Raw genomic sequence first — 576,716 nt, 5'->3', positions numbered from 1 at the left:
CGGATACCTTGGTTCTTTGGTACGTTGAAGTAAATGTTGTAGTTCCGAATCAAATGGGACAGATTCCTACAGAAAGAATGTAAGTGCGTCAGCACTATGTCCAGACGTCGGTGACACATCACATGAAAGACGAGAACGGCGCAATTTACACCAAATGGTGACAGATGACTATGGCGAAGAGTCTGATAGTGTGTTCGCAAAGTTGAAACAACTCACTATTGTTGTCAAGCAAACAAGTGGAACGATGAGGCCAGGGTCAGCAGACCTAAAAACAGAAACGAAAGCTTGATTAGCAGACTAAAAAACAGAAAGATATGCCGAGTTAACAAACTTACAGAAACAAATGCAGGTTTAGTGGCCACAAATCCTGCTTTAAATGGTCTCAAGATTGAAACCAATGATGGGTTCGAAAAAGTTCGCAAAAGATCAGCAAAAGGTGTCAACGGAAGTTAATGAGCAGTTTATTGAAATCTGGAAAGAGACTAGAGGCTAGCGCGAAATAATGCTATCGGTTATGGCCGATCAGAAAAAGATGCGTACTTACACTGACCAGGTGCAGATTGCAGTGTCTAATATCAACCAAAGAGTTGATAATTTAGCACGTAAGGCATCTGGTAAAGCGCAACAAATCGTGGAAGAACTCAATGTCAGAAAACGCGTCACATGAGCAGCGTTAAAAAGATTCGATACACGCATTGTAAACATCGTCTCGATACATAAGCATCAGTATGAGGAGCTTCTTCATACAGAACTTAAGCAGTGATTTGAGAACCGTACAGAAATCATTAGTGAGGCCACGGAATCGGTATTATAATCTAACACAGTGGGGGAAAAAATCCAGAGGTAATCAAGTCCGTTATGCAATCTTCAGTGTCAGTTGCAGAAACACAAAAAAGTCATGGTATTCTACTTGTATGTCCACAACATGTTGCGTCAGTATTTTACGATCCGAAACAGAAGCAAATAGTAGAAGTACAGTTGAGACGGGTAAACGAATCAGGTAATGTACGTTCACAGCAGACAATGGTGCGAGATGCGGTAAGAGCGCGCATATCAACAGAGCGGCAGCCGACTCTCCGAATGTACGCGAATGATTCAAATGGCTCTGAGCACTATGGGACTTAACATCTGAGGTCATCAGTCCCCTAGAACTTAGAACTACTTAAACCTAACTAACCTAAGGACATCAAACACATCCATGCCCGAGGCAGGATTCGAACCTGCGACTGTAGCTGTCGCGCGGTTCCAGACCGAAGCGCCTTTAACCGTGTGGCTACACTGGCCGGCAACGTACGCGAATGGCGCGATAACAGAGCAGTTAATTGTATCACACGTACCAAATTCTCAATTTACGAGGGCAGTACAACAGGCCATATACGGAAGATCAGTATGAAGCAAGTACAGAGACAAAACACTGATCCAGTAACGGTAAATTTAAACGTATCTTCCAGTCCGATACAGGAGGAACGGCACAGTTTAGATAACTGCACACCACTGTGTAGGTGCGAGGCTAGATGAGACTCAAATATGTCGTCTCAGGATCCAAACGTTGTAGTGCGAATAAAGGAAAATATGACGCAATTTTTGGGAACAGAAAATGGTGCGAAAACACAAGCGCCATATGGTGCAATAGAAAAATTTGATAATGATAATTTTTTGACAATCAGAAAATTCGAACATTACAAGGAAAACGGTAACGGCTTACACCCCCACACGTTTATACATCAGTTCCGAATCGGTTTACCAGAACATTGGCCACTTAGACATGAACTTAATTTCATTTGTGGGCATATGGAAGGCGCCATAACGGAAACGATACAAAGAGTTGCTGCAAACTGTCAGTCGTATGAACAACTTCAGACTGCATTCTTGAAGCGATATTGGTCAGCAGTATTCCAAAATAGGATAAAATATGAATTTTTACAGAAGGCGTCACTTGAAAATTCGGGAGAAAAGAAGCCAGTTAGATTTTTGGAAGAAATGACGAAAAAGAATCAGTGTTTAGGCAATCCATACAGTGATGGGGAACTGATACGTATGTGCACAGTGAAGTAACCCTTGCGTTGTTAGCATTCTTTGGTTGGCAGAGGTGGAGATAATATACAGGCATTTAAAGGGCAGTACCAGTACTGAATCACAGGTCAGATGATGTATATAGGACAAGGACGTATGTAGAGATCATAGAGCCATATGATAAAGAATATAGGCAAATAACTTCATCCCAGAACATTCAGATGACAGGTGTAAAGAGTATTAAGGAGAATAAGGAGACTGTAGAAAACCAATGGGAAATTCAGGCCATACACATTGACAGGTTAACATATGACTCGATAGAGGAGGCTTTAATGCATGCAAATGGAACTAAAGCCCCTCATGAGGTGCAACAGATCGTTCGGGTTGAGGTAGGTGGCACGCTTGTAGATGTCATCCTTGATATGGGAAACGAAATTACGGCGATTTCGGAAGTACTTTTTGAGAAATATAAACTGAACATGCGCTACCAGTGTTGTGGACGAAACGTGTTAAAGTAAACGATTATGGGTTCGTCGACGGTGATTACTAAGCATACACCTGTAACTTTTTCTATTAGTGGCATGAAATAGGGCCGAACATGGTAACTATGCCGGAACTGTCTGTGCCCATAATCATAGGAGCCGATTTCATGTGTCAAAATCGTGTCAGACTCAATATGGACGAAGGTTATATGAGGCTCGGGAAGGTGCGTTGTACTTTTGAAGAAAAACCCAGACATAAAGAGATGCTAGGTGCTTACAAACTACTGAATATGCAACTGGATCTGTATCAATAGGAGGACGGACATCCACAATATAGGTTGGCAAAAGAAGCAATACAAGCAGATGACGAAGTAATGGTGGTAATTCATCAAGAAATAGATGATAAGTTGCTACACGTAAGGGATATTTCAGACAGACAGAGCCGAATTAGAAGGAGTATTACAGCAAAATACCAAGGTGTTTCTACAACACCCCGGTGCCATTAAGAAATTTCAATACGAATTCAAGATTAGAGATCACAAGCCACTTCTAGTACTGCCATACACTATTCCACTATGTTACTGAAGACGAGTATTTTCACAACTACACAAGATGCTAGATGATGACATTATTGAAACTTCAACCTCAACATACAACAGTCAATTGAAATTGTGGATAAGTTGGATGGAAGTATTAGGTCACTGATGCACGACAGATAAATTCCGTTATCGTTCCTGAGACTGATCGCACTGAAAAATTGGAAGAGCTTTGACAAAAGCTCTTAGGGCTCCAGATTTTCTCTTCCCTTGATTTGAGGGCCAGTTTTTGGCAAATAGAACAAACACCTGAATGTGGAAAGTATATGGTTTTCATCGCATTTGGATGAAGTTGTCAGTTCAAAAGGCTCTCTTTAGGGTTGATCATATCCTCTGCTGCCGTTATAAGAGGTTTAGGAACTGTATTGGATAAAGAGCTCCAACAGAATCTCACGTGTTACCACGACGACAAAAAAGTGGCTCTAAGCACTATGGGACTTAACATCTGAGGTCATCAATCCCCTAGACTTAGAACTACTTCAACCTAACTAAGCTAAGGACATCACACACATCCATGAGCGAGGCAGGATTCAAACCTGCGACTGTAGCAGCGGCGCGGTTCCGGACTGAAGCGCCTAGAAGCGCTCAACTACATTGCCCGGCCACCTCGCTGACATATTAGTAGCAGAAGCATCGTGGAAACTTCACAATGAGGTGCTCAATAAATCTCTACGGCCATTAAAAGAATATGGAGTAGCTGTGAACACAATGAAGTCCAGAATTGGGAATAAAAAAGTTGAGTTCTTAGGCCTTATTATTACTGAACAGGGAATTCAAAAAAAACCTAGCAAACTGCAAGCAATACAGAAATGGGCACTCCATACAACAGAAAGACGTTGCGTGGCTTCTTGGGAGTCATTAACTTCATTTGGATAGAATCCCTTGCTACCCCTCGTTTATGTGCGTTAACTACTAAAGAGATGCCCTGGGTGTGGGATGCCCAAGCAGAACAGGAGATCCAACAACTAAAAAAGTCACTGGTAAAGGCACTGGTTATAACGAATCCCGATTTGACGAAGGAATTCAGCATGGCGACTGACAGTGCTAAAACAGCCTTGGGTGTGGTAGTCTTTCAACAATATGCAGAAGACGGACACTGGATAGGAAAAATGATAGCTTTCACTAGTCGAGTAGTTACCAAACGTGAAAAAAATTATTCGATCACAGAGTTTGAAGCCTTGGCAGTAGTATGGGGTTTCGTAGATTCAGATACTTCCTGTTTGGTCGAAAAGCCAATGTTTTTACTGACCATAACGCACTACAATCTATGTTAAGTGCAAAAATATTGACAGGAAGTTTAGGTCAGTGGATGTTAACGCTGCAGGAATATGATTTTCGAATCACCTATGTAACTTGGCCATCTCCAGTTTTCCGGAAGGAGCTAACGAACGTAGAGTGAGTAATACAGAAGAAGAGCAAGTAGCCAAGTATAACTTGAAAAATATAGCATTTAAAATTATGTCACCAACACATTAAAACAGATAGGCAGGGAACAAGATAAAGACCCTTATGTCACCACAGTTAAAGGTAAGTGGAAAAACCATGAATCAAAGGCTGTTAGTCAATTCTATCTCATAAAGGACAACGTCTTATTCTACAGACGTACAAGTTTATGGGTTGCATGTCTACCATAGGATCTGATAAATAGGTATATTTGGTATACTCATTGGAGTAACAGTAATTTTACTCCTAAGAAATGCTTTTTAAAATAAAAGATGTCTTGTCACTTCACAAATACGGAGCGAAGAATCAGACAGGTTCTGAATAAATGTAAGAAATGCCAGAGAGCTAAACATGTAACTTTTCAACTGAGACCACCAATGTTCAGTATCATTCCGGAGAAACTGAGACACATAGCGGCAACAGATCTCATGAGCCCATTACCTCGTACACAGAGAGGTCATGTATTCATTTTCGTGGTCCTAGAATTAATGCAGAAATACATGACGTTTACTCCCATGAAGAAAGGAACTGGGAGCAATATTTATAATTTAATAAAATTCACATTTGTTAACTTATACATTTTACTTACATAAAAGATACAATTTACCTTTGTTAACTAATTCATTTTTTATTTTTTTATTGTTGTCCATTTTCTGCTGATCCTTTATCATTTACTGAAATTTACTTTCGCTAACTTATAAAATTTACTTACATAAACAGCACAATTTACCTTTGTTAACTAATTCATTTTTTATTTTCTTATTGTTGTCGATTTTTGCTGTCCATTTATAATATACTAAAATTTACTTTTGGTAACTAATACAATTTACTTACTTAAACAAACAATTTACCTTTGTTAACCAATTCATTTTTAATTATCTGGTAGTTGTGCATTTTTGTTGTATACTTATAATTTACTAAAATTTACTTTTATCAACTTACACAATTTCCTTACATTAACAATACAATTTACCTTTGTTAATTAATTATTTTTTATACTGTTATACAGTTTACTAACATAAACAATACAATTTACCTTTGTTAACTAATGCATTTTTAAGTTCTTATTATTGTCCATTTATAATTTACTAAAATTTACTTTTGTTAACTTATACATTATAGTTAGATAAATCATACAATTTACCTTTGCTAACTAATTCATTTTTAATTTTCTAATCGTTGTCCATTTTTGCTGTCCATATATTAATTACTAAAATCGACATTTGTAACTAATACAATTTACGTACATAAACAATTCAATTTACCTTGGTTAAGTAAAACATTTTTTTTCTTATTGTAGTTTAATTTTTGCTGATCATTTATCATTAACTACAATTTACTTTTATATTTGAAACGTCCCCTTTGAACAGTTATACATGACTGTGCTTAAACTGACACACAATATTTGTAGCGCAACGCAATCTGAATTTCAAAAATCCCTACAAAAGAATGGCTCTTACTAACATTAACCTATACCTTTCACAAATCACTTACTTCACCAATAATCTTCATTACTCGAACTACTGCAATACATCGAGCGCCAGTACTGCCAGCTAAATAAAAGATTAAAACTACTAAGTACTGATAAGCATAGTTCTTCCCGCGAACCATACGCGACTGGAACAGGAAAGGGAGGTAATGACAGTTGCACGTAAAGTGCCCTCCGACACACACCGTTGGGTGGCTTGCGGAGTATAAATGTAGATGTAGATGTATAAGTTAACAAAAGTAAATTTTAGTAAATTACAAATTGACATTGCAAAATTGACAGCAATAGGAAAAATATACTGATAGGCATAGTTAGCAAATGAAAGATTTTGATAGAAAACAGACAATGTATTTACCTTAATATTGTTCAAAAGTCATATTATATATATAAGTTCATGACATCCAGTCTTACAAATTTACTCTTTCCTAATGAGAGACGTCCAAATCGTCCTCTCTCAAAATTCCGCCATCTCACTCCCCTCATCCACCACTGCTGGTGGCTCACCTCCAACTGCGCAACGCTATGTACATCCAGCTGCCCAACACTACAATTGAAGACAACAACGCAAACTAGCCACAGATTGCACACAATACAGCCAGTGACTTTCATACAGAGTGCTACATGGTCTTACCAATAAGACAACCTAAACAGCCTACTTACAAACGTATTCAATTTACTTATATAAATGGGACAATTTACCATTGTTAACTAATTCAATTTTTATTTCCCTATTGTCCTTTTTTGCTGTCCATTTATGATTTACAAGAATTTACTTTTGTTAACTAATACAATTTACTTACATAACAATACAATTTAACTTTGTTAATTAATTCATTTTTAATTATCTTATTGTTTAGCATATATGTTGTATATTTATAACTTAGTAAAATTTACTTTTGTTAACTTACACAATTTTCTTATATTAACAACATAATTTACCTTTGTTAAGGAATTCATTATTTATATTCTTATTGTTATCGATTTTTTGTTGTCCATTCATAATTTAATACAATTTACCTCTGATAACTTATTCAGTTTTCTTACATAAACAAAGCAATTCAATTTTGTTTACTAAATAATTATTAATTTTCCTATTGTTGTCCATTTTTGTTGACCATATATAATTTATTAGAATTCACTATTGTTAACTTATACAAATTACTTACATAAACAATACAATTTGCCTTAGCTAACTACTTCAAATTTTTCTCATTTTATCAATTTTTTGTCCATTTATAATTTACTAAAATTTACTTTTGTTAACTAATACAATTTTCTTATGTAAAGAATACAATTAACTTTTTCTAACTAATTCATTTTTTATTAACTTACTTTTGGAATTTTTGTGGTCGAATTATAATTTACTAAAATCTACTTTTGTAAACTTACACTATTTACTTACCTATAGTAATTTATTCATTTTTGGTATTCTTATTGTAGTTCTTTGTTTGTATTCCATTTATAATTTAACAAAATTTACTTTTGTTAACTAATGCACTTTTACATCCTTTAACAATACAATATACTTATCGTAACTAATTTTTTCTTGGCTTATTGTTGTCCGCTTTTGGTGCCCAATTATAATGTACTAAAATTTATTTATTTTTACTTATACAATTTACTTACATAAAGAGTACAATTTACCTTTGTTGACTAATCCATTTTTTATTTTATTATTGTTGTCCACTTTTTTCTGTCAATTTATAAATTACGAAAATCGGCATTTGTTTATTTATACGATTTACTTACATAAACAATTCTATTTGCCTTTGTAAATAAATTCATTATTTATTTTCTTATTGTTGTCAGGTTTTTACTGTCTATTTGTAATTTACTAAAATTTACTTTTGTTAATTAATACAATTTACTTACATAAACATTATAATTTACCTTTTTTTAACTAAGTCATTACTTATTTCTTATTGTAGTCTAATTTTTTCTGTCAATTTAAAATTTATTACAATTTAGTTTTGTTAAATTATACAATTTACTTATATAAACAATTCAGTTAACCTTTGTAAACTAATTCATCTTTTATTTTATTATTGTTGTCCATTTTTTGTTTTCCATTTATTATTTACTAAAATTAGCAAATATAATATATAACATAATATTGTTAGCTAATAGATTCTACTTACAAGGACAATACAATTTACCTTTGTAAACTAAGTCATTTCTTATTTTTTTAATGTTGTCCATTTTTTACTGGTCATTTATCATTTCCTACAATTTACTGTTGGTAACATATACACTTTTACTTACATAGTCAATACAATTTACCTTTGTGAACTTAATTCATTTTTTACTTTTTTTATGGTTGTCCATTTATAATTTACTAAAATTTACTTTTGTTAACTAATACAATTTACTTACATATAGAATACAATTTACTTCTTTTAATTAATTCATTATTTAATTCTTTTTGTTGTCCATTTTTTGCTGTACACTTATAATTTATTTAAATTTGCTATTGTTATCTTATACAATTTACTTACATTAATAACAAAATTTACCTTTGTTAACTAACTCAATTTTTAATTTTTTTTGTTGTACATCTATAATGTACTAAAATTTACTTTTGTTAACAAATACAGTTTACTTACATTAACATTACAATTCAAATTTGTTAACTAAATAATGTTAAATTTTCTTATTGTTGTCCATTTTTGGTGTCTGTATATAATTTACTATAATTCACTTTTGTTTACTTATACAATTTACTTATATATACAATGCATTCTACTGTTATTAACTAAATCGGTTTTAATTTTGTTATTGTTGTCCACTTATAATTTACAAAAATTTACTTTTGTTAATTATACATTTTACTTGCATAAACAATACAATTTACCTCTGATGACTAATTCCTTTTTTATTTTCTAATTGTTATCCATTATATTGTGTATATATATATAATTTACAAAAATTCTGTTTTGTTAACTTATATAAACAATAAATTTTATTATTGTTAACCGATTTTTTTTTATTATTTCAGTGTTGTCAGTTTTTCATTGTCCATACATAATGTACTAAAATTTACTTTTGTAAACTTACACAATTACCTACATAAAGAAAAAAATTTACTTTCGCTAACTTATTCAATTTTGTATCATATTGTTGGGCATATTTGTTGTCCATTCACAATTTACTAAAATTTACTTTGGTAAATTACAATGTTTACTTATATTTACAATAAAATTTACCTATGGTAGTTAATAATTTGTTAATATTCTCATTGGTGTCCTTTTTTTGCTGTCCATTTATAATGTAGTAAAATTTACTTTTGTTAACTAATTCATTTTTTGCTATCAGTTATAATTTACAAAATTTCACATTTGCTAACTTATACCATTTACTTACATAAACAACTCAATTTTCCTTAGTTAACAAAATCAATTATTATTTTCATTTTGTTATACATTTATAATTTACTAAAATTTACTTTTTTAACTTATACATTTTACCTACATAAACAATACAATTTACCTTCTTTAAATAAACCAGTTTTTATTGTCTTATTGTTGTCCAATTATAATTTACTATAATTTACTTTTGTTAATTAATAAATTTTACTTACAAAAAAAATTCAATTTACCTTCATTAATTAATTCATTTCTTATTTTCTTATTTTTGTCCATTTTTTGGTGTCCATATATAATTTACAGAATTTCGCTTTTGGTTACTTATATATACAATATATTCTACCATTGTTAACTAATTCATATTTTGTTATTTTATTTTGTCCATTTGGTATTGTCTATTTGTAATTTACTAAATTATACTATCCATTGACTTTTGCTTACTTATACAATTTACGTACATAAACAACTCAATTGACCTTTGTTAACTAAATCATTTTATATTTTCTTAGTGTTCTCCATTTATAATTTATAAAAATTTACTTGTGTTAACCTATACTATTTGCTTACATAAACAAACACTTTACCTTTGTTAACAAATACATATTTTATTTTCTTCTTGTTGTCCATTTTTTTTGTCCAATTATAAATTACTACAATTGACTTTTATTAACTTATACAATTTAGTTACACAAGCAATACAATAACACTTTGTTAATTGTTCATTTTTATATTCTTATTGTTGTCTATTTGTCGGTGTCCATAAGTAATTTACTATTATTCGCTTTTGTTTACTTATATAAAGAACACGTTTTTCCATTGCTAACTAATTCATATATGATTTTCTTATTGATGTCAGTTTTTTGTCCACTTGTGATTTACTTGTATTTACTTTTGTTAACTAATACAATTTAGTTACAAAAACAATACAATTTACCGTTTTTTAAATAATTCATTTGTTTTTTTCCTATTGTTGACCATTTTTTGCCTATCATTCATCATTTACTACTATTTACTTTTGCTAAGTTATACAATTTACTTACATAAGCAAGACAATTTAAGATTGTTCATTTATCCATTTTTTATTTTCTTATTGTTGTCCATTAATGTTGCCAATTTATAATTTACTAAAATTTACTTTTGGTAACTAATACAATTTACTTACATAAACAGTACAATTTACCTATGTTAAACAATTCATTTATAATTATGTTATTGTTGTGTATATTTTTGCATATTATAATTTACTAAAATTTACTTTCATCAGATTAAATAATTTCCTTACATTAACAATACAGTTTACCTTTGGTAATAAATTAATTTTTTATATTCTTATTTTTGTCTTTTTTGTTGTCCATTTATAACTTACTATTGTTACTTTTGTTAACATATGACTTAGACTTACATTGACAATAAAATTTAATTTAGTGAACTAATACAATTTTATTTTCTCATTGTTTTCCGGTTTTGTTTACTAAAAATTTGCTTTTGTTAACTTATACAATTAAGTAACATAAATAATACAGTTTACCTTTGTTAACTAATTTATTTATTATTGTCTTATTGTTCAATTTAGGTGGCCATTTTAAATCTACTAAACTTTACTTTTCTTTACTTAAACAGTTTGCTTAAATAAATAATTCAGATTACCTGTGTCAAATAATTAAATTTATATTTTCTAATCATCATCCACTTTGTGCTGACCATTTATAATTTACTAAAGTTGACATTTCTAACTTATACTATTTACTTACAAAAAAATTCAAATTATCATTGTTAACTAAATAATTTTTGATTTTCTTATTGTTGTCCATTTATAATTTACTAAAATAAACTTTTGTTAACATATACATATTTTTTACATAAACAAACAATATACCTTCGTTAACAAATTCCTTTTTTTTATCTCCTGGGTGTTAATTTTTTGATGTCCAATTATAATTTACTAAAATTTACTATAGTTATCTTATACAGTATAGTTACATAAACAACATATTAAAACTTTGTTAATTAATCATTTTTATTTTTTTATTGTTGTAGATTATTTGGTATATATATAGAACTTACTAAAATTCGCTTTTGTTTATTTATATAAACCAACATTTTACCATTGATAACCAACTATTTTTATGTTTTTATTGTCATCAATTTTGCATTGTCTATTTATAGTTTAGTAAAATTTACTTCTGTTAACTTATAGAATTTAGTTTCATTAACAATAGAATAATACTTTTTAACTAAATCATTTTTTCTTCTTATTGCTTTTTTGGTGTTCATATGTAATTTACTCAAATATACACTCCTGGAAATTGAAATAACAACACCGTGAATTCATTGTCCCAGGAAGGGGAAACTTTATTGACACATTCCTGGGGTCAGATACATCACATGGTCACACTGACAGAACCACAGGCACATAGACACAGGCAACAGAGCATGCACAATGTCGGCACTAGTACAGTGTATATCCACCTTTCGCAGCAATGCAGGCTGCTATTCTCCCATGGAGACGATTGTAGAGATGCTGGATGTAGTCCTGTGGAACGGCTTGCCATGCCATTACCACCTGGCGCCTCAGTTGGACCAGCGTTCGTGCTGGACGTGCAGACCACATGAGACGACGCTTCATCCAGTCCCAAACATGCTCAATGGGGGACAGATCCGGAGATCTTGCTGGCCAGGGTAGTTGACTTACACCTTCTAGAGCACGTTGGGTGGCACGGGAAACATGCGGACGTGCATTGTCCTGTTGGAGCAGCAAGTTCCCTTGCCGGTCTAGGAATGGTAGAACGATAGGTTCGATGACGGTTTGGATGTGCCGTGCACTATTCAGTGTCCCCTCGACGATCACCAGTGGTGTACGGCCAGTGTAGGAGATCGCTCCCCACACCATGATGCCGGGTGTTGGCCCTGTGTGCCTCGGTCGTATGCAGTCCTGATTGTGGCGCTCACCTGCACGGCACCAAACACGCATACGACCATCATTGGCACCAAGGCAGAAGCGACTCTCATCGCTGAAGACGACACGTCTCCATTCGTCCCTCCATTCACGCCTGTCGCGACTCCACTGGAGGCGGGCTGCACGATGTTGGGGCGTGAGCGGAAGACGGCCTAACGGTGTGCGGGACCATAGCCCAGCTTCATGGAGACGGTTGCGAATGGTCCTCGCCGATATCCCAGGAGCAACAGTGTCCCTAATTTGCTGGGAAGTGGCGGTGCGGTCCCCTACGGCACTGCGTTGGATCCTACGGTCTTGGCGAGCATCCGTGCGTCGCTGCGGCCCGGTCCCAGGTCGACGGGCACGTGCACCTTCCGCCGACCACTGGCGACAACATCGATGTACTGTGGAGACCTCACGCCCCACGTGTTGAGCAATTCGGCGGTACGTCCACCCGGCCTCCCGCATGCCCACTATACGCCCTCGCTCAAAGTCCGTCAACTGCACATATGGTTCACGTCCACGCTGTCGCGGCATGCTACCAGTGTTAAAGACTGCGATGGAGCTCCGTATGCCACGGCAAACTGGCTGACACTGACGGTGGCGGTGCACAAATGCTGCGCAGCTAGCGCCATTCGACGGCCAACACCGCGGTTCCTGGTGTGTCCGCTGTGCCGTGCGTGTGATCATTGCTTGTACAGCCCTCTCGCAATGTCCGGAGCAAGTATGGTGGGTCTGACACACCGGTGTCAATGTGTTCTTTTTTCCATTTCCAGGAGTGTATAATTTACTAAAATATACTTTTGTTAACTTATACATTTTGTTTAGATAAACAACAATATACGTTTGATAACAATTTCCTTTATTTTATCTCCTGGGTGTTAATTTTTTGTATATATATATATATATATATACAAAAATGGTTAAAAATTAGTTGAAAATGGTAAAATGTTTTCTATATATATATATATATATATAGAAAACATTTTACCATTTTTAACTAATTAATTTTTTATTTTCTAATTGTTGTCAATTTAGTAATGTACATTAGTATTTTAATAAAATTCACTTTTGTTAACTAATACAATTTACTTACATAAACAATACTATTTACCTTTCTTAACTAATTCATTATTTATTTTTCATTGTTGTCCACTGTTTGATGTCCATTTATAATTTACTACAATTTAGTTTTGTTAACCTATTCAAATTAGTTACATAAACAAAATAATAAACCTTTGTTAACTAAATCATTTTCGATTTTTTTATTCTTGTTAATTTTATGTCCTTTTACAATTTACTAAAATTTACTTTTGTTTGTTAGCATATTATACTTACAGTGACAGTACTGTTTACCCTTGTTAACTAATTAATTTTTTATTTTCTTAGCTTTGTCCATTTTTGCTGTCCATGTCTAATTTACAAAAATTCACTTCTGTTCACTAATACAATTTCTTTTATAAACAAATCAATTTACCTTTGTTAACAAATTAATTTTTAATTATCTTATTGTTGATCATTTTTGTTGTATATTTATAATTTACTAAAATCTATTAATGTCAACTTGCACAATTGACCTTTGTTAATAAATAATTTTTTTATATTGTTATTGTTCAACTTTTTTTAATTGCCCATTTCTAATTTACTAAAATTACTTTTGTTAGCTATCCATTATACTTACATTGACAATAAAATTTATTTTAGTTAACTCATTCAATTTAATTCTCTTATTGTTGTCCATTTTCGCTGTCCATTTATGATTTACTAAATTTTGCTTTTGTTAACTTATACAATTTACTTTCATAATAATACAATTTACCTTTGTTAACTAATTGATTTATATTTCTTATTGTTGTGTACTTGTAATTTCCTAAAATTTACTTTTGTAATTGTAGATGGTCTACTTACACAAATAATACAATTAATCTGTGTTAAGTCATTCATTTTTTTTTTAGATTTTGTTGTCCTTTTTTGCTGATCATTTATCATTTACTACAATTTACTTTTGTTTACTTATAATTTTACATACATAAAGGATATAACTTACCTTTTTATACTAATTCATTTTTTATTTTCTTATTCTTGTCATGTTTGCTGTCCATATATAATTTACCAAAATCGATATTTGGTAACTTATACAATTTACTTACAAAACAATAGAATTTACCTTTCTTAACTACTTAATTTTTCCTTTTCTTATTGTAGTCCATTTTTCCTGTGTATATATTATTACTAAAACTCACTTTTGTTTACTTATTCAATTTACTTATATAAACATTATTTTTTACTATTGTGAACTATTTAATTCTTTATTTTCTTATTGTTGTCCATTTAAAATTTCCTAAAATTTATTTTTATTTACTATTACAATTTACTTACATAAACAATACAATTTTTTAACTATTTTTTTATTTATTACTTATTGTTGTATCTTTTTTGCTGATCATTTATCATTTACTAAAATTTACTTTGGTAACTTATCCATTTTATTTACATTATCAAAACAAATTACCTTTGTTAACCAATTCAATTTATATTCTTATTGTTGTCCATATATCATTTTTAAAATATAGTTTTGTTGCCTTATACAATTTACTTACACAAACAAGACAATTTACCTTTGTTAACTAATTAATTTTTTATTATCTTATATATGTTGTCCATCTATTATTATTAAAAATATACTTTTTTTAACTAATACAACTTACTTACATTGACAATACAATTTAACATAGTTAAGTAATCCAATTTTATTTTCATATTGTTGTCATTTCTGCTGTCCATATATAATTTACAAATATTGACATTTGTTAACATATACAATTTACTTACGTAAACAATTCAATTTACCTAGGTTAAATAAATCACTTTTTGTTTTCTTATTATTGTTCATTTGTAATTTTTTTTAAATTTACTATTGCTAACTTATTCAAATTACATACATAAACAATACAATTTACCTTTCTTACTAATTTATTTTTTATTTTCCCATTGTTGTATATTTTTTTGTCCATTTATAATTTACGAAAGTTTACTTTTGTTAACTTATACAATTTACTTACATAAAGAATACAATTTACTTTTGCTAACTAATTCATTTTTATAACTTATTGTTGTTCATTTTTGTTGTCCATTTATAATTGACTAAAATTCTCTTTTGTTTACTTATACAGTTGACTTATTATTATTATAACGATTGTTCCCCTTTAGGAGAGCGATTGAACTTGAATTCATAATTTCGTCTGCGGATGTTTTTCTTCTTTGCTTCCCAAAACCTCCTCATCCTCTCAGAGTGCTCCTTCTTCCGTTCCTCTGTCCATTTTTTACCAGGCTGACACGATGTTCTTTCCCCAAATTTCACACTTGTGATTTTATGCCGGCACTCGGTGCGATCTTCGAGATTTTTTATGTTGATCTGCTGTAGATCCCTCTGGACTTCTTTCAGCCATTCCGTGCCACATTTACTCCTTGTTATAATATTGAATAATTTCTTTGCTGTTCTGGAGTCTTCCATCCTGTAGATGTGTGTATAAAATTTGGCTCGGCGCTTTCTGATTTTATCTGTTACTATGTTGATCTTTCTATAGAGCTCGTTTTGTGGTCTCTTCATCCAAATGCCATTTTTGTTGATTGGACCGTAAATCTTCCCGAGAATTTTTCTTTCCTGCTTTTCTATTTCCTTAATTTTAGAATGACCATCAATCACCATTGTTTCAGCTGCATAGATTGCTTCTGAAAGAATCACTGTTGTATAGTGCCTTAATTTTGCGTCTGTCGAAATGCACTTCTTGTTGTAATGCGTCCATGTTAGCTTGTAGGCTTTCTGGAGCTTGGGAATTCTTTGTTCGTTGGCAATTCGGTTTAATCCTGAGGACTGTATAGTTTCACCGAAGTATTTAAAAAGGCAGACTTGTGCAATTCTACCATATTTTGTTATTAAAGGAGATTTATTTTCTGGCTGCCGTTCCATATATTGGGTTTTTTCATAAGATCAGCGAAAGCAAGGCACTTGACTTTAATTCGGTTCTCTTTCTTGATACCAATTTGGATACCCTTTATGTGAGGTTCCCATTCCCTGATTATCTTTTCTAGAACAATATTGAAAAGGATTGGGGATAGTCTGTCCCCCTGTCGGACTCCAGATTTCATTTCGAAGGGTTCTGATACTTCGCCCATGAATTTCACTTTGGCTGTTGTTCCTGTAAGTGTCTGTTCTGTGATTTTTCGTGTCTTTCGGTTGATCCCAAATTCTTCCATGATTTTAAACAGGGTTCCACGGTCCACTGAATCATATGCTTTCCTGAAGTCGATGAATGTAACTACTGTGTTTCTGCATTTCCTCATTTGTAATATTGTCTTTAAGCACCAGATCTGTTCCACACATGACCGTCCTTTTCTGAATCCGGCCTGGTATTCACCAATTAGTGTATCTGCTTGGGATTCTATCCTGTTTAAAAGGGCTTTGGAAAGGATTTTGTAAGCGACTGGGAGCAGAGAAATTCCTCTGTAATTGTTCATGTCTGTCTTGTCGCCCTTTTTGTGTAGTGGGTGAATTAGAGTGCATTTCCAGTCCTCTGGTATCTGCTCTGTTATCCATATGTCTGATATTATATGGTGTAATTTCTGCATAAGTATAGGATCGTTTAGTTTGCAGAACTCAGCAATGATCCCATCTTCTCCTGGTGCTTTGTTATTTTTCAACTGCTTGACAATCTCCATAATTTCTTCAAGATCCGGGGCATGTGAGTCTGGGTGTGTGAATACTGGAGAAGAGAAGACAAGTTTTTCTTGGGGGGTTCGCAGTTGAGGAGGGAACTGAAATATTGGGCTAAGATTTTGCAGTTATTTTTCGTGTTGGTTTCCAAAGAGCCATAGGGTTTCTTGAAGCACAAGGTAGGCGCTTGGTATTCCTGTAAGTTTTCTCTGAAAGTCTTGTAAAAATTTCTTGTATTATTTTTGATGAAATCCTACTGGATTTCACGGAGTCTGTTGTTGTCATTTTCTCCCAGTTTTCTTCAGTTTTGTGACTGCTAAATTTTTTCCATGCAGTTATTCGGTTGTCAACTGCCTCATCACAGGTTGCATTCCACCAGCGATGTTTCCTGTTGCGAGGGGGTTGTCCTAATTTGAGGGCTTCCTGAATTTCCTCTGTTAGTTTCTTCCAGTCTGTTGATTTTTCACGATTAATTTGCATGATGATTTTTTCTTTGTTCAGTTGCAGATATTCCGGATCTGGTTTGGTACTTTTGGGTGGCCTTTTAGAATTCTGTTGGGTTGGAATTTTGTTTTTATTTGGAGAAGATGATGATCTGATTGAAAGACACCTTTGTGGGTTCTGATGTTTTGAATTTCTTTTATGTTTTCTTTGGAAATTGCGACGTGGTCTATTTGCTATTCACCCTGCCTAAGACTGGGTGATTTCCATTTGGTTAATTTATGTGCAGGTTTTTGAAACAGGGTACTCATTATTTTAAGTCCAAAGTTTCTGTAGAAGCCGATTAGTTTTTCACCATTCTTGTTGGTACGTTTGTGTTTGGTGTGGGGTGAATTTTTTTCCTTCCCTAATTGTGCATTACAATCGCCTACTAAGATTTTCACATGGTGCCTAGGTACTTGATTTGTTGTTTCTAGTGTTTCCCAGAAATTGTCCACTGTTTCAGGGTAGATTTTATTGTGGTGATCTGTGGGGGCGTGCACATTGATCAGAGTGTATGCTTTATTAGCTGATTTTACTGATAACAGGGAGACTCTTTCATTGGGAGACGTGAAGTCAATAGCTAAGTCGAGTACGGAAGTGTGTACGGTAAATCCTGTTCCAAAAAGTGGTAGTTTGACTCTTACTTTTATGGCAGGTTTGCCCTTGTAGATCCCGTAATTCTCTGTGTTAAAGTGTACTTCATCTGTGAATCTTCTCTCTTGCAGTGCAGTGATTTTCAGGCTATATTTTCCCATTGCGTTGGTGAGTTGCTTTATTTTGCCTGTTTTCGTGATGGTCTTCACATTAATTGTACCAATAAAATTTTAACGTTTCGTTTTGAGAGTGTGACGAGTTTTTGAGAAGCTCCAATTCTTCTCCGCATGGTGTCCCTGATCCCCCAGAATCCGACTGAAACTTCCGCTTTGAACAATTTATACATGACTGTGCTTAAACTGACACAAAATATTTTTAGCGCAACGCAATCTGACTATCAAAGATCCCTGCAAAAGAATGGCCCTGACTAACATTAACCTATACCTTTCACAAATCACTTACCTCACAAAAATCTTCGCTACTCAAGCTACTGCAATACAGCGAGGGCCACTACTGCCAGCTAAATAAAAGATTCAAACTACTGAAGGCACTAACTACTGATAGGGATAGTTAGCAAATGAAAGATGTTAATAGAGAACAAACAATGTATTTACCTTAATATCATCACAAGTCATAATATATATATCAGTTCATGACAAATTACAAACCTCCGCCATCTCTCTCCCCACATCCACCACTGCTGGCGGCTCACCTCCAACTGCGCAACGCTATGTGCTGTTCACATCCAGCTGCCGCTGCCCAACACTACAATGGCGAGTATTAAAACGATGCAAAGCAGCCACAGACTGCACACAGCACAGCCAGTGATATTCATACAGAGTTGGCGTTACCAATAAAAAATCCTAACCAGCCTACTTACATAGCCCCCATGCTCCCCACAAAAAATTTTACAAATTGGTTTGGGCAGTGGCCAATACAGATTTGAAAAAATTTTTCATAATTGCAATAACAAAGAAATCAAATGCACACACTTATTGATACAATGTGGGTCAAAAGCTAAAATTTTCTCACAGTCTATAAAGACAGTCCTGATTCATCACAGTAAAATTACAGTGTTTTTCTTTTTTTTTTCAAAGTCTGAACAGTAAAAGAGAATGCACACAGAAGTAGTGGATTTCCATACAGTCTTGAAGAAGTAGTGTTGTCCTTCCAACGGAAAGACAGTGCTGACTCTTGACATGCTGACAGGTAATGGGCCACAATGGAGCAAACCCACAGCAGAGTCATTCGAAGTTCTGAAGAATATTGGTAGGTAGGTCATCACAGAGCAGACCCACTGGAGTCCTGGTAGAGATTGTGGTATTGGTGGGCCACCAGAGGTGCAGACCCACTGCAGTCCTTGTAGAAATAATGGTATTGATGGATCATCAAAGATGTAGACCCACTGTAGTCCTTGTAGAGATAATGGTACTGGTGAGTCATCAAAGATGCAGACCCACTGTAGTCCTTGTAGAGATAGCCAGCAGCCATCTGTTGTGACTGTGCAGGTGCACAATCACCATTGAAGAGTCTTGCGGATAATATAGCAAGTCCATAACCACCACTTGTGCACTCACAAAGTTTTTGGAATTGTCTTTAGAACCAGCAATGCTGTTATCCAGTCCCTTGCTGAATTATTAACACACGTGCAAACACTAACAGTCCCAACTTCTCACATATTGTCCATATACTATGACCAACAGAAACGTGTGCAGTGAAATGTAACTAACAAGTTAATAATATCATGAACTGGTGACAATTACAATTTTATAACATAATAATACAATAAAGGTACAAAATACATAATTAAAAACATAACAATATAGATAACATTTGTAGTACAGGCTTTACAAAAGAATAGAAATAGACATATACATCAGTGTTACAGGAATTATGACATGAGTACATACATAGAAGATCAGAATAACTTGCGAAACATCAACTTCACACATGAGCATTTAAACAGAATGAATAATGTCTAATATCATTACAAAGTAAATAACATATTATCAATGCCAATTATATTTGAGGATAACAGTATTCCTCATCATAGTGAATGTAGCTTAATATTAAAAGAGGAAAAAATTCTATGAAACTACACAGAGACAGGAAGAAAACAACTACACAAGGGTACACAAGCACATAGTGGGATAACACCAATAGGAAAGGATAGGGTTCGTTTTCAGTGTAACATTTGGTACTGCAGTCCAACCCAAAACTTCATATATCTTTCCTCTTATTTCATCCTTTGTTTCCACCAAAAAAATTCTATCTAAGCATGCTTTCTGTATTTATATGTTCACACATTTCTCACCTCAACATTTATTTCCAAGAAAATCCTACCTAAACCTGTTATCTGTACCTTTTTTTTTATAACTTCTCAATGCATTCTTTACCTATTCTCCATAGTCAGTTTCTTATATAGTCTACCCCCTCTTAAGCTAACTTAAATCTACTGAGCTCAGATACTACACTAAGGGACGAGGGAATGCAGCAGCACATAAAACAATTAATATAAACAGCAATGAAAAAAATGGAAAATCGCAAAGCAAGCTACAGTAAATCTAAATTACCAAGCAATTCAACATTACAACTAATATGAGGCAATGCGCAGCAAACAAAAAAATAAATCTGGCTTAGCAGAGTAACACAAATTAAAGTTCAGTAGCACTATGCCTGGCAAACAGCAGCTTATATCTAAACATGACATAGCTCAAGCAAAAAAAATAGTACACTAAAGATAACAATGCAGATAAGGGAAATGTATAATCACATCTTAATGTCTAAGTAATTAAAGTGGTGCACCACAACAACTTATTGTAAAAAAAATATTACCATGTACTTGAAAAGAAAATTATGTGTCCAGTTACTGTTACTAGTCCCTTCTTATTGTTCTTTCCTTTCCAAGTGCTCCTTTTTTTTAAAGAATGTGGATTACAAAATTATCATTTAATGGATCTGTTGACAGAAAGTGTTCACATTAGCAAATGCATCTAAGTTTATTTTATAAAACTAATGCTGTAACACAGCTGGAAAACAGGTATCAAATGCAATAAGCAATTACGCAAACCAAAGCATAAAAACATCATTCAATAGCTATGTGGCATTTCGTAAGTCAGTAGCACTCAACTCTCATAGAAAGACACTTGTCATAATCAGGTGTGCAGATGTACGAATATTTCCCATCAATTCATAAGCATTGCAGTAATTAGCACAAAGTACGAGTAATCATATGTTTTCAGGTAATGAGCATGTAATATTTGCGATGCTTTCTACAAAGGAATGTCAATAGCAAGGTCAATGGAAGTAATGAGGGTGTCGCATTTGCAATATTTTCTCTAAAGGAATGTTAATGGCAAGGATAAAGCCCTGCCTTTTTTCTTTTTTTTTTTTCTACCTGTGCTTCTGGAAAGGCACACCCTAATGGCTTGTTCTCCAGGTGTTTGACACAGCTGCGTGCCCACAACGCATTACGTGCAGGTGGTCACTTAACTTTCTTACGGAAATATTTATGACACCAGTTTCCGCTACAGTGACAGTCTCACATAAAAATATTTCACAGGTCAAGAATTAGCGTTGCAAATCTGTAGAAAGAAAATCCTATAAATATAAGTGTCCAAATAAAATATTCGTTAGCATTGTGATACAGTCACGCATTTACGCACATTTCATAACTCTTAAAGTACAAATCTTGGTTTCCAACAACCTTTTTCACAAACCAGAGTCCCTAAACACTACTCATTATTCCTTACCATATTCGTCGACACTTCTTCAATATTTCATCATAACAGCTACGTGGCTTAATCAAATAACTCATATAGCATCAGCCTATTAATCATAAACATACCTCAGCAGCGTAATACACATCGTCGTCGTAATAATAACATCATAACACCTCAGTCAAATCTCAAAAACGTCGTAGCTTTCTGCAATAATTTCAAAACCTAAAAAAATTCTCTGCTCATGTCAAAAGTGTCATCTGCCTCAAATGTACTTTAAAAATCATGATCTCATACCAAATATATCATTCAAAGCTCTCATAGTATCACAATGGTTCCGAAAAAATGTGAACAGATCACACAGTACAGACAAAATACAATTTCGTAAGTGTGAAGTAATCCAACTCTGTAATTGCGTAAACATATGTCACTGATGTAATAAAAAAAAGTTTATCTCTCAGTTACATGATCAGATAGCTGTGTAATTTGTGTGTTAGAGAAATATGGTACCGATGTGTAAAGTTGTATAAGCAAATACCATATTAGCTAGGGTTCCTTGTGGTTGCCACACACACGGTACACAAAGTAAGTGTGCACCCCCCTGAGGATAAATGTAATTATACTCTCAGGTGTTACAAATTACAGCAATGGAATGAAATGTATCACGGAAAACTTTCTTTGTAATTAAAAAAAATCTTTAAAAATAAGTGTTTTAAGTACAACATTAATCACTGAAATGCGTGTTCTGTAGCGCTAAATGTGCATCTTGTTGTAAGATAATCTCTGTGGAAGTGTCGTAGTTATCGTCCTCCGAAAGCTAAGTTCTGCAGAAGTCAATGTACTTACCACATGATAAACAAAAGTGAAATGATTTGCATATAGATATCGTAGTTATTATGCTTATTGGCGTGATGAGGAAAGTACTGTACAGTAACGTATTGTTATGCCACAAAAAAGGCTGTCTCATTGTTGCTATACCACAAAAGTTACTACTAAAACATGTTTTTCTTCCTAGAAGAATTCAGAAAACTGTGCAGATATAAAACAGATACACTGCAAAAGCAACATTGTGAATTGTCACTCATTAGTAGCGTCGTGATAACATCGTGTAGCTGTCACATAAACTAACCACTGTGTCCTCTGGTATCTCACAGAAAGTACTTTAAACCCAGAATGTATTTTCAAGTAAACCAAAAGTTGCTTTAAAATCTCATTAGCAGTACCAGTATGTGTCCTAAGTATGTAAGCCTGATAGTCGTTACATAATCGTGCAACTAACAAGCAAGAATGTACAATTAACAACACTGTGTCGTCTGTTCATTATAACAATGCATTCGTAATTTCTGTTTAAATAAGTTCTCTTGGTTCTTGACTGGATATTTCACTTCAAACATTGTTACATGTTAACAGATTCTAAATCTGACAAAGCATACTAGAAATGTGAAGTGAAAAGTTTTATGGCAAAGACAAAGCTAAAAAGCAGATTATCTTTCAATAAACGGTTTTACATGTGAAATGTGGTGTAAACGTTTACTCTTCCAAGTACGCAGAGTTTCAACTTCAACGCAATTATCATGTGGTATACGTCGGATTCTGTAAGGTCCATTGTAAACTAGAAAGAATTTGTGACTCAAGTGTTTCTTCTTATGTGACAATGAATGAGCTTTAATGAGAACTTTCTGACCTATATAAAATTCCTTTGCATTTGCTTTACCGTGTAGTTTTCTCCTTTTGTCTGCTGCAGATTTTATATTTTTAAGAGCCAAATCAATTATGTCTTTGTGTCGAAGTTTACGTGTATTTGGGAAAGGTACAAGCTCTCTGATTCTGTTCGGTGGTTCTTCACTCTTTAGTACAAGAGTAGGTGGTAAAGCAGTGGAATCATGAGGCATTTCATTCAGCACATTTTGAAATAAGTGTAAATATTTGTCCCAATGCTGATGCTTTCTGTGACAAAGTCTGCAAAGCTTATTGATTTCTTTCATAATCCGTTCAGACGGGTTACAATGTGGTGAGTACAATGAAATAAAAACAGGTTTGATTTTATGGTTGCGAAGCATGCGTGACCAAACAGCAGATCTGAATTGCGGTCCGTTATCTGAAATGACTTTACTAACGTGTCCAACTTCACGTAAGAAATTTTTAACAAAGGTGTTGGATACAGACCGTCCAGTGGCTTTACGTAACGGTGTGAAAGAAACAAATTTTGAAGTAAGTTCAACAGCGACTAGAACATACGAAAATCCATTAGATGTTCTGACAAGCGGTCCCAAGAGATCAACAGCAGCAAATTCTTTTAATTTAGAAGGAATGATAGGAAACAGCGGAGCACTATGGGAGATAGTAGATGGTTTCGCCTTTTGACAAAGTTTACAAATAGACAAGACTCTTCGAATTCGCAGATTTTATATTTTTAAGAGCCAAATCAATTATGTCTTTGTGTCGAAGTTTACGTGTATTTGGGAAAGGTACAAGCTCTCTGATTCTGTTCGGTGGTTCTTCATTCTTTAGTACAAGAGTAGGTGGTAAAGCAGTGGAATCATGAGGCATTTCATTCAGCACATTTTGAAATAAGTGTAAATATTTGTCCCAATGCTGATGCTTTCTGTGACAAAGTCTGCAAAGCTTATTGATTTCTTTCATAATCCGTTCAGACGGGTTACAATGTGGTGAGTACAATGAAATAAAAACAGGTTTGATTTTATGGTTGCGAAGCATGCGTGACCAAACAGCAGATCTGAATTGCGGTCCGTTATCTGAAATGATTTTACTAACGTGTCCAACTTCACGTAAGAAATTTTTAACAAAGGTGTTGGATACAGACCGTCCAGTGGCTTTACGTAACGGTGTGAAAGAAACAAATTTTGAAGTAAGTTCAACAGCGACTAGAACATACGAAAATCCATTAGATGTTCTGACAAGCGGTCCCAAGAGATCAACAGCAGCAAATTCTTTTAATTTAGAAGGAATGATAGGAAACAGCGGAGCACTATGGGAGATAGTAGATGGTTTCGCCTTTTGACAAAGTTTACAAATAGACAAGACTCTTCGAATTCTCTTTTCCATATTGTTAAAATAACAAGTCGTTCGAAGAATATGATAACATTTTCGTGGGCCAAAATGTGCGTAGCTGAAATGAATGTACCAAATGAGCTTATTAACAAAATCGTCTGGAATGCAAAGTACCCATAGCTTGTCATCAACAGTGCAGCGTTTGAAGAGTATGTTGTTTCTAACCAGGTAATAATGCCGAATCTGAGTGTGTGTCTTTTCATGCCATTTACTTTTGATGTCTTTCCAAATCGGATCTTTATCTTGTTCATGAGCAATGTCTTTTAAAGATGTGGTGATGAAGTTTTCAAAGGCGACTTTCTGAATGTAAAGAATACTGAAATTTTTCTCGAGGTTGCCTTCTTTGTTACTTTTCTCAAGCCCAGCCGGTGCGCGTGACAGTGCGTCCGCAACAATGTTCTCATCGCCGGGAATGTAGACTATTGTGAAGCGGAATTCTTGCAGAAACAATGCCCAACGTTTTAACCTGTCATGATTTAATTTTGAAGACATAAGAAATTGTAATGCACGATGATCACTGTATACTTTTACGTGCTTACCAGAAAGAAAGAAACGGAATTTGTTAAATGCCCAAACGATAGCTAAAGCTTCTAATTCAGTAACGGAATAATTTTTTTCAGATTTTGTTAGCACTTGGCTAGCAAAAGCAATGGTTTTCTGAACGGTAGTGTCATTTTCTATGGCTTCTTGAAATAAATGGGCACCAAGACCGACTTTAGAAGAATCCGTGCTAAGGCAGAAATCTTGTGACAGATCTGGATGAGCTAGTATTGGCGCGTTAAGTAGCGATTCTTTCAAAGAATTGAATTCCAACTGTGCTGGTTCGTCCCAGTTCCAAATAGTATTTTTTCCAGTGAGAGAACAAAGTTTTGGTGTAACAAGAATTTGCATATTCAGAAAACGAAGGTAAAAATTTACGAGACCTAGAAAACTGCAGACTTGTCTTTTTGTAGATGGCTCTGATTGCTTCTAACTTTTCAGGATCCGGCTGAATGCCTTCAGAAGAAATAATATGTCCCAAAAACCTCACCTTTGACCTACCGAATTCAGACTTTTCCAAGTTAACTGTAATTCCAGATTCTGCAAAAATATGTAATACGCTGTTGAGGATGCGATTGTGTTGTTCCCATGAGGCTTCTGCTATCAGAATATCGTCTACATATAAGGTGATGTGACGTTTTAAGAATTCAGGTAATATGGAATTTAGTCCGCGAATGAATGCTGCTGAAGAAATGTTCAAACCAAAAGGAAGTTTCTGAAACTGATAACAAACGCCGAAACAAAGGAAAGCTGTGTATTTTCTACATTCTGGATGAAGTTCGATCTGATAAAAGCTGGATCTGAGATCAATGGAAGACAACACTTTTACACCATTAAAATTTTGAAGAAGTTCTTCCATCATCTGCGGCCTGTCTGTTTCAGGAATAATGACAGTATTGATTTGTCTCGAATCTAAGACAAGCCTGATCGATCCATTTTTCTTCTCAACAACATGTAACGGATTGTTGTATGAGCTTACTGCAGGCTCAATAATGCCCTCGTCAAGCATAGATTGTATTTCTGTTCTAACACGGTCCCTATAATGCGCCGGAATTACGTATGGTCTAACACAAAATTTAGTATGCTCACGAACACGAAATTGGTATTGAAATCCCTTGATTTTTCCTGTTTTGTGAGTAAAAACTGTGGAATGTGCTTGTAAAATTTCAAAAAGGTCTTGCCTATCATTGTCATTACAATTGTCAATTGTTTGAATTTTATTCTGAATTAACTCATTAGTATCAAATGCGCCGTCGATATCACCCCTGTCAGTACTTGCAGAGTGATTGTAAGTGTCAAGTTCCGTCGAAAATTCCGAACTGTTGTCTAACAGGAGGTAAAGCCGATTAATTTCTTCGTCATGGTTTGAGAGCCAATCTTCAAATTTCAAAGCTACTAACTTACCTTCTTTTTCTAAAGTTATTTCAGCATCGTGAAAGTTTAAGATTGCTTTGTATTCATTCAAAAAGTCTACTCCCAGTATAATTTCCGTCGACAATAATGGAACAATAAGAAAGTTCATAGAGAAGCTGTGGCTTTGACAAAAGAATTCTAAGTTGGTTTGTTGGCGTACATCTACACTTTTTCCATAGATTGCAACTTGTAATTAAATCTTACATAACGGAAGTGTGGGCAATCGTTCGATTTGTTGCATTTGCTAAAGGCTGTTTCACTGATTACTGAAATGGGACTGCCAGAGTCAAGTACTGCCGTAAATTGTACGTCATTTACTGTAATGTGAATCACAGGATATGCAATGTTGTTATGTTTTACGTCGTGTTCTTGGAGTAAGATGTCCCTAATGTCTTCCATTTTTACGTAATTACTAGCTACGGCAGCTGCGTCGTTAGTTTCATACGTGCGTTTTGTGGCTGCTTGCGGTATGAGTCATTGCCTATTGTCTCTTTGTTGGCGCGCGTCGTTATTGGGATTTGGAGACCTAACTTCTACAAATTCACCGTGACGAGAGGGCCCTGCCCTGTTTAAATCCCGCCAGTTCTGATTCAATTCAGGTCTGTCGTTACGATAACATCGTCTGTCGTCATGTTGGTAGTTCCTGTAGTTTCTTTCTTGTCGGTTAAGTGGTGGAGAATTTCTCCCTGAATCGTAACTGGGCGCTGGACCGTTGCGTCTAAAGTTATTCTGTCTCCCGTAATAATAATTATTTTGGTTCCCATATTGTCTGTTTCTCTGATTGTCTCTGTAATAGTCATTACCGCGGAGAGGTGATCTTTCCCTGTAATTATTACTACTCTGCCAACGGTTGTCATACGGGTGGTGTCTGTTTTGGTCACGATTTGTGTTGTGAGAATAGCCTTGTTGTGTCAAGTTATTACTTCTTTCATCGCGGATTTGCGACGGATGTGACCTGTAATTGTTGTGTTCCTGGTTTCGCGTTCCGCGATTGTCAGTGTCAATTTCTAATTCTTGTAAGAGTCCCTGAAATGCTTCAATGTCGTCTTTGCAACGTCCTGCCAAAATAATATGTCGTAAATGTTCAGGCAGTTTGATTAAGCAAATGCGGATGAGTTCTGAGGGGCTGTATGGGTTTGAAAGATATTGATTCTTATGCAACATGTCTTCAAAATATTTCATAAGACTGTAAAATTCAGATTGTTCGAAACGTTTCATCATTATGATGCTATGTTTTACTCGGTCTTGTGTAGCTTGAGACCAATATGCTGAGAGGAAGGCATGGTAAAACTCTCCTTCACTGTGGCAATCGTGAATTACCGATCGCATTCTTACAGCTGGTTCATTCTCCAAGTAGCCACACATAAATTCTAATCTGTGTTCTAACGAACAGTTGGGAGGAAAACAATGAGAGAATTGATGGAGCCATGCTTGTGGATGAATGTCGTTGCCAGAATTCTTAAATGTTTTGAATTTATGTGTAGTAATGAACAGCTTATAGTCAAAATCATCATGTCGTCGAGTCGCATATCGGTCATTGTTAGGTCGTGTCGGCCGTTCCATATCAAAATTCGGTGCACATTGCCAATTTCTTTCATAACTTCCGAAATGCCCTGTGTTATTATTTTGTGGCTGTTCCGTATTTCTGTGTCCCTCTTCCCGTATTGGGGCGCGAGTATCCTCTGAAATACGTAATTCTTGAATTACCTGTGTCAGCTGATCTTGTACTTCCCGGATTTCTCTTTTGTACTGTGTATTGATTTGATTTTAATTCTGTTTGAATTTTCTAATTTGTTCATACTCTTCTGTGTCAGTGAAGGCTACAGGTCTTGTGTCATTCAGATCATCATCTACCTTTGTAGATAAGTTAGTGACCTGATCCGAAAGTTCCGCTACTTTCTCCGATAGTGAACACATTTCCTCAGTGTGTTTTTCTGAACCAAGTTTCAGAGTGTCCATTTGTGTTGAAATCGAATCTACTGTGTCCTTTAAGTTTTCCTGAGTTATTGCAAGTTGCGTAACCGAATCGGTAGATGCAACTGAGTCAATTTTAGCCCACAAGGTCTCATGATTTTCATGAACAATGGCTTGCAGTTCTTTTATGGCTGCTTCGTGATTCTGTAATGCATTTTCATGCCGCGAAAAAATAGGTTGAAAATGCTCACAAATTTGTGTTTTTACGTCATTACAGACTTTTTGACATTTCGATTCAATGTTATGTAACTCAGTAGTTAAATCCTCACGTGTTTGTTCAATAGTCTGCTCCAATGAGTCTAACTTTTGAAGATTTTGTTCCATTGTGTCTAACGTTTTAAGATTTTGTTCCATTGTGTCCAACTTTTGCAGCTTTTGCTGTGTTTGTCTCTGATTTTGTTACATTTGTTGCATTAGTTGTAATAACAATGCATTAGTGTCTGGAATCTGTTCCTCTACTCTTTTCGGCAGTGCATTTGCACCGGCAACATTCACATTTTGACAAGCTGAAAATGTGTCTTGACTTATTTGAGAAAACGGTGAGGACGCAAAACCTGAATCTACAGTATTTGTAAAATTGTGTCCTGTCATTTCGGATTCCTGAGGCGAGCTGTTGCCGACCGATCGATCGATAATGCTTCCCTGTTCACTACCTGTTTCACTGTCTACACCATTATTTACCGCCCGCTCCATTTCCCTATGCACAGTTACCAAATTACTACTTGGAACGTCTGTTAATTCACTACACAGTGGTGCTGATAAGCCACACTTGTCGTCACTATTATTTCTCAGTTTACTTTGGAGCCTAGTGTTACGTTTTTCACACGCCATTATTGTCACAGTATTTCACACGACAACACAGAAGAACACAATTTGAAGAGCAAAAATAGGGGAACACATTAACATAGCAATGAAAATAATATCTAGTTAATTGCAGCTGCGAAATACTTGGTGAAAATCTACATGCATGCCACAACTGTTTTACTGTACAACAATGAAAGACTGCAACTACAAAGGAGATTTTCTCTACAATTACGCGCTAGCAATAAACAAAATCTACACTAATTACACAAACTACAAGAAAAAAAAAATCGGAAGATTCCAGTGAGGTATCCTGGCAGGTTCGCCATATGAAACTTCCCCTTTGAACAATTTATACATGACTGTGCTTAAACTGACACAAAATATTTTTAGCGCAACGCAATCTGACTATCAAAGATCCCTGCAAAAGAATGGCCCTGACTAACATTAACCTATACATTTCACAAATCACTTACCTCACAAAAATCTTCGCTACTCAAGCTACTGCAATACAGCGAGGGCCACTACTGCCAGCTAAATAAAAGATTCAAACTACTGAAGGCACTAACTACTGATAGGGATAGTTAGCAAATGAAAGATATTAATAGAGAACAAACAATGTATTTACGTTAATATCATCACAAGTCATAATATATATATCAGTTCATGACAAATTACAAACCTCCGCCATCTCTCTCCCCACATCCACCACTGCTGGCGGCTCACCTCCAACTGTGCAACGCTATGTGCTGTTCACATCCAGCTGCCGCTGCCCAACACTACAATGGCGAGTATTACAACAATGCAAAGCAGCCACAGACTGCACACAGCACAGCCAGTGATTTTCATACAGATTTGGCGTTACCAATAAAAAAACCTAACCAGCCTACTTACACGATGATCAGGTGAATCCAGTCTATCGACTGTTGCCTGGGGTATGAAGTGTCATATTCATGATCTATGGAACAAGTACTTATCTAATCTCTAATCCAGGATGTGTACACTGAAACTGTATTAGTGACCATGACATGGTTGTGGCAACAATGATTACCAAAGTACAAAGGAGAACTAAATCATACAGAAAGATGACAAACTACATTATTTATATAAGTAAATTGTGTATGTTAACAAATGTCGATTTTAGTAAATTATAAGTGGGCAACAGTAAGAAAACAAATATGAATTAGTTAACAAAAGTAAAATGTATTGTTTATATAAGTAAATTGTATAAGTAAACAAAAGTAGATTTTAGTAAATTTGAAATGACAACAAAAATGCCCCACAATAAAAAGTTAGTTAGCAAAAGTAAGTTGTATTCTTCATGTAAGTAAATTGTATGAGTAAACAAAAGTAAAGTTTAAAAAATTATAAATTGACAATAATAAGTAAATAAAAAATTATTTAGTTTACCTAGGTAAAGTGAATTTTTATGTAAGTAAATTGTATATGTTAACAAATAGGACTATTAGTAAATTATATATGGACAGCAAATATGACAACAAAAAGAAAAAATAAAATGAATTTGTTAACAAAGGTAAATTGTATTATTTATTTAAGAAAAATGTATATGTTAACAAAGGTAAACTATAGTAATTATAAATGGACAACAATGTGAAATTAAAAATGAATTCGTTAACAATTGTAAAGTGTATTGTTTATGTTAGTAAATTGTATAAGTTAGCTAAAGTAAATTGTAGTAAATGATAAATGATCAGCAGAAAACAGACAACAATAAGAAAATAAATAATGAATTACTTAACAAAGGAAAATTCTATTGTCATTGTAAGTATAATGCAGTAGTTAACAAAGGTAAATATTAGTAAATTATAAATGGAAAGCAGTAAATGGACATCTATAAGAAATAAATAATGTATTAGTTAAAAAATGGTAAATTTTATTGTTTATGTAAGTAAATTGTATTAGTTAACAAAAGTAAATTTTTGTAAGTTACAAATGAAGACCAAAACACTGACAACAGTAAATTAATAGAAAATGAATTAGTTGTATGTATTCTTTATATAAGTAAACAAATACGAATTTTTGTAAATTACATGTGGCCACCAAAAAATGGACAACAATTAGAAAATAAAATGAATTAGTTAACAAAAGTAAATTGTATTGTTTATGTATGTAAATTGAATAAGTAAACAAAAGTAAATTTTAAAAATTACTAATGGACCATAATAAGAAAGTAAATAATGATTACATAACCTATGTAAATTGAATTGTTTATGTCAGTAACTTGTATAAGTTAACCAATGTCTATTGTAGTAAATCGTATATGGACAACAAAAATTACAACAATAAGAAAATAAATTGAATTAGTTAACAAAGGTAAATTGTATTGTTAATGTAAGTAAAATGCATTTGCTAACAAACGTAAATTTTAGTAAATCATAAATGCACAACAAGAAGAAAAAATTAATTAGTTGACAAAGGTAAATTGTATTGTTTATGTAAGTAAATTGTATAACTTAACAAAGTAAATTTTTCTAAATTATAAATGGCCACCAAAAATGGACCATAATAAGAAAATAACAAATTAATTAGTTAACAACTGTAAAGTGTATTGTTTATATATGTAAATAATATAAGTAAACAAAAGGGAATTTTAGTAAATTATATATGGACAGCAAAAATGGACAACAATAAGAAAAAAATGAATTATTTAACAAAGGAAAATTGTCTTGTTTATGTAAGTAAATTGTATAAGTTAGCAAAAGTAAATTGTAGCTAATGATATATGATCAACAAATAATGGGCAACAATAAGATAATAGAAAATGAAATAGTTAACAAAGTAAATTATATTATCATTGTAAGTATAATGCATTAGATAACAAATAAAAGTTTTACTAAGTTATAAATAATCCTCAGCATCATTATCATCATCATCTTTTAAGACTGATTATGCCTTTCAGCGTTCATTCTGGAGCATAGCCCCCTTATAAAATTCCTCTATGATCCCCTATTCAGTGCTGTCATTGGTCCCTCTTCTGATGTTAAACCTTTTACTACAAAATTATTTTTATAAATGGACAACAATGAGAGTTTAAAAAAATTAATTAATTATCAAAGTTAATTGTATTGTTAACGTAAGGAAATTGTCAGTTGACAAAAGTAAATTTTTGTAACTTATAAATATAGGACAAAAATCCACAACAATAAAATAATTAAAAGGTAACTTGTATTGTATATATAAATAAATTGCATTATTTAACTAAATTAAAATATAGTTCATTATAAATGGACAACAAAAAGAAAAGAAAAATGAACTAGTTAACAACAGTAATTTGTATTGTTTATGTTAGTAAATTGTATAAGTTAACAAGAGAAAATTTTAGTAAATAATAAATGGACAGCAAATAATGGACAACAAAAAAAATAAATAATGAATCACTTAAAAAACGTAAATTTTATTGTTAATGGAAGTAAATTGTTTACGTTTACAGAAGTATATTTTAGTAAGACACAATTAGAAAATAAAATTGTATTAGTCAACAAAGTGAAATTGTATTGTCCATGAAAGTATAATGTGTTAGTTAACAAAAGTAATTTTGGTAAATTTTAAATGGTCAAGAAAAAAGGACAACAACATGCATATAAAAAATTAATTTATTAGCAATTAAACGTTAGTAAATAATAAATGGACAGCAAATAATGGACAACAAAAAGAAATAAATAACGAAATAGTTAAAAAAACGTAAATTGTATTGTTAAAGTAAGGAATTAGTGTAAGTTGCCAAAGTTAATATTAGTAAATAATAAATTTACAACAAAAATGCACAACAATTGGATAATTAAAAATGAATTGGTTGACAAAGGTAAACTGTATTGTTTAAGTATGTAAATTGTATTAGCTACCAGAGGAAAATTTTAATAAATAATAAATGATCAGCAAATAATAGACAGCAATAAAAAAATAAAAAATGAATTAGTTAACAATGGTCAAATGAATTGTTTATATAAGTAACCAAAAGCGAATTTTATTAAATTATATATGGACACCAAAAAATGGACAACAATAAGAAAATAAAAAATGACTTAGTTAACAAAGGTAAATTGTATTGTTTATGTAAATAAAAAGCAAATTTTAGTAAATTATAAATGGACAACAATCTTAATATAAAAAATGAATTAGTTAACAAAGGTAAATTGTATTGTTTTTGTACGTAAATTGTATAAGTTAACAAAAGTAAAATTTAGTAACTTAAAAATGAACAACAAAAATGCCCCACAATAAGATAATAAAAAAATGAATTAATTATCAAATTCAAATCCTACTCTTTAAGTTATATATGGACACCAAAAATTAATTACAATAATAAACTAACAATGAATTAATATACAAAGGTAAATTGTATTGTTTATGCAAGTAAAATGTACAAGTTAACAAAAGTGGATTTTAGTAAATTTTAATTGGATAACAATAAAAAAATTTAAAAAATTAAAAAAACAGTAAAATGTGTTGTTTATTTGAGTAAATTGTAGTAATAAACAAAAGTGAGTTTTAGTGAATTAAAAATGTACAGCAAAAATAGACAACAATAAGAAAATAAAAAATGAATTACTTAACAAAGGTAAATTGCATTGTTTAAGTAAGTAAATTGTATAAGTAAACATAAGTAAAGTTTATTAAATCAGAGATGGACAACAATAACAAAATAAATAATGATTTAGTTAACAAAGGAAATACTGAATTGCTTTTGTAAGTAAATCCTATATGTTAACAAAAGTAAATTTTATTAAATTACAAATGGACAGTAGTAAATGAACAACTAAAGGAAAATAAAAAATGAATTAGTTAACAATGGTAAAATGTATTTATTATATGAGTAAACAAAAGCGAATTTTAGTAAATTATATATGGACACCAAAAAGTGAACATCAACAAGAAAATAAAAAATGGATTAGTTAGCAAAGGTAAATTGTCTTGTTTATGTAAGTAAATTATATAGGTTAGCAAAAGTAAATTTTAGTAAATGATAAATGATCAGCAAAATATGGACAACAATAAAACAAAAAAAAATTATTTAGTTAGCAAAGGTAAATTGTATTATTTATCTAAGTAAATTTTATAAGTTAACCAAAGTAAATTTTAGTAAATTAGAAATGGACAATAAATATGTCCAACACTAAGATAATACAAAATGAATTAGTTCGGAAAAGTACATTGTATTCTTCATGTAAGTAAATTTTATGGGTTAATCTTAGTAAATTATAAATGGACAAAAAAATAGACAACAATAATAAAATAAAAAATGAATTAGTTGACAAAGGCCAATTGTGTTGTTTTTATCAGTAAATTGTATGAGTTAACAAATGTCAATTTTAGTAAATTATATATGAAGATAAAAAATGGCCAACAACAAGAAAATAATAAATGAGTTAATTAACAAAGGTAAATTGTTTGGTTATGTCAGTAAATTGTATGAGTTAGTAATGTCAATTTTAGTAAATTATAAATGAACAACAAAAAATGGACAACAATAAGAAAACAAAAAATGAATTAGTTGACAAAGGTAATCTGTATTATTTATGTAAGTAAATAGTGTAAGTAAAGAAATGTAAATTTAAGTAAATTATAAAAGGACACCAAAAATGGACAACAATAAGACATTAAAAATGAATTAGTTAACAAAGATAAATTGTATTGTTAATGTACCAAAAATTGCTTTAGTCAACAACAGCAAATTTTACTAAATTATAAACTGACTTGAAATTAGGACAACAATATGAATTCCAAAAATGAATTAATTAACAAAGGCATATTGTATTGTTAATGTAAGTAAATAGTGTAAGTTAACAAAATTAAATGTTAGTAAATTAGAAATGGACAACTATAATGTCCAACAGTAATACAATAAAAAATGAATTAGTCAGCAAAAGTATATTTTATTCTTCATGTAAGTAAATTGTATAAGTTAACAAAAGTAAATTTTATTAAATTGTAAGTGTACAACAACAAGAAAATAGAAAATGAATTATTTAACAACACTAAAACGTATTGTTTATATAAAGAAATCATATAAGTGAACAAAAATAAATATTAGTAAGATACATATGGACACCAAAAATGGACATCATTAAGAAAATGTAAAAGTTATTTAGTTAACTAAGTTGAATTGGATTGTTTATGTAAGTAAATTGTATAAGTAAACTAAAGTAAATTGTAGTCAACTAGAAATGGATGACAAAAAATGGATAACAGCAAGCAAGAATTGTGCAACTAACAAGGAAGAATGTACACACACAATAACACTGTGTTGTCTGTTCACTATAACAATGCACTCGTAAATAGTGTCTAAATATGTTCCCTAGGTTATAGACTGCATAGTTAACTTCAAAACATTGTTGCATGTTAACAGTTTCTCAGTGTGACAAATTGTACTAGTAGCGTGAAGTGAAAAATTTTATGGCAAAGACTAAGTTAAAAAGCAGATTATCTCTCAATAGACGGTTTTACATGTGAAATGTGGTGCAATCCTTTACTCTTCCTAATACGCAGAGGTTCAACTTGAACGCAATTATCATGCGATATACATCGGTAAGGAATGCTAAAATTTGCTCAAGGTTAGCGTCAATGTTATTTTTCTCTGAGCCAGCTGGCGCCCGTGGCTGTCTGTGGTGTGAGTCATTTTCTGCTATCTCTTTGTTGGTGTGCATTGTTATTGGGATTAGGAGACCTAACTTCTAGAAATTCACCTTGCCGAGAGGGCCCAGCCCTGTTTGAATCCTGCCAGTTCTGATGAAATATAGGTCTGTTGTTAAGATTATATCGTCTGTCCTCATGTCGGTAGTTCCTGTAGTTTCTGTCTTGTCAGTTAAGTGGTGGAGAACTTCTCCCTGAATTATCACTGCACAGTGGGCCGTTGCATCTGAAGTTAATCTGTCTCCCGTGATAATAATAGTTCTGGTTGCCATATTGTCTATTTCTATGATTATCTCTGTCGTATTCATTACTACGGAAATGCGATATTTTTCTGTAACTATTACTCTACCAGTGGTTGTCATATGGGTGGCGTCTGTTTTGTTCACGATTTGCGTTATAAGAAAAGCCTTGTCGTGTCCAGTTATTATTTCTTTCATCGCGGAATTGTGATGGATGTGACCTGCAATTATTGTGTTTCTGTTTTCGCGTGCCACAATTGTCAGTGTCATTTCCAATACTTGCAAAAGTCCCTGAAAAGCCTCAATTTCGTCTTTGCAACGTCTTGAAAAAACAATATTTCTTAAATGTTCAGGCAATTTGATTAAGCAATTGCAGATGAGTTCTGAGGGGCTGTATGGGTTTGAAAGATATTGATTCTTATGCAACATATCTTCAAAATATTTGACAAGACTGGAAAATTCAGATTGTTCAAAGTGTTTCATCATCATGATGCTATGTTTTACTCGGTCTTCTGTAGCATGAGACCAATATGCTGAGAGGAAGGCATGATAAAATTCTCCTTCACTGAGACAATCGTGAATGACCGATCGCATTCATTCAGCTGCTTCATTATCTAAGTAGCCACACATAAATTCTAATCCGTGCTCTAATGACCAGTTGGGAGGAAAACAATGAGGGAATTGATGGAGCCACACTTGTGGATGAATGTCGTTGCCAGAATTCTTAATTGTCTTGAATGTATGTGTAGTAATGAACAGCTTATAGTCAAAATCATCGTGTCGGCGAGTAGCATATTGGTCATTCTTACGTCGCGTCAGCGGTTCCATCTCAAAATTCGGTGCACCTTGCCAATTTCTTTCATAATTTCCGAAATGCCCTGTGTTATTATTTTGTGGCTTTTCCGTATTTCTAAGTCCCTCTTCCCGTGTTGGAGCACGAGTGTCCTCTGAAACATGTAATTTTTGTATTACCTTTGTCAACTGATCTTGTACTTCCTGGATTTCTCTTTGGTGTTGCGTATTAATTTGATTCTGATTTTGTTTGAATTTCCTTATTTGTTCGTACTCTTCTGTATCATTAAAGACTACCGGTCTTGTGTCATTCAGATCATCATCTACCTTTGTAGATAAGTTAGTGAACTGATCCGAAAGTACAGCTACTTTCTCCGATAGTGTACATATTTCCTTAGTGTGTTTTTCTGAACCAAGTTTCAGAGTGTCCATTTGTGTTGAAATCGTATCTACTGTGTCCTTTAAGTGTGCCTGAGTTTTTGCAAGTTCCGTAACCGAATCGGTAGATGCTAGTGAGTCAATGTTAGCTTGCAAGGTCTCATGACTTTCATGAACAGTAGTTTGCAGTTCTTTTATGGCTAATTCGTGATTCTGTAATGTATTTTCACGCCGCGAAAAAATAGGTTGGAAATGCTCACAAATTTGTGTCTTTACATCATTACACACTCTTAGATTTCGATTCGATTTTATGTAACTCAGTAGTTAAACCTTCACGTGCTTGTTGAAGCGTATGTTCCAGAAGATTTAGTTCCATTGTGTCTAACTTTTGTAGCCTTTGTCCCATTTGTAGCATTAACTGTAATAACAATGCACTGGTGTCTGAAACATGTTCCTCAGTGCTTTTCGGCAGTGAAGTTGCACCGGCAACATTCGCACTTTGGAAAGCAGAAAATGTGTCATGACTTATTAGATAAAACGGTGAGGACGCAAAACCTGAATCTACAGTATTTGCAAGATTGTGTCCTGTCATTTCGGAATCTTGAGGCGAGCTGTTGCCGACTGATCGATCGATAATGCTTCCCTGTTCACTAATTGTTTTACTGTCTACTCCATTATTTGCAGCCCACTCCAGTTCCCTATGCACAATTACCAAATTACTAATTTGAACATTAGTTAATTCACAACTCGGTGGTGCTAACACACTGCTTCCATCTTCACTGTCATTTCCCAGTTTACTTGGGAGCCTAGTATTACGTGTTTCACATGCCATTATTGTCACAATATTTCACACGATAACACAGAAAAGCACAATTTGAAGAGCAAAATAAGAAAACACATTAACACAGCATTGAAAATAATATCACGTTAACTGCAAGCACAGCTACGAAGTACTTGGTGCAAATCTACATGCATGCCACAACTGTTTTATAGTACAAGAATGAAAAACTACAACTACAAAGGAAATTCTCTCTACAATTACGAACTAGCAATAAACAATGGCTGCACTAATTACACAAACTATAAGAAAGAATTAGAAGATTCCAGTGAGGTATCCTCGGCTAAGGATCGACATATGAAATGTCCCCTTAGAAAAATTACACATGACTGTGCTTAAACTGACACACAATATTTTTAGCGCAACACAATCTGACTTTTCATAATCCCAACAAAAAAATGGCCCTGACTAACACTGATGTATACCTTTCAATATCACTTACCGCACAAAAATCTTCATTACTCGAACTACTGCAATATGGCGAACTCCACTACTGCCAGCTAATTAAAAGATTCAAACTACTGAAGACACTAACTACTGGTAGGCATAGTTAGCAAATGAAAGATTTTGAAAGAGAACAAATAATGTATTTACCTTATTACTGTTACAAAGTCATATTATATATATCAGTTCATGACATCCACCCTTACAAATTTACTCTTTCTTATTGAGACACATCCAGATCGTCTGCTCTCAGAATTCCGCCATCTCTCTCGCCACATCCATCACTACTGGCGGCTCACCTCCAACTGCACAACGCTATGCGCTGTTAACATCCAGCTGCCCAGCACTACAATAGCAGACAACAATGCAAACTAGCCACAGACTGCACACAGCACAGCCAGTGATTTTCATACAGAGCGCTATGTGGCATTACCAATAAGAAAACGTGAGCAGCCTACTTACAAACTAATACAATTTTCTCACATAAACAAGACAATATAACTTTGTTAACTAATTAACTTCTTATTTCCTTATTGTTGTCCATTTTTGCTGTCCATTTATAATTTACAAAATTTTACTTTTGTTAACTGACTCAATTTACTTACATAAACAGTACGATTTACCTTTGTTATCTTATTGTTTATCATTTTTGTTGTATATTTATAATTTACTAAAATTTACTTCCGTTAACTTACACAATTCTTTTACATTAACAACAAAATTTACCTTCATTAACTAATTCATTTTTTATATTCTTATTGTTATCTACATCTACATCTACATCCATACTCCGCAAGCCACCTGACGGTGTGTGGCGGAGGGTACCTTGAGTACCTTTATCGGTTCTCCCTTCTATTCCAGTCTCGTATTGTTCGGGGAAAGAAGGGTTGTCGGTATGCCTCTGTGTGGGCTCTAATCTCTCTGATTTTATCCTCATGATCTCTTCGCGAGATATACGTAGGAGGGAGCAATATACTGCTTGACTCTTCGGTGAAGGTATGTTCTCGAAACTTTGACAAAACCCCGTACCGAGCTACTGAGCATCTCTCCTGCAGAGTCTTCCACTGGAGTTTATCTATCATCTCCGTAACGCTTTCGTGATTACTAAATGATCCTGTAACGAAGCACGCTGCTCTCCGTTGGATCTTCTCTATATCTTCTATCAACCCAATCTGGTACGGATCCCACACTGCTGAGCAGTATTCAAGCAGTGCGCGAACAAGCGTACTGTAACCTACTTCCTTTGTTTTCGGATTGCATTTCCTTAGGATTCTTCCAATGAATCTCAGTCTGGCATCTGCTTTACTGACGATCAACATTATATGATCATTCCATTTTAAATCACTCTTAATGCATACTGCCAGATAATTTATGGTATCAACTGCTTCCACTTGCTGACCTGCTATTTTGTAGCTAAATGATAAAGGATCTATCTTTCTGTGTATTCACAGCACATTACACTTGTCTACATTGAGGTTCAATTGCCATTCCCTGCACCATGCGTCAATTCGCTGCAGACCCTCCTGCATTTCAGTACAATTTTCCATTGTTACAACCTCTCGATACACCACAGCATCATCCGCAAAAGCATCAGTGAATTCCGATGTCATCCACAAGGTCATTTATGTATATTGTGAATAGCAACGGTCCTATGACACTCCCCTGCGGCACACCTGAAATCACTCTTACTTCGGAAGACTTCTCTCCATTGAGAATGACATGCTGCGTCCTGTTATCTAGGAACTCCTCAATCCAATCACACAATTGGTCTGATAGTCCATATGCTCTTACTTTGTTCATTAAACGACTGTGGGGAACTGTATCGAACGCCTTGCAGAAGTCAAGAAACACAGCATCTACCTGTGAACCCGTGTCTTTGGCCCTCTGAGTCTCATGGACGAATAGCAGGAGCTGGGTTTCACATGACCGTCTTTTTCGAAACCCATGCTGAATCCTACAGAGAAGATTTCTTGTATCCAGGAAAGTCATTATACTCGAACACAATATGTGTTCCAAAATTCTACAACTGATCGACATTAGAGATATCATTGTTTTATTGTCCATTCATAATTTACTACAATTTACTTTTGTTAACTTACACAATTTTCTTACATAAGCAGTACAATTCCATTTTGTTAACTAAATAATTTTTAATTTTCTTATTGTTGTCCATATATAACTTAGTAAAATTCACTTTCGTTTACATATACAATTTACTTATATAAACAATACATTTTACTGTTATTAACTAATTCTTTTTTATTTTCTTATTGTTGACCATTTATAAGTTAAAAAAATTTACTTTTATTGACTTATACATATTACTTACATAAACAATATGATTTACCTTTGTTAACTAATTCATTGATATTTTCTTATTGTTGTCAATTTAAAATTTACGAAAATTTACCTTTGTTTAATTATAAAATTTACTTACACAAACAATACAATTTACCATTGTGAAGTAATTCGTTTTTATTTTTTCTTGTTTTCCATTTTGCTGTCCATATATAATTTCCTAAATTTGATATTTGTTGACTTATTCAATTAAGTCAGATAAAGAATTAAATTTAACTTGGTTAACTAAAAAATTTTTTTTGTCCATTTACAATTTTTAAAATTTACTTTTGTTTACTTGGACAATTTACTTACATAAACAATATAATTTACCTTTGTTAAGTAGTTCATTTTTTTCGCTTTGTTGTCCATTGCCACTTGTTAAATTATACAATATAATTACATAATCAAAACAGTTTACCTTTGTTAACTAATTGATTTTTTGTTTTCTTATTGTTCTCGATTTATAATTAATTAAAATATACGTTAGTTAACTTGTACAAGTTACATACATAAAGAGTAAAATTTACCTTGTTAACTAATTCATTTTTTATTTTCTTATTGTTGTCTATTTTTTGTTTTCCATTTATAATTTACTAATATACATAAAACTTACTTATACAATTTACTTACATAAACAAGACAATCTACATTAGTTAATTAACTCATTTTTTATTTTCTCTTAGCTATCCATTTATAATTTAATAAAATTTACTTTTGTTAAGTAGTGTATTTTGCTTAAATTGCAATACAATTTTCCTTAGCTAACTAATTCATTTAAATTTTCTTATGTTTGTCCATTTTTTGTTGTCCATTTATAATTTACTAAAGTTTACTTTCATTAACTAGTGGATTTGAATTAATTTTCGCTTGTAAATGTGGTAAAACTGTAAATCTATCTTCCTTCAAAAAACATTTAAAAACAACAGTTCATAAGGATCTTATGGCTGATAAAGTGGAAAGTAAATAATTTCATGTATTTATTTTTGTAATATATTTATTTCGTTCATCTATGGGAATTGATGTAAAAATTATTTTTTTATAGCTGTAATTGTATTATTAAATTATATTATAATATATTAGTTGGTAAACGGGATAGTAGTTAGATTTTGTATGGTTAGGATCATTAGATGAATCTTATGGAAAATAAAAAGCGAGTAATTTTTTATTAGATTGGTCTAGTGGTCCTGATATACAAAATCTAACTACTCTCTTACAACCTAATAAATCTGCAATAGCTCTATGGTGTATGGTAATGTCGAGATTTCAACCTCAACTTCATCTTCCTGAAACGCAGTGGTGACAGAAGCTATTGAATATCTGTTGGCGACTTATTTAATTAATAGAGATAGCAACTTAAGCTTGAGTAAATCATGGAATCCGCTACTTTCTATAATAAACACACAAAGACGTCGCGACGGTGCAGCTCGCAATGACACATCGATATCACCGTGTGGATCGACCGCGCAGTTATAGATCTAATTCCATGCATATGTCATTCCTGTTTGCCGCCGATCAACGTCTCTGGTGCCTTGTGTATCTGTGGTTGCATGTACAGTGGTGTGTCCACAGGTTGAAATGGACAGAGTAAGTGCTGAAGCGTCCACGCACTCTGCTGCTCCCCTCACTGCTGGTCACTTCGTCGCACTCTCACCTATGTCACTCACATTTCGCCAGCCGAAATGTCCCTACGCCAAAAGGGAGGCAAGCATGCTGTCGCGCTTGAGCTTCTGATGAAACGGTCGCAACGACAGATGGAAGCCTACGAAGAGTACTGTGCAGCAGTGCTGTAAGAGCCAACATGTGAGGCATCTCACAAAGTCATGCAGGGTACGGTTGCATGTTTGAAGTGCGTGCAGACGTACTATACACGTGAGTGCCCCAAGCCACATAGTGTGCCTGCCAATTGCGTGAATTGCGGTGGGTCTCACGCGGCCAACTCAACCTGCTGCAGCTACATCAAAGACTTCTGGGGTCAGAAGTGCACCCCACGCCCTACGGCGCTCACCAGCGATAGGACGGCCGTTCCGCACCCCCTCCTCCGTCCCCAATCCAGTGGGGGAGCGGGCCGATCATCGTGAGAACGTCTCGGACGATGCATTGGCTGCCTTCCATACTGCTTTTGTGACCGAGAGGTCCGCCTTGAAGGATGATCTCGCTGCTGTCCATTGCCAGCTGCAACAGCTGCATGACGATCTGCGAGCTCTCAAAGAGGTGTCTGCCCCTACTGCCATCCACCCTGCAAGGCAGCCGGTAGGGATGGACGCCGCCACTGAGAAGGACTTAGGCCCTCTTCCCACTAACGTGCAGTTGGCCAAGTTGTTGCCGATGGATGTGGAGCTGTCTGCTCTTCCTCCCAAAGGTGAGTCTGGCCAGGGGACGCTTGTTAAAGGGACACACACTGCGACACCCTCTCTCATTGAGGCGGCATTGTAGGCCACCCTGCCTGCATGCCTACCACTCCCAGATGAGTGAAGCCTGCAGTCTGTGCTGCAGATGGTCGCTGTGTCGCTTCATGATGGGTCGTACCTGAACATGGACAATCCCTACAATTTCTCTTCTCCAGACAGGCCCAAACCTTCTCCTCCTCATGAGCCCTATGATTCTGTCCGGCAGCATAGGATTCTGCGCTCTCTAATATCGAGGAAGGACATTAAGCTTATCAACAGCCACCCTCCATTCACGCCCTCTGACTGGAAACATATTTTTGTGGTCTCAGCCAAGTGCGAGTTTACAGGGGAGTCCTGTCATGTCAGCAGCAGTCCCCACTGTGTGACCCATCTACATACTCGCCGTTTCACCTGTGACAAAAGCGATCTACACATATCTTTGGGCACTCCACCCATCATCAGACATTAAGGCGTGTGTCCAGACTCAGGAAAAATCCACATCACCCATTAGGACCCTCAGCCCGTCAGGTCACAAATCATGATCACATCAGGTCCTGCAGGAGCAGCACATTGTGCTTAGCCTGCTCCAGGCCGCATTTAGGAAGCTTGTCCAGCTGCTGCGTCTGCATCTGGAGTTCAGTGACCATGGCTTAGTCCAAAGATGGCTGGATGGTATACAGCCGAAATATTAGAAGAAGAACTGAAATTTATGTGGCTGTACGCCACAGATCTTATGGAACATAGTATAATTTGTACAGAATTCTCACAGCGTGAAAATTCGCACTTTTCTGGTTTTTTAAGTTATCTTTGAGCTGATATAATATATATGAATACTCTTCATACAATATACTGCTTGAGAAAAGGTAACAGCATCCTTACCTACGAAATTATATCAGAAGAATTGCGATTTCAATACATCAAGATTTGAGAGTGGTCAATATCTGTAGCTTGCTTTTCTAATGCATTGTATTTAAGAGCAGAGTATAAATACCTACATCAGCATAGAATCAAAAGTGTAAAGCAAAGGTTCCAGCAGAAATTTCCGCATCCTACCGTGCTGTCAGTTTGTGCTGATTGCTGCTATGTGATTTCATATCAGTCATTAAAGAATCAAGTCAAAACACGCATTGAATAGACAGCTAGTGAATACTGATGTAGACAAACAAAGAAATGACTGTCTCAAACAAGTTTCTTTCGACCTCCAGAGAGTGTGGAACATCGATCTTCATGAAACAATCATGAATGACTACTTTGTGTAGGTTGGTAGTCTGTTTGACTAATTCTAGCTACCTTTGCCTAACAACTAGTTTTGACTCACACATCAGGCAACCATTTTTGACAATAAGAAAAAAACCCTCTTCACCTCTGAAAACTCTAGTTGAACAATGTAGAGTTGCAAAATGGTTCTAAAGCCACATTAAAAATATTGTGAAGTGGCAGCCTGAATGAACGTTAATTTCGCACCTTACATGAGATATTGTACATATTAACAAGTAGATGGATATGTCACTGAAATACTTCGGTGACAGTGAGCAAATTTGCCAATCAAAATTTACAGTATGTAATGCAAAGGGATGACACTCATTTCGTCAGTATTAACACACCAAACATAAAAATCCTGCATGTCAATGAGCAAAAGGTGAAACAACTACTGGAAAAACACTTTATTTTGGGGCAGACACAAGTGGCACAACCACAGCCCACATACAAAAAAAAGGCTTCTAACAGGGGTGGGTGACCCGAAGTGAGAGAGACAATGAACGCTCCGGATGATACAGTGAGGGGAGCAGGTAGCAGCCGAGCGCTGCCAACGACAGAGAAATTATTTACAAAACTGCGTTGGGGAATTCCCAAATGGATACAAATGGACCAACGACGAAGTTGATTATGTGAAAGGCCAGTGGTATGCTCGTGATGTATGCATGTAGCTTTTAGGCGTCAGGAGCAGGCACAAAATGGCTGATTGGCTTAAATACACTCAGAAGGAGTAAAAAGGGCGATATTTCGATGGAGTTTAAAGGTAGTCCCTCTGCGATTGGCAGAGATAGTTTCCACAAGATGAAAGGAACTCTCCCATTGGTCCGAAAAAGCCCTGACGTTAAGCACATAAGAACACAGGTAGGGGACAGTTTGTTACAAAAGACACAGTACCGAAAACTTCGAGGACTCTCCTGTGAACCGAGCCGGCCGCGGTGGTCTTGCGGTTCTAGGCACTGCAGTCCAGAGCCGCGGGACTGCTATGCTCGCAGGTTCGAATCCTGCCTCGTGCATGGATGTGTGTGATGTCCTTAGGTTATTTAGGTTTAAGTAGTTCTAAGTTCTAGGGGACAGATGACCATAGATGTTAAGACCCATAATGCTCAGAGCCATTTGAACCATTTCTCCTGTGAACCAGCGTCAAGTGTAGAACAGAGCGCATCACGCTCTGTACGATGCCAAAAGAGGAATTTTTACTTGAACACTGCATTCACTTTGGCTGACATTCAGCTACAAATTAGCTGAAGAGTCGCTGAGCTCCAATAGTGGAGGAACGAAACAACCACGCAGTTAATTGTTCTTGCGAGATCTGAGAGGATGTTGAAGTATGCACGCTGCTCCATCTATGCACGTGTATGTCGCCATATTTTCCAGGCTACTGATGAGTGCATGTTTTCTCGCCTAACGAGAAATGTAGGACAGTTTCAGCTGATAAAATCAATAAAGACTTTGATTAGGTTTTTATAGGATTTTCAGAGAGCGAGAGCAGCTATGCAGCCAACAGCACGTCACAGCTAAAGATAATTGCTGCTGGCAAAGGCGTAAAATTGTTGGATCACCAATTTGCATCCACTGTGAACTCGAGCAACCTTGAATAATCTTTTGCTCATCTTGTCACAAAAACTACTCATCCTCCATAGATTTGATTGTCATCTTAAATAGAACTGAACTAAGAATGGAATCGGATGATTTGTCTTAATATTGATCAACTCAGTGAAACTTGAAACTTTGGTGTTTTGAGTAAAAGTAGTTTGTGTATGACCATTCCAGAGCGCGGAAAGTTATTCAAGGCGTTTCTGAATTGGTTTGAGTACCCACAAACTGTAAACGGTGTTGATAAAGATGTGATAATGGCATAAAAGACATTCTAAGATATTGTGGTGGCGCATCAGGTCATATAACTTCATTTGATTAGAGTTCAGGCTCGTGCAAATCGTGAAAGACACAGGTCAGTTAGATGGTCTGAGATGGCGGAGGACGTATATCATCGCATGTAGAGCAACCTGAAGATGTTAATAGGATAGAAAATGACGTACAACAAAATATGTCGAATGCGAGTCACGAAAACGAACGAAGAAATAATGCAGAGAGAATGGTTGTAGTTTCGCGATCGGTATCTCTGGCTGAGACTGCACAAAATGGAAGTGATGACGGATACAGTTGTTCTTCGGTACGTTGAAGTAAATGTTGTAGTTCCGAATTAAATGGGACAGTTTCCTATGGAAAGAATGTAAGTGCGTCAGCACTATGTCCAGACGTCGGTGAGACATCACATGAAAGACGAGAACGGCACAATTTACACCAAATGGTGACAGGTGACTATGGCGAAGAGTCTGATAGTGTGTTCGCAAAGTTGAAACAACTCACTATTGTTGTCAAGCAAACAAGTGAAACGATGAGACCAGGGTCAGCAGACTTAAAAACAGAAACGAAAGCTTGATTAGCAGACTAAAAAACAGAAAGATATGCCGAGTTAACAGACTTACAGAAACAAATGCAGGTTTAGTGGCCACAAATCCTGCATTAAATGGTCTCAAGATTGAAACCAATGATGGGTTCGAAAAAGTTCGCAAAAGATCAGCAAAAGATGCCAACGGAAGTTAATGAGCAGTTTATTGAAATCCGGAAAGAGACGAGAGGCTAGCGCGAAATAATTCAATCGGTTATGCCCGATCAGGAAAAGATGCGTACTGACACTGACCAGGTGCAGATTGCAGTGTGTAATATCAACCAAAGAGTTGATAATTTAGCACGTAAGGCATCTGGTAAAGCGCAACAAATCGTGGAAGAACTCAATGTCAGAAAACGCGTCACATGAGCAGCGTTATAAAAATTCGATACACGCATTGTAAACATCGTCTCGAAAAATAAGCATCAGTATGAGCAGCTTCATACAGAACTTAAGCAGTGTATTGAGAACCGTACAGAAATCATTAGTGAGGCGACGGAATCGGTATTATAATCTAAAATAGTGGGGGAAAAAATCCAGAGGTAATCAAGTCCGTTATGCAATCTTCAGCGTCAGTTGCGGAAACACAAAAAAGTCATGAGATTCTACTTGTATGTCCACAAGATGTTGCGTCAGTATTTTACGATCCGAAACAGATGCAAATAGTAGAAGTACAGTTGAGACGGGTAAACGAATCAGGTAATGTACGTTCACAGCAGACAATGGTGCGAGATGCGGTAACAGCGCGCATATCAACAGAGCGGCAGCCGACCCTCCGAACGTAAGCGAATGGTTCAAATGGCTCTGAGCACTATGGGACTTAACATCTGAGGTCATCAGTCCCCTAGAACTTAGAACTACTTAAACCTAACTAACCTAAGGACATCACACACATCCATGCCCGAGGCAGGATTCGAACCTGCGACCGTAGCGGTCGCGCGGTTCCAGACTGAAGCGCCTTTAACCGCGTGGCCACACTAGCTGGCAACGTACGCGAATGGCGCGATAACAGAGCAGTTAATTGTATCACACGTACCAAATTCTCAATTTACGAGTTACAGTACAACAGGCCATATACCGAAGATCAATATGAAGCAAGTACAGAGACAAAACACTGATCCAGTAACGGTAAATTTAAACGTATCTTCCAGTCCGATACAGGAGGAACGGCACAGTTTAGATAACTGCACACCACTGTGTAGATGCGAGGCTAGATGAGACTCAAATATGTCGTCTCAGGATCCAAACGTTGTAGTGCGGACAAAGGAAACATGACACAATGTTAGGGAACAGAAAATGGTGCGAAAACACAAGCACCAGATGGTGCAATAGAAAAATTTGACAATGATAATATTTCGACAATCAGAAAATTCGAACATTACAAGGAAAACGGTAACTGCTTACACCCCCGCACGTTTATACATCAGTTCCGAATCGGTTTACCGGAACATTGGCCACTTAGACATGAACTTAATTTCATTTGTGGTCATATGGAAGGCGCTATAGCGGAAACGATACAAAGAGTCGCTGCAAACTGTCAGTCATATGAACAATTTAAGTCTGCATTTTTGAAGCGATATTGGTCAGCAGTATCCCAAAATAGGATAAAATATGAATTTTTACAGAAGGCATCACTTGAAAATTCGGAAGAAAAGAAGGCAGTTAGATTTTTTGAAGAAATGACGAATAAGAATCAGTGTTTAGGCAATCCATACAGTGATGGGGAACTGATACGTATGTGCACAATGAAGTAACCCTGGCGTTGTTAGCAGTCATTGGTTGGCAGAGCTGGAGATAATATACAGGCATTTAAAGGGCAGTACCAGTACTGATGCACAGGTCAGACAATGTATATAGGACAAGGACGTATGAAGAGATCATAGAGCCATATGATAAAGAATATGGTCAAATAACTTCATCCCAGAACATTCAGATGACAGGTGTAAAGAGTAATAAGCAGAATAAGGAGATTGTAGGAAACCAATGGTAAATTCAGGCCATACACATTGACAGGTTAACATATGAGTTGACAGAGGAGGCTTTAATGCATGCAAATGAAACTAAAGCCCCTCATGAGGTGCAACCGATCGTTCGGGTTGAGGTAGGTGGCACGCTTGTAGATGTCATCCTTGATACGGGAAGCGAAATTACGGCGATTTCGGAAGTACTTTTTGAGAAATATAATACTGAACATGCGCTACCAGTGTTGTGGACGAAACGTGTTAAAGTAAACGATTATGGGTTCGTCGACGGTGATTACTAGACATACGCCTGTAACTTTGTCTGTTAGTGGCATGAAATAGAGCTGAACATGGTAACTATGCCAGAACTGTCTGTTCCCATAATCATAGGAGCCGATTTCATGTGTCAAAATCGTGTCGCACTCAATATGGACGAAGGTTATATGACGCTCGGGAAGATGTGTTGTCCTTTTGAAGAAAAACTCAGACATAAAGAGATGCCAGGTGCTTACAAACAACTGAATATGCAACTGGATCTGTATCAATAGGAGGACGGACATCCATGATATAGGAGGGCGAAAGAAGCAATACAAGCAGATGACGAAGTAATGGTGGTAATTCATCAAGAAATAGAAAATAAGTTGCTACACGTAAGGGATATTTCAGACGGACAGAGCTGAATTAGAAGGAGTATTACGGCAAATTGCCGAGGTGTTTCAGGAACACCCCGGTGCAATTAAGAAATTTTAATATGAATTCAAGATTAGAGATCACAAGCCACTTCGAGTACTGCCATACACTATTCCACTGTGTTGCTGAAGATGAGTATTTTCACAACTACACAAGATTCTAGATGATGACATTATTGAAACTTCAACCTCAAGATACCAGGTCCATTGAAATTGTGGATAAGAAGGATGGAAGTATTAGGTCACTGATGCACGACAGATAAATTCCATTATCATTCCTCAGACCGATCGCACTGAAAAACTGGAAGAGCTTTGACAAAAGTTCTTAGGGCTGCAGATTTTCTCTTCCCTTGATTTGAGGGCTAGTTTTTGGCAAATAGAACAAACACCTGGATGTGGAAAGTATATGGTTTTCATCGCATTTGGACGAAGTTGTCATTTCAAAAGGCTCTCTTTAAGGTTGATCATATCCTCTGCTGCCATTATAAGAGGTTTAGGAACTGTATTGGATAAAGAGCTCCAACAGAATCTCACGTGTTACCTTGACGACAAAAAAGTGGCTCTAAGCACTATGGGACTTAACATCTGAGGTCATCAGTCCCCTAGACTTGGAACTACTTCAACCTAAGTAACCTAAGGGCATCACACACATCCATGCCCGAGGCAGGATTAGAACCTGCGACCGTAGCAGCGGCGCGGTTCCGGACTGAAGCGCCTAGAAGTGCTCAACTACAGTGGCCGGCCACCTCACTGACATCTTAGTAGCAGAAGCATCATGGAAACTTTATAATGAGGTGTTCAATAAATCTCTAAGACCATTACAAGAATATGGAGTAGCTGTCAACATAATGAAGTCGAGTATTGGGAATAAAAAAGTTGAGTTTTAGGCCTTATTATTACTGAACAGGGAATTGAATCAAATCCTAGCAATCTGCAAGCAATACAGAAATGGGCACTCCATACAACAGAAAGACGTTGCGTGGCTTCTTGGAAGTCATTAACTTCATTTGGATAGAATCCCTTGCTACCCCACGTTTATGTGCGTTAACTACTAAAGAGATGCCCTGGGTGTGGGATGCCCAAGCAGAACAGGAGATCCAACAACTAAAAAAGTCACTGGTTATAACGAATCCCGATTTGACGAAGGAATTCAGCATGGCGACCGACAGTGCTAAAACAGGCTTGGGTGTGGTAGTCTTTCAACAATATGGAGAAGACGGACACTGGATAGGAAAAATGATAGCTTTCACTAGTCGAGTAGTTACCAATCGTGAAAAAAATTAGTCGATCACAGAGTTTGAAGCCTTGGCAGTAGTATGGGGTTTCGTAGATTCAGATACTTCATGTTTGGTCGAAAAGCCAATGTTTTTACTGACCATAACGCAACACAATCTATGTTAAGTGCAAAAATATTGACAGGATGTTTAGGTCGGTGGATGTTAACGCTGCAGGAATATGATTTTCGAATCACCTATGTGCCTTGGCCATCAAACATCATAGCTGATCTCCTCTCCAGTTTTCTGGAAGGAGCTAACGAACGTAGACTGAGTAATACAGAAGAAGAGCAAGTAGCCATGTATAACTTGAAAAATATAGCATTTAAAATTATGTCACCAACACATTAAAACAGATAGGCAGGGAACAAGATAAAGACCCTTATCTCACCACAGTTAAAGGTAAGTGGAAAACCCATCAATCAAGGGCCGTTAGTCAATTCTATCTCATAAAGGACAATGTCTTATTCTACAGACATAATACAGATACAAGTTTATGGGTTGCTTGTATACCATAGGATCTGATAAATAGGTATATTTGGTATACTCATTGGAGTAACAGTAATTTTAGTCCTAATAAATGTTTTTTAAAATAAAAGATGTCTTGTCACTTCACAAATACAGAGCGAAGAATCAGACAGCTTCTGAATAAATGTAAGAAATGCCAGAGAGCTAAACATGTAACTTTTCAAATGAGACCACCAATGTTCTGTATCATTCCGGAGAAACTGAGACACATAGCGGGACAGATCTCATGAGCCCATTACAACGTGCACAGAGAGGTCATGTATTCATTTTCGTGGTCCTAGAATTAATGCAGAAATACGTGATGTTTACTCCCATGAAGAAAGGAACTGGGAGCAATATTTATAATTTAATAATATTCACTTTTGTTAACTTATACATGTTACTTACATAAAAGATACAATTTACCTTTGTTAACTAATTCATTTTTTATTTTCTTATTGTTGTCCATTTTTTCGTGTCCATATATAATTTACTAAAATTCGCTTTTGGTTAGTTATATAAACAATATATTTTACCGTTGTTAACAAATTCATTTTTAATTTTTTATTGTTGTCCATTTTTTGCTGATCATTTATCATTTAATAAAATTTACTTTTGCTAACTTATACAATTTACTTACATAAACAGCACAATTTACCTTTGTTAACTAATTCATTTTTTATTTTCTTATTGTTGTCGATCTTTGCTGTCCATTTATAATTAACTAAAATTTACTTTTGGTAACTAATACGATTTACTTACTTAAACAATACAATTTGCCTTTGTTAACCAATTCATTTTTAATTATCTGATTGTTGTGCATTTTTGTTGTATATTTATAATTTATTAAAATTTACTTTCGTCAACTTACACAATTTCCTATCATTAACAATACAATTTACCTTTGATAATTAATTATTTTTTTATACTCTTTTACAATTTACTAACATAAACAATACAATTTACCTTTGTTAACTAATGCTTTTTTAAGTTCTTATTGTTGTCCATTTATAATTTACTAAAATTTGCTTTTGTTAACTTATACATTATAGTTAGATAAGTAATACAATTTACCTTTGCTAAATAATTGATTTTTTATTTTCTTATTGTAGTCCATTTTTGCTGTCCATATATTAATTACTAAAATCGACATTTGTAACAAATACAATTTATGTACATAAACAATTCAATTTACCTTGGTTAAGTAAAACATTTTTTTTTGTTATTTCAGTTTATTTTTTGCTGATCATTTATCATTGACTACAATTTACTTTTATATTTGAAACGTCCCCTTTGAACAATTATACATGACTGTGCTTAAACTGACACACAATATTTGTAGCGCAACGCAATCTGAATTTCAAAAATCCCTACAAAAGAATGGCTCTTACTAACATTAACCTATACCTTTCACAAATCACTTACTTCACCAATAATCTTCATTACTCGAACTACTGCAATACATCGAGCGCCACTACTGCCAGCTAAATAAAAGATTAAAACTACTGAAGGCACTAACTACTGATAAGCATAGTTCTTCCCACGAACCATATGTGACTGGAACAGGAAAGGGAGGTAGTGACAGTGGCATGTAAAGTGCCCTCCGACACACACCGTTGAGTGGCTTGCAGAGTATAAATGTAGATGTAGATGTATAAGTTAACAAAAGTAAATTTTAGTAAATTACAAATTGACATTACAAAATTGACAGCAATAGGAAAAATATACTGACAGGCATAGTTAGCAAATGAAAGATTTTGATAGAGAACAGACAGTGTATTTACCTTAATATTGTTCAAAAGTCATATTACATACAGAAGTTCATGACATCCAGTCGTACAAATTTACTCTTTCTTAATGAGACACGTCCAAATCGTCCTATCTCAAAATTCTGCCATCTCACTCCCCACATCCACCACTGCTGGAGGCTCACCTCCAACTGCGCAACGCTATGTGCTGTTAATATCCAGCTGCCCAACACTACAATGGCAGACAACAACGCAAACTAGCCACAGATTGTACACAGCACAGCCAGTGATTTTCATACGGAGTGCTACATGGTCTTACCAATAAGAAAACCTAAACAGCCTACTTACAAACGTATACAATTTACTTATATAAACGAGACAATTTCCCATTATTAACAAATTCATTTTTTATTTCCTTATTGTTGTGCTTTTTGCTGTCCATTCATAATTTACAAGAATTTACTTTTCATAACTAATACAATTTACTTACGTAACAATACAATTTAACTTTGTTAACTAATTCATTTTTGAAACTTCCTGGCAGATTAAAACTGTGTGCCCGACCGAGACTCGAACTCGGGACCTTTGCCTTTCGCGGGCAAGTGCTCTACCAACTGAGCTACCGAAGCACGACTCACGACCGGTACTCACAGCTTTACTTCTGCCAGTACCTCGTCTTCTACCTTCCAAACTTTTTTGTCGTCGAGGTAACACGTGAGATTCTGTTGGAGCTCTTTATCCAATACAGTTCCTAAACCTCTTATAACGGCAGCAGAGGATATGATCAACCCTAAAGAGGGCCTTTTGAACTGACAACTTCATCCAAATGCGATGAAAACCATATACTTTCCACATTCAGGTGTTTGTTCTATTTGCCAAAAACTAGCCCTCAAATCAAGGGAAGAGAAAATCTGCAGCCCTAAGAACTTTTGTCAAAGCTCTTCCAGTTTTTCAGTGCGATCGGTCTGAGGAATGATAATGGAATTTATCTGTCGTGCATCAGTGACCTAATACTTCCATCCTTCTTATCCACAATTTCAATGGACCTGGTATCTTGAGGTTGAAGTTTCAATAATGTCATCATCTAGAATCTTGTGTAGTTGTGAAAATACTCATCTTCAGCAACACAGTGGAATAGTGTATGGCAGTACTCGAAGTGGCTTGTGATCTCTAATCTTGAATTCATATTAAAATTTCTTAATTGCACCGGGGTGTTCCAGAAACACCTCGGCAATTTGCCGTAATACTCCTTCTAATTCGGCTCTGTCTGTCTGAAATATCCCTTACGTGTAGCAACTTATTTTCTATTTCTTGATGAATTACCACCATTACTTCGTCATCTGCTTGTATTGCTTCTTTCGCCCTCCTATATCATGGATGTCCGTCCTCCTATTATTACAGATCCAGTTGCATATTCAGTTGTTTGTAAGCACCTGGCATCTCTTTATGTCTGAGTTTTTCTTCAAAAGGACAACACATCTTCCCGAGCATCATATAACCTTCGTCCATATTGAGTGCGACACGATTTTGACACATGAAATCGGCTCCTATGATTATGGGCACAGACAGTTCTGGCATAGTTACCATGTTCGCCTCTATTTCATGCCACTAAAAGACAAAGTTACAGGCGTATGTCTAGTAATCACCGTCGACGAACCCATAATCGTTTACTTTAACACGTTTCGTCCACAACACTGGTAGCGCATGTTCAGTATTATATTTCTCAAAAAGTACTTGCGAAATCGCCGTAATTTCGCTTCCCGTATCAAGGATGACATCTACAAGCATGCCACCTACCTCAACCCGAACGATCGGTTGCACCTCATGAGGGGCTTTAGTTTCATTTGCATGCATTAAAGCCTCCTCTATCAACTCATATGTTAACCTGTCAATGTGTATGGCCTGAATTTACCATTGGTTTCCTACAATCTCCTTATTCTGCTTATTACTCTTTACACCTGTCATCTGAATGTTCTGGGATGAAGTTATTTGACCATATTCTTTATCATATGGCTCTATGATCTCTTCATACGTCCTTGTCCTATATACATTGTCTGACCTGTGCATCAGTACTGGTACTGCCCTTTAAATGCCTGTATATTATCTCCAGCTCTGCCAACCAATGACTGCTAACAACGCCAGGGTTACTTCATTGTGCACATACGTATCAGTTCCCCATCACTGTGTGGATTGCCTAAACACTGATTCTTATTCGTCATTTCTTCAAAAAATCTAACTGCCTTCTTTTCTCCCGAATTTTCAAGTGATGCCTTCTGTAAAAATTCATATTTTATCCTATTTTGGGATACTGCTGACCAATATCGCTTCAAAAATGCAGACTTAAATTGTTCATATGACTGACAGTTTGCAGCGACTCTTTGTATCGTTTCCGCTATAGCGCCTTCCATATGACCACAAATGAAATTAAGTTCATGTCTAAGTGGCCAATGTTCCGGTAAACCGATTCGGAACTGATGTATAAACGTGCGGGGGTGTAAGCAGTTACCGTTTTCCTTGTAATGTTCGAATTTTCTGATTGTCGAAAAATTATCATTGTCAAATTTTTCAATTGCACCATCTGGTGCTTGTGTTTTCGCACCATTTTCTGTTCCCTAACATTGTGTCATGTTTCCTTTATCCGCACTACAACGTTTGGATCCTGAGACGACATATTTGAGTCTCATCTAGCCTCGCATCTACACAGTGATGTGCAGTTATCTAAACTGTGCCGTTCCACCTGTATCGGACTGGAAGATACGTTTAAATTTACCGTTACTGGATCAGTGTTTTGTCTCTGTACTTGCTTCATATTGATCTTTGGTATATGGCCTGTTGTACTGTAACTCGTAAATTGAGAATTTGGTACGTGTGATACAATTAACTGCTCTGTTATCGCGCCATTCGCGTACGTTGCCAGCTAGTGTGGCCACGCGGTTAAAGGCGCTTCAGTCTGGAACCGCGCGACCGCTACGGTCGCAGGTTCGAATCCTGCCTCGGGCATGGATGTGTGTGATGTCCTTAGGTTAGTTAGGTTTAAGTAGTTCTAAGTTCTAGGGGACTGATGACCTCAGATGTTAAGTCCCATAGTGCTCAGAGCCATTTGAACCATTCGCTTACGTTCGGAGGGTCGGCTGCCGCTCTGTTGATATGCGCGCTGTTACCGCATCTCGCACCATTGTCTGCTGTGAACGTACATTACCTGATTCGTTTACCCGTCTCAACTGTACTTCTACTATTTGCTTCTGTTTCGGATCGTAAAATACTGACGCAACATCTTGTGGACATACAAGTAGAATCTCATGACTTTTTTGTGTTTCCGCAACTGACGCTGAAGTTTGCATAACGGACTTGATTACCTCTGGATTTTTTCCCCCACTATTTTAGATTATAATACCGATTCCGTCGCCTCACTAATGATTTCTGTACGGTTCTCAATACACTGCTTAAGTTCTGTATGAAGCTGCTCATACTGATGCTTATTTTTCGAGACGATGTTTACAATGCGTGTATCGAATTTTTATAACGCTGCTCATGTGACGCGTTTTCTGACATTGAGTTCTTCCACGATTTGTTGCGCTTTACCAGATGCCTTACGTGCTAAATTATCAACTCTTTGGTTGATATTACACACTGCAATCTGCACCTGGTCAGTGTCAGTACGCATCTTTTCCTGATCGGGCATAACCGATTGAATTATTTCGCGCTAGCCTCTCGTCTCTTTCCGGATTTCAATAAACTGCTCATTAACTTCCGTTGGCATCTTTTGCTGATCTTTTGCGAACTTTTTCGAACCCATCATTGGTTTCAATCTTGAGACCATTTAATGCAGGATTTGTGGCCACTAAACCTGCATTTGTTTCTGTAAGTCTGTTAACTCGGCATATCTTTCTGTTTTTTAGTCTGCTAATCAAGCTTTCGTTTCTGTTTTTAAGTCTGCTGACCCTGGTCTCATCGTTTCACTTGTTTGCTTGACAACAATAGTGAGTTGTTTCAACTTTGCGAACACACTATCAGACTCTTCGCCATAGTCACCTGTCACCATTTGGTGTAAATTGTGCCGTTCTCGTCTTTCATGTGATGTCTCACCGACGTCTGGACATAGTGCTGACGCACTTACATTCTTTCCATAGGAAACTGTCCCATTTAATTCGGAACTACAACATTTACTTCAACGTACCGAAGAACAACTGTATCCGTCATCACTTCCATTTTGTGCAGTCTCAGCCAGAGATACCGATCGCGAAACTACAACCATTCTCTCTGCATTATTTCTTCGTTCGTTTTCGTGACTCGCATTCGACATATTTTGTTGTACGTCATTTTCTATCCTATTAACATCTTCAGGTTGCTCTACATGCGATGATATACGTCCTCCGCCATCTCAGACCATCTAACTGACCTGTGTCTTTCACGATTTGCACGAGCCTGAACTCTAATCAAATGAAGTTATATGACCTGATGCGCCACCACAATATCTTAGAATGTCTTTTATGCCATTATCACATCTTTATCAACACCGTTTACAGTTTGCGGGTACTCAAACCAATTCAGAAACGCCTTGAATAACTTTCCGCGCTCTGGAATGGTCATACACAAACTACTTTTACTCAAAACACCAAAGTTTCAAGTTTCACTGAGTTGATCAATATTAAGACAAATCATCCGATTCCATTCTTAGTTCAGTTCTATTTAAGATGACAATCAAATCTATGGAGGATGAGTAGTTTTTGTGACAAGATGAGCAAAAGATTATTCAAGGTTGCTCGAGTTCACAGTGGATGCAAATTGGTGATCCAACAATTTTACGCCTCTGCCAGCAGCAATTATCTTTAGCTGTGACGTGCTGTTGGCTGCGTAGCTGCTCTCGCTCTCTGAAAATCCTATAAAAGCCTAATCAAAGTCTTTACTGATTTTATCAGCTGAAACTGTCCTACATTTCTCGTTAGGCGAGAAAACATGCACTCATCAGTAGCCTGGAAAATATGGCGACATACACGTGCATAGATGGAGCAGCGTGCATACTTCAACATCCTCTCAGATCTCGCAAGAACAATTAACTGCGTGGTTGTTTCGTTCCTCCACTATTGGAGCTCAGCGACTCTTCAGCTAATTTGTAGCTGAATGTCAGCCAAAGTGAATGCAGTGTTCAAGTAAAAATTCCTCTTTTGGCATCGTACAGAGCGTGATGCGCTCTGTTCTACACTTGACGCTGGTTCACAGGAGAAATGGTTCAAATGGCTCTGAGCATTATGGGTCTTAACATCTATGGTCATCTGTCCCCTAGAACTTAGAACTACTTAAACCTAAATAACCTAAGGACATCACACACATCCATGCGCGAGGCAGGATTCGAACCTGCGACCGTAGCAGTCCCGCGGCTCCGGACTGCAGTGCCTAGAACCGCAAGACCACCGCGGCCGGCTTGGTTCACAGGAGAGTCCTCGAAGTTTTCGGTACTGTGTCTTTTGTAACAAACTGTCCCCTACCTGTGTTCTTATGTGCTTCACGTCAGGGCTTTTTCGGACCAATGGGAGAGTTCCTTTCATCTTGTGGAAACTATCTCTGCCAATCGCAGAGGGACTACCTTTAAACTGCATCGAAATATCGCCCTTTTTACTCCTTCTGAGTGTATTTAAGCCAATCAGCCATTTTGTGCCTGCTCCTGACGCCTAAAAGCTACATGCATACATCACGAGCATACCACCGGCCTTTCACATAATCAACTTCGTCGTTGGTCCATTTGTATCCATTTGGGAATTCCCCAACGCAGTTTTGTAAATAATTTCTCTGTCGTTGGCAGCGCTCGGCTGCTACCTGCTCCCCTCACTGTATCATCCGGAGCGTTCATTGTCTCTCTCACTTCGGGTCACCCACCCCTGTTAGAAGCCTTTTTTTTGTATGTGGGCTGTGGTTGTGCCACTTGTGTCTGCCCCAAAATAAAGTGTTTTTCCAGTAGTTGTTTCACCTTTTGCTCATTGACATGCAGGATTTGGTGTTTGGTGTGTTAATACTGACGAATTGAGTGTCATCCCTTTGCATTACGTACTGTAAATTTTGATTGGCAAATTTGCTCACTGTCACCGAAGTATTTCAGTGACATATCCATCTACTTGTTAATATGTACAATATCTCATGTAAGGTGCGAAATTAACGTTCATTCAGGCTGCCACTTCACAATATTTTTAATGTGGCTTTAGAACCATTTTGCAACTCTACATTGTTCAACTAGAGTTTTCAGAGGTGAAGAGGGTTTTTATCTTATTGTCAAAAATGGTTGCCTGATGTGTGAGTCAAAACTAGTTGTTAGGCAAAGGTAGCTAGAATTAGTCCAACAGACTACCAACCTACACAAAGTAGTCATTCATGATTGTTTCATGAAGATCGATGTTCCACACTCACTGGAGGTCGAAAGAAACTTGTTTGAGACAGTCATTTCTTTGTTTGTCTACATCAGTATTCACTAGCTGTCTATCCAATGCATGTTTTGACTTGATCTTTAATGACTGATATGAAATCACATAGCAGCAACCAGCACAAACTGACAGCACGGTAGGATGCGGAAATTTCTGCTGGAACCTTTGCTTTACACTTTCGATTCTATGCTGATGTAGGTATTTATACTCTGCTCTTAAATACAATGTATTAAAAAAGCAAACTACAGATATTGACCACTCTCAAATCTTGATGTATTGAAATCGCAATTCTTCTGATATAATTTCGTAGGTAAGGATGCTGTTACCTTTTCTCAAGCAGTATATTGTATGAAGAGTATTCATATATGTTATATCAGCTCAAAGATAACTTAAAAAACCAGAAAAGTGCGAATTTTCACGCTGTGAGAATTCTGTACAAATTATACTATGTTCCATAAGATCTCTGGCATACAGCCACATAAATTTCAGTTCTTCTTCTAATATTTCGGCTGTATACCATCCAGCCATCTTTGGACTAAGCCATGGTCACTGAACTCCAGATGCAGACGCAGCAGCTGGACAAGCTTCCTAAATGCGGCCTGGAGCAGGCTAAGCACAATGTGCTGCTCCTGCAGGACCTGATGTGATCATGATTTGTGACCTGACGGGCTGAGGGTCCTAATGGGTGATGTGGATTTTTCCTGAGTCTGGACACACGCCTTAATGTCTGATGATGGGTGGAGTGCCCAAAGATATGTGTAGATCGCTTTTGTCACAGGTGAAACGGCGAGTATGTAGATGGGTCACACAGTGGGGACTGCTGCTGACATGACAGGACTCCCCTGTAAACTCGCACTTGGCTGAGACCACAAAAATATGTTTCCAGTCAGAGGGCGTGAATGGAGGGTGGCTGTTGATAAGCTTAATGTCCTTCCTCGATATTAGAGAGCGCAGAATCCTATGCTGCCGGACAGAATCATAGGGCTCATGAGGAGGAGAAGGTTTGGGCCTGTCTGGAGAAGAGAAATTGTAGGGATTGTCCATGTTCAGGTACGACCCATCATGAAGCGACACAGCGACCATCTGCAGCACAGACTGCAGGCTTCACTCATCTGGGAGTGGTAGGCATGCAGGCAGGGTGGCCTACAATGCCGCCTCAATGAGAGAGGGTGTCGCAGTGTGTGTCCCTTTAACAAGCGTCCCCTGGCCAGACTCACCTTTGGGAGGAAGAGCAGACAGCTCCACATCCATCGGCAACAACTTGGCCAACTGCACGTTAGTGGGAAGAGGGCCTAAGTCCTTCTCAGTGGTGGCGTCCATCCCTACCGGCTGCCTTGCAGGGTGGATGGCAGTAGGGGCAGACACCTTTTTGAGAGCTCGCAGATCGTCATGCAGCTGTTGCAGCTGGCAATGGACAGCAGCGAGATCATCCTTCAAGGCGGACCTCTCGGTCACAAAAGCAGTATGGAAGGCAGCCAATGCATCGTCCGAGACGTTCTCACGATGATCGGCCCGCTCCCCCACTGGATTGGGGACGGAGGAGGGGGTGCGGAACGGCCGTCCTATCGCTGGTGAGCGCCGTAGGGCGTGGGGTGCACTTCTGACCCCAGAAGTCTTTGATGTAGCTGCAGCAGGTTGAGTTGGCCGCGTGAGACCCACCGCAATTCACGCAATTGGCAGGCACACTATGTGGCTTGGGGCACTCACGTGTATAGTACGTCTGCACGCACTTCAAACATGCAACCGTACCCTGCATGACTTTGTGAGATGCCCCACATGTTGGCTCTTACAGCACTGCTGCACAGTACTCTTCGTAGGCTTCCATCTGTCGTTGCGACCGTTTCATCAGAAGCTCAAGCGCGACAGCATGCTTGCCTCCCTTTTGGCGTAGGGACATTTCGGCTGGCGAAATGTGAGTGACATAGGTGAGAGTGCGACGAAGTGACCAGCAGTGAGGGGAGCAGCAGAGTGCGTGGACGCTTCAGCACTTACTCTGTCCATTTCAACCTGCGGACACACCACTGTACATGCAACCACAGATACACAAGGCACCAGAGACGTTGATCAGCGGCAAACAGGAATGACATATGCATGGAATCAGATCTATAACTGCGCGGTCGATCCACACGGTGATATCGATGTGTCGTTGCGAGCTGCACCGTCGCGACGTCTTTGTGTGTTTATTATAGAAAGTAGCGGATTCCATGATTTACTCAAGCTTAAGTTGCTATCTCTATTAATTAAATAAGTCGCCAACAGATATTCAATAGCTTCTGTCACCACTGCGTTTCAGGAAGATGAAGTTGAGGTTGAAATCTCGACATTACCATACACCATAGAGCTATTGCAGATTTATTAGGTTGTAAGAGAGTAGTTAGATTTTGTATATCATGACCACTAGACCAATCTAATAAAAAATTACTCGCTTTTTATTTTCCATAAGATTCATCTAATGATCCTAACCATACAAAATCTAACTACTATCCCTTTTACCTTATAATATATTATAATATAATATAATAATACAATTACAGCTATAAAAAAATAATTTTTAGATCAATTCCCATAGATGAACGAAATAAATATATTACAAAACTAATACATAAAATTATTTACTTTCCACTTTATCAGCCATAAGATCCTTATGAACTGTTGTTTTTAAATGTTTTTTGAAGGAAGATAGATTTACAGTTTTACCACATTTACAAGCGAAAATTAATTCAAATCCACTAGTTAATGAAAGTAAACTTTAGTAAATTATAAATGGACAACAAAAAATGGACAAAAATAAGAAAATTTAAATGAATTAGTTAGCTAAGGAAAATTGTATTGTAATTTAAGCAAAATACACTACTTAACAAAAGTAAATTTTATTAAATTATAAATGGATAGCTAAGAGAAAATAAAAAATGAGTTAATTAACTAATGTAGATTGTCTTGTTTATGTAAGTAAATTGTATAAGTAAGTTTTATGTATATTAGTAAATTATAAATGGAAAACAAAAAATAGACAACAATAAGAAAATAAAAAATGAATTAGTTAACAAGGTAAATTTTACTCTTTATGTATGTAACTTGTACAAGTTAACAAACGTATATTTTAGTTAATTATAAATCGAGAACAATAAGAAAACAAAACATCAATTAGTTAACAAAGGTAAACTGTTTTGATTATGTAATTATATTGTATAATTTAACAAGTGGCAATGGACAACAATGCGAAAAAAATGAATTACTTAACAAAGGTAAATTATATTGTTTATGTAAGTAATATGTATAAGTCAATAAAAGTAAATTTTTTTAACTTATAAATGGTCAACAATAAGAAAATAAAAAAGAATTAGTTAATAACAGTAAAATGTATTGTTTATATAAGTAAATTGTATATGTAAACGAAAGTGAATTTTACTAAGTTATATATGGACAACAATAAGAAAATTAAAAATTATTTAGTTAACAAAATGGAATTGTACTGTTTATGTAAGAAAATTGTGTAAGTTAACAAAAGTAAATTGTAGTAAATTATAAATGGACAATAAAACTATGATATCTCTAATGTCGATCAGTTGTAGAATTTTGGAACACGTATTGTGTTCGAGTATAATGACTTTCCTGGATACAAGAAATCTTCTCTGTAGGAATCAGCATGGGTTTCGAAAAAGACGGTCATGTGAAACCCAGCTCCTGCTATTTGTCCATGAGACTCAGAGGGCCAAAGACACGGGTTCACAGGTAGATGCCGTGTTTCTTGACTTCTGCAAGGCGTTCGATACAGTTCCCCACAGTCGTTTAATGAACAAAGTAAGAGCATATGGACTATCAGACCAATTGTGTGATTGGATTGAGGAGTTCCTAGATAACAGGACGCAGCATGTCATTCTCAATGGAGAGAAGTCTTCCGAAGTAAGAGTGATTTCAGGTGTGCCGCAGGGGAGTGTCATAGGACCGTTGCTATTCACAATATACATAAATGACCTTGTGGATGACATCGGAAGTTCACTGAGGCTTTTTGCGGATGATGCTGTGGTGTATCGAGAGGTTGTAACAATGGAAAATTGTACTGAAATGCAGGAGGATCTGCAGCGAATTGACGCATGGTGCAGGGAATGGCAATTGAACCTCAATGTAGACAAGTGTAATGTGCTGTGAATACACAGAAAGATAGATCCTTTATCATTTAGCTACAAAATAGCAGGTCAGCAAGTGGAAGCAGTTGATACCATAAATTATCTGGGAGTATGCATTAAGAGTGATTTAAAATGGAATGATCATATAATGTTGATCATCAGTAAAGCAGATGCCAGACTGAGATTCATTGGAAGAATCCTAAGGAAATGCAATCCGAAAACAAAGGAAGTAGGTTACAGTACGCTTGTTGGCCCACTGCTTGAATACTGCTCAGCAGTGTGGGATCCGTACCAGATTGGGTTGATAGAAGATATAGAGAAGATCCAACGGAGAGCAGCGTGCTTCGTTACAGGATCATTTAGTAATCACGAAAGCGTTACGGAGATGATAGATAAACTCCAGTGGAAGACTCTGCAGGAGAGACACTCAGTAGCTCGGTACGGGGTTTTGTCAAAGTTTCGAGAACATACCTTCACCGAAGAGTCAAGCAGTATATTGCTCCCTCCTACGTATATCTCGCGAAGAGATCATGAGGATAAAATCAGAGAGATTAGAGCCCACACAGAGGCATACCGACAACCCTTCTTTCCCCGAACAATACGAGACTGGAATAGAAGGGAGAACCGATAGAGGTACTCAAGGTACCCTCCGCCACACACCGTCAGGTGGCTTGCGGAGTATGGATGTAGATGTAGATGTAGATGTAGATAAGAATAAGAATATAAAATATGAATTAGTTAATGAAGGTAAATTTTGTTGTTAATGTAAAAGAATTGTGTAAGTTAACGGAAGTAAATTTTAGTAAATTATAAATATACAACAAAAATGATAAACAATACGATAACAAAGGTAAATCGTACTGTTTATGTAAGTAAATTGAGTCAGTTAACAAAAGTAGAATTTTGTAAATTATAAATGAACAGCAAAAATGGACAACAATAAGGAAATAAGAAGTTAATTAGTTAACAAAGTTATATTGTCTTGTTTATGTGAGAAGATTGTATTAGTTTGTAAGTAGGCTGCTCACGTTTTCTTATTGGTAATGCCACACAGCACTCTGTATGAAAATCACTGGCTGTGCTGTGTGCAGTCTGCGGCTAGTTTGCATTGTTGTCTGCTATTGTAGTGCTGGGCAGCTGGATGTTAACAGCGCATAGCGTTGTGCAGTTGGAGGTGAGCCGCCAGTAGTGATGGATGTGGCGAGAGAGATGGCGGAATTCTGAGAGCGGACGATCTGGATGTGTCTCAATAAGAAAGAGTAAATTTGTAAGGGTGGATGTCATGAACTGATATATATAATATGACTTTGTAACAGTAATAAGGTAAATACATTATTTGTTCTCTTTCAAAATCTTTCATTTGCTAACTATGCCTACCAGTAGTTAGTGTCTTCAGTAGTTTGAATCTTTTAATTAGCTGGCAGTAGTGGAGTTCGCCATATTGCAGTAGTTCGAGTAATGAAGATTTTTGTGCGGTAAGTGATATTGAAAGGTATACATCAGTGTTAGTCAGGGCCATTATTTTGTTGGGATTATGAAAAGTCAGATTGTGTTGCGCTAAAAATATTGTGTGTCAGTTTAAGCACAGTCATGTGTAATTTTTCTAAGGGGACATTTCATATGTCGATCCTTAGCCGAGGATACCTCACTGGAAACTTCTAATTCTTTCTTATAGTTTGTGTAATTAGTGCAGCCATTGTTTATTGCTAGTTCGTAATTGTAGAGAGAATTTCCTTTGTAGTTGTAGTTTTTCATTCTTGTACTATAAAACAGTTGTGGCATGCATGTAGATTTGCACCAAGTACTTCGTAGCTGTGCTTGCAATTAACGTGATATTATTTTCAATGCTGTGTTAATGTGTTTTCTTATTTTGCTCTTCAAATTGTGCTTTTCTGTGTTATCGTGTGAAATATTGTGACAATAATGGCATGTGAAACACGTAATACTAGGCTCCCAAGTAAACTGAGAAATGACAGTGAAGACGAAAGCAGTGTGTTAGCACCACCGAGTTATGAATTAACTAATGTTCAAAGTAGTAATCTGGTAATTGTGCATAGGGAACTGGAGTGGGCTGCAAATAATGGAGTAGACAGTAAAACAATTAGTGAACAGGGAAGCATTATCGATCGATCAGTCGGCAACAGCTCGCCTCAAGATTCCGAAATGACAGGACACAATCTTGCAAATACTGTAGATTCAGGTTTTGCGTCCTCACCGTTTTATCTAATAAGTCATGACACATTTTCTGCTTTCCAAAGTGCGAATGTTGCCGGTGCAACTTCACTGCCGAAAAGCACTGAGGAACATGTTTCAGACACCAGTGCATTGTTATTACAGTTAATGCTACAAATGGGACAAAGGCTACAAAAGTTAGACACAATGGAACTAAATCTTCTGGAACATACGCTTCAACAAGCACGTGAAGGTTTAACTACTGACTTACATAAAATCGAATCGAAATCTAAGAGTGTGTAATGATGTAAAGACACAAATTTGTGAGCATTTCCAACCTATTTTTTCGCGGCATGAAAATACATTACAGAATCACGAATTAGCCATAAAAGAACTGCAAACTACTGTTCATGAAAGTCATGAGACCTTGCAAGCTAACATTGACTCACTAGCATCTACCGATTCGGTTACGGAACTTGCAAAAACTCAGGCACACTTAAAGGACACAGTAGATACGATTTCAACACAAATGGACACTCTGAAACTTGGTTCAGAAAAACACACTAAGGAAATATGTACACTATCGGAGAAAGTTGCTGTACTTTCGGATCAGTTCACTAACTTATCTACAAAGGTAGATGATGATCTGAATGACACAAGACCGGTAGTCTTTAATGATACAGAAGAGTACGAACAAATAAGGAAATTCAAACAAAATCAGAATCAAATTAATACGCAACACCAAAGAGAAATCCAGGAAGTACAAGATCAGTTGACAAAGGTAATACAAAAATTACATGTTTCAGAGGACACTCGCGCTCCAACACGGGAAGAGGGACTTAGAAATACGGAAAAGCCACAAAATAATAACACAGGGCATTTCGGAAATTATGAAAGAAATTGGCAAGGTGCACCGAATTTTGAGATGGAACCGCTGACGCGACGTAAGAATGACCGATATGCTACTCGCCGACACGATGATTTTGACTATAAGCTGTTCATTACTACACATACATTCAAGACAATTAAGAATTCTGGCAACGACATTCATCCACAAGTGTGGCTCCATCAATTCCCTCATTGTTTTCCTCCCAACTGGTCATTAGAGCACGGATTAGAATTTATGTGTGGCTACTTAGATAATGAAGCAGCTGAATGAATGCGATCGGTCATTCACGATTGTCTCAGTGAAGGAGAATTTTGTCATGCCTTCCTCTCAGCATATTGGTCTCATGCTACAGAAGACCGAGTAAAACATAGCATCATGATGATGAAACACTTTGAACAATCTGAATTTTCCAGTCTTGTCAAATATTTTGAAGATATGTTGCATAAGAATCAATATCTTTCAAACCCATACAGCCCCTCAGAACTCATCTGCAATTGCTTAATCAAATTGCCTGAACATTTAAGAAATATTGTTTTTTCAAGACGTTGCAAAGACGAAATTGAGGCTTTTCAGGGACTTTTGCAAGTATTGGAAATGACACTGACAATTGTGGCACGCGAAAACAGAAACACAATAATTGCAGGTCACATCCATCACAATTCCGCGATGAAAGAAATAATAACTGGACACGACAAGGCTTTTCTTATAACGCAAATCGTGAACAAAACAGACGCCACCCATATGACAACCACTGGTAGAGTAATAGTTACAGAAAAATATCGCATTTCCGTAGTAATGAATATGACAGAAATAATCATAGAAATAGACAATATGGCAACCAGAACTATTATTATCATGGGAGACAGATTAACTTCAGATGCCACGGCCCACCGTGCAGTGATAATTCAGGGAGAAGTTCTCCACCACTTAACTGACAAGACAGAAACTACAGGAACTACCGACATGAGGACAGACGATATAATCTTAACGACAGACCTATATTTCATCAGAACTGGCAGGATTCAAACAGGGCTGGGCCCTCTCGGCAAGGTGAATTTCTAGAAGTTAGGTCTCCTAATCCCAATAACAATGCACACCAACAAAGAGATAGCAGAAAATGACTCACACCACAGACAGCCACGTGCGCCAGCTGGCTCAGAGAAAAATAACATTGACGCTAACCTTGAGCAAATTTTAGCATTCCTTACCGATGTATATCGCATGATAATTGCGTTCAAGTTGAACCTTTGCGTATTAGGAAGAGTAAAGGATTGCACCACATTTCACATGTAAAACCGTTTATTGAGAGATAATCTGCTTTTTAACTTAGTCTTTGCCATAAAATTTTTCACTTCACGCTACTAGTACAATTTGTCACACTGAGAAACTGTTAACATGCAACAATGTTTTGAAGTTAACTATGCAGTCTATAACCTAGGGAACATATTTAGACACTATTTACGAGTGCATTGTTATAGTGAACAGACAACACAGTGTTATTGTGTGTGTACATTCTTGCTTGTTAGTTGCACAATTCTTGCTTGCTGTTATCCATTTTTTGTCATCCATTTCTAGTTGACTACAATTTACTTTAGTTTACTTATACAATTTACTTACATAAACAATCCAATTCAACTTAGTTAACTAAATAATTTTTACATTTTCTTAATGATGTCCATTTTTGGTGTCCATTTGTATCTTACTAATATTTATTTTTGTTCACTTATATGATTTCTTTATATAAACAATACGTGTTAGTGTTGTTAAATAATTCATTTTCTATTTTCTTATTGTTGTCCACTTATAATTTAATAAAATTTACTTTTGTTAACTTATACAATTTACTTACATGAAGAATAAAATATACTTTTGCTGACTAATTCATTTTTTATTATATTACTGTTGGACATTATAGTTGTCCATTTCTAATTTACTAAAATTTAATTTTGTTAACTTACACTAATTACTTACATTAACAATACAATATGCCTTTGTTAATTAATTCATTTTTGGAATTCATATTGTTGTCCTAATTTAAAGTCAGTTGTTGACTAAAGCAATTTTTGGTACATTAACAATACAATTTATCTTTGTTAACTAATTCATTTTTAATGTCTTATTGTTGTCCATTTTTGGTGTCCTTTTATAATTTACTTAAATTTACATTTCTTTACTTACACTATTTACTTACATAAATAATACAGATTACCTTTGTCAACTAATTCATTTTTTGTTTTCTTATTGTTGTCCATTTTTTGTTGTTCATTTATAATTTACTAAAATTGACATTACTAACTCATACAATTTACTGACATAACCAAACAATTTACCTTTTGTTAATTAACTCATTTATTATTTTCTTGTTGTTGGCCATTTTTTATCTTCATATATAATTTACTAAAATTGACATTTGTTAACTCATACAATTTACTGATAAATACAACACAATTGGACTTTGTGAACTAATTCATTTTTTATTTTATTATTGTTGTCTATTTTTGTTGTCCATTTATAATTTACTAAGATTAACCCATAAAATTTACTTACATGAAGAATACAATGTACTTTTCCGAACTAATTCATTTTGTATTATCTTAGTGTTGGAAATTTTTATTGTCCATTTCTAATTTACTAAAATTTACTTTGGTTAACTTATAAAATTTACTTAGATAAATAATACAATTTACCTCTGCTAACTAAATCATTTTTTATTGTTTTATTGTTGTCCATATTTTGCTGATCATTTATCATTTACTAAAATTTACTTTTGCTAACCTATAAAATTTACTTACATAAACAAGACAATTTACCTTTGCTAACTAATCAATTTTTTATTTTCTTGTTGATGTTCACTTTTTGGTGTCGATATATAATTTACTAAAATTCGCTTTTGTTTACTCATATAATAAATACATTTTACCATTGTTAACTAATTCATTTTTTATTTTCCTTTAGTTGTTCATTTACTACTGTCCATTTGTAATTTAATAAAATTTACTTTTGTTAACATATAGGATTTACTTACAAAAGCAATTCAGTATTTTCTTTGTTAACTAAATCATCATTTATTTTGTTATTGTTGTACATCTATGATTTAATAAAATTTACTTATGTTTGCTTATACAATTAACTTACTTAAACAATGCAATTTACCTTTGTTAAGTAATTCATTTTTTATTTTCTTATTGTTGTCAATTTTTGCTGTACATTTTTAATTCACTAAAACTCACTTTTGTTTATTACTACAATTTACTCAAATAAACAACACATTTTACTGTTTTTTTAATTTTTTTAATTTTTTTTATTGTTATCCAATTAAAATTTACTAAAATCCACTTTTGTTAACTTGTACATTTTACTTGCATAAACAATACAATTTACCTTTTATAATAATTCATTTTTAGTTTATTATTGTAATTAATTTTTGGTGTCCATATATAACTTAAAGAGTAGAATTTGCATTTGATAATTAATTCATTTTTTTATTATCTTATTGTGGGGCATTTTTGTTGTTCATTTTTAAGTTACTAAATTTTACTATTGTTAACTTACACAATTTACGTACAAAAACAATACAATTTACCTTTGTTAACTAATTCATTTTTTATATTAAGATTGTTGTCCATTTATAATTTACTAAAATTTGCTTTTTATTTACATAAACAATACAATTTACCTTTGTTAACTAAGTCATTTTTTATTTTCTTATTGTTGTCCATTTTTTGGTGTCCATATATAATTTAATAAAATTCGCTTTTGGTTACTTATATAAACAATTCATTTGACCATTGTTAACTAATTCCTTTTTTATTTTTTTATTGCTGTCTATTATTTGCTGATCATTTATTATTTATTAAAATTTTCCTCTGGTAGCTAATACAATTTACATACTTAAACAATACAGTTTACCTTTGTCAACCAATTCATTTTTAATTATCTAATTGTTGTGCATTTTTGTTGTAAATTTATTATTTACTAATATTAACTTTTGTCAACTTACACAAATTCCTTACATTAACAATACAATTTACGTTTTTTTAACTATTTCGTTATTTATTTCTTTTTGTTGTCCATTATTTGCTGTCCATTTATTATTTACTAACATTTAATTGCTAATTAATTAATTTTTTATATGGATGTTGTCCTTTTTTCTTGACCATTTAAAATTTACCAAAATTACTTTTGTTAATTAACACATTATACTTTCATGGACAATACAATTTCACTTTGTTGACCAATACAATTTTATTTTCTAATTGTGTCTTACTAAAATATACTTCTGTAAACGTAAACAATTTACTTCCATTAACAATAAAATTTACGTTTTTTAAGTGATTCATTATTTATTTTTTTTGTTGTCCATTATTTGCTGTCCATTTATTATTTACTAAAATTTTCTCTTGTTAACTTATACAATTTACTAACATAAACAATACAAATTACTGTTGTTAACTAGTTCATTTTTCTTTTCTTTTTGTTGTCCATTTATAATGAACTATATTTTAATTTAGTTAAATAATGCAATTTATTTATATATACAATACAAGTTACCTTTTAATTATTTTATTGTTGTGGATTTTTGTCCTATATTTATAAGTTACAAAAATTTACTTTCGTCAACTGACAATTTCCTTACATTAACAATACAATTAACTTTGATAATTAATTAATTTTTTATACTCTCATTGTTGTTCATTTATAAAAATAATTTTGTAGTAAAAGGTTTAAAATCAGAAGAGGGACCAATGTCAGCACTGAATAGGGGATCATAGAGGAATTTTATAAGGGGGCTATGCTCCAGAATGAACGCTGAAAGGCATAATCAGTCTTAAATGATGATGATGATAATGATGCTGAGGATTATTTATAACTTAGTAAAACTTTTATTTGTTATCTAATGCATTATACTTACAATGCTAATATAATTTACTTTGTTAACTATTTCATTTTCTATTATCTTATTGTTGCCCATTATTTGCTGATCATATATCATTAGCTACAATTTACTTTTGCTAACTTATACAATTTACTTACATAAACAAGACAATTTTCTTTTGTTAAATAATTCATTTTTTTCTTATTGTTGTCCATTTTTGCTGTCCATATATAATTTACTAAAATTCCCTTTTGTTTACTTATATAATTTACATATATAAACAATACATTTTACAGTTGTTAACTAATTAATTTGTTATTTTCTTATTATGGTCAATTTTTGGTGGCCATTTATAATTTAGAAAAATTTACTTTGTTAAGTTATACAATTTACTTACATAAACAATACAATTTACCTTTGTCAACTAATTAATTTTTTTCTTATTGTTGTGCATTTATGATTTACTAAAATTTACGTTTGTTAGCAAATGCATTTTACTTACATTAACAATACAATTTACCTTTGTTAACTAATTCAATTTATTTTCTTATTGTTGTAATTTTTGCTGTCCATATACGATTTACTACAATAGACATTGGTTAACTTATACAAGTTACTGACATAAACAATTCAATTTACCTAGGTTATGTAATCATTATTTACTTTCTAATTATGGTCCATTAGTAATTTTTAAAATTTACTTTTGTTTACTTATTCAATTTACATACATAAGCAATACAATTTACTTTTGTTAACTAATTCATTTTATTTTCTAATTGTTGTCCATTTTTTGGTGTCCACATGTAATTTACAAAAATTCGTATTTGTTTACTTATATAAAGAATACATACAACTAATTCATTTTCTATTAATTTACTGTTGTCAATGTTTTGGTCTTCATTTGTAACTTACAAAAATTTACTTTTGTTAACTAAAACAATTTACTTACATAAACAATAAAATTTACCATTTTTTAACTAATACATTATTTATTTCTTATAGTTGTCCATTTACTGCTTTCCATTTATAATTTACTAATATTTACCTTTGTTAACTACTGCATTATACTTACAATGACAATAGAATTTTCCTTTGTTAAGTAATTCATTATGTATTTTCTTATTGTTGTCTATTTTCTGCTGATCATTTATCATTTACTACAATTTACTTTAGCTAACTTATACAATATACTAACATAAACAATACACTTTACAATTGTTAACGAATTCATTTTTAATTTCATATTGTTGTCCATTTATAATTACTATAGTTTACCTTTGTTAACATATACATTTTTCTTAAATAAATAATACAATTTACCTTTGTTAACAAATTCATTTTGTTTTTTCTTTTTGTTGTCATATTTGCTGTCCATATATAATTTACTAATAGTCCTATTTGTTAACATATACAATTTACTTACATAAAAATTCACTTTACCTAGGTAAACTAAATAATTTTTTATTTACTTATTATTGTCAATTTATAATTTTTTAAACTTTACTTTTGTTTACTCATACAATTTACTTACATGAAGAATACAACTTACTTTTGCTAACTAACTTTTTATTGTGGGGCATTTTTGTTGTCATTTCAAATTTACTAAAATCTACTTTTGTTTACTTATACAATTTACTTATATAAACAATACATTTTACTTTTGTTAACTAATTCATATTTGTTTTCTTACTGTTGCCCACTTATAATTTACTAAAATCGACATTTGTTAACATACACAATTTACTTATATAAATAATGTAGTTTGTCATCTTTCTGTTTGTACTTTGGTAATCATTGTTGCCACAACCATGTCATGGTCACTAATACAGTTTCAGTGTACACATCCTGGATTAGAGATTAGATAAGTACTTGTTCCATAGATCATGAATATGACACTTCATAATGATGTGGAATGTGTCAGGTTAATAAAAGGTGTCTATCCAAGATATTACATTACACAAAATATTACAGGACACTTAATACTTTTTTTGGATGTGGGTGGGGAAATCACTCACTTACTATATCCAAAAATTCATCTAATGAGTAGAAGGAGTTGCCATTCAGAAATTCATTTAATTTCCTTTTAAATGCTATATGGCTATCTGTCAGACATTTGATGCTATTAGGTAAGTGACCAAAGACTTCTGTGGCAGCATAATTTACCCCCTTCTGAGCCAAAGTTAGATTTAACCGTGAGTAGTGAAGATCATCCTCTCTCCTAGAATTGTAGCCATGTAAACTGCTTATTTATTACATTCGAATTCGTTTGGACTGTTAATAACAAATTTTGTAAGTACCAGTTGGTACAAGTAATTAAAGTATATATATTTTATTTATTTATTTAATTATTTAATTATTAATTAATTAATTTATTTAATTATTTAATAATTTAATTGTCTATTTATTTAATTATTCAATTAATTATTTATTTATTTGATTATTATTTATTTATTTATTTGATTATTAATAATTTATTTATTTTATTATTTAATTAATTATTTATTTATTTAATTATTTAATTTTATATTTAATTACTTATTTAATTATTTATTTATTTAATTAATTATTGAATTATTGAATTATTTATTTGTTTAATTTTTTGATTAATTATTTATTTAATTATTTAATTACTTATTGATTTTGTGTGAGGCTACAGTGATGATCCCTAGCTCTTTCAGTAAATGTCTGCAGGATGATCTTGGATGAGCTCCAGCAAATATTCTGATTACACGTTTTTATGCAATCAACACTCTTTTACTCAAAGATGAGTTACCCCTGAATATGATGCCATACATAATCAGAGACTGAAAATTGGTGTGGTAAGCTAATATACTGAGATGTATATCACCAAAATTTGCAACGACCCTAATAGCATAATTAGCTGAACTCAGGTGTTTCAGCAGATCCTCAGTGTGGTTTTTCCAGTTCAACTGCTCATCAATGCATACACCTAGAAATTTTGAATAATCTACCTTAGGTACCAGTTTCTGATTGAAGTGTATATTTATTAACAGTGTCATTCCATTTACTGTGTGGAACTGTATATACTGTGCATAGAATCAAAACTGTACAGCAAAGGTTCCAGCAGAAATTTCCGCATCCTACCGTGCTATCAGTTTGTGCTGGTTGCTGCTATGTGATTTTATATCAGTCATTAAAGAATCAAGTCAAAACATGCATTGGATAGACAGCTAGTGAATACTGATGTAGACAAACAAAGAAATGACTGTCTCAAACAAGTTGCTTTCGACCTCCAGAGAGTGTAGAACATCGTTCTTCATGAAACAATCATGAATGACTACTTTGTGTAGGTTGGTAGTCTGTTGGACTAATTCTAGCTACCTTTGCCTAACAACTAGTGTTGACTCACACATCAGGCAACCATTTTTGACAATAAGAAAAAACCCTCTCCACCTCTGAAAACAATGTGGAGTGGCAAAATGGTTCTAAATAAACATTAAAAATATTGTGAAGTGGCAGCCTGAATGAATGTTAATTTCGCACCTTACATGAGATATTGTACGTATTAACAAGTAGATGGATATGTCACTGAAATACTTCGGTGACAGTGAGCAGATTTGCCAATCAAAATTTACAGTATGTAATGCAAAGGGATGACACTCAATTCGACAGTATTAACACACCGAACACCAAATCCTGCATGTCAATGAGCAAAAGGTGAAACAACTACCGGAAAAACACTTTATTTTGGGGCAGACACAAGTGGAACCACCACGGCCCACATACAATAAAAAGGCTTCTAACAGGGGTGGGTGACCCGAAGTGAGAGAGACCATGAACGCGCCGGATGATACAGTGAGGGGAGCAGGTAGCAGCCTAGTGCTGTCTGCGACAGAGAAATTATTTACAAAATTGCGTTGGGGAATTCCTAAATGCATACAAATGGACCAACGACACAGTTTATTATGTGAAAGGCCAGTGGTATGCTCATGATGTATGCGTGTAGCTTTTAGGCGTCAGGAGCAGGCACAAAATGGCCGATCGGCTGAAATAAACTCAGAAGGAGTAAAAAGGGCGATATTTCGATGCAGCTTAAAGGTAGTCCCTCTGCGATTGGCAGAGATAGTTTCCACAAGATGAAAGGAACTCTCCCTTTGGTCCGAAAAAGCCGTGACGTGAAGCACGTAAGAACACAGGTAGGAGACAGTTTGTTACGAAAGACACAGTACCGAAAACTTCGAGGACTCTCCTGTGAACCGAGCTGGCCGCGATGGTCTTGCAGTTCTAGGCGCTGCAGTCCGGAACCGCGGGACTGCTACGGTCGCAGGTTCGAATCCTGCCTCGGGCATGGATGTGTGTGATGTCGTTAGGTTAGTTAGGTTTAAGTAGTTATAAGTTCTAGGGGACTGATGACCATAGATGTTAAGTCCCATAGTGCTCAGAGCCATTTGAACCATTTCTCCTGTGAACCAGTGTCAAGTATAGAACAGGGCGCATCACCCTCTGTACGATGCCAAAAGAGGAATTTTTACATGAACACTGCATTCACTTTGGCTGACATTCAGCTACAAATTAGCTGAAGAGTCGCTGAGCTCCGATAGTGGAGGAACGAAACAACCATGCAGTTAATTGTTCTTGCGAGATCTGAGAGGATGTTGAAGTATGCATGCTGCTCCATCTATGCACGTGTATGTCGCCATATTTTCCAGACTACTGATGAGTGCATGTTTTCTCGCCTTACGAGAAATTTAGGACAGTTTCAGCTGATAAAATCAGTAAAGATTTTGATTAGGTTTTTATAGGATTTTCAGAGAGCGAGAGCAGCTATGCAGCCAACAGCACGTCACAGCTAAGGATAAATGCTGCTGGCAGAGGCGTAAAATTGATGGATCACCAGTTTGCATCCACTGTGAACTCGAGCAACCTTGAGTAATCTTTTGCTCATCTTGTCACAAAAACTAACCATTCTCCATAGATTTGATTGTCATCTTAAATAGCACTGAACTTACAATGGAATCGGATGATTTGTCTTAATATTGATCAACTCAGTGAAACTTGCAACTTTTGCGTTTTGAGTAAAAATAGTTTGTGTATGACCTTACTAGAGCGCGCAAAGTTATTCAAGACGTTTCTGAATTGGTTTGAGTTCCCACAAACTGTAAACGGTGTTGATAAAGATGTGATAATGCCATAAAAGACTTTCTATGATATTGTGGTGATGCATCAGGTCATATAACTTCATGTTGATTAGAGCTCAGGCTCGTGCAAATCGTGAAAGACACAGGTCAGTTAGATGGTCTGAAATGGCGGAGGACGTATATCATCGCATGTAGAGCAACCTGAAGATCTTAGTAGGATAGAAAATGATGTACAACAAAATATGTCGAATGCGAGTCACGAAAACGAACAAAGAAATAATGCAGAGAGAATGGTTGTAGTTTCGCGATCGGTATCTCTGGCTGAGACTGTGTAACTAACCGGTTACTATGGGATATTCCTTATTATTGGGAGTGGAAATACTTATTGCTTATGAAATCAACGTGAGAAGAATAGGGTCGCCACCAACTCAAACCGTACAACCAATCAAAGATTTGGTCGAGTCGGAAAATAAATTAATTTGATCACAGACCAAAAACTCACAAAAATGCATACGTTGTGAGCTCGCTCACAGCGGATACGATGTAATTAATAGTATTGCCCGTGCGCTGTTCACGACAATCAAACATTTAAAATAAAATAGAAAATGCATGAACACTGCATAAGATCAGCTCCCAGCAACACACCTGAAAATATGACTTAATCTAAAGCATTTGTTATCAAATACAAGAGGTGACTAATCACTGGACCTGTGTATAAGGAAACGCATTGGATGTGCTAATGGGAAAGCTACGAGGTGAGTGGCTTAGGCGCAAAAACGTAATCTCAGAACACAAGAGAAAATTGTAGATAAAATGATTTATTCCTAAACTAAGGATGTGAGGCATGTACACGATTCCTGATAACACGTGGTTTGTGGAGGCACAATTTCTAGGTATAGTGCCAAATTCCAACAATATCACATTGTAACCTCCCCCTCACTTATCGACCTTAATGACAGTGAAAAATGAACCCGTGTGTACCTAATGGGAATTTTGGAAAAGCAACCGTCACAAAAGTTAACCTGTCGGTAAAGAGGGAGGAAAGGGTTACATCTAAATGAAAGGAAAAATGCAAGTGAAACTGGTGGAAATTAATTTTGAAATAGGGATAAAGTTAATAAAGAAAGTAAATGTGCGGCTGTTACGTTAACAATCAACTAGCGGTAATTAGATATTTGAGATTTGGGGGACATTACGGTCGCCAGTCCTATGGACAATTACTATAATAACTGAAAAAAAAGGTTATTACACATATAATTAGCACTAGAAGCGTGGCAACTCAAGGTTGACACGTGTAGTGTGAAAACTGAAAGTTTGTCAGAAGTAATAAATTTCGCTACACTTAATTTAGCAAAAGAATTAATGAAACCGGAAAATCGAAAGTTAATTTAGTGACTGAAGTTAATAGTGAGCTTTCTTTCTGAAGCACATCGAAATACAGTTAGTCTTGGACTACCTCAACAATCATTTCTAAAGCTACTTGAATCTACGCAATTTAGAAAGAAGAGATTTAACTTTGAACTTGAATTAAACGATTCTGAACAATTAACAATAGTAAAATTTAGTACGTACCAAGCTGAGCTGCAGTCACAGGTAAGCTAAAATATGGTAACAAAACTCGCACTCTTAATTTGTGCTTGTGTAATCTAACTATTGTAGCCAGCTATGAATACTTAAATTGAACTTTGAAATTAAAGCAGTGAAATGGAATTATGCTGGCGTTTGAATTTCAACGACACTCGGGTTCATTTCGGAAAAGGAAGGGACCCTGCTTGGCAATGCAATTGGGACAATGAGCAACAAAGGTTCATGCTAAGTTGCTGTAATTTTGCGAGGCAAATGGAACAATTTGAATAACTGAGGTCTGCCATACAGTTCTGAAACTTTACGTGCTTTTAGTCTTCCTTGTTGGTTGATTGAAGGTATGAAGCTGTCGATCGAGGAGGTGGCGACAGTCACTCATTGTCGGCCGTCGCTGTAGCAGAAGCTGGATGTTGGCGCGCCTTCTTCTCGACACGGTCACCAGGCGAAACGGGCTCTTGATGTGCGCCAGCTAATGCTTCCCGTTCGCGACACCATGTCAGAAACTATCATCGCGAGTCGAGCGCAATTACATGCTGCCAAACCCCGAAAGCGCGGCAACTCGTGGGAGCGTCACACAACACACCTGCTCCACTCGCTACTCCAGCCAGACTCCCACCGCTCTGCCCGCGCTCCACGCGGCAGAGTTAACATTACCAAAGATCCTACACACTTTGAGTCTTCACACGACCTATCGAAGTAATCGTTCGATAGCAGTTTTCCCTAGGCAAGATCCAGCGTAAAAATACAAATAATATTTACGAAACAAACCAATTATACATCGACATAAATGCATAAATATATATATACAAATAGTAAAGCAAATACAATATGTAAAGACACAGAAATGTCATATATTCAGGTAACAAAAATAAGGAAAACAAATTATAGTACAATAGATAGAAATAGGAGGATATGCATTTCCGGCGTTACAACATCATACAATCATGTTAACATTTTCTAAAACAAACATGCGATCAGACAGTTAGTGATGCCGGTAGCCCAACAACTATAATGTTCTACCACGTGGTTTGCTCCCCACGGACGAAAGACACGGAAAGTAAGGAAAATTTACAAGAAGGCTAGGCTCTAAATATTTAGAAAGGTGAAAGCTTATACAGGCGCAGCTGAAGGCAAACAGACATTCATACAGAAGCGAGTGCTCACTTCTTATTGACACCTTTGTGTGGCGCTCTCCCGGTGGATCCAAGTCTGCTACAGAAATTTGCTAAAAGAAAAATCTGCCAAAGTTTTGCATTCCTTGCTGCGGCATGGCAAAGCAATCTTCCGGATTTGAAAAGCGAGACCAAAGGCTAACAGCTCTCCCCTCGCCAAAAAACAATGCGCCACGCGGTCAGTCTAACTCACCCTTCTTCGACTGTGGCACAGCTGTGGACGCTTGCCGTACCGGCGGCAGACTGCCTCCTGCTTCTCCAGCCTCTTCCACGCTCCGCGTGGACCGGAAAACCCCAAGATGCCATTTCCGCCACCAACCTAACGCAGGTGGATTTCTCGCAAGTAGCGGAAACCTCTTTGCCGACTTGACTACTACGAGAATTGGCTATTCTGTGCAACTGCTGCTGAATCTGTACGACTATCGCACACTTTCTGCAGCAGACTACGCCACCGTCTAGCAACGTGACACACAACCACATTCATTCAATCACACTACTATGAGAGTAAAGAGAATAGAGAAACAAGGAAAAGAAAGAGAAATGGTAATGAAAATGGGCTACTGGACTAATGAAAGGTGGCTACAGGACCCTTTCAACTGTACAAAACTGAAGAGATGACGGATACAATGGTTCTTCGGTACGTTGAAGTAAATGTTGTAGTTCCGAATCAAATGGGACAGTGTCCTACGGAAAGAATGTAAGTGCGTCAGCACTATGTCCAGAAGTTGATGAGACATCACATGAAAGACGAGAACGGCACAATTTACACCAAATGGTGACAGATGACTATGGCGACGAGTCTGATAGTGCGTTCGCAAAGTTGAAACAACTCACTATTGTTGTCAAGCAAACAAGTGAAACGATGAGACCAGGATCAGCAGACTTAAAAACAGAAACGAAAGCTTGATTAGCAGACTAAAAAACAGAAAGAAATGCAGAGTTAACAGACTTACAGAAACAAATGCAGGTTTAGTGGCCACAAATCCTGCTTTAAATGGTCTCAAGATTGAAACCAATGATGGGTTCGAAAAAGTTCGCAAAAGATCAGCTAAAGATGCCAACGGAAATTAATGAGCAGTTTATTGAAATCCGGAAAGAGACGAGAGGCTAGCGCGAAATAATTCAGTCGGTTATGGCCGATCAGAAAAAGATGCGTACTGACACTGACCAGGTGCAGATTGCAGTGTGTAATATCAACCAAAGAGTTGATAATTTAGCACACAAGGCATCTGGTAAAGCACAACAAATCGTATAAGAACTCAATGTCAGAAAACGTGTCACACGAGCAGCGTTAAAAAGATTCGATACACGTATTGTAAACATCGTCTCGAAAAATAAGCATCAGTATGAGCAGCTTCATACAGAACTTAAGCAGTGTATTGAGAACCGTACAGAAATCATTAGTGAGGCGACGGAATCGGTATTATAATCTAACATAGTGGGGGAAAAAATCCAGAGGTAATCAAGGCCGTTATGCAATCTTCAGTGTAAGTTGCGGAAACACAAAAAAGTAATGAGATTCTATTTGTATGTCCACAAGATGTTGCGTCAGTATCTTACGATCCGAAACAGAAGCAAATAGTAGAAGTACAGTTGAGACGGGTAAACGAATCAGGTAATGCACGTTCACAGCAGACAATGGTGCGAGATGCGGTAACAGCGCGCGTATCAACAGAGCGGCAGCCGACCCTCCGAATGTACGCGAATGGTTCAAATGGCTCTGAGCACTATGGGACTTAACATCTGAGGTCATCAGTCCCCTAGAACTTAGAACTACTTAAACCTAATTAACCTAAGGACATCACACACATCCATGCCCGAGGCAGGATTCGAACCTGCGACCGTAGCGGTTGCGCGGTTCCAGACTGAAGCGCCCTTAACCGCGTGGCCACACTGGCCGGCAACGTACGCGAATGGCGCGATAACAGAGCAGTTAATTGTATCACATGTACCAAATTCTCAATTTACGAGTTACAGTACAACAGGCCATATACCGAAGATCAATATGAAGCAAGTACAGAGACAAAACATTGATCCAGTAACGGTAAATTTAAACGTATCTTCCAGTCCGATACATGAGGAACGGCACAGTTTAGATAACTGCACACCACTGTGTAGATGCGAGGCTAGATGAGACTCAAATATGTCGCCTCAGGATCCAAACGTTGTAGTGCGAATAAAGGAAAAAATGACGCAATTTTAGGGAACAGAAAATGGTGCGAAAACACAAGCGCCATATGGTGCAATAGAAAAATTTGACAATGATAATTTTTTGACAGTCAGAAAATTCGAACATTACAAGGAAAACGGTAACTGCTTACACTCCCGCACGTTTATACATCAGTTCCGAATCGATTTACCAGAACATTGGCCACTTAGACATGAACTTAATTTCATTTGTGGTCATAGAGAAGGCGCTATAGCGGAAACGATACAAAGAGTCGCTGCAAACTGTCAGTCATATGAACAATTTAAGTCTGCATTCTTGAAGCGATATTGGTCAGCAGTATCCCAAAATAGGATAAAATATGAATTTTTACAGAAGCCGTCACTTGAAAATTCGGGAGAAAAGAAGCCAGTTAGATTTTTTGAAGAAATGACGAAAAAGAATCAGTGTTTAGGCAATCCATACAGTGATGGGGAACTGATACATATGTGCACAATGAAGTAACCCTTGCATTGTTAGCAGTCGTTGGTTGGCAGAGCTGGAGATAATATACAGGCATTTAAAGGACAGTCCCAGTACTGATGCACAGGTCAGACGATGTATATAGAACAAGGACGTATGAAGAGATCATAGAGCCATATGATAAAGAATATGGTCAAATAACTTCATCCCAGAACATTCAGATGACAGGTGTAAAGAGTAATACGGATAACAAGGAGACTGTAGGAAACCAATGGGAAATTCAGGCCATACACATTCACAGGTTAACATATAACTCGATAGAGGAGGCTTTAAAGGAAATGGAACTAAAGCCCCTCATGAGGTGCAACCGATCGTTCGGGTTGAGGTAGGTGGCACGCTTGTAGATGTCATCCTTGATACGGGAAGCGAAATTACGGCGATTTCAGAAGTACTTTTTGAGAAATATAATACTGAACATGCGCTACCAGTGTTGTGGACGAAACGTGTTAAAGTAAACGGTTATGGGTTCGTCGACGGTGATTACTAGACATACGCCTGTAACTTTTTCTGTTAGTGGCATGAAATTGAAGCGAACATGGTAACTATGCCAGAACTGTCTGTGCCCATAATCATAGGAGCCGATTTCATGTGTCAAAATCGTGTCACACTCAATATGGACGAAGGCTATATGATGCTCGGGAAGGTGCGTTGTACTTTTGAAGAAAAACTCAGACATAATGAGATGCCAGGTGCTTACAAACAACTGAATATGCAACTGGATCTGTATCAATAGGAGGACGGACATCCACAATATAGGTTGGCGAAAGAAGCAATACAAGCAGATGACGAAGTAATGGTGGTAATTCGTCAAGAAACAGATAATAAGTTGCTACACGTAAGGGATATTTCAGACAGACAGAGCCGAATTAGAAGGAGTATTACGGCAAAATGCAGAGGTGTTTCTGCAACACCCCGGTGCCATTAAGAAATTTCAATACGAATTCAAGATTAGAGATCACAAGCCACTTCGAGTACTGCCATACACTATTCCACTGTGTTACTGAAGACGAGTATTTTCACAACTACACAAGATGCTAGATGATGACATTATTGAAACTTCAACATCAACATAACATACAACAGTCCATTGCTAGTTGTGGATAAGAAGGATGGAAGTATTAGGTCACTGATGCACGACAGACAAATTCCATTATCATTCCTGAGACCGATCGCACTGAAAAATTGGAAGAGCTTTGACAAAAGTTCTTAGGGCTCCTGATTTTCTCTTCCCTTGATTTGAGGGCTAGTTTGTGGCAAATAGAACAAACACCTGAATGTGGAAAGTATATGGTTTTCATCGCATTTGGACGAAGTTGTCAGTTCAAAAGGCTTTCATTAGGGTTGATCATATCCTCTGCTGCCGTTATAAGAGGTTTAGGAACTGTATTGGATAAAGAGCTCCAACAGAATCTCACGTGTTACCTCGACGACAAAAAAGTGGCTCTAAGCACTATGGGACTTAACATCTGAGGTCATCAGTCCCCTAGACTTAGAACTACTTCAACCTAACTAACCTAAGGACATCACACACATCCATACCCGAGGCAGGATGAGAACCTGCGACCGTAGCAGTGGCGCGGTTCTGGACTGAAGCGCCTAGAAGCGCACAACTACAGTGGCCGGCCACATCGCTGACATATTAGTAGCAGAAGCATCATGGAAACTTCATAAAGAGGTGCTCAATAAATCTCTAAGGCCATTAAAAGAATATGGAGTAGCTGTGAACATAATGAAGTTCAGTATTGGGAATAAAAAAGTTGACTTTTAGGCCTTATTATTACTGAACAGGGAATTGAACCAAACCCTAGCAAACTGCAAGCAATACAGAAATGGGCACTCCATACAACAGAAAGACGTTGCGTCGCTTCTTGGGAGTCATTAACTTCATTTGGATAGAATCCCTTGCTACCCCACGTTTATGTGCGTTAACTACTAAAGAGATGCCCTGGGTGTGGGATGCCCAAGCAGAACAGGAGATCCAACAACTAAAAAAGTCGCTGGTAAAGGCACTGGTTATAACGAATCCCGATTTGACGAAGGAATTCAGCATGGCGACCGACAGTGCTAAAACAGGCTTGGGTGTGGTAGTCTTTCAACAATATGGAGAAGACGGACACTGGATAGGAAAAATGATAGCTTTCACTAGTCGGGTAGTTACCAAACGTGAAAAAAATTAGTCGATCACAGAGTTTGAAGCCTTGGCAGTAGTATGGGGTTTCGTAGATTCAGATACTTCCTGTTTGGTCGAAAAGCCAATGTTTTTACTGACCATAACGCACTACAATCTGTGTTAAGTGCAAAAATATTGACAGGAAGTTTAGGTCAGTGGATGTTAACGCTGCAGGAATATGATTTTCGAATCACCTATGTGCCATGGCCATCAAACATCATAGCTGATCTCCTCTCCAGTTTTCCGGAAGGAGCTAACGAACGTAGAGTGAGTAATACAAAAGAAGAGCAAGTAGCCATGTATAACTTGAAAAATATAGCATTTAAAAATTATGTCGCCAACACATTAAAACAGATAGGCAGGGAACAAGACAAAGACCCATATCTCGCCACAGTTAAAGGTAAGGGGAAAAACCATGAATCAAGGGCCGTTAGTCAATTCTATCTCATAAAGGACAACGTCTTATTCTACAGACGTAATACAGATACTAGTTTATGGGTTCCATGTCTACCATAGGATCTGATAAATAGGTTTATTTGGTATACTCATTGAAGTAACAGAAGAAGAGCAAGCAGCCATGTACAACTTGAAAAATATAGCATTTAAAAATTGTGTCACCAACACATTAAAACAGATAGGCAGGGAACAAGATAAAGACCCATATCTCGCCACAGTTAAAGGTAAGTGGAAAACCCATGAATCAAGGGCCGTTAGTCAATTCTATCTCATAAAGGACAATGTCTTATTCTACAGACATAATACAGATACAAGTTTATGGGTTGCATGTATACCATAGGATCTGATAAATTGGTATATTTGGTATACTCATTGGAGTAACAGTAATTTTAGTCCTAATAAATGTTTTTTAAAATAAAAGATGTCTTGTCACTTCACAAATACGGAGCGAAGAATCAGACAGGTTCTGAATAAATGTAAGAAAGGCCAGAGAGCTAAACATGTAACTTTTCAAATGAGACCACCAATGTTCTGTATCATTCCAGAGAAACTGAGGCACATAGCAGCAACAGATCTCATGAGCCCATTACCTCGTACACAGAGAGGTCATGTATTCATTTTCGTGGTCCTAGAATTAATGCAGAAATATGTGACGTTTACTCCCCTGAAGAAAGGAACTGGGAGCAATATAAGGAAAGCACTGACAAGATTTCCTTCGAGAGGTTTGTCGTGTCGATAAAATGCTGTCAGGCAATGGACCATAATATCGTTCAGCACAGTGGCAAAACACTCTGCGACGGCATAAAATCAAACCTATTTATATTTCCAAATATAAGCCAAGCGTCAACCCAGCTAAATGAATGATGAAGGATTTGGGAACCCTCTGACGTTTGTATTTTAGCAAGCAGCATAATACGTGGGTCAGATATTTGACTGACTTCCAGGAATTGGTAAAGGAATTTTCACATAGCAGTACTTCATTACCTCCAATAACTGTTCTGAAAAATAAGTCAGCACCAAATAAATCCAGGAAATAATTAAATACTCTCCAGTGCCTGGAGTACAAGATAGACATCTAGTAAAACTGGCATTGAACAATTCGAAAGCTGTGGCGTTAAGTAGAAAGAACCAGGTGGACAAAACGGCAACATCACGAGTATTTTCACTAGGACAAAAAGTCCTTGTGAAAACCTACCATCTCAAGTAAGTAAATATGTTCATGATAATTCAGTTGAATTGATTAACACAAAAACAAGAAAATAGTTGTGCTTGCACCATGTAACTCACTTGAAAGTATATAAACGGTAAAACAGTAAATATTAACTCCACAAGAAAAATTACATGTGTCAAATATCCAGATTCCAATAAAAGCGAAATCTTTAAGCCAAAGACTAGGGAAGCTAAGAAAATGCATACAAATAAAAAATTATAATTTGTACTTATCTCATTAAAATAAATTGGTTAACTTTCTCATTATATCAAAAGGATTGTTGTCAAGTAGGAACAATAAAGTAAGAGCTAAAGTAAGTCTTCTGCAGAGGAAATGTGTTATGGGGAATGAGAAGAAAAAAACGTGAAAGATAGAGATTAGCATGTGGATAGTTTGACGAAATATTAGTAGATTCTCCCTTATCATGTAGTGTAAAATAGAAGGAAGTTGATTTTTTGTGATCGAAAGGAAGCCAAGAAATTATGTGTGTAAAGAATTATGTAAGAAGGACGGTGGACATTTTGTTGAGGAATTATTTTGGGGGAAAACGAGAAGCACTTATGATATGTGGGAGCTACCACAAGTTGATATTAAATAGAGATGTGATGGAAATAGACATAACAGATTTTTAGGGGATAAGAAGTAAGAGAGTGTAACACCACACCCATTGCTTGTCCGACGTTTGCGTGTGGTCCCCCTTACAAACAACTTACAGAGAAGTTGGGAGTGGAACTGTACGCAAAAATGGATAACGCTAGATTTAAATGTGGCCCGATCCCCCCTAATTAATCTGCAGTGGTAGTGTTGACAATAAATGACACCTATTTTTACTTCCAAACATGAACGATCACGAACACTTAGGGTGTTCAGTGACATAAAACACATACACAAAAATAAAATAAAGCAAAAGGGTGAATTCAGGATCAACTACTGAAAGTAAAGGCTCTACTGAATCACAATAATTTTGTTATAACCTTCAGATCAATGTTGAATAAAACACAATGAACAATTTACAAATTATCCTCCTAACTGGCATTGGCAGTAGCTGTGTTAAAATCGGTCCAAAACGCGATCTCTTATATACACGAAGAACCACTACACTCCAGAGTACTGTGAAACCTCTGTGGAAACAGCAGTTGCAATTGATCCAACTATTTAACGTTACTCCTAACAGAGGCCGAAACGCGAGTGATCTCACCGTAATATTCCTGTTGTAGCGGCGGTCTCCGACGGCGACGGCGCGGCCATGCGATAGCCATGTGGCGTCTCGGAAAGTACAATCCTACAGTATTCGAACACCAGGCCGCTGTCAGTAAACTTCTCTAATTGCGACAATGTTTCCGTCAGCAATGGGCTGGCGCCGCTAACATCGTCTCAGAACGAAAGACTGAGAGGGGAGACGACTTGACTAACGTCCTCTCAGTACGAGAGCCCAGAACAGAAGACCTCTACCGAGAGTCCAGCAAGATCGCTCTTCACCTCTCTTTTCTCACCTCAACTTTTACCGAGCGAATCACATCACTAGAAGCTCTCAAAATACCCAGTTTGGCAGTGCCGACCAATGTACAGGCTGGGAATAGAACTCTTTTCCACAATTCTTTTATTTCTACAAAATTTCACAAGTAAACTCCGCCCTCGCCAGCTGGGAAGAACCACAGCTGTGGGCAATAACTCATTTACTAGAAGTATTCTCCCAAGAGACCACTCGAGATTCCCCATCGTAGCGAACACAGATTTTTGCACTGAAAGTTTGTTATTTAGAAGTCCTGGCCTGACCCACTTGAGTTACTCGAAGGTGTAAAATTAGTGGGACATAGGCGAGAGCACGCACAGGAAAGCCTGTCCAGCTATCCACTGCTCTGTTTTGGTAAACGCTTGAACACCTGCAGCTGCGCGTCCCTCAGAGCTTGCCTGCCGCTGTGGCCTCTCTAAACTGATTACAGAAATCCCCCAGTTCACCATTCATACCGTCAGGATGTGGTCTTCGGCGGCTAGGCGTGGACAGCCGAGCTCTGTCTCGCATACTGCTTTTCCACAAAATCTTATAATTACAAAATCGCGGAATTCTCGCGTGCCGATGCGTTTACACATAGATTTCCTACGCCGTAATTTAGAGTATTACTACAACGAAACCTAAAGTGTCACGTTAAATGGGCTCATATAAGGTGCAAGGCTGATGCCACCTTACAAGAGAACTGAATTACTAAGGAAAGCGAGAAAGATGTCATTTCCTGGGAGTATGTAGTAGAGTGTTGTAATTTACCACAGGGACGATTTCAATAATGAAGAGTAAGATAGAAGGAGAAAGTCATATAAAAGTTTACTGTTTAGAAGAAGGAGATAGGGATAACTACAACTAATAAAAGTACAAGCTCTAGGAAAATGGAATTGGACAGTGGAGAAAGTTTTAAAAAGGAAACAAGAAATAGGAATATATGCATTTTGTTCTGTTACAGCTTATGCCCGAAAGAAGAGATTGCAGAGAAAAAGACGTCGGAGTCGGAGTAAAGGTGCGTAGTTCTTATGATCATATGTTGTAACTATAGTTGGGACAAAAGAAAACAGACCTACTAATACACCAACCTTCATCACCATCAATTTTCCTCTTACTATCCATCATGATGAGGATGAGGAAACCACTACCTTTATACAAATAGTGAAAAAAAGGGGAAAGCAAAATGTACATATGTAATGGGGATAAAAGATGTAAAGTTATGAAGAGTATAATAAGGAGAATCTTATGTCTAGTTTAAATACGGAATTTTTGTAAAGTCTCCTAGCAGTTTAGTATTTGTAAAGGTAGTAATGAATCCTAAGGGAGAGAGGGTTGCGATGAGATAGCCGGTCATAACGTGTAATTTAGATAAATTTGGGGATGTAAGATGGACAAATGTGTGCATGATGTTGTATTATACATGACGTCATCAGGAACGATGCATCATCATTGTGGTCAGATCGACAGCAGAACTGAGTAGAGGCATGAGAGGAAGGAACACTATGTGTGGGTGCCTGGTACGTCAGCTTTCGAGATGACGAAAGAAAACCCCTCGGTGGAAATAACAGTAGAAGAGGATAACAATTCTGGGGAAAAATTGGGATCTAAGACGAATCCTGGACCCAGCCAGTATGTGCCTTGACGCGATCTTTATTGATGTGGAAGTCACACACATCTACATCTACATTTATAATCCGCAAGCCACCCAACGGTGTGTGGCGGAGGGCACTTTACGTGCCACTGTCATTACCTCCCTTTCCTGTTCCAGTCGCGTGTGGTTCGCGGGAAGAAGGACTGTCTGAAAGCCTCCATGCGCGCTCTAATCTCTCTAATTTTACATTCGTGATCTCCTCGGGAGGTATAAGTAGGGGGAAGCAATATATTCGATACCTCATCCAGAAACGCACCCTCTCGAAACCTGGCGAGCAAGCTACACCGCGATGCAGAGCGTCTCTCTTGCAGAGTCTGCCACTTGAGTTTGTTAAACATCTCTGTAACACTATCACGGTTACCAAATAACCCTGTGATGAAACGCGCCGCACTTCTTTGGATCTTCTCTATCTCCTCCGTCAACCCGATGTGGTACGGATCCCACACTGATGAGCAATACTCAAGTATAGGTCGAACGAGTGTTTTGTAAGCCACCTCCTTTGTTGATGGACTACATATTCTAAGGACCCTCCCAATGAATCTCAACCTGGTACCCGCCTTACCAACAATTAATTTTATATGATCATTCCACTTCAAATCGTTCTGCACGCATACTCCCAGATATTTTACAGAAGTAACTGCTACCAGTGTTTGTTCCGCTATCATATAATCATACAATAAAGGATCCTTCTTTCTATGTATTCGCAATACATTACATTTGTCTATGTTAAGGGTCAGTAGCCACTCCCTGCACCAAGTGCCTATCCGCTGCAGATCTTCCTGCATTTTGCTACAATTTTCTAATGCTGCAACTTCTCTGTATACTACAGCATCATCCACGAAAAGCCGCATGGAACTTCTGGCACTGTCTACTAGGTCATTTATATATATTGTGAAAAGCAATGGTCCCATAACACTCCCCTGTGGCACGCCAGAGGTTACTTTACCGTCTGTAGACTTCTTTCCATTGATAACAACATGCTGTGTTCTGTTTGCTAAAAACTCTTCAATCCAGCCACACAGCTGGTCTGATATTCCGTAGGCTCTTACTTTGTTGATCAGGCGACAGTGCGGAACTGTATCACGATCTTCATAAGAACAGTTTTGCTAAAGTGATGGATACTAACACTTCTGTAACAAACTATTTAGAGCAGCATAAGGAGGTATGACGGATGTCCACCAAATCGGAATGGAGGTGGATGTGTTACATCAAGGATGAACGAATGTTTGAATTCACTGGAAGAAGAAGAGGCGCATTTTTCTAACCCAAGATACAGAATGGCTGAAACTATCGTCATACCATACGAATCCAGCAACTGTGGAACATTCCCTGAACACTCACTAGAGTAAGCAAGATAATGGTGGAAGGCTGTCCAATCTATCCTGATGAACAACCTGATTCAATAAAGGATACACAATGATCTGAAAAAAATACCGCGAGAATGGATTATACAAACATAAAGTTAAGCAGGTCTTAAATCTCAAATCCCGGTCCCCAGAAGAATGAAGGCACAAGTGAGAAGATAGCAAGATGCAAAAAGAAAAGATGGTTCATGTGTTGTCACCGCCAGACACCACACTTGCTAGGTGGTAGCCTTTAAATCGGCCGCGGCCCGTTAGTATACGTCGGACCCGCGTATCGCCACTATCTGTGATTGCAGACCGAGCGCCGCCACACGGCAGGTCTAGTCTAGAGAGACTCCGTAGCACTCGACCCAGTTGTACAGCCGACTTTGCTAGCGATGGTTCACTGACTACACACGCTGTCATTTGCAGAGACGATAGTTTAGCATAGCCTTCAGCTACGTCATTTGCTACGACCTAGCAAGGCGCCATATTCAGTTACTATGTCTTCTGAACAGATAATATTGTGAATCATGTACCGCCAAGAGCTACGTTCATCATTAATGGATTAAAGTTAAGTATCAAACTAATTATGTCCGCTGTCTGAATTCTAATTCCTTGTCATGTTCCAGACCAGACGTCATATAGTTCTTACCTCCTCACACCAGCCTGCGTGAGTTAAAACGCGTACATTTCGGCCTCCTGTAGTAACACAGTGTTGGCTCTTCAGCCAACACAACAGTTCAACACAGAACATTAGGAGCAAAGAAGACTTGGACCGGAAGAAGTCAAGAAACTTCTCTAAATCCCTTCTTATACGAGACCATTATTGCATCTATCTAACAAGAAAAAAACACCATTTTAACTGTGCTAGGAATACTAATGTCCGATATTCCTTATGGCAAATTGCAGAACTTTCAAATGTCACACCGAGAGATGAGAGATGACTATTCGTATAGAAAATAGGAGACAAATTAACCAACGATGGATTGGCATAAAGATTCGAGGATTAACGAAGAATGTAAGTTTTTATGCTGGTATTAGTAGACCTCTAATATAATTTCGTCATGGGTACGTGCAGAATGGAACGAAGGCAACCAAGCATTGACGATACACTCAAACCTTGTGCAATCTTTCTCTCTGACGACCACCATTCCAGTCTCAGAGGAGACAAATCGAGGTGCACGACTATGAGGATGACAACTTCAATGAACCACGTTGAAGATATGTCAGAAAAGACTGTCTGCGACGGACTAGTATCAGATTAAATTGTAAAAAAGTTATGAACACATGTAGTTTTTTATTGTTTAAAAATATTTAATTTTTGAAGAGTTTTGTGCAATAAACTGATTTTGTTAACAATAATTTTGAGACTTCCTGGCAGAAGTTTCATATCAGCACACACTCTGCTGCAGAGTGAAAATCTCACTCTGAATAATTTTGAGGTTTTTAATCTTGACAGATAAATGATATTTTCTCGTACTTCATACTTTGACAACATATCTATGTTAAGAAAACTAAATGGTGATATTTCCTTTGAAGGCTAAGATTCTAGTATGTAATGTGTTTGTGAATGTATAGGTTATGTAGAAATAAGGGTTTTGCAATTTCATGATGTTGATTTAATATTTACAAAGTTATTTGTAGGATTAGGAATTTAATATTTTTGTACGAGTTGGTGAATAAATGATAATTAATTGAAACCCTCAGCTGACGACAGATGTTGTTGATATACTTCGATGGGGAGAGCTAAAAATGTGTGCCCCAACTGGGACTCAAACACAGGATTTCCTGCTTACATGGCAGACACTCTATCCATCTGAGCCACTGAGGACACAGATGAAGAACACGACTGCAGGGACTTATCCCTTGCATGCTCCCTGTAAGACCCACATTCCCAGCTGTCCACAATCTACATACATAACGTACCTAATACATATATGCCAAGCCAATCATTGCTTGTGCACACTAAGGTGACGATTCCCATAAGAATTCGAGCAACCTGAACCTAATAGATATTTGCTCATCCACTCATTACTCGCACACACTAAGGTGACGAATCTGTTCACAGAACAGACAACATATTAAAGATGGGCTTTCATCAAATAGGATGCAGAACAGACAATACAACACACAGAAAGCTCAGAACACAAGGAACACCCACAGAAAAATTCTATACATCAGGCACATATGAACTCACATGCAACACTTGTCAGTCGGTGTAAATTGAAAAAAAAAATGCAGGAACTTTGAAACAAGACATTCAGAAGACTTCAGAGTTCTAAAAAGTAAAAACTTCCATACCACAATTGCTGACTCCTAAGAGCCCACAGCTATCACCCAACTATAACTAACACAGTTCTAAAAGGACTGAAATCTACATGCAGCCTATGCCAAAATTAACAGTAGAGGAAAACTTCCACATACAGAAGACAATAGCTGAAAAAAGTTTATAAATGAGAAGTCTAAAGTGTACAGAGGCACGCTATTTAATACATTAGAGGAACTTTAGAGAAAAGGCAACAAACTCAGCTAAACCCACTTACACACACATACAAACACACACACAAACTCGAGTTTGGTGCCAAATCCGCTTGAGAACAAGTGAACGACGACTGTGATACGATACACAATAACATCATTTGCACAGTGTTTTAGCGAAACGAAAAGTGTTAGTTATAACAAAATTTGGCAGATTTGTGTCGATCTGCACGTGCTTATCAGTAACTCATGGGAATGCAAAAGGAAACGGATGTACCAAAGGAAAAGGTAAGTAACAGCAATTATATGTGCGAACTATCTTGGCACAGGAAAAATATATTTAAAGTAAAGAGATGTGTTAACTCGCCATTCAAATTCACCTCAACACCGTTTGGTTGCAGATGATATGCTGTTCGTGCATGATAATGTACAGCTGATCCTGCAGAATCATGTAATGCAAAATGAAGGTAATGGCGAATCAAATGAAAACTCGAGTGCAGACCTCCGTTTCGTAGATTACTTATTACTCAAAGAAGATCACATTTCACCTATTTTAATAAAGAAAACCCAGTGATGATGACACAGAGGAGCTGAAAAATGTTTGGATCACATGAAAAACAGTGTTTTGCATAACAGGCGAACTTCATATACAACAATTTTCACTGCAAACACGCGAAATACAAGGGGAGCAAGACCGCATCATGAATAGAGCCCCTAATACGTAGGAAGTACTCTCTGCCATGGACGTCATAGTGGTTTACAGAGTATGGATGTAAATGAAAACGCACATTATCTGATCAAAAGCTTCCGGACACATATAAATGCCGGCCGAAGTGGCCGTGCGGTTAAAGGTGCTGCAGTCTGGAACCGCAAGACCGCTACGGTCGCAGGTTCGAATCCTGCCTCGGGCATGGATGTTTGTGATGTCCTTAGGTTAGTTAGGTTTAACTAGTTCTAAGTTCTAGGGGACTAATGACCTCAGCAGTTGAGTCCCATAGTGCTCAGAGCCAACACATATAAATGTCGAATGATACGCGTTGAGTCCACCCTCAGCCTTTATAACGGTTTGAACACTGCTGAAAAGACTTTGAGTGAGGTGTCTGGATATCTGTGGAGGAATGACAGCTCGTTCTTCCTAAAGAACCGAAACCAAAGAAGGTAGTTGTGTCGGCCGCTGGGATCTGGAGCGAAGTCGACGTTATAACTCATCCCAAAGATATTCCATTCAGCTCCAGTCAGGAATGAAATTTTCCACAAATCTGTAGCTTATGAGAAGGTACTCTACCGTTTTATCCAATTGCTGTTAGCTCCCTAGGCACAACACAATCATTGTGGTAGCTGGACATCTGGTAGCACTTTGTAACTTTCGAGTGACTCTTGGTGCTGATTTCATCCAATTTGTTACAACCATCCTCAGAATGCTCGACGCTCCCTGTCTGTCAATGCATGAGGTCTTCCAGGTCTTGGTTTATCTGTGGTTGTTCCTTCGCAATTGCCTTTTATAACACATCATGAAGGTTGGACTTAGGTAGCTTAAGAAGGGTTGAATTTTCCCATATGGATTTGTTACTCAAGTGACAACCAATGACAAGTCCACACACTAAGTCACTAAACTCCTATGACCAGCTGGCAGGTACACATCTTGTGACGTCTAATGGTCAATTCCGCATTTCAGAGAGGTGCACAGATAATTTTGATCAGATAGTGTAACTGTTGCTCACGCCACTGATTGGATCTCCAGTGATCATTTTGCTATAGGGTTCCAAATTCTCAACTAGCGTGCATTGAAAGTAGATCTGCTCAAAGGTATGCAAGCTGTTGAAATGGGCATGTTATAAAACAGAACTAATTTTTACTGATGTGCTGACTGTATTGTTTTGAGCCAGGCTTAAATATAATTTATTTTAGTTACCCTATCTAACTGTGAATCGCATTGTACTTAAAATACCACATTACTTTCATTTCGATGAAACAGCAGTGGATCATGTGGCCCAGTTCAGCAGAAATCCCCAGGTATTAACGCTCACTGCATGGGAAACATATTTTCTATATTCAATGAAATTTTCACTCTACAGCGGAGTGTGTGCTGATATGAAACTTCCTGGCAGATTAAAACTGTGTGCTGGACCGAGACTTGATCTCGGGACCTTTGCCTTTCACGGGCAAGTGCTCTACCAACTGAGCTACCAAAGACGACCCATGCCCCGTCCTCACAGCTTTAATGCCACCAGTACCTCATCTCCTACCTTCCAAACTTCACAGAAGCTCTACTGCAAACCTACAGAACTAGCACTCCTGGAAGAAAGGATATTGCAGAGACATGGGTTAGCCACAGCCTGGGGAATGTTTCTAGAACGAGGTTCGCAGGAGTTCTTCTGTGAAGTTTGGAAGGTAGGAGACGAGGTACTGGCGGAATTAAAGCTGTGAGGACGGGGCGTGAGTCATGATTGGGTAGCTCAGTTGGTAGAGCACTTGCCCGCGAATGGCAAAGGTCCCGAGTTCGAGTCTCGGTCCGGCACACAGTTTTAATCTTCCAGGAAGTTCCATATTTTCTATATGTACTCACATCTGGAATGACTACGATATGTGAAATGCGACATTGGTGAGTGCACACTGCTATCATGCTCTGATGAAAGGCCAGTGTGTACTAGAAATATTTGATGAAGTCTCTCCGTCACACATGCCTAGAGCTGAATATCTAATCTAGGCTATGTCAGTCGTAAGGATTCCGTGTGACTTTCCGTTTCTGCAGCATACCTCTATTAACGACCAGCTTGTAACGTTAGATTCATCAATCCAAATGTTCACTGTGACATACTGTGGCACAAGGTGAACTCCATTAACAACCATTAAATTAGTCCTTCACATTTATCAAGTTTTCAATTTCATTAGTATTAGGGTCAATATAACACGCTTAGTCACAGCTCTCTGTGTGGTTGCAGTCACAGATCCTCGAGGTCATCGAATTTAAGAAACATCAGACTAGAAATAATACTGTGCTACTTCCCTGCTGTTCTATTTCAAATTTCTCATTGTCAGTTATATAATGTATTTTGCATCTATCTCTCCCTCACTCATGCCCCATCCCCCATCCCTCCGTGTCTGCACCCCACTCCACATTCGAACAACCCAGAAAGAGCGACATACTGCTGTTTCGCCTGCAGTCCTTCTTAAAGCAACCTGCCAGTTTATGGTGTGGCATTAACAATCTATGAGCACTGAGTCATTACAGTTTACATTCTCTTTCAACTGGCAGGAGTACTCTATCTATGCCAATTCTGGACTAAAGACCACATTTCTTAAAAATTCCATGATATAAACCAAGATTTTACTTTTGCTGAACCCCAACCAAAAATTAATCTATACCCACAAATGAAACATTGATTTAATTAAAAACATTTAAAATGTAATATAATTTTTTCCTTATAAATAACATCGACCAAAACTCATCTATACTCACAAACGAAATTTTCATTTAATTTGAAATTATAAAGATCTAATAAATTTTTTCTTTATAAATAAGATCCACCAAACACCATCTATCTACATGCATAAACGAAAGTCTAAGTTCTTTAAAAACTTTGAAAATGAAATAATTTTTTTCTTTATAAGTAAGATCCATCAAATGTCATCTGTCTATACCCAGAAATGAAATATTTATTTATTTAAAAAACAAAAAATCTAACAAAATTTTCACTTTATAAATAAACTCTGTCAAACGTTGTTTGTGTATACCATCAATTGAAATTTTGCTTTAAAAACTCAAAGGTACATTTCAGCCATGAACATTTTAATTTTTAAGAAGGTAAATTTTTGTATTTAAATCAGAGCAAAACAAAATCACTCCAAAGGTTAGCTATTAAAAAGATTACAAAATTATTGTAAAGGAAAACATGGACTATGTTACAATGACGTATAAAATTATTGTAAAGAAAATGGCTATTCTAATGTAACTAGACAAGATATGGTGAAATCAACTGATTGCTGTAATAAGAAAGAACTGATGAAAGGAAGGAAAAATGGTGAACTAATATGTAAAAATATAAAATAACTTAAATTTATAAAATGAAAAGGAATTGATTAAAAATCTTTAAAAGATCTTCATTACAACTCTGCAAAACAAAAATATTAAGAAGTTATTCTACATTTAATAAAAGGCAATTAAGCACTTTCATTAAAAGACCTGCTTATAAAATTAATATTATCAATATATTTAAATGATCTTAGTAAAATCTGTAAAACGAAAAATTAAAAAATCATTCTTATCGTAATAAGCAACAATTATTAATCTTCTCAATAGATCTGAAAAAAATAATAATGATAATGAGAACAATTTTAAAAGCTTCTATTAGATAAATGACAAGAAATTAAACAAAAAAATTTTCAGAAAAATTTACCAGATTTAATTTTCTAGATGATGACGATATTTAAAATCACCTAACCAAATTTATTGAAAAGCTACTGCTTTTAAATCAACAATAATAAATTTTGGAATTAATAATAATGATTAAATTGTAAAATGACAAGAATTTATTAATTAATTTTAAGAAAAAATAAATACCAAATTAAAGAATTCTTTAATAGAAAGGCTAACATGAAATTGTACTGCAATTTTAAAAGACAAGATTAAATACAAGGATAATTGTTGAAACAACTAATCAAGTTTTATTAACAATAACTGATTTAGAAAATCATTATCCAAAATTGACTAAGACACTATTAATTTAAATGGAAGAAATACAAATGATAAATCTTTTTTGTTTTTATCTTATACAAATAATTTAAAATTAGGTCTAAATAGACACAAACCACTTTCTGGTTCCTCTTACATTAGTTTACCAAAAGTAATAAAATACAAAAATCTGTAGTTAATGTAAGAAACAAAGACTAAAAATGTTATCTTTATACATTCAAATCAGCTTTATATCCAGCAACAGGTCGTCTAGAAAGAGTTAATAGTTATAAACATTTTGGATTAGTCAGCTGAAATTCTTGAAAAAGAGAAAATTACTTTTCCTGCTTAGTTAACAGATATTCTGGAACTTGAAAATAAATCAAAGATTTCTGTTACTGTTTTTGTATATGAATACAATGATGAGGAAGAGACAATTATTTAACTTCCCACAAAATAATTAACAAGAAAAATATTTTCATCTTCTTTTAGTTAAAGATAAACATAAATCGTATTATTGTTGGATAAAATTGTATCCAGATTAATTAGTTCATGATCAACTATAAATGGCCATCAAATTTCTTCTCATGGTAGCAGTTTAAGATATTGATGTCACTAGAAAAAGTGACAATCATGAAAAAGATTGCAAACAACATAAAGAAGTAAAAATAGATATGTCTTTTGGAAGTGGAAAATGGAATTTGAAAATTGTAATAATTTATTACAGAAACCTTTTTTATTTTGCAGTTTTCTAATGTCTGGTGAAAGATATTGACACATATCAACCAAATCCTGAATAAGCTTATATTAATAAATTTCAAAAACATTTAGCAATTTCATTCAGTTTTGTAAAAATTTTTAATGGTGATTATAAAAATCCTGTTATGTATAATGGTAAAGATACAGCAAGACAATTCATTGAAATGTGACAACAAGAATCTAGAGAAGTCGCTAAAATATATGGAAAAAATGTTCCAATGATATGAGTAAGGATGAGGAAATAAATGTTAATTTCAGGAACTGCTTTTAGTTCTGAAAAAGCGTTTACTAAAGGATAAAAAGTGAAAGAGAAAATCGTCATTTAACATGAAATATCAAGGAGTTGAAAATGAAGATTATAATCTTAATTATCAAAATCCTAAATTTATTCCAGTTTATATTCATAATTTATCAAATAATGAAATTTGTTTCTTTATCAAAGCATCAGCAGTAGGTCATTAGGCTACCGACACTATTTCGAATAACAAATAAAATATATTTCTTATAATAATTATGTTGAAGATGGATTTAGATTAAGACTTTTAGATTCATTTCGATTTGTGGTTTCAAATATTGATAAATTAACTTCTTATCTCAAGAATCAACAACCTATAGAAACAGCAAAATATTTTATAAGTGAACAATTTGATATCATAAGGGGTCAGTCGATATGAATATATGAATTATGAAGAAAAACTGCAAGAAATAAAATTACCTAAAACTAATGTTTTTGTTAGAGACTTACAAAATCAGTGATTTCTAATGAATGAAATCAAAATTAGTTTGGAAAAAATTCGATATTGAAAATTCAGATGAATATACAAAATTGCATAATGAATCTAATCTTTTAATACTAATAAATGTTATTATAATTTTACAGGAACATGTATCAGAAATTATAAACCCAATCCATTTTGATATTTTGTAGCTCCAGGATTATGTATGGAATCATTATTAAAAATCACAATTGTTGAATTACATTTATTAAACAGTTAAGCTATGATTTTATTTCTTGAAAAAGGAATTAGAAGTGGAATTTCTCACATTGCTCTTAACAACATTAAATAATAAAAAATTATGTTTTACATTACAGAAATCACAATCGATGCTTAAATCTTGTATTAAAGTTAAAAAAGTTGATAGATTCTTATCATTTGTACAATCAGGTTGCTTGAAGAAACTCATTGATTTTAATTCAGAAACGAAAAAATGCATCTAACAAATATGAAAATGATTTATACAAGTTAATGATTTCTTCAGTATTTGGAAAAACAATGGAAAATATTAGAAATGGATACAATATTAAAATGTATATGAATTATGTAAAAAACCAAATTATGAACATACTACAGTATTTTCGGAAAAACGAGTAGCAGGTTATCAGAGAAACATAAAAAAACTTTCAATATACAATTTTGTATCGCAATGAGTCAAAGTAGTTAAGAAATCAGTTGTGTGAATTATGGATACCTCACCACTTCTGATATGCTTTATTTACCTTTCTTTTTCAAAACTTTTTCAATAAGATAAACATCTGGAAAATTAATTTTTCAATGTTTGAATGGAGAATATCTTCAATGTCAAAAATTTTAGTTGTCCAGATGCAGTTATCTCTTTTCAAAAATTCTTTTTAATTTTCTGATTCTTAATTTATCACCTCTTTTAAAATTAGCATTATTATCTGCAAATTTATACACAAACAGCTTTCTAATAGATTTTTCCATTTTCTGTATTTACATTTTTTGGCTTCATTTTTATCGTTAAATTTCTGTGTCGTTACTATCAATTAATTTAGAAACTAGTTTAACCCATTTGTAACTCCTGTGAAAAGCACTTTTCTTTTATATTTTTCTCTTATTGTCTTATTAAATCATTCAACCAACGATGCTTATAATTCACTAAAAGTTAAATAATGATTAATGTTAAATTTTTGTCATTAATCCTCGAAATTCTTTATTATAAAATTGCTTATCATGCTCTGTTGGTATACATTATAGATTTCTATCTCTAAAAATTTATTCAAAAGCATCAAACACAGTCTTACCTTTTTTATTTATAACTGGTATAGCCCAAGCACATTTTAAAAAATCTGTAACAGTTAATAAAAACTTTATAATCTTTATTAATTTTTTGAAATTCCCTTTAATTTTCCAGTACCCATTTAGACTAAGTCAGCTTGCCATTATTCATCTATTCCTACAGAAATTACATTTCTTCTTTTACAATTTTTTCATGGGATTATGTAATTTATTAATAATGTGTTAACAAATATGCAATCCATTACCTACAATTTTTTAAACAAACTTACTTTTTAATTTTTCAAATTGGACAAATACCTTCAAAGCTCTGTTTTCCATTTTTAGCTGAAATTCTATTGTCTGATTAATTTTTTGTATAGTCTTTACTTACTTTTTCCAAATTAATATAATTATTGAGATGTGTTAGAATACTTGTGTATTCAAGTTTATTTAAAATATTCTTTTTTTAGTACTGTTTGCTAACAGCATAATAACCCTTTATCGGATATTTTATGTCCACTATTCATCTACATTTAAAATCAATATATCCTTTAGTTACATTAAAAATGTAAGATAATTCTATATGAAACTGTTAAAGTAAACGTCTTATTTCTGGATCAATTTTTGCTTCTAATTCAATTTTCATGTTTTTCTAAATTTATGTAAACATTCATTGTGGAACTAGTAGGCTGTGCCTTAATTCAAAAAGTGTCTTCTTATTAGTTTCATAATATCACTAATTTTACAGTTATCTGAATGCAGTTTTGAAAGAAGTAAACAAAAATAAACCCATATTACTTCACCAAACTTTCAACCCTGTCATTTTTTACTAAATAACTTATTAGTTGCTTGGTATATCTCATCCAAATGAAGCAGAAACCACTTTTTTATTTTTATTCCTATAATATAGCGAATGAGTACCAACATGATCAGAAGTATGTAAATTTACTATCCCATATTGTCACTTCCTTGGTTAAGTAGGCAGTTCATCAATTAATAAAACACACGAAAATATTAAATCTGTAGGTGTTTAACTAATTTTTCTATGTCAACATTGTTAAGGGATTATTAAATTTTTTGATTATGTCTTTGAAATTTCTTTACTTTTTCAAACCTTTGTTTTCCACTGCTAGATTATATATTTATAGTTCTTGTAATTCTTTTTCTTGTCTATAACTGCATTAGCAATTTCACTTATCCACCAGCTAGTGGAACAGTAGTTAATAGATGTAGTAATGCAGCCAAAAGTAATGGAACAAATCCACCTTTGTGTATTGTTTTTGTTGTGTGTTAAATATTTTATAGTCTTTTGAACAAGAGGAATATCCAATCTGACAAGTAAATTTCCGCCAGTTTTTTCCTCTCACCTTCTCCTTTGAACATCAGTTTAAAATAGTTCAATACTATTTAATTCTAATTGATTTTGGAAATGTTTTACCATTTGGTAACAAGTACAATTCGCTTAAAAGTTATTGATTTACAAAGATTCAAAAATAAGAAAGAATTTTCGATAAACCCCATCCATTTTCATCAACATTTAATCCAAGTTCCTAATTATGTTTTCCGTGCATTACTTCTCTTGCTGCTGTTGAAGCTATTTTTTCTAATAATAAAGCTTACTTCTGCAAATCATTGAAGTTCTTTATCAACTTTGTGTCTTTTCTGTAAATCTTTATTATCTCTGTAAGCTATGTTATGTTTTTCCAAACTTCATCTGATGGATTCATTTCTTTATAACCCCTAACTAATCTTTCAATTAGTTTGATGCCCAGACCGCAAAATCGATAGCTTGGAAGATGCATTTCAAATGGTAATTTATTAGTTAAAGTATTGACTAATGGTGCTCCATATTTTATAATTTTTGAAAATGAGTATGGTATATAGTAAAAAAAACTGATGAATGAGGAATTCCTTTTGGATCATTAATAATAAAATCGCTAAATCTATTAGTTAACATGTCTGTTATTACAACTTTTCACTACAATAATATTTATTTCCAACTAATTCTTCTCAATGAATTGCAGCTAACCTATCAATTACTTGACAAACATTCTTCATCGAAATATAATAAACTGTCTTTCTTGAATATCTTGTTACTAAACCCTCACCAACTTTCTCAAATGAAACATTAAGATTTCTCTCTGAAGAACTAGAATAATATTCTTCAACTTTTTTTTAAATAATCGAATTTACTTCCTTTACTTGATTTAGTTTTATATAGAATTCTAATGGAATTTTTTGCATTTCAGTCATATAAAAATCTAGCATAATTTTGTAAATCAAGAGAATCACTCTATGTACCTGAATCAACCATAGTTCGTTTTTTTAGTTATAAGTTTCATTAATGCATCTTTCTTTCATATTCCTTTTCACCAACTTTTAATTTGTGACCATTGAGTTCTACTGATAATTAGCAATCTATTTAACAGTAGCAACAGGTCTTAATCCAAAAACAGGATCTTCACAATGATAAACAAAGTCTAATGTTTTTCCATTCATATTTATTTTTTAACATGTTTGCGTTTTTATTTTATTTCTTTTTCGTAACTCTCCAACAATACATTTATTTCTGATTTACTTAATGTGTAGTCAGTAGTCACACTTGGCAGGGTTACCATCAACCCATTCATATTGTGGAACTGGTGATGCATCTCTATATTCATCTAAATGAAGTTTATTATAAACAACAATTTGTTCTTCAACTTCTCGATTCCCTTCAGTTGCTTTCGTAATATTATCAGTTAATCATTTAGTTTCTTGTTTAACTTCTTAATTTGCATCAATAACTGGTAGATCATCTTTTTCAAAATTTCTCATATTCTCTTCTTGGCTGTTTTTACATTTATTTAAAATCTTCTTTTAACTGTTCTTCAATTTTTCTATTTGGTCTTGCCTTTTTAACAGCCACTACATTATGTTTTGCAAACATTTAATCAGGATAAAAGTACAATGTTAATTTTTATTTTGCATCCAATGTATATGTTCAATATTTTTAGGTTAAACGTTTTTATGTGATGTTTGTGTCTTTTGTGTTCACTGTTAAAAAAGTTCTTCATGTTTTTTCTATATTTAAATTCATTAATGTTTATTGTCATATCTATTGTACTAAAACGAAACTCACCATTATTCAAACATATACTACATATTTCTTTAAAATCTTCAAACTTTACATCTCCACCAACAAAGTCATGTGAGACATTGTTTAAATTTGTATCATCTTGTCTGAAAATATTTTTAAAATGTAGACTATCTCTAACTAATTCTTTGGTACTTTTTAATATGCTTGAGCTAAGTGGAAACAGTCTGTTCCTTTATGTCTATTACTACTCAAATATTCTCTAACTATTTCTTGATTATCAAGTATTAAATCATCAAAAACTACAACTGAATTATGTATACATTCATCTAATTGAATAATTATTTTCAATTAAAGCATAAATTTTTCATTAATTTTATCTTTAATCTCTCACATCTTTTTATAAATTCTTGATATTTTGGTTGATCTAAACTTTTAGCATAAAAGTACAAATGATTAATTATTGCCAGTACTGGAGCCAGAATCTAATTATCAGTCATTAATGTTATTTTTCGACAATGAGTTGGTTCTATTACTAAATTTGGTAAAAGTTTATTGTTTCCCTTTAATTTATTTTCTGGAATTCTGAATTTTGGTTCCCAATGTCTCATTTTTTTACATAAATGTGATTAACATAAATGATTAGATTATTTAAATTGAATCATAAATCATCCATTCTGAAAAAAAGAGTAACTGTTCCAACAAGAGGAACTTATGAATTTGTTTCACTAGTTGGTTTTAATCAATTTTTTAACTCCACATATTATGATAAAAAATAATAAATTGTATACTAATGAAGAAATTATCGAAATTCGTGTTGGTCTGTATACTATTAAAGCTTAGAAAAATTTATTCAATCAAAGAACTCTAAGTTACATAATAAGGAATATATTATATTATTTATGGATAAAGGAGAGTGAATTGGCCAAATTGTAGAATTTGATATTCAAATTATTGAAGCTAAAGAAAAACCAATTTCTAATAAAGTTCCTAAAATTGTTACATTTGAATTAATACATGTTAATTTTAATTATCTGATGGAATGTTCATTGAACATAATGTTCATTTTCATAGAGAACCTAATATTATTACTTCATATAAACCAAATACTGAATCTGGAGGGCCACTAATATACGAGCAAAATTACCCCACAAATATTCCCATTTCTGGTACTACTCAAAATGTAATAATTACTGTCACTGATGAAAGTGATAATTTGATTGACTTTAGTGGTGCTTGTGTTACAGTACTTTTGAAAATGAATTAATAAATTTTTCTCTTAATAAGTAATTAACAAAATCAATAGTTATCAATTTTACTAATTTCCTATTAATATGAAAACAAAGAATAATTTAAATCTTCCCAACAAGGAATCAGAAATTGATATTAATATTTGTGATGTTTGGATCCATGCTAATTGCTCACAGTTTGGTATGACAGTTGATGTTATTAACACAGATAGAACAAATTTTTCTGGATAGCTGGTAAATGGAATTTTAAACTAATCGCTAATAATGTATTAAAATTGTTTGATGTTATTACAATTAAAAAAGGAAAAATATATTATGTAGTATAGAACATCAATTTAATTCTCCATTAACTTTTGTTTCATTTACTTTATCAAATGAATTAACGATGGAATGAAATATTCAAGACAATGGTAAAATTGAAAGCAAATAAAATGTTGTACTTTATCTATTAGTATTATGTGTTGGGTTTTTAAAGATTTTAAAGAAATAATTTGGGAGGGAGATTTAACAGTAATAATCACTTGAATTTAATGAAAATATGAAGAACATACTATTCTTGATTGGACTACATATAATGATAAAAGTAGACTTCCAAAAGAAGATAAAATTGTTGTAAGATTATGGAAATTAGTGTTCCTGTTGTTAAATGTGAACCATAATATTATCTTGAACTAGAACAAGAGAGACTGAAAAATCCAAAACTACGACCAATTGAATTTGATGGATTAAATAGAAAAAGAAATTTTGAACTAGATATTACTAATAATTATGATTCTGCCGAATTTGATATGTCTTAGTTCTTTTTGTTATTTTCCAAACTGATCGAAAAAATAATCAGTAAAATGGTTCTTTTTTACTTGATCATGTTAAGTTACAAAGCATCAATGTAAAAAAAGGGAAGAAATGACGTATTTCCTTAAGAATTATGGAATCCTATTCCCCAAACAGCTTTTTAAAAGCTTCTGATGCTTTTAGAGATTTTAAAAGAACGACCCAATTAAATAACGATGTAAATGTAAGTGCATTCAGTTTTATTCAACATTGTGCTATCTGTTTAATAAATATGCCTAGAAGAATGAATGTTGCTACCACTCAAAGAATAACAATGAAATTAAGTGCATTTTTAATGAAAATATAACTAATGTTGCATTGTATTGTAAAAAGAATTTGACTTTTGATTCACAACTTAGAACAGTTACTGAAAAATTTTAATTACATAAATGAAAAAAAACTAGAAAAAGTTATAGAAGTTTTAACTTCATATCTCCATTTCCTTTTTAAATATATTCAGAAAAATAAATAAGACAAAAACTGAGTAGTTGACATTTTCTAAAATTAAAACGTTTTTCATACATTTTATTTTTTGAAAATCTAAATTTTTTCTATATAAATAAAAGCAAAACAAAATGAAGGTGAATGGTACTGTTGAAAATGTAGAAAGTGTACTAAATAATTGTAGTACTGATTCTGCAGCAGTGTTCACTAAATTATCAGAGCTGAAATTAGATAATTATTACAATAGTTCGTGAGCTGAAATTTTACCAACTAAATATGACGAAAATTTTTTATTGTTTCATATGATAAATTTAAAATTATTCTTCCAGATAGTTCTATTAAAATTTATTCAGAAGATGATTATAGATTACACAAAAGTAGTAGATTGAGTTTTATATATAGGTTTAAAACACAAAATAAAGATTGTTTAGTTCGTGATATAGAATTTGAATAAGTTGTAAAATTTTAAATTTTTGTAGAATACATTTTTAATTAATAATCTATTTTTTAATTAAATGAAAATTTCGTTTGTAGGTGCAGATACGTTTTTGGTGGTGGTGGTGGGGGGGGGGTAGAGGGAAACTAAAATCTTACTTATATTAAGGAATTTTTAAGAAATATGCTCTTTGGTCCAGAACTGGCGTAGTTATACTACTGTCAGGCACCCTCGTTTTCACGAAGTACAATTATGTGTGAAGACATTCTGTCTGAGGTGAAAAGTAAAAAAATAAGTGCTTGCTGGAAGCTTCTCATCTTCTCCACTATGAAATCGATCATTTCTCTGTACCAGACTTGAATAGAACATTTAAGTGAACAGGAGGGGATAGTGATATGTTTTCTGAAATTTCCCAATCATGTAATGACACTGATAAGTTTATAGAACTGTTTTACAATTTATGGGAACAGCTGGTTTTCTGGCAGTAATGTTGGAAATAATGACCTACAAACCAAAAGGAAAATACTGATGATACTTAGACTCACTTTGAAACTGTAGCATACAATCTGGAAAATTTCAGTGTAAGATGTTTAAATTTTATGTGTTGTCGACGATGAGATCGCTAGAGACGAATCACACACTGGAATTGGACAACGATGTGCAAGAGGTTGAAAGTAGTGTCTATCTATCGTATGGCAACAAAAGTGGTTGGTAAGATTCCGTTTTATGTTAAATTCGTGCATAAAAAATGTGAGAGCGAAACATCAAAAAAGTGTGGAAACATTGTAAGTAATAGCAATAGGAAAAGGAAGTCCACCAAAGCTGCAAAATCTCGACGGAAAATATTACACGGTGTGAAAGCCATATAAAGGCTGAGAACCTCTGGAAATCCATTTTCACAAGTAATGTAATTCTAGGAATACATCGAGATCCATGAAAGATGACAACTGGGTGTCCAAACATGTCTAAAAAAATTGAAACGAAAATACATTGCATTATGCATAAGGCAGAGTTTAGAAAAAAACAAAAAAGGAACGAGCTATGTTGTTATGAGTAGAGCCATCAGTATTCGCCTTAGTGCTTTAGCGAAATCATGTAAATCTCTGGACACAATTTCGAAATCTGCTTCTAGAGAACATGAATCCAGTTTCTCAACACTCAAGGATTGTATCGGTTTCTTTGTTTTGAGAATCTGAAGTTCACAAAATTCTGACATCAATTATAAATTTTCTCTACCAGGCTGTCAGTTTGCTTAATATTGGTTATTTATATTGCCCAGTTTCGTCTGATTAAATCAATTCTCTCTCTCTCTGTCTCTCTTGGTTTCTCTCCTTCTCTTTCTCTCTCATGTATGTGTGTGTGTACTCATGTCAGTATTCGTAGTTCATTGTTATTATAAAATCCAAAGCAAATACACATACACACACACACACACACACACACACACACACACACACACACACACACACACATAACAACAAGTGTGCATGCCAGAGAGGAGAGAGGAGAGCGAGCGAGCGAGCGAGAGAGAGAGAGAGAGAGAGAGAGAGAGAGAGAGAGAGAGAGAATTTTTCAGGACTTGCGGTAGAAAATGAGCTGTGATTATCATTCAGTTGATGAGGAATTAAAGAGACAAAATGCTTAAATCTGTAACCATTTCTGTAAAACTAAAAGAAAGTAATATTTCCCAATAGCCACTGAAAATGGGTGGTCGATTCAAAAATGCTGACAGTGTTACATCTGAGAGCACGATTTTTATTAAAGTGGATGTAACTCTTATAATTTCTGATGTAGGATCAATGGGAATTCCTAAATACTACGATAAAATTAAACCTTTATTCAGAACCGATTTTCTTCTCCCGTTTATTTCTTTCAGAGTACAACAACTCCTTGTTATCATCTGACATGATAAGAAGGACTCATCAACTATTTCATTTAAGCTGCCACCCATCTTCGTTTCCTTGTTTTAAGTGTCTTTGCTTAACCAAACGTTTGTGCTGCAACTGCCTTGTGCCAGACAGAAAGCTGTTATTGTTGTTGTTTTTGTTGTGGTCTTCAGTCAGAAGATTAATCTCAGGCAGTGCTCAATGCTAGTCTTTCCTGTGCAAGCCTCTTCATCTCTGCACGGTTACTGCAAGTTAGACCCATTTGGACTTGCTCGCTGTACTTATACATTGTTCTCCCTCTACACTTTTTACTTACCCCCACAAACATACACTTCATTCCAGTACTAAATTGACCATTCCCTCATGCCTCAGGATTTGTCCTGTTATCTGATATCTTCTTTTAATCAGGTCACGCCATTATTGTTTCCAAAATTATAACCAGTATCTTTTCTTTAGTATTCTTCAGTATTCGTCTGTAACACCACATTTCAAAAGCTTCCATTTTCTTTTTTCTGAATTGCTTATTGTCTTCCTTCCACTTCCATACAAAGCTATATTCTAAATAGCTTTAGAAAAGACTTTACAGCACTGAAATTGGTGTTGGATGCTATCAAATTCCTCCATTCCTGATATTCTCATCTTATTACTACCGGTTTGCTTTTTATATCCTCTTTGCTATGCCCACCAACAGTTATGTTACTGCCCTAATAACTAAACTCGTCTACTACTTTTAGTTTCCCATTGCCTAATGCAAAGCCTTCAGCATCGCCTGATTCATTTCGATTACACTCCCATTACCCTTGTTGTTCTTCTGTTGATATTCTTCTTATACTCTTTTCGAGATACTATCCATACTGTTCAACTGCTCTTCCAGTTTATTTGCCCTTACTGACAGATTTGTAGTGTCATAGATAAACTTTAAGATTTCATGGACTTTAATTCACTTTCAAAATTTATCCTTCATTACTTTCAGTGTTTGCTCAATGTACAGACTGAATAAAATCGGGAATAGGCTATAAACCTGTCTCACTCCATTCTTAACTACAACTTTACTTTAATGTCTTTCGACTCTCATAACTGCAGTCTAGTTTCTGCATGTTTTCTAGATTAGATTAGAGATGAGATGTAATTTTTGGTCTAATGGATCCATAGTGAGGGAGTCCTCTGGGACATGAAATGTGTGAGAAAGCAAGACCACGCAATAAACAAAACAGAAACAGATATATTAACGTAACTTCCACAGATCCAAAATGAAATTGTTCTTATAGCTATAGAATTAGTAAAAAGTAATCCAAAAGCATATTTACAGTTGTCTGAAAATATTAAATACACTTGCATCCATACATAGTTCTTGAGCTATGTAGTCACACATCATCAAATGGAGAAATAAAATAAAAATTTCTTGCAACACCTATTTACAATAATGACATTACTACACAAAATTTGTGCAAAAGTTTGATTGTATGCAACATTTACATTACGTGATATTATCAATAACATTCATGCATCAATCGGTTCTGCTAAGAAATTCATCAGTGGAACAGAAGGAGTTGGCCAGCAATAAATCCTTTAGTGTTCTCAAACTGAAGTTAATTAAGCTTCTTATGACTGCACACATGGTATTGAAATTGTGTATTGCTGAATAGTGGACACCTTTCTGAACCAAATTAAGTGACTTTAATGTTTGTTGATTTGGAAAAAAGATATATTTTTATTGGCAAAGTTCATTAAGGAGTAAATATATTGGGAATCAGTAGATAGTAACCGCAGTTCATTAAACGGCTGTCTGCAAGACATTTTTGCATTCACACAACAAATAATACGTATTGCAAGTTTCTGGGCTTCGAAAAATTTAGCTTGACTTAATGAGTTACTCCATAAAATAATCCTGTACGACACTATGGACTAAAAGAATGCTTAGTATGCTAGCTTTTTTATTTTTATAACACCTGTGTCCGAAAACACTTGTATAGTGCATAGCAAATACAGATTTGTTTAGGTGCTTCAACAGTTCTGTGGTATTCTCCTGCCAGTGAAATTTATTATCAAGCTGTAATCCCAAAATATTAACACTATCAACATCTTCTATCTGCTTGTCATCAAAGTGTAGGAATATACTGGCAAGAGGCTTCTATAAATTCTGAACCATATGTAATATGTGAAAGACAACTGGTTAGGAACCATTTATTAATGTTCATGAAAATATCATTAGCAGTCTTTCCCAAGGCTATACTTGATTTAGTAGTTATTGTAATGTTTGTGTCACCTGCAGACAGAGTAAACTTGGCATCAGGTAATGTTACTGATGAAAGGTCATTGTTGCACACGCAAAAATGTAAGAGCCCTGATATGGAGACTTGGGCGCCACCATGTGTTATAGGTTCGAAGTTGGATGATGTCTAATTGCTTAATACACATCTCTTTACTGTTGAACCCTTTGTTTTCTCCTAGAGATATAGAACCTGTATCATGTTTCCTGTTACAGTGTCATATTATAATTTACTTAAAAGGGTATTGTGATTTACACAGTCAAAAGCCTTTGACAGATTGCAAAATATACCAGCAGCATGTAATTTATCGTCTGATGAATTAAGTAGTCTCATTGTAAGTTTTGATAGCCTTCTCGATATAGGGACCCTTCAGAAATCCAAATTGTGACTTGAATAATATTTTATTTGTGGTCAGATGGTTAAGAAGATGACTGTATATAACTTCTCTAAAATTTCTGAGAATGCAGGCAACAGTGAAATGGGACAGAAGTTTGACAGTATTTCTTTATATTCCTTCTTATGCAAAAGCTCAACTTCAGAATATTTCAGTCATTCAGGAAATGTTCCATTGATAAAAGACTGGTTGGACAAATAACTTAGAATGTCACTAGACTTAGAGACACCCTGCTTGATGAATTTTATTGATATATTATCATAGTCACTAGAATTTTTCGATTTTAAGGATTTTCTGGCAGACTTACTTGTACTGGTGTTGCGAGGGTCGTACCCATTTTGTTGTAGTTATTTATATTCCATGGCACCATCTACTGAACCTGACAATTCCATCTTCTTAGTAACAGTTATGAAGCACATATTGAAAATTAGGGCAACCCTGCATGCATCTGTTATGCATGTATCATTTACACTTATTGTTATGCACTCTGGTTCTATCTATCTCTTCCTTCAATATATCCTATGTTATCTTTATTTTGCTATCTAATACGACTATTCTTTTCTGATAGTGCATTTGCTTCGATGTCCCTATTACTACCTTCAATATTTTGCATTATGTTTTGTAATGATCTATATCACTCACATCAGAGCTGTTTCTGACTGATAGGTACAGTTTCCTTTTTGTCTTACATGATACCTTTAAACCTTGAGTAATCCATGGCTTTTTGTTGACTTTGGTGTAATTTGGGACAGTTTTGGGGGAAACAGTTTTCAAATAAGTTAACGACATTACAAATAAAAGTGTTGTATTTCTCATTCAAGCTAAGAACATTGTACATATCACTCCAATTCATGTCTTTGAGGAGTTTCCTAAAGCCGTCAATTTTTGGGTTACTGGCTACCCTCTTGAGCTCAAATTTAGTAGACTTTATATCCTGATCAGTGTTAATATGTAGCAAAAGGAACTGAAAGGCTACTTATTATTGATTTTATAACGTATTTTGTTCATAAGATATTTCTGTTATGATATTATCATTGTTGTCTTCGAGATCTTAAGTATTCTAGTTAGAAAGTTAATAGTATGACTTAAGTTGCTTGACAATGCTACTCACTGTAATAAGTTCTTACTGGAAGAGCTTTCAAAAAATCTGCATTAAAATTACCATCAGCCACTAATGCTTTCTTTTTTGTCATTAAATAGATGAATAGAGTTTCAAAGCGATTTATGAATAGATTAAAATTACCTGATGGTACTTGGTATACACTTACTATTACGAATGATTTATCCTACTTTTGTTATATATTTCCATATACTGCTCTAGGCAATATTTATGAATGTTTATGTCATTAGATTTATGGTAGTTTCTGATGAATGTGACAACTCCTCCATCTTCCATTTCTGCCCTACATAAATGAGAAGGTAATCTAAATCCTGAAATACTTTACACGTCTTTGCCAGTAGCACATGATTTTCAGAGGGGGACAGATTATGTCAAATGTGTTGGATGACTCCAACTGATCAACACAGATATGTAGTTCACTAATTTTGCTTCTTAACCTTCGATTATTTTATTGCACTGAAGATAGTTGGCATGTCACATTGACTGAGATAAAAGTGACTGGAAAATAATTTCTGCTGATTAGTGAAAATACTTAATCAACAGCTCTGTTTGCTGACCCAATGTGCCAGAAATATGCTGTTTAATTTCTTTCTCAAACTGAAGCTTTGTTTCATTCCTGACCTCTCTTAGAACTTTTTCTGTCCTACCTCAGAAAAGGTGCTACTCCAACATCTGTAACCACTGGTCTTTTACCACTCATGGCAGTGTCTCCTCTGCCCCCCCCCCACCCTTCACAATAAATACCCCTTTTCTGTTGAGGTACAGGCAATCTCTGGTATAATCACACCTACATTTGGCTGCTTGTATTTACCCAGCTACATTCAGAATTTCAACGCCTGTGTCCCAGTCAACATTGTCAAAAGATTTCTCTGGATCTGCAAGTGCTGGAAACATAGGTTTTCCTTTCTTCGGCTTATCTTCTAAGATTTGTCGTAGAGTCAATACCGCTCTTTTCATGTATGATAAAGACCACTGCATGTAAGATTGCTGTAGTCCCTTTTCTTTCACTGTACTTGATATACTAAAATGCAAAAACAACATTAAAATGGAATTTAACTGTAAATGTGACAAAGAAGCGATAGCTTTCAATTCCAAACTCCATGGGGTGATTACCCGCTGTGGTTGGGAATAATAAAGTGAGAGAGGTGCCTGTCATTAGTACCAATTCCATTTCTTCTTAATTTAGCAGGTCTTTATAGTTTTTATTGTTTTGATGTTGTAGCTGTCTCTGTTGTCTCCTTGAAACCGTTTCTAAGTAATTTTCACTAGTAATAGGTGAGAGGCCATGTAAGATCCCTTTCGTATAACTCAGACAACCAACAGGAGATTAACCATATTTCATTCACCATTCCTCTCTGCATCTTATTTCACAATTTAATGAATCATGCCGAGTTATTAATAGAGTCATAGATGAACGCTGTGTTCCACCCATGAAGTCTATTAAATCTTGTGTTTGCGCTATGGTGCCTTGTATGTAGTCACCTGTTTTTGCATTCAGGTAAGTAATTATGTAAGATATGCGACACTTCGCGAACGCAGCTCCAGCGGCAGTTAGCTGCTTGTGGGGACTGACCCCGCTACCAGACGCTTACGTGCAGAACAAAGGCCTTTCCCTGAACGTTCAGCCAGCTTCCGACCTCTTCAAAGTAGCTGGCAGGTGATACCGCCGCGCGCACAAAGACAGCCTTGTAACCGACCACCCTAAAGCTGGCTTTTAACGACGCAGTAAGGATCCAAAGAGCCACTAGAAGTCAGCTGCGTTCACAACTTCAGTCAAAACGCGCCAGCCACTGAATATTCTGAGAAGGTGCAAGAGATATGGAATATCACGACTGTTTAATTTAAGGCTCCTCCAAACTTAGGTAAATTGTCATCTAGCAGGTAATAAATTGCGGTTGTATTCGGTAAGACGACAGGATGTCTGATACTTTTTTTTTACAGATTTCACTTATTTTCTCTACATTACTTCATTCACCTATTTAAATGTAAAGTAGGTTTATCCCCAGATCAGGAACTGTATTCACTCTCTTACGACGTCTGTACGGGTATAAAGCTAATCTGTGACAAAAACTTAACACGTCATAGGAAATTTTTAACAGGAACGATTATTTAAGCACTAGACACCAGATTTCTCGAGTTGAGGGTAGGTGAGTGTATCTTTTTGGGAGTAGCAGAATCTAAATGCCATTCGCTACCGTTAAGATCGATATATTTTACCATCCCTAATGACTTCGGTGTCGACGGGACGTTAAACGAAATCTTCCTTCCTTTTTCCTTTTTATATGTTTTCCTTGGCCAAAGCCACTGATGCTCTAAAACTTCTTTATTTTGCAAACGTCCATTTCCTTACGTTGTATAATATCGTATTTTGTGGCCACTCTTTTCTGGTATAATGAGTATTAGTAGCACAAAAGCATGCCATCAACGTAATTTTACGAATTTCCATTTGAGAAGCTAAAGATTCACTCATTGATATGTTCCCTTTTTTTCCAAAAAGGAAACAGCAACTTCCATTCGGCAGCATAAGACACAAGAGCAAGCTTTGTGTTCCGATAGCAATTATAAATAATGGATTAAAGGTGCAGAGCTCTTCAGTACAATCTTATAGCTTTCCTACATTCTAAAGGCGACGAATTTTCCAATTAAGGTCGCAAGCTTTTCTTCTGACCAAATCCGCATCTGTCACGCTACAGTGCGTGGTGGAGGGTAGTTCACGGCGATATTAGCTATTTTCTGTCCTCGCATATTGAGAGTTGGAAGAGTGACTGTTTATACATCTCAGTAAGCATCATGTATACTCTTACCTTATTATTCTCATCATACCTATCAGAGGTATATAACGATGGCTAAGAATAGGTACACAATCTTTCTGGCATACCTTCGTAATGGACAGGGCGTTTCACAACTCATGTTACAAACTTCCAGAGGTAGGAGAGTGCCCAGAGTAGATCACTTTCTACACAGGAACCCAAGTCCGAAAACGGTTCGTTTCCATGGTACAAGGAAACAAGAACTACTTAATCGCGCGCTAGGTGTGTCTTACGTCGCTCACCTGTTATTTTAGGCTACTCACAAATCACGTGACACGATGCCACGTGATGTCCTCTGTTTCCAGCTGCCTTGTTTTCATGCTTCCTGGTGATGCGTCAGTTGACATTATGTGACTACTATTGCTGTAACAGGATGCGTAAGTATACATATGCAGAATACACCGATACATTGTCAATTTATGGTGTAGCTGACTGTAATGGAAAAGATGCTCAACGTCTTTATCACGAGTACTTTTCAGATCGTGGCACTCCATTGCGCCGGCCGGGGTGGCCAAGCGGTTCTAGGCGCTACAGTCTGGAACCGCGCGACCGCTGTGATCGCAGGTTCGAATCCTGCCTTGGGCATGGATGTGTGTGATGTCCTTAGGTTAGTTAGGTTTAAGTAGCTCTAAGTTCTAGGGGACTGATGACCTTAGAAGTTAAATCCCATAGTGCTCAGAGCCATTTGAACCATTTGACTCCATTGCATCCCATGTTTCCCAGGGTATAACGACAGCTGCGGGAAAGTGGGTAATTCATAAGCGATAGAGCACACTGTGCTGCTCCAAGAAGGCGGCGCACTGTCATATTGGAAGAGGAAGTGCTTCATCAAGTTGAAGAAAATCCATCGACGATTACTTGAACCGTTGCATGTGACCTGCGTGACTCTCAGTCGTCTGTCTAGCGTGTTCTGTGTGAATAGAAACTCAACCCAGATCACCCTCAGAAGGTACATGCCATCCTACCAGCGGATTTTGTGCCACATATCTCTTTCTGTACTTGGTTCTTATACCGTTGTGTGGATTTACCTGTTTCCAAACCGAATTTTGTTTACTGACGAATCGTATTTCAACGGGGGAGGTGTTCCGAACGCTAGAAATAGCCACATTTAGAATCGAGAAAAACCCAAAGCCAAGTGTACACGCAAGTTTCATCATACGTTCGGTATCGGTGTATGGGCAGGTATCTGGGATGATCGTGTGATCGACCGTACGTCCTTCTTCCGCACATAAAGGGTGCGCTAATGGGCTTGCAGCAGCGGTAACATCGTTTCCCGTCTGATCACCGACGTTAAGCGCTGTTGGGCTGGGCTAGCACTTGGATGGGTGACCATCCAGTCTGCCGATCGCTGTTGGCAAGCGGGGTGCACTCAGCCCTTGTGAGGAAAACTGAAGAGCTACTTAGTTGAGAAGTAACAGCTCCAGTCTCGTAAACTGACATACGGCCGGGAGCGAGGTGTGCTGACCACATGCCCCTCCATATCGACATCCAGTGACGCCTGCAGGCTGAGGATGACACGACGGCCGGACGGTGCCGTTGGGCCTTCCAAGGCCTGTTCGGACGGAGTTTAGAGTTTTACATAATGGGTGCCGGGTACTTGATATTACTGCAAAAAGTGCTGGCAGAGGTTTGTGAAGAAGTGCCATTGGACATTCGGCACGAATTGCGGTTCCAACATGATAGGATGGCAGTACATTTTGTAGCTCGCGTAGGAAGCCACCTGAACGTAGTCTATCCGGACACGTGAATTGGTTGTGTTGGACCAAATGCTTTGGTACCCAGAACCCCAGATTACACCCATGTTGTAGGGCCACATGAAGAGCCTCATCCAGACGGAGGAAGATTTAACTGCATGGATTATGGCTGTGGCAGAAGTGATTAACCATACATCACGCATGTTGGACAGAGTTTATGCCAACTTACAGCGAACTTACACTGTGTGCACCGAACGTGGTGGTAGTCATACTGAACAACTTATGTAATTGTAAAGTAAACAGGAGCGAAATCTGTACATCTTGTTTTCCTTGTAACATAGAAATTAACCGTTTGCAGACGTGGGTTCTTATGTAAAACTTGATCTACTGATTCCCCTCCACAACGTTGAGAAGCGTGTAACATGAACGGTGAAACCCCCTACAAACTATTAAATTAGCAGAGACTCTCTGAATTCCTATGATCTCTGTTGTCATGTCTGCATAATAAGGGATCCAGATTTCGGAAAAATTTTGTAGAATTGGTTGCAGGAGGGTCTTCCTTTCACACAATCGTTTCAACAAATCTAAGTCCTCTATTGGCATTTCCTAATACGAATATTATGTAACTGTCCAATTCTTTCCATTGCCTCAATGGTGTGATATGCTCCATAGTTTGATGTCCAACAGAGCTCCACCACTTTTCCGAAGTGTGTGCATCGTCACGTTATTGCTACAAAATTGAAGATGAATTTTCTATAGTAATTTGCTAACCCTAAAACTGACTGACCCCCGCCGCCTTGGCGTCTAAGGTATTGGGAAAGATTGTATAGCGTTCAATAACCTAGGATCTGTTTATACTCCATTACGACTATTTACATGTCACAAATGGAGCATCTCCTGTAGAGTAAAGTGATAATTTTGGTGCTAAGATTTAAGAGTACGGCATTTAACCTTTTAAGTACCTCATTTAAATGTAGCACATGCTCCTCCATATGCTTTACTAAGCCAATTTTTACATATTCCAAGTGCCCCGTACTTCACTTTGTTTTTAATTCTCACAAAACTGTGTCCTACAAGTGCTGAAATGTGTCACATTTTTAACCCCAAGCAACATATGATGTTATGGGTAACATCTAGAAGGAACAATAAATGCAATTTTTGGCTGTTCCTCCAGTGCTACTTCTAGCTGATCCAAGTGCTAGCTGATCCAAGAGCTTATGGAGTGGTCTTTACCTCATTTACTACGAATCATTTATAAAAATTTATTAAACCGAGATATATCTGGACTTGTCATTTTGATCAGTGAGCTGGCTGTCCAATTAATAAATGAAGCTATGAGGGTCCAGACAGACCCCTGCATGACCCATGACGTATCCCAAAACTTTCACCTCAAAACAACCAAAATTGGATTTTGAAAGTTTTATAACGATACCACGTTATCGGAAAACATCCAGCAGTTGGTACAAAGTCTCACTGTACGCTTTCAATGACTTTTCACGAATAAGCACGTCATTCGCATAAAAGGCTACTTTCCTTTTAAGATTCTGCGTAATGACATTGTCCACACCTATAATAAAGGCCGCAGACGAAACGTTTGGACTGAGTGCTAGTTTGCAGAAATGATAACAGTGACCAAAACTGAGAAATGCAGTATAATTTTGGCATTCAGGATTAATTTCCATCATCCACAAAATGTAAGCACTGGAGTAGCTCCTCGGTGGTCCTAAATCCATTTGTCTGTGTCTCAGTTATAATGTTAATCTCTCACGAATCTAAGATTAAACATATCTAACGACCCTTCCACTCCACTGGGGATGTTATAGGATGATGCAGCTGGGTCTATTACATCTTGAGCAAGCATAGCCTATATTTCTGCCTCTACTCTTTTCCGCTAATGCTGGGGAATGGCTGTGTTCGAGTGGAAAACCTATGATGTTCCCTCACCTTACATCTATACAAGGAGTAGCAAACCATCCGAGGTGTCTCGGAGAAGACGGACCGCGAATGTGTCGCACGTGTTTGCTGTGTTCAGTGTCAACAATATAAGTAATCTTGTCGTCGGTAACTGCCCTAACCGCTTCACAGTTCTACTCGTCATCATATTTTCAACTTCTATTCTATCGCTGCATACAAATACTAAACTACTCATCTCCCCTGCTTTCGCTATTTAATAGTAGTCTTTAGACCTTAATCTTTTAGCAGTGTCATTTATATAAACGCCTACAAATTTTTTGTTTACCTTTATTATTACGGATTCATTGCCCCTCTCATCCTCATGTTTTGCATAGGGAACAAAAATTAGTGAATATTCGTCCCACAGTCTTATAATACATGAAATGTGTTTGCATTTGCGAATATGGACAAGCATCAACTGTATAACAGAATGACGACAGTGAAAATTCGTGTTGGAACTGGGACTCGAAGCCGGATTTCCCGCTTATCGCGAGCGGTTGCCTTACCATTCGGGTATCCGAGAAATACTCACGGCCAGACCCAAACTTCCGTATCTCGTCAACCGTGCGACTACAACCTGTATCCATTATATATATTCCTGTACAAAGGAGGTATTTTACTTGAAAGTCACTTCGTTGGTGGCGGTGGATAAATACGTTATTGCAGTGCCTGTGTTATTCCGAATCGCAATGTGACATTCCATCTTGCATTGTAATTTGAAATAACACAGATCCTGCAATATCGTAATCTTCAAATAGCTTCTCCCTCATTACAGAAGCGTGGGAATTAGTGTTTATAATCCCTTCTACATCTACATCTACATCCATACTCCGCAAGCCACCTGACGGTGTGTGGCGGAGGGTACTTTGAGTACCTTTATCGGTTCTCCCTTCTATTGCAGTCTCGTATTGTTCGTGGATAGAAACATTGTCGGTATGCCTCTGTGTGGGCTCTTATCTCTCTGATTTTATGCTCATGGTCTCTTAGTGAGATATACGTAGGAGAGAGCAATAGACTGCTTGACTCCTCGATGAAGGTATGTTCTCGAAACTTCAACAAAAGCCCGTATCGAGCTACTGAGCGTCTCCCCGCAGAGTCTTCCACTGGAGTTTATCTACCATCTCCGTAACGCTTTCGCGATTGCTAAATGATCCTGTAACGAAGCGTGCTGCTCTCCATTGGATCTTCTCTATCTCTTCTAGCAACCCTATCTGGCACGGATCCCACACTGGTGAGCAATATTCAAGCAGTGGGCGAACAAGTGTACTTTAACGTACTTCCTTTGTTTTCGGATTGCATGTCCTTAGGATTCTTCCAATGAATCTCAGTCTGGCATCCGCTTTACCGACGATCAACTTTATATGATCATTTCATTTTAAATCACTCCTAATACCTACTCCCAGATAATTCACGGAATTAACTGCTTCCAGTTGCTGACCTTCTATATTGTAGCTAAATGATAAAGGATCTTTCTTTCTATGTATTCGCAGCACATTACACTTGTATACATTGAGATTCAATTGCCATTCCCTGCACCATGTGTCAATTCGTTGCAGATCCTCCTGAATTTCCGTACAATTTTCCGTTGTTACAACCTCACGATATACCACAGCATCATCCGCAAAAAGCCTCAGTGAATTTCCGATGTTATCCACAAGGTCGTTTATGTATATTGTGTATAGCAACGGTCCTACGACACTCCCCTGCGGCACACCTGAAATCACTCTTACTTCGGAAGACTTCTCTCCATTGAGAATGACATGCTGCGTTCTGTATCTAGGAACTCTTCATCCAAATCACACAATTGGTCTGATAGTCCATATGCTCTTACTTTGTTCATTAAACGACTGTGGGGAACTGTATCGAACGCCTTGCGGAAGTCAAGAAACACGGCATCTACCTGGGAACCCGTGTCTATGGCCCTCTGAGTCTCGTGGACGAATAGCGCGAGCTGGGTTTCACACGATCGTTTTTTTCGAAACCCATGCTCATTCCTACAGAGTAGATTTCTAGTCTCCAGAGAAGTCACTATACTCGAACATAATACGTGTTCCAAAATTCTTCAACTGATCGACGTTAGAGATATAGGTCTAAATTTCTGCACATCTGTTCGACGTCCCTTCTTGAAAACGGGGATGACCTTTGCCCTTTTCCAATCATTTGGAACGCTGAGCTCTTCTAGAGACCTACGGCACACCGCTGCAAGAAGGGGGGCAAGTTCCTTCGCGTACTCTGTGTAAAATCAAACTGGTATCCCATCAGGTCCAGCGGCCTTTCCTCTTTTGAACGATTTTAATTGTTTCTCTATCCCTCTGTCGTCTATTTCGATATCAACCATTTGTTCATCTGTGCGACAATCTAGAGAAGGAACTACAGTGCAGTCATCATCTGTGAAACAGCTTTGGAAAAAGACATTTAGTTTTTCGGCCTTTAGTCTGTCATTCTCTGTTTCAGTACCATTTTGGTCACAGAGTGTCTGGACATTTTGTTTTGATCCACCTACCGCTTTGACATATGACCAAAATTTCTTAGGATATTCTGCCAAGTCAGTACATAGAACATTACTTTCGAATTCACTGAACGCCTCTCGCATAACCTTCCTCACACTACATTTCGCTTCGTGTAATTTTTGTTTGTCTTCAAGGCTTTGGCTATGTTTACGTTTGCTGTGAAGTTCCCTTTGCTTCCGCGGCAGTTTTCTAACTCGGTTGTTGTACCACGGTGGCTGTTTTCCATCTCTTACGATCTTGCTTGGCACATACTCATCTAATGCATATTGTACGATGGTTTTGAACTTTGTCCACTGATCCTCAGCACTATCTGTACTTGAGACAAAACTTTTCTGTTGAGCCGTCAAGTACTCTGAAATCTGCTTTTTGTCACTTTTGCTAAACAGAAAAATCTTCCTACCCTTTTTAATATTTCTATTTACGGTTGAAATCATCGATGCAGTAACCGATTTATGATCGCTGGTTCCCTGTTCCGTGTTAACTGTTTCAAATAGTTCGGGTCTGTTTGTCACCAGAAGGTCTAATATGTTATCGCCACGAGTCGGTTCTCCTTTTTAACTGTTCAAGGTAGTTTTTTCTTATTTGCACAAACAAGATTGAATAGCTACTCTCGATAATTTTCTCGTCCTCTCTCAAAAGCGTTTCCCTTATGTCTTCGAAGTATATATGCAAAACAAAAAACTGCGTCTCTTTAGAAATACTAAATTCCTCTCCTAATGTTTCTAGTGAAATTCTGCCATTATGTGGCTCTCCCTCACGTGGGACATAGCGACAGGGTTCTGCATCATGAATGTCTGCCCTTCTCTCTCCAACTTCCTCTATTGGCGTCGTACCAGGTCAGACAAAGTTTCTATGCTCGCTGTACCTGTTCCACGCCGGACCTGAGTCCCTCCATGCATTTCGACTTTTTCGCTCAGTGTAGCGTCAGGAAAAATACGGCGGATAACCGCCTTGTGTCCCGTGGAACTGACTGGAGTTGCCAAATTGATTTCTCTTTATTTATTTATTTATTGTTCCTTGGGACCAAATTAAGGAGAAGTCTCCATGGTCATGGAACGAGTCAATACATGAAATTATAACACGATATTAGAAACAGATAAAATGAAATATAAAAAAACATATTCAGGTGACAAGTCGTAAGTTTAAATGAAGAAAATCAACAATGTAACACTGGAATTAGCTTAATTTTTTAGCTCTTCCAGGAGCTCCTCGACAGAACAGAAGGAGTGAGCCATGAGGAAACTCTTCAGTTTAGACTTAAAAGGGTTTGGGCTACTGCTAAGATTTTTGAGTTCTTGTGGTAGCTTATTGAAAATGGATGCAGCAGAATACTGCACTCCTTTCTGCACAAGAGTCAAGGAAGTGCATTCTACATGCAGATTTGATTTCTGCCTAGTATTAACTGAGCGAAAGCTGCTAACTCTTGGGAATAGGCTAATATTGCTAACAACAAATGACATTAAAGAAAATATATACTGTGAGGGCAATGTCAGAATTCCCAGATATTTGAATAGGGGTCGACAAGAGGTTCTCGAGCTTACACCACATATAGCTCGAACAGCCCGTTTTTGAGCCAAAAATACCCTTTTTGAATCAGAAGAATTACCCCAAAAAATAATACCATACGACATAAGCGTATGAAAATATGCGAAGTAGACTACTTTTCGTACTGAAGTGTCACTTATTTCAGATACTGTTCTAATGGTAAATAAAGCAGCATTTAGCTTCTGAACAAGATCCTGGACATGGGCTTTCTACAACAGCTTACTATCTATCCTAACGCCTAGGAACTTGAACTGTTCCGTCTCGCTTATAATATGCCTATTCTCTCTGATCAAAATATCGGTTCTTGTTGAATTGTGAGTTAGGAACTGTAAAACCTGAGTCTTACCGTGATTTAGCATCAAATTATTTTCCACAAGCCACGAACTTATTTCATGAACTACATTATTTGTTACTGTTTCAATATTACACACAAGATCCTTCACTATCAAGCTGGTGTCATCAGCAAACATAAATATTTTTGAATCACCTGTAATACTAGAAGGCATATGTTTATATAAATAAGAAACAGCAGTGGCCCCAGCACCGACCCTTGGGGAACGCCCCACTTAACAGTGCCCCATTGGGACTGAACGTCACTACCACTCTCAATATTGCGGAGAATTACCCTCTGCATTCTGTTCTTAAAGTAAGAGGCGAACCAATTGTAAGCTACTCCCCTTACTCCATAATGGTCCAACTTCTGCAGTAATATTTTGCGGTCAACACAGTCAAAAGCCTTCGTTAAATCAAAGAAAACACCTAGCGTTCGCAACCTTTTATTTAATCCGTCCAAAACCTCACAGAGAAAAGAGAATATAGCATTTTCAGTTGTTAAACCATTTCTAAAACCAAACTGAACATTTGACAGCAAGTTATGTGAATTTAAATGCTCCAGTAACCTTGTATGTACAACCTTCTCGATAACTTTAGCAAACACCGATGGCATAGAAATGGGTCTAAAATTGTCAACATTATCAATGTCTCCCTTTTTATAAAGTGGCTTCACTACCAAGTGCTTTAATCGGTCAGGAAACCGACCACTCCTAAAGGAAGAGTTACAGATATGGCTGAGAACTGGGCTAACATACATAGAACAATACTTCAGTATTCTGCTAGATACCCCGTCATATCCATGAGAGTTCTTGGTCTTTAGTGATTTAATTATTAACTCAATCTCCCTCTTGTCAGTATCATGGAGGAGCATTTCAGGTAACAGTCTCGGAACACTTTTTTCTAAGAGCGCTATATGATTCCCTGTTGGGACTAGGTTTCTATTTAGTTCACCTGCTATATTCAGAAAGTGATTATTAAATACTGTACATATATGCGACTTATCAGTAACACGAAAATTCCCACTACGCACTGATTCTATATCCTTGACCTGTCTCTGCAGACCAGCAACTTCCTTTACGACTGACCATATGGTTTTAATTTTATCCTGAGACTTAGCTATTCTATCTGCATGCCACATACTTTTTGCCTTCCTAATAACATTTTTAAGCACCTTACAATACTGTTTGTAATGGGCTGCTGCATTTAGATTTTGACTGTTTCTAACGTTTTGATATAATTGCCACTTTGTTCTACAAGATATTCTTATCCCTCTAGTCAGCCACCCAGGCTACCTGTTTGTGCTAGTACCCTGTTTTAAACGTTCTAACGGAAAGCAACTTTCAAAGAGCATGAGAAAAGTCTTGAGAAAAGCATTATATTTATCGTCTACTGTATCAGCGCTATAAGCATCTTGCCGCTCTTGTTCCTTTATAAGGTTTACGAAGGTCTCTACAGCAACTGGATCAGCTTTCCTGAACAGCTGATGACTATATTTAACACGTGTTGCAGCACAAAAATCTTTTAAAGTTAAAATTTGTGCATCATGATCTGAAAGGCCATTCACCTTTTTGCTAACAGAATGCCCTTCTAGTAATGAGGAATGAACAAAAATGTTGTCTGTGGTTGTTCTACTGTTACCTTGGACTCTCGTTGGAAAGAATACGGTTTGCATAAGATTATATGAATTAAAGATGTCTACCAGCATCCTCTTCCTTGCACAATCACTTATACAATTAATATTGAAGTTACCACATATAACTAACTTTTTGTATTTCCTATAAAGTGAACCAAGATCCTCCTCTAGCTTTAGCAAAAATGTTGTGAAATCGGAGTCTGGGGATCTATAAATAACAACAGTTAGAAGTTTAGCTCCGTTAAATTTAACCACACCTGCACAACATTCAAACACCTTTTCAGTGCAGTACTTTGAAACATCAATTGACTCAAATGGGATGCCGTTTTTCTCATACATGGCTACTCCCCCACACCGCAAAGAGCTCCTCGAAAAGCTGCCAGCCAACCTGTATCCTGGTAAAGGAAGCCTCTGAATTATCTCCTTATTTAAGAAGTGTTCAGATATACCAATAATTTCAGAGTCAACATCTATAAGCAGTTCACTAACTTTATCTCTAATACCTTGTATATTTTGATGAAATATACTAATTCCCTCATTACTCGGATACCTAAGCTTTGTCAAAAGTGATTCCCTTGTTAGAGAGACTTCCCTTAAGCAGGAATACCTATCAGCTGACTTCAATCTAAAAAAGGTGCAGCTCTAACACCCACTACTGCAGGAATTTTCCCATGAGTGATCCCACCAACCCCACCTATGTTGTCACCTATAAGCTTTGCCAACCTCCCCTTCCCATACCTGTTGAGGAGCAGGCCATGTCTAGTGAAACCCGTCCTGCTGATAGACTCCACCGACACCACTGAAATGTGACCCATGCTTTCTGTCATCAGCGCACCCCCAAGTCTCATGTTATTACGCCTGACGGCTGTATTAAGATGAGGCCGATCGTGACGCTGAAACAGTTCCACGAAGTGCACATTCGTGTTGCCAGTCTGAGTGGCTATCTTTTCCAGGTCACCATCTATGTTATACTGCCCATCCCTATCAATACTATTACCAGCCCCACCCACAATCACTATCTGATCCTCTTTAGTAAAATCCCTACATAACCCCCCTATGTTAACAGTCACCTGAGCCAACCCTGCATTAGGCTTCACAATGCTGGTGACCTGGTACTCACTCCCCAGCACTTCCTGCAACTGCTGGCCTACACCTCTGCCATGAGAACTACCTAACAGCAGAACCTTCTTCTTCTTCTTCGACTTTGCAACTGTTCTAGGCACAGCAACTACTGAGGTCTGCTGCATACTTCCTACATCTACAGCTACTAGAGATTCCTCTCCACTAGACTCTGACAGTTGGTCATATCTATTGTAAACACCAATAGTAAAACCATCTGAAAATCTTCTTCTCCTAGCAGATCTCTAGCCAACAGCCAGCTCCCATTCCCCAACCCCCTTCTCCCTCCTCATCCTATCTAGATCCTCCTGTGCGTTTTTCAACTGTACCTGAAGGGCACAGATCTTACGCTCCTGCTCCTCTATCAACTTACTCTTGCTACATAACCTGCAGTTCCAGGAGAGGATCTCACCAGAATGCCCACTGGCTTCCCCACTGCATTCTCCCCAGTGAAAATACTTCGAACAAGTCACACACCGCAATCCACTACTCACGAACCTACGGCAAAGCCCACACTTCTCACTCATTGTAACATTTTACTTTTTCTAAGTTCCGCTACTACAATAAGAAGATGTTAAAAACCTGACTACAATAATCACAAACTTACTCTACAAGGGAAGTAACTACTATTATTAACAGTATTAATAAACAACGCATGTGAATATAATAAAAGACTAATACAGAAAGAGAATCAAACGTCTAATGACTCAGTAACGAAGCTAAAACAGTTCCCAAAAGGTTCTTCTGAAATTATTTCACCAGAAAACACCAAGAACACCGGTTGAACTAAAGTTCCTAAATAAACCACTATACAGAAACAATTAATTAGTACTTAGCTTTCGATGCGCCGCTACAGCTGCAACTAGTCAGCGCGGAATGTAAACACAGGCAAGAGGTTAAGTTGCTCGATACGAAACACTCACAAATATCAGGTCACAACACAAGAAAGGCAGAGGTGAATGAAGAAACCACAAATACGTCACTTATATAGTAAATATTATCACAAAAACCGTTAAAATATGTATCTGAAACCTAAAAATATATGAAAACTTAGAGAGCGATCTCAAACGCAGTCACTCGCTTATGACGTCACACCAAGATTCAAGAGATCGTTTCCATTAACATGGAGTTCGTCATTACAGATGAAGTTCATGGGTGTGCATCTGAGAAGTAATGGTGAGAACAGTACTGCGCTACGATCCTAGTCTAATTCTTGTTACACAGATTGAAAACCTCGATTATCTCTTACATTCCTGCCAGCAATCATGGTTTCTCTTTTCAGCCTCTGAGGTAACTTGGTCTAACAGGCTCTGATTAATTCTGGAAGGTCATATGCCTATCGATATACTGGTTACGTTTCACCATATCATTTAAATAAAGCGGCGGATTCCGGTGTCTGGCATCATGATATGCGTCAGTCATCAGGATGTGAGATATGACTTAACCCTGCGTACTTCTCGACTTCTATTCGGCCAAGAATGATGTTCGAAACCCTGTGTATGATTTACAATCTTGTATGAGTATGAGCATCCGCGTCGCTACTTCACTTCTCAGATACACACCCATGAAGTTCATCTGTAATGACGAACTCCATGTTAATGGAAACGATCTCTTGAATGGATCACTAAACATACTGACTATACCTTTGAATTGTCAGGAAATGTCCCCTGTTTTCTTCGTCTTCAAATTCATCAGTCGATCACTTTGTAGCGCCCTTGTCATTTACACTACTCCCTGCGGGTCCCGCAATTCCTCACCAAGTACGGCTAATTTATGGAATTTATTGAAAGCTTGGTGGTGTCTCCTATTAATTTCACCTGATTTACCTTAAAACAAAGCAGAGACTCCATCTCTTCTGTTTCTGCTACATCTACCAGACGAGTCCCGTCATAATTATTCCTGTCAAGGGCTTATAATTGTTCAACAGCAACTGGAAGATCTACAGTTTGGCTTGTTACCTTGCATACTTCACCATCACGTAGGTTTAAGACATGCTCATGTCTCGATGCTATCTGACAGGCATTGAGTAACATTTCATTTTGTCCCTTGTTGACAACCGAGCGAGGTGGCGCAGTGGTTAGCAGACTGGACTCGCATTCGGGAGGACGACGGTTCAATCCCGCGTCCGGCCATCCTGATTTAGGTTTTCCGTGATTTCCCTAAATCGCTCCAGGCAAATGCCGGGATGGTTCCTCTGAAAGGGCACGGCCGACTTCCTTCCCTAATCCGATGAGACCGATGACCTCGCTGTTTGGTCTCTTCCCCCCAAACAATCCAATCCCTTGTTGACTACCCTCAGTATTTCCTATACAATGGGCAGATCAATGGCGAAGTTAACAGCACGTATTCCTTCATTACCTTCGATAGCTGAAATTCGGTTTTCTAGATTTTCAACTACCTTCGCACTGCCTTTTTTCATTTCGTCTCGTCATTGATTTATCGAGCAGGAAGTGCAATTTATATTTTGTAAGGACAGAAAATACAAAAGGGACTAACACTGAATGATGTGCGGTTTTAATTATGTGCAGAAGCAACAAAGAAACAAACAAAAAACAGTCCCTCTCTCACATATTCATTTATGTTTTTTTCCATACCAATGCAATCAATACTACCGGTACTCCTACCATTTACGACGTCATTTATTTACATTATCAAAATTGCCGGGCGCGTGGCCGAGCGGTTCTAGGCGCTTCAGTCCGGAATCGCCCTGCTGCTACGGTCTCAGGTTCGAATCCTGCTTGGTGCATTGATGTGTGTGACGTCCTTAGGTTAGTTAGGTTACTGCTCCATGCCCACGTTTCTCGAAATCCTAACTGACCAATCCCCTGTCATGTTTTTCTACGTTATGGTCGAGTCCAGGAATACATCATTTTGGAGCCCTTGCCCGAAGAGAAAGCTGCGAGACGCTTTGAAGAACTTCTTCTGAGAAATCTGAAGAGCCAATGAAACACGTCATCCAAGCATTTAGTGGGAAGGACCGTTTATCCATCTGTACATACAATGCGAGTAACATAGACCTCCCAGGAATGTACCGTTGTTCGTCCCTGCCATTGTGCCACGAACGCTAACCGACAGGCAATCATTAATATGATTCCTAGTTAAGTTAGTGGGTTCTGCAGTCAGTGAAAGAGATACTGATAACAATATATGTCTTTGTTCTATGTGGTGTAAACTGTCGGACATCTTACAGAACATTTGCAATTTTGTGTTTTACAATGTTCTGTAAGGTATCGAATGAGGCAATAAGACAGTTGACTATTGTAAAAGTAAAACTTCTAGACTTAGAAGCCTAATAAAAGATTAAACTAAGTTGTTTTCGCCTATAGTTTTGACTATGTACCTGTAAACTACACATAAATTGTTAACTCAGATTGTAACAAAGACGACACAAGTATTATATGAAACCCGGAGAAAAATATTTTTCTTAATCCAGGGCACTGATCACCATAACACTATCAAATATAGACATTGCCATATCAGCACTGCTTCCCACAAATAATGGTATTCTGCAAGTCTTAAGCGTAGTAAGAAGTGTACTGAACAGTTATTCAAGAAATTACATAATTAAGTACAGTAAATGAGCTATGTGTACGTGAAGGAAAACTGGAAATGAAAGAGAATGAAGTCAAACAATGCAGAGTGGAGTATTTGGTAAAAACAACTACCATGAAGGAAGAATATAAACTGCTACCGGAAAAAGAACAAGGCATTGCAGATATGAGAACAAGACTTATAAATTACTTTAAGCGGATCCGGAAAGGTTCAAAATCGTGAAATGTTCAATTTTTGCTTTTCTGCATTTTAAAAATCTACATACTGTCCCCTTTGAATTGATATGCAATTTATATAGTTCTGAAGACTACAACGATTTTGTAAATATTTTTGAAATGTGTTCTCCATGGGCGTGAACCACTGTGGTCCTGTTGAACTGCTGTCAAATGTTGTACTCATGTATGCTCATCATGGACATTTAGTGATGGGAGAGAAAATAAGTGTTAAAAAAGTAAGTTTTATGGCTAACCTGCGATAGTTTGATATACAGGATGGAGAAAAATTGTGTCACGAATTTCTAACCCTGGATAGCTGATGGCAGAAGGAACCAAAATTACTAATGTCGTGTAGGTCGAGAACGCACCGTTTTTAAACTACGGAAACTTGGCGCCACGCTCTCCCATTGGCAATGGGATTGTCCTGTTGCCGTTCACAGGTTGACAGGCAGCACTATGGTGTTCGATTCACACATACTTACGTCCCTCGCTCCGTCACTGCCCCAATGTGACACGCACTCTTGTCGAATAGATATTGCTGTTTGTCTCCACCTCACATCAGAGGCATTCGCACGTAAGCTTTGCTTAGGAGCACACACACGTCATCTGCGATTTAGTCATACAGTAAGCATGGCGGAACAGTTTTCATTTGAAGAACAACGAGATATGGTCTTTCTATGGACTAGCCGTCGGTAATGCGCATGAAAAAATGGTTCAAATGGCTCTGAGCACTATGGGACTCAACTGCTGTGGTCATAAGTCCCCTAGAACTTAGAACTACTTAAACCTAACTAACCTAAGGACATCACACACATCCATGCCCGAGGCAGGATTCGAACCTGCGACCGCAGCGGTCGTGCGGTTCCAGACTGTAGCGCCTTTAACCGCTCGGCCACTCCGGCCGGCAATGCGCATGAAGCTCGACGTTGTATGAGGAACGGTACCCAGCATGACGCCACCTACACCTGCAAACATTTACAGCAATTCACCTGTTATTTGGCGAAACAGGCTCGTTAGCGGGATATCATGGTGATGTTGGAAGACCTCGAACACGACGTGATGCTGCATTTGAAGAGATTGTTCTCGAGTGCTTCGAGCAAGCACCTACGACAAGTATTCGAGCAGTTAGACACGACATGGTGGTCACTCATCGGTTAGTGTGGGAGATTTTAAGGGATGGCGGCCAGCATCCATTTAGTTTCCACCCTGTCCGAGATCCAAATCCTGTGGCGGACTATGAACACAAGCAAAGGTTTTGCCGTTGGTGTCTGCGACGTGTTGCCCGAGATCCCGATTTCCCCGTCATTGTGTTGTTTAGCGATGAGGACACCCTCCATCGGGATAGCCTTTACAACACTCGGAAAGTTCTTCAGCGGGCAAGGGTTCTAGGCGCTACAGTCTGGAACCGCGTGACCGCTACGGTCGCAGGTTCGAATCCTGCCTCGGGCATGGATGTGTGTGATGTCCTTAGGTTAGTTAGGTTTAAGTAGTTCTAAGTTCTAGGGGACTGATGACCACAGCAGTTAAGTCCCATAGTGCTCAGAGCCATTTGAACAACTTTTTGAAGTCTCTGTTTCATTGAAGTATAATGATGGGTAAATGTAAAGGGACTAGAAATCCTGTGAAGGCTTTTAAGAAAAGGAGACATGTTGAAAACCCAAAGGCAGGTGTTATTACCGTAAAAAATAAAGACGATAACCAAGTGTGTGAACCTAAACTTGCTTGTACACCTGTTCATTGCAATGAAAGTGAGAAAGAAAATACTTCTCAGAGGAAGGTTGGTTCAGTTAGTGAAAAGTATGAATGTTTTATGGGCGAATCGGATGTGAATAAAGATACACACATAAAAAAGAAAGTCTTGGATCACCCCGGCTCCCAGAACTCCCCAACATGGAGATTGACTGCGGATGTTGTATCACAGACACAGACACAGAATTCAATAAACTCACCCAAAAAAAGTAAACAACCATGCATGAGCAGAGCCTATTACACGGAGGGGGTCCGACAGCCGATCAGTTACAGTAATTCCACCAGGAAGGAGGTACACAGCTCGTGTTGTCTGTACTTCAGCCATGTCTATACGGTCAATACCGCGGTTCGATTACGTCCACATTGTTGCTTTCTGCCATGAAGGGCTCTTAAGAAGGGAAGTGTCCAGGTGCCACGGAGTGAACCAAAGCGATGTTGTTCGGACATGGAGGAGATATAGAGAGACAGGAACTGTCGATGACATGCCTCAGGCCACCCAAGGGCTACTACTGCAGTGGATGACCGCTCCCTACGGATTATGGCTCGGAGGAACCCTGACAGCAACGACACCATGTTGAATAATTATGCTTTTCATGCAGCCACAAGTCGTCATGTTACGACTCAAACTGTGAACAATAGGCTGCATGATGCGCAACTGCCGGCCGCTGGTGGCCGAGAGGAATTTTTGCAAACAGTCTAAGAGGTATTCAATGTAGTGAAGTCGGTCTGGAATTCTCTATAAAAATCAGGTAGGACTTGCCAATGAAATGGGACTGAAGTGTGGTAAGTGTTCATACATGACCACCTATGGGACAGTGTTGCATTAACTCCAAATGAAAAAATGGTACCAAAGTCTATGAAGATAACGTTAGATTTGTTTATGCCTTGCGTACAACTGCGTGCTACTTCTAGTGCTGTTTTCTGTAGCTTGATGAATCCTCCATATCCTCCAAAAAAATTTAGAACTATAATAGATTTATAAGGTCTAAAGTAGAAGACTTCTGTAGAGAATCTATGATGAAAGCTGTGGAATAGATAGTAACAGAAAACAGTGCTAAAAAAAGACTTGATTCCAGCATGCGATGATACTTGGCATAAACAGGGACACACATATCTTCATGGTGTAGTATATGTCATCATCATGTATACAGGGAAAGTTTTAAGTGTAGCAGTAATATCTAAATATTATAGGTGTCCACAAAAAATAAATGTACACATGAAAATAATTTGACAGCTAACAATAGTGGCAGTAGTGGGGCAATGGAAGTGGCTGGTGTTGCTAGTATATTTCAACGTTATGTTGCGTGTGGTAAGGTGCGACATGTGAATCACCATGGTGACAGTGATTCTGAAAGTTTCAAACATAGTAAAGAACTGAAGCCCTATGGTGATTATGCTGTAGTGCAGAAATTGAGTGTATTGGATATGTACAGAGACGAATGGGATCAAGACTTCGTTGATTGAAAGCTTCGTACAAAAAGCAAAAACTTAGTGACAGTAATTGACAAAATACAGAACTATTATGGAATGGCTATTGAACAAAACACACAGTGTCAGTGTAATGAAGAAGGCTTTTTGGGTTATTTTTACCATACCTTTTCCACCAATGAAAGTCCCCATGATTACCTGTGTCCCAAAGAAGAAAACAGTTGGTGTAATTACAACAAGGGATAGCTAACTGGTGAAGTGTACACTCATAAACATGGTCTGCCTGATGCGGTAATGGAGGTGATAAAACTTATTTTGAGAGACTTAGCAGCACCCGAACTGCTGAAAAAGTGTTTTCATGAAAGAATTGAAAACCCCCATGAAAGTCTAAATAGTATTATATGGTCAAGAATCCCCAAGACTGTATTTATTAGAACAGATACACTTCATTTTAGTATTTATGATGCTGTTGCTACTTTCAATGAGGACAAAGTATTTGGAAATGTGGGAATGGAGATAAGTTTCAACACGGTACAAACAACGCTTGCTTTAGACAAGGAACGTCTTCGGATTGCTGACAGGGCTGTAAATAGCCTAGAAATACAAGCAAGAGTAAACAGCAGGAGGACTAAGAAGAAGCTGGAGGAGGAATTTGCAGAAGATGAAGATAATCCATCCTATGGACCTGGAATGAATGAAAATGGTAATTCAAATACTGTCGAGCGATTCCCAAAAGTTTTATTTTTTTATAAAATTACATGTTTTCTCAGGCTCTACGAAACTAATTTGCTTCAAATTATCGGGAAATGTTGCACAATCCCCTCTGCGTAACTTAACACTGCCTTAACGTGAATATTGTTGAACTTATGAACAAAAATGGTATAAAAATAGTGAATTTTCATTACAATAGCAAAAATTAATCTCTAACAACTGAATTCAAAATTTTAAAAATACCTTTGTTTAGTTATAGCCAATACTCCAATAAATAACCAGTAGGAATTTCAATTTCCTAGCTCAAATACTTTCTAAGAAAACATGTAATTTATAAGCGCTATTTTAAGATTGGAAAGACAAGGGTTCCTGGAGCCCCTTAAACACATTATATGGAAAAATCTGGATACGACTGGGAAATACAAGAATCAAGATTTACTGTTAATACCATGGTAAGAGACAATTTGTTGGACTGCTTGCAGAAAGTAATGGTCCAAAGACATTTAATGCTTAAGAGGAGATATGAAAAACCTGTTTATGAACCACATTTCCCATCTGAGTCTGCTTAAAAACGATGTTTACGTTGTATCTGAATACCACAGACTGTGCAGTGCGTTCCTAAAACAGAAAATCCATATGCAAAGTTTAAAACCGATGGAATTACTATGTATAAAGGCTATTTGTTTGCTAATGTGAAAAACATAAAGCTCTTTACGCAAATACCACTATTATATGGGGAAAAGTCGGCGGTGTTTTTGTGGACAAAACAGTGATTTTGTATGACATCGGATATATTGTTCTGTCAGTGGTTGACTGAAGCAAATTGAATGCCATCATGTTGATCTAATTGGGTAAACAACTATCTGTCAAACTTGCATTTCTACAAGTGTCAGATAGTGAAAAAAACGTATTGCAAACTAGATGAAACAGCAAATTATGGAACAACTTTAAAACGTTGCTGAAAATAGTGTTATAACCAACACCTGCAGAAAGCAATCATGGTTTACTCAAAGTTGACATTTGTCCATTTACAACAACATCAGGACATGTACTGATGAAGATAATGAAGAAGAAATAAGCTTATATACTAAAACAAAGTATCAGGTAACACACGGTTTTCCACTTCCCTGCATAATGTCCTTATGCATCGCGTCTGATGCTCATTGTAATTATACTGGAGTATTAGGAAAATATGCAGTGTACACCACAACTAAAATTACTCAAGTCTTGGAGATAATGAGTCACGGTGTGTTAGTGTGAGAGACGTGGATATAATATCGTGACACTAATTCTGATGCCCCCTTGTGCGTTGCACCAGTGGGTACAAAGATGAAACCGCAGTCAGATATTGACCCGACGTATGCCTTATACGTCAAGTTACACCAGTAGTGCCAATACCTCAGCCATTTGTGTTTTATACGGTTACAGAAAAACGTTGAAGTGGTTTGGCAAATAATACAGTACTTTTTTGCTTTGTTTAAAGTGCAGTTTTAATTTTGGTTCAAAGACAAAGTTCCATTTGCTGCTTAGACGGAAAAGTTTCTTGCGCGGTACAGAGATGGAACTCTGTCTGGAACCTTACCCACAGACATTACTACTCCTGGGAATTATAGTACTGCAGTAAATCTTTCATCCGCTGACTGCAGTTGTTTCCTTATAATGTGTACTGGAGATCGTGAATGCCGGTATGTTCGTGTGTGAGACGTGGAAATAATATTGCGGCATTTAATTTGAGCTTCCAATTGAGGTGCACTGTCTTGCATCGCACCTGTAGCAGATTCATACATGAGTCATGGTTCCAGCATGACAAATCTGTACTCTGATCCAGCAGCAGTTCTAAGTAGCTTCGGCTGTGGCCGAAAGGTGTAGACGTCTCATGACTTAAGCCGTACGTAGTTCAAACAGAATATTTTGGAAACAGACCTGTATCTTCCGTGAATATTACGTCTCCTTGTATTTATTACTGATTTAAGTTTAGTTAGTAGTGCGAATTGAGGTGGGAATGCGAAGTAATAAAAAAAATGGTTCAAATAGCTCTGAGCACTATGGGACTTAACATCTCAGGTCATCAGTCCCCTAGAACGTAGAACTACTTAAACCTAACTAACCTAAGGACAACACACACATCCATGCCCGAGGCAGGAGCCGAACCTGCGACCGTAGCGGTCGCGCGGTTCCCGACTGAAGCGCCTAGAACCGCTCGGCTACTCCGGCCGGCAGTAATGAAATAAATGAATATTATTACGTTTATTAACTGAGTACACTAACGTGAGAACTTTGGTTGTACTGAGCATGGATCTGACAAGGTATTGCGGAAACAAGAAACATGTTACGATAATTAAGTTGTTCAAAGAGGGATTTATTTTGATATCTGTGTATGTTCTAAATTTATTCATTTAATAAATTGCCCGTAAAGACAATAAAGTTTGGAGCTCAGCCATGATCATGTACAGATGCTTGTATAAGAAGCTCTGATTAGATGTAATAATTTTGCGGAGTAATGAGTAAAACTTGACCGTAGAGTGTCGCAAAATGAACGCGAACACGTGAGAAAGATGAACATGCGAAATTCCGATTTTTATATGTAAACTGTAACTTTTGAACTAACTAAAATCCACGTGGCTATTGTACAAGTCGGGTCCCGGAACTGAACGGAGAAAAGGGATCGAGTTGTGGAATACATGAGAGAACCTTCTGTCCAGACAATACGTTTTATAATCTTTTTGTAAAGGGTTAAATGAAATGCCGTAAGCTGACTATTATGACTGAGACTGATTGCGTGTGAATGTCGAAACTATAACTGAAGCCCAGCAGGGACTTGGCGGTGTTTTGTATAAAGGAAGTAGCAGTATATCTAAATTTTCATTCACAGACTGCCTTTCAGTTGACAGCTAAGTAATCCTGAAACACAGAATATTAGTTGCACCCTGTAGATACGGATTGTGTAACTGGTTCTACTACAGCTTTTCCAGTCGAGATACATATGTCATTCTCTAACTTGACATGAGTGAAGACTAGGCAGCACAAGGTGGGTGGATGTTTCCTGTAGATTTAACATATCAACCACCCCGCTGTTCTTGGTGCATTCTGTCCAGGAGTTGTAAAGTTGTAATAGTTGAAAACCACGTTAGGAGACACTTTTGAAAGTGTAGTATCACGTATCGGCACCACTCTATTGGTGTCTGAAAGTGGCAACGGAACTACAGATTTCCGTCGGACGCTGACAGCAGTTGTGTTGGGTACATCGAACCCAATGGTATACGACCATTGAGCCACACTTCCAGCGGCCTGTTACCACGCCCCGTGCGCCGCGATATAGGACGACCGGCGGCAGCCAGCTAGCCACTTGTTGCACTTGGAGCTTCTCCGGTACGTGACTCTATGCAAACACCATATTAGCGGCTCCCACACCATCATTCATGCTTTAGTTAAGACCTTCTTCCTTGCTGCTATTATATTATCTAGACTCTAATTCTTGCTGCATTATTTGTAACGAATCTTCGTACACTTGGAGAAATACAAGTTAAGTAAATCTTATGTTTACTGCGTTAACTTGTTCGCTGATCGTTTCTGATACTGTCCAGCTTTCCTACGACGACAGTTGCCACACCACTCTGTAACACACCTCTCCTTACCATTGTTTATGAAATCATGCACAACAAAAATGGCTCTGAGCACTATGGGACTTAACTTCTGAGGTCATCAGTCCCCTAGAACTTAGAACTACACAAACCTAACTAACCTAAGGACATCACACACACGCATGCCTGAGGCAGCATTCGAACCTGCGACGTAGCGGTCACGCGATTCCAGACTGTAGCGCCTAGAACCGCTCGGCCACCCCGGCCGGCTCATGCACAACAGAAAAAAGTAACGTAGCGTGTGGGACCAGATGCCAGATTTGGTGTGATGCATGCTGAAAGTAGAAAACAGGAAGTCGCGTGTAAAGACGGTAGTTTAGGAAGTATGCAGGAAATGTTTGCTGTACTGACAGGTACTGAGAAAACCAGTTTAATGGGGGTGATCAAAAATTTAATGGAACCAAACAAAAGTTAGACTAATGTACTCAAACAACAGATTAACAATCTTTGTAAGAAGATTGAACGGTATTCTAGTGAGCTTAAACAATGAGATGTTAATCCTGACAAGAAACTTGAACTGGAATCTGGTAGCCGGCCGGTGTGGCCAAGCGGTTCTAGGCGCTACAGTCTGGAACCGAGCGACCACTACGGTCGCAGGTTCGAATCCTGCCTCGGACATGGATGTGTGTGATATCCTGAGGTTAGTTAGGTTTAAGTAGTCTAGGGGACTGATGAGCTCAGCAGTTATGTCCCATAGTGCTCAGAGCCATTTGAACAATTTTTTTGGAATCTGGTAGTATTAGCATTTTAGATGGGGAGCTTAAACAGTGTAAATCTGAAATTATTGTGAAACCGGTGAACCAGGCCGTTGAGTTAAATAAAATATGGGACGAAAGAATATCTCAATCTGAGAAATGTTATAGGAAATGCTCCGAAAGCATCACACGTCACTTATCAGAGATTATGAAAAAGGTAGCTATTTGCAGCGAGAAAACAGTAGAACTAGCTAAAAAGGATGTACATAAAACTGAGCAGGAAGTTGAGGCTGTAGAATTTGTTTGTGAAAATGATCACAAAGCTTTCGACAGTAAAATTAATGCCGAAAGTGAAAAATGTTTGAGGTTCGTGAAGGCTGTGTCCGATCGCGTGGAAGCGGTGGAATCTAATACAGGTCAGCTGACTAACTAGGTTGAGAATGTAGAAACTAAATTCCATGAGCATGACAACTATTTGTCTAAAGTAGAACCTAACATAAGAATGGGCACTAACAGTGTAGAGTGTTATTTGTTGAACCATCTGAAGTGGCGTATATTACAAATAGAGAGCTTTTACGGTTTTATCCGTCTGAAAATGAACACTCTAAGAATTTTGGAATGATTTTGAAAATTTTTGCCTGCCTTGTGGACTGATCGGTAAAAATTGGTTTTATTGCGTTGAAATTCTTGAGATAATCTAGAACATAGGATGTGACTACTGAGCAGTATGAAATTTTACAAAAGTTTAAGGAACCATGTTTGAAAAATAAAGGGATAAAGAGAAACAAATGGAGTTGCAAAATAGTTTCTGGGCAGGTGGAACTTTTAATTCCAGGAAGGAAAACGTAAAAAGGTTTGTGTGAAAGTGGGTTACTAATCTAATATACTTGACAAATAAATTGGAGTTTGAGCAGAGTAAAATGGGTTTACATGGGAAATTACCTATGAATTGACGTAATAATATTATTGGTGATCATAGAGACGATTTTAACAAGTTTATTAGTTATATAGAAAGGATCGAAAAATTGCTGCAAAAGGAACAGAAAGCTAGTCGGAACTTTAGGTCCCAAAGTAATGTGGTTAACTGTCAGAACGTAAATGTAAACAGAAATGGGTGTGTTGCGGAATAATGATAGTGGGAGAGCTGATAGAGGCTGACGTCGTGCTACGGCAAACAACCAATAACAGAGAACAAGAACTTGTGTATAGATCGCGTTAGCCAAGTCGCGACAATTATCATTTTCGTAGAAGACAGCAAATGGCATTAAGAGTGGGAAATGAACAATAATCACAGAATGCAGGAAACTAGATCCCGTCAGTGAAGTGAATGTGCAGAATGTGGAACAGTAATTTCAACCCGCTAGCCATGCCCTTTTGTATACAGTAACAATTTATCGGAAGTTCAAAGTAATGACATGTGTTATACAACTGAATCAAACGTGATTAATGAAGTCAGGATATGCATATTTAATGGTGATGCAGAAGAGGTTTTCGGTAGGAAAGTACGAAGTGAAAACTGCTCCACAGACAACATGACTAATGGTTTAAGGAAAAATGACGAAGCATTTGATACACAGAAAAATGTTACAGCGGAATTCATGACGAATCTTGTCATGAAAAAGGGAAAAACACAGACAACGAGGATTGCAGGAGTTAGATGAGGAAAGACTGAAGGAAATATTGAAATCAATGAATGTAGATATATGTGTAGTAATGAGAAATGTGCTGGCAGGCGATGTGCATAATGGTTGTCAGTCAGTTAGCGAGAATTTAAGGGAGGGTGAAGATGATATTGAATATGAACAGTTAGTAAAAAAAAAAAAAAATTTAATTACTGTGGAAGGAGAGGAGGTGACGTGGAGAAGTGTTTTGCTCTGCCATTAGTCGACAGATTAACAAATGCTGAAAAGGCGATTTGTGAGTGGAATGTTAAAATTGTGTGTGAAATCTCTAGGCACAGGGAAGGTTTTGTGTTTAGCTGACAATGGCAGTGATCTTAGTGCTCATAGTCAGAAACGGTTAGGTGCTTTACCTAATAAGATGGAATTGGTAACAATTCCTGTAATGGGGATCCAAATAACTGTAGTCACTGGAAAAGTAAAGAAGCCTGTTAAATACGAAGCGATATTGCCTATAAAAGTAAAAGGTACACAGTTTATCACAACTCACTGACAATTTCCGGTTTGACCGGGGTAGACTTCTTTAATAAATACAAAGGATTTTAATGAAGTTTCTGTGATTTTGGAAAGAAAAGAAAGAAATATTACTATACCATTTCCCAGGTAAACGAAACCGACAAATGACGAAAGTGGCAATATTCCTGTAAGGTTTTGGAAGATAAAGGAAGACATGGACGATTATAATCACTGTCGTGAAGAAATAGGGATGTACCCTGAGGAATTAGAAACGAGCCGTAATAAAGCACTGGTATAGATATAGGATTTGAATGTATTAGATGCGAGTTGAGGGTAAATATCTCAAAGGGCATAGCACTCCCCGCAATGCTAGGTAACTGAAGGCCGCCAGGTATGATGCTCGAATTATTGGCGGGATTATTTATTTCTCCTTTCGTATTATCAGTCTTCCTCTTCTGCCTTTCTGAACGTTATCTACCATCTTTAGCCTTATTTGCTGTTGATAGAAAGTTAGAATTACCAGGGCGTGTCGTCATGTTGAAGTTAGCTATTGAAGACGTAAAAGGTATTTAGAGAGAGAGAAAGAAAAAAAAGATATTAATTAATATTGAAGAGTTTAAACAATGTCTGTGGTTTATAAGTAATTAATGGTGAAATAAGGTGACTTGTAACATAAAAAGGTGATACGTGCTGAAAAATAAATAGAAGATATTGAAGCGGCGGTGTGAAGATTACCAGAGGTAACATGTAAGTGAAACGATTAGAACGAGGAAATTAAAGATGGGATGATGTGACTATTAGTACAAAGATGTGTTGTTGAGTTGAAAAGTAGACAGTACTTTGTGGAACATTAAAGTCAAGCTTACCTGATGTGGTTAAACATTAAACTAACTGGTACGTAGATACTAGTAACGAAATAAGCTGACTTGTTGAGGAAAGATATTGACGTGAAGAAAAATGATTAATAGGTTTTGGATTAGTGACAAAAAAAGTTCCTGGCCTTGATTGTTGAAATAAACTGAGTACTATGGTTACAGAACTTTAGCGGGAATATGGAATGGATCTATTAATGTTGATCTCACTAATCACAAAGTGTAAAAGAGGTTAAGTGTCGGCGAGAGTAATATGAGGAATTTCTGTAAAAAATTTCATGATATTTTGATTGTCACGTGTTAGGTCAATGTTTTTATTGTCAAATTTTGAGAGGCGTTGGGGCCTACCTACAAAATATGGGACTGCATATAAACTGTGAAGAGAAACTGGTAAAAACAGTACTAACTATGTTATGTTGTAAGGTTTGTAAAACAATGATTTGTGTTCATTTTAAGATTTTTGAAAGAATTTGCAAAGCAGTGTAAAGTAAATGTGTCGAACTATTTCAATAAAATTTACTGAATCAGTTAAGTATATCTAGAAAATGTTTTCACTAGCAACCTATTTTGCTAGAGGAACTGACTGGTTCTCTCATTGAAGAGTACTATTATTTTAAATATGTAGGTTGGAACTTGAATAGTGGCAACACTGCTGTGGAGACACTATGCAATGGAATCTACTATTGTCACTGATAGCACTGGTTGTTGACATACCTACCTTACCTCCGAGCGAATGGACTCGCCCGTCCCACGTCACCGGGATGCACACAATCAAGAGAAACACAGTCACTTGTGGGCGAGCTGTCTAACGTAACGGTGTCATTATGTTTTCGAAACAGGACCAACGGAGTTGGATGATGATTGAATGTGCCATAGGTCGTACAGCACGACAGTGTCATAAGGTCTTCACGAGGCGTGCGGGAAATCGGCATTGCCGTACAGAAAAGTGGCACATTGGGTAAAAGCCTTCGACGAAGGTCGGCAAACTGTGGTAGATGTGAATCGGGCAGGTCGTCCTAGCGTCTCGGAAGAAGAAGTGCATGCTGTTGCCGCGTTAGTGGACAGTGATCGACGCCATACGATTCGTGAGCTTGCCCACAAAACCGGATTAGCGCATACGACTGTGCTTCGCATTCTGAAGGGACATCTGAGCATGCGAAAAATTGCATCACGATGGGTTCCGCATGACTTGACGAAAATGCAGAAATGGACGCGTTACGACACTGCTCAGTCACACTGGGAGCGCTATGAGCGCGGAGGAGAGGCTTTCTTACACCGTATCGTAACAATGGATGGGACATGGGCCATATCGTACGAGCCAAAGGTGAAACGCCAGTCCAACGAATGGCGTCAGTATGGGTCCCCGTGAAAGTCGAAAGTGCGTCAGAGCCCCAGTATGGTGGAAGTTATGGTGATTCTCGTGTACGACTGTGATGATGTTATTCTAAAGCATTACGTTCCTCCACTGTAGATCGTCAATGCACAGTATTACTGTTCGTTTTTAGAGCATCACCTACGGACAGCTTTGCGAAGCGTCGACACATTCTGCGCAGCCCATCCATCATTTTGCGCGACAATGCGCGGGAGCATACAGCGCAAGCTGTGGCTACTCTGTTCGATCGGTGGGACTGGGAAATACTGTACCATCCACCATATTCCCCGGACTTAAGTCCTTGTGGCTTTAATTTGATTCCCAAGATGAAGGAACTACTTCGTCGCATTCGCTTCAGAACTGTTCCAGAGATTCGACAGGCAGTAGACCGCTCCATTCGCATCATCAACAGAACAGGCTCTGCTAACGGTATACTACGCCTTCCACATCGCTGGCATCGGGTTCTACACAACGCTGATGACTACTTTGCAGGGCAGTAACCGGTGCAAACATGTAACTCCTTTGTATCGGTTGTGAATAAATAGTTGCCACTATTTAAGTTCCACCCTCGTGGTTTAACATTGTGCCACTTGAGAGAATCAGGGGAAATGTGTCGCAGTGCCTGTGCTATTCTGAATTACGATACAAAGTACCTTTGGATGTGCATGCATGGCCAAAGGAACAGGCACAGTGGCGACTACAGCCGTTATGAAATACATTACATATATCCACAGTTGAGAATATGGATAACCATCAACTGTAGAATGGAATGACGACAGTAAAAATTTGTGCCACAAGGGCCTCGAACCTGGATTACCCGCATATCGCGGGCATTCGCCATACCATTTTTTAATAATCTCATTGTGTTCTATATTGTTCGTTGAATTTGTTCGGCGCGGACGTTCGATGACACCCAGTCAGGTTTTCCGTTCACTCAGTTTGTTTTATTACAGAGGGCAGCTAATCCCTCTGACCGAACACGCTGAGAACAGTGCCGGCGGCTAGTTGTGCACCTCTCCCAATCAGACCCGAACTTCGTATGTCATCAACCATACCCCTACAACCTGTATTCGTACATTCATTATGTATATTCCCGTACATGTGAGACATCGGATGTGGACGTTAGCAGTGCACGAATAGCCAAATTGTAAGGCGATCGCTCGCGATAAGCGGGAAATCCAGGCTCAAGTCCCTGTCCAGCACATATTTTCACTGTCGTCATTCCGTTCTACAGCTTATGGTTATCCGTATTCGCAATTTCGAATTCATATAATGTAATTAGCGGAAATTCTCTGTTAAATTACTTTTATGGAGACTATTCAGTAAAACTGTTTAAGCATTTAAATTTAAGATTCACTATGTAAAGAAAAATACAATAATTTTAAGAAAAGAATATGTATTAATATTTACCTTTCAGGAAGATATTGTATACAATAGTAATCTTAGAAAAAACTGTTTCAAGGAAGTCGCGATGTAACTGAAGGCTGGACTATATTGTAAGTGGAGGTGGTGTGCAACAGACCCCACACAAATAAAGTGCCATGACGATGTGCGAAAAATTTTTCAAAGAGCATAGGGACACCAAACAGTGCCGAATGGGATGGACCTACAAAATACAAATTTAAGTAGACGCACTATAAAGCGAAATGTCTAGAAATGATTTAAAGTGATGAAACTGAAATGAAGTGATAATTAATTTGAAGTAATCTTAAAAGAGTAGTTAATTCTTTCGTTTATATAAGAAGTTTTGTGTTTTATGATTTTGTAAAGAACGTCAGAGAAAAATACGTTTTTGTGAAACAGTTGGCTTGATTAGTATTAGAGCCGCCAAGTTCGAAGTAACAATTATATATTTTTGTTTACTAAGTTTGCTTTTGGGAAACTATTAAAATTTTTTGTATTATAGGGAGTGTGAGGTGTAGCGTCTTGTATCGTGCATATGTAAGTCGGATGTAGAAACCAGACAGATTCATAGATGAGTCATGATTCTAGCATGACAGATGTGCGCTCTTCCAGCAGTGGTTCTTTGTAGTTTCGGTTGTGGAGCATCTTAAATCATACATAGTTAAACCAGTGTATTTTAGAAACAAACCTATATCTTCTACCAATATTACGTCTTCTAGTTATTATCGTCGATTCAGTATGTTTCGTTAGTACTGTGAATGAAGGTGGAAATGCGGAGTAACATAATAAATGAATGTTACACTACTGGCCATTAAAATTGCTACACCACGAAGATGACGTGCTACAGACGCAAAATTTAACCGACAGGAAGAAGATGCTGTGATATGCAAGTGATTAGCTTTTTCAGAGCATTCACACTAGGTTGACGACGATGGCGACACCTACAACGTGCCTAAATGAGGAAAGTTTCTAACCGATTTCTCATGCGCAAACATCAGTTGACCGGCGTTGCCTGGTGAAACGTTGTTGTGATGCCTCGTGTAAGGAGGAGAAATGCGTACCATCAAGTTTCGGACTTTGATAAAGGTTGGATTGTATCCTATCACGATTGAGGTTTATCGTATCGCGACAATGCTGCTCGCGTTGGTCGAGATCCAATGACTGTTAGCAGAATATGGAATCGGTGGGTTCAGGAGGGTAATACGGAGCGCCGTGCTGGATCCCAACGGCCTCATATCACTATCAGTCGAGATGACAGGCATCTTATCCGCATGGCTGTAACGGATCGTGGACCCACGTCTCGATCCCTGAGTAAACAGATGGGGACATCTGCAAGACAACAACCATCTGAACGAACAGTTCGACGACGTTTGCAGCAGCATGGTCTATCAGCTCGGAGACCATAGCTGCGGTTACCCTTGACGCTGCATCACAGACAGGAGCGCCTGCGATGGCGTACTCAACGACGAAACTGGGTGCACGAATGGCAAAACGTCATTTTTTCGGATGAATACAGGTACCGTTTACAGCATCATGATGGTCGCATCCGTGTTTGGCGACATCGCGGTGAACGCACATTGGAAGCTTGTATTCGTCATCGCCATACTGGCGTACCACGAGGCGTGATGGTATGGAGTGCCATTGGTTACACATCTCGGACACCTCTTGTTCGCAATACGGCACTTTGAACAGTGGACGTTACATTTCAGATGTATTTCGATCCGTGGCTGCCGACCGGGCTGGCGGAGCGGTTCTAGGCGCTACAGTCTGGAACCACGCGGCCGCTACTGTCACAGGTTCGAATCCTGCCTCGGGCATGGATGTGTGTGATGTCCTTAGGTTAGTTAGGTTTAATTAGTTTTAAGTTCTAGGAGACTGATGACCTTAGAAGTTAAGTCCCATAGTGCTCAGAGCCATTTGAAACATTTGATTCGTGGCTCTACCCTTCATTCGATCCCTGCGAAACCCTACATATCAGCAGGATAATGCACGGCCGAATGTGGCAGGCCCTGTACGGGCCTTTCTGGATACAGAAAATGTTCGACTGCTGCCCTGGCCAGCACATTCTCCAGATCTCTCACCAATTGAAAACGTCTGGTCAATGGTGATCGAGCAACTGGCTCGTCAATACACCAGTCACAACTCTTGACGAACTGTGGTATCGTGTTGAAGCTGTGTGGGCAGCTGTACTTGTACACGCCATCCAAGCTCAATTTGACTCAATGCCCAGGCGTATCAAGGCCGTTATTACGGCCAGAGGTGGTTGTTCTGGGTACTAATTTCTCAGGATCTATGCACCCAAATTGCATGAAAATGTAATCACATGTCAGTTCTAGTATAATATACTAGTCCAATGAATACCCGTTTATCATCTGCATTTCTTCTTGGTGTAGCAATTTTAATGGCTAGTAGTGTATTAGCCTTATTAACTGACGAGAGAGCGCCCCAAAGTGCCAATAAACGATGTAGATGAAACTTGACCGGTGTATAAAGAGGGCAAAAGTAGTCCAATATGTATTCTTTTTGCTGGCCGGGGTGTCCGATCGGTTCTAGGCGCTACAGTCTGGAACCGCGCCACCGCTACGGTCGCAGGTTCGAATCTTGCCTCGGGCATGGATGTGTGTGATGTCCTTAGGTTAGTTAGGTTTAAGTAGTTCTAAGTTCTAGGGGACTGATGACCTCAGAAGTTAAGTCCCATAGTTTCTCAGAGCCACTTGAACCATTTTTTGTATTCTTTTTGTTTGTGCCCAGTTTTACTTTTAAGGGGTAAGACACACCCCAGAAGTTATTTTAACATTTCATGTGTAGAGGGAATATCTTCGAAGTGCAGGTGGTGAGTATTGCAAGGCGTAGCAGATGGATGGTGTGTCAGGAGGCACTCTCCCAGTTCGTGACTTGCCGGTTCCTCAGGGAAGAGGATGTGGTTGTAACCTGTGTACGCCGGTAGGCGCAGGAAAAAAGGAGTGACTTTTAACCATTAATTTTTGCAAATACATCTCTACTTAGCGATTCTACGGTGGGCCTCTGCCGCTGCTTGTCCGGGTGCGCTGCGAGCGCCCGGCAGCTACTGGGGAATTGGATGCTGCGTCTCCACCCTCCGCACTCAACGAAGGTGGCGCGTGCGTATGTGGCTTACAGACGCCGGCCTAGGAGGTCCTCCTCGATCCCCTCCCGTAACTGTGGCTCATCTCTGTTCTCTGAACCGCGATGACGGTTGTCGTGTGTTCGAGAAGGGAGCCGCGCAGGTAAGCCCCGCGGCTCCGCTGAAGTATCAGCGATGCTGGTGTCCTGGCCCAAGTAGACACGGAAGACCCCTAGGCATTCCCATCTGCGTTCGAGCTGTCAATAGCACCGGATTCGTGACTGGTGCTTACGGAGAGGAAGACGTCTCTCCGACGGCTGTTGGTGGTGCTGAGTACGAGCAGGAAACCTACAACAGACTTATACCCAGCGTTAATACTGTGTCAGGGAATCGAGTACGCGCGTTCTGTACGTCATCGATTCTTCTGACCAACCCCCTGAACTCAAATCCTCGAGTATTTATAGTGTGAAATATCGACTGGTGTTGACCGAACGCCACTTGTAGTGACCATATAGGCTTTCCTAATACGAATGTATCAGCAATTCATATCACACATTATTTGCTTAACACATTTGTTACACCAGCAGACTGGTCCGTAACAATATTCAGTACGCCTTCTTACGTTAGCGACGCGGCTTCTTACTTCACATGAGAAGGTGACGTGATACTTCTCAGTCGTATTGCTTTAGAAAGCTCCTGCTGATGTTAGCTACCCAGTTCACTCAAAGCGCTGATGTCCTGTTTTCCTCGTGACCTGCCAACGTGATAAAACGCTGTCGTTTCGTGTCGCACTTGTTGACACTCCCGCACGGAACACAAAGTGACGAGCTCTCGCAATTACGAAATTCTGCAGCCAGTTGTCAGATATAGTGTTGGTACGTAACAGAAGGGATGATGTACAAAAAAAGTTTTCCATGCAAAGTGGACATCTATAATCAATGTTCTTGAAACCAGTATAATCAACTTTTGTAACAACTTCATTTTGAAAAATCAAAACTTTTGTTACAAAATAAATTTAAGAAGCTTTCAAGCCACGTACATCTCTGTGTAATGAAGCTGGTTTTTGAAATACAATTTTTGGAAAATAAGCTGCCAAGGCTTAACAACGTACTGAAATATGCTTGATACAATACACGATATTAGAGGACCAGCAGTGAATGTTTTAAATTATGGTGAATTTTTTTTTTATTCGCTTCTCCGTCGGGTATATTACGTGACGAAATTTTGTTCATTTTATGTGCATGGTGTAAAAAGAACGCTGTTTTCAATATTTCCTTACAGATTATCGTAATTGGAGTTTAGGAGAGTCCAGCACCGACATTAGCAGCATTGTCATTATTGTAATTATTTTCTATCATAATAATGCGTTACCCACTATTTTCATTTAACAAAATACACGTATATTGAATGATAAAAAAGAACAGTGAAGGTAAAACGTAAAATAACATTTTGAAACATCAAACATTTTAAGTAACATACAAAATTAGAATATTAATGAATGTTTAGATAATTTACTTGCCATTCGTGTTGGCCGATCGGTTCTAGGCGCTACAGTCTGGAACCGCGCCACCGCAACGGTCGCAGATTCGAATCCTGCCTCGGGCATGGATGTGTGTGATGTCCTTAGGTTAGTTAGGTTTAAGTAGTTCTAAGTTCTAGAGGACTGAGGACCTCAGAAGCTGAGTCCCATAGTGCTCAGAGCGATTTGAACCATTTGATATTTTACTTAGGTTTGTTCAAAATAATCGGATAGCACATTGTGTACAGCTTATTTTCCAAAAAACGGCATTTCAGAAACCAGCTTTACTACACAGGTGTGCAAGTGACTTTAAAGTTCTTTAATTGATGTTATAAGAAAAAATTCATTTTTCAAAATGTGTTAATGATGGTGGGATATTTTGCAAAATTATGAGTTATTACAGAAGTTGATTATACAGTTTTCAAGAACGTTAATTATACTTATCGATCTTTATATGGAAAACGTTTTTTGTATTTCATCCTTGTAAGTGCAATTCGGCAGTTTATGGTTGTCTAAAGAGAGTGAATCAGACTGTCAGGGGAAATTTGTAAAGTGCAATTCGCCAGTATATGGTATTTAAGAAGGAAAAAAGAAGTGTTTGAAATGGCTCTAAGCACTATGGGACTTAACATCTGAGGTCATCAGTCCCCTAGACTTAGAACTACTTAAACCTAACTAATCTAAGGACATCACACACATCCATGCCCGAGGCAGGATTCGGACCTGCGACCGTAGCAGCAGGGAGGTTCCGGGCTGAAGCGCCTAGATCCGCTCGGCCACAATGGCCGGCTGAGGAAGCAAGAAACATTTTATGGTAATTAAGTTATTTAAAGCGGGAATAGTTTTGATATTTGTAGATGTTCTAAATTTGTTCATTTAATAAATTACTCGTAAAGGCCGTTAAGCTCGGAGCTCAGCCATCATCATGTACAAACGCTTCTTTAAGGAGTTATGATTAGAAATAATAATTTTGCGGAATAATGAGTCAAACTTGATCAGGGAGTGTCGCAAAGTGAACAAGAATGTATGAGAAAGACGAACACCCAAAAATGCGATATTTATATGTAAACTGTGACTTTTGATCTAAGATCCACGTGGCGTATTGTACCTGTTAGGATGCAGAAGTGAACGTTCAAATTGATCGAGGTGTGGAATATTTGAGCGAACATTCCGTGACAGACAGTCCTCTTTGTAGTCTTTTCGTTAACAGGTCAGATTGAATGCCGTAAGCTGGATATTACGACTGAGTCTGATTGCATGCGAATGTCGAACCTGTAACTAAAGCCTAGCACAGACTTTAAGTTTTCATTCACAGACTACCTTTCAGTTAGTAGTTCAGTAATCCTGAAACAGAAAATATTTGTTGCACCTTGTAGACAAAGATAGTGCAACTGGTTCTACTACATCTTTCCCAGTCGAGATACATTGTTCGATCTCTAACAGGGCAGGCGTGTGGACTGGGTTGCTAAAGAAGAAATCGCCATAAGGTTGCTGGATATTTTCTTTAGGACGAACACAGTAAATAATAAGTGAGCCACGTGTGTTTTGTGCTCTTCCAGTACAAATCTTTACACATTTTGACAAATAATACAAACCAATTTTATTTCGTTTGGAGTGACATATTACTTTTGGTGGAATGACTGAACTGTCATGCGCACATCTGAGATCAGACTTGCACGTTTTTGGTACCAAGTGGCGTACAGAGATTTCTCCATGAGAAGAAAATGGTGTTTGTGTGGTACAGAGACTGAGTTATTAGAACATGTCATATCTCGGATTCATACTGAGTGGCTGCTTTATTTCTTATTGTAGGAAAATGCTGGATTGTGATAAAGAGAGCGAAATACGTATGTGTTGCCTAGAAGCTCTCTGACTGGTCTATTTCCAAGAAAGTGTCTTGGATTGGAGGGGAGAGGTCTGCAGGGAAAGGGAACAGGGGAAGAGAGTGCTCGTCTCGTAGATTTCATCTAATGTTGCCACTGCAATTCTGTTGGCTCCATTAGGGACTTGCCCCTCCTTGAAAGAATTTATGCGGACGCTTTTTGCCCAATTCTTATGTGTGAATTGCTGAGTGATCATGTAGATAGAGAATCAGCACATTATAGGCACGATTACGTTGACTGAAGCTGTGAAATCACTTCTATCAGTTCGCAGTATTTTCATTACATCCACGCACCTACAACAATTGCGACTATATGACGTCTGTCACCAAATGTGGCATCCAGCTGTAGCAAATTTGCAAATGGCCAGATAATCTCTTCATATCAGCCAATGCCAATTTTATTCAGTTTCTCACTCGGTCTCGCTTCCTCCTAATTTACTGTTTTAATCATTCACCTTAATTTAACTCTCTGTCAGTGACAAGGCGGCATACTGTATCGAAAGCGATAACATGCGTTTGCTTCATAATTATGTCTGTCCTCAGTACTTTCGCGTTTTTCTTTATTTTTGATTATTTTATGGACAGTTTTACAGAACTTTTGTGGCTACTGCGTTTATGGTGTTTCTGTATAGGTTTATACTGTATTAATCAGCGTACTGGGTGAAATAGAACACCGATAAACTTGTAGGTGTTGTTCAGCGATTGGTGCCTTCTGACCAATTTATTACAAGGGACTTGAGATCTTCGGAGACTAACTACGGTTTTATAGCATTTCGTTTTGTTTATTGTTTCAGTTAGCTTTGTATCTGTATTGTACTGAAAACAATGCACAAAAATACAAATTTCTATGGTATTTTTGTATATCGTTTTTGGAAATAAGTGTGTTCCATTCACTCACCTTGCACTATGTATTTGGAACCACACTGATGTTCTATTTGGACAACAATGAATGTCTGCGGTGGTCCTGTTCCATGGCCAACTCGGTCACTAGACATGACAGCAATGGACTTTTTCTTTTGGGACAAGTGAAGAGACTAGTTTAGGAGACTCCAGTCAGTAATCGCATGGGTCTGATTGTTAGCATTATCGTAACTTCGAAAGTAGTACGTCGAACTCCTGGAAATCTTGAGCCTGTAAGAGAGTCGATGGTTTGTCGTTGTACATTCTGCCGCGATAATGGCGATCGAAATCCTGAACACCTTTAAGGGAACCGTTCTGCGTTTTTTACGTGCTGTACTGTACACTGATAGCAAAGACTGAACACACTGTGATATAAGTGTACCTGTTTCGTCTGAGGGTTGTTGCATAAGTGTGTGTTGGTTATTGCATGTTACATGATTTTCACTGTTGTGGAGGTATTTCCAAATAAACAAGTGTGACTGCTGTAATAAACCGAATAAACTACACTCCTGGAAATTGAAATAAGAACACCGTGAATTCATTGTCCCAGGAAGGGGAAACTTTATTGACACATTCCTGGGGTCAGATACATCACATGATCACACTGACAGAACCACAGGCACATAGACACAGGCAACAGAGCATGCACAATGTCGGCACTAGTACAGTGTATATCCACCTTTCGCACCAATGCAGGCTGCTATTCTCCCATGGAGACGATCGTAGAGATGCTGGATGTAGTCCTGTGGAACGGCTTGCCATGCCATTTCCACCTGGCGCCTCAGTTGGACCAGCGTTCGTGCTGGACGTGCAGACCGCGTGAGACGACGCTTCATCCAGTCCCAAACATGCTCAATGGGGGACAGATCCGGAGATCTTGCTGGCCAGGGTAGTTGACTTACACCTTCTAGAGCACGTTGGGTGGCACGGGATACATGCGGACGTGCATTGTCCTGTTGGAACAGCAAGTTCCCTTGCCGGTCTAGGAATGGTAGAACGATGGGTTCGATGACGGTTTGGATGTACCGTGCACTATTCAGTGTCCCCTCGACGATCACCAGTGGTGTACGGCCAGTGTAGGAGATCGCTCCCCACACCATGATGCCGGGTGTTGGCCCTGTGTGCCTCGGTCGTATGCAGTCCTGATTGTGGCGCTCACCTGCACGGCGCCAAACACGCATACGACCATCATTGGCACCAAGGCAGAAGCGACTCTCATCGCTGAAGACGACACGTCTCCATTCGTCCCTCCATTCACGCCTGTCGCGACACCACTGGAGGCGGGCTGCACGATGTTGGGGCGTGAGCGGAAGACGGCCTAACGGTGTGCGGGACCGTAGCCCAGCTTCATGGAGACGGTTGCGAATGGTCCTCGCCGATACCCCAGGAGCAACAGTGTCCCTAATTTGCTGGGAAGTGGCGGTGCGGTCCCCTACGGCACTGCGTAGGATCCTACGGTCTTGGCGTGCATCCGTGCGTCGCTGCGGTCCGGTCCCAGGTCGACGGGCACGTGCACCTTCCGCCGACCACTGGCGACAACATCGATGTACTGTGGAGACCTCACGCCCCACGTGTTGAGCAATTCGGCGGTACGTCCACCCGGCCTCCCGCATGCCCACTATACGCCCTCGCTCAAAGTCCGTCAACTGCACATACGGTTCACGTCCACGCTGTTGCGGCATGCTACCAGTGTTAAAGACTGCGATGGAGCTCCGTATGCCACGGAAAACTGGCTGACATTGACGGCGGCGGCGCACAAATGCTGCGCAGCTAGCGCCATTCGACGGCCAACACCGCGGTTCCTGGTGTGTCCGCTGTGCCGTGCGTGTGATCATTGCTTGTACAGCCCTCTCGCAGTGTCCGGAGCAAGTATGGTGGGTCTGACACACCGGTGTCAATGTGTTCTTTTTTCCATTTCCAGAAGTGTATAATTACATTATTAACAAGCCCTCGGTGACCGTGGGTAACGTATATCAAAATATTCGGAAGGTATCCAGGGACAGCATCTGAAAGTTTGTCGGTAGAGTTCTGGTTCAGCTCGTATATGGGTGCTTATTGAGTCTAGCTTCAGAGCCATACGATGTCATTTGCCAGGGAAAAAGGGCATCTAAACGTCTTGGTTGACAGAAAGTACAAGTTGGCAAAGCGGGAACTGTTAAGGTAGAATTGTAAAGCCCCTGAATCATGTACACGGAAAAACAAAATATCTCTGAGCATTATGGGACTCAACTGCTGTGGTCATAAGTCCCCTAGAACTTAGAACTACTTAAACCTAACTAACCTAAGGACATCACTCATATCCATGCCCGAGGCAGGATTCGAACCTGCGACCGTAGCAGTCGTGCGATTCCACACTGTAGCGCCTTTAACCGCTCGGCCACTCCGGCCGGCACACGGAAAGACAAAGACACTATTGGAGAAAAGAGAAACAGCCGTATGGACATCAACACCTCAGCTGATTAGACAGTACTAAACACGGGAGAGAAGGCTGAAAGGTGAAAGGAATATTTAAAAAACTTTATAAATTTGGGAATCTTGAAGACAGTGTTATAGAACAGGATGAGAAAACAGTTGAAAGTGAGATGGCCGATGCGATACTGTGAAAAGAATCTGGCAGTGTGCTGAGAAACATTCGTCGGAGCAAGACACATGAAGTAGATGATATTCCCTGAGAATTCTTAATTTCCTTGAAAGAACCAACCAACCGTAGCTAAATCATTCCACCTGGTAAGTGGAACAGAATAGAGGGATGAAATAAATTTAGAGATCAAGAACAGTGCAACAATCTCAACTGCAGTGGGGACATACGATAAACCATTAGTTTATTAACTAATGGTTCTCATTGTTGCAGTATGGTAGCAAGGATTGTCTAAAAAAGAATGGAGTGACTCACAGAAGCTTGGAGAAGACCGGCTTGCATTCCAGAAAATTGTAGAGACACAATGGCTAATACTTACCCCACGACATATCTTAGAAGATATGTCAAGGAAGAAAAATCTGCAAATTGTAGATAATACCTTCGAAAATTTTGACTGGAAACTATGAAGTTATGAACTATAAAAAAACAGTGAGTGGAATGTTACCTAGAACTTGTACTTAAGGCAGACTGAAGTAATAAAAGTCGAAGGAGACTACTGGGGGATCCTGGCGGAATTATGAGGGAATTAGACACTCAATGCAGGAGTGCAGTTTTTGTATTTAGACAGTAAAATAACAGACGATGGTAAAAGTAAATACGCTCTAAAATTTAGGCTCTCAATGATACGAAAAGCCTCACCGAGAGGAAGAAAATATGTTTACATGAAATACAAATTTAAGTTATGAGAAGTCTTTTCCGAAAGAATTTGTCTAGAGTGTAGCTTTATGTGGAAGTGAAACGTGGAAAATAATCGGTACATAAAATAAGAGAATATTATCTTTCGGAGTGCAATATTACAGAAGGTTATTGAAGATAAGTTTAATTCATAGGGCACCGAATCAAATCGAGGAGACAAGTTTTTATGGTACGTTTGACCAAAAGCAGGAATAAACAAATAGGACACATTCTGAGACATCAAGGAACAGTCAATGAAACAGCGAACGAAGTGTAAAAATTGTAAAGGTATGTCAAGGCGTGAGTGAGATCTTTCTTGCTGGTAAATTTCTACAAAACTTTTCTTCCATTTCTCTAATGGAGTTGGGCATCAAGATAACGAGAGATGTGGGAGTTGATGTGAGCATTCTAGCATTGAACAGCAGATTGCTAGAAAGCACAAATGTCTTGCTTTATATGTCACTTCTGGCACTTGATATATAGAAATTTTCCGTTTCAATACCAACTGTTAACAGAGAACAGATATGCAGTGGTCCAGGCCCTGGCTTCTCATTGAAGAGACGTGGAGTCCAGACATCCGTTTATCCGTCTGGATCAAAAGTTTTCATTCTTTCTTTGCATCGATTAAGACAAAACCGGGGATCTTCCTCTCGGAAAAGACAAATCCAGCTTCTTCCCCTTGCCTTGTCCGATCGGACACTGTGCTCCTATGACCACGTATTAGACGATACAATTAGTCCTAATTACCTTCCATATTTTCCATTCTTTATAGCTATAATGTGAGGAAAGTGTGCTCTTTGTAGGGAATTATTACTGTATAACGATAGAAACTGCTGAATCTGTTATTGGACATAGCTGCCATATTGGAACAAAAATGAAAGACATAAATGGCTCTAAGCATTATGGGACTTAACATCTGAGGTCATCAGTGCCCTAGACTTAGAATTACTTCAACCTAACTAACCTAAGGATATCACACACATCCGTGCCCGAGGCAGGATTCCAACCTGCAACTGTAGCAGCAGTGCCTAGAGCCACTCGGCCACAGCGGCCGGCGATGTAAGACATAGCTGGAGGTGGTTTTATTTTTTTATTTAGCGTATGGCAAGTACAAATCACGTATGAAAAATCAAAAAGTACATAACACACAAAACAGTTACAATATCACAAACAAACATCTAGGTTAGAAATATAATCGATTGCACTGTTAGTCGCATCCATGAAGTCCCTTGTTGGCCCAGGGTAGGCCCTCAGAGGGCATTCTACCACGATATGGTGAATTGTCTGCCTGTCAGCGCCGCAGTCGCACTGTGGTGATGGCACTATGCTCCATTTGTACAAGGAGTCCACACAACGGCCGTGGCTCGTCCTGATCCTGTTAAGGGTAGACCAGATTTTGCGGGGCAAGTCAAAGCCCCGAGGTCTGTTAGAGGTTCCCAATAAGGTGTTAACCTGAGGCGGTGTCTTTTCCTCCCATTCTTCTCTCCAGCGGTCCTCAAGAATGAAAGCGTTCTTTACCAGATCTTTGGCACTTGCGAGAGGGGGGTGTCTGGATTTCAATCTATTTTGCTCAATTACATTACTCAGGATGTGGATAGGAAGATCTGGGCTATTTTGGATTTTTCGACACTCCCTGACAAGTGCGTGTTCTCTGCGCAAATGTGGCGGCGGGATGTGGCTCAATGCAGGCAGCCATTGGACAGGAGTTGACCTGATCGTTCCAGAGATAATCCTCATCGTTTGGTTCAAGACTGCATCCACCTTCTTGATGTGAGCACTATTTAACCATATTGGGGAACAGTACTCTGCTGCAGAATAGACAAGTCCTAGTGCAGAGCTACGCAGAACGGAGGCAGTGGACCCCCAACTAGTGCCACAAAGCTTTTGGACAATGTTGTTTCTAGTTCTGACTTTTTCAACAGTGTTTACAAGGTGTTGTTTATAGCTCAATGTTCTATCGAGTGTCACGCCCAGATACTTTGGTGTTCTATTATATGGAAAAATGCCGCCATCAAAGCGGATCTTGAGCTCTTTGTTTGCTAATTTGTTATTCAGGTGGAAACAAGTGGCCTCTGTTTTGGATGGGCTGGGTTGGAGCCTCCAGTCACGGAAGTATTTTCCTAGAGTGGTCAAATCGCTGGATAGTGTGATCTCAGTTTCCTCCATCACTCGGTGTTGTGTGGCCAAGGCCCAGTCGTCCGCATATCCGAACATTTTGGATCTCGTCCTAGGCATATCGGCTATATACATGCTGAAAAGCAGTGGAGCCAGTACTGAGCCTCGGGGCAGGCCATTATTAAGTTTCATGAATTTACTTCTTTTGTTACCGATGACAACCTGGAATGGTCTATTGCAGAGCATTTCGTTGATAAGGTTAGCCGTTTTTAGACATGGCACAATGCGGAGGAGCTTATAAATCAGGCCCTGTCTCCAGACAGTGTCGAACGCCGCCGTCAGGTCAACAAATACCACTGATGTTTTTTGCTGTCTTTGGAAGCCCGCCTCGATGTAGGTTGTTAGAGCGAGGACCTGATCCGTGCAGCTTCTTTTCGGCCGGAAGCCCGCCTGTTCTACCGGTACAGCCTCCAGGATGACTTCGCTCATTCTGTTGTACATAAGTCTCTCCAGTAATTTATAGATCATGCTGAGTAAGGCGATTGGGCGGTAGCTCTGAGGTTGGTCACTCGGTTTGCCCGGTTTTAATATGGCAACAATTTTAGCCTTTTTGAGAGTGTGCGGAATTTTTCCAGTTTGCAACACGTTAGAGAAGAATCGCGCAAGCCATAATCTTGCAAATTTACCACAGTGGAGCAGAAATTCTGGGTGAATCCCATCAAACCCTGGGGCCTTTCCTGGTTTTATATCGTTCAGGGCCATATTTAACTCTTCGACTGAAAAGGGTTGGGAATAAGATGTATTGTTCTCTGCTGTAGATTTTAGCTCTTTAAGCTCCTTTTTAATTTTTATAGTATGGGCTCGTTCCTTTGGGGCCCTGGACGTCTTGCTGATGTGAACCGCAACTGTATTTGGGGACATAGCGCTGGTCATTCGCAGATTTTTACCTCCACCTCCAAGTCTCCGAAGCAAAGACCACGCCCTTCTGGTTGATCTTGTAAAATCCATTTGTTCCACGGTCTCCATCCACTTAGCACGCCTGGCCGCGTCTAGGCTATGTAATAGATCGTCGGCAATTTCTTTATCCCCATTGTCCAGAAACTGTCTATAAAGCCGTTCACTTTCCTCGCTCCATCCTGGCACATATTCGTTTCTGAATCCTCTGGGCATACTAACTTTAGCTGAGCTGATGACGGCTCCAACAAATCTTTCGTAGTTCTTATACGTTGGGGGTATCCATCCAAGGCATTTATCAAGTTTCTCCGAGAAAGCAGCCCAATCTGCCCTCCCAAAGTTCCATCTAGGACGAGGATAAGAGGATATCAGGGGAATAGTAAGACCTATTTCTAAGAGCACTGGACAATGCCGAGAGTGGGGGAAATCCTCAAGTACCCTGCGAGAGACCGGCAGGGGTTTGTTGTTCTTGTCAGATGTAACAAAACTGAGGTCAGGGCAGGTCTCAGTTAGCCAAGCGGCTGATTTAAATGTACCTCGGTCTTTGGCGTCAAAGATTAGTTGAGTATTATGATCTTCTGTCCATTTCACCAGGTCTTCGCCGTTTTGGTCAGATATTCGATATTTCCACAGTTCCTGGTGGCTATTAAAGTAACCGACGTATATTGCTGGGTGAGGCAGGATTTGAAGGGCTTGTGGGGGCCACGATTGCCCTGGAGGCTTGTATATATTATTTATTGTGAGTTCACCCACTTTTATAATGACTTCGTGAATCTCGTTTGTGGTAGATGTTGATACGAGAGCCGCTTCTTCGATATTTCTCCTGACGTATGTTGCCGTGCCATAATGTCTGTGGTGTGTGGCGCCTATTAGGTCACAGCCAGATATTATGCCCCTTGATCTTAGCTGCTCGTCATCTTCAGTATGGGTCTCCTGAATTGCGACTACGTCAATGTCGTTCTTTGTTAAAACTTTATGCAAGTACATGCATTTGGCTCTACTTATGCCTTCAATATTCAGGTGGCAGACTCGAATCAGCGATCCGAGTTCTCTAGTCAAAGGGTTCGTTTTGCTAGAATTCATCGTGATTTGCCGTGACCAGGAGATCAACTAAGGATTATCTGGTCGCCGGTGGTAAATTCATGTGATGTCAGCAAACCTTGTTCTGGCTCTAAAAGTGATAGTACTGTGCAGGAGTACATGGCTACCAACTCTTTGGTGCATAGTCCAAGTTCCACTGCCAGTTGGCGCCGATGGTGTGCTGCTGCAGTATCTGGTGATCAGAAGAAATTTAAAAGTCCATGATGCCGGCAGCCATGCCCTCCTTATATACCACATTAAAAACCATACCTTCCTCATCTATTATGTTACATGCCATTCACACACTCCAAATCCACCCTTCCCAACACCTTCCCCATTTCCTCTCCAGACAATATCACTGTAGCGTTAAAACGAAACAGCCAAAAACAACACAGTGTCATAGCGAAGCAAGCATTCATCATTTTCCACTGCTCTGTAGTGCTTGTTATGTGGCACAATGTTCTTTACATATCTAAAATGTCTTTAAAAATACACCAGGATCATAAAAAATGCAGTGTTCTTATCAAGTATCTCCACTTGCGCACGCTCGCGGGCTCGCAACACACACACACACACACACACACACACACACACACACACACACACACACACACACACACCACACACACACACATGCATATTCATCAAAATTTGTGACAAAAACATGAATGTTAACTCTGAAATTAAGTACCCAATACTACATTCTTGTCTAAGCACTTGTGGATAGAAATAATATGCTAGGCAGGCAGGTAAATTTGTTGTTAAGGTCTAATTTGGCTATATAATAAGACTTCCGTATCATTGCCCCGCAAGCTGTAAGCTGAATTGAAACTGTAGCAATTTGTCACAAATAACAGCAAAACTTTAGCAAGCTGCTCCATGTTACAACAAAACTGTAAGAAGTTGCCCCATGTTACAACAAAATTGTAGAAAGTTGTCCTCAACGGTGAGGCAATGTTTTGTTGACAGTAAGATTCCTGAAAACTATAGGCCTGATCAGAGTCATGAACTGAGCCCTATGGTACACCTTTGGTACACCTTTGGTACTTCGTGCCAGACCCCAACCTCCAACAACACCACCCTCTCTGATTTCGGGTCATGAGGAAGAATTGACTGTCATTCCTCTACAGACATTCAGAAACCTCATTGAAAGCATCAATAGCTGAGTTCAGACCATCACAAAGGAGAAGGGTCCAAACATACTATACTAATTTTACAATGTTGCAATTTTTCTGTAAGACGACAACAAAGCCAACATATGGGGCAATAAAAACGAAACTAAACTCCTTCCAAACAGACCATGAAGGCCCAACGGTACCGACCGGCCTCCGTGTTATCCTCAACCCATAGGCGTCACTGGATGCGGATATGGAGGAGAAAATGGTCAGCACATCGCTCTCCCGCCCGTATGTCACTTTCCGAGATCGAAGCCGCTACTTCTCAATCAAGTATCAAGTAGCTCCTCAGTTGTCTCACTAGATCTGTGTGCACCCCACTTGCCAGCAGTGCTTGGCAGACCGGATGGTCAACTATCCAAGTGCTAACCCAGCCCGAATATGCGGCAATGCTTACCTATAATCAGATATAAAATGGTTAAGTATCGGAATTTCTTACAGTTTGCTGTGATTTATTGTGCTATAATAACTTAATATTCCTTGTGAAAACAACATGTGAAATTATGAAAAACAAAATAAAAAAAATGGTTCAAATGGCTCTGAGCACTATGGGACTTAACATCTGAGGTCATCAGTCCCCTAGAACTTAGAACTACTTAAACCTAACTAACCTAAGGACACCACAGACATCCATGCCCAAGGCAGGATTCGAAGCTGCGACCGTAGCCCATAGCGGTCACGCGGTTCCAGACTGGAGCGCCTAGAACCGCTCGGCCACACCGGCCGGCAAAAAGAAAACAGACAGATGCACAACACCAAAACAATAAATGACGAAACGACACATGTAACAAATGGTACTTCACTGAGGATAACCACTAATGAATATTCATGCAGGATTTAGCTGCAATTGATACACTATTAACTTTATTATACACAGCGTGGCCCACTTAAACGTTTCAGCGCAAACAGATATGGAACAACGACTTTCGTTGATATGAATGAAAGGAAGAGGCTTGTGAAACTAAATACTATGAGACAGATAGTTCAGATGGCTCTAAGCACTATGGGACTTCACAGCTCAGGTCATCAGTCCCCTAAACTTAGAAATACTTAAACCTAACTAACCTAAGGACATCACACACATCCATGCACGAGGCAGGATTCAAACTTGCGATCGTAGCAGCCGCGTGGTTCCGGACTGAAGTGCCTAGAACCGACTGGCCACCGCGGCCTGCTACTATGAGACATTCTAAGACGTAAGCCAGTAATATCTTCAACACAAAATGAGTTTCTTTAAATGGACACACCATATTAATTCTCACGCAATCAATAAGGTGAAAAATTACGCGGAGAATGACGTTAGTTGCAATGCAATACGCCAATTACACCACGAGAAATTGCAAAGCGAAGTTGACGCTCGAAATAAACGAAACGCGCCGCTATTGCGCATCCCGAGATGCGAGTGTGAATAGCACGTTGCTCGTAATCGCGATGCAATTGCCGTACGTAATCTTACTTTCACTCTTATCATGAGTGGCCACCGGGAGTGACCGCGCGATTTGAGGCGCCATGCACGGATTGCGCGATCCCTCCCGCCGGAGGTTCGAGTCCTCCCTCCGGCGTGGGGGTACATGTTGTTCTTAGCATAAGTTAGTTTAGGTAGTGTGTAAGTCTATGGGCCGATGACCTCAGCATTTTGATTCCTTAGGCATTCACACACATTTGAACGTTTTTTTATCATTAGGGCCTAAAGAAATAATTGGATTTCCTGCGACGAACATTGAGATGGACTCAACAGTTTTCATCCTGCGTGTGTTATTTATCTACGTACACACTATGAAACAGTGCCGGTCACAGTACTAAATCAATAATTCCTAAATCTCAGGAAAGGACGGCACAGTCCTGTTCCGAGATTTCCAGCGGGCTGCCGGACCTCATCGTCACGAAATTTTTGCCTGGGTACATGTGAAAAATGTAGTATATCACAAATTTCAAACAACAATGGGCAACATGAATGCCCATAGTACCTGTGCACGTGCCTCGATAACAACAGAAACTCTGACAGCAGTAAGTCGATCAGTGCAGGAGCGTGCACAGCGACGCTGCCATGTAAATGGCGATATCTTCGAACGTACGTTGTAGCTTTTCAGCTGTGAGAAATGTGATTGCATACCGGCATAAATTTTGTGAATTTCTAAGGATAGCTATTTTTGTTTTGTAGGTTCTGTACATTTGTGTAACTGTTTCAACATGTTAAAAACTTCAGTTCTAACGTACTCATCAAAAATGTCCAGTGACATATCCTGTATGGATCATTTACCATTATGTAACTGATGTACAACTATGTAAAACTTGCACTTACACCTGCATTAGATCCTTGGTCAGTCATCAACTATGTTTTCTCTGAACTATGATTATCGTTATATCCATTCTGGTACTACAGTAAAGCTCAATAAAACACCAAAGAGTTAACCTTTTTCTTATTTTTCATTGTGTGTGACTGGAAATTCCATTGTTTCCAGTAAATAGCAATAAGTAGAGCGTTTGTCGCATCGTAGTACGTCAGTCACATAGCGATTACGGGCAACGTGGAGTTCACGTTTGTATCTCGGGATGTGCAATAGACGCGTGTTTCGTTTATTTCAAGCGTCAACTCCCTTTTGCAATATCTCAGGCTGTAATTCACATGGTGCGATGCAACCAACGCCATTCTTTCTGTGATTTTTCACGTTATTGATTGAGTTACAAATGATACGGTGTGTCCATTAAAAAAAGTTTGTCTTGGAAACAATGTTTGCTTACTTTTTGGAATTTACTTTCATGCGCCCCTGCCTCACATTCATACCCGAGAAGGTCGTTTTTCAATGTCTGTTGTTGTTCCAGACATATTTGCAATGAAACGTTAAAGTGGGCCACCCTGTATAAATCATGAAGAGCTCTTTTGAGCAATTTTTGGCGCTTCCAAGTGATGCTGCAATTACTGTACAAATTTCGTAATCTTATACGATGAACGAACACTGCATATATCAATTTCGGTAGTTGTTTGTTCTACAACGTATACTACATTATAGTGTTAGGGTACAGGAGTATAAGATTTATGTCATTATTAAAGGGTTTTTAGTTATGTTTCAGTATTGTACAGGGTGCGGCGCGGGACTCCCTTATTTGAAACGTGCGCCACACTGCGACCATTGCGCTTTCTATTGTGGGATTGAGTGCATGCGAAAGAGCGGGACCTAATGTTTTATAAGGTTATTTTAGCAGCGATCTTACAGGGGATGAGAGAGGAGGACGCGTTTGTTGTGGTGACTTACTTTTCCTATGGCCGTTCAGTCGTCGCAACCCATCATGTATTCAGATAACAATTTAATATCGATTCTGCAAGTCGTGTTTCTGATTTAAAATCGAGTGTTATATGGATGGACACGTTTATGGATACTGGTAGTGTGCAGAGAAAGAAACCAAAACCATCAACAATCACTGAGAGAAAGTAAGACCGGCGATTTTGAATTTCCCCAAGCGATCTGCATGAAACATGCTGCTGCTCTTGCAGTTCTTGATTAGTCAGGCGTACTTTTCATGAAGACGTTAAATTTCATTCATACAAACTGGCAGTGGTGCACACATTTAATGCAGGCTATTTTTTTTCTTACAAAGTGGCAGTGGTGCACACGCTTAATCCATGCGATTTTATTTCGCGAAACATTTCATGCGAAGCCTTGATCGAAAACCTGCCTCATGACGCTCATGTACTCTTCAGTGAGAGGTTACATTTTCATTTATCTGAATGGGTGAATAAATAAAACATGTTATAATGGAGTGGCACAAGCCCCCAAGAACTTGGTGAGCAGCCCCTGGTGTACGTTATATAAAATTGACGTTATTGACCCATTTTGTTTCGAAGAGAATTATAAGTCAGTTAAGCCACTTCTGAGCGTCATAACTACAAAATTGAGGATTTTTTTGCCTGAACTTGAAGACATGAATGTAGGCGTTGTCTGATTTCAACAGGACGGCGAGTAGGCTCACACAGCACGAACGTCAATCACTCTCTTGCACCAACGCTTCCCCGACCGTCTCATCTCTTTGAAGAGTGATTTGCAGTGCCCACTCGTTAGATTTAGCCTGCTGCTCTGCAGTTGCCAACATAGGTAGACACATTCTTTGGAAAGCGGACGGAAATTCTCGATTTCGACTCTGCAAACGCATTAAAGAGGTCAGAGCCCACCTTGAAATTTCATCACCTGCTGGCAAGGCCGAGCTTTTGCTTTTAGCAAGTATCTGTCTAAATATGATACGATTCTTATGGACTGTTGTGATGCATGTGTTTCAGAATTACTCGACGATTCAGTATTACTAAACATCTGCCTCACCTCGTGCAGGATCGTCAGGCTACCGTCCGCAGCCTAGTGGTACCATGGCGGACGCCACAACGTCTGCATCAAATCGTCCGGGACTGTCTAGCTACCGTCCCCAGCATAGCGGAAGCACTCTGACGCCAGTACCACTCTGCCCCTGGTGCAGCAGTAGCAGACCCACAGCCCATCTAATTTATCAACAAGCAGCCCCATTAGACTCCTCTATGGTTGCTGGTACTTTCAGAGATAAGATCCTGCAGTCCGGCAATTTATCAACACGCATCCACATTAGATTCCTCTATGGTTGCTGATGCTTTCGGAGATAGGATCCTGCAGTCCCTTATTGATTACGTCAATGCTGGATTTCGAGATCCAGCAACCTTCCTTTGTGCACGCCAAGCAGTGTCGGAAAGGGAGTTTCCTGAAACCATCAACCCCTAGCGCGGAAAGGTACAAGGTAGTCCTCTACTGCTAGCTGACTCCCCCCCCCCCCTCCCCCCCCTCAAAGGAAGATGGTAATGCTACTACAGAGAAAAATATGGTCAAACGTTGGAAGAAGATTGGATTGGCATGATATTGCACAACATATCGATTGCATAATGATATGGAACTTTTACCGACAGCGTAATACTGAAGCATTTTTCCGGTATGAAGGGAAGAGGGTCTGGTAAGGAGATCAACAGCGTACACCACCTTGATGTGTACGCGCATGTTTTTGGTCCAATTAATATGGACGGGTCCATTTCATCCCTCTTGCTCCAGATACTGCCGCTAAAGGCATGTAGTGATGTCCAGAATCTAGATGAGAAGAATAAATATTGCCTTATACGGTCGCCTCTGCCTTGCAATAGAAATTATTCAGATCATTCACATCTTACATATGTATACAAGACATCTAACGTCTGCGAACACTGTAACTTCGAAGGCATCTCATCCCATACCTGCCAGCATTTTAGCTGCAGAACCCTAATGACTCAGTTCACGTTTATGGTTTGGATGCAGATGAGGAAAGGAGCCAGCCACGAGATTTAGAGCATAAAGTAGTTGGATCCCTCTATTTCTGCGAAGTAGCCAGTCAGTATCGTAAACAAGTAGATTTATTACTATTCACCAAAGGCGAAAAGCAACACTGCGTCTGGATCGAAAATATGTCCCACCTACTTTTCACCAAAACGTGGAAACATCACGGAGCGAGACATTTTTGCCGTAGATGCTTCTACCTTTTAACAGTGAATGAGTACTTAAAGAGACTTCTGACTGATTACTCGAGCAGAAACTAGGTGCCTTTGTTTTGTACACTGACTCCAAGAGCTTACTATTTCCTGTGACGTATTGTGTGGATGATCCCAGTGCCTCTCACGCCACTTTGACAAAGCGACAAGAATCACACTTGGAAGCTTATCAAGTGGTATGCTCGTATTATTCAAGTTGCAAAAAATGTGACTGTGTTGGGGATAGTCCTGTGAGATGGATTCTCTCACCTCTGTCAACTAGCATGGGATGTTGATGGACTTTATAAAAAAAAAAACGTTCCAACAACCAACTCACAGGAGAATGACGCCTCAGGCAATTAAATGTCAGATTTGTGAGCTGCCTTTCAAAAGAAAAGCGGAAAATCCATGTAGAGACCATCGTCATCTAACAGGGACATTCTGCAGTCCAGTTTACAACGCGCGCAACTTGAAGTATAAACTGCCATGACGCATACACGTCTTCTCCCATAAGTTGAGTGGATATGGTGCTCACTTCCTTTGTTGAGCACTTGTGGGATTTCATGTTGCAGAATGATAACGTCTGCATCATACCCGATTATGTGGAAAAGTACATTCCATTCTGAAATAAATCACTGCAGGTATGTCGCTCCGTTATGAATTTTGCAGGAACGTCTGCTGAAGATTGCTGAGACAAAGTGTCGGGAGGGTATCCATATCACGCGAGCTGCATTTCCCAACGATTCCAAGTTTCACTTTGTAACGAGGAAGGGGTCTTCCCATACGAATACCTTCATTTGCTGGAGATACTTTGTGAAACCAGGTTGCTCGATATAACCACATTCACCACCAAACTCGCAGGCACTGCCTATTTTAGATGTGGGATATAGGCATGCGGTGAATGTTTGGCAGGAGTTCAGCATCTCTTATTTAGAGGGATATTCGACATGCCTGGATATGCAGTCAATAATTCTTATGGCGTAAGAACTCAGAACAAGAAGGTTAACGGTCTGTGAAAGACGAGGAGAAAGGCTCGCAGATTGTGGAGTTTGTAGCGATCAGATCGAAGATGTACGTGGGCACATAGACTCTGGATCCTGTCTTTCATTACACTACACCGTAGTTTTCGTTGAACGCAATGTCGGAAGAGACGCGTATCAACATTGAACTATTGACTGATGTTGATATGTTGCTTTTCTCCGAATGCAAAATTTGCTAGGGGTTTGCCAGTGCACCCACAGGTACACTAATGCATACAGGGTGTTTCACTAAATGTGTTTGCCCCTGTAAGCTATGAAATAATAGGCGCCGGAAATATTTATTGCAGTAGTTCACCATAAGAAACGTTACACTGTCTGCGGAGCTATGAAAGCAGTTTATTGTGTTATTATCCAAAGAGTTACAGCAAAAATATACAAATTTTTAAATGGAAAAATAGTTGTTTCTAACATGCAGCTGGAATCAGTAACACCAGCTGTGTATACATCAATTTAAATTACATTTCTATCACTTCTAGTTTAGGAGCTAAAACCGCTCAAGGTTTCAGGGGGCAGATACCACACACGCTGCGCTGGAGACTGTCGCTGCACACGGCCGTATACCCGTCAGTTCGAGCCACACAAACAAGCGGGGCTCAATATACCAAAGTTACTGACATCGGCTGAAGATGGCATACACGAACAACGAGTATGTTTGCATGGTGCTGATGCTTTGCGAGTGCCGACACGATGCCACCGACGCAGCCATGGCGAAGAGCTCCGGCAGCCATTACGTTCTTACGTTCCGAACAACGACTTCTGGAAACAGGCAGCTTGGTAATGCGCCTCAGTAACAGACGAAGAACTGCAAGAAGTGAGGAGACGGAGATGTTTGTTTTAGCTGCAGTACACCACGATCCTCATGCCAGCTTACGAGCCGTTGTTGCAGTCGCTGGTGTCAGTCTCGCATTTGTGTGGCGTATAATACACGGCCACAGTTTTCACCCATACCGCCTGTCACTGACCCAGGAGCTGCATGGGAACAATTTCCGTGCGAGAGTTACTTTCTGTGAATGGACCATGCGTAATTTCACGCTGGAGTCTTTACAAGGTGTTATGGTCTCTGATGAGTCCACGTTCACAAATTATGGTGCAGTGAATCACCATAACGTGCACTACTGGGCCGCAGACAATCCTCGGTCGGTACGACCTGTCGACTGTCAACGTAGGTGGTGTATTAATGTATGGTGTGGAATGCTTGGGGATGAAATCATCGGTCCACACTACTTCCCAGGTACACTGACAGGTGAGTTATATCGCGCGTTTATATTCGACAGCTTGGGTGGTCTCCTTGAACGTGTGTGTCTACACACGAGAGTCCATATGTGGATGCAGCAGGATGGTCACCCAGCCCATTCTGAGCGTGCTGTTGTGGAAGAACTAAACAACAAGTTTGCAGGAAGGTTAAAAAAATGGTTCAAATGGCTCTAAGCAGTATGGGAGTCAACATCGGAGATCATAAGTTCCCTAGAAATTATAACTACTTAAACCTAACTAACCTAAAGACATCACACACATCCATGCCCGAGGCAGGATTCTAACCTGCGACCGTAACAGTCGTGCGGTTCCGGACTGAAGCGCCTAGGACCGCTCCGCCACCGCGGCCGGCTGCAGGAAGGTGGTTGGGGCGCCATGGTCCTCATTCACGGCCCGCAAGGTGGCCCGATTTAACACCATTAGTTTTCATTTTGTGGGGATATCTAAAGGATCGTATTTATGTCACTGAGCTCACGTCCCCAGATGATCTGAAACGGCGCATCGAGGACACATGTTGCTCCGTGACGACCGCGACGTTACATCTCGTCCGCAGATCCTTTGGAAGGCGCATTACATTTTGTATTCAGGAACATGGACACACATTTGAATACCTCATTTAAATCAACTTCCCACGGCCAGAACATCCATCACCCACCACACAGCCGTGTATTATGTACAGCGTGTGGTATCTGCCCCTGAAACTTTGAAGGGTTGTAGCTTCCAAACCAAAAGTGGTAGGAATATGAGTTAAATTGATGTATACGCAGCTGGTGTTACTGATTCCAGTGCATGATAGAAACAACTATTGTTCCATTTAAAAAATGTATCTTTTTTCGGCAACTCTTTGGATAATATCACAAAAAACTATGTTCATAGCTCGGCAGACAGTGTAACGTTTCTTATGGTGACCTACCGCAATAAATATTTCCGTCGCCTAGTACTTCGTAAGTTACAGAGGCAAACACATTTAGTGAAACACCCTGTAGAGCCGACGACTGGGTGGGGAGTACGAGTCATCTGAAAATTTGAGTTACATCTTTTACTTGGAAGTACATCATCTTTATGGACATGCCACGCAACAAACTCTGCCTTTTGGATGGTTCCAATGCCTGCCCAAAGATAAAATAGTCGGATTCAAGGAAAATGCCCCGATGTGCCTGCTGATGCTGGTAAGGAATGTGTCCTGGAAGTAAACCTGAAGTATCCCACCAAACTGCATGACGAGCGTCCGAAGTGCCTAGTTCTGCGAAATAGTTCCGTTCCCAAGCTGCCGACAACGCTCAGGAAGAAGCAGAGATGCATTATACACTATAGAAACCTTGAGCAGTGTCTCAGATTGGGGATGCAACTTCTTAGAATCACCCGTCCCGAAATTCATTTAGTTTACCGTTGAGATCTGCTTTATGGCGCTAGAGATTATGTCACAAAGCAAAGTTTTAAGCGGGCCACAATCTTCGATGGATCACTATCGCTGTAGAGATGACGAAGATTTCAGTAGAATTCATGAAGCCTGTTATGTGTGGTCTGGACCTCTCCGAGCTCCACATGTACCAATTTCACTACAAGTTTTCAAAACCAAATTTCATCTACTGGGTGATAGACTGCGATCCATATTACGTAACTAGGTTCAGTCCCAAGAAATTCGACACGTTTGGATATGCAGCCAATAATCCTTATGGCATAACAACTCAGAACAAGAAGGATAACGGTCTAAGAAAGACGAGGAGAATGGTTTGCAGATTGTGGAGTTTGTAGCGATCAGATCGAAGATGTATGAATACCGTAGAAATGTAGGTGCCACCCAGAGATGGGCTAGGGGTGTGGAATAGATAGATAGACAGTTTGTCATAGTTGTGTGTATGTGTCTGTGTATAATTAAGTGTAGCATGTACACGACTGTACCCTAAATGTCCTTGAAAAATTATTGTATATATAATTTTGTGTTTTTGCATTTGCGTGGTTCTTCACCTGCTGCTGCTTGTCCCTATATTCTGTAAATACTGCAAACGAAAAAAATCGTTTTAGTATAACGTATCTCTGCTGCTGTAAATATTTTGTAGTTGATCAGTTACTGTTACGAAAATAAAATCATTCTGCACACAAGCAATCTCTTTTTTCTAGAATAAAAAGTATTGTTTCTGACGGTAAAGTATGAGTTAACTTACTGTGTCTGTGTTATTGTTATTAATTGATCCTCTCTCTCTACGAAAGTTATTGTAAAATGGAGACAAAGTTAATAAGAATAGTTTCATAGAAATCTGTATTTTATTTAGAAACAATCGTTCAGTTGTACAGTAGTGTCCGAATCATTGTTTTTTTATGCTTTGAATTCGGCCTGAATTGAATTCAAGTCAACAGGTGCAATTTAATTTGGAGGTACCTGTAAAATTTGAGAAGAACGGAGGTACTGTTTTATTATCAGCAGGTAATTATCACTGTGAAAATGTCTGGCGCCTTTTACAATATAGTTCGTTAGACATTGTACTCAGGAAATGTAACTAAACCGCTTGTAAAACTAGAAATTAATTCATCAACTGATTTAACCGCTGAAAATTGCACACACAGTACACCGTGTGACTGATAGTTAGCCACCTCAGGTACTAAGTGCCGTTTATGTGTCTGAAGAAAAGTAATTGTGACCTATTTTCTTACCAGGTGGCTTTCATTGCACACAAGGATTTAATTTGTGATTTTGCTCATGGTTACAAGTATGTTTCCAACAAAAGAAAAGCTTTATTTCGCTCAAGGGTTCGTGGAAATCATCGCCGTGATGTTACCGGAGGAGGAGGAGATTAGTGTTTAGCACCCCTTCGAGCACGAGGTCATTAGAGATGGAACAAAAGCTCGGATTAGGGGAGGACGGCGGAGGAAATCGGCTGCGTCCTTTCAAAGAAATTATCCCGGCATTTACCTTAAACGATTGAGGGAAATGACAGGAAACCTAAATCTAGATGGCCAGATACGGGTTTGAACCATCCTCCTCCCGAATGCGATTCCAGTGTGTTAACCATTGCACTATGTCGCTTGGTGTGTGGCTACTGTGGAATAAGCCTTAGAAGTTAGGCCGACCGTGGTGGCCGAGCGGTTCTGGGCGCTACAGTCTGGAACCACGCGACCGCTACGGTCGCAGGTTCGAATCCTGCCTCGGGCATGGATGTGTGTGATGTTCTTAGGTTAGTTAGGTTTAAGTAGTTCTAAGTTCTAGGGGTCTGATGACCTCAGAAGTTAAGTCCAGTAGTGCTCGGAGCCATTTTGAGCCTTAGAAGCTAATGTGATCACGACAACAACAAACATACTACACTCCTGGAAATTGAAATAAGAACACCGTGAATTCATTGTCCCAGGAAGGGGAAGCTTTATTGACACATTCCTGGGGTGAGATACATCACATGATCACACTGACAGAACCACAGGCACATAGACACAGGCAACAGAGCATGCACAATGTCGGCACTAGTACAGTGTATATCCACCTTTCGCACCAATGCAGGCTGCTATTCTCCCATGGAGACGATCGTAGAGATGCTGGATGTAGTCCTGTGGAACGGCTTGCCATGCCATTTCCACCTGGCGCCTCAGTTGGACCAGCGTTCGTGCTGGACGTGCAGACCGCGTGAGACGACGCTTCATCCAGTCCCAAACATGCTCAATGGGGGACAGATCCGGAGATCTTGCTGGCCAGGGTGGTTGACTTACACCTTCTAGAGCACGTTGGGTGGCACGGGATACATGCGGACGTGCATTGTCCTGTTGGAACAGCAAGTTCCCTTGCCGGTCTAGGAATGGTAGAACGATGGGTTCGATGACGGTTTGGATGTACCGTGCACTATTCAGTGTCCCCTCGACGATCACCAGTGGTGTACGGCCAGTGTAGGAGATCGCTCCCCACACCATGATGCCGGGTGTTGGCCCTGTGTGCCTCGGTCGTATGCAGTCCTGATTGTGGCGCTCACCTGCACGGCGCCAAACACGCATACGACCATCATTGGCACCAAGACTGAAGCGACTCTCATCGCTGAAGACGACACGTCTCCATTCGTCCCTCCATTCACGCCTGTCGCGACACCACTGGAGGCGGGCTGCACGATGTTGGGGCGTGAGCGGAAGACGGCCTAACGGTGTGCGGGACCGTAGCCCAGCTTCATGGAGACGGTTGCGAATGGTCCTCGCCAATACCCCAGGAGCAACAGTGTCCCTAATTTGCTGGGAAGTGGCGGTGCGGTCCCCTACGGCACTGCATAGGATCCTACGGTCTTGGCGTGCATCCGTGCGTCGCTGCGGTCCGGTCCCAGGTCGACGGGCACGTGCACCTTCCGCCGACCACTGGCGACAACATCGATGTACTGTGGAGACCTCACGCCCCACATGTTGAGCAATTCGGCGGTACGTCCACCCGGCCTCCCGCATGCCCACTATACGCCCTCGCTCAAAGTCCGTCAACTGCACATACGGTTCACGTCCACGCTGTCGCGGCATGCTACCTGTGTTAAAGACTGCGATGGAGCTCCGTATGCCACGGCAGACTGGCTGATACTGACGGCGGCGGTGCACAAATGCTGCGCAGCTAGCGCCATTCGACGGCCAACACCGCGGTTCCTGGTGTGTCCGCTGTGCCGTGCGTGTGATCATTGCTTGTACAGCCCTCTCGCAGTGTCCAGAGCAAGTATGGTGGGTCTGACACACCGGTGTCAATGTGTTCTTTTTTCCATTTCCAGGAGTTTATTTGATCAATGTATTCAGTCACTATTACTGCACATAATATGGGATGTATCCACCCTCCGCCTATATGATTGCTGGATGGACCCCACTTTAAATGATGTGTCTGAATATCTGTGAAGAAATGGCAGCACATTCGGTCCTCAAGAGCAGAAAGTGGAGATGGTAGTGATGTTGAACGTGGGGATCTGGAGCGAATTCAACGTTCTGACTTATCCCAAAGGTGTTACATCGGGGTCAGGTGGGATCTCTGGGCACGACACTCCATTTCGGGGATGGTATTGACACAAACAATTGCCACGCATAATCTGCTCTATCACAGCATTGTCATGTTCATGCAAACATCGTTCAAAGGATTCTAATGCCTCTGTGCACTATGAGACTTAACATCTGCGGTCATCAGTCCCCTAGAACTTAGAACTACTTAAACCTAACTGACATCACACACACCCATGCCCGAGGCAGGATTCGAACCTGCGACCGTAGAGGTCGCGCGGTTTCAGACTGAAGTGCCTAGAACCGATCGGCCACATCGGCCGGCCGCAAACATCGTCTCCGAACTGTTATTCTTCCTTACACGGAACATAATGCTCCAAAATGTGTTCATATCCTTCCAGATTTAGCATTTTCTTGAGCAGAATAAGGGGGTCACAGTCTAACCACAAAAAACACCCCGGTACTTTAATATTCCCTCGTCCGTTCTTCACTATTGACTCTACACATGATGGCAGGCAACGTTCCCCAGGCGTTCACCAAACCCCAAACCCTAACGGCGGTTTTTCACAGGTTATAGCATGATTCACCAGTCCAGATCACTCGTTTTCAGTCATCAACTGTCCATGGGCTTCGATCTTTACATCATCTCAACAGTCGCTTAGCATTGACAACAGAAATGTGTGGCTTTGAGGAGCTGCTCGACCACCGTATGTCCTCCTTTGAACACCCTACGCGTTGTCTTTATGGTAACTGGGTTATTGGTAGCACTATGGAGTTCACGAACGATTTCTTCCACGGATTTCATGCAATGTCTTACGACCGCCGTTTGCAGCGGTTGACGGTCTCTGTCCGTCAGTAGATGAGGCCTCCCTTGTATTCGTTTAGTTTTGGTCGTTCTTTCGCGTTTCCACTTCACAATCACATCACCAACTGTCGACTTGGGCAGTTGTAGAAGAGTTTAAATATCCCCGATGGAATTGTTACTCAAGTGACATCAAATGATTAGGTCACATTTCCAGTTTATGAGGTCTCCTGACCGACCCATTCTGCTGTTATCGCTTCTCTGAAGGCAACAAAACACTTATCGACCCCTTGTATACCTTCAGGTCTGCCTCATGACATCTAGTGATCAATTACACAATATATAGGGATGTACGGATACTTATGATCGGATAGCGGACGTAACCATATTCTAATTTTAATAACGGTGTCTTTAAATACAACTGGAGGGAGCTGGTTTTATAGACAGAAAGCAGTTGTCTCACACTGTGGTTGTCTGCAGTCGACGCATTACAATATCACAATACAATTCATTGACGTTTTTCGAAGGATGATTTCGTGGATTGTAAAAATTTTAAGTAGCATTTCTCAGAAACGTCACTTGGACACTAACGTGCAAGCAGACGTGCTGTTCTTGTAATATTTTCGCATCAGTAAGCTGGAGAACTTTAAAACTTGTCCAAAAGCCCTGGACTTGTAAATATTTTCCGTCAGTCTGCCACAAGAGCTTTAGTGTTAAACAGTAATGATGCGTGCCTCATTTTTGTAACTGCAGGAGACTCAATCATCAGTGTTAGTTCTATAACTTAAATAGTTCATAAACCTTTTTCATTTATAAACGTGGTGATAAGAACATTACCAACATACTCCACTGTCCACACGCTTGCCTGAAATCATTCATTAATAAGGAGATAGTAAAACTAATTGGAAGATGCGGCAGGGATGCGACCATCCCCTAAACGACAACATAGCCAACGAACATTATAATCGGTCACAAATTTGAGAAGCCTTTGCTTTGTCAGAATTTTCAGAGTAAAACATGAGGCAAACACGCCGCAAGACGATTTACGATTAACCCTTTAATTGATATTATTTTTCCAGATTAGTGTATAAAATGCTTTGAATTACAATAACGCATAATAAATTGTGTTGTTTGGAAAAATACCGTTAGTTAACAGGTGGAACTGATAAAAAAAGCGATACTGTCACTAGAGATGCCGAACAGTAAAGGGAGAATGATTTAAAAGAAATGGCTACGAATTTCAGCTTATATGGCAGGAAGACTGCTTAACAGACGTGTCGCGACATTGTCTGTTTCAGGACGACTCAGGCTTTTCAGTGAAACGACTGGTGACACTGCAAAAATCAAGTAAAAAGGAACCTTGGCGTCACTCGCAAGGCTGCCTTCCCGCGGAGGCGTGACAAGTTAACACGCTGTCAATAAGTCGAAAACTCAATTCCTTAAGTCGAGAGGCCGAGAGACGTGTTACTACAACTTTTCCCTCCATTCTGTTCCTCTTCTTATTCTGACTTCCAGTCTGTTTTCTCTCGCTGAAGCCATTACGGCTGGGTAATACTCTTATCCCGATGTCATTCGTTTAAAAAACACCACATGGCTCTTGAACTCGGAGGCGATTTCCTAAATCTTGAAGAAAGAAGTTCTTTCTCGAATAACCGATGCGTAGTAAATTACTCTGTAGGAAGCCACACCGTTGCATCGCATATCACTAACACTATTCAGTAGGTCTGAGTGTATGTAATATTTCAGAGATTACTTAGGGCCATCTCTCTTTTGCTCGTAACTGTTTTTTTCACGTTAGATGTTTCTTGTTTTGTAGCTTTAACTGATTTACGCTACTTAAATACGAAGAGATACAATTTTTCCCACAGCGAGACATGTAAACTATTCCATACTATTTTATAACGGAAAGTGAAAATATGATTGCCAATAATTCTTCCACGGAACTGAATAGGGGCTTAAATGATGTCAAAAAGAAGTCATCTCTTTAAAAAAATTATTAAATGTGCAAATTGTAATAGTTTAGTTAAACAACATTACTTGTTACTTGGCCTGTTCTTGTCAAGAGAAATAATAGGAGCGCTAGACTGCTACAGTTTCGTCAGTGCACTTGGCCTGTTGTAACTAGGTGTTCGTTCCCACTATTTTCTCAACACTGCTAAAGCTAATAATCGCCCATACACACCCGATAGTAGCTCTGTCTATCAATTCTTCGTTAGGAAGCCCTGTAAAGATATATTGGTCTGCTGACATCAGTTCAGAATACAACTAACTGAGTAACTGGCGTTAGTTAGGTATGTAATTATTCCAATCTTCTTCCAGTTCATTTCCGTTTTCCCCCACGTTCCGTCCATCTCTTCCCCCCCCCCCCCCCCCCTCACCCCACCATCCAACCGGCACCTCCTCCACCCTCTCTCTATCCATCTGCTCCTTCCCACTGTGTCCATTTCTTCCTCACCCCACTAAGTCAATCTCCTCTCCCCCATCTATCTCCTCCCCACCCCCTATAAGTTTATCTCCTCCTCTTCCTTCTCTTTGCCTGTCTCCTTCTCCCACCACTCTCTGTTCATCGTCTCCTCCACCCTCTCTCCCTCCCCATATTCTCCTCCCTCCTCTCTTAGTCAGTCTCCTCCTTCCCCTCTCGATCTCTATCTCCTCCTTCTGCTCTCTCTGTCTATCTCTGGCTCTTTCCTTTCTTTGTCCACCTTCTTGCCTCCACACTCTTTGTCAGTCGCCTCCTCTTCCCTTTCCTTGTACATTTCCCCCTCCCCCTATTTCACATAATTTACCTCTAACTGTAGTGAATTTAGTCCTACAGTTTCCATACGGTTTTGTCAGGATGTAAATCGAGGACCTGTGTGGTGGTGTTAGACACAATAAACGGTTTTCAAGGTTATACCATTTATTGCTCGAAATATATTTCGTTGCTGTATCTTCTGCGACGGTTGATGGTTATGTAATATGCAGAGGCATCCGCTGAATGCAACAGCCGACTCATGGCTGCCAAGGACTCTGGATCAGCTCGGAGTGGAAGTCGATGACGTCCTCGTGTGGTGGTTTTCCACCTGCTGTCAAGGTAGGCACGCCTTGTTCGTAGCCGTACTTGGAGGCGGTAGTGACTGCTATGTGTGTGTGATTCACACGTCGTTTTGGCAATTACTCAGTCCCTCCCAGATCACTGCGCATGTTATACCCTCAGATGGACCACGATGTCTGATGCTGTGATATCGTGTTGAATGCTGAACCAGGTCCGCCAGTACAGTTGTAGGGCAGCCTCTGCCGTGGTTCGGAGTCGTGTTGGTAGTTGCTGTGCTGATCAGTATTGGATGCTGTACTTCATTAACTGCGGCTACAGCTCACTGATGATCTCGAGACGTAAGATATCTTAAACCGACACTAGAACAGTCTCATACACAAGATGTTACCATACCATAACTAGAGAATTGAGTGCGAATGTCACGAACGCCATTGATGCTACTGATCGAGTGCTAGAAGCCAGGGAGGGTGGAGTATTTATGTCACTGAGGCGAGGCTCTCCTCTATATCATTCGTAATGAGCGAATTGGTTTTGTTCTTCTCGTGTTCTCAGCTGACTTCAGTTCTGCTACATTTGCTTAAGGAATCTGTTACAGTCTCTTTACTGCTTAGTCCGACTCCTGCTAGGTGATATTCCATATACCTAGTGTCTTCTACATAACGGCACGAGAGTAACGAAGGCAGTCTTCTTTGTATACTTTAAACCATTTTCTACTGAGCACACTCACTTTAACACCCAAGGAAGTCGAGGTTGCTGTCATCCTGAATGAGTAATGGTGTCGTAATGGTTACACTTTAGAGCAGGTGGCTGTTGATACTTTCGCGTGGTTGCGTAATGCCAGCTGTTTGAGCTTAAAACAGTTCGATCTCCTACTTCCTTGTTAATTTGTCGCATAACAATACATTCAGAAGCATATGTGAATACTATCTGCAAAATGTTCTGCGAATGGATTTAGTAGTGAAGGAGTGACAGATTGAAACGTCATGTACACTACTGGCCATTAAAATTGTTACACCACGAAGGTGACGGGCTACAGACGCGAAATTTAACCGACACGAAGAAGATACTGTGATATGCTAATGATTAGCTTTTCAGAGCATTCACACAAGGTTGGCGACGGTGGCGACACCTACAACATGCTGACATGAGGAAAGTTTCCAACCGATTTCTCATACACAGACAACAGTTGACCGGCGTTGTCTGGTGAAACGTTGTTGTGATGCCTCGTGTAAGGAGGAGAAATGCGTACCATCAAGTTTCCGACTTTGATAAAGGTCGGATTGTATCCTATCACGATTGAGGTTTATCGTATCGCGACAATGCTGCTCGCGTTGGTCGAGATCCAATGACTGTTAGCAGAATATGGAATCGGTGGGTTCAGGAGGGTAATTCGGAGCGCCGTGCTGGATCCCAACGGCCTCATATCACTATCAGTCGAGATGACAGGCATCTTATCCGCATGGGTGTAACGGTTCGTGCAGCCACGTCTCGATCCCTGAGTCAACAGGTGGGGACGTTTGCAAGACAACAACTATCTGGACGAACAGTTCGACGACGTTTGCAGCAGCATGGACTATCAACTCGGAGACCATGGCTGCGATTACCCTTGACGCTTCATTACAGGTAGGAGCGCCTGCGATGGTGTACTCAACGACGAACATGGGTGCAAGAATGGCAAAATATCATTTTTTCGGATGAATCCGGGTTCTGTTTACAGCATCATAATGGTCGCATCCGTGTTTGGCGACATCGCGGTGAACGCACATTGGAAGCTTGTATTCGTCATCGCCATACTGGCGTATCACCCGGCGTGATGGTATGGGGTGTCCCTGGTTACACGTCTCGGCCACCTCTTGTTCACATTGACGGCACTTTGAACAGTTGACGTTACATTTCAAATGTGTTACGACCCGTGGCTCTACCCTTCATTCGATCCCTGCGAAACCCTACGTTTCAGCAGGATAATGCAAGACCGCATGTTGCAGGTCCTGTACGAGCCTTTCTGGATACAGAAAATGTTCGACTACTGCCCTGGCCAGCACATTCTCCAGATCTCTCACCAATTGAAAACGTCTGGTTAATGGTGGCCGAGCAAGTGGCTCGTCACAATGCGCCAGTCACTATTGTTGACGAACTGTGGAATCGTGTTGAAGCTGCGTGGGCAACTGTACTTGTACACGCCATCCAAGCTCTGTTTGACTCAATGCCCAGGCGTATCAAGGCCATTATTACGGCCAGAGGTGGTTGTTCTGGTTACTGATTTCTCAGGATCTATGCAGCCAAAATGCGTGAAAATGTAATCACATGTCAGTTCTAGTATAATATTGTCCAATGAATACCCGTGTATCATCTGCGTTTCTTCTTGGTGTTGCAATGTTAATGGCCAGTAGCGTATTATACCACAGTTTTTCGTGTTCCTTAGTATTTGATGCTATAACTCCTAAATTATGTGTCGTAGAAAGAAAAATTTTTGTAGGTAAATTCAGCGACATAGGTGCATATTGTCTAAGAGGTGCGTAGAGAATAGAGATAGTAGTAAAGAAGCAATAAATTAAAACGTCCTGGATCCTAAGGCAGTGTTTCATGCAACTCTGTATTTGAGGTCATATCCCCTAAACTATGTATTGTACAATGATATCTTTTTGTAGGTATATTCAGCGACAGATGCGAATACTGTCTGTCAAAAATGTTGCAAACAGAGTTAGTAGCAACGAAGTAATAATGTAAGCGTCTAGCATGATGCGGCAGTTTTTCAGGCGCCCTTGTTTATGATGTCATAGCTCTGAATTATGTGTCGTACAATGATCTAAATTTTCTGGTGTATTCAGTGGTATATGTGACTACTATCTGCAAAATATGTTGTGAATACTGTTAGTAGTAAGGATGTAATAAATGGAAATGTCATGCTTTATTTGGCAGTTTTCCGCTGTGAACAGCGAAAAAGTAGTGAGCGATACACTTTTTTCCTTTCATCATTTTGTATGGGTCCTCACGTGAAAAAAGATTCGTAAAGATTTGGAATTATGTTTAAAGTTTGTTTCAGATCTCTAAGTATCCTCATTTTTAAATAGTGGGTGACAGTATTATGTGTATTCGTGTGTCGTGGCTACAGTGCTTTTGGACCCCCCTCCCTTTGATTGGGGTTTCCATTGCCACAACAATGATTTGAAAACAGTGTGTAGCAAGTTCGGTTGAAATCAGTTTTGCGGTTTACGAGGAGATATGGGACATACATACATATACACATATCTACATGCCTACATACGAGGGTTGTCTAGGAAGTAAGTTCCGATCGGTCGCGAAATGGAAACCACTGGGAAAATTCGGTAACGCTTTGCAACGATGTATTGGGCAGTGTCTCTAATATGCCCGTCGATCGTGTCGCGTCGCTCTTTTCACTTTTGAGTGAACAGTGATCACGTAAAAATGCTTAGGCAATAGCGTCTGCCGCCAGGTATGAGGGCCTGGTTAGAGATTTCGCCTGTTTGATGCAGCCCACATAACACAACTCTCGAGCAGTTCCTTCTTCATGCCAGTTCTTGGCCGCACACTGCAGGGGCAATGAAGACGCTCCTGCAGCGTTTCCGATGATAAGTGTTTGATCACCCACAATACAGTCCGTAATTGGCTCCCCCTGGGTCTCATCTCTGCTCACAACAACCGCTGGCTATGAAGACAAAATTATTCCACAGACAACGAGCTGCAGACCAGTGCAGATAACTGGCCGAAATCACAGGCTGCTGCTTTCTATGACGAGGATATTGGAAAGTTGATACAACACTATACAAAACTCGAAGTAGGAGCGGCGACTATGTAGAGAAGTAGGTGGAAGGTGTACCTAACTCTTGCAAATAAGACGTTTCTGGTTTTCACTGTGGTTTCCATTTCGCGACCGATCGGAACTTACTTTCTGGACAACCTTCGTATGTACTACCGTACTCAGAAGAATCCGAATACCCTGAATTACGTTTCGCCTTATTTACATGCAGCCCACATAACGTAACTGTCTTGCAGGTCCCCTAATCTCATTTCAGTTCAGTCGCTTGATTATACAAAATGGTTATCACAAGTGACCACTAGAAAACATTAATCTGCATGCCAATTAACTCCAGGTGTAAATTAATACCACTATACTAGAAATATCGGGGAGTACCTGAGACAGTCCTTAGCGATTTAAACTCAAACCTATTCATGTATCTGACATGTCTAAACAATTACGAAGCTCATTAATATTTGACACAAATAATTCTCTGAAGTTTAACACATCAATTATTCCTTAATCCATACTCAAAACTACATTTTCTTGCGAATAAGATATTTTAAGGATATATAGAATCCCAAATCTCTTTGATTACCCGAAGTATAAATAAGGTTTCCCAACCATCTGTTAACCGTCGTTCACTAAGCGAATGCTTTTTCCTCAACTAAGTTGCATGCAAAAATCAGCATGAACAGCATCAAAGGCTCTATCGAAACTTAACTCTCAACTACCACTAGCAATTTCACCGTTTTCATGATCACACATTGGTCTGTGTATATTTCGGAAAGCACCCATTGCACTTGTCATGTAACACGAAGTGTCATTAAAACTGAAAGTTATTAATGAGCAGGTAGCTGTCCATATGTTGGAACTTTAACTGATGTGACGAACTGTTTTGTTCTGGTAATGGATTGAGACCCAGTGCTAAGTAAAAATATTCATGTCTGACCTCGACTGGACCACAGCATTGATCGACATTCCTGACTGGCTTTCATGAGGCGTAATTTAACACATTTTTAGCCATTAGCAGTTAGCAAATCTGAACTTTAACTTACATGGCGAAAATTTTTGTTCTGGATCGGGACAGCTATACAGAAACTGTTGTCCCTGTTAACTAACCACGAGAAATATTAAATATGCTATGATTCTCAAGTAACAAACTCTAAATGTCGTAACGTATGTAGTGGATGGCGTTTAGAGCCCAGTAACTAATCCGATTATTATGTAAGCACAGTCGAATTCCAGGTATCGAACTTTCTCAGTAGTAGCGAGATGTTTGGAACGGCATTGACAAGAAAATTAATTTCTGCCTTACCTGGATTGAAACCCCCACACCTATTCCGCCGTTTTCTAGGCAAGACTGGACATTAAATATAGGTTTCTTTCACCAGAAGCCAGATGTGTGCATGTTTAAACGAGAAGTGACGTGACGGAAGGTACAGTGATGATTCGGAATCGAAGGCCACACATATCGGTGTTGACTTCGCAAGGAGACAAGTCAACTATCGAATTCTTTTTTGACAATAGCTAGATGTGGCATGTGTGAACTTGGAACGATGTGAGGAAAAGATCTGCGTCTCTGTGGGAGTCGAAACCGTAACATAACATTATTGACCATAAATGAAAAGATGTTAAAAATCAAAATAAATTTGCATCAATACTAATAGTGACAGAGATTCTACATGCTGCCACATACGCCTCCGCCATGACCCAACCTAACCTCAAATCAGTACCGAAGGGACATCCCGTTTAAAGTGAATTTGGAACTATGGTGGTCTCTCATATGTTCTTCATTTGGTGCAATCATGGGTAATTAGGATCTACCAGTGCCTACTAAATCTTTCACCTGAAGTAGCAATGAAATGTCGATCCTACCGATACTAACCAAGTATCAAACCCCCAAGCCACTGGATCCACATATGAGAGGGCCATGATTTTGTCGTAGAGCTGGTGCGCCACATCAGATAATAATTCAGATTTCCTTACTCCCTGGATTACATTCTGTTTAATGCAGTCATTAATTGATCAGTCGAATCGCCGTCAATCAACTGCGTCATCTACCCAATGCGTACATTCAACTTCATTTTTGTAATTTCTGAAAAAAATCACATAATGGCCATCTACACAAACTGCCAACACTATAGGATGCGGAAGTTTCGAAATCGATTGTTCCGTAATTTAGTAGATTTCAACTTGTCGGCCTTGTGGGGCGGCAGGTTAATAATAATAGTAATAATATATATATATATATATATATATATATATATATATATATATATATATATTCAATCAGTCGTAAGTGATAGGAGAAAATAATTGAAGTATTGCAATATTGTGGAATTGCTGTAAATATTGAAATATTGTTCGTCGTCTTTTACGAGAGCCTGGAAACTATTTCTGTTGTCAGCCACAAAGCGATGGAGGACATACTGACCATAGTTCCCAGTCTGCAGCTCCACATTTTCGTCCAGTCCGCTGAATGAAATGTTTGTTCTCTATTTGCTCAGCGGGATCATGGCTATGATTACAAATGAAGATTTTGAGTTCTAATAGATAGATATATTTGATAAAGTTTCACCGGCTCAACATTGTAATATTCATTATGTTAATACTGTCAATAAATCTCTCTACCCTAAACAGCACTATGAGCAGTTCAGAGATGACCTCTACCGTAAGTTCCTATTAAATTGTCTTTCGCTCTGACTTCTGCTTAAAAAATAATTGCTCGCCACAAAAGTGGAAAATAATAATCACCACTTGCCACACGGATTTGGTAACATTACGGGAGGCACACTGAGTCACTTCTGCGAAAACTAAGCGATCCAGGACCGTGTACAGTCCTTGCGAGTTCGCTTTCTATTATTACCGAAAATAAGCGTTTAGTAAGAGCCTGTGTCTAACATCATCCGAAGCAGAGCGCTCTCCGGATGTGTATCGTACAGTGGCTGGGTGCGAAGTGAAGCCTAGTCTTGCCTCTCGGGCTGTATTTATATATGTGTCGGGGCGTGTAACACTTTCATGCCGATGTGCTCTTTGACAATTTATTATTGTATATATACTTGCTTTTTTCTTTATGTAAATTTATATGTACACGATGTATGAATTAATTTGTTTATTTTGCTGAATAATCAATTATGTATATTATGTAAATATCGCTAAGTAATCGCTGAGGGAATGTTAGGGAAACGTTAGGGTTTTGTCAACGAATAAGTATCGTTGGAGTAGTGGTGTCTCTGGACGAGGGAGGATGTTACGTCAGAGCGCGCGCTACACAGAGAGAGAACTCTGGTGTGAGACTTTGTGAAGTGCGGACGCATGGATGGCGTGCACTGTACTGGAGGAGTGATTGTTCAGCGGCACGTGGCAAGTGATGAGCGTGGGCGGTGGAAATATTGGCTGCAGCAACATCACGAACCCGCCACGCCAATATCATTGCCAATAACTCCCGTGCTCGCTAATTATCATGGAAAGGAGCCAGCAGCAGTATCGTCGTCAGCAACTTCGTCACGGCGAGAATGGACTGAAGTAAGATTGGTGCATCACAGCTTATTGTCAACTAGTTTTGTAACGGCGTTACTCAGCTTTCTGGTGTTTTGGGAGTGAATAATTACCATAGTTTAATCAAAACTGTTTACCTGTGATTCTCCTAAAATCATTCAGCAAGTAGGTTCCTGTCCTGTCCTATTGTTACAATAATCGGGGTACCGTTTATGAAAAATGAAAATTGCAGTGCCAGTTAATTTTGTTTATTAACTAAATGATTCATATAGATTAAAGATTTGAACTTAAAGCATTCAGTAATTTCAGTCTCACTGACTTTAAATTTGAACTTTAATCTGAGGCGAGATAATTGTTGCAAATAGTAAATCAACTAATCAAATTAAAATGATTCCTGGCACTCCGAACAAAAGCACTAACTAGAATTAATGAGTGAGTGCAAATATCAGTGATTATTGTAATTTGTTGTTAGTAAAGTTCTGGTTCACAATTTGACTTGCAGTAGTGCTAAAGTATAATAATTACCTTTTGGTACAGTAATTATCAATTTCTACTTCCCTGTTCAGAAGTCAATAGAGTTTCTTTTAATTATTTTTTGCCATTTTCCAAAATTCATATGAAAATAGTAGCTGTTATTAGGAGGTAGCGCCATTGTCACTCACAACAGTAAGTAACCATTAATCTAAGTGTTATCTTGTATGTTTTCAAAATTTCAGCTGTATTAGTTAATGATATTTCGAGTGCAAACTATTTTATCTCTCTCTTTATTACATAAATGTTTCAATTGTTATTGCTAACGTGCGTGCAGCTCTCTGTTGCCGCGCGTGTTCGAGTAATTATTGACATTGACTGTTCTGCTCATTAATTAACCTACCGAGCAGAAATTTTGCCCAATTGGGCTGGCGACCGTATTTCTTTTAGCTATAATTACACTCCTGGAAATTGAAATAAGAACACCGTGAATTCATTGTCCCAGGAAGGGGAAACTTTATTGTCACATTCCTGGGGTCAGATACATCACATGATCACACTGACAGAACCACAGGCACATAGACACAGGCAACAGAGCATGCACAATGTCGGCACTAGTACAGTGTATATCCACCTTTCGCAGCAATGCAGGCTGCTATTCTCCCATGGAGACGATCGTAGAGATGCTGGATGTAGTCCTGTGGAACGGCTTGCCGTGCCATTTCCACCTGGCGCCTCAGTTGGACCAGCGTTCGTGCTGGACGTGCAGACCGCGTGAGACGACGCTTCATCCAGTCCCAAACATGCTCAATGGGGGACAGATCCGGAGATCTTGCTGGCCAGGGTGGTTGACTTACACCTTCTAGAGCACGTTGGGTGGCACGGGATACATGCGGACGTGCATTGTCCTGTTGGAACAGCATGTTTCCTTGCCGGTCTAGGAATGGTAGAACGATGGGTTCGATGACGGTTTGGATGTATCGTGCACTATTCAGTGTCCCCTCGACGATCACCAGTGGTGTACGGCCAGTGTAGGAGATCGCTCCCCACACCATGATGCCGGGTGTTGGCCCTGTGTGCCTCGGTCGTATGCAGTCCTGATTGTGGCGCTCACCTGCACGGCGCCAAACACGCATACGACCATCATTGGCACCAAGGCAGAAGCGACTCTCATCGCTGAAGACGACACGTCTCCATTCGTCCCTCCATTCACGCCTGTCGCGACACCACTGGAGGCGGGCTGCACGATGTTGGGGCGTGAGCGGAAGACGGCCTAACGATGTGCGGGAACGAAGCCCAGCTTCATGGAGACGGTTGCGAATGGTCCTCGCCGATACCCCAGGAGCAACAGTGTCCCTAATTTGCTGGGAAGTGGCGGTGCGGTCCCCTACGGCACTGCATAGGATCCTACGGTCTTGGCGTGCATCCGTGCGTCGCTGCGGTCCGGTCCCAGGTCGACGGGCACGTGCACCTTCCGCCGACCACTGGCGACAACATCGATGTACTGTGGAGACCTCACGCCCCACGTGTTGAGCAATTCGGCGGTACGTCCACCCGGCCTCCGGCATGCCCACTATACGCCCTCGCTCAAAGTCCGTCAACTGCACATACGGTTCACGTCCACGCTGTCGCGGCATGCTACCAGTGTTAAAGACTGCGATGGAGCTCCGTATGCCACGGCAAACTGGCTGACACTGACGGCGGCGGTGCACAAATGCTGCGCAGCTAGCGCCATTCGACGGCCAACACCGCGGTTCCTGGTGTGTCCGCTGTGCCGTGCGTGTGATCATTGCTTGTACAGCCCTCTCGCAGTGTCCGGAGCAAGTATGGTGGGTCTGACACACCGGTGTCAATGTGTTCTTTTTTCCATTTCCAGGAGTGTATTTCAGTAACTCTTATTATTCTGTTCCGATCCACGTGGTACCCCTTCACGTTCGCACAGTACGTGAATGATAGCACAAACCTTTCGAACAACCATACTAAATTTTACAGTAATTAAGTAGGCGGAATAAGTTTTCCTAGAAGGCATCTTGTTGTTATCCTCTCCCTCATTTATCGACTTTATATTGAATCTTCTGAACGATAGCCTTTTCAAAATTTTATTCCAATTGTTTAGGCACATGCTTACACGGTCATATATTTCTAACATTGTCAATAGAAGGGAAGGGGGACGTTACAAGCGGACGGCCAAGGGAACACCTGCTGTTATCCGCACTATGCGCACGGTAGCAGCCTCTAAACGGCCACTTTCTCGGACACGTAATATTTTATAGCACTGTTGCGTATTAATTTAGAATCTTCGGATTTTTTTTGTCGGCATGTAGTTAAGTTGGTTAAAATCACGTAAAAAGTTTTAGCTCGCCTGCATTTAAACTTTGACGTCTTTACATTATCAAATTTACAATTACGAACTCGAAAATTTAATACTACAACTTTTGAATTTGAAATTCGATTGTGAAACAGCTTTCAGTTACGTGATTTGAAGATGACCGTTTAAGTGGCCGAAATTAGATGTCCGAGTGTGCTTCCGTGCGATCTTATAAATAGAAATAAGTTCTCAAAAGAAGACTGCAACACTATTTAAAGATCGCCTCCTACAACATTGACAATGAGATGTAATTTTGGGGTCACTGTTCAGCTTCTGTGTGTTACGATAAGTTTTTCTTCATTTTATTGCAATTTTTTTCGCTGTTTTGTATTTTAATGACCAGAAGTTATTTGAATTAGCAGCCAGTTCATTGCGATATTTTTACACTGCTCTGAATGCTACTGACCATTATTTTGAATTAATAGGCGTTGCACTTTGATTCACGTTTATTTTTACCTGAGGTAGTGCCGTCACAAATTAGTGACTGAAGATACGATGAAATTGATGTCCTATCACACTGACGTCAAAACTAACGTTCGGAAATCATTTATACTGTCTTAAAGAACAAATAAATTAAGTCAGTTGGTGGATTACATTTATAGCAGAATTTTACAAAAGTAGGCAACTTCCGTATCATTATTGTATTGTCTCAAAAAGTGAAAAATTGAGGTGTTTGGTGGATTACAAGTCTATCCGCTTCTGCTAAAATGAGGAAGTAAGATGACAGCGGATATGTATCCCAAGTAATTCTTCAATACCGATGAGTCTACAGTAACTGTCGTGTTGATATTTACTTTTTACTATTAGTTAACCATCTATGAACTTTTACCGTAATATAATGTAATTCTTCAGATTACTTTATTTCTGCGGGTCACTTGCGAAACATTGGCTCCACTTTTCATGATGTGTTTCTTTGCAAAACGGCCGAAAGCCGGAGTGCTGGCCGATTTCAGTGTTTTGCAATCCTAGAAATATGGCTAAATTAGTTTCATCATAGGAACAGCTTATTCTAAAAAAAAATAGGGTAAGTCATCTTTGCCAATTATCATGACACAATTATATCTTCATTGCACAATTACACATATAACCACACAATAACACAATTAGCTAAGTCACAGGATACTTCCCGTAGATTTGAAATGCTCTATGGTATTACATACACTCAAATAATTGTAATTATAAGGTAGAATCGATGTAAACTCAGTCAAGTGTTCTGTTCGTGCATTGAATGAAATCTGTCCTCAAGTTGATGTCTGGTAGTTCAGATGCGTATCAAGATTTGGGTAGAAACAAGATTCTGAGAGCCATACAAAACGAAATTTCTACTGTTGGGAAAAATGAGACTTGGAATTACCACAAAATTTTTTTTGGCAACTCTGTGAATGTCGACCTACTTTTGGAACTAGAGCTAAATTATCTTTCCAAATCCATTGGATATTTTCTGGTAATTTTGATGAAACTTTCTGAACGTAGAAAGAGACAGTTGTGACTCCAGGAAAGTCATTTGCCTCGTACATTGCTATAATTTTTCTTTTCTTTCGCTTTATGAATTCTCGGAGTTCGCATGTGGTGTAGCACATCAGCGCTACGACCGCATCATGACCCAGCCATTTGTGGGGTTCAGTGGTCTGGGGGCTTTATACAAAGTTAGTATTTTTATGGTCAGGGTTTAAATCCTACTTCAGGTGAAAGTTTTTAATAGGCACTGGTATATTTTATTTACCCACGATTGTACAAAATGAAGAACAAACGATTCCACGGTGGTTCAAGATTCACTTTAAACGTGATGTCTCTTCCATATGGACTACTTGTTAGGTTGGGCAATGACAGAGGCGTAAGGGGCAGCACTTGTAAGTAGGATGCTTATGTTTTCTTATTGGCAACGTTACGTAGCGCTCTGTATGAAAATCACTGGCTGTGCTGTGTGCAGTCTGTGGCTAGTTTGCATTGTTGTCTGCCATTGTAGTGTTGGGCAGCTGGATGTGAACAGCGCGTAGCGTTGCGCAGTTGGAGGTGAGCCGCCAGCAGTGGTGGATGTGGGGAAAGAAATGGCGGAGTTTTGAAATTTGTAAGACTGGATGTCATGAACTGCTATATATATTATGACTTTTGATGATATTGAGGTAAATACATTGTTTGTTCTCTATTAAAATCTTTCATTTGCTAACTATCCCTATCAGTAGTTAGTGCCTTCCGTAGTTTGAATCTTTTATTTAGCTGGCAGTAGTGGCGCTCGCTATATTGCAGTAGTTCGAGTAACCAAGATTTTTGTGAGGTAAGCGATTTGTGAAACGTATAGGTTAATGTTAGTCAGGGCCATTTTTTGTAGGGATTTTTGAAAGTCAGATTGCGTTGCGCTAAAAAATATTGTGTGTCAGTTTAAGCACAGTCATGTATAATTTTTCTAAGGGGACGTTTCACACTTAGTAACCATTCGCACACTAGTACATTCATTTTTGTTAAAGAGTCAAACGTCATGTAAGGTCACAGGGCAGTTGTTCTATCTTTTTTTCAGTTTGAAATGTTGAGTATAATGCTTCTGGCTTCACGGGATTTGATCCCTTCGAGGTGACACAATGTCATCAGTTCGTTTTTTGGTTCGAGGTTCCAAACGTCTCAAGCTCTCCACGCAAGTGAGGGTGTGGGTTTGAATAGTGACTCGGCACAAAAATTTTCGTAATGTCCTTTCGTGCTTTAGCATGAGCACACCTAATTACTGATGCATATTTATTTTGATTTCTAGCATCTCTACATCCATTGTCAATAATGTTATGTGATAGTTTCGACTCAAAAGAGAGACACAAATATTTTCGTCACATCGTTCCAAGTTCACAGCTGCCACGTCAAGCTACTGAAGAAAAATAATTCTATAGCTGACGTATCTTCTTATGTAGTCAACAACGATATGTGCTGGGTTCGATTCCGAGTCATCACTGTACCCTTCGTCACTCACTTCTCGTTTAAACTGCGCACATCTCGCCTCCGGGGAAAGAAACCTATATTTAATGTCCAGTCTTGCCTAGAAAACAATGGTATAGGTGCCGGGTTAAAATCCCTGGAAGGCAAAAATTATTATTTTTCTGGTTACCGTAGTTCCAAAAATCTCGTAACTGATGAGAAAATTCTATATTTGGAATTTGAATGCGATTACATAATACCCGGATTATGTGCAGAGCTCGAATCTACGTACAACATATGCATTACGTCATTTAGAGTTTGTTACTTGAGAATCATAGCATATTTAACATTTTTCGTGATTGGTGAGGAAGGACAACAGTTTCTGGATAGCTATCCCGATTCAGTACAAAAATTTTCGTCATGTAATTTAAAGTTTTCATTTCTTACCTCATACCGTCTAGAAAGTAATTATATCTCGTCTTTTTATGGTTAGTCAGCAATGACTTTTTGGTCGAGACTCACAGCATATGGATAACTTACATTTTTTATGTCACTTTGAGTTAGATAACAAGTACAATAGGTGGTTTCCTGACTGAACATGGATCGACGTGTACGTGAATACAGTGATACGTTGTTGACAGTGAGGTATTGACAGTGAGCTTGAGATTGTTAATCATTGCTTTTGTAAGTGATTGGTTCATTAATCACTTTCTGCAAAAGCACTCGCCAAGTGAACGATGGAAAATGTTTTGGAAAACAAGATTTCAAGAATGACTGATGTATTACAATTACGGTCATTATTTATGTCATTTACTAACGAGAGTGGTAACACTTTAAAAATGTCACTTCGTGTAATAAATTTGAGTTTAAAAGCGTTAAGGACTGTCTCAGGTGTTCCCTGATATTTGTAGTGTTATGGTATTGGATTATATCTTAAGTTATCACCATAAGGAGCAATGTTTCCTAGTGGTCATTTACGGTAACCATGCTGTATAGTTAAACGACTGTACCAAAAGGAGGTTAGAGGTCCTGTTGGACAGTTACGTTAAGTGGGCTGAATGCAAATCAAGAGAAGCACAATTCAGGTCATTAGGATACTTTCGAAAATGATAGTATACCAAATTTTGCAATATGTGCGGATACTAAGGTATCTGCTCCCTTGGCAGTTTAAAAAATTTAAGCTTCTGAGTCAATAAAATCAAAAGGTAGCGCCATTTATATCACCTTTTAATACCAACTCACTCATAAAATCCTGTAGAAGAACCATCTACTCGTATATACATAATTAACTATGTACCAAACCCTGAGAAGGTGAGCCCTATTTGCTGTTGTACAGTTTATATTTAATGTGTATCTGGACTCGTTGACAGTACGATTTATCAAACTCATTGGTGAAGGAAGCTGCTGAAATTCAAATAGTGAACAACTTAATTAACAGAGATAGCGGTTACAGCCTGGAGTATTTACGGAATCCAGTGCTTTCTTTCATTAACTCGCAGAGACATCGCTGCAGCGTAGCTCATAATGGATATCCCAACATGGATCGATCGTGTAGCCACAGATTCGGTTTATGCATACTTCTTTGCCTCCAATCAACATTTCTGGTGCTTGTGTATCTATGGCCGCCTGCGCAGTAGCACTGCCCGAGATCTTTAAAGGACAGAGCGAGTGCTGTAGGTGCGGCAGCAATGGTTGTAGTCCCTTAACTCTCATTCATCGAAGTGCTAGAAAGTACTCTTCTAGCTTAGAAATCTCACACTTAGAACCACTCTCTCTTCGCATCGTATTATTACCGCCGCTATTACATTCATTGCCAGTTGCGTTCGCCACATCGACGCCGAGAGGTTGGCTTCTCCTGCACTGATGGACGCTACCTCCATCGCCATGATGGCGATGAAGGCCATCAAAATAAGGACATCGCAGGAAACCACTGTTACGTCAACAGCTCCACTCTACATGACACCGCCTAATACTAGGATAACAACATGGAAACGACGACCAGTCGGACGTTCGCAGATCCTTCCATAACACCCCATAACCTCCAACGGTTCCACAGACAGCCCAGGGAATAGCACCATCACCGCCAGCAATCACAAGACATCACTAGACTAGCCGCAACCTCGCCAGAAATGTCATCAGCCGCAGTATTACCAGCAGTAGTAGTAGCCACACCATCACCAGGAGCAGCCACAATGCCGCCAGTAACACCAGCAACAACCCATATACTGGTACCTGCGGGTAAACATTCGCAGAAATATCTTATATCCGTTCCGTCTGCTCCAATAAACACCGTCTTACCCATACCCTCCATGGACTGCTCAACGAAACCTTCTTACAGCCTCACTATTCGACACGCATGTGTCCTTACATCCTACTCTGAACTACGTCCGAATAGATCTTAGTAAGTCCAGTGGTACCAACGCACTGCAGTTCCGTACTCAGCTGACAGGCATCAACGGATGCAAATATGGAGGGGAATGTGACACCGCACCACTGTCCCGGTCACTGTCGGTATTTGTGACCGGAGCCACTACTTCTCAGTCAAGTAGAGCCTCAAGTGCTCTCACATGAACTGAGTTTACCCTTTTGGCAATAGTGCTCGGCAGACCTGGATGGTCTCCCGTCCAAGTGCTAGCCAAGCCCGACGGTGCTTAACTTCGACGCTCTGTCAGGAATTGGTGTTATCACTGTGGCAAGGCCGTTGGCCTTTACAACTTTAAATATCTCATCACTCACGCTTTCGTAACCCACGTAGACCAAACCTTTAACAAATACATAACTCTGCCAGTCTTAAACTACACTCCTATACACTTGCTGAAAAACAGCGGTGATGTCAGTTCATCAAAATTCTCAATGAGCACGAAATTAACATCCCTCTGCCCGCGTGGCAGGATATAGATACTATCTTAGAGCTATTACTTCTTACCCTCTCCTCCTGAGGCATACCATAGTAGTTATTATAGAGCCAACTGGGAATGATAATATCTCTGTTCTCCACATCTCATGCCATCTACTAAACCCGCCCCTAATCACACTCCCCAGGATATCCAGGACTGTTTCCATGAAGACTAGAATGAATACCGTGCCTAAATACATAACATAACAGAAAGCCATGCCTCCACCATTCAAAATTCTGCTGACATTCAGCGTGAGGCTGATTTCCTGTAATACTCCTTCTCAGATGCCATTTACAACTACATCTCATTCTGAACTGTCAGCTACTGCCATCCCACTCTCCCTCCATGCTCTGTTGTCATGCTATAGGAATCCCGCCATGTCTATAGAGAATTCCTTCTTACTTGTAACTGGAACACGCTCACGTGCCAGCGACAGCTCCGGCGACATTTTCACAATTACTTACAAGCTGAAAGACGTCGCCACTTTCACATGACATGCACTAAACTAAACGAAACACCTACAGAGTCTACAAACTATTGGAAAGCTTTGCATAATCTCCAGAAACAACCCATCTCTAACTTAACCTATGCTACACAATAACAGACCCGTTCCTGACAATCTCACTAAAGCCAACCCCTTCGTATCCTACCTGGAAGACGGTTTCACCATTCAACATGATTACTCTATGAATCCCCACCTGCATGAACACACAAACATAGATATACCACCCCTTCAAATGGTTCAAATGGCTCTGAGCACTATGGGACTCAACTGCTGAGGTCATCAGTCCCCTAGAACTTAGAACTACTTAAACCTAACTAACCTAAGGACATCACACACATCCATGCCCGAGGCAGGATTCGAACCTGCGACCGTAGCGGTCGCGCGGTTCCAGACTGTAGCGCCTAGAACCGCTCGGCCACTCCGGCCGGCCATACCACCCCTTGCACCAAACGTTGAGAACGTACTCGGCAGTCCACGAACAGTACTAATCACGCCCATAACAGCTGAAGACATTAAGAAATAGTCGCTAAACAGCGGTACACTGCTCTCAGGCAGAATACAATTACCTACCGAAACCTCAGAGAGAGTCCCATAGTTTACTACAAAACCCTTGCCATCTTCTACAAATCTATCCTACACAGATTACTAGCCAGGTGTGGAAAACATCCAAAGTCATGCTCGTCCTGAAAACTGACAGGCCGCACTTACAGTCATCATTCGACTGGCCTATCGGCTCCACAGTTTTCAGCCAAGTTCTTGAAGCCATCCTTACCCAACGAATCGACCAGCATATTGCAACCCTCGTACCCATCTACAATACCCTTCGGGGATTTCATCTCAACTATTTCATCGACGACGCACTTCTTTACGTTACCTAGCTTATCAGCCATCACCTACATAAACAAAAATCCGTCATATTTGTTTATCTTGATATCCTATAACCTGGTATGATACTATGGACTGCTTTTTAAGGTACAAACCTATACAGTCCCACTTAATTAAGTCCGTCTTCTACACTGTGCAACACAATTAAGCGATCACTTTTCCGAAGCCCTATAACTTTATTCCATTGCGACCCATAAGTTTGAAATTTGGCTCAAACGTACCTTCGATCTTCCTCTGTAATGGTAAAAAAGCGTGGTGCCCTGCGACGTCACCCTCAGGCTCGTTGAATCTTGAAACTGCAAGATGTCGCCACATGTGAAAAATAGGCCAGAGTTCACGTGAGGTGTACGTTGTGTTAATGACGCCACATTGGTACTAAATTTCGCCACATTTCTGCCCAACGCGACGTGTCACTCGATGGGAAGGTCGTTAAACCCCCACTTATTCACATTTCACCCCTTCGTTTGATGTTTCTGCATGGAAATGACAAACGCGACGCCCAGTGGTGAAATCAAGCGGTTCTGCTAGGGATGGCCAAGGAAAGCATTTCAGACATACCATCCCTCAGAATAGACTCGAAAAGGCCTTAGAGGGTGGCATAAGGGAAGTCAATGAAACCATCCCTTCTATTGAGGCGTTGAGTCCCACGTATTTCGTAGATGAAAACGACGCCTCTTAGTGGGTTGGGCAACATTCAACGCTTCTGTAAGGGTATCATGGGCCAGTAACCACACTGAATATGATCGCACCTCATTGGGGCGTAGTACGACTACAATTTTTGCTCTGGTGTATAGGATGGAACCACAAAGACTGTTCAGAATAATTTGAAGAGATTTGTACTTGATCTGAAGCAGCAAAGGGTGCATCTGCTTTCTTAGTCCTTATATTTCGCGCCCTCCTTTTGAGTGGCTGCAGAGGGGTGCGAAATTGACAAAAGTGTGAATAAAGCGACAAAGGATCCTTCTAAGACCTCCCAGTTTGGCAACACTTTCGGTGCCAAACACTCACCCTTGTTAAGCACCTTAAAATGTACCTGTACAGAGACAACCTGTGATATGGGTCCAAGGCGCCTGCAGGGAGGCTTCATTGTTACCCTAGCACCTGCTAGTAGACCTCGCAAATCAGAGGCGTGCTGAAGGGTTTTCAGTCTGCAAGCGCCTAGGCCTTCGTCATTGATTCTGTATGTGCAGGTTAATTTTTTAGGTGTTCAACAAAGGCAGTTGTTTGGCACTGAGGGTGTAGCCGAACTAGAAGTTCTTAGAAAGACTGTTTGCTATTTTATTCACTCATGTGTGAATGTCATATCCATTTGTGATCACACCACACTAAGGTACGAAACGTGAGCACGGACGGGTCCTTGAAAAAGTGCTACTTTAATTCTTTTGTGCAGTGTATTTGGATAGAAAAATAACTGACACTAGCAGAAGTGAGGATGTTATAGAGTATAGATTGGCAATAGCACGAGAAAGATTTATGAGAAAAAGGAATTTATTCGAATCTAATGTAAATTTAAATGCCAGGAAGTTATTCCTGAAGGTAATTGTGTTGAGTTTAGCTGTGTACAGAAATGAATAGTGGGCAATAAGCAGTTCAGACAAGAAGAGAACAGAAACTTTTAAAATGTGGTGCTAGAGAAGAATGCTGAAAATTTGATGAGTATATCGATTAACTAATGGGGAGATACTGCATAGAAATGGAGAAAAAGGGAACTTATGGGAAAACTTGACTAAAAGAAGAGATCATTTGATAGAATATATACTGTGGCATAGAGGTATCGTCAGTTTGGTAATGCAATGATTGGGGCGCGTAAAAAGTTGTACAGAGGCAAAGGAAATACAGTAAAGAAATTCTAATAGATGTGGGTTGCAGTAGGTATTCGGAGATGAAGAGGCTTGCACAGGATAGAGTAGCATCGACAGCTGTGTCAAACAAGTATTCCGACTGAATACCAGAACACCAACGACAGCAACAAATTATTATCCTGTGGGTTTATTATAGCTTACTGTTAATATTATTTCCCTATCTTCAGTCGTTTATGAAAGGCTATCTTCATATACTGTTGCTGTGACTGTCACTATACGTTTTTTATTACATTGTCCTAATGAGACCCTGTGTGCTTTACGTCTGTTAACAGAATCAGTAGGTGGGTAGAACTATTTATTTATGATTTTAAAAAAGGTGTCACTACTCGGGACAAGTAAAACGGCTAGTATCAGAAGCGGAATTGGTCGAGGAGTTTCGGTAGCATGGCCTCCCCATTCACCGGAACTGAATCTGCTGGATTTGCGACTATGGGGACATTAAGAGGCATTGGTGTATGTCAAACCCATCGATAATATGCAGACGTTACAGAGCGTGTGAACAAAACATATGATGCCATCCGAATAGAGTCAGTTGTACAGTGATTATGACCGACCTTCTATTGATATAAGACCGTCCAGGGGATAGCACTGTCACCTGGTGAAGAATGAATACTAGTCGAACACAGGCACGGTACATGTAGTATCAGTGAGCGTACTGTTCGTGTGTAGAATGGGGAAGGCGCGATATTTATCTGAGTTTCACAGAGGGCAGATTGTGATGGCCCAGAGGCTCAACACAAGCATTTCGGAAACTGCGCGACTTGGGTGTTCGAGGAGTGCTGTGGTGAGTTTCTTCAGTACGTGGCGACATAAAGGTGAAACCACATCCAGACGACGTGGGGTTGGGCGGCCACCCGTCGTTACGGATGTCGGACGTCGTATGCTGGGCAGGCTGGTAAAACCGGACAGGCGGCGAATTCCTGCAGAGCTAACATCAGACTTTAATGCCGAGAAGAGTAAAAGTGTGTCGGAATACTCAGTGCACCGAAAACTCCTAACAATGAACGTCTTCAGCAGGCAACCCATGCCTGTGCCAGTGTTAGCAGGACATCAGCAACTACGAATGAAAGGGGTAGTGACCATAGGCACTGGAAGTCGATGCAGTGGCAGAACATGTCATTGTCTGATGAATCCCGATACCTACTTCATCATTTCGATGGCAGGGCGTGGATCCGTCGCCTTCCAGAGGAACAGCTCCTTGACACGTGTACTGCGGGAAGGAAAAAATTGGCTGCGGCTACATTATGCTCTGGGGAGCATCACGTGGGCATTCGTGGGTCCAGTGGAACTCGTGCAAGCCACCATGATGGCCAAGGAGTTTCGTACGCTGGTTACAGACCGCGTACACCCATTCATGACGATCATGTTTCCCGACGGCAGTGACATTTTAAACAAGATAATGTGCCATGTCACAAGGCCTGGAGTATGATAGAGTGGCTCGAGGAACACAGTGATGAGTTACAATTGATGTGCTGCCCCTCTCTCCTCCCCTCACCCCTTCCAACTCGCCAGATCTGGACACGATCGAACACATCTGGGATGTGATTGAAAGTGGCGTCAGAGCTCATCGTCCTCCTCCCGGGAATTTACGGTAATTAGGTGACTTGTTTGTGCAGTATGGTGCCCAGTCTCTCCAGCGACCTGCCAAGGCCTCATTTCGTCCATGCCACGACGCGTCGCCGCTGTTTTCCGTGCCAAAGGTGGACGACCGACATGAAGCACTGCCTATAGTGTCTACTTTTAAATAGCAGTCAAATGGAAATGAGAGGACAGACTGGTCTATATCTCAACCAGTATTGGTTTCCGGACATAGCATTACATGAACTGCTCTTATAGCTTTGAACAATACTACAACCATGACACTGCTTCAAACCCTGTGTAATCTCTGCGTTTTGCAAGATTACCACAATCATTCCTAAAAATAACGTGGAACATAAAACTGTGTATAAGTAATTGATTTTGGTTACCATTATCCTCTCCGTTTACTTGCCTTTATTGTGCCAAAATGGTTTGAGTAGTGTTTTATTTTTCTTATAATTGAACGTTTTTTCTATTGGACAGATACAAAGCCTGTGGTCCATTATTTATCGCAAATGAAAACTTACTGTACCCGAAGAAAAGTACACAGAAGGGTATAGGCGAAGCAACATTGGACCATAGGCACCTGCTACCGTTGACGTGTAAGCAGAGACAGGCATGTGTATATTATAGGAAAACCAAGGAAACAAAAACACCACAAACGATACTTTTTTACAAAATAGAACTGACTCGTCTGCTGATAATGAAGCAAACATAACGTCATCTAAAGGCTGTCTCTTCTGCTTAGCAAAATTAAAACACTTATTTTGTCTTCCTGATGATATTTTCGTTCTGTCGTTGCAAGTAAAAGCCGCGCGGGATTAGCCGAGCTGTCTACGGCGCTGCAGTCAAGGACTGTGCGGCTGGTCCCTGCGGAGGTTCGAGGCCTCCCTCGGGCATGGGTGTGTGTTTGTCAGGATAATTTAGGTTAAGGAGTGTGTAAGCTTAGGGACTGATGACCTTAGCAGTTAAGTCCCATAAGATTTCACACACAATTGAACATTTTTTTTGCAACTACAAATGACGAATTGAATGACACTTTGTCAAGCATGTCCAGCTCGCCTCTATTACCAGTTTAAGAATTTTCTTATAGGTGCAACGACAGAACGAAAATACCCTCAGGAATTCTAAAGCAACTACGAATGATGTGGCCACACAAATGAAGAATTTAGTGACACTTATTTTGTATCCCTGAACCCAGTCTCAAATTACTTTACACTTTAATTTTGTGGTCTATTTCAGTCACGCATCTGTTCCGAAAGATTTCAGCAGTATTTAATAACAGTTATTTAATTTTCTATACGAGATTTTAAAAAAAATGGACAATGGGAGAGGGGTCATTTAGTTAAAATACACTCCTGGAAATTGAAATAAGAACACCGTGAATTCATTGTCCCAGGAAGGGGAAACTTTATTGACACATTCCTGGGGTCAGATACATCACATGATCACACTGACAGAACCACAGGCACATAGACACAGGCAACAGAGCATGCACAATGTCGGCACTAGTACAGTGTATATCCACCTTTCGCAGCAATGCAGGCTGCTGTTCTCCCATGGAGACGATCGTAGAGATGCTGGATGTAGTCCTGTGGAACGGCTTGCCATGCCATTTCCACCTGGCGCCTAAGTTGGACCAGCGTTCGTGCTGGACGTGCAGACCGCGTGAGACGACGCTTCATCCTGTCCCAAACATGCTCAATGGGGGATAGATCCGGAGATCTTGCAGGCCAGGGTAGTTGACTTACACCTTCTAGAGCACGTTGGGTGGCACGGGATACATGCGGACGTGCATTGTCCTGTTGGAACAGCATGTTCCCTTGCCGGTCTAGGAATGGTAGAACGATGGGTTCGATGACGGTTTGGATGTACCGTGCACTATTCAGTGTCCCCTCGACGATCACCAGTGGTGTACGGCCAGTGTAGGAGATCGCTCCCCACACCATGATGCCGGGTTTTGGCCCTGTGTGCCTCGGTCGTATGCAGTCCTGATTGTGGCGCTCACCTGCACGGCGCCAAACACGCATACGACCATCATTGGCACCAAGGCAGAAGCGACTCTCATCGCTGAAGACGACACGTCTCCATTCGTCCCTCCATTCACGCCTGTCGCGACACCACTGGAGGCGGGCTGCACGATGTTGGGGCGTGAGCGGAAGACGGCCTAACGGTGTGCGGGACCGTAGCCCAGCTTCATGGAGACGGTTGCGAATGGTCCTCGCCGATACCCCAGGAGCAACAGTGTCCCTAATTTGCTGGGAAGTGGCGGTGCGGTCCCCTACGGCACTGCGTAGGATCCTACGGTCTTGGCGTGCATCCGTGCGTCGCTGCGGTCCGGTCCCAGGTCGACGGGCACGTGCACCTTCCGCCGACCACTGGCGACAACATCGATGTACTGTGGAGACCTCACGCCCCACGTGTTGAGCAATTCGGCGGTACGTCCAACCGGCCTCCGGCATGCCCACTATACGCCCTCGCTCAAAGTCCGTCAACTGCACATACGGTTCACGTCCACGATGTCGCGGCATGCTACCAGTGTTAAAGACTGCGATGGAGCTCCGTATGCCACGGCAAACTGGCTGACACTGACGGCGGCGGTGCACAAATGCTGCGCAGCTAGCGCCATTCGACGGCCAACACCGCGGTTCCTGGTGTGTCCGCTGTGCCGTGCGTGTGATCATTGCTTGTACAGCCCTCTCGCAGTGTCCGGAGCAAGTATGGTGGGTCTGACACACCGGTGTCAATGTGTTCTTTTTTCCATTTCCAGGAGTGTATGTGTCCACAGAGTCACATCCATTCTCATTCCTCATGACAATTCCTATTAATTCTTCTGGCAAAATTGATTTCCATGACAGCCCCGTTTGTTCTTTTCTGTTTCTTTCCTTGGTTTAAAAGGGCACTTTTCTCTTCTCCCTTAAAGTGCCAGTGACTCTAAAATCTTGTCTTTCAATACCTTCAGCAAGTTCTACATCGTAAGGAAACTGTCGAAGAATACCATACGACTTGATATAGAGTTATCTGTGCCTCATGTACCAAGCACAACTCTTTAGCCCAAAGGAATACAGCCTAAAACATGAGACAGGTTTTGCTTCCGACAGTAAAGGAGAAATTTTTAGCAATGACCGTTACTTCCACAGAGCACCCAATGGATATACCAAACCGCATAAGTTTGCCATTGTAAACGTAAATACTTTGTCCATTCGTGTAAAGGTAAGGCAGCATGAAATATGTCCCACTATTGGAAATTTTCGATTATCTTACTAAATAGTTGCCCGATTTTGAAAGATCTGTCATATGTGATGTCTTTTGCTTTCTAGTTATCTTGGAAAGAGATTGTTGGCATCAATTTAAAATACCAGTTTCTGCTCGCAGCAGTTTTAAACAACGAAATTCCCAAGTATTGTTCCTGCGCTCAGTAATCCATCTGAATTGTTAAAATGCAATATCCACTAAAACTTAGAATACCGATGAAAACTTTAATTTCATCAGGTGTTACAACAAATTATTGTTTGGCTTCAGATTCTGTTGCATGAAGTACAGTTTCCTCACAGATCACTTTATTAACATCGTGTATGATAAGGTGATCCAGCAATTCCACAATTGTTAGCATAAACTAGAACTTTTAGACTTCAGTACCTCTAATTTCTTATTTCTTTTCTGCCAGTTATAAAATGGAGTACCAGTGAATTACTCTGAAGATCCATCCTTGTTTTCTTTAGAAGCCATTCATTAGATTGAAATCCTAAACTCTCGTCTTTCTCATTTTTAACCACATTTCTTTGTATTTTTACAGCACCTGCAACATTTCGAACATTTTTTGTACCGTATAACATTATGCTACTTCGTTTAAAGTCTTGAAAAATTACGGTTTATTTATCTTTTTGTCCTTCCCCGCCTCATCGTTTGGATTTAACAGATGCTGAAATTTTAAAAACTGCAATCAAATATAGATATATTCACATGAAAGTAAATTGGTAACAAGAAAGCCAAGCGCCCTCGTTTGAGGACACTCTTCAGAAATTGCTATTGTCCATAGAAAAATTATAACCCTATGATATTTGATATCTATTATGAAAGTGCAAGTTTATATGATAGTTATATAAATAATTTTGTAAGTAATAAATACCTATGTATATAAAAAAGATTAATACAATTAGTTTATTAAGTGGTTCAAATGGCTCTAAGCACTGTGGGACTTAACATCTGAGGTCATCAGTCCCCTAGACTTAGAAACTTCTTAAACCTAACTAACCTAGGGACATCACACACACCCATGCCCGAGGCAGGATTCGAACCTGCGATCGTAGCAGCAGCACGGTTCCGGACTGAAGCGCCTAGAACCGCTCGGCTACAGCGGCCGACTTAGATTAGACACGAACCACTTAAGTTCAACAGACACTTGCGATGAACTGAAGTAAGTTTTCAGACCAAATTCAGTTTATTACTAGCACACATTCATTGCTGTCAAGATATAGGATATAACTATGTGAGACCTGAGTTTCTTCCCGCGTGTGGAATGTTTAAGTAACTTACAGGAATGCAGCTGGGTGATGTCGACAAACGCTGATACTTTGACAGGAGCACACCCTTCTATTTTCAAGGCAAAACTGCAGAAAGCAAGCGCTTTGGGAGGGATCTAATGTAGTGAATAAGAGTCGTGGGACATAATGGGTAAATTATATATTTAGATGATATTTATCGGGTCTCATGTGTTCATTCTGAGAGACTTATTGTATTCAGTTCGATGTTCAGTTAGATGTTTGCGTGCATCATTTATAAGGTATTTCACTGTGCAGTGAGTTAACAGGCCATTAATTTCACTTGTTTTTAAATACTCCTGGTTGTTTTTAAACACGACTGGTTTCCATAACATAAAATAACGATATTTTGATCAGTAGTAGATGTAAGTAAGGCGAAGAAGAGGAGGGGACGATCAGTGTTTAACGTCCCGTCGACAACGAGGACATTGGAGATGGAGCACAAGCTCGGATTAGGAATGGTCGGGGAAGGAAATCAGCCGTGCCCTTTGTCAAAGGAACCATCCTGGCATTTACCTGAAGTGAATTAGGGAAATCAAGGAAAACCTAAATCACGATGGTCTGACCCAGGTTAGAGCCATCATCCTCCCGAATGCGACTCCAGTATGCAAACCACTGCGCCACCTCCCACGGTAAGTAAGTAATTATATTATGATAGAAAAATTTTCGCGTCTATATAAAAATTCGTCTGTGAAATAGAAACACGAGATAAGGAGTAGAGTATAGCTAGGTAAATAATGAAATATTTTGGCAGCAAGTTTTAATGAAGAAGTAATAATGTCTTTTTTCTTGTGGCATTGTAAGAATGAGCATTGTTATTCCTTTTGAGCCGGAATGTACTGTTTGCAACGAATTTAATAACATGATACACATGCTACGATACTGCAGCCAAAACACCCAACTTCTGAAACAGTCGTCTACAAAAAAATCGCCGAATGGGGATCGTACTGTGAAAACTTCGTTCCTTAAACATAAATAGCTCTAAAATAATTACAGTTGATATAGATGAACGGAAATAAACGACGTAGTTACAGATTAGTTTCCTCCAAAGACTTGTAGGTGAGATGTTTAAGTAGGAGGGTTCCATTCTTTGTATAGCAAACTTAAAATAAAAAAAAAATAGAGTTGCCTATTAGATCTTGCCATGCATGAAACTTACCATTGATGATGTATCCTTTGATGTACTGAAGTAAAATTGTCCGTTTGCTTCTAAATAAAAAGAAAGCCATTTTCCAAGATACTAATCGTAATTCTTACAAATATATTGTTTAGAAAAGTATGTTTTGCTGTATGTGCCTTGTGACTGATCATAATATACGCGTCAATCGCAGATTTAGCTGTTTGTAATTGAAGTTCGTCTTATGGAACGTCATGTATACATACATAAACAAACAGTACAAATCAATATGCACCTTTAACAACTCAGTTGATGACAGCTCATTGGTCAGCAAAGAATTATTGTTCTTGTATCGTCATGAAATAAAAGCAACATTACGAAAGACACTATTTAGATACAATTATGAGGATGATGTTGATAATGTGTTTGTGGCGCATGACAGCAAGGTTTTAGTAGCTACGATGGGGTGTAACCAGGAACACAAAAAGTAGACGAATTGTGACACAGCGTGTAAAAGGAAACACTCGGTGCCAGTCACTGTTTATGCTGGCAAAAGAAACGAAAACTGAAGGTACCTCCGCTTAAAGTGTGCTAGATTTGAAAGACACGTCACAAACATTTATGCGAAACGGTGTAGAATGAGCAGGGAGAGGCTTTTGGGTACCCAATTACTTATTTATGCGGTCGCATGTCTACTAGGTGGCAGTGTTTCCCTGACTCAATCTCTACACGGCGCGTCTGGATACATCCGCCTGCGGCGCTGTAGGATAGGTGCCGAGCCACGAAACGCAGAGCTTTGCGGCAGGCAATTTTCGGAACATCATTACGCGCCTTTCCACGAGAGACCTGTCGCCTCGGCGCCTCGGCGCCGTCAGTGACACGCACGCCCGGAAAACAGCATCCACCCACACAGCGATCCCGACACACACACACACATACACACACACACACACACACACACACACAGACACACACACTTGCGGTGTGTCAGCATTTGAGTCAGTGTCAGCCGGCAGCCTGAGCACCGACCGCCTCTGCTTCAGCGGAGAGAGGTGAGAAAGCAAAGGAAAACAAAATATGAAAGACAGGACACGCAGAAAAAGAGAAACGAACGAAGCGAGGAGAAAGAGGCGGTCCTCTTGTAACTCTTTGCTGCCAGTTTTCATGGCTGGCTTGTGACGAACGCAGCAGCCGACAGCAACCCCAGCCTCGCCCTCTGGAGCAGCTATCAGCACCACAAAACCTGAGTCAGCGCTAAGAGCAGAATTTATTACAGTACACGTAATACACGACAGTATGTTTGGAAGTTTACATCTGAGGCATTGCATTGTGTTCAGTTTGCAAAACCTTACCAATATTTTTTACATTCCTTGTTTTCTGAAGTAATACTACATAGTCGGAGCAAAGTATTATAAGCAACTTAAAGTGATATTCAGGTCGTGAAGGAAACAAACCTGTTATTTTACGTTCAAATAATTAATGCTTTTGTGAATGTTAGTAAGGTTACTAAATACTAATATGCCGGCCGGTGTGGCCGTGCGGTTCTAGGTGCTACAGTCTGGAACCACGCGACCGCTACTGTCACAGGTTCGAATCCTGTCTCGGGCATGGATGTGTGTGGTGTCCATAGGTTAGTTAGGTTTAAGTAGTTCTAAGTTCTAGGGGACTGATGACCACAGATGTTAAGTCCCATAGTGCTCAGAGCCATTTGAACCAATTACTAACATGCACAGCCTTTAAAAACTCAGAATTAAAATAGTCTCAGAACAAAATAACAATTCTCAAACTTGGAGCAAGCTAGAAAAGTAGAATGAGAATGAATAATACGACAAAGTCTGCACGTGGTCGAAAAAGTCGTAAGCAGCACAGAAAATATCGGTCCACTGCGCAATACAGAGTCGATATCCGGTTGACAGCAGCCGGTTTGCAGAAGCGCGACACGAGGAAGATATAGGGGGCGATCAAAAAGTTTCCGTTCAAAAGTCGATCAGTCCAGAACCGATATGCCAATTAGGCTAAGACACCGTGAATGTTGAGGCAATCATTCGACCATTTTCAATATACCAGTTTGGTAAACCGCCGTGTCCTGATGCGAGCAGGAGACCGTAACTGCCTGCTGAACGTCCTCGTCCGACAGGATTCCTTGACCATTGAAGACCTTTTTTAAGAAACCGAAGGTGTGGAGTTATATGGGGAGAGATCTGGACAGCAGAGCGGATTCTCGAGTATCTCCCACTTCCTTAATGGATGAGGCTGGCCTCTGAGATCGACCGGTGTTTTATGTCGAATCGCGACCAGCACGGAACTTGGCGCACCATTCCACAACCGTGTTTGCTAACAGACATGATGCCACATACAAATTGTTCATTCTTCGATGGAAGTATACGGCTGTTTCTATCTCTGCAGCCAATAGAAGAATAATAGCACGTTGATCCTGTTTGGACGCATTTGGTTACAGCGTCGTCATAGTTCACGTTTCCACATTTACCGCATGCACGTTCCGAAGACACGAGTGCCAGACCAGTCCCTTGTGTACATGTCGGTGCTAACATAGCCGCATCGGAGTCACGCTACATTACATATACGCTGCAGCAAGGCCCTCAAATGGAAACTTTTTGAGCCCGCTCAGCAAACGCCCTTCCTATGGTCCTGCCGGCCTCGGCTGTTGAAGGAAGTATGATCTTCAGCTGGCGAGACCAGATGAGCTGCCGGAAGCACCGCCTATCTCGAGTTTCTGTGCCCCACACCTCTTTACGTCATACAATGAAGGGTTTCATGGTCGGGTCCCTCAGATGCTGGTGTGTCCTCCCGATTTTATGGTCGTTGTCCATGAAACTTTTCCATTTCTCACGTTTCATCAGAACTTCATTCGATATCTTCACAGATGCTCTTAGTAACGCTGAGTCTTGCTGACTAACCGTTTTTTGTTTTACCTTCACCCTTTTTGTGTGGTTTTGTTTGGTCCTTACGTATAGCTGCCATTATTTACAGCAAATTTAGTGCAACCTATTGGTGCCACCTAAGTAGAGATTTAGTTATATTCCATTTTACTGATTGATTTTTTGTTATTTTTTAATTATCACACCGTTTTAGTCCCGAAGGTGGTGTAACCGAAGTAGAGGGATGTGGTACTCGACTGTATTGCCCGGGTTTGTGATATGTGTATTGGCAGAACTAACAATCTGTTGGATGAATTTCATTCCATTTTCTTTCAGCTACGGGACATCATCCATTGCAGTTCTCACGATGGATAATCCCGTGAAAGGTGGAGAGTCAGTCGCACAGCCCTGATCTGAATCTATTGTATCCATAGGAATGGGTGATGGCAGCAAGCAGCAATGTCCCAAAGAACCGTTGCAAACTAGAAGAGAGATCGTATGAGACACGTGCAGGTACCAAGACCGGCGTGGGTAGGCGTCGTAAAGTATGGTTTGTGCCCCGTATACAGGTCCTTGAGACGTCCAAAGTCACTGGAACGTAATTATTGTGTGTTGGCGCCACTTTAGACACCTGTCCAGGGTGACGCCACGGTGTAGGGCAGATGATGCTCAGTTTACGGCTGTTTCTCTGATGATAAAGGATGGAAGAGCTGCTGACACCACCCTCCTGTTAGAGCTGAAATCAGGCACCCATTTTTTGCCTAGCTACAAAGTTAATTCATCGCCATTAAAGTCTCCGTTGCAATATACATGCATTAAGGCACTTAATACACAAGGTTGTGTTATCTGTGTGTAAGGCCAGCTCCGCTAGTGGTGTTGGGTGGATGTCTGCTATATACAATGTCTATAGGATCGGTCCAAGCACCGACCCTTGCGGTACACCAGTGACGATGAGTCGACGTGACTACACTAAGTCGGCAGCACATAGATGAAACGTACGTCCGTCCAAGTAATTGCACGGTAACTTCACATGCGGTGCTGGGACTGCATGAGTTACCATCTTATACAGTAGTCCCTCACGTCACACAAAATCGATAGCTCTGTTGGCATCGAGTAGTAGTGCTCCAAGCAATTTGTGATGGACAAAGGCCTCCATTGCATTCTCCAGTAAGTACAGTATTTAGTGGGTAGCAGAATGCCCTTTTGGAATCAGAACTGGACATCTGGTAAGAAGTTTTCAATTTTCACGTGGCGAGTGGGCGACGCAAGAAGAGACACTCGAACATCTTGATTACTCCAAAGAGTAGGCTTATCGGTCAATAGCTTCGCGAGGATCGAGTGCGTTTCGCAGGCTTGACCGTAGTCTCAGTCTCTGCATATGACGGATCGGACATCGGAAATCAACATAAACATCGTGTGAAAGGGGCGTGGCCGAAGTTGACATATGAATGTAAGAGATAATCTTTGTCAGATATAAATTTGAACTATCGATTGCCATCTGTCAAGGATAAAACTGAGCTATCGATTCTGTAGAGTTACTTCTGGAGCCGGATTCTCTATACTGTATAGGCTAAAAGTATCACGCAAGCAATACTAAAGCCAAACATAAGGTATCAAATGTACTGTCACTCCAGTGGTGTTATATTCCGTGGAGTAGTTTAAATAAAACAAATCATCACATCTGTATACGAAGATGTCAAGGCCAAATGTACAATATGTTTCAAAGGAACAAAAATTGTATATAATTCTAGTATATATCATGATTATAAGTATGCAATGTTTTATAAATTATACACTTTGCTTCTCCAGTCGCGTTTTGATACCAATAATAACTTTGGCATGACAAGACTGCTTATAAGTTGCGAAGTGACAATGTAAATGTTCTCCAAACATGTCTCCACAACTGAATGACCGTTTCATTAGAAAGATGAACAGCTGGCAACTTACTGATATTTTTGTTTAATGGAAGTTTATCTGTTTTCGCATATAATATATTTTGCTGTAATTTGTGTAAGAAAACAATTACCATGCTTTAAAGGATATTTAAATATAATATTCCCTGTATTCAAAAGTAACTTCCTAACAGTTCACGGTTCCAAACAAAGCTCTGTCTAACAACAATGTTTCTGAGTTTGTTTAGTACACTATACGCTATAAAAGGACTGTGTACGAAATGTAAATTACAGTTTTTGAACCTAACGTACACTGAGTAATTAAATAAATTTTCCCTCCAGAAACATCAAAATTCCGCTGCCTAACCTCACTGGCACACTCGATAACAACGGAACATTCCGTTTTGGCAAATGTAACCAGACAAAATAATGCACAATCAGTAGATGTGTAGTAGATGGCTGGAGGCTGCCGGTAAGCAACCTGACGTCACTCCATGTTCTTGTGTTTTTCTCTGATTAATTCCTTCGTCTATGTACGAGGAATATGTCCTGCAATTTGTGTCGAACATTTTTGTTACACCCTGTGTGCGAACTGAAAATATGATCAAGAACAATGCAGTATATTTATGTTAAGGATAATGGTATGTAATTTTGTGCGTGCTTTCTTTTACCCTTCTTATATACAAGGGCCACCCGCGTTTGTTACCAGTCGCTTGGGATCTTGCCTTGGGTGAGAGATTGGTGATAGATGCTAACTAGGTAAAGGGCTAATGCCGTAGACTACTCTCTGTAAAATCGAATTGGTTTTCTGTCCATACCTATAGACTTATTTGTTTTCAATTCTTCCCGTTGCTTCTCTACGTCAGGGATGCCTATTGGTATATCAAGTGACCAACTGGATATCTGAACCTGAGTCGCACATATCATGACATGGATGGCATAATAAGATGTGTTACTACTACGAATCCACCTCCCTGGATTGCTTCCCACTGAGACTTTTAATAAGGAAACGACATCCATTCCCTACGGCGCTTACATATTTTTGTGGCAACACACGTAGCTGTTCTTGTCGGTATTCATCGTAAGTCATTTTTAAATTTATTCATGTTATAGGAAACTGGATGATTTCTACATTTATATTATGAATTTTCCAAGCAACACACGTTTCTGCTTCAGTTGCATTTTAGTTTTATTGCTTAATCTGAGTACTGCTGGAGTGTTTGGGATCCGCACCAGATCGGTTTGAAGAAAAACATCGAAGAAATTCAGTCAGGCTGCGAGATTTCTTACCGGTTGGTTCCAGCAACTCTCAAGTATTAACGAGATGCTACGTGAATTAAAACTGGAAGACGACGTTCTACCTGCGAAACGCTATTGAGAAGATGAAGAGAACTGACATTTTTGACTACCGAACGATTCTACTGCCTCAAACGTATATTTAGATTAAGGACCACAAAGATAAAAGAAAAGAAAATATAGCTCTCCTACGGAGGTATATAGAGAACCGTCAGGAAATGAACCAACAGCAGTACAACGATACCCTCCGCCATACACCATATGATAGCTTGTGGATTATGTGTGTAGATGCAGCTATACTAAACTGTTCGTCATTGAAGATATTCTTTCTCTAGACTAGCCCGATGTACATGTTCGTGCTTTCGCGGCGCAGTGACTACTCCATTACATTTCGAGCTGACAGACACATAAATTCCACTTCTTCTTTTTCTTCTAATATTTCCGCCGTGTACCGATCGGCTATCTTCAGAGTGAGCCGAAAGATTGACACTACAGCATTCGCTCCGTGCTTTTGACGATACAGACCGCGCCACTGCCCAAACCGCCACAGAAGCACAAGAGCCACAGACGTTGAACGGTGACAACCATAGAGCATAAATAGTGACGGAAAAAATCGCAACACCAATAAATAATTAATGTATAGTAATGAAATTTCGGAAATACATTTGTCTAGTTGACGTATTTAAGTGATTAACACTGCAAGATCACAGGTTAATGTAAGAGCGAGTAAGCCATTGCAAACGCGAAACGCAGGTACATTAATAACCTAACCGGTATAACCGCCAGAATGTAGAATGCAATCATGCAGACGTGCATGCAGTGTGTTTTACAGGAGCTCGATGTCAGTTTGCGGGATGGAGTTCCATGCCCGTAGCATTTCGTAGGTCAATACAGGGACCGTTAGTGCTGTCTTTGGAATACGCTGGATTTGTCGTCCGATGATGTCCCATATATGCTCGATTGGAGACAGGTCTGGTGACCGAGCAGTCAATGGCAACTTGTTGACATTCTGTAGAGCATATTGGATTATGACAGCGGGATGTGCGTGAGTGTTACCCTGTTGGAAGACGCCCTCAGGAATACAGAATCCCGTTTATGAATCGCAGCATAGCAGGTCGAATCACTAGACTAACTTACGAAACTGAAGTCAGGGTGCGTAGGATAACCACAAGAGTGCTCCTGCTGTCACACGAAAACGTACTCCAGATCATATCTCCAGGTGTATGTCCAGTGTGTCTAGCATTCTGACAGTTTAGTTACAGGTTCTCAATTGTCCTCCTTCAAATTAACACACGACCATCACTGGCATGAAGGCGGTATCAGCTTTCATCAGAAAAGACAGCAGACCTCCACCCTGCCCTCAAATGGGCTCTCACTTGACACCACTGATGTCGCGAATGTGGGTGGTTTTGAACCAGTGGAATGCAAACTACAGGTTGTCTGACTCGCAGCTGTCTTTGAACTAACCGATTTATAAAATTTCGTTGTGTCACTGTCATGCCAACTGCCGCTCAGATAGCTGCTCCAAATGCAGTACGATGCTCCAGAGTAATACGTCAAACACAGTGATCTTCCCTCGCGGTAGTGCCACGTGGCCGTCCGGAACCCAGTATTCTTGGGACTGTACATTCTTGTGACCACCGCTGCTAGCAATCATGCAAAGTGGCTATATTCTTGCCAAGTCTTTCTGCAGTATCGCAGAAGGAACATCCAGCTTCTCGTAGCCCTGTTACACGACCTCGTTCAATCTCAGTGAGGCGTTGATAATGAGGCCTTAGTCGCCTTAAAGGCATCACGTCCAGTCAAACATAACTAACGCTCACGACCGTTTAAAGGAAAACTGATTTGAATCCTCATACCGGCGCTACTGGTGCCACTCTTATGCCACTGGTGCGAAATTTGAATACACATCATGTTTCAGATGTAGAAGCACGCGTACCATATTTCATTTATGTCGCACAATTCCTTCTTGCTAATGCGACTTTTTTCCGTTAGTGTATCCATGGAGTGACCATTCAAATGACCAGACAGATAATTGTATCCGCAACACCTCCTGCAGCTCAAGTCACGTGATTTAGGGACAGTGTATTTTAGGCCGTATAGCCCTTAGAGTATTTTGAATGTTATTACTTCGCTGCTACGTGTATATCACCTTCAGAAGTACCGTTAAACTTCGTATACGCGTTTTAAGAATATCTTCATTATTTGATTCCAGGAGCTGAAATTGACTTGAAGATGAGAAGAGCACTGTTATTGTGCTTTGTCACCGCAGTATCATAGCTCAGATTCGGCTTCATTTAGGATTTTTCGGTTGCGGGGTAAGAAATGACAGCCAACAATGTTTAATGTTTTTCTACGTTTCCTGTTGCACTTATTCATATTGTCGAATCTCCGTTTTAATTAATTAGGTTACAACTACACTGTAGACGGTTCCGAAATGTCACGAAAAAGCAACGCATTTGGAACTATGAAATTGTTGCAATAAATACGGTAGGTGATTTGCATCACCTGTTTGTCCATCATTATTTCCGATTTTTCTTTATTATTCCTTCTCCTTCTTATAGACAATTAAAATATCAGTAAAATTCTTTCATATCCTCATGAGAAAAGTGAAATTAGACACTACGCATAAAAAAATTAAAAATACATGACCAGTGCTCTAATTTTGGAGAAATAAAAGAAGTGACAACCAACAATAATTTTTAAGGTTTTCTTTTACACCAACTTATGTTGTCGAATCTGTTCTAATTAATCACCTTACAAAGACACTATGTGGGAAACCCTTAGGCGGAAATACTTAGATGCACGCACAGCTTTGAGAACCTGCATAAACTGGAGGAAATTAATCAACCTGTTAGCTATAAATTTTATCTGCGTATAAACATAGCACCATTATATGTACACTGACTAGCTGTTTACTCAGACTCATTTGCAAATTTTTCTAGCCCTTGTATATACACAGTTATAAAATCGCAGAAATTGCCTCTACGGTAGTAGTCTTTATAACACCGTGTTTCGATATTTTTCAACATGTAAAGTGCTTCATATCAATGTGATATACACTACTGGCTATTAAAATTGCTACACCAAGAATAAATGCAGATGATAAACTGGTATTCATTGGACAAATATATTATACTAGAACTGACTTGTGATTACATTTTCACGCAATTTGGGTGCATAGATCCTGAGAAATCACTACCGCCGGCCGCGGTGGTCTCGCGGTTCTAGGCGCGAAGTCCGGAACCGTGGGACTGCTACGGTCGCGGGTTCGAATCCTGCCTCGGGCATGGATGCGTGTGATGTCCTCAGGTTAGTTAGGTTTAAGTAGTTCTAAGTTCTAGGGGACTGATAACCACAGCAGTTGAGTCCCATAGTGCTCAGAGCCATTTGAACCATTTTTTTGAAGGGTAGAGCAAGGATCGTAACACATCTGAAATGTAACGTCCACTGTTCAAAGTGCCGTCAATGCGAACAAGAGGTGAACTAGACGTGTAACAAATGACACCCCATGCCATCACTCCGGGTGATATACCAGTATGGCGATGACGAATATACGCTTCCAATGTGCGTTCACCGCGATGTCGCCAAACACAGATGCGACCATCATAATGCTGTAAACAGAACCTGGATTCTTCCGAAAAAATGACGTTTTGCCATTCGTGCGCACAGGTTCGTCGTTGAGTACACAATCGCAGGCGCTCCTGTCTGTGATGCAGCGTCAATGGTAACCGCAGCCATGGTCTCCGAGCTGATAGTCCATGCTGCTGCAAACGTCGTCGAAATGTTCGTGCAGCTGGTTGTTGTCTGGCCAACGTCCCCATCTGTAGACCCAGGGATCGAGACGTGGCTGCACGATCCGTTACAGCCATGCGGATAAGATGCCTGTCATCTCGACTGCTAGTGATACGAGGCCGTTGGCATCCAGCACGGCGTTCCGTATTACCCTCCTGAACCCACCGATTCCATATTCTGCTAACAGTCATTGGAACTCGACCAACGCGAGCAGCAATGTCACGATATGATAAACCGCAATCGTGATAGGCTACAATTCGACCTTTATCAAAGTCAGAAACGTGATGGTACGCATTTCTCCTCCTTACACGAGGCATCACAACGTTTCACCAGGCAACGCCGGTCAACTGCTGTTTGTGTATGAGAAACCGGTTGGAAACTTTCCTCATGTTAGCACGTTGTAGGTGTCGCCACCGGCGCCAACCTTGTGTGAATGCTCTGAAAAGCTAATCATTTACATATCACAGCATATTCTTCCTGTCGATTAAATTTCGCGTCTGTAGCACGTCATCTTCGTGGTGTAGCAATTTCAATGGCCAGTAGTGTATATATAAGTATACATTTGTTGTGCATGCCTTGTTTCACGTACTTTTCTTTACATCCGCAGTAACGATAGCACTGCATCACAGCTGTTACTAAAACTCAAAAGTGCTTAGACATATATAACACGACGCGAGTACGTCTGTTACTCAAGTTTCGCTATTAGCGCAAATTGTAGACAAGCAGCGTCGTCCCAATATCACGTGAATGGCTCGGTCTGATGTTGATTACATGTGCATTGACTATATTCACTCCATCGATGTATGTACTGTATGGTGGTAAAGAGGTATGGATGAATAGAATCTGTGGCTACGCGGTCAACCCTCGCTGGGAAGTCGATGTATCATGGTATCAGTTTTTTGAAGATATCTAGATTTGTGGGGCATTCATATGTGATAATGCCCCAGTGTTGTGCTGCATGAGAACAAGAGGGAAGGCGTATTCGTCGTCAAGGTTCTCTCCGACCACATTTGGACACAACAAGGAATGATCACCGTATTGTGCACCAAGCACGTCGTAATTCTTTCACATACACGCCTGCTATTTGAGCACAAGTAATAGATCCTCTGCTACTTTCTATGTCATCACGCACCATAGTTGATGAGTAGCAGCAGACAGACTAATGAACTATTCACCCTAGTTCAGGCAGCCATTACCACCGCGACACGAATATCAGCATTTGGATGGTACTGTGACCAGGAAGCATGGAATGCTGCTGAATGGTGTCGGATAGTGTTCAGCAGTGAATAGTGGTTCTGCACTATACTGGTTGACCATCGTCAGCTGGCATGGTGGCGACCTGGACAGAAATACCACTCATCCAAGGCACTGGAGGGGCACAGTGGTGTCACTTCTGGCATTAGGTCGTGGGGATCCATTGGGTATAACTTCAGATCGCGGCTGATACTTATTGAGGGAAGTATGATGGCACAACGGTAGCTCGTGGACATCCTGTGTCCTCATGTGTTATCTCCCAAGCGACACTATCATGGTACCGTTGTTAACAGGAAAATGCTCTTCCACACACAGCTTGTGTCTCTATGAACTGTCTGTATGATGTTCACGTACTTCTGAGTCCATCAAGAACGCCAGAACTGTCCTTGATAGAAAATGTGTGAGATTAGCTAATATATATACTCCGTCCCAGTACCAGAACCGAGTATATCAAGAACCAACTACAATGTGAAACAGGTTGCCTGTGGTGATAATTTTTGACAGCCTTTCCAATCGAATCAGAGTCCTTGCATCCAAGCCAGTAGAAGTGCAACATCATAGTGATAAGTGGGCTCAAACCACCCAGTTTTTTATAAATCTGACTCGATTTTTTAATCACTGAAAAAGCTTCATATACCTCCATACATGTTAAATTTAATTTGATTTCCTCATACACTTCTGAGTGGTTCACTTTTTTAGCAGGCAGATTATATCCATGTTATCACCACAGGTTACTCCTCCCTTACGGCAAAGTATAACTGTGTTCATCTCACTGTTAATACCATTCCCTCCAAGTTATTAGTCACTTACCTTGTTTACTTGGATAGAATCCATTATCGCAGTGAGGAGTGTATCATCAAGCAACGTCGGAATAGAGTGGTCATCTAGATGCCTCTGTATTTTTATGACTAAAGTATTTTTTCAACTAAATTTTCGGCAGGTTTAACGAGAATAAAAAATTATTTATTCCCGGATGTGAGATGCTGTTAGTAATGTTTTATCTTTGATTCGCAGACATCAGCTGGACTAGCAACTAAAGGTCTCTTAGGGGTTTGAGTGTTAATACATCCCAGTGGATCACTAGAACCAATGAAAGTATTGGATGTAGGCATCGTGGATGTATCATGAGAAGCTTTGGAAATAAGAGGCCACTCAGAAGAGTACCTGCTTGTATGGATGAGCATTATACAACTGAGGTGCGCCATGTTCGCCAGACGTTTCCCACTAATGTCAGTTCAAACCCAACAGCTCTCTTTCTCACAGGAGCACAACACACCTAGCGACTGAGTTTTTTTATGGAGTTTTATACCATTCCTTCGATCTGGATTGTCACTTGATCTATTCAAATTCCACTCACGTAGGTAATGACTCAAAATTGTAAGAAATGGTTGTATGGCACTGCACATGGAAACATGTACAGTGAACTTCGACTTTTTTTTTTGCCACACATAGCACTTACGTAGATGACATTGTTCTGATTATTTACGATCAGTGTAGCATGACTGCAGCTAAATGAAAACAGTGTGGCTGTGCTTAGACGAATGTAAAAGTGAATGTGTTTCTGTTTTTATTTTGATCATAGTGCTATGTTTGATAGCTGTGATAGTGCTGTATTTGGAGTAAATCAGTGTAGTGGATCGGTGTTCAGAATACTTGTGCTTACTTACATTAAATTTTATGAAAGTGTTGCACAGAGTTTGTTTGATCCGTTTTTTAATGTTTTGTGCATATTATTTTGCAGGGATTAATTTTACACGATTTTGGTGTCATATTTAATTATGTACTGATGAAAGCCAAGATCACAGTGACTGAAAATAAGAACTGGAATGCATTCCATAACTAAATTCATGGATAAACAATACGATAAAAGTAGGTCACTGCACTGCACCAATCGGAGTTTTCAATACAAAAGTTGTAGAAATAGCAGACAGTGTTTAAATTTTGAAACAGTTCAGCATTACTTTAAGACTCCCACTCTTTCATTAGTTAACTGCATGTTCAGGCAATTTAAGAAAAATCAAAATCAATTTGTGTAGTACTTCATACATGAGACCTGGTACTAAGGAAGCCAGGATTGGGTTACGATTGTGGACGGGGCAGTAATCAATTGCTGTTGGTTAGTTTATTTTCCAATCATGTCCACTTTATTTGGAAATAACAGCAACAAAAGGTGACAATAAATTGAGAAGTGTTCCACAGCTGAAGGCCTTAATGACAACAAATTCAAAACTATTTCTTGGTTGAAAGCCCCAACAGTAATAATTTAAAACTGTTTCACAGCTGAAGGCCTGAATAGCAATCTTAAGAACCAGTTAAATTACTTCAACCTGCAATTACAGTTATTAAAATATTTTTAAAAGAACAATCATCAAAGTCTCACTGCTCGAATACAGTTGTCTAACTAAAATTTTAAGACAAGTAACACTCACAGCTGAAGGCCTTAATGACAACAAATTCAACTATTTCTCAGATGAATGCCCCAGTAGTAATAATTTAAAAAACTGTTTCTAAGCTGAAGGCCTGAATAGCAATGCTTTAACAAGCAGTTTAACATCTTCGAACTTGTAATTACAGTTATTAATTTTAAAAAAGTCATCAAATCTGACCATACCAAGGAGGGGGGGGGGGGGGGCGCAGACGTTGCTCCAAGGATCGACCTGGGAAAGTCCCTCAAAACTTCGCAAACGATGAAACAGGCAGCCAAGAGTTGCATTTAGTACACCAGATGGTAACTCAGACTAGTGGCAGTTTAAACACATGACCAATAATCATTTTCAGAATCTACCTAGCGTCTGATGACCAATCCAGTGATGGAATAACGCACCCAAGCCGGAACCGGCGGTCAGCACTACGCCTTCAGACTCCGGTGCTTAGAGCATCTGTAAGCAGAAGGGAACCACTACTACCAGAGTAGGAAACACACACACACACACACACACACACACACACACACACACACACACACACACACGCACACACAACCCATAAATCAAGGAAGCTGTCGAACTACACGCCTTACCGGACAGCAGCGGCAAGGTGAGGAAAAGTATACTGCCGTAACATATACTAATCTCCAGGGCAGGTAACTGGGGTGTTAGTGGCCATTAGGCAGGAAAAATAATAGCATATAGAATTCAACAATTAACAATAAGAAGTGGTGGAAGGCTAATTAGGATTGCCTTCCCCAAACGCTCCACTCGCTGCTCTTCGTCTCGGCGACACTGCGAGCAGCAACACACAAGCAAATGGCGAGATCTCACAATGGTGGAGGTTTCACTTCTTGAATTAAGGTCCACTCAACTTAAGGTTCCTGGGTCTGGTTGGCAACGAGGTTGTACCCCTTGCAACTACAGCCCTGCATACGTGCCGCCAGTGGTCCCGGCGTGTTTTCGCGCTAAGCGGACGTGGCTGCTCGTCTGTCCCCAACCGAAATGCCGACTCACACCACACGGAAACACCACAACGTCGTCCCAAAGATAGTACCACTGTTACTAGATATCGATAACCACCGCTGCTGCCACTAGCGGACAGACAACACCTGCAAACGGAGTGGCGCCAATGAACACAAGACGCAGACCACAACCGTAACTATACCAACTAAACGATGCCAACCTAGCAACAGCACCAATGCGAGCCGCAGCACGACTCAATACATTGTTTGAGAGCTTTCTCTCAACTTGTTCGTACTTGCACTTCAAAAACATTGATTTTGCACACTGTTGTTTGTGCATGCAGCCCACCATCAGTGATATCTGATAGAGAGAGTAGACAACGTATGTCTGCATACCTGTGTCTATAATGCATCACTTTGTTAGCAGTAAAGTAGATAGCGTTTTTAATTTTCATTTCGGTTCTATATTTTTAGATGAATATAATTTACAATCATCAAAACATTTTACACCAGGTAGGTATGTTGTTTGATGTAGACTTGCACAGAGTGTATATATTCCTTTTTTGCTTTAGTGTACAGAAAGTCATTTTGTGTTATTGGTATAGGTAAACATATATTTTTTGCTTATTCCCCATGTCGCATTCCAGTAATGATGAGGTGTATAACCTGATAACAGTCTCGCAGATAATTACCTTTCAAGTGCAGCTGATTGTGTACAACAAGAAGTCCTTTATCAAATACAGAATGCAGATGGCGTTAATCTAACCTATTTTGTTTGCTTGGCCTGAAATACTAATGATCTGCATGTCAAAGAACGTAGCCCTCACGGTGTTACAGTTTTAATGATTACCATATTTGGTAAATTGAGACCATTCCCAGCATTTCGATTTACGGCTTTTATATCTTTAACTGTATCCTTGTTATAGTTCGAGACTAGCCCCTGAGCAGGAACAATAATGACAATGGAAAATTAACCACCTTGAGATGCGGTTTGTACGCGAAAGTAAGTGTGTGTGGGTGGCGAAACGAGATTCATATTCGATGTTCACATTTTCAATGTACTATTTTTAATCATTTTAAGCACTTTTGTCACTAATTACTTCAATTATATCGCTAATAATCTTGCCACTGATCATTCGAAAGAATATTTATCAGTGTGGTTATCACTTTTAAGAAGGGTAGGCCATATTTATTATTTAACTTTTTGGTTACTGTAAATAATTACTGTTAGATGCTTGCACGTTGCTTACGAAGATACAAATATATAGTGGTGAGCACAGAGCACCACATGAACTGCACTGTATGGTAGAAGAAAATTTCTCATTGTACTTTCGGGTTTGGGAAATTCTTACTGGTAGTCTGGGCAGCAGAATACAGGTGTCGTGATAGGATCACTGAGAGAACACTACGCCGTTATGGGGAGGGGGGCGGGTATGGAAATAGTCCACTGTCAATCACTGTTTCCAAAACTCCTGAAGATAGACGTTGACTGAATATTGTATCGCAGACATAGTCCCTTTGACTGTTCACAGACGTCATTAAACCCACCCAAAAATGTAAACAACCACGCATGAGCAGCGCCTATTAGATGACAGGGGTCCGACAGCCGATCAGTTCCAGTCATTCCACCAAGAAGGAGGTCACTAGACAGTCAATACCACGGTTCGATCACGTCCGCATTGTTACTCTGGGCCAGGAAGGGCCCTCAACAAAGAAACTGTCCAGGCGTATCGGAGCGAACCAAAGCGATGTTGTTCGGACGTGGAGGAGATACAGAGAGACATGAACTGTTGATGACATGCCTCGATCAGGCCGCCCAGGGGCTACTACTGCAGTGGATGACCGCTACCTATGGATTGTAGCTCGGAGGAACCCTGGCAGCATGGTAAATAATGCTTTTCGTGCAGCCACAGGACGTCGTGTTACGACTCAAACTCTGCGCAACTTCACTCCCGACGTCTATGGTGAGATCCAACTTTGCAACTACGACACCATGCAGACTGGTACACGTTCTCTTCACCGATGAGTGTCGCTTATGCCTTCAACCAGACAATCGTCGGAGACGTGTTTGGAGGCTACCCGGTCAGGCCCAACGCCTTTGACACGCTGTCCAGCGTGTGCAGCAATGTTGCATGAAATTCGCTGCAGTGGAAACCAGAAAGTAATAGATTTGAAACATAGACTCCTCTAGTGGATATTCTGCACAGGTCAATAACCTAAGTAATTTTGTTTACTTTCCAGATCAATTGTATTCCTATGTTACAAAGCATTATTACCATCTTATAAGCAGATGAGAAAGCATTTTTAACAGCAGAATGCAATGTACATCATATAATCAATCATGTAGAATGGAAAATAAACGTAATGGAAACTAGGGCACATAAAAACACAGTAACCATTTCCGCAATATAATCTATGGCAGCTGTCTTCTCTAAAAAGAGGGAAACTACATTTCACATAAAACTTCTGGTACTAGGACAAAAGATATAATGGACAGAAAAAAACAATATATCTGGGTATTTATTTAAAGGAAGCTCTTACCTTCAAAGGAAACACTCTAGAAAGAAAGAAAACAACTTAAATTAAGGTAAATAGACTTACGCCATTCTTCATCAATAGAGGACAAAACACAAAAACTAAACTCCAGTTATGAAAGTATCTCATAGAACCAGAAATTTTATATAGATGCATAACGGAGGGCACAACACGTCAGTCAAATATCAAGTATCTCTAAATATCACAAAATACACGCCAGACATGGTGGCTTGAAACACCAAGATGGACACAAACAGAAAAAAAGCATACCTCATACAAGTCATATTTTGAAAATAACTGACTTAATTCGAGATTCAGTATCTCAGCTACAGTATGTAGGAACAACAAGGTACGAAAATCAATAACATGAAGAGGCTTTCGCAAGAAATATTCAACAAATTTAAGTCGATGATACAACAATTTTATATATGAAAAGCAAAAGAAAAAGACCAAACATTAAACCAACTAATGAAATAGAAAAGGACCATAAACGAGAGCCCTACTATCCCCTGACTGTTCCATAACAAAAGTCTTTGAAAAAATCTATTATGTCACCACACACTAAACAAGTATAATCCATCAAAGATACTAACAGCTGAGAAATAGGTGAGACAAAACGTTGCAAAATATTTAATATGCAGCAATGATTTAAAAGCTCGGAATTTATTTCATTGATTGCTAATTATGTGTTATTTGAATTGTTTCCTGTGTATTCATTGTTATGGATTATTTTTTTCCTTCCAGCAACGTATCTTACGTCATATATCTCTTTGTGGGCTATCCAATTTCGTATCTGTCAGTGTAAAAGTGCCATATCGGAAAGGCTAAACAGAAAAGAATCAAAGATAAATTAAATTTAACGGAAACGCTGACATACTAATTTTGGAGGTCGTCGTGTTTATTAATTACACTTTTACGATACTTGTATTCAGTGTAACCCCAGGAAGCGTTTTACTGTTTCCATGACATCAACTGATATAGGAATATGAGACGTCTGTTGCAATGAATATATATCTTCAACCCATTTCTTGAGCCTGTCCCGGATATCAAATCCAAAAAACGACAACTGAGTGTCTTTCTTGTTACCCTTTGTCATATTTGTGAGTATACTTTGAGAGGTAGTGACATCCACTAAGAAGAATCATGGCGCTTTTAGTCCCGTTTAGGGAAGCGTATTTTCCTGTGGCGTGATACAATGATTCATTGATGTTTCAAAAAGCGGGCAACATGCTTAAAAATCATTATATGCGTGCGAACAGTAACACGCAAAAATACGAGGGCTAATAATACATTAACAGCCGTAGTTTATAGGGTCACGTCTTATCTTGGAGTTAGTGTAGTCAGAGTATCGGCAGTTTCAGGAACTTTGCAGTAATCTAGGATTAAACTGACGTAAGAGGAATATAGAAATTTTCTGAAAGACTTTGGGCGGATCAGTGAACGGATAAGTTGGCTATTCTCTATAAGTTTCAGTCAGTTACTGCTGGTTTTGTGAACTTGATTTACGCTCATAGCATAAATGCTGTGTGGAAACAGCGCGGAAGACAATAACGAGAGGGCGAGATTTTACACCCACAAACTACACGAGACGCATTTATCCGACTATGAACGTCATAGGTCTTGCTGTTCCGTGGTGTAAACACAATTTCCCAAAAAAAGTCAACGATTTAACATAAGTGAAAACTTAAACACATCTTTATTTTCTTAATAGAAAATAAAATTACATCAATAATCTTCAATGCCAGCAGTCAGTGTCCGGGAAGTCTTTTTATAATTGCGTATTCAGAAAAGTTTGTGAACATAAAATTCCGACCAACAGAGCGGAGTAACTATTTTTGTCATTGCTGTTTGTGTTAATTGTTTTGTGCTGCTGCATTGCCTTGTCTCTTAGTTTATGCATCTGAGCTCAGTAGATTTAAGTTAGATTAAGATAGGGTAGGCTATATAAGAGAAAGAGTTGTGATGAATTGGAAGAAATGCATTGAGAAGCTATAAGAAAAAGGTTTGGCCAAAAAAGTATTTTGTAAGAGGATATGAACAAAAAAGTAGGGTTTAGAGACAACAAATTTAGGTAGGATTTTCTTGGAAATAAATGATGAGGTAAAATAATGGAAAATAAATAATGAGGTAAGAAATATGTGAACATATAAATACAGAAAGTATGCTTGGATAGGATGTTTTGGTGGAAACAAATGTTGAAATAAGACGAAAGATCTATGGAATGAAGTTTTGGGTTGGACTGTAGTATCAAATATTACACTGAAAACAAACCCTGTCCTTTCCTCCTATTTTATTCTGCTATGTGTTTCTGTACTCTTGTGTATTTGTGTTTTTCCTGTCTTTATGTGTTTAGCTAATACGACTTATGTTGTAGAATTTTTCTAGTACTAAGCTACATTCACTATGATGAGGAATACTATTATCCTCAAATACAATTTGCATTAATAATATGTTATTTTCTTTGTAAAGATGTTTATAGACATTATTAATTCTGTTCTGTTTCAATGCTCATGTGTGAAATTAATGTTTCGAAAACTATTCTCATTATTTTATATATTTACTTATGTCATAATTCCTGTAACACTAATGTATATATTTATTTCTATTCTTTTGTAAAGTCTGTGTTACTACAAATGCTATCTGTACTGTTATGTTCTTTTAATGATGCATTTCGTATCTTTGTAATTGTATTCTTATGTTGTAAATTTATAATTGTATAGACACCAATTCTTCAAATTAAGTATAATTTCACTGCACACTTTTCTGTTGGTCATAGTATATGCACCATATATGAAAAAAAGTGACTGTTAGTGTTTGCACGTGTGTTGATACTTCAGCAAGGGACTGGTTAGCAGCATTGCTGGTTCTAAGGACAATTCCACAAACTTTGTGAGTGCAATAGTGGTGGTTTATGGACTTGCTATATTGTCCGCAAGACTTTTCAATGGTGATTGTGCACTTGCACAGTCGCAACAGATGGCTGCTGGCCGTCTCTACAAGGACTACAGTGGGTCTGCATCTTTAATGGCCCACCAATACCATTATTTCTAGAAGGACTGCAGTGGGTCTGCACCTCTGGTGGCCCACCAATACCATAATCTTTCCCAGTACTACAGTGGGTCTACTCTGTGACGACCTACCTACAATATTCTTCAAAACATCGACTGACTCTGCGGTGGGTTTGCTCTGTTGTGGCTCATTACCTGTCTGCATGTCAAGAGTCAGCACTGCCTTTCTCTTTTACTGCTCAGACTTTGAGAAAAAAAACCACTGCAATTTTACTGTGATGAACGATCAGGACTGTCTTTATGGACAGTGAGAAAATTTTAGCTTTTGACCAACAGTGTATCAATAAGTGTGTGCATTTGATTTCTTTGTTAATGTAATAGTGAAAATTTTTTAACAAATATGTATTGGCCAGTGCCCAAAACAATTTGTAAATTTTTTTTGTGGGGAGCATGGGGGCTATGTAAGTAGGCTGCTTAGGTTTTCTTATTGGTAACGCCACGTAGCGCTCTGTATGAAAATCACTGGCTGTGCTGTGTGCAGTCTGTGGCTAGTTTGCATTGCTGTCTGCCATTGTAGTGTTGGGCAGTTGGCTGTTAACAGCGCGTAGCGTTGCGCAGTTGGAGGTGAGCCGCCAGCAGTGGTGGATGTGGGGAGAGAAATAGCGGAGTTTTGAAATTTGTAAGACTGGATGTCATGAACTGATATACAGGGTGTCCCAGCTATCTTGTCCACTCAAAATATCTCTGGAACAATGACAGCTATTGGAAAACGACTTTCACCGGTATCAATATAGGGCTGGGGCCCATGAATGTACATAATTGGAAACATTCTAAAACGAAAGCATATGTGTTTTTTAACGCAAACTTATGTTTTTTTTAAATGGACCTCCTATATTTTTTCTTCAGCAATCCATAGCATGACAAAGCACATACACAATGGCGTTGATTGCATCGCAATTTTCCCATTACATCCCGAGATATTAAGACGCGAAGTTGACGCTTGAAACACCCGACATGCGCTGCTAGCGCACGTCCTGAGGCTCAGGCGTGAACCCCATGCTGCCCGTAATCGCGGTGTGATTGACATGTGTAATCACACCTCCATACATATCAAGAGGTCCGAAACGAATAATACGGTCAGCTGCCAACAACTCTCATAAACCTTACGAGCACGACGACTTCTGAACCGTAAGTTCCCTGGTAGGTGGATTGGACGAGGTGGCCCAGTTAGGTGGCCTGCCCGATCTCCGGACCTTACACCGCTGGATTATTTTCTTTGGGGAGCAGTGAAGGATACTGTTTACTAACATGAACCAACAACACCAGAGGACATGAAGCAACGCATTATTGATGCTTGTACAGCCATCAAAGAGGAAACAGTAGCACGAAGTAGGGCATCCTTCATCCGCAGAGTGACCCTACGTATGCAAGCCAATGGGCATCACTTTGAGCATGAGATGTGAACGCTATGTTTAGTATGTACTGCTGGTATCACAGTGGAAGTTTCTACAAAGGGCCATTTTACCCAATGATGTTAAGAAACATTTGTTTGCAACAATTTGTCATTTAACGCATTAGATAAACATAACATTGATAATTATGTGATAATAAAACCAATTAGTTAAACATGTTTACACTCATCTTCTATGTCCTACCTGAACTTCCTAAATCAAATCATTTTTACCTAAACAACGGTAAAACTTTTAGTCCACTTGCTCGTGTCACTAAAACCATCAACATGAATTTTACTATTACGAGTGAATGATTAACTGTCACTTGCGCTAGATCTACAGTAAAGTAAAGTTTTAACGTTGAACGGCATTACCTTTTTAGTAACGGATTAACGATAAGCGAAGTTACGTTTGTGACTAACGTTGCGGTACACAGACATGTTACAGAACCGCATCACCCCTAGCCTATGGGATGAATACCTGCTGGAATGTACGACGTTAATGCAGGATGGCAGCAGACCGTATTATTCGTTTTGGACCTCTTGATAAGTATGGAAGTGTGATTACACATGTCAATCACATCGCGATTACGGGCAGCATGGGGTTCACGCCTGAGCCTCAGGACGTGCACTAACAGTGCATGTCGGGTGTTTCAAGCGTCAACTTCGCGTCTTAATATCTCGGAATGTAATGGGAATATTGCGATGCAATCAAAGCCATTGTGTATGTGCTTTGTCATGCTATGGATTGCTGAAGAAAAAATATAGGAGGTCCATTTAAAAAACATACGTTTGTGTTAAAAAACACATATGCTTTCGTTTTAGAATGTTTCCAAATATGTACATTCATGGGCCCCAGCCCTACATTGATACCGGAGAAAGTCGTTTTCCAATAGCTGTTATTGTTCCAGAGATATTTTGGGTGGACAAGATAGCTGGGACACCCTGTATATATCTTATGACTTTTGAACACTATTAAGGTAAATACATTGTTTGTTCTCTATCAAAATCTTTCATTTGCTAACTATGCCTATCAGTAGTTAGTGCCTTCAGTAGTTGGAGTCTTTTATTTAGCTGGCAGTAGTGGCGCTCGCTGTATTGCAGTAGCTTGAGTAACGAAGATTTTTGTGAGGTAAGTGATGTGTGAAAGGTATAGTTTAATGTTAGTCAGGGCCATTCTTTTGTAGGGATTATTGAAAGTCAGACTGCGTTGCGCTAAAAATATTGTGTGTCAGTTTAAACAGAGTCATTTATAATTTTTCTAAGGGGACCTTTCAATGGATCTCAACGGAATATCGAGTAATCATTATTTTTCTTTAGGAACATTTTGGTCTTGCGGTGGTCCTAACACAATTACACACATCTGTGAAAACAAAAAAGAGAAAGAAACATGAACGTAACATTCACGTCCGCACTACCGCGTTAGCGTCACTAACGTGCATCCTACCACATAACTTTTAGAAACCAAGTCGTCAATAAAAAAGGAACAGTACCTAATGTCACTTTCATCATTCACACGCACACAGTACATGGACCAAAGTTTGCCGGCCGTTGTGACCGAGCGGCTTTAGGCGCTTCAGTCCGGAACCATGCTGTTGCTACGGTCGCAGTTTCGAATCCTGCCTCGGGCATGGATGTGTGTGATGTCCTTAGGTTGGTTAGGTTTAATTAGTTCTAAGTTCTACGGGACTGACGACCACAGATGTTAAGTCCCATACTGCTCAGAGCCATTTGAGCCATTTTTTGACCAAAGTTTCACTGGAGCAGACACACGTCTAAGTTCAGGCACCGTCACATATCATGTGAATTGCAGGAGTTCAGTTCGAGAGGGGCTGGTAGTGTGCTTACAAGGGCATGATCGACATGTGGAAACGTACCCTGAAATTTTGCACACAGTAAAAATACACTGAAAAAAATGCACAGTCAAAATCTCCTAAGGCGTACTGTAAGTATTTTAAGAAATGGTTAAGTTACTCTTTATGCCGCACGAAGAACCACTTACAACAGCGAAGTCCAAAGTGTACACACGAAAAATTCTGTGCACTTAACCACACCAAAAGTATTTCAAATCATTAACTTTTTGAGTAACTTGCAGTCTGTACCGACAGCTAAACTGTTGCAGATGTAATTATTACACAAGTGAGTAGCAGAAGAAAAACAATCACGGGAATGTATGATGTTACATAAAAGAGAACTTCCATTAATCGTATCTTTAATTTGTTGAAATTAAATATTTTATAAGAATAGACTAACTGCAGCACAGTTGACACGATACTTTTTGAATAATGTATGCTTTGCAAACAATAAAACAGTTCCTTGTTTATTTACTGTAGTCGTTACAAAAATTTGAAGTGTCTATCTGATGACAAGAACAAACATTTTCTTTACACCAGGAACACCTGGTAAGTGAAAAATTGAGGCATTCAGAAACTTCGCATTAATTACTTATTTTACTTAGACGGAACTGGGACGAAGAAAGAAACGGTCGCGGCCTTTGTTTCACATATTGTGCTGCGTATACTTGTAAAATTTGTAATACGTGGCGACGAAAACTGACAAATTAGTAACGATTGAAGTTTAGCAATACTGTACTCCTGATAAAACTGACATAACAAAGGGCTAACGGAAATTATTTTGATCGACAGTTCTCCGAAAAATACTTTAGATTAATAAAAACTTTTTTATCGTGAGTTTGACTCACATCTTTAGTTCCGGGTGGAATAGAAATTTCTTTAACGGTATTTTCGTCGCCCTCCTAAAGACAAGGGGATCATTATGTCAAGGCGAAGAGTCCAACAAAAGCAATGAATTATTTTCTGCAAAGAAGACTTTTCGTATGTAACGTAGAAATTTATTCTCTCCAATTCCTACGCTGAATGCAAGATTTTTGCAAGTAAACAGTCGTTTTTTTATTTTTGACCCTAATTTGCATTGATGTTTTTGAAGACTGATATAAATCTGCGGAAACTGTAATCCACTCATACTTGTCACTGGCATTGTATTATATGAATGTGTCACAGTAATCATCGACTGCCCAAGCGATTATGTCTTTTTTTCGCTCGAAATGATAAAGTGCGGTTTGCAAGAAACCTGACTGACTGGTTTTATACGCAGCATTTTAGGGGAAACCAAAAAGCTCCGTTTTCCCGTCAGCTACGAATTTCCCTATAGTATTATCTATTAATATCATCTCCTCAACAAGTTTACTTAGGTAAACTTCGTAATTTGTGACTTATTTCTCCGTGCAATTACCTGAATTTGTTTAACCAGTTAGAAGAAACATGGAAATCAGTAATGTTCTTATCACTTGCAATTCAGAACACCCAGTATGATAGATCTGTCTCGATAACGGTGTCTTGACTCTGACGAGCACTTGTAAACCTTCCGCAAAGTATTTCTTTCACATTCTAGCGAGTTCATTGTGGTGCATATTTAATACCTGGTTTAAATTTTCTTGCGTTTATACAATTCATGATCATATTTTACGAAACGATATTAGCTGCACACTGCTTATGTATAAGCGTCTCCCTCCTTTTTTTAAATAGAAGATTTATAGCCTTTCTTTTCTACATGAAAGCTATTACTGTACATTATTTCTTTGCGTTTGGAAAGTACTCCAGGTAGATGCCATTTTCCTTGACTTCCGGAAGGCGTTCGATACAGTTCCGCACTGTGGCCTGATAAACAAAGTAAGAGCCTACGGAATATGAGACAAGCTGTGTGGCTGGATTGAAGAGTTTTTAGCAAACAGAACACAGCATGTTGTTCTCAATGGAGAGACGTCTACAGACGTTAAAGTAACCTCTGACGTGCCTAAGGGGAATGTTATGGGACCATTGCTTTTCACAATATATATAAATGACCTAGTAGACAGTGTCGGAAGTTCTATGCGGCTTTTCGTGGTTGATGGTGTAGTATACAGAGAAGTTGCAACATTAGAAAATTGCAGCGAAATGCAGGAAGATCTGCAGCGGATAGACACTTGGTGCAGGGAGTGGCAAATGACCCTTAACATAGACAAATGTAATGTATTGCGAATACATAGAAAGAAGGATCCTTTATTGTATGATTATATGATAGCTGAACAAACACTGGTAGCAGTTACTTCTGTAAAATATCTGGGAGTATGCGTACGGAACGATTTGAAGTGAATGATCATATAAAATTAATTGTTGGTAAGGCGGGTGCCAGGTTGATGATGATGATGATGATGTTTGGTTTGTGGGGCACTCAACAGCGTGGTTATCAGCGCCCGTACAATTACCCAATCTTTGCTCAGTCCAATTGCGCCACTTTCCTGGATGATGATGAAATGATGAGGACAACACAAACACCCAGTCGTCTCGAGGCAGGTGAAAATCCCTGACCCCGCCGGGAATCGAACCCGGGACCCCGTGCTCGGCCAGGTTGAGATTCATTGGGAGAGTCCTTAGAAAATGTAGTCCATCAACAAAGGAGGTGGCTTACAAAACACTCGTTCGACCTATACTTGAGTATTGCTCATCAGTGTGTGATCCGTACCAGGTCGGGTTGACACAGGAAATAGAGAAGATCCAAAGAAGAGCGGCGCGTTTCGTCACAGGGTTATTTGGTAAGCGTGATAGCGTTACGGAGATGTTTAGCAAACTCAAGTGGTAGACTCTGCTAGAGAGGCGCTCTGCATCGCGGTGTAGCTTGCTGTCCATGTTTCGAGAGGGTGCGTTTCTGGATGAGGTATCGAATATATTGCTTCCCCCTTCTTATACCTCCCGAGGAGGTCACGAACGTAAAATCAGAGAGATTCAAGCGCGCACGGAGGCTTTCCGGCAGTCGTTCTTCCCGCGAACCATACGAGACTGGAACAGAAAAGGGAGGCAATGACAGTGGCACGTAAAGTGCTATCCGCCACACACCGTTGGGTGGCTTGCGGAGTATAAATGTAGATGTAGATGTACTCTATATTTTTTCTCGACTTTAATTGGCACAATCATCATCGTTCGAACCACAACTGCCGGAATCTGCCTGTTTCCTCTATTTCTAACGAAATTTTGACATCATTCGAATGAATGTCCAAGAAATTACCTAATAAATAACATATATATAGGAGAAAAAAGCTAATAAATAACACATATAAAGGAGAAATTGATAATTTCGATTGCATGCTATGTTCTTCGTATTTCATCTTTGCAAGGCTGAAAACATTAATTAATTCCACAATACCGTGGAACTCTGGAACCTGCACAAACACAGAGACTACTAGCATGCACATACGAAGAAATCATAAAGAAAATTAATTCCGTTTTATATCCACTCTTAACACTTAACGATACCGCAATGGCAACTATTGATTGTCATGGATATTAAATGAGTTGCAAATTCGACCGAATAGTAACTGTGGACAACTGTGTGAGAGAAACTATCAACAGAAACTGAAATTCGCTTTACAAATTACGTACACATTGTGCCGTGTTATCTGTTTACCGATGAGCCGTCAACCGAAACATGTGCCCGTCGTGTTGCGTACATGCTGTCTGCTACAACTGCGCCAGGAGTATGTATTACTCCTGACGCCTGACGAGCTACGAATTTGGCAAATTTCAGCACTTTTTTTAAATATACTGGCAGTTTGTCTTATCACTGAAATTGTGCTTCTTTCGATGCATTCTTCCAGTGTAAAAAATATCCTGGCAATTTTCGACACATCGAATTGGACTGTTCCCTTGCCTGTTCTGGAACTGTTGTCTGAACACAGGAGTTCAGATCAGGCACGGTTCCAGAGGACGTTATGTGCTGTCATCAGGTAGAGCTGTCGGTCGAAGGAAGGAGGCAGGAAAGGTTTTTGGAGTGGCGTGGTCAACAGCAGATTCTTGCAGAAAAGATAGGAACAACGATACCAGTGCAGCAGGAGCAAGTGTCCAGTTTCCTGTGCGGATGCGATAATGCAAGGAAAGTGGAATTTGCGAGCCCAGTACAGTGGATCTTTGCCTGGTACAACGGAATAAAATGACACAAAAGGATTCCGGCTTTTGACTTGCTGTGGGAGAAATGTATTTCAAGCACCAAGGAAGACATCACGTTCAGCTTTTTGGCGCGAGCTGGCGCCAGCGACTGGTCATTTCTTGCTCGCTCCCATACGTCGAAGTTCTGTCATGCCAGTGACAACCTGCCGTCCGGACCGCCTGCAGGCTCTAGGCAGGCATAATTCCTTAGGCACAGGGACAGTTAATTCGAAAGTTGAGCGTTGAGCGTGCAAGTTTCTGATGTCATTGCATGGGAAAAGCACCTTCGGGAGTCTTTCCGAAAGTGCAGGGAATATCTAGCACTTCAGATTTTCTGAAGGCGCAGCCCGTGTGTATATATGCCGCTTCTAAGTACAAGAAAAATGCGGATCTCTCGAAAAACAGTGGTTAATTTTACGATTTGTAGTCGCATTGCTGATGAAAGAATAATTGTAACTTATGTATCACGAAAGTACGCCGTTTCAGTGTTGAGAATCCATCAAAAACGCTTTGTTCTTGGTACAATTTACTATAACTAAATTTCACTTAAACATATCCACCATTAAAGTTTTAAGGAAATGGTAAGATGCAAAATATGGTAATGAATGATTTGTTGAGTACAGATGCAGTATTGAAATTTGGTATATGATGTGTTGCCGGATTTTTAACCTTAGCATTTTCTAATAGGTCCGGATGCCTCCTTGTTGGTTTAATAGAAGAATATTCTATAATATTCGACGTTATGTAGATATAAGTGCGCTCCTCCTCAGCAGGGAGGTTTTTCGATTGGCTTTACGTACAAGACAGCTTGAACTACTTGCAGTAAGACATTTTGCACTTCGTTTCAAGTTTTGTATCCAAATGTTGTAAAGATTCTGCTACTGAATACGAACAGTGGTCTAGTAAAATGGTGTTATGGTTTTACTAAGAAGTGAGAATGATAAAACAAATTTTATCTTAATGTGAAGAACAATTGTGCACTGAAGCGCCAAAGAAACTGATAGCGGCATGCGTTTTCATATACAGAGATATGTAAACAGGCAGAGTACGCCGCTGTGGTCGGCAACGCCTATATAGGACATGTGTCTGGAGCAATTTTTAGATCGTCTACTGCTGCAGCAATGGCAGGTCATCAAGATTTAAGTGTGTTTGAACGTGGTGTTATAGTCGCCGCACGAGCGATGGGACACAATATCTCCGAGGTAGCGATGAAGTCGGGATTTTCCCATGCGACCATTTCACTAGTATACCGTGAATATCAGGAATCCGATAAAACTTCAAATCTCCGACATCGCTGCGGCCGGAAAAAGATCCTGCAAGAACGGGACCAACAACGACTGAAGAGAATCGTTCAACGTGACAGAAGTCCAACCCTTCCGCAAACTTCTGCAGATTTCAGTGATGAGCCATCAACAAGTGTCAGCGTGCGAACCATTCAACGAAACATCATCGATATGGGCTTTCGAGTCGGAGGCCCTCTCGTCTACCCTTGATGACTGCATGACACAAATTTTTACGCCTCGCCTGAGCCCGTCACCACCGACATTGGACTATTGATGACTGGAAACATGTTGCCTGGTCGGACGAGTCTCGTTTCAAATTGTATCGAGCAGATGGACGTGTGCGGGTATGGAGACAACCTCATGAATCCATGGACGCTGCATATCAGCAGGCGAGTGTTCAAGCTTGGTGTGGGGCGTGTGCAGTTGGAGTGGTATATGATCCCTGATACGTGTAGGTACGACTCTGATGGGTGACACGTACGTAAGCATCCTGTCTGATTACCTGCATCCATTCATGTCCATTGTGCATTCCGAAGGACTTGAGCAATTCCAGCAGGACAGTGCGGCACCCCACACATTCAGAATTGCTACAGAATGGGTCCAGGGGAACACTCTTCTGACTTTAAACACTTCCACTGGCCACCAAACTTCCCAGATATGAACATTATTGAGCATATCTGGGATGCCTTACAACGTGCTGTTCAGAAGAGGTTTCCAACCCCTGGTACTCTTACGGATTTATGGACAGCCCTGCAGGATGCATTGTGTCAATTTCCTCCAGCACTACTTCAGACATTAGTAGAGTCCATGCCACGTCGTGTTGTGGCACTTCCGCATCCTCGCGGCGGCCCTACATGATTTTAGGCGGGTTTACCAGTTTCTTTGGCCCTTCAGTATAAATTAGCATCGCACTACTAGTAATGGAACTTTTACAAGCCGAAGTCCTTATTGACTTAACAAGGCACTTTAATTTTCTAATTTTTGCCATAGACAATGTTCATGGATACTGAAATTTCTATTCATGTATGTTACGGACAGAAGAACATTACTAGAACATGGACAAAGAATGAAATGTGCGTTATAATAGACCTAACCTAGGAAGTCTACGACCGTCTATTTTGTAACAGTGTGATTTGTGAGCCATTTGCAGCTGACAGCTGCCACTGGAACTCGCTGCGAGAGCGTGTATCACGCTGACGCACGTGTGCCGTAAGCAGAAGTCGTATTGTTTGTGAGTATTCAGTAGTATGTTGAACTCGGCACGTTCAACGCTGACGTTCGAAAGCACGGTCCACGTGCTAACAGCGTAAGGGTCGTTCGCAATGTGCCCAGCCGAGCAAGCTTGAATGGGAGCCGTAGCTTTCTTCCCTAACCTGCTGAGGCAGCAATTACAATTCCGGCACCTGTGCTCCGCAGTGACCCAGCGCTGAGGTGAAGTAGGTCTAGTTCTATTGTCTGGCTCAGAAGGTGGCTGCTGCGAAGCTATCAGACTCTCCCTTTCCGCCTTACAGCATGGAGTCCAGCACTGTGCTGACAGCGTCTGCCTCTGGTAGGCGTCCCCGCTGTCAAAGGGTGCGAACAGAGTTTTGCTCTCAGCAGGCCGAGCCTCATACCAGGTCAACAGCTCCTGTTTTGGTCCTTCTATGAAGCAGTCGCCTCTCATTACTGTTCGTCATCGCTGGTCATCGGCGGTCAGTTCGAAGCAGGACTCTTCAGTGAAGAGTTCTAATTTGAAGCGATCTCCGATGACTAGTGACGTTGTTTTTGGAGACGTCCCCTATAGTGGTGGGATAAGATTGTCACCCACTATACGGCTCCACATCCGGAAGTAGTGGTCTGGAGTGCCATTTCATTTCATGTCTGGAGTTCTTTGTTTCTCATGTACGGCATCCTTACACCACAGCGGTACGTCGACGATACTGTAAGTCCAGTTTTGTTGCCTTTTGTGGCAGGTCATCTTGGGCTTACATTTCAGCAAGATAAAGCCCGGGTGCACACTGAGAGAGTTTCTGCTGCTTGTCTTCGTGCTTGCCAGACCCTACCTTGGCCTACAGGATCGCAGGATCTCTCCCCAGCTGAGAACATCTGCAGCATTGTGAGCAGGGCCCTCACACTATTTCAGAATCTAGCGCATCAATTGGACAGAATTTGGCACTGTATTCCTCAGGAGGACTATATACATAGAATGAATCCAAGACGAATAACTCGTTCCATAAGGGGCAGAGTTGGACCAACGCTTTTCTGACTTGCTCAGTTTGTGAAGGTCGTTGTCTGGAATAAATCATCAATTTTTTCTGTAATTGTAATCATTTATTTGTCTGTACATTTACATCACAGCTACCGAATTGCGTCCCTTTTGGATAATTCCTAAGTGGTGCATCGTTCTCTTAGAGTGTATTTATATATGATGAACAAAAGCAAAACTGGTTTTCTCTTTACACAAACTCTTAAGTATATCATGATGATTGTCCAGGTTAATAGCCTGTGAACTGTGATCGGCTACTATCATTAGTTCCTTCAAAGATAACAAAAAGGAGAAATTTACGAGGTATCGGGTCATAATAATCTAAAACATTTCAAAGAAATACAAGTACTTCTTACAGTTTTCAAAGTGCCTTGAAAGGGAACTACAAGAAAAACAAATTTAACTTCTTTCCTTGCTGTGACAACTTCTAGCCAAGCACTTGTGGTGCTACAGGGAGGGTTATTCTACGGCACATGGTACATGCCTATGCATGAAATGTATCCTCTGAAGTACGTATATCAACAAGTCATTGTCACAGAGAAGACAGTGAAAGAAAACTAAATGCACTGCTTTAACCTAGAACTCCCTGTATCCATCAAGTTGCCTAATGCTTCATCAGGACACCATCCACTTAATTACCTAATACATAAGGGGCAGTCAAAAGAAAAACGAACGCCCGACACAACAAGTTCATGGAATGGTTCCATTGAGAAGTAATCATCACACGTGTTAAGACATTTATCATATTGGCAGACGAGACGATCAATTCTTGTTTCGTAAGACTTGGTCGGTCGCTGAAGGATCCATAACGGCAGCCACTCTTGCGCATTCTCGTCCGACTGAAAGCGACGTCCACGCGTGTATTTCTTCAGGTCACCAACAATGCGACTATCACTTGTTGAAATATGCAGGCTGTATGGACGATGCTGCAATGTTTCCCAAGCAAATGGCTAGAGCTTATCCTTCGTCCGACTCGCGGTGTGGGGGTGGGCGTCGTCGTGCAAACAATGATTCTGTCCGGCAGCTATCGTGGGCGTTTTAACCTTCTGGCGAGTTGCAGTTTCTGCAAAGAACCTCAACAACACTGGGCACTGATTGTGGTTCCACGCTCGACAAACTCGACGAGCAGAAGGCCTCTGCAGTCGCTGTACGAGGTCAGCATAGACTTACCGGAACTTGTTTGAACAGATTTGGATTTCCTTGGGGAAGGGGTTGTGAGAAGTTACCATTGTTGAGTTTTCCGTTTGCTCTCGAGCTTTAGGAATGCTATCGGACGGAATCATCCTGCAGCACGATAGCGCTCCCCCTCACACTGCCAATCGGACGATGGCTACGCTTCAGCGATTTAGCTGGGAAACACTGCAACTTCCTCCGTAAAGCCTCAATCTTTCACGATGGGATTTTCACATCTTTGAAGACTTGAAGACAGATATACGTGGACGTCGGTTTCAGTCGGACGACGAAATGCAAGAATGGGTGCAGTTGTGAATCCATCAGTGGCTGATCGTGTTCTATGAAACAGGAATGGATCGTCTCGTCTCCTAATGGGATAAATGTCTTAACGGGTATGGTGATTACTTTTTAGTGGAATCACTTCATGGTCCTGTTGTGGCCGGTGTTCGGTATTCATTCGACTGCCCCTCATACTAAAACATCATCAAAAGGAAATTTGAAAACCACATCAACAATATGAATCGTAAGTAACATATATGCAACACAGGACACAAAAATGTTTATGTACCGTTAGGTCGTCATCCACTTTCAAAACGGTTATTCTCATCACTTAGCTATGAATCAAGGGAAGGTGGCTCAATCGTTTGTCCATGCCTATACTGCAGTAACCATCAGTTTCTCGACTACACCATTATTGGCAGCCGGAGCTGACGGTGGTGACCTCGAACGCCGCAAGTGCTGCAAATAGTCTAAGAACGTTACTTCCACTGAAAAATCGAGCATTATTATTCCATCTCCATTCACAGACATATGGAATCAAATTATTCGTATAGTGTAAATGAGACAGAGGGCTACTGCATCGAAGAAAGGCTACCTATAACTTACTTCGATTGCCTAAAGCTGCTGTATCGCACCTGGCTCAGGAAATTCAGTCAAACGCAATCATTATTCATACTGAGATTGAACATACTTTTTCAGTCGGCAAATATATTCATCTGCACATCAGTAGCATCCTTTGCAGGCTGCGGTCTTTCTAATATAATGAAATGATAAATGAAATGATGTGATGGTGTTGAGTGGCCCTCAACTACGTACCCTCCGTCTCAGAGTTTAAATATTAAAAGTTTAGGCTGGTTTCGTTATCTAGGGGCTGGGATACGTAGTTGCCGCCTTACAAGCTAAGTCTACAGTATACAGTATGAATATACACAGGAATCGAAAGGTCGAAGGTTCCTATCACTAGAAAATTGCGAATGTAACGTAGAAATTTATAAATGAAAGATTACAAGTAAGTAAAATCTGCAGGTACTATCTTAACGACTTTAAACGATCAGTACGATAGCAGAAGTACTTTTGATAATGTGGTATATTCCTGCAAAATACTTATTGGTGTCTATAGTCCAGCAATTAAATAAAATATAAGTTGAATAATAGGGAAACAAATGTTCAAATGTGTGTGAAATCTTATGGGACTTAACTGCTAAGGTCATCAGTTCCTGAGCTTACACACTACTTAACCTAAAGCATCCTAAGAACAAACACACACACACCCATGCCCGAGGGAGGACTCGAACCTCCGCCGGGACCAGCCGCACAGTCCATGACTGCAGCGCCCAAGACCGCTCGGCTAATCTCGCGTGGCCAACACGGAAACAATAGATTCGTACTGCACGTAATTAGTTATGAACAACAGCATAGCTCGCGAGATATTTACTTCTAAACGCACGCTACGTCTTCACTGTAGAATACACGGAAATGTCACATGTGCACAAGTGGGCACTACGAAGTATTTCTATCTGCCGCAACCAAGCACATACCGCTCAACACCCTCCAAGTCTCTTCTGCGACCGTACGTCGCGATTTCACGTTCAGCACTCCCCGTGTCCTGTGCGAGCGTCCCTCGCGTCACACTGTTCAGAGCTCCCTCCATTCACTTCGGTAGTCGCCTACTGTAGTAACGAGCGCTGTGATTGGCTATAGCACTCCCTCCATGTCTCCAAGCCAACGCACACTCACGAAAATATTGAAACAAATTCGAAATACTGGACTTACATTTAAATAACTCGAAATTAAATAAATATTCCTACGGCTGTACCATAAACATGCTCTAACACACATTATTAAATACATAAACAAATCAAATAAACATGTATCAAAGGAATAGCAAACAAAAGTAGGCCAGTAGCGTAATGTCTCTGTGCTTTCTAAAACACAATAAATATTTGAGCAATTTCTTCATGAATAGTATATATCAGATATAAACAAATACAGAGATGAATATATATTTATAAGCATGGTGCTACCGTTTTTCCGTGTAACTGAGGAGTACTTATGGCCTGATGCGATCAGTAGTAATCGGCTACTTTGACCTCCAATAACTCATGTACTATTCAAGTAACATGCCTGTAATTTATACCAATTTATGTTTACGCTAATAGCTTTCCAAAGACACGTAGATCGGCGAAATCAGATGATCCATTTACATTTTGGAAATTCGTTGCTGGGTGTTACTTGTATAAATTACTGTCAGATACTAAACTTTAAACTAATAAAAATATTGAAAATCTGATTACACCATCAGAATCATCGTGCAAATAACAGTAATGTACATGTTTCTTTTTGAGGTATCATGATTCATCTAGCTACTATTAATTTCCATACGAACTGTGAAATGTCTGCCATGATGGTTTCACAAAGTCCAGCATCTTTGGCACTCTTGGCATACAAGTCTCTTTAATCGACACAGCATCACCATGGAACTCCCAGCCACGCGCTTGGGCTGAACCCCTCTTGCTTCGGCCAACGTCCGGCACCGCGTGGTCGGCCTGCCAAGCGGCCTGCGCCCACTGAGCGGCATGTGCGGCCACGCCTGTGCGCCACAACTCACCCGTTACCTCACAAGGATCAGTCCTCGCTTTGGCTTCTGGCTATCATAACCTCTCCGCAGAAACTGTCAGTCTCAGTCCCCTCTTTAGGCACTGGCAACCATCATCTATACTGGGCATTAACCACTTCTTTCAGGTCAGCAACTATACTCATCTGTACATCCACATGACCTTTCCAAGGCACAGCCCTTTCTACGTACAGGCGATCATGAAGGAACCACAATGACCTCTGGAAATAAGTATCAGTCTTGGATAAACTTTACCAGTTAGTGACAAATTGCACTCATCATCTATAGCTCAAAAATCATTCCACTCAAACTCCCTAAAGGAAATTGTTAATTCAACGCATTCATCTACCACTCTGATATACCTTAAATCATACAATACTTGACAAGAATCATATCGTCTTCAACCGTAGGGAATCATGCACATTAAATTCACGTTTTATAACGGGTACTTCGCAAACGCTCACTCGTTGTACCACTACGCTCGGTACAGAATCACTTATGCCACAAAAAACTATGTCACTGGAAATGTGACCACCTAGTCAGATATTAATACCTATTTCTCTCCTGATTTTTTTGTTTTTTATTTTATTTATTTATTTTTTAATCACATAACCAGAACATATCTTCAACCAAGATATCAGTAACAAATTTATGTCATAACCCTCATTTACAAATAAATGTGAGCCCTTTACAGATACTAAGCACTTACAGGGACACATACTCATTCACAGATGGCTCACGTCTGTATCAGGCATGCTGATATAAGAAGATAAAAATTTCCCCTTCACTCCACGAACTGTCAGAATATGTTCCAAGTACACACAAACACACAAGTCAACTATCTGCACCAATGCAAACAATCCTCATCGATCACTCCGTATTCATTATGAACTGCACCTCTATACATATCAGAATATTTTCTATTATAATCTCTCTCTCTTTTTTTACTTTTTAAGTTTATAAACATAATGCAAAATAACATCTACGAGCTCAGTGTCTAAAGCAACATTCAAATCATTAATCACCCTATTATACACTCATCCAGAAACCAACATGTATGGTAAGCTCATTATAACCTTAGGTACCATTTTTCTTTAACAGACCAGGTTCCAGGCACACAGACTAAAGAAAAATATCATCAATTAACCAATAAACAACAAATCCATACAAATTATAAAACTGCATGTGTCTATGTATAGGGTGACAGTTATTGAACCATATGAAATAAAATCATCATAACTTCTGAACGGTTTGCGTTAGGACGTTCAAACTGCCTGGTTGGTCGCTTAGCATGATGGGAATTAGTATGCACTCTATAGTTTGGTTTAGTGACGAAGCCCACTCTTACTTGGACGGGTTCGTCAATAACCAAAACTGGGGCATTTGGGTGACTGAGAATCCGCATTTCGCGATCGAGAAATCTCTTCACCTTCAATGAGTGATTGTGTTGTGTACAATGTCCCGTCACGGACTAATCGGTGCCATATTTCTTAATGGCACGGTGACTACCGAACGGCATGTGAAGGCTTTGGAAGATGATTTCACCCCCATTACCCAAAGTAGCCCTGATTTCAACAAGATGTGGTAAATCCAAGAAGGAACTTGACCCCCATCGAAGCAGGAGAGTGTTTGGTGCCCTGGAGGAGCAATTTGGGGACTGCATTCTGGCTCTGGGGTACCCAGGGGCAACTGACATTGGCCCCGATAGGTCGCCATATTCTCCGGATCGGAACACTTGTGACTCCTTTTTGTGGGGCTACATCAAAGACAAGGTTTACAGCAGTAACCCCAAAACCATTGCTGAGCTGAAAACAGCCAGTCAGGAGGTTATTGGCATCATCGATGTTCCAACACTTCAACGGGTCATGCAGAATTTCGCTGTTCGTTTGCGCCACATCACCAATGATGGCAGGCATATCGAACATGTAATAATCTGAATCTGAATATCTGTAGTAACGCTTACATGTTGAATAAAGTGTGTACCCGCCGTATTTTTTAATCAATTAACGTTGTTTCGTATACTTCAATAATTGTCAGCCTTAATGTACGTATATGAAACAAATTTTTTTCTTCTCACATCAGCATGCCTGATACAGACGTGAATCATCTGCAAATGAGTATGCGTCCCTGTGAGAGCTTAGTATCTGTAAAGGGCTCACATTTATTCGTAAATGAGGGTTATGGCTACAATTTGGTACAGATTTCTTGGTTGAAGAATTGTATATATGTCCCACATCTCCTCCTAAACCAATGCACCGATTTCAATCGAACTTCATGCACATTTCATTTACTGTCTGGGAATAATCACGGTGGGAGTAGCAACTACCGAACTATCAAAAGGGAGTGGTGGAGGTGAAAAAGCAGTGCAGCCGACGACTCAAGAATACCTCTTACTTTAGTTAAACAGTGTTTGAAAATGCGAGCACTTAGAGACTTGTAAAGAACTTACAATAGTTTCATATCATTACAAAACTTTTCTGGACGACACCCACAAAATGATGAAAGGGAGAATGTTTGTCACTTATTACATTTTTTCTGGTCATGCGGTAGTACTGCCACATGAAGCACGACGTTTTAATTTATTACTTCTACTAACTATGCTCGTGGCACATTTTGCAGACGGTATTCGTATATACTACTGAATGCACCAGAAAAATAACATCTTTATACGACACTTAGTTAAGGAGATACAGCGTCTTAAACACTGAATGTGTGAAATGCAAGACGTTTAAATTTATTATTTCGCTCTACTCGCAACACTTATCGCAGATGGTATCCACATTTGCCGCTGCATGCACCTACAAAAATATGTCGTTGTACGACACACAGTTCCGGAGATATGACCTCAGATACCGAGATGCTTGAAAAACTGCCACATCATGCATGACGCTTTAATTTATTACTTCTTTGCTACGAACTCTATTCACAACGCATATCGCAGAGCGCATACACATTTGCCGCTAAGGGAATCTACAAAAATTTATCATTTTACGACTCAGTTCCATAGATATTACTGCATAAACACTGAAATGCGTGAGAAACTGCCGCGTCATTCATGACGTTCTAATTTATTTCTTGTTTACAAGTAACTGTAGGCACAACACATTTTCGCAGACAGTAGGAACATATACCACTGGATGTACCTGAAAAACTATATCGTTACACACCACAAAGTTCAGGAGATACGACTTCATAAACATCCAGCTGCGTGAAAATGAAACTGCAGGGTGAAATTCGCTAGACATACAAGTTAAATACATAGAAATACGCGTGACATATGTTAAATATGTGTGGCCTATACGTGACATGTGGATATGCGAACGAAGCTACGGGTAAAAAGCTCATCCTAAACCCCAGAAACGATTTTAGTTGAATTTGGTATATGTATTATTTATAATATGGAAAGAAATAATGTAGGGGCAAGAGCTGAGCTGCCAGCCTCCTATTGGGGTGAGTGTGATGACGTGGAGAGAAAAGGGAGGACGAGGAAATGGACAGACAGCGAGGGGGAAGGAGGAGAAATGCAGAGATAGGAAGAGGTGGAGGTCGATAGTGGTAGGGGAGGGGGAAATGTATGGAGATGGGAGAGGAGGAGATGGACAGAAAAAGAAAAGAAGAGGATAGAGACAGTGTGAGGAAAAGACAGATGGAGAGATGTGGCAGGAGGAGATGTACAGACTGAGGGGGAGTAGAAACAGGCAGATAAGTGGAAGAGGAGGAGACGGATAGACAGAGGGGTTAGGAGGAGATCGGCGCAGAAAATAAAAGGAAAGAGATGAACAGAGAGAGGCATTAGGAGATGGACAGAGAGAGGAGAGGAGGAAACGGATAGAGAGAGGAAGAGGAGAGGATGGACAGAAAGTAAGGGGCTGACGAACAGAGGGGGGAGAAGCAGATTGAGAGAGAGAGAGAGAGAGAGAGAGAGAGAGAGAGAGAGAGAGAGAGAGAGAGACAGAGAGAGTGAGGATGGAGGAAGTCGATAGATAAAGGGGACGGTGGAAATGGACAGAGAGAGAAAGGGATGGAGATGATGGATAGGGACATGGGGGACAGATATAAAGTGGATGGAGATGGGGAGGATAAATAAAGTGGAGGGAGATAGGGAGGATAAATAAAGTGGAGGGAGATGGGGAGGATAAAGCAAGAGGGGATGGGTAGAGAGAGGGGGGAGGAGGAGATGGCCAGAGAGAGGAGGGAAGAGGGGATGGGCTAATGGAAGATTTAAATAAATAAATACCTAGGTAACGCCAGATTTCTTATCTAATTAAAGAGTAAGACGAGAACCTGTTATAGGCCATCTGTTGTTCCTGATCGCTACATAAGCGATTTAGGAGACAATCTGAGCAGTCCTCTTACATGTTTTACCGATGAAGCTGTCATTTACCGTCATGTAATGTCATAAGATGATCAAAAGGAATTGCAAAATGATTTAGACAGGATACCTGTACAGTGCAAAAAGTGACAACTGACTCTTGGTCGCGAAAAGTGTGAAGTCATGCACGTGAGCACTAAAATGAATCTGCTAAATTTCTGTTACTCTATAAATCACACAAAACTAAAGGCTGTAAATTCAGCTAAATTCTTGAGGATTACAATTACGAATAACTCAAATTGGAACAATCACATAGACAATGTTGTGGTCAAGGCAAACCAAAGACCACGATTTATAGGCAGAACACTTAGAAAATATGACAGGTTTACTAAAGAAAGTGCTTACACTACCCATGTCCGCCTCTTCGGGAGTATTGCTGTGCGGTGTAGTATCCACTTCAGATATGATTGACGGCCGACATCGGAAAAGTTCAAAGAAGGGCAGTTCGTTTTGTACTATCACGAAATAGGGGAGAGAATGTCACGAATATGATACAGGAATAGGGGTGGCAGTCATTAAAATGGGCGTTTTTCTCCGCAGTAGGACCGTCACATGTAATTGCAATCACCACCTTTCTCCTCAGAGTGTGAAAATATTTTGTTGGCGCCCACCTACATAGGGAGAATGGATCATCATGATAAAATGAGAGAAATCAGAGCTCTTACGGAAAGATTTAAATGTTCCTTTTTCTCGAGTTCTGTTCGAAAATGAAACGGTAGAGAAGTAGCTTAAAGGTCGTTCGATGAACCCTTTGCCAGGCTCTTAATTGCGAATTGTAGAGTAACCATGTAAACGCAGATGTAGATCCAGGACACAAAGTAACACGAAATTATATGTAATGCACACCCCACACTAGGAGCAAAGCGGAATTATCATCTGGTCTCATGGTGCATCTGCACGTCATAAATCCTAATCTTACAATAAATTTTAACATTAAACACATAATCATCCTAGAGAATCCTTTTACTTGGAAAATATAATCAAAAAACACCCATAACCGACCTTATACACTAAAACACACTGTTACAAGACCACATGAAAATCTACCTGCTTTCCCCCACAAAAATTTATTGATGAATGTACAAGAAAAGACCTTGAATTATCCCTGCTGAATCCGTATCCCACTACGTACGCCAAATTGTCAACGGTTCCTAAGCACTGAACATTAGTTCTGATTTAGCCACACGTACTTCAAATTGCATTTTATCCTACTTCATCTAACAATTGGTCACGTCTTTGTAAAGGAAGACTCGAAAATCTTCTGCACAAAATATGCTTTTGTGAATCCTATTAGCATCAACCCCTACCAAAAACAATTCTGTACAGGATACTTCATCACTTACGAAAGAATATGATCGCTTCTACTGGTAGCTCTGCGGGACGGTATCACAGTCTATAAGACGCACAAAACGTACTAGCTACGAGAAAATGTTTTGCTTCACAAGCGGTCTCGCTTACGTATGAGGGACTCTCTACTTGTTCATGAGCATAATATGTGAACAGAATTTCATCATTTCCTACAACATCCGTCTCATTGGTAAGTTCAGAAAAATGTAACATGGTCATAACATTGACGTCATCAGGAGCCACAACACAGTCATCGCCCATAGCTACAGATGCATCATTAGGGACACCGCGTACTACAAGTACTTCATTATCCTCCGTGACGGCCGGCCAGGGTGGCCGAGCGATTCTAGGCGCTACAGTCTGGAATCGCGCGACCGCTACGGTCGCAGGTTCGAATCCTGCCTCGGGCATGGATGATTGTGATGTCCTTAGGTTAGTTAGATTTAAGTAGTTCTACGTTCTATGGGACTGATGACCTCAGCAGTTAAGTCCTATAGTGCTCAGAGCCATTTGAACCACCGTGACGTCATGAGCTGTACTCTAACATGGGCCCTTTACAACCGCACCTGTAACGACGCTACTGGAATCAGACCGATCAACATCAGTAGCTGAAGGTGGCTAACTGTAGACTCATTTAGCAGAGAAACAACATCATTAGTTTAACATTACTTACAACATGGTGGTTTCAGAGCAGTCGAGCTCATTCTGACATTGCCGCTCTCTATTCATTGTCTTAAAGAGATGAGCATTTCCTTCCTGGATCGATGTACTTTTTCTCATTGTCACATTTTATACTACTGAGCATTGCTAATATTTCCTGAATGGGATACAACAGTATCGACAGTTTCTTTGCACTACCTGACAAAAAATTCCTGCTCGCACAAGGAAGCAAAATATTCTCTCGTCTTACTGTGCATCAGTTCGACCGATCTGCTCACATCACTGCTTCTCTCCTGCACAACATTAGAGTTGGAATATCGTTATCTGATGGTGAATGCGGAAGGTTATTGCTGATTGAATTTGCTGCTAAGCCACTATCCTGATCTTCTACAATTTATAAGGATACAGCACTATCCTCTGATACAGAACCCTGTCTAACCTGCGACCTCGTCATGACCACTGTTTCAAATAACAGTGTGGAACACGAGAATGATTTTACTGTACATGTTTAAATTTTAAAAAAAGTTCTACCACGTGAGCTCAGAACAGAGAAGTGCCAATGTACCAGTGACAATGTCTACAATGCTTACCGCTAAACTAACAGACGTCTCGGCTAAGGTTAGCATTGCCACTTAACCTCGGAGCGAGGAAGCCAGAAACACAAACATATTAATGCTACATAACAGGCACTGTGAAATAACATTGCGTGTCTTCGACGCCAGAACACCATTGCAAAATCACACAAAGGCAGCTCGGTGACCCAGTATAATTATTGAATTACCACAGCATGGCATGGAGCACAGACGGGACCAATAAAGTAAGGTAAAAGCGGTCATACGCCCAGCGACGCAGTCTAAGCCCTTTAAATAACGAGGCTTTCGGAGCTGCGCGACATATTCAGTCTTTCTGTCATTCTGTCTGTTTTGCTAGAACTAAAGAGAATGACAGTCTACAAAATTTTAGTGAAACTACGCCAAGATGATCGATGGTGCTTGCTTACTTTGACACCAGGATTCAGTCAACCTGATGCATACATAGCCGTGGTTTGTCATTACTGTCCACTGTGTCATCGTGGATGAGGAAAAGACAGGTGTGCGGTCAGCCCCCCTCCATTATGGGTCAAATGGCTCTGAGCACTATGGGACTTAACATCTGAGGTCATCAGTCCCCTAGAACTTAGAACTACTTAAACCTAACTAACCTAAGGACATCACACACATCCATGCCCGAGGCAGGATTCGAACCTGCGACCGTAGTAGTCCCCTCCACTATGGGTCATGGCAGATGATATGCTGGCTGTCATCTCCACACAGACAAGGCTTGACGAGTTCGTGACTCCCCCTACCTATTTCGATTTGTGGTGGATGAGCATGACCTAGACTTCACTACAACCTACATACTGGACCACAGTCGGCTATTCTCACCTGAGTGCGTGACGCTCTGTCTAAGAGATAACTGAGGAGGAAGCAGCACTATATTGCAGAACGTCTGGGTAGGCGAGCCTTCTCAACCCGCTACCGTCAGCACAGCACGTGGAGGTGGCTCATTGACTGTGGATCGACAACACATCTGACTGATGAGGTACCGTCCCCCAGGTGACGCTTTATAAGACTGTAAACTCAGCACTATAAACAAGTGTTGTTGCAGATACCACTGTAACATTTACGCCTCCAGGCATAAATTGGCCCACTCACTGACACTCAATGCTCACAACGCGACCCCGGAGCCTCAGATCACAAAACAGATGTTAGAACTAGGGTCACCTCAGGACTTTGATGGTAGTGAAGCTTCGTTTACAGAATCGGCCACTGTCTAGCAGCACCAGTACAATGTTGTGCGGTGAGTGAAGTTTTTCTTTGTTGGTAGCCTTTTCAGTGTATGTGTATAGCAGTCTTGGCCATGAAAAATAGCAGAGACATCAATAATATCCTTATGGTGTCACTTTTAAAACCACAAGAGCCTGTGGATTAATCGTATTTAGCGGGAGTGTTAGGGGAACTTACTTAAGATCAGTTCTGTGTATATTTTGTAACCTGTCACGGCGTGAATTCCAAATTACGAAGGCTGTGCCATTCACATGTCTACTTGTAGGTGATTTGGGTATTTATACATGATTGTTCTGAGTCCCACTGGGCGACGATACGGATAAAGGGATAGTGTATAAATATTGTTTGTGTGCTGGAGATGAAGTTTCTCTATTTTGACTTGTTGTTGTATTCGGCAGCGGTAAATTACATAAAATGCCAGACACGTGTTCTGCTACCATGAGTGAGACTGTTGCCGCCTTGATGGAGCAGGTACAGATATTGTCAGTGCTGAATTCCGAGCAACAGCAGGAAAAAGAGGCGCTACGTGGGTAGGGGGAAGTCTTACAAGCTAGTCAGGGTCTGAGGAGGAAAAGGCATCAGTGTGTGTACCCTCCTTTCCTCCTCTCGATCCACCGGCAGCTACCACTGTAACACCTTACTCTGGCAAGCCAACAGAGAACGTGACTGCGTTCATTGACAATGTTGAGGCCACTACCACAAAGAGTGGTCGGTCGGACGAAATTACTCTCCATGTAGCTAATTTACGATTGACAGGCAAAGTAAAGATATACATGTTATACCAAGAAATCATTAATAAGGTAGCAACAATACAGCAGTTCGCTGGTGATTACGGCAACTTTACCAGAAGCAGCCGCGCGGGATTAGCCGAGCGGTCTCAGGCGCTGCACTCATGGGCTGTGCGGCTGGTCCCGGCGGAGGTTCGAGTCCTCCCTCGGACATGGGTGTGTGTGTTTGTCCTTAGGATAATTTAGGTTAAGTAGTGTGTAAGCTTAGGGACTGATGACCTTAGCAGTTAAGTCCCGCAAGATTTCACACACATTTGAACATCTATTTGAACCGGAAGCAAAATAGCACAGGGAAAACTGAGTACCTTAACGCAAGTAAAGGAGGCATGAGTGGAAACTTTTTCAGATGGGATCCAGAGAATCAACATGCAGACATACCAGCTGATACAAAACACAGAAGCAGAGGTCTTGCTGCATGAAGCCGAGAGTTTGCGTAAGGATGAAAAATCCCGTGGATTTTGCTGTGGCTCCTAGGGCTATGCCGCAATGAGAGGAGATCGACATTGCTACAAGAATGCGTATGGGCCACTGTGTTTCTTTTGCAGAAGTAGAGTGTTATGGATATAAAGGTCACGTATGAAAGTAATGTTAGCAACCTGAATGCAGTAAGTGTGGTCAACTCCCGACACTGAGCACAGAATTGTGGGAAGCGTAGGCAGAGAAAAAAAGTTAACAGAAGCAGTCATTAAATGCAAACGATAGTGCTTCAACTGTCAGAAGGCATTGCACAAATAAATGCACAGACGGAATGTGAGTGTCAAGGAACATAAATTTTTTGTGGACGCAAATGTGCACGTATCAGTCGTCAGTTTGACCTTATAGACAGGAGACTGGACCCCCACAGTACAAACTGCGTCGATTGGGTGATAATGTTCAGTCATTGGGTGCGACGTTCTCCAGTATCGTGACTATGGATTTTTATGAGCATATGGACGTGTTACCATATGTGAATGAAGGGTATTCAATAATTCTTAGGCCAGATTTTCTCGAGAAACACAATGATAAAGTTGATCTTTCGCAGTATATAGAAGAACTCAGTATGACTTGCTTTCCATTGAGAGATACAGACACAAACAAGGCAGTGGCATCAGGCACAACCCCCATGAACGTACTGCCTAGTAAACTGTGAATATGAACGCTAATGGTTGGTTTGCACGATAAAATTCCATCAGGTATGTGGAAATTAGTATAGGTTTCCGTTGATACCAATTTACCAAGTGAAGAAATTTGTTTGGTAGAGCCACCCAGTGAAAATGAAGAACTAAACAAAATACACTGTTTCATGAGCGGATACATAGCATAAGTGATATTATTGGTGAATGTATGGTTCCTATAAGCTTGGTTAACTTCAACACGTACGTGGTTAGTCGAGCTGGCTGGCTCTGAGCACTACAGGACCCAAAAACCAAAAAATGCTATAAAATAAACTAAAAAAACAAAATCCCATTCACAACTACTTTCATTTTCATAGCTATTCTCGATGTTCTTCCCCTCTACTTTCTTCCTTTCCTACACAATTGTAGTAATAGGCTAGTTGTTTTGTGATAGGCCTAGATAGGCGCCAACACCTGAAGAGGTGCATTCTATTTGTATTGTTAGGACACAAATGGCGGTGGCAAGAAGATTTTTTTCTGTAGTTTTCCCTTTCCTGTCCAGGGGCAAGAGAAACAAGTAGTAGAGCAAACAAATAAATAAATAAAAAGATATAGAAACATAAAAAATACAGAAAAACAGTTGGTAGAGCAGTTGATCGCGAAATGCAAAGGTCCCGAGTTCGAGTCTCGGTCCAGCCCAGTTTTAATCTGCCAGGAAGTTTCAGATAGTGACCTGTATCATATCGCGTAGAGGCTATGCACACGTGACCCATCTGACGCCACCTGTCTTGCGCGTGACTCACACTGCTCGTCCAATCACGGATGTAATGTCCCATCTGACCAGGTGTGATGTGAACCGCTACGCTTCAACTTTACAGTCTGGTTCAAAAAATTGCTATGAGCACTATGGGACTTAACTTCTGAGCTCATCAGTTCCCTAGAACTTAGAACTACTTAAACCTAACTAACCTAAGGACATCACACACATCCATGCCCGAGGCAGGATTCGAACCTGCGACCGTAGCGGTCGTGAGGTTCCAGACTGAAGCGACTAGAACCGCTCGGCCACCCCGGCCGGCTACATGGTTAATCTCCCAAAGGGCTTAATGATTGCGCCATTAGAGGTATCAGATGAAGAAGATACTGATAGTTGATGTGATGGACAGAGCCGGAAGCAGACTGTCAATGCTGCAGCAGTACATGAATAAGTGCCCCACTTGCAAGCCAGTGGCTGGCAGGCAATGGAAGCTTTGTTACTACAGTTTATGAATTTATTTAACATGGCGGTTCCTTTACCAGCAACAATGGCTACCCAGCACTGTTTACATACTTCTAATAATGCACCAGTTTACAGAAAACTGTATCGTATATCGAAGCATCTTCGACCCATAATGGAGGAGTTCATAGGTCAGCCGATAGCAGAAGGAATCATAGGGTATAGTGATAGCCCATAGGGTGCCAGTATTGTCATCATGTCGAAAAAGTCATCAGATGGTACTAAGAAGTGTGAGTTCTGTTGTGATTACCACTACCTGAATCTACTTGATTATTAAAACCTTGACAGACCCATACCCTATCCCCAGTAACACGGAAACGTTTGACAATTTAGAACAGTGCCAGAAGTTTACAAAAATGGATCTAAGGAGCCGGTATCACCAGCTAGAGGTAGTCCCAGAGGGTAGACTGCACATGAATTTCAGGGTCCCATAGGGACATTACAGGCATAAAAGTGCGGCATTCCGGCTGAAAAACGTACCAGCCGAGTTCCAAATATTATTAGGTGCGGCATGATGGGGTTTCAACACCAAAAATACTTGTGTGGTATATTTGGACAACATCATTGTATTCTCAAACGATATGCCAGAGCAAGTAAAATGCTTGGGAGACGTGTTCAGTGGGCTATGGCTTGCCCTTCTAGCGTTTAGAATAGACAAGTGTCATTTTGCGCAAACATGGGTAAATTATCTTAGCATGGGATTAACAGAAAATGTGTTCAAACTGATCTTCACCTAACAGATTTGATCCGAAACTTCACAAACATACAAACCACAAAACAACTAGTCATTCCTGGGTTTATGAAATTATTATCACGAATGTGTACAGAGGCAGGGGTTGAAATTCGAGTGAGCAACAGAATGTCAAATAGCATTCGAAGCACTGAAGGTAGTATTACTGACTGGTCTAGTACTGGTCTTTTATCATTTTGAGAAGGAATTAATACTCTCGTGTGACACCAGCAATGGTTCAAAATGGTTCAAATGGCTCTGAGCACTATGGAACTTAACTTCTGAGGTCATCAGTCCCCTAGAACTTAGATCTACCTAAACCTAACTATCCTAAGGACATCACACACATCCATGCCCGAGGCAGGATTCGAACCTGCGACCATAGTGATCACGCGGTTCCAGACTGTAGCGCCTAGAACCGATCGGCTACCCTGGCCGGCACCAGAAATGAGGTGGCTGGTTGTACTTTCGGTCAAGATTTCGATAGGCAGGAACATCCAGTAGGATAACAAAACTTTCACCAAGGTGTAGGTGAATACCAGGAATTGAGGCTATCATATGGCAAACTAAGAGCTTAGCTGACGCAGACCACTGTCATAGGTAGGAAAAATGGGGGGATGGATGCAGGAGGGAGAATACAGTGTTTCTAATGGCGAATAATGATGGTATCCAGGAACCGTATAACACTATTAGTCTAGAGAAAACGATGGCAGACACAATCAAAGTCATAGTAGTGTGGCATAACAGGCAATTTAGAGCAAGGCGTTCTAATTAAAGTGGTATACGAGTTAATCGTGAAATTGCCGCAGTACACACGGGATACAATGAAAATGGACAGTGATTTAAAGGAAATACAAAAACGACAGAGCTTACTGGTGAGAAAAGTAGCAGTAGCCACCCTATTACATGCATTAGATGACAGATTCAATGGCGCAAGAACTGGAGTAGGGTTTTTACCATGTTTACCATTCGGTAAACATAAAATTACGTGTAGTTTTACTGCCACCAAAACAATTCTTGACAGGGTTGCGCCTGACATGAAAAGAATTTCCTATATAGCTATCGCCGGCCGCTGTGGCCGAGCGGTTCTAGGCCCTTAGGTCCGGAACCGCGCTGCTGCTGCGGTAGCAGGTTCGAATCCTGCCTCAGGCATGGATGTGTGTGATGTCCTTAGGTTAATTAGGTTTAAGTAGTTCTAAGCTCTAAGGGACTGATGACCTCAGATGTTAAGTCCCATAGTGCTCAGAACCATTTGAACCATTTTTATGGAGCTACCACAATTGACAGAAGCGCCCAGAAAAAAACTTAGAGGTTTTACCACATATAAACCGTGGTAGGGTTTAGTGCACAGTATCGATGTTATACGGTTCACTTTTATCCGCTAAGAAGGGGAACTGTGGACAAATAGAAAAAATAAAGACGCGAGAGGTGTTAATAATTTCTGAGCATGGCGAAGCTCGCTCTGTAATGCCACTAAGGGACCTACACGCGTGTTTGAAGGAAAATATCACCATTCATACAGCCAGAGAAAAGCACACTGACGGACAGATATGCGAAGTGCACCTGTTTCTTCTAAAAGCAGAGGTAGTGGAATGTCAGAAAAAAATATTGTCACCACAGCCTCATTTTCAGAAGCTAGGACCACGTTGGATATATTCAGTTTTTGCACCAGAAACTGTGATCGTGAATTGCTATAAGAATGGAAAGCTTCAGGACATGGTAAACTTTAGGTTACATAGTAACACTATTTATTGAATGACACAATTTGTGAGATAGCTGGGAGGAACTTCTGCCTCCCAGCTGTACTGATAGGTACGACCGTACTCCAGCTAACACACCATGCATCGTAATGGTTCGAGAAACCATTGGGAGATCTGCCAACGCAAAATCTAACCTGCCGCAACAACAAGCTGAATCCTGATAGCGTCCACTCTTTAGACATACTAATAGCATCTCAGCAAGGCGAATTTTCCATGGCGCAGATGTTGCAAATTATTGAGAAATATCAAGAGAACCGACGCCGAAATGTGGTAACCATAAGCTTTACGAGCACTAATCTTGACGCGTTTGCGATAGTAATTTGTGTACTGTACCCTTGTCTCAGACGTAAAAGTATCCATTCTCCACCCCTACCGACACATCAGATACGTTTTGTGTGTTTACCCAACCCAACTCAAGAAACCTACGCTAAGAAAGCAATAAAACTTGTATAACTTTTTAAAATGAAATTGAGGTGTAATGTACCATAACTGTAAAAAGGGTTCAACAAACAGAATCTTAAGTGCATCGTCACACAACCTCCAATCGAGGAAAGCAGAAACGCAAACGTTGCAGTGCTACATAGCAAGGCACTGTGAAGTAGCACTACTTATCTACAACACCAGAACGCCGCAGAAAAATGAAATGCAGACAGAAAGACCCGAGTTAGGTGACGTAGAATAATTACTGAGTTGACACAGCAAGGCAAGAAACACTAACGGGATCGATAAATGAGAGGAAATCCGTTCATACACCCAGTGCCAGCTCGTAATAGGCACATCCTCAGCCCTTTAAATAACGATGCGTTCGGAGCTCAAATAAACATTCAGCCGTGCTGCCATTCTGTCTGGTTTGCTAGAACCAGAGGGAATAACAGTCTCTTGTGTTTCAATGAAACAATAAGAAGGTGATCGGTGCTAGTCTGCCTGCTACCTGCTTGCTGACTTCAACACCAAAATGCTGCTGGCGTCATGGATACGACAGCGGTGGCCTGCCATTGCTGTCTACTGGGCCATTGAGGATGATGAAAGGAAAGGCGAGCGATCAGCCCTCCTCCACTACGGGTCATCGTGGATGGTCTACAGGCGATCGTCCTCCTACCGAAAAGGTGTCAACATCTCCTGCAATCCTGGCTGATCGATGGTGGATGCCTGGCCGGAGTGTCCGAGCGGTTCTAGGCGCTTCAGTCTGGAACCGCGCGACCGCAACGGTCGCAGGTTCGAATCCTGCCTCGGGCATGGACGTGTGTGTTGTCCTTAGGTTAGTTAGGTTTAAGTAGTTCTAAGTTCTAGGGGACTGATGACCTCAGCTGTTAAGTCCCATAGTGCTCAGAGCCATTTGAACCATGGTGGATGATTAGGGCCTAGTGTTCATGACAGCTGACATCCTGGACCACAGTGGGCTGATTCACCTAAGCGCATGACAGGCTGTCTACGAGAATGCTGAGGTGAGAGCAGCCCTGCATTGCAGAACGTCTGCGCAAGCGACACTCTCATCCGCCACTGCCGCTGAGCACTTGCGTCCGGCTGCCGACCACCGCCCTGTAGGCCCTTTATAAACCTGTAAACTCTACACGATAAATAAATGTTGTCGCAGGTACCACTGTGTCACTGCGATGCTTCCAGGCATAAACTGGATTAATCACCCACCCTTCCTAACCTCCTCCTCACAACCCGACATAAAATCACAAATCGCAACAATACTTTCTATATCAGATAAATCTATAAACAACCTACGCACATGCTGTAGAATACTGTGCTCAAAATTCAAAGAAGGAAGCACCAGTCACCTAATGGTACAAGAAAAAAGAGATCCCAGACAAAATAAAGGACACCTAAAAAAATAAAAGAACAAGAATACCCTTCATCTCGATGCCACAAAACAACACAGTACCTATTCACAAACAGAAATGTGAGACTGCTGAAATAGAAAGACATTTGATTAGGCATCTTACAATCTGACAATATTTGGTAACACATCTTACAACTAGACTAAATTTTGTTGCAGACTTTGCGGCGACGCAGTGAGTTGTAAAGTACCACTCACCTGGTGTTTAATCTCTTCTCACGTGCATACCTCCTTGAAGTTACTAGAAAGCAATTCTCAGCCGGAAATAGCTATAGAAAAAACAGCTATACACATCACAACCTCAAGTCGCACCACAATTGTTTTCGCAGTGGAAGGAATAGTTAAATGAAAGTATTTGTGTGCGTAATATTTCACTCCATTGCGGTAAGCTTCCATACACCAGGCACTACCAAGCCTACTCTAAATTGTACATAGTCTGAAAAGTTCTCATGGCACATCTCATTAATAATCGTTGCCAGTTTATGATAATTATGAAATATCCTTCACCGAAAGCTTACTAACTGATTGTGTCTTTTAGAATTCCTCGCTGAAATGTTGTTAATATTAGTCTCACGTAACAGAATGTTCACGTTCACGAGCAAGCAACATGCCACGCGGTATTTAGATATTTTAAAAGTCACTAAAAGTTCAGAATTTTTAAATATACCTCCCTTCCAACTTTACGGCACTTCCTAAACATTTTGGTACCGAAATATTGCAATATCAATAATTTTCAGTGGAGCACATATCAATAGGTCTGATCACTATAAGATCCAAACCCCAACTCTATTCTCTCTGCACAAAAGAAGTTCGTAGTTCCCAAAAACTGGCGAATATGCTAATTTTTGATTGGCAGAGAAACATCACAGCCAATCGGAAAACAGCATCCTACCCGTTAAATCCCAAGCATATATACAAAACCGATCAAAATTCGTCACTGAATCAGAACAGTAAATTACCATAAATAAATTTGGAAACGCCACAAATACAAATTTAATTCCCTCCTAACAAAACTGTTTTACCGAAATCTTAATCTCATTTCCTCAGTACCATAAACCGACAAAATACTTTATTATAAAATCTCCGGTATGAATGACAAACACACATGGCGTTCTCGGACACTCCTCATGTGACCTAATACTTCAATTTATAGTATAACGGCTTTACATAAAACTGTATTTCACATTCGAACCTGATTTCACTCTCACAACGAAACACAATAATTGCAATAATTAATAAAAAATTTGAAAATTGAGCAAAGCAAAGCAGGAAATAAAATTAACAGGTTTTTGACTGCAGCTCCAGCAGTGTCCGTCAGCTAGTGATCTGAATGAGATTTTCACTCTGCAGAGGAGTGTGCGCTCATATGAAACTTCCTGGCAGATTAAAACTGTGTGCCGAGCCGAGACTCGAACTCGGGACCTTTGCCTTTCAGGGGCAAGTGCTCTACCAGCTGAGCTCCCCAGGCACGACTAACGACCCGTCCTCGTAGCTCGTCTCTTACCTTCGAAATTTCGCAGACGCTCTTCTGTCAACCTAGCAGAACTAAACCTGTGCACTTGCCCGCGAAAGGCAAAGGTCCCGAGTTCGAGTCTCGGTCGGGCACACAGTTTTAATCTGCTAGTAAGTTTCATATCAGCACACACTCCGCTGCAGAGTGAAAATCTCATTCTAGCAGAACTAGCTTTCCTGGAAGAAAGGATATTGCGGAGACATGGCTTAGCCACAGCCTATGCCCTAGGGGATGTTTTTAGAATGAGATTTTCACTCTACGCTGTCGATAAGCCATGTCTCCGTAATGTCCTTTCTTCCACAAATGCTAGTTGTGCTAAGTTTGCAGAAGAGCTGAAGCTGTGAGGACAGGTCGTGAGTCGTGCTTGGGTAGCTCAGTTGGTAGAGCACCTGCCTCGAAAGGCAAAGGTCCTGAGCTCGAATCTCGACTTGGCACACAGTTTTAATCTGCCAGGAAGATTAATATCAGCGCACATACCGCTGCTGAGTGAAAATCTCATTCTGGAAAAATACCCTAGGCTGTGGCTAAGCCAGGTCTCCGCAATATCCTTTCTTCGAGGAGTGCTAGTTTTGCTAGGTTTGCATAAGAGCTTCTATGAAGTTTGGTATGAAGGAGACGAGGTAGTGGCACAACTGAAGCTGTGAGAACGAGTCGTGAGTCGTTCTTGGGTGGCTCAGTTCGACAGTCGTTGTTTGGTCGTAGTCGCGTGCGGACCGGCTCCGCGCGCCGGATAGCGCACTGCAGTTGTTTACTTCCGCGTCGCGGTATTTCGTGTTGTGTAGCGTCCATCACTACTGAACCTCAAGGCGCAGTTTATTTAAAGTAACATTCCAAGCCTAACTTGCACGACCATGCTCTTATAAAATTGAACAATTCATTCGCGAAGAGCTACGTCTGAACTCCCAGGAAGTTATAGGTATTCACTTCTCTATCACTAGCAGTATCGCCGGCCGGGGTGGCCGAGCGGTTCTAGGCGCTACAGTCTGGAACCGCGAGACCGATACGGTCGTAGGTTCGAATCCTGCTTCGGGCATGGATGTGTGTGATGTCCTTAGGTTAGTTAGGTTTAAGTAGTTCTAAGTTCTAGGGGACTGATGACCTCAGAATTAAGTCCCATAGTGCTCAGAGCCATTTTTGAACTAGCAACATCATCTATATTAAAACGACGACGGAGGAAGCATGTGATGAGGTAGTTCGACAACACGCACACGGACTCAAGTTCAAGCATGCTGACGCGCATATTGGAGAGGTAACGGTAGATCACGCTGGTTTCGGTCTTCGTACAATTTGGGTCTTTGAACTCCCTTTCGTAGTGCCACAAGACGTGGCCGTCGAAGCTTCCCGACCCTATTGCAATGTTGTGGGGCACATCGCGGAAAATGGCAGACTTTCAAAATATACCACTTGCTGAATGGTGTCCGCCAAATCAAAATTGAACTCTCCAAACATGTACCATTCAATCTGCTGATAGGTGAGTATGAGCCTTCGTTATGTATGATGGCCAGCCGCGGACGTGTGCCGGTTGCGGACAAGAGGGCCATGTTCGGTCAGACTGTCTCCACCGACGTTTGCTTCAGGTTCCAACCATTGGCTCAGCTCCCAACACGACGGTCACTTTCTTTACCAGACAGCTACGCCACAGTCGTATGCAGCCCCGATGTGTCACTTCAGGAAGCGCCTGTTCTCCACCAGGCACTCAAATGGTCAAATGTGTGTGAAATCTTATAGGACTTAACTGCTAAGGTCATCAGTCCCTAAGCTTATACATTACTTAACCTAAATCATCCTAAGGACGAACACACACACCCATGCCCGAGGGAGGGCTCGAACCTCCGCCGGGACCAGCCGCACAGGTTATGACTGCAGCGCCTGAGACCTCTCGGTTAATCCCGCGTGGCCCCCCAGGCACTTCCCACTTGAAATGACGGTGCTGCCACGGCCTCACCGGCATCATCTCCTCCGACGGCTCGATGACTAACCCGCCCGCTGCTATGGACATCGATGCGAGTGCGATGCTTACCTCTGCTTTTCTTCAGGCGGGCGCGACCTCGGTCATTGAACGTCCACATTCTGATACAGAACAGCACCTCCGAAAGCAGCGGTCGCCCCTTAAGTGGAAGAAGAGAGGTCGAACGACATACGACGACACACTTCTTCATGTCCGCGCGGGATTAGCCGAGCGGTCTCAGGCGCTGCAGTCATAAACTGTGCGGCTGGTCCCGGCGAAGGTTCGAATCCTCCCTCGGGCATGGGTGTGTGTGTTTTTCCTTAGGATAATTTAGGTTAAGTAGTGTGTAAGCTTAGGGACTGTTGACCTTAGCAGTTAAGTCCCATAAGATTTCACACACATTTGAACATTTGAACTTCTTCATGTGACATCTCAGGCAGTGGAGTGGACACAAGACAGGGATCTACCTTCGAGCGCCCTGACGACAGAAATGGCCGTTCCTGATGTCCCATTTGAGGAATAATTCCACCCGACAACTATGGACGTCATGGAGGGAAAGTCCCTGGACCCCGCTACAGCAGCGTCACCACAACTCGTCCTCAATGAGTGCGACAGTCGCTTGCACCTGTTCCAGTGTCCTGAGCTGATGATGTCGACGATGGAGCAGATCGAGATGGTGGCCCTCCCGTCAGGCATTGCCCGTTGGAGGTGCCGGACCCACCTTCCACCCAGTGATTGCGGCTTCAGTGGCTGCGCCGGATGTTACACGCCAGCCGGACATCTCTGCCAGAACATCTGTGCCAATGGTGGGGCACGCCAACAACACTACCGCATCGCGACGATGAATCTGGCAACCATTCGGGCTTACCACAAACTGGCAATGTTCCGAGAGACCATTTATGCTGCTGAAGTATACATTGCCATCCTCCAAGAAGTGATCGTCGTTGATTTCTACGCCCCCACTGGCTACAGGGCACACATCTCCCATGATTCTGCCAACGGTAGCGGAGTCGCAATCCTCCTCCGTTCTGGACTCCCTGCTGAAGATGTAGTGTACCTTCCAAACGCTTTTCGGACTCAACATCCTCAATGTATATGCGCCGTCTGGCTCCAATCGACGTCGTGACCGACACAGCTTCTTTGCTGACGAGGTAACGCCGCTTGTCGAGGGTCCTCTGAATGAAATGGTCCTCGGTGGCGATTTCAACTCCACACAAGAACCTGATGACCAACTTCCACATCATTCCGCATGTGTGGCCGTCTCTGTCATCATCGACAGACGTCATCTTGTTGACACATGGACAAAGGTTCATGGCAGCTGCTCAGGTTTCGTATACTATACGGCGCATTCGTCCAGTAGCCTCGACCGTATATACCTCACACGTTCACTTCTGCCTGCACTCGACATGCCTAAGTATGTCCTCTGGCTTTCTCTGACCACGACGCCTACACCTGCGATGTCGTCTTCACCTGCCAACAGGTATGGCACAGCCGCGGCCTGTGGAAGTTAAAAGTTTCCTACTTGACTGGCCCCGATTGCGACGGATCGTTGAGGATGCGTGGGCCCCCGTCGTCGACGTCGCCCAGCATACTCATCCACCTTATCCTAGTGGCTATCCTGCGCGAAACCATCTCTACGTGGGGCACCGATGGGATATGGCAAAGACTTCAAAGCTTGGCAAGCGGGTACCATGGACTTTTATTACGCGGTGCTTCATGACTGCACTTTGATGGTATTCCCTCCTGTCCGTCAGACGATGGTGCATCGTGCTAAAGCGCAGACCACTCCACTCATGCGACGACATTTGGAAGGGGCCCTTGTCAGGTCCTGCACCCGTAACCATATGCCTCACGAAGCGTCATCGATGTACCACCTCCTCACAGAACGCCGACGTCGTCGTCAAGCTCTCATCCGCGATCTCGTTGACGTGGAAGGACGACGATACACTACGCAATGCGCCATTGGTCATGCTTTCTGTTCTCATTTCCGCCGACTGTACGCTGCCGTCCGACATCCCCCGACCCTAATAGAGGAGGTAGCAGCACTGACTATCAGCACCATGTCAGAGGCTGTGGCTCAAGAATTTCAGGAACAAGTGACCTTCGATGAAGTCCTAGATGCTATCAAGGTGGGAGCTGCCAACAAGTCCCCAGCACCTGACGGCCTCCCCCTCGAATTTTACAAGTGTTTTATCTATCTTTTGATACCTACTGGGTCGTCCATCTGTCGCGAACTGATGTCACCCACAACGACGATTCCAGCCACCTTCCTTGATGGGGTCATCATCCTGGTCCCTAAGCCACATGGGCGATCACGCACCTCTCATTACCGACCCATCATTTTGCTCAACAGTGACATGAAAATTTTTACCCGGTTGTTGGCCTCACAACTCAAGAAGACAGCAAGATACGTCACCTCCCTTGATCAGACTTCACTGGGAAGTGACAACAACATGCATACGACCCTTTGCCGTTACAGGGACATGATCGCGGTCGCAACATTTACCTGGCGCATTTAGCATCGCTTGACATCAGTCCGGCATTCGACTGTGTCGACCATACCTTTCTGAAATCGGTCCTCCAACACATGACCGTGCGGGATTAGCCGAGCGGTCTGAGGCGCTGCAGTCATGGACTGTGCGGCTGGTGCCGGCGGAGGTTCGAGTCCTCCCTCGTGCATGAGTGTGTGTGTGTGTTTGTCCATAGGATAATTTAGGTTAAGTAGTGTGTAGGCTTAGGGACTGAAGACCTTAGCAGTGAAGTCCCATAAGATTTCACACACACATCCAACACATGGGATTTCCGGCTCGTATAGTAATAGTAGTAACGCGGCTCTTGAATGGCGCGACTTCAAGAATACGCTGTAATGGTCGCCTCACCGCTCCTCTAGAGATCGAGCGCTGTGTCCGACCGGGTTGCCCATTTTTCACGATATTGTATGCTTTGGCATTATAGCCTCTACTCCAGGGGCTTCGCCAACGCCTGGTGGGCCTGACATTGCATGGGCACCGCTTCTGTTGTACAGCCTACGCTGACGATCTAGTTCTTTACTTCCGCAATGAAGACGATGTTCGCGCGGCTCTGACTTGGGTGGCGACGTATGGCTAGGCATCAGGCAGTTCTCTTAACATTTGCAAATCGAAGGTTCTGCTCATTGGTGAGGGTCTACCTGAGCGATATGTCGCTCCTCTAACTGTGGCCATCAGTATCCGCTGTTTGGGCATTGATTTTATGAATGACATCCGTCGTTCAGTGGCAACCAACGGTAGACGTCTCCTTCAAACGATCAGACCATCGGCTTAGATACCTCGACATTGCACAGCGTGCGCAATACGTGAATGTTTACCACGCCTCACGCATCCTCCATGTGGCACAAGTGTTACCGGTCCCGTTACCCTCGCACGTCGTATTATGATGGCGATGGGATCCTTTGTCTGTACCGGGATGTTATTTAAGGTTAAGTATTCTTCTTTTGCCCTCCCACGGGAGGGTGTTGGCGTGGGTTTATTTCACGTGCCAGATAGAGTTATGGCAATATTTGTCAGCTCTCAACTGAAAGTCTGGTGTCGCAGCCCGACGAGCCTGACCAGACGGCTTTTGCATCAATACGTGCCAGTTCCCAAGTCAGTCAGTTATCAGGCATGTTATCAGACATTCCACCCCCTCCTTTTATCGCTTTCGGCACTTCTTTATTGAATTAAGCTACATCCTGCACTCCTTACCCCTTTCACGTATACTCCAGAAAAAGACTGTTACTACACATTACAAATGTGTCGAACCCCAATCGAACACAAGATTCCCCAGATCACATGGCGTCGTGTATGGAAAACGGTGCATGCTGGTTATCTTGACCTGAGCCTCCAGTCAACCTGGTATATCACCGTCAATGGCAAACAGGTCAACCAGTTTCGTTTTCACCTCATCCGCCTCGCTGACAGACCCCTCTGTGTTCACTGTGGTGTAGATGACACGGACGCTCATTGATTCTCATGTGGTCAGTCGTCTGATGTCTGGAGGCTCGTGCAGCCTATCTTGGCTTTCCTTACCAGACAGTCACCTGCTCAGATCACTTTCCGAACGCATTTATTCCCGGATGTGATTCATTACCACGCAACAAAAACTAACACTGTGAATTGGATATGTGGTGACACGGTCAACTACCTTTTTGGCGCCGACGAGAAATCGGAACTAGGTTATTGGACGTACCTTAACGGTTGAGACTGTGCACTTATTAGCAACCCCAGATACAAGCAGTTCCTTTCCAATTTTCTACGGAGCGCCTTTCATGACCCGTCCTCCAGCTGGAACGTCCAAGCCGCCAGATGCTGATACTTTTTTGCCTGCATAATGTTCTGAACACACTACAAACGGAATCTACATTACCTTTTCGAGAAGAAACGTTTGGATGTTTCAACCAATCGGAAGGCGCACGCGACCCCTGGAATTCTCGTTCATAGACTAATTTCATTTTAAAAAATTTAAAAAATTAAAAGATAAATAAAATAAAAATATGTATACAAAAACCCAAAAACCATAAAATGCTATAAAATAAACTAAAAAAATAAAATCCCATTCACAACTACTTTCATTTTCATAGCTATTCTCGATGTTCTTCCCCTCTACTTTCTTCCTTTCCTACACCATTGTAGTAATAGGTTAGTTGTTTTGTGATAGGCCTAGATAGGCGCCAACGCCTGAAGAGGTGCATTCAATTTTTTTTGTTAGGACACAAGCGGCGGTGGCAAGAAGATTTTTTCTGTAGTTTTCCCTTTCCTGTCCAGGGGCAAGAGAAACACGTAGTAGAGCAAACAAATAAATAAATAAAAAGAAATAAAAACATAAAAAACAGAAAAACAGTTGGTAGAGCAGTTGATCGCGAAGTGCAAAGGTCCTGATTTCGAGTCTTGGCCCAGCCCACAGTTTTAATCTGCCAGGAAGTTTCAGCTAGTGACCTGTATCATATTGCGTAGAGGCTATGTACACGTGACCCGTCTGACGCCACCTGTCTTGCGCGTGACTCACACTGCTCGTCCAATCACGGATGTAATGTCCCCTCTGACCAGGCGTGATGTGAACCGCTACGCCTCAACTTTACAGTCTGGTTCAAAAAATGGCTCTGAGCACTATGGGACTTAACTTCTGAGGTCATCAGTTCCCTAGAACTTAGAACTACTTAAACCTAACTAACTTAAGGACATCACACACATCCATGCCCGAGGCAGGATTCGAACCTACGACCGTAGCGGTCGCGCGGTTCCAGACTGTAGCGCCTAGAACCGCTCGGCCACACCAGTCGGCATTTACAGTCTGATAAGATTTTGTTACGGATTTAACAAAGTCAGTTAATTTGTTGTGGATTTTGCAATCCAATTTTATATTGCTGTGCACTAAGTTTTAATCTTACTTATGGTATCTAAGATCTTCAAAGAACATACGAAACTGACATGGCACATAGGAGGCTGGGCTGCAAGTAAATCTGACAGTGCGGTGCGATACACCTAGCTTGGAAATATTTTGGCCAAAACCTACTTGAACTGACGGGACAAAAGCAACTGCTTTGGTTATATTGCTCTACTGCAGTTTTAGTCATGAATGGATGAGCTGCTCTTTCATCTGATCGGCGACGCTAAGCACTAATGAGTTAAAGAGAAAGGGCTAGATGAAGTAACAGAATGAAGTGACACTCGCACTTCCATAATTTAAATGTGGCTTGACTAACTAGGCTTGGGTTTAGTGTCCTATTGAACGGTGCCAAGATTACCAGATTCACCGCCCGCCATCTCTGAGTGCAGGCTTCTTCAGCAGCCGATGGACATTACTTCCTGGGAAGCAGAATCTGAGCCACTCTGGATAGGTCGCCAGGACTGAAATCTAGGGACCAATGTCCCTTCTGTCCCACTTGAAGTTCCTCACCCAAATGTTTTAGTACTTCGCCTATGAGTTTCACTTAGGCTCTCCAGACAAAAAAACTTGATACTTGCTTTGCCCAATCAAAATCATGCAACCATTGGTTGACCAGTCAGGCGACAGAAACGAGAAGTTTCTCTCCCCTTCCAAGTGAAGTTTAGTGCTTGGCCAATCAAATTTTAACTGCCGTGGATGGATAAGTTTCTTGTCTACCGAAATGTAAGCTGCCGGTCTGTCATCACAATAACTATTTTGTGTGCAGAGGAATGCGACCACCAACGACGCCTCACCTCACAGTCGTTGGGTGTGGAGAAATCGCTGGATTTTGGTCGACGGCAGGATGATGTTCTGAGGAAGTCTTAAGAAGAACAGTTTCTGCCAAAGAACAGGAGCCTAATTGTCTGCTCTTCTGATTAACTTGTGACCAAGCAAGCACATTCCACTTGCTGTGGTACGAAAACAGCCCCTTGATTTGTAACTGACTTTCTCCTGAGCAGAAAACATAGAAAGGCGTGTCTCGCCTTAGAATATGATGCCGTCGTGGCGCCGAATCGCCAAAAAAGCCGCGAAAGTTTCTGTGTGTCTGAAGGATCAACCCCTCCGGTCTTGCAGTCGTAATCAACTTTCTGTGAATAGGTGACAGAAGGAAAGGGGGGGGGGTGGTGAATTTAAAACCAGGAAAGCAGGAGAGTGTATCCAAAGAGTGTGGACGCGTCCATACGAAAATACTACGAGAGGGCGAGAACTATTATGGCTCTGATCACTATGGGACTTAATTCTGAGGTCATCAGTCACCTAGAACTTAGAACTACTTAAACCCAACTAACCTAAAGACATCACACACATCCATGCCTGAGGCAGGATTCGAACCTGCCACCGTAGCGATCACGCGGTTCCAGACTGTAGCTCCTAGAACCGCTCGGCCACACCGGCCGGCGGAGAACTATTAACATTATAGAGGATTACAGTTGCTTTACCATTGCTTCACAGAGGTGTACCAAAACTAAACTGAAAATGGGATGTTGTAAAGGGGATATTCACCGATTTCGTGCAACTGTTTATGTCATTGCTCATGACTCTTCTTATCCTATCTCTACAAGGGTAGCGTAAGTAGCATAATATGAAAAGAATTTATTCACAGAATTTGATTCACCCATTTGTTTCACCTTCCAGCGACTGTATCATCCTAGTCAGTTGGTTATTAATTTATTCTACTTGTCAAGCATAACCTGTGCCCATACTAACTCAAGGGAACTAGCTATTTAAATTGCGTTACAATATCAACTACTTTTATCAGCAACAAATATGCCGCCACCTGCTGTGTTTAATCTATCCATTCTGAATACCTTTTGGTCCTTGGGAAAAAATATCGGCTGAACATATGTACCGTTTTTGCGAGTTATCAGTACCTATAAAGATTTGAGCATTTGGAGCTCTGGTTGTTTCCCAAAATAGCTAAGACAGTTTATTACAAAAATACCTGTGGTTCCTAGATATACCCTCATCCTGAGTTTGACTTACTCCCTTTCAGACTCAGGCCCTTTTTACTCTTTTCCTAGGTCGTGTAACCTAAAAATACCGCTGGGTCCAATCCACACGGCCTCCACTGCGCGTGTAGCCGTCTCCTGTGTGTAATGGACCCCTGAAAGACTAAGCAGAACCCAATACCCCACAACCATTTGGCACAAATCTAGGAATCTGCGGCCTACACGGTTGCAGAACCGTCTTAGCCTCTGATTCTGACGCTCTACTCGGCTCTATACTATTGGTAGGCAATCGATCCTGTCGGCGATGCTACAGATGGTAAACTACGTCTTTGTCTTGCAGGCAAGACTGCACTCTTTGTTGTGGGTTGGCAGGAGAGCCAACACCGTATTATTAGAGGAAGCCGAAAGGCACGCGTCTTATAGCTCACGCAGGCTGGCGTGAGATCTGGAACAGGACAAGGAAATTAGACTTTAGAAAAACGGACGTAGCTGGTGGAATACTTAACTTTAACACATTAATGATGAGCGCCGCTCTTGACTGTACATGATTCAGTATCAATAGTAACTGGTACTGGCGCCTTGCTAGGTCGCAGCAAATGACGTAGCTGAAGGCTATGCTAACTATCGTCTCGGCAAATGAGAGCGTATTTTGTCAGTGAACCATCGCTAGCAAAGTCGGTTGTACAACTGGGGCGAGTGCTAGGAAGTATACTAACGGACTGCGGCCGATTTAAAGGCTACCACCTAGCAAGTGTGGTATCAGGCAGTGACACCACACTCTTCACCACTTCTGCCGGCCGCTGTGTCCGATCGGTTCTAGGCGCTACAGTCTGGAACCACGCGACCGCTACGGTCGCAGGTTCGAATCCTGCCTCGGGCATGGATGTGTGTGATGTCCTTAGGTTATTTAGGTTTAAGTAGTTCTAAGTTCTAGGGGACTGATGACCTCAGATGTTGAGTCCCACAGTGCTCAGAGCCATTATTTTCACCACTTCAGATAGCCATCCGTAACCAGAGAATCTTCTCTGATCCTAAGCAACACACATCGTTAGTGTCAAAGTAGGCCACTACCTGTGACTGACTGCACTCTGCGCTCTTCATGGCACCTGAAAGGACCCATTCAACTGCTGAAATGACACTCCAAGGTATGCGCACACAGGGCACACTGGATTTCTTGCCCTCCTTGGCAACCACATTGGTAACTGTCCCCGTTACATGCCTATCACGGGAGCACCCAAATATCTGCAACCCCACCCTCTGTTACTGCCCGGATCCTTCAGGCTGAGAGATTTCCTCTTCAACAGGAGAGGGGACAGAATATGGCTCAGAATCTTTATTAGCCACAGACAGCGCCTGAAACCTGTTTGTGAGGCGATCTTGGGAGGTCTTATGATTGCCCCCCCACTCCACCTGAGAGTGTTTCGTAGCCTGCCACACCTTGGAGCGATCTGTCTCCACAGTGATGACAATTGATTGCTGTCTAGCTGCGTGACCGAAACCAGCACCGACTGCAGCTGTGAACGAACGGTCAGCAGCTCAGCTTGCATCCAAACACAGCAGTCACAGTCCATATCTATACTAAAGACGGCAGAACTCTACTCAGTTCGTCTACTCAGCACACAAGTAGACGAAAATTAGTCGCCTCTGTTTTAAGTTCACGCAAATATCTGACAAACGAACGCTGCACTGTCTTGTGGTTCTGCTGGTACAGAGCTGCCACATTTCTGTGCTCCAACTCAACTGCCTGTTCGAACTAAAACAAAGAAATGCCTGTGGCGATATAGGCGGTTGAGCTATAAATTACACAGTTACTAAAGTTAGAAACTATGTTTACTAATCACACGAACGCGCAAAGTGTTTAAGAACAAACTACTAAGTACACCGGTAAATGAAAATAAGTCGCTTCTAATTTACAAACCAAATATTATTTGAAACAATAAAACAATTTGCAACACAATTGTTTTCCATCCATAGTTTGGTGAGACGTGCAAATCAATCGCTGCTAGTGCGAAGGTACGCAGGTGACTTTTAACGCAAACAAATGTAATGCAGTGTAATCGGTAAAGTGGAACGGTCACATGGATCTAGTTGTGTTTCGGGAAGCCTAAAGTAGAGTAATTAACGAGAGAAATAGTTGGCTAACAAAACACTCATTCGACCATTTCTTGAATAGTGTTCATCGGTCTGCGTCCATTATTAAATTCAGTTGCCAGACAAGATATTCACAACTCCATGAAGTGCTACACGTTTTTTCATGGTTTCATGTATCGATATAAGAGAACTGTAGCAATTTTCGACAGACGTCAGTGAGATATGCCACAGGATAGGAACTAAGTATCGCGGAGAGTCTTCATCACAAAATTCAGAGAGTCTACGTTCCAAAATGATTCACTACAATGGAACTAAATGCAGTTTGGCTTACACAGGTGTATACAAACTATCTTTCAGTGTACCGCTAGGGAGGAGGGGGCAAATGATTGTGGTACCTATTATCGCCCCTCTACCCAAAATGGGTTACATATAGGGTGTTTCCGTAAGAGCGAGCAAAAATGTAGCAGGACATACAGAAAACTTCACTGAACAATTTGAGGTAGGGAACCTGGCATCGGAGAAGTCACCTTAATGAGATATGGAAGTAAACTCGTCTACCGCTTTGTTTAGCATAACTGATTTCCAGCTTATTTACAACTAACATGCGTACAAGTTTACACGTACTGTGCTGTTTATTTACAAGTACATTATTTATTTCCTGCAAGGAATCAAAGAGGACGAGCCTGATTACTAGTTTGTGGGAAGTAGTTCACGAACAACAATGACAAACGTATCACCCGCAACGAGATCATGCAATGCTTGAGACCGACATTGCACCAAGGTTCGCAATGTGTCAGTGGTTGCTCCAACAATGGATTGATCGACCAGATATCCTCCATATCGTGCTGTTTAGTGATGAGGTCTCATTTGATCGTGACGGTATTTAGAACAGCACGAATCGCCTTGTGTGGGATGTGGAACACCCTCACGCTGTAGTAGATTCACACCATCAAGTACGTTTCGCTGTAAATATCTGGGCATTGTAGGTGACAATTTCATTGGGCCATATCTTCTATCTGGCCGTCTGAATGTCCACCTGTGGTGTACTTGAGATTCGTGCAAAGAGTTCTGCCTGGTTTGTTGGAGAACGTACTCTTGACTGTTCGTGAGAGGATGTAGATACAACATGACGGTGCACCGCCTCACTTCAGTGTGGATGTCCTCAACCATCTCGGTCCTGCATTTCTTGGTCGCTGTATTGGGAGGTGAGGTCCTGTTCCATGGCGAGCGAGGTCACCTGACTTGAATCCCACACACCAGGGATGTTTGTCAGAGTGTGTCAGAATCCTGTTAGCCGACGTCGAACTTGCATTGTCGTTGACGGCAGTCAGTTTCAGCACATTTTCTAAGATACAGTATAAAAGGTACGGTCATTGTTTGAATGATGGTATTTGCAGTTAAGAGTAACTAATGTAAATACAGAAGTACACAGTAATGTGATTTTATTCCTATTACCTCCTTAAACTGGCTTCTCCGACTCCAGGTTCCCTAGCTCAAATTGTTCGGTGGAACACCCCCTCTGTGCCGTTAAATGTTTTCACGCTTTTACGGAAACACGCTGTGTGTTCAGAAAGTCACATGCATGCCAACGTTTATTTTATACGTCAGGTGTGACTTTTGAGGTACCACTAGAAACTTTGATAGCACCGAGCTCCTTATCAATGCCACACAAGACAGTGAGCGACTAGAAAGTATACCACCATGGTAAGCACTGTTCAGCGCTGTAATGAAGAGGTAAGTGCGACCAAGGCTTCTTTCTGTTGATATCATTTGAAGAAGTGTTCAACAGAGAACCTAAATATATTTTAGAAAGACACCGTTTTCGACCTTTCGATCTTCGGTTGAAGGCTCCACCTAAGACATTTGCATAATATCGCTCACAAATAACCGCCAAATTTCAGCTATAAGCCACATTGGGAAGATCGTAAGGCATGTGCCTTTTAATCTCTCTGTTTTTAAACTTACACTACTGGCCATTAAAATTGCTACACCACGAAGATGACGTGCTAGATACGCGAAATTTAACCGACAGGAAGAAGATGCTGTGATATGCAAATGATTAGCTTATCAGAGCCTTCACACAAGGTTGGCGCCGGTGGCGACACCTACGACGTGCTGACATGAGGAAAGTTTTCTGCCGATTTCTCATACACAAACAGCAGTTGACCGGCGTTGCATAGTGAAACGTTGTTGTGATGCCTCGTGTAAGGAGGAGAAATGCGTACCATCACGTTTCCGACTTTGATAAAGTTCGGATTGTAGCCTATCGCGATTGCGGTTTATCGCATCGTGACATTGCTCCTCGCGTTGGTCGAGATCCAATGACTGTTAGCAGAATATGGACTCGGTGGGTTCAGGAGGGTAATACGGAGCGCCGTGCTGGATCCCAACGGCCTCGTATTACTAGCAGTCGAGGTGACAGGCATCTTATCCGCATGGCTGTAACGGATCGTGCAGCCACAGCCACGTCTCGATTCCTGAATCAACAGATGGGAACGTTTGCAAGACAACAACCATCTGCACGAACAGTTCGACGACGTTTGCAGCAGCATGGACTATCAGCTCGGAGACCATGGCTGCGGTTACGCTTGACGCTGCATCACAGGCAGGAGCGCCTGCGATGGTGTACTCAACGACGAACCTGGGCAATGGCAAAACGTCATTTTTTCGGATGAATCCAGGTTCTGTTTACAGCATCATAATGGTCGCATCCGTGTTTGGCGACATCGCGGTGAACGCACATTGGAAGCGTGTATTCGTCATCGCCATACTGGTGTATCACCCAGCGTGATGGTATGGGGTGCCATTTCTTACACGTCTCGGTCACCTCTTGTTCACATTGACGGCACTTTGAACAGTGGACGTCACATTTCAGATGTGTTACGACTCGTGGTTCTACCCTTCATTCGATCCCCGCGAAACCCTACATTTCAGCAGGATAATGCACGACCGCATGTTGCAGGTCCTGTACGGGCCTTTCTGGATACATAAAATGTTCGACTACTGCCCTGGCCAGCACATTCTCCAGATCTCTCACCAATTGAATACGTCTGGTCAATGGTGGCCGAGCAAATGGCTCACAACAATACGCCAATCACTACTCTTGATAATCTGTGGTATCGTGTTGAAGCTGCATGGGCAGCTGTACCTGTACACGGCATCCAAGCTCTGTTTGACTCAATACCCAGGCGTATCAAGGCCGTTGTTATGGCCAGAGGTGGTTGTTCTGGTTACTGATTTCTCAGGATCTATGCAGCCATATTGCGTGAAAATGTAATCACATGTCAGTTCTAGTATAATATATTTGTCCAATGAATACCCGTTTATCATCTGCATTTCTTCTTGGTGTAGCAATTGTAATGGCCAGTAGTGTACTTATTTCAATTTTAAAGTACTGTCATTATGTTTTTCATTAAGTAAATCTTATAAATGAAAGTCAGAAATAGCACACTTGGTCTTCATAAAATGTTTAGAAAGAAAGCCGTGGTGTTCGTAATACTCGTAAAGTATTTGGAATGCTGAAAGCTGAGAACTCATTTGTAGCCTGAAGGCCAACCATAGGAGACTACCCTATAAAAAGTATGGAAGACGAATATGTAGTTACTGCAATATCAAGAAAGAAGCTAGGAAAACACTCTACTGACAGTAAATTTAGAAACAATGCCTGTAAATTATTGTATTCATATGGAAAACAATTTTTTGACCCTACTCGAAGTGACATAAAGTGAACGGCTTTCTCGTACCTTTTCCAAGTTAGTCCAAAGTTCTGAACGAAAATGGCCTGCTTTCAGTTTCAAGAGGAATACAATGTACTCAGTAACTTATCATCAGTTTCTTACAGGAGCTAGGATGTTATTTTTCACCTAAGGAAATGTCAATCATTTCTCAGATTTAGAAACTAAACGTGAGAAAAGTACATTCCGACGAGATTGTGTTTCTGTTGTTTTGAATAAAGAATTGAAATGTTTCTCTATTTGTATTTAAATTCAAATCACATCGCGGAACATAGGAAAGCTTTGTGTTCCAATTGGTATGTCTGAAGACATGGAAATCTTTTAATTAATGCTCCTAAATACGTCTGCTACGCGAAATTTAAAAAAAAAGGGTAGGCGGAATTGGGTACGAAGATACGAAAATGCCGACTTTTAAGTTTTTCTTACTTAGCTAAAGAATTTCACCCAGGATATGGTTATGAGGGAAATTTATTTTTTGAATTTTCAGCATTATCTCTCGTCAAAGAGGGGAGATATTTTAGTATAGCTGCACATCGACTCCTACAGCGGATTGGAGACGAATCTCCTGACGAACAAATGCAATACTCTGCCGGCATGGGAACAGGGCGCAAACGCATCAGGCTGCCTCGATATCTACTCACCAGTCTCACAGTATGCTATGAATTCCGCAGCCGCGCCGCAGCCACCAGCTGCTGTTATATGAAGCTGTTTTCTCTCGCGCTGTAAAGCCCCCTCTACACGAGCGACTTTCTTGTCCCAGTCTACCAGTCGTGGAAAGAGCGTGTACAGCAACATCCCTGGCGTTTCATTCCTATATCTAATCTCGCCTGCCAAGAGTAGTCGTCTTTCTTTATGCGGCAGTACCAAAATTGCGTATATTGTGACAGCTGTCTGCTGTCCAGTTTGGCACCTGAGCGGTGAAATTAAGGTTATGAGGGCCAATCGCTTTTAAGAAAAAATAGAAATATAATAACAGAAAGTAGAAATATGCAGTGATAATAAAGTTTATTAATGACTAGTGAAATTCATATTGGGTGTTCTTAACAAAGTTCCTATGGTAAATTCTCCACACTCCTGAGAAATGAAAGAATGGGTAATGTGTCGTCCAAGTCTTTCAAATCATCGACATTTCATTACTCGAGAAAATACGTACTCTCAAATTACGCCAAGCAATATTTAGAGGGCAACAAATAACGAATTTTTACTCTATCCTCTGCAACTTGTATTCTCTTTAGGGACCAAATAACATTAAAAATAATTTTCTCATCAAACAAATATAACTTTTTCACTATTGAAACAGTTACAATAAATTTTTTTTATGTGTTGTGTTCATATTTATAGTGAAGGTATTTTCTTTTCCCAAGTACTGTAAAATGTAAATACCTTTAGCTTTCAGATATTTCAAATTTCTTGAGGGAGTACATTAGTAGAAAAAAGTACTAGCCCCCTTGCAAACTGTTTAGTGTGTCATGGGAATGAAGTAAACCACAAAATAATGACTAAGAAGACACAAAAGCAGATAATTCGTTGTTGTAACAGAAGTAAGCTCTGCGAAAATAGATTAACTTCTAATGTTTACTGACGCCATCAGAGTCTCCTGTTTCTGCGCATGGGCTGTGTACACCATGTTCAAGAGTTAATAACTCCTCACTCGGCACAGTCAGTTAATCGATCACTGACCTTCCTAATGATGGAACATGCAAGGTGTAGCCAAAAAATCGTAAACGTTTACATTTGAGGCCGATTTTTGACTAGTTAAAAGAGATCTTTAGGTCCCGCATGGGATATCTAAAATATGAAGACTTGAAATCTGATAAATTAGGGAAGTTAAACATGTAAGGTTTATCATCAGTATCTTCGTCTCCTGTCGTTCCTGAATTTCTTCAAAATTCATTGAGGTATTTTCCATCATTGCAACTAATGAAGGACAGTTTGTTTTTTGCTATACGCGTTACGCTTCTTTTGTTTATGAAGCATGTTCAGTGGCATGTAATATATATATGAATAATAAATGCATTACGTTGTAGTTACAAGTATGTTACAATGTTTCAATTTGTCATTCTATTCTTTTTCAGGTTAGAAACAACTTTTACAACAGAAGTTTCGTGAGACGAAATTATTGTTTGGTGTTAAGATTTACAGTGTCGTTAATCCTTATATGTCGTACTGGAGATGTATTTACTTGGTCTCCATACTCCAGATGGCCGATGTTTGGCGTTTTTTCGGTAACATTTATTTCACCACTTTACTTCCTCATTAGAGTGCGTATTGAATGTGTGTGTATACAGTGTGTAGTGCTGGCAACACTTGTAGTCTGTTTGTCTTTCGTCTTTTGTTTGTGCTGTGTATGTGTGGTTTGGTATTCGTCTATTTGTTGTTTTTTGCATGTCTGTGTGAGTAAGAGAGAGAAAGAGATAGAGAGAGAGGGACAGAGAGAGAGGGACAGACAGAGAGAGAGAGAGAGGGAGAGAGAGAGAGAGAGAGAGAGAGAGAGAGGGAGGGAGAGGAAGGGGGAGAGAGGGAGAAGAAGGAGACTGGGATCAATTAATTATTTCGTTTGATGTATTGATTAGGTCATTAATTACTTTCTGTTTCACTGCAAGGACTCCTTGTATATAAAAGCTTTTCTGTAATGTGAAGATTTTTGTGCTGTTCTTGTTTACTCAGATGATTTTCATGTTATGTGCCATGTTGAATGATTCATGTGTATGTTTATCAGGTATTCAGCAATGACAGAATGGCAATTTTCATTCCTCCAAATTCTGATGTCTTGTTTTACACCTAGTTTCGAAATTCCTGCCTGTCATTTCAAGACATATTAATTCACTTTCTTGACATTCTAACTGGTATGTAACTGCTCGTTGCTATTTTTCTGGTTTGTCTATTACTATTAGTAAATGTGACTGGAGTGTGTTTCTTATTCTGTAAGCAGTATGTAATTATTGTTCCTTTAGTACATGTGGTATTCTGTGTGTTGATTTGTGTTTGCATGTTACAGTGCAACACTTCAGAATAGTAAATATGATAAAGAAACAAGGATTACACATTGCTTCCAAAATAAGAAACACACTCCAAGCACACTTACAAACTATAACGAACAAACCAGATAAAAACCAAGGAGCAGGTATATATCAGTTCGAATGAGAAGAACGTGAATCAGAGAATCTAGGAATGACAGTCAGGAACTTCGAAACTACGTATGAAGAATATAAAAGAAGCAGGAAGTATGAAAATAAACATTCTATCTTTGTTGCCACCTGATAATTTAAGGACATGAACGATCCAACATGGAACAAGACACGAAAATCATTACACTGATCAATTACAACAAGAAACTCCTGACATTACAGGAAATCTTTCACACACAAAAAGCCCTCACAATGAATAACAAAGTTTTGATGATCAAATCATTATAAGCAATAACTCACTGATAATCTTAGCTACTAAAACGATAACAGACAGCAATATAGAACGTAGCCAGACCAAATAAATAATTAATCCCCCTCTCCCTCCGTTTTTCGCTGTGTCTCTCCCTCCCTCTCACCATTTCTCTCTCTCTTTCACTCTCTCTCTCTCTCTCTCTCTCTCTCTCTCTCTCTCTCTCTCTCTCTGTCTCTCTCACACACACACACCATACACAAAAAGGTTCAAATGGCTCTAAGCACTATAGGAATTAACATCTGAGGTCATCAGTCCCCTAGAACTTAGAACTATTTAAACCTAACTAACCTAAGGATATCACACACATCCATGCCCGAGGCAAGATTCGAACCTGCGACCGTAGCGATGGCGCGGTTCTGGACTGAAGCACCTTGAACCGCTCGGCCTCAGCGGCAGGCACACCATACAGACACACACAAAACAGTAACAAACGAATAAACAGCAAACCACTCACACACTACACGAACAAAAGACAAAAGATAAATACATAGCGACGGATGGCAACACTGCGCACTGTAAGCACATACATCAAATACACAGTGGAAAGTGCAAGTGAAGTAGTGAAATAAACGTGGCTGAAAAATCGCTAAACATCGGCCGTCTGGGGTCTGGAGACCGAATAAATAAATCTCCAGGAAGATGTATATGGATTGACCTAAGAAACAACAGAATAACAAAATGAAATCTAACATAGTAACATACTTGTAACTATTACATAATGCATTTGTTGTTGTGGTGGTCTTCAGTCCAGAAACTAGTTTGATGCAGCTCTCCATGCTACTCTATCCTGTGCAAGCTTCTTCATCTCTGAGTAACTACTGCAACCCACATTCTTCTGAATCTGCTTAGTGTATTCATCTCTGGGGCTCCCTCTACTATTTTTATCCTCCACGCTTCCCTCAAATACTGATTTGGTGATCCCTTGATGCCTCAGAATATGTACCACCATCCTATTTCTTCTTCTCGTCAAGTTGTGCCACAAAATCCTCCTCTCCCCCCCCCCCCCCCCACCACCTCCAATTCTATTCCTTACCCTCCTCATTAGTTACGTGATATACCCATCTAATCTTCATCATTCTTCTGTAACGCCACATTTAGAAAGCTTCTATTCTCTTATTGTCTAAATTGTTTACCGTCCATATTTCACTTCCATACCTGGCTACACTCCATATAAATACTTTCAGAAAAGACCTCCTAACACTTAAATGTATGCTTACTCCCAGAATAGCAAAACTCATCTACTACTCTAAATGTCTCATTTCCTAATCTAATATCCTCAGCATCACCTGAGTTAATTCGCCTACATTCCATTATTCTCGTTTTGCTTTTGTTGATATTCATCTTACATCCTCCTTTCAAGCCACTGTCCATTCCGTTCAACTGCTCTTCTAGGACCTTTGCTGTCTCGTACAGAATTACAATGTCGTCGGCAAACCTCAAAGTTTTTATTTCTACTCAATGGATTTTAAATCATAATCCAAATTTTTCCTTTGTTTCCTTCGCTGTTTGCTTCAATATACAGACTGAATAACATCGGGGATAGGCTACAACCCTGTCTCACTCCCTTTTCAACCACTCGTTTCGTTTCATGCCCCTCGACTCTTATAACTGCCATCTGGTTTCGGTAAAAATTGTAAATAGCCTTTCGCCCCCTTTATTTTACCCCTGCCACCTTCAGAATTTGAAAGAGAGTTTTCGAGTCAACATTGCCAAAAGGTTTCTCTAAGTCTACAAATGCTAGAAACGTAGATTTGCCTTTCCTTAATCTAGCTTCTAAGATGTCGTGGGGCTGTATTGCCTCGCGTGTTCCAACATGTCCATGGAGTCCAAACTGATCTTATCGGAGGTTGGCTTCCACCAGACTTTCAATCCTTCTGTAAACAAATCATGTTAGTATTTTGCCACTGTGACTTATTAAACTGATAGTTCGGTAATTTTCACACCTGTCAACACTTTTTTTGGAATTGGAATAACTATGTTCGTCTCTAAGTCTGAGGGTCTTTCGCCTGTCTCAGACATCTTGCTCACCAGATGGCTGAGTTTTGTCATGGCTGGCTCTCCCTAGGCCGTCATTAGTTGTAATAGAATGTTGTCTTCTCCCGGTGCCTTGTTCGACTTAGGTCTTTCAGTGCTCTGTCAAATGCTTCACGCAGTATCATATTTCTCATTTCATATTCATTACGTCCTCCTCCTTTTCCATAATACTGCCTTCAAGTACATCGCCCGTGTGTAGACCCTCTATGTACTCCTTCCACCTTTCTGTCTTTCCTTCTTTGCTTAGGACTGGTTTTTGTCTGAGCACTTGATATTCATGCAGTTACGTGCAGGTACGTGCCGAGTAAAACTGTGAGGGATGGGAAAAACCCACCGTGGTACAACAACAAAGTTAGGAAACTACTGCGAAAGCAAAGAGAGCTCCACTTCAAGTTTAAACGCAGCCAAAACCTCTCAGACAAACAGAAGCTAAACGATGTCAAAGTTAGCGTAAGGAGGGCTATGCGTGAAGCGTTCAGTGAATTCGAAAGTAAAATTCTATGTACCGACTTGACAGAAAATCCTAGGAAGTTCTGGTCTTACGTTAAATCAGTAAGTGGCTCGAAACAGCATATCCAGACACTACGGGATGATGATGGCATTGAAACAGAGGATGACACGCGTAAAGCTGAAATACTAAACACCTTTTTCCAAAGCTGTTTCACAGAGGAAGACCGCACTGCAGTTCCTTCTCTAAATCCTCGCACAAACGAAAAAATGGCTGACATCGAAATAAGTGTCCAAGGAATAGAAAAGCAACTGGAATCACTCAATAGAGGAAAGTCCACTGGACCTGACGGGACACCAATTCGATTCTACACAGAGTACGCGAAAGAACTTGCCCCCCTTCTAACAGCCGTGTACCGCAAGTCTCTAGAGGAACGGAGGGTTCCAAATGATTGGAAAAGAGCACAGATAGTCCCAGTCTTCAAGAAGGGTCGTCGAGCAGATGCGCAAAACTATAGACCTATATCTCTGACGTCGATCTGTTGTAGAATTTTAGAACATGTTTTTTGCTCGAGTATCATGTCGTTTTTGGAAACCCAGAATCTACTATGTAGGAATCAACATGGATTCCGGAAACAGCGATCGTGTGAGACCCAACTCGCTTTATTTGTTCATGAGACCCAGAAAATATTAGATATAGGCTCCCAGGTAGATGCTATTTTTCTTGACTTCCGGAAGGCGTTCGATACAGTTCCGCACTGTCGCCTGATCAACAAAGTAAGAGCCTACGGAATATCAGACCAGCTGTGTGGCTGGATTGAAGAGTTTTTAGCAAACAGAACACAGCATGTTGTTATCAATGGAGAGACGTCTACAGACGTTAAAGTAACCTCGGGCGTGCCGCAGGGGAGTGTTATGGGACCATTGCTTTTCACAATATATATAAATGACCTAGTTGATAGTGTCGGAAGTTCCATGCGGCTTTTCGCGGATGATGCTGTAGTATACAGAGAAGTTGCAGCATTAGAAAATTGTAGCGAAATGCAGGAAGATCTGCAGCGGATAGGCACTTGGTGCAGGGAGTGGCTACTGACCCTTAACATAGACAAATGTAATGTATGCGAATACATAGAAAGAAGGATCCTTTATTGTATGATTATATGATAGCGGAACAAACACTGGTAGCAGTTACTTCTGTAAAATATCTGGGAGTATGCGTGCGGAACGATTTGAAGTGGAATGATCATATAAAATTAATTGTTGGTAAGGCGGGTACCAGGTTGAGATTCATTGGGAGAGTGCTTAGAAAATGTAGTCCATCAACAAAGGAGGTGGCTTACAAAACACTCGTTCGACCTATACTTGAGTATTGCTCATCAGTGTGGGATCTGTACCAGATCGGTCTGACGGAGGAGATAGAGAAGATCCAAAGAAGAGCGGCGCGTTTCGTCACAGGGTTATTTGGTAACCGTGATAGCGTTACGGAGATGTTTAATAAACTCAAGTGGCAGACTCTGCAAGAGAGGCGCTCTGCATCGCGGTGTAGCTTGCTCGCCAGGTTTCGAGAGGGTGCGTTTCTGGATGAGGTATCGAATATATTGCTTCCCCCTACTTATACCTCCCGAGGAGATCACGAATGTAAAATTAGAGAGATTAGAGCGCGCACGGAGGCTTTCAGACAGTCGTTCTTTCCGCGAACCATACGCGACTGGAACAGGAAAGTGAGGTAATGACAGTGGCACGTAAAGAGCCCTCCGCCACACACCGTTGGGTGGCTTGCGGAGTATAAATGTAGATGTAGATGTAGATGTAGTGCTCTTTCCTCCAAAGGTCTCTTTAATTCTCTGTAGGCAGTACCCGTCTTACCTCTAGTGATATATGCCTCGACATCCTTACATTTGTCCTCTAGCCGTCCCTGCTTAGCCATTTTGTATTACCTGTCGATCTCAGTTTTGAGACGTTTGGTACTCCTTTTCGCCTGCTTTCTTTACTAAATTTCTATACTTTCTCCTTTCATTAATGGCATTCAATATCTCTTCTGTTATCCAAGGATTTCTACTACCCCACGTCCTCTTATCTGCTTGATCCTCTGCTGCCTTCAGTATTTTATACCCCAAAGTTAAGCATTCTTGAACTACTGTATTTCTTTCCCCTGTTCTTGTCAGTCGTTCCCTAATGTTCCCTCTGAAACTCTCTACAAGCTCTAGTTCTTTCAGTTTATCCAGGTCCCATATCTTTAAATTCCTACCTATTTGAAGTTTCTTCAGTTTTAATTTACAGCTCATAACCAATAAATTGTGGTCAGAGTCCACATATTCGCTTGCCAAATGTCTTACAATTTAAGACCTGGTTCCTAAATCTCTGTTTGCCTTTATGTAATCTATCTGAAACCTTCCAGTATCTCCAGGCCTCTTCCACGTGTACAACGTTCTTTCATGATTCTTAAACCAATTGTTAGATTTTGTTGTGGTTGGCAGGAGAGCCAACACCGTGTTACTAGAGGGAGCCGAAAGGCACGCGTTTTAGCTCACGCAGGCTGGCGTGAGGTCTGGAACAGGACAAGGAAATAAGAATTTAGAAAAAACGGACGTAGCTGGTGGAATACTTAACTTTAATACATTAATGGTGAACTTTGTTCTTGACGGTACATGATTCACAGTATCAATAGTAACTGGTAATGGCGTCTTGCTAGGTCGTAGCAAATGACGTAGCTAAAGGCTATGCTAACTATCATCTCGGCAAATGAGAGCGTATTTTGTCGGTGAACCATCGCTAGCAAAGTCGGTTGTACAACTGGGGCGAGTGCTTGGATGTCTCTCTAGACCTGCCGTGTGGCGGCGCTCGGTCTGCAATCACTGCTAGTGGCAACACGCGGGTCCGACGTATACTAACGGACCGCGGCCGATTTAAAGGCTACCACCTGGCAAGTGTGGTGTCTGGCGGTGACGCCACATTCCTCCCCCGCAAATCGGCGTACGGTTGTGGTATAAGGCTTCCGCCCGCCGTGGGGAGGACCCCATGTTGACGTATGCGACGAGGTGGGGAGCCTAACAACAGGCGAGGCTGTGCCACCCGCACCCTGCCATTCGGACAGCGGGGAGCTAGGAAACGCCTGAAAACCTGCTCCAGGGTGCACGCCAACATGCGGTGTATGCGCCCGCAGAGAGACAGGAGGGGCCGAAGGGTCGACCTCCATCGGGCCGGGACACCCGACGGGCGAAGACGACATACGGTCCGGAGCGGGAAAGAGTTCCATGTCGGAGGACAATTGGTCCCGGGAAGCGATCGGCGGCGCGTGACCCAGGGAGGCGTCCGGCGGTTGCAGCGACGGGTCCACTGCGGGCGTCGCCGGCGGGAGAACAGGCGGCGGCGGCGGAGGCGGCGGAGGCGGCGGCGTCGGCGGCGGCGGCGGCGGCGGCGGCGGCGGCGCGTCGCCATGGGCCAAAATGGGAGGCAGCGTCGGTAACACCTGGGGCCGAGGCGAGCCAGTAGATGAGTCCCCAGGGCGCTGAACGGACGTCACCGTCGCTGAAAGCAGACGGGGAGCGGCAGAACCCGTGCGACGACAGAGGCGCAGCTGATTGAGATGCCGACGCACCTCACCAGAGACCACCAAAACCAGATACATAGCGCGGCCAAGGCAGCGAAGAATGCGCCCTTCGAGCCAACGCCATGAACCTCGATAGTGGCGGTTGTAGACAACGTCGCCTGGGGCAAAAGCAGGTGTCTACCGCTGCACAGGAACATGATGCGGCGGATGTAGCAAAGTCATCAAGGTTCGATGAGGGCGACTGTGGAGCAACTCAGCCGGCGAGCGACCATTTCGCGACTGAGAGCGATACGAGGACAAAAAGAGCAATAACACGTCCTCCCGAGAATGCGACTCTTTCAACTTCAACATCTGTGACTTGAAAGTCCTGACCAATCGTTCAGCGGCACCGTTTGACTGAGGCGAAAACGGCGCGGACGTCAGATGTTGAATACGATTGGCCTTGCAGATTGACTGAAATTCTGCGGACAGGAATTGTGGGCCATTGTCGGAAACAACAGTCTGTGGAAGACCTCCAATGCAGGGGTGGATGCACACCCGAATGGCAGTCGTTTGAATCTATACAAACCAAGATGCGTGTTAACCACCAAAACGCGCTGGGATTCTTCGTCCACCGGTATTTGCAAGTACGCATCTGCTAGGTCCAACTTCGAAAAATATTTACCCGGGCACAGTTTGTCAAAAAGATCTTCTGGGTGGGGTAAAGCAAAAGTTGCAGTCACTAGTTGTGGATTCACTGTTGCCTTGAAGTCCACACAAAGTCTCAATTTTCCGGAAGGTTTTGGCAAAATTACTAAGGGTGATACCCAGAGAGAAGCCTGCACACGTTCAATTGCACCTTGTGATTCCAAATCGTTTAATGTTTTTTGCGACCTCATCTCGCAATGCGTGGGGAACATAGCGCGCTCTGAAAAATTTCAGTTGCGCGTTTACTTTCAGTTCCAAATGTGCATTATAGTTCTTAGCGCAACGGAGGCCCGGTGCAAAAATGTCTGCAAATTCTTCACATAGACGAGAAACACTGTCGGAAGGCACAGTCTGGATCACTGATAGGACCTGGTTTACTAAAGACAAGTTAAACAACTGAAATAAATCGAAACCAAACAAGTTCACTGCAGACGAAGAACGAAGGACGTAAAACGACACCAGTTTTGTTTGTCTCTTGTATGTTACAAGAAGGCTGCACTGTTGTAACACAGGGATCTCTTGACCTGAATAGCTAGTTAACTTAACAGTTGTGGCATGCAACAGAGGTGTGCCCAGCAGTTTGTAAGTGTCTTGATTGGTCAGTGAAACTGCAGCCCCGGTATCGAGCTGGAATGGTATAACTTTGCCGTTAATGCCCAAGTCCGCAAAAAGTTTATTGCCCTGCTGATGACAAGAGCGACTGTCTCATGCAACATGAACTGACACCGGTACAAAATCACTGGCGACTTGACGGGAGTTCCGGCGATGTCGACGCACACTATTTGTGGGACGAACACAGCCACTGTTAGAGAGAGTGGCACTGGGCGGAGTGGAATGAACTATATGAATTTCCATGGGCGAAGTTTCACGTGCCTGAGTGTCCTTGGTTCGATTCCGATTCTGCCACGAAGCAAAGGGCCTGGAATGATTCTGAGTTTCCGATCTGAGCTTTTTCTGGCAAACACTTCGAACATGTCCCTTTTTATTACAGTAAAAGCAAATAGCTTGGCTTGACGGGCAATTCTCACGCGAATGTCTAGTAGCACACCGCAGGCATGATTTTAGCACTGCCTTTGCTTGCCAGCGTGGTACATGTGGCTGAGAGATTGGCGGCATCGGCGCGGTCGGGCGCGAGGACTGTTTACTGTTCCGTGCAGCTCGCCTGGCGGGCTGGTTAACCTGACACACGGTTGGCGAAGTTTCAAATGATTCCTGAACACAGTGAAGTGTGTCCTGCCGATCCAATATGTCCATCACTTGTTGAAGGAAGGGATTGACTAGTTTCAAAATCTGTTCCCTTATACGAACATCAGAAACGTTCTGTGCAATTGCATCACGTACCATAATATCTGAATAAGGGAGTCCACATTGACACTCAAAAGCACAATCCCTAGTAAGGCTTTGCAAGGTTGCAACCCACTCCCGATTAGTCTGACCTGCCGTACGTTTTGTACGAAAGAAGGTATACCGTTTGGCAATTACATTGACTGATTCTTTGAAATATGCATCTAATGCAGACAAAATTTCGTCGTAGGACAGAGTTTCTACGTCACGTCGGGGAAATAATTTCACTATCACACAGTACGTTTGTACGCCGACTGAAGACAACAAAAATGGCTGCCGCTCGTTACCTTGAATTCTGTAGGCGGCGAGATGGAATCCAAATTGGCGTGACCACTCCGTGCAGCTTTCCAGTGCAGCATCAAAAGGTCGAAAAGTTGGTGCAACAGCGTGTTGTGGCTGTGTTAGCGGTGGAGCGGCGGCTGCCACATCGTTTTGTATTGCATATTGACCCTGGACGAGCTGTCCAAGGGCATCCAGTAATGCCTGCGTCTGCTGATTCTGTAAGCGATAAAATTCGGACAGTACATTTGGAGATGGTGGCGAAGCCATTACACAAGTAAATCAGGGCAGTGTAGTTAAGAACGCAGTATTGCCTCGTCGCCAATGTTATGGTTGGCGGGAGAGCCAACACTGTGTTACTAGAGGAAGCCGAAAGGCACGCGTGTTAGCTCACGCAGGCTGGCGTGAGGTCTGGAACAGGACAAGGAAATTAGAATTTAGAAAAAACAGACGTAGCTGGTGGAATATTGAACTTTAATCCATTAATGGTGAACGTCGTTCTTGACGGTACATGATTCACAGTATCAATAGTAACTGGTAATGGCGCCTAGCTAGGTCGTAGCAAATGACGTAGCTGAAGGCTATGCTAACTATCGTCTCGGCAAATGAGAGTGTATTTTGTCGGTGAACCATCGCTAGCAAAGTCGGTTGTACAACTGGGGCGAGTGCTAGGAAGTCTCTCTAGACCTGACGCGTGGCGGCGCTCGGTCTGCAATCACTGCTAGTGGCGACACGCGGGTCCGACGTATACTAACGGACCTAGCAAGTGTGGTGTCTGGCGGTGACACCACAGATTTGATTAAGTTATGCTCTATGTAAAATTCTTCCTATTCCAACTGTCGAATTCCAGTCCCTCATGACTATTAAAATTTCATCTCCCTTAAATATCTGAATAATTTCTATTATCGCATTATACATTTCTTCAGTCTCTTCATCATCTGCGGAGCTAATTGGAATATAAACTTGTATTACTGTGGTAGGCGTGGGCTTTGTGTCTGTCTTGCCTACAGTAATGGGTTCACTATTCTGTATGTAGTAGCTTATCCGCGCTCCTACTTTTTTATTCATTGTTAAACCTACTCCTGTATTACCCTTACTTGATTTTCTATTTACAACCCTGTATTCACCTGAAAACTGAAGTCTTTTTGCTCCTGCCATTGAATTTCACTAATTCCCAGTATACCTAACTTCAACCTATCCATTTCCCTTTTTAAATTTTCTAGCCTATCTGCCCGATTAAGGGCTCTGACATTCTACGCACCGATCCGTAGATTACCAGGTTTCTTTCTCCTGATAACGATTTCCTCCTGAGTAGTCACCCCCGGATATTTTACGCAAGAGGACGCTATCTTCATTTAGCCATACAGTAAAGCTGCAGTCCCTCGGAAAAAATTGCGACTGTAGTTTCCCCTCGCTTTCGCTCGTTCGCAGTTGCAGCAAAAAAATGGTTCAAATGGCTCTGAGCACTATGGGACTTAACATCTATGGTCATCAGTCCCCTACAACTTAGAACTACTTAAACTTAACTAACCCAAGGACAGCACACACATCCATGCCCGAGGCAGGATTCGAACCTGCGACCGTAGCGGTCGCTCGGTTCCAGATTGTAGCGCCTAGAACCGCACGGCCACTCCGGCTTGTCGTGATGTTCATCCCATAAAGAGTATTAAATGATTAAAATTTTATTCCATTTGGAACTGATGCCCATTGTCAACACAGTATGAAGTGTGCCCCCACAGGTAAGAACACACACTAGTATTCAGCGTGGCAAGGATGCAGCCCCCGAGTGCCTCCTTGAAGAATTTCTTGGCTCTTCCGATGCACGTGTTGTGGCATTTCATGAATGTAGCTCATTGGAGGCTGATATGAAAATATACTTCTTCCCGTATCATCTCAGACATACTGTATGGGTGACAAACGAGGAGACGCGGGGGGAGGGGGTCAGTCAGGGATCTGTAAATTCCTGACTTCAAGAATTACCAAAGTAATCCCGCTATCATGTCCATTTGCCATCCTTCACCATAATGACTGCAGAAGTTGGAAACGTATACATTACGAGAATCACTGCTTTCTGCAAGGACGTAGTTAGGATTTTGTCAAAGGTGGAGGGGCGCGGGGGGAGGGGGGCGAGGGGGCCGGGCTCAGATTTGTTACGAGGATCTTAAATAGGCTCATGGTTTCCATTTGTTCTGAAAATAAATGTATTTATATTTTAATTTTATTTACATAATTTGCTTTTACGAGGCCTCCATAAGGAGTTCTGTAAATTGAGGAAGAAAAATTTTCCTTAGGGAGATATCACTTATATTCTCAATATATATATGAAGAGCCCACGGAAAAAACGGGGTAGGTCACATTTTCTACTTATCACAGAAGAGGATAGTTGAACTTTCAAGATTACAGAAAAAATACACAAAACACCCAAATCAAGAGTAACTAATATAATTATAAAACCAAATTGAAAGGTTGTAAAGGACGTACATCAGAAAAAAATGACAATTGGAACTGTACGATAAAAACGGTAATACATGCAAAAGACGTAATATTTACCACGAAATAAACGTAGTAAGTGCATCCCTTTTTTGTAAGCTTTCATCCTTTCTTTGTGTTGTTTAGCATTTAAAGTTTCTATTTGTTGGTCTTGGGTTTTGATTCTTTATGTGATAGGCTGGAAAAGAAATTTCTTGCGCCTTGACCAGAAAACTGTTCAATTTCTTGAAAGTCTGAATATACTTCATAATGTAATGGCAGGCTTCATTGTAAGTAAACCTGAATATGAACAGCTTATCTTCCTTCACCACCAGAGCTTCTGTGAACGGTCATGTCTTGAAGAACACTTTGATTTGTAACATGCTTCCAAGAAGGTCGTTCAATCTCGTATACTTTCTTGCTGAACAGGAATGACTTTACAATGCATTAGATTCACTCTTGCAATTTGAAAGTAGTTTTGGAGACTCTGCAATAACATTCTTTTTTATGAAAGAAAAGATTTTAACACATCCCACGTTAGAACGTCCTGTTATTGGAAATACAACATTGACGCTATCTAATGTCTTAATGGTATGAACGAGATGATAATTGAACACGGCATTTAACTCACTCTCTCCTGAGCACGAATCGCCCCAGTCATCACGAGGCAGAGAAAATCCCTGACCCCGCCGGGAATCGAACCCGGGCGCGGGAAGCGAGAACAGTTGCAGCACAGCAAGGCCTTATACACATAAAAAGATACAGGCCACTGAAGATGCTTCATGAATAAAGGAAGAGAGTCGCATAAGCAAACAAAAGAAATAGCTTTGCAATAGCTGCAAAGACGGATCATACCTCCATGTAAGTTTGAATACGGTGTGCTTGTCCATTCCCTAATAACAGCGCTAGTTAGCTTCTTAGTGGCAATATACACGGATATAAATGGAAGATCTTACACCGTGAAGCACAAGGCCTATGTTTGTCTATTATTGTCGAGATGGTTCGCCTAGAACTTAGAGCTAATTAAACCTAAGTAACCTAAGGACATCACACACATTCATGCCCGAGGCAGGATTCGAACCTGCGACCGTAGCGGTCGCTCGGTTCCAGATTGTAGCGCCTAGAACCGCACGGCCACTCCGGCTTGTCGTGATGTTCATCCCATAAAGAGTATTAAATGATTAAAATTTTATTCCATTTGGAACTGATGCCCATTGTCAACACAGTATGAAGTGTGCCCCCACAGGTAAGAACACACACTAGTATTCAGCGTGGCAAGGATGCAGCCCCCGAGTGCCTCCTTGAAGAATTTCTTGGCTCTTTCGATGCACGTGTTGTGGCATTTCATGAATGTAGCTCATTGGAGGCTGATATGAAAATATACTTCTTCCCGTATCATCTCAGACATACTGTATGGGTGACAAACGAGGAGACGCGGGGGGAGGGGGTCAGTCAGGGATCTGTAAATTCCTGACTTCAAGAATTACCAAAGTAATCCCGCTATCATGTCCATTTGCCATCCTTCACCATAATGACTGCAGAAGTTGGAAACGTATACATTACGAGAATCACTGCTTTCTGCAAGGACGTAGTTAGGATTTTGTCAAAGGTGGAGGGGCGCGGGGGGAGGGGGGCGAGGGGGCCGGGCTCAGATTTGTTACGAGGATCTTAAATAGGCTCATGGTTTCCATTTGTTCTGAGAATAAATGTATTTATATTTTAATTTTATTTACATAATTTGCTTTTACGAGGCCTCCATAAGGAGTTCTGTAAATTGAGGAAGAAAAATTTTCCTTAGGGAGATATCACTTATATTCTCAATATATATATGAAGAGCCCACGGAAAAAACGGGGTAGGTCACATTTTCTACTTATCACAGAAGAGGATAGTTGAACTTTCAAGATTACAGAAAAAATACACAAAACACCCAAATCAAGAGTAACTAATATAATTATAATACCAAATTGAAAGGTTGTAAAGGACGTACATCAGAAAAAAATGACAATTGGAACTGTACGATAAAAACGGTAATACATGCAAAAGACGTAATATTTACCACGAAATAAACGTAGTAAGTGCATCCCTTTTTTGTAAGCTTTCATCCTTTCTTTGTGTTGTTTAGCATTTAAAGTTTCTATTTGTTGGTCTTGGGTTTTGATTCTTTATGTGATAGGCTGGAAAAGAAATTTCTTGCGCCTTGACCAGAAAACTGTTCAATTTCTTGAAAGTCTGAATATACTTCATAATGTAATGGCAGGCTTCATTGTAAGTAAACCTGAATATGAACAGCTTATCTTCCTTCACCACCAGAGCTTCTGTGAACGGTCATGTCTTGAAGAACACTTTGATTTGTAACATGCTTCCAAGAAGGTCGTTCAATCTCGTATACTTTCTTGCTGAACAGGAATGACTTTACAATGCATTAGATTCACTCTTGCAATTTGAAAGTAGTTTTGGAGACTCTGCAATAACATTCTTTTTTATGAAAGAAAAGATTTTAACGCATCCCACGTTAGAACGTCCTGTTATTGGAAATACAACATTGACGCTATCTAATGTCTTAATGGTATGAACGAGATGATAATTGAACACGGCATTTAACTCACTCTCTCCTGAGCACGAATCGCAGAGTATTATTTCGTATTAAGTATTTCATTGACATACTAGAGCAAAAATAAAAACCTCATTTGCTCCTTTATCCCATAGAACTTTAGTGCAAGTACAAAATATTGCATCACTGATGGACATTGCTGTTGAAACAGCAAAACGATTATTCCATGCAGACCTTTAGACAAAGAGGAATTTCACTTGTGTTATCATTGTCTTCGATTCTTAGAATATATCGTAAAGAGCAATCTCTGGCATTGGAATCGTCTTGTCCAGGCCATCTACGAGTAAGTAATATCACCGAAATTAAGCTGGTTAACCAGGAAGATTTGTCACTTCAGTCATCTGACAAACAGATAAGCTGTTCTCTTTCGTTCCATTGATTTGTTTGAAACACGCAAACTATGATCATTTGCCATCACTGCCTAACTGACAAGATACTTCTCAACAATATCACTCATTTTTTCATAACTTGTTCTCTTTTTAGCTGATTGATTAACAGGTGACATCTCACCTTCATCTTGTGACGATTCACACATTTTACAGATCCTAAGGGGACCACACTACTGTCACCCTTCAAACTAAACGCTATTACTAAAAAAAACAACAAAAAGCAAGAAACTCAGCCCATCTTGTTTTCAGCCGCTACGCAACTGACCTAACTGGTGTATTGCACTTTCCCTATTCTTTCAGTGGGAAGACCGACTTACAAAGTCTTTCCGTTACCACTAAAAATGAAACCCTTTTGTATCTCAGTGTCTTGCTACGTTATTTGAAAGTCATTTTAACTGCCCTGTAGTTGCGATGGCTGCCCAGCAGAAACTAATTTTTTAATGATATGAAATTCCCAATTTTTTCCGTGGGGTCTTCATAAATGAAATTTACGATTTATCTGAAACGAAGTCAGAATTCCTTCAGCGCATTAGAGCATCCCAAGTTCCTCAATTCAATTCAAATTTTAGTAAAGTACCTTTCATTTCAATAAAATTCTTCAGTTTTCTTAAATTCTCCTGTTTTCTTTTAATTTTAATATTTCAACAGTCAACCTTAAACTATAGCAACCAAATTTATTTATGAAACAAAACGGTATACACAAATACAGTGAGCTACAGTTTTTGGGTCTTAACATTGAGTCACTCACTGATTTCAACTAGAATTCTAATGTATGCGACCCCATAAATAACCTTTTATTTATCCATAATAGTACGGTTGTACAGCTTTTCATGCTGATAAACTCCTGTCTAATGTTCTACATTTGTTGCCATTTATATGATGCTTATTTACAAATACGTTATATTTGTGATGGGTTTACTCACTATTCTGAGGATATTATGAATAAGATATTTCATTGTAGAATATAGTACTTGAAGTAAAACATGAAGACTTGATATATAGCCATGCCACAAGTGAGCCATCTTTATACATAGATACATAGTACGAAATAACGATCGCTAGCCGCCTTCTAATGTAAATATCGCTGAAGTACGCGTATTGTCGAAATCTTACGCAAACTAAAATTAACATTAAATACCGCCTGCTCAAGGAATAAATAACTATTGTCCATATTACGACAGGTATTGTTAGCTAGATGATAAATCGACCCGTGCGGGAGAGTTCTTTGATCTGACTCTTACAAAAGCACCCGAACTATGCGGTTTATTAATGTTCAACAGAGAATAAGGGACCGTAACGGTGAAACACATTCAATAAATACAGATGTCACAATATATATATCTCAAGTGTAATGGGATGGATTGTCGGAGGAGTAATTATTCAATACGTACGATAAATGGAGCTAATTTAAGTACATTAACTGCGATACAGTTCCGGTGCCAGTCTCAGTAGGGTTCTTAGAAGCCATTTCAGACCAAGTGGTTGCCCATATCCGAAAGCAGTATAGTCCTCTGGAAACTTCTATGACTTGGTGAATACTTCGCTTGAGTTTCATGACTAAATCTAGCTATGCCAGTACTCTGAGCACTTCCCCTCGCGACATATTGGATGGGAAAAAGATGAAAGTAAATGGCGACACATTCTTCTTTCTAATTCTTTTTAATCCCAAACGCATAAGTAACTAACTAATGGTGAAGCCGAACACAGTTTCTTGCATCAAATAATGACTCGCGAGCTCGAACGTGCATCAACACTAACTTAAAAAACTGAGAAAGAAGAAAAAACTCTATTTATTGAGCCTCCTTAAAGTGTGCTTGAATTTCTAAAATAATTGCTTCGTTGTTGTCCACGTGCCAAGCAATGCATTTGTCGCATCAACCCGAAATAATTTCAGTCACAAATTCAATATATGCATGCAGTAAATTTTTGGTTAAATAAGGTCCACTTGTCATAGCGTTTTAATTTTTAAGAAATTAAGGTAACTGCAGAAAATAAGATATCAATTCTCACAATTCAAAATAATTTATTCGTGAAGTAAGATCTGTCTGTGCGAAGGTTTAAGCAAAGCGACCATCACACGTTTGCATAAAATTCCGAAAATCCAACAAAATAAGTTAAAGTAGCTTCATCAAAAGTCTAAAATTTAAGTTCAGTAACCGAGAACTAATGAAATTCTAAGTGCAGATCAGCCCCAAAGCTGACTGCAGAAGTGTTTATAGGATTTAGTGCAAGTTGCCTAACACAAAATATTTCAGAGACCACGCACTGAATTTGTTTCAGGTTACTCACGATCAATACACTCAAAATATTACGCGTTCCCCAAACAACCAGTTCGACTGACCCGAAATTTTCGGCGTTCACAGAAGTTAAAAAATGTTTCAGAGTACCTACGATCGACACACGTGAAATATTACAAGTTCACGACTTAATACCTAGAAATATACTGCCGCACACACATTCTATACTTTCCAGATCTCAACCCCGATTAACTGACTAATGTAAAGTGCCTGTCCCGCGCGAATTTGGCCGCTGTTATCTATACCTTCGTACTGGCGTGAGTTAACCTTGCGCATTTCTGTCTTTAAAAATCTACACATTTGAATCTACATATTTAATGTTATTTATAGATATTATGTATGAATTTAGACACAAATTTCATCACCTCTGCCTTAACGATCTTATTTTTTTTGTAGCTTCAATTATTTTATCACAAGTACTATTTTTGTCTATGTGGATGATATTTCATTAATGGAAATAAACAATTGGAGTTAATTATAGTCACACATAAAGTACATTCTTCTACCATTCCTATCCGATGCAAATGGTGGCAGCAGTAGCACGAATGGAGGAAATTGTTTTTATTGCACGTAAATGATGTCTTGTGGGCCGGCCGCGGTGGCCGTGCGGTTCTAGGCGCTTCAGTCCGGAACCGCGAGACTGCTACGGTCGCAGGTTCGAGTCCTGCTCCGGGCATGGATGTGTGTGATGTCCTTAGGTTAGTTAGGTTTAAGTAGTTCTAAGTTCTAGGGGACTGATGGCCTCAGACGTTAAGTCCCATAGTGCTCAGAGCCATTTGAACCATTTTGATGTCTTGTGTGTGTCTCTTCAATGTAAAGTACTTACCTGGGCATGGATTTTCCAGTATTATTACAGTAACAACTCCTTTAACTCATCCAGTTAGTGCCGTCATTGTTTTACCCCACTGTGAAGCCATTTTTATGACAGTGATAGTGGTTAACAGCACAGGTGGCGTGGCAGTAATACACTTGTGTCCCAAATTGAAGCAAAAAACCGCTATTTTCCGTCTTGTGTCTATTTCACGGTATAATCAGACAAACAGTCAACAGATGTCCATACACTTGTGTTCTGCACCGAAGGTGGCATTCCGGTGACAACTACGCCAGCGATGACCTCAGGGCACCTATCAAACTATGCAGTGTGTGCTGGGTAGTCCCCCATCCACAATCGCTGTACACACAGTCACAGACGGGGCGGCGGTACGGCACAACCAAGACGCCTACCACATTCTTTGCGGTGGAGGGCCATAAGAAGAATGGAAGTGGGACAGTCGCAAAGCTGGTGTGGCCCGAGGCCTTAATCGTTCAGTTGTTTCTCGGATGTGGCGGCACTTTATAGAGAACGAAACAGTATTCCAAAGACTAGGGCAGGGCCGAACATGTGTGATATCAGAAAGAGAAGAGTGTTATTTGGCTGTAAGGGCACACCGGTACCGCCTTAGTACTGCACGGAGGCTGGCATTTGACCACGCAACACCCACTGAACGTGTTGCATCGAGACAAACGGTGACGGAAGGCTTTAGAAGAGTGGTCTTTATTGTCGGAGACCAGCTGTATGTGTAATTTTAATGCGTTTTCACAGAAGGGATAGTCTAGAGTGGAGTCGTCAACATATCACCAGGACGTCGAACAGTGGGCCAATGTTCGTGGTGTTATGGTGTGGTCGTGTTTTTCATGGAGGGGTTGGCACGCCTTGTTGTTTTGCGTGGCACTATCACATAACAGGTCTACATTGATGTTTTAAGCACTCCCTTGCTTCCCAATTTTGAAGAGCAATTCGGGAATGGCGATTTCATGTTTGAACACGATCGAGCACTTCTTCATAATGCACGGCCTTTGGCAAAGTGGTTATACGACAATAACATCCCTGTAATGGACTGGCATGGGCAGAGTTTTGACCTGAATTCTGTAGAACACCCTTGGGATGTTCTGGAACGCCGACTTTGCACCAGCCCTGACCGACCGACATCGATACCTCTCCTCAGTGCAGCACTCCTTGAAGAATGGGTTGCCATTCCCCAAGAAGCCTTCCAGCACCTGACTGAACGTGTGCGAGGGAAAGTGGAAGCTGTATCAAGGCTGAGGGTGGGCCAACTCGATATTGAAGTCCAGCATTACCGATGGAGAGCGCCACGAACTTGTAAGTCGTTTTCAGCCAGGTGTCCGGATACTTTTGATCACATAGTGTATATCAGTTATATTTACCGTCCCTTCCAAGGAAGGTCAAGGATATTCTTTTTTCTTTTTACGGTGTCGCAAGATATTTGTTCCTACTTCCGATTTTTATCTTTCAAAGCAAGAGGAACATTTTACTTTATTACTGCCGCACTTCATAAAATACTTCCAAAGTAGGGACTTTAGCATTCAGCGATACAACTGACGTGATAGGAAGACAGAGCGACGCAACTGTATGCATCCGATGGGAGCAGGTCTTGCACACTGCAAACAGACGAGTACTGTTGAATGGGCCAAGCAAATGGCAACAGATACATTTTTGTCTCTGCAATGCTGTATCGATTTTTATCTCACGCATTTGTTGCTGATTTCTGACTGTAAGCTTCTTTATTAAAATAGTGGTGATAGCTTTTCCCTGTTTCTGAAATCCAATATTTCGAAGCAATGGTAATTTTTTAAATAAAAGGTACTTGTTATTTTTAAAAGTACTGTTCAGAAACCAAAAATTTTAGCACTGCTGCTATGGCAAAATGATCTGCCGGTTTTTTACCCAGTCACTAGTAAAGAATGAAAAAAACCTTCCATAAGCGAGATCAAACAAATACCGAAAATTATCGGTTATTCAGGCGTTGTCCTGGTGAGCAGAATCATCGTTTCCCATACGACACGTACAAACGCCTTACTGACGTCACTGACCCACACAAACTCCTTCTGATCATCTAATTATTTCCGGAATAACAGATACAGTGAAGAAAGCCAACTGCAGTGCTACCATGCTGTGTATCCTCGCTGTAGCATATTGTTTTCTGTCTGTTAGCAACACATAACCTCTTTCCTGGAATTACTTGGAACTGCCTATTCGTGCAAGTTATTATTTATTCAGTTATTATCAACTTGGAATTATCAAGAAATATACTTATGACTGAAATATTGGATATTATTTCTCAAGTAGACCAATTTATTTGTTCTGGCAACAAATGGATTGTGGTGACACCAGTAAGTGTCCTAACACATAGCTATTTTTACAACTCGATTTTACGATTTGTACACACAAAAAACCCGTTTCTAAAAGATGAAATAATTTTAAAACCACCTTAGGCTGTCAGTATCATTGTACATTGTTTACAACACTGTAATATAATAAAGTCGTTTACATTCGTTACTGCTGTGTAAAAGTAAATGCAAGCATAATGTTGTTCACCGCTGTGTCTTACTGCTCTTGTGGTATTTTCTTCGCTGTTATTTGTAAATGGCCAAAGGCCGAAACTGATCTGTAATGTGGATTATACACATGGTGCAACAAAGACTTTACATAAAAAAACTGAGAGACTACGGTAGTCTCTGAAATGGTTTCATCATTTTGAAGTTACATTGATGCTGTAGACCCAAACATGACGAAAAAATCAGTATTGTGTGGTATTATTAACTAATACATTCGTTGCCGGGAGTCCAAGTGTACGCGTCGAATTGTTGCACTAAATTCAAGTCCTACTTTTCATTTTACTGGTTGCATGTTCACTGAAAGTGAACATGGCATATCGTAACGAAGAACGATGTAACAACTGACAAAAAACAGGAAGAACACTCGCCAGTTTTCGTCTATTTCATGTTCGCTGTCTACACACCATGTTGTGTCAGACAATATGGCTCGCATATACAGCGAGAAGCTGAAATGAAACAGTCAATTTCTCACATACAGATTCAGTGTGGTCTTGTTTCCAGCCAGTGAAACGTATATGTCACCTGGACGCAGTCACTCAACAGTCACAGTACACACGCAACCACGAAATCCAATAAAACCCTCGCATCCTCCCACGGACTTCCACTGTCTAATTCCGCCGAAGAGAGAGTTATGCAGAAACACTGGAGCTGCTGTCGTTTCATAGAGGCAAGGAAAACCACAGGGACTCAGGGAGACAGGGAAGGACGTACACTGTATTTGATCACAGAAAACAGACACGTACGGAACGTGTTGTTACTGTTGCTGTCTTCAGTCCGAAGACTGGTATGAAGTAATATATCCTGTGCAAGTACATTCCTCTCTGCGTAACCCACTGCAGCCCACATTCATTTTGACTTATTTACAGTAATCAAGCTTTGGTGTCTCTCTCTCTAACTATTATTCCTCACACTTCCCTCCACTATCCACTTTTCAATTTCATTTGTGCCTCGGGACGTGCGATATCAACTGGTCCCTTTCTTTTAGTTAAGGATGTGGCAGTAATTTCTTTTATCTCCCATTCTATTTGGTATATACTCATTAATTATTGAATATAGCAAGAAGTTTCAATTAAAAAATTCGGAGGCAATACGTTTCAGCACGCCCTCAGGTGACTCGCTTAATAGGTGGCAACTAGGTCCGTAGAATTCGAGTAAGATTTTCATATGTATTGCTCTTAACTCTTCATTAGGCACAGTTCAATTTATTGATTAATTGTGTATATATACACTAAAGAGCCATAGAAACTGGTACATCTGCCTAATATCGCGTAGGAAGCACACGAACATGCTGAAGTGCCGCAATACGACGTGGCACGGATTCGACTAATGTCTAAAGAAGTGCTGGAGGGAATTGACACCATGAATCCTGTAGGGCTGTCCATAAATCAGTAAGAGTACGGAGGGGTGGCGATCTCTTCTGAACAGCACGTTGCAAGGCATCCCAGATATACTCAATAATGTTCATGCCTGGGGCGTTTGATGGCCAGCGGAAGCGTTTAAATACAGGAGAATGCTCCTGGAGCCTCTCTGTAGCGATTCTGGAAGTGTGGGGTGTTGTATTGTCCTGCTGGCATCGCCTAAGTCCGTCGGAATGCACAATGGACATGAATGGATGCAGGTGATCAAGCAAGATGCTTACGCATGCATCAAGTGTCAGAGTCGTATCTAGATGTATCAGGGGTCCCATATGAGTCCCACTGCACACACCGCACACCATTACAGAGCCGCAACCAGCTTGAATAGTTTCCTGCTGACATTCATGGTCCACGGATTCATGAGGTGGTCTCCATACCCATACACGTCCATCAGCTCGATGAAATTTTAAACGAAAGTCGTCCGATCAGGCAACATGTTTCCAGTCATCAACAGTCTAATGTCGGTGTTGACGGGCCCAGGCGAGGCGTAAGGCTTTGTGTCATGCAGTCATCAAGGTTTCACGAGTTGGCCGTCGGCTCCGAGAGCCCACATCGATGATGTTTCGTTGAATGGTTCGCAAGCGGACACTTCTTGTTGATGGTCCAGCATTGATATGTACAGCAATTTGCGGAAGGGTATATATATATATATATATATATATATATATATATATATATATATATATATATATATATGCTCAATGTAAATACCATCGCCGCTGCTACTGTTGTTGTTATATACAGAAATAACCCTTCCGCAAATTGCTGTAGATCAAGTTTTGGTTTTATAATGGTTTTATATTTCTTGTAGCTCTAGCTTTTTGTGATCTTAGGTACGTCAGTCAAATGAAGTATTTCAATGTACATTTCTCTATCATTAACTGAATAATTTATGGGTTCTTTCTGGTATGTAGATAATGACGACACCAAGGCGCTAATAGACTGACTACATCTGCTCATGTCATCAGCTGCTGCCGGTAATACCGCTCATTCGAATGAGGTTATATCAGTAATCTCCGAGCTTAGAGAGAGAGGCGTCATAGAATAAGTATGGACGTTGTGGTGCGTGAGCTGCACAGACCAGCAAGCAAAACGTACCCTCGCAATCATGTTATTACGAAAGGTTTGGATGACTTACTGCAAGCGGATCTTGTAGACATGCGGGGATATTCCCGTGCGAATAATGGATTCAAATATATTTTAATGGTTATTGCTACATACTCTAAACTTGCCGCGCGGCAATGAAAGGTCAAATGTGGATGCGTTTCAGTCTTCGTGGGTCATACAAATGGACTGATATTCTCGCAGAAATAACTGACCAATATACCGGAACTAAACGTCATACAATAAAAAAGAGACCTTCTGATATTCGTGATAATGATCTTCTAAATACAATATACAGTCGCATTAAAATGGTGGATCCACACAAACTAAAATTTAATGTGGGTTATTTAGTGCATTTTTCAAAGTATAAGACGTCCTTTGAGAAATCATACCAGCCAAACTGGTCATCAGAGATATTTACGATATGCAAGGTGCAAAGAACGAATCCTAGAAATTATATCTTGAAGGACAATAAAGGCGAAGAAATTGCAGGTTTCCTATACACCCAAAAGTGGCAGAAATGTTCAAAACCTGATGTGTTTCTCGTGGAGAGAGTCATAAGACGTCGACGAAATAGAGCGATAGTCAAATGTCTTGGTTTTCCTGCAGCACAAAACAACTCGATTGAAGCTATGGATTTGCTATATAATGGGTTGCGTAGTTCACAACCACCACAATAGCATCACATGCATGCGAGGAGACGCATTGAAGGAAATGGTGGTACTGTAGACAAACTGCCAGTGGAATTACACATTCCACGATACAACTACTGCTGGCCTGGAACAAAGCTTCAAAAACGCTTGGTACGAGGTGATAATGGGATTAATCTGCTCGACAAAGCGTGTATGAAACACGACACCGCATACGCTGTAAATAATGATCTCTCAAGTCGTCACATTGCAGACCGGATTTTAACTGATAAGGCTAAGACGATACGCAGAAGAAAGGATATTGGTACAGGTTAACGGATTGCAGCACTTGCAGTTGATAAAACCATGGATGGAAAAATTAAAATGGGTTTAGAAGTGACGAATTTCCAGCGACTTATAAACGCTGCACGTTGTGTACTACAGAAGAAGAAGAGTGGGATGCAAAGGTGTATCTGGCGATGCGGGGGAGGACGACCAGGCAATGCCCTACCACGTCAACATAGAGGTAAAACAAGGACTGCCGGAACGTCTGTCGACATTGATCACGTTTCTGCCCAACGCGCTGCAGTCTGGAACCGCAAGACCGCTACGGTCGCAGGTTCGAATCCTGCCTCGGGCATGGATGTTTGTGATGTCCTTAGGTTAGTTAGGTTTAACTAGTTCTAGGTTCTAGGGGACTAATGACCTCAGCAGTTGAGTCCCATAGTGCTCAGAGCCATTTGAACCATTTTTTTCTGCCCAACGTGAGATTCAAAGATCAACAACTGAGGAGTCTGTCCTAGAGACTTCGCGACATCGATGCGGCCGGAAAAAGATCCTGCGAGAACGGGACAAACGACGACTAAAGAGAATCGTTCAACGTGATGGAAGTGCAACCCTTCCCCAAATTGTTGTAGATTTCAGTGCTGGGGCATCAACAAGTGTCAGCATACGAACCAATGAACGAAACATCATCGATATGGGCTTTCGGAGCCGAATTTCCTCTCTTGTAGCCTTGATGACGGCATGACACAAAGCTTTACGTCTCGCCTGGGCCCATCAACACCGATATCGGACTGTTTATGACTGGAAACATGTTGCCTGGTCCGACGAGTTTGTTTTAAATTGTATGGAGCGGATGGACGTGTACGTGTATGGAGACAACCATGGACTCTGCATGTCAGCAGGGGACTAGTCTAGCTTGTGGAGCCTCTGTAGTGGTGTAGGGCGCTTGCAGTTGTAGTGGTATGGGACCCCTGATACGCCTAGATACGAGTCTGACAGGTGACTCGTACGTAATTCGTGTAAATTGTGCATTCCGTAGGACTTGGGAATTTCCAGCAGGAGAATGTGACACTCCACACGTCTAGAATTGCTACAGAGTAGCTCCAGGAACACTCTTCTGAGATTAAAACTTCCGCTGGCCATCAAACTCACAAGACATGAACATTATGTTGAGTGTTTATGGAAAAAGTTCAAGGCAATCGTAAAATGCGTTTTAGACAGGTACGTGCCGAGTAAAACTGTGAGGGACGGGAAAAACCCACCGTGGTACAACAACAAAGTTAGGAAACTACTGCGAAAGGAAAGAGAGCTCCACTCCAAGTTTAAACGCAGCCAAAACCTCTCAGACAAACAGAAGCTAAACGATGTCAAAGTTAGCGTAAGGAGGGCTATGCGTGAAGCGTTCAGTGAATTCGAAAGTAAAATTCTATGTACCGACTTGACAGAAAATCCTAGGAAGTTCTGGTCTTACGTTAAATCAGTAAGTGGCTCGAAACAGCATATCCAGACACTACGGGATGATGATGGCATTGAAACAGAGGATGACACGCGTAAAGCTGAAATACTAAACACCTTTTTCCAAAGCTGTTTCACAGAGGAAGACCGCACTGCAGTTCCTTCTCTAAAGCCTCGCACAAACAAAAAATGGCTGACATCGAAATAAGTGTCCAAGGAATAGAAAAGCAACTGGAATCACTCAATAGAGGAAAGTCCACTGGACCTGACGGGATACCAATTCGATTCTACACAGAGTACGCGAAAGAACTTGCCCCCCTTCTAACAGCCGTGTACCGCAAGTCTCTAGAGGAACGGAGGGTTCCAAATGATTGGAAAAGAGCACAGATAGTCCCAGTCTTCAAGAAGGGTCGTCGAGCAGATGCGCAAAACTATAGACCTATATCTCTGACGTCGATCTGTTGTAGAATTTTAGAACATGTTTTTTGCTCGAGTATCATGTCGTTTTTGGAAACCCAGAATCACCTATGTAGGAATCAACATGGATTCCGGAAACAGCGATCGTGTGAGACCCAACTCGCTTTATTTGTTCATGAGACCCAGAAAATATTAGATACAGGCTCCCAGGTAGATGCTATTTTTCTTGACTTCCGGAAGGCGTTCGATACAGTTCCGCACTGTCGCCTGATAAACAAAGTAAGAGCCTACGGAATATCAGACCAGCTGTGTGGCTGGATTGAAGAGTTTTTAGCAAACAGAACACAGCATGTTGTTATCAATGGAGAGACGTCTACAGACGTTAAAGTAACCTCGGGCGTGCCACAGGGGAGTGTTATGAGACCATTGCTTTTCACAATATATATAAATGACCTGGTAGATAGTGTCGGAAGTTCCATGCGGCTTTTCGCGGATGATGCTGTAGTATACAGAGAATTTGCAGCATTAGAAAATTGTAGCGAAATGCAGGAAGATCTGCAGCGGATAGACACTTGGTGCAGGGAGTGGCAAATGACCCTTAACATAGACAAATGTAATGTATTGCGAATACATAGAAAGAAGGATCCTTTATTGTATGATTATATGATAGCGGAACAAACACTGGTAGCAGTTACTTCTGTAAAATATCTGGGAGTATGCGTGCAGAACGATTTGAAGTGGAATGATCATATAAAATTAATTGTTGGTAAGGCGGGTACCAGGTTGAGATTCATTGGGAGAGTGCTTAGAAAATGTAGTCCATCAACAAAGGAGGTGGCTTACAAAACACTCGTTCGACCTATACTTGAGTACTGCTCATCAGTGTGGGATCCGTACCAGATCGGTTTGACGGAGGAGATAGAGAAGATCCAAAGAAGAGCGGCGCGTTTCGTCACAGGGTTATTTGGTAACCGTGATAGCGTTACGGAGATGTTTAATAAACTCAAGTGGCAGACTCTGCAAGAGAGGCGCTCTGCATCGCGGTGTAGCTTGCTCGCCAGGTTTCGAGAGGGTGCGTTTCTGGATGAGGTATCGAATATATTGCTTCCCCCTACTTATACCTCCCGAGGAGATCACGAATGTAAAATTAGAGAGATTAGAGCGCGCACGGAGGCTTTCAGACAGTCGCTCTTCCCGCGAACCATACGCGACTGGAACAGGAAAGGGAGGTAATGACAGTGGCACGTAAAGTGCACTCCGCCACACACCGTTGGGTGGCTTGCGGAGTATAAATGTAGATGTAGATGTAGAGTATATCTGGGATATCTTGCAATGTGCTGTTCTCCACCCCCTCGTACTCTTACGGATTTATGGACAGCCCTGCAGGATTCATGGTGTTAGTTCCCTCCAGCACTACTTCCGACATTAGTCGAGTCCATGCCACGTCGTATTATGGCACTTCGGTGTGCTTGCGGGGAACCTACGCGATATTATGCAGGTATACCCGTTTCTTTGGCTCTTCAGTGTATTACCAGTGAAATTACACCCAACATAAGACTTAATTTCTACGTTGAGCCAGGTGGCTCTAAGCGTTTCCCACGTCAAGCCGCTGAAATAATTTTGTAATACAATGAAGCGGATGGCTCCAAAATGTTCATCCAAAACATGTACACTAAAATGCACTGCGTGAAATTCACATTTGAAAGTAATGTGACTTGGACATCTAGCCGTAGGTGAAACTTAAAAACTATTCTGTTTACAAATTCCCTCGCACAATCACATATGGACATGAAGTTCAAAAGAGAGAAATACTGTAAAACTATTTTTTACTCCATTTACAATTTTTTTAAAAAGTTTTTGGTTGTCTTTCTCCGATTTTTAACATTTTTATATACTTCGCACAGTTTTAAAATTTTTTATAATATTTATAGTTTTAAGCTTTTTGCAGCACAGGGTGCTTATATATTCTTGCAAACGTAGTGTGCTGCTTATTAAAAAATAGGCTGAATGTATTTACATATTTACACACAGTCATATATATTTACACAGGCATCCACAGTCAAACGCACTCACATGCATACACGCATGGCTACATAAGCAGTCATACATGAGGGAATACCATACATCACACACATACAGCCGGCCGCTGTGGCCGAGTGGTTCTAGGCGCTTCAGTCCGGGACCACGCGACTGCTATGGCCGCAGGTTCTAATCCTGCCTCGGGCATGGATGCGTGTGATGTTCTTAGGTTGGTTAGGTTTAAGTAGTCCTAAGTCTAGGGGACTGATGACCTCAGATGTTAAGTCCCATAGTGCTCAGAGCCATTTGAACACACATACAATATTTACACTATAGTAAAAGATCTATGCTATTCGGCACATGCTCTCACTCAGCCATTCACTCACTCTGTCTCTCATTCGCAAGATATGAGCTCTTCATTGCTCTTGTGCTTCAAGTATATAGTGTGAGTACAGGAGAGTTTCGATCCTGTTATTATAAACGGCTCTTTTATCATCATGAGGTGACAATCTGCACAGCACAATGTACACATCATGACATCGTAAATGAATAGTAGTTTGCCATACGATATGCGGAGATTGCGGTCGAGCACTGCGAAAACCACTGTATAGGCACTGCAAGTAGTCTTCCACAGGGAGGAAAAGTCACGCCGTATGTCACACTCCCTTAGCTTGCCTCTGGGTGGCGCCATCTATTGTACGACATGCGTACATTTTGGATCTTAGACCCACAAACTCCACAAACAACAATGCATTCGCCTCATCTTTCACTAAGCCGATAACCTTGTTCTGAGGAACAATGCCATAAGGATTATCGGTTGCTTATCGGGTGTGTCGCATTCATTACCGTGACACTCCACTACTTCATATGGATCTCAGATCTTCACCCGATAGATGAAGCTATCTGTATCCTTATAAAGTATCTTTGGTTCCACGACATGAGTTATAGCAAACTATTAGTGGAACTAGTACATGTGGAGTTTGGAGATCTCCAGTATACTCATCGCCATATAGGTAGGTTTCGTAAACTCTACTGAAACCTTCGACATACCCACTGCAACAAATATCTCATTGAAAATAGTGACCTGCTTAACATTTAGTCTGTAGATGCGCCCCACTGCCCCTCCCAGTCATTCCTAATCAAAATAAAGCGTCCATTTATTACATTCTGTGTCGTTTTGTTGAAAATGGAGTTGTTCACTAATTTACAAAAATATTTTTGGAATTACTAGTCGCGCCCTCCCTCTTTCCGTATTTAATTCAATATACTCCTTGAACCATGAGGACTGACTGATGGAGATAGCCCAGATGATTCTGTATAGATCCATCCCTAAGCTGAGGCACTGATGGAGATTACGATAGTGAATTATATACCTCTGCCTGTGTCCATCAGTGGTTACCAGTTAGGGACAGTCCTTCCTCGTGAAACTTGTTATTCTGGACATAACGGCAAGTCGCTTATCATTTCATGCATACTAACAGGGTACATGAGATCTGCCTCTTCCACGTACCCTACATCAGAATCAGCCGGCAGACGCATTATTTTTCCACCGAATCCCTCTAATTCGTCTTTGGGTACCCATCGAATCCCACCAGCCGGCAGTGGCTGCATGATGCTGTGCCCTTATAAGTTATTCACATCCAAACATAGAATTTAGCTTGAACTGAGTGATGCTTTGAACCCTGTACGCATACGCAGGTTATATGCCTTGGAGTGTCTATGGACACACTGGCAAAGTCCCCTACGGATTCCTTGCCCAAAGAAAAGAAGCATCTTAGCATCGGTCAAAAGTTCGATGCTGCGCCTCGTTCTCCTGAGCATTGCATCCCACGACAATCCAGGAGTCGTGCAATAAAAGGTGGGGTTCAGAGAGTATGTGGCCATGTATACACGCCAAGGCTTTTCAAAAACATTCGAAAGCAAGCTCACGTCGGTGTCCATGTATAGTCGGCAATGTTTAATTGCCGTGAATTCCATTCACGGCATACTCATAATCTGCACTAGTTACAGCATCGCCTGTGAGAGTACTGGTAATTGCTCATATTTTGGGAACCCTGGTTTTGTCGAGTTTCGCCTCCCCATTCAGGCACTCATAATGGAAAACTCCTTTCCTGGCCACAAGTTGAAACTTTCACTGATCGGGGTATGCAGATCAGGTGATGTGCATATCCCCTTGAGCAGAGTGTCAACAAGCTTCTGGAGTGAAGCCTACACGAAACGTAAAGAGTCAAGGAAGCGGAGTGTAATTTTTAGCGTCACTCTTTTCAAGAAGGAAATATACTTGTATACACTCTCAGGCAGGACACTGACCTGACTTTTCGTCACACTGAAATTAGCCAACTGCTCAACTAGAAAGTGAGCATCATATCCAGTCAAATTGTGAAACAAGACGGATATGTGTCGTGGTACTTATACAGGGTAATCAAAGAGTCAGTATAAGTTTGAAAACTGAATAAATCACGGAATAGTGTAGATAGAGATGTACAGGTTGACACACATGCTTGGAATGACATGGGGTTTTATTAGAACCAAAATAATACGGAAGTTCAAAAAATGTCCGAGAGATGGCGCTTCATCTGATCAGAATAGCAATAATGAGCATAACAAAGTAAGACAAAGCAAAGGTGATGTTCTTTATAGGAAATGCTCAATATGTCCACCATCATTCCTCAACAATAGCTGTAGTCGAGGAATAATGTTGTGAACAGCACTGTAAAGCATGTCCGGAGTTATGGTGAGGTATTGGCGACGGATAATTGTAGATGTGGTAAATCCGACCCATACCGTGACTTTCTGGTCGTGCAGTGGAGTTTCCACTACAGTTCTAGGATTTTCGGTAGCCCAAATTCAGCAGTTGTGGGCGTTGACAGACCCTCGGAGCGTGAAATGAGCTTCGTCGGTCCACAACACGTTACTCGACCAATCGTCATGTTCCACCATCTTTTGAAACGCCCACACCGCAAATGCCCTCCGCTTCACTAAATAGCCAGGTAACAGTTCATGATGCCGATGGATTTCGTACGGATAGCATCGGAGGGTACGCTTAAGTGCCAACCAAACAGTAGTGTATGGAATGCATGCTGCGACTGCTGGCGCATCTGATTCTCTCTCTTCTTTTTCCTTTATTGTTATTTGAATACCTGAACAATCAGGTAGGCTGTCAGCGGCATGCTACGCCGCTCTTCAGCCATAGTGTTGACAATAACAGTACAAGAATGGAGAATTAGAATTAACATAGTGACGGGCAAAAAATAGTGGTCACAGATACACAAAAAACACGGAGCCGTTCACACTCGACGATAACGACACTGAAAACACGTTGACACGGCGCACATAACACTGATGAATCCGACGGCACAAGTGAACGTAGAAGCGTGACGGCGGACACTAAAAACACAAAACGACGTCACACACACGAGACACTGAAGACGATGATCTCCGGCGCGCGAAAGTCCACGTAGCGTGTGCGGATTTTCTCTCTCATTACAGCTCCTTTTATACACGATTGTCGTGCGCAGTCACTGAAGTTTTGCTGTGCAGCGCCATCTGTCGGACATTTTGTGAACTTTTTTTTTTTGGCTCTAATAAAACCCCATGTCATTCCAAGCATGTGTGTCAATTTTTGCCTCTCTATCTACATTATTCCGTGGTTTATTAAGTTTTCAAATTTATACTGACTTTTTGATCACCCTGTCCTTAGAGTTGTACGCATTGTGAGCTATACCGCGGGCCCTTCCCGTAAGATGACAGTGATCTATACAGAGAGTTTCAGCTTTTCTGTCCAACGGCATCCCACAAATACGACAGCACTGACGCGTACGGTTCAAGTTTTTGCAAGGGAGAACCGATAGAGATACTCACAAGGGAACCTCCCCATCGCACCCCCCTCAGATTTAGTTATAATTTGGCACAGTGGATAGGTCTTGAAAAACTGAACACAGATCAATCGAGTAAACAGGAAGAAGTTGTGTGGAACTATAAAAAATAAGCAGAATATACAAACTGAGTAGTCCATGGGCAACATAAGCAACATCAAGGACGATGTGAGCGCAGGAGTGCCGTGGTCCTGTGGTTAGCGTGAGCAGCGCCGGAGCGAGGGGTTCTTGGTTCGTCTTCCCTCAAGCGAAAATTTTACTTATTTCATTTTTGCAAAGTTATGATCTGTCCGTTCGTTCATTGACGTCTCTGTTCACTGTAATAAGTTTAGTGTCTGTGTGTTGCGCCTCTCCAATGAGAACCGAAAACATTTGATCGCAAGGTCATAGGTCAACCGATTCCTCCACAGGAAAACACGTCTGACATATTCTATACTACACTGGTGACGGCATGTGCGTCACATGACAGGAATATGATGTCGACACACCTAACTTGCACACTTGGCGAATGGGTAAAAAGATTCTTCTACCTTGCCCGATTTAGGTTTTCTTGTGGATGTGATAATCACTTCCAAAAAAGTGATGAACACATAAGAGTGTGTCACATAAACTGCAACAAATGAATGCAACAGTTTCACAGTCGCACAGTTTTCTCTGTGCTCTGTCAAAACTTATGTTTTTAACGTTTTCAAATTTTTCCGTGTGTAGACCGTCAAATCCTGCATATGTCCAAGCAAATCTGAACATGTCCTGGAATTTTGGAGAGCGAAGATGATTATGTGTGAGTACCTGAACTCTGATAATTGTCTGAAAATAAAAATTTAAACTTTTCACTCAAGGGAAGACTTGAACTAAGGACCTCTCGTTCCGCAGCTACTCACGCTAACCACTGGACCACAGCGCTCTAGAGCTCACATTATCCTTGATGTGGCATATGTTGCCCATAGACTACTCAGTTTGTATATTTTGCTTATTTTTTCATAGTTCCACACAACTTCTTCCTGTTTTCTCGATTGATTTGTGTTCAGTTCTTCAAGGCCTATCCACTGTGCCAACTTATAACTAAATCTGATGGGGGTGCGATGGGGAGGTTCCCTTGTCAGGGTACCCTCCGCCACACACCGTCAGGAGGCTTCCGGAGTATGGATGTAGATCCAGCTGTAGGTGTAGATGAAGGTCTCGTGTGAGGCTAAGGAATTGCAATCACAACAGGCGATAGCAGCAAGGAGATATTAGATGTCAGCGTATACAACAAAGGTGCATCATTCTTGATAGTGAGCATACTTGAATTTTATGAACTTGTTTTCGTCAGTGGGCATAACAACCTTCCTTGGATTCAGTCTTCCAGATGACTTTTTAAATATTTTTCTTCCGGAAAGGTATTTAGACACCTGAAGCAAATGTGTTTTTTACAATTTTGTTCTCGCTTCTCACGCCCGGGTTCCCGGGTTCGATTCCCGGCGGGGTCAGGGATTTTCTCTGCCTCGAGATGACTGGGTGTTGTGTGCTGTCCTTATGTTAGTTAGGTTTAAGTATTTCTAAGTTCTAGGGGACTGATGACCATAGATGTTAAGTGCCATAGTGCTCAGAGCCATTTGAACCAACACTTGTGTTTACTGAGTCGCGAGTTAAGGAGGCAGGGCATGTCTTTTATCCATACGTAACGCTAAGTTTCACCTTCGGAGAAGAGCAGCATGTTTACATAAAGATCATGCTCACCTGCATATTTCGAAAAATGGAGTGGTCCAACTACAGTATGCTTGTCTTGCTTCTGTTACTGATTGTCATCATCATCATCATCAGTTTCATCTAGCTTGCATTTATGCTTCTTCAGGCCATAAACATCAACCGATATTCTGGGATTGTGTGCCTCAAGTTTAGGTATGTCCTGAATATTTACGGTGAACTCGATACCGTCGAAGTTATAACATCTACGAATCTTAAGGCCTATTCCGTATTGAGATATGCGCTCTGGATTCTGTTTAATTTTTCTGTAGCAAGCCAGGACAGACCATGGAAAACAAGCATTGTCCTCTTTATTTTGAACGTTAATACAAGCCTGTTAGTTCTTAATATTCTCAGGGAATTTAATATAACTGGACCCTCCTTATAACGGATCATAGACATGTTTATGGATGGTGTGCTATTTGCCTGAGTACGTCCATATTAGAACACTGGGCCAGTATAGCACCCAAAGTGGATTTAGGATACTCCCCGGCGATTGATGTGCTACGAGATAGGACGTTTTTATCGCCCCAGATGTAGAGCAAGCATTTCTCTTCAGCAGCACCCTGCCTTTAGTGGAAGTGAGTCAACTAGAAGAGCACGGTGTTACTTTTAATTGCAGGAAGTCTAAGATTATCTAGGGCTTTGAGGAGCTCCGTCTCCAACACCGAGCGGCACGCTTCCAGAAACCTGATTCTCAATTCTAGTGAAAAAGATAAGGCCGTCCTGTTGATGATGGAGTCAGCGAGGTACACAGGCGTATGCGCCGAGGCACACATACCTTTAGTTGACGACGACGATTCTCACGAAGAAGAGAAGGAGAATGAGGCGGCGCTAGGGGCTCAGGCCAGTGGAAGCAGCCTGGCTACGGCAACGGCTCCCAATGTTGCTGTCGCCTTAGGCCTGACCGTCTAGCCTGAAGAATGGTAGCTCGGCAACGGAGCCACAGCGCCACAGCGGTAATGGGGCCACAGCGGCGGCGGCCGCTGCCTCTTACTCTACGAGTAGCGGTGTTCGACTCACAGTGGCTCGTCTCACCGGATCCCCCTTTGGAGAGGAAGGTTTAGCCGCACTGGTACCTGCACCAAGGTGTGCTGCAGCAGCGGATATGTGGCCGCTGTAGGAGAGAGAGAGAACAACGAAAAAAATTTAAGTACAACGTTGCCAGCATTACCTGCTGCTGCTGCAAGGAAAGAAAGAATTCAGACGACCACGTTGTTATACAAGCTGAGCCGGCCAGTGTGGCCGAGCGGTTCTAGGCGCTTCAGTCTGGAACCGCGCGACCTCTAAGGACGCAGGTTCGAATCCTGCCTCGGGCTTGGATGTGTCTGATGTCCTAAGGTTAGTTAGGCTTAAGTAGTTCTAAGTTATAGGGGACTGATGATCTCAGATGTTAAGTCCTATAGTGCTCAGAGCCATTTGAACTAGATACAAGTCGAGTGAGTAATTACCTTTCCCACTCTTTGTCCACGGTGTGAGCATATCATCAACATTTTTATGAATCTCTACCTCCCCTTCAGGAAAGTCATCCTCCTCTGAAACGGCCAGGCCACTCTGCCTTTGCAGCTCGTCATCTATAGCCATTTCCATGACCCTTTCAGGTATCTCATCCTCGTCAGATTCGATAAGGTTCTACTGATCCATCTCGCCTACAGTAATTACAACAACAAAAAGATATTTATAGCGATTTGTTACAGGAGACGAAAAACCCCCCACACTGCAAACAAACAAAAAATTAGTATTCTTTTCCCCATTTACAGGGCTGTTCTGCTTCCTCACTGGGTGCTGGAGGTAGATGCATTTAGTGAATAGCCTCCAGATGCCTGTTTATAAAGTCTCACCCCTCTAGAATTATTGGTGTAACAAGACGACACGTAAGTTTTTAGGAATTGGTAGCTACGTGACTGTTGGCTCTGTCTATTCGCTGCTGGAGACTGTTCCACAACGCGTAGCTGGTGTATTTCTTCAGCGTTCATCATTTACTCCAGCTCAATCTGCATTTTCGTCATATGAGCTGTATAAGAACAAGCATGAGATAAGAAAGAAACCAACGATACAGAACAAACTACACTACTACTACCATGATTTTTTTTATACTCATGTGGCAGTTCCAGTTGTGATTTTGCCACAGAAGACTGGACCTCGACAGAGAGATTTCGCTGTGTTGCAACCTCCTCCACCTCCTGCTCCTCCTGTCTGTCATTGCAATCCAGGATAATATCCTGTTACAGCAGTTTGTATTCTTCTTCTACAATTCTACTTCGTTTGCCGCTGACGCTGTTGCTACTTGATTTTGCTGAACGCTTCATTTTCGACAAACTGACGCACATATCTCAGGAGTAAGCACACAGGTGAACTGATGATGGCCGAATGAGGCCTGGAGATGAGGTGGTAGGGTTCATAGAGACACAGTGTTTTGCCGGGAACCAATCAGGAAGGGCAGTTGATGGAAAGTCTTGTACAATATTTTCAGGAGCCAATGAGATTCGAAATCTCAAGGTGGTATGACCCGTGATGTTACTCGTACAGCTCCCTGTGCTGGACGCGGTGACGTCACAACGACGACTTCGGGTTCGCGGGTTCACTCCGGACGAGGGTGGACGCTTCACAGTGGCGGCTCCCGAGTGCAGGAAGGGGTTGGGTTGGTTGGGGGAAGAGACCAAATAGCGAGGTCATCGGTCTCATCGGATTACGGAAGTATGGGGAGGGAAGTCGGCCGTGCCCTTTCAAAGGAAACATCTTGGAATTTACCTGGAGCGATTTAGGGAAATCATGGAAAACCTGAATCAGGATGGCCGGCCAGGGGATTGAACCGTCGTCCTCCCGAATGCGAGCCCAGTGCGCCAACCACTGCGCCACCTCGCTCGGTGAGTGCAGCAAACTACTGCTGTTACTACTACTACTGTGCAAACGTATTTGAGCTCATTTACTTTAGTGGAGCTGTTTAAACGAAAATTTTAGGCGATGTATTTGCGCTCTTTTATTTTTAAGCGTCTTTATTTTCATTGTGTGTTATATTCAGTTGGGGGGAGATTTCCCTGCCTTGACTGCGGGATGGCACCAGCACGCCACGTCTTCCGGCCACGACATGGAGCAGAGGTGTATAACGCGCGAAATTTTATAAAGCAGTGTCGACCTTTTTTTTGGTGTATTCAATTTGTGAAATACATTAATATTTCCTGAAGCAAGTGTATTGGGGCATCAGATTCATTTTATAAACTGTGTGAAGTACAACGTTCTTTAAATATTCCAACTATGACTCTCACAGTGTTTTGTGTGCAAGTGTATTTCGATTAGTTTTGTTATACAGGGTGTTACAAAACGGTACGGCCAAACTTTCAGGATACATTCCTCACACACAAAGAAAGAAAATATGTTATGTGGACATGTGTCCGGAAACGCTTACTTTCCATGTTAGAGCTCATTTTATTACTTCTCTTCAAATCACATTAATCATGGAATGGAGACACACAGCAACAGAACGTACCAGCGTCACTTCAAACACTTCGTTACAGGAAATGTTCAAAATGTCCTCCGTTAGCGAGGATACATGCATCCACCCTCCGTCGCGTGGAATCCCTGATGCGCCGATCCCGCCCTGGAAAATGGCGTATTATATTACAGCCGTCCACAATACGAGCACAAAGAGTCTCTACATTTGGTACCGGGGTTGCGTAGACAAAAGCTTTCAAATGTCCCCATAAATGAAAGTCAAGAGGATTGAGGTCAGGAGAGCGTGGAGGCCATGGAATTGGTCCGCCTCTACCAATCCATCCGTCACCGAATCTGTTGTTGAGAAGCGTACGAACACTTCGACTGAAATGTGCAGGAGCTCCATCGTGCATGAACCACATGTTGTGTCGTACTTATAAAGGCACATGTTCTAGCAGCACAGGTAGAGTATCCCGTATGAAATCATGATAACGTGCTCCATTGAGCGTAGGTGGAAGAACATGGGGCCCAATCAAGACATCACCAACAATGCCTGCCCAAACGTTCACAGAAAATCTGTGTTGATGACGTGATTGCCCAGTTGCGCGCGGATTCTCGTCAGCCCACACATGTTGATAGTGAAAATTTACAATTTGATCACGTTGGAATGAAGCCTCATCCGTAAAGAGAACATTTGCACTTAAATGAGGATTGACACATTGTTGAATGAACCATTCGCAGAAGTGTACCCGTGGAGGCCAATCAGCTGCTGATAGTGCCTGCACACGCTGTACGTGGTACGGAAACAATCAAATGGGCATCTGCCAACTCCGCATTTATAAACATTGCACTGACTGCAAAACCACGTTCGTGATGAACACTAAACTGTTGATGCTACTTACTGATGTGCTTGATGCTAGTACCGTAGAGCAATGAGTCGCATGTCAATACAAGCACCGAAGTCAACATTAGCTTCCTTCAATTGGGCCAACTGGCGGTGAATCGAGGAAGTACAGTACATACTGACGAAACTAAAACGAGCTCTAACATGGAAATTAAGCGTTTCCGGACACATGTCAACATAACATCTTTTCTTTATTTGTGTGTGAGGAATGTTTCCTGAAAGTTTGGCCGTACCTTATTGTAACATCCTGTATATATTCAATTTGTTGACCCAATTGTTCAATTAATATTTCCTGTGGAACATCTTCTGAAAAATTTTGTGACATCTTCAAGATATGTATGTGACAATATTCCACACGTTGTTTGAACATCAGATTTAATCATAAATGAAGCAGTTCATATTCAACGACAAGGGGAAGGCTGGTATATTTCCCGGGAGTGTGCCACAGAGAAAGTGTGTTAGGGAGGAAGGCTGAGATATTTCCCACAAAAAGCGTGCGAAATGTGCCACAAGGAAAGGCTGGGTATTTCACACAAAAGCGCGTGATGTGTCACAGGGAGGAAGACGGCGTGGCTTCTGGTCTGATGCGGGCTCCACGTGGTGTGATCGGTGTGCCACAAAGAAAGAATGTGCGCCAGGGAGGAGGAAGGCTGGGTTATTTCCCGCACGATATGAAGTGCTTAGCGCAGACCTGCGTTGCCGTGTCTTGGACCCTGGCTGGTGCCGCAAGCCCAGCGCATGGCTGCTTCCAACAATCGCCACGCATGAGCAGCTCCTATTAGACGGAGGGGTCCTGACAGCCGATCAGTTCCAGTCGTTCCACCAGGAAGGAGGTACACTGCTCGTGTTGTATGTAGTTCAACCATGAGTAGACGGTGAATGCCGCGGTTCGATCGCGTCCGCATTGTTACTCTGTGCCACGAAGGGCTCTCAACCAGGCAACGGTCCAGACGTCTCGGAGTGAACCAAAGCGATGATCGGACATGAAGGAGATACAAAGAGACAGGAACTGTCGATAACATGCCTCGCTCAGGCCGCCCAAGGGTTACTACTGTAGTGCATGATCGCTACCTACGGATTATAGTTCGGAGGAACCCTGACTTGCAACGCCACCATGTTAAACAATGCTTTTCATGCAGCCACAGGACGTCGTGTTACGACTCAAACTGTGGGTATAGACTGCATCATGCGCAACTTCACTCGCGACGTCCATGGCGAGTTCGATCTTTGCAACCACGACACCATGCAGCGCGGCACAGATGGGCCCAACAATATGCCGAATGGACCGCTCCGGATGGCATCACGTTCTCTTCACCGATGAGTGTCGCATATGCTTTCAACCAGACAATCGTCGGAGACGTGTTTGGAGGCAACCCGATCAGGCTGAACGCCTTATACACACTGTCCAGTCTGCCTCGTGATGACTGGGTGTTGTGTGCTGTCCTTAGGCTAGTTAGGTTTAAGTAGTTCTAAGTTCTAGGGGGCTGATGACGACAGATGTTGAGTCCCATAGTGCTCAGAGCCATTTGAACCAAGCCAACACTATCTAGCGAGTGCAGCAGGGTGGAGATTCCCTGCTGTTTTGTGGTGGCATTATGGGGGGTCGACGTACGCCGCTGGTGGTCATGGAAGGCGCCGTACTGGCTGTACGACACGTGAATGCCATCCTCTTACCGGTAGTGGAACAATATTAGCAACACATTGGTGGGGCATTCATCTTCATGGACCACAATTCGCGCCCCCATAATGCACATCTTGTGAATGACTTCCTTCAGGATAATAACATTGCTTGACTCGAGTGGCCAGCATGTTCTGTAAACATGAATCCTATCGAACATGCCTGGGATAGACTGTAAAGGGTTGTTTATGGATGACGTGATGCACCAACCACTCTGAGGGATCTACGCCGAATCCCCTTGAGGAGTGGGTCAATCTGGACCAACAGTGCCTTGATGAACTTGTTGATAGTATACCACGACGAATACAGGCATGCATCAATGCAAGAGGACGTGCTACTGGGTATTAGATATACAGGTGCGTACAGCAGTCTAGACCACCACGTCTGAAGGTGTCGCTGTATGGTGGTTTTCTTGAGCAATAAAAAGGGCGTATGTGATGTTTATGTTGATCTCTATTCCAATTTTCTGTACAGGACCTGGAGCTCTCGGAACCGAGGTGATGCAAAACTTTTCTTCATGTGTGTATTTAGCGCAATCTGTGACAGTGTAATTACGTGGTTCCTTTCGCTATCCAAATAAAAGAAAAAGTATCGCAACAGTTTAACACTGTCTAAATTATTTAAACAGTATTATACACTATAAAAAAGAACAACAATATTCTAATACCACCATCAATATCGAGGTGTATTGTAATTTTAGAAATAAATATTAAATATTCTTAAAGAAATTGTTTAAGCCATGCCTTATGCACGCTATCGTAGTCTGCCGTAGCCTGTGGCCACGCGGGGTTGCCACGCTGTCTCAGGCGTCTGGTCACGGTCCGCGCGGCTCACCCCGTCGGAAGTTTGAGTCCTCCCTCGGGCATGGGTGTGCGCGTTATCCATAACGTAAGTTATATGAAGTAAAATTAAGTAGTGTGTAAGCTTAGGGACCGATGACATAAGCAGTTAGGTCCTGTAAGATCTTACAACAAACGTAAAATTTCTACCATTGCATCACAGACTGAACGAGTTTTCACGCCATTTCCAGGGGCAGAGGGCGTGGTGAGGGGTGGGTGATGTCATAGAGTGGGGGAGGGGGGATTTCCCAGAGGAGTTGTGGGGCAGAGACACATGCTGACTGGGAAAACCCATGATGCCATCACAGGGTGGGTGTAATTAATTAATTAATTTGTTGATTAATTTTATATCATTTTCATATCAAAAGTGGCCTCAGAGCCCCTTCACCTTACTACTGTTGTATTAACAGTAAGTTCAATTGGATGTGTTTTGGTTCCCGTGCAGGCATCTTGACTATCAACGTCATGAACCTATAAGGTGCGGAATCTCTCCCCCACAGATCGGGAGACATGCCGCAATAAAATCCAACACAGTTTTAAAGGAGTAAAAAATTTTTGTTTGGTGCGTATTTTCAGAGAACTTAGCATGTACGACATTTCAGATCGTGACGACCTGGGTGACGAGACAGAAATTTGGAAAAAGTATCCACAGATATGCGTAAGGAGTGTTGAGAATTATACTTGAAAACAGGAAAAAAACTGCAACTGGTAAGTTTTTCACGGAGACTGCATGATTTACGATATGTTTACTGTCGATTGTAGCCGATAAAATATAAAGAAAAGCAAATGAAGTAGGTTTGTAAATATCACTTTTGTTTTCGATTTAATATTTCACCAGGATTTATTGAGTGTATTAATTAAAGATAAAAAGCTTTAATATTTTCAACCATCAGTAAGTAAACTAATTATCAAAACCAGTGATCTACTTAGCCAACGGCCTTGCTGCAGTGGTAACACCGGTTCCCGTCATATCACCGAAGTGTAGTGATGCCGGGCTAGGCTAGCACTTGGACGGGTGACCCTCTGGTCTGCCGAGCGCTGTTGGCAAGCTGGGTGCACTCAGCCCTTGCGAGGCAAACTGAGGAGCTACTTCATTGAGAAATGGTGGCTCCAGTCTCGTAAACTGACATACGGCCGGGAGAGCGGAGTGAGAACCACATGTCCCTCCACATCCGCATCCAGTGAAGCCCGTGGGCCGAGGATGACGCGGTGGCCGGTCGGTACCGTTGGGCCTTCCAAGACCTGTTTGGATGGAGTGATCTACTTAGATATAGAAATAAAAAATTTAAAAAAGCTATTATCAATACTTCACAGTTTTTTCCTCACTCTCTACTATATTTATAACCAAAAATACTTCTTTAAGTATAATTATAGAGGTTTTGACTTAAAAAACAGGGTACTTTTGCGGTTTTAGCATATGACTTGCCAACCAATACATAAAGGACAGACGCCACAATGTAAAGAAGTATTCATGGTCAAATGATACATTTAAATGTTATATTGAAAAAGCCATAAAAACTAGTGTTCTTAGTTGCAAAAAAAAAAAAAAAAGTTTTACTGAAAGTGGACCGTGGCACTTTCTACATGCACTTTTGAAAATGTGTGTCATCTCTCCCGGATTTACCCTCCCCTCTTTTCAATTGCAAGCAGATTTTTCTGCCATTCTTTGCCGTCCATGACTTCTTCGCAGTCCAATATGGCTTTAACTACAGTGAGCTAGTCGACGTATAAAATCGTATCCATGTGCAGTAGGAGCGCCACAAGCGGACTCTTCGTGAACACTTGCCGCTGAGTGTTGAAATCCTGCGTGACGTCGCTTTTAATGGCTCGGCTCTGGGATCCATTGATACTCCATTCGAAGATCCTGGTGCTATCTGTTCGAAGCAGTCACATCAATCACTCCACTTGGAGTGCTTTAGATCCCACCTCTCCGTTACGCAACTCCATATGCAAATTTTTAGCAGGATAATGCCTTAATTCCTGTTATGTGGAATGAGCAAGTTTTCCTCGGATACCGTCTGATGACTCATCTTACGATCACATCCACAGCCGAATGGTTGATGTCCCTGCCTTCGGTGCGGAAGTACTCGGTTTCGTTTCTCGGTACCTTTTGAGATTTTTGAGTGAAGTTCGGTGGCAGGAGGAAAAAGACTTCTGGACAGATCAATACAGGGCTATAAATACAAAATCAAATAAGGGTAATGCAGGAGTGGGTTTAATAATGAATAAAAAAAATAGCAGCGCAGATAATCTACTACGAACAGCATAGTAAACGCATTATTGTAGCCAAGATAGACACGAAGCCCACACCTGCCACAGTAGTACAAGTTTATATGCCAACTAGCTCCGCAGATGATGAAGAGATTGAAGAAACGTGTGATGCGATAAAAGAAATTATTCGGATAGTTATGGGACTCGAAAATTTAAAAGTCATGAGCGACTGCAATTCGATAATAGTAAAAGTAAGAGAAGGAAAAGTAGTAGGTGGATAGGGACTGGGAGTAAGGAATGAAAGAGGAAGCCGCCGGGTAGAATTTTGCACAGAGCATAACTTAATCATAGCTAATACTAGGTTTAAGAATCATGAAAGAAGATTGTGCACGTGAAAGAGACCTGGAGACACTGGAAGGTTTCAGACAGCTTATATAAATGTAAGGCAGAGATTTAGGAACCAGGTTTTGAACTGTAAGACATTTCCAGGAGCAGATGTGGACTCAGACCACAATTTATTGGTTATGAACTGTAGATTAAAACTGAAGTAACTGCAAAAAGGTAGGAATTTAAGAAGACATGACCTGGATAAACAGAAAGAACCAGAGGTTATAGAGAGTTTCAGAGAGAGCATTAGGGAACGATTGGCAAGAACAGGAGGAAGAACTAAAGTAGAAGACGAGTGGGTAGCTTTGAGAGATGAAATTGTGAAGTCAGCATAGGATTAGGTAGGTAAAAAGACCGAGGGCTAGTAGAAATCTTTGGGTAACAGAAGAGATATTGAATTTAATTGATGAAAGGAGAAAATACAAAAATGCAGTAAATGAAGCAGGCGAAAAGGAGTACAAACGTCTCAAAAATGAGTTCGACAGGAAATGCAAAACGGCTAAGCAAGGATGGCTAGAGGATGAAGGTAAGGATGTAGAGGCATATATCACTAGGGGTAATTTATATACCGTTTACAGGAAAATTAGACACCTTTGGGGAAAAGAGAACCACCTGTATGAATACCAAGAGCTCAGATGGAAAACCAATCCTGTGAAAGAAAGGGAAGGCAGAAAGGCATAAGGAGTATATAGAGCGTCTCTACACGGGCGATGTAGTTGAAGGCAGTGTTATGGAAATGGAAGAGGATATAGATGAAGATGACATTGTGTGAAGAATTTGACAGAGCACTGAAAGACCTACGTCGAAACAAGACCCCAGGACTAGACAATATTCCATTAGAACTACTGATAGCCTTGGGAGAGCCGGCCATGACAGAACTCTACCATCTACTGACGAAGATGTATGCGACAGGCGAAATAACTTCAGATTTCAGGAAGAATATGGTAATTCCGATCCCGAAGAAAGTATGTGTTGACACGTGTGAAAATTAACGAACTATCAGTTTAATAAGACATGGTTGCAAAATACTAGGACGCCTTCTTTACGAACGAATGGAAAAACTGGTAGAAGAGGATCTCGGGGAAGATCAGTTTGGATTCCGTAGAAATGATAGAACACGTGAGGCAATACTGACCCAACGACTTATCTTAGAAGATAGATTAATGAAAGGCAAACCTACGTTTCTAGCATTTGTAGACTTAGAGAAAGCTTTTGGCAATGTTGACTGGAATACTCACTTTCAAATTGTGAAGTTGGTAGGGGCAAAATACAGAGAGGAAAAGGCTATTTCCAATTTTTACAGAACCCAGATGGCAGTTATAAGAGTCGAGAGGCATGAAACGGAACGAGTGGTTGAGAAGGGAGAGAGACAGGGTTGTAGCCTATCCCTGATGTTATTCAGCCTGCATTTTGAGCAAACAGTAAGGGAAATAAAAGACAAATTTGGATCAAAATTAAAATCCATGGAGAAGAAATAAAAGCTTTGAGGTTTGCCGACATCATTGTAATTATGTCAGAGACAGCAAAGGAATTGGAGGAGCAGCTGAATGGAATGTACAGTGTCTTGAAAGGAGGATGTAAGATGAACATCAACAAAACCTAAATGAGAATAATGAAATGTAGTCGAATTAAATCAGGTGATGCTGTTTGAATTAGATTAGGAAATGAGGCACTTAAGGTAGTAGGCGAGTGTTGCTATTTGAGGAGCAAAATAACTGATGATGGTCGAACTAGAGAGGATATAAAATGTAGACTGGCGATGGAAAGGAAAGCGTTTCTGAAGGAGAGAAATTTGTTAACATCGAGTATAGATTTAAATGTCAGGAAGTCTTTTCTGAAAGTATTTGTATGGAGTGTAGCCATGTATGAAAGTGAAACATGGAAGATAAGTAGTTCAGACAAGAAGAGAATAGAAGCTTTCGAAATGTTGTTGCTACAGAGGAATGCTGAAGATTAGGTACGTAGATCATGTAACTAATGAGGAGGTACTGAACAGAGTTGGGGACAAGAGGAATTTGTGGCACAACTTGACTAGAAGAAGGGATCGGTTGGTAGGACCCATTATGAGGCATCAAGGGATCACCAATTTAGTATTTGAGGGAAGCGTGGAGGGTAAAAATGGTAGAGGGAGACCAAGAGATGAATACACTAAGCAGATTCAGAAGGGCGAAGGTTGCAATATTTACTCGGAGATGAAGTTTTTACAGGATAGAGTAGCATTGAGAGCTGCATCAGACCAGTCTTTGGACTGAAGATCACAGTAACAAGGAGAACAGGAACGGCATTCACTCACTTTCGTGAGGTCAAATGAGGATTTCCTTCAATAAAGAAGTAGTGACGCAATCAGGATTAATCTACTGGCAATAACGGTTTGAGCGATTGGTGACAAGCTGATCATCTATCCAACAATCATAGACCGCTCTTCGTACCGCTTGTAGATTTCAGTCGACCAGTTCGAATATGCCTATGGCATTATCTCTGAGTGGAACTTACTTTAGTAATGGTTCAAATGGCTCTGAGCACTATGGGACTTAACTTCTGAGGTCATCAGTCCCCTAGAACGTAGAACTACCTGAACCTAACTAACCTAAGGACATCACACACACCCATGCCCGAGGCAGGATTAAAACCTGCGACCGTAACGGTCACGCGGATCCAGACTGTAGCATCTAGAACCGCTTGGACACCCCGGGTGGCTTACTTTAGTATTTTTGGCGCTTTCAGTCACTTTATATAAAGTATTATCATGCTCAAAAGTAGCCTAAAGACCTGAATTGCGTTAGGTCTGTTTATTATGCAGCCCACTTAATGTAACTGTCTTGCAGGTCCTCTGGTCTCTTTTCGCTACAGTCGTTTGAGTATACAGAATGTTTACTGCAAGAAGCCACAAGAGGTAATTGCCCTGTGTGGCTTTCAATCCATATGCAAATTAATACCACGCTAACGCACATATCAGAAAATACGATATTACAAATGACGCAGCTATTGCGCTTGTAAACTCAAAATTTATTATAATAAATGACATTTCAGAAGATACTTTTACCTTGAAATTAAATGACGAAAATCTTTGTACTGGACTGGGATCCGGAATTCCAATTAAGCAACTGTTGTTCTTATTAACTGACCACGAAAGATCTTAAATATGGTTTCAGTTGCAAGTAACAAAATGTGTGCACGTTTAAACTTGCAATGACATGCAATGAAGTTTCCCGTTGGACGGAGATTCGAACGTAGCACCTAATTCGAGCCGGCCGATGTGGCCGTGCAGTTCTAGGCGCTTCAGTCTGGAACCGCGTGACCGCTGCAGTCGCAGGTTCGAATCCTGCCTCGGGCATGGATGTGTGTGATGTCATTAGGTTAGTTAGGTTTAAGTAGTTCTGAGTTTTAGGGGACTTATGACCTCAGATGTTGAGTCCCATAGTGCTCAGAACCATTTGAAACGTTTTGAACCTAATTCGAAAGTCAGCCATGCACAATCAAATGTAAGAAATGGTAATTTTTCGCGAACAGGAAGATGACTGAAAGTGAAATTACGAGACGAAAAAGTTCTCTCTTGTCGGGATTCGAACCCAGCTCCTATTGTCGTTGACTTCTGGCCGCGAATAGACGTTAAAAATAGGTTTATTTCACCAACAGCGATATGAGCACATACCTGAACTGGAAATAACATGACAAAAATTTCTGTGCTGACTGGGAGACGAGCCCTGCACATATCATCGTTGTTGGCTGCACGTGAAGATGCGTTGAAAGTCGAAATTTTTTCACGAGTAACTACAAGTGGCACGTTTGAACCTGGAATTATGTAACGAAATGGTCTGTGTCTGACTGGGAATCGAAACCGGTACCCATCGCAATTGTTGAGAAAGCATGGAGAGACGATAAGAATCACAATATTTTGTCACTTGTAGTTTGGTGAGCTTGTGCTGCACCTTCAAATGGTAGGATAGAGTCTTTTGTACCAGACCAGAATTTGAACCCAGACACGTAATTATCGTGGAGACTTCGAGTACTTTGGTTTCATGAGGAAAGAATCAAACGACGAAAGTGAATCATCTCAAAGGGGACAGACGTGGGGAAATGGGAGATCTGAGTTTGAATCCCAGTTCAGGACCAATATTTTTAACATCTCAAGCTAAAATACAATAAGAAATAAGTGCCCTGTGACCTCACGTGACGATTGGCTGACTAATAAAAAAACCTCATGTAAGAAGGCGTACTAGTTACAGAGTTTCAACATGGCGTGACTTCCGCCTCTGTCCTGGCCCAACCTAAACCGACTCTTCTCCAGGAAGTAGCAGCACTGTAACCACGGGGCAATCCTACCTATTTTTCGACTTCTTCGTTGCCGGGCTTTACCGCTTTTTTAACTGTATAACTTGCTGTACAAAAAAGCATAAAACAAAATCAGAATTAGTCCTATATGGCACCTCCACTTTTACACTAAAACAAAAAAATAAAAGAACACCCTCCCAGTCGTTACCTGCAACAAATTTTTGTTTTTTTTATTAATTTAAAAAAATCAAGATCAAGAGGACCACGACAATGAAACGAACTGTATAACAATGCGCCTGACAAGGATCATGTCAAGAATGCCACAAGACCGGTTAGCTCAAAGTTGACGATGAAATGCATGGTTCAAATGGCTCTGAGCACTATGGGACTCAACTGCTGAGGTCATTAGTCACCTAGAACTTAGAACTAGTTAAACCTAACTAACCTAAGGACATCACAAACAGCCATGCCCGAGGCAGGATTCGAACCTGCGACCGTAGCGGTCTTGCGGTTCCAGACTGCAGCGCCTTTAACCGCACTGCCACTTCGGTCGGCAAATACATGGTTCAATATATTGGCAAATAAGTCGCGATACAATGGTAGGTGCAATAGACTTCCGATATTCGATGGGCATACATTGGCGGAAGGTGAGTAGGTTCCTATCGCCTCCTCCATCTGCGATGTAATGAACATAGTGTTTTAACAACCATGGAACGATATCTGACTTTCCCCTCCTCCGAAAGTAGGAGTAATCTGGACGCAATAGGGTATCAGCCCAAACGAAAGTCTCAACGGATCGAGTTAGAAATGCTAATTGCTTTTTAAGCCAGTGCCTGTTCGCTTCTTGACCATGGCATAAATCTATGTTGTAACATGTGTATGGCGGGACCGCGACCTCACTGATTCGTGACAGGTACGAAATAGGCACTCATTGGTGGATAAAATATACCGCTTTGTACCACTAGGACGCCACCGCTATTAGTTGAACAGGAGGACTAAGATGAAACTGCAACTTCTTCGAAGAAGTTTGCGGCGATGCCCGTTCAACAGGTGCAGTACAGTAAATCCCTCTCACTCAATCGAAAAAAAAAAAAAAGATATTGGTGTGAGATGTTGCCTCTGTAGGTTATCATCACCCAAATAATTGACAGAAATATGAAACACACGGTAATTTTTTCGCCGTAAATTCACTTGACCAACATCACAGATCGATCAAGACTGCCGGCCCGCAGACAGAGAAATAACCGAGACGTGAATGTCTGGTTTGCGTGAGAGATACCCAGTGCGGTGTGCCGAACACATAAAACATACCCTTTTCTTTCGATATTTGAAAGTCCTAAACTCCCGATAGAATTCGCACCCGCAACCACCTCGTATCGTAATCGGAAAAAGTGATACTTCCATAGGAAATGACTCGTTTTAGTTTCTTAGCCATTATCGCGGGAAGCGGAAAGGTATGAGCCATGTAATATCCTTTGCACAAGACATACGTATCCAGTATACGGAACTGTTCCGGGATTACTCCTTGTATCTTCCCGGTAATAGACTTCCAATTAAGAGTAGCCGTTTGGAGTGGAAAACGATCAATTATGACCCCCAGACAGATATGTCAATCGATCACCTTCCATCACGAAATGACAGCGTTATGAAAATCCCCCAGTTTCATCAATCATCTGCCTTCATTGAAACGGGAACCATTTACAAGGCAAAATGAATGCAACGCAGCCTTCAGCAATGGAACCTCAGCGGGAGAACGGAAACGCAATCACATACTCTGTGTATGCGCGCACCGAGATCGTCTCGCCGAAGAGCGTTCATTTTTGTAACTGAGCGATGGTTTTCGACGAAGGGGCTCAAATGATAGAACAAACAACGAAACTGAAAGCGGACCTCCCCGAGAAGAGCCTCTGCAAATGGTAACCGTGTGTGTCAGATGGCCACTGACGGAAATCGAAGCTTAGATACCCGTGAACGAATTAGACGGTACTCTGTACGCGGCTTCTTTTATACGCAACAGGAAGCCATGGCTGACACGGTCGAACACCTTGTCAAAATCCTAAAGTGCCAGAGCATCAGGAACAGAAATAACAGCGGCGACCGGCACGACATCACGACATGCAACTACGGGGTTCAGAATAGTATGACCTGGAATACAACTTTGATGGTCAGCTTCAACTTGCCCCAGCAACGTAGACAGCGAGCTGTTCACCGCTCTCACCTCAGTCTTAGAATAAAAAATAAATAAGGTAATAGAGCTAAATTTATCATTGCTGCCTAAAAATGGTTCAAATGGCTCTGAGCACTATGGGACTTAACTTCTGAGGTCATCAGTCCCCTAGAACTTAGAACTACTTAAACCTAACTAACCTAAGGACATCACACACATCCATGCCCGAGGCAGGATTCGAACCTGCGACCGTAGCGGACACGCGGTTCCAAACTGAAGCGCTGAGAACCGCACATCCACACCGGTCGGCCATTGCTGCCTACCTAGAACTCTTAAGAATTAACACAATTTTGACAATCTTAAACGAGTCAGGCACATACCGCTCTCTCAACACTGCGTTCAAAAGTAATGTAAAAGCAGTACCAATCAAATGTGACAGTAAGGCCATAGACATCATCTCATTGAAAACCAACTAAAAATGGAACATTATGAGCAGGCATAAGTCTACGATCCAGAGCCCGAACAAAGAAATCGGTGACATATCGACAGGAATGGGCACCTCATACAGGCCTACAGAGAATTGATGTACAGCATGTAGTGTGTCGTTCTGTGCCATCACAACAATGCCGTCCTCTGTCTTCGGAGACGTGATACACACACGACGATACGCACATCGACGACGCGTCTGATGTAGAATCAGACGATACAGAGAAGTCAATTCATCCACTACCATGGAACGTGGTTTGCTTCATCCTTAAGAATTCCGTCTTTACACACCAGACGTATGCAATCCTTAGCCGAACCTGGTGAGCACTTTCATAAGGATCACATAAGAGAGAGTAGTAAAATTCTAGCGTCCCACGAAATTCCTACGTTCTATCAGCACAGAATCGTATCAACCTTTATCGGAACGTCAGCTTTGCCAGTTGAACCCACCATTCCAAAACGGAGGCGGATCGCGCAGTTGAACGGAGATTACGGCCCCACACTCCCGAGATCACCTCACCAAGAGAGGTATCCTCCAAGTGCGTCACATTCAGCATCACTGCAATCGAAACAGTTTCACCGACTGTTACGTGCGATTTAAAGTAACAGTCAATGCACAATGGTCCGTGAGGCTGGCAGGGATGACATCGACAGCCGAAATCGTATCACGCACCCAGTATAATTAATAAAATATGTCAACCGTGTTGCTAGAAGTAACAGTAAAATCGGTAAATTTGACCACAGTCGGATATTTACAGACAGAAACATCTTGCAGTTTCAAGGAACGAACTAAACATTGCAATTCCGGACAGAAATTAAAATTGACCTACAGCCCTCAACACACAGTTAAAATCACCTCCTATCACGAAAGCCTGCGGACTCTTCCTTAACAAATAAACCACCTCTTCTTTATAAAATCGGAAAATGTCCAAAAAGTGTCCGATATCGGATGACGCATAAAGGAGAACCAAGTTCAGGCGAAGAACGGTACATCCCATACTTCCATTATCACCAAGTACTTCAGTCCCTTCAATGGGAAGTACCTCACAACACAGTCCCCGTGGAATATTCGGGAGCCACATTTAACGCAGTGCAAAAACCAGGAAGAGAGAAGTGTGTAAATTGTACTTCCTATAGGAATACGACGTCAGCATAGCTATGACAGATAAACTGTCACAACGAAGCGAGTCTCATGTCCGATTCCACCCTATTAACATTCACTGAACGGATTCCACTATAACACTGCAACCGGTGTTGAGTGGTCCAGCATTCGCTTCGTTTACTATTCACATAACCGTCAAAGAGCAACACCCCCCTAAGTAAACCGTTGTCAATCTCCGGTGGAAGATTAAACAACCATCAACATTTCCTTGTGGAACAAAACACCCTTTTAACTCTGACTATCGATATCTTTATCTACAAACCAGTAACAGCATGAGCATCGTCAGAGTATTTTAGTTAAGGAGGGGAGGGGGGAGGAATATACTGTTGGTCATTAATTTCCTTCTTATATTTTTCAAAAATGGCTCTGAGCACTATGGGACTAAACATCTGTGGTCATCAGTCCCCTAGAACTTATAACTACTTAAACCTAACTAACCTAAGGACATCACACACATCCATGCCCGAGGCAGGATTCGAACCTGCGACCGTAGCAGTCGTGCGGTTCCGGACTGCGCGCCTAGAACCGCTAGACCATCGCGGCCGGCCTCTTATATTTTTGAGATATATTCAGGACACAACAAGAAACTCTATAAAAACATGCTCTTTTCAAATTCAAATGAAGGAGAAGTTATCAGGATACCCTAACAACTGCAGTCTAATTTAATGAAACGGATAGTAACCGTAACACGAGCCTGCTCGAAACATTACGCATTAGCAACATATTATGCACTTTCGACCCCAATGTGTACTGTGTATACCTGGAGTCATGTGCCCTACCTAAGGGGCATTCGGGATTAGCACAAAAATGCATAAACCTTGCAGGGAGAATAAACTCAAAAAGGAACCCAGTTAACAATATTCAAAGCAACGCATAATCAACTGAATTGTGTTAAATAATGTGTCGGTAGAAGCAGGAAAATAAAAGATTTAATATGGGTGCCAGGTCACAATTTCTTAAGTTTTTTGCCTTTAGATCTACGTGATACTAACCCGAAATTACTAAGAGACTTAAGATGATGAAGTCAAGCTTAGAGCTTGATAAGACAAGAAGTAAAAAGCCGGCAAAATGTTTAGGCCGCTAGTTATATCTCGCAGCAATGGTAGCCTTTTCTACACAAAACGTCAACGTTAGTATTTAGGTAGTTTTTTTTAAATTTTTCTTCTATAAATTTAACTGAAAGCTTCAGTTTCCTCTCGAAACTAAGACCTTTTTCTTCTTCTTAAGGGTATATTATTATTTATTTCTTGGATTTTAGAAGAATTAAAATTGTGTTCTGACTCTGTTTAAAATAAGAGACGTAAGCTATACTTCAACAAAAATTAGAGACTTCCTCTAGAGAATAATTATTTCGGTGTTTCTTTTTTAATCATCCTCATCTGTAAAAAGTGTATGAATGAGACAAATTTCTACTTTTTTCTGGAATTTTTTTCACTTTCTTGGCTCAAGTGTAGTTTTAATTCAGTTAGATTCATTTCAGGCCCCCGGAGTAGACAATATTCCATTGGAACTACTGACGGCCGTGGGAGAGCCAGTCCTGACAAAACTCTACCATCTGGTGAGCAAGATGTATGAAACAGGCGAAATACCCTCAGACTTCAAGAAGAATATAATAATTCCAATCCCAAAGAAAGCAGGTGTTGACAGATGTGAAAATTACCGAACTATCAGCTTAATAAGTCACAGCTGCAAAATACTAACACGAATTCTTTACAGACGAATGGAAAAACTAGTAGAAGCCAACCTCGGGGAAGATCAGTTTGGATTCCGTAGAAACACTGGAACACGTGAGGCAATACTGACCTTACGACTTATCTTAGAAGAAAGATTAAGGAAAGGCAAACCTACGTTTCTAGCATTTGTAGACTTAGAGAAAGCTTTTGACAATGTTGACTGGAATACCCTCTTTAAAATTCTAAAGGTGGCAGGGGTAAAATACAGGGAGCGAAAGGCTATTTACAATTTGTACAGAAACCAGATGGCAGTTATAAGAGTCGAGGGACATGAAAGGGAAGCAGTGGTTGGGAAGGGAGTAAGACAGGGTTGTAGCCTCTCCCCGATGTTGTTCAATCTGTATATTGAGCAAGCAGTAAAGGAAACAAAAGAAAAATTCGGAGTAGGTATTAAAATTCATGGAGAAGAAATAAAAACTTTGAGGTTCGCCGATGACATTGTAATTCTGTCAGAGACAGCAAAGGACTTGGAAGAGCAGTTGAATGGAATGGACAGTGTCTTGAAAGGAGGATATAAGATGAACATCAACAAAAGCAAAACAAGGATAATGGAATGTAGTCTAATTAAGTCGGGTGATGCTGAGGGAATTAGTTTAGGAAATGAGGCACTTAAAGTAGTAAAGGAGTTTTGCTATTTGGGGAGCAAAATAACAGATGATGGTCGAAGTAGAGAGGATATAAAATGTAGGCTGGCAATGGCAAGGAAAGCGTTTCTGAAGAAGAGAAATTTGTTAACATCCAGTATTGATTTAAGTGTCAGGAAGTCATTTCTGAAAGTATTCGTATGGAGTGTAGCCATGTATGGAAGTGAAACATGGACGATAAATAGTTTGGACACGAAGAGAATAGAAGCTTTCGAAATGTGGTGCTACAGAAGAATGCTGAAGATTAGATGGGTAGATCACATAACTAATGAGGAAGTATTGAATAGGATTGGGGAGAAGAGAAGTTTGTGGCAAAACTTGACCAGAAGAAGGGATCGGTTGGTAGGACATGTTCTGAGGCATCAAGGGATCACCAATTTAGTATTGGAGGGCAGCGTGGAGGGTAAAAATCGTAGAGGGAGACCAAGAGATGAATACACTAAGCAGATTCAGAAGGATGTAGGTTGCAGTAGGTACTGGGAGATGAAAAAGCTTGCACAGGATAGAGTAGCATGGAGAGCTGCATCAAACCAGTCTCAGGACTGAAGACCACAACAACAACAAAACAGATTCATTTCCATCGTTGATAACGTAATTTATATACGAATCTACACTGAAGAGCCAAAGAAACTGGTACACCTGGGTAATATCGTGTAGGGCACCCTCGAGCACGCAGAAGTGGCGCAACACAACGTGGCGTGGAGTCGACTAACGTCTCAAGTACCGCTAGAGGGAACTGATACCATGAGTCCTGCAGGGCTACTCATAGATATGTAACCATACGAGGGGGTGGATATCTCTTCTGAACAGCACGTTGCAAGGCATCCCAGATCTCCTAAATAATGTTCATGTCTGGGAAGTTTGGTGTCCAGCGGAACTGTTTAAACTCAGAAGAGTGTTCCTGGAGCTACCCTGTAACAAATATAGACGTGTGGGGTGTCGCTCTCTCCTGCTGGAATCGCCGAAGTCGGTCGGAATGCACAATGGACATGAATGGATAAAAGTGATCCGACAGGATACTTATGTACAAGTCACCTGTCAGAGTCGTATCTAGCCGTATCGGGGGTCTCATATCATTTCAACTGCACACGTCCCACACAATTACGGAGATTCCACCAGCACGAATACTCCCCTGCTGACATGCAGGGTTCATGGATTCATGAGGTTGTCTCCATACCCGTACAACCGCATTCGCTCCATACAATTTGAAAAGAGACTCATTTGACCAGACAAAATGTTTCCAGTCATAAACTGTTCAATGTCGTTGTTTACGGAGCCAGGCGAGGCGTAAGGTTTTGTGAGGTGCAGTCATCAAGGGTAAATGAGTGGGCCTTCGGCTTCGAAAAGAAGAGTGTTCCTGGAGCTACCCTGTAACAATTATAGAGGTGTGGGGTGTCGCTCTCTCCTGCTGGAATCGCCGAAGTCGGTCTGAATGCACAATGGACATGAATGGATGCAGGTGATCAGACAGGATACTTATGTACAAGTCACCTGTCAGAGTCGTATCTAGCAGTATCAGGGGTCTCATATCATTTCAACTGCACACGTCCCACACCATTACGGAGACTCCACCAGCACGAATACTCCCCTGCTGACATGCAGGGTTCGTGGATTCATGAGGTTGTCTCCATACCCGTACAACCCCATTCGCTCCATACAATTTGAAAAGATACTCATTTGACCAGGCAAAATGTTTCCAGTCATAAACTGTTCAATGTCGTAGTTTACGGAGCCAGGCGAGGCGTAAGGTTTTGTGAGGTGCAGTCATCAAGGGTAAATGAGTGGGCCTTCGGCTTCGAAAGCCGATATCGACGGTGTTTCGTTGAATGGTTCGTACGCTGACACATGTTGACGGCCCAGCATTGAAATCTGCAGCAATTCGCGGAAAGGTTACACTTCTGTCACGTTAAACGATACTCTTGAGTCGTCGATCTTTTTCCGGCGGCACCGATGTCGGAGATTTGATGTTACCGGATTCCTGATATTCATGGAACACTCGTGAAAAGGTGGCACGGGAAGTTTCCCATTTTATCGCTTCATCGAATATGCTGCGTCCCATCGCTTGTGCGGCGACTATAACACCACGTTCAAACTCACTTTAATCTTGGGAACCTGCCATTTTAGCAGCTGTAAGAGCGCCAGATACTTGTTTTCTTATATAGGCGTTGCCGACCGAAGCGCCGTAGTCTTCCTGTTTACATATCTGTGTATTTGAATATTCACGCCTATACCGGTTTCAGTGGCGCTTCAGTGTATAAGCCATGTGATTGTTCTCGTTTTTGATGCTGGGAGTGTTTTGAAATCCAGTTACATTATCTTCTTGGCGTTAATTTAAAATGTTTTTGTTGTTAGTACCACTGCACATTTAAATTTAATTCGCTTTCATAAGTCTAGGACTCGTCAGTAGTCTACTGTTCGGTGCAGTGCTGTGTCAGTCGAGCCACAATGTTCACAGAAAGGGTTTCCCGAGTCTTAGTTTGTGTCACGATGATGCTATCGGAAACAGATCACTTAAGAACATAAAAGCGTCCGAGAGCAGCGTTGAACTTACAGTCACGGTTAGGCAAGACTACATTCTAGTTATGATCTTTGTGTTTTATTTGCCTGCCTGGCGTGTGGAGAGTTTTTTGCTGTAGTTATCCCATAATCTTTTTCGTGGTGAAGTTCATTTGAGAATTTTTTCCAATTCCTGTTGAGCTTTTAGGAGTGCGAGTAATAAAAAAATGGTTCAAATGGCTCTGAGCACTATGGGACTTAACATCTATGGTCATCAGTCCCCTAGAACTTAGAACTACTTAAACCTAACTAACCTAAGGACATCAAACAACACACAGTCATCACGAGGCAGAGAAAATCCCTGACTCCACCGGGAATCGAACCCGGGAACCCGGGCGTGGGAAGCGAGAACGCTACCGCACGACCACGAGCTGCGGACGTGCGAGTAATATACAGGGTGTTCCCGCAAGAGGGTGCGAAAGTGTAACAGGACGTAGAGAATGCTCCACTGAACTATTTGAGGTAGGGAATCTTGGGTCGGAGAAGCCAGCATAAGGAGACATGGACGTAAACTTGTGTACGGTTTTGTCTAGCATTACTGTTTTCCAGTTTATTTACAACTAACAGATCGTTCAAATGGCTCTAAGCATCTGAGGTCATCAGTCCCCTAGACATAGAACTACGTTAACCTAACTAACGTAAGGACTTCACACACATCCATGCCCGAGGCAGGATTCGAACCTTTGACCGTAGCAGCCTCGTGGTTCCGGACTGGAGTGCCTAGAACCGCTCGACCTCATCGGCCGGAAACAACTAACATGCGTAGAAGTTTACACGTACTATGCTATTTATTTACATGTACATTCTTTGTTTCCTGCAAGGAAACAAGGAGGATGAGCCTGATTACCAAGAAGTCATGATGCAGGTTTTGTTTATTTTACTTGTTCATAAGGTGACCCACTTGTAACATATTTACATTGTTACATGACAGAACATTGTATGAATCAACGACAGACCCATTCATTACTCAGTGCTATTTAGAAACCTACAGTACAATACGATGGAGCAGTACCGGTACAGTATTTCCTGGTCACTGCATTGGAAGGGGAGGTCCTACTCCATAGCCTGCGAGGTCACCTGACGTGAATCCCCTTGATCATTTCCTATGGGGATGCGTAAAGTCACTTGTGTATGAGACATCAGTCGATACGGCGATGGAATTAGTTACCAGAATTTTGTAGCTGCCTGTGATGTGATTCGAAACACGCCAGGGATATTTATCATGGTGCTTCAGGATCTTGTTCGCCAATGTCACGCTTACATTGAGGTTGATGGCCGACAGTTTCAGCACATTTTGTAAAATACAGTAAAAATGGTACGTTCATTGGGTCAATGGTGGTATTTGCAGTTAACTAACGTAAATAAAAAGTACACGGTAATGTGAGTATATTCCTATTATCTTTTCAAGCTGGCTTCTCTGACCCTTGGTTCCCAACTTCAAATTGTTTAGTGCAGTATCCTCCACGTTCTGTTAAGTTTTTGCACGCTCTTACGCAAACACCTTGTACATAGGTATCCGTCGTTGAGATCCACTTCTTGTGGTGATACCCCATGCAGCCTTCAATAATCCCGACTGACTTGCTGGTTGTTTAAAGTATTTTGTAAGATTACTAACTGTGAGTCATGTGTATTTTTCCCCAATCTATTGCGCCTAATCCACTTTCGTTTTAGTTTTATTAACTGATTTTTGGCTGCACGGAGTAGTATAACCTTCCAGATGAATCATGCTGTATACATCATTATTTGAGAAACATTTTGCGGCTCTATGGGTATTATTTTAGCTGTACACCGCATTTTTTAAACAGCGAGCATGTTGACGTATTGTATGCTTTGAATAAGATTTATGTTGCTAGTGCTTTTCGCTGATAAGGTGCCCCTTACTTTTTCCTCCATCGATTTGGAATTATCCTCAACTAGTTTGTTCATGTTCTCCTTCAGTTGAACGCCGAGAATTTCCAGGGATGTGGCATGGCTTTTGAAGTTTCGTTCAACCATAAGAGCAGGGTTTTGTTGTTGGTTATTGCTACTCCTGCTGCTTCGTTATGAGTCCGTTATTTAGCCGGTCGGAGTGGCTATGCGGTTCTAGGCGCTGCAGTCTGGAGCCGAGCGACCGCTACGGTCGCAGGTTCGAATCCTGCCTCCGGCATGGATATGTGTGATGTCCTAAGGTTGTTAGGTTTAATTAGTTCTAAGTTCTAGGCGACTGATGACCTCAGAAGTTAAGTCGCATAGTGCTCAGAGCCATTTGAACCAGGCCGTTATTTATATAGTTCCCAGTGTTTTGATGCTGCCTGAGTACAGTTGTTATATCGTCGGAATAAGCTTCAACGGCGAGCTTTTGTGCACCAACATTGATTGCAGAGATTTGGATGGTGACCTAGAGGATCACTAGTTACAAGGAAATTATGAGCAATATCATAGATGACGGGCATTCCTGCCACACTGAGAGCTGAATTAAGAATCCTCTCGTGAAGTTGCCATTTATTTGTGTTTTGGAGAACACTGGATTCCGGTCTGATAGTGGAGGATCTATTGGCACATGTGGGGAGTTGTGCTGCAACACATTTCTTATATATTGATGACTGATTTTATCAAAGGCATTTAATAGGCTGATGTTCAACAATTCAATTGTTCCGATTTTGTACATCCATGATATGAAGGTCATGTCTCTCATAGAGCAAAGTCCATCAATGATATTCCTGTTGGGAACACCGCACGTTTGGCTAGGCCTGATTATCTCTGGAAGAGTCTCTTTAAGTCTTGCGGCTGTTAGCACGCCACTATATCTGAGTCAGCATATATATTGGCCTGTAATCAGTTATTCTTCTTGGTTTCGAATTTTTGGGTACAAGGTCTATAATTCCTGGTTCATTTTCTTGATATATTTGACCCACTCTTTGTTTCTCTTTCATGTGCTCCGTGAATTCCGTCTTGATAACTGATCAGAAGACTTTTTACGATCAATACGTTATTCTGTCAATGCACAGACTGCTATTTCGTGGTAAGTGCCTTATGAAGTCTTCAAATTCTCCTTCGGATATGAGCTCTATTAACAACGTGACATTTTCGTTGGTGAGGGAAGTCGTGCAAACTTGCTGTCTTGGTAGGATCTGTGGTTGTTCTCCGAACAGGTTAAGGAAATTGTCCTTAATATCTTCCATATTAGCTGTATCGTTACCGCCGGAAGATGTTAGATTTCCGATAAATCTGTGTCTGCACCGTTTCCGTTGTATGCTTTAGTGGTAAATGCTGCATTTATCGTCTGGAATGCATCCCGTATCTTTGCAAATTATTATTTTGCCTTCGTGTTCTTTTTCCTGTAGTTCTGGGTTTTGTTTTTCAATGGAGTTTCCAACAACCGAAATCGATCTTTTTCCCTCTAGTGTCACTACTTCTATACGTTACGTTTCTGAACAGTTTGAATATTCCAGGCTTCACCAGTTTATCCCACTATTTAAGAACGCTATTAAAGAACCACTCCCAATGAGCCCATGTCCAATGCCATTCGCAGAATTCTGTTTTTGTAGAAGCAAGTTGCACTTTAGCTTCCAGTATTTCTTCTCATTTCGTTGGACCGGTGTAAACCTTTTACTTTAACGACAACCGCATGGTGGTCCGAGAAGATGGAAGGGATTACTTCATAGACCTGTAGATCTACTCCTGTTGTAGTATAAGGTCTGTTGAGTCTCAAGGCTGACAATGGAGATACGTATGCCCAGTGGGATTGCTTGATGGTTTGTAGATCTACGACGTCTATCTGTTTCAGTCCTCACATCATGTTATGCAAGAAGCCGCAATTAGAGGTTAATCTCGTTGTGTTTACCGGTCTTATAATACAATAAAAATCTCCCTGCCCCCTCCATCGCTACGTCATCCTTTGCGTGTGTCACAAAGTACAGGATAGTTCCACTAAAAAACTTTTTTCTACTATTACTGTTATTTGCTCCTGACGGGACACAACGGTTAATACTTTTATTTCATTTAGTCTGGCTTTAACAACGCGTTCATCCGGTTGCTGTTTAAAGTTCTGAAATTCCGTTGCAATTTCATCTCTCACAAGCTACTTCCTGACGTAAGGCAATGTCCACCTCATCAGTTTTCAAGACATTTCCCAGAATTCTCATGCGTTTTCACACGTTATTCCGCAGCATCGTGCATGACTAGATTAAGCACCTTCCTATTGTCCACTGCAAGTCTTCATATTCTTCTGCTTACCTGTCTTGTCCAGATTCGTTTTCAGGGGACTACTCCCCATTTCTCATATCTCGTTGTTTTAGTATTCTCTTTCGGCATCTTTATTATTTTCCAACATGCAGCATTTAGATTCGGTTTGGTTTTCAGTCTCGGTGTCTTCTGAATACCTTGAGATTTTATAACCTTCTAGTTGCTGACACTTCCCTCTGCTGACTTAATTGGGTGCTTTACAGATCGTGTGGTAGTAACGAAAGCTGTTTCCGCACGATCTTCTACTTCGCCGTTTGCATGCTCCAGTCACAGCTGCTGTGGTTTCACTCAGCTTTTCCGATGTTGTTGCCCGTCGTGTTGTTTTCTGCGGTAGTTGGTGTTTAGTTTCCTGTTGTCGACGGCTCAAGGTACTCGCCACTTATGGTTGTCGGGATTGAAGAACATTTGTGTCCGCGTGTGTTTCTATCCCAATCTCGGGTCCACCCTGTATTAGTGGAACGTCATTGAATTTCCGTTTTCTAGGTATCTGTGCTGATTCTTCTTCAGGGTCTTCTTCACAGTTCGCACTGTCCTTTTACAATGGCCGTTTCTTCTTGTTCTGTTTTCGATGAGAAGTAGAAGGACTTACATTTTCCTCGCTTGTTTCGTTTTTTGCTCTTCAATTGAAAACTCACGGACTCTGTTGCTGTTTTCCTAAACAATATTTGCAGAATGGTCTTTATCGGTTTCATCTTTTGATCGTTGACTACTTTCATTTGTACTTCGTTTGTTGCTGGCCTCGTGTTCAAGGGTGTAAATTCCTCTTCAACTAAACTAGGCGACTGGTCAGTGGATTTCGTGTGAGTGTTCTCGGTGTTACTCTTTGCAGTATTTAATAAAATCAGCTGTTGTGCCTCCAATAGTGTCCGCTGTTGCAGATTATTTCGTAGAAATGACAGTATCCACTCTCGCAGGCACACGTTCAATCAGGGGCTACAAGGTTTCTTTGGGAGTGGCAACGCATTCTTCACGGTGTGCCGTACTAGGGTGGGTATCGATGTCGGTCAGTCAGACCTGGCACGAAGTCGGCGTTCTAAAACATCAGAAAGGTGTTCTATAGAATTCAGGTGAGGGATCTGTGCAGGCCAGTTCATTACAGGGATGTTATTGTCGTGTAACCACTCCGCAACAGGCCATGCATTATGAACAGATGGTCGATCGTGTTGAAAGATGCAATCGCCATCACCGAATTGCTCTTCAACACTGGGAAGCAAGAAGGTGCTTAAAACATGAATGTAAGCCTGTGCTGTGATAGTGCCACGCAAAACAACGAGGGGTGCAAAGCCCCCTACGGGAAAAACACGACCACACCATAACACCACGTGCTTCCGAATTTTGCTATTGGCACTACACACGCTGGCAGATGACGTACACCGGGCATTCGCCATACCCACACCCTGCCATGGGATTTCCACATTGTGTACCATGATTTGTCACTCCACACAACGTTTTTTTGCTGTTCAATCGTCCAATGTTTACGCTCCTTACACCATGTGTGGCTTCGTTTGGCATTTACTGGCGTGATGTGTGCCTTATGAGCAGCCGCTCGACCTTTGAAGTTCAAGTTTTCACACCTCCCGCCTAACTGTCATAGTACTTGCAGTGGATCCTGATGCAGTTTGGAATTCCTGTGTGATGGTCTGGATAGATGTCTGCCTATTGCACATTACGACCCTCTTCAACTGCCGGCGGTCTCTGTCAGTCAACAGACGAGGTCGGCCTGAACGCTTTTCTGCTGTACGTGTTCCTTCACTTTTCCACTTCACTATCACATCGTAAACAGTGGATCTAGGGATGTTTAGGAGTTTGGAAATCTCGCCTACAGGCGTATGACACAAGTGACACCCAGTCACCTAACCACGTTCGAAGTCCGTGAGTTCCGTAGAGCGCCCCATCCTGCTCTCTGACGACGTCTAATGACTACTGATATGGAGTACCTGGCAGTAGGTGGCAGCAAAATGCACCTAATATGAAAACGTGTGTTTTCATTGGTGTCCGGGTAGTTTTGATCATATAGTGTATTGTGTGTGCCTTGCAATCGACTACAAGAATCTGGGACCGGATATCGGACGTAACAAGCATTCGTACAGTTCTAATCCCGATGTAGCACTGAATCTTGTACGTATATAGTAAAACACTTTCAGAATTAGATGATTTTTACCCACCAGTAATTAGAAAGTACCTGCTCTCGTTGTCTAGATCTCGGGGAAAATTTAGCACCCTGACAGTTTTCAGACGATGAACAAGAAGTATTACTACTTACACAAGTTTGGCTGCTGCACAAGGAACGCAGTCTATACGCACCGTAATACATGGACCCTAACTGAAATTTCGTTTTCCTTCTGTCTGAAGTGTACCGCACGTTGACACGTCCATTCATCAAACGCATATCGCTTTTACTAACAAAGCAATATCAGCGATTGTATTGTAATTGTTATGAGTAGATGATACTATTCGTTATGATTATTGCAAACTGAATTGCAGTTTCGCTTAATGAAGACATACTTCAGATAATACGGACAATACTACCAGCGTTTCAAGTTCTCCCTTCGTGTGGGAAGAGGCACAAATCGAATTTGCTACGCACCATCTCGCCGGGTCAATTTGCTTGCGAGTTTCTGAGCCCACTTGGCTTCCTTGATTTGAAACTTTATGTTAATCGTGGCATTTCATATATTCCAATGAAATACTCTTAAGAGAAATTGTTTTTAAGTTCATAACGATCAAAAGAATAAATAGTGTTGTCTCCTCATAATTTTTACAGAATAACCACGGGTGAGCCATAAAATAAAAATAAATGAATCACCTCTGGTGAATGAGTTTTTCAGTTTGACGGAAAAAAATAATTACGACAGCTCCTGAAGAGTAGGGCCATTATTTATGATCTTCATGATCTTCAATTTATGGTCGGTGAATCTAGGAATTATTCTTAAATATGCTTGAGACTAAAATCGCAGTTACAGAAATGTGAACAAAACTGATTGGGCTTTGTTTCAGATATTTTGGCTGCCAGTAAAATGGCAGCAGACAGGTTCGCCGCATATTTGAAATTCGAGATTACTAAGTGCTATCCTGCTCAGAACATCTCGTGGGAAAACGTATTCCCCCTCTTCCTGGTGAAGTTCAGAATTGTTCTGTTAAGTTCAAGTGATACTTTATTGTAGTTTCCAATAAATAACTTGATTGATTTTCACTCAGGATTAATATTGGGATCTCAGATTTATTACTTGATTCCAGAAGGGTCTTTACACACAGAATCTATAAACAGTCTCACATTTAACACTACTAATTCTCTCTGTTAACTAAGGATACCGCAGAGGGAGCACATTTATAGCTGTACCGGCACTCTACCTAAGTGGAGTGAGTCTGCCTTCGGGGGCTGTTGTGTGAGGACCCCCACTGTGAGCTGCGAGCTGCAGCAGTCTGGCTTGCTCGCTGTAAGTCTAAGTAAGAGCTTATTGCACCTTTCCACTGCGGTGTTTGTGTTTATGTGAAAATTACCCGATGCTAGTATGAGTGAACCAAACAGAACAGATATCTTAAAGTTCACCTTTGACCGGAACTTTGTTAAACTGAACCTTTATTAATTTATACATAACTGACTGACAATCCATACAATACAACAGGTGTTTGAGTACCCGTCTCAGTACCCGGACGGCAGCCTCCGCAGACGCTCTGAGACCACACAGAACGCCTCATAATTAGTGTTGTCAGCTGCTATGATTATTGTTATGTTGGTGACAAACACGCATAAGTGTGTCGGCTTTCGGGCCCAGTTCTTCCCTGGATAAAATCTACAAGGAGCATTGTGTGTTGCTTGACATAGGCCGACAGTAACATACACTCCTGGAAATGGAAAAAAGAACACATTGACACCGGTGTGTCAGACCCACCATACTTGCTCCGGACACTGCGAGAGGGCTGTACAAGCAATGATCACACGCACGGCACAGCGGACACACCAGGAACCGCGGTGTTGGCCGTCGAATGGCGCTAGCTGCGCAGCATTTGTGCACCGCCGCCGTCAGTGTCAGCCAGTTTGCCGTGGCATACGGAGCTCCATCGCAGTCTTTAACACTGGTAGCATGCCGCGACAGCGTGGACGTGAACCGTATGTGCAGTTGACGGACTTTGAGCGAGGGCGTATAGTGGGCATGCGGGAGGCCGGGTGGACGTACCGCCGAATTGCTCAACACGTGGGGCGTGAGGTCTCCACAGTACATCGATGTTGTCGCCAGTGGTCGGCGGAAGGTGCACGTGCCCGTCGACCTGGGACCGGACCGCAGCGACGCACGGATGCACGCCAAGACCGTAGGATCCTACGCAGTGCCGTAGGGGACCGCACCGCCACTTCCCAGCAAATTAGGGACACTGTTGCTCCTGGGGTATCGGCGAGGACCATTCGCAACCGTCTCCATGAAGCTGGGCTACGGTCCCGCACACCGTTAGGCCGTCTTCCGCTCACGCCCCAACATCGTGCAGCCCGCCTCCAGTGGTGTCGCGACAGGCGTGAATGGAGGGACGAATGGAGACGTGTCGTCTTCAGCGATGAGAGTCGCTTCTGCCTTGGTGCCAATGATGGTCGTATGCGTGTTTGGCGCCGTGCAGGTGAGCGCCACAATCAGGACTGCATACGACCGAGGCACACAGGGCCAACACCTGGCATCATGGTGTGGGGAGCGATCTCCTACACTGGCCGTACACCACTGGTGATCGTCGAGGGGACACTGAATAGTGCACGGTACATCCAAACCGTCATCGAACCCATCGTTCTACCATTCCTAGACCGGCAAGGGAACTTGCTGTTCCAACAGGACAATGCACGTCCGCATGTATCCCGTGCCACCCAACGTGCTCTAGAAGGTGTAAGTCAACTACCCTGGCCAGCAAGATCTCCGGATCTGTCCCCCATTGAGCATGTTTGGGACTGGATGAAGCGTCGTCTCACGCGGTCTGCACGTCCAGCACGAACGCTGGTCCAACTGAGGCACCAGGTGGAAATGGCATGGCAAGCCGTTCCACAGGACTACATCCAGCATCTCTACGATCGTCTCCATGGGAGAATAGCAGCCTGCATTGCTGCGAAAGGTGGATATACACTGTACTAGTGCCGACATTGTGCATGCTCTGTTGCCTGTGTCTATGTGCCTGTGGTTCTGTCAGTGTGATCATGTGATGTATCTGACCCCAGGAATGTGTCAATAAAGTTTCCCCTTCCTGGGACAATGAATTCACGGTGTTCTTATTTCAATTTCCAGGAGTGTATTATAATAGGTAAAGTGATGAAAGTTCGTGATTTGACACAGACTCGACGTTCAACTTCAATGATAGATTTTATCAATTGAATAGGGCTGAGAACTTTTCCTAGCTACGCCAGCTGTTACTTTGCAGCATTTTGTAACTCCCTACACCATATGACATAGCATTTATACACACCAGAAGATGCAGCTTAAAAGTTGCGAGACCGCTTGTACAGGTCTTTAACCGCCTTAAATAAATGCAGCTACAGCAAACTATCGAACTTTTCATTTATTTTCATATTGTAATAGTTTTAGCACATGTATTTAAACACGTGTTGTGCTGTATGAATCGTCAACCAATTATATATAGTTGTTATAGCTATGGCCTTCCCAGTTTTAAAACTATCTTATGAATTTGAATCATTTGATGATGATTTTTGGTTTGTGGCGCGCTCAAATGCCCGGTTATCAGCGTCCGTACAATTTCCCAACCCTTGCTCAGCTCAATCTCGCCACCTTCATGAATGATGATGAAATGATGAGGACAACACAAACACCCAGTCATCTCAAGGCAGGTGAAAATCCCTGATCTCGCTGGGAATCGAACCCGGGACCCCGTGCTCGGGAAGGGAGAACGCGACCGCGAGACCACGAGCTGCGGACTTCAATTATTTCTTGAAGAAGCTGGGAAGGCAGGTTTTGACGATTGATTTGGTATATATTTTTCGATCGTGTATAATGTTGTGTATTTCTAACTGATAAAAGTCGATCTTTATGATCAAATTGCCGAATCGAGTGGTGGAATCCTTCAGTTCAAGAACTCTGACGGAAAAATTGGTTAAGTTAATGATATCCATGTCAGTTACGGTATGAGAACTGGAAAAATTTTCGAATTACCATTTGAAGTCCCAAGCGAAGAAATAAATGCAGTAGTATCATCTTATGGGAAAGTGGTCGAACCGAAATAAGTTGCAGTGCTGAATGGTATCAGACAACTGAAAGCAGAACTGCAGGAACGTATCCAATTCTATGTTAACGTTCGTGGTTACTGACCTATAGTCATATATGACGAACAGCCGAGAACGCGCGGAAACTGTGGTTCAATGGGTTATGTGGGTGGCCAATGTATACAACAGCGTGTGGGCCACCTACCGACCGGCGAAGATGTTAGACCTGCAACTATGTCCTGTATGACGTACACGGCGGCTGTCAATAGACTCCCACCCCCTCATCCCCTCAAACAGATAATGCTAATGATAACGGTATTCCAATGGATTTCGTTGAAGGGGCGGAGGTAATTCGGGCCGAACGGCAACCGACCAGACATTTCAAGGATCTCCTAAACGAGACTGTTCCGGGAAGTATTCTGAAATCGCGTGCACCGTTTGATGATGGAAACATCACTGAACCTGAACAGCATATTGCAGCACAAGAATTAGCATCCTCGCTGAAAAGACGCTCCCTCAGAAAAAAAAAGAAACAAAGGATCGCACATCAAGCTTCTGAGCAAATTGTTCCCCTGATACGTGAAAAAATCAAAAAAGTAGCCTAAAAATTAAATAAAAGTTCAGACGAATTTTGCTATCGCACTCAATTCGCACCACTTCATACACCAGCCGGCAATAGTGCAACCACACCCGCGAAAGCAAAACAAGACACAAGTGAAGCTCCTAGCAAAGGTGACGCAGAAATCCTCCGTACAAACGCGAAAGACACGTTCAGGTCTTCGTTTGAGAAGAACTGGGCAGGCGAAACAGCAGAAGATGAGGAAACTCCTTAAACTTTCAGAGACGTTCTGCCACTCTCCGCTAACGAACAGTTACATCTTCCAGGCCAAATAACAGGAGGCGGATAAGTATCTGATATTTATCGACAGATGTCATACTGAATGCTTGTGCTAAAAGAGATGAGCTTCTAAAACATTTTACATTAGATCACGTCTCAAGCCAAGAGAACTGCTACTCTGAACATAACCTGCATATGCAGCTCACCGAAATTAAATAGCCTGAAGGAATTTCTGCGTGGCGCAGAAATTGATATCATATTGCTTCAAGAAGTGATGGACAGTTCATTACATGACATATGTAGATATAACGCTCTAATTAAGGAACCGGAAGCGAAATGGGAAGGAGAATATTCTCAATGGAAGACATAATAGTCCAGCATGTTGACAAACTCAGAAATAATAGAGGGATCGCCTTCATCGTACACCACACCCGGACGCAGGAGTATGTGCCCCATCTGGCTGCAGCATACACCGCAATAGAGCAGAGTTTTTTTTTTTAATATGATGTTGTTCTTCTCTTCGGAGTGTACCACGATGATATTATTTTAATCGGCGATTTTAATTGTGTCTTGAGTCGCAAAGATCAAGTTCAAGTTTTAACTCGTCTGCTGAATTAGAATACATTATTGAGCAGTTAATTTTAATTGACACGTGGGAGCCCAAAAACGGCAATGCATCTGGTTTTAGGTTTATCTTAAATTTCTTGGTAAGTAACTAAGTCACTTAAATCTCAAATACATATCTAACAACTTAAAAGACCAACATCTTTCAAATGCAAGTATGGCCCACTAGCTTTACCGACCACGCTGCATTTATATGCACAGTTAACATCGAGAAACAGAGCACATACCGAGCTGGAGATTACTGGAAACTACACGTCTCACACTTACAAGAAGCCGAATGCCGCAAGTATTTCAGAAAAACTTAGAAGGGATGTAAAAGTACGAGTTCACTCGTAAGTTCACTTCCTATGACTCTGCTCATACTTCGTGGCTTAAATATGCTAAACCGAAATTACGGAAAATGTTAACTGACTATTCGCCGAAAAAATGGTTGTGGTAAAAAAAAAAAAAAGTCGAATTTTATTTCGAGTGCTTGAGCAACCTCTATAAACTGGATGCATCAGTCATTGCCAATTATGTCACAATTAAGAAAATCAAATGCAAAATTTTGGCCTTTAAGCAGAAACAGAATGCAGAATGCAGGATGTTGCCCGTGAATTAAGTTCGGTATTTCATGTTATATGCGAAAAGAAGAGAGGATACATAAAAATAATCATGGAAATCAAACGACCTGACAGAACTGCTCTTGCAAAACAGAATGAAATTGAAAAGAAAATTAATCACCACTTTGCAGCCCTTATGTCCGGCGGTGCTGCTGATAACGAAGACAAAGATGAGAGATTGACAATGACGTTCTGGCGAGTGCCATCACGCAAAATCCCAAAGAAAAGTCACCAGGTCCAATGGCGTTCCTGCAACGTTTCACTTGACTTTCCAGGCGCAAATGAAGTCTGAATGGCTCCCCATATATAACGGACTCATGAACCCTGGCACCGAAATTCCGAAACAACTCCTAGAAGACGTTGCCGTGATAATTCCGAAACATCCACGCAGTGTGCCAGTAAGAAAACGGCGACTTATTATTATGTTGAACAGTGACTATCAAATTATGGCCCGCATATTTGTTCGAAGACTAAAAATGATTACACATGAAGCAAAGGGCCCATATCGGACTAGTGTGGGTAAGAACAAGTATTCAAACTATGTGTGGATATAGGGACATCATAACGATAGCATATGCTCTCGCACTTTAGTGTGCCTGCAGTCTGGAACCGCACGGCCGCTACGGTCGCAGGTTCGAATCCTGCCTCGGGCATGGATGTGTGTGATGTCCTTAGGTTAGTTAGGTTTAAGTAGTTCTAAGTTCTAGGGGGCTGATGACCTTAGAAGTTAAGTCCCATAGTGCTCAGAGCCATTTGAACTTCAGTGTGCTATAATGACGCTTGATTTCGGAAAGGCCTTCAGTAGGGTGGGCCACCAGTACATTCTCAAAACAATGACAGCACTGGGTTTTCCCCAATCATTTGTCAACATCATGGGTCTGATTCGATAGAATAGCTCACCCAAAATCATGATGAATTGTCAGTGAACCAGGACACTCGTTTTCACGACCTCCGTGCGACAAGGTTGTCCAATGTCAATGGCTTTATTCACCATCGCCTTAAACCCCAGCTTCCCAATCTGGAGAAAAAACTGCGAGGAAAGTACATACATGGCCAGAATATCACGTGTGTAGGCGCCCCAGTGGTCCCGGTCGCCTACGGTGGACTGGATAGCCGAGCGGTGACCTCTCCAATTGTCAGGATGCTAGGAAATGGCTGTAGAAGCGTCAGAAACGCCAAAGAAACATTATTCATTTGTAATAACTTTATTCTTGCCGAGTAAAATGTGGCTTGGCGATATCAACGACCTTCCCCGAGTCCACGCTGACTCGTAGCGATGACACCAGATCCGGGCCGCGCAGTCTTGCTAGCGCAGCGCCGCGTGCTGTGACGTAGCGGCGGAATGTCCTTACTTCGGCCGCGCGTGGCTGGCGGCGCCCGGCTGGGCGGCGGCTCGACGGCGGACAGCAGGTGGCTCCGGGTTGGAGTCCCGGTGCTGTCGGCACGAGAAGCGTTCTCGTAGTGCGGAGTGTACTCTATCCCACCCCGTCTTCTTCCCTGCTCCTCCTGGTGGCTCGTCCGCGGTGGACGGGCGGAACGGACTGCAGTCCCCCAGCGTCGTCGGCTCACCCGGTTGTGACGGCGGATGCACAGGGCCTAGTTCCCGCACGATCTCGACGACGGCTCACTGATGTGGTCAGCATTGGCGGCGGGCGGGTCTGCCGTGATGTCTGCTAATGCAGGATTGATGATTGACAGCGGCAGCAGAGAGGACCAGAGCTGGTACTGTCCCCGCACGTCTGCTGCTGGATGGGCCGCCCTTACTGCAACATCTCCTTAATAAAGATTAACATGTCGATCACCGAGCTGAGCGTTACGCAGCGACCCAATACACATCTAACTGCAAGTCTAACTGCGAGTGCGAGTGCCTTGTTGCTATCAAAGCTAGCGTATTTAAAGGAAGCACGAGCGACGTCCTGACGTCATGCTCGTTTGTAATGACCGCATTCGTTCCACTTATACTGCTGATTCATCTGTCGTACTCGCCCCTTAGGTGTTCTTGCGACAGAGTTACGTGTTGTTGCGACAGACATACGCGAAGTTGTGAAATGCCGTACAGCTGACGCTATACCTCTGTCTTGCACTCTACGAAAGTCTCCGTTTAACACAAACCCGCGTGCTAAGCAATTCTCTCTCGCCTGCTGTGTGTAACCAGGCCATTGCCCTTGCGTGACGACACATTCCGATATATGAGCAATCCTCTTACCTCTTGGCTAACTTACTGCCTCTGGCTCTCGGCATAGGCAACGAAACTTTAACAATATTCCACGTTTCCAACTCTTTAGTATTCCACGCCACTACACTTTTAAAGCACAGACGGATGATGTAGGTCTCGTGATTACAAGCCAAAGTGACGTTGAGAAGGCATTGCAGGTCATCAGCAAATACGATTTCGCATTTGGGGCGAAGGTAAACATAATTAAATCAAGCATCATGAATATAGGGAGTGGACTATCTTTTGCCTGACATGGAACAATTAAATGTGATCACCCATGTGCAAGTTCTAGATATCGATTTAAGGTCCAATATAAAGCATACTTTAGCTGTATACAGGGAAAATCCTCACAAGCGTGCGAATTTCTGTCAAACAACATAGCGCGAGGAAACTTGATGAAATCTAAAATGTAGCCTCAACAAATATGTACACGATATCTAAAATCAGCTATATGGCAACATTTTCAAAGCCAAGTTTGGCTCGTTGACCCTCTCCACTGAAGACTGGGGGCTACAACACACTGACGTTGATGTGGAGTCACGAGCTTTATTCGTGTGCACAACACATAAACTGTGGAAGAAGACGAAATGCAGTTCATCGTCACACTTAATAGAAGAAATTATCCTGGCTGCTTTGCACCCACCTACAGATGTGCGGCAAGTTCCTAATGGCTTTTATCATTTTAAACAGTTTTTAAAAGACCTTAGGTTTATTCAAACCAGAGTTCATGCACTGACTGTGACAAAAGTTAGACATATACAAGGAACTACTGGAAAGTAAAAGAAGGAATCTGATTGAAGGAAAGTTACCTCATTATGATTGTAAAGTAATATGGCAAAACATTAATGCCCATAAGTTAACAATAAGAGCGAAAGCTTCGTGGTAGAAGGCAGTAAACAGGGAAGTCTCAACTAAATGGAAACTTCACGCCTTCCATCTGGCGGATTCGCCAACGTCTGAAGACTTCAGCTTAATAGATACCGAATAAGATAGATTTATCTGCACTACCATGAAGGAAATCTAGAAACTCATCAGGCAAATGTTAGCCAGGATAACCCGAACAGTATCCAACAATGTCACGACGGCAGATGTTTTTAAACCCAGTAATGTTCCCTCTCATATAGAAAAAGGAATACTGTAAACTGGCTAATAGACCAAACAGTACATTACCTAGTGACCAAAGAAAACAAAAGCAACGAAGACCGACTATATCTTATTCTTCAGCACAACAATCTAACGAAGGAAAAGTATAATCAGAAACACTTCGCTATCTTTTTAAAACTACTTTTATGTGAAACTTTATATCCATTTCGAAACGAAACAGAGCGAAACACAAGACGTAAATAGGAACTCTATGTTGATTTATCGCTTATTATAAGCCTTTTTTATGGTGTATGGGAAGGGAACAGACATTACCTATGAAATACTCAGATCAAAAGATCTTTTATTTCGTTTTGAAACTTTGTGAGAGGGAAACTTCATCCTCGTGACAGAAGAAGTCGCCTATATTTTTCTGTTCTCATTTTTAATTTTTCAAACTTTTCTATTAACCACAGGTTGCTATTAACTTAATTTCTACGTTTTACGATACAGTCATCGTCATCTGGAGCAGCCCAGATGGTGATATGGAACTTTTGGCGAGTAGCGCGCTCATAGCTACGAGAAGCTAGTTTCAGCAATGAAACCTCGGGAAACCTATGCACCGGATGAATCATAAACAGATTGCAGAATACACTGGTAAACAAATCTTCACGAAGACAAACTTTGAGGCACTGACTGAGTTGAGATTGTTCCCTTTCAGTAATAGCCATGTAGACAAGGTCGAAAAATGATAAAAAAATGTGGTAATGTGACTGCTTTGTGTAGGGAGCCTGAATGAGCTGTAAGTTCTGACCTAGCTGAAGACCAAATCATTTGGTCTGCATTTTACTTCTTTTCTTAACGAGCTCTAAGCCTGTACGTCGAAAACCATTAAGGAAATTTTTACTTCACCATATTAAGTCTTATCGCAATTTCGATTTAATATCCCTTTATCAAAAGATGAAACATTTAAGAAACTATAATCTTACACCCTTGTTAAAACTTACATTTTCCTGTTTATATTGGCACACATTTTAATTTTTTTGAGTAAAAAATTCAATTTATTATGTAAGGTATCGAAAATTTGCTAACTTGGTTCCTGTTTGGCCTACTCTCACTACAAGTTTCATGTATTTTTGTAGTAATCCCGAAATGCTTCTTGGGTAGTACACATGGCTTCACGTAGACACAGACCGTATGGAGGGAAAAAGTGCATAATATATTGCTAATGCGTGATGTTTTGGGCAGTCTCGTGCTGTAGATGCTATTCGTTTTATTCAATTAGATTTGAGTCCTTAGGGAATCATTGAAAGCTGTAATCCATGTGTATCAGAACACAGTATATTTTTGTAGCTTTTCTCGTTGGTCTATGGAATATAAAAGAGAAAATTAAGAGAGAAATTAATCATCAACAGCATATTCCTCATACCGGTAACTAAAACAACCTGACAATGGTCAACGTTTTTTTCTACGCCTGTAGAGGTATACTGGTTAGGAGTTAGAGATGTCTATATCTAAGTTTGAAGTGCATTTTCGTCTACAAAGAAATGTTCTTGATGGCTATATGATAAGTAGAGAGAAAGATAACTTGAGGGCACTAAATTGGAAGACGAAGTGTGGTAGGAACTGCTTTCGAGACAATCTCCTTGACCGTTTCTTTTGTGAAAATGGCAGAGTGTACACGGGCTTTCTTGTACAACAGTAACAGTAGATGCAATTTCCACGGTCTCTTTCCGTAGGTTGCGACCACAAGTCACCTTAATTGTTGAAAACAGATCACAAATGCTATGGACACATCTCAGGAAAGCAGTTTTTAACATCATACCCATAACGTAACATTTTGAGGACTCGGACTGGCCTTTATTACAGATAACTTTCTGTTAGGGCCAAACACGATTTTCTGTTTATGAAGTTAGCATACAATGGTTCAGATCCCCGTTTGACCAACCTGATTCAGGTTTTCAGTTAGAGAAAATGCCACTACCCCTTTGTCAATGCAATTATATTAGAAGAATGCGGTTTAAAAACTTGAAGATTAAAGCGTGCTCGGAATCTAGGCTTTGCATTTACACTGCACCATTTTTATGAGCCGACCACAAATACATATATCAGAAAGGAGCCACAAATGGAAGACAACACTTCCATCAGAGATTTCCTACCGTGTAACATGTTGTCAGTTCGTGCGGCATTTTTTAAGTGCTTACAAAACTAAGTCAAGAGCAGACAATGGGTAACCAAGGAAGATAGTGAATATCGGTGTAAACGAACAAGCTAGTGAATATTTCGAACAGTTTTTACTCAACCTCCTGGGAATCAGAATCCTACTTCAGTGTGGGTTATCCTTCTCTACAACTCAATCATGAACCAATGATCTATGTAGGTTAGAGGTCTGATGGGATGCTTTCAGGTATGTACGCTTAAGGTCTGGGTTCGATTCACACATCAGGCAACAATTTGAAACAAGCACAAACAGACTCTCTTCATCTTTTGTAGCGCCAGTTGAACAACGTAGGGTTGCACCGTGGTTCCATCTCCACATCAAACACGTTGTACCGCCGCTAACTGTTGGAGGAAAGTCGGTGTAGGTTGTGCAATGACAGAGATGAAAGTCACGCCAAGATGAAACTCTGTCACCAGTACGCTTTCTTACACTAGAGCTTTTTATTAAAGAACCAATCATCACGTAAGCTAACAGGGCATTTCTTTCTTACTGTATTTGCGTTTCAGAAGTTGAAAATATTGGTGCTGCACTAGGATTCATGCTCAGATTTCCCCTTTCGCTGGGTTTGACCGTTTTGGGATGATACATTTCCATCTACATCTACATCTACGTCCATACTCCGCAAGCCACCTGACGGTGTGTGGCGGAGGGTACCTTCAGTACCTCTATCGGTTCTCCCTTCTATTCCAGTCTCGTATTGTTCGTGGAAAGAAGGACTGTCGGTATGCCTCTGTGTGGGCTCTAATCTCTCTGGTTTTATCCTCATGGTCTCTTCGCGAGATATACGTAGGAGGGAGCAATATACTGCTTGACTCTTCGGTGAAGGTATGTTCTCGAAACTTCAATAAAAGCCCGTACCGAGCTACTGAGCGTCTCTCCTGCAGAGTCTTCCACTGGAGTTTATCTATCATCTCCGTAACGCTTTCGCGATTACTAAATGATCCTGTAACGAAGCGCGCTGCTCTCCGTTGGATCTTCTCTATCTCTTCTATCAACCCTATCTGGTACGGATCCCACACTGCTGAGCAGTATTCAAGCAGTGGGCGAACAAGCGTACTGTAACCTACTTCCTTTGTTTTCGGATTGCATTTCCTTAGGATTCTTCCAATGAATCTCAGTCTGGCATCTGCTTTACCGACGATCAACATTATATGATCATTCCATTTTAAATCACTCCTAATGCGTACTCCCAGATAATTTATGGTATTAACTGCTTCCAGTTGCTGACCTGCTATTTTGTAGCTAAATGATAAAGGATCTATCTTTCTGTATATTCGCAGCACATTACACTTGTCTACATTGAGATTCAATTGCCATTCCCTGCACCATGCGTCAATTCGCTGCAGATCCTCCTGCATTTTAATACAATTTTCCATTGTTACAACCTCTCGGTACACCACAGCATCATCTGCAAAAAGCCTCAGTGAACTTCCGATGTCATCCACCAGGTCATTTATGTATATTGTGAATAGCAACGGTCCTATGACACTCCCCTGCGGCACACCTGAAATCACTCTTACTTCGGAAGACTTCTCTCCATTGAGAATAACATGCTGCGTCCTGTTATCTAGGAACTCCTCAATCCAATCACACAATTGGTCTGATAGTCCATATGCTCTTACTTTGTTCATTAAACGACTGTGGGGAACTGTATCGAACGCCTTGCGGAAGTCAAGAAACACGGCATCTACCTGTGAACCCGTGTCTATGGCCCTCTGAGTCTCGTGGACGAATAGCGCGAGCTGGGTTTCACATGACCGTCTTTTTCGAAACCCATGCTGATTCCTACAGAGTAGATTTCTAGTCTCCAGAAAAGTCATTATACTCGAACACAATACGTGTTCCAAAATTCTGCAACTGATCGACGTTAGAGATATAGGCCTATAGTTCTGCACATCTGTTCGACGTCCCTTCTTGAAAACGGGGATGACCTGTGCCCTTTTCCAATCCTTTGGAACGCTACGCTCTTCTAGAGACCTACGGTACACCGCTGCAAGAAGGGGGGCAAGTTCCTTCGCGTACTCTGTGTAAAATTGAACTGGTATCCCATCAGGTCCAGAGGCCTTTCCTCTTTTGAGCGATTTTAATTGTTTCTCTATCCCTCTGTCGTCTATTTCGATATCTACCATTTTGTCATCTGTGCGACAATCTAGAGAAGGAACTACAGTGCAATCTTCCTCTGTGAAACAACTTTGGAAAAAGACATTTAGTATTTCGGCCTTTAGTCTGTCATCCTCTGTTTCAGTACCATTTTGGTCACAGAGTGTCTGGACATTTTGTTTTGATCCACCTACCGCTTTGACATAAGACCAAAATTTCTTAGGATTTTCTGCCAAGTCAGTACATAGAACTTTACTTTCGAATTCATTGAACGCCTCTCGCATAGCCCTCCTCACACTACATTTCGCTTCGTGTAATTTTTGTTTGTCTGCAAGGCTTTGGCTATGTTTATGTTTGCTGTGAAGTTCCCTTTGCTTCCGCAGCAGTTTTCTAACTCGGTTGTTGTACCACGGTGGCTCTTTCCCATCTCTTACGATCTTGCTTGGCACATACTCATCTAACGCATAATGTACGACGGTTTTGAACTTCGTCCACTGATCCTCAACACTATCTGTGCTTGAGACAAAACTTTTGTGTTGAGCGAACAGGTACTCTGAAATCTGCTTTTTGTCACTTTTTCTAAACAGAAAAATCTTCCTACCCTTTTTAATATTCCCATTTACGGCTGAAATCATCGATGCCGTAACCGCTTTATGATCGCTGATTCCCTGTTCTGCGTTAACTTTTTCAAATAGTTCGGGTCTGTTTGTCACCAGAAGGTCTAATATGTTATCCCCACGAGTCGGTTCTCTGTTTAACTGCTCAAGGTAGTTTTCAGATAAAGCACTTAAAAAAATTTCACAGGATTCTTTGTCCCTGCCACCCGTTATGAACGTTTGAGTCTCCCAGTCTATATCTGGCAAATTAAAATCTCCACCCAGAACTATAACATGGTGGGGAAATCTACTCGAAATATTTTCCAAATTATCCTTCAGGTGCTCAGCCATCGTTTCATTGTTTCCCCAAGATTCCGAAATACCCAGGATCTCCACGAAAGGCGTGTGTCTGACTTCAAATCCTGGTATGGATAAAAGATTCCATCCTATCATTTCAAGTTGCACCATGAGTGCACCAAAGTACAAGTGATAAATTATTATAATTTTTAACGCCTCTCTTATCTTTCTCGACAATAACGACTGGTAATGGTTTCGACACCAGGTAAGACACAGAACTTATCGTTATATCATTTCAAGTTGAAACATTCCACTCGTAGTTACTGGTGAAAAAGAATTCGATAGTCAACTTCTATTCATGTGTAGTCAACAACTGTTATATGTGTAGCGTTCGACTTGCAGTCAGTACATATTTTTTTTCTTTTTTTTCCAGTCTAGACATATGTGCATCTCACTACTGGTAAAATAAACCATTTTTAACGTATATTCGTGACCAGAAGTCAACGACAACAAGTGCTGGGTTCCAATCACGGTAGGGAAAGATATTTTCGTCTCATCATTTCAGTTTCAATCATCTCCCTACTTGTGAAAAATTACGCTTTCTTACATTTGAGCTTGATTTGTTAACAATCCGATTAGGTGCTGTATTCAACTCTCCGTCCTGTAGAAGACTTTATTCCATGTCATTTCAAGGTTCAACGTGCGCACACTTTCTTACTTGTGATTGTAACCATATTTAAATCCTTTCCTGATTAATTAACAGGGACAATAGCTTCTCGATTGGAGTCCCGCATCCCAGTGCAGTACAAATATTTTCGTCATTTAATTTCAAGGGGAAATGACCTTTTTGAAATGTCATTTATTATAATAAATTTGAGTTTACAATAGTAATGACTGTGTCATTCCTAATAATGTGTTTTCGGACATTTACATTATCGTGGTATTAATTTACATATGGGTTAGTACCCATGTAGAGAAGTTATCTCTTGTGGCCTTTGGTAGTAACCATTCTGTACAGTCAAACGACTGTACCGAAAAAAGGGAAGAGGACCTACAAGACAAATGGTTCAAATGGCTCTGAGCACTGTGGGACTTAACTTCTGACGTCAGATTGATTCAGATGGCTCTGAGCACTACAGGACTTAACATCTGAGGTCATCAGTCCCCTAGAACTTAGAACTACTTAAACCTAACTAACCTAAGGACATCACATACATCCATGCCCGAAGCGGGATTTGAACCTGCGACCGTAGCGGTCGTGCGGATCCAGACTGTAGCGCCCTTGAACTGCTCGGCCACTCTGGCCGGCACCTACAAGACAGTTGAGTTATATGTGTTGCATAAAAATTGGGTGAAACGCAACTCAGGTCGTTGGGATACGTTTGAGCACGATAGTGCATTGAACATGTCCAGAATGTAGTTTGCTCGTGATCTGCCGTAACTTAGGTGGTTAAGAAAGACGGACATCTGCGAGAAGGTAACACATCAGTAAGTTATTTATAGTATGTACAGATAATCATTGAAATATACATAACTTGAATTGCTATGAACTCTTGTGTGGAGCTTAGTTATACACAATCATAGTAATGTTTTTAACAGTACAAAATAGCCTTGAGTGGTGATACAATCAGATTAATCACTGCGAAGTATACTTATTAGCGTCGTGCTACATCAACATATTTTCTTAATGCTGTGTTCTACACTACGGCTGGTACAAGTCTGAAGATCCACTGAATATGGGATGAAACTCAAGAGTACGACTGGTTAAAAAACCACGCCTGCCAATCAGAGTTGAAGACAGTGAGGTCCAGTGAATTCAGTATCCTCTGGTAGTGTGTATGTGCGGCATTACCCCCCCCCCCCCCCCCCCACTTCTCCGCTCCTCGACAGAAGAAAGAGTGCGACGAAAGAGCGAGCCTGCCAGCGGCTCGGTGGCGGTAAATTCGAATGTGATGTCTTCTGCGTTACTAAATGCCGCACGCGGCAAGCCCAGTGCGGTAGACGAAGACGCCGTCTATACGACCGTTGGAAGAATGTTTTTCACAATACTTCAACATCCACTGTTAACAAGAATACCCAGGAACCCACTCACATCCTCTTTGATTCCGTGCTGCAAAGTTTAGAGACTGCGATTGTCGCAGGTGGGGCTTGAAACATACTGAATTCTCATGGCCGAGTCATATACAGTTACCTAATTTCAATCATTGGTGTAGTACCATGCACATAATGCTAGAATACTGGAATGGAAACTTGACATGAAAATGTGACAAACTTCTTACTTTACCTCACTGCGTGTTGTAACCGCAGTGCTCTAACATGAAAACTTCCTGTCGTACTGTGAAATGCTGAAACAGCGTGCCCAGTTGCGTGACTTGGAAATGAGTACCCAAGATCCGATTTCCTGCCCTGCTTCGAGTTCCGAAGATGACGGCGGGTTACACAGAGGACATAACTTATCACAGCCAACCAATGTGTCCTCATTCACACAGTCTTGTTCAGGCTGTTTACTTGCGTTACGTTGCCATGTACTGACATCTTCTAACGGACAGAACCGCTTCTGTGGCGCTACTCTGGTTTGTTCAGGCGGTAAGTACCATTTAAAATCAGCATTTAGGGCTGTGTTACAACGAAGTACGCCGTCTTGGTGAAAGTAACTAACTTTTTAGTTCATTGTAATTACGACGAAGGAAAAAGAAAACTGGACAACACCTCTAAACCGGAGCCTCAGTACTCCCTGTTTGCTATCTCTATTACGCCCTCGTAACACACACGAAATAACAAATCGAATTATACCCAAAAGTAACATTGTTGCGTCTCAAGAGCTTGTTAATCTCCAGTTAACCTTATTGTAATGTATCGAGAATAGTTTGCAACACTGGAGAGTGTGACATCACATTACTACCCCAAATTATTGAAAAAGTTCTCATCCCTCATTTTTCGCTATACGGGTACTCCTGATTACAATTTTTGAGAACATTTCTCGTGGAGAATAGCGATTTTTCTTAGCACTTTAAAATGAACATAAACAGCCTTGACCGCAAGAAATCTTTATTTTAATTTTGTGGTTACCAGGTTCGGTCGGTTCCTGACGATCTTCAAACATCCTACCATGATCGTAGGCGGTGGCGGAAAATGGAGCAGGCGTTACGAATTCCACGAACGTCAACTATTGGGTACGTTCTTGGAGTGCTATAAGATTGACCTCTACACAAGGTAGTGCGAAACTGGGAGTGCCTTAGGGAGCACAGGCTGATAACGGGTACTCAAGCCACTCCTTCGGGGCGCTGATGACCACGCAGTTGAGCGCCCCCCAAACCAAACATCATCATCATCACTCCTTCAGGTGGAACCAAAAACGACCCAAACATTTTGGTTGTGTTTAAGGATGATATTAACAGCTAAGTGACAGAACACGCTGAACTATTTCATTTATTTATTGATTTTGTAAGGCTGTGAGGAGCTACAGGGAGTAGTTTACAATATGACGAATTTCGTTACTACAGTTGGCTTTCGATTTAGACAGGCCAGCTTCAAGTTCTTTTTTTCATGTAGCGGGTATAATGTTGCACGTTTGTAGAGAGCATCAGACACGTTATTTGTTTCGTGTCAGTTGGCGGGAGCTTCTTCCCTCGGCGCCGCCTGGGAAGTGCCTCAGTGAGGTAACTGCCTTCGTGACTGTTTTGTCACACAGTTTCTCGCACCAATATCTGCAGCCTATAACGATAACTTAAACTTCACAGTATTTTGTAAAGTTTATCTTGCCCAGCTTACGCACACTGTGAAATTCCGTACGATCTCCCTTCGACCAAGTATGGGGCGATACTAATAGGAGGCTTCTGTACAACCTGGCGTATCGGATTATTTCTCCGCTGTATCTCTTTTCTCCTGTGGCACATTCTGCTAAAAACCAGTCAGTACGCTACAGAAGTTGTATTTCAAGGTACGCAGCAAATGATACATATACACACATTGTGTATTCTTATTACCCACCTCACAGTCCTTCTGTCCTCGGACTGGCTTTTAACCACTTGTGCCCAGCAGAATTATTTAAGGTTGGGACGAGCATTAAACCAAACACAAGAAAACATTAATCAGAAAGCAATTTGAAAATAAGTTACCAGTCAGGTAACTGCTTTATTCACAATCAACGAAACTTCAGCTACTGACTATATCTGACAAACTGAACTTACTTGATACAATTAAAATTTCACTTAACATTGGAAGAATAATATCGAAATCACTTTAGCACATGATTTATGGGTCAGACACTTGCTGAACAGCAAAATTTTGTACATAGCTGCACGTTCAGAGACCGTGAATAGTTATAATTGAAAGAAAACAGCCCTCGGTCACTATTTTTAACGAATTAACCGGGTTTCGAAATTGCTAGGAGTATCTTCCTCAGAATTTAAATCAAAGAATGGTCTATAACATGGTCACAGAATTATGACTAAAAACGTATGATACAGAGTATAAGTACAGAATCATCGTGGAAGATTGGCAGTACTTATATGTCATTTATAAAATAATAAACATGCCAAAAGGGCATAAGTCAAAGGAAATTTAAGATAAAGAATTTGTGATGGCGAGCCACTAAGGGCTGCTCGTTACCCGCGTGGATACAGGTTGCAAGCATTATTAATTGCAAATATTCTAACACTTGTTGCAAGTACAGTTTTTTACAGTTTACTTTGCATAATATCAGCTGACGATTTGTGTGGGTGACAAAATTCTTCTGAATTTTATTACCTATAGGACTTGTATAATTACAATCAAGTCTTAGTTCGATGAGACTTTGAGGTGGGTAACAAGAATACCCACTTTTGTGTCTTCCCTAGGATGTGACTGAGTTATTTCAATAGAGAAAGTCTTTCACCGAAATAGGGTCGATGTATCATACAAACCATGCGTGCAATAGATGATCCATGGTGGAATATTTCTATCCTCAAAGTCTATTACAGCGGCATACCTGACTAAAATCTTCTCGGTTTTCAAGCCGCATCATTTTAATAAAACACTCGGGCCTTCCTTGGCTATCCCCACCACCCTCGTCAGGAGTAAAAACCACTGACTGCGAGGCCTGGCATTGCAATTAAATAGGAACGATTACCACATCTGGCACCAGTAAGAGAAGGCCGAAGTGACGCATGGGGGGAAGGCGAGTTGAGTAGCTGATAGCGGCCCTGATCCGCCACGGGATTGAGTGGCGTCAGGTAGAGTGATGCGGGGCCCACGAGAAATACGGGCCCCGCAACGAACTTCTGATGTAACGCTAGTCGTTTTGTCCTCCATACTTTGCGAATGCTTAGCTCCGTTCATGGCCCACAGGAGATCATTGTCACTGAGAAGGTATCCACTAAGTGATTTAACTTTGTCGTGCGCTACTGAAAGCTTGAATGCATAGAAACACGCAGTTAAGAATAATTAAACTCGTCTGAAATAGTTACTCGCTCCCTGCCAGAGATGTCTGCTGGCACTCGTAAGACCTGCAGTCTCACGTGCTGTGAAGTAAGCGCCGCCACCTGTCTTTCTCGCGGGGCTTGGCGCGAGGGGCCTGTACCAAATCGAAACTGCCACCGCCGCGTTCCTACAAGCGTCAAGCACCTGTCTCTGCTTTCTTTCGATACCGAAATCCCACCCCTACCCCCTACCAGGTCTGTAAACCTGGTCCTTGCTAAAACTACTGCTGTTTTTTCTAATCTCAGCCAACTCCCTTATAACGGAATTCCAATATGTTGTCCTTTGAGCGAAGACTCTCGTCCGTTCAAACTGTAATTTGTATCCGTTTTCCTAGCAATGCTCAGCTGTTGCCGACTGGCCGAGCTCCCTTTGCTTAATGTGTTACTTGTTGCTTGTGCTTGGTACAACGCTCCGCTACTGTGCGAGCTGTTTGACGTATATCGATACTGTCATTTTCACAACTGACATCATTCACCGGACACACAAAGAGGTATGTCGTCCTTAAAAGTGCGCAGTATTTCTCGTAAGATGGGGTTGCGGCTGGACCACTGGTCTCAGTCCATGTCTCTCCAGCACACGTTTATAACTTCCTTCTCGTTGACGAACAGTATGGCAGGAAGGCAGCTGGTTTGACCTCTTCGGCTGATTCACAAGGTGTCCTTTGCCAGTGGCTCATGACACCGTGTGCAATGTCTCCCTTGCTATAACCAGTATCTCTGAACAGGCGTCTCAAATGCTGCAATTCACGCAGTAGAAGGTCGTCAATACAAATAGTCTTTGATATGTGTACTAACGTGTTCCGGACAGCTTTCCTATGTACAGGGTGGTGAAAACAATTGGCTTCCAAGTATCGATCAGTGGGTACATTGGTATCCCGTATACGCAATGACCAAACTTGCCTCCTGCCTTCGGCTTAGCTGAAATATCCAATAATGGTAGCTTGCCATCCTTCTACATCTGGATAGTAAATTTAAGGTTCTGATGGACTCCGTTCATGCGGTCGACGAACTGTTGGAGTGTGTTTTCACCAGGAGGTTATATCAGGAAAGTGTCATCAACATACCATAAGGAGCAAGATGGACGCATCGTTGCAGATTTAGAGCCTACTTCTGAAAGTGCTCCATGAAGAAATTCGCGACTGCCAGAGACAGTGGTGATCCTATTGCTGTACTGTCCATCATCGCATCATAGACACTGCAGTACAAGAAGTACGTTGTCGTTAGAACATGACAGAAAAACCTGAAGATTCCAAATGGAAACTATCGGGCCAAAACATCTAGCATCTCTTATACGTCCAGAGAAGCCATTACGTCGGTTCGTCCTGTTTTCATTTTCTTTAGTGTCTCAAAATATCTCTTTAACTTTACAACGTTGTGTACACAACGTCCCACTTTGGGTGCTAATAACACTGCCGATGTTTTGCCAGTCTGTATGTGGGCCAACTGAATGCACTAACAGTGGGCCTAACAGGTACATCTCCTTTGTGTGTCTTCTGCAATATATACAGTATTGGAGGTCTGGTGACGTGAATCATTAATTTCATCACCACTTTGTCTGGTAAACCCAAGTCCTTTAATAATTTCCCTGTTTTTCTGACGATGTGGCGTATGGTATCACAACTAAGGTTCAGGCACATATGATTTTATAATAAATGTAGGACTTCCAGGTGGTAGTCTTCAGTGCTCAGAATCACGGTGGCAGTTCACTTGTAGGTTGGCAAGACTACCAAGTAAGATAATAACAGTAAGCCATGTCATGCCTTCTGTCTAAAAATAGATTTCGGTGGATGAGCTTTCGCCAGTATATGTCAGGTACTTAGTCTGACGTCTTCAGCTACGTTGTCTGAGATATGCCGAATGTTCTGCTGTGTTCCACTAACAATATTCAGTACTGGAAAACGTCACGGGGATGGTGAAAAATTAAGACCTTTACACAGCACTGCCACAGAGCCATTGAAGAGGTTAACAACGGTTCAATCGTCCTTACTGTTCTCCACGTCATTTCTTCCGTGGGTTAAGTGATAAAACTTGTTACATTGCTTAGAAGTCGTCTTGCACAAAATTACACGCTGTTGTGCTACTGTGCTTACATCCACCAACTCCCAGTTGAATGGTGACAAGTTTGATGTCAATGATATATGACAATCTCATAGGTTTGTGACATTCAGATCAAGCTCATTCCATGTCTGCCGTAACTGCTGTCTCATTATGTCGTGACTAGCCCTCTTAAAATTTTGTTCAGAGGGTCCTGGCTAATGCATCAACAAACTGGGATTCTCTTATGAAGGAGGCAGCGAAGATTAAGATAAACAGTAACACTTTTAACAGAGACCAGGATACACGCTTAGTAGGGGATGGGGGATTGCTTTCGATATTGAAAGAAGGCAAAGATGCTTGTAGGGAGACAGGAGAGACAGTTTTAAACGTTGGTGCAAATGCTGCAATCGTGCCTATATAAGCAGAAAAACCGTGCCAGTCCCGGCAATGACATTCTTCTACCATTATCCCTCATTCGCCCCACTCTCACCTACGCCAAAGTTGGCTTTCTCTCTGTCTGCCCTAAATTGTACAAGTCCCTTGTAATTTTGGGAAGACATGCACTCCGCCTCGCCTTCCGCTTCCACCTACCTTCTCGAATTGGCACGTTATACCAACTCATCCACTTTCCACGCCTTATCTTCATAGAGCACCTTCAGATTTCTCACCTTGCATTTCTTCCACATTGCTGATTTTCAGGCCCTTCCTGCGATTCCACAGGGCCTCGTTGTCATATTCATCCTTCCACGTTTGTCATGGCCATGACTGTTTTCATGCACCACCATCATCACCAATACACCATTCACTTCCATTATCATCAGTGATCTCATTTTAAATGTAAAATGGAATCATCGACAAACTTTTAAAAAATATTCAGTATTTTCCACCAGTGCGTATATTTTTTAATCATAACTATGGCATCTGCTTTTCCGTAAAAATCGTAAATATTGTCCATCATTGTGTTTAAAAAAAATCTTCACGTATTGTCATATATTTTTATGTGTTTTAAAAGATACCTTAAATTTTTGTAACCTGCGACTGAGGAGCTGCTTTATCCGTTGACAGCCCGCCCTCTTTATAGGAAGTGGAATTCACAACCGAACAAAAAGGCCAGCCCCAGCAGTAAGTGGCTCACTCCTGACGCCGATGGCGGAGACTGCCACAGTAAAGTCGAGTGTTTTATTCAAAATGATGTGGCTTCAAAACCGAGAAGATTTTATTCATGAAACATATCTTCCGGACAGTTTGTAGTGTAACCTGATAATGAATAACGATCACTGTAACGCTTTGAAAATGGCTCACCGTTGTAGTTCAGTACACACGTAACGACTTGTTTGCTGTCGATATGAAGTAATCAAGATATATCATGTATCGGTCTGGTTGTGTACGATGCCATGGCATCTTCACAACTATCCATAGCCTTTAAGCAGCAATACATTACTTTTTCTGTTATGAAACCTCTATTTCTCCGATGCACCGCAAAAGAACAACCACTCACACCCGATCATTCCGCACTATTTTATTTGGGAGACTCTGATCCCTTTTTGTGCTAGCAGCGTTTCGTCAGCGAACCAAGTATACAGCCTTTTATTGGATAAGGACATGACTGGTCACATGTTTGTTTCTTATGTTTCTGTTATTCTAGAACCTACACAATTGTCTGACAATGGCGTGTAATCATTAATAATGAATTGTAAAGCGGTATACTCTACTAATTCAGAGCCATTTACATATTTAAGCAATAATTCTTTGAAAAACTGACATTTTACTACGATCTCTCGCCATTAATTCCCTTATAGATCGCTGTTGTTAAACGTGGTTAGGAAAAAATTAAGAGAGCTACCTGGCTCACTGAAATAAAGAATCCCTATTCTGCATAGAGAAGATACATGAAGTATTTTATCATTTTATTCTATAATTTTGTTAACACACCTTTCAGTTTCAGCGACGCTCGTCTCCATAGGCCTTGGTGAGGACCTCGATGTCTTGCACGGAAATAACTGTTATCATAATCATCATCATCATCAGCAGCAGCAGCAGAAGCATCTTGAGTTATATCCAGTTATGACATATCTTCCATTGAAGTTCTTGTGACATGCAAAGATTTTATAGATGTGTAAAGTTAAGATATTTAATTGTAAAATACAGTTGTATCAAAGTTGTGAAGAAATGCTGAATTACAGGAACATTTACAGTTGTGCTAATTTTCAACAAGATAGATACTTAAGGGTAAATCACAATTGTGTCAAAGGTGTGAAGAAATTTAGAATTACAGGAAAATTTTCAGTTGTGTTAATATTCAACATGGCTGTACTTCCCGTTATAAGACAGCGCTTTAAGCTATTCCAAGTGGCAGTGTTATGTGAACAAGATATTGTCTTACAAGCATCACACAATTTGTCAGAATTGCAACAAAGCGCTGTCATGTTCATTTGCACAATTCTCCATAAGTTGTTCTGTCATTACCCTCGTTTGAAGTTGGAATTTCTCATCTCATTGGAAGTGATGGAAACCGCAGAAATTAAAGGCATGAAGTATATACAATATCACGAAGTTAAGAAGGCCATAATGGCACTCCAGGCATTATCTTTACATCTATATTAGCGCCGTCAGTGAAGAAATTTTCAGTAAAAATAAATCGGTTAATGGGTCCCCAACAGTCGGATCTCTACAGTCACAACCGATGAAAGAATTAGAGCTTTGTATCGAAAATGCAGTAAAGTGAATACTAAGTCATCGAGCAAGCTATGCATGTCTTATCTCACGAATTGGATGACACTACGTATGGGTCACTGAGAAAATCATTTAATATCTCAGATACGGCCGGCCTGTGTGGCCGAGCGGTTCTAGGCACTTCAGTCTGGAACCACGCGACCGCTACGGTCCCAGGATCGAATCCTGCCTCGGGCATGGATGTGTGTCGTGTTCTTAGGTTAGTTAGGTTTAAGTAGTTCTAAGTTCTAGGGGACTGATGACCTCAGATGTTAAGTCCCATAGTGCTCAAAGCCATTTGAACCATTTTTTTCTCAGATACGCACTTCTCCCTCCTGCATCTGTCAGTCTGTCGTAAGATTCCGAATATTGTAGAAAGATAACGGGGAAAGACAAAAGGTAAACTTCACAGATAACATGGCCCACATTCCGCAGTGAGAGTAAATAGATTCAAGAAACTTGTGGGCAAAATGTCGTAAGATTCCGAATATTGTAGAAAGATAACGGGGAAAGACAAAAGGTAAACTTCACAGATCACATGGCCCACATTCCGCAGTGAGAGTAAATAGATTCAAGAAGCTTGTGGGCAAAATGTGTGACTTCCAGTAGGGGACGACTCTTGCTTCCATATTTATCAGGACTTACGTTATTAACTTTTCATTTTACTTATGTTTCAGTGGAAATCAAGAATATACAGCCATTCAGTTTGTCTGCAAGTATTAACACTTAATTCCTAAAAACTTGAAACACATACAGTTACGCGTCCTAGCGTTGAAAAGCATATGTCATCACATCATATTTTATGTTCTTGATTTTAGTAAAATAGCCAATTTCATTACTTTATAATATGTATTACACAGAATGTTCTACATTATAAGCTGATTCCACTGCTGCTTAAATGTGTATTCACAGTGCCCCAAGAGTTTAGTGAAAATGGGCTCTAAAATGCATACTTTACGAGCTATGAGCGTTTGTTCATTTTAGCAACTGTAAAACACATCTCTTCTACTGAACAAATGCTAATAGCTCTTAAGGTATGGACTTCAGAGCCCATGTTTATTAGATAATTTTTTCATGTTTTTTTTCCATAGCACCTCCTTCCACAACATGCAGTGCAAAGAGCCAATAGTAGAAGAGATGTGTTTCACATTATTGAAAATGAACGGGGTCTCATAGCTCCTAAGATATGAATTTTAGAGTCCATGTTTTCTAGACTTTTTGCTGTGAATGATCATTCGTGTCATACCCATGAATAGGCTACTGACCAGTCCTACTGGTACACCCTGTATAGACTAAGAACAGCTGGAGTTATAAAATGCTCTTGGGAAACTCGAGATATAATATTTGTTTCTCTAGATGACTTCCCGTCCGGTACTAGTAGCTGTGACCTTTCTAACAGGAAGTGACTAACCTGATCGCATAACAGACGATGTTCAATTAGCACGAGTTTAGTTAGAAGCTGCTTACAAGGAACGGCGAAGGGGGCTTTCTAGCTTCTGTCTCGAAATCTGGCTGTAAATACAAAGAGTTTCAGGTTTTAAGTAAAAGTATTCCAGCTGTTAGACGCAGTCAATGCGTCCATTACGCGATAGCAACGAAAATTGTATCGATGACAGCGCCACTAAAGCGGAGTTACAACACACAGTCTCTGAAAACTCGTAGAGGATTATCCTGAACATTTACCTGTAGAGTATTGTTGCTGTCGTGAGGTCCTTCGTTGTACTTATCTACTGTGATTTATATAACAAGATTAAGTAATATCCATTGTCGTGTATACTTTTCTTCAGGGTTTTAGTTTAATGTGTGTGCCAAACTCGAGAGTTAATATTTTTCGATCATACTATTATGCATCAGGCGCCGTGCAAGATACGTCGACGCCTGAAGTGACAACATCTCATGCACGCTCATGAGATGGAAGGCTGCTATGCAAGTTCGTGGGTGGGCGTGGCGCGTTTGTCAGTACGTAGACACAAACTGACATTGTCTGAGTGACATCTATGACAAGGCAAGCTTAGGCTTGCCGCATGTGACACTTTACACTGAGGATTACCACACAGGAAACAGCAGTCACTACATAAATCATGGTGACAGGCGGTAGGTTCGTGGTAAGACTGTCCTTTATGTTCATGGCAGCTGAAAAACTTGTGTCGGGCTGCCACTGCATGTACCTGGGCGTAAAAGTAATGTATCAAACTGGATCCAACCTATTAGGGCAGAGCATGGGGTTCCACTTCCGAATTACGTTGTTGCAGAAGAGTGTAAAAATCTGGGCCCACGTATGCCAGAAATAAGGCACGCTGCTGGGTATCACGTGTGATGTCATTGGCTAAGAAGTGTAGTTCCGTGCGTGCTAATTGGTTTGCCCATGGTTCGGCCTTTTTGTAAAACTCCTGGAACAACAGGGGTGCCAACCGGAAAACCTTGACCGTTGAGCAGATCTGGGACTCAAGCATCCCCTGATTCTATCATGGTGGAAGCACCGTGAAAGTAAGTGGACGTGCAAGTGGAAGAACATGTCCCAAAACACTGTCCTATTGGGTTGGAAGCAACTCAGGATAAATATGTGCAAAAGTTAAAGTCCCGACAGGACAAGGAAAAGATAAAGTCCTGAAGGAATGCACAAAAGTCCGGTTTATTGCCAATGAAAAACTGAGACAAATATTACGAAGTCTAATTGATGGTGACAGCTTTGGAGTTACGTTTTTTCCGTGCAGAGGTCAGGAATGGTGTAGACACATAGCTGGCATCTCCTGAAGTCGAAGTTCGACGTGGATGGCGTAGTCGTCATCTTCGTAGCTGCGGCTCGTGAGTGAGATTATGACTGTGGGAGCGCCTTCGCAATTGTCTCCTGGCCCAAGGATCTCACTTGGAGTGAACTCCTCGAGAGTAGATTGGACACTGGCCTCAATATTGCCCAGGCGTCAGGATGCCGCATGTACTATTTTCGTTGGCGTGGCCTGTGGTTGAGAAAAGGTCCTCAGTGTCAGTGACATGACACCTGAAGGCCCGGCGGAGAGCGGCCGTCCCTTGTCTGTCGTTTGAAGAGCTGTCCCCTGTGAAGTCCATGGTCAGATAACTTGTCTGTGTTATTGGTTGCTGGTTGAGTACGCGCAAGTCCTCGACACAGTACATATATTTAGTAGAAAATGCTGTCACTATAGGAAAAATAATCATGGAATCAAAATGTTTTGTTAATTCTTTCTGATGATGGATACTGAGAGGAACCCACAAAATTCCAGCCTGACGAAGATGAGGTGTTTTGAATGGAAGGTATCATTGTACCTCCCACTATACAAAAGTTGTTCAAGGGTGTAAATTTTTGTGATTGTGTGTAATCAAATTCTTTCAGTTTCGCTGAATTGATCACAATAATCGAAATTTTTTGTCATAAAAAATCGCCAATGTGACACGTTTCACAAATTTATTCCTGTGGTACGGAAATAAGTAGTTGCCAGACTTGGAATACAGTCTTTGTTAAGTTGTACGAAGGTGATTATTTTGAATTACATCTACTTTGGTTTTTTAAACACCTTAACCTACCTAACTTCGTGTTATATGTACTGCAGAGAACTGAACTGACTGTGGAATTTTTATGCAAATGGCTCCACGTTGGTGACCAAAGTGTAGCAAATTAAAAAGAAAATTCAAAATACATGGAAAGGATTAAGTTTATTGTTATTGTCAATGACAAATGTAAACTCGTGGCCGATTTGACTGGACATAGATACGACTCAATAATTGTGAAAGTAAGGGTAGAGGGATTTACCATTTCATCTCACTAATGTCCGGCATGTGTAGCTGATGCGGTTGCAGGACGAAGTGTCGTTCTCCCCTGGTGCTGTGTGGCTGTTTGTTGGCAGATAGCAGCGTTCTTCTTCATTGTTGTCTCTTGACTCCGAGGCGGCCCCTGGGAGGCTTAACCTTCCTGGTTCTTGCCTAATAGGTCTCCAAGTAGAATGCTGCCCCGCGGATGACACGATGATGTTGTCTTCTCGCACGGAATCTATTATCTGTGGCCGGCCGGTGTGGCCGTGCGGTTCTAGGCGCTTCAGTCTGCAACCGCGTGCCCGCTACGGTCGCAGGTTCGAATTCTGCCTCGGGCATGGATGTGTGTGTTGTCCTTAGGTTAGTTAGGTTTAAGTAGTTCTAAGTTCTAGGGGACTGATGACCACAGATGTTACGTCCCATAGTGCTGAGAGCTACTTAAACCATTTTTTTATTATCTGTGATGATTATCTCACAGACCTGGTGTCAGTGTAATGTTCTGAAGCTGAGGTCAGACGAAGGATTCACGGTCGGATGTTTAAAGGTTGATGAATTGGGCCTTAAAACTATCTGACATGGAATGGAACATAAGGATATCATAAAATGACGATAGATATCAGAATGACTGTGGGGATCCATACCGAAGTTTAAAAACTGAGTCGACAATATGCTGAAAAACTCTCAGAAGGCAAAGTTACAATGCTTTGTTTGAAGCAGCATTCAAATCAGTTCTTCTTTGGCATTTCAGAGTCCTCCTCTCACTGATCTATCGATCACCCAGTGTATGACAATAGTTTCCGCTGGAATGGTGGATCACTGTTTCCTTCTCAGCCAAAAAGTTACACTGGCTTGCTAATATTCTGTCCCTGAATGGTGAAGACACCGGACGCCTTCTCTTTGTAGGTGTTTCATCACTTAATTAATAGTTACATTAAGCAAAGAGGGACATTGGGAAAGTTGCAGATACATGATAGCCAATAAATGAGATTAACTTTGAATACTGCAGAAAAAGACACGAAAGTGCGTTGACACATCACAATGTTTTACGCGTGTACCTACAATTCTGAGTGACATGGAGTGCTGTCATCATGGTGTAGGTCAAGGAATGAAACAGAAGTACATTGAAACACAATAAAAACTTAACGAGAATGCTTCCACTCCCTAGATTGAGGGAGGAATGGCTAACCGACTTAAATCCCAAAACTCAGAGATAATAACCATAAGTTGCGAAATAAAAACACAGATACAGGATCGAAGGACATTGCTTAATACATTACGATCAGTGGAATAGCGATGCCAGATAATCGATGAGCACACGATGTGAGCAACCAATGACGTTGTCGCAGACTTCCTATTGTGAACCATGCTGACCAAACCAGACGATCTTTGCACAAAGCTGCTTTCAAGATGATGGAAGACAACACTTGCATATAAAAACAGTGGAAGATAGCGGACTGTACCATTTCCGAGATGTAGACTTCCAAGATCAACAACCGAAATTGGCTGAAGAGTGGCTCGATATTCTACTCGTGTTTGTAAACTTGGAGGTGCACTTTAGTACGCATCCGCCGTCAGCAAAAATCTTCCAATAGCCAACATGACAGGGGGTAGAGGCAGAATCATCGCTCTAATCTCCGTCCGACGGGGCAGCACGATCTCACGGCTCTGAAGCTGTACCTGAAGCTATACCTGTTTGGGAAACAGTTCTGTTAATGAGGTAGGAATTAGTGTGCGTCTGCGCTGGAGTGTTGAAACGTCTGCGCTGGAGTGGCTTCAGCTTCAGTTGAAAGATAAGAGCTCACAATTATATAGATTCCTGCCATCTCGTGTACTTTCCAAATTAATTAAATGGTGCATGTGGAAATTACTTCACCCCTCTAGTAGCTGTTGGTCCATGCAGGCAAGGCATTGGTGGAACGCATTGGCTGGGGGAAAGTAATCTACTTACAAAAGGAAACAGTGATCCACCATTCCAGCGGAAACTATTATCAGACACTGGGTGATCGATAGATCAGTGAGAGGAGGACTCTGAAATGCCAAAGAAGAACTGATTTGAATGCTGCTTCAAACAAAGCATTGTAACTTTGCCTTCTGAGAGTTTTTCAGCATATTGTCAACACAGTTTTTAAACTTCGGTATGGATCCCTACAGTCATTGTGATATCTAACACTTTTTAATTAATGATACAGCCGGTTTGGATTACTGTTAATGAGCTCAGAAATTTGCAGGGAACCTGAATCTGTGATTGAAATTATAAAATTAATTTTATTCGGTTCTCTTTCTTTGTGATGGAGGACTGGCCTAGACAGCTGTTTTGGCCAAGCCAAGCAAGTACGCCTTCGAAAGTCTCCGCGTTATACAATATCCAAATCTCTCAAACCGACTTTCTGATCTTCAACTGCTCCTGTTCAGCAGTTATGTCCATTTCTCCCAACACTGTCTTTCAGAGCACTGAATTTTCCACTGCATCGTCATTTCTCATTGGTGGGCTCAATTTGGAATCTGAACCATCGAACTATACTATCGGCAGTGTGGAACTACCCGTCCCAGTCTCCATACAGGATGACAAAACTTACGACTATGTGAGTCAAACAGTTCTACGGTGGCATCTTGCTTTCGACATGGGAACTCCTGCATCGCTCTGAGACCCTTCAAACGTTTTCCTGCACTTACGAATTGTCAAGAACAACGCAACAACACACCCACCCGTTTGTAACGGGAATGCCTCTGAGCCTACACTCGTGTCCCCAGGTGTTTGGGGCCAGGCAGTGGTTTTCTGCTGTCTGCCAATTTTTATACAGGACAACCATAACAGAACGAAGCGAAAGCTTCAGTTAAATTTTACTTATCTGGCTTTCTGGAAAGGCTTAAAATGACCAGGTGCAGCTTAAATGGAACCTTTTGGTCCTGAGTACCTGACGGTGAAGTTTTACGTTGTTTCGTGGTATGACTCTTAGGATTTTTGTACTTGAGATTAAGAATCCTCGTAATGTGCGCAATCTATGCTCTCTGGTCCCATGACACATACTTTCTATTCATTAAAAATGCTCACTGCCTAATAATAAGTATTTCATTTCCCTCGCAAGCTAAGTGGGTTTTATAGGGACGAGCACGAAGTGTGTCATGTCCACAAAGTGACCTTAATGGCTCATAACCAACAATACTGGCATACATAAAGAAAACACATAAAGATCAAGAACATGTAAACAGCACACTAATAACATAACTTTCATTCAGCAGGGTCGTCATGTCAAAAAGACAGACAGGACAAATACAATAAAGGCAGATAGAATAAAGACACGGGGAACTTTTATTAAAAGAATGAACATCACAAAGCAACGATAGTCATCAAAGAAATATAGAACGATAAAGAAGGTGTCAACCAAAATAATTGACCAATCAGATCAGTAAATATTCATGAAACACATTCATAGTCTAACATGAGGCCTGTCGGATAGTATAGGGTGGTATGGGTAACAATACAATGTTATAAACAATGCATTAGTGGTCAGTGGGAATAAATGCACCCAAAGTTGTTGGCCGGCCGGTGTGGCCGAGCGGTTCTAGGCGCTGCAGTCCGGAACCGCGCGTCCGCTACGGTCGCAGGTTCGAATCCTGCCTCGGGCATGGATGTGTGTGATGTCCTTATTTTATTTAGGTTTAAGTAGTTCTAAGTTCTAGGGACTGATGACCTCAGATGTTAAGTCCCATAGTGCTCAGAGCCATATTTGAACGAAAGTTGTTGCTTTCAATTACACCACACCACCTGTGATGCAAAACGCACATTACTCATACCTGGAGGTGTCCTATATCTTCACTAAATGTCGTTTTGTCAACCGTGTGAGCCACGCAATTAAACTCGAGTGTCTAAAATAAGTAAATAAATAATTCGTATGTGTACCTAACTCTTTGTGCTTAAACCACTGTAACCTAAACTTAGCATCTAACATGCAAACTCATCTTCATGTGCCCAAATCTACTTTCCATGTATTACTTTACAAGGGAATTGCTTTACCGCTGTCCGCTTTGTGCTCTAGGTGAATCCTCGCAAAGGGAAACTCGAAGTTTACAATATTGTGTGTGAGTGGCCTTCGTCATCAGTGCTAGTGTCGTTCAACTCTATCACAAGGCAATACAACAAACAGACATAAGCACACCTAATTAAAGTTATACGTAAACAAAAGCAATTACATAGATTTAATGGCAATGGATTAGCATGAGCTGCGCTGTAACCACAACGGCTCGTTAATGCAGGGGGTACGTCAGTGCACAGACCACATGCGCTTACACATATTCTCACACCCGGGCTTAGTATTTCATCCCCCACATCCATACCAATATGTTACAGTCCTCGCGCATACAAACTGCTGTATAACCACTATAAATACGTGCTATTTACTATAACATCCATCACATGCATTCCTTAAAATTAATCAGTCGCATCCGAGTGAGACACTAGCGATACCTCGCGCCACTTTGACGCATGTAAATATCCGTGGTCATCCGACAACCATCTAACTTTAGTAGCCCTTCTGCGGGTAGAACAAGATTGCCATCTGCTATAGGTAGATGTGTGCATCCTTCACTTTCGTGCCCAACCTCAAAGTGTGTCTTTATCACAATTCTATCTCTGTCGCCTTCTCTGCTTCACAGAAGCGTCTCTTTTACTATGGGGGCTTCTTCCTCGAGCTTTAATAACGTCTCAGCACACTTATCGTTGGTTTCGTTTGCTCATGTTCCGGTAGTGTCATTAGGCCATCATTTTGTATACCAGTAGTTCCTCTCGGTGCGTAACTTCCTTATTCGAATTCGCGGCATCAGGTGTTAAGGGAGCGTACTCATTAAATGTCTCTGGCCATCTAAATCTAATACTCATATGTACGAGGCTTTCTAATCCACAAGCAGTGGCAACATGTCTGCCAGATTCTCTTTCGTCGGATAGGTGTGTGGAAAGTTCTTCATGGCCCGTTTACGATAAAGTGGCCTCGTCTGGGAACCCTGTTTTATCGAATTGACAACCATTCAGCTCATGTGTCCTACCTATGAAACCTTCCTTGCCATCCATACACGTTACTAAGTTAAATGACTCTTTAGTGCTGTTTATACTCCAAACGATCGAATCTTTAAACAAACGAGTTGCGATTATCATGAACATTTTATAAATAAAACCGTGTGGACCGCTAAATGAAATGTCTTTATTTATTACGAAGTTTCAACAGCCATCAGATACCTGCAGTTACGATGAAAGGAACATAAAGATTGACAGGTGTACGTTATACACTACCAACCTCAAAAACATATAAATTAAAAAATATATGTCTTTAGAAAGTTCACTCACCAAAAGCTTTGAACTGGTGAAATAGAGTGAATTGTCAATATTAAAATCAGGGCGTCAAATAACTATGGGTTCGAAACTTACACAGGAACATACGTTCTAGCCGACAGTTGTCGCTAGTGTGGCGGGCGTTGCATTCAATCAAACCTAGTAAACCACACCTCTTATTTCTGCTAACCGTGTCAAGCTGTTGGAAGCAGAGATAATTTACCTCATTTTCTAAACCCACCAGTTACACAACAAAATCTTGAAAAAGAATATCCGTAAAGAGCTCGTGGCTGCCTGATCTAAGCAACGATTCATGCTCCACCCTTCTATAGCCGCCTGACACTAGCCAGTGTCAGCGCCGGCGATAGCGATTCATCGAGCCTGGAGCCTATGATCTACACCGGACGTTTCTGCATTCCCATTGGCAAGCATAAGATTCTTTAATTTGGTAGTTGGTTTTCAACATGAAATGTTTTTTATAAACTGAGTATACACCATGCAGTAGCAAAATCACACAGAATATGACATGAGGAGTAATCTCCGACTGCGGGAAACATTTACCGGAAAGGATAGTTGGTGCATAATTTCGAGGCGATTTTGTTAAGCGTTTTGGTTCTAAAGTTGCTGATGGCATATTTATCAATCGCCATTTTATATTGGAAGTTCTGTTATGGTTCTTGTGATGACATATTAAACGTCAGGTTTCAGGGTTAATATTTACGTTGTTAATAGGTTAGAAAACGGACCGTTAAACGGAAAAAGTTCTAAGTCTCTGATGTATTGTTCTGTTTGCATTTAATAGTGGGATGAAGGCAGTGAAGAAAGGTCGAATGTTTGTGCTGTGTATAGGATGAGTACTGTGGAAGAAACCACGCCAGAAAACAGTTTTATCATGTAAGATAGTTTTGACAAGAATTATTCGCCATAGTCAGAAGGCCCAGTGATTGTAGCTCTGTCACGTAACATGTAAAAGATGAGTCTCCAGCGAGACTGGAACCTAGAGCCGACGCAGCCTTCTTTAGAGTGCGATGCTGTTTCCACGGACCTATCAATCAGCTGTAATGTCCAGCGCTCCCTCATTGTTCTAGTGGTGGCTAAGGTATAATTCGCTATGAAAAAGACGAAATAGATTGTATTTTTTGCATGGAAAGAGATTCCTGTCTAAAAACATGCATCTGGCAGGTGAATTTAGTAGGATAATTATGTGTCTCTCCAGAAAGTAATTTGACTGTCACAGGGTTGCCAGACGGTATTCTACAATGTAGTCAAGTCCCAATCACCTTTGCAGCAGGAAGGGATACATTTTTACAAGCGATGTGTTTCCTGAGCAGACTAGCAAACTAGGAGCAAAGCTTGTGTGGTGTCACCGCCAGACACCACACTTGCTAGGTGGTAGTTTTAAATGGGCCGCGGTCCATTAGTACATGTCGGACCCGCGTGTCGCCACTGTGTGATCGCAGACCGAGCGCCACCACAAGGCAGGTCTCGAGATACGGACTAGCACTCGCCCAGTTGTACGGACGACGTAGCTAGCGACTACACTGACGAAGCCTCGCTCCTTTGCCGAGCAGATAGTTAGAATAGCCTTCAGCTAAGTCAATGGCTACGACCTAGCAAGGCGCCTATAGTAACATTGCATGTATCTATGGAGTCTCACTTATATCGTCAATAGCGATGTACCAAGAATGGATTAAAGTTAAGTATTCCAGAAGCTACGTACTTTTCTTTATAGCATTCATTACGTATCCTGTTTCAGACCTCACGCCATCCTGCTTTAGCTTAGCGCGTGCCTTTCGGCTTCCTCTCATTGTGTCTAGGCTGTCTTGTCTAGACACAACACAGGGTCCATGGAGTCCTGAGGTTGTCTCCATACTCGTACATGTCCATCCACTCGATACAATTTGAAACGAGACTCGCCTGACCAGGCAACATGTTTCCAGTCATCAACAGGCTATTGTCGGTATTGGCGGGTGCCGGCGAGGCATAAAGCTTTGTGTCGTGCGGTCATCAAGGGTATACCAGTGGGCCTTCGGCTCCGAAAGCCCATATCGATGATGTTTCGTTGAATGGTTCGCGCGCTGTCACTTGTTGATGGCCCAGCACTGAAATCTGTAGCAATTTGCGGAAGGGTTGCACTTCTGTCACTTTGAGCGATTATCTTCAGTCGTCGTTAGTCCCTTTGTTGCAGTTCGTGGGTGGGCGTGGCGCGTTTGTCAGTACGTAGACACAAACTGACATTGTCTGAGTGACATCTATGACAAGGCAAGCTTAGGCTTGCCGCATGTGACACTTTACACTGAGGATTACCACACAGGAAACAGCAGTCACTAGATAAATCCTGGTGACAGGCGGTAGGTTCGTGGTAAGACTGTCCTTTATGTTCATGGCAGCTGAAAAACTTGTGTCGGGCTGCCACTGCATGTACCTGGGCGGAAAAGTAATGTATCAAACTGGATCCAACCTATTAGGGCAGAGCATGGGGTTCCACTTCCGAATTACGTTGTTGCAGAAGAGTGTAAAAATCTGGGCCCACGTATGCCAGACATAAGGCACGCTGCTGGGTATCACGTGTGGTGACATTGGCTAAGAAGTGTAGTTCCGTGCGTGCTAATTGGTTTGCCCATGGTTCGGCCTTTTTGTAAAACTCCTGGAACAACAGGGGTGCCAACCGGAAAACCTTGACCGTTGAGCAGATCTGGGACTCAAGCATCCCCTGATTCTATCATGGTGGAAGCACCGTGAAAGTAAGTGGACGTGCAAGTGGAAGAACATGTCCCAAAACACTGTCCTATTGGGTTGGAAGCAACTCAGGATAAATATGTGCAAAAGTTAAAGTCCCGACAGGACAAGGAAAAGATAAAGTCCTGAAGGAATGCACAAAAGTCCGGTTTATTGCCAATGAAAAACTGAGACAAATATTACGAAGTCTAATTGATGGTGACAGCTTTGGAGTTACGTTTTTTCCGTGCAGAGGTCAGGAATGGTGTAGACACATAGCTGGCATCTCCTGAAGTCGAAGTTCGACGTGGATGGCGTAGTCGTCATCTTCGTAGCTGCGGCTCGTGAGTGAGATTATGACTGTGGGAGCGCCTTCGCAATTGTCTCCTGGCCCAAGGATCTCACTTGGAGTGAACTCCTCGAGAGTAGTTTGGACACTGGCCTCAATATTGCCCAGGCGTCGGGATGCCGCATGTACTATTTTCGTTGGCGTGGCCTGTGGTTGAGAAAAGGTCCTCAGTGTCAGTGACATGACACCTGAAGGCCCGGCGGAGAGCGGCCGTCCCTTGTCTGTCGTTTGAAGAGCTGTCCCCTGTGAAGCCCATGGTCAGATAACTTGTCTGTGTTATTGGTTGCTGGTTGAGTACGCGCAAGTCCTCGACACAGTACATATATTTAGTAGAAAATGCTGTCACTATAGGAAAAATAATCATGGAATCAAAATGTTTTGTTAATTCTTTCTGATGATGGATACTGAGAGGAACCCACAAAATTCCAGCCTGACAAAGATGAGGTGTTTTGAATGGAAGGTATCATTGTACCTCCCACTATACAAAAGTTGTTCAAGGGTGTAAATTTTTGTGATTGTGTGTAATCAAATTCTTTCAGTTTCGCTGAATTGATCACAATAATCGAAATTTTTTGTCATAAAAAATCGCCAATGTGACACGTTGTTTCACAAATTTATTCCTGTGGTACGGAAATAAGTAGTTGCCAGACTTGGAATACAGTCTTTGTTAAGTTGTACGAAGGTGATTATTTTGAATTACATCTACTTTGGTTTTTTAAACACCTCAACCTACCTAACTTCGTGTTATATGTACTGCAGAGAACTGAACTGACTGTGGAATTTTTATGCAAATGGCTCCACGTTGGTGACCAAAGTGTAGCAAATTAAAAAGAAAATTCAAAATACATGGAAAGGATTAAGTTTATTGTTATTGTCAATGACAAACGTAAACTCGTGGCCGATTTGACTGGACATAGATACGACTCAATAATTGTGAAAGTAAGGGTAGAGGGATTTACCATTTCATCTCACTAATGTCCGGCATGTGTAGCTGATGCGGTTGCAGGACGAAGTGTCGTTCTCCCCTGGTGCTGTGTGGCTGTTTGTTGGCAGATAGCAGCGTTCTTCTTCATTGTTGTCTCTTGACTCCGAGGCGACCCCTGGGAGGCTTAACCTTCCTGGTTCTTGCCTAATAGGTCTCCAAGTAGAATGCTGCCCCGCGGATGACACGATGATGTTGTCTTCTCGCACGGAATCTATTATCTGTGGCCGGCCGGTGTGGCCGTGCGGTTCTAGGCGCTTCAGTCTGCAACCGCGTGCCCGCTACGGTCGCAGGTTCGAATCCTGCCTCGGGCATGGATGTGTGTGTTGTCCTTAGGTTAGTTAGGTTTAAGTAGTTCTAAGTTCTAGGGGACTGATGACCACAGATGTTAAGTCCCATAGTGCTGAGAGCCACTTAAACCATTTTTTTTATTATCTGTGATGATTATCTCACAGACCTGGTGTCAGTGTAATGTTTTGAAGCTGAGGTCAGACGAAGGATTCACGGTCGGATGTTTAAAGGTTGATGAATTGGGCCTTAAAACTATCTGACATGGAATGGAACATAAGGATATCATAAAATGACGATAGATATCAGAATGACTGTGGGGATCCATACCGAAGTTTAAAAACTGAGTCGCCAATATGCTGAAAAACTCTCAGAAGGCAAAGTTACAATGCTTTGTTTGAAGCAGCATTCTAATCAGTTCTTCTTTGGCATTTCAGAGTCCTCCTCTCACTGATCTATCGAATACCCAGTGTATGACAATAGTTTCCGCTGGAATGGTGGATCACTGTTTCCTTCTCAGCCAAAAAGTTACACTGGCTTGCTAATATTCTGTCCCTGAATGGTGAAGACACCGGACGCCTTCTCTTTGTAGGTGTTTCATCACTTAATTAATAGTTAAATTAAGCAAAGAGGGACATTGGGAAAGTTGCAGATACATGATAGCCAATAAATGAGATTAACTTTGAATACTGCAGAAAAAGACACGAAAGTGCGTTGACACATCACAATGTTTTACGCGTGTACCTACAATTCTGAGTGACATGGAGTGCTGTCATCATGGTGTAGGTCAAGGAATGAAACAGAAGTACATTGAAACACAATAAAAACTTAACGAGAATGCTTCCACTCCCTAGATTGAGGGAGGAATGGCTAACCGACTTAAATCCCAAAACTCAGAGATAATAACCATAAGTTGCGAAATAAAAACACAGATACAGGGTCGAAGGACATTGCTTAATACATTACGATCAGTGGAATAGCGATGCCAGATAATCGATGAGCACACGATGTGAGCAACCAATGACGTTGTCGCAGACTTCCTATTGTGAACCATGCTGACCAAACCAGACGATCTTTGCACAAAGCTGCTTTCAAGATGATGGAAGACAACACTCGCATATAAAAACAGTGGAAGATAGCGGACTGTACCATTTCCGAGATGTAGACTTCCAAGATCAACAACCGAAATTGGCTGAAGAGTGGCTCAATATTCTACTCGTGTTTGTAAACTTGGAGGTGCACTTTAGTACGAATCCGCCGTCAGCAAAAATCTTCCAATAGCCAACATGACAGGGGGTAGAGGCAGAATCATCGCTCTAATCTCCGTCCGACGGGGCAGCACGATCTCACGGCTCTGAAGCTGTACCTGAAGCTATACCTGTTTGGGAAACAGTTCTGTTAATGAGGTAGGAATTAGTGTGCGTCTGCGCAGGAGTGTTGAAACGTCTGCGCTGGAGTGGCTTCAGCTTCAGTTGAAAGATAAGAGCTCACAATTATATAGATTCCTGCCATCTTGTGTACTTTCCAAATTAATTAAATGGTGCATGTGGAAATTACTTCACCCCTCAAGTAGCTGTTGGTCCATGCAGGCAAGGCATTGGTGGAACGCATTGGCTGGGGGAAAGTAATCTACTTACAAAAGGAAACAGTGATCCACCATTCCAGCGGAAACTATAATCCGACACTATGTGATCGATAGGTCAGTGAGAGGAGGACTCTGAAATGCCAAAGAAGAACTGATTTGAATGCTGCTTCAAACAAAGCATTGTAAATTTGCCTTCTGAGAGTTTTTCAGCATATTGTCAACTCAGTTTTTAAACTTCGGTATGGATCCCTACAGTCATTCTGGTATCTAACACTTTTTAATTAATGATACAGCCGGTTTGGATTACTGTTAATGAGCTCAGAAATTTGCAGGGAACCTGAATCTGTGATTGAAATTATAAAATTAATTTTATTCGGTTCTCTTTCTTTGTGATGGAGGACTGGCCTAGACAGCTGTTTTGGCCAAGCCAAGCAAGTACGCCTTCGAAAGTCTCCGCGTTATACAATATCCAAATGTCACAAACCGACTTTCTGATCTTCAACTGCTCCTGTTCAGCAGTTATGTCCATTTTCCCCAACACTGTCTTTCAGAGCACTGAATTTTCCACTGCATCGTCATTTCTCATTGGTGGGCTCAATTTGGAATCTGACCCATCGAACTATACTATCGGCAGTGTGGAACTACCCGTCCCAGTCTCCATACAGGATGACAAAACTTACGACTATGTGAGTCAAACAGTTCTACGGTGGCATCTTGCTTTCGACATGGGAACTCCTGCATCGCTCTGAGACCCTTCAAACGTTTTCCTGCACTTACGAATTGTCAAGAACAACGCAACAACGCACCCACCTGTTTGTAACGGGAATGCCTCTGAGCCTACACTCGTGTCCCCAGGTGTTTGGGGCCAGGCAGTGGTTTTCTGCTGTCTGCCAATCTTTATACAGGACAACCATAACAGAGCGAAGCGAAAGCTTCAGTTAAATTTTACTTATCTGGCTTTCTGGAAAGGCTTAAAATGACCAGGTGCAGCTTAAATGGAACCTTTTGGTCCTGAGTACGTGACGGTGAAGTTTTACGTTGCTTCGTGGTATGGCTCTTAGGATTTTTGTACTTGAGATTAAGAATCCTCGTAATGTGCGCAATCTATGCTCTCTGGTCCCATGACACATACTTTCTATTCATTAAAAATGCTCACTGCCTAATAATAAGTATTTCATTTCCCTCGCAAGCTAAGTGGGTTTTATAGGGACGAGCACGAAGTGTGTCATGTCCACAAAGTGACCTTAATGGCTCATAACCAACAATACTGGCATACATAAAGAAAACACATAAAGATCAAGAACATGTAAACAGCACACTAATAACATAACTTTCATTCAGCAGGGTCGTCATGTCAAAAAGACAGACAGGACAAATACAATAAAGGCAGATAGAATAAAGACACGGGGAACTTTTATTAAAAGAATGAACATCACAAAGCAACGATAGTCATCAAAGAAATATAGAACGATAAAGAAGGTGTCAACCAAAATATTTGACCAATCAGATCAGTAAATATTCATGAAACACATTCATAGTCTAACATGAGGCCTGTCGGATAGTATAGGGTGGTATGGGTAACAATACAATGTTATAAACAATGCATTAGTGGTCAGTGGGAATAAATGCACCCAAAGTTGTTGGCCGGCCGGTGTGGCCGAGCGGTTCTAGGCGCTGCAGTCCGGAACCGCGCGTCCGATACGGTCGCAGGTTCGAATCCTGCCTCGGGCATGGATGTGTGTGATGTCCTTATTTTATTTAGGTTTAAGTAGTTCTAAGTTCTAGGGACTGATGACCTCAGATGTTAAGTCCCATAGTGCTCAGAGCCATATTTGAACGAAAGTTGTTGCTTTCAATTACACCACACCTCCTGTGATGCAAAACGCACATTACTCATACCTGGAGGTGTCCTATATCTTCACTAAATGTCGTTTTGTCAACCGTGTGAGCCACGCAAATAAACTCGAGTGTCTAAAATAAGTAAATAAATAATTCGTATGTGTACCTAACTCTTTGTGCTTAAACCACTGTAACCTAAACTTAGCATCTAACATGCAAACTCATCTTCATGTGCCCAAATCTACTTTCCATGTATTACTTTACAAGGGAATTGCTTTACCGCTGTCCGCTTTGTGCTCTAGGTGAATCCTCGCAAAGGGAAACTCGAAGTTTACAATATTGTGTGTGAGTGGCCTTCGTCATCAGTGCTAGTGTCGTTCAACTCTATCACAAGGCAATACAACAAACAGACATAAGCACACCTAATTAAAGTTATACGTAAACAAAAGCAATTACATAGATTTAATGGCAATGGATTAGCATGAGCTGCGCTGTAACCACAACGGCTCGTTAATGCAGGGGGTACGTCAGTGCACAGACCACATGCGCTTACACATATTCTCACACCCGGGCTTAGTATTTCATCCCCCACATCCATACCAATATGTTACAGTCCTCGCGCATACAAACTGCTGTATAACCACTATAAATACGTGCTATTTACTATAACATCCATCACATGCATTCCTTAAAATTAATCAGTCGCATCCGAGTGAGACACTAGCGATACCTCGCGCCACTTTGACGCATGTAAATATCCGTGGTCATCCGACAACCATCTAACTTTAGTAGCCCTTCTGCGGGTAGAACAAGATTGCCATCTGCTATAGGTAGATGTGTGCATCCTTCACTTTCGTGCCCAACCTCAAAGTGTGTCTTTATCACATTTCTATCTCTGTCGCCTTCTCTGCTTCACAGAAGCGTCTCTTTTACTATGGGGGCTTCTTCCTCGAGCTTTAATAACGTCTCAGCACACTTATCGTTGGTTTCGTTTGCTCATATTCCGGTAGTGTCATTAGGCCATCATTTTGTATACCAGTAGTTCCTCTCGGTGCGTAACTTCCTTATTCGAATTCGCGGCATCAGGTGTTAAGGGAGCGTACTCATTAAATGTCTCTGGCCATCTAAATCTTATACTCATATGTACGAGGCTTTCTAATCCACAAGCAGTGGCAAAATGTCTGCCAGATTCTCTTTCGTCGGATAGGTGTGTGGAAAGTTCTTCATGGCCCGTTTACGATAAAGTGGCCTCGTCTGGGAACCCTGTTTTATCGAATTGACAACCATTCAGTTCATGTGTCCTAACTATGAAACCTTCCGTGCCATCCATACACGTTACTAAGTTAAATGACTCTTTAGTGCTGTTTGTACTCCAAACGATCGAATCTTTAAACAAACGATTTGCGATTATCATGAACATTTTATAAATAAAACCGTGTGGACCGCTAAATGAAATGTCTTTATTTATTACGAAGTTTCAACAGCCATCAGATACCTGCAGTTACGATGAAAGGAACATAAAGATTGACAGGTGTACGTTATACACTACCAACCTCAAAAACATATAAATTAAAAAATATATGTCTTTAGAAAGTTCACTCACCAAAAGCTTTGAACTGGTGAAATAGAGTGAATTGTCAATATTAAAATCAGGGCGTCAAATAACTATGGGTTCGAAACTTACACAGGAATATACGTTCTAGCCGACAGTTGTCGCTAGTGTGGCGGGCGTTGCATTCAATCAAACCTAGTAAACCACACCTCTTATTTCTGCTAACCGTGTCAAGCAGTTGGAAGCAGAGATAATTTAACTCATTTTCTAAACCCACCAGTTACACAACAAAATCTTGAAAAAGAATATCCGTAAAGAGCTCGTGGCTGCCTGATCTAAGCAACGATTCATGCTCCACCCTTCTATAGCCGCCTGACACTAGCCAGTGTCAGCGCCGGCGATAGCGATTCATCAAGCCTGGAGCCTATGATCTACACCGGACGTTTCTGCATTCCCATTGGCAAGCATAAGATTCTTTAATTTGGTAGTTGGTTTTCAACATGAAATGTTTTTTATAAACTGAGTATACACCATGCAGTAACAAAAACACACAGAATATGACATGAGGAGTAATCTCCGACTGCGGGAAACATTTACCGGAAAGGATAGTTGGTGCATAATTTCGAGGCGATTTTGTTAAGCGTTTTGGTTCTAAAGTTGCTGTTGGCATATTTATCAATCGCCATTTTATATTTGAAGTTCTGTTATGGTTCTTGCGATGACATCTTAAACGTCAGGTTTGAGGGTTAAGATTTACGTTGTTAATAGGTTAGAAAACGGACCGTTAAACGGAAAAAGTTCTAAGTTTCTGATGTATTGTTCTGTTTGCATTTAATAGTGGGATGAAGGCAGAGAAGAAAGGTCGAATGTTTGTGCTGTGTATAGGATGAGTACTGTGGAAGAAACCACGCCAGAAAACAGTTTTATCATGTAAGATAGTTTTGACAAGAATTATTCGCCATAGTCAGAAGGCCCAGTGGCTGTAGCTCTGTCACGTAACATGTAAAAGATGAGTCTCCAGCGAGACTGGAACCTAGAGCCGACGCAGCCTTCTTTAGAGTGCGATGCTGTTTCCACGGACCTATCAATCAGCTGTAATGTCCAGCGCTCCCTCATTGTTCTAGTGGTGGCTAAGGTATAATTCGCTATGAAAAAAACGAAATAGATTGTATTTTTTGCATGGAAAGAGATTCCTGTCTAAAAACATACATCTGGCAGGTGAATTTAGTAGGATAATTATGTGTCTCTCCAGAAAGTAATTTGACTGTCACAGGGTTGCCAGACGGTATTCTACAATGGAGTCAAGTCCCAATCACCTTTGCAGCAGGAAGGGATACATTTTTACAAGCGATGTGTTTCCTGAGCAGACTAGCAAACTAGGAGCAAAGCTTGTGTGGTGTCACCGCCAGACACCACACTTGCTAGGTGGTAGTTTTAAATCAAATCGGCCGCGGTCCATTAGTACATGTCGGACCCGCGTGTCGCCACTGTGTGATCGCAGACCGAGCGCCACCACAAGGCAGGTCTCGAGATACGGACTAGCACTCGCCCAGTTGTACGGACGATGTAGCTAGCGACTACACTGACGAAGCCTCGCTCCTTTGCCGAGCAGATAGTTAGAATAGCCTTCAGCTAACTCAATGGCTACGACCTAGCAAGGCGCCATTAGTAACATTGCATGTATCTATGGAGTCTCACTTATATCGTCAATAGCGATGTACCAAGGATGGATTAAAGTTAAGTATTCCAGAAGCTACGTACTTTTCTTTATAGCATTCATTACGTATCCTGTTACAGACCTATCTCTTGCCTGCGTGAACTAAACGCGTGCCTTTCGGCTACTTCCGTGGCGTGGCTGTCTTGCTACGCCACAACAGTTGGCGACGACGATTAAAACGATTTTCTTCTTTATTCTTACTTGATTTACTTGTCATGGCTTCGCCACACTCTCCAGATGTACTGTCCGAATTTTATCGCTTGCAGAATCAGCAGACGCAGGCGTTATTGGATGCCCTTGGACAGCTCGTCCAGGGTCAACGTGCACTGCAAAACGATGCGGCACCCGCCGCTTCACCGCTACCGCAGCCGCAACATGCTGTTGCACCCACGTTCCGGCAATTTGACTCAGCTAAGGAAACATGGACGGAGTGGTCACGCCAGTTTGGATTTCATCTCGCCGCCTACAGAATTCAAGGTAATGAACGGCAGCCTCACTTATCATCCTGTGTCGGTGTGTCCACCTACCGTGTGATAGTGAAATTGTTTCCCCGACGCGACGTAGCAACTTTGTCCTATGAAGAAATTTTATCGGCATTGGACGCCTATTTCAAAGAAACAGTCAATGTCGTTGCAAAAAGGTATACGTTCTTTCGTACAAAACGTACGGCCGGTCAAACTAATAGGGAGTGGGTTGCAACATTGCAAGGCCTTACAAGGGATTGTGCTTTTGAGTGTGAATGTGGACTCCCTTATTCAGATACTATGGTACGTGATGCAATTGCACAGAACGTTTCTGATGTTCGTATACGGGAACAGATTTTGAAACTAGTTAATCCCTCACTTCAACAGGTGATAGACATATTAGATAGCCAAGACACACTTGACTTTGCACAGGAATCATTTGCAACTTCGCCGGCCGTGTGTCACATTAACCGGCCCGCCGGGCGCGCGGCACGGACCGATAAATAGCCCTCGCAATCGTCCACGCAGCTGCCGCCTAGCTCTCCACGTGTGCCGCGCAAGCATACAAATGCAGTGAAATCATGCCCGCGGTGTGCTACTAGACATTCGCGTGAAAATTGCCCGTCACGCCAAGCTATTTGCTTTTTCTGTAATAAGAAAGGACATGTTCAAAGTGTTTGCCAGAAAAAGCTCAGATCAGACAATCACAACCATTCCAGGCCCTTTGCTTCGCCCCGGAATCGAACCAAGAATACTCAGGCTCGTGAACCTTCGCCCATGCACATTCATGTAGTTAATTCCACTTCGTCCAGTGCCACTGTCTCTAACAGTGACTGTGTTCATCCCACAAATACTGTGTGTCGACGTCGCCGGAAATCACGTCAAGTCGCAAGTGCTTCTGTACCAGTGTCAGTTCAAATTGCACATTGTCGTCAGCAGGACAATAAACTTTTTGTAGATTTGGACTTTAATGGCAAGGTCATACCATTCCAGCTCGATACCGGAGCTGCAGTTTCATTGCTCAATCATGACACGTACAAACAACTGGGCGAACCTCCGTTGCGTGCCGCAAATGTTCAGTTAAATAGTTATTCAGGTCAGAATATCCCTGTGTTAGGACAGTGCACTCTTCTTGCAACATACAAGGGACAAAGAAAACTTGTGTCATTTTACGTTCTTCGTTCTTCTTCTGCAGTGAACTTGTTTGGTTTAGATTTATTTCAATTGTTTAACTTGTCTATTGTAAATCAGGTCCTATCAGTGAATCAGACTGTGCCTTCCGCCAGTGTTTCTCGGCTATGTGAAGAATTTGCAGACATTTTTGCACCGGGCCTTGGTTGCGCTAAGAACTATGAAGCACATTTGGAACTGAAAGTAAACACGGAACCGAAATTTTTCCGAGCGCGCAATGCTCCCCACGCATTGCATGATGAGGTCGCAAGAACATTAAACGATTTACAATCACAAGGAATAATTGAACGTGTGCAGGCTTCTCTCTGGGCCTCACCCTTAGTAATTTTGCCAAAACCTACCGGAAAACTGAGACTTTTTGTGGACTTCAAGGCAACAGTGAATCCACAACTAGTGATTGCAACTTTTCTCTTACCCCGCCCGGACGATCTTTTTGATAAACTGTGCCCGGGTAAATACTTTTCGAAGTTGGACCTAGCAGATGCGTACTTGCAAATCCCAGTGGACGCCGAATCCCAGCGCGTCTTGGTGGTTAACACGCATCTTGGTTTGTACCGATTCAAAAGACTGCCATTCGGGTGTGCATCCGCCCCTGCATTGTTTCAGCAATATTTACAAACTGTTTGTGCGTCGGTCCCTACTGCTGCGAACTATCTGGACGATATTTTGATCTCCGGAAAGACAGCAGACGAACATTTAGAACATCTCCGAACATTATTTCAAGTATTGCGACAAAATGGTCTTCGCTTGCGGAAGGACAAATGTGTGTTTTTTGCTCGTGACTTGCCATATCTGGGACATGTCATAAATGCACAAGGCATACATCCCAGTCCAGAGCACCTCCGTGCCATACAAGACTTGCCTTCGCCGCAGAATTTGAAGCAGCTACAGAGTGTGTTGGGAAAAATTAACTACTATGCCAACTTTATCCCGCATGCCTCTTCCATTTCAGCTCCGCTTCATGGCTTACGCCGTAAAGGTGTTCCGTTCGTCTGGACGACGGAATGCGAACGCGCCTTTCGCCAGTTGAAATCGGCGTTGCTTTCTCATACTTGCCTTACGCCATTCGATCCCCAGAAACCCCTTTTGTTGATGGTAGATGCATCGGATTTCGGGATCGGTGCTGTGCTTGCGCACAAAGATGGATCGCATGATCGCCCTATTGCCTTTGCGTCCAAATTGCTCTCGTCTGCGCAAAGAAATTACTCACAGATAGAGAAAGAAGCTTTGGCTCTCGTGTTTGGTGTTACTAAGTTCCATGATTTCTTGTATGGTCGTCACTTTACCATCATCACAGATCACAAACATTTGACGTCGCTTTTTCATCCGAACAAGCCTGTACCTCCGCGTACAGCGCAGAAATTCATTCGCTGGTCTATTTTCCTCTCGCAGTACCGCTACGATATCTTGTATCGGTCCACTGCTAAGCACGGAAAAGCCAATGCGTTGTCCCGTTTGCCTGTTGCTGTGGATAGAGCATTCGATTCTTCCGAACTTGCTTGCATGTTCATTGATTCGGAAACCGATGAAGTGGTCGAATCGTTTCCGATTGATTTTCGTCGTGTAGCTACAGCCACAGCTGCTGACCCGTTCCTTGCTACCGTTTTGCGTTTTGTTGCTACGCAATGGCCTTTGTCAAAGTCTCGGATCGAGGATCCGTTGGTTCGCCGATTTTTTGCTCACAAGGAGAGACTTTTTGTTGGACGTGGTGTTTTGTTGTTGCGTTCTGATAATGATCAGTCCAGAGTCGTGGTCCCACGTTCGTTACAGTCCTCTGTTTTACGGCTTCTTCACTAAGGGCATTGGGGTATAGTGCGAACGAAACAACTTACTCGTCAGCACTGTACTTGGTTCGGAATCGATGCTGCGATTACGAATATGTGTTCTTCTTGCATGGCGTGTGCTGAACAACAATCCGCGCCGCCGCGGAAAGTCTTTGCATGGCCGAAAGCCACTTCCCCTTGGCAACGCTTGCACATCGATTTTGCTGGTCCATTCTGGAATGCTAGATGGTTGGTTCTGGTAGATGCCTTCAGTAATTTTCCTTTTGTTGTCCAGATGTCTTCCACGGCGTCAACTGCCACCATCCAAGCCTTGTCTGCTATCTTTTGCATTGAAGGTCTTCCGCAGACTATTGTTTCCGACAATGGCCCACAATTCATGTCTGCAGAATTTCAGTCTTTCTGCAAGGTCAATGGTATTCAACATCTGAAATCCGCGCCGTTTTCGCCTCAGTCAAACGGTGCCGCTGAACGATTGGTCCGGACTTTCAAGTCACAGATGTTGAAGTTGAAAAAGTCGCATTCTCAGGAGGACGCATTGTTGCTCTTTTTGTCATCGTATCGCTCTCAGCCCCGAGATGGTCGCTCGCCAGCTGAGTTGCTCCACGGTCGTCCTCATCGAACCTTGATGTCTTTGCTGCACCCGCCGCATCAGGTTCCTGTGCAGCGGCAGTCTTCTGCTTTTGCTTCAGGCGACGTTGTATTCTATCGCAACTATCGAGGTTCACGGCGTTGGCTCGCAGGGCGCATTCTTCGCTGCCACGGCCGCGCGATGTATTTGGTTTTTGGGGCCTCTGGTGAGGTGCGTCGGCATCTCAATCAGCTGCGCCTCTGTCGTCGCACGGGTTCTGCCGCTCCCCGTCTGCTTTCAGCGACGGTGTCGTCCGGTCAGCGCCCTGGGGACCCATCTACTGGCTCGCCTCATCCCCAGGTGTTACCGACGATGCCTTCCATTTTGCCCCATGGCGACGCGCCGCCGCAGCCGCCGCCGCCGCCGCCTGTTCTCCCGCCGGCGCCGCCCGCAGTGGACGCTTCGCTGCAGCCGCCAAGCGCCTCCCTGGGTCACGCGCCGCCGATCGCTTCCCGTGACCAGCTGTCCTCCGCCATGGAACTCTTGCCCGCTCCGGACCACATGCCGCCATCGCACGTCGGCTACCCCGACGCAATGGAGGTCGACCCTTCGGCCCCTCCTGTCTCTTTACGGGCGCATACACCGCATGTTGATGTGCACCCTGGACTAGGTTTTCAGGCGTTTCCTAGCTCCCCTCGGACCGAATGGCCGGGTGCGGGTGGCACAGCCTCGCCTGTTGTTAGGCTCCCCACCTCATCGCATACGTCAACATGGAGTCCTCCCCACGGCGGGCGGAAGCCTTATAACACGACCGTTCGCCGATTTGCGGGGGAGGAATGTGGTGTCACCGCCAGACACCACACTTGCTAGGTGGTAGTTTTAAATCGGCCGCGGTCCATTAGTACATGTCGGACCCGCGTGTCGCCACTGTGTGATCGCAGACCGAGCGCCACCACAAGGCAGGTCTCGAGATACGGACTAGCACTCGCCCAGTTGTACGGACGATGTAGCTAGCGACTACACTGACGAAGCCTCGCTCCTTTGCCGAGCAGATAGTTAGAATAGCCTTCAGCTAAGTCAATGGCTACGACCTAGCAAGGCGCCATTAGTAACATTGCATGTATCTATGGAGTCTCACTTATATCGTCAATAGCGATGTACCAAGAATGGATTAAAGTTAAGTATTCCAGAAGCTACGTACTTTTCTTTATAGCATTCATTACGTATCCTGTTACAGACCTATCTCTTGCCTGTGTGAACTAAACGCGTGCATTTCGGCTACTTCCGTGGCGTGGCTGTCTTGCTACGCCACAACAGCTTGCCCTTCAAAGTCGCAGCGGGAACAGCCACCAAATTGGCAGATAACCGAAATACGACAGGTGTAAGCAGTGTGTGTGTAAACCAACCGAAACACCATAATCGAAGAGCATTGGTAATTAATTTGACGGCTCTCTTCGTTATAGCTGTCATTACTTAATTTTTGTTGTAGGTTCTAGGTTTCTCAGAATATTCATATGAGAATTATCATGGAGTAATTTCTCGAATAGATTGGTACACTAAATCCAGACAAGAAAGTAACTTTGTGTCCATTCTGATGAATGGCTCAATGACAGTTTGTTATTAAATAAAAAGAAGCTTAGAAAGGTAGCCTGCATTGGCATTTACACACAGTGAGCCAGACGTGCTGTTGCCACTCACCCTCACAGAATGGTAGCAAATGAACGTGGCTGGGGTGCTGACCAGTTAATTCGAATAGTAGAATGGCCCAACTACTTTATGCTGTACTTCTATCTGCACAGTGTGATCTTTGTCATCTTCTGGCTCGCTATCGTCGTATACTGCCAGGCTGTAAACGTGAATTGCATAACCTGAATCTTTGTACTTCTTGGAGCTGATGGAGAATGAGATGCCGGCTGGGGTGGCAGAGCGGTTCTAGGCGCTACAGTCTGGAACCGCGCGACCGCTACGGTCGCAGGTTAGAATCCTGCCTCTGGCATGGATGAGTGTGATGTCCTTAGGTTAGTTAGATTTAAGTAGTTCTAAGTTCTAGGGGACTGATGACCTCAGAAGTTAAATCCCATAGTGCTCAGAGCTATTTGAACCATTTGTTTTGAGAATGAGATGCCTTTGAACATACAATGGTCACAGCCATTTTAAGTTTGCCAAACATACGTAGGCTGTGAGTTTCGTGGTAATTTCTATCGCAAGCCAGAAGCTACCAAAGCAAAGTAATATTTAAGCTCCACATTTAGATTCTGAACGCTAATACATGCTTTTAGCAGCAGTATCTTCCGGAATGGGATGAAACTGGAGTCCCCATTTACAGGATCAAAAGCATGCGATTACATATTGAGGGAAAATACATGGCTGAGTGTATCAGTAGGCACTTTCTGCTGCATTTCCGAAAAATGGCCCACAATGACAGTCTTACTAAAAGATCCTAATCACTCTGCAATTTATTTGCCCCGCGATATCAAATTATTTCTCCCCCAAACATGGGCAATGCCCTTTCCTACAACAGCGCCACTACCTATACGTGAGTTCGCAGCACAGAACTGCGCTTCACTTAACCGCGAAGTACCGTGGAGCATTCATGATTTCATGGATTTTCCGGAATGGTTTGACCGGTATTGAGAAAATTGACAGAATCTTGGTACTCCGGATTAGTGTTATGAATGCGAGCTTCTGAGATCCTGTCCCGAACAGTGTCAGCAACCACAGAGTAGTACAATACGGTTGCACGATTTACTTGATGGTCACTAACAACGAGGTCAGTGGGGGCTGCTGCTGCTAGGTACAAGGCTATGACGTGATGACACCCACTGCCATGAAAGTTCAGGACGACTGCGAGAAGGTCCAGGGCTCGGAGAACGTGTCCCAGATCACAGGAAATGTGCCGGAGTTGTCAGTCCACGTCATAATGTTGACGGACCGGGCTGTAGTGCAATGCATCGAAGGGCAGGGTTGGGGCAATGATAATCGTTGGGTGCAGTCGTGGAGATCTTGTAGGCACAAGCCCACGTCCACACACGTCCATCATATATATATATAACAGGACGATATTAATAAGGTTCTTGTTTGTCTAAAGAAGGCTCATGCAGATATCAATAATAATAATTTGTAGTAATACTTATGCTCGAAATTATAGAGGTCTGATACGATCCACTGGGATCTCATCCCATCATCACAGCTTTTTGCCATAATACCGGCTAATAATTTATCCAGTTCTGTCTGTAGGTCAACAAAATTCGTCTTACTTATCGCAACACTATAATCGAGTGCCCCTAGGAACAAACAAAATCTCATAAGTAGTGCATGAATTTCTAAAGATAAATATTATTATTATTGCTGTAGAAGAGAAGAGAGATGAAAAAGTGAATTACCACTCCTTAAGCATTTGATCCTCACTGATTAGTGTCATTCACCACGAAATAGTACTGGTCAAAGGCGTCACTTGCTGGGTTAACTCATTCAATTATAACTCTGTGACAACTGCATCAATCCATTCACCCACATTATCATAGTCAGAGGGTGGATCTAGAAAGAAGCAGAACTAAATCTAATAAATAATGCTTAACAGCCAGACTAGGGCTGACTCACTTACCTGAACCTTCAATTAAGGAGAAATTTGAATTAAGTCAATTTCAGTAACAGATTGTGGCATAGGATGTATAGTTGCTGAGGCTGGGCTGCACCTCATCCGTACCATCAGCAGCAATGTCATTGAAAATTTCTACAACAGACATAAAAGTAGCACTACGTTAGATAGCCACATTATTCACATACATACAAAGAGAGGAGGGGAGAGGAAACGAGTGCTTATGTTCGCAAAATAAGCCTATTGAAGGTTCTGTAGGCCATGCTCCATCATCTGGAGCACAGATGAACTGCAACAGATCCTCCAGCATACTATCATTCACTAGAGGCGAAAGCAAACTTCCCTCGGCAACAAAATTGGAGAAAATCTCATCCGCAGATGGCAGCTAAAATACGCACTCAATAACATAAAAAGAAATCATCTTACAACATACGTAGTTGCAGAAGCCTAAAATTGTATTAGGCTTACTTATTAGCGCCAGATGAAGCATCATCATTTCCACCTCATCTGTATAGGTCCAGATCTCACAAAATTATTCTTGAAGACGTGAACAAGGTACTGAATCCAAAGTGAAGGAGAGTTTTCGCGAAACTAGGAATGGGGTGGGGATAATGTAACACCAGAGAATGCACTGGCCGGTCTAGAAGGGATGTGAGCCCTGGCGGCTTTGAAATGAGTTCTGCGCCGAAATGTTTTTTTTTTAGGCAAAACCAGTTACAACAGGATTTTTTGGTTTATGTTAACCAATGGAAATCGGGTATGGATATCTCCCATAATGTGTTTGCAGGTAAGTTGGTTCCTGCTTGTGGCAGTGCACAGGAGATGATATCTTTCCCGCTAGCACGTGTGTTCTATATTTCTTAATGGTCTGCAGTACATGGCAGGTATTTCATTTTTGAGGCTACATGTAAGCTGTGGAATGCAGCACTTTCGCCGATCAAAGGAAAGTATATATTTCTGACGCTTTGCAGCTATCAAACTGCAGTGGACGCTTTAGAGGAGCACCTCTTACATGTCTCCTGGGAGTCTGATAACGACTACCGCTTACTGCCACTGTTGCTCTCAGTGCGCCTACGCAGCCACCGGGACAGACATGGCTGCCACTGGTCTACGTGCACAGCACCTGGTGTTGCAGAACGCGACTCCACATGTGCATGTAAAGACCGAAACGTGCACATCCAGTACGAGTGCAGTGATGGAGTAGAGGATAAGGGAAGTTCACATCCCAGATGTGGTCTGTACCTCTGTTCAGGTACTGAATAGTTAAGATTTCACTGTGTACTGAGAGGTCCACATGGAGCACTGGCAGCAGGTGGACGTCAACTTGTGCTGCTTCCAGAATTGTATACAAGAAGCATCTAGAATTTTTTCCGCAGTCCTCAATGAACTGGATGAGCAACACATAACAAATACTTACCTGAAACCCGTAGGAGGTATAGGATGAGCTGAATAAACAAAATACACAGTTTTTTAAAGACAGGATCATTTATTGGTGACTCATATGAAACGTATTGGTGCATTATTTGAAGCACACACAGAAAACCACTTACGTCTCTTCCATACAGTTGCTTGAGTCTTTGAACGAATGGGAAATTGTACTCTTTGAGATTGTGTACTGATGCACTCTTGAAGATTTCATGGAATCATTACCCTTTTTTACGGTCTTGGGGATAAACCACGTTGTCAGTGTGATCATAGAGATGTTACCATATCTTCAAACAGCACTACATCATCAACCCAGCGTTTACATGTAGTAGTAGTGTGCACCATGCTGTGGTTCATCGAGTCTTGGCACATGTTACTGCACTAAATGGTGTAGGTAGGTGACAGCTGGGGAAACCTTATTAATACACGTGAAGGATAGGTGACTGTTACGAATTCAGCATCCATAAACACAAATCGTCCACGCTCATCATAAAAAACATGTACAGCCACAATGACGTTAGCACCTTGAGGCGCAATCTTGGAATATCTCGGGTGTGAAGCAGCAATTCTATGTTTATACAAGACACTGTACAACCTCTGCGAGAGGCGTGTAATCTATTGCGCAATCATGCAACAATAATCGTACGCTGTGGAGTAACACAAACTAAATCTTTAAATTGCTTTGCGCTGAGCATGCATCCAAATTAATCACCGTCAAAGTAGGAAGAGCGAAACCTTTCATATTTATCTAAAAATAGATCGATGTCGTTATTGCCCTAGTCAAGGTGAAGATTACCGTAAGGGCAATATACAGAATTCAAGTACACTCATTTAGTGGTTAGGTTAGAATTGTCAAATAAGCTTTACTCTTCCTTCATATTCCCTCTCCTGTCTGTTTTCAGCACTAGAATTAGTTGAACTGATATCTTAATCGGTAAAAAATGTCTTGATGATGTGGGTAGTACTGGATACTTACAGAGTTGCCATGAAGGGAAACATAATGGCAGGTGAACTTGAGAATTCAATACATGTAAGTGTTTCAGATGTTTCTTGTCTGATACAGTTATATGAGAAACTTTACACACAAATTTATCCAACATAATTTTAGTCTCTTATATGCATTATTATCCGTCATAATTTGGACTCGCATCAGTTCCTGTTTGTCGTTCATAATGATGTGCTTATTATCATAGAAGAAGCCCACAAACAGTTTAAGAGAGATATACTGTTTAAAGTAATTACTTATGGATCCGACTATAAACCATCCTGCATTTTGTAAAGCATTCAGGTCACTGATTTGGAGATGTATGTTTTGAGTGACGATGTTATCCTCACATTAAGTGTACTGTCGACTTCAAGGCCAAGAAGTTCATATCTTATTTCTTGAACACATTATCTGTAAGTAATGGTGTTGCTGTTGGTGCTAATTACTGTTAAACCATCTTGATGCTGAATGATAATTCTTATCGTGTGATTATTAATAAACGTTACTGAAGTAAATGGCTTATGGAAGAAATAATCTTGATTCGTGATTCACTCATCATAATGGTCTGGAAGTGATATATTCGCTAATATTACTGTGGGCTTTCAGTCCCATCAATTTAAAGAACTCGTAATTCTCACGTATCACCATGTAGTCCTTCTTTTGAACTATGGGTACTGCTGGGTGTATGGGTCAGTTTTATACTTTATACAGATGTTTCCGGTGCTTCAAACGAATACATAGTATTACATAATTTCCCCTGCTTGAAATTAAATTAGATATCCTTTCTGGTCACCAAAGTCAACAAAAGATGGCCTAATGTTCGAACTGTCACTGGGAGGTACACTAGGTTGCTCAGCATCTCAGCGAGTTTGTATCCTGGTTCCACTGTAGGGAAGAACCCATTGTATTCATTAATCGATAATTGAGATACGAATTCTTTGTGGTATTACACTCAACATGGATCATGTTAAGAGGTAGAGTATCCACTGTTGGAGCCGACTCGTAAATTTTCTTGGTATAATTGTCCAACCCTGGTATCGATCCTCCTGAACGTTTCTCCCTAAAGTCTCGTCATCATTTGTATCTCTGTTTTAAACATTTTAGCGTTTGCACAAAACTCAAACGCCTTTACAGCACGTTTTATAATTGCATTTAAATCGTCAGTATTGTATGAGCCAGGGGATATTTCCACAACTTTACCACTTCCTAGATGCAGTTTATTTTACACTTCAGAGATATTAGGTATGCTGCTTGCAGAGCAATCATTGCAGTACAGCATTCCCCTTTGCTTAGATCTATTGGGAGGAAGTAAATTTCACTTAATACTGATGAACATTCTTTTAAAATAAGAGTGTACGATGTCACATCTAAACCTCAGCTGGCGTAGCGATGTGCACGCTGCTTGTTTTTATGCAGTAGTCATGAAGAACATTAACCACAAACGTTCAGAGAAATATGAATCGAAGTCTCGGTAGTGTCGAAAATTGTAGAAGACTAGGTTTTTAAAGATTTTGTGGTGCATTTATGCAGGTGGCCGTAAACCTCCGTACAGGCTAGTGTAGAGCATATTACTCTGTTTATTTCCTTCTTATTCTTCTTCTTATTTTCTTTTTACATACGCAACTCAGTTCGTTCGAGATCCTCCTGCAGCGTCTAATTTTACAAAGGGGTATCTTGACCAATTTCAGCAGATCTGTACTTGTAAGCAGTCTGTCCGGTGGTATGCATAGGTGATATACTTTTTAATAAACAGTTAATGTCCTCTGTTGTATAGTCTGCCTCCATCATCGTACTATACCATTTAGCCTACTTCAGTTGCTCCTTTTGGTTTTGTGCCTTCTTTACTCTACAGGCTATGCCAGCCACCCCTCCTGCTAATCGGCTATTTGCTGATAGTCCTGCAAGCACTGGAATTACGAACAGGATGAGTCCACCAGATACCTTAGATGTTGGCATAATCCTAGGCGTTTTAAAAAATTTTTTTCTTCTTCTTACTCCTTTTTGGTTCAACGTACTTTTAGCTGCTGCCACCGCTGATAAGAAACAATTTTTAAACATATTACAGGTTTCTTCTGCTCCTGTATTTTGTGATGAATTATATTCAACATTTGTTTTAAATTTATTCCAGCACCCAATTTAAGTTTAACTTGCATTGCTGTATCAACTGCAAATGCTACAGTACACTGTCCTATGTGTAGGTCCTTTCTTTGAGGTATATGCTTAGTTTTATCATCTAAAATTCGAATAGCAGAGTGACTTCCTGCCAAACATTGATATGCAGTTTATGTTAAATCATGGTCCTTGTAGGCGTCATCTGGTAGATTAATCCCTTTATCACCACAAGCAAGACGCTTTTTCAGCTTCGTTCCGCTTCTACAGTAGTTGTATTCGGGGATATGTAGCTCCATTGGTAACTTATCGAGAATACTGCCGACATCCCTGATGCGCGTCGTGGCACTCATGTTATGCTACTACAGTGTCTGTGGTGTGCCTACACTGTTATATACCAAATCGTGAGCATTCACCCAACTGTTTTGCGATCATGCGAAGCCTAGCAGTTTCATGAAATACCTTGCTCCCTCTACATTTTACACTACTGGCCATTAAAATTGCTACACCACAAAGACAGCGTGCTACAGACGCGAAATTTAACCGAAAAGATGAAGATGCTGTGATATGCAAATGATTAGCTTTTCAGAGCATTCACACAAGGTTGGCTCCGGTGGCGACACCTACAACGTGATGACATGAGGATAGTTTCCAACCGATTTCTCATATACAAACAGCAGCTGACCGGCGTTGCCTGGTGAAACGTTGTTGTGATGCCTCGTGTAAGGAGGAGAAATGCGTACCATCACGTTTCCGACTTTGATAAAGGTCGGATTGTAGCCTATCGCGATTGCGGTTTATCGTATCGCGACATTGCTGCTCGTGTTGGTCGAGATCCAGTGACTGTTAGCAGAATATGAAATCGGTGGCTTCAGGAGGGTAATACGGAACGCCGTGCTGGATCCCAACGGCCTCGTATCAATAGCAGTTGAGACGACAGGTATCTTATTCGCATGGCTGTAACGGATCGTGCAGGCACGTCTCGATCCCTGAGTCAAAAGATGGGGACGTTTGCAAGACAACAACCATATGCACGAACAGTTCGACGACGTTTGCAGCAGCATGGACAATCAGCTCGGAGACCACGGCTGCCGTTACCCTTGACGCTGCATCACAGACAGGAGCGCCTGCGATGGTGTACTCAACGACGAACCTGGGTGCACGAATGGCAAAACGTCATTTTTTCAGATGAATCCAGGTTCTGTTTACAGCATCATGTTGGTCGCATCCATGTCTGGTGAACGCACATTGGAAGCGTGTATTCGTCATCGCCACACTGGCGTATCACCTGGCGTGATGGTATGGTGCGCCATTGGTTACACGTCTCGGTCACCTCTTATTCGCATTGACCGCACTTTGAACAGTGGACGTTACATTTCAGACGTGTTACGACTCGTGGCTCTACCCTTCATTCAATCCCTGCGAAACACTATATTTCAGCAGGATAATGCACGACCTATGTTGCAGGTCCTGTACGGGCCTTTCTGGATACAGAAAATGTTCGACTGCTGCCGTGGCCAGCACATTCTGTACGTGTACACGCCATCCAAGCCCTGTTTGTCTCAATGCGCAGGCTTATCAAGGCCGTTACTACGGCCAGAGTTGGTTGTTCTGGGTACTGATTACTCAGGATCTATGCACCCAAATTGCGTGAAAATGTAATCACATGTCAGTTCTAGTATAATATATTTGTCCAATGAATACCCGTTTATCATCTGCATTTCTTCTTGGTGTAGCAATTTTAATGGCTCTATGAAAAACATACACGGTTTTGAACTTTTCTGTAATTCCTCTGTATAATAAGTACTGGCAATATCTTCGCCTTCGCTGTCCTTTAAGATGGAAATTCTTGGGTTTATCCACAGTACTTTGGGAACTGTAAATAGCTCTGCAGATTATTTCGGCAGGTGAAATTTCTCAAATGCAGTTTTGAATTTCAAAATACATGGCAAATCACTAGCGCTGAGAGTCTACTTGTATGGATCCCCCAATCTCCCATCTTAATATGACTGTATGCTGTACTTAGAAGTCCATTATCGTAGACATCACAAGGTTTAATTTTAACTGTGTGTGTTACAATAATATCTGGAAAATGTGTAGCCATTTTTATCAACCACAAAGATTAAATTGCATCCACATACATTTTTTGAAAATTATGTTCAAACGTTCCCCAATACTTGCTCTGATGTGGGAGAATGTCGAGTTGTGGTGACTTCTGTAGCAATCCATTACCAAGTTGAGATACTTGTTGTAAATTTTACCTTCAGGATCAGTTTGTAGGTTCAAACGACACACATTCGCCCCACTCTGCAGAAATTGTTCAAGTTCCTGCACATCTTCCTTCCCACTCATAGTCATCACAGGAAGGGATTAGGCGAATTTGGAGTAAATATCTATGATCATTAAAAAAGAATATATCCACATAGGCGAAGATAAGGCCACGGTTAGGAATGCAGTATTATATGCTGCTGAGACGATGACACTAGGAAGAAATGGGGCAGAAAAGCTAGAGAAAGAAGAGAGAAAAATACTAGGAAAAATACTACTTCCCAAAAGAGGTGGAGAGAGGTGAATGCGAAGACCTAGGGAAGAACTGTACCGGAACATGAGAACAATATCCGGGGAAATCATACTCAAAATGGCAAGGTTTGCTGGACATGTAATTAGGATGAGTATGGACAGAATGACGAAGAGAATATGGGAAACTACAGGGAAGACAAGGGGAAAGACAGGAACCAAGTCGGTTGTTGAACTTCGGAAGAACTGGTTGGAATTGGGGATCAAGGTCGAAGGAAACGAAAATTGGAGGGACAAATATACACCGACCAATAGATCAACGACAGAGAAGAACACAGGAAAAGATTAGAGTGTCATCAGTGGAGCCAACAGGAGAAAAGGACACTGAAAATCACGGAAGAAAAGTGGAAGAAAAGAAGGGAAAGAATGAAGAGGTTCTGGGAGAAGAAGAGGAAAATGCAGTCGAAGAAGGGGCTACCCGTGGTCCTACAGAGTCCGTAACGCAAGAAGAAGAAGAATATTTCAGCATACGTTCTTATCTCTTTTGGGAAATAGTTTTTGAGGTTTGTAGTTATCAAGAATATTATTTCCATTGAACCAGGGTTTCGTTCGAAATGCTTTCCACCAAACTGTACTGCATGCTTGGTTAAGCGTACAGAATGCTTACCCACCATATAGGGTCGATGTCAGAGGACAATGTGTGATGTATTCAATTCGCTGGCACTTTACTGGTTGACGAAATCGGTGATAGTATATCTATCTTCTTTTTGTCCTCTTCTTCTTCTGCCTACATCTGCTATGTGTGAGGGCTGTTTAATAGCGTTTTTTACAGGCTTAAACGTTTCAGGGAGAGATTGTTCTCACTCCAACTGTCCTGATTTTAAAAGACGTAATTTCCAATGCAAGCCTTCCGCACCTTGATAACATTACCTCAACATGCTGCTCCAGACTAGACTGGTACATACATTACAAGCTCTTATGCAGGACTTCATTCTTGTATATTTAAAACTTCTTCAGTCTTACCAACCATCGCATTTATTACCCTGATTAACCTCAGAAGGGTTTCGTTGACTCCTTCACGAGCTTTTCCTTCCACAACTTTTACAGGGATTCTTCAATATCTTATAATTTTTCTCAGTTTCATGAACGTTTACAATTACCATTTTCATAACATCCCCGGTTCTGCGTGTGAGTGATATGGTGTCTCACGACCTTCTTGATATTTTCAATGAAGCTCTTAAGATTTGCGTTCGTTACCTCGATATTTTTCTGTCCTGGAGTATGTCTGGTGCAATCAGAACGACACCAACGTTTATATGATGGCTAGAACAACAATATTCCCGTATCTGATTCTGATTTTCCACTGCGACGTCATTAAAGATGAATATAATGTTTGAATCTATTTTTTCAAGTAGTAGAATATTGCTGCTTTCGATGAATTTTAATATGTAACTTCATCGATGTAATATAAAATCTCCTGTATTTGCTGATATTTGGGCTGAAATAACTTTTCCCCTCAGTGCCATAGACCAACAATTATAGCATGTATGTTAGTGATAAGTAATGACCCATCATTCTTCTTCTTCTAGTTTTGAGTATCATCGCAGGACCACTCTGTTTCTACAAGACTCTTTTGACAGGAGTGTTTCATCAACTTGGGCGTGGCGACAACTACGTGACCACATTAGGATAAAGGGTATTTTGTAGACAACACACATACATGTAGCTCATAAATTTTATTTTATTTATAAACACTTACATATAGCAGGTTATATAAATAATTAAATAAAGTTAAAGTTTTTTGTCTACATGTGGCATAGTTGGCTCCCACATTTCTGTTTTCATTGGTGCACAGCATGGATCGTAGAGTTGAGCAATGGTTTCCTCTGACTGTCGAGGAGTCTGGCAAACTAGCTTCTAACTAAAAGATAACTAGAACAGATTACTCCAAAAGTCTTGTAGAATCGGCAGATATGTACCTACTGGCTTGGTGGGCAGTCTAGAGCGTGCAGAATCGCGTAACTGGTATACATTAGATTCTTAAACGTCTGCTCCCGTAGATGTGTGCGCTCTGTTTAGTTAAATGTTTTAACTGTTTCACAGAAGTCTCCTGCTGCGATCTTATTATAACACAGTACCATTGATGGGGAGTGAACGTTTCCATGGAACAAAACAGAAATCTGCATTGAAGATTCACGTACACGATCCCACTCGTCCATGTAAAATATTACTTTGGCATTACTAAATCAAGGGTTTCTGAACCACACCATGGCATAGAACTCAAGAACTGAAATAATACCAACACTGGTACATTTATGGCCCTTGTTTTTTGAAGTGTAAATAATGTTAAACAATAAAATTTCCATATCAAGTGGTTGCTGCAATGACTTCGCATCGCCAGCAAGGGGAAAAAACATAATTAGTTAAGCATATATATTTTCTTTATGTACATTTCTGTTCATCATCATCAGTGCTAATACTTACTTGATGAGTGTCTTGCAGCAGATAGTGTTCCTGTTGTAAGTAGGATGTTAAGGTTTTTATGTTGGTAACGCCACGTAGCGCTCTGTATGAAAATCACTGACTGTGCTGTGTGCAGTCTGTGGATGGTTTGCATTGTTGGAATTTGATATTGTTGTGTTGGGCAGTTGGCTGTTAGCACCGTGTAGCGTTGTGCAGTTGGAGGTGAGCCGCCAGCAGTGGTGATGTGGGGAGAGAAATGGCGGAGTTTTGAGAGCGGATGATCTGGACGTGTGTCCATCAGAGACAGTAAATTTGTAAGACTGGATGTCATGAACTGCTATATATATTATGACTTTTGAATATTATTAAGGTAAATACATTGTTTGTTCTCTATCAAAATCTTTCATTTGCTAACTATGCCTATCAGTAGTTAGTGCCTTCAGTAGTTTGAATCTTCTATTTAGCCGGCAGTATTGGCCCTCGCAGTATTGCAGTAGTTCGAGTAACGAAGATTTTTGTGAGGTAAGTGATTTGTGAAAGGTATAGGTTAATGTTAGTCAGGGCCATTCTTTTGTAGGGATTATTGAAAGTCAGATTGCGTTGCGCTAAAAATATTGTGTGTCAGTTTAGTGTTGATCAGAATAGGTAAAGAGCGAAATATCTGAATACGTTCAGTTCTGCTCAGCTGTTAGAAAATCAAATAATGTAAGAGGTTCATCAGCACAGTAATTCATTAATTTTTCTAAGGGGACATTTCGCTGTGTACTTTACCTTTCGAGAGTTCTCACATGAGTGAGTGAACTATTTATCGATTGCCTCTAATATAATATTTGCAACAGCCTGTAGAACTTAAAAAGCATATTCGGTTTCGGTATAGCTCTACATTTAGTTGGTTATTATCGATCCTATCAAAATGAACGTGTTTATGTTTCTTGACACTAAATGCATAGCCATGGTACTGGATAACTTGTGCGAGGGCAGTGAGCGTATGTGGCAAGTTATGACTACTGAAGCATCTGTCTGTACTTTGAATAGAGGCACTATTACAGCTCCTCAGGGAGAACAGTGATTGCAAAACTTTGTTGCATTCAAGAAGTCTGCTTAACCCACACGTTCAAGATATTTTGGAACTAATTATCCCCAAATGTGTTTCAAATGCTTCAGCTGGAGCACTGCGTCATCGACGAGAGAAAAAAGAGAAAGACGATTGTGTTATTACCAATTACATGTACGAGTGATTGAAATAAAAACAAAATGTTAAAAGTTGTTTTGAACATTTTTAGTAATCTTACTGAAAGACGTTGCAGTTTGAAAGCTATCGACTACTATTTGTGTATACACAACTTATAACAATGTTATATGGTATTTCACACAGATTTAACTGGCTACCTCAAGTGCTTAAGAGTGACGCACCTCTTTCTAAGTATGAGTGCACTGCTAGACCTTCTCCTATTAAACTGCACTGTTTTTGTTGTATGAAGGAAGATGAAGTGAATAAATGATTTTCTTATCGAAGTATGTTTCATTCCTTAAAAAATGAAAATATGTGTGATCACCGTAATTTAGCAAGTAGTTTGGATTATGGTAATGAAAATCTAGTCCTGTTTAAGAATCAAGAGCCTTACTTTCTAAGCCATGGTTACCACGTTTTTTCAGTAACTCTTAATTCATACAATTTATGTATCTTTCTTTGAAAGACTGGATGGGAGAAAAATCAGAATTTGTTGGATGTATTTTGTTTTTATTTACATATAAAGGATGGTTGCTATCGATGGGCCATCTGGAGATAATGTGTTGTTAATACCTTGGATATTGCTATAAATATTTTATTTTCAGTGTAACTTGAACATATCTTTTGTATTTCACTGTAGGAGACACGGAAGTCATAGAAATTCACTGTTAATGATATATTTGAAAAATAAAAGCATATGAAGAGTAGAGGAAAAGAATGTGCTTGTCCTCTTTTTTTCAAAAATTAATTACGTATTCCATCATATGTAGGATCCTGTGTTGTTTAATATTGTTAATAGACCAATGAGGTGATATGAGTAGTCCACGTTCTATAACACATTTTAGATTAGGGATGCAAGGAAATAATATGCTAACGTCTCTCGTTACAGGGAATAAATGTGCTCTTGTCCAATGTTGTGTTTTAGGATTTAGGTTCTTTGTAGGTTGGCAGAAAATGATGAAGGAGGGAACACAGAATTTTCCTTTATTGTGCATTGTTGGTATTAGTCAAACCCATTGGTTTCGTTTCACACATTGTTTATTAATGCAGATTGTGCGAGTGATTCATTTCAGTGTTGTTAGTTTCGTTGTATGATGAGTACCTAATCTGACAATGAAAGACAGAGACCTCTCGAGTCTAACAGTGTTAGGAAAAGGAAGTACGATGGGGAATGATTACATTCATGAAGAAATTAAGCGTTCAGTGCCAGGCACTATGAGAAGGCTGCAACAGTATGTAAAGTATTTTGAGGTATTACAAGAAAATTTAATGATATGAAAGACTGGAATGAACAATCATTGTATTTAACTGGTCTCATGGAAATACTACCACTTCACGCAGAAGGGGGTAAAGGAAGAATGAAGATGAAGCACAACTTCTAGAGTGTAAATTCCGCTGTGAAATAAGAGTGAAAGGTGACAACATTTTATATGAAATTCCTATACGCAGAAAAGCCTTTTACCGGAGGCAATGATTAATGATAGTTCAGAAACGTTTCAAGCTGGGAAAGTTCCTCTTGCTGGAAGGGGTAAACATGGAAGTAGGCCGCGGAAAATTTAGGAAGAAATAGGAATGAAAGTTTATGATCACATTCACACATAAAAAAAAAGGGAGGACTCGAACTTCCGCCGGGACCAGCTGCTCAGTCCATGACTGCAGCGCCTGAGACCGCTCGGCTAATCCCGCGTGGCATTCACACATGTAAGGGTTTATCTAGTCATTATAGCAATGGAAAGTCCAAGAAATTGTTTCTTCCAGAGGAACTATTGGTGAAAAGAAATGCATGAAATGTTCTACGAAAAGTACCCCAATTTTCGCATTACGTGTGAAATGGATAGAATAGTATTCAGCACCTTATTCAGTTTAGCTTTTCGGTACCCAAGGAATGGCACATACGATCCTGCGATAAGTACACTTTTGAGAGGGAAGTGTTGAATACAATGTTATCTGAAAATTTAGATTATGACATGAAGAAACAAGTCTTGAAAAGAAATTGATAAGAACACCACCGACCATGTGAAGTCGTACAGTAGTCGGCGGTTGACTGTCTTGCGGATGATTTATGTATACCGAGACGATCTCCCTCCTGAGCCTCTCTCCTCCTCCTAAACAACATTCCTTGACGAATTTTATAAAATATTGTCACTTTGTAATGTTGCTTTGGTAATAAAATTTGCTTAACATATCTTATATGCAGGTCCTGATTCTGCTGTCTTCTTATATCCTTACATACTCGCCTAATTACGGCCTCATGTTTCGATCTTCTCATCATCAACACCCGAAAAACATCGATGTTTCCCTTTTTCTCAAGCTCGGTTGCCCCTTCCGACATTCTGGATAATGCATCTGCAATAATGTTATCCCGTCCTTTAATGTATTTCATTTGCATATCAAAGTGCTGTAGATACCTCGCCCAACGTCCCAATCTAATATTACGCAAAAGACTTCTATTCATAAAGCTTAAGGACCGATGGTCACTAACCACTATTGTAGGACAACCCAACAAGTAACCCTCAAACTTCTGAAACCCATAAAATGTAGCCAGGGCTTCCTGTTCTGCAACAGATTAATTCCTTTCAGCTGCCGTAAACGTTCTGCTGGCGAATGCGATGTTTTGATGGCGGGGTTCTCCTCCTTTTCTACCTCCTGAAATATTTCTACCCCAATGCCATAGCCACAAGCACCCGAAGACATATAGAAAGGTCTACTGAAATCTGGATGATACAGACTTTTGCTCCTTAATAGTTGTGTCTTCAGTTACTGAAAAGCCACCTCGCATTCCTCTGATCACTTCCATTCTTTTTCAATAACTGATCCAATAGTGGGTTATTAAATGCTTGTGATGACACAAAACGCCGATAGAAACCAGACAGTCCATACATAGCCCTCAAATCTTTCTTATTCTGTCATGTCCTGAAATAGGTGGGTGAGGGAAAAAAGGGGTTGCTGGTCAGTATGCGCTCCCGAGCAGTACAGAATAGAAGGCAGAAAGACAATTCACAGTGAAGGCATCTATCTGAGCCAACACTGGTACAGGTATTTATTAGAAATGCAGAGGGTGAGACTCGGTAGGGAACTCGTTGTGGAGACTCTTGGACAAACAGGGTTTTGAAATAGTTGTTTATTCCAGACAGGACTAACTAATACACTGGATGCTATTTCTAGGGTTAGAAAAAGCATGAATAACACTGTTACATCAGAAGCCAGTGCAGAAGTCCCAGGAGTGGATGCTAACCACAGTATCAAACACTAGCGTCGTCGTAAGACAACAACTTAGTTGCAAAACAAAACATACTGAAAGTGACACTGTTCACAGGCACTCCAAGTGAGAGAGAGCAGACTTACGTGGAGCTGGACCGAGGCTGGAGTCGTCGGACGCGGATTCGGCGCCCAGATCGTCTGACTGAGAGCTCTGCCAAAATGCGGAATCTAGATGTTTTAAAGAGACGCGTGGCGGTACTGTTTTTCCCAGTTAAAGCCACCCAGCCAATCGCGTAGGTCTCTTGCAGGTGCCTGCCAATCACTGTTCAGTTAGTTCCCCTCTACAGCTCCTAAGGCGGGGATGTTAATGCAGTTGCACTAACTAAGTCCGTATTTGGTATCAACATTGTTCAGCTGAAAGCTAAACATACCTGTTCTGCCAAATAAGGCTTGCAGCATTATTGTTATACGTCATTTAGCCCCGCCCCTCGGGCTCCCCAGAGTATGGACTGCTAGGTCAACAGTTTTTGGCGTTTTCGCTCTCTTTCTAACCCTTGTGAGCCTAATGATGTTGCTGTTCTCAGGGCTGGTATCAAGCTGGCTTTATACGCTAGTACGTGCCTGTTGGTTACAAAGTTCTACAGTACAAACCTACTACAGCATTTAGATGACGTATGAAGTTACAGGTTAATTCCTTGAAGAGTAACTAACGCCCTGGGATCACGTCTGGTGGCGTCTGCATTTTCGCAAGGCTCTCCCCTTGCGGTTTACTTCATGTAACACTATCTCCCCTAGTTTCGTCTGCCCTCAGCATCGTCTCTGCTTCTGCGCCTTGGAACGCCTCCTTCCTCACAGCTTCAAGATAAGACTACACTAACAAAGAACAATCAGTATATTACAGTTCTTTGGCCGAGGAAATTCCTCAATGGCCCTATGTTTTCCACTCTCTGGTTGAATTCGTGTTTCATCAATGATATGCCCCAGAAATTTAATCTTTTCCTTCAGTCAATCTGTCTTACTAAACTTAAATTCCATACCCCCTTTCTGCATGGCCACCAGTACTTTTCCCAATAATTCACAATGCTGCTCCCACGTCTCTGTGGCTATTAATATAACGTCGACACCCATAGTAAGATGGTCCATTAGCTCAGGTCCCAACACCTGGTACAAGACACACACAGAAATGTTAAGACCAAATGGCAAGACGCGAAACTAATAACAGATTCTTTTATGAAGGAAAGTTGTACAGTTCCTAGATTGTCGTGCTAACGCTGTATTCCAATATTCACAAGTCACATTCATGGATGAAAAAAACTTAACTCCATGGAACTTCTGGAAAAATTCTTCTATTGATATTGCTATCGCTCTTTCGTTCCACAATTGCATTCAATCTCCTAGCATCCAAGACAAGTCGTACACTTCCATCCTTCTTGGATACTGCAAACAACGGATTGATATATTCATTATTTGCTCTTTCAATTACCCCCCACGACAACATGTGGTTTGTGCAATTTTGTCATATGATGACATATTGGAGACCGTGGCTGTTTCTGAAGACAAATGTTGATCGTGTTAGGACAGCAACCAGCCACAAATTTACTGTGAGTTCCTTTATTCAAAGGAAACCGTTACCGGTTTCGAATCGTTGCGATTCATCATCAGACGGTTTACACGCTTTCTTTCTACATTTGGTGTGTTTTTTACAGATTAATTGTCCTAAAATATAAATAAAACACAATTACAAACACGCCACACACAGATGGTTGCGTTGCAGATTTTCGTTGCATGTGACTTACGTGAAACGTCGGTTTCGAGTGATTGTTTCTATAACGTTCATCCAATCGATGTAAATGCATTCCCACTGCATCCTCGTTGTTGCACACGTAATAGTTCTCACTGTACACTTTAGATTTGTCACTGAGTTCATTCCAACCACGCACCACATGTTTTGGTACATAAAAAGAGCTTACAAACATATGGGTGTCACAGATGCTATGATATATCGTAACATTTGACGAAGATGTCCTATGTTTGGAAAGGATTATATATTCTTTTACAAAACTGTAATGTCTTTTACATCTAACAGAAAAAGGGGCCACTATGAATATATTAGAAGAATTGGAAATACACACACACAAAAACAGCACCCCAGACTATATCCTTAACGAACAAACAGAGTTGGCTAACGCCCCTTTCCTGAAAAATTTCCAAAAATTACTTTCCAGCCTCCAAAGCAAAAAATAATATTAATACACCTATCTGCAGATCAAGTAGAAAATTTATTGTTACTATAATTCTCATGCTGCCAAATGTAATAAAATAATGTACCAATTTACCTATACAGCTCTAAATATATATAAAAAACTTTATAATTAAATTAGCAATAACAGATTTATACATATATATTTAAAAAAAATTCAATCTCTCTACACTAATGTAAAAGACATTACAGTTTTGTAAAAGAATATATGATCCTTTCCAAACATAGGACACCATCGTCAAATGTTACGATACATCATAGCATCTGTGACACCCATATGTTTGTAAGCTCTTTTTATGTACCAAAACATGTGGTGCGTGGTTGGAATGAACTCAGTAACAAATCTAAAGTGTACAGTGAGAACTATTACGTGTGCAACAACGAGGATGCAGTGGGAATGCATTTACATCGATTGGATGAACGTTATAGAAACAATCACTCGAAACCGACGTTTCACGTAAGTCACATGCAACGAAAATCTGCAACGCAACCATCTGTGTGTGGCGTGTTTGTAATTGTGTTTTATTTATATTTTAAGACAATTAATCTGTAAAAAACACACCAAATGTAGAAAGAAAGCGTGTAAACCGTCTGATGATGAATCGCAACGATTCGAAACCGGTAACGGTTTCCTTTGAATAAAGGAACTCAAAGTAAATTTGTGGCTGGTTGCTGTCCTAACACGATCAACATGTGGTCTATCTCTTCCTGTACCGCCCTTCTCTGGGCAAACGGTATTACATAAGTCTTAGGGGCATAGACCTCATGTGGCCTTACAGTTAAACTGCACTTGAAATTCTGTACCTCACCTGTGGCCGCAGGAAAGACGCCACAGTTCCGTTTTAAAATTTCACTCAGTTCTCTTATCTGTTGTCCAGACAAACTCCCCAACTCTAACACCCTCTTTCGTATTTTCTCTTGAACTGTCTCCATCACATTCTTACCCCGACTCAAGCTATGTATCGTTACTAATTTCACCTCTGCTGCAACGCCTCCCTCTCCTACATATTGTGCCTCCTTAGGACTATTAAATACCTCCTTCCTCTGAACAAAGGGGCCACTAGCTCTCTACCTACTACTTGGAATCTCAACCCACAGTCTTCCAAATTTAGTTCACCTTTAAACGCATTCAAGAAATCCACGCCCACCACTAACCCTACATTTAACCCGGGAATGAGAAGAAAGGTATGTTCTACCAGTATTCCCCCTAACTGCACTGGCATTACTACCTCCTGTAGCCTTTGACAATTTTCCAGTAGCAGCAAATATTTTCACTGGCCACACTGCCATATCTTCTTTTTCTGGCCAACTCGCAAAGTACTCTTCCGAAATGGCCGACTGGAGTGACCGAGCGGTTCTAGGCGCTACAGTCTGGAACCGCGGGACCGCTACGGTCGCAGGTTCGAATCCTGCCTGGGCCATGGATGTGTGTGGTGTCCTTAGGTTAGTTAGGTTTAAGTAGTTCTAAGTTGTAGGGGACTGATGACCTCAGATGTTAAGTCCCATAGTCGTCAGAGCTATTTAAACCATTTTTTTCTTCCGAAAGTCCGGAAATTTCCGATCCTCTGCCCACTAACACATGACTTATCACTCATCCAACCTGCACCTCGACAATAGGCCCACTATCTGCGATCATGGAAATGGCTTCCCCCTCTGCTGACAAATCGGCACTGATCGATCGTCGGCCAAATTCTGGAACAACTCTAACATTTCCGGATTTAAATTTACCTACCTGTCGACCTGAAGAACCTTCAAGCAATCTGTCGTGAAGCAACACTTCGCACATACGTTCAACTTCTGCCCATTCAGCACGAGATTCGAGGAGCTCAACTTCTCCGTCGTTTAACCTTAAGGGTTGTCCATGTTGCTTTTCTCCATCAAACAAGAACTCAAAATTAGCCTCGTTGTCTTACTCTCCACTGCTGGCACCTTCCTCTAATGGATCTGCGACTGAAACATTAACATTACCACCCGTACTGTCAGATTCCGTATTTACTCTTGGATGCCATAGTTCCAACACTCTTTGACCAAACGAGATGTTACTATTTTTATTGCCCTCAGGCCTGGGTGCCGTCTTTTCAACCATCGAGCTTTCATTAAGTTCGCCCGCCTCCTGCACTTAATGCGGTGTTTTCATTATCTCCGGCGCGCTCATGGCGCTGCCGATTGCCTGTCAGCTACTCGTATTCTTCCCGGTGTGCGGTATCCCCTACTACCGTGCTTCTCTCGCTTCCACCTTCTATATTCGCTGCGCGCCCATCCGCTGTCACCTGCGTTCAGCCAGCACCAGCTGACTGTCTCCCTCCAGTGCACCTTGCGGAACATCAAGGCCATCTCTTACGGCCTCCTTGCTTTCTCCTTTCACCTTCTCTCCCCGTCGGCTCCGACGGGAACACCAGTTTCTATGTGGGCCCTTCTTGTGAGCTGTCTTCAATCGGCCCATCACAGAGACACTATATAGTTTAACCTCTCTCCTCTCTCTTCCATACGCTTGTCTCTCGCATTCTGGGCATGAACGCCTATCTTAAAAAATCTTATCGGCTGTACATCTTCCCACATCGAAGGCTACTGCGGCTGATTACCGTCGCGCAAATGTAAACGCTCGAGTCTGTCTAAGAAACTCACATATTTTTCGTAGCTGTCCCGTGGTGCTGCTACCAGCTCCTTCCTAACATTAAAAGGCAACATTTGCTCTATCCCAGCGGCAAACAACTCTACCACCATACTTCCATCTACATGCTATATGCAGTGCTACCACCAGTGACAAAGCTGTTTCGTAGTGCCACGCTCTGCGTGGTATTTCCTGCCTCCACAAAAATCACTAACAATTGTTGCTGAATTTCTCCAGATCAGTATTCTTCTAAAAACCTTTTCTTAAAACCTGTGAAATCTTTGCAGTCCATAGCCACCTCATTGGGCCACTGAAAGGCATCACCCCTTAAGTGGCCCACTACATACCAAATTCGCTCTCGTTCCATCCAGTACTCTGGCATTACCCCATCAAATTCCTTAATGAATACCTTATGATCAATGATTCCCTGTGCCTGAAAGGTATTAAACTTACGACACCGAATAAACGTTGCTTCTGCTGAATTGCTCGACGAACCCTGGCCTGCCCTTGTGGCCAGTTTAGCAATTGCTTGCTCATTTGGCAATATTCTAGAGTGCATCTGCTGGTTATGGATCTCTTGATCTTTCTCAAACGAGTCACACGTAGCTCGACTAGCAGCCACTGCCGGAATCATATTCTTAACGGGCAAACTTAAAACTAGTATCTTGTTCAAATCTTATCTTACCACTTATATTACCCTCTTCAGTATTTATTTTCGTTTCAAAATTCCTCTGTTTAACTTCCAATTCGGTTGTGAAGTCGTGATATGCAGTAGCATGCTTATCCAATGCTTTGCTTACTTTATCTAACTCCTCCTTGTGCCCTTAAGCACATTCCTTCATCACCTGGTCCAGCTCAGTACCCACTTTATATACTAATTGTTGTAGTTTAATGTCTACTTGCTGCTCCAATTGCAACTTACATTCGGTGAAATGTTCAGCAGTGTCTTTCTTCACCTCCTCATGCAAATTCGACATTTCCAATGCAATACTGGAGCTTACTTGCTCATTACCTTGCTTAATATCCTTACTGATTTTTTCCCAAAATTGCGTCAAATTTGCAAGAGGCGACAGCAAGAAGACTTTTTCTCTTCCTCTGGTACTGCTGAAATAATCTGATCTACTACTGATTCTGACCTGCCTTGAGTAGCCTTAACCCCTTCAGAGATTGAATCAATCAAGTTTAGTGTCACCTCTTTTGTCTGTTTGGTCTCTATTTTGCTATCAATTGCCAATAAAATTCTCGTTGAATGCAGATCTGGGCTAAACACCTCTGCTCTGTCTAATTCCCTCCTTATACTACCTATCTTAACAACCTCCTCGGTATCACCCATGGCTTTCCCTGCTGTGCTACTTTTATCATGTTCAACCATTCTCCTTCGTAAAGTTGAAACGTAGTTCACCAGTTGGTACAGAATGCCGTTTCTTAGCTTTCGACAACTTCTCCGACGTACCTGGTTGCTGCACGCGCCGCGGTGTTCTGCTAGCGCCGTCCTCTTTGTGCGGTGCTTCTGCACTGGCTCCCTCCTCGCGTGGTCTGCTGTCCGCTGGTCTTCTGCGTCCACAGCGCGCTAACACCGTTCCTCTTTGTGCGGCCATTCGTCGCGCCCAGCAAAGCTTGCCCGACTGCGGCGCTCGTTTACGCAACGCTCGCCCGATTCATGGCTACTGTGCAGCCCTTTTCGGCAGGTACTGTCTTCACATACTAAGCACGCGAGCCAAACTACTGAGCCGCTCTGCTGCTGCAATTACTTACAGTGCACTACTCTATTATAACGCTTATCCTTTTGCATAAATTACTTCGTACTACTCTGTGATGCATCTCCGATTACTCGTTTCACGGCCGGTGCATCTCTGTGTAACATCCCCTCTGCGGAATGACAAACCATAATTTATAACGTACTGGACCCCTTGGACTGTCTGGTATGGTAAGCGGTAGATTTACAGGGGTGCGTGGGATGTCCTCTTTGTGGCTTACCTGCTAGATGGCAGCGTAGTCAGCCTCCGCACTTTCTCGACTTGTAATTGTTGTAATGGCGACCGGAACAATCGCGGGGTTGAAGTGACGGAAAACGCGGCGGGACCCGTGGAGCGGCCCGCGAACAACGACACAACGGGAGAGGACGGAAACGCCCAACGAAGGACCTTACGACAACAACAAGCAGGAAACAACAGAGTCAAGGAAACCTAACTAGACAACAACGTCCACTAGTAAACAAAACACGAAAGTAAATACACTATCTAAGGCGAGGCGATATGTGCTGAGACGTATGAAGGTTAAACTGGCATGCTGAGCTTTTTTTTTATTTTTTTTATTTTGCACCTCATACAAGGTGGGCTGGCAGCGGCAAATCTTACTCCGCTCTTCAGCCACAAGCAGTACAATAAAAGAGAAAATGAAGACAGAAAAGTAACAGACTGGAGGCTAAAAAACAGTAGTTGCAGTAATTAAAAACATGAAGCGGTTCACACTCGACGAAAAAACAAGAAAAACTGTTGGCACTGTTCACAAACACTGATGATGTAGACGGTACACGTGAACGAAGGAGCGTGGCGGCGAAAAACACTAAATCACAAACACGACGGAACACACACGAGAAACTGATGGCGATGATCTCCGGCGCGCGAATGTCCACTTAACGTGTGCGAGTCCGGGGACATGCCAAGAGGGGAAGAAGGTGGTGGGGGAGGGAGAGGGGAGAGCAGAGATGCCAATGGGAGGGGAGATGGGGTGAGGAATGAACCTATGGGGGGTAGGAGAAGCCCAGGGGAGGAGGGGGGAGGAAGGGAGGAGGGAGGGAAGGGAGAGAGAAGGTAGAGACGGTGCCCCGAAGGAAAAAACACAGGAGGGGAGGATCAAAGTTGATAGGAGGAGTAGATCGAGGGGAGGAGGGCATCATCAGGGAGGGGGAGATGGCGGTAGCCACCTCAGGAAAGGGTATGGAGAGTGGAGAGATGGAGAGCAGGTGGGACGTGGAAATACAGGCGCGGCAGCGAACGGGGGTAGGAGAGGATGTGAGGTGAGGTGTAAACGATCCATATCCATTCGAGGAAAAGGAGGAGGTGGGGGAACGGAATAAGGTCGTACTGGATCCGCATGGGGGAGGGGAGACGGATGCGATAGGCGAGGCGAAGAGCATGGCGTTCGAGGATTTGAAGGGATTTGTAAAAGGTAGGAGGGGCAGAGATCCAGGCAGGGTGGGCGTAGCAGAGGATAGGGCGGAACAGGCTGAGCGAGAGGCAGGCGCTTAAGCACGCTATCGGGGACGCCGCTATTGGCCGCTGCAACCAAGTGTTCCATTGTGGAGCCATCACTCTAAATGCGGGCCAGAAGGCGCATGCCGCCACAGCTTACGGCACGATGGTGCAGAGAACTCTAGGGGTCTTCGACGTCCATGACGTCTGACGGGGATTCGAATTCCGCGGCGCGCGGTACCAGAGTAATCTTACCAGCCTTTACCTTCAGTTCAGCCGCTCGTAAGTTATTCGGTACCCTGTGGATTCTGGTCTTAGCAAATACCTACAACTAAGGTTTTGGAGAGGAATTCCGATGCTACTAAATAATGCAACGCAGGTCTGATAAAACCAATTACATTCTAGGGACAGGCTGCCCTCAAAATCCTCTGATGCAATTTATTAGAAGCAAGTTGCAAAACCATAGTTTGCACGCCAGAATCCAGCCAGATAGCGGTCAGACGGGTATGCCCCTCTTAAGTGAGTTTTGGACCACTGTCGGATACCGATTGGCTTTGGTTGTTGTCTCAGTCAGGCTAATCCCAACTGTGATCGTTTTAACATCATTCACTCTGCTGCCACGCGGTTCTTTTAGTGCATAAGACCAGGATCTTGTATTACCAGATGCCACGGAACTCAGACTTTACTTACACTTGATGTTGTTGTTGTGATCTTCAGTCCTGAGACTGGTTTGATGCAGCTCTCCATGCTACTCTATCCTGTGCAAGCTTCTTCATCTCCCAGTACCTACTGCAGCCTACATCCTTCTGAATCTGCTTAGTGTATTCATCTCTTGGGCTCCCTCTACGATTTTTACCCTCCACACTGCCTTCCAATACTAAATTGGTGAGCCCTCGATGTCTCAAGAACATGTCCTACCAACCGATCCCTTCTTCTAGTCAAGTTGTGCCACGAGCTCCTCTTCTCCACAATTCTATTCAATACCTCCTCATTAGTTATATGATCTACCCATCTAATCTAAAGCATTCTTCTGTAGCATCACATTTCGAAAGCTTCTATTCTCTTCTTGTCTAAACTATTTATCGTCCACGTTTCACTTCCATACATGGCTACACTCCATACAAATACTTTCAGAAACGACTTCCTGACACATAAATCTATACTCGATGTTAACAAATTTTTCTTCTTCAGACACGCTTTCTTTGCCATTGTCAGTCTACATTTTATATCCTCTCTACTTCGACCATCATCAGTTATTTTGCTCCCCAAATAGCAAACCTCCTTTACTACTTTAAGTGTCTCATTTCCTAATCTAATACCCTCAGCATCACGCGACTTAATTCGACTACATTCCATGATCCTCGTTTTACTTTTGTTGATGTTCATCTTATACCCTCCTTTCAAGACACTGTCCATTCCGTTCAACTGCTCTTGCAAGTCCCTTGCTGTCTCTGACAGAATTACAATGTCATCAGCGAACCAAAAAGTTTTTATTTCTTCTGCATGGATTTTAATACCTACTCCGAACTTTTCTTTTGTTTCCTTTATTGCTTGCTCAGTATACAGATTGAATAACATCGGGGATAGGCTACAACCCTGTCTCACTCCCTTCCCAACCACTGCTTCCCTTTCATAGCCCTTGACTCTTATAACTGCCATCTGCTTTCTGTACAAATTTTTAATAGCCTTTCGGTCCCTGTATTTTACCCCTGCTACCTTCAGAATTTGAAATGGAGTATTCCAATCAACATTGTCAAAAGCTTTCTCTAAGTCTACAAATGCTAGAAACGTAGGTTCACCTTTCCTTAATCTTTCTTCTAAGATAAGTCGTAGGGTCAGTATTGCCTCACGTGTTCCAACATTTCTACGGAATCCAAACTGATCTTCCCCGAGGCCGGCTTTTACCAGTTTTTCCATTCGTCTGTAAAGAATTCGCGTTAGTATTTTGCAGCCGTGACTTATTAAACTGATAGTTCGGTAATTTTCACATTTGTCAACACCTGCTTTCTTTGGGATTGGAATTATTATATTCTTCTAGAAGTATGAGGGTATTTCGCCTGTCTCATACATCTTGCTCACCAGACGGTAGAGTTTTGTCAGGACTGGCTCTCCCAAGGCTGTTAGTGGTTCCAATGGAATATTGTCTACTCCACGGGCCTTGTTTTGACTCAGGTCTTTCAGTGCTCTGTCAAACTCCTCACGCAGTATCATATCTCCCATTTCATCTTCATCTACATCCTCTTCCATTTCCATAATATTGTCCTCAACTACATCACCCTTGTATAGACCCTCTATATACTCCTTCCACCTTCCTGCTTTCTCGTCTTTGCTTAGAATTGGGTTTCCATCTGAGCTCTTGATATTCATACAAGTGCTTCTCTTTTCTCCAAAGGTCTCTTTAATTTTCTTGTAGGCAGTATCTATCTGACCCCTAGTGGGATAAGCCTCTACATCCTTACATTTGTCCTCTAGCCATCCACGCTTAGCCATTTTGCACTTCCTATCGATATCATTTTTGAGACGTTTGTATTCCTTTTTGCCTGCTTCATTTACTGCATTTTTGTATTTTCTCCTTTCATCAATTAAATTCAATGTTTCTTCTGTTACCCAAGGGTTTCTACTAGCCCTCGTCTTTTTACCTACTAGATCCTCTGCTGCCTTCATTATTTCATCCCTAAAAGCTACCCATTCTTCTTCTACTGTATTTCTTTCCCCCATTCCTGTGAATTGTTCCCTTATCGTCCCCCTGAAATTCTGTACAACCTCTTGTTCTTTCAGTTTATCCAGGTCCCATCTCCTTAAATTCCCACCTTTTTGCAGTTTCTTCAGTTTTAATCTACAGTTCATAACCAATAGATTGTGGTCAGAGTCCACATCTGCACCTGAAAATGTCTTACAATTTAAAACCTGGTTCCTAAATCTCTGTCTTACCATTACATAATCTATCTGATACCTTTTAGTATCTCCAGGATTCATCCATGTATACAACCCTCTTTCATGATTCTTGAACCAAGTGTTAGCTATGATTAAGTTATGCTCCGCACAAAACTCTACCAGGCGGCTTCCTCTTTCATTTCTTAGGCCCAATCCATATTCACCTACTATGTTTCCTTCTCTCCCTTTTCGTACTCTCGAATTCCAGTCTCCCATGACTAATAAATTTTCGTCTCCCTTCACTATCTGAATAATTTCTTTTATCTCATCATACATTTCATCAATTTCTTCATCATCTGCAGAGCTAGTTGGCATATAAACTTGCACTACTGTAGTAGGCGTGAGCTTCGTGTCTATCTTGGCCACAATAATGCGTTCACTATGCTGTTTGTAGTAGCTTACCCGAACTCCTATTTTTTAATTCATTATTAAACCTACTCCTGCATTACCCCTATTTGATTTTGTATTTATTACCCTGTATTCACCTGACCAAAAGTCTTGTTCCTCCTGCCACCGAACTTCACTAATTCCCACTATATCTAACTTTAACCTATCTATTTCCCTTTTTAATTTTTCTAATATACCTGCCCGATTAAGGGATCTGACATTCCACGCTCCTATCCGTAGAATGCCAGTTTTCTTTCTCCTGATAACGACGTCCTCTTGAGTTGTCCCCGCCCAGAGATCCGAATGGGGGACTATTTAACCTCCGGAATATTTTACCCAAGAGGACGCCATCATCATTTAATCATACTCTTGAGTTGTCCCCGCCCAGAGATCCGAATGGGGGACTATTTAACCTCCGGAATATTTTACCCAAGAGGACGCCATCATCATTTAATCATACAGTAAAGCTGCATGCCCTCGGGAAAAATTACGACTCTAGATTCCCCTTGCTTTCAGCCGTTCACAGTACCAGAACAGCAAGGCCATTTTGGTTAGTGTTACAATGCCAGATCAGTCAATCATCCAGACTGTTGCCCCTGCAACTACTGAAAAGGCTGCTGCCCCTCTTCAGGAACCACACGTTTATCTGGCCTCTCAACAGATACCCCTCCGTTGTGGTTACACCTACGGTACGGCTATCTGTATTGTTAAGGCACGCAAGCCTTCCCACCAACGCAAGGTCCATGGTTCAAGGGGCGTTACACTTGATACTCCACATAAAAATAAGCATGATCGTAACCAATTAGTCATAATGCTCATTGGCAGCAAAGAAAAACAGAATTGCAACATCTGGAGCGAGCACAGCAGCTGACTTACGTGTGGTTGCAGGCTTTGCTCGATTAACTATTTGCGTCTATACCTCCATAATTGTCACATATTAAGATAAACATTTATTCACAGTCAAAATAACTTCACCGCCTACGCGAACGTTACTTTGTAACGGTCCTATGCAGAGCGAGCAAAAAAGGAAAGCTTAGTAAGTAATCTTGCAGGAGCGCAACTGCCGACTGTCCGTACTGCTCCACGGTCTAAATGCTAGTCCTCAACAATGGCTAGCTGTGCGCTCCTTCTCCCCCACTAAACCGCTTGTGACGTCAGCCACCATCTCTGGCCTTAAAACAGACACATTTTACTTCACGCTTTCCCTGTTGCTTTCTGTGCAAATACACTTTTGATTTACACTCTTCTGCAAATTTTAATCTCGCTCTCTGCTCTAATGTAAAGTTTTTTCCGACGAACTATTTTTTACCCTTCGGCAGCCTCTGGTTGGACCAGTCCACGTTCTCAAACGCCAAGGAGTGTCCGCCTGTGGATGCCGCGTCTTATTTCTATGCTACCCCTGGCTTTCTTGTGTCAAATGGTTCAAATGGCTCTGAGCACTATGCGACTTAACTTCTGAGGTCATCAGTCGCCTAGAACTTAGAACTAATTAAACCTAACTTACCTAAGGACATCACACACACCCATGCCCGAGGCAGGATTCGAACCTGAGACCGTAGTGGTCGCTCGGCTCCAGACTGTAGTTTCTTGTGTCCTTCCACCTTCATGTTCTAGCAAGTCACCGTGCTGGCCTACCGCGCCCGACTCGGCTCTTATCGTAATCCTTCGGCACGCTACCTCCTTTCTGGCCGTCCGTCTGTCTGCCATCCCACAGCATTTTAATAGGCGCTCGCTTAATTAAAAGAGGCTAGAACTTTAGTTTTGCTATTAGTCTTGAAACTATTGCTTATCTGAAACGTGGTCATTCGTGCACGGCACATTGCCACGTTTCAAGCAGGGCATCCGGTCACCAGCTGAAGGAATCATTTTAACTTCCTTTAATGGCCCGTGTCTTCGGCTCGAATAACGTCCCTGTTTCCTAGGTTAGGGGATAAAGTGTGACCCGAACTATGGCGACGCTTTTTGCGACGCTTCGGCGATCGTTGTATGCGTGCCCTGCCCTCTGCCGCTTTAGGCGACGCCTCACATTGTTCATCGGGCGCTCGTTGGCACGTTGCTGCCTCCATAGTCTCGACCTCCACTTCCATACCACGTGCTGTTTGTAAGGGTGCGGAAGGTTCCTCCCCCTGCCGTGAGGTGAGTGTAGCGGCATCCTCCGTGTCACCTCGGCCAGGGTTAAGGCGTATGACTGAGCAACGTTCCATATGGTCGCAGCGATTCAACAACCAACGATTCTGGTACCTCAAACGGCAGTCCAAAGATCCGAGTGACCCTCACTCCCAAGCCTGAAGGAGCTGCACTTACATGGCTGATACGGTCATCAAAGTGTCGAAATTTAAATCCCCTTTGAGCAGCGGCGATAGTTCTTTCACATGCAGCTTCATTGTTCATCTTGACGTACTCGCACATCGTGCTACTTACAATAGATAGGTGTAGGTCTGTAGCAAGTAAACGAACTTCATCCCTCAAAAAACGCTCTATTTCAAAAACCATGGGTCTGACATAGTCGTTGTCAAACAAAAATTAGAGCGCAGTCTTTCTAAAATTTTGTGCCATGTCGATGTATTCAGACAACAACACGAGCGAGTATAAACACTTCCCCCGCCACTCGCGCCCGCGGCCGAGCCGCAGACTTCCTACCTAAGCTCGACTCACGAGCCGCCCTAATAGCCTTACTTCCGTCAGTACCTCGTCTCCTTCACAGAAGCTCTCATGCGAACCTTCCAGAACTAGGCCTCCTGGAAGAAAGGACATCCATTCTTACAGGAGTGATAGTGCTGAAGGTTGACAGAAGAGCTTCTGTGAAGTTTGGAAGTTAGGAGACGAGGTACTGTAAGTCGTAGAACTGTGAGGGCGGGTCCTGAATCGTGCTTGGGTAGTTCAGTTGGCAGAGCACTTGCCTGGGAAAGGCAAAGGTCCGGAGTTCGAGTCTCGGTCGGGCATGAAGTTTTAATGTTCCAGGAAATTTCAAGTTACTTCCTTGTTAAATCGCTTTGTGACGTAATTATTGCAGAAGAAAGTCAAACATATTGAAGTTCTTGTGATTCATGTTCAAGTCAGAACAAGATTTCCGATGTAAGAAGGTATCTCAATTATTTTGTGAGAGCACTGAAACTTCCCCTATTAGATGACACTCTTTTAAGGTGCGTGGTAAGAATATGGGACCGATGAATACATAAGAAATTGCGGAAGCACTAGTGTATTGGTTGCAGATCATGGTTGAAGCTTGATGCAAACCTAAGCCTTTTGACGTTGTAGCTGTCAGTCGAGATACGATACAAATCTGAGGGTCATTTGGGAAGAAGAAATATTTGAGGAAATGTCCTTCCTAACAAAGTCTATTAGAGATGTAGCTATGACAACAAAAAAAAAAAATCCCCGCCTCATTCAAAATCTAGAACCTGCTTAAGAACCTGACGAACACCCATCACCAATGGAGGAACTCAAATCGAATGTAAGGCAAGCATCAAATGTAAAAATGTGTTATTCATCGTCTTGAGATGAATCAGTGACCAAAAGACATAAACGTTCACAACAGATTACAAAGTTTTCCCTAATATTAAAAAGGAAACACTATACAAAATAGCATCAACGTTGCCTCTATCACAAAATACCAACGGAGCGATGATTATTCAGACATCCTGTAACAATTCTAATACAGCTTCTTCAAAAACTACATGGAATCCATAACAGCTTATTAGATCCATGCAAGTATATCTGCATAACCTTCGGTCGACTACACGCAGTCTTATGGAAATTGTGGCGCAGCACAACATGACGTCATGGAAGGACTGTTTTCTTCATTTTTAAGGTCCGATAAGTCGCGAAATTCAGTTCTTAGTGAAAACCCGATGAAGCTTTTCGCAATTGTGTTGCGCAACGTCTACAGTACATCCGTTTATAGCGGCACGTCGCGCATTTCATTTCGGAGCTCACAGTGAACGTGTAAGGATGAACAGACCAGTAGAGTCCCGCACCGATTGTGAAGTGTTTTCTGTCACTCGACGTCTTCATGCATAGGGGTACCGCCTGATTTCACGAAGACCACAGTAGGCCACTGTCATGCGTGGCAGAAAAGAGTCGCAGTGGTGCAGGCACTTTTTAGTAGGACGTATAAATGTTCACAATGCAGATGGTCAGGGAAGGAGTCGAGTGTCAACCTATAGTCATGTTCAGCGAGTGTATCAAGTGATTGGAGATAACAGTGCGGGAAGGGTAGTTCAGAACAAGCGAAGAGGTTCATCAGGAAATGCACTCCTTGATGACAATACTCGGTCGCACACTCCAGCTGCAAAAGTGATGTTCATGCAGCGCTTTGGATGGGAAGCATTTCATCTTCCACCATAGAGCCGAGACTTGGCTCCCTCTGACTTTCATCTCTTCGCTCACATGAATCGCTGTCTATGACGAGAACATTCTGGCACAGACGACGATCTACAGACCAGTGTAAAAAATTGGTTGAGAGCGAAGGCGGCTGCCTTTTATGCCGAGAGAACAGGAAAGCTCGTACCACGCTACGAAGAATATCTAAGCTGGAGCGTGGACGATGTACAGAAGTAGCTGGCAGATGTTGAAAGTAAAATGTTTTTGAATATGGCTGTGGTTTACATTTCGCGAACGATCGGACCTGAAAAAAATTGCCCTTGTATATTCCACAGAATTCTACTGTTTAAATAATGATGCAATTGGAATAACAAGAAACTACAGAGTAATTAGTGCAGGTTATGTGCGAAAGCGATCACCAGGGATCGTTGCTGTAATGCAGCACCAACTTTCGGATGATGACACAGTTGTCTTGCGCTCACCAAAACGTATTATAAATATGATGCATCTAACATATATGTGGACATAAGACGAGATATAAATACTGACTCTTATAAAGCAGACAACAGTGCTAAATGCCGTGGAATGTAACTTTAGATCAAGAATGTGCCATAATAAAACTATCTATGACAGGGGAAACACATAAAACGTTTTAACTGCTAATAATCTTTCTGTCATAAACGAACAAGGTGGCATAGCTACGTAAGAGAGTAGTATAGAAAAAATACACACAGCTCACTTACTGGTACAACGTAAATAAATTATAGGTCAGCGGATAACACTAGTTCGATTAGTATTAAATTTATCTAAATATGTAAAAATAGGTCGTATATGAGCACTACTGCTGTTCTAGCTTGCAGCCTAAAATGTACCACGACTGAAAATCGCTGGAAATTCCAAACTCTTTGCAAGAAAATTAATTATCTAGTGACCTAAATTGTCTGTATGTTACTTAATAAAATACACACAATATTAAAAATAAGGCAAATCTAGCCTACGGCCGAGAATTAGGAAAGGAAATAATGAGAACAACGCAAAAAGTAGTCACTGTAGATCTTGGAATGCATATCGAATTTCTACCACCACCATCGATACGATCTGCTGTTACAGAGTGGAAAACTGTATTCCATCTATAATATACACACAAGAAAAAAGCTTTGCATCACCTCGGTTCCGAGAGTTCCGGAACCTGTACAGAAAATTGGGATAGAGATGGACATAAACATCATTTCCGCCCTTTTTGTTGCTCACGGAAACAATGCATTGTATGTTGTACCTCCGTATAGTGAGACCTTCAGAGGTGGTGGTCCATATTGCTGTACACACCGGTACCTCTAATGCCTAGTAGCACGTCTTTTTGCATTGATGCATGCCTGTGCTCCTTGTGGCATACTATCATCAAGTTCATCAAGACAGTTTTAGTCCAGATTGTTCCACTCCCACTCCACATCCCTCAAAATTGTTGGTGGGTCACGTCGTCCATAAACTCTAGCAGCCGCTTCCTACTTTTAGTGCAATTGTGACCTATTAATTTTTTCCAACCCATTGCGGAGGTCGAGAAACCCGCATCCAAGATCATCTCTGAATAGTGTGAGCATTTTACTCGGATCTAAACCAAAGAGCTGCTATCGATTCTGAGAACGATGCTACAAAATGATAGCTCAACTTCCGTCCCTCAAGCGAGGCCAGCTGCATCACCAAATTAACAAGCCACCTATAGCAACCGAGGATGGCCTCTCGACCCAGGAGGCAGGCGTCATTCGTGCTGCCACGAGCCACGATTCACAGCCTTGTGCACCCAGTACGAGCAATCGCTGTCGGCAGAACTTCATCCACATATCGGACGAGATCCCTGGCAAGCAAACTGATCGGACACTGACCTTTTTTCCTGATTACCCTGTCATTGTCCTGGGGCGCCATCACCCGTATAACACTGGAGCCCTGAATTACGAGCGATCCCACCATCTGCGCTTGCCGGTATCTCTCAGGAAGGTCGGAACATCAGTCCCATCAGGCGAAGTATAACGTGCTTTTAGTGGTGGTCAAGACCTTAAACTATTTTTAAAGCGTGACATCGGTACCCACCTTCATCTTCCGCCCAAAATTTAACAACCCTGTCAGTGTTCGCCAATCACCGTCAGGTAAGTGTCGACCGTGCGCAGTGAGAGGCACAGTGACACCTGGAATGTCATGTGACGCTATAGGCTCCAGAGGTGCCAAGGCATTTGTACCAGGTGCCCCAAAGATACTGCAGCCAGGGGCAGCAGCCTGAAGCCTGTCGACAGTGACCAACACAGCTTGGAGGTGTTTACGAACAGTGGCCAAATCCCCTACATCCGTGCGCAGCAGGTGCTGGCGCTAGCCAGCTTTAATCGGTGTTTGTGTATATCGCAGTAAATGTAGCACTAACCCGAGAAGTCACTGGATGGAATCTAATTCGTGGTCCTACGCGACTTCTAGTTAATACTACACTCAAAAGTCGTATCACCCAAAGCTAATAGGCGAAAAATTTATTCGAAACATCTTAAAGTAAGTTACCGAACACTAGTGTACACAGTAAAATACACTTCTTCTCGCAAGTAGATGAAAACAGAAACTGAACTAAACACTGTGTATGAAAGGCAAACCGCTACCGCTTCAGGTGCGTCCTCTCAGCTCTGTTACAGGTGCTACACTTCATCGTTAAATACTGGAGGATCGCACGAAACAGTGTTTTGTGTTTCCCCCGTTTTCAGTTCTCTCCCACTGAATCTTCCATTTGCTTCTGAAATCTTCTTTTCGGTTTTTCTTTATTGCATCTATAGATAATTTGTTCTAAATAACTGTTTTCCTCGCCGGCCGCGGTGGCCCTACGGTCCTTGGCACTTCAGTCCGCAACCGCATGACTGCTACGGTCGCAGGTTCGAATCCTGCCTCGGACATGGATGAGTGTGATGTCCTTAGGTTAGTTAGGTTTAAGTAGTTCTGAGTTCTAGGGGACTGATGACCTCAGATGTTGAGTCCCATAGTACTCAGAGCCATTAGAGCCATTTGTTTTCCTCTATCGAGCTGCTCTCTTAGTTACATTATCAGCTAGTTCATTGACTCATTCTATGGTGTGAGCTTTAACACATCCGAAATCTACCTGCCAGTTATGCTTTCCTAATCTTCTGATTTTGGATCGTATTTCTTCAATCGGTTACTTATGATATGTCGGATTTCATAACGAATCCGATGTTATCGTGTTGTCGGTGTGGATTACAGCAACTCTTTCAATATTTGTGGGACTAGTTAATGATTTAAGCACATTTAGAATCGGAAATTGTTGGGCTCCATTCTTCGAGCATTCATTATCCTATATAAACTATAAATGATAAATATGTATCTCGCTGATAAATATTGCTGTTTCTGAACCCACTCCCTTGTCTGATATGCTTTAGGGTGATGTCTACAGTTCGTCTGGCGTTTTTAGAGTTGATTGTGTCTTAACGTTTGACTATTTGTCGCTTCTTAAGAATTATGAGCGTCAGGTCTGTTAAAACACATAAACAAAGCAAGTTACACCCCCCCCCCCTCCCCTGATACATTCTGCACAGTTCACAGTTATTTTAATAGAAACCAATTTAATGGATATGTGCATGCCGATACTTGATGTACACATTGTGGTACTCGACATAAACATTGCACGTTTGGCACTGCCGATGTACTTTGGAGACATGGTAAAAATTTGGTAAGTATCATAGACGCTTAAAATTAAATATTTAAGGCTTTCTTGTGTCTTATACCAAGTTTGATCCCTGGATGGGACTCTAAACGTTTATACCAGCCCAGATGTCTGTTGGTGACAGTAAGCAACTCGTGGTCCTCAGATAAAGTTTCTAACTTTTTATCAGTGCAGCCATCTGCTGGTGACAGTATGCGACTGCGAAATAAATCAATAGTTGATTTTATTATGCATTTTCAGAATTTACGGAATAGTATTTAAAGTAAAACTCATGGTCAACAGTCACGCATTATTAATTCGTTATTTACAGTTTATAAGTAGAGAGAGTATATTCTTTTGAATATTCAGTAGTAAATGATAACAGCTTCGAATGAAATTATCCAGTACGAGTGTTAAGCCAGTCCATAAACTGTTTTTTTAAGTCGGTAATGAAAACATTGTCATTTTACGCAGTGGTACGAGTCATGATGTCATTTATAAGCGTGGTGACGTCACTGATGACATCACTGTCCCTTCGTGTAGACAACACGATGCAACGGTCAAAGTGGATGAGTTTCCCCATAGCACTGCTACTTAAATTACCTTGGACAGTTAATCAGAGAACCGAACTGAGAAGGTAACATCTTACAAACGCTGGTGACAAACAGGCCATAACTTCACGAATCAGTTAGAGTAGAATAGGAAATCAGTGATTATAAGGCCGTTACAGCATCCCTGAATGTGGCTGTAACTGATACTCCAAGTAGTAAAAGGAAGAGCAAGAGGTTCGTGTAATAAACCCCTTCCCTCAAAAATTTCTCTCCTTCATACCTCCTCTGTGTTACCACATATGACGTATCGCTGATCTGATTTGTGCTATGACTGCAGTACACGTTAGATCTCTATTTCTTTCCACCGCCCTCAGTGAAATGAATACGTTCTAATTAATACTTACCAACCTGCAGTCCTCTATAGTTGTTCCCTGCGCAGAATACAGCACCTTAAAGCTGTAATAAATTCTTAGCGTGGAACTGATATTGTATTAATAATTAAATTTTCAATTAATCTGTTTATACGAAATGCCACTCGCTTTTTATTAGCAGAGTACTAGAAACTGCACAATTGTGTTCAACTTTATTAATCAAAAATAATTTCCGTTCCTCGCACTTCCATAAAAACAAAACAATGAACAGCGTATCTGTGTAATTACTATCACATTGTTCTCAACTGCACATCCAAATAACCACAGATTGCTAATTGAGTTCTTAACCGATACCGACTAAGGCAGACAACATCTCTGTCTTCCGAGATTGCCGAACTAGTTCTGACATTTACGAACCACCGATTGAATAATTACCTGACACCGACCGCGACAGACAACATGTCTGTCCTCCGAGACAGCTGAACCAGCTCTGACCTTACTGCCGAACTACTTCGCCCGCCATCCTAGCTATTCGCGATCCGAAGATTTCCAAAATTCTTCGCCTCCCTTTTCCTTCAACAACTATTTACTATTCTGCTGGTAGTTAAAACGTTTGAAATAATGGAATGATAGCCTGCTATTGAAAGATGATTTTACATGAAACGCAAGTAAATACGCTGTTTGTTTTTCCTAGTATTAATAACAGTTGATTATCATTTTGGCGCTCAACTTCCGAACGCACCAGCCAATCGCGGAGAAGGATCGCAATTTAGGCGATCTTTCTCACAATACCCTTACCGAACATACCCTCTGTCAACGGTACCTCACACCACATTACGTCTTCTTCCCACTGCTGCCTTCGCATCTGCTTTAACAAGAGCAGGTAGCAGTGGAATATGAGGGCTGCAAAGCCAGAAATAGCACACTGGGAGGAAAAAGAAAGATAGGAAGAATTATTTGCTCGGTAAGAGTCACAAGAAACAGATTTTATCACGTCAACATGGAAATATAATTGTCAGCACCGTCAGTGTTGACCATCAATGATTAAAGTTCAAGGAAGTAAACAGTGCGCCTTAGACATATATGTGTTGGGAAAAGTTGTGAGGGTTAGGACTTTGTGAGGTACGAAAACCCTGTAAGAATATTGCTACCATAGCGGAGAGAGATACACTGCAAAATTAATCGAACCCAAGCCTCACAGTCAAGTAAAAGCCAAACGAAGCCAAAGTAGCTTACGAAGGGTCATGCCTGAAGTGTTCAACGAATTCGAAAGTAAAATTGTATCTACAGACTTCACAAAACATCCTAGGAAGTTTTGGTCTTACGTCAAATCAGTAAACGGATCGAAGCTATCTGACTACAATGACACCGAAATGGGGAATGTCACAGAAAAGACCGACATAATAAAAATTTTTCCAAAAACGTTTCACATAAGATAGTTATGTAGTTTCTTCTTTAAATCGTCGCTCGAACTACAAAATAACAGATGTCGAAATATGCGACTATGAGATAGGAAACAACTGCAGTTACTCAGTAGAGGAAAAGCCACTGGGCCTGATGGGATACCAATTCGATTCTAGATAGAGTATGAGAAAGACCATGCTCATCTTCTAGCAACAATGTACCGTAGTTCTCTAGACGAGCGAGTAGTGGCTGCGCGGCTTGAGGCGCCGTGTAACGATTGCGTGGTCCATCCCGCCGGAGGTCCATGTCCTCCCTCGGGCATGGGTATGTGTGTTGTTCTTAGCGTAAGTTAGTTTAAGCAACCGTTTGGCCCCTTAGGATTTCACACAAATTTGAACATTTGAGAAGAGAAGTGTTCTTAAAGATTGTAAAATAGCATGGGTCATTCCTGTTTTGAAGAAGGGTAGTCAGACAGCCGCACGGAACTATAGATCTATATCTTTGACGTCGGTCAGCTGTATAAATCTGGAAAAAGTGTTATGCTCGCGTATTATGACATTTACGAAGACCGAAAATCTCGTCTGTAGAATCGCTGTACGTTCCAGGAACAACGATCGTTCAAAGCCGAGCTCATTCTGTTCGTCTACGAGACTCAGTAAGCAGCAGATAAAGGTGCACCAATAGAAGCTTTGTCAGTTGACTTCCGGAAGGCGTTGCATACAGTCCGCACTGCCGCCTACTGATCAAATCACGAGCATTCGGAATATCATAACAGGTGTGTGACTGGACTGAAGAGTTTCTAGCCAACAGAACAAAGCATGTCATTCTCAATACAGAGACGTCTTCAGTACGGAAATGACATCTGGCACACACCAAGGGTGTGTTAATATATAAACGACTTAACGTATAATGGCGGAAGTTCATGAGACTTTTCACGGATGATGCAGAGAGGTCGCAACGCTGGAGGAGTGTAACGAAATGCAGGATGGCCTGCAGAGGGAAGGTACTTGCTGCAGGGAGTAGCAACTGACCCTCAACATAAATAAGTACAACAAACTGCGTGTACATTGGCAGAAATCCCCGTTAATGTATGATTACGCAATTGCAAAAAGATCACTAGAACAGTCCATTCCATAAAATATCTAGGAGTATGCGTTCGGTTCAATGTGAACTGGAACGAACAAATGAATCACGTATGAAGCATATCCTAGAGTGAGATTCATTCGAAGAATCCTCAGAAGATGAAGTCCATCAACAAATGAGGTATCTTTCGAAATATTTGTTCGACCAATACTTGAATATTGCTCGTCAATCTGGATCCATACCTGATAGGATTGATAGAGGATATAGAGAATATCCTAAGAAGAGCAGCACCTTCCGTTAAAGGTTCATTTAGCAGTCACAGAGATGCTCACCAAACTCCAGTGCAACACGCAGCAACAGAAGCATTCTACATCACTGTGTGGTTTACTTTTAACGTTCAGACAGAATACGATCCTGGAAGGTAGCCCAATATATTGCTTTCTCCTGCGTATATTTCGCTAGAAGACCATGAAGATAAAATCAGAGAGATTCGAGTCCACAGAGAGGCTTGCTAGCAATCGATCTTACCCCGAGCCATTTGCTACAAGAATAAGAAAAGGGGAAGTGAAACTGGTACACAAACTACCCTCCACCACTCACTGTGAGGTGGCTTGCAAAGTATATATGTGTATGTAGAAGATACAACTGTCAGGGAATTTTACAGTCACGTTAACAGGCCATAGAAAACTGAAAGCCTATTACAAACGATTCAAAATAACTGTAGACGCACTATGCAAGCGTAATGTAGGATACCGAAGTATTGACCACCTTCTTTTAGACTGCAGTACATAAACTACAAAGAAGGACACTCTAAGGAAGTAAATAACTGAAAGAAGAGGACGACGGCGCATCAATAAATCACAGATAGTTCATAAATTCACAACGGATTTTTACAATTTTTGAAACTAAGTAAGATTTTCAGTTGTATGACAATATTTAGTGTCAACTATAATTTCACATTTGCCCTGAAAAACCCAGTCATTGACTCTGTTAGTTCGTTATATGACATCATTAGGTGCAAATACCCATCCTGTAATGTTGATTTAAGTTAAAATATCTTGAGGACTCAGATTTGCACATGCAGATGTATTAAGCTAATTGTAAGCTTACATTTTGACATATCGTAATTTTGTATTTGGAAAGTAAGGAACTGATATAACCGCATGATTTTTATGACACTTGTTGTTGTCAATATTTCATGTTAACATTCAAACATATAATGTTTGTGGTGTGCGTACTGTAAGACCTTCGGTACACACACCATCAGATTATTTGACTTATCGCTCTAACGAAGTAGGTGAGTGTCAGCTATATGTCTCGTGGTCTTATCGTGGCGTGTTTATCTTCTGCTGTTAGGTCAGACGATAGAAATGCCACTTGCATGCTAAGAGTAGCAGATTGATGGTGACCAGCTTTAAACAGAACTTGAATAATTTTCACACACATTTATTAAAATAATAAAAATCATAGACATTGCGTAACTTGATTCTGGATACTGTTTACAATTGACAATCTGAAGTTCCTTTGGTCTTGAGACGTTAATCTTATTCTCACATATCTCTGATACTTGACAAAGTGTCTACACATTTCTCCTCATGGCTATATACAGGAATATGATAATCTTATTAGGCGCAGACTGAAACTTGACTATAGACTGGTACAGAAAAATGCAGACTGATGCAGACAGACTAATCGGAGGTCTGTACACTCGTTATAATACCTCGCGCATTCACATATCACTGCGTGAGTGTGATCTGCAAGGAGAAAAGTTTCTACGTTAGCAGCAATCCCATTGGCTGCGTTATATATTAATATGCGGATCGGTGGAAGCAGAATTTGGTCTGTCTCTATGGCAGCGCCATCTCGTAGTGCGGAGATGGACGAGTGCTGTGCCTGCGCTGTTGTGCTCAGCGGGGCGCGCTCTAGTGGGAAAGTTGGGTACGCGCTGACTACGCGGAACTATGTACACAACATTGGTAAATATACAACACTGAAATATCTATTGTATGTAAATTCTAATAGTTTCCTTTCAGTGATGCCCTGTATATTTTATTTTATTTTTCAGTTACAATGTGTAAACGACTCCGAACAGATGAAGATCTATATAAGGCACTTACAGACGAGTTGGTCCAGGAAGACGATTCATTTTGAGGCCCAGATTCTGATGAAGATTCTTATTTTCTCAAAAACTCTACCTACACTATGAAGAAATTTGAAGAGAGCACTGGAAAAAATATTGGAAGTTGACACTTTGATTCGAGACAGACCAGAACCTCTAATAAGCAAAGTGCGATGTTAACTATGTTCAAGAAAAAGAGACCGAAAAACAAAAGTATGTTGTCAGAATTGTAAAGGGTGATCTGTGATGAACATAACGCACTAATTTGTACTGACTGTGCTCATTCACAATACAAATAGTGACTGTTATTAGTTACATTTTCGCAGTTCATTCTAATATGCATTACATTTACACTTTTAATGTCTTGTTGCACAAATATAGTACAATAGTAACTAATTTTGTAAACACCCTATATCGAAACATCCTGTAAAAACGAAATAATCCATAGTATTATACTACATTGTATTAATTTATACATTCAAGTTCAGACTCGTGTTGAACACATCTAATAAATGTAATAAAACGAATATAAAACCTAATTTTCACTGTGGAGTTGAATTGTATTGTGTACCAAATTTGTAAACACCTTATGTTACTCATTGTAATGACAAAATAAAGTCAGGTAAGACGTTCTAATGCATTAAATAAATTCCACTGTAAGAAGGCTAAATATTAAAAATAAAAAAAACATTATTTGTAAATAATGCTATGCACGTTTTGTAAATATGCTGTGCTACTCATTGTTGTAAATAAAAAAACCATTGTAAAAACTATATCCTTACTTACAATCTCCCATATGCAGAAGAAATTAGAATGTATATATTTAAAAAATTGTTCAAATGTGTGTGAAATCTTATGGGACTTAACTGCTAAGGTCATCAGTCCCTAACCTTACACACTACTTAACTTAAATTATCCTAAGGACAAACACACACACCCATGCCCGAGGGAGGACTCGAACCTCCGCCGGGACCAGCCTCACAGTCCATGACTGCAGCGCCCCAGACCGCTCGGCTAATCCCGCGTGGCTGTATATATTAATTAGCTTCAACACTTGGTATATGATAATATTTTACTGTGGTTCTGTGAAACCCTCTGTGAGGTGCAAGGTTATTCAGATCAAGTGTGAGGTGTAAGGTTAACTGCACGTTTCCTGCCTGATCCAGCTCAGGTAGAGCGCTCCTCGGAGACGGCCGCAGCGTCTCCTATGTTCGGTGATTATCTTGCATGGACAGTGTAGGTGTAAGATACAAAAAGCAGAGATCACATATGGGATATACAGATGGATGCAGAAATACTCTGGAATTTGACTGTAAGAAAGTCCATACGACACATAACTGAAAATGAGCGATAAACATCAGAATGAATGTAAGGATCCGACTCATAGTCTGAAAACTGAGTTGTCAATAGACTAGTATGACTCCAGATTGCAAAGTCAGAATCCTTTGCTTGAAGCAGGGTGGAAATCACTACTTAACAAGCATCTCAGATCCTCCAGTCACCGATCAATGAATCAACCATTGTTTGATCTCTTTTCCTCACTAGATCACTGCCCCGTGTCCGAGTGACACTGCTCGGCAGTTCTGTTCCTTTTTCTCACCCTGTCATGGTGCTGAATTTCCTCTTTGCTAATGGTGGACCCAATTTAAAATATCACCCAGTGAATGATCGACTTTGCATAATCACCTCTGCAATATTCGTAGAAGATGACAACAATTCCGACCTTGACCAACACCGACTCAAAGGAAGGCCTCGGCGCTTGTTGGTGACGTCACGTCAGCTAGGCACGGCGAACGCCAGGTCTGTTGCAGGCAGAAACGCCTGGACGTGCTTATCACTATAAATCTCTTATTTTTGGACAAAATGTTTGGTATTGTTTTTGGATTCTGCAGTTTTATTTAGATGAAAGATTTTCTTACCATCGGAAAGCTACAAATGAAGATCATATCTACATCTACATCTACATTTATACTCCGCAAGCCACCCAACGGTGTGTGGCGGAGGGCACTTTACGTGCCACTGTCATTACCTCCCTTTCCTGTTCCAGTCGCGTATGGTTCGCGGGAAGAACGACTGTCTGAAAGCCTCCGTGCGCGCTCTAATCTCTCTAATTTTACATTCGTGATCTCCTCGGGAGGTATAAGTAGGGGGAAGCAGTATATTCGATACCTCATCCAGAAACGCACCCTCTCGAAACCTGGCGAGCAATCTACACCGCGATGCAGAGCGCCTATCTTGCAGAGTCTGCCACTTGAGTTTATTAAACATCTCCGTAACGTTATCACAGTTACCAAATAACCCTGTGACGAAACGCGCCGCTCTTCTTTGGATCTTCTCCATCTCCTCCGTCAAACCGATCTGGTACGGATCCCACACTGATGAGCAATACTCAAGTATAGGTCGAACGAGTGTTATGTAAGCCACCTCCTTTGTGTTACTGAATCCTGTCGAAACAAACGTAGATCAATTTGAGAAGACGCTTTACCCCATTGCAAGCTTCGTAAAGTTTACATTGAAGTAACTATATTTACTTGATCCATTTTGTTATCGAAACTTACCCCAACCCCCTTGCAATGAAATCGTTTCTTTTATTTATTTATTTATTTATTTTCGTTTGACACCGTCACTGGAAATGTGAACTAATTTACATGTGTAAATGTCCAACTGTTGCCAGTCATTAGATTACAGTCGTTTTCAACGAAAGGAATTCTAAACAGGAAACAAAATAGCTTCATGCATCGAAAATACTGCTGAGCTTAAACTTTTTTAAACATGCACATTAGCAAAGATAAATATTCCCCTCTTGCAACAGAAAGGAGAAACTTTATAAGATAAAAAAATTTTATTTGATAAAACAAGTATATCTCTTTTGCCTCTTCTTCTGTCTCCCACCCCCTCCCCCAACGTGTACAATCGCAAGATATTTCATTAACATTCAGTGCTCCTCACCCCATAGTCAACCAACATACCTAAATAAGAGCACCAATATGGTCACAGTTTCTTGTAAAAGCAACCCAGTACAAACGTAACTTCCTCAGATTTACAAGTAAGGTAAAGAAGCACGAATTCTGTTGCTGTTTGTATGTCAATCCTTAAAACAGGTGGCAATTTAAATTCGGGATTACACTATTTGTTAAGAAGTGTAATGAATTGCACAATTAATTGATTGCAGAAATCTCTCAGAACAATGTGTGTTGATCAACTACCGCCAATAGTTTCACATTTTCCTGTGTCAGGGAGGGAGACACCATCATTATGAGTATGTCTGCAACAGACCTGGCCTTCGCCGTGCCTAGCTGACGTGACGTCACGAGCAAGCGCCGAGGCCTTCCTTTGAGTCGGTGTTGCCTTGACACTGGAAAAGTTCCACGTTAGCTGCTGGCGTGTGACATGGGAACTCTCGCGTCACTCTCAGGTCCTTGAGATGTTTGTGCATATCTGAAGTTCTCAAGAAGGTTGCAGCCCAATAACAAACCCACTTGTTTGTAATGGGAATGCCTGTAAGTCTTTGCTGAAACGCCCCAGGGATTGGTGCCCGACGGTGGCATCTGCTGTCTTTAGAGAGAAAACACTTTCAAAACCAAAAGACACGTTAGTTTGGATGCACTGATCTGGCGGTCTGGAACATATAATTCGCAGATGGGGCTGAAAAGGAGCCCTTTTATCCTGAGTGCCTGGCAGAGAAATATTAAAGTTTAGTTTTATTTTCACTAAAAATACGAAAATGAGACTTTTGCAGATGTATTTTTGTTTCGGTGACGTGCGTAAAACGAAACACTTTACTGTTTAACTCATTATTTACTAACCAGATAAGCACGACATGATTCAATAGCAAACTTAACAGCAGCTACCTTTCTCATAACTTGTAGCGACGCCTCGCATCAGCACAATAATCTTATATCCATTCCTCAATCCATTTGTGGGTAAAAGGAGAAGACATTATGTTTTAACTCCACGTCCACGTCTTGGTTATTAGAGATGTAGCACAAGATTGAATTGGAAAAGAGAAACAGCCATGTCATTCCCAAAGGAATATCCCCAGAATTTGCTGTAAGTGAATGTGTAGCCTACGGAAAACCTAAATGCGGATGACCAGACGGGTAGGTGAATGGTGTTCTTGCCAAGGCGAGTTCAATGTCTGAACGATTGCTTCAGGTCGTTTTGCGTATTCTCTGTTAAGTACTGGATGAATATATTTACCGTTTGACAGAGACAAATATTTTCGTAAGCAACCATCTCCGCCGTTACTTGTTTATACTAACAGCAACCATTTACTTCTAAGACATGTATAAATTCACCTCCCTTTAGTCAAAGATAAAGTCTATCACGCAAATACGAATTTAGTTTACTGTTCTGTACATTGAACTTCGCATAACTAACTGGCGCTTTCAAAATTTATTCCACGCTCTATCTCAGATTCTGGTGCTGACACGTTGAACACATTAGTGACAAGACTGTCTTATATGGCTGTACCATATTTTTTCCTGTCAACCAAGACTAAAATAGAAGAAACAGGGGAAAAAATTCTTGCTGTCGCAAATTTTTGTATAGTGATAGGAGAGAGTGCCATAAACAACAGCAGGGAGCGCGCTGGCAGGCGGGAGGCTTTTAAAGGACACTTTTTTATGTTCTTCTTGAAAAATTCGAAAACCGCGGCTTATTGTGCAGCCGTTTCCCAGTAAATAATTAAACTATATTAAATTTTCTACAAAAAAGATCCTATTTATTTTTCCACTAGAACTAATAAAGAACTAATAGCTTGTGCGTTGTAGAGGATGGAAAAATCGAAGATTATCAGCATTATGTTTTAATTGTATAAAATGAATGTATTAAGGACTAAAGTGTGTGATGTTTGTGTGACGGCTGGACAGGGCCGATTGAGGGTAGGTACATGAGGGGAAGACTGTGGTCATGCCCTTTCATCCTTCGTAGGTCTGTACACTGAACAGCTCATTACTCTCAACGCACTACGTCAAAAGAATCAACTAAAGGGGTTTCACAAAGGTATATCGACTCTCCTGCAGATCGTCTTATGAACTACTGCCAAAAAAACACGCTGACGTGACCAGGGGTGCCTCGTTTTCATAGACTGCAAAGGGAACATTTAAGGCATAAGACACAAAGCCCCGTGGGGGCGCCGAGCTGAGAGGGGCGCCTCGATTTCTCTGGGGCATACCGCAATTAGTAGCTTCCGCTTGGGGCGCTAACGTGACAGTGGCGTCCAAGTGCGAGATTTTTATACAGTGCTTTTCACAATTAGTACTGAGAACTGACACCGCTGAAAGTGTAAAGAAGAAAAGGAGGCAGAAGGAGTGCGCCAAACGATCAGTCTCTTGTATGGAAAAATGTTCTCAGGCCGGCCATGGAAGTGTGTTAATATTACATCGAGTACAGATATGAATTACTAACAATACCAACGCAAGAAGCGCATATAAACCGAATCTACGAATATCTCTGCACACTGTTCTAACTTCTAGAGGGGAAATCGACTGTTAGTCATCCTGTTCTTCCGGAACTCTGACTTCTTCCACTACGAGCGCTTCTTACTATTCAGTTGACAGACTACAAATTCCTAGAATTTCCTTTCCAGTTCTGTTACGTGAGTAGAGAAAATAACTTTACTCAGGCCGTTCAAATATGGCTCTGAGCACTACGGGACTTAACATCTGTGGTCATCAGTTCCCTAGAACTTAGAACTACTTAAACCTAACTAACCTAAGGACATCACACACATCCATGCCCGAGGCAGGATTCGAACCTGCTACCGTAGCGGTCACGCGGTTCCAGACTGAAGCGCCTAGAACCGCACGGCCACACCGGCCGGCCTACTCAGGCCGTGTTCATATATTGGAGTTAAGTACAATTTATTAACTACTTCTTGCTGTTAAGTGAGCTTTTATATAAAATTCATTTCTATAAACAATGGCTCATAAATGTATAACTTTCGTGTTTACTTAGGAGAGGATGAACTTCTTAGCCGAGATCGCTATAAAAAACTTTAATGTAGATAATCGGTTTCGGTAAAACTAAATTACCGTCTTCAGAACTTCATAAAAGTTATTTCAATCATCTTGTGCCAGGTCCTCACAAAATCTTTCCATTGAATTTCCAGGTACATAAAACATGAAATCAGCGATGCTTTGATACGTCAAAATTAAAATTACTATGTACATCACAATTCGCCAGAACGTCGTTCTCATAACATAACACAGTCTTGTGGCGCTGTGGTAGGTATGACGTGTTATTTTAGGGGAACGATGTTTTGCCGAATTGTGATGTACATACGAATTTTAATTTTGACGTATCAACGCATCGCTGATTTCATGTTCTATGTACATGGAAATTCAATGCAAAGATTTTGTGTGTAGTTGGGACAATATGTTTGTAGTAACTTTTATGACGATCTGAAGATGGTAACTCAGTTCTACCGAAACCTGTTATCTAAATATAGGTTTTTATAGAGATCTCGACTAAGAAGTTCTTCTTTTCCCATGTAACCATTACAGATCGCCCCCCTCGAGTTCAACATGAGTAAAGTAATTAACTTCTGTTTGTCGTGTTATCAGTTACCTACATACTGTTATTGGGAAAGTGACTGGTCTGTCATAGACAGCATATTGTAAGGTTATGTAAACGTGTTGTTGTTACTTGGTGGTGAATTAATGAATGCGTGGAAAGTTACTGCACTTCTCTCACCGTTACTTGAGAAACTGGTGTACTGCATAAATATCCTCCATACAGAGATTTATGGCACTTGTAGAGTGGGCTGCATTGAGAGGAACCGCTCATCAGTATATCTCGCAAGTTGGTTATGAATATGTCTGATGGAGTTGAACAGATCATGTTCAAGTCTAGAAAGGTAATCTGCTGTACTGCATAGTTTGACTTATGTTAAAACATCCGAAGTTTTATAACACCTAGGTGACCTACTTTTCCTGAAAATGGAGCCATTTTACGCCTTTTGGTCGCTAAACGTTATTGGAGAGATGAGGCTGATTTCAAGGCTTTCACCTTCAGTCTGTGGGTAGTATTCCAGCCACTGATAGTGGAGACAATGGAATCGACACTGTCGAATAGATATTGACAGCACGTTTCACTTAAGATACGCTCTGGACGGAAGATGCTAGAAAACTGTAGTCTAACTGTAAACTGAAAAGCGAGACGCGCTCTTCCTATAGGAATTTGCCTTCCCGGAAGAACGCTACAGCCGCCATATAGGAATACTTACATTCCATTTCCCCTTTAGCAGTGTACAACAGTATGGAGAGATATACACCGATTCTGTCTGCCAATATTTCTTGCGTTGGTATAATCAATAATTCATATCTCTATTCCGTGTAGTGTTGTAGCACTTTGTAGAAAATAAGCACCCCCGGTTGTGTCCACTTCATCGCCAGTGATTTATAAGACAAGTTGAAGGAATGTCGGTATGACTTCGTGTCCTTAACACTATTCAGCTGAACTAAGATGTGGTACACATATTTAACATTTGTTCTTAACCTACTTTATTTAACAATAAACACGAATTTTAAACAATTAAAAAACAGTTTTAAATAATCTGCGATTTTTTCGTCCCCGGCAACGCGGAAACGATTAGCCTTAGAGAAAAAATACACACGTCATTTTTTTCTGGGAAATTTAATGTAGTTTAACTATGTACTGGAAAACAGTTACGCCTCAAGCCGCGGTATTGGTATTATTCAAGAAAATCGTAAAAATTTCACTTAAACGTCCACCCACTCCTACGCTCACACCGTATCGGATGAGATTTTTAATATGTTGTGTATGGCACTTCCTCCTGCCTCTGTACAGAAATTTGCGACTGCACGAAATTTTTCACTTAGTATTCCTTCGTTGACTGCACTAACTGTTTCATTCTCTGTAGTATTTCAGGCTTGATTTAGATTTCAAGATCTCTTAATTGTCCTACAGCTATTCCATTGTTAGACGACGCACAAAATAAATATAACTTGCTGAATACCTATATTGATAATCTCTCTGTGACGGTGTTTTCGTTATGTACAGTGGCTGAACACAACCACCAGCTGTTCGAAGTTAAGGAAATATCCCATGAAGCTTCACATTTAATAGCTACAGCCGTTCTGTTATCAAACGTCTGTTTGATCCACTTCTCTTGCCTCCAAAGCTTATTGGATTCTGCATTACTGCATTAAGTCTGCTTACTCTCGGCATATTGTCGAAAACGGTTCGTTTTTAGTACGCCAGTCATTCACCTTCAACTACACAAAATTTCCATTAAGCAGCAAAATAATTGTGAAGACACCAATGCATTAAAGCTAAAATAGAAATGTCACCAAAAACATGAATAAACATATCAAGAAAGCTGCAATTTAACAGGATGGGCTGTAATTAGAGAGCATAGCCTGTATTGATCTTATTTGATAGCTCATGCAACGTACTTATTTTTAGTGGAAATGCTGTAACACGAGAGATATACACACTTTAGTGGAAATGCTGTAGTAGCATTCTACGCAAATCCAATATGTACCTGAACATTTAGTGGAAACTGCTACCACACAGTAAGATGTTATTAAGGAACAAGCGCTCTTGTGGTAGGACAATGGAAACAAACAGGAACGCAAACGTAACCAGTGAAGACATGCGGAACATTGAGGCACTGAAATAATCTGAATGTGTCATCCGCCAGTCACTAAAACAATCTTTTTACCCTGCATTAATATATGCGAATATTGGTGGCAGAAGGCACCGATGACGCATTCCCTCGATACGGGTCGCGTGGATGGCGTATAGGTCTTGCGTCGGCATATATAGGCAGCCAGAAGCACCGATATTGCAGAAGGTCTATCGCCCGGGAGTCGGTGCATGGTGTCACCGAGTCACCAATCCACACAACTACGAAGTGAATCAAGCGGGGTTGCACTGTTGGGCCAAAACAAGATGACCATCTGCTTAATCGGGCATTGGTCTGTTTGAAGGAATACGAAACAGCTGCGATTCTACGGGCCTGAATTCGACAAGGCCACGGTAGTTTTGCAGCCGTATGTGCCACCAAATGGGGATGCACAGGACGCGTAACTCCCGTGGCTGGTGGTTTGTAATCCCAGAGCTGACGCTACGTATGACACCAGATGTGTTCAACGGTTTAAAATCAAGCGAATTTGGTGACCGAAGCATCAAAGTGAATTCAATCATGCTCCCCAGTCCTTTGTAGTATGACGCCGCTCTTGCGAAATGAAAAGAAATCCTACTGGAAGAAGCCATTGCCATCGGGAAAGATATCAAGCATGAAGAGATGCATGTGGTCCGCTGTAATATTCACATTGTCCACATCTGTCATGGTGACTTCGACTACAAATGAAAGTCCTATGGAAGAAAGGTTGATTGCCCCATAGCATTATATTTCCCCCACTGGCCTGCGTCGTGATGTCGTGCACACATTGAGAATCCGTTCTCTTGGATTACAGAGTATCGAGACACGACTACCGACCTGGTGTTATCAGAAACGCCAATCACCAGAACAGGAGAAACGTTTCCTCGTTTAATCCACCTCCCAATTTCAATGATTCTGTCGCACTATAATCGTATTCGACCATCATGATGGGGTCGTTCGTTCCAGAAACCTATGTTCAACAATGTTCACTGAATGGTGTGTTTCAAAACACTTGCGCCTGCACCAGGACTGTACTCTGTTGTCAAAACTACCAGAGATTGTCATCTAGTCTGCAGTGCAGAGACGCAAGCCTCCAAACTCCTCTTTCTGGAAGTCAAGCACCATGGGCTATCAACTCACCAATAAATACAACACTAATAACAATTCTCAGTTCAAGTGTAAGATTAGAAAAATACTTATCGCTGTCATAAAAGTCCACAGAAAAACTTTGTGAAAAAATCTATGAAAACAGTGTGAACTTTGTCGAAATTAATTCTACAACACGAAAAACAGAAACTGGTGAGCAAAAGAACGACACCAACTGATGCATCCAAATTGTATACACAGTAAACAAACGAGGTGCTGTGCATCGGAGTTCTCAAGACGACAACGTAGTGAAGATAACAGTTCGTTGCACACTGCAAGTAGGAAACAAACCAACAAAATTAAAACAAACCTGTACAGTGACTTAATACATGCGAATAACTTCTGAGGTAAACAAAAACAAGCCCCAACAGCGACATACACTCCAAATGTAAACAGCAAATCATCTGCTGAGATGGAAAGAAACCAGTGTTACAATCTAGATACTCGTAGCGATTTTGTACATCCCACAGATGAAAACTCTTCAAAACATGAAGAGGCACCCTTTCAAGAAGTGTACAGGAAAAGGAGAAGAAAGGTACAGTTTATCGGTGGTGAAACTGTGACTGAAGAACATAAACATTCGTGCAAAAGGGCACTACAAGGTGGCAAACAGAATGCACGCTGACTATCACAGAATTCGTTTGCATCTGGAAATGCCAGCTCTAAAAGCATGACTAGAACAGTAGCTAATATACGAGAAGAACAAGGAATGCGGTGTGGTGAAAAAAAGGGCTTGTTTTCACCTGAACAGAGTCAGAAGTGGGAACACTTCACAAGATGTCATTAGTTTCCTGCAAAAGATGTTTCCTAAGCATACTAACTTTACAGCCGAGAAGCTGGAAACTTACTAATAATTTCAAAGTGTTGATGTTATGATAAAATGTTTTTTTATTCCGAAGAATGACCAGTATCCCTGAGCAATAGGCCCCTCTAAGAAAAATAGGTACCAAGAGCAACTAAATGAAGACAGATAACATACGAAGCAAGTGTCAATCCCATAGTTACAATCAGTGACAATGTAGAATGTCTTAGGACTAAATTTGATGCATTGTCGTTCTCTGTGTGTATGTCAACATTGGTTATCAGCAAAGGAATCTGGGTACCACATCTGCACTGAATACCTAAACTTGGTAAATGCATGGTACAGAACAACTTCCTCCTTTGGTGGTGTACCTATATATGTCAGCAGAAAATCCAGTGTTAAAGACATCGATTTAAGGAGCTACTCTGTGGGCCTAAATTTAGAGACGGCTGTTTTGGATTCGTTAGATCTTAACGGAGTGGCAACATGTCTGTGCTACTTAATGCACTACAAATCAAAATTGCATTGTGAGATAATTTCAGTGTACACTTTGGTGGAGAGAGCACTAAGCAGAGAGAATTTATGAACATATGAACCAGTTATGGGCTACTTGTAGCAAACCATCTACCAACCAGAGGTGGTGCCTGTCTAGAGACTGTGATGAGAAGTTTAAATACTTGGGACAATTAGATGACTGTAGTTGATCCAATGTGACCACAGTCCATTAGTTATGGAACTATGTACAAAAAGAGATACAAATGAGCCAATTGTTAACTGACATTCTAATAATGTATTCACAAAAATGGTTGCCCACGCAGAGTGGCCGCACGGTCTAGTGCGTCGTGTCACGGATTGCCTCTCCCGCCGGAGGTTCGAGTCCTTCTTCGGGCATGTGTGTGTGTTGGTCTTAGCATAAGTTAGTTTAAGTAGCGTGTAAATCCAGGGACCGATGACCTCAGCAGTTTGGTCCCACAGGAATTCACATACATTTGCAGATTTGGTTATAAATAAGGAAAAATGAAATGCTTTTCATACAGCAGTTTCTGAAGAAAAGTGGCAGCCTGGGGTATAGGAACTGGCAGCGACTGATGCATTTAAAGAGTTTTCACAGATTGTCAAAGCCAAATTTGACTATATCTATCCAAAGAAAACAAAAAAATGTGCTGCAAGTATATAACAACAGAGCCACAGAGTAAAAGAAAATACGGCACACTCATGAACGGAAAAAATTTAAATGTGTAGTACTGCTATTACATGATCTCTAAAAAACACCAACAGATCCCAGAGCACAAGGAGTGTGCAAAAATTCATTACAGACTGAATGTAGCCAAAAAGAAAAGCAATGACAGGTTCATTGAAGGGGCTCCCAACCCATGCAAGGCAGCCTATGACCTAATAAATGAACACAGGAAGAAATTCACGTCTCCCTTAAGCTTGTGTAATCCACATGACTTAAGAAGTTATTTTATTCACATGTGGTAAATAGTATTACGTACAATCTCATACCTCAGAATACACTCTTCAGCTACTGTAGCAAATGACAAAAAATGCACCATGATGAAATTGAGGGAACTAAAAAAAATTAAGAAACGAAAATTGTAAAATCTTATAAACCTTCTGACAATCAGGATAATATATAAGGGATGTCTAGTAACGTCCTCAAGAAAATTATCTAAGAAACTGCTGAACCGTTAACTATTGTAATTAATAAGGGTTTCACGGCTGATGTATTTCCTGACTTTTAGAAACTTGTATAGTGCCAGTTTATAAAATGAGTGATCCAGCAGAGGCAACAATCTTCAGACCAAATTCGATAATTCCATTCATCGTTAAAGACAATGAGACTGCAATGAAAGACCAAATATGAAACTGCTTTGAAATTAATGAACTCTTCACAGAGGCACAACATGGTTTCCGAAAAGAAAATCTTCTACAACAGCAATATTACATTTGGTTACTAGGGTAAAGCACATTTTTGAGAAGAAAGAATCTGTAGCCCTGACACTTTGCGACCTTAGTAGAGCGTTTGACTGCATTCCTCACAAGGTACGTCTAAACAAGCTCAGTAAATATGGAGCTGGGGACACTGTTCTGGCAACCCTAAAAATCCTATATGGAAAAAAGAAGGCACGTTATATCAGTCCAAGGACCACACTATCGAGTGAACGGATTTTTGAATATGTCTTGTCACAAGGAGTGGTAATGGAGCCCTCCTGTTTCTACGTTTTGTAAATGACTTAAGCTCTCATGGACAGTTCTTGTAATTCGCAGGTGACACAATTCTGTACAGAAAATGCATTGATGCCATCAAGGTTCAAGACGAAATAGATGCTTTGTTTAATGCTACAAAAGAATGGTTTGTTGTAAACAAAATGAAAATAAATGAAGAAAAAAACGGAAAAATTGGTAGGTGACTACAGTGACAAAGGATGCCTAAACAATGCATGAACTGTGAAAGTTCAGGGATTCATCGTGGATAGTAAAGTCACTAGGCAAGAAAGGAATGTACGTGTTTACATCAAAGTGTCATGAGTCATATACCTCCTGAGGAAACTGAAGCATGCAACAACTTATCAATAACTGGTAATGGTATACTGTTCACTGTTCCATATCCTTATCAGCTATAGCCTATTATTGTGGGTGACTCTACAGACTGCAGAAATAAATACAGCTACAACAAGAAAAGCAATAAGTATCATAACATCACGCAGAAAATTGGACCGAAACAAACCCTTCTTCACACGACTAGGAGTGACTACAATTTTTGCTCAATATGTTTTCACCGATCTAACGCATGTGAAAGAAAACCATGAAACATCACCAACAGAAGTGATTTCCACAATTCTAACACGAGCAATAAGGAAAACACATACATACCAAGCTATCGACTCTCCATAGCACTTTACAGTTCCCCAACAGAAGCTATGAAAATATTCAACCATCTAAGCACTAAAATTCAGTCGTTGGAATTAGTGAAATTTCGAGAAAAGAAGTCACAAAACCACTATATAGTTTAAATGAGTTCTTTGGCAGTGAAACAGCAAATCAGACTGCCTAAAAATGCACAACTATATGAAATGAAGTAGACATGTACTTGTTAAAAAGTTCTCACTATATATGTCTTTAAACTTTATACTACAATGATATGTTCATGAAAATTTTTCTTGCATTACACTGAAGCGCCAAAGAAACTGGTATTGGCATACGCATTCAATACAAAGATATGTAAACAGGCAGAATACGGCATTGCTTTCAGCAAAGCCTATATGAGACAACAAGCGTCTGTCGCAGTTGTTAGATCGGTTACTGCTGCTGCAATGGCAGGTTATCAAGATTTAAGTGAGTTTGAATGTGATTTTATAGTCGGTGCACGAGCTATGGGACACAACATCTTCGATGAAGCGATGAAGTGGGGATTTTACCGAACGATCATTTCAACAGTGTACCCTAAATATCAGGAATCCGGTAAAACATCAAATCTCTGAAATCGCTGCAGCCGGAAAGAGATCCTGCAAGAACGGAACCAACGACAACTGACAGAAGTGAAACTCTTCCGCAAATTGCTGCAGATATCAGAGCTGGGCTATCAACAAGTGTCAGCGTGCGACCTGTTCAACGGAACTTCATCGATATAGGCTTTCAGAGCCGAAGGCCCTCTCGTGCACACTTGATGACTGCACGACACGAAGCTCTACGCCTAGCATGGGCCCATCAAAACTGTTGGACTGTTGATGACTGGAAACATGTTGCCTGGTTCGACGAATCTCGTTTCAAGTTCTGTCGAGCGGATGGACGTGTACGGGTATGGAGGCAACCTCATCAATCCATGAGCCCTGCATTTCAGCAGAGGACTGTTCTAGCTATTGGAGGCTATGTATTGATATGAGTGATACGGGACCTGTGATACGTCTGACAGGTGTGCATTCCGACGGACTTAGGCAATTCCAGCAGGACAATGCGATACACCACATGTCCAGAATTGCTACAGAGTGGCTTCAGGAACACTCCTCCGCTGGCCACCAAACTCCCCAGACATGAACACTATTGAGCATACCTAGGATGCCTTGCAACGTGCTGTTCAGAAGAGATCTCAACGCCATTGTACTCTTCCGGATTTATGGACAGCTCTGCAGATTCTTGGTGTCAATTCCCTCCAGCACTACTTCAGACATTAGTCGAATCCATGCATAACGTGTTGTGGTACTTCTGCGTTCTCGCTGGGGTGCTACACGATATTAGGCAGGTGTATCAGTGTCTTTGGCTCTTCAGTGTATAATGCTTGTGTAATCTTAACCTTGTAACAAAGACGCAGTCTATCCAGACTTGGCTGACGAACGAAGTAGCTATGGTAATAAATGTGCAATTCCTTCAAACACTTTCCATACATGTTCACGCCTGTAGCACGCTAACAGCCGACCAACCTCACCGTTTCCGAGGGGCTCGTTTCCAGACTGTGGGCTACAATAGTCTGCCTGTCGTAGTTGTTGTATACGCCTGCCACTCTTTTCTTCCGTACGTCAGGAAGGCCTTGCGGGCAGCTGCCTCGCCAGGAGGTCTTGCGTAAACGGCTCTCATCAAAGCAGTTACTTTTCGTAGTATGGCCGGGGCTGTTTACCCAGATCTACACGTCGACTCCTGTCTGGAGGCGACAACCTGACGACAGACAGCGGGCATGTTGCAGCAGAAAGCGCTGTCAGCAGAGCACTATTTTGCTAGCCAGGTCAAGTGCCCTCGCAGCGCCACACGCATATCTGTCCGCTTTCTACTATTTAGGCCACCGCCTTACCGTGCGAAGTCAGTTACACCCTACGCCTCAAGTCGGGAGTACCAGCAATTCCGTATGGTCGCATCTGCAATTCAGTCCCAGCGCTACAAGTACGCAGTACGAACTGTTCTGTCTCAGCATTCCACGCCTGCAGATCCGGCACCGTTCGTTCTGGTCTTCCTCAGTAGTATGTCAGCCGTCACGTGTCGGCAGGACGGACCCTGTAACGTCCTGGGTCTTCCCGCCGCAGTCTGCAAGAACTCTCGGTTTCGGCGTCTAGGGACATAACAGACAGCGCCCATGAGAGACATTTCTGTTGTTTGCAGCGTTATAGATATTCGTCCAAGGACACTTTAATGGAGTTTTATTTTGTTAATAGGCAGATATTCTTTAAATGTGTCTATGATCACTCCTCAAGACGAGTATAGGCCAAAATTCACTTATGCCAGTGGCTTTCCCCTTTTTCAGCCTGTATCGTCACTAGAATAATACCCGAAGTTCCAGTTCCGCATACATTTATGCCTCAATGCGTCACGTGCCCACAACGCTGCAAGGAGGGATTCAGTTTCGTGGTGGGCAGTGGTCAAAATTTTTTATCTCATCAATGTAGGTTCTCTGAAGAGAATGTTATACGAGCCGTGGATAGCTTGTGTGTGGTGGAAATGGTCTTTCTCATGGTACACACTGACAGCACATCTTGTCGGGTAGTCCTTCCAGCAGCTTTATGGATGACAAACACGAGTGACCGAGGGTTGTCGAACAGGTCTGCTCAATAGGGAGGGTCGTAGTTAGGACCTGATGGCATTACCGTTACGATACCTGGGAACCGATTTGAGGGTAATGCTCGACACATACTTGGTATTTTTGATAATGCCGTACATGTCCAGCGCTAGGGCCACTCCTGCTCCTTGTTCGTATAAATGATATGCCCTAGAATATTACAGGTAATTCTAAAATATTTCTGGTTGCCGATTGTGCTAGCTTGGTAACAAAGGATTTTGTGTGCAAAACTGGCTCTGTTTCAAACAGCGTAGTTCATGACATAAGTTCATGGCTTGGAGAAAATAAAATAACACTAAATCAAAGTAAAGTTCAGTTTTTGCCATTTCTAACACAATCCAACAAAACTCGACGTTTTAATTTCACAGAATAGGAATATGATTAGTGAAACTGAACATTTCAAATTTCTAGTTGTTCAGATAGATAATAAACTGTCGTGGAAAGCCTAGATTTAGGATCTTGTTCCAAGACTTAATGTTGTCATTCTTACTATTCGAACATTATTTGAAGTAAGTGATAGTTCGGCACGAAAATTAGTCTACTTTGCTTATTTTCATTCACGTATGTCGTATGGTATTATATTTTGGGGTAACTCTTCCCATTATTAACGGATATCTTTGGCTCAGAAGTTCGGGCAAGTGTGTAAGTTTGCGAACCTCTAGCCGACCCCTGTTCACTAATCTGAGTATTCTGACATTCGCCTTTCAATATATATAATATTTACTGTCGTTTCTTGTTAATAATATCAGCTTATCCCCAAGACTTAGCAGTTTTCACTCAGTTAATACTAGGCAGAAATCCAATCTGCATTCGGATCGTACGTCCTTGGCTCTTACGCAGACAGGTATGCAGTATACTGGTGCATCCATTTTCAATAAGCTACCACAAGAATTCAAAAATCCTATCAGTAATCTTGGCAGTAATCCACGCGCTTTCAGATCGAAACTAAAGAATTTCCTCACTCCTATTCCGTCGAGGGGTTCCTTGAAAAATTAGGCTGATTCCTGTGTTACATTGTTGATTACGTCTACATAAACTCATGGCTTGTGTTTTTTTGGAGATTTGATATTCAATTTGGTCCTGTAGAACTAGACGTGTAAAATAAAAAAAAACCTCTAGGTCATTCTAAATGATGAGTACCGCAGCGTGATCAGCCTTCGTTTTCTGGGTACGGGCCTGGCGAACCTGGTTTTAGCGGGCAGCCTCTAAGGTACCTGCTGCACCTCAGCTGTATAAGGCTCGTCCGGGCAAGTGGGGTTATGTCTGGGTGTATTCTTTTTTGCCTAGCTGCTCGTGGGACTGAGAGGGTATCATCGAATTTATTAGTATTATTTCCCAGCGGAATGGGTGTGCCACTGGTGGGTATCAACACCCTACCTAGCAAGAGACCTGATGTAGCAAGTCTACCTGACGCAGGGGTTATTCAAAGTACTTCCCTTTATGGTAACAGAATGTGTATTTAATAGTTGAGAAGAAAGAGGAGCGCTTTGAGTAAATGTCACATTTTTGCATTCCAATGGGTTAAGAACGCGTTGCTGAAATTTAAATTATATCATGCGACTTAGAAATGGAACACTGATGGCTCAGACAAATACTTTCCAAAAAGCAACGAACTTCCAGCCAGTTGTATTCCTCAATGACTAGGCCTTCGAAACAGAAGAGACAAAACACACTGAACTATAACAAAGATGATGTGTAGTGTAGGCATAGTATATACATTCCCAAAGAGGATCTGAAAAATGAGTGGACTGATAAAGGTGTCATTGACGTGCAAAATGTGATTAAACGGGTAGATGGTGAACTGATAAAATCAGATGACTTTATTCTTACATTCAGTACCACAACAATTCCAGAGCATTTTAATTTCAGGCTTCATTCGCTTAAACGTGAAGCCCTATATTTCCAACCCAACGAGGTGTTTTAAATGCAACGGACGTTCAATAAGTTGTGCAACACATTTTTTTCTCTGAACGAAAGTCTGTTTCATTCACGATTTCGATCCACCATATTATGCCCCACTCTTTTCTCTATAAAACCCTGTTTTTCAACATGTTCTCCGTTCAATGCGACTGCCTTACGCCACCTTACTGTGAGGGCCTTTATGCCCGCATGCTACCACTCTACTGGTCGACGTCGGAATCAACGTACTGCTTCCCATGGAGTGCATCCTTCATTGGGTCAAACAGAAAGAAGTCGGAAGACTGGAGTTCCGTACTTTATGATGGATGAGGAAAAACAGTCCAATGAAGTTTTGTGAGCTCCTACCGGATACGCAGACTTGCGTGAGGCCTTTCACTGTGATCAATAAGGAGCAGTTCGTTTGCATTTTTGTGGTGACGAACATGCTGAAATAATTTCGTCTGTTTTCTGAGAGTAGCACTGCAGGCGTCACCGCTGAGTGGGGAAGGTCGGCAAGCGGGAGATAGGACAGGTTTGCACGACCTCGTTGCGATGATAACAGACGCCTCGCCCAGCGTATCACCTTGCTTTTGTTTACTGACAGGTGTCCGTAGACATTCTGCAACAGCGTATGAATATCTGTGATGGTGTGGTTTCCTGGAAAAAGGAACTAAATGATAGATCTCTGTTTGGAACGCGCTTCCGTTACAGATGCCATTTTTGAATGCTACTTGTGGCGCTGCCACCTATCGGAGCTTCACGAAACTACATATGCTGACGCAGGAATATTGGAAGATATCCCGAAACGAATTCCGTTTTTTTTTTTTTTTAACCGAAATTGGCCTGGAGAAATAATGTGTTGCGTTACTTATTGAAATCTTTCGTACAAGCACGTTGGGCACACCAGTCTAGAGCGGACGGGAGGTGCCACTTACGTCAAACGTAGTAAAGCCGCCCACGATGGAGACGCTTACTAGTGCTTTCGTTATTCTGGGGATAGCCCTGTCTGGAGTGGAAATTATAGCATCCTGAAAATACAGGAGCTAAAAGCAACGAATACTGTCTCGTGTGGTTAACTCAGAAGGTCTATAAGCCCATGAAATCCCCTACTTCCACTACCTCGTTTGCGGGAGATCTCAATAAGTCTACTGAAAAAGACAATGAGTCTTCACAATCAGACATTGCTGATGTTAGCACAAATATCGGCGTTTCTCAGTGCCGTTGCAAAGTAGTTGTTATTACAAAGCCTATAGCTTCCTCAAGCAAAAAAAGAAAACAGTTGCCGACTTAGAGCTTTCGGCACTTCAACAAGCGGACTGCAGGAAACAGGTCATCCACTGCCACTGCTACGAACTTTCCTCCGAAGTCTCCTTTGTGAAACAAATCAAAAGCGAAGTATCAAACGCAGAAGGATGCAGATCATAAACCGTCAGACCATTTAGAGCTCACTCTCTCTGACGGTTTTAACGATCCCCTTTATGAGAAAATGGAATATGAAATCTGTCTGATGCATCCATCTTGGCCGTCGACTGTACTTTCAACTGTCATAGGATTCCCACTCGGCGGACTGAAAGGGTGAAAGATAAATCTCACCAATAAAATGTCTTCCGTGGGTTCAGGATACATGTGGAGGAACTGAAGCTCCTAGTGCAGAACTCTCCAAGTGCTTGTGTTTACAAGAAACACATTTTAAACTTGCCGAAAGGTCTATGCTGCTAGACTATAACCTCTAATGCAAGGATGACCTAACAGAGGAAAGGGCTGAGGGTGGTGTGGCTATGTTTACCCACAAGACAGACCACTCCTGTTTCTATCCCTGGCTACCGAACTGCAGTAGGAATTCAAGTGGGTCTAAGGAGCAGTTTATGCTCTCTGTATTTACCACCACAATAAAAGACAGACTCTTAGGATACACAGATCTTACGGATCATCTCCCACGGGCATTAATTCCACTAGGAGATTTTACTGTCAATAATGTATAATGGGGCTCAAACTCTTCAGGTTGAGGTTTAGAGACCCCTATGTTGTCTCGGGAGTTTGCGCCACTAACTCGAGAAATCCTACTACTTTCAAAGCTGCTCAGTGGGAAGTTATTAATGATCTTCATTCCAGTGACAATTCCCCCTCTGAATTCACCTGTTAGAAGGCTTAATCCTTGAAGGTAAGCCACAAAGGCTGATGATCAACAAAGCTAACTGGACACTATTCAGCGAGCAGACTGTGCCTGAACACCGAGGCAGCGTCCAGGAGTGGATGGACCTCATCACACGTGTGGTACACATTGCTACCGACTTATCTTTCATGAAATCCTCAGTTAATCTTAGAAGGCGGCCAATGCCTTATGGATTATAGCATGCCGCTAAGGGATCCGGGTCTCTCGTGCTGTTCTGAGGAGGTTCAAGTGCCGCCTAACAGCATAAAACCATACAGCCTCTGGATTCGCTAAGACCGAAGCTCGGCACATGATCAAACAGAGTAAAAAAAGGTCATGGCACGAGTTCCTGCACTCTATCAACCGCTCCAATTATTCTACGAAAGGATGGGAACGCATCAGGAGGATCTCATGTAAGTGCAGCTGATGACCTAGGACAGCGCTGCTGATGCATGGCTGTCTCCACACAACGCCCAGAGTCATCATCCCTACAGTGGCTGAGCACTTTGTGATGACTGCTACCAAGGCCCGCCGCCGGCACTCAGCGTTCCACCGCTACCGTGCGACTTCGGAGAGGGGTGAGATGACCTTCAGGTCCAACAATTTGAGTCATTCTGTTGCCCTTCCTCCAAGTATAAGCTGGATTAGGCACTGTCTGGGGCTCGCAATACTTCGTCCGGTTGTGACCAAATCCAGTGCAGCATGCTGCTGTGCAACTTTCAAGCGGCGTCTAAAGACATAGTCGTATAACGATTGAATTAGGTAAGACAAAGAGGACAATTTTCCAGCTTCCGAAGGCGGGCAATTTTTATACCTTTCCTCAAACCACAAAAGCACCGAACGCATCCTAATAGTTACTAGAGGATCACTTTAACGAGTTGTGTAGGAAAGACATTGGAGCGAATGGTCAACCGTCGTCTAGTCTCGAAATCAGAGACCGGGCAATTCCCTAGCCGCCCTCATACTTGATTAAGGAGATTGGCATTTATTCTCGACAACCTGACCGTGCCTGAGGCGGCGCTCCGGCAGGCTTTCCTACGTAAACAGTATTGTATGGGGGAGTTTTTTGACATCAGCAAGGTGTGCGATCTTACTTGGAGGGACAATATTAAGGGACTGCTGCACCAGTGGGGCTTCCATTGCCGCTTAGCTATATTACTTCGGTCCTTCTTATCTTAACGCCTTCTTAGGCACTGATTTGGTGACGTGCTGTCAAGTAGTTTCAAGGAGGAGAATGGTTTTCCCGAGAGAAGCGTTTTAAATGTTAACCTCTTTTGCAATAGTCATGAGTAGGAGAAAGTCGACAGGAAAGAGTACTTGTGCAGTGCTCCTTATTTGTTGACGATTTGCAGCTTTTTGTTCTTCCTTCCACAGTGTAACAGTGACTTTTCAGCTACAGCTCACAATGAAGAGGTTTGCAGAGAGAATTGGAAAGATAGGTTTTTAATTTTATGCAGTGTGTGTTAGTTTTAATCGTCCTCGTCGTGTTTTTAATTTGTCTGACTTTCAGTAGAGGGATACCATTCTACTCATTGAGGTTTCTGGGTCTCATTTTTTATTAAAAATTTTCATGTTTACCATACTTAAAGGATCTGAAGGTAACGACCCAGAATATCTTAAACTATCTTAATTGCATGTCTTGGCGAGCGGATCGGAGGCGTCTGTTCCAGTTTTATATGGTTTTTGTGACATTGTGGCTAGACTACGGGTGCACAGTGTACGGATGAAAGAGACCTTCTTACTTGAAGAACAATGACGCTGTCCACCACGAGGGGATCAGGCTGTCTACGGGTGCTTACAAAACCAGCCCCATATCTATCCTCTTTGCAGAGGCTGAGTAATCGCCAATCACAATCTGCAGGCAACTCTTCACGGTGCGTCAAGCATATAAGATTGTCGCTCCTACTATCACCTCACTGTGGAGTTACAGTCATGTGACGATGGTAAGAAGATTGGCAGGAAGTGACATCCAATAAGCTGTGTGTAGTAAAGTCAGTCACTCGGCCAAGGCGTACCATCTTCCAGCCACGCAGACAGGATGCAGTCCTTCACATGGGATACTGCCCTGTGACGCATGGCTTCTTGTTTCAGGAGGACCATCCGTAGTGTGGTGCTTGTGATGTACAGATCACAGTGCACCACGTTTAATTTACTTTGTGCTATACTCAGACAAAACGGCAGCAGTTAATTTACCTTCAGATTTAGCTTTAGGGAGACATTTTTATTTGGTATGTGGGTGGCTGGCTCACCCTTGGTTATTGTGAGTAATGACAAACCACATATTCCTGTACAATTATTTTAGCTTTCCTCTGGTGTCAACTGTGTTTTAATTGACAGTTCAGAAAATATTAACATTTTTAAGCTATTTTACAAAATGTGCAATAGTACGATGGTTCGGGTAACTGTTGATGAGAGACAAAGAGTGAGTGTAGCTTTATGTCAGATTCCCTCTTATTTCTTTTATAACCGTTTCGACGTTTCAACAATATTCTTTTGTACTAATTTCCATAAGGACACTGATTACCTCGTCGTTAATCGCTCCTGTACCACAAATATACGGAACCGATTTCTACATACACTACCTGATAAAAACTATCCGGACACCTATGAGTGGACCTTAACTTGGGATGAGTCGACCGTTCGCTTTTATGACTGCTTGAATGTTTGTGGAGGACTGGCAGCCCATTCTTCCCGAAGAGCCGAACCAAGGAAGACCGTAACGTTGGACGCTGGATTCTGGAACGAAGTCGACGTTCTGGCTATTCTCAATGACTGGGATATGGTCAGGTCCCATGCAGGCCGGTCAATTTGAGGAACGTTATTAACCACAACACATTGCACACACATACTACTTTATGATAGGATTCGTTCTCATGCTGATAAACAGTCGTTATCTCCGAGCTGTTTCTCACTGTACGCAGTACACACTATTGTAAAACATGTTCATATGCATTCGCATTTTGCGTTTTCTTAAGCACGATAAGTGAACCACACCCCAACCACGAAAAACACCCCATCAGTGTAACACCACCTCTTCCGTACTTTCCGTACTTCGCTGTTGGCACTATACATGATGGCAGGTAACATTCTCCAGACTTTCACCAAACCAAAACATGTCCATCGGATCGCCACAGGGTACAGCGTGATTCATCATTCCAAATCACTCGTTTCCGGTCATCCACTTTCCAGTGACGTCGGTCTTTACACCACCTAAGGCGTGGCTTAGCACTGACTACAGCAATGTGTATTTTATGACGAGCTGCTTTATCATTTTTAAGTGCCTATGCACAGTCACTGTGCCATCTAGACTGCTGGTGACATTTAGCTGTACGATATTGCAGTGTCTGTGTTATTCTGATTACGACGGAAAGTTCCCTGCGCTGCGGCGGCCACAGCCGTTACGAAACACGTAAATGAATTCGCAAGTGCGCATAAGGAGTACCGTCAGCTGTAGAATGGAATGACAGCACTGAAAACTTGTGCCGGACCGGGATTAGAACCCGGATTTCCCGCTTATCGCGAGAGGTCGCCTTACCATTTTCAATGTTTTAAATCTCATTTTGATCGTGATTGTTCGTTCTATTTGTTCGAGGGGGACGTCGCATGACGGTTGTTCTAGTTCATCGTCTTTCCATTAGTTCAGTTTTTTATTGCAGAGGGCGGCTAAGCCTCTGACCCAACACGCTGAGCTACCGTGACAGCAATCATTTGGCTATTCGTGCACGACTAATGGACAAACCCAAATTTCCATATGTCGTCAATATGTGTCTACAACTAATAGTAGTCACTCGCAATTGATAATTCATTTGATGTGTTTCGTATCGGCTGCGGTCTCCGCAGTGCCTGTTCCTGTGGGCGTGCAAGCATGTCCATAGGAACTTTGCATCGTAATCAGAGTAACACAGGCACTGCAATATCGTATTTATCTGCCAGTACCGGGAAAGCGACTTTTAAGCACAACGTCTGACCTGTACGGGAATATACATAATTGACGTACGAGTTCCGGTCATAGACGTATTGTTGACGACATATGGAAGTTTGGGAGTGGCCGCGACTTGTGCACGGATAGTCAAAACGTAAGGCTACCGCTCGCGATGCGCAAGAAATCCGTGTTCCAGTCCCGGTCTGGCACAAATTTTCATGGTCGTCATTCTATTCTACAGGTGATGGTAGTCCTTACTCGCAAATCCGAATTCATTTGATGTGTCATTTAGCTGAGGGTCCGCCCCGATAGCTGAGTGGTCAGCGCGGCGGACTGTCACGCCAGTGGGCCCGGGTTCCATTACCGGCTGGGTCGGAGATTTTCTCCGCTCAGCAACTGGGTGTTCTGTTGTCCTCATTATCATTTCATCGTCATCAGTGGAAGGCAATGGGAAACCACCACTGGAATCACTTCCCTAGACGCTCATGCGGTGGACTTCTCTAACGAGGCTTCCCCCATGACAAGACCTGCCGTAAGACACAACACAAAGTTTAGCTGAGGCTGCTCCTTCGCGTTTCCGTTTCACAGTCACATCAGCAGAAGTCGAGCTGGATGGCCTTAGGAGAACTGAGTGACAAAAGACTAGTTTACGTTCGAAGTCACTCAGCTCTCATGATCGAGCCAGTCTGCCGTTACCGCGTCACTATTCTCAACACAATACTCCTCCTTTTATACTGGTGGGCCCAACTCTCGTGACACCTAGCGGCCAGTTCCGAATTACTAATGGATGTGCGGATGCCTTTAATTAGATAGATGCAAATACTAACGTAGTCTGCAAACCACTTTGAATCGGATGGCTCAGTGCAGTGAGCATTGAACCATATATTAGCGTTTCTTCCTGTAGCAATTACGTGCCGAGTACAGGAAGAATAACTGCTAATGCTATTGTGCGCGCTGTAATTGGTTTAATCTTCCCTTTGTGGTCTCTACGAAAGTGATTCGTAGAGTGATGAAGTATACTTTTGTATCCTTCATTTAATATTGGTTCTTGGAACTCCGAAAGTGGGATACAGTCTTGCAGTGCCTGTGTTGTTAAAAAGAGCGATGCAGCGTTCCTTCTGATATCATTATTATTAACAACCCAGGCACTGCAATATCGTTTCCGCCGATACCAGGCAGCTGCTTTCAGTTAAAATAAACTCCCCTGTACGGGAATTGCATAATGTGTGTAGGAGTGCAGGATGTGACGAGGGAACGACGACATATTGAAGTTAGGATCTGGTTATAGGGCGTGCACGCATTGCCAAAGCGGTTAGAGCAACCGCTCTTCTTGTAAAGCAGGGCATCCCGGTTCGAGTCCCGCTTCCAGCACAAACCTTCCTTGTCGTCATTCCCTTGTACAACTGATGGTTGTTCGTATTCCCAGCTGCGAATACATTTTATATATGCCGTAAGTAGGCTTTCGTGGGGCAGTTGACCTCTATCTTCAAGAGCCTCCCAACTCAGTTTTTACATCACTTCCGAGAGGCTCCCCAATGAGTCAAACAAATGTGTGGCCAACATCCTTGCTTTTGTTGTAGAAGTTCTGTTCCCTTGCTAGTACTATCTGGTATGAGACCCACACAGTTGAGCAGTATTCTAAAATGGGTCGCACTAACGTTTTGTCATCGTATACGGACTGCATTTCCTTCTGAAGAGTCGATTAGTGCCAATTTTTTTATGTACGACTGAGCCTTTTGATCAGTTAATTTCATACCCGTACAAACTATTCTACGTAAGTATTTGTATGAGTTGTCTGCTTTCAGTAGCGACGCATTCATATTGTGGTCATGGGATACAACTTTTATGCATTTTGTGAAGCTCTCAGTTTTACATTACTGTACATTTAAAACAAGTTGCAAAAAGCTTCAGTACTTTTAAGTCTCATGAAGATTTGCATTGTTATTTGTTTAGCTTCTTTCAGATAATATTTCATAATAGATACATACATGATCAGCTAATGTTCTGAGGTAGGTATTAATATTTTATGACCGCTCATTAATCTTCAACGTCAAGGATTCCAATACACGTCCGTGTGGCATGTCTACATTTACTTCTATGTCTGTATAGGAAGTGAATTGACTGTGGTGTGTTGGTATGAATGGAGTAATGGGGATGGTATCAAAGAAGATGTAAGAACATGAAAATTAAGCAGTGATAATCGGCCGGACGCAGAACCTGTCATGTAATGAATATGTAGTGACAAATGAAAATTTACGCCAAACATTGAGGCAAGACAAGATAGACAAGATAGACAAGATAGCGCACTATTTAAGGCAGCTGACCGCGAAAACCAGGAAATCCGTGTACGAGATCCGTTGTGGGACAAGTTTTCGTTCGTTACGAGGTAATCGTTCCATTGAATTACTGCAACAGAAGAGACAGATTTTCGTACTTTCTCTCTTTTCAGTTAGATAACGACTGTTGCAATGGTGTTCATCCGGCGCAAGCTTCTTCATCTCCGAATAATTGCTGCGAACTGTATCCATCTGAATCTGCGTACTGCTTTTATGCCCATACATCCCAATCCATTACCAAACTGTCTATTCCTTGATGCCTTAGGATGTGTCCTATTGAACCGATCACTTCTTTTAGACAAGTTGCGACACTGATTCTTTTCTCCCCTATTCGATTCTGTACCTCCTCATTAGTATTCGGGTATACCCATCTTTCTTCAACATTCTTCTGTAGCACCACATTTAAACAGTTTCCGTTCTACTGTCGTCTTCATTATTAGTCGTACACGTTTCGCAAGAGTCAAACGCTACGCTGCACACAAACGCCTTCAAACAAGAGGTTCTATCACTAAAATTTGTATCCTATGTTTACAGATTTATCATTTTCAGATATTCGTTTCTTTCTATGTCAGTCCGAATTTTATATACTCCGAATTTTATATACTTAGGCCATTTTCAGTTATTTGCTACCAAAATAGCAAAACCATCTAAGGGAAAATTGGCAGCAAAGGGTAGTGTCTTTGAAAGAGGTTTTTAGATGAACTTCAGTGAAATGAATGGAATGCAGTCAAATCAAATCCCGCGGTACTGCGGGAATTCTTAATCTAATTCCCGCTGTACCACGTGATTTCATTTCACTGCTTTCCATTCATTTCATTGAAGTTCATCTAAAAACCTCTTTCAAAGACACTACCCTTTGCTGTCGTCTGCCCTTAGATGGTTTTTGCTGTTTCTGACATAATTAGATTTCCATCGGCGAAACTCATGCTCTTAATTCTTCTCCCTGAACTTTAACTGTCTTTCCACATATCGTCTTGGTTTCCTTTAAGGCTTGCTCAGAGAACAGATTCAGTAACATCGGGGACAGTCTAAAACCCTGACTCACTCCCTTCTCAACCACTGCTACCCTTTCATGTACTTAGACACAGTTTTCTTTACAAGTTCTAAACAACCTTCCACAGCGTATATTTAAACATTGCTACCCTCCAAATTTCGAAGGGTTTAGTCCATTCAACACTGTCGAAGCTTTTCCTTAATCTACAAATGTCACAAATGTAAGTTTGCCTTTGTTCAACACATGTTCTAAGATAAGATGTAAGGTCAGTATTGTCTCGCGTATTCCCGCATTTCTATGGAAGTGGAAATCTCTGAGAAATTCAGGGAGTCGTGAAAGTATATCGTAAATATAGATTAGAGGTCATAGAAGGTTGAGTGTTCACTGTAGTTTTCAAAATATTGTCTTTATTGAGGTGGAAGTTGAGTGTGACAGTGAAGTTATTTAGTTGCGTATAAAAGGTGTAGGTGAAAAGAATTTAATTGTTTGATGATTTTACCAGCCACCCGACTCCTCTGTGACATTTCTAGAGTCATTCAAAAAAGTCTACGGTTATTAGCGCGTAAATATCCACATCTTCCATAGTCAGTAGCGCGTAAATATCCAGATCATGCAGTACTGGTAGGAGGCGACCTTAGCCTATAGAATATAGACTGGGATGTCTATCGATCCATTTTGGGGGCTACAGACAGACAGTCATGCGAAATACTTTTGAACACGTTTTCTGAAAATTGTCTTAAGCAGCTAGCTCGGCAGCCCCCACGCAATGGAAGTAGCTTTGACCTTGTAGCTACAAAGCGGACCGACTTAATCGACAATATCTGTATAGAAACGGGGTTTAGCGATCATGATGCCATTATAGTACTTACGATAACGAAAGTTAATAAATCAGTCAAGAAGGCTAGGAGATTGTTTCTGCAGATAAATAGCTGTTAGCATCTCACATTGACAGCGAACTGACATTACTTAGGTCCAGTAAAATGGATATTGAGGAATTAACGGTGAAGTTTAAGCAGATGGATATAGAGGAATTAAGTGTGAAGTTTAAGCAGACTGTAAATTGTGGTCTGGAGCCTTACGTGCCTTGTAAGCAGATAAAGGATGGAAAAGACCCACCATGGTTAATTGACGAAATTTGGAACATGCTGAGGAAGCTTAGGCTTTTGCACTCTTGTTTCAAAAGGGAACGCACAAACAACGACAAGTGAAGGTTAGGAGAGATTCGTGCGTCTGTGACAAGATCTATGCGCGTAGCATACAACTACCACCATCACACATTTGCAAAACATCTGGCAAAGAAACCGAGAAAATTCTGGTTCTATGCAAAATCGCTAAGCAGGTCTAAGGCTTACATTCAGTGCCTTGTTGACCAGTCTCGTGTGGCGCTTTAAGATAGCAAAACAAAAGCCGAAGTTATAAATTTCATGTTGCAAAGGAGAATCGTACAAACATACCGGCATTTGACCATCAGAGAGACTCCCGCATAGACGACATATTAATAAGCATTCCTGGCGTAGAGGAACAAGCGAAAGATTTGAAAACAAATTAACCGGCAGATCTGGAAGGAATATTTATGGTTAATCTCCCATTAAAGTCCCAAGCGACTGTAAAAAAGTTCTGGTGACTCCAGTATATAAAAAGGGTAAAAGACTGGACACTCAAAATTACAGACCAACATCCCTATTTCCAGTTTGCTGCAGAATCTTTGAAAATATTCTCATTTAAAATACTATCAACTTTCTTGTTACTGAGAATATTGTGTCCATCCCTCACGTAAAACTCATCTTGCTCTTTTCTCACATGATATACTGCGAGCTATGATGAAGAGCAACAGATGGTTTACATATTTCCAGATTTCCGGAAAGCGTTCTACATGATAACATATTGCAAGCTGTTAACGAAGGTACGAGCAAATGGAATAAGTTCACAAATATGTTAGAGGCTAGAAGCCTTCTTAAGCAATAGAACCCAGTATGTTTTCATCGACAGAGAGTGTTCATCAGGGACAAGATTACAATGAGGAGTGCAAACAGAGAATCTTGATAGGACCTCTGTTCTTCCTTATATACAAGAATGATTTGACGGGTGGAAAGGGGAGAGGGGGGGATGTTTGGCGCCAGTCAGTGGTTGTTCGCTGATGATGCTGTGGCGTACCGTAAGGTGTCGAAGTTGAGTGACTGTAGGAAGATACAAGACGACTTAAAAAAAACTTTCAGTTGGTGTGACAAATGGCAGCTAGCTCTAAATGTGGAAAAGTGCAAGTTAATGCAGATGAGTAGGAAGAACAGTATTACTACTGCCTTGCTTGACACAGTTAAGTCGTTTAAATACCAGGGCGGATCGCTGCAAAGCCATATGAAATGGAACGTAAACGTGAGAAGTGTCTAAGGGAAGGTGAATGGTCGACTTCGGGTTTTTGGGAGAATTTTTGGAAATAGTCTATCACCTGTGAAGGAAACCGCATATAGGACGGTAGTGCTACCTATTCTTGAATACTGCTCGAGTGTTCGGTCGGATTAAAGGGAGACGCCGAAGCAATTCAGAAGCGGGCTGCTGGATTTCTTACCGTTAGGTTCGAACAACACGCAAGTGTTAGGTAGCTGCTTCGAAAACTCAAACAGGAATCCCAAGATAGAAGACGAACTGCTTTCCGAGAAACGCTATTGAGAATCTTTAGAGAACCGGTATTTGAAGCTGACTGCCAAACGATTCCCCTGCTACCAACATACATTAGGCGTAACGACCATGAAGATGAGAGACGAGATGTTAGGACGTGTGTGGAGGTATATAGAAAATAGTTTCCCCGTCGCTCTATTTGCGAGAGGAACAGGAATGGAAATGACATCATTTTCTACATTTTCTATTTTCTCTTTCCGTCAGTTAAATTCATTATCTCCAAGGATAATGGTATTGTTCATGAATAGTAATAAGTGACAGGCAACATGCCGAAAGGAATCATTCCTTAACATTATATAATAAGAGTGAGAGAAACGAAAATATTTAGAGTAATATCAGTTATCTTGGTTTATAATTTGAATATGTAGAAGCAGAACCAATATTTACTTGTGGCAAGGCTAAATGATTTATTGTACTGTTAATGGTAGCTCGAAAAGTGCAATTTTATTCGATCCTAGTGCTTTACGAAACTGTTGATGAAATTGTGTTTTACAATTTATCTGTGTTGACAGTTCGTAACAGCATGTTATCATGGATATCGTATCAATATACCGTTTCTATTTATTTAATATCACTCATTTAAATGCAAAGCTAGTGTTATATAGGTGCATCAGAATTTGTAGAGGGCTATTATACACTTCAACACGGATCTAATTGGAAGTGTTTAAGACAACAAGAAACTGCTCATGTAATATTTTGAAAAAGATCACGTTTGCATTGAATTTGAGTCCAACCCATTAATTCTTCAGCAGCTGATATTGTTACAGCAGAATAAACCCATAATAATTCTATCCCACCAAACTGCTATGATATGGCGGATAAGTTACTACATAATCCTCTACGGTTCGAAAGTTGCTGGAGCGGTTCTCGAGTCACTTGCTGGAGTAACTTCAGTTATTTGAGCTGTGAGGTGTGAGACGAAAAATTCAATAAGTACTAACCTACCAACTGCGTGACATTTCTTACTTTATGGTCTATCAAAGATATTGAGGTTCGACCAATGACAAGGCAGTTCCATAAGCAGTTGCCAGCTCCTCAGTTTTGTAATTATAATATGAAAAGAAAAACTCAGTATGAGCAGAACATATTGTAACCAAGTTGTAGTTTGTTCGTTTATATACTATGCATTATCCCTTAGCAAATTTTCACTAATATTATTTTGTATAATTTTTGTCACCATTGCGATGTGGAGTAACAATGCGATGTAAAACTTAAGCCTACCGTAAAAGTCAATTTGTGCACTGCAAGTTATTGAATATTTGAAGCATAACAGTTCAAGAATCACCCTGTGGAGGATGGTGGTATTGTGATGTAGAGAACACTCTGAGTGGGTTAGTCACTAGTCACAATCAGATGTTACTTTTACCTAAGACTGCAGTAAACTTCAGTTTTAAAAGATCCCTATCATTTAACTAATTGAATCAGCCTATTCTTGGAGTAATTTGTGGTTTAATCTTCAACCCACTACCACTTATTGCAGTTGGGTCTCTTTCCATTACAAGTAAATTTCCATACGACATGAGGAGAATACGGAATAGGGTAGGCTTACAATGGCAACAGCTTATCTTAACGAATACGCGTTATTTACTATGTATATTCTAGGTGGAGGAGGGAGAAGGGAAACGAAAGGGGAAGGAACTAATGATGTCAGCTGCATCGGCAGTGACGAGTGAAAATGTGTGCTGGAATGGGACTCGAACTGCTTACTAGGCAGTTCTGTTAACCACTGCGTACACAGTGTTTATCAGAATTACTGCTCGGACTATGTCGGCACACCTCTCCGTCGACCTACATTTCCACCTACAGCCACCTATCCTGTCTCTGTCCATGTATTTCATTCTCACTACTTCGAGATTCACGCAGCAAACCGAACTTAATTGTACATCCGCAATGAATACGGTGGATTCATTGCCCATGGAGGCGAATCACATAAGAATGCATGGTGTCTTTTCTTTCGGACATGTCCGAGAAAACAGAAACTACGAGGAATTCGCAGGACTGAGATACATTAGGTAATAGGATATTCTCCTATGTGAAAAATATGGTTCGTATTGTTGTTCTTCTGATCGATTATAACATTTAAATGATATTTAAAGTCTACATACTCACAAAACATCTATTATTATTATATAATTAAAGCTTAAATATCTTTAAATATAAATATTTGGTTATGTGATCGAAAACGCTCTGTTATTTCCGGAGGTTTTGTGACATCACAGACTAGTGATAAGATAAAAGCTATAAGTGTGTTTTAGGAGTATTAGCCGAAGTTAGGAGGTTTTGACGTATTTACTCTGTAAACAGTTTAACTATTTAGTGATGGAAAACGCAGTTACAATTGTTAAGTTACAATATAAAGGAAATTTGTAAACGCTGATAGTGGAAACCTTGCGAAAGTTGAGGCGTTTTGCGTTTAGAGCGGTGGTATGTGCAACGACGGAAATTCTCTCCCTGCTACCTGCAACATCATTACACTCGCTCAAAACTAAGGAACTGCAGAACTGCAGTTCTCAGTATCACCGTTCGCAGAATTTATTTCTATCGTTAGTTAAAAGTTGTGATCCATCTCTAAACAGCAAAACTGTTTACAGAGGAAGTACGTAAAAAACATCCTAACTACGGCCACCACTCCTAAGACACAATTATAGCTCAATCTTACTACTAGTCTGTGACGTCATAAAAGCATCAGGGAATAGCAGAGCGCTTTCGATCCCATGACGAAATCTTGGTATTTAAAGATTTTTAAGCTTTAATTAAAAAATGGAAATGGCTCCAAGCACTATGGGACTTAATATCCGAGGTCAACAGTCCCCTAGACTTAGAACTACTTAAACCAACTAACCTAAGTACATCACACACATCCATGCCCGAGGCAGGATTCGAACCTGAGACCGTAGCAGCAACTCAGTTTCGGACTGAAGCGCCAAGATCCACTAGGCCTAAGCTTTAATTATATAAGGTTAATAGATATTTTGTGAGGATGTTGACTGTAAATCTTATTTAAATGTTACAATCAATCACAATAACAACAATACGAACCATATTTTTCACACAGGAAAATATCCTGTTACCTAATGTATATCACTGCTGCGAATTCCTCGTGGTGTCTGTTGATTCGAACATACCCGAAAGAGGATGATTATTATGTTTGGTTTGTGAGGCGCTCAACTGCGTTGTTATCAGCGCCAGTGCAAAGTCCCAATCTTTACGCAGTCCAGTCTCTCCACGTCCACGGATGATGATGTAATGATGAGGAGAGCACAAACACCCAGTCTCTGGGCAGAGAGAAATACCAAACCCAGCCGGGAATCGAACCCGGAAGCCTGTGATCCAAAGGCACCAAAGCTAGCCTCTAGACCACGATCAGTAGACTATGTCCGGAAACACAAACACCACGCATTCATATTTAACTGATTCTCCTCGATGGGCAGTGAATCCACGACTTTCATTGGGGATGCACAATTACGTTCGGCTTGCTGCGTGAATCTCAAAGTAGCGAGCATGAAGTACATGGAGAGAGACTGAGGATGGGTGGGAATGTGGGTCTACGGAGAGGCGTGCCGACATAGTCTGCACAGTAGTTCTGATAAACACTGTGTACGGTTGGCGCAGTGGTTAACGCAACTGCCTAGTAAGCAGTTCGAGACCAACTGCAGCACAAATTTTCACTCGTCGCCGCTAATTCTGCATAAAGTCCCGATGCAGCTGACATCATTATTTCCTTCCCTTTACTTTCTTTTCTTCCTCCTCCACCTTTAATTTCCATAACTATTGTCTAGTTGCCTTATGTCGTACGGAAATTTAAATGGAAGGGAAGGAGACCCAACTGCAATAGGTGGTAGTGGGTTGAAGAATAAACCACAACGTGCTGCTAGAATAGGCTGATTCAGTTATTTAATTGATAGGGCTCTTTTTAAAACTGAAGTTTACTGCAGTCTTAGGTCAAAGTAACATCAGGTTGTGACTAGTGACTAACGCACTCACAATGTTCTCTGCATGACAGTGCCAACATCCTCTACAAGGTGATCATTGAAATGTTATGCATCAAATATTCAATAACTTGCTGTGCACAAAATGATCATTACAATAAGCTTAAGTTTTACTTCGCATTGTTACTCCACATCACAATGGTGACAAAAATTATACAAAATAATATTAGCAAAAATTTGCTACGGGATAATGCATAGTATTAAAACGAACAAATTACAGCTCGGCTACAGTATTTTCTGCTCATCCTGAGTTTTTCTTTTCATGTTATAATTTCAAGAGTGAAGCGGCGGCAACTACTTATGGAACTGCCTTGTCATTTGTCGATCCTCAATATCTTTGATAGACCATAAAGTACGAAATGTCACGCAGTTGGTAGATTAGTACGTATTGGATTTTCCGTCTCATATCTCAAAGCTGAAATAAAAAAAGTCACTCCAGCAAGTGAATCGATAACCACTCCCGTAACTTCTAGCCGTATAGGATTATGTAGTGGCTTATCCTCTATATCATAGCAATTAGGCGAGATAGGGGTATTATTGGCTTATTATACTGTAACAATATCAGCTGCTTTCCATTTAAATAAGTGATATTAAACTAGTAGAAACGGTATATTGATATTATACGCATAATAACGTAATGTTACAAACTATAAACACAGAGAAATTCTGAAACACAATTTCATCAAAATTTTCATAAAGCACAAGGATCGAATTAAAATGCCCTTTTAAAGCTATAATAAAATACCTCATTTATCCTTGTAATAAATTCGTATTGGTTCTGCTTCTATGTAGTCAACTTAAAAAGAAAGACAACAGATATTTCATTTGGGCGGCTGCATGCCATAAAATTTAATGGACTATAACAGATATGAATCCAAATTTTCCGCTCCTCTCAATGTTCTCCCTTAATATTAAGAAATGGTTATTGCCATGCTGCCTGTCAGTAATATTCATAAACAATACTAATACCCTCCGATAACGCAGTAGACAATTTATTTAATTGACGAAAGAAGAAATTAGAAAATGCGCCAGTTCGACAGTAGAGGTGACGACGGATAATACAGGATTCTACGTGTCAGATGTGGCAGTGAGTGTACTGGTAGTGACCAAGCATGTAGTACGTAAATCTTACGTGACGCAAGTCTGCTAGCGAAAAATGGGGATTGACTTCTAGTGGTGACCGATGATGAGCTTCAGCAGTGCCATAGCAGGAAGGTTACCACATGACCGGCACGCGATGTCGCCATAGTTGAAATGTGTATGTTTCATTAAATTATTCAGAGATAGAGTGGAGTGTCGTACACGTCAGAAAGAGGTAATAGGGCCGAAACCACATTTTCAGAGATCAGGCTTACTCTGGATATACTTAGTATACAACAATATGGCGCTAGTAGCCATTTGCTGTAAAGAGAGAGGTTCAGTGGGTCAAAAAATTTTAGAGTTGCAGGATAATAGATTGAAGATAAACGGGACTAAGTGGCGTATTAAGGAACCTATGTTCCCTTTGCATAACACAAACACTGCTTTGTATAACACAAGTACAGCTCTACTGGCCAAATGAACTCGTCGGAATATTGTCCAAACAAAACCTTACCTTCCTTTACGTCACCTGGGAACGCAGGTTGGACCCTCTGTTAAGTCATATGATAGCAGGACGAACCTCTGGAGAACAGTTACTGTGTCAGTATCGCGATGATAGACGTCAAGTAACTATGAACTTAATTTTTGCTCCATAATGATTCTGATTTTGGTTGGCTTATCCTTCATGTATCTGAGACAATGAGGCATTCAGGGACCTGATACAGGAACAATTCGAGTTACCACAGACTGTATTCCCGAAACAAGGGATCGGGAGTGTTAAGTCCAGCATGAGTGCCATAAATGTCTTGCAAATACGAATAACTGTTCCAGTAATATGTCTATCTGTTCATACAGTAAGGGCTAGAGTCATATTAGTGGAAGATTGGTCGAAGTAAGATCTGAGGTGTCAGATCTTCTACATAGCAGAGGGAATTGCAGTACTGATTACTTGCCTTTGGACAGAATAGATCTACAGCAAAAATAAGTTGAAGTAGCGTGGAAGCCAACATATAACGTTGTGTTAACATCTCCACTCCACTCCACTCCGTCTTCAGGCCACAAGTGGCCCATCGGGACCATCCGACCGCCGTATCATCCTCGGTTGAGGATGCGGATAGGAGGGGCGTGTGGTCAGCACACCGCTCTCCCGGTCGTTATGATAGTTTCTTTGACCGGAGTCGCTATTATTCGGTCGAGTAGCTCCTCAATTGGCATCACGGGGCCGAGTGCACCCCGAAAAATGGCAACAGCGCATGGCGGGTGGATGGTCACCCATCCAAGTGCCGGCCACGCCCGACAGCGCTTAACTTCGGTGATCTTACGGGAACCGGTGTACCCACTGCGGCAAGGCCGTTGCCTTGTGTTAACATCTGCGGCCCAGTAATTGTCAGAGTGGTGATACGTGAGTCCCAATAACGGACACGCCAGTGTATTTTGAAGCAAGGGTAGTCCAGCAGCGAATGGCATGGCACAGTGGTAACCATGTAGCAAGGGGAGCAACGTCATCACTCAAGGGCGAGAGACTTTTTATGAGTAAGGGGACTAGGTTCGGGTTATACGAAGCTAATGGGCAACAGAGTCATATAAAATAGTTTGTGTTTTAAGGCAGGGAGCACTTGTCATCACCAGAAAACAGCAGGAACATCACGACGCCAGAGTTACGTCAGGCAGCTAGATGACGGGGCACCACCTGGAGCAGAGCTGCGTTTGATACTGGGCTACACTTACCGCCTGCTCTAAGTCCTGCACAGGACTTCGTACCGCAGTCCAGCCGACCTGCCGTCCGTCCGTCCGTGCATGCTACCACTGACGTTGTCTTCCTGGTGAGACTTAACGCCACAGTGTCAGTCATCGATTAATTCCTGTCTGAATGTAACCGGTTGAACCCTATGCAGAGAAGACTCCACACGTCACCACGGCCGTATACATATGCACGGAACTCTTCTCTGAGTGGAACACCACTGCAGCACAACAAATAGCATAGCCGATGTCAACAGCCTTTGCCTATAAATGCTGCTGGCCTCAGTGATTAGCAGTTACAGGCAGAGGCCGCTGTCCAGTAACCAGCACCACCCTGGGGCAAGGGGGAGAGATGTGCCAGGCTCACTATGTCATGCATTAAGGCCAATAAAAGTCTTTCGAAGCTATCAACAGTGTTTCACTTGGGTCCACCACCCTGTCACCACCACTCACTCATTCCCCAGAGAGTACAGCATGCAAAAAGCCAAAAACTGTTTCATCTTGTCCCTTAAACTGTATCAACTTGCCCCTGAAACTGTATCACCTCGCTTCTGAAACTATAACAACTTGTCCCAAAAGTGTATCATCTTGATCCAAACCTGCATCAAGTTCCCCCGAAACTGTAACGATCTGCGCCATTACTGTATCCATTTGCCACTGAAACTGTATCAACTCACTGTAGAAACTGTATCAGTCTGCTCAAAAACTTTATCAGCTTGACCTGAAACTGTATAAACAAACCCATGAACCCTAAACAACTTGACTCTGAAACTGTATCAAATAGTCTGAATATAGTTTCAACTTGCGCCTAAAGGATATCAAATTACCACAGGTCAATTAGACTGCTCTGAAACTTTATCAACTTGTCACATACCTGTAACAGCATGTGTCAGTACTATGTCAATTTGCCTCTGAAACTGTATCAACTAATTCCTGGAAGTGTACCAACTTGTTCTAAAACTCTATCAGCTTCCCTAAAACAGTATTAACTTGCAACAATAATGTATGAACTTGCCCCTACAACTTTACAAACGTGGCCCAAATCTTCATCAACTTGCCTCTAAAACTGCGTCAACTTCATTCTGAAACTGTATCAATGTGTCTGAGAATTGTATGAAGTGTCTCCAAAAGTGGATCGGCTTGTCTCAAAACTGTATCAGCTTGCCCAAAAATTTTATCAGCTTGTGCCAATACTGTAACATCTTTTCCCGATACTGTATCAGCTTGTCCTGCAACTGCATAAATTCTTCAGCTTCCTCCAGAACAACCTGTGGGACATTATTGAATTGGCTAGTGATCATCAGTTTTGAGGCTAGTTGATACAGGTTTGGGGGCAATTTTATATAGTTTCTAGACAAACTCACAAACTCTGGGGGCGTCTGACGCAGTTTCAGTGCAAGTATATATAATTTTTAGCAATTCGATACAGATACAGGGCACTTTATTGTAGTTGTGGGATATGTTTTTATAGTTTTGATGCAAGATGATACATTTTAGACGGCAATTTATTTTAAATTTATCACACACACATACACACACACACACACACACACACACACACACACACACACACACACACACAAACACACACACACTGAGTAACGTGTACAGCCTCTACTGCCGCATCATCTCAAATATGTGGAGAGAATATCAAAAGATTGTGTACTGTATATCAAAATCTGCCTCACCATTATCATAATCATAAATTAAATCTTTGTGATTTTTACATTCTAGTCAGTTTCCTGTCTCTCGCTCTGTAACTCTTCGTTTTTGAGGCTACAACATTTAAAAATATTACAGAAAAACTGAAAGGCATGAAGCTTTCCCACAAACTCTAACACCTCCCCCAGTGGCTTACACCCACAGTAACTGATATATTCTCTTTGATTAGTTCGCCACAGTACATTTACTGGCACTCTGCAATTTTTGCTTTAATGTGAAAATAATATTTTAATGTATTCCAAAGGGAATGATAGGCTGTAATACTTACTATAACGAGGCAACAAAGGGAATGACAGGGATACAATTTTCTTCAACTTTCAGTCAGGTGACAGCAGAAGATGAACTGTGAGATGTAGTTAATACCCTACCATGGGGTCACTATAATGTTGAACTGATTTTAGTATCGGATGAGTTTTTTGTGAATTTGGGTAGTAATAACATGTTTACCTTTCGTAATCCCTGGCAACAAATACAATTTAAACTGTACATTAGCTCAACGGTAAAGCCCATGTGTCATTTGCAATGTTACGAAACCAATTTTTATGTATTTATATGAATTTAACTTTGGACATTAATCAACTAGCAACTTATTTCGTTCCTGACAAGAAGCAGCCTTATTGAATCTGAGCAGTAATACATAAAATTTAGATCTGGGAACATTTCATTTGAATCTCCTTTTTGGTTGCAAAGTGTGGTACAGCAATAGAACTTTGGTTTCTAACAAGTGCTACTTAAACTATTAGTTAAAATTAGTAGTATCAATATACAATCCTCGTTTACTTTTTTAATCTTACAGACTAGTTAAATTATGACAGTAGTGACATATGTGTTTCGCTTTTGTAATCTTGCGTATTTTGAGAAACAATAAAATTTTATTTTGGTGCAATGTTTGAATTTCATTTCATGATCAGTGATCTGAAATTATACTTACGTATTATGATAAGCAACCAGTATGTGTGTTCTTTAAGAACATTTACTTACTATAGCAAATAATTTTACATAGTTGGTTAGAATTCTATTTTTAACACTTGGCTATTAATCAGTGTCTTCTTATACCATTGTCTTTGTATATTTTTCATCTCTCTCTTGTTCCAGCACTAAATATGATCATATTTTGATGAATGTAAACATCGCAAAATCTCTCCTAGATTATTTGAAAAATTTACAGTTAAAGTTCTATATCGCAATAAAGAAATATCGTCACTATACCTTCCTCCTTTCTTTTTAAAATTATGTTTTACCTTATGTGTTTGTCTCTTGGCTATGTTGTGTGTGTGTGTGTGTGTGTGTGTGTGTGTGTGTTTGTTTTGATAACATTTTGATGCTATTTAGTGGTTGATTATAAGAAATGTAATCTATATACGTTTCAGAGAGTCTTGACAAACACGGGGGCAGTTGGTAAGTATTGCAGCATACCGCAAAAGTTCGAATTGTACTTAACCTCCAGTAAGTTCAATTTAAAAGCAAAATCAGGCTGTTAGGTGTATTTATGACTCTTTATAAGAATCTTAGAACAATTCAGAAATAGAAAAAATAAATTATAGGGTCTGTTGTATCTTACACATGGATGCTACAATATTCGAATTATGAACGCGGCTATCTTGTTGTGATGACAAGCAATACATGCATTCAGCAGCAACTGATTTTATTTGGCATTTTGAAAAGATGTGGAATAGCAGATACAGCAAAACTCATCTTCGATAACTATGTATTTCTAATTCCTTTATCACACTGCATAAGAAATCGTTTTTTTTTTTACTATCTATGGAGAGATAATTTTATGCTCTTTCTCACATTACATAGTGAACATTGTTTAGTTTCCAACCGAACTTACAGAAGCAAGATGAAGCTTAAAACACAGTGTAGTATTTGATATAAACATATTTTAGCAATGTATGAATATGTCGTTAGTAGTACTTTTTAAGTATGGCGCCTATTTACACAATACAAAGGCAAATATCTTCGAGCATTGCTTCATTTTACCCAAATATTTCTCAACATCACGCCATTTCCAGTGTAGCTTACATATTTTTTCGCATATACATCATACATATCATGTGATTGGATGCCTCGTATTAATAGTACGTGGAGACTGGCTGAAGGGGGGAAGGAAAGTGGAATGGGTACAAAGCAAAAGTAGGCTACTTCCAGCATTTCAGACTTTTTTTTTAGATTATTTAATTTCCCACTGGAACAACTGGGTTACTTCCGCCTTTCTGGATTCTGATTGTCAGCGTCAATTTAATAGCCTGCTGCTACAGTGTGACTGCCAGTTTCATTTTAATGCATCATCAAAAACACTAGGCAATCATTGGTTGGGGAAAGGGAGGCCAGGGGAAGGGGAGAGGAGGAGTGATGTAGAGGGGGATGAGTGTGACACAACACGTGAAGATCATAGATAAGAATGGTAGGGCTTGAGGGTCCTTTATATGGTGATGTTCAAGCTGCAATACTTACATCTACATCTACATCTACATGGTTACTCCGCAATTCACACTTAAGTGCCTGGCAGAGGGTTCATTGAACCATTTTCATACTACTACTCTACCATTCCACTCTCGAATGACACATGGGAAAAAGGAACCCCTAAATATGCCTGAATGCCCATAGATACTCTACTGAACGGTATTCTATCGCCTGTTGGGTGTGCAGGACAGCAATATTTCCTCTTCCAGTACTTCGGTTGTCAGTTGGACTGCCATCTTCAATGAGAGTCGTGCCTCAAGTAAAACAACTTGGCAAATGATATGCTGTGGAGGAAATGCATGTGCGTGAGGTATAAGGCAATTATCACAAGAGCGTCGTCCATAGATAAAACTTTTTATCCTTACATATCATAAAAAAAGATGTACATATGAACCTGTACATGTATGTACGTATGTTTTACATCCGCTTCTAAATCACTGGAAAAATTTTATCAAAACTTGGCATACATATTACTTACTGTCCAGAAGCAATCGCTCTGGGGATAAGGACGACGCACCTATCAAAGGAGCAGGGAAGCTGGTGAGAAAAAATTGTAGCTCTCGACGAGCGAATTCCTAGACATTTATTCATCCAGTACTTGAGAATGAGAGCAGTTAGAGACTTGCAACAGTCTTTGTACGTAATTTCAAACCTTCATGATAATTTGCGTTGGTGACAACCCCTACGAAATGGTTAAATGAAAACGGTTTATCGCTTACTCCACTTTCGCTGTCATATAGTGAAACTGCCCCGTCGTGTATGAAGTCCAGATATATTACTTCTCTGTTAAAAATTCTAATCGCAAAAAAATTCGCAGACAGTATCCACATATGCCACTGAATGTACTAACAAAATTATATCATCCTACTACATATAGTTCAGCAAATATGACGGCATAAAAACTAAGGTGAGCGCGAACTGCCACGTCGTGTATGACGTTTAAATTTATTACTTCTCTGCTAACAACTCTTTTCGTAACAAACTCCACAGACGGTATCAGCAAATGTCACTGATGTACGAGGAACGTAAGTAATGCAATACAATTCTTTCACGGCTATTTACGGTTGAAAAAAATGCGGAATTTTGTGTGGAACATCGTGGAAAATTTCCGCTTCAGTTTCTTTTGGTGTGAAAGCAGAGCATCGCAGATATTTACAGGCGCTTGCGGAATGTATACAGAAACCTGGCAGTGAACAAAAGCACAGTGAGTCGTTGGGCGTAGCGTCTGTCATCATTGTAACAAAGACGCACAGACCTGTCCGAGCTCCCTCGTTCCTACCGACCGCACACAGCTGTGACTCCTGAAATGTTGGAACATGCGGGCACTCTCATTGGAGGTGATCGACTGTACATAATCGAATACCTCGTTGCACAACAAGACGCCTATGTTGATAGTGCTGATACACTTGTCCACCGTTAGGGGGAATCAAAGGTTTGTGCTGGATTATTTCCCCGCCGCATGATAGAAATCCGTAAGTGCAAAGGACCATCTTTGTGGCACTGTTTGCGCGTTACGAGGCCGATCATTACCCTTATTTATGTCTAACATCGTCACAGGCGATGGTGTGGTTCCTCACCACTTGTGTTCTGCGCCCTATAGCATGGGAAAGAAGTACGCGCAGAGGAAACCTGCTGCTACGGAGGGCCCTTCGGTTGTGCAACTCACTGTGTCTGCCGACCAAGCAAGGAAGCCCCGAGAAGACGAGTCGCAGCCTGTCCCCCATTTGTACGTCAAGTGCAAAGACGGTTGGACAGTGCTGTTCGACATTATGACGAATTGCGCCAAGAACGAGGTGATCTACGAGTCTGTCGACACAGACTCGCTGATCTGCGTTCGAGCTGCAAACGTGGCCGACCACAGGGCGATCAAGGTCGCGGTGGCCGACCACATTGTAGACGCGCCGCTAGCGCGTGAGAATGCACCTTCTGTTGGAAAGAAGAAGACGAACGAGGCACTCCTAAGGCGGTTACCTTGGTGCTGTGACAAGGTAGCGGTCCGAGAAGGGGTGCTGCGGGCCGTGTTTGATAATGCAACCGCAAGGTCGCACAACCGAATCAACAAGAAGAGGGGGCCCTCTATGCCGTGACAGCGCAAACGGCCGACGGCGAGAGCGACATCCTCGACTTACGGAAGTTGCTGGGCTTCCCGCCGGTTACTACGGAAGCTCTCCCGACCGCCACAAACCCCGAGCCCCAGTGCTTCAGGTACCAAGGCGAGGGCCATGTCGCGAAGTATTGCCGCAACGTGGCGCGGTGCGTCAAGTGCTCCGGCGAGCACGACAGCCGCGCCTGCGACCGCGGTAACAACGTTCTGCCGACTTGGGTCCGGTGTGGCGGCCCGCACGTCGCCAGCTGGCGCGGCTGCCCGCCTTTCTCGATCCGCAACCGTGCCGAAGGCGGCGAGGCGGCCGCAGCCGCACCGACACAGCGGAAGAAGATAAGACGACGTCGGCAACGGCGTAGGGTGCAGACCAGCCCGGCGCAACTGAGGGACAGCGCATAAGCAGCTCCACCTGCCAGGAGCAAGGATGACCGCCCGGAGGCGGGCAGTCGGGATGCAGCTCGCGCCCCCGAAAAGAACTCCTCACCACCTTTCCTCCTAGAAAAAATTCAAAGCCACACTCTCATCCAGTAAAGTCATAGTGACGATATTCTGAAATTCTGAAGGTGCTATTCAGTTTGATGTTCTGCCACATTGTGCAATTATCAGTTCTGAAGTGTATTGTGCTACTCTCAGGCAACCGGAGAAACGACTTTAACGTGTTCTTCGCCACTAAAATGGAAAAGAACTACCCCTTCTCCACGATAACGCAAGGCCTCACGCAAGTCTGTGCACCCAGGAGGAGCACAAAAATTCATTGGACTGTGGGTACTCATTCAGCATACATCCCGGATCTAGCACCTTCCAACGTCCACCTGTTTGGCCCAATGAAGGACGTACTTCGTAGGAAGCAGTACGTGGATGATGAGGAGGTTATTGGTGCAGAAAGACGTTGCGTCCGACGTCGACCAATAGAGTGCCACCATGCGGGCGTACAGGCCATTCCACTTAGGTGGCGTAAGGTCGTCCCATTGAAAGGAAATTATGATGAAGAAAAGGGATCTGTAGGCAAAAGAGTGGGTGAATATATGATGTATTGAAATCCTGAATAAAACCAGCCTGCTTTCTGAAACAGAATGTGTTGCATTACTTATTAAACACCTCGAGTACATACAAATCTATGTCAGTATACGACATATAGTTGAGGATATATAACATCATAAATACCGAAATGTGTGAGAAACTGCTGCATCATGCATGACGTTTTAATTTACTACGTCTTTACTTCTAACTCTATGGGCAACACATTTCGCAGGCAGTGTCAAATTATAGCACTGAATGTACCTGTAGAATTACATCGTTGCATAATACTTAGGAGATCGCGCTGCAGGGCGATGTTAGGTACAGGCACAGATGACAAATGTGTACAAATACGCATGAAATATGTTATATAAGTGTGAAATATGCACACTTTGGGAGAGCTGCGAGTAGAAAGCTCTTTCTAAGCTCGTGGATCGATTTCAATCAAACTCGGTACACATATTACTTACTAACTGTAAATAAATACTGTGGGAGTAAGAACCAACAACCTCCTATTGGGTGAGAATGATAACGTGGCAAGAGAAGGGATAGGAAGAGGTGCGTAGACAGAGAGAAGGAAAAAAAAGAGATGGGCACAGCTATTAGGGAGTAGCAGACGGTCAGAAAGAGGGGAGGGGGAAATGGACAAAGAAAGGGCATACGAGGAGACGGACACAGAGAGGGAGAAGGAGATGGAGAGACGATGGAATGAGGAGGAGATGGAAATAGAGATGGGGTAGGAGGAGACTGACAGTTAGGGTAAAGGAGCAATGGACAGAGGGGGAGAAGGTGCTAGGCAGAGAGAGGGACAAGAGGATATAGACATAGAATGTGCTGTGAAGCTGATGGACAAGGAGAGGGGGAAAGAGGAGATGTGCTAGTAGAATTGGAATACAAGCATATCCGGGCAACGCCGTGTACTCAGTCTAAGAATAAAACCAACACCGAGTCAGAAAATTATTGTGTCAAATTCACTGACTTGAAGACGGCTATGTGATTAACAGCCGAAATATAAGAAGAAGAAATATAGCTTTGTTGTATTCACGTTCGTAACATGATAATAATACGATATTGGAAAATTTCAAGAGACATAGTCTCGATTCATTTTCAGATTGTGTAAATAATATGTAAAAGTTAAAGCATAACACTTAACGGCTGAGTACCTGATTACATACTCAGGTGTAACATACACCTTTCCTCACAGGAGGAAAGTGAGAGGAAGACATGTATTGAGCTGAACAATATCATGGCCCCCTCACTTAATTTCATAACGATAGCCGATGGCGTTCATTCATCTGTATTCTTCTTTCTATGATCTCATTTTGTGCAGCGTAAGCTCATCTGAAATTTCTGTAGTCAAATATGCGCCAGAAGAGGCAGTGGCATAACTCGTAAATGAAACATTTACTAGAATGATAGTATCATTTCTTATTAGTAGCTCTATGACTTGCTATGAAAGGGTTTTACTCGGAGATAAAATCCTCAAACAAGTTTAATGACAATACCTGATTCTTTACGATAATTAACATGTATAAACTATGTCTATTTTTTTTACAGTGCTGCCTGAATTAGCAATGTTTGTGCGTCGACTACTTGTTGGAGTACGAGGCAATAATGCAGCTTAACGGACGCATTTGTGGTACTCGTTCGACACATAACGGCAGTTGTCATTACAAACCACGAGCAGTCAGGTAAATGCCGCACGGGATAGTCGAGCTGTCTAAGGCTTCTTGCCACTGTTCGCGCGCCTCCCCACGTCGGAGGTTCGAGTCCTCCCTCGGGCATGGTTCTGTGTGTTGTCCTTAGCCTAAGTTACTTTAAGTTAGGTTAAGTAGTCTTTAAGTCTAGGGACCGATGACCTTGGCAGTTTGGTCCTATAGAAACTTACTACAAATTTACAAAAGAAATTCCACTCAGATACGTTCAATAAAATATTTATTTGCAGTTAAGCGTTTACTTTAACAGACTGAGGATACTTAGATACTGCACAACGGGTCTTACATTCCCACAGTAAAGACTGTCATTGACATAGCAGGGACCTGAGTGCAGCACGCTCGTGAGGGGAAGGGAAGCATAAGGGCTTCCTATATGGATTGCGTGCTTATTGCGTTATGAGCTTTTTCTAGTTTTATCTGTAACGGTCGCTCTTGGTTCAACAGCTACCAAAGGGATGGGAAGCCGTCCTGCTGGTTTTCATGATGGTTTGGCTGCTCTCCCACCATGGCGTTTGGGGTTCGATGAGGTACTAGGATGTAGGGAACCAGGCAGCAACACATCAACAGCTGAGGAATAATAATTACTTAACACAGCGTCTCAGATACATTTTCTGGATTGTATGGACGTCCATGTTCCGTGGGTGTGGTCAGATATCCACCTCTGGCTTGTGGAAAGCGAGGCAACACTGCGGCTTGTAGAACGGATGGTTACGTGGTGACTAGAGTGAAGCTAGCTTACCTGACGCATCAGCGTGCTGAGTCTGCAAAAAAAATGGTTCAAATGCCTCTGACCACTATGGGACTTATCTTCTGAGGTCATCAGTCCCCTAGAACGTAGAACTGCTTAAACCTAACTAACCTAAGACCGTAGCGGTCGGGCAGTTACAGACTGCAGTGCCTAGAACCACTCGGTCACTCCGGCCGGCGCTGTGTCTGCAGTTGCTGACGATAGTGGCCACCGAGACTCGGCAGCAGCACAGCAGCTGTCTGGTTATGGTCACTGGCTCTAACTTGCCTGATGATTGCATTGGGGCGATGGTAACGATTTTTGTTTGTATATGATGGTAGCATAATGTATCAAAGTTAACGTAACACTGACTGTCCACCTCCCTGCTTGATTGTTGTATTGGCCACTATATTGCAGATGATAAGCTGCTCTGGCAATGTTGTCAGCTATGGAGTAACACCTGGCGCCTAGCGCTGAAAGTATGCCGTACTTCCGTGCTGTAATACATTACTTAGAATTACGTACTAACTTTGCAGTATAGAAAAGGATATTCACTGGATTAGAAATCTGTAATTTTTATAACTTCAAATATAAATCTGACATCAATAAAAATAAAGACACAACTGGATTATTCAAGTAAAAAGAATTTGTGGCCCTTTCATGTGTTAGAAAGACAGAGATAATGAATCCAACTATGAAAAAAATTCTTGAATTATTCAGATACCGGGAATAGCTTTTACACGAGTTTACAGATAGTGATATATATTGTGTTAGGTACTGTTAGGTTTAATGAATCTCATAGCTTTCATACCGGATGATTTTGGTAAATGAGGACAAACTGGAGGAAACTACCCTTGAGAGGACAAGGAGCAAGAAAAGTTACATCGCTGTGACTTCGATATCAGCACTGCACAAGTGGTCCACGAGCCTTTTGTAAACCGGGCGACCGTGTGGAACATCACCGGCGACCCCCTCGTGGGGACAGTTATCCATCCACAACGCCTTAGAGGTGAGGCATATTTCCACTTCTCCAGGCGACGCTGCCTCCTCTGCTGGACGTACCTTTAGTGGTCTGAAGAGTTATATCGCTATTACATGATTGTGCTGCAACTCACTGCCCTCTTGAATGTGGAGGTAAATGTCTAGTACACGCGAAATATTCCACTAGTGTGGTGTGTTCTCATGTGTGCTTTCACAGTGACATCTATCAGCAAAACCAGTACCACACCGTCGAACATTCGTGACATACATGACAGGATCGCTACATTGTTGACAGGGTATGTCGCTACTTTCCAAAAGTCACAGACGTCAACAAGCAACATCAAGGAGACATTGTAGGATAAGACGTCATGTAACGACAGACCTAAGAGCTGTATACCCAAAATATCCACCGAGAGAGTGTGAAGAGAGACAACCTTCATCCTGCCCGTTAAGCACCTAGCTGCTGTTCTTGGCCTGTTTATAATACTGTTCGAGTCTGCTTGTAGCGTACTGAAGCTGAACTATTGCTCATCTTCACCCTGTCTTTGGACTGGAGACTGGGGAAGCATCCACGATGACTGTCCCTAAGAAGTGGAAGTATACGGTTCAAAATGGTTCAAATGGCTCTGAGCACTATGGGACTCAACTGCTGTGGTCATAAGTCCCCTATAACTTAGAACTACTTAAACCTAACTAACCTAAGGACATCACACACATCCATGCCCGAGGCAGGATTCGAACTTGCGACCGCAGCGGTCGTGCGGTTCCAGACTGTAGCGCCTTTAACCGCTCGGCCACTCCGGCCGGCGGAAGTATACGGAATTTGTACGCTTAACCCTCTTAACTAACTGCTGTAACACACAATACGGAAGAATACTAAAGATTTCTCTTGTTTATTGAAGTAAATACAAGACGACACAGAAGAAAATAGCTGTGAAGGAACAGCTGGAGAAAGTACATCAGTAGCAACGCTGTAGCCCAGCATAGCGATGCAGAATCGTAGCGTAAGTACGAGCGAAGTCCAGATAGCGTAGCGTATCAAAATCTCGAGTGCTGCGCGGGCTTAAGTAAATGAACATCACGACGAAAAATGACGATTCCACAAATAGTCTGCCAATGTGTATTTATTGCAACATCAACTCAGAAAAATATGTCTCTAAGACGGTAGTGATAGAAACCGCCATATTTGCTGCGCGTGCCATCTGTGAAGGATGATGGTACTTTCTGGTGGCGATTGCTAGCATTAAGCCTATAAATAAAATATTTGTAATGAGCACCAAATCCAAACACGGGATATACTAGCGATGTGCAGGAGCAGTGTCTGAAGGAGGAGCGCCTGCCGCCCAAGGGCAGGCAACCCGCAGGGCGCAGGCGTAGTGCCTGAAACCAGAGTGTAGAGCTTTGCAGGGCCACAACTGTGCATACAATACATTAACAATAGCAGTTTCCTTGCTAAGTGTGAAGTCCATAGAACTAGCTAACAAACTCATTTGTCTTAGGGTGATATCACTTAGTTAACATATGAAGATGTTAGTGAAAAGCTACACAGATTCTAGTTAGTATGTGGCACTACCTAATTTCATTAAAAAATGCGGAGGAAATAAATTACTTACAGTGTATAAATTAATGGCAGTATCAACGTTATTGTACGGTTGTGAACGTTGGTCACTTCCTGAATTATAGAGAAAGTGGAAAGAAAGTGCAGAGGTGAGTTTTCTGTCAGTAATACACTGCTTGATAGGAAGAGGAATAAAGGTATCAGGAATAATTAAACATATTTAATCTGAATGAATAAATAGTAAAATACGAGAATAATGCGAAAGAGAACGAAAAAGGAATGCAAGAAACCAAAACATCATAGTCGCTCCTGAAGTACAAGCGAAAACGTGGAGGAAGCAACACTAAAGGTCAAAGAAGCGAGAGATGGTTAGCTACTGGCAATGAAGATGATGAGCGGTAAGGCTTTGTAACGTTATTCACCTATTAACTTTCAACTTATAAAAATTTCAATGGAATTTACATTTGCCGGCCGCTGTGGCAAAGCGATTCTAGGCGCTTCAGTCCGGAACTGTGCTGCTGCTGCGGTCGCAGGTTCGAATGCTGCCTCGGGCATGGTTGTGTGTGATGTCCTTAGGTTAGTTAGGTTTATGTAGTTCTAAGTCTAGGGGACTGATGACCTCAGATGTTAAGTGCCATAGTGCTCAGGTCCATTTGAACCATTTTAGCCAATTTACACTTAAAATAAAGAGGAAGAGACTTCTTCTAGACATAAACATGACGTACGAAAAATTTCCTGAACCTAAATGGTTATCAAAATCTTCACATCGTGGAGACGACTTATAAATTTGATGTACTTGTTAACTGTTTGTCCCGAATGTGTTTTATACGGTTACGGTACTGTTGACCTCGTTCAGTGCAGTAGTAGCTGGTGCTTGAAAAAGATTCACCCGTTTTCAGAAAAACTGGAACCGTGGGGTGAATATTAACTTATACCAAGTACAAAAAAAATTATTTTTCAAAATACCACCTGATTTGAAAAAGGCATATGGATTGGTGACAAGACAATATTATTGCCTGCTTAATATGTGTGGGTATATCTTTGGAATACAGTTCAGCACCAATCCAGGTAAGTTCACCAAGGTATGTAACCAGACTCCTACAGACACGTCACGAAATTTCTATAAAATGTGAGCGGGTCCTTTGTGGGCAGGGGCTGACACCCGACAGCGTCCTGTATGTGTTCCATCTGGATCAGAACATGCGAATTTGATGGTTAAGATAGCAACATGCGTTCAGTAGCATGCTTCGTTATCTAGTGTAGCACAGCTTTAACCTTGTGACACAGACAGTTATAGTACATGAAGACGTCATCGCTGTCGGAGAAGAAATTAAGCATGAAGAGATGCAAGTAGCCTGCAATTACGCTCACGCAGTCCACAGTCGTCACGGTGGCTTCCATTACTAGAACAGGTTACATGGAACCTCAGGTTAATGTTCCTGGTAGCACAAAACTTTACCACCAGTGGTCCTCGTATCTGGCATGATGCATGTTCCAAGCAGCCATGCGCCTCGTGTTTGGAGCGTATCCAGACACGACCATCGACACCATGTAGCAACAGATGGGATTCATACAACCACGCGGCTCGTTTCCATTGACCTACAATCCATTTTCAACGATCCTGTGTTCCCTGTAATTCTAAATGACAGTGTCCTTGGGTCAACAGGGGATCATGTAGGACTTCTCTGCTGGGCAGCCACAAGTTCAAGAATGCGCGTGGTGAATATTGTGCTCTGAAGGACTTGTGTCTGCACCAACATTGTATTCTATCGCCACAGGTCGCCGCCTGGGCAAGACTCCGACTTCCATGTTCTGTGACGAGGTGTGAACGTTACGGCAATTAAATAAATGAAGTACGGCAGTCAGAGTGACTGAATCACTTGCAGCAAGCAAATGTGACGACTAGCGACCAGTGCAAGACGTGCTATGAACATTTATTCATTTATTCCATCCTATGTGTTACCACAGGTAACTTTTAACTGTCCCCATCTGTATTGGAAGCGGAGAACATGTGAGAGGCCTGTTTCTACTCTACCGCATCAATGTAGAACACTGAGATTCTGTAAATGTCTGCCCGTCTGGTGCCTTTTGAAGATGTCCTTGTCCTTGAGCAGACGTAGCACTTCGTCGTTCTTGAGATGAGGCTGAAAGAGACTATCTAGCGAGTAGGCCAAGGCTCTCAACGCCACTGAAAATGTCCAGAGTTAATTGGGATGCCAACAGCTTTTCGTTTATTAAAGCTACAAACTGCTACAAAGTGTTAATAAAAAATTTACATGCATGCCCTACACAGTCACACGTAACACAATGTTTAAAACACGTATAATCTTGGTACTCTATACACTTGCAAACAATGTCGCGATTATGTAACATCACACTACACGGCGTGGAGCGAAGATCGTAATCGTAAGGCCCCTAAATCAAACAGCAGTGTATGGCCCCTCTTATCAGCCTCACGAAATACTTCAATTGGCGCACAAATTTCGTGGAAGTCGATGAAACATGAAGTGCTTCGTCTGAATATCATTATTCTAATGTTACTGGAAAAATTATTAAAATGCCATCTGAAGAAAGTTAATGATAGCTTACTATTGATACGGTACTTAGCATGATATACAATTAAATCTGAGTAATTTTTTGAAAAATATAGATACAGTTTCTCACGGAACTAATACTGACTGTGCCATCTGTGGTCAGGTCCTCACTCCACTTCACGTGTCACACATCAGCTAATGTAATCTCAAGCTACGACGTGAAGCTTGAGGTAGGAATTAAGGTATCTAAAGCCAAAAAAGTTTCAACATCCAACATCTTGTCTCCTTCTCGTGGTTTCGCCACCCTTCAGTCACTTTCCACTGCTGCTGACGGCCGTAGTTGGCGAACACTCCACAGGACGCACAACAGACTTCCAGATAGTAATCACAGTCATCGCATACTTTTAACAGCATATCTGGAGCTAAAGCATTCAGTATTTCTGCTGTAGTAACTAGTTACTACCCACCTTCCACACGGAGCACGTCCATATCTCACCACAGACTTCTAGTATCAGCCTCACGCAGTTGACGTAAACAAGTGTTGGGCCTGAAGATAACGTTGTTACAGCGTTGAAACTAGTTGCCAAAACAAAATCGACACCTTAAATACAGCTGGAGGAATTTCTTCATTTTTAATATAAATTTATACCAGCCGACGTCCCTCTGTCCTCCATTTCAACTATGGATGTACGAAGGTTTAGAAGAAGTGGCTCTTGGCTCTTTATTTGTTTTGCACAGTGTGTATTCTTGTGATATTCTTGTGAAATTGGATTTTTTGAAACACCATGTACAATCGATATTCACTGAGGTAACAAAAGTCATGGGACACTTCCTAATGTCGTGTCGGTTCTCCTCTTGCCCGGCGTAGTGCATCATCTCGACGTGGCATGGAATCAACAAGTCGTTGGAAGTCCCAGCATAAATACTGATTCACGCTACGTCATAATTAAGAAAGTGCTCCCGGTGTAGGATTTTGTGCATGAAGTGACCTCTCGATGATATCCCATAAATATTCCATAGGGTTCATGTCGAGCGATCTGAGTGCGGAAATAGTTCTCTCGAATTGTCCATAATGTACTTCAAACCAATCGCGGACGATTGTGGCCTGGTGACATGGTGCATTGTCATCCACAAACCTTCCATCTTTGAATGGCTGCAAATAGTCTCCAAGTAGCCGAGCATAACCATTTCCAGTCAATGATCGGTTCAGTTGGACCAGCGGACCCAGTCCATTCCACGTAAACACAATGTACACCATTATGGAGCTACCACCAGCCAGAAATGCATCTTGTTATCAGTCTGGGTCCTTAGGTACGTGGAGTCTACGCCACACTCAAACCCTACTATTAGCTCTTACCAATTAAAATCTGGGCTCATCTTATCAGGCCACGGTTGAATAGATGCGATCACGAGCCCAGGAGAAGCGCTGCAGGCGATGTCGTGCTATTAGCAAGGTCACGCGTGTCCGTAGTCTGCTGCTATAGCCAATTAACATCAAATTTCGCTGCACTATCATAACGGATACGTTCATCGTACGTCCAACATTGATTTCTGCTGTTGTTTCAGGCTGTGTTACTCGCCTGTTAGCACTGACAACGCTACGCAAACGTCGCTACTCTCAGCCGTCAAGTGGAGGTCGTCGGCAATTACGTTGCCCGTGGTGAGAGGTAATGCCAGAAATTTGATATTCCCGTCACACTCTTGACACTGTGGATCTCTGAATATTTAATTCCCTAACGATTTCCGAAAGGGAATATTCAGTGCGTCTAGCTCTATCATTCCTAGTTCAAAGTCTGTTAATTCCCGTTGTGTGGCCACAATCACGTTGGAAACCTTTTCACATGCATCAGCTGAGTACAAATGACAACTCCGGCAATGCACTGTCCTTTTACACCTTGTGTACGCGACACTATCGCCATCTGTATATATGTATGGTGCTATCACATGACTTCTGTCACCTCAGTGAAAAAGTATCCTTATTTCTCCCGTATATCTCGCTCCTGCTTCCATCGATATTTACTTGGCTACACAATAAAATACTGTCACCTCTGAAAGTACGCAACGGTGTCTCATGCAAGTTTACTTTACCCAAATATGTCCCCGTGATGTCAGTCACACATGACTCGTTATACGTAAATAACTGCCGCGTGATATAAGCACGTCTTTGCTCATTAAGCCGTCGGGCTAGAACTGTTGCAAATCGCCGTCCGACGACTTGTATGGAGTTGTAGCGAACGGTACAGAGAAGAATGCATTGCAAGCTACGAGCAAGTAGTCGTCGTGCTGGTGGCTTGCGTCAGCCACCCATTGTGATACTTTTCTATGATTGCCAAGGATCTAAAAATTAGTTAAAGGTGATTAGAAATTGCTTAGTAGGAGCCACTTACGGGTAAGCAAGGGAAAGCTAAGAATTGTGACGTTGTGCCTAGTACCAATCTCTAACCCACGTTTCGAGCTTTTTATACTGTTTGATGAGTTATTCATTTGAACTGATAATAGCATGTGCTTTGCTTATATTCAGCAACCAATAAGAAACACTTGTAATTATAATCACTGTTTATCATATAATAATCCAACGTTTGTAACCCTGCGTTAGCACTGACACTGGTCATTTCCTTTACAGCACTATTTTCTCTCTAGTTAGTACCATTCTGGAAACTTATTCATGAAAAATGACTAAAGTTAAGATCAAATCTCATTCACGGCAACAATTGTTTCTCATAGTGCTAACTCGAGTGACCCATTTAAACCTTAACGCAACTTCATAAATGACGGCTTATATTTTAATGTGAATTCTTTAATAAACATCCTTTCTGTCACAAAAATCCCAACTCTGATCTATCACAGCATTTATTTTACTTTTAATCTTAATCATATACAATATCACTCCGGTGACACTGCCATCTCCACTCTCAACGAGACCTTTTGGCTCACTCAGAACTCTTTTAGCTATTCCCAAACCCCTGCATGTTCAAACCATGTACTTGTATTTTCAGTACGACACTACCCAAGAAATATCAGCTTGCTGAAGAACTCAGCACATGGTAGATATAGTACGCTTACCAGCTAAAGAAATACTTATTTGTTTTCTCAGTAGGAAATTCGGGGGCGGTAACTATCCGTGATTTTTCACTTGGAACCTTAATGGCATGTTGCTCCACAGCTTTGGGAAAACCTCAAACAACCTAAACCTTAACGACAGGGGAAATTTTAAGTTCCGCTTCTCCTTAAAGGAAGGCACTGGTACTGAAGTTCCTCGACATGCCTTGAAATTTCATCTTGATTATCACAGAATATTTATCGGTATGTCAGTCATTTATTCAATACACAAAACTGGAACATCCGCCGAGAGCCGTCAGTGGATAAACGGAAGCTGCAAAAGAGTTCACCTTCCACCGATGCAAAAGCCCAGGACGTAGCTTCAAGTGCAATCGATGTGCACACAGCGGTGCTTCCTCACAACCGGTGCCTTATTTGCTCTGTGCTGGTGTTCACTCAGTTGAGGATCGTTTCCGTTAGAGTAGCGGCATGCGCTATTTACACAGATCGCAGACCGAAAATCCCAGCCACTTATTTGCTCTTTTCAATATTCCTTTCCCGCAGCGCTGTAACTCTGTGTTAGGTGGTGCAGCCACAGGGAACTGGGTCTCACGGATCTTGTATCAAGCGATGTTTGACGATATTACCGTCATGAAAGGTTACGTGAACGCAGTGGTAATGCATAATGACTTGTGGTGATATTGTTTTTATACAGATGGTGAACAAAACAATAGCAAAATCTTTTTATAATAATATCATTTTCATATCCTGTTATTGGCTTTCACTTAGAGGTATAACATATTTGACATATTTAACATATTTGACATATGAGCAACTACACTCCTGGAAATTGAAATAAGAACACCGTGAATTCATTGTCCCAGGAAGGGGAAACTTTATTGACACATTCCTGAGGTCAGATACATCACATGATCACACTGACAGAACCACAGGCACATAGACACAGGCAACAGAGCATGCACAATGTCGGCACTAGTACAGTGTATATCCACCTTTCGCAGCAATGCAGGCTGCTATCCTCCCATGGAGACGATCGTAGAGATGCTGGATGTAGTCCTGTGGAACGGCTTGCCATGCCATTTCCACCTGGCGCCTCAGTTGGACCAGCGTTCGTGCTGGACGTGTAGACCGTGTGAGACGACGCTTCATCCAGTCCCAAACATACTCAATGGGGGACAGATCCGGAGATCTTGCTGGCCAGGGTAGTTGACTTACACCTTCTAGAGCACGTTGGGTGGCACGGGATACATGCGGACGTGCATTGTCCTGTTGGAACAGCAAGTTCCCTTACCGGTCTAGGAATGGTAGAACGATGGGTTCGATGACGGTTTGGATGTACCGTGCACTATTCAGTGTCCCCTCGACGATCACCAGTGGTGTACGGCCAGTGTAGGAGATCGCTCCCCACACCATGATGCCGGGTGTTGGCCCTGTGTGCCTCGGTCGTATGCAGTCCTGATTGTGGCGCTCACCTGCACGGCGCCAAACACGCATACGACCATCATTGGCACCAAGGCAGAAGCGACTCTCATCGCTGAAGACGACACGTCTCCATTCGTCCCTCCATCCACGTCTGTCGCGACACCACTGGAGGCGGGCTGCACGATGTTGGGGCGTGAGCGGAAGACGGCCTAACGGTGTGCGGGACCGTAGCCCAGCTTCATGGAGGCGGTTGCGAATGGTCCTCGCCGATGCCCCAGGAGCAACAGTGTCCCTAATTTGCTGGGAAGTGGCGGTGCGGTCCCCTACGGCACTGCGTAAGATCCTACGGTCTTGGCGTGCATCCGTGCGTCGCTGCGGTCCGGTCCCAGGTCGACGGGCACGTGCACTTTCCACCGACCACTGGCGACAACTTCGATGTACTGTGGAGACCTCACGCCCCACGTGTTGAGCAATTCGGCGGTACGTCCACCCGGCCTCCCGCATGCCCACTATACGCCCTCGCTCAATGTCCGTCAACTGCACATACGGTTCACGTCCACGCTGTCGCGGCATGCTACCAGTGTTAAAGACTGCGATGGAGCTCCGTATGCCACGGCAAACTGGCTGACACTGACGGCGGCGGTGCACAAATGCTGCGCAGCTAGCGCCATTCGACGGCCAACACCGCGGTTCCTGGTGTGTCCGCTGTGCCGTGCGTGTGATCATTGCTTGTACAGCCCTCTCGCAGTGTCCGGAGCAAGTATGGTGGGTCTGACACACCGGTGTCAATGTGTTCTTTTTTCCATTTCCAGGAGTGTAGTTTGGCAGTAGCGTTGTATTGATCCACTCTTGTAAGGGGCACTCACATGTTTCAAGTGAAATCAAAGTGACGATGTTTATAGTAGCAGCTCTACTGGGGGTTTTTCAACTGCTGTAAAAAGTCTTCCAATACTAAACGAACATTTCTTGCCGCGGCAACGAAGCATCACAGTGACTTGCTGTTACTTGAAATTCATCTGTTACAGCTACTCGAGTAACCATTTTTTTCCTGTTGTTTGTGTTTAGTTTACTTTCCGAGCTATTATCGTTTGACTGCGGAATGGTAAAGTACTCGTGGTAAATTTTAAAGAATCTGATTTACTAACCAACAATCGTAAAGGAAATTGTCAGTGAAAGTGCCAAACTGTTTAAGGACTCACATGAAGCTTTGAAGAAAACTGGCGGAGATAAAGGTCTAGGTCGAATCCAGTGTTACGAGAAGTTCTTCCGAATCAAGAGTGGTCGTGAGTAAAATTAAAATGATCACGATGACGAAGCCTTTCGAAATTGATTCATAGAGCATAAATTCGGAAATAAAAAATTTGGTGCGGGCCGACAGTACACTGTCTCAGAGAAGTTACCAGAAAAGTTTTAATTTGTGGTAAGCTCTTATGTTACCAGACTGCCTAGGTCATCGGCCCCTAAGCTTACACACCGCTTAATCTAACTTAAACTAACGTACGCTAAAGACAATACACACACCCATGCCCGAGGGAGGACTCGTACCTCCGACGGGGCGAGCCGTGCGGACCGTGACAAAGACGCCTCAGACCGTACGGACACCACGAGCGACAAAGTTTTAATCTCATTTCATTCGTCTCATGGATTGTTCAACGTTAACTGATTGTATGTCTACCTGAAGCAATGTCCCTAATTTCTTGACGAAAGAGCGGAAAGAGCATCTCTCGGAAATTTACAAGAAACTTCCTCAACAAACTGACGATGATGAAATAGTTATCCATAGTATAGTCATACGAGACGAGTATTGGATTTGTGGCTTCGATATTCAAACCAAAAAGACATCAGGTTGTTTTGGTGAAGAATACTTGCGCTCAAGACAAGGACGACAGTTTCGATCTGTTGGCAAGGCAATGTTCAAAGCAAATTTCGTTGTCTCACTAATGTTGTTGTGCTCTTCAGTCCGATGCTTAGTCTCAAGCAGCTCTCCATGCTACTCTATTCTGAACAAGCCTCCTCGTCTCCGAGGAACTGCTGGAACCTACATCCTTCTGAATATGAATACTAAATTCATCTCTTGGTCTCCATCTACGATTCGACATCCCCCCTCCCCCCCCCCCCCCTCCGCCTCACCTCGCCCAACCAACACTTCTCTCCAGTACTAAACTGGCGATCTCATGATGACTCATAATGTGTTCTATCAACCGATCCTTTCTTCCAGTCAGGGTACGCAACAAATTTCTTTTCTCCCAATCACATTGAGTACCTCCTCATTACTTTCATGATTTACCCATCCAATTCAAGCATTATTCTATAGCAACACGTTCTAAAGCCTCTATTCTCTTCTTGTCTAAACGCCTATCGTCCATGTTTCAGTTCCATAAATAACTATAATCTGCTTAAATACACACATCAAAAAAGTTTTGCATCACCTCGGTTCAGAGAGTTCCGGAACCTGTACAGAAAACTGGAATAGGGATCTACATTTCTGTCCTTTTTATTGCTCATGAAAACCACACATTGCATGTTGTAGTACCATACAGTGAGACCTTCAGAGGTGGTGGTTCAGGTTGCTGTACACACCGCTACCTCTGATACCCAGTAGCACGTATTTTGCATTGATGCATGCCTGTATTGGTCGTGGGATACTATCCACAAGTTCATCAAGGCACTGTTAAACCAAATTATCCCACTCCTCAACGGCAATTCGGCGTAGATCCCTCAGAGTGATTGGTGGGTCACGTGGTCCATAAACAGCCCTTTTCAAACTATCCCAGGCATGTTCGATAGGGTTCATGTGTGGAGAACTTACTGGCCACTCTAGTAGAGCGATGTCGGCATCCTGAAGGAAGTCATTCACAAGATGTGCACGATGGGGGCGCGTATTGACGTCCATGAAAACGAATACCTTGCCAATATGGTTGCACTATCGGCCGGAGGATGGCATTCACGTATAGTACAGCAGTTACGGCGCCTTCCATGACCACCAGCGGCGTTCGTCGGCCCCACTTAATGCCACCCCAAAACAGCAGGGAACCTCCACTTTGCTGCACTCGGTGGACAGTATGTTTAAGGCGTTCAGCCTGACTGCGTTGCCTCTAAACAGGTCTCCGACGATTGTCTGGTTGAAGGCATATGCGACACTCATCGGTGAAGAGAACCTGATGCCAATCCTGAGCGGTCCATTCGGCATGTTGTTGGGCACATAGGTACCGCGCTGCATGGTGTCGTGGTTGCAAAGCTGGACCTCGTCATGGACGTCGGGAGTGAAGATGCGCATTATGCAGCCTATTGCGCACAGTTTGAATCGTAACACGACGTCCTGTGGCTGCACGAAAAGCATTATTCAACATGGTGCATTGCTGTCAGGGTTCCTCCAATCCATGATCCGTAGGTAGTGGTCATTCGCTGCAGTAGTAGCCATTGGGGGGCCTGAGAGAGGCATGTCATCGACAGTTCCTGTCTCTCTGTATCTCCTCCATTTCCGAACAACATCGCTTTGGTTCACTCCAAGACGCGCGGACACTTCCCTTGTTGAGAGCCCCTCCTGGCACAAAGTAACAATGCGGATGCGAGCGAACAGCGGTGTTGACAGTCTAGGTATGGTTGAACTGCAGACAACACGAGCCGTGTACCTCCTTCCTGGCGGAATGACTGAAACTGATCGGTTGTGTGACCCTCTCCGTCTAATAGTGGCAGGTCATACATGGTTGTTTACATCTTTAGACCGGTTTAGGGACATCTCTGAACAGTCAAAGGGACTGTCTCTGTGATACAGTACCCATAGTCAACGTCTATTTTCAGGATTTCTGGGAACCAGGGTGATGCAAGACTTTTTTTGATGTGTGCATTTTCGGAATAGACTTCGTAATACTTCAGTCTGAGTTAGACTTTAACAAATATCTCTTCTTCAGAAACGCTTTTCTTGCCATTGCCAGTCTACTGCGGGGCATCATCAGTTATTTTGCTGCCCAAATAGAAAAACTCATGCACTGCTTTACGTATCTCGTTTCATAATCTCATTCACTCAGTACCAGCTTATTTAATCTGACTGCATTTGGGTGTCCTTGTTTTGGTTCAGCTGATGTTCATCTTACATTCACCTTCCAAGACACTGTTCATTCCGTTCAACTACTGGTTCAAGTCCTTTACTGTCTCTGACAAAATTGCAACGCCATCAGCAAACCTCAAAGTACTTATTTCTTCTCCGTGGACGTCAATTCCTACTCCAGATTTTTCTTTGGTTTCCTTTACTCCTTGCTCAATGTACAGGTTGAATAATATCAGGGCTGGTTTACAAATCTGTCTCATTCCCTTCTCAACCGCTGCTACCCTTTCATGCCCCTCGACACTCGTGACTGCCTTCTGGTTTATGTACAAATTGTAAGTAGCTTTTGGTCCCTGTTTGTGTACCCCTTCTACCGTCATAATTTTAAAGAGAGTGTTCCAGTCAATATCGTAAAAATCTTTCCCTATGATTCGAAATGCTATAAACGTAGGGTTACCTTTCTTTAACCTATTATATCTTCTATGAGAAGTCGTATCGTCAGTATTGCCTCATGTCTTCTTACATTTCGTTCGAATCCAAACTGATATTCCCCGAGGTCGGCTTTTACTAGTTTTTTCATTCTTCTATAAAGAACTTGTGTTCTCATTTGACAACCACGTGTTATTAAACTAATGATGCGGCAATATTCATACCTGTCAGCATCTGCTTTCTTTGGAATTGGAATTATTACATTCTTCTTGAAATCTGCGTGTATTTCGCCTGTCCCATACATCTTTCACAACAGACGGAAGAGATTTGTCAGGGGTCTCTCTCCCATGACTAAGAGCAGTTCTGACGGAGTGTGTACTAAAGGGGAGTTTTACCTGATTACGTCTTTCAGTGCTTTGTTAAATTCTTCTTGCAGCATCAAATCTTCTATCTCATATTCATCTACCTTCTCTTTCATTTCCACCACATTGCCTTCATTACATTTCTCTTGTACGGACCCTCTATATATTCCTTCCAGCTTCAAGCTTTCCATTATTTGCTCAGGACTGTAATCCATTTGAGCTCTTGATATTCATGCAACTGCTTCACTTTTCTCCTAATGTCTCTTCAATTTTCGTGTATGCGGTATCTATCTTTCACCTAGTGAAATATCCTTTTAAATACTTACAGTTCCCCTCTGACCAGTCCTGTTTAGCCATTTTGCAGTTCCTGTCAATCTCATTTTTTAGACGTTTGCATTCGCTTTAGCCTGCTTCATTTGTTACTTTTTATATTTTCTTCCTTCATCAATTAAATTCAGTATCTCCTGGGATATCCAAGGATTTGTTGTAAGCCTTGTTTGTATACCAATTTGATCCTCTGCTGTCTTCCCTGTTGCTTCTCACAAATCTACCCATTCGTCTTCTGCTGTATTCCTTTACCCTATTCTAATCGTTGCCTAATGCTTCCTCAAACTCTCAACAACATCTTTCAACTTATCCAGATCCCTGCTCCTAAATTTCCTCCCTTTGTGCAGTTTCTTCAGTGCTAAACTACAGTTCACAAGCGAAACATAGTGGTCAGAGTCCATATCTGCACTTTCAAATGTCTTACAACTTAAAATCTGGTTCCAAAATCTCTGTCTCTTTACTACATAATCAATATGAAACCTTCCGGTGCCACCAGGGCTCTTCCACGTATAAAACCATCTTTCAGACTTTTAAACGAATTGTTAGTTACGCTCAAGTTGTGTTGTCTGCTAAATTCTACCAGGAAGCTTCATATTTCATTTCTTTGCCCCAGACCATACTGATCTATAACTTTTACTTCCCTTCCTTTTCCTACTTCTTAATTCCAGTTCCCTATCAATACTATATTTGCCTCTCCCTTAACTATCTCAATAATTGCTTTTATCTTATCACACATTTCCTTAGTTTCTTCATCATCTACGGAGACTGTTGGTAAATAAACTTGTAGTACTGCAGTGGGTGTGAGGGTCGTTTGCGTCTTAACTAAGTGAATGCGTTCACTATGCCGATAGTAGTAACTTACGCGAATTCCTATTTTCTTATTCATTATGACTCCTACACCTGCATTACTCATATTTTACATTTGTAACCCTGTATTCACCCGACAAGAAATACTCTTCCTCCTGTCACAGAACTACACTAATTCCCACTATATCTAACTTCAACGTATCCATATTCCTTTGTAAATTTTATAACCTGTCAGCAAGAGTGAGAGATGATACGTAGATGCTCCGATCGGTAGAACGCCAATTTTGTTTCTGCTGAAGACGCCAACTTCCTGAGTAGTACCTGCCCACACATCCGAATGGGGCACTATTTTATCTCTGGAATATTTTATCCAATAGGATGATATCATTTAACCGTACAGTAGAGCTGCATACCTTAGGGACAAATTACGGTTGTAGTTTCCCCTTGCTTTCAGCCGTTCACAGTACCAGTACAACAAGGCCGTTATGGTTGACATTAAAACGCCAGATCAGTCAGTCATCCAGACTGTTGCTCCTGAAACTATTGAAAAGGCTCTTTCCCTTCTTCAGGAACCAAAAGTTTGTCTTGCCTCTCAGCAGATACCCCTCTGTTACGGTTGCATCAATGGGGCAACTCTTTGCATCGCAGAAGAATGCAAGGTTCCTCACAAGCTGCAAGATCGATGGTTAATGAGGCACCAGAATTACTCATTTAAAATATTCGCTTCGAGTGAAAATGTCATTATTAGTGTAATTATACGAAACCTGGCACATTGTTCAAGTTTTCACACTAGCTGGCAATGCAGCTGCACAGGAAATTGAAAGGTCCAAGATGACAAGTGGCAGGTTATTTAAGAATTGGCGTGAAATTTATAAATAAAAGATGACGCTTGTGGGAAATTTACAAATGCAAGATGACGGGAAATTGAAAATAAATTTTAAAAATCTCAAGATGGCGGGACTAGCCAAACTGCACTCGTATTGAGGCAGTCACAGTGTACTATTCAAATGACATGTAAATATAACATGCTCATGTAAAATAGCAACAATATGTGCTTCTGAGTTACACACACACACACACACACACACACACACACACACACACACACACACACACACACACACACACACTCCGACAAATGTTTGTGTCACATATTGTTGTACAGTTCTTCAAGTAAATTTCACTTATATTGCATCGATCTCTGAGTTTGCGTACTTCGTAGTTATGTTAGCAATAAATCTCATCCCAAATTTGACTCATTAGTAAACTTCATACTCAACTGGTGTTTATACTAAAATACTGTATCAACTCATCGTCAGTACGCTACAGAGGGCATGGGAAAATAAATGAAAAATGAACAAAAATGTCTAGACGTTAAATTTATTAAATTCCATAGAAATTTATATGTATACTTGGATGACTGGATGACTGAATGACTACAACAAGGAAGAATCAGAGTTAAAATTCTACAGTGATCGCAAATCACAATCTATAATCTACATTTCTTTCAGATATTTACATTGCTTGCATCATATCTGGTATGGTAGTGATCCGAAGCCACTTTATTTACTTAAACTGCAAGTGTAGGATATTTGTCATACATTTTGTTATTTAATAATCGAAACCACATGGTACTCTAAATGACAACTCGCACAGTGCTTCTTACTTCCGAACCCAAGACACCGATCTACAGAAGACTCATTCATGCCTTTTGATCTGTGCATTATGCTCCAAGACTAAGAACTGGGGGCACACGTTCCTGCTCGTAGTCCAACAAATTCTGCAATAGATTCACTACTAAGTTCGTTCTCATTAATCAAACCTTTTTATTATTCACTAGCGGTTTATTGCATCTGTTATTCTCCAGGAAACCCGTAGTATCGTATGTGAATCACTCCTGATAGCTTCATAGATATTTGGAACTGTAAATTGATATATGAGGCTATCTGTGTCTGTTTAGCACTATGTCGGAAATTTTTTACAATATATCCACAGTGAGGTCGAAAAGAAGTACACAGTAAGCCTGCTCAGTTCAATGACAACTAAATTTTCGTTAAAAATGACGTTCCTGGAAAATTTGGTTTGACAGGTAATGCAGAGGCTCCAAATATACCTTCTCAGGATGTTGTTAGTCTTTTATCCTATACCTGTCACTCATTGTCCACGATTTTGACGAAAACAGTAGTATTCATGACTCTCAATAAATTCTTCTCAAGCTCATTGCATTCACTGAAGTGCACCCTATACCAAATCAGGGGAGGTAAAATAATGCACTGTATCTAATTCACATGTCTTAAGACAAAGTTCACGGAACTGTTAAAAGTCATGGGTACACAGATCAGATCAATTTTGAAATATAAATCGGAGTATTCTCTTAGTCTTTTACACTTTGGTACATTCTATACATTGTAAGCTCTTTTACAGTTGGTCTTTTTCGTCATGTTGTCTGTTAGTGAAATTTGAAACCACGAAGGGGTGATGCAAATAGGTCTAAGATTGATATAGATAAAGCTATAGACAGAACATACAAAATAAATTTTGGCTGCTGATCGACAAATGTGTGACGATGTAGCCCAGTTTCACCGAGCAACTGGAAAGAATAGTGAAGGGGGGACATTTCAATACTAGTGCATTAAGCCCTTGCGAATTTCACTTCGTGTGCTCTGTAGCCCAGAAACTATACCTCGCAGATAGGAGCGTGAACAGTATACACAGGTGTCAGCATTTGAGAGAGGATGTGTTGTGGGGCACAAAGAAGCCGGGTAAATAAACAGCAAATCGCTGTATATTTGAATAGCAGCGATCCCACTAGTTGATTACGATGGAAGAAATGGGTGAATCATTGTCAGCAACAGCATCAAGAAGGAAGCTGTCGACCTAGAGAGACGACAGAATGCGAGGGCCGAGCAATGGTCAGAGAGACACTCAGAGCTTCGGATTCATCATCCATCTGGCGTGCAATTGGTGCTTCAGTGACCACTAGGACCTTTAACAGATGACTCTCAGAAATGGCACTGAGATCACGGCACCCCTTTCACAGACTACCAACAAGCCCGTTTGCAATGGTGTCGGGGACATTCGGCCAGGAATTTCGTTGTCTGGACTCGAATTGTCTTCGGTGATGAATATCGCTTCGAACTGAGCCACGACCACAAGCGAAGATGAGTGTAGAGACACCACGGACATCGATGGGATACCAACCTGTCACCCGCATTATGGCCTGACAGCTAGGAGCGATGGTTTGGGGTCCATTTCTTTCCATAGCAGGATATCGCTGGTTATCATCCGCGTCATATTTACTGCACAGCCGTGTGTCGACGATATTCTACATTACATTTCTGTATGATAATGCCCAGCCACATAGGCGAGAGTTTCTGCTGTTTGTATCCGTGCTTGCCAAGCCATACCTTGGCCAGTAAGTTCGCTGAATCTCTCCCCAGCTGAGAAAGTTTGGAGCATTATGGGCAGGGCCCTCCCACTCACTCAGGATTTTGACGATCTAAGGCAGCAGTCGGACAGAATTTACTATGATGTTCCTCAAGAGGATATTCAACGATACTATCAATCTATGCCAAGCTGAATAACTCCTTGTATACGGGCCAGATGTGGTCCTACGTGTTATTGGCTTGCTCATTTCCTGAAGTTTTTTCTACCGAATAAATCATCCAACTTGTCTGAAACAGTAATCGTTTGCTTTTCTGTACATGCACTTCATATCTACCGTTTCCGTCCAGTTCGGATAATTCCTTCGTGGTGTGTCTTTCCTGTTTTTTTCCTTTTTTTTCCCTTAGAGTGTATGCGTGTGCGTTACTGGAACAGGCTTTGTAAACGATTTAGGTTTTTCGTGTTTGATGGCGGAATGGAAAAGTGAGCAGGATATAGGTTAACGTCTTACCTCTCACCATCTGTTACCGTTTGTTGTCAAATATTTGTGATAAAGAGGTGCCCATCATAATTGTTCAAATCGTAGAGTAATAAGATGGACACAGTACCGTGAGGTCTGTAATTGACACCGCAACTGGGGTTAGCTGCGTCTGGTATACACCGGTGAAACGACAGTTGTCTCTATATTTTACATTGTCTTCCTCAAATCTTTTTCTCCAACACATGGAACATCTCTGCCAAGCGAAATACTGATTCATCCTCGCGGCTCAATGGCGTCATTTATTTTTCAGCAGGAAAGTATTTACCATCTCAGCGACTGCATAGATATGTTGAATGAAACATTCCATGAAATATATATATCTGTTTAATTTAAACTGGGAATAACTTTGCTCATAGCTTCAGTCTATGTAGCATGCAATATTGAATGGTAGGTGCAAATATACCTGACTGGAATATGGACCAGTGTGAGTACTACGCCGGTCGGGGTGGCCGTCGGTTCTAGGCGCTACAGTCTGGAACCGCGCGACCGCTACGGTCGCAGGTTCGAATCCTGCCTCGGGCATGGATGTGTGTGATATCCTTAGTTTAGTTAGGTTTAAGTAGTTGTAAGTTCTAGGGGACTGATGACCTCAGAAGTTAAGTCCCATAGTGCTCATAGCCATTGGAACCATATTTTTGTGAGTACTACGACTGCAGCTAGCAGGTGGTTTTAGTATGGGTTCCATCCCAGTGTAAATAAAAAAGGTAGGTTCAGTTTGTTGCCGAACGATTTCATTTTTATATATTAATTGTCGTCAGGAGGTTTGACATCTGGTGACTGATTTAAACTGCTAACAATCAGCAAACTGTGCATGTAATTTTCTTTAGGAGTGAAACTAACGCCGGCAACGTTCTGATACGAAGAGGGATTTATAGTGAGCCGGAATACTACTCCGTGCTAACATCATGAAGTTTTCCATGTATAGGAAATTACATATATATGTATTAGCAACCTGCACCATTCGTAGATTCAGCTGGCTCCCATGATGATGTTTTGTAATATGCAGCGTTGTTACACAAAATTCTGACTTATCAACCTTGTCACATGCAACCATCCACACATAATCCGAATATAGAACTCTGTAGACGATTGTAGAGACATTTTCGTTCTGTTTTTCAAAAACTTGAACATGCTTCAGCTGTGCAGGGAAATATATGTTAGCACCATTTAATTTGTTTGTGTGTGGAAAATAGTTAGACACGCGTTATGCAATGTGATTTCTATGATATAAACGTTCTAGAATTTACCACTTGAAGCTGGCATTGTCGTATGACAGGATATTTATTATTGCATGTTTATTAACTAGCACTGAGCTGATTCGTACGTAGTTCTGCATGAGATACCTTATTTTCCCTAACGTTAACATTTCATTTAATGATTTCCTTCAATGCCCGTCATGAATCGTTCGTTTGAAGTTCTCAAGTTTCTATAACGAAAATGTTAACACATCCATCCAAGAGAAGTCTTAGCTTCTTAAGCCGAAGGCTATCATCCATCCACACGTGCCAACTGCCTTGTAGCAGTGGTAACACCGGTTCCCGTGAGATGCCCGAAGTTAAGTGCTGTCGGGCTGGGCCAGCACTTGGATGGGTGACCATCCGGTGCGCCGAGCGCTGTTGGAAAGCGGGGTGCACTCTGTCCTTGTGAGCAAACTGAGGAGCTACTCGACGGAGAAATAGCGGCTCCGATCTCGGAAACTGACATACGGCCGGGAGACCGGTGTGCTGACCACATGCTCCTCCATATCCGCATCCAGTGACGCCTGGGGGCGGAGGATGACACGGCGGCCGGTCGGCCCCGTTGGGCCTTCAAGGCATATTCGGGATAAGCTTAGTTTTAGTTTTTATTATCCACACACGTACACATATACGACTTCTAAATGCAGACTTAAGAGCAACCCATTTAAGATTATCTTATTTAATGGGATTTGGATCTAGTTCCCTCCTAATTAATAACACAATAAAATATGAAATTCGATGGTAGTCGATCTTTTTCTTCTTCTTCGTCGATTGGATGCTAGCTGCCCCAGTCCTTCAACTCCTAAAGATTCTCCGCCACTAGATGATCGATTCACTGAATTCTTTTAACAGTCACGGCTGCTTGGAGACTTTACGTTGAAAGAAAAGGTTTCCTTAGGAAAGACGACGTGGTTGCATTCATAGATACGGCAACGCCTGAAACATGCTTGCAGAAGAAAAGAGAAGGGGCTTGTGAACGATATGCCTAAGCAGAAGAATCCGTAGGTGGAAGATGTATGACTTACATTTGTTGTAGAGAAGTTTCCAATTTTGATGACAGCCTCTTCAGCTCTTCAGTCACTTCTCCGAATATTTACTATGTATATATGACAACTGGCGCAAAACTGACGGAGAAGAAAGCTTGTCTCAATTACAGCAGGTAAACAATAGATGAAAAACACAGTATAAAATTGCTAATATACATACATATTAAAATTGGCTCTTTTACAGCCATCTTCTGAATACTTCCGAATAAATTCGGACCTTCTCACTGAACCATTAGAGAAATTTTCTGTACTGACGCAGTGCTGTGATATATTTACCCGCCTCAACAATCCTGACAAGTTGTGGACTGCGAAAGCACTTAGTCACTGCGTCAATACTTTCATAACCTCTCATTTATCTCCGAGTCTAGAAAAATGCATATGGGCTTCTATTCAGACTTGAAAAATGTATAGTCTGCGAGTTCAGAATGGTCATTGCACGAATTTCATACTTCACTGACTCAACACAAATTGGTGCTTGCAGACATGGTTTGGCACAGAAATCAAGTTCACTGCTGTCTAATCAATATGTGCGTATATTTCGCCAAGCCGAGAATCAAATGAAGTCTTATTAACATATGCAACAGACGTTCGCTAATTTATGCAAATGTTTTTTGGGAAGTTAAACTTTGAATACATAAATGCCAGGATAACAAAAGAGTTATCGCGGTGTTGAGCTAGACTTTATTGAATTCTGTAGTCTCCATGTCAATAGATTTTGCAGTAGTGACAGTTAAAAATGGTTTCAAGTAGGCAAAAAAGGAACTGATAAACATTATTTCAACGACCAAATCTGGCCTACTAACCAACATCGAAAATAAGTGGTCGCTTGCTTAAGGTAGGTAGGTTGCGTTTGAATATTATCAAGGAAGCTCAGTCTTCAGACATTTGTGCTTACAAATTGTGATGTAAGTGCTGGAGCTATGCTTGCGAAAGGTCAACTGTCAGCAGATTTATCAATTTATATGCAGTGTGACAACACAGACACTGCACAGACAGAGCACATCAGCGAAGCCTCATAAAACATTCTGCGATGTAGTCAAAAGTTTTTTCGATCTAATAAACAATATTCTCAGTGTCAAAGGCACGTCATACAGAATTTTACATTAAAGTAGCAGATTAGACTGTTGAGACGAGATGAAAACGCTGGCACTGGGTTGTCTAGTTGATTTCTGAAATGAGAAATTACTTGATGTATGTGTCGGTATTTGTATCGTATGTGGATAAATATCTGCGCATAACAACTGACCTATTAGATCTTTAAAAATATTCGCAGCTACACCAAGTACAACCTACTAACGTCAAAGCAGCTTCATCTGGCATCAGAGTATGTGATTCCCGAGTTTTGTGCTGATCCATAAATAGATCTTCGTGGAACTGGAAGAAAACTGACATATTTCGATTTTAATCATGTCTGTTACAAATGTAATTATAGAGTTTAGTTTTTAGCACAACAAACAGTGTTTCACAAAGATCACTTAACAGTCCTAATTCACTGTACATAGCACGCACAGTATACTAAGCGTTGTCGATATACACTCCTATTGAACAATATTACATCTGTACGATATTTTTTCTTCTTTTATGATATAAGCACTTTATCTCGCCCCTCAATACTAAATCATTACATAACACAAAAAGTGTTGATCTGACAATGAATTTAAGCGTTCTTATACGTTCAAAATCCAATAGCTAGCGTAAACTGCACATACAACTGTCATCTTCAGGGGACAGAATGCTATTTAAAGAATACTATTTAAGACTCACTAACGGATATCCACTGCACCTACACACTGTCATCTTCAGGATAAACAGTACTAGTGATCAACAGAGGTCAGTCGACAATGACGCTCAATGGTAAATGATGGTCAGTGGTGTAATAGGACCGGCCGTGGTGGCCGAGCGGTTCTAGGCGCTTCAGTCTGGAACCGCGCGACCGCTACGGTCGCAGGTTCGAATCTTGCCTCGGGCATGGATGTGTGTGATGTCCTTAGGTTCGTTAGGTTTAAGTAGTTCTAAGTTCTAGGGGACTGATGACCTCAGATGTTAAGTCCCATTTGAACCATTTGAACCATTTTTGGTGTAATAGGTCTTCAGTGATTACTGTTCAATTATCTGTCTTTCACACAAATTTTCATCATTTAATTTAATTAAGTTGCACTAGACCCTCATCCATATGTAGATCTATAAAATATTACTTATCTAGTTATTTCGTTGGTGGCTTCGTTGTATTCTGTGAGCTATGACACTGGACTTAGATCCTATTTAATATGTAGATACATTATGTGTTGAAAGCATAGTGTTGGTGAGATGGCTTCCAATCATTATTCAATGAGATGAAGTTTCTGAACGTTGAAACTACTATATTGACTAATATTAGGGCACTCTTCACTATTGACAAAAGATAATTCTGCCTTCATCAACACTACAAAGACACCTCATCTTCAATTACAATAGCTCTTCCGCCAAGACTGACCATACGGTATCACAGTCCCACCCAGAGTGTGCACTAAGAAATAGAACAGAGATATTACATAAAATAAAAGAATATACAGCTTCATCGATAATAATCACTAATTCCTACTTTAAAAATTAATAGAAATGAATTTATAAAATTTGAATAAAATCCCGAATGAGATTTTCACTCTGCAGCGGAGTGTGCGCTGATATGAAACATCCTGGCAGATTAAAACTGTGTGCCCGACCGAGACTCGAACTCGGGACCTTTGCCTGGCAGAAGTAAAGCTGTGAGTACCGGGCGTGAGTCGTGCTTCGGTAGCTCAGTTGGTAGAGCACTTGCCCGCGAAAGGCAAAGGTCTCGAGTTCGAGTCTCGGTCGGGCACACAGTTTTAATCTGCCCGGAAGTTTGAATAAAATGTTTATACAGTAATTAAAATATGTATAATATGAATATTTACGAGGGCGTGCTCAAAAGTAACTCCTCCGAATTTCTTATTGTTCTCAACATCGGTTGAGGTATTACGTGTCATGCATATTACTCGGTCGACTATTCAGATTCGCTGACGCATGCTGAAATCCTTTGTCGCTGTAGAGCTCCGAATTGTAGCGTGTAGCATGGTGGTTTGTAACGTTCCCACATCACTGCGTTAGAAACAGCGTGCTATAATTGAGTTTTTAGCCGCAGAAACATGCGCCCAGTTGATATCCATAGAAGAATGAAAGATGTCTGTGATAACTGATCGACATCAGTAACGTGTGACATTGGGTTGTTCGTGTTTGTAATTAAGAGGACGGTGGAGCTAAACTCAATGTGTGTGACAGAGCTCGTAGTGGACGACCTCGTGCGGCAACCAACGAGGCTCATCAGAATGACGATGAACTCAGAAATTCGTCTGCTAACACAGACCCAGTTGTGGGGTAAATGCGGTATATCATCACAGCGTGTAAGACTGTCATTGCAGAACAGCAGTATGGAGAACTGTGTAGGCGGTGGGTGACTCGAATACTCACTCCTCACATGAAACCCAGGAGAATAGACATACGTCAAAACTTATTTCTGCGTTTTGAACGTGAGGTTATGGGTTCCTTAACAACACTGACAGATGATGAAAGCTAGTTTCACCATTTTGATCCATAAAACCAGAAAACATCAGTGGAGTTTCGTCACCAAGGTTCACCGACGCCATTAAAATTCAAGACCATGTCATTAGCAGGCAAGCTCATGCCCATAGCGTCATAAGATCAAGATATGTCGCATTTGTAATTAAGGTCTAGAGGCACCACCATAGACTGAAAGTACGAATTCGAAGAGTTCATCCACACATGGAGCACCCTTTCCTTCAGCATGACACTGCCATAACACACACGAACGCTACAACATCTGCAATAGTTCGACGCCTTGGGTTCGCCGTTATCGATCATACTCCATACAGTCCCGACTTGGTTCCGTCTGATTGTCATCCGTTTCTTAAATTTTAAGAACACATCCGAGGACTTTACGTTAATAGTGAACGAGCGATGGAAGCAGAGGTGAGGTTATGGCTCTGTCAACAAAGTCAAACGTTCTACATTGTCGTTATGAACAAACTGGTCTCTCGTTGGGAGAGATGCGTGGGTCACCTGAGTGACTATTTTGTGAAACAGATATATAAACGTGAGGAATAAAGGTGTACATTGTTAATAAGCTTTACTTGACTTAAAAAGTCTTACAGATTTAGAGACATAACTTTTCAGTATGCCCTTGTAAACATTAAACAACTATTTATTTATGAAAATGTGTATGTACCAAATTATTTCCAAATGGAGTTAACAGTACTCAATGGTATCACACATTTCTTATTGTGTTATTACTTGATTACGATACAGTGGTCAATTGTGCTCACCTATAGGCTTAAGATCCAGCATCAAGCACCTACTGCAATACAGACTGTCAGCTTCCAGAACTGGAATACTATTTAACACTTAGAAGCATGTGGAAAGTAGCTATGACTTATTTCGATTTTCAGTATTTCTGTTACAAATGTAATATTAAAGTTTACCTCTCAGCATCACAAATAGCATAATACTAAGCTCACGTAACATTAAAAGTTCAGTGTTGGGGCATGCACAGTACACTAATCAGGTGCGAAAGATATTCTTACAGCACACATTAGATGTTGGTAAAAGATGGTGAGATAGCATGTTCGTTTTCAGAGGAGAATAGACAATACAGGCAAAATTATATCACCAACATTACAAACCACTCATCACAGGAGGTGAGACTTGAGCAGATGCATGTACATGTGGGTGTGCTTCAAGTTTATGATGTCTGTTGTAAATAAATGAAATGCTGTTATTAAGTGCTTCTGCTTGCCTGAACTTGGCTGTAGTAACTGACTGATTAGGGAAGTATGTATAAATACGAGACGACTACCAGTAGAAGTCAGTAATTGATTCTGTTGCTGCTGCTGTTCTCCTCTGTGTTCGTCACAGAATTACAGAGAATTTAAGTCCAACATGCACTAACATTAACAAAAACTTTTCTTTTGCTGATCAGTTACTTTTTGTAATTAAAAAAACCGAACAGCTGTTTTCCGTAGCGTGAGACTCTTCATTGCAATGAGTTCGTTTCAAGAACTATATTCGAAATCTTATTTGACCATCAAAGATTCCCCACCACAGACCATTCATCCATTCATCCATTCATTCGTGCTGAAGGAAGAAACATTTTTGTTGCTGGGTGGTCCTCAAAGCGGCATCGTTGGGTCGAGGATTTTGAATGCTATATGTTCAGTTACTCCACATGAGTCACGTAGCTTGTTGCCAGAAATGACATGCATTATATTGAGGACAAGGGTTGTCATTCATTTCCTGGACTCTGATGAAAAACGTTTTTTAAGAAATACGAAGCAGTGACTGCTGAATTCAGTGTGAAGTTGTTGGAAAAGTAGTCTTGAGATTTTCGCATATGATCTCAATGACTAGAAATTCATTTTTCTACAATAAATTTTATCTGTGCTCAGATTGAAAAGATCTGGTGACACGTTAACTGTAATTTCAGTCTATGAATGAAAATATGTGAAAATGTAAATAAAATTTATACCTGATGTATTTGTTGCTTGTTTTTTCTCTTACCATTACATCTGCAACATATTGTTGATATCTTGTGAAAGTAACCATTACAGAGAGCCAGAAAGAGAGAGATGATATTTGATGTACACATGTTATGTATTGTATGACAACTGGACAGAAGTAAGGAAAATTTATTTAAAATGATATCATTTTTCGTAGTGTGCAAGTAATCACACTGATACTATTACTTAATTTGGAAGGACTAGATTAGTTTGGAAGGATTACATTACTACTTAATGCTTTTTTGAATAGTTTTCGGTAAAAGCTTGACGACGGATGTTATGTGTAATACAAAATTAAGTCAAGGTCACCTGCAGACAGTAATGATTAAATCTGTTCTCTTATTAACTTAACGACAGTACTGAGTAACTACTAATTCAATTTGATACCCCATTTTGCTTTATTATTGACTTGTGTTATCCAGTAAGTTGTCGCCATCCATAATGTTGGTTAGGAAAATTTGTGGACTTTATTTGATTTCGTAGAGCGTGAACCATTTGAGTTATTTATCAATCTATCGTAGGACGTTGTTTTGACGCTGTGGTTCTCTACTCATCAATCTCATTGAATACAAATTACACATTAACGTGAACATGTAGTCAAGATATGTTTCAATTATGGGATCACTTTCATGCTTATTATTAATAGTCATTTTATAATGATTTAACCATGTAACCATTGAAAGATCTTAACCAATCTGTGCCATTATCTTTTCATTTGTAATTTTTGTGAAATTTCGAAACCTTGTTATATACTATACTACTGACTAAAGCATTATTTTGTGTAGTGTACCCGCTGGCGTTAAAGAAAATGGAAAATTTGACACCTATCCATTTATGTCATTACTTTCATATCACATGTTCGCGTATGCTTATTTTATATATGGTTTCTGAAAAGAGGCCATATTTTGCGTTTGTATTGAAGATGTTTTAATGAAATGTCAAAATTTTATCTCATTCTCTGGCCCTATTAAAACAAACATGTAATAACTATGTTTAGCAACTGTGAGGGCCATCATGATAAAAGCACTTAGAAATACTGGTTTCAGAAAATTATCTGGCTTTCTTTTGGAAAGAGATTTCATATTCATCTTCTTTTCTGGAGGAAGGATGTCATGAATCCATTAGATCCCTTTGATAACACTCTTAGCTCTTGATACTCTCTGGCGACAGCGGCAGACCTCAAGGAAGAGTCTCTGTTTCCTTATTTTTCCTCTATTTGTGGAGTATTTCCATTATTCCTGTTTTTCTCAATCACACGTGTGAATGTTAGACAATAATAGAATGAGTGGAACTTATTTTTAATTGATGTGGGGTTTTGGTTTCTGCAAACTACGCTTCATGGGCTTACTAGTGAGTAGACAGAGTAGTTAAATGTACCAGCTCGACAGGTGTAGTGGGCAGGTTTAGTCCTATGTTGGCAAGGGATGCAGCGAGCATCTATAGAGTGGTCGTTGCCTCCACCACAACTTTGTATGGACAGGTAACGGTAGAGGGATTGAAGCAGCATTCTGACAACAGAATGCAGGTAAGGTGCATGTGTTAGAAACTTGCTCCGTAGTGGATATAAAGAAGGTATTTGAATGTTCTTAAAATGTGCTGATATTCTATGAAATCATTTTGAGTTACAACTTTATTAGATTAACTGAGGTTTTAACAGTAGAAATCGATGCGGTTTTGTAAGTAAATGAGTCCTTGCAGTTTTCATGGGAATGTTTTATGTGAGGCGATGCTGATTATGTGCATTCGATTACACAAGGGAACCACACTTTCGTTAATGTATAACAAAGTAAATTCACTATTTTTTGATAGGTAGATGAGGAAAGGTAATTTCGCTTAATGCAGGATCGAAGTTTCGAAATTTTATGAGATAAAAAGCAACTTAGAAAGTTGTGCATTGTGTTGAGATAATGTGCACGTGTGTTACGTTAGGATCATGTCAAGTGAAAGTAAATCATCAATGATTGAGAGTCCAGTTCATTAATATGTGCGTGATATTCGATTTTTCATACAATTTTGTTCTACAATACTTAACCTTTCTTTGTCCATTGTTCGTTAGTGATCATCCATGTGTCCTTCAGATGCATGATAGTCTTGGGTTATCATTAATTAAGCAACAAAGTACAGCATTCAAAGCCTATTGACCATCAGACCGTAAAAATAAAGTATTCCATTCAGGAATCATGGGAAGGTAACGAGTATTTCTTGTTGTTTTATTTGTGACTGACCACATCTCTTTCCAACTCTTTGTGGGTCCTTGCGTGTTATTAAATGGCTCTGAGCACTATGGGACTCAACTGCTGTGGTTATCAGTCCCCTAGAACTTAGAACTACTTAAACCTAACTAACCTAAGGACATCACACACATCCATGCCTGAGGCAGGATTCGAACCTGCGACCATAGCAGTCGCATGGTTCCGGACTGCGCGCCTAGAACCGCGAGACCACCGCAGCTGGCTTGTGTGTTATTAACTGAATAGAGTTACATTTCCAGAGTTTTTCTGGTATCCGCAAGAATGGTAAATTTCGCAAATTTTACGGGTTTTTCTAATTATTAATCCACTTTCATTGAGTAATGATTATAATTCTTATGTTGTTTCTAATCTTCATTCTCCCATGTCTTATTTGTTATTTATATGGAACCTATATTGATACATGATGAAATGTTCAGGTAACAGTACAAATGTGGCTTTACAGAAGATGGACATTTAATGAATGGACTAAATTTATGACTATCCTCCCCCGATAATTTCTTACTATGTAATTTACGTGAATGAGATATCAAATTTGCTCTTGGGTAATGTGTTTCACAATCAGTTGACAATATCTGCATATGACAGCAACCTAACAGATACGTGATACATAGCCTACTCTGGTAGGATTACTTATTCACCAGCAGCAGATGGGTTATAACGTAAACAAAACAGGCCAGAATTCCCACAGCCAAACTACTATGCAAATATTGTGATAAAATTTCTGTTTGAAAACTGAGAAATAGAATCGACAGTATTTTTCAAGAGAGCATGTGGTTCCTCCACCATAAGGAGGCACATTGCCTCCAGTAGTTTCGTACCCATGACGTCAGCTGGGGAGTGGGCGAATTCATGTTAGTATTGTGGCATCGTAAGGAGCTCAAGTTCCCACATCCAAGCTGACAACGCGAACCGATGCCATAGACATTAGCAAGGGAACGCTGCAATCTACAATGCCATATGGGAGGCGCTTCTGAAGACCACGCCTCCCCTCTCAGTATGCAAGGACCCTCAGTATAGTATTGAGCTAGTAAGCGCTCACCCCCTGTTCGTGACCCCATCTACAGGAGTCAGCATCATAATATGGGACAAACTGATTTAGTTCCTGATGGACTTATTCCCTTACATGATGAACATTGCGCCTCAAGAGAATAGTTTGTTACTTAGTGCATCAAATGATGCTTCGCTAGCCACTCACAATCGTAAATTATTCAGTAGATCTGTGGTAAGGACCTGCGTCAGATTTACTTAAATGTTTTATTCATTTATGAAATATAGTGAAGTAATACTTCAAGTGTTCCGCTACAATGTACCGCCTCATCGAGCAACCAAGGAACCGACTGTTGTGGTCAGACGATTGTAGTTTCCTCTGGCCACGACAAGTGGTGTGGAAGTTGGAGAGATTGAGAAAGCAGAGTACAATACATTACAGAATAAACCCACTGAAAAACTGTGTACTAATTACCAAATACATTAGTGTTAACTCTTTTTTCTTTGTACCTACTACCTAAAATGTATCTTAACTTACAAGGGAATTGTCCAGCCCGACATGTTGAAACTGATCCTCAATTTTTTTTCCACACGAAGAATATCCCGAATTAAAATATGTAAAACTTTTAGCTATTAGGATGGGCTGCAAGTATCAGGAAAAAACGTTGAAATCTCACATTTTTGTCGCAAACAGAACCGTCATTTACAGCGGTTTATATAACCTTTCCTGCCTAGCGCATGAATACGTGAATGAACACTGCTATGACACGACAGGATAGCGAGCGAGCTATAGGGGAAATTCAGACACGTATATCATATCAAACGTAACACATTAATTTTTTTGTATAAATTCTGGTTCTTACTGACAATAAAATTTTCCAGATGTAGTCATTAAAAAGATGATTATCAGAGAACAAAAATCATGGCCAGTTATGACGTTAATTTACGAACAATTTCCATAACTTTAATCGTGATTTAATTATGTTGAAATAGGTTATAACGTGCTCATATGTTTCATAATAATTCTTGCAGAATAGTTCATATAAAACTTTTGGAATTTTGTACATTTTACTCATAATGAATAATTATTTATTTACTTCTTATAGTCATTATAAGAATGTGAACTGTCTGTTGAGTAACGAAAACAGATTTTTTCCTCACACCAAGTAGAAACCGAAACAGTATAGTTAATGCAGACTGGCAGTTGACAGTAGTTATTAGACAAAATTTTGGTGTTGTAGGACACGAAGCTGCTAGTTGTTCTCAAAATTGTTATGCATACATACGAATCATACTTAATCGGGTTCGAAGACGTGACGGTGCAAACCTGAAGTTACAAGTAGATATCGGAAACTATATTGGCCAGCCCACTACTATAAGGGGAGATTAGAAAGTTTCCATTAGAGGGCGTTGATGCAGCGTATACGAAACGTAGCACGACTCCGCTGTGGGTATACAAGCACCGACATGTAGGCAAGGGATTAGTGTGGCATTCATGTCTTAACAATGTGCGTCCGGTAAATACTGCAAAGTGAACTGTGACGAAATTATTACCAAATGTGACCAAGCATGATCAAGTTGCTGTTATTCTTTTCTTGACTGCCTAAGGACAAACATTGGTAGACATCCAGCGGAGAACGAAGAATGTGTATGGGGCAGCATGTCTGCCGAAAACCACCATTGTGATATGGTGCAAAAGTTCTGTGCTGGTCGCGATTCGGCACGAGGCACAGGTCGACCTGGGGGGGGGGGGGGCGGCAGCTCTTCAATGTCTGTTTGCCTAAAGTATCTTAGGCGTTCTGATGTTGAAGGCAACATATTCCTTCAGTTCAATGTAGCAGACGAGGAAAGCTAATCCATTAAAAAAGACCTTGGATGGTTGATGATCCCTGGAGGACGAGAATGTGCAGAATGCACTTGATGACGCCTTTACGCAGTTGGACACGATGTTTTACCAAACACGTATCTTCAGTTTGGTGCGTCAGTGGGACGATTGCCTCAATGTTCACGGCAATTTCGCCTGATTGACATACCGATTCTGGACTGTACGGTCTTCGAACGGAAACTTTTTATTCCCCCCTTATAATTTCATTAGTTGTGTCACGGGTGTCTGCACTGTATCAAGTATTTTTGTAGTGCTCCCAAAGGAGATGGTTGTTAGTACGCCCAGGCTACGAGCCTATCAATAGCACTGAGTTATTTTCTGTGGCTGATAAGAAGATGCTTCGAACTAAATGCTGCAAATTAATATTTCCAGCATTCCGTATTTTGATGTGCTAACAGTAACATTTTCGTAAGTGAACGCTCATTTTTTTAGATTCTCATTCCTGTATAGCCTTGAGATTCGTGGAAGATTTTATCTTGTAATCCACACCAGCTACGAATTTCTCTATAGTGACACGATTAACGGCAGCTTCTATACACGTCTATTTAAACTAAACTTTCTAAATTCGCGGCTGCCTGTTATGTTTGATATTTCTGAATCTGCTTAACCAGTCTGGTAAAGCCTTGATATCATCAATGTTAAACTCATTTTCGATTCGCAGAGCACAGTGTCGAAGTTCACCATTGGTAACAGTATATTGTCTCCACGTCCACCTCTAGGTCTTTCGAAATGTTTCCCTTTAACAAATTTCGTAGTTTCATACTGCAATAACTTATTCTTTTTGTAGACTGTTTTTACAGTTCACGTACAGATTTAACGAAACGGAACCGGCTTTGCACCCTCCGTAACCTTATACATTTTTCCATCCTTTGCTGCGCCAAAAATTTTGCCACTGAAAGCTTTCGCAGTTTACTTCTTTTTGGTTGGTAATGTATGTGTGTTTCCATCTCCTATTGGCTTAACTATCATCGCTCGAACCACAATCCCCTGGCCCATCAGAATTACTTTCTCTTCCTGCTAACGTTTCTACAGTTGCTATCACTGGCGGAGAAATCAACTAGTCAATCCCCCACAAGCTGTTTTTCAGATTGCATAGAACGTCCTTCACATTTCATCCATGCGAGATGAAGTATGTTAATTGGGTTTCACACTGCCGTGAGTGTGCTTGTGGGATACGGGCACTCAACGACGAGGTTATCAGCGCCTTACGAAAACAGTAGAGAAGAATGTGGCACAACAGCAGCAAATGCGAGGAAAGAGATAAAAAGCAATCTGAGGTAAAAACGTACACATTCATCATATCTCTCACATGACCATCTTTACCATGACATTCACATCGCGGAAGGTAGCGTTAAAAGTGTTCAGGATCTAAAATTCGTAAGTAAAACTGAGTATAACAAGAGGAAAACGAAATAGAATCACAGGAATATGTGGCCGACTGATCACTTACCAAAAACCACGGGTGAGCCAGCCACCCTGAAAACACACAAAAAAATTTTAATGAATTCAAAAATTTTGAAAGTTAAACCATATTAATTTGATTGTCAGTTAAAATAGAGGCAACATCAGTCGACAAATGAAATTCCGCCCTTTGGACTGAAAAGAAAACATAGCCTAATACAATGTGGTGCTCTGTGATCTGTACACCACAAGCACAAAACATTAGAGGGGCGTCTCGCAAGAAGCCATGTGTCATAGGGCAGTGGACACAGTGGGCGATACGAAGACGAGTAAGGAAGGCACTGTCCCGTGCCTGGAAGGAGGTATGCCACGGCCGCGTTGTGGACTTTATTAAAGGCAGGTTACTGTCTGTCTCTTTCAGACAATCTTCTTCACATCGACGTACTACTCTGTATCTCAGCAGCCAGGCGACAGCATGTAGGGGGATGGCACACTGAAATATCTGACGATCACAATATGTCACTTTTGCAACTACTTCCGCATTTTCGTTCCCCGCTATACCCTTGTGCCCTGGCACCCAGAAGAAAGATACGTCCTTGCCCATCCTTTGTAGGTGGAGAATATATGTTCTAGACCAATTTAACTTCTGGATAAATGCATTGTAGAATGTGAAGGGCACTTAAGGAGTCGAAAGAAACAAGAAATTTAGCACTCTATTACTTATTATTTGCTATTGTGCTACCCTGATTGCATATAACTCCGCGTAGATGGCAATAAAGTCATGAGCCAAACGGATCTTGAAGACACGGTCAGAGAACACAAAAGAGCAACCAACGGAGTCACTATGTTTAGACAGATCCTTAAATACAGCAACAGAGTTTAGGCGCTCAGTTAAGATGTAAAATAATGCATTAAAACATATGGAGGAGTGGAACCTCGTCTTTACTGCACTAAATCTAAGATAACTCTGGGCCTTTGAAGTAACCAGGGTTGTAGGCACTTAAAACCCTGGATTTGTGGTAGTACTCGCTCCACGCCAAGTGACTCCAGCACACGCAGCACCTGGGCACCAGACGGTTGTGTTGCTCATGGACGATTGAAGAAAAGGCGTTCCATAGCCAGACGAGCAAAAGTATGGCATGCTTGTGAATTCGGATCAGAGAGGAACTTACATGACTGCCAAGACGAGCTGACGTCGGTTGGCGAGCGTGGACTCCCCAGCCTCAGCACAAAGGCTGAGTATAGAGCTGGTCCTAGAAGCACACTTGGATAGCCTAATCCTATCATGGTGAACAGTTTCAGTGAGCTACAGATAAGGCGGCCTCGCAAATCCATACATTTTGTACGCACAGTTTAGCCGCGATTTTACGGAAGCCCAATTAAACTGGAGTGACGTAACCTGTGTGCTCCCCAAGACCTGTGGCTAATGCGTTTTAAGATGCTCAGCGCCTTCTGGCTTCCGTGTCTTTCAGGTGTGGTAACCACGACATTTTTTAGTAAAAACTGAGACTCAGAAACCTTACTGAGTCTTTAAAATGTATAATGGCGCCCCTCATGTGTATGTAAGGTGAATTAAAAATCCGCCGAGAAAGATTAAAATGAACACACCCTGACTTATCTGCAGAGAAATGCAAACCTATATTGGCAGGCCACTCCTGTAGCCTTGGCACTGTAAGTTGCAACTGACGAGTAGATGTTGCAAGACTAGAAAAGGAACAAAAAATTACAAAATCGTCCACAAATAAGGACTACAGTACACGACTCCTTACCATTTACGAGATAATATTTATGGCTATGGCAAAGAGGGTAACACTTAAAATACCGCCCTATGGAACATCATTCTCCTGCTCAGAACGGTCCGACAGCACTTCACCGACTCCGGACCTAAAGAAGCTCTTAGACTGGATGGCCTGTATGAAGTTGGCGAGGTGACCACGAAATCTCCATTGGTGGAGCTGCCCTAGATACTGTGTGACCAAGTACTGTTGTACACCTTACTGATGTCAAAGGATATACCGATTCAGTGATGTTTACTTAGGAAAGCTTACTAGATAGCCACCTCTGGCAGGAGCATGTTGTAGTCAGTATAACTAAATCTCCTGAATTCACCCTGAGAACGACTAAGGAGTGGCCTGGGCTTTAAAATCCAGACCAGACGATAGTGAATCTTTCACTCATCTTGTACATAACTCGTTCAGGCGATGCTCCAGTAACTACTTGGACACCTTTGGTCCTTTCCTGATTTGAGGAGAGGTACCAAAATTGTCTGTCTACGAGTTAGGAAAGTGGCCTGTCTGCCATATTAAATTAAAACATTAGAGAAAGATTCCCTTAGACGTTGCTAGCGAATGTTGATGTATGTTATATTGGATTTGGCCGTGATCAAGTGCAGTATCACAAGCCTCAGACAGTGCTAAATCCTGGTCCCACATGGAGAAAGGACGGATGTAAGACAAAGAATTCTCGGATCTGAAGGTCAACATGTCTCTCTCTACAGTCGTATGCTAGTGGCGGAACACCGGATCCCAGTTAGCATTGTCAGTAGTAGTTGCAAGATGCTCTGCCATCGACTGAGTCATGCCTCTGGGCTTCATTAGGATAAATTCCTGTTCATGATTGCTGCTGTTGGTAAACGACTGTATTTACCGTAAATATTCCTGTTGGTTTCTCAAATTCCTAGAACAAGTGGTACGGGTGACGAAGTCCACTAACTTTTCTTAGTCTCCTTAATTACACATCGCGTCGAGCCTTGGCTCTCGCCAGTTGAAAGACTGAGGTGGTCTGTCATCGGGTGGCATTTAAAACGTCGTAGTGGCGCACTCCTAACCTGGACTGCCGAGCAGCATGCATCGATCCACCAAGGTTCAGGTTGTCGCTTAAGGTACCTAAGGACTTTGGGATGGATAAGTTAGTGGTGCGATGGATCACTCGAGTGATGTGGGCCGCCCATTCCTGGGAGCTGCCTCGGTGTTCAAACACAGCCAGCTGGCTGAACAGTGTCAAGTTCGATCTACAGATCATCCATTTCGGAACCTTCATCCAGTAGGTGGATCCACAGTGGCAAGTGGTCACTTGAATGAAGGACATAACTTGCTTCCCACTGGCCAGAGTCTGTGAGGGCTGTAGAGAAGAAATACACATCGATGGATGAAGATGACACAGCAGCAACCGAAAAAAGAGGGACTGCCTCTATAGAAGATGCACAGCTCCTGAGACCTCACTAAACTCTCCAAACCTCAATGCGCAGGGTAAACAGAGTTCGAGCCGAATTTTACTTTATGTGCGTTGAAGTCACCCAATAGAATAAATTGGCGAGCAGGTTCTTCCATACTGTCTGCGAGAGCCTCAGAGTCTATTGTAGTCTTTAGAGGTAGATACAGTGAGCAGATAGTGATCTTCCGATCCACACGAACTTCAATGGCTACCGCTTCCAGGTCAGTAACCAAACAGAGAGCAGAGGAAATGTGTGTACAGCAATCGCTCCCTTGGCTCTTTGAACAGTCAGGTCATCTTTCTGGTGGACAGTATAGTCTCGCTATACAAGAGCGTCAGTGGCCTTAAAATGTGTTTCTTGTAAACAAAAACACAGGAAATGTGCCTGTGCTAGGAGTTTAAGTTCCTTCACATGAGTGCTGAATCCGTTAATGTTACACTATTGTGTGGGAGCCATTTATCACGATGGTTGCACTTTCACCATTTCTCTCTAATCGGGTGGTAAGCCAGCAACGCGTCGAGGTTCACTCTTCGGGCGACATTGTTGCTCTGAACAGACGTCACTGTCCGTTGGCTCCCAACTAGAATTATTGGCAGCGTCAGGTCGAACGATGTCGACATGTGTGGGTTTACTAGATGGTTTTGCCTGTGATTGAAGCTTCCACTATGCTTTTGATTGGGAAGGCTCTTTAGAAACTGCCACAGCAGCGGTACAGGCACTTTCTGGACTGTTTACTAGACTCTGCCTTTGGAGGCACCTGGGCTTTGCAATGTTAGTAACTCTGACTGTTCCTGACGTTTTTGTGCTGACTATTAACTGAAATAATTGCAATGTTGCAATTACACTGACAACCACAGCTAATAGAGCTGACACTAGCAACCTCCGTTTATATACTGGCATTGGCTGTCGGTAGAGGCTTTTTAAGGGCTGAAGCGAATGTGTAGTGAAAGTGGGAGCCAGCATGGCTTTATAGATATTTCAGCCTTAGAATATTGAATGAAATGTTGCTTTAATCTCCTGTATCTTCCTTTCTTCAAGGTAGACGTTGTAGTCCCCACTCCAGAAACGCTGGTCCTAGAGAACTGCCGCCCGGTGTGGCCGAGCGGTTCTAGGCGCTTCAGTCTGGAACCGCGCGACCGCTACGGTCGTAGGTTCGAATCCTGCCTCGGGCATGGATGTGTGTGATGTCCTTAGGTTAGTTAGGTTTAAGTAGTTCTAAGTTCTAGGGGACTGATGACCTCAGATGTTAAGTCCCATAGTGCTCAGATCCATTTGAACCATTTGAACCTAGAGAACTTCACACACTTTGGAGGAGATGAACAAATGAAACCTTCGGGGGCAGCCTTACCACATTTGCCACAAGTATCTTCACGCTGACATTCTAACGTGATGTGTACAAAGCGCAGATGTTTAAAAAAGCTCAGTACGTTGGGGACATAGAGCAGTACGCTTAAACGAAGCAAACCAACCTTGATAACCTCTTGGAGAGCCACGACATTGAAGGCGGGGGCTACTGAGTCGGATATTACCAGAGTTATATCCTGCTTTTTTTTTCGTATGTTGCACGTCGTCGATAACTTCGTAAGCACATTAACCTTTCAGTTCTTCTTTGGGAATGTCGACAAGATTTGTGCATGACACAACTCTTCTGCTCCAGTTCAAGGTGTTGTGAAGCTCCGTTTAGATAGCGTATTTCCGAGTTATTTAGCTTTTTGTAGGTTCGTCAATTGTTTCAACCAACACTATTCCATTTTGCAATTGCTTGACTAATTTTAAAGTGTCATCAGTACCCTATAAACCTTTTTGAATAGGGAAACGTGAAATTTTTTCGAAGCTGCCCTCTTTCCTTTTACTGATCAAAAACAGATTCTTATTAGTATCTTGCGTTCTGTTACAATAAACTGAAGAACTGTGAATAATCCCTGAGTTGGGAGGACTGGCTGCACGAGTACTCTGGTTAGACTGGATGTTGACACCCACCAGCAGTACACCCATTCCGCTGGGAGTTGTTTTCAATTTCGATGGTTCCATTTCCGTCCCACAAGCAGCTTGGGAAATAAAGATCCACTCAGACACGCCCCGCTTGTCTGAGTACGCCTTACGCAACTGAAGTGTGGCACGTTCCTCACAGTTTGCCCACTGACACTGTTCGGCTTCAACAGCCATGCGTCTCACAGGCACGCTCGCTGTGGACAATGAGACTACGGTTTTTATATAGAGGTTTTGACTACCCTCGTGATCAGGGTGGCTAAGCCGAGATCTTCGGTCTCGGTGACGTACAAGGTTCCACCGCCGCGACGTACGGCTGTCGCCGAAGCTTGCACAGAGTGGTTACTGATGGCTTGCAGCACGCTTTCCAGTCCCCAGCTTTGGAAACTCAGATTCGCCAAGCTTGTACCCAGCAAGCGAATGGTGAGCTCCCTGAGGTGCTCGTCCTTTAGCACGACCCGGTGGGCTCTTATCTGATCGAATGCCATGCACACGCTAAGCAGTACCCACTCCATATTGCTGTGGTACTCTGGCACCTGCACGAAGACTGCTGCTTTTAGCGAGCATATGTGAACAAAACATAATGAATATTAATTTCGTTTTATCATCACTGTTAACACTCACCTGCAGCTCAAAAGGAACTGATAACCGTTGTTTCTGGATCCCAGAGAGTTACAAATTGAAGAGAATCGTGATAATGAACAGTGAATTTCATTTCATCAACTAAGATTGGGTTGTCTCGAGTGCATGAACGTATTAATTTTGGGGGGGGGGGGGGGAGGGTGGGAGAGGGGGAGGTTAGGGGTGGGAGAGCAGGATTGTTAAAATGTTCACTATTTGACTTCAGCCCAAAAATTTATCGATACAAATCAAACAAAATGGCTGCTAGCACTTACCTGTAGCAAGTATTTATCCGCTGCAGCTGTTTGGAAAAGTGATTTACTACTTCTTCTGGAGCAACTGGAAAGTTCGATGCACAGACAGCAGAGCAAGTTACTCAGTCTATTTGGATTTTTGCGGAAACTTAGGTAGGTTTTTAAACGTTTTAAAGTCAAAAATTTTCCTTTCTGGCATTGTTCAAACTGGGAGAGTGATTAGAATGTTGCTGGGAGTTATAGTTTTGGGAAAACCGGCGACAAAGCGTTCTGTGGTCTTGTACACGGTTATTGTTTAAGCTAGTTTTGTTTCCAAACGGAAAGTTCTCCAGCTGTAGACGAAAGTTATACCAACATACACTGAAAAAAATTGACGAACTGCGATATATCGTCGTTACTACAATTTACGCATAACTGTTGAGTTAATTTTCTATAATTACCCTGTACTAGCTGGCGAACTGCCTGGTATTGATACGGCGGTCGTCTTCCACATGGTTAATCACATTTTCTTCCAAGTCTGGTAACGAACATTTAGGGTACGTCCTTCATGGTTTCCTGCTTCCTGAAACGACCCTGTCTCAGACAAACGATGATTCACTGTTGCAAACACTGAATGCTGTGGCTGTTGTCGGAGGAGACAGGTCTCCTGAAACAACCTTGCTGCCCGCCGTCCGTTGCCATTTGTCTTTACGTAAGTAAAGAATATGTTGGCAAGCTCTCATTCGAATACGGAACCATTGTGTACAACGCTGTATCGCATCCATTACAAGGTGAGACAGCATGAGAAGAGAATCGGACACAACATTACCAGTTGCTATGGCTGAAGAGGGCTCTAGGTCATGACGTATGAGGAACAGTACAACCCTCTAGGAGGGAACCATGCATACTCTAACTGCGGTTGCATGTTGCAGCGCATATTAGACCACAGTCTCTGTTACAAAGTATGAGCGAATGAATGGTCTCTAGCATGGAAACCATGCATTTCCGGACATAAATTCTTTTGACCTATTTTGTTCTGTATCTTCCCATCGATCAATCTCTAGAGTTTGTTCACGGTGGAAAAAATTACCCTGTTCACGGCACGAGAACAGAGCTGCTCGGCAGTTCTCGTAGCATCTCTCTCCCTCTCTCTTTCTCTTTGTCTATCTCCCTCTTTCTAAGACGGACAGTGAATTAATGAAGAGCGACTTTGACTGACATTGTCAGTTCAGTTTTCTAAAATACATTCAGGCAGATATACATCGTTTTACGTAAGCACAAAGTTATACATTACATCTTGGAAAGACTTAATCGTTTACAAGCAACATTCTACAGGTACTACAAAAAGAGTGGAGCATTTTGTTATGTCGTTCACCCGCAAAAAGCAAGTACGTTAAATATTGGTTCGGAAACAATTACTGTTTGAGGTCCCAACATTTGTTCATAACACGGTGTAGTTTCGAATAATCACTGTCTTTCAAGAGAGGCACGCAGCTTGATATCCATCCATAGCAATGCATCCCTCTGTCCATCATCGTAGGTGATCACGCGCTTTTTGAAGTGCACATATTTTTAATGACGTACCATCAGGCATAATAAGTATTATTCATATCCTCCACTGCTGGTAATCGTCGCACATTTGTTTCAGGATTTTCGTTCACCAAATGCAGCACACGTTCTTCCATTTCAGGCGTGGATTGTGAATGCGGCCTTACACAGTTTACCTTTCGAGGTGATAGACAGCCAGATAGTCTGCAAGCCAAGGACGCTGCAGAAGTCGGTAGAATAGCTAATCAAGTCATATTTTGCGACAAATACTTTCCTGCGTAGAGGGCTCAGGCGTGTAGACTATTTCCATTTGATAAAGTATCAGAAAATCATTCATTTCATTTGTTACGCAGTAGTAATCGAGGTGACAAAAGAAGACGCACTGAACCTTTCGTATGAGCAAACAGCACAATAATAGTAAAACCAAAAATGAAGTCGTATGCGTGAACGGGTAAGACAACGACATATACCTAAGGTTGCGAACAATTTACGGTAAAATAGAACACACTACCACGACTAAAGCTACAGTGCCACGCAACTTCAACAACACAACTCATAGCAGACTAATATCTACCTGGAGTGCTGTGATATACAAAGACATTAAAACACTTCGTTGATCCTGTCGATGGAGCACCATTGCAACGATTGTGCTCATATACGCAATCAAACATCTTTCAAACTCTTATGAACAAGTGTTCGTATCTTAGAAGGCATACATTTCCTAACCAATATTTAATGCACTTGGTTTTCTTGGTTTAGTGAGTAGCACAACCTCTTAAATACTTTACGCTTTTTATGACACCTTGCATATTCTTTTACATTGAACTTTTATCAACACTCCAATAGATCCATGAAGTCCCATTTACTAGTAAAAAAAAAAAAAGAAAAACAAAACACTAAAATAATTTTCTCTTAAAATTTTAATGCATGAACAAATTAAGGGGTAAAATAATCGGAGATAACAAAAAAAAGTGCCATACACCGTGGTAATCTTCTGCGCTACCCACTGTACAAAGTCCAAGTTACAAGTCGTAAGGGTTGTTTCTAGTTTCACAGTGCACGCACTTTACCCCTTAGTAAGACGTGTGGCGCATAGAGCCACTGGACTGGACGTAGGATGTAGTGAAAATCCTTGGTTATGGCGCCGGCGGCACAACGTGTCTTAAACAAAGGCCGCTCTTCTGACAGGCCGGCAGCGCAGCGCAGAATGGAGTTTCCCGGCCTGCTGACGCGGTGAGGACTGCTCGTAAAACACCGGCTGCCGAGTTATAACGACCGCCTGAGCTGCATGCAATAAAACGCCACCGCATGCGCTCTCGCCTTGTGGCGCCACATTTCTTTGTGTCGCTGTCACGCTCCCCGTAGCGTCCCACCTATATCGCGCCCGAACTCCCGTCCGGTCCGTACTGCTGCAGTCGTAAAAGCGACACACACACACACACACACACACACACACAGTGCACACATTTCTGGGGTGAAAAAAAAGGGAGAGTAATGATTTCTCTATCGGGATCGTAAAACAGAAAACGATGTGTGTGGCAAAAGACTTTCGGCACGTTGTTCTGCTCCGACCGCGTCCGCGTAACACTGAGTCTGCTGTTGCAACAGTGTTAGGTGATACACTCTGTGCAAAAGCAGCGTTCGAGCAACGCCACTTACTGTTCCTGAATATGGTATGTGTCTTCGAAATGAGCCAGTGAGCAGATGGAAAGAGAGTGAGAGAGACAGAGAAAGATAAAGAGAGAGAAACAAAGGCGGAGAGAGAGAGAGAGAGAGAGAGAGAGAGACAGCGATAAAGAATCGTGGAAAACATGCTTCCGTGAACGCTCTGGCAGGCCTAACAACATATGCGTGAACAGTCCAGAGGAATACCAGCGGCTAGCTGACTGTACGTAACGGCTGATCTGCCAGCTCGAGAACGAATGAAAACTCGTTCGTGTAACAATCCAGACTGGATGAATGGACAGGCTTACCGTAGTGTGTGGAGGAGGAGGTGACATTGGCTGGCGTGCAACTGCACGATTTAGATCCCTGCGAACGACTATTTGTCGTGAACTTTATTAATTATGTGTTGTTAGAACACTAACGTGGCGCTGTAAAGGAAAGTTACATATTTGTTCGCCAAGTGGTGCCTCAGAATGCGAGCTAACATCCAAAAGGTGTTCGGGTTGACATGCGGTTCCTCTTCGTCGAAATGTCTTGTCTCAAACTCGTCTAGGGGTTGAATCGCACGTGTCGTATTACACGCGGTAAATTAGATACTTGTGACGTTTTGGTTAAATGGTCTGGCTTATGGGAAGTTTGCGAAAGTGTATAAAACAAAGTTAAAGTAACATAATAACAGAAGTAATAATATCGGGAACTAAATTAACGACCCATAAATGATGTAGGCCACACAGTTGCGATTTGGTGAGAATAATATTTTGTTCAGAAAGAAAACTAATAGCGAAAGTGATCATATTTTGAATTACTATTACACTCGAGCGCATATCCATTTGATACAGTTCGAGCATTCACAATATCATAGCGAAACAGAAGTCCAATACTCCACCTCGTTTTTACACCAGGCGCGCGGCTGCTCACCGCTCAGAGACTAAGTACCGCAATACCACACAACGCGAAATTTTCTGAGTCGTTTCAGTTCCTAGCTGCCTAAAGACCAAATATCCGCTTTTGCGTCTCAATCCGAACTGTACCCTTTGGTGTCTCCAGCCGAACTGTCAGCTTTCACGTCTGCACTAGCACTGTCCTTCTGCCCGTAACCCGGTCGCGTTTCCTGCGCTCCAAATATCCTCGCTCAAAAGCCGTCCATCTGATTAGCTACAGCTTATTCTACATTATTTTAGATTGTAACATTAAAATAATCAAAGCTTGACCACTTTCACATTCTAAATAAAGTAACAATAACATCCATTACATAATAAACGTTAAATTCTTTTACATAAAACCAATACAATTTGCATCTTAGCTTTGAATGCCACGGCCAGTAGCCTTGCACCAATGTGCTTTCTGATAAATAAAGAACAAAAGTAACTATTTGCACTAAACTTTACAAAAAATATTCTATCACCTAATGATTGAATAAGTGTCATGCTGTAATCGTTCAATGTGTTTTGTGTGGAGGAAATGATATGATGCTTAACTGAAAATACTGATAATTTAAATTAACTGTATCTTTTGAACATATTAAGTTACACAGTTGATATTTACAATGTTTGTCATTTTAATGATGCGCTTCTATATGAAATGTCGATCGTTAAGATCGACCAAGGTGTTCAGATTTTAGCATTCAGGTCTTTGTTACAAAACTTGTTAATTTCACTTTGACAATAAATCCTAAACCATTATAGATATGATTAATACTCAAGTTTTATTGGGATCACCATGAAAATTTATGGAGGATGGCAGATTAAAATTACTGTAGCTTCATTCCCTGAATTACTACACAATTAAGTCGTTTCCATAAATGTTTCCCTTTATGGCCGATCTTAGGTCCGCTATATTTAACACTGCTACGTCTCCCTGGCCACAAGCCCCTTCTACTAGGGTTCCCCATGACGTAGGTTCTCGTCTGTCTCACGCACAATCTACAGCGCTTAGGCCTCAATAGACAATAGAGGCCTATAGGTTTCCGCATCTCGTGGTGAACCTGCACCCTTCGTGGTATACGGTCCTGGACGACGGGGTTCGTTTCACAATTCCTGCAGGCTGACTCTTTCGGTCATATTTAAATGAGAGCGCACTGCTCGTAAACTCACAAGAACCACTCATAGTAAATTACTCAGATTACCTCACATTTACTGCGACAACTGTTATTCTTCTTCGAGCTCAAATAGTCTACCAGCCACCGTAACCATCCCACGCAATCACGACACTAGAAAAACTCATTACGTTCAGAATGTTCTTACAGTAAGTTTCAAAAACTATTGTCACAACAAACTGCAGAAAAGGAACAAATGTACTTTCCTGATTTACGTCCATATACAACGATTTTTCTTAATTCATGATTTTCCCCTTCTGTAACTTTGTAAAAATCAGAAATACTCAAGTTTGGTTATTTGAGGATTTTCTTGCATGCATGTGACGCCCATGTAGTATCTTGCAAATTGCTTCACATATTTCACGTGTAGTCATTCCAAGTACCTGAGGTGTTTTGATAGTCCCAAACATTAGGTCCTCCAAATGTCTCCTAATGACTAGAAACCTCAGTTCTGCTGGAAGTACTTAATGAGGAGATCACATTTCTCAGCACAGCACCAACGACGGCACATGTATGTAGTTTCGTCCAGTATTAGGTAATAGGACCAGTCTTCCGAAATCAGCTTCAGTTACTTCAGCAAATTCACGTGTGAAAACATCCACGTCTTCAGAAACCACTCCTTATGCCGCACCTCACGTTTTTTCCTCCGTTCTTTACGGCTTCGTAACACAGTGGATAAAAAAGGATCCCCTTAGAGGTTGATTTCGTTTTTCGCCTGTTAAGATGCCATTATGTCAAGAACGGTTACAGGTATCAAGTTGAAATTTATGTGACATGGTAAGGTCTCCTATCCCTCGGCGCTGTAAGAACTTTAAGCTTCTAACTCAATGCTATAAAGTACATGGCCATGGCAATTTTTTTTATTCTCGAAAACTCACTCTTCAAAATCTGTAGGGTACCTGATGTGTCAGGGCGCCATGGGATTCAACTTATACACAACTACACAAGCTGACCACAATACGCTTTAGGGTGGTAGAACTGGACCAAGTGACACATCAGGCAATCACCATCGACAGTTGCACTGAACTTTTATTTGGCACATTTAAACAAAACAAATAAGAAATAAAACCATCAACATGGTTTTAAAATTACCATTTAGGTGAGAGCAAGTTACTTCAAAATTTAAACATTCATAAACCAAGGCACTTATGGCCTATTACACATTTAGTGAAATGAGTTAAAATTATTTACTCAAAATTATGATCAACCTGAAGCATAATTTACTAAAATTAAACAAGGGAAAGCCGGCCGGGGTGGCCGAGCGGTTCTAGGCGCTACGGTCTGGAACCGCGCCACCGCTACGGTCGCAGGTTCGAATCCTGCTTCGGGCATGGATGTGTGTGACGTCCTTAGGCTAGTTAGGTTTAAGTAGTTCGAAGTTCTAGGGGACTGATGACCTCAGAAGTTAAGTCCCATAGTGCTCAGAGCCATTTGAACCATTTTTGAAACAAGGAAATGTAGTCTTTTGTCACTGCAGTGAGTGGTATTACCCAAGAAAGTCAGAGTACAGGAAACAACAAATCAGATACCATGGCACACAACCACATTACTTAAATGGCAGGCACCATACAATGTAGGATATAAAATATAAAATTTCATGTGGCCAAGCAACCCTGTGGGATTCAACAAACTACGCCCAGAAGCGGACGCCCGCCCACTCAGCTGTTTCCAATAGAGGCTCGGCATAGACCCCCAAACGGGAGCAGCAACGGTCACGAATAGGTACGAAAAATCGAACAACTACTGGGTATCTACTACAGACTGAAATCTGCCTTAAGTAACTAGAAACACAATAATTCATTACAGCACATCATCTGTAGAATTAGTCACTATTAATGAACATCAGCTAAGCAGAAGAAATCTATTATCTTATGTGCGTAAGGCCAATTATACATTAAGCCGCGAGCGAACTAGGTAGACGGCCAGCAGGCACGCGCCGGCAAAGGGGGCGGAAAATACAGAACAGTACATGTGGGACGCAACCCAGCACCCCGCATCCGCTAGCAAGACAAACAGAAGTCCCGATAAAACGAAATCAAGTGCAAGTAATTAGCGTGCAGTTTCACAAGGCGACTTATAGCAAATAGCCACACTTTAATTTGTGATTAAATCAGAATTAATTACCATATCAACATACTGCCATTGAAGGAATTCTTGTACTTTCATTAATAGAATCAGTTTCAAATTATTTAAACACACAATAACAGCTGGCTTCTCAGTAATTTGTAAGAATTTATGAAACTACACATCTAAAATTAGACACGTGTCTCTCAGACACACTATCACTTCAAATAGAAACGTAACAGTAATGTTATTGCAATTCGCAATAAAATATATCCAGGGAAAATTTTATCCATGTATATCTATTGCAATTGGCCAGTTTAACTCCGTCGTGTGACAAATACAATAACCAGGCGGCACTTAGACAAGGACCAGCCAAACTGTTTTCAGTGGCGGTTAACACTGACAGTAGCAATCTACAAACAGAATGTATCACCACTTCAGGCGCTAGTAAATGTTAATCATCACATCACATACAGCTCCCACTAGAACCTTGCGTACTAAGCAAGTTGAAATTAACACATTCGATGTCAGACTCAGTAGGAGTAGCAGAACAATGAAGTCAACAGCACTGAACCCAGTAGTCGATTCCGGCCACAATTTACAGCACAAGCAAGGCCCTTACCCTCCTGCTTGTTCGACGAAGCCAACCGCCGAAGATCCCGATTCCAGGAGACATGCAGGAAGCGAAATACGCCAACGGCTTCCCAGTAACATGACTTCTTCCACGCCGGCGATATTTGCTACGGCGCCGTCACCCGTGTAAACAGCCCCTTTTAGATATGCTCTTCCTGCTGCCTCGCACGGCGCCTGTACTGTGTGCCAGGCTTCCCGAACGACGTTACTGCTAGGCATCCCAAAGCAAAAACCTCGCTACTCGCTCCCCGATCGGCCAGGTAGGTGGCGCCACCGCGCGCTCTGCGCACACCACCGGAAAGATGACCCATACGGGCGGCGGGCACATCGCTGATCGAGCCACACGGCTTAGTACCTCTTACTGCGCTGTACAAAAAAAGGGCACAAAAATATTCTTAAATTTCTAATTTGTAATTATTTAAAAACTCGCAATGATTTCGTAATCCGTCAAAAATCTCAGGAATTACTGTAGGAATTTTGATCTGGTCGTCAGTAATATGTAGAGTGATTGACAAGAAACTTTTTGTGTGAAATTTATAAATATTTCATGCTAAATGCTTGAGCTACGTTAAACTGAAATCCCCTGCCATTGTGAAAACAATGTCTTTGTCATCCAGCGGTGATGAGTGTAAGACCGTCCGATTAGCGCACAACGGTGACCTTTACGAACTGCTCATTCATCATACAAATTTCCCCTGACAGTTTATGCCTACGATATGCACAGCATCTGTAAAGTTTCAAAGCAAAGTTCCACTTGTAGCTGATACAGGATGGCTCTATGGCTCTTCCATTGTTTGGTATGACGTTCTTATATCCCATGAAATATGCACTGAATGATTCCACAGAACATTTCGATAATATATTTTTTTACCGATCCTTCTGTACAATCTGCACTTCTCGTATTTTATTTTTATTACTCTCTAATAACTGAATACACGCAAGAATTGCAAGCGCTTCTTCGCTTCTAGAGTACATGATGACAGACGATCTTGCCTCCTTGCTGACCCATATTCTACTGAAGGTGTATGCAGTTTTGAACCTTTGGAGTCGCCTATTTTCGGAGGACTGTTCTGGCGTAATTGGCATGCTAGTTATAGTGTGTATAGGGACCTGTCATTTGCGGCTGGTGACAGATAGGGAGCATCTGGTTTCCGAGTTTCCACGTGCTCCAGAGAGGTATTTGCACAACAATTAATAAAATGGCATCGTCCCTGAAGAGCGACCACGTCGCAGTCTAGAGGAGAGCATTATCACCGTCCAGTAATATTCACGGTGAGGCGTGCTGAGATATACTAAACCTAATTGGCTTCTCGTGGGTTAGTAGAGAATGTGCAGAACGATTAAAAACTGTGATCCCTTCCAACGTACGCACACTAATACTGCAAAAGCACACATTTTGTTTCAAGCATGCCAGAACAGTCCTACCGAAAACTCATGACCGCAATATGAGCGCCTTCAGGTCGGCCCCAAAACCGAAGCCCTTGGAGGTGCCTGTGCAGGTGCACCAGAGATATAAGACGCCATTTCCTCAAAAGCATGACCATTCCCCCATCGTATTACCAGATACCATCTGGCAAAGTGACAATGCTAGATTCCTTAACACATTCTGTAATGACTACTTAACAGCAGATGCTTTTGCTCAATACATTCCCCTTGCTTATAAAACAACGTCTACTCCAAACTTTCACTTAACTATCCCTTGTTGGGTACAGGTAATCCACTACACAGCCTGTAGCTATAAGTTCGCTGAACTGTCCTCGTTTTTCAGTCACAACCATTACTAAATTGACCCATCACGGAACAGATTAAAAATAATACTGGAAAACTCCTTCCCTTTTAACAAATTTCTTTGTAAAATCGTCTTTTCACAGAAAATAGTCCTATTCAATTGATCTTTTACGCTAAGCATTTCTTCCTGTCCGTCCGGCAGCTTCTTTCCTTACTATTTTGGTACAACTGTTAAAAAATTTGTCCTTGCGACAAAAGTTTCCTTTAACCACACAGCTAAGACTATGCTCACACATAAACCGTTTTCGCTACTATTACACACAATTGACTCACAGGCAGTTCCACTTATTTCCCTCACTGTAACGCTAAGTAGAGACTGAATCCTTCTTACAATGTTACATTTCCTTCCGTTTTGTTTTACTGCCTCAAGGGAACTGAGGCTTAGCGAATTTGTCTGTAGTTCAACTGGTTTATCCTTCATGACAGACGAACCTTGTGGGGCATTATCACTGGAGATAATTTACCCTAGCTTGGAAAATATTATTCGGAATTCCACCCTTGGCATCAAAGATCAATTTTTGAATGACGCTCTCTCTTACTTCGAGTACGCATTACATTGCAAACGTCATCATCACTTCCGTGAAACTCCCGATACTCAAACACACATTCCTGAAAGGATTCAGCTATGTGGGCCAGACCAGTAGCCTCACAAGCATATATCCTCTTTCTTTTGCTACCCCTCTCCGCTTCTGATGAGGAGGTGACACTACATGTGGTGACGAATCTGTGTCTCTCGGAAATAAGGGCCTTATGAATAAACTGAAGCAAATGCTTTTCCTTCGAATTTCGAAACTAAAGCTTCGGAATTTATGAATAAAACGTGAAGCAAGAGCTTTTGCTTGTGGGAACAAAAAGAACAATGAAAGATTTTGCTTGCCCCTTGAGCTGTTGCTTCGGTATTAGATGAACTATAAGAATAAAGAGAAGCTCTGACTTCATTCTGGAAGCAATTGCTTGTAAAACTTGAAGGCTGGTCAGTAGCAGGCTCACGTTTGCAAAGTGCAGATGTGGCTCAAATAGCAGCACGTTTACGCCGCGAAAAATGCTACAGAACACGTCGATCTCCACCTGGAGAGCATTATGAAACTCTGTATCGTTTCAACGATGAAAATGTTAAGTGGATTGCAAAGCATTTTCTGACAGAGACAGGGGAAAGAAGAAAGCACTATCGTCGGAACAGAAGATAAAGATTTTACTTCGGTATGTAGCTGATCTAGGATTCCAGTCTGGAATAGCAGAAGAAATGGGAATTCATCAAACTACACTAAAACAGTGAGTAGTGTTTCTAAAAAGATAATGGAAACGCTGATTTTTGGATCAAGTTTCGATCATCGACACATGATATTACTGTGGTTAAAAATGGGTGGCTGCAAAAATGTAAATTTCTAAGTGCTATTGGTGTAATTGACTGTACACATGTGCGAATTCCAAAACCTGTGCAATTTGGCGACGAATATATCAACAGAAAGGGCTTTGTTAGTATAAATTTGCAGGCTACATGCAATGTGAAGGAAAAGTTCACTAGTGTTGAGGCTAGCTGGCCTGGGTCGGTACATGAGAATCGAATATGGAGAAATTCAAGTGCCTGGAAAGTGCTGACTGAATGTAAGAACTCTGTTCTTTTGGGTGATGAAGGGTAGGTCTAGAGCCCTGGCTGATGACCCCCTTTCGTAATCCATCTGAGAACAGTCACAAGTCATTCAATAACCTTTTAAAAAAAGAAAGAGTTGTGATAGAGCGTTGCTTTGGTCAGCTGAATAGGCGGTTTCCTGTTTTGCAGTATATGTGTAGAGTTGGCTTATCAATTGTTCCAACAACAGTAGCTTGCTGCTTTGTACTGCATAATGTTGCGAAACATCTACAAGATGGAGATTTTGAAGATACTGCACAGGATTTACATCAAGATGGTGATAATGAGGAGGAGGAACCTTTAACTGAAGCGAATATTCTTCGGAGAGGTCGTCAAAGAAGACAAGAAATTGCAGCTCTAATACAAAATGCAGGCTACTGAATTTTTTATTTATGAAAAGATACAATACTACTGATCGTCTATAACAAAAGGAATAACACAGTCTATACAGAACGCTATATACATTAAAACTATTTTCATTTTCCTCCTGTGGCAAATTGTTTTCATTATTCATCTTTAAATTAAGAAAGTTCATTAATATAGCTTCTTTTTCCATTTGCAGTCGAGTGAGCTTCAGTTGCTCCAGCAGCACCAACGTATGTAATTCTGTGGTACTGAACATCTTCGTCTCGTCTGTTTCTGGCAATGCTCCTTTCTTCACGGGTGGTGGCCTGGCATATGGACTTGCTCTAGACGAAGAGGATGGTGGGCCAGCACGGGGTGTAACATCTGTTCCTACAAACACATATGTATGCCAGAGATGTATACAATGGTAGAACTTAACGCGTGTTTGCATTTTTATGAAGATTTACTTCACAAAAATAACAGCGGAAACTTTCCTTCGCAAAGGGTTACGAGATGTTAACTCTAGCCATGGCAGTTAATGAAACTGAATAGCAAACATGGCTCTCACATATCATATTACTGCTAGCACTACTGATAATAGTAATAGTAGTAGTAGTACTTCCGATAAAGTAACAAGAACCTCCGCTACTATCGCGAAAAACAAATTTCCGCTAGTATCTTTATAAGTTGCAGTAACTAATTTTGTTTGACTAACAAAAACCAGAACTGAATCTTACCAGATGACTTCGAGTGCTGTACTGGCGATAGTGTAGATATAGACGGTGCAACCCCAATGTCACTGCCCCTGAAAGTTAACGATTTGAAAAAAAAAAACAACTCATTTTCTCATTTTAACATTTGCAGACTGTGTGTAATTTTTTGACCGAATGAAAATAAATAAATATTAACATCACACGAACTTATAATTTATCTTACATGGTATCTGGTTCATTGTAGGATTCCCGTCTCCATGTAGCAAGCTGTAAAACTTTTTCTCCCAATCATTTAAAACAATCGGTTTATTTCCCGTTCTGTTTCTATCCGTTTTCCTTTTTAGTTTCCTTTTCATGTTACTAACTTTCTTTAGCAATTGTTCCCTGTCAATTGTAATGCCAATATTAGTTTCAAATGGATGTATAACATTTAGGATTGCTTCTTCTTTCTTTTTTCTTGCTTCTGGAAGTTGTGACTTCTCTAATAACTCAGGATGACTTTCTAACGCCGTGACTAAAAACAACATCGTACTTTCTGCACATACCGAGCTTTCATCTGAATCGGACCAGGACATCTTCATTCGATAAGTGACAGTACTCACTGAAAACAAATGAAGCGAAACGCAGTCGCATGGCAAAGGAAACAGTGATGAGGCCTGTTCTAGCTCAACAATGGGTTGCTGACGATGCGTACCAAGCAGGCGTCAAGGAGCTTTTGCTACTGTGTTAGAAGTAGAAGGTAGATAGGAAAAGCAAAAGGTTATTCTTACAATCAGAAGCTAATGCTTCTGCTTTTACCTTTTGCTTCCAAGTGAATGCTCTTACTTCTACCTTTTGCTCCAAGCGTTAGTATGTTCTCGGAAACTTACAGAATGGGTGTCATTGTAAAAGGGTGCAGGACAAACACAGGAAAGTAGACGTACAAGTAGTCAGTATTGTAGGTGTAAGTTGTTGAAGATGTGTTGGAAAAAACTGTAGCTCCAAATGCTGGTAGAAAGTACTGAAGGTCAAATCGTTAAAGGTACAGAAAGCTGCCTAAAGCTGGAAATATGTTCAGCCGAAACTTTTACAGACGACCTAATCGTTTTCAGAAGGAACAGATTATATATCGTTGCTCGTGGAGTGTTTATTGCTGTAAGAAATAGTTTACCTTGTAGTGAAATAGAGGCAAAAAGTTCCTGTGAGTTTGAAAAAAAAAAATTGCGGTAAGGTTTTATGGGACCAAACTGCTGAGGTCATCGTTCCCTAAGCTTACGCACTACTTAATGTAACTTAAAATAACGTGCGGTAAGGACATTACATACGCCCATACCCGAGGGAGGACTCGAACCTCCGACGGGGGGAGCCGCGCGGACCGTGACAAGACGACCAATATCGCGCGGCCCTGTGAGTTAGTACTGGTATAGGTTAAAATTAGGAACCGGGATAAATTAATAATTGGTTCCATTTATCGACCCTTCAATTCAGATGGTACAGTTGCTGAACAGTTCAAAGAAGACATGAATTTCACTTCCAATAGACACTCCATTCATACAGTTAGAGTTAGTGTGTGATTTACATCGACCCGGGATATGTTGGCGAAAACACATGTTTAAACACGGGTAAATAAAGTAATAAGAGATGGTACTGATCCCCCATAGTACACAAAACAAAACAAAAATGTTCAAATGTGTGTGAAATCTTATGGGACTTAACTGCTAAGGTCATCAGTCCCTAAGCTTACACACTACTTAACCTAAATTATCCTAAGGACAAACACGCACACACCCATGCCTGAGGAAGGACCCGAACCTCCGCCGGGACCAGCCGCACAGCCCATGACTGCAGCTCCTGAAACCGCTCGGCTAATCCCGCGAGGCGTACACAAAACAGGTCAGAACACTGTTGCAGAAGCAATAAAAAAGGATGCCAAATTTAAAACAACGCAAAGCCCTCAAAGTGGGCGATATTTTGCTGAAGCTCGAAATGTAGCGCTAACTTCAATGCGAGATGGTTTTAATACTTTCCACAACGAAACTCTGTCTCTGACTCTGGCAGGAAATCCAGATTCTATAAAGTACACCAGCTGAAAGACAAAATCAATACCTTCACTGTGCAATAACAACGATGATGTTACTGATGACAGTGTCACTAAAACAGTGTTACTTAACATGGCTTTCGAAATTCGTTAACCAAAGATGACCAAGTAAATATTCCAGAATTCGAACCAAGAACAAATTTCAAAATGAGTAACTTCGATATCTTCAGTGTTGCAAAGGAGCTTAAATCACTTAATAAAGGCAAGGCCTCCGGTGCCGATAGTATACCAGTCAGAATCCTGTCAGAGTATACTGAAACATTAGCTCCATATTTAGCTATCATATACAACCGATCCCTCTTTGAAGGATTTATACCTAAAGACTGGAAATCTGCCCAAGTCACACCAATACCCACGAAAGGAAATAAGAGGAATCCGCTAAATTATAGTCTCATATAGCTGAGAGCGATTTGCATTCGAATTCTCGAACATATTCCGTGTTTGAACATTGTGGGTTGTCTAGAAAAAGCCCATCAATTTTTGACGAACAACCAAGAAGGATTTAGAAAATATCCTTCTTATGACTCACAACGAGCTCTTTATTCTCATGAAGTACTGAATGCTGTTGACAGCGGACGTCAAATTTTTCCATCATTTTACATTTGCAGAAGGCTTTTGACACCGTACCTCACAAGAGTCTCTAATCAAATTGTGCGCCTATGGATTGTCGCCTCAGTTGTGCGAAGGGATTCGTGATTTCCTGTCTGAAAGGTCACCAGGGAAGTGTTACAGGTGCTCTTCTGTTACTGATCTACATAAACGATTCAGGAGACAAACCGAGTAGCAGTCTCAGAATGTCTGCAGATAATGCAGTCATTTGCCATCTTATAGAGTCATCAGATGATCAAAACAAACTGTAACACGATTTAAACGTCCAATTCTGCATGGTGCGAAAAGTGGCAGTTAAGTATAAATAATGAAAAATGCAAAGTGATCCACATGAGTACCAAAAGGAATCCACCATATTTCGGTTACGTGATGAATCATACAAATCTGAAGTCTGTAAATTCAAGTACATAGTTAGGGATTAAAATTACGAATAACTTAAGTTGCAACGATCTCATGGATTGCAATGTTGTGGATAATACAAACAAAAGAGTACTATTTACTGAGAGGACACTGAAAAATGCAATAGGTCAACTAATGATACTGCTTACACTATGCTTCTATGTCCTTTTTTTGGAGGATTATATGCAATGTGGGAGCCACATCAAATAGGTTCAATGTAGGACAGCGAAAAAGTTCCAAGAAGGGTAGCTCGTTTTGTACTATCGCGAAATGGGGGAAAGAGCACCACGGATGTGGAATGAGAATTGGGGTGGCAGTCATCAAAATAAAGGCATTTTTCGTTATGGTGGCATGTTATTATGAAATTTCAATTGCCAATTTTATCCTCACAGTGTAAATATATTTTGTTAACGTCCACCGAGATAGGCAGCAATGATCATCACAGTAAAATAAGAGAAATCACGTAGAAAGATTTAAGTGTTCAGTTTTCTCAGGCACTGTTCGAGAGTGGAATATTAGAAACATAACTTGAAGATGGTTTGATGAACCCTATGCCGGTCATTTAATTGTGAATTTCTGTGTAATCATGTGGATGTAGATGGAGATGAGCCTGAGGTCAACAACCTATGGGCATTCACAGTAAAATTAGGTTCTAAGAAGTTGTATGGAGATGTGGATTTTGCTGTCAAAAGGAATGTGGGATAGAAGGTCTGCAGGGTGTTGTTGGACAAAAACAGGCATTTGTTGGTTGCCAGTGGGAATGTGGTGGAACATAACTAATGCCACTATTGTGTAGTTGATGGCGATGTCACACCATTGGGATAAGTGGACATAATTTTTGCATTGTTACAGTTCAGTTCAGACCATGTGTAGACATGAATAAGGGCTGTGACATGACTTTGGGACAAGAATTCTTGCATCTGCATTGTGCGAAAATAGAAAAGTCTATTACAGCTTATAACTCTAAGGTTCGAGTCACACAATTCTGTACCTAAAGGTACCAGGAAACCACTTTGGGTTAATGTTATGCCTAATTTACTGAATTAGAACTGTATTGCCAAACCTTGTGTATGTATCACAAATATTGAAATTTCGTAAAATTACAATAAATTTCACAAAAAGTTGTGAAAAATCAACAAGAGACGTAATAAAACATGATTTTAACAAAATGTCGGAAAAAACATAACAAAAATGGCAAGCACATGTGCACAAATGAAGTTACCCATTTCTTTGTTAATTTTCATCGTATTTCACCATTTTGTTTCGAATATTGTGATTATTTTTTTAATATTTTCAATATTTTTCAAGGTTTTCCACCACATTTTTTGTTTTTAATGGCTTATTATCCCCCTATCATTTTCGAAGTATTTAAAGGAAAACAGGTAAATGTTCAAGTAAAAGCATAAAAAAAATTTCAAGAAAAACCAAGATATAAATTTTTCAACTCATTTCCTCACTTTCATTTTTTCTTTTTTCTTTGAAAATGTGTATAAGAAAATGAAATAAATTCAGCAAAACATGTAATAATTTTTTCACCGTTTTCACTCATTTGTTTGCTTAAAAATGTTGTATATAAGAGTGTCCTCCATTGTTTTGAAATAGCTACAATATTTTGAAGTTAAATGTGATTTAATAGAAACATCACAAATGTTATTTAATAAATCTATGGAAACTCTGATTCTCTTATACACATTCTGTATAGAGAATTATGATGACACAAATTTTACAACTGTTAGTCATGTAATGAGTATAAGAGATGATTATGGTTGCTGGAAATTTAGTTATGAAATGAACCAACATAAAACTCGTCCTTTTTTCATTAAAAACATGAATACATCGAACATGAATTTAATAAAAATAAAAAATATATGAAAACTAAACATTATCGATGGAATATTTGAATAGATATGCATATGGGAATGTTTTATTTCATTTTCCAAAACGTATCTTTTATCATCATGTGGACTACATTATTTTTTATTAATCCCAACACAGTAAGTTACATATTGTTTACTTCTCATGAAATAGATTGTTCTATATGTTTAAATGATCAAACTTTACAATTATGTAAGCTTATTTTATCTTTTTCAACATACTTCTTAACTCCTATTCGATTTCTTCTCCATTCAAACACCAATTTTATAGCCACACATTATTGATCTGAAGCCACAAGGTTTTTCTTTTTTTCAATTACATTCACTTCTCAGTTTGCCTTCACCTTTTCTATTTATTTGTGGAATGTTGTATGTATTATCTTTAGAATAATCACTTGTATTATATTTATTAAGAAATTTCGTTCTATATCTTCATCAAAATGTTCAGTTTCTGTTTTATAAATGCAAGTGCCAATGTCTTGATAACAAAGTTCAATTGTTTCCTCATATTTTGGTTTCATAATATTATAGTGAAAGTCATATACCAATTCTTTAGATAAATCGAGTATGTTCATTACAATAGAAATTGGTTTATTAAACACTGGTTTAGTTTTATTTGTATGAACTGTATCAAGATTTTCAATAAATATTTTTCTTCCTAAGACTTTTGGTTTTACTATAAGATTTTGATAAGTTTTTGAAATTGAAAATTTTGAATTTATATTATATCCACTCTGCTTCTAATATTTTCTATCGTTTCCCCAAATACCGAATTGTTCATCAATTTGTAGACATCTATTTCAGAACTATTGTCCACCTTACTTCTCGTTTCAGTATTGAAATCTATATAAATTTTCAATTAATCAGTTTCCGTAAAGTTTAGAATTTCATACATTTATCTTATTTTTGTTCCAAGAGACGAATTTTGTTTAAGATTTCTGTACTGAATCACTTAATTATGATTTCATTCAAAATAATTAATATTGTTTCCTGAGTGGCCAGTACAATTTTATATTTAGGAGTGAATAATAAATGTTTTGGTTCATTATATAAATTTTTTGATTGTGCTAAATCTCCTTCCAAAATATATCTGAAACTAGAAGAATCAGAAATTTTCCTGACTCTGTCAGAATCAGAGCTAATTCCAGTATTCAGTTCAAATCTGCTACAATGGAAATACTGACCTATAGCCATTCTATGTAAATTATTTGAGTCTAAATATCCTAAATAATCTTATTTCTTATTTGAATCACAATCTTTAAAATATTTGTCATTTTATTTGACATTTCTCTTACACCATTGAGATATAGCACATCTTCTTATTTCAATCATTATAATCATGTTAAAATCACCTAATGACTATAATTTCATTTTAACCATTTTTAACATCGACTCAAAACCTGAACCATGTCTGTATAATACCAAGACGTATCTGACTGATATGTTTTCATATATGTTTCTCTAAAATTTTCAAAACAATCAAATAATAATGAAACACTAGTTTCTTAAGATTAAAGCTGTGATATTCAGCAATATTTTATTCATTAAATTTTTCCAAAACTAATTCATACACGTTTCTAATCTTGATCACCAACAACACATTGATATAATTTATTACAAAAATCTTATTATGATGGAATATCTATTTCTTCAATTTTTCGAACTATTGATTTATTAAACATAGTAACTCATGGGTAAAAAATTTTTCCAAAGTTCCTTATTTGAGCTTTTCTCAATTGTGGTGATCATTTATCAAGACTTGAAGCCCTATCAGTCAGCCATATTACCAGCTATTCTGTATTTCTAACTTCAGTACTTGGTGTTAAATCAATTTCCATCACATCACAACCAAAACCTTTTATGAACAAATTTGAATAATGGATAAATTATGTAACTAAATTTTTACAAAACTTGGTTGTTTTACTTGCAAATCACAATTATTACATAATGGCTTTATATATTTTCCAGTTAAATGATCATGATGATGAACTTCTTTACTTTTTGACAATAATGACACCTACATAATGAACTTGTTTCTGTTCTGTTGTGTCTTCATAGTTCTTCAGATGTTAATGGTTTCATTTCATCAATTTCAGAATGTAATTTACAATTTTCTTCAACTTCATGTTTTATAAACTGGATAAATTTTTATGATACTATGATCATCAGTATACAACTGGATTTCTTATAGCCCAGTGATATATTTAATGTTATAAAAAGTCGCTTGGCTGATGTATTTCATATTTCACTCTATATTATTTTTCTGGTCCTTGTTCACAATTTTCTACTTAAAAAATTAAACTATCAAAATAAGCATAAATAACAAAAGGTCTTATATTGTATGTTGATAGGTTTTGAAACATATATGTTAATTTTTAACTGCTAATTCTAATTCCAATGATTTATTAACTAAACAACTGTGATTCTATGATTTTTCCTAGTAAATAAATAGCAGTAGATACATGAACAAATAAACTTTGAATGTTCATTTTTTGTAACCTGAAATGAATCAAGTCTAAGATAATACATTAATATTCTTATGTTATTTATATTAGTTATTTGTGATGGATATACTTGATGTTTTCCATTGAATTAACATTAAAATATACATTAATTTTAGTCTCAATTTCTCAAATGTTATGAACCACAATTGAAAATTCAAAATATTTAAGTTCTTGATAGATACCAAGTTCAACATTTTTGTACTTACTAATAGTATGAGGATCTTTATTTACAGGATATAAAGCTGATTTTATTGAGAGTAAAAACCTTTTTTATTTTTTAATATTTATATAAGCTTTCTCTTCTTTTATTTCTTGTGGTAAGCAGATGTATGATGATGCTCTTAATTGAATACATTTATTAAATGGTAAGTTTGATCCATTTATTCAGTCTCAGCTCCCGTCATATCTCTAAGTTTGAGACTCTGGTATTCGTATCATAATTGATCTTCCATTGTAAGATGTAATCAAATTTCTTTCACTCAGAACTTCATAATTACATGCTTGTCATTTAAATTACATTGTTTTTCACAAGAACATGGTTTCCTCTTATAATCACAATAGAATGTAAAATTTTCTATCCATTCATCATGAATTCTTTATTTTCTGTCACTAACCACATAGATATTTGTTCTGATGCATTCAAAATGAAATTTGTATGAAGCAAGTTAAGGCTGTTGTCTACTTTTATTGTTTGTACTCCACTGTCAAATACTAATATTAATAGGATATTGATCAAATGGTTTTCTTTGTTTATGTTTGCCAAATATATTAGTAGAACAATTATTTCAACAGTTTATTTTTGAATATAGTTAAAATTGCATGATCATTTTCAGTTTCAGACTAAAGTAATACCAGCAGTACATTAATCTCCACAGTTTTATGTTGAATTATAAAGGAATCATGAATACTGAATTGGTACACTCAACACAGATAGAAATGTTATTAATGAATCTGATTTACATAATTTAATAAACAAGAATCTAAAAAACCAATATTATTAAAAAATAAAAATCTTTCTAATACAAAAATTTACTTAATTACTAGAATTTATCTTAGCTACAAATGAATCAGAATCAAAAGCAATCATAAGTATATATGATTTTATTAATTAAAAAAATTGGTGAAATAACACCAGAATGTCTGACCATTTCTTATTTTAAGACGTGAATATCTTCTGTTTTCATGTGATTTTATGGCTTGAGTAGTTTTAGACGATTTTAATTTCACTTAAGGGGCTCCGGAAAGGCTCAAAATTATGAAAAGTTCAATATTTACTTTTTTTGCGTTTTCTGAATCTGCAGACTATTACCTTTTAATAGATATATAATTTATTCAATTCCGAAGACTACAACTATTTTTAAATTTTTTTTGAAATGTGTTCTACATGGGCGTGACCCACTGTGGCGCTGTTAAACTGCTGTCAAACGGTGTTATTATTAACGTCCGTGTTCATCAGGTACATTTTAGTGATGTGAGATAAAGTATGTGTTGTGGCTAACCTGTGATGGTTCAATATATATCGCTGGTGTGATTGTCGATTGTTTCATGTTTATTTACTCTGCCATTGTCTCGAAAATATTCGTAATTAATTCTGTTTCTTGAGTCTCTGTTTTGTTGAAGTATAATAATGAGTAAAAGTAAAGTTATTAGAAATCCTCTGAAGGCTTTTAAGAAAAGGAGAAATGTTGGAAAGCCAAAGGTATGTGTTATTACTGTAAACAATAAAGACGATAACCAAGTGATTGAACCTAACCTCTCAAGTACACCTGCCCATAGCAGTCAAAGTGGGAAAGAAAGTACTTCACAGAAGAAGCTTGGTTCAATGAGTGAAAACTATGAATGTTTTATGGGCGAATCGGATGTGAATGAAATATTTGATATGTCGGTTCTCAAAGGAATTTTTTCAAACTGTGTAAGATGTATTCATTGTAGTGTAGTTGGTCTGGAACTCTCCATAATAAAGCACGTAGGACTTGCTAGTGAAATACAACTGAAATGTGATAAGTGTTCATACATGACCACCTTTTGGAACAGTGTTGCAGTAACTGCAACTGAAGAAAATGGTAGCAAAATCTACGAACACAACAACGAGCGATGCTTGCTTTAGACAAGGAACACCTTCGGGCTGCAGACAGCGCTGTGAAGAGTCTAGAAATACAAGCAAGAGTAAACAGGAGGAGGAACAAGAGGAAGCTGGAGGAGGAGTTTGCAGAGGATGAAGGTAATCCATCCTATGGACCTGGAATGCACTAAAAAGTTAATCCAATCTTTGTCGCTCGATTCCCAAAAATTTTATTTTCTCATACTAATTACATGTTTTATAAGGATCTTCCAAACATATTTGTTTCAAACTTTCAGTAAATGTTACACAGTATCTTCTGCATAATTTAACACAGCCTTTTTCCAAAAAACTGTATATTTTTGATTATATAAATAAAAAATTCCAAAAAATGTTGTGAATTTTCATTACAATTGAAAAAAAATCATCTTTAATAACTGAACTAAAATTTTGTAAAATCCCTGTGTTAAGTTGTAGCCCATATTCCAATAAATAATCTGTAAAAAGTTCAACTTCCTACCTCAAATACTTTGTGAGGAAAGATGTAATTTATAAGCGTTATTTTAACATTGCAAGTATAGGGCGTTCCGGAGCCCCTTAATAGTTTTGTTTGGGAGCTAAAATTTACATACACACATCAAAACAACTTTTTCATCACTTCGATTCTGAGAGTTCGGCAACCTGTACAGAAAACTGGAATAGAGTTCAACACAAACATCATTTTCGCCCGTTTTATTGCTCATGGAAACCACACATTGCATGTTGTACCTTTTGTATCCCGCCTGGAAGGCGGCGCGTGGGTAGGAGCAAGAAAAGGTAGAACACGGCGGTACTGCAAATACAGTTAAAGCACCTTTATTCTAGCAGAAAGAATACATAACTTTGCAATGAGGTGCGAAGTGTCCCAGCCGTCTGCTCTTGATTAAATGGGGTGAATCTGCAGCGGAGCTCGTAGATCTCAACAGTGCCTGCTAGAGGGCGCTGTCGTCGGTGTATTGTAGTAGCGCCAACTTAACTTACGCTGTGGCATCGTAGCTATTGATACCACATCCCTCCCCCCTGAAACGATGCACCGTCGTTGAGTATGGCTTCCGACGGCGGGTGGAAAGACCCAGGGGCGGCGCAGCTGAGGGGGCCGACGGCAAAACTGCTGTTGTGCGCTGTCCATCCGCGACCCCGAATTGCTCGCGAGGGGGTGAGGAAAACGCCCCGTGGAAAACTTGCCCAGGCCGCGCACAGCCCCTGGTTATGCTCGGATGAGTAGACGGAGCAGCGACCTCCATGGGCGACGGCGACGGCGGCGTGACGGCAGCCTCAACGTCCACCGGTTCTGCCACCGCGGAGATACACGGCGGCGGCGGCGGCGGCCGGAGGTGAGGCCGTGGCGATGGCGAGAGGCGCCCGTCCTTTGCAGGTGACGGGACCGGCAGCAGCGGCGACGGCGGCGCGCCTGCAGTGGAGGCGCAAGCGACGGAGGCGCCATCGGTGGAGTGGTGGGCTGACGTTGCGCAAAGTAACGTCGGACAAGTGGATCACGAATTTGCGTAGCAGATTGAGGCCATTGAGTACGAATATACTGCAAAAGAATCTGCAAAGAAGCATCGGCGGCTGTCGCGGAACCAGTGCGACGAAAATCCACCGGAAAACCATCAGCTAAGTCCTTATCTTGCGAATCAATGAACATGAAGGGCAGTTCGGAAGAATCAAACACTTTATCAGGACCGATAGACAGACGAGACAAAACATCAGCATTGCCATGCTGGGCCGTGGGCCGAAACAATATTTCGTAATTGTAGTTAGACAAGAACAAAGACCAACGCTGCAACTTTTGTGCCGTACAGGTCGGAACTGGCTTTGACGGGTGGAACAACAACGTCAAAGGCTCGTGGTCGGTGACCAAATAGAACATTCGAACGTACAAAAAAGCGTGATACTTACTCCATAGACAATAGCTAAAGCTTTTTTCTCGACTAGAGAATAATTTTGCTGGGCAGAACTGAGCAACTTAGACGCAAAAGCGATCGGACGATCGACAGAATTAATGTGGTGGGAGAGAACCGGTCCGATGCCGTGAGAAGATGCATCGACGGCCAAAACAACTGGTTTGGAGGGACCGAAAGGAATCAAACAGCGATCACTCAACAAAGCAGATTTGAGCATGTGGAAAGCAGCGTCACATTCCGAAGACCAAACAAAATGAACGTTCTTACCTCGAAGGCGATGCAAAGGCGCTGCAATCTGCGCTGCATTTGGTATAAACCGAATACAATATGTAATTTTGCCCAACACAGACTGAAGTTCTTTTAAGTTCCTGGGTGCTAGCAAGTGTCTAATTGCAATGAGATGTGACGGGGAGGGGTGGATACCCTGTCCGTTAATCATATGTCCTAAATACTCAATCTCAGTTTGAAAAAATTTGCACTTGTCTCCGTTACACTTTAGTGCCTGCCGGGGTGGCCGAGCGGTTCTAGGCGCTACAGTCTGGAACCGCGCGACTGCTACGGTCGCAGGTTTGAATTCTGCCTCGGACATGGATGTGTGTGGTGCCCTTAGGTTAGCTAGGTTTAAGTAGTTCTAAGTTCTAGGGGACTGATGACCTCAGAAGTTAAGTCCCATAGTGCTCAGAGCCATTTTATGCACTTTAGTCCTGCCTGCAAAAGTACAGTAAATAAGGTACGCAAACTCTGCAAATGTTCGTCAGGGGTGCAACCTGATACAGCTATATCGTCCAGATAATATGAGCAACCAGGGACAGTGGCACATAATTGCTGCAAGTAAGACTTAAAAATAGCAGGAGCCGAAGCACAACCGAACGGAAGACGGCGAAAAATGAACAATCCAAGGTGGGTGTTGACCACAAAATGGCGAGCGGAATCTGAAAGTATGCGTCCCGCAAGTCAATTGTGGAAAACAATTTGCCCGCACCAAGCTTATCAAAAATGTCTTCAGGACGCGGGGAAGGGAAATGTAGCTACCACTGCCTGGGGATTTACTGCAGTCTTAGTCAGCACAAATACGGAGACGACCGTTTGGTTTTTTCACACACACTATAGGCGAAGCCTATGGCGAAGCAGAAACAGGTTCAATTACCCCACTGTCTTGCAAATGCTTAAGTTCAGCAGCTACGGCGTCGCGTAGAGCGTGCGGTACCGGGCGTGCGCGCCGGAAAATACGCATGGCATTGTCTTTAACTAAAACACGCGCTGCAAAGTCTGTGGCGAAACCAAGGCCATCAGAAAAGAGTTTAGCAAAATCATTGCAAAGTGCGGCAACACTTTCTGCATGGTCACTAGCGTTGATGTAAAGTACATTGTCCTGTATTGTGAGGCCAAAAAGTTCAAATGCGTCCACGCCAAAAACGTTCGTAGCATCACTAGAACGGAATACATGGAAAGACACTATACGGGACGTTGCACCATACGTGGCTTGCAAACTACACACGCCGAGCACTGAGATTTCCTGTCCAGTAAATGCAGTCAGCGTGGAATGCGTACGACGAAGCGGGGGCGAACCAAACAAGTCATACGTCGATTTGTTCAGTAAAGAAACTGATGCACTAGTATCCAGCTGCATGCGAACAGAACGTCCACAAATGTGCAAAGTCACAAAAAGTTTCCTCGCATCGTGCTGAATGCGAGAGGAAGTGTCTGGCAAAACTTGATACACACGACGAGCTGTCGAAGCACGTGAAGCAGAAGGGTTTGAATAAATGGCATTAACGTCCATAGGCTGACGAGAATCACGATCATGGCGGTTGTCGCTGCGGTGACGCCCACGCGAGTCACGCAACGGGAGACAAGTTGTGAAGTAGTGTTTCTCTTACTGCACACAGCTTGTACATGTCCTTTCTTATTACAAAAATAACACTTTGCTTAACGAGTTTGGAAACTGTCCCGTGGGTGAGCACGAAAGCAGTTCGGACATGATTTCCGTTTCTTAGTGGGTGCCTGGTTTGAAACGTGTTTACTTGCGCACGCCGGCGCGGTGTGGCTGGCTGGGCTGGGCGAAAGGGCATGTGTTGTGCTGCGCTAACAATACACTCACCCGGGGTCACGTCGAACCTAGAAGTAGTCATGTCTAATGTATCTTGTCTTTCTAGCAAGTCCACTACTTCCGGCAAAGACGGGTTTTTAAATCTGAGGATTTTTTCGTGGATGCGGTGATGCGCCACATTCTGCACAATAGCGTCTCTAATCATTATATCCGCATAAGAGCGTCCACATGAGCAATTAAAGTCACTATCAGATGTTAGTCCCTGAAGGTCCGCTAACCAAGATTTATGCGACTGAGTAGGGCCATGCCGGAGGCGAAAGAATTTGTAACGTGCAGCTACCACATTGACACTGTCACGGAAGTTGGAGTTCAAAGCACCAATAACTTCGTCGTAAGTTTTAGTTTCTGGGCGGGTGGTGGGAAACAATTTCACGAGCACACGGTACAACACAACACCCAAGTTGGCAACAAAAAAAGAAAGCCGCTCTGTACCAGGTATGTTGTATGCTGCTAAGTGTGCCTCGAGGTGGCCAGCGTTCAACGTCAGATTTGAAGGCACGAAATGGCGGCGCCGTCGTCGACGGCGTCGATACAGGCGGTGGCGTCGGAGGCGCCAAGTAGCTGCAGTTTGTAGTGTGACCAGTCCATTTATGGCACCAAGCAGCTGCATCATTTGCTGAGCCTGAAAACGTACAAGATCGAACAGCGAAGCCTGTTGGTGTGGCGAAGCCATGGTTTACACAAATGAAAGTCTTATACTCAGGCTAGCACGAAGAGAAAGCAGTACCGAACAAAAAAAGGAAATGATATGGGAAACCTCGTCGCCAACTTTTTTTATCCCGCCTGCAAAGCGGTGCGTGGGTAGGAGCAGGAAAAGGTAAAACACGTCGGTACTGCAGATACAGCTAAAACACCTTTACTCTATCAAGAAGAATACATAACTTTGGAATGAGGTGCGAAGTATCCCGGCCGTCTTCTCTTGATCAAATGTGATGAATCTGCAGCGGAGCTTGTAGATCTCAACAGCGCCTGAGAGGGCGCTGTCGTCGGTGTCTCGTAGTAGTGCCAACTTAAATTACGCCGTGGCATCGTAGCTATCGATATGTACCACCTTCCAGCGAGACCTTAAGATGTGGTAGACCACATTGCCGTACACCCCGGTACCTCTGATACCCAGTAGCACATCATCTTGCATTGATGCATGCCTGTATTTGTTGTGGCATACTATCCACAAGTTGATCAAGGTACTGTTGGTCCGGATTGTCCCACTCCTCAATGGCAATTCAGCGTACATCCCTTAGAGTTGTTGCTGGTTCACGTCGTCCATAAACAGCCCTTTTCAATCGTTCCCAGGTATGCTCGACAGCGTTCATGTCTGGAGAACATTCTGGCCACACTAGTCGAGGGATGTCGTTATCCTGAAGGAAGTCATTCCCGTGATGTGCCCGATGGGGGTGCAGATTGTCGTCCATGGAGCCAAATGCCTAGCCAATATGCTGCTGATATGGTTGCAGTATAGGTCGGAGGATGGCATTCACGTATCCTACAGCCGTTACGGCGCCTTCCACGACCAACAGCACCGTACGTCGGACCCACATAATGCCACCCCAAAACAGCATGGGGACCTCCAGGTTGCTGCACTCGCTGGACAGTGTGTCTAAGGCGTTCATCCTGACCTGGTTGCCTCCGAACACGTCTCCGATGGCCGGCCGAAGTGGCCGTGCGGTTAAAGGCGCTGCAGTCTGGAACCGCAAGACCGCTACGGTCGCAGGTTCGAATCCTGCCTCGGGCATGGATGTTTGTGATGTCCTTAGGTTAGTTAGGTTTAACTAGTTCTAAGTTCTAGGGGACTAATGACCTCAGCAGTTGAGTCCCATAGTGCTCAGAGCCATTTTTTTTACGTCTCCGATGATTGTCTAGTTAAAGGCAGATGCAACACTCATCGGTGAAGAGAGCGTGATGCCAATTCTGAGCAGTCCGTTCGGCATGTTGTTGGGACATCCGTCCCGCGTTACATGGTATGGTGGTTGCAGATATGGAGCTCGCCATGGACGTCGGGATTGAAGTTTCGCATCATGCAGCCTGTTTCTCACAGTTTGAGTGGTAACACGACGTCCTGTAGCTGCATGAACAGCACTATTCAGCATGGTGGCATTCCTGTCAAGGTTTTTCCGAGCCTCAGTCCGTAGGTAGCGGTCTCACTGCAGTATTAGGCCTTGAGCAGCCTGACTGAGGAGTGTCTTCGACAGTTCCTGTATCTCGGTATCTCCTCCATGCCCGAACAACATCGCTTTGGTTCACTCTTGACCCCTGGACACATCCCTTTTTGAGAGCCCTTCCTTGCACAAAGTAACAATGTGGACGCGATCGAATCGCGGTATTGACTCTCTAGGCGTGGTTGAACTACAGACAGCACGAACCATGTACCTCCTTCTTGGTGTAACCACTAGAACGGTTCAGCTGTCGGACCCCCGCTGTCTAATAGGCGCTGCTCATGCATGGTTGCTTACATCTTTGGGCAGGTTTAGTGACATCTCTGAACAGTCAAGGGGACTGTGTCTGTGATACAATATCCACAGTCAGCTTCTATCTTCAGGAGTTCTGGGAACCAGGCTGATGTAAAACTTGTTTTGATGTGTGTATTTATATTTTTTTTTTCTGTCGTCCTGCTTCTCACGACTATGCCATTTACCTGGTTTATTTGACGTTGTTGCTAACCAACAATGTTCAGTTTCATAAATTGTTGTGTATAATGGGTACTACACATTTGTTTGTTGTCAGCAGCAGTTCGACTGGCAGCTATAATTGACAGCTATCACGGTCTCGGCGTTTTTGAAGCTGAAATTATAGAGGCGCCTCAGACATCTATAACTCAGTTAAAAGGAGAAGTGTCGCAAGGTCAATACAACGAAAATTGCACATTGTATGGTGAATAAAACTTTTCTGTGCATTTAACAAGAGCTTCATCAAAAGGTACTGATGTTAATGCCTAACCAAGAGTTTTTTCCAAAAACAATGCTGCTTTACCTTGCTTTGCAAAATGCAAGTATTGTTACTCGTTGCAGGGGAGAATAAAGTGTGAGTTAAATATTACAATTAGTACAGTTTTCAACTATTAAGATTTTTAACATTATTTACATTGACTTTTTGCCTGACATATATTTATAAAATTTATTTGTGTAGTATTTACCCTGATTTTATCTCATAACTGTCGAAATTTTTGTTGGCGCTACAGTAAAAAAATTTGGAATGAGAGCTGGCATTAGTCAACAAGTGTTTGGGAGTAATGGAACAACATGGACCCATATTTTTCATGCAAATTCAGCAGGAAGGAAGAGTCAGCAAATTGTTATTCAAGGGATGACTGGACCTAGAAGGTATGCAAAGAGTACCGCTAGCAAAGAATCCCCAGCTAGTTGGCTTCATCTATTCGTTAGTGAAAATATGTCAGAGCTGGTGAAAAACTGCACTGAAACAAAAGCATGCATTATATTAAGTGATAATTTGTGGATCTTGAATTTCTAGTAGTGGAAGCAATAACAGCCTTATTGTATGCTCGAGAGGAGTATGGTGGTTGGAGTCTTTGAGAGGGAGAGTTTTGGAGTTGTGAGTGGATTTCTACCGGTTTTACTCAAACAATGGCAAGTAATACATTAATTTCCTGGAAAAACAGGACACCTTGAACTAATAGAGACACAACGTTCGTATTCACAGGACATGTACATTACTATGTACTGAAAAAATGATAGCACGTGTCATGTTGCCTACTGGGCACAGGGTCCACCATGGGCCCTGATAACTTGTTCCTTGCGTGATGTCATCAGCGTACATAAGGTGTGAATAACGTCCTGTGGTATAGCTATCCACGCTGCATTCACATGGTTATGAAGTCCATCCGTGGTCGTAGTATTGGGTCACAGCGATGCACCCATTATTTAGCCGTATCCCACACATTTTCGATTGGCGACCAGTCGGATGATCTAGTGCGCCATGCAAAAGGTCACATCCTGTGACACAAAGAAGGCACGTGTTCGTGCAGCAACAATGTGGTGGTGTCTGGGGTGTTAGGCAGTAGTCCTGGACATGCATCTCCTGTAATTTGTGGTCGTACCAAACAGCACGGCACACCATAAGGCCCTGAGCTGGTGCTTTATGTGTTGTGTGAATGCAATCACTTTGATGCCACTGTGCAGCGAACAAAAATTGCAACCATCATTTTCATAGTGGCATCGTTCCATGCACCATTGCCGCCTAGCATGTTTCTGCACATACGTTAAAGGTAGGAGAAGAAGTTGATGACGCACAAGTAACCCATGCTGTAATAAACGGCGACTGACTGTCATACCTGATAGTGTACAATGTGTTACACTGTTCTACCATTGTTCCAGAGCTGAGGAGGACCCAATTCTGTCCCGCAATGCCATTCACATGAAGTGTCAGTGTTCTCAGGGGGTGGTCTGGATGGTGTGGCATGACCAATCTCATCGTGTTGTGTGGCCTTCATGAACCATTCTGCACACACCCATTGCACTTCTGACACACTTCGTCCCACAGAAGCAGCAATTCCCCGATGGGTGCATCACAATCACTCATGCCAATAATGCGCATTCTGCACATCTGCAAGTCATAATGATCCATTACCTTCTGCTTATAGGGAACTGCAGCCACATTGTACTGGCAGATGGTGTTGCTCCACGAAATTGATGCTGACCTTAAACCTAGGGCCAACGTGTTCAAATGCCAATCATTTCTGCTGAACATAATAACGTACATGTCCTACGAATATGAACGTCCTGTCTCTAGTCGTTGCAGGTATTGTGTTATTTTTCGGAACATGAGCGTTGGTTTATAGAAATCTTGCAATATCTTCGCTTTGACATCAAAGCTACGAGAAAGCTATGTAAAGAAGAAGACAAATTTTGTTTGGCATCTGAAATCTGGTACATATTTAGAGATAGCTGCGTTGCATGTTACAGACGAACTGGATTCCTAACTATCGATGAGCAATTATATCCGAGGTAATGCCAATGTCCATCTTCTATATAACTGAGTGCAAAACCTGGTAAGTATGGCATAAAGTACTGGTTGCTAACAGACGCTAGAATTAAACACTTTATTTGGAAAAAAACAGAATGCGATCCTAGAACATATAATGCTATGTCTCTTACAAAAGAGGGAAAATGTTACAACTGACAACTACTTCACTTCTCTCAAGCTGCCAAAAGAGCTGCAAAATACAGATACCAGCATTGTTCGCACTTTGAACAAGAGTAGAAGGGAAGTGCCACCCTTTGTGAGGAAAGGTTGAGATGTACTTTATTCAAGTATTCTTTATAGGCTGATGCCATTACTCTAACATCTTACCAAGAAAAGAGGAAGAAATATGTGCTTATTCTTAGTTGCATGCACTCCGGTATAACTATCAGTGAGGCTGCAGAAACGAACACTATAGAAGCAGTCACTACTGGGACGGTTTGTAATATCTAAATTACTATTCCAGAACCAAATTTTTTTGCCAATGGATTTGCCACATTGGTAACTATGGTTCTTGTCAGATCACCAAAGCTAAGCACTGTTGGGCTGGACTAACACTAGGATGGATAATCATCTGGTGTGCTGAGTGCTGTTGGCCAGTGGGCTGCACTCAGCCCTTGTAAGGCAAACTGAGGAGCTACTTGATTGAGAAGTAACGGCTCCAATCCCATAAACTGACATATGGTCCGGAGAGTGGTTTGCTGATTACATGCCCCTCCATATGTGTATCCAGTGATGCCTACATGCTGAGGATGACACGGCGGTCGGTCGATCCCATTGGGTCTTCATAGCCTGATTGGGCAAAGTTTAGTAAGAAGCAAATTTTTTGGTTTATGAGGTAATGCACCAGTCATAATACCACCACAGAAATGTTTAATTTTTATTCGGTTTACTAGATTATTAAATCACAGTTAGGTAATATTCTGTCATACTTCTTAATCATCTCCTCGAAATTTTTGTTCTTTAATTTTTCTTTTCTATTGGTTAATTTTCTCTTCATAGTTCTAGTTGAGCAACAGAATTTTTTTTTCATGAACTGATTTAGTGATAACTGCTGCTCCATCAGCTAATGAACTGATAGCTGCTAATGGTGCTAATAAAACTGGTGAAATATCTCCCACATATATTTTTTTAATTTGCTCCTTCTTTCTCTCTTGTTAAATATTTAATAATTTTTTTTGTAATTTTGGCACACACATCTGGTATACCTTTCACAGTCATTGCTTAAAAACTCATAAACAGAGGCAAAAACCGGAAACAACGGGTAAGTGAGTGGCGTAATATGAAACAAACTATTCAGGGCCGTTGGAAAACAATATATATCAAAGAGCGAGAAGTTAATAGTGGCAAGACCTCCACCAGATGAGGTACATAGAACAAGATAGTAACCCAAATTTTGGACACGGCTATTTTTCATTGTAATATTATTCCTTAATCTTTAATAAGTAGCCTATTTTGTGATTAGTGAAGCAAACTTCTGTCTAGCATTTATACTGAATTATCTCCAAGTTGCGCAACACATATTGCAAGATAATGAATGGTTGTACAATGAAAAGGTTATGTTAAAAATACATATTAATATATCATAACAAGGCACTTGACTGACACACTCAGACAGCATTATTGTTTAATCATTGCCTCTGAGTGGATAAATAACAATGAGTTACCATGAGTTTATAAAAAAAATTATATATTAATTAAAACATTGCTTCAAAATGTAATTATCGTTTCTTGTGATGTCAGGGATTCGGCTGCAGGTGTACCCTCAATGTAAACAAACTACTTTGGACACCAAATACACATTGTTGAAAGAATTCTGTATATTGAATTTCGATCAACAGTCGACACTGTTAGGAGAAAACTGTGTAAAACTTGAGCACATTAAAAGAAGAGAGGTTGAAGCAGGTGTTTCTTGTAGACATTACTGTTTTTCATATTTTTTAAGTGTACTGTCAGGTGACACTTAACGTGTTTGTCAAAAGATGTTCAGTCATGTTTATAATATAACCCTTTTTAGAATACAGAAATTGCAAGAGAAAAATGAAAAGTGCGGAGTCAGTCTATGAGAAGAAAGGCAAATATAAAAATCGAAATTTTGCTATATCTGATCATGTAAGGGAATCTATGCGAAATCGTGTAGAATTGTTGCCAAAACAGAAAGTCATTATAGTCGCCACAAATCCGAAATTAGTTGCTTGTCCGCTGATCTTAATTTGATAAAGATATCTGATATGTCTGGAGAATGACGATTGTTTAGGTTGCAGGCAATCCACCACGACCTTTTGGTGATGGATGTGGGTGGCCAGCCGGCCCGTTGAAGTTACCCACTACGTCTGCTGCATGGACGAGTCATAGCTGTGACGGGGTGAGTCGCACCTTGAAGTTACACAAGCGTGAGGAGATAGAGGACTGCCAGCCTTTGCTCTCTGGGAGACATCGCCCGGTGGGCTGCAAACTGCCGTCCGCAGGGACTGGGCCGAGGGCGCGAACTCACGATCTCCAGGGTACAGAGCTGTCTGCGGGCACTGAACGAGAACGCAAGCTGTGGCCATTTAGCCGTGGCGTGAGTACGATCGCTAGGTCTGCATGGCTGGGCAACCGCAAACTGACACTACAGATTCCGGCTCTCGCATTGCGCAGACCCACGCAAGCAGTGCGTGTCATCGCCGAGTTCAGCACACGGCTTTCTGCGAATGTTCAATGTAATAAAGTCAATCACACACTTGCCTCTGTTCCTTCTCACGTTTCAACGTGAGTCTCCCTCTCTCCGAAACGGTACCTCTCGGTCGTTCTGACATATTACAAACCCTGACCTCGGTGGTTGTAACAGTCATTACACTGGACGCAAATATCAGCAGACGATCCAGTAACAGTTCGTATGAGAATCAGCCACAACCGTGGCATGCGTATTCCATCTTAAAGAAAGTATGAGGGGTTAGCAATACATATTCTAAGCCCTCTAGGGTGCCAGTAACTGATATTCCTTATCTCCATTCTCAGCTGTTGCCATTAAAGGCGGAAAAGTTGAAAGACTTCATAGATATGTGCAAGTATATTCCAGTGGAATCCAAAGACTTTTATGAAGAACTGAAGGTCGTGTAACATTTCATTGTACCGGTTTCCTTGTAACTTAAGTCAGCATAATCCATACTACAGTGACATTATTTCCTTTGCAGTGGATATAAAATATTCGCAGATCTATAGAAATTTAATATTATCAATGTCTCATATGAATATTTTGTTGAACACTCTGGTTAAAAACAATCATTTATATAATGTTGATGGTTATAACTTTGTACTTTTGTAAAACATTATAACCTGTTCTGTGTCAAGATATTATTTTTCCATTATTTCATTTTTATTTTACATGTGACCTTTGCAAGTGCTTCAACACTGTAGGAAAAAAGATTGCTACTTACTGTAAACAAAGCTTGTCAGGTTGCAGTCAGGCACTAATAAATGGCACCACCTGTAGCTTTTAGCCACAGCTTTCGTCATTAAAGGTAGACACACACACACACACACACACACACAAACACACACACACACACACTCACACACACACACACACACACACACACACACACACACACACACACACATACACGTCACACACACGACCGCCTACTCTATTGTGTGCTAGAGATGCAAGAGTTGGTGGTCGTGTGCATGAAGTGTGCTTGGTTGCTTGTGTGTGTGTGTGTGTGTGTGTGTGTGTGTGTGTGTGTGTGTGTGTGTGTGTGTGTGTGTTCTCCTTACTGACAAATTTATGGTGAGTAGCAATCTACCTGTTCCTACATTGTTCATTGTTGATATTCCTACCTGGATATTCCATTGTTTGTCTTTACAAGAGCTTGTTAATCAAACACTGATGTCAGTACAGTAATTTTGGCGTTTGGAGTATAAGCGGTTATGCAATAGAATGGTTTCTGAAGGAAATTACTGCTGTCGGTTACAACCTTCTTCTGGGCGGCTTACCAATTTCTCTTTCGACTTCTTCGTTTTCTTTAACAGCTTTTTGTGTGTTACTGCCAAAACTTTCGATACCTGGTTTAAGTTTTTCAACTGCAACAATAACAGGTTGATCTACTTTTTTTAATTTCTCATATACTGTTCTCGGTTTTTTCTTGAACATTTTAAACTCTTCTCTCAATATTTCAATTTCTTCTGTTTTGTTTACCTTGTTTATTATCTTCTCGACTGAATGAAGCAAACTTTGGATATTATTTGGCAACATTTAGTTAGTAAAAATATATTGATAACTTGTTTTTAACCATTGTGTTGAAGTTTAATAAGTTTAAGAATTGACAAACTACAGCTACATATATGTTTATATTTAGTGTTTGCATTTGTGTTTAACATTTATTTTTAAAGTATACATTAAATTGCATATTTCATATTAATTATGTAACTTTTTTCCTTTCAACATGTACTCTTAAACAATAAAAGTCAAATTATATTAATAGATTTGCAATGTCATTCTGAAGTCCATTTCATTAAGATTCATATAGTGAAGTCTACACACTTATTAGAAAATTTTTAATCTCATTTCGATATTTTTCATTGATTATTTTCCTGGTCATACCTACCATAAAAATCTAGACTGATGCTGATTCCAATGTTTGCTCTATTTTTCCTTCTAAAAACCATCAAGTTTTAAATCTCTACCAACACACACATGGTGACTACGATTTAATTTGAGTCATCTTGGCCCAATATATCTTAAAAATTGAGATAATCTCTGACTAATTGTCTGGATATTTTTGCATTTCTTTGAGCTACAGAAAACAATCTATTCCTTTATATCTATCTACAAAATATTCTCTAACTACATACTGATTTTCAAAACTGAGCTAATCAAATAAAACAACTGATTACCTTCACATTCATTTAATGGTATAGCGTCATCATTATTGTCTATAAGCGTAGTAGGCTTCCCATTATTTTTGTCTTTAACTTTTTTGCACATGTTCATGTAATCTTGGTACTTTGTTGCTTTAATCATCTAGAGTAAATATGTAAATTACTGATTTTCTTCCTGTTTAAGCATCCGGGAAATAAAATATAATTATATATCAAGAAAGTCGTTTTTCCTCATCTGCTTTGACCATTAATTGAGCATAAAATTAAATTATACATGTTTCTTTTTCTCTCAAACCCTTTTTTGGATCTCAATCTGTTGTCCAACAGCTAAAGGCAGCTCGTTTGGAATTCGTTTAACTGGAATAAATTGCTAGTAATAAATGACACAACAATCTCAGTTAAGTGGTAATTCATGAGTTCACAAGAAATGATTTACTGTACCTATGAAAAATAGTTATAAAGATTTTTCATTAGTTTGTTGTATACACAATTTTTAACTCCAAATTTTAAACAGAAAATTGCAAACTAAGGTTTGATGGAGTAACAACAGAAAATGATGTTCATCAATATAGTATTAATGGCTTAGAAAAATTTATTCATGGAAAGTAATGTAAGATATACTTTAATGCAGATGAAAATTTTATTCAAATTATTATTGACAGGGACATTAAATTATATGTGGCCATGGAATATAGTATTGATAGTGTGTCATGATTGCATAATCAAGTTGCTGAAGGTAGTCAAAGTCTATTGCTAATACTATTCCAAAACTTATACCACTTGAATTAATATATGTTAATTTCCATTTAGCTTATAGAACATTTGCAAAAATAAAGATTATTTCGATCATGAAACTAATATAATTGCTTCATGTAAGCCTAATGTTTTATTTTGGGTTCTAATAATTTAAAAACCAAGTTATCCTTTATTTATTAAAATTCATGATAAAGTTCAGTATTTAGAAATAAACATTACTCATCAAAATGATAATCTGATTGAAGTGAATGGTGCTACCTTAACAGCTATTTTACGTATGAATTATTAGATTTTAATCTTTACCAAGAAACAAAGCTGAGACCAACCTCCTTTATTCTTTTCTTGTAAATGAGAAAACTAAAACTAAAATAAATAGTCCTAATAAAGATGTGAAAATTAATTGAGATACTGGTGATGGCCAGCTACATCCATACCATGCTCAAATGTACATTAATTTTAAAATTGTTTCTGATGATGGAACAGACTATCCAAAATATGATTGAAAACCTATGAAAAGGGTAACTGATGTAGCAAAACCATAAAGAAAACAATTAATGTTTTATCTAGAATCAAACATACATTTATGTAATCATTAATTTTACTAAATTTAACATTTTTGTCTCTTTATGATAGAACTTGTATGGAATGGCATATACTTAATAATAGAAAAGTAAGAAGTAAAAGCTCTGAAGTGCTAGATCCACTGGAGATTTTTGGTTGATTTTTAAGGAATTATTAGGAAGTAATGTGGGAAGGAGATTTAACAGTAATTTTTAGTTTGAGCATATGTTCAGACAATGCTAATCTTGTTGGGCCAATTTTAATGATTCTGTGTTTAAAATAAGGGATTTCTTATCATAGGAAGAAAAATTTTGTTTGTACGGAAATTTGAGGGCCAGTTTGGTAAATATGAACCTACTTCTGAGCCTGAACAACGAAAATATATGTTGAAAACTCCGAACATACTGATTTCTTTCTACAAAATACATATTATAGAAATAGCAGGTTTAAATGTTAAAAATTTTGGAACAGATATAACAAGTTATTTTAATTCAGTGGTGTTTTATAAACCTTATTATTTGGTGTGTCTCAAATTAATCACAATAATAATCAGTTGAGTGATTTATCATTGATCACATTAAACTACACACATTTTATTTGAAAAAAAAATTTCAGATGAAATGTGCAGTCTAGAGCCACCATACAATTTTTCCAAAACGTCTGATTTTTTTAAATTTTAAATGAGTTACACAATTGAAAGAAGATAAATAGATCGATATAATTTTATAACAAATTATCCTATTAATGTCACAAACATGACAGATGGAATTTCTAGTGACACATAAAAAGCAGTGATATTACATGCTTGTTTTAATATTAATATACAAACTGATACACTAGTGTACACAATTACATATGGAAAAAAGAATTTAATATATGATGCTCAATGTAGATTATTATTTGGGAAGTTTTAATTTTTTCTTGATTCCTTACATTTATTGAAATTATAATCCCTTCTTAAGCTTTTATTATATTCCCAATGTCATCAACAAAACCTGAAATTTTCATCTTTTTACTTCAAGTTCAAGAAACTGTAAGTTATTATATATCTGGTATCTCCTCAACCATACAAATTTTTAGTCTAGATATTTCATTACTGCAACAGTTAAAGCAGTCTGCAGACTTTGTGCTGTTTATTAAGTCCATTTATGTAAAAAAATTAGTTAGAAAAAATAATTTTGTGTTCATATAATGAACAAATTCGCATTTTTATATGAAATATTTTTATATATGTCTGTTACAAATAAATTTATGGCTTTGAATTAATATTTTTTCTATGTAGGGGTCCCTACTTAAAAAAGCTTAATAGTGTTAACAATGCACAATTACTTAACAAAATCATTGAGCTAGAAACTGATTTTTATATAAAATTATTGGATATAATTATTCGAAAATGAAGTACGTAAAAGAATTTGTATGGATCTGAATAATGAATTTAAAATTATTTTGCTGAACAAATATTTGAAAGTAACAAGTAGAGCTGATTTTCAGTCTTTTGAAGCGGAAATATTAAACTGACATACAAAGCATGAAAACAGCAATAAAGAATTTCATAGTATAGAGTTTCTAGTTAAAAGTTTTAAACATTTATATATATTTTATTTAATTCCTGAAGTTTCAGATATTTTTGGAAAATTATAGGTATTTTATTGGCGATTGAAACTATTTCGAAGAGGGTACTGGAAAAACATGAAAAATAGTAAAAATATTCAAATGAATGTTGACAATACTCGAAATAAGTTGAAATGTATGGAAATTAAAGGAAAAACAGGTAATTTTATTTGCACACGTGTGTGTGTGTGTGTGAGACCGAGCGAGGTGGCGCTGTGGTTAGCACACTGGATTCGCATTCGGGAGGATGACGGTTCAATCCCATCTCCGGTCATCCTGATTTAAGTTTTCCGTGATTTCCCTAAATCGCTTCAGGCAAACGCTCGGATGGTTCCTTTGAAAGGGCACGACCGATTTCCTTCCCCAACCCCCCCTCACCCGAGCTTGCACTCTGTCTCTAATGACATCGTTCTCGACGGGACGTTAAACACTAATCTCCTCTTCCTCCGTGTGTGTGTGTGTGAGAGAGAGATTGACTTATTTCTTGTGATTTTCTGATATCTTGACAACATCGTGAATTTTTATGTATTTTGTTGATCTTTGGAATGTTTTCTGTGAAATTTTACGATTTTCAAAATTTGTGGAAAGTTAACTATGAATGGATACACTATCTCTATTTCGTGAGAGGGGTGTTGTTATAGTGGAATTACAGGAAGTAAATGAAGTATTGGATTAAGCATATTGATTAGTGAAAAGAAGTGTTGTATGAGTACAAAAGTTAAGTGGTGAATAATGTTACCTGTGTTCATGGAAATTTTCAGTGCCAAAGACCAAAAATTAATAAAGTGCTTGTTGATCGCCAACATGGACATCTTTGAGGAGGAAGAGTGGTACGCAAGTAGTGTCAACCATTCCAAAGACACAGAGTACATTACAATGGAAAATGATGCATCCAAACAGGGGGAGTGATAAGCAACATAGGGAAGAGTTACTGTAATAATTTAGTAGCTTGTTTTTTTTTTTTCAAAAGAGTCACTGGCAGCAGCATATTTCACACAGCACTGACAGGAAATGAATCACTGGTTTACCACAAACCACATAGGATACTGACGTACTTCCAGACAATTGTGAAGGAATTGATCCATCAGCAGCTGAAGGGTAGGATTGTTGAGGAAGGTAATAGCCCAAGGTGGCCCAAAATCGCACCGTTCTCAAAAACTCAGCAGATTAATGATGAAAATATAGGTTCTCTTGTGATTACCGGCACTTGACTTTCAAGTCTACCCTTTGCCGAATATTACACAAACCATAGACTATTGAGACCAGTGCAAGTATTATTCGATAACAAGCTTCAAGAGCGGCTACCATAATCTAGAAATAGGTTCGAGGGAGAGACCAAAAACAGCATTTTATTCGCTGTTCGAATATTTTCAGTTCGGAAGGATGGATTGGAAAACGCATCTGCCACGTTTTAAGATTGTTCACATAGTTTTCACAGGGCTGAAAACATGTCAATCCATAGTGTACCTTAGTGGTATAATTGTATTTGCATGCGATATGGAGCAGCACAACCAACACCTAAAGGAAGTATTCCTCTGAATGGGGGCCACGAATGTAATGTTCAGTGGTGAGGAATGTAATTTTGTGTCAGAAAACTTGGCATACCTGGTCACACAATTACTAAGGTATTAGGATGTATCCAAGGGTAATGAAAGCTATGCATGAATGTTCTGTACCTGAATCAGTGAAGGAATGGCTTATAGCTAAGAACTCTTATAAATGGTTTGTAAATGGATTTTCAGATATTATCTGACCATTGATGCAACTACTAACGAAAGGTTCTGAGTTAATTTGATCAGAGGATTTTCAACATGGTTTTTGAGAAATTGAAAGAAGCTTTGGTGTCGAGTCCGATTTTTAGTGTTTCCGTATTTCAATGAGGAATTTATTCTGTCGTGTGATGTGTCCAACCACGCTTTTAGTTGTGTGTTGTCTCAAGAAATCGAGGCATACGACATCTGGTGGCCTATGCTTCAAGGCAAAGGAACTCAGTGGAGAAGAATTACTCCATGACAGAAAAGGAAATGTTGAGCTTTCTCGGTGGCGTCGCCTACTACAAGTGTTATCTCTATGCGAAAAAATTTCCATTCAAAACGGGCCATGAAGCGTTGAAATGGCTGCTGGGGTTGAAGGATCCATCTAGTACGTTGGTATGATGGGTACTATGAATGAGTGAACTTAATTTTGAGATCATACATACTCAAGAAGAAATATGGAAATGCAGAGAGATAGAGTAGGAAATTAGCGGTAATAGAAATATGAGGTACTAAGTTTAAAAGAATGGCAGCTCAGAGGATGACTAAAATAATCTGTTTTGTGAGCAATCGCAGGTTTGTTTACAGGATGGATTGTTGTGCATAAAATATAAGTTGAGATTATCAGAGGTAGAGTGTTACAGGAGTTACCTGATCATGGGGTAGCTGGTCATGGGAGATGGAGATCTACCAAGCAGAGTAGCGGAGAAGTACTCTGCAGAGTACCATGAGGTACTGGTGGAGGAATAGGAAGGCGATCGTGAACCAATATGTGCAGAATTGCACACAGGGTGCACAGAGAGCAAAATTTGTGTCCTACAAGAGTGCTGTTGCAGAGGGCATGTGAAGTGTTAGCCTCTCACCACAACTCTTGCAGAGAATAAATTTTTACTTATGATTATGGAGCATTTTTCGAGATATTTTGAAATGGTGACAGAGTCCAACGAACAGGCAGGAACAGTGGCGCAAGCGGTAGTAAAGAGTTGAGTTCTGAAGTTCGGAGTACCTGAAATGATAGTTATAGATCAGGGAATCCATTTTATGCAGGATTTGTTCAAGGATCTGTCTAAGCTATTTTGTGTGAAACAACCGAGAATAGGTCTTCTATATCCTTAAACAAATGGAAAAATGGAAAGAGTTCAAAGAAGTGTAGAGAAGACGCTCGGATTCTATGTCGATAGGTGCAATACTAATTGGGAAGTTTATTTAATCTGTGTGGTCTCATCGTACAACAGCAAGCAGCAGACGAATACAAGACTGTCACTGTATGAGCTAGTATATGGTCGTAAGGTACCATCGCCATTTTGACAGGTTAATAACTTAGGAGGGTAAGACAAGAGAATCTATTAATTAGTTCGCAAGAATGATAAGGAACTATAGAACAGAGTTAATATCAGGTGACTAGAAAAGCAAGAAGAAGCAGTGAGTTGTGCAGCAAGAATGCCTCAATACAAGGTTGGCCAATGGGTAATCGTTATCGACTTCTTATCCTACAAAGGGGAAGACGAAGATATTATATTCATAATGTCAGAGGTCAAATCAAGTTGTAGAAACTATGTAACCAGTGAACGTCAAGATGCAGTTGCCAAGAAGGACGACAATTGTATATATAGCACGTTGGGAACCGTTTCGTGGGAACCTGGATTTTTTCGAGGGCTTTTGGGGTTCGGACGGAAGAAAAATGTAAAAAAGAATGTATAGAGGAGCGAGCAAGAAGTTTTAGATGAATCAATGAGAAGAATTCCGTACGAGTTATGGTCTGGGAAATAAGAATTAACTTATGTTATGTGTTTGTAAGATATAACTAACTCTTAACTCCTCCCGAACAGGCCATCAAGGTCAAACGGTACCGACCGGCCGCCGTGTCAAACTGAGGCAATAGGTGTCAGTGGATGCGGATAGGGAGAGGCAGGTCGTCAGCACACCGCTCTCCCAGCCGTACGTCAGTTTCCGAGACCGAAGCCGCTACTTGTCAATCAAGTAGCTCCCTAGTTGGCCTCACAAGGGCTGAGGGCACCCCGCTTGCCAACAGCGCTCGGCAGACCGGATGGTCACCCACCCAAGTGCTAGCCCAGCCGGACAGCGCTTAACTTCGTTGATCAGACGGGAACCGGTGTTACCACAGCGGCAAGGCCGTTGGCTGTAAGATATAAGTATAGTGTAATGTATAGCGTAGGTGGGCTGACCTTCTGTGTTGTATATTCATTACAGTGGGTAGGTACACTTCATATTCTGTGATTGGTTGAGTCATGGTGCAAGAAACTTGCACAGCTTCGTAAGTAGACGTAGGCTTGGTTAACATACACACTGATATTGTACCACAAATGATTATGTAAATTTTGTGTGGTAGGACTTCAAATGTAAGGATTGAGCATAAAGTTTATGCAGTGCTGCAGCAATCACATCTCGACGGTCAGATCTCTAGACTTCACAGAGATTGGTTAAAACGAATAAAAGTATGCACACTGTAACTCCAAATACGGAACTTTCACCTATTCTCACCTAATAGTTTCATTAAGTCAGCGTGAAATATGAAAGTTACAAAACCTACAGACAGAAATCCAATCCACCAGGGAAGATGGGGTTTGTTAATCCATTCAGTGAAAAAAGTAACGCCGTCGTTCTGCTCTCATGGACCGATTATGTGGGCAAAATAGATCTTTTACTTGATGGCTCGGTTTATTGTAGACTGCAGAATGACCCCACTTAATAAATTAAACGGAAGAGTTTTTCACTACTGAAAGAGAATTTTTTGCCAGAAGATGTGCTTAAATAACCTTGTCCCGGTGTTGTCATTCCACCGATATTTTACATTTTGCTAAAAATTACGGGTTACACTACTGTGGATTATGAGTAATTTTGGTGCTCTCACTTATAACTTGGCTGAGGATTTTGCGTCTACTCTTAGCCTTCAGGTCGGAAAATATGAATACCTTAATTTTTAAGTATAGATTTTGACCAAGGTTTGAAGTTTTTGTGTATTGGTCCCTCGGATTTGCTTCTGAGCTTTGATATGACGTCTCTTTTTACCGAGGTTCCTCTTGCAGAGTCCCTAATATTAATTAGTAAAGAATTTCTGCGTGTTGCGTTGACGTCGACTTAGTTTTTTATTCAGTGACAAATGTTTTGAATAAATTTACTAAGTGGCTATAGGGAGTCCATTATCGCCCACTGTCACCATTTTAATTTATGGAACATTTAAACGGAATGGTGACGAGGACATACCTGTTACTGAAAGTGTGTTTACGATACGTTTATGGTGTGAACACTTGGGATAGACGCTCTGAACCGTTCCCTGTATCAATTTAATTGCGTTCATCTTAGCAACAAGTTCACAATGGTAGTGACCGAGTTAGGTGGTGCAGTGGTTAGCACACTGGACTCACATTCGACAGGACGACGGTTCAAACTCGCGTCCGGCCATCCTGATTTAGGTTTTCCGTGACTTCCCTAAATCGCTTCAGGCAAATGCCGGGATGGTTCCTCTAAATGGGCACGGGCGCCTTCCTTCCCCATCCTTCCCTAACCGAGTGGGTCCAATGACCTAGCTGTTTGATTCCCTACCCCGAATCACCCAACGAACAATGGTAGTGGAAAGGACGGAAAGCTTCCATTTCTGAACGTATGGTAAACCGAACGGACGACGGAATTCTCCCGCACAGTGTTTAGAGAAAACTCACAAATGCAGAACGGTATCTACATGCAACGAATTGTCATCTACCCTACGAACGCACCGGGATCCTGCGGACGTTTGCGAGGAGGACATACGGCATCTAGAGTGTGGAAAGCTCGTCACAAGAGCTACATCACGCTAAGCTCGTGTTCAAGGAAAATGGTTTCACTTACAATGTCCATTATGCTTTCGTCTTCTGGCCTTCACCGGAACGAGTAGAAGATCGGTGTAGATCACTTTCATTTCTATCATATACTGGATAAGAATCTTCAAAGGTAAGTAAACATTTTAAGAAGATATAATATCAGGAGTGAATTTCGCCCGTCAGCCAAGAGTAGAGCGTTTCTTGGCTGGATAAAAGATAACGTAGAATTGAGAATGTCTGCTGCTTAAAAAATCCCTTGCCACTGGGATGAAACAAATATTGGGCGAGCTATTGGCACCATTCTTGGCACATTTGCTGAGAACCATCGCCACAATAGATTATTACAACATGAAAACTCTGCGGTGACAGAGCACTGCCTAACGGTGGGACACGGAATGATGTATAATCAGACACAAATTGTAGCCCCTGTATCTCGCTATTGGCACTGTATCTCAAAGGAATTACCCGAAATTAGACTGTAGATAACATCATAAATAGAGACGAGGGCCGCGCGGTGTGGCCTCGCGGATAGAGGCGCCATGTTACGGATTGCGCAGCCCCTCCCACCGGAGGTTCGAGTCCTCCCTCGGGCCGGGTGTGTGTGTATTTATTAGCATTAATTTGTTTAAGTTAGTTTAAGTAGTGTGTAAGTCTAGGGACCGATGACCTCAGCAGTTTGGTCCCTTAGGAACTCACACACACGCAGAGAGACAAGGATTTCTTTAAGTAAAATTTGAAATCTTGTTCTGTCGGGCTTGACACGGCTAGCTGAATGTATTATGGGAGGTACTCGACACTGATTCATCGTATTTGCTAGCTTTCACCCCTGGGGCGCTGTATCTCCACTTACAGCATGGGACAGCAGCGAAGATATCCAGATCACACACTTCTAGTTGTCCATGGCATATAAAGGGGCTGGATGTTGTTCATGGTATGAAGCAGTTCAAGCGTGATTAGCAAACAGTTTTATCACCTTAAGATGGGGCGCAGATGGACCGCTGAAATGTTGTGCTTACATGGCTGTATGATCCGCCAGGAGATCCGAGAAAAGTATCAGAAGTATTTCGTAATGAAGTCGGCACTATGTTTCTAACTTCTGTAATCCGTTTAGAACGCTTGAGATTTTGCGTTCTTTCAGATTTGGCTTGCTTCTTTCGTTGCTTCCTCAAGTCTCCTGACACCTTCTTTGTACCATGGGGGGTCGGTTCCGTCTTTTACTTGATATACAACTCTCAACTGCCGTCAACACTATTTCTTTGAAATTAGGCCACATCTAGTTTGTGCCAGGCTTGGCAGTACTTTCCCCCCCTGGACTCGGGATATCGCCGTTGAGGCAGGTTGTTCGTAAGAGAATGGCAAGTAATAACGGGATTTAGCTACGGAGCAGGGATCGCGAAGTACTGGTTATTGACGTCCCTAACGTTGGAAGTGCGGTCCTCAGCTTATCGGACGGATGATACCGGAGCTGTGGGTTGCCAGTGTGTTTTATGCCGACTTCTAGATCAGAGGATCCTAAGAAGGAAAAGCGTGAACGCAGACGATGCAGAACTAGCCGTGCTCTTGCTACGATCCGTGTTAAAGGTACTGATCATTATGACATTCTGCGAAGAAAAGGACAGAGTTATAGCGAGTTCACTTGAGAGCGTTTGGACTGTGTGAAGTTCTGTCATCTTTGCTTGCGTGAGGCATTATTTGCTAACCAGTTATGGAAATCAAGTTAACTCAGGTTATCCGACTGTCGTGTAATGCTTGTGAAGCTGTACGATGTTCGTTATTATCGTAACTAGAAGAAGAACAGAACTCCTTTGATAATATTTGTCAGCTTTGCGTATTAATAATAATTTGTTCCAAGTTACTGTTAATTATACACTAGAACCTAAAGTTGCCATGTACTATAGACCTATCCCATATGGGAAGCAGTGCAGCGTGACTCAGTTGACAGAGAACCAGGAAGGTATATCTGGCGTACGCTACACTACTTAAAAGTTTGGCGTAAACCTGTGTATTACAAAAGGCACTCGCTACTGTACGGTCGCAGGTTCGAATCCTGCCTCGGACATGAATGTTTGTGATGTCCTTAGGTTAGTTAGGTTTAAGTAGTTTTAAGTCTTAGGGGACTGATGACCTCAGATATTAAGTCCCATAATGTTTAGAGCCATTTGAACCATTTGAACAAAAGGTACTGTGAATCTAAAAACTCATATGATAATGACATTTTCCGGAGAAGGAATTTCATCTTTTGATTGGAGAAAGTTTTGGACTTGTCTAGAACGGAAATGAGCGTTCGGCATCACTGGCCGGGAGGCCCCTGACGGGGCATGTCCGGCCGCCTTGGTGCAGGTCTTATTACATTCGACGCCACATCCCGACCCAACCGGGAATCGAACCCGGGACCCTCAGGACGGCAATCCGTCACGCCAACGTTTTTTCTTTTCTTTTTTTTGTTCGATTTAGTTCGTTGCGTTTGGTCTGGGCGGACATCACAAGAGAACCATTCAAGTAGATCGTTGATTCCTTTAGTCAGTTTTTTTATTACACAGAGCAAGCAGCCCTCACGATTCACCTATCGGGGCGGACAGACTTGTCTTGGTGTGGTTCTTAAATGGTTCACATGGCTCTCAGCACTATGGAACTTAACGTCTGAGGTCGTCGGTCCCCTAGAACTCCTTAAACCTAACTAACCTAAGGACATCACACACATTCTAGCCCGAGGCAGGATTCGAACCTGCGACCGTGGCGGTCGCGCGGTTCTAGACTGAAGCGCCTAGAACCACTCGGCCACACCGGCTAGCTGTGGTTCTTAAGTTCTGCATTTTAAGTTACTGTTATAATGATGCACGAGCCGCGATTAAAGAAACCTGGCTATATTTTTGCTTGGAATACAATGGTAATTGTGTCCTCTGTTGGTACCAATTTTGTTTGCGTAATTGAATATTTTGTGGAAGCGATATTCGTGGGAGTTACCCATTATTTCGAGAATGATGCCATTGCGACTAGTGACTATAATCGAGAGCTCTGATTCTCACATAATCTTATCTGTTTCAGAAAACTAGTTACACCTCTACGAGGCGGTGCTCCGTTCGGAGTCGTAGAGAAATGTAATTAACATGATTCACTGCGAACCGGCCTACATGACTGAGGACGCCGTCGGCTCTCAGCCGTGTTGCGAAATGGACACATGCGGGGTTGTGCGCGTCGCTCTGCGAGCGGGCTGTTGTTTACTCAAGTGGATAGTGATACTGTACTGTAAGGCCGGCCACGGTGGCCGAGCGGTTCTAGGCGCTACAGTCTGGAACCGCACGACCGCTACGGTCGCAGGTTCGAATCCTGCCTCGGGCATGGATGTGCGTGATGTCCTTAGGTTAGTTAGGTTTAAGTAGTTCTAAGTTCTAGGGGACTGATGACCTCAGAAGTTAAGTCCCATAGTGCTCAGAGCCATTTGAACCATTTGAACCATACTGTACTGTAAACAGTTTACCTCGAACGACGATGGCGCTTTCGTACTGAAAGACCACAATAAAATTAACGATCCATGCCTAGTACGCACGACCTAAGGCATACGAAGTAGAGCGTTTTCATTGTGAAGTATTGCACGTCGACCCCACAACAACTTTCCATTATACATCTCTCGATCGTTCTAGCACGGTTTACCTGAAATTCGTCGATGAAGCAGCGTACGAACGGCTTATTCGCCGTTCCACAGATGGATATCGTTTCCACCAATCGGAAGGCATGTGGGGGTAGTGACTGTCGACCGTGCAGGACTCGGTGTTCGGAACATACGAATCTTCGAGCTGCCGTTTGAAGTTCCGGCCACGCTTGTAGTAGACGCACTGCGGCCTTACGGGAAAATGCTGAGTCACATGGAAGAAAAGTGGCACACGTTCGAGACGTGTCATGTTCTGAACGGAGTACGTCATGTGGGAATTAAACTGCGCAAACAAATCCCGTCGTATAAGAACGTTGGTGGCTGACGAGCGATCGTCATTTATGGCTGCCAACCGCAGACTTGTTAGGGGTGGAAGCGGGAAGGACTTGTTCGCTCTGAATGCCTGCAAAGACGCCTCGTTCAGATACCACGTGCTGACACGACGCATACATTGCAACCGACTACGCTGCCTATTACATACGTCAAGGCAGCGAGAAATATGAGGGACGTGGACGTTGTTCCGTTCCAATTACCGATCCCCATTGGCTCGGTATCCGAGCCTACGACGATGCGGCCTGCGTCCGAACCATCGATGTGCACGACAGCAGAAACCACGCCTGCACTCCAGCCGTGTTAGGAAGGAGAACACTGGAAGATCGATTCAAGCTCAGACACGGAGATGCGGGAGGTGCCTACTGTTCGACGTTATCTGCAGGACGCGGACACGCATTCCCGCCAGCAAAAGTCGCCCAAACGACGAAAGAAGAGCAGGCTGTCCGCATGAAATGTTCCGCTAGATGGTGACACGTTGCAGGAGGATGAGGACAATCCCTCTGTGGCCCAGGCTTTGGACGTCACTGCAACGGTACCTGGTTCTCTGCTGGCAACGTCCGCAGGCAAAGTTAAGCGGACGACGCTCAATCCACCGACGAGCCCTTGGCGACTTTGCGGCTAAGGCACCAAATGAACGTCATCCGTAGCCTGACGTACCACACCTTCAACTTGGTGATTGGGCACCCGAGATGGAGATGGTAAGAATGGATATCTGACTCGAGCGTCAACCTGATACCCGCGGCTAGCGGGTCGTCTGCCGATCAGTAATACTGAAACTTCTTTATTTAAGTTTCTGCTTATATTGCTAAGTGAAATAGAATGTACTGTCTCTTGGCTTGTCTTTATCATTTCATATCTGACCTACAGAATCTGCCCTGACTAACAGAACTCAAACTTTTCCTATTCATTAGTTACCCACAATACTCAAGGATAACGCAATCTGACTGCTTTAAAATTGATAACCTGACTTCCATTAATTAATACAAAAGAAAGGCCCTGAAACAGAAGAAATCCTGACAATAACCTCTATATATTTCACAAGTCACTTGCCTCACAAAAATCTTCATTACACGAACTACAGCAATGCTGCAAGCACCAATACTGCCAACTAAATAAAAGATTCTAACTACTGAAGGCTCTAACTACTGATAGACATGTGGTTAGCAAAGGAAAGATTTTGTTGCAGAGCAAACAATGTATTTACCTTAAGAATGTAACAACCAGTTCAAAAATTATGTAATCATCAGAAATAAATCTCAATGACGGATATACATTCAGACCGTCCGCTCGCACTAATACTGCAAACCTCCAACAGTGCTAATTATTGACCTCTAACCTCCATCACTGCTGACTACTCACACCCAACTTCCATCACTGCTGGCTGTTCACCTCCAACTTCCATCACCGCTGACTGTTAACTTCCAAATGCTAGTGCGACCAGCCACAGAGTCTCTTACAGAGTGCGCACAGTGCTGTCAGAGTTATTAATGCAGAGCTCTACGTAGAGCTGCCAACATACAAACACATTAACAGCCTACTTACAATACATATAGTGCGTGTGGCAGGGACACTCAGAAGGGCGACGAGGCTCTTACTGGTTTAACCGACTGCAGGATACGTTATCGTACTATCCAATGACCCAAGTGTACCGGATAGGTACAGTCAATGTCAACGGCATTAGGTCCACGATCAAAAGCGAGCTGTTAAAGGGCATGATTCTGCGTCTGGATGTTTTTGGATACACGTCTTACGACAACCGAACTATCTAATTTGGTGGTGGTACAGCCATACTACTACGCGATGCCATAGAACCAACGGATAATCGGTATGTGCCATCAATGCGAGGCGTTGCGCTCACTATAGGGACAATCCGCCTTGTGAATCTATACTCCCCGTCTGGTACTGCGAAGTGTCTAAGGCGAACGGTCTATTACTCTACTGCGATAGCTCCATTGTTTCAACGCGCTATAGAGCACTTAGTTGTGGGCGGGGACTTTATCAGCGTCCTACAATCTGAGGATACCTCACCATGTTCCGTGTCCGGCCCTTAATGCTATGGTCAGGGACCAGCTTCGCATTATACATAAACTCTAATCCACTGCGACCAACTTGAATATACATACTTCAGCAGCCACTCGGTCAGTAAGACTGGACAGTATTTACGTTTCCCGGGGTCTTTGGGCAGCGACTGTAGGTGCCGAGCTGTGGCCCACTGCATTCACCGACTATCAGGTCCTCATCTGCGCCGAGACTCTGCCACGACAACAGACGAGACGTAGTAGAGGATCTTGGACTCTTAACATCAACATTCTCTGGCAAGAGGCTTGTCATGTAGCTGTCACTGACATCTGGCACAAATGTGAGCAACGACGTCTTGCTTATGATTCCGCGACACGATGGCGGACACACTGCGCCAGACCAGCTATTAGCCACATGCTCATGGCGTACGGACGAGACAGGGCATTTTGGTTACGATCGACCTCCGAGTTTTACTACACGCTCTTGAGAGAAATAGCGTCGCAACAACCTTCACCAGAGCTCCAAACGGCCGTCGACTGGATACAGGCACAGCTTCTGCAGATCACAGCTGAGAGATTGGACGGCACGCGGGTTTGAGCGAGACTGCAAGATTCCATCCAACAGGAACGTACTTCTCTTTATCACATCGTCAGAGAACGGAGACATCGTAAGAGGTGACTCATCTCGCCAGATATTTCGGCGGATGGGCAACGTGCAGAGACACACACCGCCATCTTCTGTGTCTTCACAGATTATTACCGCACTCTCTCTGGCAGGTCAACGGCCTGACAGTGACGTTGGGAACGTCCTGCACGAACTGCCACCTTCGGGGAGGGTGCAAGGCAGCGGCACATTCTTGGAGGCAGTCACGCGGAAAGAAATGCGATTGGCCCTGTTGCGGGGTGCGAGAAACAAATCCCCTAGACCTGATGGTCTTCCTTTTGAATTTCACAGCATCTTTTCTGGCCTGATGTGGGAAGCTTGGCAGCAGATGTCTGCGAACTCCTGGGTCCAGACTATCGCGTTCTCCCCGAATTTTTGGAGGACATGATCAGCCCCGTGCCAAATCCCAAAGGGGTGGGGGTGAAGAGCGCAAGACTTCCTGCCGTTGACATAGTGAATTCCGAATTCAAGCTGTTCGCCCACATACTTCGTGCTCGCCTTCTTCCGACTGCCAAAGAGGCCATTCATGCCGACCAAACACCTACATCTACATACATACTCTGCAATCCACCATACGGTGCGTGGCGGGGGATACCTCGTACCACAACCAGTGTCTTTTCTCCCTGTTCCACTTCCAAACATTACGAGGGAAAAATGACTGCCTATATGCCTCTGTACGAGCCCTAATCTCTCTTATCTTATCTTTGTAGTCTTTCCGCTCAATGTAAGTTGGCGGCAGTAAAATTGTACTGCAGTCAGCCTCAAATGCTGGTTCTGTAAATTTCCTCAGTAGCGATTCACGAAAAGAACGCCTCCTTTCCTCTAGAGTGTCCCACCCGAGTTCCTGAAGCATTTCCGTAACACTCGCGTGATGATCAAACCTACCAGTAACAAATCTAGCATCCCGCCTCTGAATTGCTTCTATGTCCTCCCTCAATCCGACCTGATAGGGATCCCGAACGCTCGAGCAGTACTCAAGAATAGGTCGCACCAGCGTTCTATAAGCGGTCTCCTTTACAGATGAACCACATCTTCCCAGACTGTGTCAAGCGCTACACTACTAATGGAGTATTCAAACATTATAGGATTCTTTTTCCTATTCATCTGCTTTAATTTACATGTATCTATATTTAGAGTTAGCTGCCATTCTTTACACCAATCACAAATCTTGTCCAAGTCATCTTGTATCCTCCTACAGTCATTCAACGACGACACCTTCCCGTACACCACAGCATCATCAGCAAACAGCCGCACATTGCTATCCACCCTATCCAAAAGATCATGTATGTAGATATAAAACAACAGCGGACCTACCACACTTCCCTGGGGCACTCCAGATGATACCCTCACCTCCGAGGACAACGTACTGGGTTCTATTACTTAAGAAGTCTTCGAGCCACTCACGTACTTGGGAACCAATCCCATATGCTCGTACCTTAGTTAGGAGTCTGCAGTGGGGCACCGAGTCAAACGCTTTCCGGATGTCAAGGAATATAGCATCCGTCTGATACCCTTCATCCATGGTTCGCAAGATATCATGTGAAAAAAGGGCGAGTTGCGTTTCGCAGGAGCGATGCTTTCTAAAGCCGTGCTGATGCATGGGCTGCAACTTCTCTGTCTCAAGGAAATTCATTATATTCGAACTGTGAATATATTCGAGAATCCTGCAACAAACCGATGTCAAGGATATTGGTCTGTAATTTTGAGGATCGGTCCTTCTACACTTCTTATATACAGGCGTCACCTGCGCTTTTTTCCAGTCGCTCGGGACTTTCCGTGGGGCAAGAGGTTCGCGATAAACGCAAGCTAAGTAAGGAGCCAATACAGTAGAGTACTCTCTTTAAAACAGAATTGGAATCCCATCAGGACCAGTTCATTTTTTTATTTTCAACCCATTCAGCTGCTTCACAATCCCAGGGATGTCTATCATTATGTCCTCCATATGGGAATCTGTACGAGACTCAAACGGCGGTATGTTTCTACGATCCTCCTGCGCGAAAGATTTCTCAAATGCTAAATTTAAAATTCCACCTTTCGTTTTGCTGTCTTCCGTAGCCAGGACAGACTGATCAGTGAGTGACTGGATGGAAGCCTTCGACCCGCTTACCGATTTTACGTAACACCAGGATTTCCTTGGGTTTTCAGCAAAATCTTTTGCTAAGGTATGACGGTGGTAGTGGTTGAATGCTTCGAGGATCGCTCTTTTTACAGCAGCACGAATCTCTACTAACTTTTGCCTGTCCTCATTCTGCCGATCTTTCTTGTACCGCGGGTGCAACTGCCTTTGCTTCCTGAGCATTCTCCGAATTGCGCTGTTAAACCACGGTCGGTCTTTCCCGTCCGCAACCCACTTTTTCGGCACATACTTGTCCAATGTGTGATTTACAATGTGTTTAAAATTTGCCCATAATTCTTCCACGTCCATCGTACCGGAAGTAAATGAAGTCGATTCATTTACTAAGTGGCTGGCAGCTCTTACTAAATCACATTGCGTCCCTCTTCTGCATTCCCCTAATACTTTTTCCAGGCAATCCGTCACTGAGCAGTCACCTGATGCACATCTTTAGCTTCTGGCAACAGGTCTTCTATTAATCATAAATTTATATCCTAGAAGTAACTTGGCTGGCGTGGATTTACGTATGTCACGCTGAAGAGTATTAAAAACCGTAGGCAACGAGGGAAGAGAACGGTCTCTAATCCCATGTTCCTTACTATGATACGCAATAAGGGCCAACCGTAGATTACGACCAATGCAGTCCGCGGACAGGGGACCGGGATAATATGGAGTGATTGTTAGATGCCAAGCCCCCATCCCCAGGCAAAACTGTTTAAAACTACTAGCTATGAAAGAGCTCGAATCATCAGTTACCATGGACTGGTGAGGTTCAGAGGTTCCAAACTTTCAACTTAAATTGAGAATCACTACTTAAGCTGTTGCTCCCTTAGATGGCAGAGACCAAAGTATTCTAGTAAACCATCAACACAAAGCAAAACGTACTTATTACGCGTCTTTGATCTTGACAGTGGACCTATGAAGTCTATGTGCTTGCTTTTGGAAAGTCTATCAGTTTAGATGCTAAATAATCTACCTTACTAGCTTTCACAGTTTTACTAATGGGAGAAACTTCACAGTTGGCCACTCTTCTCCAGATGTCGTTATGCATTCTAGGCCACATGAACTGCTGTCTAATTTTCTCGCGTGTCTTATACACCTCGAAGTGGCCTCCAACCGAAATCTCATGGAAATGTTTCAATAATAATAAGATCAGTTCGTCAGACTATTTTTGGCTGGCATCAACACTGTCGTATGCAACACACCATTCTATATCATAATATGTGTCGTTGTATCACTTCACCCTCGTGTAGTGTTTGCTTAAGATCGCAAATGCGTGGGTCACGGTCCTGGAACTCTCTAATCTTCCGAAACAGACTAGGAATCTGTTCACGGATCGAGGCAACACAGACAGTGTGACGCTGTTCCCCTTTTACTGGATCCTTCGTTTCACTATCCTCATTCTGCTCAAACATTTATCTTAACTCACCCACCAGAATATTTAGATAACGCCTTATGTTACATATGTCAAAGCTGAAAGCTAAAATTCCGGTCGCCCATCCAGGAATGCGCCCAGTCTTGTGTGGCCTAGTCAACACCAAGCTGAGGGCTTGGTTATCTGTTCCTAATACAAAATTTCTCTATAACAATTAACATCGCAAAGGCTTCTTATTCGTAAATGAAGTATCTTTCTGACACTTCAGTCAATGCTGTAGAGGTAAAGGACACTGCCTTCCTATCCCCCCCCCCTTTTCACCTGTAATAGAAATGCCCCGATATCTTAGGCCGAAGCATCAATCTACAGAATCTATTGATCATCAAAGTCAGGGAAGGATAACACGGCAGCAGATGACCACACTTGTTTGAGCGCCTGCAACGCCGCTTGCTGTGAAGAACCAAACTGCACTTACATCCCTTCTTACGTAATTCATTTCTTGAGCAAATACCTGGTCTAGGAACTTGATCAAGAACCTCTATTCTATCAGGATCAATACAGATTCCTTTACGAGAAACATTGTGCCTAAAGTTTTACTGTGGGCTGGCAAATGTAACCTTTAGCGGATTCACGGTGAGCCCCACCTTTCGCAAGCGTACAAGTACTTCTCTAAGGTGCAACAGATGCTCTTCAATAGAACTACTATACATTACTAAATTATCTAGATAATGTTATGCAAATTTAAATTTTACATAAAAAGCATCCATTGCATTTGGCAAAACTACGGCACCTGTTACTAACGCGAACAAAACCCATTTATATTGACATAAATTCCAGTAGGTGGAAAAATCCGTGAATGGTTTTGAACTCTCCTCCAGAGGTATCTGGTTAAACGCTCTTGAAGATCGAAAATAGCACATACACGTACGCCATGGAACCAATCAAAAAACAAATGTGGGACTGACATTCAAATACCTTTTCATTCAGTTCAATGTAGTCCACTACCGGACGATGTTCACCATTGGGTTTCGGTACTGGAGATATAGAAGCCGCATATGGCGATTTAGAAAGACGAATAATCACTTGTTCCAACATTTTCTCAATTTTGTTCTCAGTATATTCATTCTGGGTGGAGAGTTCACCATTGGGTTTCGGTATCGGAAATATAGAAGCCGCATATGGCGATTTAGAAATGCTTCAATAATAATAAGATCATTTCGTCAGAACTATTTTTGGCTGGCATCGACACCATCATATGCAACACACCATCCTATCTCATAATATGTCTCGTTGTTACAACATTTCCTCAGTTTTGTTCTTAGTATTTTCATTCTGTGCGGGGAGAGTCTGCATAGCGCCGTCTTAACCGGAACTATGAACTAATTCAATCTGATACTTCACTATCTGGTTAACCACTAACTTCTTAGTCAAGACATCGGAAAATCCTGCACAAAGAGCCTCAATGTTACCCTTAACAATGTTATACAAGTGGGTTAATTGCTCCTCTCTTCTATCAGATACCGCCTCAGTTTCTACCACCCTATAGCGTGATACCATGTCTAACATCATGAAACTCTTTTGCCCATGCTGACGAAACTTAAATGGGCTCTGAGGCTTAAATTTGAAATGGAAACTCTGCCCCGCCCATTAAACTACATATGTATACTGCTACTTTTTTATCACAAAATTTCTCCATTCACAAATTTCCTGGTACTTCAGAAACCACTAATAATTAAGGGCTTAAAAAATACCACCTAAATCCAACAACGCACGAACAGGTTCACTGTTCAGTGTAGCAAAACAGACGGTAAATGCCTACTGGATCCATGCTTAGGGGCACTAATTAGTTTACCTTGACCTTGGTGCAATAGTTGTCGTAACTCTGACTTCGTTTTTCTACCGTACAATCCCTCTTAATATGACCTGCCACTTGGGGATGAGGTGTACATAAGAAACTTTCAGGGTGTCAGTAACGCCTCTGGAAAGATTACAAACAAATAGTTGCCCCGTTATAAGAGTCCCCTGAAAATAATATTTAGCACCCCATTAACCGTGTTGTTGGGCGACTCACAGAGGGGCAAAGAATTTCACTCAGATTAAGGCGGGTGCTCAAGCCTAAAGGACTTGCTTCGGCCTAGAGCCAAAGTAAAGTGGGGTGGGGTGGGAGTATGTGCCAGGGTTGTCACTGTATATATAGGTTGGTAGACCGCCTCCAGGACTCGTGATATAGTTGGAGAAGCAAGTTGTTTATCATAGAGTGGCAAGGAGGAAAGGGAATGAGCCGCCGAGCGGTGACCGCAAAGTGCTGGTTTTAGATGCCCTAGAGTAGGAAGCGCGGTCTGCAGCTAGTCTGTTGGCTGATACTTGAGCTGTGGGTTGCCGGTATGTGTTGTGGCGACTACAAGGCCAGTTGGTCCTAAGAAGGAAGAGTGTTAATGAAGCCGATGTCGAACTAGCCTTGCTCTTCCTGTGCTCCGTACTGATGTTTATGACATTCCGCGAGGAATACTAGCGAACAACAGCGAGTTCATTTGCGAGTTCTCTTGAGAGCGTTTGGCCTGTATGAAATTCTGCCAGTCTTGCTTATTCGCTAACTAGTTTTGGAAGTGAATGTAACTCATGCTGTCCGACTGTCCTGTATTGCGTGTGAATCTGTACGCTAGAAGAAGAACTGAACTCCTTTGATAAAGACATTTGTAATTTTTGCGCGTTAATAATACTCTGTACGAAGTTACTGCTAATAATGCATTACAATTTGAAGTTGTCATCTACTAAAGACCCACCCCATGTGGGAAGCAGTGTAGCGTGACAGTGTTCGCACTTAACCAGGGGAGCTGCATCTGGCATCTGCTTCAATACATCAAAGTTTGGTATAGAACTGTGTATTACCGTGGGGTCTCCTCCAGTGTAGCGTGACTGATGTCTCGCTGCAGTTGTGTTAATTCCTTACTTCAATTTCTCAGGGCCGTCTATATTTTTGGAAAATCTTACACGGAGGACGACACAATAATTAACTAATATTCTAACCGTCTCGATGTTTGAGAGTCAACGCCATGATAAAATCAGTGATAGCTGATTAATATAGTCACTTCTAGCCACTGAGCAGATTGAAAGAGATTCAGTTCACCTTTAAACTTTCAGTATGGTCAGAAAAAATGCTGGTCAGAAATATTACAAGAAGGCGAGGATCGGTAATCTGCTGAGACAGGGAACTGCGCGTACACTGCGTAGCGAATTTTTTCCAGGTAATATTACTGAAATACTTCCAGTTAATAAGGTCACCGTTAGCAAATGAGCGCAAAACTATTTCAGAATAATTATTTCTACTTTTTTGTAAATCACTTCCATTAAGACTCGTAAATATTAATTATATTTCCAGTTATATGAACAGGTTTTCGAGGGTCTAAACTTTGTGAAATAAATCCTATAGTTTCTCCGTTTTCAATATGTTTGCCAGCCGGTGTGGCCGTGCGGCTCTAGGCGCTTCAGTCTGGAACCGCGTGACCGCTACGGTCGCAGGTTCGAATCCTGCCTCGGGCATGGATGTGTGTCATGTCCTTAGGTTAGTTAGGTTTAAGTAGTTCTAAGTTCTAAGGGACTGATGACCACAGATGCTAAGTCCAATAGTGCTCAGAGCCATTTGAACCATTTGTTTCAAAATGTTTCCACAGTTCAGACCTTCTCCAGTACAAGAATAGACGTCGGTGTCCCCTTGCTCTCCAGAGCGATACAAAGCACACAAGGAAGAAGAACAGGTAGAGAGGAAACAGAGTCTAATATTGTTATTTGTAAGAAAAGGGAAATAAAAATGTCTCATCCTTAGCTCCCGTAGCCTTGAGATTCTTGGGAATCTAACTGTTTAAATATTAATACTACATGTTAAATATTTGTTAAAGTATAGAAACTAATTATTTTTAATATTAAAACGTCTTAAGTTACGATTTGAAGCCGCGTAAGAGTTGTTGCAATGGGCCCCCGGACTGCAGGAAGTGAAACTTTGCTTCACTGGCCTCAGTCCAGAAGGAACCAAAATTAAGTTTTTCACTTTTTTACCTCCTGATAAATGATAGCCTCAAATATCCCACTGATAAAGTTACATGAGCCTAGCAGATTGCTCATATGTACACTCCTGGAAATGGAAAAAAGAACACATTGACACCGGTGTGTCAGACCCACCATACTTGCTCCGGACACTGCGAGAGGGCTGTACAAGCAATGATCACACGCACGGCACAGCGGACACACCAGGAACCGCGGTGTTGGCCGTCGAATGGCGCTAGCTGCGCAGCATTTGTGCACCGCCGCCGTCAGTGTCAGCCAGTTTGCCGTGGCATACGGAGCTCCATCGCAGTCTTTAACACTGGTAGCATGCCGCGACAGCGTGGACGTGAACCGTATGTGCAGTTGACGGACATTGAGCGAGGGCGTATAGTGGGCATGCGGGAGGCCGGGTGGACGTACCGCCGAATTGCTCAACACGTGGGGCGTGAGGTCTCCACAGTACATCGAAGTTGTCGCCAGTGGTCGGTGGAAGGTGCACGTGCCCGTCGACCTGGGACCGGACCGCAGCGACGCACGGATGCACGCCAAGACCGTAGGATCTTACGCAGTGCCGTAGGGGACCGCACCGCCACTTCCCAGAAAATTAGGGACACTGTTGCTCCTGGGGCATCGGCGAGGACCATTCGCAACCGCCTCCATGAAGCTGGGCTACGGTCCCGCACACCGTTAGGCCGTCTTCCGCTCACGCCCCAACATCGGGCAGCCCGCCTCCAGTGGTGTCACGACAGGCGTGAATGGAGGGACGAATGGAGACGTGTCGTCTTCAGCGATGAGAGTCGCTTCTGCCTTGGTGCCAATGATGGTCGTATGCGTGTTTGGCGCCGTGCAGGTTAGCGCCACAATCAGGACTGCATACGACCGAGGCACACAGGGCCAACACCCGGCATCATGGTGTGGGGAGCGATCTCCTACACTGGCCGTACACCACTGGTGATCGTCGAGGGGACACTGAATAGTGCACGGTACATCCAAACCGTCATCGAACCCATCGTTCTACCATTCCTAGACCGGCAAGGGAACTTGCTGTTCCAACAGGACAATGCACGTCCGCATGTATCCCGTGCCACCCAACGTGCTCTAGAAGGTGTAAGTCAACTACCCTGGCCAGCAAGATCTCCGGATCTGTCCCCCATTGAGCATGTTTGGGACTGGATGAGGCGTCGTCTCACGCGGTCTGCACGTCCAGCACGAACGCTGGTCCAACTGAGGCGCCAGGTGGAAATGGCATGGCAAGCCGTTCCACAGGACTACATCCAGCATCTCTACGATCGTCTCCATGGGAGAATAGCAGCCTGCATTGCTGCGAAATGTGGATATACACTGTACTAGTGCCGACATTGTGCATGCTCTGTTGCCTGTGTCTATGTGCCTGTGGTTCTGTCAGTGTGATCATGTGATGTATCTGACCCCAGGAATGTGTCAATAAATTTTCCCCTTCCTGGGACAATGAATTCACGGTGTTCTTATTTCAATTTCCAGGAGTGTATATGTTCACTTATGCTATGCATGAGCCCAAACAATGTTGCTCACAAATTAAATTTAAATATTTCATAAAAGGAAACACATGAGCTTAAACAAGTCGTTCAGCTGTATATGTTCAAACATTCTACGCAATGGCCTACTCTATTGCTCATGGACTAATCTGAAATATATGTCATGTCTAAAACTACCTGAGCTTACACATTTTTGTTCATTAAGTGAATAAATTACATGTTCATGGAAATGCGTTAAATATTTCATTTTATATCCTATTGAGCCTAACAATTCGCTCATTAAGAATCTGAACATCCTTAAAATCGCAACACAATCATCAATCTGTCACTTTGACGTACACTAAATATATGCTTGCCTTGGGTTTTTCTTGCTTTTTATTGTTGTTTTCTTGTGACTGGATTACTGAGTGCCATATTGTGAACCTGCTACGTCTGTGGGTGGCGGTTATGCGAGCAAAGACCCAGTACGACCCTTTCTCGAGGAACTCGTTCCCCCCTGACGGCAAGCTGCGCAGTTGTGGGTACAGCAGTCGGTATTGGATATCTTCCAGCACTCCAGCATTGTGACACGAAATAACTGTACAACACATTTATAATGGTATAATTATTTTGAATACCAGGAGTACACACATGTTTAAGAGCTAGTTGTCTGTCACTCCACATGTGAACTTATATTAACTTTCATATTTATACCACCGTCACGACTGATTATCGTTCACTGATACATTTTGTCACTACTTCACAATCACATTTTTATCGTATTGTGTCTCATACATCTTTGTGAACAATGTAATTACAGTTCGTTTCGCAATTCATGTCACCGAGAGTTCTTTTTCTTTTTTTCTATATTTTTCTCGCACGGCGAGTCAGTGACTCGCGCGTTGAGAGATCTGCTGCTACAGGATGTATCACAAGTACAGCAACGGTGCACATTATACGTGTCTCGTTGCAGTCTGACATTTTAAAAGTTCAGATTCAAATTACCTATAATAAGTACACATAAGCAATTACAAAGTTGTAGTCACTTATCGAGAGCTTAATGGACGTTGGTACTCGCGGTTAGTCTTTCTCATGAAATATGGTGAACAAGCCACTAGCCTTGAAATGAATTAGCGGAAAATTCCGTTAGAAAAGTACGCATAACGACAAACGAACCTGTCCTGAACCTATTTTCGTTCTATAGCCACGACGAGTTATTATGCTGTTTTACATGTGACATTCTAGTGTGCAGCAAGCGCTTTTCATTTACGCAAATAATATTTCAATTGCATTTTCGGATTAATAGGACATGCACATTGAATCCGTTAAGACAAAGCCATAAGATATTTCCCATAAGAGCTAATGGCTCACAGATGCTAAAATCGTAAATTATTTCAAGTCAGTGGTGAAGGCTCATCAAGGCAGTAATCACTGGTTCTATGTAAGAGCTAAAGGCTCATTGAGGCAAAATCTTAAATTATGTCAAATGCATGCTGAACGCTCACTAAGACAACATCATACAACTAAGAGCTGTAGGCTCATCATCCATTAAAACTGTTCATGAAAATTTATTCCTTATAACTCACAGTTCTTTAAACTACAGTCACTACTTTTGTTGGAACTTCATATTTAAGAACTGACAACACAAACATGCTTTCTGAAACTATGCAGCTGCTACAGACACGAATTACCAAGAAATTTTCATATTTATTCTGCTTCATCACTAAAAACGTAATGAACATGATACATGCAACAACTACTTAATCGTAATATTTGTTAACATCTCTGTGAGGAAACTATTCTTTTATACTTTTAGTTTCAGTATATATGACTAAATAAATCCCTTCATGCGGGATGTCAAGAATGGTATAGGGCCCGGAATACATAGCTTGCCATTTTCTATGTTGTTTCCTTATTAACGAAACCTTTGGATGATGCTTAAACAAAATCTTATCTCCAGTCTAGCAATGAAGGATTTTACCTAACTTTTATCATTATGTAGTTTGAGCTTTTGGGAGCTAAGCTGCTATTTTTATAGGGCTCATTGTAGTTGATCTTCTTCATTACTGGCTAAGTCAGGTACCTTTGGGATTGGGTGTACTCACCCGTACATTCTACCTCAGTTAGTATCAGTTCAGTTGGCGTGTGCTTGAAGGAATGGAGGGGCAAATGATTAAAATACCTTCAAAATGGACACGCACTCGATCCATTTTGTTTATTGCTTGGCAGCATATGGTCTGATGAACCTACTGAACTCATGAAGACACGCTCCAAGCGACTGGATTCGGGATGAAATCTCGATATTAAGATAGGCTTAATGTTTTGTTCCCTTGCAAATTCTTTCGACTTATGTCCTGCGAAATCTGAAACATTTTTAGACATAACTGCAACGGCTTCCCTCAACTACGGAATAGAGCCTGTAACAATGTTTATTGTGATAAAGGTGGTTGTTGCTACTCTCAGAATACAGTTTTAAATACTTAGTAAATAAACCACATACTGCTGCAATATGCTTTATTCCACCCTTCTGAGGGTAGGGGTCTAATTATATCACAAGATACCATTTGAAGTGGTTTAGTGGTAAAAAGTGGACGTAGATTAATTTTAAAACGTCTACTTATGGCTTAACAATTTATTAATTTCTGTTCTTAGATTTGAATAATAACAGTGTGTAAGCATCTTGGCTGTACATTTCTCCACCCCAAAATGTACACAGCCATAGTGAGTAAACCATTTAAAGTTTGTTGCCTGAATGTAGAGTTCATTATTAACAGTACTTTAAAGCTACACGATTGTTGGACAACCTCGTGTAGGTTTGTTAAACCTTGCGGCAGTCGGGAAAAAGCAACTGCCACTATATTGTCTTATCCATTCACATGACACTCTTTCTGGATTGTAACTTTGTAACACTAACGTCCAGCGGGCACGTCTCGCATGACGCAATCTACAGGATAACAGAAAACTTACATATTAATGATCACATTTTACCTTTACGTGTTTTCTTTACATAAAGTAATTAAATTTTTCCACTGCCCATTTTATTGCAAGCACTTCTAATTATGCTTGTGTACAACTTTTCTCGCAGTTGAAAATATTCGGCTGACGAAACTGATAACGTCAGTTTCCTGTTGTTCGTCCAATGTTATTACTTGAAATAGAAATGCATCAAAAGTAGTGAATGATGAATCTGCAGGCATACATAAATCCTCATTCTCAAAAAGTGGTTCAAATGGCTCTGAGCACTATGGGACTTAACTTCTGATGTCAGCAGTCCCCTAGAACTTAGAACTACTAAAACCTAACTAACCTAAGGACATCACACACATCCATGCCAGAGGCAGGATTCGAATCTGCGATCGTAGCGGTCGCGCGGTTCCAGACTGAAGCCACCAGCGGCCGGCTCCTCATTCACATTTGGATGATGTAGTAGGGCAGATTTTACTACAGGAGTTTCAGTTTATTCGTAATCCTCTGCACACAAAGGCATCCAATGGATGGCGTGTTCTTTCTCATCACTCGTGGTAAATGATCATTATTTAATAATTGATTATCCACGAATTTTCTAAACAAGGTACAGAGACCAAAAAAAGACTCTAATTATTCTTTATTAGTGGGATATGGA

This window comes from Schistocerca serialis, chromosome 3 (genome assembly GCF_023864345.2).
Source record: "Schistocerca serialis cubense isolate TAMUIC-IGC-003099 chromosome 3, iqSchSeri2.2, whole genome shotgun sequence".
Taxonomy (NCBI): Eukaryota; Metazoa; Arthropoda; class Insecta; order Orthoptera; family Acrididae; genus Schistocerca; species Schistocerca serialis.
Note: the sequence above shows the minus strand (reverse complement) of the source record.